General features: G+C 42.3%; 1 protein-coding gene across 5 annotated transcripts; it reads left to right on the forward strand.

The window, feature by feature from the left end:
- Positions 1 to 140,013: 140,013 nt before the first annotated feature.
- On the forward strand, positions 140,014 to 428,587 carry LOC117261207 (protocadherin-1-like). 5 transcript variants are annotated; one of them, XM_078169588.1, is made up of 6 exons: positions 140,014 to 140,485; positions 140,598 to 140,685; positions 161,240 to 162,071; positions 170,081 to 172,264; positions 286,194 to 286,413; positions 427,744 to 428,587. In XM_078169588.1, the coding sequence occupies exons 3-6, from the start codon at positions 161,262 to 161,264 to the stop codon at positions 428,166 to 428,168; spliced, it is 3,639 nt and encodes a 1,212-aa protein (XP_078025714.1). In that variant the 5' UTR covers positions 140,014 to 140,485; positions 140,598 to 140,685; positions 161,240 to 161,261; the 3' UTR covers positions 428,169 to 428,587. The 5 variants fall into 5 exon arrangements, with proteins under 5 accessions (XP_078025714.1, XP_078025717.1, XP_078025716.1 ...); XM_078169591.1 differs by having other exon boundaries at positions 140,345 to 140,485; positions 286,194 to 286,423; positions 427,744 to 427,864; XM_078169590.1 differs by lacking the exon at positions 427,744 to 428,587 and adding an exon at positions 354,670 to 354,820 and having other exon boundaries at positions 140,345 to 140,485.
- Positions 428,588 to 576,716: the final 148,129 nt, after the last annotated feature.

A 576,716-nucleotide genomic window follows, 5' to 3' on the forward strand; every position in this document is an offset into this window, starting at 1 on the left:
CACTCGTTTGACAGTTGAAAAATCTGAACTTCAACGACCAATTAGAAGATAGAATATTTCGTGTTGACTCGCATCATACGCACATGAAATCACGAAATTGATGAGTGAACTCCTGCTGCTACATTCTCGGCACCATACATCCCCGCAGGATCTCAATGCTGATTGGCTAACCTTAGAAATTGAGAGAGATTGATCCGAAGTTTCTGTATTTATTTCAGCCTCTGAATTGAGCTTTGGGTCATTTTTTTATCACAAGAGTACGAGGTTCAATAAAGATACCCAAATAAGGATTTTCCTTCATCGCCAGTCCGGATATTTTACTCAGATGACACTCGTAAAAGGGACGATATTCATGCTAGATACTCATTTCATCTGAGTTCAACCCTACAAGTTAATAAAGTTTATCCGTAAAGAAAACATACTCTTCTTCTTCATACACTTCTCTGATGCTGTCACAGTTATCTCCAGTAGGGGCAAAATCACATAATTTGGTTTCAATCTGATACCAAGTAACAGAGGAACAGAATCACCAATATCAGTACGATACTTTTTATAATGAAGAGTAGCTTATGGTGTCAGTATCGACCCAGAATTTCAAAATGTGCACATCCCTAGTTTAATTAGAAAGTTAATTTTTTTTTACATTTTATTACTATTTTACAGTGTCAGGTATTATTTTATTGTTTTTTCTTCTAAACAAGTTGATTCGTAATTGTTTTTTTATTAATTTATGATACATGAAAACAAAATGGCACATACTTTCATCTTATTTTTTACTGTTAGCTCAGTTGTTTATTTGCATTTTGGTAATAAACACGCAGTACTTTGACTGTTGAGCTGCCACGGATGACATGTATTTTGAGGGCTCGCCTTGGGCACCAAATGTGCCAGAACCACCACTGGCTGTGTGTCATGATTTATGACGTGAAGATTCGCTTTGCTTCAGTACCAGCTAATGACGAACAATTATCTGTTTGAAAATGTGCTGAAGATCTGATTTGACTAAAATATCAATTTCACTGTAACATATCTGGATATTTGTTGTCTGAGGATCTGAACAGACTCTGTCAGTGAACTCACTATCAGAGGTCTGGGTGCTGAGGCATTTCCCTCCACCTCCCTTCTTCACTGTTACAGCTCCAAGTTCTCTTCACCTGTTATTTCCTCTTTTATTAAGCCATCACTGCTATAATGTGTTAGAGTCGTCAGGGTGCACGCTCTAGTGTGCTGCATGTGTGCACGTTTGAGTGCAGACAACACAAAAGCAGTGGAGAAGCAGAGCACATGCATTAGGTGTGTTCACGACAACAGAACATTGTTTGCACGTTTTTGAAATACAGATAGGTTCAACATAGAAGAGAGAAACTAAATCCTTTTTTTTGTATCAATCCTACTGACGCGAGGATCTGTCTTTGTTAATTCAGTATTGATCCGCCCGCCCCCCGACCTCCAGAGCCAGGCAGAGATATAAATATAAACAGGGCAGGCAATACAGTTGCACTGGAGAGTTTTTGTCATATACAGATATGTAATGATGATTGTTGGGTAATATGTATGTTGATGTTGTTCAATATCAAGTCTCTGTTTAATCATGCAGCAGCTAGTTTAAGTGGAAACTCTCTCAAGACTGACAAGCTGGGAACATCAACATAAAAGCAGCAGTTGTTGGTGAAATATATGTACGCCTAAAACCCTGTGTGTGTGCGCGCTTCATAACTAGTAACTTGGGCGCACTAGTGCCCGTCACAATACCGTGCACTTGGGGCCCATCGTAGCTCCCCTACGCCACTGACACAGGGTAAAGGACGGGTGGAGATCTCAGTTCGTTGATGTCCACAGGTGTTTGGAGACGTGCAAAGTGGATTTAGTTTAGAGTATTTCCTCATACCATCAGCGACCAATACGCTGCACAATAGCTAATCAGCACTAAGGGCCGTCCCAATACCCCCCCTTAGCCCAACCCCTAGATTTGCACGTTCCTGCAAGGGGTAGTGGTGTCCCAATTCCTTTTTGAATGTAGGGGTAGGGGTCATAACGAGGGGTAGTGGGTATGAAACTAGCCCTTCAGAGTGAGGGATTTCTGATGCTGACTTGCCAGCGAGGGGCAGACGTCGCCATGGCTACCACCAAGCAAGAGACGGGGGAAAAAGTTCATACATAGCTAACATTACCATCGTCAGGTTGCTTGTTAGCTAGCTAGCTAGCTCGCACTATCTGGCGTCTGTCATCTGCCCTGTTCTGCAAAATTGTCTGATTTTTCACATTACGATAACACGCCAGCTAGTATAACTATGCTGCCTCGTAATGTTAGCTGGTTAGCTAGCTAGCATAAGTCCCCTGTCGTTCATCAAACGAAGCATGATGAACAAAGCAAACGCGATCGGGAGGATGAACTCAACCAGAGACTCCACTGCAGATGATTGTAGATGGAAATGTAGATGGCTCGCAGTTTCCTGTTTAAAATAGTTACGTATGCGTGAACGTAACCGGCGCAGTGACGTAGTGAGTGGTGTCCCAATTCCTAGGGAAAGATTTCAACCCCTACCCCTTGTTGCTTCATTTCGAGGGCCAAGGGTAGTGGACAATGGGGGGTATAGAGTGTGCCAGTAAACCCAGAACTCTGTTAGCGCTTTTAGCACTTCCGGTTCTCTCGTCTAAAAGTCAGCACGTTTTTTGAATGGGATTTTGGTAAAATGCCTCAAATAAGGTCTGTGGTTAACAAAAGCTTAAGCGAGTTTCAGGTTTTGTTCTACGACATAAAACACGTCAGTAAATACCCTACTTGTGAATGTTGAAGCTTTTACGTGTCGTAAAAAAGGCGGTTGCTAACAAGTTGCTCAATACGACTACAAACCCTGTCGGGGACATTAAATGTCATCACCCCCGAACAGGCGAGAGTGCTGGCAGTCCGCCATTACAGCTTCTTATTTAGCTTAAACAGTCCGATTTCCCCATTATACAATGTTTTTAAAATAAAGCGGCCGAAATCAGTTGAAAGCTTAGTGGCGGTGACGTCGAGTCCTGCGACCGTGGAGTAGTCACGTAGTCCGTTAAAGCCTAACGTTAGCTTTTTACTTCTGCCGATCGCATTTAAGCTTCAAATGCGGTATGAAAGGTGTTCATATGTGAAGATTATATCGCTGAACAAAACCTGTAAGTATCATAAACTTGTTTTAGCCACAGAGCTTATTTTCTGACATAACCCAAAACGCAATGCAAAAATCACATTCACTTTCTCTTCTGGGAACCAGCGCGATGCTAAACTTCCAGGTTTTGATGTCAGCCCTGGCACACTCTATTGCGATTGGGCCTAAGATCCTTCAGGGACGTATGACACTGAGGACGGACCGGTGGAAGTTCCTTCATCAATCCAGCTATTTCACGCATTTGACACGAGTTTACACAAAATATTGTAGCGTACAAACTTGCACGAGTTATGTGACGCAAAAATTTACATCACGTTTGGTGTGAACTGTTCACTGTGTGTGTGTGTGTGTGTGTGTTGGCTGTCATTGTGATAATTTAAGAACATTTAAGTCATTTTTTTTTAATGATTTTGCCAGATTTGTGGTGTTTGGATGGATCTGGTTGATTTCCATCTTTTAAAGTCGTTTCAAAATCAGCAAGCGATATTAAAAACCTGTAATAATAAGTGCCCCTCACAGACAAACAGACAGGCCCGAAGCACGTGTGCAGCACTCAGCAATGTGGAACATTTTCTGTCTTAAATGGAGCCGAAGAAGCAGAAAAAAAAGAGTGAGAAACTACCAATTAAATATTTTGGAGGATGTGTTTTGACCTCTCTGGTTCCCTCCTCCTGCAGCGTTTCATCACTCTGGCAGCTTTCTGAGTCTCAAACTGTTTTAATAAGACCACAACTTCCCCCTTATCGCTAATAAAGCCTCTCAGTCTGCAGCTACCAGATCTGCTGAGAGGCTCTTTTCTCACCAGAGACATTAAAACGTGCCGATAAACTGAACAGCAGCATGAAAACCACCGTTCTCTCCTGAAACACCTGGACACAATGCTGTTAACTCACAGAGCACAGTCCCATTCAAACACAACCATAGAGAGATAAACCTCGTTTACACAGTCTGAACCAAGAATTCATGTCAAAACCAGACTTATAACTCCACTACAAACCCAGAAATTATAGTAAAAAGCTCATTTGTACTGCAGCTAAACCCAGAATCACCTTTAGACTGCTTATGAACTGCATCTGAACCACATTTATACTCATCAAAACTATACAGAAACCACACTGATGTCTGATCTAAATCCAGAAACCATAATGACCGCTTTTACACCTGGCATTAAAATGCATTTTGGGTAATCGGACAGAGCCTCACCACATGAAAGTCCAGGTGTAAAGGTACCCAAAACTCTTTGAAGATGGATTGTGATTTGATCGGCTGATCCAACTCTGGAGATGGTCACATTGTGATCACTAGAGGTGTGCAGTATCATCTCATTCGCGACATCAGTATAATTTTAAATATCGTGAAAAATTCATATTATAATAATCAATATTTAGACATGTTGACATACTGATGTCATACTGTTACCCACGGCAACAACATATCATAACAGCCTGTCAGAGGTTACAGCGCGATGATTAGAGGAGGAATGGCAGAGCATAAAGGTCCAGGTGGAAAAAAACAACTCAGTCATTTAGGATTTTACTTAAGGAAGGAAATCACCTTTTGATTTATATATATAGATCCCAGGGGACATTTTGTCTGCACAGAATTCTTTGTTACCTTTGTTAAATGTTGCTGTTGATCCTGGCTTCATGTGAGTTGAGGAAAAGTCCGCCAGCTGCTAGGCTAATTTATACAATGTAAAATGCCATAGGCTTGTGCTAATAATGTTAGCATGTTGTATTTGTGAGGAAAATGTGTCCAGATAAAGACAAGTGTTTGTCTGTGAATGCTGCGAGTTATAGTGAAGCTGATTTGTGTACTTGTGTTTGAGACTGTCTCTATTAAGCCATGTTTAATGTGTGTTTAATGTGTGTTTTGAATCACCAAACTTTACACCGCCAACTAGTGTTTTGGAGGTGTAACTGCAGAGTGACACAGACACAAGTATTAATGCTCACAACAGTGTAGGCCACGTGCGTAGGGTCTGCATGGAGCTGATGCACAAGTATAAATCTGTCTTAAGAGCCATACTGCAACACATTACAGTCTGTTTCCATAAATTGGCGCGGAAAAATTCACCAGAATGCATCACATATGATGAAGAGGGCTTACATATTTTTTTTTGTCTTAATCCCAGTCGTACGTCCCTCCACTGTTCAACACAAAGTGACGCCCTCAACTGAAAACACATTCATACTGTAGCATGTCTTTATTGTTGTTCAGGATTATTGATCATTCATATTGAATAATATTAAAAAAGAGATTGTGTGTGTGTGTGTGTGTGTGTGTGTGGTGTGTGTATGTGCAGCAGAAACCTTCTATCTAATTTATAATTAGTCAGCATCTTTCTCTGTCTTCAATTATTTACAGGATCCCACTCAGTCTTTTTCTCTTTCATGATCCTCTGCTCAACTCCCACCACTGCCAAGGTGGCGATGAAGCTCCGCCGCCACCCACTGCTCCTCACCATCACACAGACACACAGACACACACACACACACACACACCCCGACACACACACATACACAGACATACACACAAAGAGCAGAGAAAGGAAATCACTGTGAGTCCTTGAAGCTTTTCTCTCACTGCACCTGTCTCTCTGCCGTCACTTTATCAGGTTGCTTATTGAAGAAAGGGACTAGTCAGATGTCAACACACACTTTTAACCTTCATCCTCGCATGTCAACGAGCACATTCAGATGGAGATTAAGGGTGTGTGTGTATGTGTGTGTGTGTGTGTGTGTGTGTGTGTGTGTTTTCTGGTGTCAAAGACAAACTCCTTCAGGTTATTTTTCTGGAAGTTTTTTCTCCTCTCTCTCTCTGATGTCGGCTGATGAGTGGTTCGTCGGCGTGGTCACGGAGCAGCGTTCAGCTTTCTGGCTGACTTCAGTCAGCAGTGTTTGATGGGGGTTATTGCACCTGACCCCTGACCCTCCTGTGACATCTGACCCCTTGCTTTGTTGTGTTCCTGTGTGATGTCGATAAAGACTCCCGCCGCCTGTTGTTTCTCCTCCTCCTCTAATTGTGCTGTTGGAGTTTGTGGGCAGCAGCCTGCGGACGCACCACAGGAAGTAGATCTGGAATATTCAGTGTTTTTGGCTGCGGCGAGTTTCTGCAGGACTGCCAATGTGTTGTGGCGGTGGTGGTGGTGAGATCTTCAGATTGTTCTTTAAGCCAAAATGTGTTTGTGAAATGTTTTCCAGGAAGCACAAAGCTGAAAATCTATTTAACCTCCTCATCCCGGCTCAATCCACCAGAGGCTCCGTCATGACCATCTTATGTTGTTTCGCCAAACAGTGTTTCAAACCCACAGAGCTTTATTTTACCAGTCTGGTAGACAGCTCAGTTTCCAAACACACTAAATATGTCCAGCTGAATTTGGGGAACGTGTAAAATGCTGCTGTAATATTTCAATTTGACTGACTGGTGCAGACGTTAAAAAAAATATGGAGTCTGAATATTTAAAATCTTAACTGTTTCTCTTTTTGTTCAGTGATCACAAAGGTTGTTATTATAAATAAACTTATTGTAAAAGTAGCAAAAATATTTTGCACAAAGTTGAAAGAATTTATTCTAGGTTATTGTATATATTATATATTAATTAGATTTTCAGTCTTACTAAAATGTCTAAACCAAATAACAAGGAACATTTTCATTTTATTCAAGAAAACTATTTTCTTTGCTTGGCTGAACTACAAAATTTGGTGAATCAATTAATCCTAATCTACATAAACGGCACGCCACATCGCGCTGTGTCCGTCACAGGCAGCTGGGATGATCCAATCACAAGCGGTGCAGTCAAACTGATTTAGTCGCTGATGTTCGCTCGTGTCGCCTCCAGTTAGGACTTGGTGTGAGGTGTTCAACTCTGAATTTTTGTATAACTCGAACTCATACTCTTTATATTTTATTAAGGCTTAAAGTTATGCATAATTAAGGGCGTGGCTTTGTTGAGTGACAGGCTGTCTGTTGATAGTGTCCTCCGCTTCTCGGTCAGATGCACCCCTCGCTCCTCTATAGATCCACCCTCTTGCCCAAATACAGTCACTTCTGGTTCCAAAAAACCAAGATGGTGAAGGTTGAAATGCAAAACTTGAGGCTTCAAAACTGGAGTCCACAAATCAATCAAGGACACGGCAGCTACTACAGGTGGGAATCACAAGAGTATCCACGATGTGAAATTATCACGATACAACAGACCCTTTTATTGTTGATAAACACCATGACATTGTTTTCCACAGACATTAGCCAGCGCTAGCTAGCAAGTTCTGTTGGCTTATTTTAGACATTGGAGGACGATGATATGAGTGGTCATTCGGAGCGCACTCTGGAACAAACTGGACTGTTCATAATTTCGGAGCGCTGATAAATGTACCATGCGGTTATTCAGAGCACCGCACTCTTGTGTGGCAGAGACACTCTGTCTGTGGAGACGCGGCAGCAAAGTGGTGAGAGTGAATGAGTGAGTTAACTGTTGGAGTGTTAGACTACCGGTTTGCTAACGTTTTGTTAGCAGTGGTCGAACGACACCTTTACACTTAAATTCACCACTTCATGGACAAACGGAGACATCTGCTGCACCTGTAGACAGAAAATCCCTTCAGTTGTTTCCAGGAGCTTTTTGTGTGAGAAATCATGTTGCTGATAATGCAGCGGCTGTACAGCTCCATAAACATGTGCAGTAACGGTTTTCAGTTATGGAAATACAGTAATTACAGCAGCAGGCAGCTCTGCAGCAGCTTTGCAGCAGCAACACTGTCTGTGTGAACACTGCACATGTGAGCAGTGTTGTAGTGTTCTAGTGTTGACGGAGACATGTAGTAAACAAGGTCTTGTGAACAGAATTTTTCATTTTTTTTAAACGAAGGGGGAAAAACATCCATTTACCAAAATATCTGGACACATATTGAGGCCTAAGTTTTGGACTTTAAGGACTTGAAATCTGCTTTAAGAGAAACTACAGTTGACCCGTTAACAAGATTAACAAGATGGAACAAAGATTTCAGCTCATCCTGTCCTCAGTCTGCCTCGACCGTGTTTTATGTTCAGTGTAAACACAAAGATATCGAGCATTATTCTCTGCATGCAGCTCAAAGTCCGGCCGCACAGAGCTGCAGACTGTGAAACATCTTCAGAGACAGTTTCATCCCTCAGACACAAACACATCCAGAAATATTTACTGTCTCACACACACAGTGATGCGCGCTCGCTCGGACCCACCCTGCCTTTGAGTCTTGTCTGTGGAGGAGGCTGAGAACCAGCAATTAGGTGGCAGAAGTTGTGGAAAGGAGGTAAAACACATCCCGCCGCCATGTGGAAAGGTAATTAGGTAGCGGCTGGGAGACTGAGGGTTCGCTCTCCGGCGCTCTGCCCTCACCGCCGGGCTTTGAAACCCTTGAGGACGGCAGAATGTGTTCTCCTCCCACACACACACCGCATTCCTCTGTTTCTGTGTCTTAACATGTGACACGTAGATCTGCTCAGATTCATGTCTCCCAGTGGCTGCATGTTTAATTATTCCTCTGCCCGACTGGCAGCTCTCCATCCACGTTACCTGTTAGACAAAGACGCCGCCGACGCCGCCGGTGAGATCGATCCCTGAACACGGCTGCTGCTCTGAGAGCAAACAGAGAATAAAAGAGTGTGTGTGAGGTTTTCAGCCGGCGGCTTCGTTCGGGCGTTTCATCCAGTTTGCGTCAGAAAAGTGGATTTGAAAATGAGCCGTGTGACAGAGGGTCAGAGGCAGCACAAAGAGGATCCACCTGTGAAACCAGATTAGGATTAGGATTAGAGCTGCTTTGAAGTCATCTAACTCATTAGACAGAAAGTGAAACTGATTCAGTTTGACCTTTTGTTGTTACATCATGAGAAAGACACACGGAATTCACAGGGACGACTCCGCTGCCGCCGCCGCCGCCGCCGCCGCCACTCATGTGACGCAAGATGATTCAATGAATTCTTCAAAACAACTCTTAAAATATTGTTTTGGTCCTAAAGCTTTACTCACTTTACAGATTACATCATTATTATTTTCATTTTTTATTAAATGTAACATATTAACATACACATCCTGAAATATATTTTTTAAACAAGCTTCTATACTCGATAAAACACGGAGAGATGCAGGTATTTCTAAAACACAAGATCTCTTTTCAGATGAGACTTGAACTCAGTCTCCTTCAAACATGTTAATGATATTTACAGGTTAGGAGTTATGTCCGATCCATACCAGTGTATACAGTAAGAGTGGCCTGAACATTAATCAACCTGAACATAAACTACTAAAGGCTTCTTTTTTAACAATGGCAATTCTTAGTTATATTTATGATCAGATTCAATTCAATTCAACAGAACTTTATTTATCCTGAAGGAAATTCTTGTGCCAGAGAATGCTCCAAATTACAGTAACAATAAGTACAGTTACCACAACCAGAACAACCAGTGGGTTCTCCAGGTCAGGGTCACACAATGGACCCAGTTTTAGAACACTGCAGAATTAAATATCAGTCAAAATATTCAAGACAGAAGTGTTTTCAAGGAGCAAAAGCAAAAAGCAGAGTTACTAAAAATGAACTAAAATGGTGGAGACGAGCAGACTGTGCCTGATAAATAACATTATACTGATTATGATAAAACAATGAGAAGTGGTTTTGCGGCAGGTGAAAATGATGTTGAAGAATAATATTGCACATGATGTGAAAATAGAAAGATATTGACAGATATTGACTGTCATCACATGTCAGCTTCATTAAAAGCATAGCTGCAGATTAACGCAACAATAGATGTAAAAACATACAAAAACAACACATGCACTGATACACACTGTGATCACTTCCCTAATTTAATTCTAACATTTTTCCAATTTCTCATTTTATTTTATGGAAGTGATCAGTGTAAGTGCACTTGTCCTTTAAACTTGATAAAAAATAAAAGCCAACAAAATAAAAGATGCCTGGTACATTCATTACAGGCGCATGAGTTTGTAAAATAGTTTTGAACAGTGAGAACAAGAGGCTGCAACATGCAAATCTGATTTGATCTAATAAATGAAAAATAATGTCACAGTGTGGTTTGACATACCTGTGCTATACCCTACTGCTTCTTTTAAACTGTGCTGCATTTTTTAACGAAGCAATGTTTGTTTTTAACATCGTGAATGCTCATGGAAATATTGTTATTGGTCCTTGAAAAGTCCTGGAAAAATGTTGAAATTTAGTCCATAAAAATATGCAGGAACACTGTTTGTATTTTTGCTTATGTATTTTTTCCTTTTACTTGTAACAGAGTATTTTAACACTGTGATGTTGCTGGTTTTACTTCAGTCAATATTCTGCGCAGCCATCACAGTGTGCACATCGACCATCAACACCTGATAGAGACGATGAGTTGGATCCTCACAGACGTAGAGTTCAGAGAATTATTTAAAACGACTGTCTGCTCTGTCTGCAGCCTTGTTCAGTCTGGATTTATATCTGTAGTGAAGGTGTGGTTACTTTAACATAAGCTGCTCCGCTCAGTGATTTTAATCTCGCCTATAATCACACTTTGTTTTTCCTCCTGTAATTTAAACCTCATCCGGAGTCACGTCCTCGTATTTTAAAGAGTTCTCTCTGAGCTGCTTGTTGTTCACTTTAATTTATTCTTTAATCACATCGGTGTGAAAACAGAGGAAATCAAAAAGCTGATTGTCATAAACATAATAACTTCAGCTTATATTTGGGCGTCGATACAGCGACGGAGGAAAAAGAGAGAACCATCAGGAGAGCGCGACCCCGTGAAAGCTCATCAGACGTGCAGTTGTAATGTCAGCTGCAGGTCTGTCCTGTGGAATATTCATGTCTACCACACAACACAGCCTGTAATTTTGGGATGATGAAAATGGAGCAGTGAATATTTTATTGCCCACCTCCTCCTGGGATGTTAGTCCTGTCAGAATGTGGTTTCTACTCACTGTGAGCTTCAACATGTTGAGTCCAAACATCATCATAATGAAGGCAGGAGCAAAATAACACATGGACAGGTGCTTCAGGCGGGGCTCCTGCAGCTGAGGGTGAGTTTGATTGAAGACTTAAACGCCACTTTGATTGAAATTTACCTTTCTAATAACAACAACTGAAGAAGGAAAACATGAGCCAACATCAGTAACTTCGGGCTGGGGAACAGTTTACATGTTTATTGTAACATAAAACATGACAATGTGATTGTAGGTGGCAGCCTCGATTCCCATCGTGCAGAGTTTGACAAACATTTTGCATAAAATACACAGAGCTGTGTGTGCATTGCTCCGTGCCAGTTTCAACCATGATGCAAAATTTTAGTTAAATAGTCACATTTTTGTTTTTGGGATTTGCACTTCGCCACGTCGTCCTGCTCTGAGCAACCTGACTGGGACAAAATGTGAGTGTTGATCTGGTTTGGCTGTCCTGACCTGTATCAATTCAATTCAATGAGTTGATTCAGCTTTTTGTTTTTTACATTAATTCAGTGTTGTACAGAGCAGAATGAGAGAACAATTCTAAAAAGAAAAAAATCATCCTGAGAGGACACAAGCACCAAAAACAAACAAACACACTCGCAATATTTATTTTTATTTCTATTTAACCAGGAAGTCCCATTGAGATTGAAAATCTCTTTTACAGTAGAGACCTGGCCGAGGCAGCAGCCAATCAGAACACACTTAAAACGCAACAAATACAACACATATTATAAAAATCCACACAGTAAAACAACAACGATTCAAACACAGCGTCCTCTCAAGAAAGCAAACACATGTCTCTGTCATCACGTTCTTTATGATGCCCTTAAATTCACTGATGGATAAAAGTGTTTCTAATTTTATATCTTTTTGAAGATTGTTCCATGTCCATGGTGCAGAGCGGGAAAATGCAGTTTTCCTCAAATCTGTTAAAAACCCAGTGTAGCTGGAAAGTACCAGAGCCAACACACAGCAGGGAGCAGAGGTCGGCAGCTCCTACCGATAAAAATACTATAAAAACAAACACTGAAGACACATTTTCCTACGACAAAAGTTATGCACCCAAATTCATACAACAGGGAAGCAATCCTGTGCAGTCTTGTAAGGAGGTAGTTTGGGATGGTGGATGGGTCACAAAAACTCCACCAGGACTTTACCCTGATGCACATTAAGAGCCATTTCAATTAGGAGAGACACATTTTTATTAACATGTGAACGAATGAATAAGAATGTGGAAAGTCTTCTGCGATTAGACCCCGTAGAGATGGTTTAAGGACGGTGATGAATCCATAGTCGAATAGGGAGGAGGAGGAGTGAACACCCGTAGTCAGCTGACTGGAGGGAGCAGTGAGAGTGGGATGGAGAAAATGCGAAAGGGTGAGCACAAGAAAGGTCTTCCTGATTGAACTTAAGCTGAGCTTCATGTGAGTGAACTTTACCACAGTAACACATTATATTAATTACGAACTCTGCATTTTTGTACGATATCCCATGTATGAGGACACATTGTTGATAGCCAACACTTGGGTTAGCCTGTTGGTTCATTTATTTAAAACACACAAAAAAAGAGAACGCTCCGTACATTCACACCAGCACACTCCACTTTCAGAACAGTTCAGACAAAAACCAAAGTGAGTGTATGCTCTCCAAGTGACAGCTGAAAGACCTGGGCAGCCATGTCAGTTGCTCCAACTCAAAAAAACAGCACAGTTTAAGGTGTCAGTGAGACATAGGTATGGAAACGTTGGGATTTATGACCCTACATAATAAATCACTGTCAGCTCTATTCAAACGCTGGTGAACTTCATATCAGACCTGCAATACGTCAACAGCTACAGAAAATAAAAGCCATTATGTTACATTTTGTGAACGTTTATCCACCAAAGATTACTGCTACAGTTTCATTACACACAAAAAATTCCATGACTATTAGCAAGACTATTCCAGGTTCCACGCCCTGACAACTGTGACTGCTTTTGACTTTAAATGATCGTAATCAAAAGCTTCAATTTAGAATCAAAATACAGGGTCCCGGCACATTTTCATGGTCAGAATTTTAAAACTTTTAATGACTTTTCAAGGACCCAAAATAGCAAAAATGTTCTTCTTTTTGCCCACTTGCAAAGCGTTTTTCAAAGATTGTATTCAGATGTAATTTCAGCTAGCGGGCAAACATGAAGGTGGAAATGGAACATGGAGATAAAACAGAAAATAAAACGTCGACAGCTACAGCAAATAAATTTGCTTTTTTGTTACACTACGTGTTAGATTATCCACAACTGATTTCTGTAACAATGTCATTACACGCAACAAAGTTCCACGACTTTTCCAAAACTTCCGATGATTTTTTACTAAATCTTAATTATCCTGTCCTAATTCAGGATCTTTCCCGGTCTGGAGGACATGATGGTAAAAATGATTTTCCAGGGTTCTCCATGACAGAAGAAAGCCTGACATTACCACAGTATATTCTGCATTATTCTAGACAGTGGTGTAAAGTTCGAGCAGCTGCCTGATTGCGGCCAGAGCTGACCAGTGTCTCCAAAACATCCAACGCAGCCTCACAGCTGCACAACAAGAGGATGACGGCACCAACAGTGATTAAAATGAAGGAATAAATTCAGTATCTGATGCAGGAAACTTTATCTCTTACTCCGTGCTTTGATGTTCAAAGTGAAGTTAAACCTTCCAAACTTCGCCCTCGCGTCTCAGCAACTCCTCTGAACATCAGAAGGCATCTGAAGACGTTTTGAGGACGTCTCCGGACATCTTTGGAGACGTCTGGTGACAGTTTGGGCCGGAGCGGATGTGCTGGTATGAAGATAAAGGAGCGCGTCCTGAGGGATCAGGCTGCTCTGTCTGGACTTCAGCTGGGGCTCATGGCAGCAGAACACAGGCTAAGCTTGGCATTAATATGGATGTCCACCAGGCGCCTTGTCCTCTGCCTCCCTGCCTCTCTTTGTGCGCTGCCACGGTTCGCTGTGTGCCAGTGAATAGCATTAACAGCATGGCAGCCACCTCCAGCCATGCCAAGGTCATTAATAAACATCCTCAGATGGCTCATAATGACTCCCTACAGTCAGACGCGGTGGTATGGAGAGTGTCGAGACCAGTTGTTGCTGCTCACAGCTCTGTTTGCCTCACAGTTTACAGTGCACGCGCTCCACAACTTCACCCACAACAACACGACTAACTAACTTCTGATCGTGATAACTTTCAGGAGCCTCTGCAGGAACGTCACCTCTGGTTCTTACACTGTGGCGCTCCGCTACGGATCAATGATGAGATCACTGAAGGAACTCGTACTGCAGGTCGTTCTGTCGCTCAGATCGGTGCGGAGTAAAGAACACACAGATATTAAAAACACAGAGCTCTGTTCTCATAATTAGGGATTGTTCATCATTTATTCAAAGAGATGGAGTGGTGCAAAAAGGAGGAGGCATGTCAAAAAAAAATTAAGCACTCGGGAGGGACTCATGTTTTTATATTTTGGCTCAGGGGAGGGGTATACAAATTAAAATGGCAGGTTTTTGTGTTTAATTTTATCTCCAATATTTAAACAAAATTCGTGTTAGGAGGCATTTTCCTTAAAAAATGTCTAAAGCACCAAAATGACACCATGTGTCACAGCTAGAAACTGTAAAAATAGAAATTATCATTAGATTTTCAAATTTCCATCATGCAATATTTGTGCACGCAAATATTAATTCATACTGCTGAATGAATATTTGTGTGCACAAATTTATCTTTGCACCTCTTGTCTGCACTTTTGCTTTTTTTAATGGTGTTTTTTTTTAATTTCAATTTTAGTTTATATAATTTGTAATAATTTTATATCTGTTTTCTTTTTACTCTTTTATTGTAAATCTGTATCCTTTTTATGTTTTATATGTTATTGCTCTGTAGAGCACTTTGAGCTGCCCTGCTGTATGAAATGTACTTTACAAATAAAGCTGCCTTGCCTTTCATATAAGTGACATCATTTGTAAGTGCACACCATGTTTTTTATTTTCTTATAGAAATGGAATTTATATATGTGTGTATCTCTTATAATATAGGTGTTATTGAAAATGTGTCATTATCTGTACTTGTATTGTCCTTATTTTAAAGCACTAAGGTGCTGTATGAATAAAGTTTATTATCATTATTTATCTGTACAAAGGAAAATCTTTACGTTTATTCTGTTGTGATAAAAATAATATGTATCTCAACTCCAAGGCTGTTCTGCAAATATTTTTCTCAGAGGTAATACATTTTGCAATCTCTAATTAATACACATAAATTTCAGGTTTAAAATAGTAAGTTCAGATTAGACCCACTTTCAATTCAAACTCCACACTTCTGCCATAAACTCCGCCCCTGTGGAGCACAGATACAGATAATACTGCACTTGGTGTGCCGCCTGCGATATGTACATACATGTATACATGTGTGTAACATACATTATAATACAAACAAACACACATTTGTATGGGCTAGACATATATGTTTATGTATCATATTGGTTCTATTTCTATTAGGTTTCATATAAAGTTCATACATATATGTGCCATAATGTTTTTGATTATATATACTTCATATATGGAAATTCAGTACATGTACAAATTATATTTATACACAAAAAATAAATACATGTCAGTATGTGAAGATCTGTGTCAAGGACATTAAACGTCACTGAAAACTTAATTTTGTGTAAATTAACTTTAAACAAATATCATGCTGTAATTATACTTTCTTTCATTTATTTTGCACAAACAGAATTAACCTAAATAATAATCAAAAGCTGTGGTTATTAATTATCATCATCATCATCATCATCATCATCATCATCATCATCATCATCACAGAGCTCTACATTCAGTTTCTGTCCTTCTCTATAAAATACAACATCTTTTTAATAATTGAAATTAGTCCAAAATCATAAGCGAGACGTAGTGGTTCCTTTTAAAATTAATTAAATGATGGTGAGCTCTTAATAATGTGTCCTGTCGTATCTGGAAGGTGAAGATGGCCGACCTCTCCGGTATTATGAGAATTAATTTGTTATAACATATATAATTATCCATAAATCCATCTGGCAGTAAGTAAAGCTCATGGAGAAACAGATGAATTGAAAATCAATTAAAGATTATGTCGGAATTATGTGAACACGTTTTATTATAAGCAATATGTTTTAAAAATATAGTGTGTCAGAAACTTTATTGACAGTTCATTCAGACACAGAGACAGCAGCAGAGCCCTTCAATGATTTGTTATTTGTTTATTTATATGTTTTAAATAAACCTTTCTGAAATGAAATTGGCCGCAGTGATGTCACACACTTTTTGGTTCCTGTCACCAGTTGGATAACAGAACTATCTGGTGAAACTGGTTTCCACATTTTCAAATTAAAGTCAGACGTTGGACTGTAGATTCTTCCCTCCGTGTGCTCTCAATCAATGGCCCTCGTCCCTCCTGTATTCATCCTCCATTCAAAGTGTTATTGAGCGACGGCGGCGATAAGACAACAGACACACAGATTGATCTCCACCTCCGCTCTCGCTCTCACTCCGCTCCGTGTGTTTATCTCAGACAGGAGAATATTAACCAGCTCACCATCAGATGTCATAATATGTGAGTGTGAGGGGAGAAAATCCATCCCATCGACCAGCGGGATGAGGGGCCGCTGCAGCTGTCACTCACGCTGATTGATGGACCTGTCGGCCACTGGCGCTAAAGGTTAAGGTGGGCGGGGCCAGAGGAAGTGAGACTCCCCAACTCTGTGATCGATCGGCTGTCTGCAGACGTCAGCGTCTCTCTCCGTCTGCTGCCTGTCATTAGTTTACAGTTTCTGCACATTTTTAAATATCAGCTGTCGATTAGTGGAAACAAATGGAAACAGGTTTCAGTACAGGAGGGATCAAAGCGGCGAGCGTCACTCAGGGTCAGCGTGGCGCTCTGCACACGCCAGGTTTACATCTGTGTGTAGCTCACATTGTAACTAAAGGAGAAAATCAGCAAAACTAAATGATGATTAATGCACGTTTTCATTTCTATCAGAGGCTGAGTGCATCGGTGTCGATGATGTTGTTCAAAGAGCTGCAATCAAAACTCAAACAAATGATTGGGAACATGATGAATCTGACATTTCTCTTAGTTCCATGTGTTAATGTGAGTTACAGAGACATCTCTTGTTCCTATTCATCAGTTACTCATCAGCTTCTATTGAACTGCATCACGTTTGTTTCTATAGAAACAAACTCTTCCACCTCGGCCAAGAGAAAATTGTTTTTGGATATTTGAAGGGTTTTTATTTGGCACGTCAATGTCACAGTCTGACTCAGGGAACATGGCCACTCCACACAAGGCTACATTTAAAGGTCTAGTGTGGAGGATTTATACTGCATTCATGGGATCAGGCAGATGGTCGACACCAAACTAGATCTCATGTTAGTGGACGAGAGCAGGACGGTAAATTAGGAGAGGCCAGCAGAGAACACTGGCAGCGGTAACTGTAGACGGCTCTGCCATGCAAAGGTTAAGCATTTTACCTTTTTCATTCTTCCCAATCCGCTCCCAAGTCATCAAATACCGCCGCTCTGTCAGTGATTTCAGCGTTGGGTCATGCAGGAACACATTTTAGATGGGGTTGAGTGGGACAGCTGCAAACTGTTTTGTTCTGTTGCAGAATCACATATGAACATAAAGTCAGGGTCTCAAATGTTTTGTACCCACTCTGCTGAAATGCTGCAAGATGATGACTGTCCTGTAAAACAGAACTGGTGTTTGGCATTTTGAATCATTTTGTCTCATTCAGGGTATTTTGGGGTGACCAGTTATTGGTATGAATGAAAATGTCATCCAACAGAGCCTTTGTTACTCTTCTCAGTGTCAGAATATTTAACATATTCTCATAAAACGGTTTGTATGATATCCTATGAATCTGCACCCCACAAATGACGTTAAGTCTTTAATGTACAGTTGTGTAATTAATGTAAAGTTACAGAGGTTAGGTTTGGGAAAAGAAACGTGGTGAGGACGTGCATTCAAATGACTCAAAGTTCAGACAGTTCCGAACACGAGTCCAGGGTAAAGTCCCAGGTGAAAGTCCGTTTTTTTGTGACCCATCCACCCCAACCTGCCTCATTACAAGCGCTCAGGACTTCTTCCTTGTTTACTGCCATCAGCACATTGGTCACGTGATCGCAGCCTTACAAAGTACCTGGGATATGTACGAATTTGGGTGCACTACTTCTCGTAGGAAGACATACATAAAAATTTGTGTGAACAGCCTGAAATAAACACATAGTTAAAGGTACATGTATTTCTCATTGTGGTTGAATGAATGAATAAAATTTTATTTTCATGTCTTTTTCATCCCTAATGGGGTTATGCAGACACATTTTAAACAAAACATTTTCCACTGCCATCACGTCAACACAGAGCAGTAAACATGACATATACGCAAGCTGCAAATAACGATCAGTAAAAATAAGTAAAACAAAATAAAAAGGACAGTTGAATTGAATTTATTAAAGGATAGCCCCTTGAGATGTAGCATCTCATTTTCAAGAGGGTCCCTAGACAAACATATACATAGAACACAAGACAACATTACACTCCATTACATTATAGACATACATAACACATAACAAATACAAACTACAAACTTCTTGCTCACCCACTCCCACACACAACCCCTACCCACATAGGTCTAACATACAAAATAGACAAATTAAATAACAGGGATCCATGATGTGAACATAAAAACATAAGAAGAATAAAGAAAACAAATTAGAAACGAGAGCAATTTGTTTTGAGATGGGAGTGTAGTGACATCCTGAAACAATAAAAAGAGGTACTAGAACGCAAAAAAGGAGGGAGGTTATTCCAATTCGATGGGGCTTTATATTGGAATGACCTTTTGCCAGCTTCTTTCGAGATTCTAGGAACAAAGAAAAATGGGAAGTTCATATGTCATCATAAGTTCATAAGTGAGTATGGAGAATTGTATGGAATCATAAGTTATTTTAAATATGGAGGACAATGGAAATAAACACATTTAAAAAGGAACTGAAGCCAATGAGACTGGCGTCTTGATTTGGGCTGTAGCCAGTTCAACGAGTCAAACATAAAACAGTGATGAGTTCTAAAAGGACATCTCAGAACAAATCTACATAAAGAATTAAATAATACAGTCAGAGATTTAAGATGAGTGTCTGAAGTATTTTGGTAAACAATATCTGCATAGTCAACAAGTGGTAGTATCAGTTGTGAGATTAGCCTTTTTCTGACATGAAATGTGAAACAACTGATTGAACAGTAAAGTGAAGCAAGACAGCCATATGCTTTTTTAACAATGTAATCAATATGAGGTTTAAAGGAGAGTTCCGGGTCAGTCCAAAGTCCAAGATATTTGAATGTGTCAACTTTATCGACAGGAGATCTATCAGAAAAATAAATATGAAAATCAACTGGGTGGGATCGGAGGTGACGTGTACTGAAAATCATACTGCAGGACTTCTTTTTGTTCAATACAAGTTTGTTCTTACAAAACCAGTCTTTAGAGCCACGATCTATCTGTGTGCATAAGTTGTTTGCTTTCTTCACATTACGGATATAATTGGATATTGCAAATATATGATTATCAAATAACCATTGAATTATTTGGTAATCCTGGGACAGACCTACATGTGTTGATACTGTGTCAAAGAGTGTTTCTCTTAGGTCATTGTAGAATGGACAACACAGCAAAAAGTGAGTTTCATTCTCTACTTCACTGAGCTCACAGTGGTGACATAATCTTTGATCTTCCTCAGTTCTACTGTAGCGTCCTGTCTCAATATGTAGCGGGAATATCCCAAAGCGAAACTGAGCACACAGAGATCTTTGGCTCTTAGATAAATCATACATAACATATCTTTCACATTCATACACTTCTTTAAACAAACAATATGTGCGTCATTTTGATGTATGATTAATTCCATCCAGCCAATTACTTTTATATTTTGTCAAAGCAAATTCTTTAAACACCCCCACATCCACTCTCTGTCTGTGGCTATAGAGATGTTGAAGCCCATGCTCCTGAAGCAGATCATACATCTCTAACACCCATTCTCCTTCCACCGAGAGATCCCACATGAAGGTTTTGCAGGCAGCAGAAATACCCTGCAATAAAATCAATTACTTCTCCATTATCATCAAATTTTGACTCAAACAACGACTGATATGAGACTAAAACTAAAATACTCTCTGTGTTCACCGCTGCAAAAACTTCAAGTGCGTCCCCATTAATAGAGATGATGTGCACATTTATGTCCAAGGAACAGCAGCGTAACCTCACTGATTATTTCAGAAGCTAAATGCATAGTTTTCATTTCAAAACATAATATTGTTATATTAACTGTGGATCATTTCTGTCTCCATGATTTATTAGTCATTATCAACTGCTCCCCAGCTGTATTAGAAGTATGTTGGAGCGCATCAGTGTCGTTTCACTGAGTCTGCTGAAGAGAACAGACTGAAATGTTAGCGTGTAGGTAAATGACAGAATTTAAAAGGTAGGAAATCTGTTCTTCCACAGTCTCAAAAACTGAGGTGTGTTAATAAATAAATCAACCAGCAATTTATCAAACTGCAACAAGAAATACTAACTAGCTTAGCAACATTATCTCTGCATCCGTTTTTAATATTTTTCACAATCTGAAGCATGTCGTAACGTCTGAACGCTCGTGTTCGTTTATGGGAAGAAAAAAAATCATGTGCACCGTAGTTTATTCACAGGGCTCCGTGTTACTTGGACGTGACGATAACTTTGTGCAGACACAAAATACACTGACTGCACCTTTAAATTAAGTTTCTCAAAGTTGTTTTTAAGTAAACTGTTGGTTCAGATCAACATCTAACAGCTGCTGTACACCAGTCACTGAACCTGACAGCTGTTTATAGAAAATATAATTAAAACATACAAAGCACAGAAACTATAAATATCTCAGTACCATCCTTTTGTTTTCAATAGTTAATAAGTTGATGCACTGCACACAAGACGACTAAATTGTGTTTTTTTTTTAATTGAATCTTCATCGGAACAATACAAACAACATGTGTCGCCCATGGGTTCATCAGGTTTACTGTGCGACACCATGCACAGGTGTTTTTAATGAGGCTGCAGCTGCACTGAATCCAACCAGCAGCAGGGAGGACGATGTGCTGAGCAGACGCCACACGTGGTCATGTCCACATGCCTGTCACCTGAAAATACCACACATCATACAAACAGTTAGACATATGGCATCGCAGACATACCACAAGAGTTAACTGTAAATAACCCATCGTAACTATATTTCCCTACAACAAGGGGAAGGTGAGAGACGGTATCGAGAGGGGAGGAGGGAGTGTCCCGCCTCTCTTCTTCCTCAAGCTGGTCTAATAATCTATAAACAGCAGAAACATTCATTAAATCAATCACGACATAAATCCTCCTACAGACTGAGTATAAATAAATTTAGTGCAGCGACACTGTGTGACATGGATCTAATAAACTTGCTGCATAGGTTAACACTTCTCCAACTGTGAAGCACAACATTGAGGCTCACATTAATAAATAACCTAAAGTTCTGTGGGCACTATATACTGCGGTGTGTGTGTGTGTGTTTGCTAGCTGCTAGGTGTCTCACCTGGCAGCTGTAACTCCGCCTGTGTTTCCTTCCACGCTTCTTCCTTCTTTACGTGATCATGGTCAGAGCTGGAGGACACGTCACACTGGCAAAGCTTCACAAGGTTTTCCTCACAGTTCTTTTAGCATGTTTTGCCTCCATGGCTGTTGGTTTGGGTTGAGCGCTGATCAGTGCGTCATTTCATGCTGCATTTCTATTGGTTAGTTAGTAGACGTAGGTGCTAACAGCAGTCACACAGTGAGATGGTCACTGCAAGGATTTTATCCCAGGCTGTCTTTGATCACAGACCATCCTTGAACCTCTTCCACTGTGCAACGTTTTAGAGCCACGACCAAAGATATCGCCACGTTTCTTTCACATTGGTCATCTTTTGTTTAGAACAGTTGCACAGCCTACACTGAGCTCAAGAAGAAAGTACAGTCATCTTAAATCACATATTAATGGGTACTATCACATGACTCTCATGAAACAGTCAACTACTACTACTCCTGAAAAGTGGAGGAGCAGTGTTCGGGGGAGTGTCCTGCCTCATCTATGAAAAGCTAAGTACTGACCCAAAGACAGCTACAAAAATATGCACAAATTCTGTAAACATACAAACATAAGCCTGATTTATGGTCCTGCGGCATACCTACGACGTACCTACGTTGTTGCCGTGACGCCATCGTGAACCCTTCGAACTTCTCCATCACTCCGTTTCGTCACGGTGCAATTCACCGCCAGAGCGGTAGGGGGCTGCGTTCCTTTCCTGAATGGTTATTGTCGTCTCTAGTTGATTCTTTGTTTAGCTTCCGGCTTTTCCGGTCACAGTGAACAATGGCGACCAAGAGAGAGAGAATCTTGCTGGAGTTGGAGTTGTTGGATGTCGAAGAAAGTATGTTAATACTGCAACATCTACATCGCAACAGAAGATGTTTAAAGATGGCGGGGATGGCGCAATCTAGAAATACAGAACCAGAAATGCGTTGCTACCAAGCAAACCAATCACAGCCCTCTCGGTCTGCGCTGGGTCTGCATCGCCTCGACATGCAGTTACATTTTTCGGGAGGTGCACGTCAGGCTACGCCAGGGGCTACAGCAGGGCCTCCTACGATGTAGGTACGTCATTGATTTAACACAGGACCATAAATCAGGCTTTAGTCTTAAAAATGGCGAGATAAAGATGTGTTATAAAAAAGTTCACGAGAATAAAGTTCACTTAAACAGAATCCTACAGCAGTGGATGGTGTGCCGTGACGCCAATCCAGGTGTATCGCTGGATTTAAGATAACCACACATTATTACTGCCATATTCAACTGCGCCTGTACAAAAAGATATGAATTCACTTTTTATTGACTGTATCAGTTTGTTGTCTGCACCCATTTCCTAATAAAGAGGCAAACTGTGGCTAAAAAATGTCATTTAAGTTCAGTTAACTGAAAGAAACCTTCATGGGGAACCTATAGGTCACTGTTTGCACATGGGAATTATAAGCGTGTGACACATCAAAAGCCTGATTGGCAGCCAGTGTGAGGGATGATAACAGTTATAAGGAGAAAGCGGTGAGCGGGACGATGACTCACTGTGCTGTACGGAGCAAATTACGACAAAACACCAGCGTAGACGACCTTTGAGTGAAAGAAAAGACAACACAAAAAATAAGAGTCAGTAGAAAGCATCGCGAAATGTTACCTGTCTTATATTTTCTTGTTTTTATTGTCTTACGTTGAGGTAAGAATGACAACACGTGTTATAGATGTTGTGCACAGATATAGAGGTGTGCCATTAGATTTTGTTTCGCCCTTTGGTGTGCCTGGGGAACAAAACGTTTGCAGTTGTCTCATCTAGTAGACTTGGTGTGAACCGGCAGGTTTTTTTTTGAAAATTGCAGAACGGTGCTGCCTGTTTCGACTCATCTCATCGTGAATCTTTGCTCTGAACTCGGCTTTAAATTGATCAAATGAGACGCATGTCGTGTGACTGTATGTAGCTAACTATTACACGCATGCACTGATGGCCGGCGGAAAGCGCTGCCGGTGGCAGAATCACTGGCTCTAAAAAGGTTGAAAAATTGAACTTTCGGCATCGTGTCAAAACACCGGTGAAGCCCACAATGTGATGCGTCGAAAAGTACCCCGAAGCCAGCTTCCATAGGAAAACAATGACACAGCAGGCATCAAGAGTTTTTTAACGTTGGTCATGTGCAAGCGCCTTAAATGTCACGCCATTATTCCTCCTCCCTGCTCTGTGTAAAAGGTCCAGTCGTGAAATTGAGGGACAGACTGGTCTTGCCAGTAGGTTGCAAAAATGACGTCTGTATAAAAAGGACAGCCGGCAGGGTGGGATCATGTGTGGGCACAGGTGTGACGTGTTTGTGACGCTGCAGCATCCTAACACGTTCACACGGATCAGAACATGTGACTCCATGTGACCCATCCACCTCCCCAACCTGCCGGGACTGCCTCCTCGTTTACTGCCGTCAGCACATGTACGACTTTGGGTGCTTTGCTTTTTGTGGGAAAACATCAACAAAAAATTTGGGAGGACAGCCTGAAATATTCCCGTACAGTCAAATAATAAAAGGCACAAATATTGTGAAAACCTCTACATACAGAGGGGGAGGAGCATCCTGCCTTTTCTCTCCCTCCTCACTCAGGTACAATCACCTGAAGTCAGTAAACACATGCAGATCAATTATCTTGTGTCTCATTGAGGTCGTGTGGTGCCACAGAACATTTCCCTTTGTAGGAATCTTTGGAGCCAGTTTCCTCCAGTTTCGTCCTCCAGTGCTTCTTTTATATACCTCATGTTATCGCCTGTTTTATTTAAGTTCTTGAATATTTTACGAGACATTTTGAGTGTGTGGAGAAGGTAACATTTGCCACTTCTGTATCGTATGATGACAACAAAGCTGAGTGTTAAAATCTTCCTTTGATCTGTGAGAGTTTCTTCAGACATACTAAGTTCAACAATAATTAAGCGGCGCGTCGTCGTTCCTTCATTAAAGGTGTGATATGTTTCAGCTGGCGGTGATTAATTTTGGAAATCCTCCCTGTGAATGTTGATATCGTGATGATTTCTCAGTCCTCTTCAGGAGCTGCGGCTCCAGATGGCTCCTCTCTCTCTCTGTAAACGTGAAGGCTGCAATTACAGAACAAACCAAATGTGATTCATCTACTTTCTATTTCCAGCTGCTGCTCTCTTCCTCCTCACACCTTCAGCGCGGTCACATTTCCACTTTCCTGTCTGCTCCTCCGGCAGAACCAGCCTCCCCCTGAAGTTAGAGGAAAAAAACACAACTTACCTCTCATAGAAAACTGACAAATGAGACCAAAATGAGCTGCAGAAAAATACTTATGTTTAATAAAAGCAGCGGGCGCCCTGAGATTTGTCCCTCCTGTGCTGTATGTGGTGTAATAACAGGCCTTTTAGCTAATAATAACTGATGGTTCACGGCTGAAGAGCGATGCTAATGGAGAGGAGGCTGATTGTAGCCGCCCAGTCACGGCTGTGAGGAATGTCTCTAGAAGGAAAATGAACTTTATTCTTAAATTACAGGCCCCTGTGTGGTGGACGCGCCTGTCCTATTATGTGCTAATTAGCAGACGCTTGGGACGCTTTAGCTAACGAGCCCGGGATAATTTTAACCCTCCGCATGGCTGCAGAGAGACATGCAGCACGATGTACGACCACATACAGTCTGAATATGAACATATGGCTCAGCTTACATAAAACAGATGCACAAACACACACACACACACACACACACACACACATTCTCGCACACTCGCAGGCTCCCAGCATGCACCAGCTTAGCTGCTGCTGTGCTAATTGGCTTGATGTGGTTCTGAAAATAGTGTCTGTACAATTCCCTGTCTGCCTTCAGAAAAGATCATGCCCTTTCAATTCAGCGTCCCAGCAGGCTGTCAATAGGAACCGGCTCCGAATAAAAGGGGGCGGCTTAAAGGTGCATTTCCAATCTTTGTTCCAGCGCTCGACATTTCGCTGTCATTTCTCCTCTGGGCTGAGATTTTAATACCAAAACACTCTGAGATCATAATCACCTCCCTCAGATCACACCTGCATTCAGATTCCATATTATCACACTCAGGCTCATTAAATCTCTCTCATATTTCCCCTTAATTTTCTGTTAAGAGATAAAAATTAGAGAAGTCAAATCCAGATGCGCCGAACGTTCCTAACCATCCAGTTCTGTTCTCACCCAGCTGTGTTCAATGATGAATCCCACTTGATCATCAGTAACCTGTTAGCATAGGTAACATCCCATAAACACCAGTGTTGGACAAGCTACTTGGAAAATGTATTCAATCAGTCAAACTTTATTTATTTAGCACCCTTCATACAAACAGATGCAACACATGAAGCAAAGACTGTGATGGAAAAGACTAAAATTATAACAGCACTCATTAAAAAAAAAAGCGAACTGAGGAAACAGAATCATAAGTGGGGAAACACCAGAGGTGGGATAAAAACTCAAAATAGAAAACAATTTTAGATTCATCAATGAGTTCAAAGAAATAAGAAACAAAAAGAGGAATCTGACAGCTAGAAAAAACTGATTAATAAAAATAAACAAATAGATAAATACACAATAATAATGACTACACAATGTAAAAAAAAGACATAAAGTTTAATTAAAAGCCAGGCTGAAAAGTCTTGAGTTTGCTTTTGAAAATGATTTTTGGATTAAAACATGGCTGCTTACATTAAAACACCGACTGGTTTCAACCCTAAGGTGTTCGTCAGGGTGCAGAAGAGTGGACAAGTCAAGCAAAACATTTCATAAGCTTAGTAGTGGGTGTCACCCAGTCTTGATTAATAAGTGAGCACAGGTAGGGGACAGCAGTGGATTACAATGAGAAGCCATTTTGAAAGTGACACGCCTCCACAAGTGTTTAAAAAAAATCCCTGTCCTAAAATTAAAAATTACTACAAACCAAATATCAAAAACATGCATATAAAAAAAGAAAAAAAGAAAAATTACTATAAACATCAGAACAAATGGAAGAAAAGGTTTTTTAATGTGTAAACTAAGGTGTATTGAAAATAGAATAGAATCATAACAAGACAACATCAACAACAATATCAAGAACAGATCACTTGTCATATAATTATATGTCTCAGTTAAAGGGTGTGTAATCAATGTCCTCATATAAACCAGGATGTATCATTGCACTGAGTTTAGAAATCCAACAAGTTTCTCTCTGGAGTCGTCTACGTCAACGATCTTCACCTCTAATGTACGTCTGTGTTGATTCTAAGCCTTCTGCTCTCAGTAACGAGTCAGGAGTGGGTCGTCAACAATAACGTCTTAAGAGGAAATTTGTTCGTATATTGTTTCTTGCATGAGGCGCATTATGTCAGTTTGGTAAACAGCTCTAAATACTACAGTACCCATGAGCCTTAGCTGGAAAATTCATCCCAAACTGAGTCAGAATCTGAACCAGCTGAATGTTTCCTACAAAGTCTGATCTTCATCTTTGTCTCTTCTCCTTAACTTTTTTATGACAACACATTTCTTGTACTTTCGACTTTTTAAAAAGATCCAGATGTTTTGTTCATTTGTGTGCCGATGATTCAGAGTTTGACGCCCATCAGCATCCACGAACCAGATTTTAACATCTGAAATATCGTCTGCAGCTCGCCCCCGTGAGTCGTCACACGTTCATGGACAGCGATTGTCGCTCGGCTCCCTGCAGGACTCCTCCACATGTTCCGTCCTCCATGTTTTTGTATTGTCAGCACACACTGTGCTTTAATGGCGGCGGGAACCTAACAGCAGGTACCGACCCTGTGAGTCATCCAGACGGCGGTGAGGCGGGTCACCTGTGAGTCAGGATGACATCAGTAATTACTCACCACCACGAGGTGCTGCAGTGATAAAGTGTCTGCTTTTTCAATGGAGGGGAATTAGCCTTAATGTCAGCGTGACGCTGCTCACAGAGATCAAAGGGTCACGCTGTTTGATCAGAGCAAAGGCCGACGTGTCGAACCAACAACCTGCTGCTGGAGCTCTGCTGCTGACCTTTGACCCCCCCGCTGCTCCTGCTGCTGAATCAACTGTGCAAACACTGAAGAACTCAAAGAGTCATCACAGGAATGATTTTAGTTTAAAGACCAAACCAGAGTTCAGGTCTCATCACAGTTTTAAATATAAAATTCACACTGAAACCTTTTACTTCTTAGACTGTATATAAAGATATCTATACACTCACCAGCCACTTTATTAGGTACACCTGTTCAACTGCTCATTAACGCAAATAGCTAATCAGCCAATCAGGTGGCAGCAGCTCAATGAATTTGGTCGTGTAGACATGGTGAAGACGAGCTGCTGAAGTTCAAACGGAGCATCAGAATGATGAAGAAAGGTGATTGAAGTGACTTTGAACGTGGCATGGTTGTTGGTGCCAGACGGGCTGCTCTGAGTATTTACTGGGATTTTCAGCACAACCATCTCTAGGGTTTACAGAGGATGGTCCCAAAAAGAGAAAATATCCAGTGAGCCAAAATGCCTTGTTGATGCCAGAGGTCAGAGGAGAATGGCCAGACTGGTTCAAGATGATAGAAAGGCAACAGGAAGTCAAATAAGCACTGGTTCCAACCAAGGTGTGCAGAAGAGCATCTCTGAAGCAACAACACCTTGTCCAACCTTGAAGCAGATGGGCTACAGCAGCAGAAGACCACACCAGGTGCCACTCCTGTCAGCTAACAACAGGAAACTGAGGCTACAATTCACCAAAACTGGACAATAGAAGATTGGAAAAACCACATTCAGATGGAAGCATGGATCCATCCTGCCTTGTATCAACGCTTCAGGCTGCTGCTGGTGGTGTAATGGTGTGGGGGAGATTTTCTTAGTACCAACTGAGCATGGTTTAAACACCACAGCCTACCTGAGTATTGTTGCTGAGCGTGTCCATCCCTTTATGACCACAGTGTACCCATCTTCTGATGGCTACTTCCAGCAGGATAACGCACCATGTCACAAAGCTCACATCATCTCAAACATGACAATGAGTTCACTGTACTCCAATGGCCTCCACAGTCACCAGATCTCAGTCCAATAGAGCACCTTTGGGATGTGCTGGAACGGGAGATTCTCATCATGGATCAACTGTGTGATGTCATCATGTCAATATGGACCAACATCTCTGAGGAATGTTTCCAGCTCCTTGTTGAATCTGTGACACCAAGAATTAAAAAGGGGGTCCAACCTGGTACCTGCAAGGTGTACCTAATAAAGTGGCTGGTGAGTTTATAATATAAATATAAAGACAACGTCACTTGGAGTCTGCGCAGTAATAATCGCTGCAGTATCACCCACACAACCGTCCAACCATCATGAGCAGTACCATTGATCATGAGCACACTGACTGGCACACACAGCTGTCAGTCATGACATCACACCCCTTTCTATGGCATCAAATAACCAATTAAAACCAAACTGATCAGACAAACTAACGCTTGAACAAACAGCAGCGTGACACCTTAAATGACTTCTTCAGTATTTTAACTCGTATCAGGTCCTAATTATTCCGTTAAATCAACATTAGGCGGCGGCGTCGGGGTCGCTGTCGTTGGTTCGTGGGTGAATTCATGGAGCCTCCTATTAATTAAAAGGTTTGCATAACCTTTGCATGCAGCTTACAATGTTATTAATGGGTTATTAATGTTAAATGACCCATTAAATTTACACCAAATCCTTTGAATGACCGTTGACGGATTACCCTAATTTTCTTTCTTCTTTTTTTCAGCTTGACGGAGCGACTCAATTATGTTTTATGTCCTCTTAACAAACCTGCAGTCGGTAGGTAGAAACGTTGCCGTCCACATTGTGTTCAACTGTCTGAAGCTTCATCTCAGAGGTAAAAACAATACAGGACAACTGATGTGGACAAACAACAACAAATAAACAATTTTTTTTAAAAAATTGCAGTGAAAACAGAAACTGAGAAATGAGGAGTTTTTAGATGAAAGGATAAACCTGGTGTTGTTCAATATTCATATTGTTGGTAAAAACATATCAGTGTCACTCGGTGACGTCTTTCTTCATCATTATGAACGCACCATCCTGCCGACACAAATACTCACTAGTGCACCAAATGTGGATTAATCCGCCGCTGAAAGTAATCCCCCACAAAGTCCCTATTTCCCCGTTTGTTTTAAAGACGACAGCAAACAGCTGTTTGAGGAAATGACTGATGAAACTGTATATTTGTAATTTTCTTTCTACAAATACACAAAAAAATCCAGTAAATAAACATTTTCATTTCATCAAATGACTCTACAATAGTTGATAGAAATTTTAGATTAGGGATGAGCGAATACAGCATTATCTGTATCAGTACTCAAATGGGTGGAGTTTATGTCATAAGTGGGTGGAATCAAAATCAAAAGTGGGTGTGGCCTAATCAGAAGTTGTTTTGAGCATGAAATTTATATGGATTGATCAGAAGTTGTGATATTTATTAACTATGAGAAAAGTATTTACAGAACAGCCTCAGAGTTGAGCTTCAATCATTTCTATCACAGGAGTAACAGATGAAACACAGCGACCATAATGAGGATTTCCTTCATCACGAGTTCAGACAATAACTCACTTTACTCATATGATACTTGTACTCGTAAAAAGTACATTATCTGTACCAGATCCTCATTTCAGTCAAGTATTTGGCTCAACCTTATTTCAGATAGATATATACAGTATTATGCAAACAACTATCTCCAAGAGCCGTGACAGGGAAATACCAGCATAATTACGGCAAAACACTAACCTGGAAATCCAGATGCCCCGCCCCCAGCAAATTCGAATTTGCACCGCACAGGGATCTGGCCCGGACGAGCAGAGCCGGCTGAATCGCTAATTGGACCAATCAGATCAGTCTGTCTGACAGAGGCGGGCTCTGGGCGGGCGTAACACGATGAGGACAGCGCTGCGCCGTAGGAGTCGAAAAGTAAACAGCCAAGATGGCAGCTGCTGAAGGACCGCGTCCATTCAGTTTAGCTTTGGAAGAAATGCTAAGCCAACTACACTTATCTTTTTCCTGAGAGAGGAACAGAAGACTGCCCTAGAAGCCTTCACTTCCAGGAAGGATGTTTTTGCCGACGGGATACAGCAAAGGCATAATATATCAGTTAGCCCCACTGGTCAGCAAACAAATGGGGCTTAGTGCAATGAATACGTCACCTTGTTTTTGCTCTGATTGGCCATCATGTTATCCAATTGCGTGCGGCGGTATTTAATATTCCTCAGTTAGTGCCGCCCCTTGGGTAGGAAGGGTGTATCGGTGAGGGCCAGACTCAAAATCTTTCAAGATTTGAGTCTGGATTTCCAGGCTAGCGAAATACCACATTTGCTCAGTAAGCTAACGCAGAGTAATGATGTGATGACACAAAGGACAGAAGCCTTAGCTTTCTGCTGCTGCAAAAAATGTTTTAGATATTATTGTTCTTATTTTATGTTTATTTCGACAGAATGATCTCCTGCAGCCGTCCACAGCATGTCTGTTTTTAAAGTGAATAAACAAGAAAAATAAAATAGTCTGTAACACAAAATCATATTTTTTCTGAACTCTGTGCATGTATACATACATATATACATATATATATATATATATATATATATATATATATATATGTATTAATTCTTTAGGCTTCAAAAGTTTAAAATTGACTATTAACTATCTCCCACAGCTGTTACAGAGAAATACCAACATAATTATGGCAAAATACAAAGTTTGCACAGTGACGTAAAGTAATGACGCGACGACACAAAGACAGAACCCTTAACTTTCTGCTGCTGCTGCAAAAATGAATGCTGTAGCTATTACTGTGATTATTTTATGTCTATTTAAACAGAATAATGAAAAGAGTGATCTCCAGTGGCCGTCCGTTTTTTAATTAAATTCAATTCAGTTCAATAGTTCTTATCCCTAAGGAAATTCTTGTGGCAGAGAGTGCTTCAAATTACAGTAACAACAATTAATGTCCACAACAAAGGGAATAAAACATGAAATATAAATTTAGTCTTGTTACACAAAATGTTTTTTTTTTTCTGAATTCTGTGTAGGATTTATTTTATATATATTTATATTTTCATTCTTGAGGCTGCAAAAAATCTTCAGACGAGAATCTGAGGAGATAAAATTACACGTTACTCATGTCCAGTTGATATCGCCTCATTCACAAGCTCACAAACCAACAAGGTTAGGAACCAGAGAAGTGCACCGTGAAAACTGTATTTATCTCCTTAATGATAATAATAATAATAATAATAATAATAATAATAATAATAATAATAACCCCCTTTACTAATTTTAATAGGGACTGTCATTAATTATGGACAAAGTGAAGTAGAGTTTGGAGTCGTTAATGACGGTCTGTACGCAGCCCGTGTGTCCTTAAAGCGCTCCTGTAATTAATGGAAACATCAAGTGGTTCTGAGCAGAGTGTGTCTGTGTGTGTGTGTGTGTGTGTGTGTGTGTGTGTGCGTGCGTGTGTGTGCGCATGTGTGCATGTGTCTTTGTTCTCCGGTCTCGTCTCTTCCTGTTGGACTTCCAGTCTGCTGAGCTGCTTTTCTGATCTGCAGCGAGCGTCTTGACAACCTTTTGCTCATCCGAGGAAAATTCCATTACAGGCTGTTAGGACATGAGTAATGGCAGCTCTCCGGTTAACCGGCTCGGATGGAAGCAGACTAATGCTCGGCCATCAGTTTGCCTTTCTCTCAGACAGATATTTGGCTTGTGTTTGCAGCTCATCTGCTCTGCTTTCTCTTTGCTTCATGCCTGAAGGGGAAGCGAGGAGCGGCCGCTGCATCACATCCAGCCGTCTTGAAGAGAAACGGTCATCTGTTCAGACTGCCCACTGTGTGTGTGTGTGTGTGTGAACGCTGCTGCAGCCTCTGCAGCTTCAGGTTATAATGTGAGCTTGGCTTTTTGTTTTACACCTTAAAATATTATATTATTATAAATACTGTGGCTCTCTGTATGAGACGTATTTCTTCATGCTTTAAGCACTTTAATCTGTAGGTGACAGTTGTTTCCTCTTTTCACTGACTTATCATGAAATCACTTAAACTGACTTCATGTTCACTGTTTCGACACCAGTTGGCTTGTTCTGTCAAAAATTAATTTCTCCAAGGGGACAATAAAGCATGAAATTATGAGTATTATTATTTTATAGTAAAAACTAACGTAGAATTCATTACAAACTAAAGAAAATGTATTTAAATGAAATTTCCTTGATGTCTGTACGTTACTGAAATGCCTACAACATAAACAGTCAAAATAACTTTTAATTCTGGTTTTATGTGGATGTTGCAACTTTACTTTAAATCATTAAATGTACGATTTAACTGCATTTAAATTGTCGGGTTGTTTTCATGCACTGTTCGTAAATTTTCTTCGGAAAACTAAAGCACCAAAGTTCGTACATATCCCACGTAATCATGAGCCAATAATTCGTATATAACCCACATATTTGGGAAGGCTGCAGTCATATGATTCATTTCCTGACAGGAATAAAGAAGAAATAACGCCTTGTTTCCACTTACGTATGTGACTGGTGTCTGTAGATCTGTAAATACACAAATGATGCCTCTAGTGTCCAATGTAAGGAAGTGCATTTCTTTACAGGTGGATAGAAACCTGATAGAAACTACCTGTAGCCATGGAGGAGACACTAGTTTTGTCTGACCTTCACCATCCAGTAGTTGTGTAGTTGGAACATTACTGGGACAAAAACAGGACCAACACTGCATGGTGACCTGCACTCTAACATCCTGTTAGCTAACCTGTTTTTAGCTAATTATGCCCTCTAACGTTTCACTTTAATGTTTAAATACAGCTGTATCGCTCATAAATTGGTTATTTTGACAGGTCTTTACTGACTGTATTTAATATCAAACTGATAGTGTGTATAATGTATAACTGTATTTTAGCAGAGTAACATTACTCAGATAAACAAGTTATTTTATTCAGACAAACTCAACTGAATTAAGGGAAACAATTTTTTAAAGGACTTGAGGCAAATTCCAGACCAAAACATTACAGAGGAATGAATGGACTTCTGGTTGACTCGTCTGTGTACACATACATAAGTGGAAACGAGGCGTGAGGTGTTAGGTTGGACGGATGGCTGGATCTCAAAACATCAGCTTTTCCTCAGGAGACCGTTGTGTGGAACTGTAACTAACATGAGGTACGCAACTTTAGGTTGAGTACGTAACATCATTTGTGGGGCACTAATTTGTGAGATATCCTATTCTAACTCAAATAATTTCCCCTCGGGAATCAATAAGGTATTTCAGATTCTGATTCTGATATAACTGTTGTATGAGAATGCATTGAAACTGTGTGCATTTACATTCATTTGAATATATTTAACAGAGAATACATCTGTCAGAATTGTTTTGTCTCCAGCTAAACCCCACCCACATAAAAAATGCCATACTGTTTACTGACAGTAAAAAGGTCTATATGTGTTTGGACGAAGCAACAACATCTGGGACTGAACGATTAAGCCAAAGCTGAGGTGCCAAAAACTGCAGTTCCCCTAATGTCCACTAGAGGCTGGCTCCAAGAACGAGTCAGCCCCACAGACCTCCAGGTTAAAATAAACATGTTTACAGCCTGGTACAAAAACAGTTTCAGTCTCTGTAGCTAATTTCAACATTCATGACGACTGTACAGGGGCTGAATATTTATATAACTCACCTCTTTACATTTTATTAAGGCGTAAAGTGAAGCATGATTAAGGGCGGGGCCTCGTTGAGTGACAGGCTGTCTGCTGATAGTGTCCTCAGTTTCTCAGTCACATCCACCCTCTCGTTCAAATATGGTCACTTCTAGCTCCCAAAATCAATTTCTAAATGTGGAGAGGGTGAGACACTGAGTGGTCAAGAGTTAAGTAAGAGAAACAACAGGAGAGCAGAGGCTGAGCTGTCAATCAAACAAAACATTTTGCACAAACATGATTCAATTTGCATTTAGTCTGAAGGCCTTTTTTTACAGCCAGCATGGAGCCTGACCTTCACCAAAATCTCACATTTATCCCAAACACGGAACTTGGACACGTTTCTTCTTTGTTTTTTGTGATTTTTCATTCGAGTTTCATGGAGGAGAACATCAGCTGCCTGCAGGTCTGAGCTGAGTGCTGGAGAGCACTACTTATTATAACAGCAGCATTTCACTTCACAGGGTTTTTCTTTTGGAACAGATCAGTTCGGATCAAATTTTTATTTTCCACTTAGGGATGAGCACCAGTTTGAACTTTAAATAAAAAGATATTTCAGACAACAAAAGAAAGTCCAGTAATAATATACAACAAGCTGTCAGTGCTACTGCTGCACCTCACACTGTGAGGACACAAAGGGAACTATGTATCATAACAGCCAATGTGTTCTCATCCCAACTCGTCAACTATCACCGCTTTCTCAGTGGACTTTCCACGTCCACATATGACGTCCAAGGTACCCTGGGTGTGTTGGTTGTTGACATTCTGGGACGCCGTGTCAACTTCAGCCTGTTACATGCATTGTCTGTTTTCAAAATACACTTCTGTTTTCACAGGAAATGTACAGTTTGCATACAGTCTCTTTCAAAATAAAAGCACATCACAAATTGACGTTTGTTTCCTTCAATCACAAACGCATGTGGTTACATTTTGCCAACACAGGCATGTGGTTGGGTTTAGGAAAAAAAAAAACAGGGTTTGGCTTTACAGTCTTACAGGAAGTGAACGTTATTGGTTGTCGGACCCATCCACCACCCCTTCTGCCTGCCCAACTCAGGCTTTCGCCCCTTCAACTTGCACTGTTGTCCCCGAGCATTCCCCCTGACGCCACTGGGTGCTGTTAAACTATAATTGTGACCAGCCACATATCATGCCCACGTGAAAGGATGGCTTTTCTTGTCAGAGGCCAGAAGTCACTGACCAGTAGCCTGAGTGAGACCAATATTGTCTTTGGATTAACTGAACCATCAGTGTAAACACGTCTGAGCCGTTTTCCTGTAGCTTCTGAACCCAGTTGCCGTAATAAACTTTAAGTTTCAACAATGCTGTGGTTAAAGGGGTTACGTTTAGGCACAAAAACCACTTGGTTATTGGCAGGAAAAAATCCTGTTGTGCCTTGAAACACTTGCTTTAGGTGGCACAGTCAGGGCTCGAAATGCCTCCAATGTCTCACCAAAAAACACCTGTGACACTCACCCCCTCATGCCCATGTGAAAGGACGGGTTTCTTCATCTATGTCTGATGCCAGAGAGCACTGACCAAGCACCGGCTCTCGACAACTTCGGAGTGAGACTGGGTTGGGTTGGCTAAACATTCACATGGGAAGTAAACAGCAGGCTCCAGGGTGAAGGTCCAGGGTCTGTTAGACCCATCCACCACCCCGCCCACCCGCCCTAGAGGGACTCTTTCAGCTCCATATTTTACGTTTTTACCATCAGTTTCAGGTCCCATTTAACGATTTCAACTGAAAACGGTAAACTTTAGTTGCATTTTGGCCGATCGTTTCCATGATGTTTTGGGACTTTTCGCACATGCGCATTACGCTTCCAGTCACTCTGCATGCGCAAGAAAGTCGACCATCACAATAACAATGGCGGTCTCCTGAGCTCTGTTTGTGCTGCTCACCCTGTTGAATTCATCAGCGCTTCCCCATCATAGTGTAGATTTAATGTAGCAACTCCACCTCGTCGTCCGTCCAGACAAACGTTCGTGCGGTTGCCATTTTGTTTGTTTATACATCGCCGCTCTGTAGAGGGAAGCGTAAGCGTCACACCACCAACTACTGGCCTGGCATGTATACTGCAGCGTTTTTGGTCATTTTTGCGTATCCGTATGCACGGTGATTGTTTTCAAAACGTCGTCTAAATGCGGAACTTTTTTCAAAACAAAAACGAGAAACTATTCTGTTTTCAGTGGATCGTTTTCGTGTAAACATGGCCTCAAACTGATGCCCTCTGGCGCCTGGCGGTCTATCATATTGCCACGAAAGGTGCCTTCCCTTATATTATGTTGTTAATGGCAGCATTCTAAACACACGATGCCTGACAGCAAATCACGTGGTGTCAAAATCCGTCGAAATCCGCCAAACTCACTGACAAAGTGTCGGTATTTGGGAATGAGATCGGACTGTAAGAGCTGAATCCAAAGTATCCAGACTTCCTACAGATGATTATCTGTAATTCGTCTCTGACATGATGAAGGTTGGTTCACATGTCCCGTGGATGGACGTGAGGATTTAGCCGACATTACATCATGTCAACATGCCGAGCCAGCGGGAGAAGAGCGTAATTGAGGACAATGCCTGCTTCCTCCCGTCTCATTTACATGACTGTTGTTTGTGTTAAAGTGGAATTGACGGGCCCTGAGGTCAACACAAAGAGTCAAAACATAAAAATCACCGTAAGTGGGAAGAAGTGGTTGTCAGAGCAGAGAGCTGCTGGAGGAAGAGCTGAAAATCAATCTCTCCCCCTCTCTCCGCTTCTGTGTTTGTAGTTTGATTCCTCTGAAACAATTTGATTAAAGTGGCTGGTTGACTTAATTCAGAACGAAAGCTCAGCTACATTTGCTTATCATTCCCTTTGAAGTCCTGTTCCCACCCAACAACGCTCCTTCCTGGAGTCACGGCTGTTTTCATCATCTTTTCATTATTTGAAAGGAGAGAGAGAGTGAGGAAAAAAAACTGCCACTATCTCATTACTTTCACAATTATTTTAGTGGCTGTCAGAAAATAAGGCCTAATCACAATCAAAAAAGAGAAAAATGTTATTGTTTGAACGGATTTTGATCTGGCGGCGCCTCGTCGACGTTCAAACGCAGCCTGAAAGACTTGATTTCTTTTACTGCTGCTTTCAAAGGACTCTTTCATCTGCGGGATTTTTTGACATAATTCACAAGTCAATCTGACTGGTTGCATGGTGCAATGTCAAGGAAGGTAAAGCACATTAGAGGCAGAGAAAAGTCGACATTTACTACAAAAAATATCCATCATGAGGGAGTCGTTTAATCCTGCACTGAGTCATAAAAGCTTCTTTATCCTGAGAAAACCAGTGAAAAGCCGCCGACGGAAAAGAAACTGTACTTGTTCAGACGCTTCAAACGCCGATTGATTAACATGATTCAAGGATTTTATTTAATTGACATAAACATGAAAGTGGAAGAGAGAATGTGCTGCAGAAAATATCTGAACAAACTGACACAGCGACTGAAACAAAGCACAAAGAAAACATTTACTGTGAAGAGATGAAATGATGGCACATTAACAAATGTAGAATCAGTTTCATATGACAATAAATTTATGATCAAAATCTTTTTCCTCCTCTCTTCATCTCTTCACACTCCTCTTTCCTCTTACTTAAAGGGTCCTATACACAGAATCTGACAATCACAAGAGGAAAGAAAGGAGCTGAAATATGTTGGCGCTAATCTAAAATGGTGGTTCGCATCGACGACAGTTTCAGTGGACATAAACCAGCCCTGTGTTAGAGCAGTGTGAGGACTGGTGGAGGCGTGATTCTTCAGGTACAGGTGAGAACAGCTGAGTTAAGGCAGGCAAGACGCTTTGCATTTACCAACTGAAAAATGTTAGAACTGACCTGAATTTCTGGCACTTCAGGTGCATTTAGAGGTCAGACTCCTGATTAAATGAGTGAACAATTAACGATCCCACACAAATTCATTTGTTGGCTTCCCTTTATTACATGATAAAATATTAACAACAATGTCAACAACAACAAATAATTAACAAACAACAAATTTCTGCTCATTATGACCTCACGAATAGAGACGAGATGTGGACATCCTTCGTTAGCAGCCATCTCAAAGCATTGACTTTTTTTTTCAGTCATGTTAGCAAATAGTTTTTCTTTCATACTATAAAGTACTAGTTATATAAGTAGTGCCGTAAGTGCCGTGAACATTAATTAATCGTGATATGAAAGACGTATGGTAAGTCGGTAACACATTCTCAGCCTGGATGAATAAACCCAACTTTTTCTCATACAAAGGTTTGTATGATGTCTTTCAGAAAATGCGTGCACAACTGTTAATATCTTACGAATTTGCCCTCCATGAATGACGTCACGTCCTTAACATATGTTACGTAATTAACGGAAAGTTATGGAGGTTAGAAAAAGAAACATGGTGAGGACGTTCTTTAAAATGCCTCAAAGTTCACTCAAAGTTCTCACAGATCCGAACGTCCAACTCCAGGAGAAAGTCCCAGGCAAAAGTCCAATTTTTTGTGACCCATCCACCCCAACCTGCCTCCTTACAAGTGCTCAGGACTGCTTCCTTGTTTACTGCCGTCAGCGCATTGGTCACATGATCGCAGCCTTTCAAAATACTGGTAGAACAAGCACATGGTGGGACACTTTCCAGACCAGGATTGTGGATGAGGAGAGGAAGCAAAACTTTACCATGTCCAGAGCGTCACTCGTATCTTTAAATTATCTCCTTCATCCTTAAATTGATCAGGAATCAGTGGTGATGAGGTCTCCAGTAGGTGTTTTGAGGTAACGATAGCATGTTCACTTCACAAATAGACAACTAACACCTCAGCTGCAGACATCTAGAGAGAAGGAGTCTCATGGCTTGCCTTGTTTTTTAAACACACATGCACGTTGTCAGCAACAAAAAGGCAGTGAAAATGTTAAGTATTTCATTTTGACTCAACACTTGCTGTTTCTGTTTAAAAGTAAAAGTCCCCTGACAATGTTCAAAAAACTGAACCTTTGCAGTGGATTTCAGAGAGACCATATGACAGTGTGCTAGCTTAGCTAACAGGCTGCTAACATGCTAACAGGCTATTTCTTTTAATTCAGTCGCCTGTTTATCATCAGGGGAGTTTGTCTGATTAAAAACAACTTGTTTATCTCGTTTGAACACACTTTGAATCTGAATAATGTTATCCTGCTAAAATATGGTTAGACATTATATACTGTCTGACTATCATTATCAGTTTGATTTGAAACAGATTTATTATTTTAATATGAAACAGCGTAGTGTTTCAGACTCATCAGTCTGATACGAAAGTGCAGGAAAATGACACGTTCATGTATTTGTCACCATGCAGTATTGGTCCTGTTTTTGTCCCAGTAATATTGCAAGTGCATATTCCAAACTACTGGATGGTGAGAAATGGACAAAATTAGCCCCTCCCCCATGGCTACAGGTAGATTCTATCAGGTTTCTATCCACCTGTAAAGAAATACACTTCCTTGCGTTGGACACTAGAGGCATCATCTGTATATTTACAGATCTACAGACACACATACGATAGTGGAAACAAGGCATAAATCCTACACACTGGACCTTTAAGGCCCTGACACACCAAGCCAACGGTCGGCCGTCGGTCAAAGTCGGGCCGTCGGTGAGCGTCTGTCGCCCTAGTTTTTGCGGTGTGTCCCACACCACCAGCGGCTTTTCGGCCGATTGAGCATGTTGAATCAGCGGCAGAGCTTGTCGGTGAGAGAGATCACTCTGATTGGCTGTTCAGGTTTTATTTCCTCGCCCCTGTAGCGAGTGAATCTGCCTGTAGTGAAACCGGGGCTAACCGGTGCTTCCTCCTCAGGCTCCACTTCACTCAGCTGCCCCACAGACCCACTGCTTCTTCACACTTTAACCTGAATAACAAACCAGAGCTAGCTGGGAGCGGCTAGCGGAGCGTTAGCCGCAGCATGACCGGAGGGAAGCACAGCCAGTTAGCCTCCGCTAGTCTCTGAGCTAGCCCCGGCTCTCCGTTTGGATCCAACCGGAGCACCGAGCCCTGGTTTGTTATTCAGGTTAAAGTGGGAAGAAGCAGCGGGTTTATCGGGCAGCTGAGTGAAGTGGAGCCTGCGGAGGAAACACCGGGACCGTCAGGATGTAATAGTCCGTGGAGGTGCTGCGGTGCTCGGCTGCACAGATAGGAAACCCCTCGGCTGACAGGATGTACCACTCTCTCACTCCACTACTTTGTTTATCTCATGCATTCCTCGGACTTCCGGTTTCCCTTTTTGCGTTATTTCCTCTCACGCAGGCGCAGAACATACGTGCTACTTGGCCGTTGGATGTAGACTTTGTAGTGTGTTCAAATGCAACTGACACAGGGCGACGTGAGGCGACGTAGATGACGTAGACGACGCAACAGTTGGCTTTCGTCGCCGCTAGTTCTTTGATGTCATTTTGGTGTGTCTGCACCTTTAAAGGAAACACTTATACATCAATAAAATACATAAAGAAAAGAAGCACTGCAGGGAGTGTTAGAGCGGGAGTAAGATGTCTGTGGGGGTGGTGGTTGGATGAATTGCTTACGCACGGATTCAGATGACGTCAGAGCCGATATGCTTGTCAGTATCTTCCACATCATCCGAACATCTGTGGCTCTGTATTTCTCTTTTTCTTCCTCATAGTAGAACTGCACAAAGTGATGCTGCCTCTCTGTCTACGTTGTTTGAAGAAACTTTATTGGAATCAGTGGTCAATCAGCGAGATCTCCACGATGTGACTGGTCGATTGATCCGTACAGCGTGAGCACAAATGTTCTTGCTACATAGAAAGGCAGATTAAAGCATGCAGTGTGAGTCAACACAACGTACAACGATCAATAAACACACAGTTTCCTCCCAGCTCTGCAGATTCACAATTTCAAGGCTTATCAGGGACCAAAACACAGAGCACACGAGTTTATAAGATTATGATACAAGTTTCTACAATTCTGGAAAGTTACCACTGAGGAAGTTTATTCTTCGTCACAGCAGAAATATGAAGTTCATGTTTATGTTATAAAGTCATCTTGATTGGCGAACACAGCGCCCTGCAGCATGGCAGCGTAAGTTTAGCCATATTGAAACTTTTCTGTCGGATGACGCCGCATTTTTTGACCCAGGCAGCGGTTTTATTGAAATGAATGAGGGCCTGCGTTGTCCTTACAGCGTCAGCGACTAAACACAACCTGCGTCAAATATCTGAGCAGATTGTCACAATGCTGCTGCAACAACCCACGTCTACAAATCAGTCGATGTCTCTCATTCTTCTTCTCTCCTCCTCTTTCCGTCTCCTCACTCATTAGCAGCCCGGCATCCTCTGCTATTGTTGTAATAATGATGGCTGTTGTTATGAAAGTGAGTGCAGCGGAGTCAAAGCACACACAGCACTAACAGGATGCTAATTGCGGCGGCAGGTGAAAGATTAAGGCCGTTAGCTTGTCAGCCATCAGTAGAGAACGAAGGAAGGGTTTGTGCCGTTGACTTGATAATGATCATGTCTCGCACCCAGCCCCTCCTCGTTTCCTGTCTCCACTGTGTGATGATGAGGATGAGCGGACACTCGGGCAGGTCTCTAACGGCATGCTAGATGAACACCGGGCCACAGTTAGTTTAATCTTCTCCTCTTCCTCCCCGGCAGTAAGAAAACAGGATTTAGATAAGTGAGCATAAACAAATAAATCATCATATTTAATATTTGGTGTCAGAGGCTCTGCACTCTGCAGACACTTTGCTGCTGATGCTCTGCCAGGCCTGGACCGTGGCCATCTTCACTTGCTTCATGTTTTGGGGGAATTTCTGCCTCCAGTGTGGTCGTCAGCTCTGAGACACATGTTTGGATTGATGGACTGAGGTCACGTCCCTGATTTGGCCTTTCAAAAACATTCCACTGTCTATTTTTAACAACAACATGGTGAGAATCAGCGTCCAGACCCAGTGTGACCTCACCCTCAATTATCTCTGAATAAACGTCCAGTAATCAGAGAAAAAAGACGTCTTTATAACTGCTGAACTTTGGGTTTTCCTCCGTGTCAAAGTGATCCAGTGATGATACAGATATATCATGCAGAAGTAGAAGGCAAACAACCGTTACTGACGTTAACAAAGCAATGATGACCCCTGGTTTAAAGTTGAGCCGAATTCTTGAAACGAGTATTAGGTACAGATAATGTGCTTCTTATGAATATCATATGAGTGAAATATGTCATCGTGTTGTTACGCCCCAGTCTAGTGGTGTTGGAGCGTAACAAAAAAGTGAAACAGAGAGCATGTATGAGTTAACAGCAGTGAGAAATATATTGCCAATACAGTGGTTATGTGAGATGATTACAGAAGAAAGCGGTTTCCGTTAAACACACGAGTGACACACAAGAAATTCATGGACAGTATGAAGCGATGACTTCAGGGATGAAACACGGCCAAAACAACAAACAGAACCCACCTATCTTCCCCCAGAGAGAAAAAAGCTGATAGCAAAAATGGCAGTTCACCCCTACGGCTTCTTGCAAAGTAATCCCAAGTGCAAGGCTATTAACAAGCCTGGTAAGCTAGCACAAAGCTAACACACACACTAAAGACTAAATAACAAACAACACCCCCGGAGGCTAACAGCAGCCCACCAAGCATTAAGCAACACAGTTGACACAAATGAAACGGCCCACTGTTCTGAGCACCAACACAAGGAACACAGCGTTTCAACGAGGACGAAGGCAACCAGCTGGCAGCGTCAATCCTCGCCGTCGTCTCAGTCAACCCAGATATTAAGTAGGCCCAGCCCCCAGCTCAGCCAATCCACAGCAGCAAGATCAAGTAGAGTCACCCAATCGGCACTGGGCATCTGCACCTGTAACACAAAGATCCTCACAGACAGGGAACTCACACTCCCTTGAAACATCACTGCTCGTACACAATAACAAATAGCCTACACAATGAAAAATACGTCTGGCCGTCACAACGTACTCATGATCACGTAGATATTTTGATCACTGTGTTTAATCTCTTGTGATAAAAATCATCTGAGCCTCAATTCTGAGTTTGTTTCTTTAACTACTTTTCTTAAATATCGCAACTTCCGATCAACACATACATTTCAGGCTTTCAGAATCAACTTCTGATTAGGACCAACCTACTTTCAATTTAAACCCCACCCGACCCCCCAGCTGTTTTTTTTGTTTGTTTTGTTGCAGAAAATGGAACATGGTAACACATGATTTGCACTGTGTATATTTGTAATCTGAAAAAGATTTTCCATATTTCCACACTGCATTTTTCGCACCGTGCTGGTGAGACGTGACACTGAGGAGAAAATGTGTCCTGATCCTGTTTATTTTAAAATTCTGTTTTCTTGTGGGCTTTGTTTTGGAGTTTTCTGTTTGTGTTCCTTGTTTCATGTTGTTTGTTCATGTGTAATCTGTTTCCTGTTTTATTTTGTAGATTCTCTCCTCATCTGTCATCAGCCTTGTTAGGCCCTATTTAGACGACGGTTTCTCTACAAACGGAAAAGTCTGTCCTTTGCGTTTTAAAAAACTTCTCCGTTTATATGACGACATTATTGAAATGATCCCCGTTCACATGGAGCTGCAAAATCTACTGGAAACGCTGTAGTATGCACGCCAGGCCAATGGGTGGTAGTGTAAATTTGCAAAGCAACACCATGACATGACGGCATGCGCCTGCGCTGAAGCGCCTTCCTCTACAACGCGGTGATTACGAACCAAAACAAAGAAGACACAATGGTGAAAGCATGCACAGATAACTTTGTCTGGATGGACGATGAGGTGGAGTTGCTACAGTAACAGATCTACACTTCACTTCAAATCAACAGGGTGAGCAGCACAAACAGAGCTCGGCATTGTTGTTGTGATGGTCAGTGTGCCTAGTGACTGGAACCGTATGCGCATGTGCGAAAAGTCTCCGTTTTCAGAGGAACTGCATATTGCATGTTTACATGACAACGGAGATGCTGCCGTTTCCAAAAAGTTGCACTCTAGAACCCGTTTTCAAAACGCTACGTTTTCAGGCACCCAAAACGCTGTTGTCGTGTAAACGAACGCAACAAAAGTTTACCACTTTCAGTTGAAATTGTTGTATAAACAGGACCTTAGTCCCTCCCTGTCTTTCCAGAGTCTTCCCTTCACACCTGTTCTGTATTAGTCTTGTCTACTGCACTTTAGTGTTCCCACCACAGCTGTGTCTCATCCTTGTGATTAGTCTTCTGTGTATATATACCTATGTGTTTCCTTTTGTTCCTCGTCAGTTTGTCGTGTTCATCCTGTGTCTTGGTATCATTCCCTGCTCTGTTTCCTGCCTGGAGTCTTGTGTTCTGTTTGGATTTCCAGTTTCAGTTGGTTTTTAGTTTTGGTTCTTCTTTTTGTTTTGGACTTTCAGTTGCCCGTCTATTTTTTAATGTTTTTTTTATCAGCTTTATGAAAGCTTGCTTTTTGTCAGAACTTCAACCTGCCTGCTGCTCTGCATCTGGGTCCTTCCTGAACTAATATATACCAAAATGTCAGTTTGACCAAAAAAAAAAAAACAAAAAAAAAAAACCTTATTTAATTGTCACAATAAAGCCATGCAGTGTGATTTAGTGGTATGTGGTGGCATTTCAGTGGTTTCTCAGGAAGTGTTTTCAGTGGTGATCCAAAATCAAAATCTGCAGTGTTTTCTTTTTGCTCACAATGGGATATACAACATTCATTTATGACAACAATTGTTTTTGATCAAAAATAACCCTCCCACAATACAGCAAACCTAAAATTACGAAATGGGAAGCAGAACTGAATATGACTATGAATCTGTTGGGAGAAGAGTAGCATCCCAACTGTAGCGCGCAGCAAACGTGGCTGGAAGAAGAAGAAGTCTTTTTTTTTTTGTTTTTTTCTCTTCCCGCCGTATACAAAACACAAATCATCAGGTGAACAAAAGCACTGCTGGAGATTCACGTGGGATAGATTATTCTGATCCTTGAGAGAGTTTTAGGTTACAAGATCCCAGGGGACCCACAGGTTGTGTTCTTGGGATTAATACCTGAGGACATTATTCATGAGAAGGACAATTACCTGTTCAAAATCCTGGCTGAACTTGCTGTGGAAAAACTGACCTTTCACCTGCAGACTAAAGCAAGGACACGTGCAACACTGGGATAAATGAACAGACTGTAAGAGAAATGAGGAATGGTATCAGCTGGTCTCAAGACATGTATCAAAAGTTATAAACTGAAGGCAGTGGTTTACAGGCAGCATCTAAATTCCTTGAGGCTTCTTTCATGACAACACAGACACAGGTGGGTTCTCTTAAACCTTTGTCTCTCTGAAGCATCTCCTTCTTGTCTTGCCATGAAAACTATTTTTAAGAATAAATATAACAGTGAATGCCTCACTTTGCTGTACAAAGTGTAACGTGACAGAAAAGAAAACAGCAGTCAGCACAAACATTCCACAAAGTGGAATAAAAAACCTGCTTGTCATGAAAAGAGTTTCACAAAGCTCTGAAAGTCCTTTGAACATCTCTCCAACCGTCCACTTTGGCCTCAGACATTTACAAAACAAAAGTCAGGTCTGGCGAGACATTCTCAACACTGTGAACATTAATTTTCACCACAGAAATACAGATAAGTAAACAAGGAACTAATGCCTCAGTAGCTTCAACACTTTATACCCTTTATAGATAAACTCAGTCACATGAGATTTACATTTTAACTTTAATGAACTAGATTATATATCCCTGTGTTTATTCAATTATGAACTGGTTAGGTATCGTGCATATTTTAAACAGCACTTAGGCTGCATTCCTAAAATCTGCCAAAAATCTGCGGATGCATATTCCTTATGGGTCTGATTGTAAGAGGATTGGAGGATTTATTTTGTTTAATAAAGGCTTGGATGGACATGAAACTTGAAATGAAAGATGAATTGGTTTAAAAAATGTCCAGGTTTCAATGACCAGTCTCTTGTGCCATACGAATTTTTTTTAATCAAACACCCAAAGAGAAAAGTCAACTACAATTCCCAAGGTGCATTACTGTGAGAAATATCACAGAGCTTTAAATTTTGCATCGTGGGCTGCCAGCATATTAAACTTAGTAAAAACCTGATTTAGTATTTTCATTTAGGATTTGCAGTTTTGTTCTCAACTGCATTTTGAATATTCCACAGCTCTGATTTGTGCCTCTGAGTGGCTTCTTCTCCATGGCAACAGCAGCCGATGCTCATGGGTATTGTAGTATTATCAGCTGTTCCCCGCACCAAACTGACATGAACGTGAAACATGATTTCTCACAAAGCAGAGAAAATTAAGCCCAGTGGTCAGAGCGTAAATCTTTTGGGTTGTTACGTTACAAATATCAGTGTTTCTGTGTGTGAATCATTTCACGATTCATTAAAACCAAAAACTACTTTCACACTAACGATGCCGACATTCAGCACTAAAGACACATGCAAGTTGAAAATGACACAGAGGAGGGCTGAATTATTTACATACAGTACATGCATGTATGTATAATTCATGTCCTGTGTGAAGGAAAAGAAGTTCAGCGGTGTAATAAATCCCATTAAGTGTGAGCGCTGGTAAACTCGCAAGGTTTTCTGGCCTCGTCATCTCGTTACCGATCACCGCAAAGTGCTGCTTAATTATTCCTCGCCACAGGGCCAAATGTTCATTATGCCACAACTAATTACGGCTACACTGCTGTAATCCTTTACAGCCAAACGGACACAGCACAGTGAGTGTGAGTGAGTGTGTGTGTGTGTGTGTGTGTGTGTGTGTGTGGAGCTGAAAGCTGTTCAGCGTATGGGATTGGAATGCTCTTAATTTCCATGATAAAAACACGTGAGCTTAGATCACTGCAGGTGGAGATAAAGATTAATTATCTCCATTTTGACTTTTATTCTGTGATGATCGTTACAGTCAGACACACTGGCATGGCAAAAGTTATTGCAGGAAGTTAAAAATCTTTACTGATTTACATTGTGTATTTTGTTGAGAACAAAATGACGTAACAACGGTCAGTGGAAACCAAAGTCATCAACCCACTGAGGGCTGGACTCAAAATCACACCGGAAATCTAAGCAAAACATTGAAATCACGGCTGATTCAACTCATCATGTGACTCAGTAGTGTGTACGGCCCCCGCCTGCCTGTATGACCTCCCGACAACATCTGGGCTCCTGATGGGTCGGCAGATGGTATCCTGGAGGATCTCCCAGACCTGGATCAGGGCATCAGTGAGCTCCTGGACAGTCTGTGGTGGTACTTGGCGGCGTCAGATGCACCGATACATAACGTCCCATAGGTGCTCAGTTGGATTTAGGTCAGGAGAACGAGAGGGCCAGTCAATGACATCAATGCCTTCATCATCCAGGAACCCAGGGCCCTCTGCACCAGGAGGAACCCAGGGCCCTCTGCACCAGGAGGAACCCAGGGCCCGCTGCACCAGGAGGAACCCAGGGCCCGCTGCACCAGGAGGAACCCAGGGCCCTCTGCACCAGGAGGAACCCAGGGCCCGCTGCACCAGGAGGAACCCAGGGCCCGCTGCACCAGGAGGAACCCAGGGCCCGCTGCACCAGGAGGAACCCAGGGCCCGCTGCACCAGGAGGAACCCAGGGCCCGCTGCACCAGGAGGAACCCAGGGCCCTCTGCACCAGGAGGAACCCAGGGCCTGCTGCACCAACGTAAGGTCTGACAATCACTCTGAGGATTTCCTCCTGGTACCTAACAGCAGTCAGGGTACCGTTGGCTCTGACATGGAGGTCTGTGTGACCCTCCAAGGATCTGCCTCCCCAGATCATCACTGACCCACCGCCAAACCGGTCATGTTGGATGATGTCACAAGCACTGTAACGTTCACCACGGCGTCTCCAGACTCTTTCACGCCTGTCACATGTGCTCAGTGTGAACTAGAGGACGTGGGGCCCTCATGCCACCCTCATGGAGTCTGTTTCTGACAGTGTGGTCAGAAACATGCACACCAGTAGCCTGCTGGAGGTCATGTTGTAGGGCTCTGGCAGTGCTCCTCCTGTTCCTCCTCACACAAAGGAGCAGATAGCGGTCCTGCTGCTGGGTTGATGCCTCTTTTTACTTGGTATTATACTGTGACCCTTAATTGTTCCCTTAGTTTTTGTGAGTCATGTACACACACACACACACACACACACACACACACACACACACACACAGACATATACTAGGTCTGTAGTGGTTTGTGTATTCATGCCGAACCGTTTTGGTCCAGATGTCGAGGTGCTGCTGTTCCATGATGAAAATGTTTTATCAACGACGATGATGACGAGCTAAAAATAGATCTTGATAATGAAAACTAAGACGAAATCTGTGTTTCGTTTTTGTTGACGAGACGTGATAAAAATGTTAGAGGTGGACTATTGGACTTTGAAAGCTGAAAATGGCTTCTGGAAAAAGTATTTCCGGGCCACATGGCATCACATGGCTGTTTGGCCACTATGAAAACTGACTTCAAATTTCAACGTACTTCCTGGGGGGCAGCAAGCTAGGCTAGCAGCTTCTGCCTCCACTGCTTCCAGTCTTTGTGCTCAGGTAGGCTAACCATGTCCTGGACATATTTATCAGTAACATCTGACTCCAGAAGATATTTCCCTCCATAGTTACATATTTATGAACACATCAAGCTCCAGCAGTATTCTGTGCATTTCTCCTGTCGAGAGGCATAGTAGTAGCAGTAGTAGAGAGGTGTAGCAAAGCAGAGCCGACGTGTTAGCATGCAGCCATTAGCTGTTAAAGTGAGATGAAGCACATGACGGAGCCTTTTGTGTGTAAGTGGCTTAGCGTTTTCTCATTACTGCGGCTAACAGGCAGTGTGCTCACCTCGTTCCTTCGGGTAATTACACGTTCTTCATTTCTCATCTTGGTGGATAGAAAATAAAAAGAGAGCCGAGAGAGATTGAAACATTTAATAATGATCCCTGTTCATGTGGAGAAATGGAGGGACGAGGGCACTTTGACTAAACACACACAATATTACAGATCAATCAATCAATTTTATTTATAAAGCCCTATATCACAAATCACAATTTGCCTCACAGGGCTTTACAGCATACGACATCCCTCTGTCCTTATGACCCTCGCAGCTGATCAGGAAAAACTCCTCAAAAAAACCCTTTAACGGGGAAAAAAAACGGTAGAAACCTCAGGAAGAGCAACTGAGGAGGGATCCCTCTTCCAGGACGGACAGACGTGCAATAGATGTCGTACAGAACAGATCAGCATAATAAATTAACAGTAATCCGTATGACACAATGAGACAGAGAGAGAGAGAGAGAGAGAGAGAGAGAGATAAATAGCTTCAGTGCTGCAGCCTACATGTCATGGACACACAGTGGGCTGTTAGCAGTGACGGACCACAGCAGCATAAACCGGACAGAAGGAACATCTGCAGCTCTGAAGCAAACAATTCCTGCATAGTATACCTTTAGTTTGTCCTATATTAGAACCTTTATTTTTAATTTAAGGTGCAGCTTCAGGGTTTGCTCCACATTTGCTCATTTGTTAAGGTCAACTTTCAGGTTAATTAATGGACAAATAAATGGATTACAATATATTAAAGGGTTTTAACTGGTTGTTTACTCTTATGTTTTTTTTTTTGTTGTTTGTTTTTCTAAACCTCAAAAACTTTCTGGCTTTTAATTTTAGGCAATCTCACCTTTCAGAATCTGGTTTATTGCCAAGTAGGTTGACACATACAAGAGATTTCTACTTACGAAATTTCAAATGTCCACGGTCAACCTACGAGAAAGGAACAAAGAACAAGACTGATTAGCCCCGGGTCGAGACTGCCCTGTAGATTTTACAGGACAGTCTCGGAGTTAACGTCCATATGGGAGCAGAGCGACAGTAAAGGAACAACGTACTTCAACACAAATGTCCAAATGCAAAAACTAAAGTCCTTACCTGAGTGCCACGGATGTCATCCCTAAGTACGCCCTTCCAAATGTACTGTATATTCCATATTTGTTAATAAAAAGACACTTTTAACCAACGTTGTAAATTTTCCTTTGTGACTCATTCGTTGTTTCCCTCAAAAGCACTACCTGCTTTCAACTGCGCCACAGCGCCACTATAGCGGTCAGGGGTGGTATTGCACATTAAAACAAATAGACAGGTACTGTTATTGTCACCTGACCTGTCGGCTGCCACGTTTTTTTTTTTTCTTTAATTTTCTTCAAAAAGCAATGCGTATACAGAGGTTAAGATGACCTTAAAATGGAGGTTCTTAATAATCATGCTATTATCACTCACTTTGCTTGTCTTCCATTGAAATGTAACTGGTGACTACAGCACACCTGATGCCACGGGAAGTCCAGTGGCTAACCTGGTCCTTCATAAGGGCTTTAAGTGGACTGATGACAAGCACAATATGTTGTGCATCAGGATGCAACTAAAAGTTTTATACATGACATATAACACAGGGATGTTGGTCAATTTAGAGCCATAACATAGACAACATTCAAGCGATAATGGCATACAAAACACAAGTTAAAAGAGTGATTCTTTTTTATTTTAGAAGTGGATAATGTCCAACTTTCAGAAAAATTGTTCATTTTGCGTTGCAGAATAATGTTAATAAAATTACTTACCTTATCCATTAATTGTCCAAAATACCCAAAACAAACACTCTTTCCATACCCAGTGGGAAGTACACCAAAAACATGTTCTCCATTCAGTAGAGACAAAAAGATCTCTTTTTGTTTGTCCCTGACTCAGATGGGAAGAGAAGCTAATGCATCTTCCACAGAAAGAGACATATTGTGTCTAAAACTACTAAATAATAAACTAGACTTACTATATCCATTAAAAATATCCTAAATAATCTTTTAAATAACTCTACTTGAAATGAATATTTTAGATAACACCTATAAAATACACTATTATAAAATAAAAACAATGAATAAAGTAAATGATAAGGCAAAAGCTAAATGAAAGTTATAAAGTTTGTTTTTGAGATCCTCTTTGTTCTCTGTTTCGATTCCAAAAAGTGATGGTTTGCCCTGGAAATGTCCTCAACCGTCATTGGTCAATTGAAGATAATAAAAAAAAAAAAAAAAAAAAAACACGTGGCAACCGACAGGTCAGGTGACAATAACAGTACCTGTCTATTTGTTTTAATGTGCAATACCACCCCCGACCGCTATAGTGGCGCTGTGGCGCAGTTGAAAGCAGGTAGTGCTTTTGAGGGAAACAATGAATGAGTCACAAAGGAAAACTTAAAGCGTTGGTTAAAAGTGTCTTTTAATTAACAAATATGGAAAATACGGTACATTTGGAAGGGCGTACTTAGGGATGACGTCCGTGGCACTCAGGTAAGGACTTTAGTTTTTGCATTTGAACATTTGTGTTGAAGTACGTTGTTCCTTTACTGTTGTTCTGCTCCCATATGGACGTTAACTCCGAGACTGTCCTGTAAAATCTGGGCAGGGTTTTACAGGACAGGGCAGTCTCGACCCGGGGCTAAAGATAGATTAGCAAGACCGTTTTCACTTTACATTATCTGCAAGGTTTCTTTTTCATGGATAACAATGAATTACAACCTTGTTCGTGACTAAAAAAATTGATTTTGAGCTGCAAAAACTCCTTTAAATGAACAAAATAGCAACACAGGAAGCCTAAATTCATACATTAAAGGAAGGGACTGATTTTAGGGGACCGTACCTATGTTCCCCAGGTCCTACGTTCCCCCATAATATAGGGACTGGGAAACATAGGACCCTTTTTCCTTACCCCAGAAACGCGACAGAAAAACGTACCTACCTCATGTGATCACGTGATTCAGTGCCCAAAGGCGCAGACAACGCTTCCCAAGAGTCACATATATTTAGAAAAGGCTCATTTTCTCCACCGTAATTGCCGAATGCTGCGACCCTTTTTCAGAAAAGCTGGGAACATAGGACCCTTTTTCTGTAAAAGGGTCCTATGTTCCCCGGTTGCAGAACATAGGGGGGAATATAGGACCTGGGGAACATAGGGATGACCCCGATTTTTGTGTATCTTCACAATTTTCTCCACAAAGTTTTTTTTCTCACAGTTATATTTTACTTTGAGATATGTAAACACACACATCCAGTATATATGAAAATAATGAAATAACAGTGGGATAAGAAAAAACTGTTTGTCAAAATCATTGTCAGAGGGTACACACAGAAAAAGAAAATGTGTTTATAGATGCCACTGGATTTAATTTATAAAACATAAAACTCATCTGACCAACGTAAATAATACAACTGAATAAATGTAATTAACCTAATACTATAATATAATAATATGAAATAACAATATTAAACTGTATAATTACATTAAAATGTGTTTGATTACTGAAACTAAAAATAGGACAAAAAAAAAATTCCATACAATTATTTTGTTTTTGATTTGTGCAAATAAATTCCTTCAAATGTCTCGACAGCCACATCGTTTATGAAATAAATTACGTTGTATAATTTAAAAATCATTAAAAGCAGAACCCTGGAAGAAATGTATGTCGAACAAGCAAGAGAAAATTAAATATGTGTTTAAGTTGACGTTCTTTGCCACTAACAAAGTGAACTAATTTTAGTTGGATTTATATTAATGAAGAAGAAATTAAAGCTTTACAGGTTTAAATAAATAAAACACCTGAATCTAGTTCATCTGATTTTTTTAAACACATCCGCTCGATTTATGAGCTATTTATCTTCTGCTGTCACACATATTTATATTTCATAAAACAACCTAATGCAAGTACGTGAGCATTTCTTCAACAATGTCACACATCTCGTCTCTGGAGAGTCTCCCTGTCAGTAAAGCTCTTACACAGTCTAGTTACCCATAATGCAGTTTACTTAAATAGCTCTTGTAATTCAGTCACAGTCGGGTCACCTGGGAACGAGTCTGTTCATGTGTCGATAAATAAGCCTGCGTCTCCACATGTTTACATGCTCTAATATAATATCACTGCTGTCGGGGGGGAAACACTTTCTATCTGAAAAATGTCAACTTGGTATTTCTCTCCATGTTTCTGTGCTGCGCTCGACGTCCGTCTGCGACTGACACAGGGAAAAATATTAGATGTATTGATCTGCTGATTTATTGATCTGCTTCTGGAGGCTGCTGACGGACCTGAGAGAGGAATAATGTTCAGATTACGTACCTCCAACATGACACGTTTATGATGCAGCAGCAAGAAACATGTTTACACCTCATGGTTTTATGAAGAGGTGAAGTCACGGTGGTGGCGGAAGGGTTTCCCTGCTGAGATATCACACTGAGGTGTTTTGTCATGTGATCCACAACAGAGGGAGGGTCATCTCTCTGCTTATGACCATTGATTAAAGACAGTAGTTTAATGTCTTGTAGATGTGGGTGTGGTTTAGGCAGGTGATAGGAGGCTATTAGCCACACCTGGGGAAAGAGCTGGAGAGGCTTCTGAGCTGGAGAAAGGACGCTGGAGGCAAATCATGCAGAATAAGAGAGTGAGAAAGCGTTTGACAAGCCACTGTGAATGATCCATGTAAATACACCTTTACTTTGAACAACCACTAAGAGGAGCGAGCTGGCCAACTGGACTGACGGAGCTGCACCAGAGTCCACCAGAGTCGACTGGTCCAAGCGAGCTGGTCGGGAGGAGCAAGACTGGTGGCCTGTTGGTGAGTGAACACACACAGCCCCCAGATAGGAGAGGTCACACTCACCACGGGAAGTCCAGGTACATTTCTCACGTCTAATGCAACACGCAGGGAGAGGCGCTAAGTAACAGGCGTGTTAGCCTGAGCTGATGAGGTTTCATGAGCCAGGTTTACATTGCAGCGTCATTCTGGCCCACACTAAAAGATTCTTCAAATGTCATCAGATGTTGAAAATGTGACATCCCACACAAAATCATTATGATAAATTAAAGAGATCCTAGTTTGTGTGGAGCAATGATTCGGCCAAAACGGAACAAAACACACGACTAGATCACATTCATGGACAGCTGGAGCACTGACGAGTCTTAACACTGGAAATCTTGCAGATTTCTTGTGGTCAGTTGCGATCAATTTAATTAAAAGTCCAGTGTGTAGGATTTCGAGGGTTATATCAACAAAAATTAAACAAAATAAGTGTGTTTTCTTTAGTATATAATCACCTGAAAATAAGAATTGTTGTGTTTTCATTATCTTATGTTTTGTGCGTTGAATTAGATGTAAAGTCAATGTAAAGACGCCATTAGACGCAACGTGAAATACGCAAATTAAGCAGCGCAGATGGATTTGCACGATTTTGCATCATAACCTTATTCGTGACAGTTTAAAAATCCAAACTTCAGCAATCAATTCGTCTGTAATAGCCAATCAGCATTGACATCCTCCGGGGGACGTATCGGTCATCGATTCAGTGACTTCACACACGTATGACACGAGTCAACACAAAATATTCTAGCATTCAAACTGAGCCATTTATAAAGTTACGGAAACTGAATGAATGAAAATAAAAACAATTAAAGAAAATAATGGAAAATAAACAAACAAAATCAAACAGGGATAAATAAGACAAAAAAAGGGACCAACATACCAATAAACATATTGCTTGTACACTGCAAACTGCACATGTATACATGTACCTACACATATCCATATACGGCACATTGAGATACATAAATACATGCATGTACATATCACCCCCCCCCCCACACACACACACACACACACACACACACACACACACACACAGTAAAAAAAAACACACACACACAAATTCAGCAAAGTAAACCAAAGAATAAGGACCAATGTGATTATTTTTTTTTTAAATAAATTAAAGAAAATATAAACCTCTTGAACAATGACCCCTGAAGAAATACAACTACAGTCTTCACCATGAGACACCACCAAATCCCCCAAATCTGACACACTACACCTTTTAGTCGTAACCACAGCTTTAATTTCACTTTGACTTATAATTCATATTAAAGCTGTTTGTGTAAAATAAATGAAAAATAAAACACCTACTTTTGTTGTTTTGCTCAGACGTGGACCTTCCTTCAGGCAGATCCTCCAAAACACAAATGTAATATATGTACATATATTGAATTTTCATTAATAAAATATATTCAGGTCAATTCAGTTTTACTTATAGCCCAATATCATAAAGCCCAGTCTGTCTCAGAGGGCTTTATAACAAACAACATCCTCTGTCCTCGGACCTTCACAGCTCATCAGGAAGAACTCCTTCCTAACAAAACAAACAACGATCAAACATCAGAGAAAACAAACATGGCAGACGACAAGCAGAAAGAAACAGCTCACTTTGCTGACTGCTAAGTTTTTATCGTAATTCTATATTAATTCATAAAATAAGGAGAATTAAAGGAGTCATCACAGAAAGGAAGCAAACAATTGTTAGAAATCTGTGTTTAAATAAAGTTGTACGGTTCTGTTCTGTGAATTGTTCTGAAATTGATTTCCTCATCATCAGTCGTACAAAAGAAAATAAAGTGCAGTGAGAGGAGAGGTACAGAGAGTGAGAGGTGGACCACGCACTGCTCTGCATCGCCCCGGGCCTCCTGGCCTTGGTTATTCTCTGAGCGCCCTCAGCTCCTCCTCCTCCCCTCCGGCTGATTTGTCAGACCGGCTTTGTAGCGGCCAGCCGAAGGCCTCCGAGGTTTACCCACAATCCTCGGGGCCCACCGGTATCCCTCCAGTCCAGCGTCTGAGGTCAGGCACCCGCCAGCCATGGCCACCCCTGAAATTTTTAAGGGGGCACAGATTTAACACAAACATATCCAAGCAGATCTCAGTGGAGAGCGTGAATAATAAACCAGAATCTGAAGCCAGAAGCTTCTGTAAGGAAACAAAGGAAGAAGTTTCAGTTCACTCCCGACAACGTACATCTTGTTAGAGACGAACTGGGTCCTCGAGTTCATCAGGAAACATCAGCAGCTGCCGTCACAACAAAGACATTTTCAATTTATATTAACATATAAATGATTTTCATATCTTTAGTTCTTCTCGCTGCAAAATACTTACAACGATTTATTTGTGGGGTCAGAGCTTTTTTTTGCGTTGAGCAGTTGAGGAACCAGATTTTCCTTCAGTCTTTCTTTTATCTGTCTTGTCCATAGTTGTACTGTTCAGTCTGATGGGAACTGCTCCCCTGGCGCATAAAGAGTTTCTGACTTCGGGGTTTCCTTCTGGGATATGTGGCAAGTTCCCGTTCAGCTTATAGACTTCAAATTGTGATGACATCACTGATTTCAAAAAGCTTTTCTCAGCTCCAGGAAAGTTTTACAAATATTAAACCTCCACGGGTAAAAAATTCACAATACAGTTATAACTGACCTTGTTTGCAGATCAAGCGGTCCTGTCAACAGTTTTGCTCGTCTCTTTGACTAAGGTTAGTCTGTGGGGATTTGTTTCGCTCCACGGTTAACGTTTTTTTCTGTCAGCTGATGCAGAAGTTAGCGTTGCCCTGGTTCCCTCATCAAAAAGCCTGATGGGATTTTTCCTTTGGATTTTAGATAACTGCAGAAAATAAGGTCTATTGCGAACAAATGTTTATGATACGAACATGTTTTGTTCAGCAAGATAATCGACACAAATGAAGACGGCTTTAATGATTTTTTGAGGCGTGAATATGTGAATAATGTTAAAAAGGTAACATTCGGCTATCAGCGAACTGCACACCACGGTCACATGAATTTACATCACATCGTCTTTGCCATGTCAGAATGATAGACAGAACATGAATTCCTGAAACGGACAGTGCGGATGTCGCTTATATATCCTCAAGATTTGCATCTCTAGCAAGTATCAACCAAGTATTGAAATCGGTTGGTCCTAGCATACGTAGGCACACGTCGTATTTTGTTTTATGGGAAGAAAACATGATCAGATTTTAATTTAAGAAAATGAAGAAATTTATTTTTGTAATCTAAAAAGGTTAAGAAGACCTTTTACCTCAATTACGCCTGCTGTATCCACTAACCCACTAGGCGCCCCCTCCCTGTCATTTCATCTTGACTTTAATGTGTACCACCGTTCTGTCCATGATTACAGCCTCAGACACCAATGCAAAAATTTACTTTTTGTTGGTGACACAAAAAGGTTTTTGCAGCAGTACAATACACAGCTGGGCGGCATCAGTTTATAACACAACTTTCTAACGCCACCCGGCAGGTTTGGGTCCAACTAACTCAAACTTGTACTCAAGAGTCCACTGTTTTTTCTTTCTGTGAATGTTGAGCCAAACAATGACGTTTTTTCTAAACCTAACCGCGTCCTCGTGCTGCACAAGGAAATAAACAGAAGTATGAGGCATTTTACTGATGTTGTAAGTTTATTTTTAAAAAGACTGTTCCATCTAACGAGCAGAACCTGTGCATTTCCTTTGAAAACAAAGTGTATTTTGAAAAGAAACAGTGCATGTAACAGGTGTAAATTGACACGGCGTCCCAGAGCATCAACAACAGACGCAGGAGGATAACTAGCTAGTCATATGATATACGACGAGTTGAGATGAGAACGTGTTGATTCCTCAAAGGTTTTACAGACACAGGCTTGAAACTTTGACTTTTCATCGAAGAACCAGCTCCTAATGCAGCTCTTCATCTTTACACTGATGATTTCACCTGAAGAGTTCAATGCTGATCCAAGCTGCACCGACTGTGACTGTAACGTTGTGTATGGGTAAAAATGACTAGGACTTGACTGATTGGGAATTAAGAGAATCCACAGTGGAATTTTGTTGTGAAATAATTAATTTGTTTGGTGTTGGCTGATCAATTTTAGATGCTGATGTGACTCAATAATGTCTCGTCACTGATGCATTAAATGTTTGTCCGCATGATGAGACGTCAGGAGGACGAGCTTTGTTTCTGTTCGCTCGCAGGTCTCTGAGGTGATCAATAAATCAATTTCCTGGCAGGTTGGGTGACTTGCTGCATGTCTCCATAAAGGCCTGATGTAATTACGTATGGATTATGGATGTAAAAATCTATTAAGAGACTGCATGTGGATTCACATGACGCTTTGATGGAGGAGAAACAAAATCTCAGTACTAGAAATAAATAAGCTAAATTCAAAAGTGATCAAGGATTGATCACTTTTGAAGGATTGATTTGTACCAGGATTTAAGCAAACTGTTGGATACGAGCTGTGAAGGATAAAATATGTGCTGTACTTTAAACATCAGATCTAAAGGAAGGTCTTTAAAAGTTCTTCTTATAATACAATCCAGAGCTCGACGTCTTGAGCGGTGATGCTGCTGTCATGTTGATGAGAGCACCTGAGTCTGCTGTCACACCTGTGTGTTAATTAGCTCCTCATCCATCAACAGAAAAACAGCTCGTTAAGCAGAGACAGAGAGACGAAGGCTGCCGGGCTTGAAGGTTTCACCAGATGAAAAACGTACAATGAGAGGCAGAACGACTCTGACAGGATTTATGAGTCTGAAGGAAACTTTGAAGATGAAAACTTTGAGGTTAATGGCAGAAAATTAATGAAGGTGAGTGTCAGTTAAAACAAATACTTTGCTCCTGAAAGCATCAACAGGTGGTTTTGATCAGAGGTGAGGAACACCAATCACTTTGCAAAGTTTTGTTGAATTGATATTGATGCTTTACTGAAGCTACAAAGTCAGCGAACAGTCGTAACTTTATCCACAATGTTTCTACGTCCTGTGGTGTCAAACTCTTGACATGACTGCGCTGATGGTAGGATGATTATTGACATGCTGTTTAAATGTGCACGATGTTTAACCAAGTTCATCATTAAATGTATACAAAGACAAATAATTTAAGGGTAAAATGTAAATCTCGTGATGGAGTTGATGTATAAAAAGTAAAATGTACACAAATGCAAAGGTTGAAGCTACTGAGGCATTCGTTCATTTTTTACTTATCTGTATTTCTGTGGCGGAACCAATGTTCATTGTCAGGTGTTCCATTATGGCGATATTTGCTGTGGGACCGTGTACACCACAATGGGGAGAACATCTTGCTAGACTCGACTTTTTGTCTGAGGCTGAAGTGGATGGTCAGAGAGACGTTTAAAGGACTTTATGAGCTTTGGAAAACTGTTTGCGCTGACCACCATTTTGTTTTCCTTTCCTTCACATTACATTTTGTACAATGTGCTGATGCATTCTCTGTTATGTTTGTTCTAAAAAAAATAGTTTTTACAGTGTGACAGGAAGGAGATGCTTCAGAGAGACAGAAATGCCTGAACCAAACGCCTGTTTAAAAGAACTGACCTGTGTCTGTGTTGTTGTAAAGGAGCTACAATTATTATTCAGCAGAGCTCGACAGGTGCCTCCATCTTGTGTCTCCATTTTGTGTTCCAATAATAATGTGGTTCACCAATCAGGACGTGCATTTTAGAAACACCGCCACCTGGAATAAACATTACAAATGATTCTTCCTAGTAGTTCAGAAGTAGGCGACTCCTGAAAAACAATATAAATTTTCTCACCTCCCTCAGCTCTGTATAAAAACATACGAAAAACCAACACATTCTCATCCCAACTCGTCAAATATCGCTGCTTTGTCAGTGGGCCTTCACATATGACGCGCTAGGTATTTTCCTGCATCTGTCGTTGACGTTCCGGGACGCCGTGTCAATGTACGCTTGTTACATTCATTTTGTCTTTTCAAAATACACTTCCGTATTCACACGAATTGTAGTTTCTAGTCATTAGATACAAACAGTACTTTTCAATCTAAACGTAAGTCTGTAAAACACCTGTATTTACATTTATGGGGAGTTGGTGGGTCAAACCAACGTGTTCTCCCATCTCGTCAAATGTCGCCATTTTGTCAGTGGACTTTCACATCTACATATTACGCCCTAGCATCAGGCGTTAATGTTCTGGGACACCATGTCACTTTATGCTTGTTACATGCATTGTGTCGATACACTCACGTTTTCACAGGAAATGCAGTTTCTGGTTTTTAGATGCAGACAGTCTTTTTCAAAATAAACTTACAACGGTCAACCTCCTCGTATTTACGTTTATTTCCTTGTGCAACAAAAGCACATGGTTAGGTTTGGAAAAAAAACATGATGGTTTGGTTTAACATTTACCCGGGGAGAAAACAGCAGCATCTTGGGTGAAAGTTGGACCCAAACCCACCAAGTGGTTTTAGAAATTGATGCCACCCACTGGCGTATCATCTTGACTTTAATGTGTACCTCCAGCCTGTTCTCATTCCTAAATTGACGATGCCCAGCCGCATACCGTATCGCTGTTAAAATTGCCATTTTGCATCAGTGTTTGAAACCAAAATCACTGAAGTGTCAATATTTGACAAGTTGCCGACTAGATAATGCTGCACAGGAATTTTCATAAAGTTTTTCCAGCACTTTCTAAGTGTCCTGTATCCATCTGTTAGCTCATGGTAATTCAACCGCAGCTAAACTATTGCTAAACAATAATGTTAGGAAAAACATGGACGATGCATGATTGCAGGTCACCCATAGGGTTGCAGCGGTTTAACGTCTTAAGGTATACCATGATATATAAGTTGACGGTTATTAAGCTGTGTACATTTGCTCATCTGCAAACTGGAAAAAAAATGCAACTTGATGGAGATTGTCACTTACGTTAACTTCGAAAGACAGACTTTTAATAGAAACTTCAAATTTTTAAAAAATGGTTTCATGTAGGGTCTCAATCTTATTTTACTTTTTACACATACTACAAAAAAAACTGCAATACAGAATAATTCCTGTCTCTATGTTGTCCCAGGTTAAATATTGTCTATATGTATTTAAATGTACTGATAGAAGAGTTTTGCACAAAGGCAGGCGTATTCATGTATCCCTGACTGTAAACTGCTAACATGAACATTGTACCTTAACATGTTCTTCATTCTTCACAGTTTGTCGGCCTATTGGAGCTACAGTTGTGACGTTTGTTATAAAAACATTTTCTTTTTTTTTAATTTAGTTAAACTCTGACATTTGAGACGAGAGATCTTGCTAATAAAGTCATATGATCCTCTTCAGGAAGTCAACATGTCCATCTCACTGTAAGATTTAATCTCTTCCCTCTGAAGTTAACCCAGAGATGAAGCATTGATACATAAACCTCTCTGACTCGTTGGATAATGTGACGGCTGCGTTAGATTTGACTCCATCCTGATTTCATGTGTTTGTCACAGTGAGATTAGAGAAGATAACCTGCCACTGATCACATATTAACATGTTAACAGCTCTCCGACACTCTACTGAATGCAACACAGCGGAAAATGGCGGGATGAGGAGAGTTGTCTTTTTTTTTTCCTCGGCGTAATGACATTTTCTTCCATCAAATGTAAAAAGTGAAGAGGGAATTCACTGCACTCGCTCTGGATGAGAGTGTCAGCTAATGGAAATGGAAATGTGAAGTTTAAATGTGTTTCTTTGTGCAGTTCAGCAGGCAGAGTGCATTTAGCCTCAAGTACAGAGTCAGTATCTCCGTATCACTCCTCTCCATCCATCCATCCATCCATCTCACATACTGTAGTACTGTAGATAGTAATCAGTTATTTAAATATGTAAATTGTTTTCTGTTTTTACGTTGTAAAATGTTTAAAAATCCGCAGTAACTTACTGTAATGATCTGATTGCATGTTTTCCAGCACTGCAACAAACAATACATTAATTATAATTATCAATTAATTAGTTTGTAATACTTGATGGTTTAATGCTTGAATTAATTATTGATATATACTGTAAAAATATAAGTATATAGCTCACTTTTAACAATGGCCAAGTCACTATGAATTTATACGCTAGTCAACACAGTCGGCAAAAATCGACTGACTGAAATTCGAAGGTATTTTACCAACAGACAAAGTTCTGCATCGTAAGGTGATATTTTGATATTTGATATTTATTTTGAACATTTAAAAATAAATAAATGGATAGGATAGGAAAGTGGATAATTGATCATTTGCCATCTGACTTGATGTTGTGGTTGTTCTGTTCATCAGTGTTGTAGCAGCAGTTATAGTTGATGGCGGAGAATAAATGATTGTCCAGGTCTATATCATGTTCAAAACCCTGTAAATTGTGATCAATGTATTTTCAGTGTCACAGTGTCACGCTTTGTGTCTGTTGTCTCCAGAGGTAGATGAGTGAGTTCTTGCAGTGTGTGTCATGGTTGTGTGTGGTTGTTTGTTACCTTACAGTCCGGTTCATGATGATCATTGGTATTTGTCCAGTTCCTTGTTATTTCTTATGACCAAGACTTTGAGACCTCAGGTGTTCTGTGTAGTTTTATGTTTATTTTGCAGTGTGACATCCAAGTGTTTTTGGAAGAAGTTAATTTTTTCTACTGTATCTTCAGATAACATGCTCTGTTTTTTATTTTGTCTTAATTATTTCCGGGTTTGGTTCTGTGTTAAACAAAGAACGTGTTTGGCTGGATCTGGGGTGATAGATGATAAATATATTAAATGAAATTAAACTAATAATAATTTAATATGGATGTTGACATGCCAGGGTTGGTAGCAGTGTCCTGAGCGTCGACAGCAGACGCAGAAGGATACCCAGCACGTGACGAATTGGTATGAGAACATGTTGCATTGTTATCCAATCCAATCCGCTTTATTTATATAGCATATTTTAAAAAATTAAAAATGAAATAAAAATGGATAGTATAGTGGAAGTAGAATGGAAGTATATAAAAGCACTAAAATGCATAAAACACAGGGCAACCAACCAGTGATTCAGAAACAATGAAAGACAAACAGGGACAGAGACCACACAACTCTCACGCTGAATTAAGCCAAGGAATAAAAGTGAGTTTTAAGACAGGATGATACAGAGCTGGTTGAAAATTGGCAAAGTATCCCTTTAAAGGAAGGGAACAAGGAACAAATACATTCAAACACTGAGACTGTTCAAACGTGACATAGCTGTATGTTAGTTTGTCACATTTCCACCTTGTCTGAGGTCCAAAGCCATTGGTTCCTGTGAAATACAGGAAATACTGCATTTGTTTGGGAACTATTTTCAGCGGCGTTTTAATCCACATTTGGTGCTGTGGTGAGTTTTTGTGGGATTAGGTCAAAATAAACTGCAGTGTGTGTGTTTATGGTAATGAAGGAACATCCAGTGTGGCTCATTGACATGTTTTTAATGGCACAGAGGAAGAAGATACTGTATATCGGGCTGTAAATAAACACTTTTTGTTGACTGTAGAAATGTAGAATAAATCGTCAAATATATTCATCAGAGGACTGTGCAGCCTTGATGGAGGTTTGCACTCACTACCTTTATAAAGTGTTTTTGGATGTCGGGGCGACCCCTTGACTCTAACTAAATTGTTAATCCCCTCACACTTGCGCAGCCAAACCTACGCCCTTGAACAACCCTACTGAGGTGTTTAAGATGGCGGTCACGTCGCAGTTCAGGTCCACTTCCTCCGAGCAGCCTAACATTCCTACTCAGGAGGACCACCGCTCTCCCTTTCCCCCCGGAAACAATCAGGCCTGGCAACCCGCAGTCATCGATTTATTTATTGTCTCTGAACTAATCAACATTTGGAAATGAGCGGGGCAATGAGAGGTAACCAGGCAACAAACTCCTGCAATATAAATCCAATCTGTGAAAGGGGAAATGAGATATTTCCATTTATTTTTAATTGAAGTCTCAGTTTGTTTGTTCCATCCATCATCCATCCTGCGCTCGTGGTGAGTCTGAACTCCTCTCCTTTCTCTCCATCTCTCCCCCATCTCGGTAAATATTACCTTGAGGTGAATAACTTCACCTGGTGTTTGGCTCCTCTGCCCCTGAGCCTTTTCTGTCAGAAATGAAAGTGTGTCTGATTCGCAGGCCCTGTCCATTTGCAAGGTTGATAAGAGAGAGAGGCATTGGTCCCTGCTCTATAATTTCATTCACTCGTCCACAAAGAAATCATTTACACTGATCCTCAAATGGCTTCAAATGCGCCGCACAGTTTTTTTTTTGTCTGGGCGCTGAGGTCTGCGATAATGTAGGTCTTAACTAGAATCCCCTTTCATCGTCGCCCCTTAATCTTTTCACGTCTGAATGAGCGACTCCAAAAGGATTTTAAAGCCCTAATTTAATGTGCTGCCTAATTTCAAAGTGGCTGTCACATCGACGCTCGGCTGAGAGCAGGAGAGGAGACTGGGCCACAGACTGGTTCCTGGTTTCTGTTCAAGGTTCATGCAATTTAAGGATTTACCTGCTCAACAGCGTCTGATGGAGGAGAGCAGCTTTTGTTCGCAGGTTTGACCCCAGTACCTGCAGGATCAGAGGAAATATGACCCCACTCCTACCTCTGCGTGACTTCAGATATTTTGTGATGAGCTGAAGCGTTCAGGTTTTCACTTCATATAAACACAAGAATTCTAAAGGCTGGTTTATACTTCATTTACCCACTGTAAACGTCACTGCCCTCATACTTCGATGCGTCTTTTATGTTGGCATAGACACAGCCAATAGAAGGCACTAGGGGGCAGAGTCAAAAGTTTCACACAACAACAACAGCTATAACATTACATCCTCACACATGGAAGAGGACCCCTTTCTCGCTACATTACCAGTTTGTTTTGTTCCGCCATTATTTAACTTTCTTTGTTGTCCCCTTCAGTTGTATCTTGCATGAACTACTCTACACTGTCTCCACGATTTCTGGTGGTACTGTTTCATTTTGTCCATATTTGTAAGCTTCGAGGAAACGTGCAGAAATATGGATGAAATGATTAAGCAAGAATGAGCTCTAACAATTGACCTATGGCTAAGCCACGCCCCCTCCACTCACTCGGACAAAATATCAACATTCAGTGACCGGCACTATGGCAGGTGTCACAGTACACGACATTTAGCACGAGGCAATTGATGATTTTTGGAGACATAATGATCAAATTTTGGTGCATCAAAGTGCCACTGAAGTTAAGGTTTTTGGCTCAGAATATGAGAAAAGGATAACGGCCTTTTTACCATCTTTACCAAGAGTGTCTCTCCGTTAGTTTGGTGCTACAGTATTTACACTGAATCATTCAGCATAACGTTTGCCAACCTTTGTTATCTCTGCCATTACAGATAAGTTAATGAAGCTAAGCTCCAGAAGTTAACGTTAGCTTAACTAGAGCCCTTTGGACAACAGCTAACAATGATGTACCATCACCAAAGTACAAAACTAGAACAAAATAGGCTAATGAACTCCCAGCAAACAAGGTGACATGATGAACAACGCAGCTAGGAGCTAACGTTAGGCTAACTTTAGCTAACGTTAGCTAGAGATGTTAAAGATAACTTTATATTTCTTTCCAGCAAAGTGACAATATGTTGCCTCAAACACAATGTTGACTTACCTTAGAACAGATGTAGACATCATTGATAATCTTATTCACGTTGAGTTGATGTTGTGGTCTAACGTTACCACACAACTTTATCCAAAGGAGACACTTTTCTCGCTTGAGATGTGGTTTAAAGTGTAAAAAATACACCTGGTCGCCCAGCCTCTCAGGATACCTTGTGTCAGAGTTGCATGTACCCCATGCACACCGTTTGACCATTTTTAAACTTCAAATCTCAGAAAAAGCTCATAAAACTGAACAAACTGACTTTCTGTAATGCATTTCAATGGACGTCCAGGCAGAGAATGTCCCAGTGTATGAGGATGGCTATACGCACTGTGGTTGGCTCATCGTGTTTGAGGGCGGGGCTTAGCCATAGGTCAATCGGATCACTTTAAATGTTAAGATGCGGAAGGAGAACACAAACTGAGTAAAAGTCATAAATCAGTAAATACTCCGTCACAAGTTCTGCATTCAAACAGTTACTTCTATTAGTTTTTTCACTGCAGCTGGATGGAAAGACAAAACTTCCAGTAACATCCCAATAAAAATAAGATATGAAGACTCAAGGGGACTGACAACTGATAACTGACAGCTCACGGTGAGATAAGATACACAGCTAACGTCTATACATAGAATATAACTGAAGAATACTGACAGGATGCGACACAGTTTCATGGAAACATTTCTAAACTTTTGAATGACTTTTTAAAGGGATAGTGCACCCAAAAATGAAAATTCAGCCATTATCTACTCACCCATATGCCGATGGAGGCTCTGGTGAAGTTTTAGAGTCCTCACATCCCTTGCGGAGATCGGCGGGTGGAGCGGCTAGCACACCTAATGGCAGACGCCGCCCCAGACTAACGTCCAAGAACACAAAATTGAATCCACAAAATATCTCCATACCGCTCATCCGTAGTGATCCAAGTGTCCTGAAGCCGCGACATAAAAAGTTGTTTCGAAAAACGTCATATGAACTCTGTTTTTAGCCTCATTGTAGCCTGTAGCTCTGACTGCTTCTCTGTGCTCAAGTGTGCGCGCTCAGGGTGATCGGTGATCTCTGAAGAGCAGCAGTCTCGTCAGTACTGATGTCCAGATTCTCAAGTGCAGGCATCGCCAATTCCCAGTCTGAGCAGCAAAGACTTTCCTCATCCGTTGGCATTGCTTTGCACTTGAAACAACTACACCACCAGGTTTCCAGTGCTCGACTCGGCTGGCTGAGGGTTAGGCTCATGAGCTGCGGTGGCTGCTTCGTCCAGTAGCCTGAGTTCCGTCCGTATACTCAGGCTCAAACAAATACGGCTCAACAAAGAAATGCTGTTCATCTTGAAAAAAACAAAATCCAAGGCAACTCTTCTCTGGTGCAAAAGTTAAAAGGCCTTTATTAAATGGCTAGTTCATGATGAACATTAAAATCACCAACATGTTTCGGCCATGCTCACTGGCCTTCATCAGGGCATAAAGCTGCAGGAAAGAAAGAAATGCTGTTCCTCCACAGTTTCAAAGTCTTCAGACATGTTGGGCTGTCCTTTGCTAAAAGACCGTAGTGCAAATTATCTTTTAGCTCTGTGGTTACGTTGTCTCTCCCTGCGGTGCACGTGTCATGTGATGTAAACACGGGTAAGCAAAGCTCATGCTTTCGCTGGTCTCGCACAGGCGCGCACACGTGAGCGCGGAGCACAGAGAAGCAGTCAGAGCTACAGGCTACAGTGAGGCTAAAAACAGAGTTCATATGACGTTTTTCGAAACAACTTTTTATGTCGCGGCTTCAGGACACTTGGATCACTACGGATGACCGGTATGAAGATACTTTGTGGATTCAATTTTGTGTTCTTGGACGTTAGTCTGGGGCGCTGTCTACCATTAAGTGTGCTAGCCGCTCCACCCGCCGATCTCTGCAAAGGATGTGAGCACTCTAAAACTTCACCAGGGCCTCCATCGGCATATGGGTGAGTAGATAATGGCTGAATTTTCATTTTTGGGTGCACTATCCCTTTAAGGCCTGGAAAAACGGGTTTAGGAATTAAGTGACTTTTCCAGGTTTTCCATGAGCATAGGAACCTCTACTAAACAACACCATGACTCAAAACCCTCCCTGGTTTAATTGTATCGCATTAATAAAGCATTATACACCCGCTGACAACAAACAGCGTGGGATGAATAACTCCATTTATGTGTCTATACATTTATATATTTGTTAGAGTGGAATCATCTGCAGCGAGGCAAAACTAAAAATGAATAATCTTTAACATTAAAAACATTTGTAAACAGCTGCCTTCAGGCTCACTGCACTGCTCACCCCCAGAATATCCACCATTGAAATATTAGACTGTTATTTAGTGAGATGACTTGATGGCAGCTGCACATAGATCGAAACAGTGCAACCATCCAATCATCTTCTTCAGTTCTTTAAAGTCTTTGCACAGAGCTGGACTCAACACATCCTGGACTTCTCTCTGTACTGGACTCCCAGAACTGAAGCCGACAGCCTGCAGTAGTTTTAATAATGTAGCGTTAATATGGAGCTCCGAGCGCAGCGTCACCGAGTTAAAGGTGGATGGAGACGGCAGACCTTTTAATAGAGTCATGAGACAACAATTAATAGACGACATTAAAGTTCGTTATAAACGACTGAGGGCCGTCAGAGACATTAGACGCCTCTGTAATCTAACAGTGAGACTGTGGATGTGTTTTGAGCTGCAGGAGGTTGTTTGAGTTGAAACCATCAGACCTGCAGCTCCATCACCACCGTTAGCTTCAGCAGACAAGAAGCTCATAATGGACGAGTAAATATTTTAACAAAAACTAAAATGAATTAGTCATTTCTTAATCCTCCATCTGCTTTCTGGAGTTGATCCAGCTCCAGGTTGTTTTAATTTTTACCAATTATATCATTTGGTATGAAGCTGACTTTATAGAAAACACTCGTACTACGCTGGTCCTCCTGGGGCCAGGTATCCACAGCGTTGTTCTTCCTCGGACAAATGACGTCACTGCAATTCATGTGTATTGGGCTTTCAGTTTTAGATATCCACAACATAATTTGAGATGTCTTGCATAAATATTCTGACTATCTGCAATAGAGTTCCTACTTAACTCTTGTTTTACAATCCAGTTGTTACAAGTCATTTAATTTCAGATATCCAAAATATAATTTTGAAAATCCAAAATACTGTTGGATATCCACAGTTGGCATTATGACAGGCTAAAATACAATCACAGATATCTACAACCAGAATTATGACTAGTAACTTATTAGATACAGATTAGATGTTAAAAAGGCTCACCACACTGGTGGTGCTCTGGATGCTAATGTTAGCAAATAGCATTGTTTTTTGTTATGCTCGAGAAAAAGACTAAATCACAATGTTTATTTACAATAACTTGTGGTCAGAAAGGCCTCGTATCACATACATGAAATCAAACAGCACTGAGCAAACACTGCCTCAGTTTGTTAGTTTTTAGCTCCTAAAAAGGCCCACCAAAAAGATAAATATCAGATTAAGTGTACGTCTTGTTGGCTCAAATCTTGGTTTTGGTGATCTACACCTACGTCGCAAACTCTGCATTGACGCAGAACCTACGCCATTTATAACGTTACCTTTGTTAAATGTTGTTGTCCTTGGCTTCATATGAGTAGCTGCTAGGCTAATTTATACAATGTAAACTGCCATAGGCTTGTGCTAATAACGTTAGCATGTTGTATTTGTGGGGAAAATGTGTCCAGATAAAGACAAGTGTTTGTCTGTGAATGCTGCGAGTTATAGTGAAGCTGATTTGTGTACTTGTGTTTGAAACTGTCTCTATTAAGCCATGTTTAATGTGTGTTTAATGTGTTTAATGTGTGTTTGTTGTGTGTTTAATGTGTGTTGTGTGTTTGTTGTGTGTTTAATATGTGTTTAACGTGTGTTTGTTTAATGTGTGTTTAATGTGTCTTTAACATGCCTTTAATGTGTCTTTAACGCATGTTTAATGAGTGTTTGTGTGTTTAACTTGTGTTTAATGTATGTTTAATGTGTGTTGTGTGTTTGTTGTGTGTTTAACATGTGTTTAATGTGTGTTTAACATGTGTTTGAGTGTTGTGTGTTTAATGTGTGTTGTGTGTTTGTTGTGTGTTTAACGTGTGTTTAATGTGTGTTTTGAATCTAACTAAACTTTACAGCACTTCACAGAAACTCCACCGCCGACTAGTGTTTAGGAGGTGTAACTGCAGAGTGACACAGACACACCACCACACAAGTATAAATGCTCACCACAGCGTAGTTGATGCAGGCGTATAAATCCCGCTCAACACTTCACCCTACGTCTCAATTCCAACAAAGATCACGACACCTTATTATAACTAGAAAAGAGAGGATTTAACACGCCCTAAATGCACGTTCAACCACACGCTATGGACTGTTTGATTAAATTTAAATGAAATCTAACAGAGAAAAGCTGCAAATGATTGTTTGAAAACTGGAACAAGAGAATTTGTGACATTTTTGTCTGATGATCATCAATATTGAACAATCGACTCATTTCAGCAACATGATGACCTCTGATTTTATTGTACTACAGAATTAAAAACGAATCTTTATTAAGAGTAAAAGTGAAGCAGGATCAGTTGGTTGTCTGAATTTGAAGCTCAGCAGAGGGCTGGCTAAATAAAGTTTTAAAAATAAAATAGTTGAGTAAAGAAAAACAGAAACAACATTTAAATGTCAAACTTCCTGGACTTAATAAGAAAAGTAAATATGTGTGGCCGGCTGTGTTGTGTGTTGGGAGTGACGGCAGTAAATGAAGGATTAACACAGGCAGGTTTATCAGGGATTAAAGTGACGTGACGGCTGCTATCTGTCTTCATACTAATATTGACAGACGTTGTTGTAGTTTTAATTGTGTGAGCCGTATTGTTGTGGCGGGATTACGCCTTGTACCTTACCTCCTCCTCCTCCTCCTCCCCCCTCACCTCACCCCTCACCTCACCCCTCATCTCTGCAGCTGTAAACACTGGCTGTTTTCCTGTTGTGTCACCTTATTAAATCTAAATGTTTTTCCTGCTGCCTCCCCCTTTAAGTCTCTGTTGTTCACGTCGACGGCGGCGGCGTTCTGACAGCGAGAAGTGGCTTAACGCTCTCACTTAATCCCACGATGGCCATTACAGCAGAATGGCCACGTTGCAGCCAAAATAAGCAAAAAAAAAAAAAAAAGCAAGTGTGCTGGTATCTAATGTGGTGGATTAGAAAGGGATTAACGCCTCATCTGCCCGCCGCAGCGCTGATTAATCCAGCTGCTTGTGTTGTTTGGGGTCAGAGGTCGTCGAGGGGGAAGACGGACAGGTCAGACTAATATTGGTTAAATGTTAGCCACAGATCAGCAGGAAGCTGCTTCTGTGTCCGTCTTTTTACACTTCTGTATGTAAAGAAATTAACACAATCCTCTGTTTTATCATCGTATTTATATTTCACAGTTCATAACCTGCATCATTTTGACATATTTCCTTTTATATACCGAATGTGTTTCTCTTAAAACTGTTATTGTGATTATAATGAACCTTCTTCCTGTCTTATTTACCGCAGTGTAGACACCTCAGCTATTAGTCGAGTCACTTTTATTCTATCACAATCATTATGCACACGACAAAACAAAAAGGAGCCATAAGGATGGTAAACAATGTTGGAACATACCACCAATTTGTTTTAAAAGTCAAGTTCATTGAAATTCATGGATCAGTTGGAATCGAAGACGGCGCTAATAATGTACAAAACAAGAATCAATCAACTTCCTGGTAAAATACAAAGACTGTTCCTGGAGAGAGAGACGGGGGTAAAGAGGGAAATTTTTAATTTGAAACAATGCTGTGCTCACACCAACCCTAAAAATATGTGCATATCTATTTGTGGTGTTAATTTGTGGAACGGACTGAGGGAAGAGATCAGAGTATAAATATCAGATGGTTTAAAAAGATGAAAAAAAAAATAAAATAAATATTTGCCAGGTACAGGAATGAGAGGGGAATTAAAAGCATGCTTATGGTGATATTGTTGTTGGCTTTCTATTTTTCTTTTTTGTGTAGTGTTGTGGTTTATTTATATTAAGAGTATGAACAGAGTGGTTTAGTTGTGTGGATGGACGCAGGGGCGAAGAGACGGTGTATGAGATTGATTGTGTATTGATGGCTTAGAGTAGAACAGGGTCGGGACTACACGAGCAGTTTGCTTCTTCCTACTGCTTTTCAAATATGAAATGTTATTTATGTTAGTGGTCACTTCCTGTCGACGTTACAGATCAGAAGCACAGAGAGTCGTTGACTAGAGATGATACGCCGTCTCATGGTGGTCACTTCCTGTCAACGTTACAGATCAGAAGCACAGAGAGTTGTTGACTAGAGATGATACGCCGTCTCATGGCGGTCACTTCCTGTCAACGTTACAGATCAGAAGCACAGAGAGTTGATGACTAGAGATGATACGCCGTCTCATGGCGGTCACTTCCTGTCGACGTTACAGATCAGAAGCACAGAGAGTTGATGACTAGAGATGATACGCCGTCTCATGGCGGTCACTTCCTGTCGACGTTACAGATCAGAAGCACAGAGAGTTGTTGACCAGAGATGATACGCCGTCTCATGGCGGTCACTTCCTGTCGACGTTACAGATCAGAAGCACAGAGAGTTGTTGACTAGAGATGATACGCCGTCTCATGGCGGTCACTTCCTGTTGACGTTACAGATCAGAAGCACAGAGAGTTGTTGACTAGAGATGATACGCCGTCTCATGGTGGTCACTTCCTGTCAACGTTACAGATCAGAAGCACAGAGAGTTGTCGACTAGAGACGATACGCCGTCTCATGGTGGTGACATAGTGTGAACCAGCAGGTTTTTATATAAATGAACTACACAACGGTCACATGACTTTACATCCCAACCACAACGAGGCTGTAGAGCCGTGTGCGTGTCCATTTAGCCACTTGTTGGCAACCATCTTTTTAAAGACAAATATAAAAGCTTCAGCATCCATGAGTGGGGTATTTACTGACGTATTTTATGTTGTAGAACAAAAGATGAAAGTCTCTTTAGCTTGACTTTGACCTTGACTTTGAGACAAGGGAACAAGGAGTGGAAAAATTGGAAACTCATTTCCAGGCTTTAGGACTTGTTCCTGGGCACTCTATTTGGCACCACGGCTGACGGAGCTAAACTGTCCTTCCTCTTTGTCTGTTTGCGGTCCACATCCTCTTCCTCATCACCATCAATATTACTTATTAGTTATAAAAGGATACCGTGCAATTCATTCGTCTGTCTTGTTGCGGATGTGTCCCAACACCACATTTTCTTCACTGCTTATTGTTCACACAGCTCTTTAAACGTGAAAGAGTTTAGTAAAACAAATCTGTTCCGAAAACTTAAAAGACAGCCGAAAATTTCGGAGTAAGTGTGTAAAATATTGACACAACGTAAGGTATTTATTTGTAGATGTGTCACAATTTCGGATGAAAAAAACTCAGTGTGCAAAGACCTTTAACCTTGTCTCTGTCCAGGACAGGGTTAGCCTAGCTTAGCACAAATACTGTAATCGGGGGAAACTGCTAGCTTAGCTCCATCAAATGAAGATGTGTGTGTGTGTGTGTGTGTGTGTGTGTGTGTGTGTGTTGATCCGTTCAGCCAACAGACTGAGAGCTGACCCACATTGCACTTTATCGCTCTGCAAATCAGAGAAACACAATCTGTCTTAACCCCTGCACCACTCCATCCATAACACCCTGTCATCCTCCATTCTTTCATCCCTCCACCCTTTATCCATCCATCCATCCATGATGCATGCATCCATCCATCCATAATACCCTCCCTTTCTCAATGGAGTCATTTTTAGTCTGTCCTTTTTCTCTGTCTCTGTTTTCGCTCTCTGTTCCTGCCATCTATCTCTCTCTGTCCATTGAGTCATCCAAATCAGATTAACGCTGACATATGCTGCCACCATTAAGACCACCTACTGAGGTCCTCACACACACACACACACACACACACACACACACAGTGAGAGTGGTGTGCAGCAGTGACGGGAATCTGTAACAAGATGGAGGTCTCAGTCACAGACTCCAAGTATGTGTGTCTGTGTTTGGAGAGATGTTGAATCTGACAGTCTGTCCTGCAGTGTCTTCACCAGCTGTTTTTTCTGGTTAACTAGTGTACTGTGTTTTTGTTTGTTTGTTTATTCTGTAAAAAGTGACACATGTTCATCACGAATTGTGACAGCTGAAGGTTGCATCTTTTAAATGTTCAGCTCGTTCTCATTCTTGAGTCGTTAAATTCTGCAATTTTTGTCAGTAACTTCAGCGTTAGACACCAACGCAAAATGTCACCTTTTGTGTTGGTATGATTTGCTACCGGGCGGCGTCAGTTTGAAATGCCATCTCATATAGGGAGCTGGAAAGTCCCTATAAGGTGGTCGTATCCAACAAACCCCGGACTTTCACCAAGACGCCAGCTGTTCGCTTACCGTTTGAATGTTGAGCCAAACCATGATGTTTTTTACTAAACCTGACCTTATGCAAAACATAAATACGAGATGTTTTACCAACCCTGTAAGTTTATTTTTGAAAATGACGGTATGTATCTCACGAGCAGAGACTGTACATTTTCTGTGAAAATGTAAGTGTATTTTTAAAAAGGCAATATAGGTCACAAGAGTAAAATAATACGGCTTCCCAGAGGGTCAAAAACTGACGCATGAGGATACCTAGCGCGTCATATGTAGATGTGAAAATCCACAGACAACAAGGAGATACTTGACAAGTTGGGATTGGGAATACGTTTATTTGTCTAATCTTGTTCAACCCACAAGCCGAAATTGGAAACTGGAACCAGTGAATACTTGACATTTTGTTATAAATTTATCAAAACTGTCACCAGTTGATTTTTTGTCAATCAAGTAATTGTTTCAGCTCGGTGAAATAGCTTTCGTAATTTTTGACCCAATCACCAGAGTAAATATTGGCATTGTTTGTTTTTTGCAAACCACAGTTATATTACATTTGTGTGTTATTTTGTTGGCGATACATTAAAACTAACAATTCAACAGCACTGTGGTTAATGTGTGGTTATGTTTAGGCACAAAAAACACTTGGTTATGGTTAGGAAAAGATCAGGTTTTGGCTTAAAATACTTGGTCTTGGTGGCACAATCCTGCTGGAAAGGCAGTGATGTCTTGGTAATAACCACTTTAATTGCCCATATCAGTTTAATTGCTCAAACAGTGGCCTGCAGCTTGACAGATGTACAAATGCAATGTGTTAATGGCTGACAAGATTACATCTCTATTCCTACAAAATGGTAAAGTACATTTATGAAAGTGCCTGCAAAACTGGCTTAATAGAAAAAATGAAATACAGTATAGTTCACACTGTGTACTGTTAGTGTGTACTGTTGTGTGGTAATGGGACGCAGCTTTGGTATTCTGAGTATTTGCCATACAGCGTCCATCAGCTCCACATGTGAACACATCAAATCAGGTGCTGCTTCAGGTTTAGTTTCTGCTGAAGAAGAAGAACTTCAGACTTCACTGAGTTCAGTCTTGACTCATCAGATATGAGTTTCAGGTCTGTGTGTCCATCTGAGACTCCGTCTGGTTCAAGCCAGTTTTCTTGCCGTAAGCGGTTAAACTCTGTTCTCTCCCTGGATGCACCGATGGCTCCATCACTCACACACACATCCAGGCTCCATCCAAACACTCTGAACTGTAGTTTAAGATTCAAGGCAACATCCCAAAGTTTCCAAAGATCCCAAACAGGTCAGGGAAATACACAGTGAGATGCTGCATGTGAAACTTTTCCATTTAAAGTCATGTTGTAGCATCCAGGGTTTGAAACTGAGTGTGACATCTGTCTGTGGTCCAGGTGCTCCATGTCCACTGGTGTCAACACAAGGATGGCACCCACCACAACAGAGACCACACAGTTTACAGTGGTGGCCTGAAAGAGACAGACCGTCACTAAGTGCATTTTATCAACCCAGATCAAGCCAGAGCAGGTCTGATCCCAGACCTTCCTCTCAGCCGCCCAGAGTCCTCAGCTGATGAGCAAACTTTCTGTTGCTGCTGTTACACATGTTAGACCCAGCGCTGCCACTGGCCACTAGCTCACTGTGAACCCTGCATGCTAGCTGTGGGTCCACTCTCCTCCCGCGGATATTTTGTTCTAGCCACAGGAAGTGAATCGGAGGATCCACAGGCTGTGCTAGCTAGCAAATTCTGGTCTCATTTGTGGTCTGATAAACACTAAATCGTTCAAATTTAGTGATCAATACCAACATTTCAGTGCCGATGGTGCTGAAAATGTGACTGACGTGCTATATATTTAGATATTGTGGTTTAACTGCCTACTGTTAACTAATGTTGGCTTGTGTGCTATCACAGACAAATTGCTAGCTAGCTCACATAGCAAAACACTGTCTTGAGTGATTAACATTTGATTTATCCAGACCCCAGGGCTGGTCTGGATGGTAAATTAGCTAACTTGCTGCAAATTACTTTATTGGCAAAGATTACAAAGCAACCATCAGCATATGTAGCCTAGCTTAATTACAGCTAGCTGGCTAACTTAGCTTGCTTGCTCGCTAATGTTATCGCTAGCAAAATACTATCAAAGTGGATATGTCAGTTGGCTATTTTACCAAATATGTAACCAGCTAACATGATCAATTTATGTGTCATGACAAATTTAGCCAGCGATAAATGATGTAACGGTACAAAGTGCTTTCTATTAGCCTGGAGCGATGCAGGGGTGGCCAGTGAGGAAACCATTACCTGAGCTAAGGTTAGCCAGCTAGCTGAAACGTTTAAAAAAGCCACTGACGTGCTATATATTGGGATATTGTTGTTTTAACTGCCAAATGTTTGCTATCGTCAGCCTGCTTGCTATCACAGACAAATTGCTAGCGATAAAGTGAACATTGAATTCATCCAGACTCCTGGGATGATCTGGATGGTAAATTAGCTAGCTTACTGTGAATTACTATATCTGCTAAGATAAAGCAAGCATTGGCATATCCATGTATTTCATAAATAGCCTAATGTTAGCTTTTTACTTCTGGCGATTGCATTTAGGCTTCAAAAATTTAAAAAAAGGGGTGTCTATTTGTGAAGATTATCTTGCTGAACAAAATATTTTATCATAAGTCCCTTTGCTCCACATCTTATTTTCTGAGGTAATCCAAAATCCAATAGAAAAATCCCTTTGGTCTTTTGTCGAGTGAACCAGGGCAACGCTAACGTCTGCGTACAAAAAACTTCATCCCTGGAGGGCTCTTTTTCAGGCATTTAAACAAAGCCATTCAAAAACCCACTGACTTCAAGACAAGGGACAGGAAGTGGTAAAATATTAACTTATTTACATGTTGTTGTTTTTTTCCAATGTTTTTTGGGGGCTTTTTTTGCCTTTAATGGACAGGACAGTGTGAAATGGAGAGAGAGAGAGAGAGAGAGAGAGTAGGGGGATGCCATGCAGCAACGGGTCACAAGCCGAAGTCAAACTCGCGACCGCTGCACCTCTGTACATGGGGCGCCGGCACTATCCGCTAAGCCACCTTCCAGGTTAATGTATCGTCTAAATATGCCAAGTTGCTTTCAACCACTGAGGAGAGACCAATGTTATGTCGATGGATACGATGCTTCATACACTGTGTGTGTGTGTGTGTGTGTGTGTGTGTATGTGTGTGTGTGTGTGTATTCGACGACATGTTTCTGTTATTGACTCAATCAATCACACACACCAACATAATAACAGCAGTACTGTGTGTAAGCTCGTCTGTTCAAACCTGCTCAAGTGGTGATTGACTTTAATTACTAACAGTGATGTGAGGAGCACAATAATATTCCCCCAGTCCCTCCGCCGCCGCTGCTGCTTCTTCTCCCATCATGCATTTATGTAACTCTGAGTGTGTGTGTGTGTGTGTGTGTGTGTGTGTTGGGGGGGACAGTGATGCAATGTTAAACAAAGGTAAGAAGAAGAGGATGTTCTGGCTATTCTTGTACGTGAGTTTGGTCGAGGAAGGGTTAACCACTAACTTCAGTCTCCATCAATTATCTGTATTGATCTTTTGTGTGTGTGCAGGGTGTTTGTGTGTGTGTGAGAGAGGTAATGAAGTAATATCTGTGTTCAGTGGTTTAATATAATTGTTTGATGGAGATTGACTTCACTTAATTGCCATAGATTCTGTGCAATATTATAATTTTCTCTTTTGTCTTTTCTGTGTTTTGGAGCTGCTTCTTTACAGCACACTGCTGACTTCAAGGTTCTGTATGGAAGTTTTCATAGGTATGAATAGTTTTTATTGCCAGTGGGTGAACGGACTGAAATGTAACTGAAAATGGAGACCTTCCCGACTTTTTGGTTGCCTATAACAGCCTGTGGATGGATTTCTATATAAAGGACTAGGGATGAATATTCTGAATGAAGAATCCAGAGGAGGTGACGCTGTGTGTGCTCCTTGAGTGCCTTGTTTCTCTTCAGCTCTTCATATTCACCCAATGTAAGAACGAGCTTCCAGGATCGCCCTCTCAACCACCCCAAGTCCCTGCTGGATCAGTAAACTTTCTGTTGCTGCTGTTACACTGGTTAGACCCAGCCACAAGCTTGCTATGAACCTTGGGACTCGGGTTTGTGCTGGCTACATCCAAGTTGCTAAAACGTTTAAGGTCTGAGCTGCCGTCCGCTCTCCTGGGAAGTAGAGTCCTACAGTGTGTCTCAAATCGCATACTCCTGTAGTAAACACTTAATATTTTTAGTGTATTAAATGCATTCACACAGCATAGTACAAGAAAATGCAGTGTACGACTGGAGCACTCAAAACAGTCCAAAAGTTGGAATGATGGACACTTCTCACTCTCAGGGGTCGCCATCTTTGTGACGTAGCAAACTTCTCAACTTTTGACATGGTGGCTAGGGACAACAAGGAGCCTGTACCAAAGTACCAAAACTGCTTTCAGATAGAAACCGTCAGTAATATTTGTTGGGTCTGTAATGATTTGGAACTATAATGCGGGTGCTAACATTAGCTTGCTAGCCAGCTTTAGCATTCGCTAGCTAGCTAAGTTGCTCCTAACTACAGTGGCGCATTCTAATCAGCGTTGACGCTGTTGCGTAAGTTTGAGTTATATGTGGGCATAGGTAGTGGTCAAATGTTGGTGATAATGATCCACCGTCCATTTGCAAATCGCCATTTAAAAAAGAAGAAGAAGAGAAAACAAACAAGGGTGTGAACCCTTACAGAGTCGTGGAGGTCACATGTGAGGTCTTAGTTTCAGAGTATTCACACCAGTCATTTAGAACTGAAGAAGCTTCTTGGATAAGAAGCAAAACGTCCAGTTGCCTACGATAAAGCACTTATGATTACCATGACTTGGATGACTGAGCATCTTCACCGACACTGACATGAAATACATTGTGATATGGTGGTTTGAGCTGACTAATGTTAGCTAACATTATCTTGCTTGCTAACATGTACAAAGTGCTAGCCGGCTGATATAGCAAAAAAAACTGTCCTGAGGAATTAACATCATCTAATTCATCCAGACTCCAGGACTGATCTGGTTGGTAAACTAGTTAACTTGCTGTGACTTTATCAGTTAACATTACAAAACAACCACCGCCATTCCAGTTAGCGGACCGCTGTATCACTATTCCCTCTCACTTGTAGCTGTTTTTTCATATTTTTTTTTTAATTTGATATGAATTATGGAACCGTTTTTGTTCACGTTTGTTTCCCCCGTTTCGTAAAATAAATTATTTAAAGTTGCTTTTGAAGTGCGTGACAGAAGTGCGTTTTGAGAACGACCGCAGACTGTCACCTGTTCAACGCATCGATATCTTCAGATGCCATTAAAGTAATAATGATTATATTAATAATGTCAAAATATTATTTACAGACTGATTTAACAGACGATCACTGGAAAGTCTGGACGAGAGGCTTCCACAGAGGAGCGCCCAGTTTGCACCAGCTTTCTAAAGACATTATTTACTTCACTCAAACCTCGTGTGGCTGTTAGCGCTGGTGTTAGTGAATTAGATGTTGTTTATCAATGAGGCAATTTTTGCCCCTTTCTATGCAAATGAGCCTCATTTAAATACGTGCAAATAACACTGGAGCACTGAGACGCAATCTGCTTGGCAGCGCAGTTAGTGGAGCATTTCAGCCTCTGCACGTGCTTTGTGAATTAGACGGTATCTGTTTGCTCCATTTTTACCGGTTTAGCAGCCGCAAAAGCCACGCAATCCTTTTGTGAATTCGGCCCTCAGTCTCTAGCGTGCTCCCTCTATGGGCCCAATAATGTTGAAGCAGTGCCAATCATGCAGGTAACTTCATACCATGGAAAAAAGCTTTTTCAGCTTCATGCGCCACTGAGCAGCTGTCATAGGAATGAACGGGGTCCTGCCTTCAACACTGTATCCAGGTCTCTTAATGCAGCCATGGACCAGTCCCCAAAAGTGAATCCATCTATTCATCTGGGTAATTTTATATTCAGCAGCAGTTGAACCATTTTGGCTTCCTGCACCAATCAGCAGCTCTCACAGGAATGAGTGGGCCCTGCGTTCATCGCTGTATCCACTTCTCCTAATACATCAACATCAGTTACGAATCTTATTGGAGGAACATTTTGGACTGAACTGAAGTGAGAGAGTGCTCACAAAGAGGCCGTGAAATATAAAGTAACTGCAAAGACACATCTTTCAGTCCTTCAAAGGCTGAATCCGCTCCTGATTCTTGTTACTGTGATGGAGACGTCTCATCCTGAATGAGCTCTGACTTTAATTATCGTCTCTGTAAATTCAGCGACTGTTGATATTTATATCAGCTGTAATGTATCAGGCAGTCGACATGAAAACAGATGAACTGCTCTCAGGAAGGCAACTGGTCCAGTGGACAGAGTGTGTGTGTGTGTGTGTGTGTGTGTGTGTGCTTAAAGCAGCTGTTGGCGTGCACATCGTCACATGTTGGGAGGCTCAGTAATCAGTTTGTGTTAGCGATGTTGCTCGTTAAATATGCATGCAGCCACGGCGACGCAGCATCTTTAATTAAACAAGAATAATCCGCTGTTATTCCAGCATGAATTCTTCATGATCGTTCTGCTGCCAATTAACACCACGCGTCATACACGCAGACCCCGAACAGCCTCAGGTTAACGTGCGAGGTTCTCCTGCTGTAAATCTGTATTTATCGTCAGTACAGTTATCATCACTTTTCCTATGTCAGAGGAGGTAACAGTGTGTGTGTGTGTGTGTGTGTGTGGGGAGGCAGCAGCTGTAGCTTCACTGTGACAGCATGAAACATCTAAACACCATTATGTTTTTGCACCTTTTAGCTTTTACACCTGTATATGAGTGGCAAGTGGAACATGGAGGGCAGATATCAGACACGTCATCCTCTTTAAAAAGAGACATAAAGAGCTTGAAAGTAACTCCACAGAAGAGAGAAGTATTTTAAAAGGTGACCCTGATGAAAGCCACGAGCTGTGAATAAAGTATTCTTTATACTACAAGTGTTGCAGTTCTGACCTCTGCAGACTTTTCCCCTTCTCCAAGCAACTTTAAAGTAGGTGAAGTTGTGCCAGAAATCTCTTCTCTGCTTATATAATTTAAACACACCTGGACTGCAGGTGGCCAGGTGATGACTCTGGTCCACATACACTCCAGATATATGAATGCAAAAATATGTGTGAGTCTAGCTGCTGCTTCTTTTTTTTTTTTTTTTTAGCTCAGGAGACTTACAGAGCAAGTGAGAAGGAAAAATTATTAAAGGTCCAGTGCAGGATTTAGGAGGATATATTGGCAGAAATTAAATATAATATAGTAAATATGTTTTCTTCATAGTGTGTAATCCCCCAAAAATAAGAACCACTCTGTTTTTGTCACTTTAGAACGCGCTGTTTCAGCCCGTTCTCACCCCCTACTCATCAAACACCACCACTTTGTCAGTGATTTCAGCATCAAATACCAAGATACAGACGTATAGCTATTTATTTCCTTACTGGAGTGAAATTTTCCTTTCCTTTTTCTCTGATCCTGCATCATTACATGGCTTCAAATGTTAAATGACTAGCTACACTATGAGCAAGGCAACAGAGGATTGTTAACAATATACCCTATAATGAACAATGAAGGGATTCTAACCGGGAGAAGTTTCAGCTGGTTGCAATCTGCAGTCCTCACCACTAGATGCCGCTAAATCCCCCTAAATCTTACACACTGTTACTTTAAGACAGTTTATACTTGTTTTTTGTCTGACAGGATATGGGGAAGCTTTCAGAAAACGTGCATGAATACAGACAAAATAAATGTGGAGGACAGAAGGCTCCGTCTGTGTCCGTATAGGTATCTAACGCTGAGCATAAAGGAGCCCTTCCTAGGAAGCTTCCTTTATTCCTTGTTTCTATGTCAAGCTGGAAAGACCATCGTTAAACAGAGGGGGTGGCTTACGACACAATGCAGTCTTGGGATCCCTCCCCTTCACACCCATTCACCCCTGGTCCCACCTGACCCTCACAACTCACATGGTGGCCAGGTGGGTCAGCAACTCACATTGTGACCTTAACGACTCTGAAACTAAGAGCTCACGTGACCCCTACGACTCTGCAAGGGTTCACACCCACACAGAGTTTATAGCCTGCAACTTCATACCAGTCATTTAGAACTGAAGAAGCCTCTTGGATGAGAGGTCCAGTTGCCTACAATAAAGCACTAATGATTCCTTGTTTCCTTATCAGGAAGCTTCCAACTTCTTTCAATAAGGAAGCTATTAAAGCAACCAAAATGAAACCTAGTCAGTTTAAAAAAAACATCTCAGATGCTGAAGCTGGAACATTCAGCCCATTCTCATTCCCAACTCATCAAATACTGTTGCTTTGTCAGTGATCTGGGCGCTAGCTACCGACGCACAAAGGCACGTTTTGAGGTGATATGATACCCACCAGGTGGCAGTAGTTGCTGACGCAGCAGCCAACAACCAAAGTTGTCAAATACCGCTGGATGTCAGTGGACGTCTGTTTAAGATACCATCACACAAAAGGCACCTTTCATGCCATTATGAAACGCACTGGCCAGCAGCTGTTTGTAACACTACCTGCAACTACTGTGGTAAAAAGAGTAAGAAAGTCTCTGTGGAGGAGAGGTGGATGTTCAGACTAACATGTTCTGTGCCCATGTTGTCAAATATCACCATTTTGCCAGCAGACTTTCCAACACATTCTCACTCCGACCTCGTCACATACTGATGTTTGGTTATGTCGATACATGACTTGCAAGGTACCCTGGGTACGTTGGTTGTTGATGTTCTGGGACGCCATGTCAACTTCACGTGTCAAAGATGCAAACTGTACACTTCCTGTGAAAACCGAAGTGTATTTTGAAAACATTGTCTGTTGTGTGTTGTGCCTGGATGTCACTGCCCAAGTGCCAGTTTTCAACGACTTCACAGTGAGGCCGTGACTTTCCCATCAACACATTATGCACTAGGTTTCCTCCTGTTACCTGCATTGTGTCTTTTCAAAATATACCGACACCATCTTGTCGACATAAAACTGCTCAAATTTAAGTTTGTTTCCTTGTGCAACAAAAGCACATGGTTACGGTTAGAAAAAGGGGGTCAAAGGTCGCCTCATTTCCTCCTGTGGTATTCATTAAACAGCAAATAAATGTTCTGTCTGTGCGTGCTGCCTTCAGTTTGAGTTTTATCACACCGAGGCATCGAATCCCAACTTTATAGCTTCAGACTGAAATTGGACTTTATTGGACTTACCTTCAGCTATTAATTAGAACTCCTTTCTTTAATTTCTATAATTATTTCCCACCTGCGGCTCTTGTGTGAGCTCCAGCTGTCTGAGGAGGAGAGCGTCTCTGTGAATAGACTTTTCCTGCTTTTGATGAGTGGAAATATCCGATGTGAGAAAAGAGCAGGTGTCACTAATAACACTAATGATCGCTCCGTTCCATTTAGACAACAAAACAACATCAGAGGCAGTGTACTTTTCCTTTACAACATAAAAGATTAAAGGGAGAAAGAGATAAAATGATATTAATTTCCCCTCTCATATCTTCTTTATGCGCCTGCTGTCCTCACCATTACCTGCTCCGACAGTGCCAAATTATTGACTCCCTCTGCTCTCCTGTTTATCCACTTTAATCTGCCGGGCCTGCTGAATCAATGTTAATGTGTTTTATGAAATGTTAACTCGCTGCCAGCGCTGCTCTTTCTGATTAAATATTGACACAGGAGCATCATGCTTTTTGGAGGGTTTCTGAATCTGTCGACCTCACCTGAGCCACGTACCTGCTCAACGCTCATAATGTCAGGAATACTCAGGCTTTTCTACATCCAGCTTCTACCTCAATGAGCGTTTATATTCTGTCTTTAAAGGGACCTATTATCATGTTTTTCTTTATTTTCTGTCATATACATGATGTTACAGTGATGGAGGTTAATATTAAACGTGGCCAAAGTTAAAAAATACCGAGGTAAACATATGTAAAAGTAAAAAACTCAGACTGTTCTCACTCCCAACTCGTCAAACACCGCCCCTTTGTCAATGATTTTGGCATCAGACACAGACGTACTGAGGCACCTGTCATGGTGGCAACTATTTCTGACGCCATCATCAACGTACAGGGAGGCTGAATTTACCAACGCACCATGTCAGGTCACTCACTCTCCGGGACCGCCAGTGTTACTTGAATAAGTAAACACTGACCAACGGGACCAGACTGGCCGACCCGTATGCTCTCACTCAGTGGATGGATGATGTCACAGGAAGCCAATCTTACAAAGGAGGACCACACTTGTTTGTTTTGCTATGGAAGCTAACGTTAGCTAATGTGCTAAAAAGTTAGCGTTCCAGAGAAATCCAATCTTCCTCTTAATCCCTCCCCAGTTTCTGATGAGGTGGACATGATAACCCTTAATACACATAACCTTATTCATCCCTACAACAGGAAATACTTTTTCCCTAACCTGATATGAAGTGTGCGCTGCACATGTGAGCATTTTTGATGATGGCCTCCGTCCAGTCCTTTGGTCTTATCACATTTAACCATAGTTGTCTTTGTTTTTGTTGACGGGCAGTGGCGGCTGGTTTTGAGCCATGACTCCTTCTATTCTGGCTCCCAATAACACAACAAGACAAACACATTTTAACACTCCTGTGGAGCCTACAGCCCTGTGGGGGAGAGGCAGCTGCACCTCCAGCTGATAACATGATGTCATTGTGACATCGCTCTAAAAGGGTCTAGTAACAAGTTTCTTTCTACCTTGTTTCCCCCAAATGACCATCTGTCAAGAAAATTTTGTTTTCTCACATGGCTCCAAGGTGAACGACGAATCCAAAAACAGAAACTTCTCAAAGAACTGAAGTCATAGACGACCACATTTAACAACAGCAAAACTGTGTCAAAACATCCGTTTACGAAGTCTCAAAAAACCTGTGTAGAATAATCCAGTTTTCATTTATCCATTCGTTTGATCAGTAATAATACATTTATTTTTATTTCTTTAAAGCCCCTACAAGGAACTTTCATTTTGAGTTGATTTTGGTGACCCTGTGGACAAAAGCGGTAGTGTTTTGCTGGAATGAAGCCTACATTTCCCATGAGCTCTAGCGCGTATTGTCATAAAGACGCTTACCTGGCTCGCGCATGTGTTTGTTTTGGGGATGAATGAAACAACAAGACGGGAAAACTTTGCCCCCGCTCCTATCGGGGATCCCAGCTCACCTCTGCCGCGCCCCAGCTCCACCTCTCCGGCGTAAACGCCACCGCCGCAGGGGTAAACGCAGCAGTCAGCTGGTAAGGCTGAAGGCCTGTTTGGCGAGCACTTCCACGCTTCTTGGACTGAGTATGGAGCGGTGCCTCGCCTCTTTATTTCTCGGCACTCGCTGGACCCTGTCGACGCCTGGCTGGTACCTGTCGTCGGCCCGGATGAGGTGTTCCAGTCCCGCGGCCCCTGCTCTCCTCGTCCCCGCTGGCGCGGGGTGAATCTGCGCAACCTGCAGCCTCTGTGTGTGGCTCCCCGGACAGCTAATGCCGTGGACCCGCCGGCTCCTGCCAGGATTGGGCTGGTAAATGCTAGATTGCTAGCGAACAAAACGTTTATCCTGAAGGATTTCCTGACTTCCCGAGGATTGGATTTTCTCTGTGTGACTGAGACGTGGCTGACTGTTGGTGAGTCCAGTGCTTTCACAGAACTTTTACCCGATGATTGCTGCTATTTTAACTCCCCGTGGACGTCGGGTCGAGGAGGAGGAATAGCGACTATTTATAAGAGTCACTATAAATGTAAGCAGCTAGGTAAGATGACGTGTGCCGTCTGAGTGCCGTAAATCGTTTCGTCCTGGAAGCGACCTGGGGCGGACCCGGAGACAGTTTCCTAAAGGTATGGATATACACTATATAGAAATAGCTTATCTTCACACCGATGGTCTCATTTGCTGTTGTAGGTCACGCACAGACATCAGCAGAAACCAGAGACTTTTGCATATCCAGTTAAAAGTTCCTTGTAGCGGCTTTAAATGAATAAATTAAATAAATTAAAACTGAACTATAATCGAAACTTAACTACGATCTCGAGAGCGAGGTAAAATTTATTATTATAATTATTTCCTGTTTTTCACTTTAAGTTCAGTTTTTAAATTTCATGTTTTGGTGAAAGTCGTGTTTGAGAAGTATTGATCATACAGCTGGATTAATGAGACTTGAATTATTCTACACAGGTTTTTTGAGAATTTGTAAACGGATGTTTTGACATAGTTTTGCAGTTGTTAAACATGGCCGCTGTTTATTTTAACTCCTCTTCTGTTTTTGGATTCTCCGTCACTATGGAGATATGCGAGAAAAATAAAGTTTTCATCACAAATTCACAAAACACAAGGTTAGTAACTGATATACAAAAGGTCATTTTGGCGGTGAAATGTTCTTTTAATTAGAGATCTTCCTTTCGTCTTTCTCCGCTTCCTGTCTTCCTAACAAGGACAGGGTCCTTGCACATAAACTAGGCAGCTTTCTCTGCTTTATTCCCTGCTGCCTTGTACACCAGAATGTTTTCTTTTTTCTTAACAAGGATGCATCGTCCTGTTTTTGCCTCCTAACTAGGAGATTTAATTCAGCTTCCTTTTCTCTCCAACAAGGATCGTTCCTTCAGTTTTGTTTTTCTGGCTTGGAGGCGTCTGTTATCTCGCTCAGTTTTTGAGTGTGATTCATTTTGTCTTTCCTTCCCAACCAGGATGCTTCCTTTATCCTTGCTTCCAAACTGTTTCCTCAGTAAATGCTTCCTCCTTCGTTGAGACCTAACGAGGAAGCTCAATAAGACTCGCAGCTGACCGTTTTCAGCAGATTTTCAGCGTTGTTAGTTTTGTGTTATCTCCATGAGCAGAGCAAATGTCGATGGTTGAATTCCCGCTGTGAGCTGCTCCTCTGCCCCCTCGGCCTCCTCCTCTGTCTGTGGTCAGTGTGTGCAGCAGTGGGCGATGGAGGTTACTGAAGTGTGTGGAGCGAGAGCTGGTGGAGGTGAAGATGTTGAGCGGCTGTTTAACATCACATTGACTATTTGTAAAACGAGTCCAGTGACAGTGGGAGAAAACAGGCAGCCAATCAGATCTGTGAAGGAAGCGTTTGGATGTTTTGGTGAAGCAGAATTTTTTCCGCCCACATTCGTCTGAAACGCTCCAAATTCTTCCTCTGCTCGAGTTCAGTTTGCCCTCTCGCCTGTGAAGCTGTTGTGTTTCTGTGTATCTCAGCGTGTCCATTTCCAATGAGGGTCAGCTGTGAGGGAGGGCGATGAGAGGAGGGAGAAGCAGCGCTGTAATTTTGCAGTCTTCCTGAATGCATCTCAGGCTGCAGTCCTGTTTTCTTCTCCTCCTGCTGAGCGAGGTTAGGAGCCACAGCTTTAACTCTGTGTGGGAGGACGAGGAGAGGACGCTCAGCTAATCATTTATCCATTCAGAGGCGAGATGGAGAAACAAGCAGCGATCGGGCCGGGCGTTCCCCAGGCCCCTCCTCCTCAGTCGCGGCCTCGGGGTCGCCGTGGTAATGAGATTTGAACCGAGAGCTCCGTCCTCCCTTTATGAGATGATCCGCGGCCCTGCAGCTCAGCGCGCTCACAGGTCAAACACTGTAAATGTGAAGAGAAACACATCGGCTCACCTCGACACCACTGCACTCATTAGGACAACACACACAACAAGCTCAGAGCGCCCCGAGGCCAGAGGTTAGCTTACACCGCTAACCTGCAGGGTCCTGCCCCCTCACACCCACTCCTGTTCGAGTTCCACCTTTACTTCATTTTCAAACAGAGAACACAAGTTTTTAATTCTCTGTGTATCCGTAAAGTTTGAGGAAAAAAACTTTAAAATCGAACTTTTAGCTTTCTCTGTGAGCAGCAGAGAAACATCACAGTACAGAAAAGTGAGCAGCCTTTAACTCTTTAACCTCACAACAGCAACTCGCCAGGTTCATTGTGTCACACTGGTGAGTTGGGTCTCATAAAATCAAGTTTGAGGAACTAAACCAGGAGTTAACAATCATTTTGGGAATACCTGTTCATGTTTTTAGGATTACACAAATCATCATCCACATCTGGAGACGTGCAGCATCTTCTGAGGACCAAACTACTCCTCGTCCTGTGTCCTTGTAAGCGTTTCAGGCCGACGTGGCTTTGTCTGTCCCAGGTCAACAGCATGTGATCTAGAGGGCTGAATACAACTGCAAAGAGCAAAGTGAACATGGAGCGCTTTGTGTTCACAAGATGCAGGTTAAAGGGATAGTGCACCCAAAAATGGAAATTCAGCCATTATCTACTCACCCATATGCCGAGGGAGGCTCAGGTGAAGTTTTAGAGTCCTCACATCACTTGCAGAGATCCAAGGGGAGAGGAGGTAGCAGCACAACTCCACCTTTGAACCTTGACCTCAGTGCATGTTTGAGGGCTTATAACTCAGCAACGAAAGGGGGTACAGACATGGGACCATCTGTTATAGAGAGCTCTTGACCTCAGTTATCATGTGAGTGTAGTCAACAACTGAGGGTGCTGTCAGATATGGGTAAAATATGGATAAACTTAATTTTCACCCATTTAGAAATTAGATATTTAAAATCTGATTTCACAAATGTGTTTACCATCCCCTTAAAGTCCACAGTGTACTCTCAATTCAGTATTTACAACTTCCAAATCTGGGAAAAACACTTAGATTTTTAAAAAACTACAATTCCCTGGGACCGCGCCATGCAGTTTGATACATATCAGCAACATAGTTGTAGTTCTTCTTCTGCAAAGTAGGGCTCTAAATAGGGTTGTAAAAAGATATATCTACTGAATATATCTAATATCAAGTAAAGCCGAACGAGTTATTACACTCCACCTAGTTGAACTATGGTAAGAAAAAAAGCAAGGATATTGGCTAATCGTAGTTATTTTAGATAGTACTCTAAAAACGGCGTTTTTGGGACGGTAGGTTTTTTTGCGGCTTGTTGTAAAACAGGGTCGTGAAAAGATACATCTACTGAATATATCAAATGTCTAGTAAAGCTGAAGCATAGCAAGTTCTCTAGAAACGGTGTTTTTGTGATTGAATATTTGAATAGGCTATAACAAATATCTAGAACAGCCGAACTATCACGTTATTATCATTATTATTATTATTGGTGGGAAATTATAACAGAGGAATATATTTGCCGTTTTAATATCAAGAACACTTCCGCGTTTTTGTGTGTATACAGGAATGTTAAAGATATCATTGAGGAAAACGAGGTTGACGTGACGTGATTGAATCAGGGAATCCGTGTGTCCACCACGGGAGAGGACCCTAATTGACTTTACACCCATTACGTGCTGCCACCACGGAATGCGGTGTTAAGAGGTCGTGGTCATTTCACGTATTTCTGTGAGATCAGGTTGTCTTTTTTGCGTATTCTTACATGTTTGACTGTTGCTTGAAAGTTGTCGATGGTTCCATGGAATGATGTGACTGTCTACACATCTCGACCTCACCAAGACGATCGCATGACTGCTTTTCCCGAACTCAGGCAGCGCCGCTCTGCAGCCGCCTCTGAATGGTGTATAGCAAGTGTCAGGGAGAAGAAAATACTAAATATGTAAAAAAAACAAACAGGACTATTAAGTCTGTAAGATTGTTCGAAATCTGGTGCTTGATTCACAGCTTATGGCGTAAGACACCAACGAAAAAAGTTCTTTCACTCCCCGTAAGACTGTAAAGCCAAACCCTGTTTTTGTTGTTGAAGGAAAAAAACATCAGTTTGAGGTGTTGTATTGACATAGTGCTTTTATTTTGAAAGAGACTGTATGCAAACTGTACATTCCCTGTGAAAACAAGTGTATTTTGAAAACAGACAATGCATGTAACAGGCTGAAGTTGACACGGCGTCCCAGAACGTCAACAACCAACACACCCAGGGTACCTTGGACGTCATGACTTTATGTGGAATGTCCATGACCAAATGTCGATATGTGTCGATATGTGACGAGGTCGGAGTGAGGATGTGTTGCCACAGTTGGGACTCCTTGGATCGGACCTGGCTTTGACCTGTCGAGGCATGAACACAGAACCTCTGGCGGAGTACTGTGATTTGCGAGGAGGGGTACCAGCATGTCCCACTGATGCTCGATCAGGTGGGAATCTGGGGAATTTTGAGGCCAGGTTGATGAATGAGCTCTTTGTCACGTTGCTCGGACAGTTACTGAGCAGTTTTTGTGGTGTGGGATGGCACAATGTCCTTCTGGGGGGTTTTGCCATAGTAGCGTGCCATTGTCATGAGTGTACTTGGTCTTCAGGGCAAAACATTGTATTGTAACATGATCAGTGTTCGTCACTTCACCTGTCAGTGGTGTTCATGTTTTGGTTGATAGGTTGTTTTCATTAAATCAGCATAATCCAGCATTCACAGAATAAAGAGACACATTGGTGCTGCCTACCTGCACACTTCTCCCATGTATATGTATATCTAAATATATATATTATTTTGGACTTCCCCTGCTCTCCCCTGTGTGGTGTTGAACATAAGAACACGATGGATTTCCGGAGGGTCCCACCGGCACAGTGTGCAGTGCAGCAGGAGTTCAGAAAGTGAAGGCATGAAGGACTGCAGAAGTTTGAGCGAGCCCTGCAGCAGTTTCTGGTTTCACAGTGGGACAGTCCTGAACCCTCTCACACTGATCTGTCAGTGTGTGATGGTGGACACTGGGACCAGACCTGCTGATACAAACACACACTCTTCAGAGAAGTTGATAAAAATATGTGGGAACTGTCAGAGGAATACTGCAGGATATTCTGAAATCTATTTAGTCCTGACTACAGAAGAAAAACAACTGTTTTCTCATATTAATAAAACACATTTCTGATATATTAAAACATGTACAGACAGGTTCACAGCCCTGTGAGGATGCAGCACTCCGAGCAAGTCTGCACACTGATGTTTAACAGGTCTTATTTTTATCTTGTTCGCTGTCTTAGTTTAGCTTATTAGCATTTACAGATTAGGACTCGGGTTGTTAGTTTAGGTTCATTTTGCTTTTGAAAGTCCAACACCCATTAATAAGTTCATTTAAAAAAGAGGCAAAATGAGTTTTTTCCTTTAAAGCAGGATTTATACTTATACTTTTGCATCAAATCGACGTGCAACTTCCCAGAAATGTAACCACACGTCACCACAGTGTCACAGACCTCCTGTCTATGTTTGTAAGCTGAAACCATGTCCCTCAGTTTTCTCACAGATGAGAAACAATAAATTGTGAAGACAGTAAAGCCTCCACTAAAATAGCATTTTAAGTCCTGTGTGTGATTTATCCTGGCTTCATATGAGCAGAGGAAATCGCTACTACTAGCCGCTAGGCTAATTTATACAATGTAAAATGCCATAGGCTTGTGCTAATAACGTTAGCATGTTATATTTGTTTGAAAAACATGTTTAGTATAAGACAGTTGTTTTGTCAGTGAACCTTGTGAGTTGTAATGGAGCCGAATTTTGTAACGTTACCTTTGTTAAATGTTGCTGTTGTCCCTGGCTTCATATGAGTAGAGGAAAAGTCCACAAGTCGCTAGGCTAATTTATACAATGTAAAATGCCATAGGCTTGTGCTAATAACATTAGCATGTTGTATTTGTGGGGAAAATGTGTCCAGATAAAGACAAGTGTTTGTCTGTGAATGCTGCGAGCTATAGTGAAGCTGATTTGTGTACTTGTGTATTGTCTCTATTAAGCCATGTTTAATGTGTGTTTTGGATCGACAAAACTTTACAGCACTTCACAGAAACCCCACCTCCAACTAGTGTTTAGGAGGTGTAACTGCAGAGTGACACAGACACACCACCACACAAGTATAAATGCTCACAATGGTGTAGACTCTGCATAGAGCTGACGCACAAGTAAAAGTCGGCCTTTAGTCCAGCGCTCCATAGACTGATGTAAATGTTTCGACTTGTATTTTGTTATCTGTTGCCTACAGACACGAGGAAACATAGCACCTACTGCCCACCCTCCAGTCTCCACTCATTAGCTAACATTAGCTTTGGCTGAAAGTAACTTTTTGACTTTGCATCCAAGCTGACTGGTAGATGAAATAATCCACTGGCCAAAATAATAAATTGACTCTTTTTGTGCCACATATACATGTGTTTGAGTATACTGTATTGAGATAATAAGGTATTGTGTTGTTTTATAGAAACTAATGCCAGATTCAGACTTGGATATCAGCCCAACATGGCCGTCATACGGTGTCGGCTTGGATTGTGAATGACGGTGAGTGTTGTGTGCGATAATCCATTGTATAATCTCATGGAGTGTGTCATAGATGACAACCGACGCCACGTCTGGGATGCCTCATGACGTCCTGACAGAAAGTCTAGCATGTTTAATTTTCTATTTGTCTTCCAGGATTTCTCCCGTCACAGCCATCACTTTGACCAATAGGAACACAGAGCGATCTGCTGCCGTGGAAACTGTACAACGACAACAGCCCAGCCTTTTAGATATTTCCTGTAGGGATGTTAGCACACAGAGTAAAAAGGAAACAGCAGAGGCACTTTATCAACCCACTGAGTACTGCCATTAGCATCAAGCTAGCAAACAATGTTCTTTCTTCATAATGGAGGATATAAAGGAATCAAACTCACAGATAGCGTCTGGGCCTTTACTCAGCACAGCTGCAGAGGCTACCAGCTGCATCTGAAAGGTTGAGAACAGCAGGAGTGAATCTGATGTGCTGCCGTTAACACTCTGGGAGGCAACAAAGAGTTAACTGTCCTGGTTTCAGACTACAGAGCCTCTCTGTTATTTTATTACTGTCATATGAGTATGAGCTCAGCAGCAGCTCGCAGCAGACCGGTGATAGTTTAGTGGATCAGCTGATGTCCTGCAGTACAGAGCGTGGCAAAACTAGGAGCGCTCACAACATTCTGTTTGAGGACATCTCTTAGATGCACATGTAAACACATATTTATAGTGTGTGTGTGTGTGTGTGGTTACAGCACTGACAGCAGAGGAGCAGCAGAGCAGTGCGCCCCTGAATGACACCAAGATGTGGTGGAGTCAGATTTACCTGCCAGTGTGGCGGATAGCCTTCTCACCAAACAGAATGTCTATCTGCATTTGGCACTTGGCGGGTGTTCATTTTGGATTCTGAGATAGTAGCGTCGCCCATTTGGTGAGTACCGCTAGTAACACTGTCCTGATGTTTGGCAGTACAGCGTTCCCTGTGCCAACCTCCCGTGTCCTCCCGCCACCCCACCAGGTCACTGATGTATAGTGTTCACCTTCAGTGTGTAAAAGTAAGGGACACCTTCGTCGTGGCCCCATGTTCGGGTGCACTAACAGTAGTCCTGAATGTTCTGATTCTGATTTAATATTTCTCCGCTACGTCTTGGGAAACTTTAATAACTTTTTTAACTTTAACTTTAATACTTCTCGTTTCATTCCAAGCATGTGAAAACAGTAGCGCATGGTGTGCACAGAAATACAGGACAAATTGTGTCCCGAAAATCAGTAGGCATGTTTCCATCAGCCTGTTTAGATGCGCATCTAGGAGTATCGCATCGGAAAATTATGATGGAAACGCCAAAATTTGAATTAAAACCTCCTGATTCGCACAAGCTAAAACACGCTCGCTTTAGCCGGGTTTTGGTTGATTCGAAAAAATGTTGATTCGCAAAACGGGGGATGGAAACAGTTATGTTCGAATTAAGTGTGACGTAGCGCACCTCTCTCCATGGTGATATCCACACTCCGGATTGAGAAGGCAGTAATGCATTTACGTAGAAAAACGTAGAAGAAGAAGAAGAATGCGAGACTTGTTTTGTTTCCGGTTCTGCGGAAAACTCGCGCGAGTTTGTAGTTTTCACCAAAGTCCGTACATTTAATGGAAACACACAGGATTCGTATTTCTTTTAATACGCATTTCCCAATGATTCCAATCACTTTTGGATGGAAACATAGCTAGTAAGGGACAGGGGCATTTTATTTTTCAATACGGGACGATCCCATATTATAGGGTGGCAAACCTCGGGTCGCTGCTAATGTTGCTAACAGACCTAACAGTGCTAACACGATTAACAATGCTAAAGGGGGTTTTGCTGCTCAATGTGAAGCCGTTTACTCACTGGGGCGACCTCAGGGGAGGTAGGAGGGTTGGCACCGTGTTTCCACAGCAACACTGTTGGGTCAGGACAATGTTACTGGCAGTGATCGCTAAATGAGCAGCACCGTTAGCTCCCAACTGACCCAGGTGGTGCACAATGCAGAGCAGCCAAAGTTAGCAAACCAGTGTAGCATGAATACCTCATTAGCTTTGTTGTTAATGTGGTAGTGCTAACCTGAGGCGTGACCAGACAAAAATATTCGCCGCAATCATCCGATTAACCGTTAACATGCCTAATTAGCGCTACACGTAACTGATGGGAGTGACTGAATGTATTTTAACTTAAGTTTTGCAGATGTTTCGTGATAAATCAAAGAATGTAACTGATTGTAATGAACCCAGAGGGAGGTGAGGATGTCTGAACCCAAATTTCATATTAATAAGTGAAATAATTGCTGAAACATTTCTTGGTTATCAAGAACAGGATCATCGAAGCAGGAGTCGTCCTCTGGGGAACATGAACATCTGTACATTCAGTCCAATATTAGCTGGGAGGGATTTTATTTTGGACAGACAGACTGAATGTGCAGACTGACGGATCAGAACATGTTTACAGGACGTCTTGTAAGGACATCAGGTTCAGCAGTAGACTGTGAGTAACCACTCGTGAGCGCTGGGTCGAGTTTCCAGTTAAATCCTGAGGAGGAAAGTCAGATGTCACAGAGTTCAGTCAGAATCATGATCACAGATTAAACACATCAACATGTTGGTGGTGTTGGGGGGTGGAGGAGGTGGAGGAGGTGGAGGGGGGGTTGAACATCTGTCTGTGGAGGATTACTGAGCCCCCTCAGCTCTGACACCAAATCCATAAATACTTGTGTTTGGATTATTTATCATATTACCGTACTTACATTAATGCGGTTGTTAACCTACATATTTTACATTAATGCTCCTGTTAGCGTCTGATGTTTCTGTTATTTGTGTTTTTATTTTGAAGTATTTTGGTGGAAGCTGAGTTGTTTTTGTTATGATTTGTTTGTTTACTGGTAAACTCTGTCACATGTAGTTTGGCTATGATCACAGATGACAGAGTGACATCAGTGAGTGGTTTTATTTGAAACTGCTGTAAATATTTTTACAGGAGGACTGTTTGTTTTTAATAACCTTATCAGGGGAAAATACGAACACAGAGTGGAGGAAGTGCTCAGATCTTTTACATGAGTGAAAGTAATATGACCACAGTGTAGAAACACTGTTATGTGTAAAAATCCTGTATTCAAAACTTCACTTTAAAGCTCCAGTGTGAAGGATTTACGGGGATTTATCAGCAGCAATGAAATATAGTAAGTGTGTTTTCTTTAGTGTATAATCACCTGAAAATAAGAATCATTGTGGTTTTGTTACCTCAGAATGAGACCTTTATATCTATACAGGGAGCAGGTCCTTGTCTACAGAGATCACCATGTTGCAGACAAACCAAACACTGGCTCTAGATAGAGACATTTAGTTTGTCACGTGGGCCACCGTAGTTAGAAGACGTTCTGCAACAAGCAGCATCAGAGAAACTCTGATTTGTGACATTAAACTGCTTTATTAAGTGTTTTTTTCTGGTTTAAATCACCCGGGGCAGCGATTGGCAATCTTAACTATCAAAAGAGCCATTTTTGACCCCCCAAAAAAGTAAAAAGAAATCTGTCTGAAGCCGCAAAACGTCAAGTCTAAATTAGCCATCAGCTGGTCTAACTGAGCATTACACAAGATGGATCCTCTGCAGGGGCTATTTATGATTATTGGAACTTTAAAGGGATAGTGCACCCAAAAATGAAAATTCAGCCATTATCTACTCACCCATATGCCGAGGGAGGCTCAGGTGAAGCTTTAGAGTCCTCACATCACTTGCAGAGATCCAAGGGGAGAGGAGGTAGCAACACAACTCCACCTAATGGAGGCTGACGGCGCCCCAGATTCAAACGTCCAAAAACACATAATTGAAACCACAAAATATCTCCATACTGCTCGTCCGTAGTGATCCAAGTGTCCTGAAGCCCCGACATAAAAAGTTGTTCGGAAAAAACTTAACTCATGAACTTTGCAGAGTTGGCAGAAAAAGCAAATGAATCCATTTGAATCCTTTTAAATTCTCTTTTTTTTACTCCGGGACTTTTACTTTTTTGGATTTGGAATCCAAAGCAAGTCTTGCCAGGGAGACTCTAGACTACACTGATACTGAGGTGGGGCGCATAATTCCTTTAGGCCTATAACAATGCTAAATGAAAATGAAAATGTAAAAAAATAAAAAATAAAATAAAATAGCCACAAGGAGCCTCTGAAGGTGGGCTCCAGAGCCGCAGGTTGCCTAACCCAGACTTAGGGCGTTCTTTATAAGCATTGCGTATGTACAAAACAATGCCTGAAAGAGGCATATACCAAAACTTGTGATATATCAAAAACAAACTTGGTGGGTGAATGTGCACACCCGTAGGGAAACTCTGACCATGCATACGAACATTGGAGACAGGAAATTATCGACACAGATGGAAGACCTGCTCCCTGTGCAGATATAAATGTCTCATCCTAAGGTAACCAAAATACAACAATTTTTATTTTCAGCTGATTGTACACCAAAAAAAACATAGTAATTATATTATATTCCATTTCTGCCACCATATCCTTCTAAATCCTTCAGACTGGAGCTTTTAATCAGTGTCTTTTCATAAACATTTATGGTCGGACATCAGCTAATAATGAAGCTTTGAAATCGCCTTGAGGAACGATTGAATGAATCTTGAGGACAGTTTGCAGCTCATTGAAAAGACGCTTTGTAGCTGAAACTACTTCTGCTGAGGTCAGTGCGCTCTGAATATCTGAGGTAAAGTGTGGATGTCAATGAGAGAAGAGACGTCGCCTGAACAGAGGAGCTTTACAGATAAATACGAGATGAATATTTTGTCTGATCAACGAGGACGCGTGACAACATTGATGTTTTGGGTTAGACAGAAAACTGAAGGAGATGTCTGGGGTGAGTTTTGAATGAGGGTTTTTACTGGAGATGAATTTATGTTGCAAAGTTGGAGTTTTACTTTCTATACATAAAGTTTGAGTCTTCAGTCTGTCTCTGAATCATCTACTTCACATGAAAAAATCTTTAATTTTTCACTCTCTCAAGGACTGAAGCAAAAGTCCTCCAACTCTTTGTTTGACATTTCAGACTGAGGAATGTGTTTTGCTATTTATCTTTATGAAACGAAGAGAAAGCAGAGAGCAGGTAGGAGGGATTGCAGCTTTGTGAGCGGACGGCCTTGATGACAACGCAAAACTCGTTGTCCTTCCTGTAATCACATCAGGCAGAAGACGATTCGAGCTTCGTCTTTATGTGAACAGCCTGCGAGATGTGTTTGAACCAAGAATCAGTATGCAGATAGCAGGGGAAGAACTACAGATTAGAAAACTGAGCATTGTGCGTGCAAGGCTGCTGAAAAGGTGAAGAATTACAGAAATATACAGACCAAGTACAAAACAGTATAGACATGCATCCAGAGTCAATATGAGGATACAGCCGGCCCCCTCCTCCTCCACCTGTCTCTTCCTCCTCCTCTTCCTCCTCAGACAGGAGGTGCTGATGGAATCAAAGCAGCATCGATGTCGCCTTTGAAGTCGAGATAGAGAGATGAAAGGAGTTCTGACCTCTCCTCCCTCCAGCACCTCCTCCCTCTCTCCGTCAGATTCACTCTCCTCTCCACTCATCACACCTTCAATTTCCCTCTCAGACAGGAAATCAGCATCATGTTTAAGCCCCAAACAACACTCTGTGGCTCCGCCTCTTTATCACGCCGACAGGGGGAAATGCTTTTATAGGCAGAGTTCAACGTTTAGTTGGCTTTGTTTCTGAGAGAGAGTCAGGACGTGGTTCTCTAACGTAAAGAGGTTCAGATGTAAGAAACGTAAAGAATATAATTCTGCAAACAGCTCGAATTTTAGATCTGAGGGCTGAGTTTACAGGTGGCAGGACTGCAGGGATGGAAATGGACACAAACAGTCACCACTTCGCTCAGTGCAAAAAAAAAAAAAAGGAGGCAAAAACGCTTCTGTGGAAAAAATATATCAGTTTGAGAGAACTTACATTACAAGCTAGGTGTCCTCCTGTGTCTCCTAATGTTAACGCCACTGACAATGCCGTAATGTCAACAAAAGCATGTGGTTAGCTTTAGAAAAAACATCATGGTTTGACTCTACATTCATACAGGAAGTAAACACCTAGTTCCCAGGTGAAAGTCCAGGGTTTGTTGGACCCATCCATCACCCCTCCCATCTGCCCTACTGGGACGTTCCAGCTCCTTACATCTGACTGGCAGTGTTTCAAACTGTGTCATCTTGTGGTGTATCATACCGCCAGGACAGGTGCCGTCTGTCCGCGTTATGATCTGACACTGCCCATGCACGTATCATGTTGCTGTAACAGGTGCCGTCCAGCTGACCGGCAGTACATCATAACAATGCGAAAGGTTCCATCCGGCTGTGTTGAAGCCAACTGAAGCCACCTGGAGGTGAATCTGGACAGGTCCAACAAACCCAGGAACCTGCTGTTCCCTCCCGCGTATGAATGTAGAGCCACACCATGATGTTTATTTCCTAACCATGTGCTTTTGTTGCATGTGCTGTGAAAACAAGAGTGTATTTTGAAAAGACACAACGTTTGTAACAAGTTTGAATCAACAGGGTGTCCTGGAACATCAACAACAGATGCAGGAGGATTCCCAGTGCGTCACATGTAGGAGTGAAAGGAAACTAAGGGGCCGTACGCATGCCTGGAAAACGCTAGGTCAGGCGCTTGGTGCTACAGTTGTGCCTACTCTGTGCTAACTTTCAAGGGTGCTGAAGCAAGTTGCGTCTGAGGTTGCAAAGCGACCTGTTTATTTCAGGGTGCAGCCGTTGCCCCATGAAATATAGGCGCTCAGGAACGTGTGGGCGCCACAATGATGTCGCTCTGGTGTTGAGCATGCCAGCCCCACGTCTACATTGAAAACAATGAATTTGAGGCCGCAAAAAAACGCGGCATGAGTACGACCCCTTACATGAGTGATGAAGGCGTTGGATCGACACAACGTTGGGTTGTATTTATTTTTAAACATGCAACAGTTTCAGATGAAAATTAGCGTTAAACAAACGAATTTCCCAAAGTGTTGAAGCACTCATGTAACTGCCTCTGAGTCCGGAGCGCCACGTTCACACTGTCAACTGTTTGATTTATGCACCTGAATACTGCTTCTGTCCGTACAGCACGTCTGCTGTGTGCTGCTGCAGTAGCTCATGCAGTGTGTGTGGACTTCAGGGTTTTTCTGTTCAAATCAAAGCTGTCAGCACCTCCCACATCAGTCTAGAAATATTTAGTTATAAGTCATAAATACATGTAGATTGTTGTTAAGTGTATTTTCTGACCTCTGATGGATGTCGAGCGTCTCTGCTCTGCTGTAATGATGCAGCCACCTGTAGGACACATTAAGACGTAGCTGTGTGTGTCTGCTGTCTGTTTCCTGGCCTGCATTGAGGAAGACTCTCCTCCATTACTGATGAAGATGTCCTCCCCGTCTGCCTCTAATAGCTTTTATTTTCTTTACCTTGCTGACAAACCAGATTAGCACTCAGAGGCCGAACTCTGAGCAGACCCCGCTCACAGCTCTGACAGAGCGAGCGAGTGTGTGTGTGTGTGTGTGTGTGTGTTAGCACTGTTAGCGAGCGTGTTAGCGTCGGTCCGTGTGTAGGCGGGACCTGTGTGGGTTGCGGGGCAGCGTCTCATTGGCTGCCGGCAGGTGTGTTTTCTGAGTGGCGGCTCTCTAATGAGCGCCCGTGGGAACGGGACTACAGACCTGCGCTCTAACACGGCCGCAGGCAGTAAGGCCTCCATCTCCCATCATGCCCCCTGTGCACCTCATCCAGCTGTGGCTCATGCTGCATTCAAAGCATCGGGGAGAGACGGTGAAAGCCAGTTTCCTCTGAGTAAAATACCTTTCAGCTGATTGTTGAGACTATAAATACTACAGTCGGACTGTTTGGCTCAGCTTTAGGACACAAAATACAACAGAAGGAACATTTCAGCTCACTTTTTGGATGGAAAACACTTTAGCTCAGCTTCCGGACACTAAAATCTCCAAAAACACACAGAGGAACTTGGCTCCCAAAGAGTACATGCTGCAGAAAACTACTCTGGCTCAGCTTTTGGATGGTATGGATGAGTATTTCAGTTTTTGGATAGTAGCTGCTGCAAACTATTGAGATCCAGTCTGCTTCGGAAATTCAGTTTTACAATTGAAAATCCTGTGTGGCTCAGGTTTAGACACTTTCAGCTCATTTATCTGCAGAAGACTTTTCAGATAATTCATTTAAAGAAAACACAGATTATGTTGACTCTGAGGTGGCACTGTACATATTTCAGAAAAGAGCATTTGTTTTGTGGACAGGAAGCCTCATGGTGACCAAACAAAAACAAAAATTCAATCCAGTTCGGCTCTGAAATCACATCGTCTCAGCTTTTTGGACATTAAGGGTAAATGTCACAAAACCTGGCTCGAGTGTCAGATGAAGATGGTGAATACATTTCCAGTCGCAGCGAAGTGTTTCTACAGTTCCAGCTGGACGAGGATATTTAACTGGCCTACTGTTCTTGTCCCAGTATACAAGCACGGGAGGGGAATCCATTTATTGAGCCAAGTATGTGCGACTCCTCTACGATAGGTGGAGATATGCCCCCTTTCAGCTTGTTAGTATTGGACCTTTTTCCTGTTGACCTATTACGTCACAGACCAAACAATGGACAAACAAGTTAGCTACGGTTAGCTAGCAGCTAACTGCTACCATGGTGGACAACTTTACAGCTCTGTACATTTGGTCCGTCCAAAAAGTCACGGCTCTGGATGTAGATTTCTCCATGTTGTTACCGGCTTCTTCTTCTCTTACACAACAATGTAAGATTCCTACGTCACGACTTGTTGGCGTCACCTCGCTCAAAGACCGTAGAGTTGGTCCTGTGAGGGTCAAAATACTTTGTACTGACAACGTAATACATCTGTTGAATTTTGGTTTAATTACTTTGGCTGAAACTTTATACGATATGGTGAGTCAAAAGCACTTTTTACACTGAGATTGCACTATAGGGCCGCTGAAAGCCAAAACACACGGGTGGAGAACGTTGTGCATCAAAAATTACACCGTTTACTTTCAATGTCCAACGCCAAACCAATAGCAGACGTGCCATTGGCGCTCCTGGACATGCAGCCCTGCGGCACTTCATGCCATTGTCCTATTTCCAGGCTCGCCACCCCAAGAATTAAATGCATTTTTCCCTACTCACACTCTGCTTGTACATACCAGCTCCTACAGCAGCTCGACTCCTCTCCTCACCATGGAGTCATGGCTGCATACAGAGTTCTCTGAAGCTGTAGCTGTGTGTCATGTGTGATAAGAATGGATGAAGAGAGAGACTCACTGTTGCGGACGAGAAAAATCCTGACCCGGCTTTGACCCGGAAGTCCAATAGCATTAAATGTGTAAGAGAAGAAGAAGCCGGTAACAACATGGAGAAATCTACATCCAGAGTCGTGACTTTTTGGACGGACCAAATGTACAGAGCTGTAAAGTTGTCCACCATGGTACCAGTTAGCTGCTAGCTAACCGTAGCTAACTTGTTTGTCCATTGTTTGGTCTGTGACGTAATAGGTCAACAGGAAAAAGGTCCAATACTAACAAGCTGAAAGGGGGCATATCTCCACCTATCGTAGAGGAGTCGCACATACTTGGCTCAATAAATGGATTCCCCTCCCGTGCTTGTATACTGGGACAAGGACAGTAGGCCAGTTAGATGTCCTCGTCCAGCTGGAACTGGAGCTCCACTTCACTGTGACTGGAAACAGTCAGTGTTTCTGGTTCACGATGTTCTCAGCTGTAAAGCATCTGTCCTCCAACCAAAGTACAGATTCAGCTGGATGATTATGTCACCACCAAACACACACACACACACACACACCCACACACACTCAGATCACAGCACATCAGTGTGTCATGCTGTCAGTGCATCTTGGCATGTCACCTCCTGACAGAATCACACTAGTTGATCTGTTGAGGATATCACACACACACACACACACACACACACACACTCACATTGCCAGTTTGTCACCTGATGCCTCAATTCACACACAGCAAGCTGTCAGTCACCCTGACAGCCATATTGTTAACAGCAGCCCAGAAACAAAATGGCTTCCAGGAACGTGTGTGTGTGTGTGTGTGTGTGTGTGTGTGTGTGATCAGTTTATCTGTTTTCGGCTGCAGCATCAGTGTTACAGGTGAACTCTGTGATCTAACAGTGGAGCAGGTTCAGATCACATGACGCTCCAACAAACTCAAACTGTCGTTTTCACACATCTGAGTTTGTTTTTAGTTTATAGTGAACGTGAAGAAGAACAGCTCTGACAGAATCTACAGAAATACAAGACGTATATATACAGTATCTTTTTGTGTCTTTCCTTATGTATGTTTGTAATGTTTCTGTAAAAGAAAGCAAACTGTGTTCCTCAGTTTGAGTGAAAAACTCAAAACTCGCACTAAAAGTGTTTTACAGACATTGTAAGTTCATTTTGAGAAAGACTATGCTTGTAGACGCCGTCCATAAACTTCCAAAACTGACACAGGAGGGTACGCCATATTTTGACCTTTAGGTCCACTGACAAAGCGGCTGTATTTGACGAAGAGAAGTGGGGAAGAGAAAGTGTTGGTGGCGCCATTAAATACAAGTCACCATAGTGTAGCTCATTTAAAGCCTAATGTTAGCTTTTTACTCATTTAGGCTTCAATAATCATGACAGTTGTGTTCATTTGTGAAGGTTATCTTGCTGAACAAAATGTGTAAGTTTCATATATGTTTGTTTACCACAGAGCTTATTTTCTGCAATAATCCAAAATACCAGTGAGGAGGGAACCAGGGCAATGCGAATGTCTGCATCAGCCTAAACATCCCTGCAGCACTCTGTTAGACCAGCTACTTCAGAAAACACTATAAAAACACTGGAGATGGCAGCAACCCACCCGCTCTCACTCTGAAGTCACTGAATATGTCTGAGGTCAGTGACTAACGGCGTCAGACACTGATGAAAAATGCCGTCGGCACGAAACACGGTCGGCTGTTATTATTGCTTAACAGCACCTGGCCGCATCGGGAAACACAGCGGGACAACAACCAAAGTTAAGGCGGCGGAAGTCCAAGAGGGGCAGGTGGGAGGGGTGGCGGATGCGTTCAACAACCACCGACCTTTATGCGAGAGGCTGGTGTTTGCATCCTGTAAGATTATAAAGACAAACCCTGTTGGTTTTTTCCTAAACCCATGAACATGTGTGTTGTTGAAGGAAAAAAAATGTCAATTTGTGGTGTTGTACCAACGTAGTGCTTTTATTTTGAAAGAGACTGTATGCAAACTGTACATTTCCTGTGAAAACAGAAGTGTATTTTGAAAACAGACAATGCATGTAACAGGCTGAAGTTGACACGGCGTCCCAGAACGTCAACAACCAACACACCCAGGGTACCTTGGACGTCATATGTGGACGTGGAAAGTCCATGACCAAACGTGGACATGTGACGAGGTCACAGTGAGGATGAGTTGCAGCAACGTGTTGATTGCACAGTAAGCATTATAAAGTCTGCTGAAAGTGCTGCAGTTTCCACACACACACCGAACACACATCTTTATGAACTTAATGAATGAATTCTAATCTTTATTTACACTGAACTTTTCTCATAACAGTCAGATGGACTTGATTTAATATTCTTGTCAGGTTTATTTTATAAGTGATTTGATTGAAAGCTGTGAGGGTTCAACCGTCTGACTTCCTGTGCTGCTCTGTGCTCTACCTGCAGCAGCTCGTCAGAGTAACTGGCTGCACCTGAGAGGTGGGCGGGGCTAAAGGCACAAAAGAGCTGCTCTTCAGGCTGAGCTCTTTGTTACTGCTCAGCCTCATCACCTCATGGCCTTCACTCCTTCTGTAGTGAACACTCCATATCTCCACATGCCTTCTTATTTTTTTTTCATCCAGCACTTTCATATATGTGGTGTATTATAACATGACATAATAAACAGGAGTTGAACCCTTGAAAAGAGGCTGAAATCAGGTTGAATATGTCTCTACGTACGGCCTCAGTCACGTGTCACAGCTCCACACTTTCACAGTAAAATGATTTCATGCACGGAGGAACAACAAAGACAACATGACAGCAGCCCCGAGTGACGAACGACACTTCATGTTTTCTAACGTGATGGTTATTGATCTGCACTGAATACAGTTAGTCAAGTGATAATTTCATTTGGTCTGGTCCGTCAGTGTGAAGGTAAAGCAGAAAATGAGGTTTCTTTATGAGACAGTCACAGTGTGAGTGGGATCAAGGGTGCTCTCCAGGATCTACATCTCACTGTAAATATAAATTGTGTCAATAAGAGCTCTCAGGTATTGACGAGTGTTCAGGACACGGTAGGTTGTTCATTGATAATGGATTCAGATCAGCGGTACATGGAGATCAGTGTAAACATGGAGGCTGCGACCATGTGTGATTTAAGATGACAGTAAAATAATTAACAAACATTTGTCCGATGTCTAAAGTCTCCTCTCTGTCAGCTCTGCTAAATTTAGGCTCCCACATCTGCTTTTTGTGGCTGCCGTTGGACAGGTTCATACATTAAGCAAAACCCAGCAAACGGGTACCACCACCCCCAAAGATTTGTTATCCAAAAGACTAACAATTAACACATCGAACACTAGCATCGGTGTGGATTCCTGGACACGTCCCCCTCAATATTTAGAACATGTGCATTGCGTAATGCAGAAAAGTCACACATCTGTGCATTTAAATTCACCATAACGCAGGAAACCCTGCACCCTAAACCCCCCATTTCATCTGTAACCCCAGTGTTGAAACAAAAACTACGCTCTTGAACACCAGAATACTCATTCAGTGTTGATATTTATTACCATGAATAATTCCAGTTTCCTTTCTCTCGGGGTTAACGTGGGGTGAAATGTACAAAAATAAGACAATGAAGGAGTAGAAGCGCTACTGGGTCTTAGTCGTCACATACAGGTGCACAGGTGATACTTCAGGTGTACTGTGTTTACTCCACCTCATGAAGGCGAAATATACTCTCAGTCAAAAAATATGAAATGCAAGTCTCCTTCAAACAATCCAAGGCACACTGTAGGGTTTGTGCAAAAATTACAATGTCTTTATTTTACATGGAAATATAGATTAAAAAGACGAACATGTTGGGACTCACAGTCACTCACATTGTGTGCTGTAGGTTACACACCTGTGTTAGGTTACACATAAAAAGTTGTTTGGAAAAACCTCATTTGAACTCTGTTTTTAGCCTCATTGTAGCCTGTAGCTCTAACTGCCTCTCTGTGCACCGCACTCACATGTGTGCGCTTGCTTCTGTGAGACATGGGCACCGTCTTCATGTGTGTTCACGTGCTTTCGCTGGTCTTGGGTGCAAGCGCACACACTTGAGCTCGGTGTGCACAGAGAGGCAGTCAGAGCTACAGGCTACAATGAGGCTAAAAACAGAGTTCAAATGAGGTTTTTCCAAACAACTTTTTATGTCGGGGCTTCAGGACACTTGGATCACTACGGACGAGCAGTATGGAGATACTTTGTGGTTTCAATGATGTGTTTTTGGACATTTGAATCTGGGGCGCCATCAGCCTCCATTAGGTGGAGTTGTGTTGCTACCTCCTCTCCCCTTGGATCTCTGCAAGTGATGTGAGGACTCTAAAACAGAGTCCTGCACTGGGTCGGGTACCCGCAAAAACAGCTGATTTGCAGGTGATTTTAAAAAAAAAAAAATTTCCCGGGTTCGGATCTGGGTGGAAAAAAAAACCATGCGGGTCAGATTGCGGGTTTTAGATAAACACATCAAAATTAATATAAAATAATAATAAATAAAATAAAATAAAAACATAAGTTGTAAACTGGTTGTAAGGCTGTGACCGCAGCTTGCACCGCGCCATTTCCGGGTCATTTTCCGCGCAATCATTTCCAGGTCAACAAAACAACAATGACGGAGGACGTGAGAGCAAAGTTACAGAGCGGAGAGTACAAATTAGCCGACAATTCATCCTCAAGAGCTAAATCAAAAGTCTGGGAGCATTTTGGTGTTATCATAGATGAAGAAAATAATCAAGTCGCTGGGTTCGCTGCTTGTGAAAAGTGCAGGAAAGTGTTGTCTTACGATAGCCTCAAACTGGGAACTTCATCATTGAAGAAGCACTCGGAGTTGGAGTCGAGCTGCTCTGGAAATGTCGCTGCCGCAAAAACAATCGTTCACTTCTTCACAAAAAAAGGTGAACTTAAAGCACCAAGAAAGCAAGACAAAGAGACTGTTACCAAACTAGCAGTAAAGTTTGTATGCAGTGACATCAGATCTTTCGAAACGGTGCGTGGGCACGGCTTCACTGGATTAGCCCAGGGATTAATCGACATTGGTGTGCGGGTTGGCCGTGTTGATGCAACGCAGCTGTTACCAGATCCAACAACTGTATCTCGCAGAGTGACAAAACATGCTGAAGACATTCGCCAAAGCATCATTCCTGAGCTGAAAGAACAGTCGAGGGTGTACAACAGAGCAGTCACTTTAGACATGTGGACTGATGATTATAGAAAAATAGGCTACCTCTGTCACACACTACACTACATCAACAACAACTGGGAGCTAGTGGAACGAGTGCTTTCTACATCGGAGTGGGACAGTACGTTACGTAAAACGGCTGAAAACATCAAACCAGCAGTCATCCAAGCCCTGAGAAGATACGGCATCGAGGATTCCTTCTCCAAACTTGTGTACGTAACAGACAGGGGTTCAAACATAGTGGCAGCCCTTCGCACAGTCACAAGACTAAGCTGTGTTGCACATGTGCTAAACACCGTACTGCACACTACAATTGGGAAACCAAGCGAGGAAGATGTGTTTGGAGAGGAGGTTTCTGCACTCATCAACGGAGCAAAGTCACTCGTAACCTACTTCAAACACACAAGTCTCCAGGCTCGCCTGAAAAAAACACCAAAGGCATCAGTGGAAACGCGCTGGAATTCAATCCATACCAGTCGATCAGCTGTCAATATGAAGACGTTCGAGCCTTGCTGCTGGAAAGGGGGGAAGAGGGTCGTCTTAACGACTTGCTTGAAGAAACATTGCATGGGAAGTGGCGACGCAGACGGCGAGGTGGAGATGTGGAGTCAGATTTTTATTGATGTCTCACACAAATTTAATGTCATGCTATATCCACCTTAGATCCACGTTATCACTGAAATTAAATCCAGCAGCCTTATTTTGCGCTTGGAGTGAGTGATTGTTTCATAAAAACGTAAAATCCAACTCAAATCTTGAATTGAGATTCTTTCTAAATACGTATTTAATCTGCACTGCCTCTAACGTCTCATTGTCCACTCTGTGAGCGCAGGAGGGGGAGAGGATGGCACGACTGCATGGAATATATTTATTTATTTAGCTAAATATTTCCAGTGCATTTATCAAGTCTTGAAATACAGCCATTAAGCACAACTGTTACACTCATTTTATCAGCCCTACTTAGACATGTGCTGTTCATGACAAAACCAGCATGAAGAAAGTTCGCCTATTACACTTTCATCTTTGAATTGTATTTCAAATTACACGTTGTATTTTGGGACAGGGATACCACTGGTTCATGCTTTAATTCAGGCCGGGAGTCTGATCAGACTAATTGCCATAAACATATAAATACTGCAGTGACCCTCGTGTGTAATTGCGTAAGATGGCACCGGCACATCCTCCTTTTTGCCTCCACCTTTAATAAATGTGATTCTTTATGTCGCACATCAATGTCAGACATCCTCAAATTTAAAAGCAACACATTAACTACATGTTGGTAAAGGAGGAGAAATATTTGGTCTACCTTTAGATCAGACCACTTTTTTTTTTCTCTGTCACTGTCTGTGCAGTCCCACAGACACAGCTGACAGCATCAGCAGCGTTGATGTGTTGCCACTTTTTTTGCTTTATTAGTGATCCCGCTGCTGTGGCCACCAAATAAAATCTTTCTTCAGTCCTCCACCTCCCGTTAAAGGGTCTCGAGCTCAGTCTCGGAGAAATTCCGTTTTTTGGTTTGTTTCTCACACCTGTCGCTGTGACTCACAACGAGAGAACACTCCCATGCCTGCTTATTTATATGCAGATCGCATTCACGAGGTGATTTGCATGACCATTTATGGTTGAACTACGGCATGTAGAGGGCGGAATATGAGGCGGATCTGGGTACGCATAACTCCAGGAGGTCTGTGATTTATAAAGAGAACATTGCGTGCAAGTGTGCGTGCGCACGGTTTTATAAATCAGATTATTTTTTGGCGCACGCCATTTTCAGCTTTTGGGCGCACGTCAACTTTTAGTATGAATCTTAAGCACTCTTTTATAAATGATGCCCCTGGAGGTATCCAAAACTCCATCCCTTCACCTCACTGCTGTGTGGTTCAACCGCCTGAAACGCCACCTGCAACCATCCTCCACTGACAACCAAACATTTTCCTCTCTGAAGGAAAAATGCCTCAAAATCCTGCTCGACAAGTACGAGGTCCACCTCCTGCACAAGCTGGCTGTGTTTCTGCATCCAGAGCTGAAAAGTCTTAAACTGCTTGCAGATGAACATGAAGTGGCAACAGTGTACCACGAAGTGCGACGTCTTGTTAAAGGTAAAAATGAAATTAACACAAAATTGGAAGTCATTATTCTTAAATTACAGTATATATACTGTTACTGTGTTATAGGCTTATTGTCTCAACCTATTAGTCTACTTGTTTTGTGGTTTGTCCTTGTCATCTTAGATTTTATCATAAGTAAAATATGATTAGGAAATATATTTGTAATATTTATAAAGTGTGCTTATTAGCACCTCCAGACATGGTAACCCTAACATGCAAGAGGGGTCACAGGATGGATGACATGATCAGAGAATTTATATATCAGATGCATAATTTAAGGAGTATTTTTGCTGCACATGTAAAAAAAATTAAAAACTAAACCCTGAAATACATCAATATTATATACAAACTCTATACTAAGCTTAGTATAGAGTTTTTTCCTGTGTATTTATGTACATATGTATATATATATTCACTGGTAGCCTAATCTGTATTATTGATGGATTTTCATGTTTTATTTTTTAATTTTTTTTTTCATTTGCCTTTGTTTTGTGCTTAGGGTTATAAAGTTGCATAGCCATAATCTTGCTCCCTCTATTACACCACTCTAGACTTAAAAGACAAGCGTGGATCGCCCGAACACCGTGCCACTGCCTGTGTCCCACCACCTGAGAAGAAATCCCGAGCAACGAGGGAGGCATTATCCGATGTCGAGGATTCCACTTCCAGCGATGATTCCGGCACCCAGGATGAAGTGGCCAAATACATCGACTTCAAGCCAAAGAAGGTGGATAATTTCAACATTTCTCAACTGGTGGAAGGAGCATGCATCAGTCTTCCCAGATTTGGCACACATTGCTCGTTCGATCTTGTCAATTCCAGCTTCAAGCGCAGCAAGTGAGCGAGGCTTTTCCACGGCTGGATTTGTGATCCAAGAACGCAGAAGCCAGTTAAAACCAGGGACAGTGGATGACATTCTTTTTCTGCATAGCAATCTAAAGAGACACTGAGCCGCAAGTTTGCGTCAAAGTGGCAAGGATGTCGACTGCAACACTTCATTAGTTTCTTGGCTGCATCCTACTCACTCATGCCATGGTTGCCACTAAAAACAATAAGTATTTTTTACATTTGGGTTTATCTTTTTTCTTGCACACACGTGGGTTGATGTTTACAATGCTGGATTAGTTACTTTTCCTGCCAGTATGTCCACCATTGGGTCTATATTTGTTTATTAATCCATGCTATTTTGCCCTCAGGCAATCTATTGGCCAATCACATTAGGTCCTAATATGTTTGTTGCAGGATTACAGTGGCTACAGATGATAGATTTTCTTGGTTCCTTTTTAGAGCTCCTTTGTAATTAATTGCTGTTGTGGTGTAACAATCATTTCACCCAATATAAGAAGTAGTGCATACTGGAGACATTGCCTACTCTGTAAGAACACAGTGACAATTATACCAGCAGTTTGTTTTAATGTTAATTTGTTTAAATGTCTGAAATGTCTGGTCTGAAAATTCTCAAAGTGGGATGTTTATTTTTTTCAGCTGCCTACTAGTCACAGTTGTGTGGCATGAACCAGGTCTACCTCAGTTTATCTATTTAATGTGTTATGTCACTGTGCTGGTTTACTTGTAATGATTTATTTTGGTATTAGCCAGCCTGGCTGTGAGAACACAGAGACATGTTCTTTTTGTTTACCTCTTTTGTTTTAATATTTGAGCTGGTCTTAAAACTTTACTTGTACTTTCCATAATGGCAGTTAAAAAAAACAGTATTCTGCCAGTATATTCTGTCAGTAGCCTATTCTGCATTCAATAAAGTGGTGTTCACCTGACTGATTGTTAAAATAGGTTGCTTTATAATTGAGCTAAAAACTAACCTTTTTAGTTAGTTCGGTAAACTACAGATAACTATCTTGGTCATTATTTACTCTCTGAGGATCGCTTCCGCTATTTCGCAACGGTCATTGGTTCAGCTGTTTACACGCGTTTCATCATCTAATAACACAATTTGTGATTGGACGAGAGAATCAACATGGCTGCCACCGTCTAACGAGCGCCGTTTCCAAAACAGTAAATAATTATTTAGGTATTTGAGAAATAAGTGGATAAAACGTACAACTATCACTTTATAATGTTTCTGAAGTGTTTCCCTGATGGATTACTTCTCTCCTCGATGGATTCTAAAAACACATGACGGCTCGTAACTGCTGAACGTCGCTCTGGACAGAAAGTAAGAAAGCATTAAACTTAACGAACGAGTGCTTTTACACTCGTATGGGAGAAGAACACAGAGGGTTGATGATGAAGCTGAAGTCAGGTTTTTATTGTGAGAGCTGCTTCATTCAGGTCGTTGTTTACTCACTGGCACCTTAACTGTGGCGATATGCTGTTCAATCCGGGTTACGGGTTGGGCTGCGGGTCGTGTTTCAACGGGTCGGACCGGGTTGCGGTACTAATTGGCCTGATGCGCGGGTTTGTGGTTCGGGTGCGGTTTTGTACGTCCCCAGGTCAGGTCGGGGCGGATCTTGAAAATTGGACCTGTGCAGGACTCTGCTCTAAAACTTCACCTGAGCCTCCCTCGGCATATGGGTGAGTAGATAATGGTTGAATTTTCATTTTTGGGTGCACTATCCCTTTAACTCAGATGTAAAGGCATATCTTAAGGTGCTTTGTGCAGCCTGCCCCTGGACTCCCTGACGCCTCGATGGTGAAACAGTTAAAAGCAGTTGTTCTGAGGATCAAAGAATAAATAACAGTTTGGCTGCTTTTCTTTGTGTTCGCTCACACAGACAGATAAGAGTGATCGTATCTCAGAGACGAGGATGACGGCCGTGCTGGGGCTGAATGGATTATTAGTTTCTGCTGATTGACCCCATTTACAGACGATCGTCTTCGCCACAAACATTCATGTCATCATGTGTTCTCTCCTGAATGGTTTCTGTCACTCTGGAGACATGAAACATTAGATTGCTGCAACATTTAACAGTTGTTATTGTTGCTAGTTGATGAACATACACTGATAAACAAAACAGGTAATAAATATGAGACAGGAGCACGATTTATAGATCTTTTTGGAACCAACGTCACAATGACATCATGTTATCACCTGGAGGTGAAGCTGCCTCTCCCCCGCAGGGCTGTAGGCTACATAGGAGTCTTAGGCCCAATCCCAATACCCCCCCTTGTCCACTACCCTTGGCCCTCAAAATGAAGCAACGAGGGGTAGGGGTTGAAATCTTTCCCTAGGAATTGGGACACCACTCACTACGTCACCGCGTCGGTTACGTTCACGCATACGTAACTATTTTAAACAGGAAGCTGTGAGCCATCTACATTTCCAACCGGCATCTACAATGGAGTCTCCAGTTGAGTTCATCCTACTGATCGCCTTTGAAGCATTCATCATGCTTCGTTTGATGAACAGCAGACGACAGGGGACTTCTGCTAGCTAGCTAACCAGCTAACATTATGAGGCAGCATAGCTATACTAGCTGGCGTGTTATTGTAATGTGAAAACTCCAGACAGTTTTGCAGAACAGGACAGATAGTGCTAGCTAGCTAGCTAGCTAACAAGCAACATGACGACAATAACGTTAGCTATGTAACTTTTTTCCCCATCTCTTGCTCGGTGGTAGCCATGGCGACGTCTACCCCTCGCTGGCAAGTCAGCATCTGAAATCCCTCACTCCAAAGGGCTAGTTTCATACCCACTACCCCTCGTTATGACCCCTACCCCTACACGCAAAAAGGAAGTGGGACACCACTACCCCTTGCGGGAACATGCAAATCTAGGGGTTGGGCTAAGGGGGGGTATTGGGACGGCCCTTAAAATGTGGTCTTGTTGTGTTATTGGGAGCCAGAATAGACGGAGTCATGGCTCAAAACCAGCCGCCACTGATTCTTCTTGTGGTGCTAACATGAAGTCATTAGTTTTGTTTCTGAGTGAAATATCTCAAACTGTTGGATGGATTTTTTTTTTAAATTTGGTGCAAACGTTTCTCTCCCCAGACAAAGTGCAATAACTTTTGAGATTTGATTAAAAAATCCACAGGTGGCTGCTCCTGTTGATCTTCAGCTTTCACCATCTTCACTCAAAACAGCTCCATAAAACCTCCAAACACACATTTCACACACAACATGACAAACACATTTACTCTGTCACTGCACCACGAGCTGGACAGAAAGTTTAACCCATCTTTTGATCCACTCTTCACCAGATAGATAGATAGATAGATAGATAGATAGATAGAACGGTGGATGAAGCCTTCTTGAATAATTATAAATAATAATTAATGGTAATCAGCCCTCTGTTGGTGGTTGACCTTGCTGTTACCATGGAGACCACAACACGCAAACACAAACACAATGGATGCTAAATAGCTCTGTGTGTGTTTCGTTTCATTTGAGACGAGCGGAGCGGCTCTGTGGCTGGCAGCACATTAATGTGTCTGTGTGTGTGTGTGTGTGTGTGTGTTGCATTAATGAGAAAGGATGATGACACACATATACAGTAAGTGGCTCGCTAAATGCTCAAGGGTGTGTGTGTGTGTGTGTTGGCTGTAGTTTGTGTGTCTGTGCTTCATGTAGGGGGCGGAGCTGGCAGATTGATTGGCAGTATTTAGCGATGGCTGCCATGGTAACAGATGTTGAGGAAAGAGAGAGACGGAGCACATTTATCACTCAGTGGTTTGATTTTGAAAACCTCTTCCTGTTTGTGTGTTCACACCGCAGCTCCGTCTCTCACACCTGAAAACTGAACACACACTCTGCAGAGATAAACATTTAAATATCAATACAGCCGATCAGCTGATGTCACTGATCAGAGTCTGCGTCCACGTATAGACACATTACAAACATTAGAGAGGCTTCTTCAGTGTTGTTTCAGACCTTACATGTTCTAAATGTGTTGAATGTGGGGGCGAGTCTAACTGCGGTGTGTGTCATGGATGAATTACTGAGCACAGGCCCAGGGGCCCAAAGTGTCAGGGGCCCCTCAGCCTTCATTTGCAAAATGTCACTCGAGTCCAGGAAGACTCAGAGTGACCTCAAAGAGATGCAAAACCACCACAGACACAAAACGACTTGAAAGTGATAGAAAATAACTTCAAAAGGTTTGAACACAACCAAAAAGAGTCACAAAATGATGACAGTGACGACAAGGAGACACAAAATAAGAACAAGGAGACAAATTTACTACAAAACCCCACAAAATGATCTCGTAGAGTCATGAAATGATGACAAAGAGAAACAAAAACAACCAAAGAAGACACAAAGCGACCTCAGAGTGACACAGAATTACTATAAAAAGAGGCAAACACAAACAGAAAGAGACACAAAATATGGCTTTGACCCAATATGATGAAAGGGAGACATAAAATGACCAAAAACACACACAAAATGAACTCAAAGACATACAAAATAATTATAAAAACAGGCAAACACAACCAAAAAGTGACACAAAATAACTATAAGTGACACAAAATAACTATAAAAGGGGCAAATACAACCAAAAAGAGACACAAAATAACCAAAAAGAGACACAAAATAACCAAAAGTGACACACAATAACCAAAAAGAGACACAAAATAACTATAAAAGGGGCAAATACAACCAAAAAGAGACACAAAATAACCAAAAAGAGACACACAATAACCAAAAAGAGACACAAAATAACTATAAAAGGGGCAAATACAACCAAAAAGAGACACAAAATAACCAAAAAGAGACAGAAAATAACCAAAAGTGACACACAATAACCAAAAAGAGACAGAAAATAACCAAAAAGAGACACACAATAACCAAAAAGAGACACAAAATAACTATAAAAGGGGCAAATACAACCAAAAAGAGACACAAAATTACCAAAAAGAGACACAAAATAACCAAAAGTGACACACAATAACCAAAAAGAGACAGAAAATAACCAAAAGTGACACACAATAACCAAAAAGAGACACAAAATAACTATAAAAGGGGCAAATACAACCAAAAAGAGACACAAAATAACCAAAAGTGACACACAATAACCAAAAAGAGACACAAAATAACTATAAAAGGGGCAAATACAACCAAAAAGAGACACAAAATAACCAAAAAGAGACACACAATAACCAAAAAGAGACACAAAATAACTATAAAAGGGGCAAATACAACCAAAAAGAGACAAAATTACCAAAAAGAGACACAAAATAACCAAAAGTGACACACAATAACCAAAAAGAAACAGAAAATAACCAAAAAGAGACACACAAGTACCAAAAAGAGACACAAAATAACTATAAAAGGGGCAAATACAACCAAAAAGAGACACAAAATAACCAAAAAGTGACACAAAATAACTATAAAAGGGGCAAACACAACCAAAAAGAGACACAAAATAACCAAAAAGTGACACAAAATAACTATAAAAGGGGCAAACACAACCAAAACGTGACAGAAAATAACCAAAAAAGACACAAACTGATAACGAGGGAGACTTTTGTTTGAAATTTCAAACATTCATATTCCTCCTCTTACTGTCCTGATAACTTCAGTTTGCATGTAAATATACCACTGAAAACAAAATGGTGGCTGAACTCCTGACCTTTAAATTGACACCTCAGTCGAGCCAATAGGAGCCTCCATGACTTCTCCACAGCCTACGATGGCCAATCAGTGCCAGTGTTGAAAGGAGGGCCCCACGTCAATTCTCAGGTTACAGAGCCAATCTCAAGCAAGTGGCTGGCCCAGTGGCTTATGGGTCTTGTAGTCAGTGACACTCCTGACCTCCAGTGGAGCTTTGAACCCGTTCCTGTCCCGACCTCTGTGGCTCCACTGAAACAGGCCGCTCTGTTTAACGAGGACTTTTACTGTTGATACCAAACGTGTATTTAACTGGTGGTGATTTACTGAAGCAGAATATTGAATGCAGAATATTTTTTCCTTGAGGCAAAGTATGTTTTAAATTGTGGTGTGTTTCCTGTCTGGTGTGTGTGTGTGTGTGTGTGTGTGTGTGTCGGAGAAGGCTCCTCGCTGACAGTCACATCCTGTTAACTGTATTGATCTGCATCATCTCTCAGCTGTCATCCTGCTGCTGCCGCCCATCAATCCGATCACCTGTATTGATAACGGAGTGAAACATATCACACACATCACAGCTGGACTGCTCCGAGGGGACGCAGCGCTCCGACAGTGAGAAACAACATGGAGCCACTTATTTTCTACATGTGAACACGTCAGGGCTCGTGACACGCCGGTACCTTCCCTCAGGAGGAGACGAGACATTCTTTCACCCCACGCCCGCCGTGGTTAAAGTCTGTTTATGGTGAATAAACACGGCGAACAAAGACACATGTGGTATGTGTGTGTGTGTGTGTGTGTGTGTTTCCACTGTTCCCAGTACACTAATGGGATAATGAACAGTGTCTATTCAAGAAGGGTCAAAGGTCACCTGACAACATCAGGAGGTCAACCATTGTGTTTACACCTGTCTGTGTTTCCATGACGCCCCAGCCAACGACCGCGGCCCCGCCCACACTCACCTCGCTGTTGATGTTTCTGTTGCTTGATTGGTCGACCTGCCGGCCCGGGGTTAATGAAGTCACTCCGTCTCCTCGCTGCACAGCGATTACGCTCATTTGCATATCTAAAAGCACCTTTCAAACACACAGACACCCCCCCACCCCCCGCTGCAGGAAATGACCACCGTCACCATGGTTACTGTACTGATAAACAATATTCAGTCATTCATTACCTGTGAATGAACACGGCACTTCACAGCCGTGCCGAGCTGCTGCTGTCGCAGGTATTAAAGGACACTTCTGCTGTTTATCCCATTTATTTATTGTTTATTTATTATTACACTTTACAGGATCAATCTGATGTTTTTTTTTCTGCACAGTTTCATTTATTTGTTTGTTTTTTAGTCAAATTAAAAAACAATTCTGGTGCTTTTTTAAACTGTTCTACCTATTTATTTATTTTTTTATTTATTAGTCAAACTTAAAGGAACATTCTGCTGCTTTTTTGCATTGTGTCATGCATTCATTTATGTATTAGTTAAATTTGAAGGACCATACTTTTTTTGGGGCACTGTTTCACCCATTTGTGTGTTTGTTTATGTATTTATTAGTTAAATTAAAAGGACCATTATGGTGCTTTTTTTGGGGCACTGTTTCACCTATTTATTTATGTATTTATTCCTTGAAAACTTTATGATTTAAGTGCTGTTTGGATTGTTTTATTTATTTATTTATTTATTTATTTATTGGTCAAATAAATGGACCATTCTCCTGGTTTTTTTTTTTCACTATTTAATTCATTCATTTATTCATTTCTTTAATCATTCATTTATGTATTAGTTAAATTAAAAAAAATTAAATTTGGCACTGTTTCGCCTGTTTGTTTTTCTGTTTGTTTGTTTGTTTGTTTATTTATTTATTTATCAAATTTAAAGGTACATTATCCAGCTTTTTTTGACTATTTATTCTATTTATTTTATATTTATTTATTAATTACTTTACAATTTCATTTTCTTTCTTTTTTTTACTTTTTATTTTTATTATATAAAAATAAATTAATAAAGAAAAATAAATATTATTATACAAATTAAATTTTTAAAACAAACAAAAATGAAAAATAAATAAACAGGAAGCTGAGACTGAGACAGGGGGGCTGCATTTACTACAGAGCAGGTTCAGTTACAGAGGAACACAGCAAGGGCATTTTGAGTGATATTCTATTATCATACAATCTATTACAACAACCCATTGTATTGCATTATATCCTCAGATATAACCTATCTAGAGTCCACCTTAGTGTAAAAGTGTCCATTTCCAGTTGCCGACTTGCCGTCATTCGTTCCATTGTTCCAACCATGTTGAGTCTCTGCATCCACTGGGTTATATTTGGTGGTTTTGTGTCTTTCACTGTTATCATCGTCTTGGCAGTTAGTAAGAGTATCTTCAGTTATGAATTAATTAAATTATTTTGTTAATTTCTTTATTAACACTTCCTCAGAACCCTCAAATTATTGGGCCTCACAATGTCCCGACAAAGTCTAGCATGTTTGATTTTTGTCTTCCACGACTTCTCCCGTCACAGCCATCACTTTGACCAATAGGAACACAGAGCGATCTGCTGCCATGGAAACTGTAGGACGACAACAGCCCAGCCTTTTAGATATTTCCTGTAGGGACGTTAGCACACAGAGTAAAAAGGAAACAGCAGAGGCACTTTATCAACCCGCTGAGTACTGCCATTAGCATCAAGCTAGCAAACAATGTTCTTTCTTCATAATGGAGGATATAAAGGAATCAAACTCACAGATAGTGTCTGGGCCTTTACTCAGCACAGCTGCAGAGGCTACCAGCTGCATCTCAAACACACTACGTTAGAGACAGGCCTTTATTTATTATTCTATTTTAAGTTTTAATCCGCTCCCGTGTCCTGTTACATTAAATGCATCGCGCCGTCATTTCAAAATCAACACTTCCTGTATCTGTTTAAAATTAAGTGCATGTATAGGTCCTGTTTGTGCGTGTGTGTGTGTATTTCGGACCTGTGTGTAAGTGACAATGAGAAAAAATTGAATTTCCCCTCAGGGGATTAATATAGTATATAATATATTAACAGTTCAGCTGGAACATGAACAGACACATTGACTGAAATAAAAGTAAGAGGAATAAAAATAGGACAAGAATAATGTGATGACATTATGCACGTTGTGAAAGATGACCAGCGATGATTGGTCGTGGCCAAACGTGTCGTCGTCGGCCAAGTCACGGCAAGATTTTATGACTCCGCAGTCGCCTAATCTGACATAGTGACACAGTCTGAACCCGACATATCTCCACTGATGTTCGTGCTGCAGACTCAAAGGGAAGCTTGATGCAATTATATATTTCCAGAAAAGAAAAACTTAGATGAGATATGATAAGACAAACCTTTATTGATCCCTGGAGGGAAAATTCAGTTGTTGCAGATAAACAGAAAGCAAAAGAAATAAATAATCAGAGGTGCATAAAAACCTAAAATAGTAATGAGAAATAGAAACCTCTACAGGAGCGTATGGAGACAAACACTGCCAGGTAAAGTGACAGTGGTGTGGTTAATAGCTGCCACCTAATAAAAAGCAAATGAAAATAAATAGTTAGCTGCAGATAAATAAATAAAGCAGAGCTGTGACACGAGTTGAATCGGAGCGGCGGTTTACGTGGAGGGGACATTAGTGAGAGGAGCATAAAGAGGAAACACATCTTCCAGCATGACTCCAGTGAAACCTTATTGAGTCGTCTTTTATTATAAAATAAAGTAGTCCTTTCACAGTGTAGAGGCCACAGAAGAAAGATGGCTTTTCTCTCGCTTTGTCTTCTGCCCAGGGCATAATAAAGTCAGAGGCAACCATGAAAGAAAATAATGTTCTATAATTCTCTCTCTGCGAGCAAACCTCAGAACACAAGGATCAGTCAGTGTTTGTGCAGAAGAGACGAGGAAGTGTGCTCGGATTTTACATCACAACTACAGAACAGACGTTTAAGTGATGTGAGCAGCTGATTACTGACGAACAACCACTGATGCATCTTTATGTGTTGATTCCAAGTCTGTGATCAATGATTCAGCATCAGGTGGGGACAGCATTGGGCTCCTTACTCTAAAAATGTAATGTATTACTCATTACTCTTATCAAAAGTACGTCACTTATTACTTCCTATTCGTTACACTACTCGTTACATTACTTTACCGTTACACCCCATCAAACTGGGCCAGTGGCCTATGGGTAACCTGGGAGTGTGTGACGTGTGCTTCGTGGTGTGTATGGGTGGATGCAGCTCTCTCGGGGTGTCACGGTGAGGACGGCAGGCAGCAAAGAGTGACGATAATCAGCAGAATTAAGTGTCTTGATGATCTCAGGGCTGCTGTTATACATCATGAGGCCATGTTTAATGTTTTGTTGTGAAGACTGCGATAAAGTCATTGTTGGCGAACAGCACCCGAATTCCTTCTGCAAAATGGTCCAGACTGCTAGAAACTAGTTACCAGCTAATAACAAGCCAAGCTAATTTAATGCTAATATCCCAGCGTGTTCCCAACTACGGTTCAGAGCACGCTCTCACTCCAAAGTCGTCCACATCAAGTGCTTGGGCAGTGACTTGCGGCATCAGAAACCAACAAAAAAAAGGAGGTCCTTTAATGTCAGCATGATACGCTGCTGGGTGCCGTTATAGTTTAATGGCACCCAGCAGCGTCACGGGAAACGTGGCAGGACAAGGACAAAAGTCAAGGTGGCGAAAGTACGATTGGGGCAGGTGGGAGTGGCGGTTGATGGGTCCAACAAACACTGACTTTCACCTGAGAGAGTGGTGTTCACTTCCTGTAAGATTATAAAGCCAAACCCTGTTATTTTTTCCTAAACCCAAACATTGTGTGTTTGTTGTTGAAGGAAAAAAAAGAGAGAATTTGCGGTCTTGTACCGACGTAGTGCTTTTATTTTGAAAGAGGCTGTATGCAAACTGTACATTTCCTGTGAAAACAGAAGTGTATTTTGAAAACAGACAATGCATGTAACAGGCTGAAGTTGACACGGCGTCCCAGAACGTCAACAACCAACACACCCAGGGTACCTTGGACGTCATATGTGGACGTGGAAAGTCCATGACCAAACGTGGACATGTGACGAGGGGAGAATGAGTTGAGCCGCTAAGCTGTTGCTGAGCAGTAACACAGAGTGAAGGCCTTCACACACTGAGTCCAATTTCTTCGTACGACATTGTCACACGTCTAAAAATAAATACGACCTCACATTGTGTCCATCACAAAACTTTTATCCGTAATTAGCATTTTCGGACCAGGTTTGATTTTCTACGTTTTTTGCACCTGTCTTTGAGACGTTTGACCAAGAATCAGTGAAGACAACGTGGCAGCAGGTAATCAATTCCTTGATTACTTATATTTCTTGAGACCATAAGGATCCATTGATCAAAAAAATCAAAAAGGTTTTTCATGAAAGATGAATCCAAGTTGAGAATATTGTCCTGTGAAGCCCATCGCTAACTGCGTACGCTAACTTTGTTTCTCCGACAGTTCAACATTTTCTCTTCTTCCTGCACCGTGTTGTTGGGTATCTTTGTTTTTGCTACCTCTCTGGCTACAAAATAAAAGTGTTCCCCAGGTTTTCTGTGTGTTTTTCACCTGAGGACAGCTCCCACTGTACAGCATGTGCTCCCAGTTTAGAGGTCCAGTGGGCTCTGTCATGAATCTTTGTGGCCACCGTACTCGTTTTCTCAAACTAATGACTTTGTGACAATCATTAGTTTGAGAAATTTTGCTTATTATTTGGGTACAAAAACAAGACTGATATCAGTAGAAAGCTAAAAAATCTCCTCTAGCAGTGTATAAAACTCGTTTTTTAATATATTAATTTTTTCATTGATTTATTGGGTGGATATTTTGAGCATGTTTGAATATATGTTATAATTACAGCCTGGGTTGATCCAGATGTTTCTACATGTGTGAGTTTGTATATTTTAATATGTCACTTCTATATATTATTATAATATATTAAAGTAAATGAAGGAGTTGGATGAATAAACAGGAAATAAAGCAGCACATTCACCGTCCAGAGTCCAGTCTGTCCTCGTCCTCCCTCCGTCTCTTCCTTTCTTCCTCCTCCTTTTGTGTTACAGGTCATGTGGCTAACGGGTTAATTAGCCGAATGAAGTGCGCTGCGGAGGAAATGTCAGGCTCGATGGCTGCGGTTTGACTTCCTGGACGGGAGGTTAAAGGTCGATGGCGGGTTTACTGAACCTTTTCCCTCTCACCTTTTATCTAAATGTCACCCAGGAGCCATTAGCGTGGGCTTCTGCTGGGGGACGCCTCATGTGGTGGGCTGAAGGGAAGACGTCCTCGCCGTCGGTGATGGACCCAGCGACCCCTGAGACGCTCCTGAACGCTCAACCAGCGTGAAACCGCAAAGGTGCAACGAGACGTCAAGAGGAGTCCTCACTTCCAGTTTCTGAAGGTCCTGCAGGAAAGTGATGCATTCATGGCTTCTGGGGAAAATGGGAAACATCAGCTTCTTACAAGAAAACCCCCAACAACCCAGAGATAATGATTCATGCTCCACAGAGGACGATCCTAACTAACATCAGCTCTCTGATCTGTCCTCTAGTGACACCAGGGCTCAGTGGTGGTCGGGGGGAGGGGCTAGAGGAGGTCTTAAGCTCCACCTGAAAGTAGCCTCGCCCCCCTCCCTTCAAACCCCCAGTAATTTTGTGATGAAAAACATTTATGGAATGAAAACAGAATATAAAATATGAGGACATCTAACTTGTATATTTATCGAAACAAAACAATGAAATCATGTTTTATTTATGTGGTATTGACCCCTTGACCTTTGCTGCATGATAATGTTTAAAAAGCCGTTCAAGCTGTTTCTCATCGACAGTTCCTTCAAGTGTCAAATCAATTTGGTGAAATAAAATAAGTTAGTGAGTTCTAGTGTGTGTTTTTGTTTTTGGCTTTTTGCCTTTTTATTTGAAAGAACAGCTTGAGGATGAAAGGGGGAGAGGGAGGGGATGGCGTGTGAGACTTCACAGCGGTAAACGTTTCCATGGGGATTGTTTGTTTGCTTAGACTCACACTTGTGACACCTGTTATCGTCTCACAAAGTTGTTTTAAAGTTAGATAGTGGGAAAAATGACAAGCAAATCATACAGGTCGGAGGAGGAAGAGATTCAACTTCTTGAGGAATACAATCATAAAAAGAACAAACTACAGTAAATCGGATCCCCAAATACCAGAAAACGATTTTAGGAAGAAATTCCTTTTTTCAGTCAAATCTATTGTTAAGTATTTTGAAAACAGACAATGCATGTAACAGGTTGAAGTTGACATGGCGTCCCAGGGTACCTTGGACGTCATGTGTGGACGTGGAAAGTCCATGACCAAACATGGACATGTGATGAGGTCGGAGCGAGAATGTGTTCGCCCAGACCTCCGTTGTTTTTCCAATTTGTGGACATTTATAACCGCCATTTTTCTTCTTTGAGTCAGCCGCTAACTGCTATCAGCTACTTTTTAAATCTCCCATAGTGGGTAGCACACCTAACACGTCTTTAAAAAGTCGCACCCATGCCACCCATGATCCTGTCCTGTTGCTACCCCCAATCCCATTCCACGATTGTACTTAATATACAGAACGGCGAGGCAGCATAATGGCACGATATTTCCGCTTTGAACAGGAAGTGTAAACGGGGCTTCTGACTGATGCTTTGGGTTTGTGAAGCCAGCTCAGGCAAAGAGAGCCTGGCTCTGTTGAACTGGCTTTGTCGTACAACCCTCTCAGCATTGCCAGGTGGGAAATGTAGGATTATCGTACCAGAGACTCAAAATTATCGTATTTTGAGGGAAATTATCGTATGTCCGTCATAACCACAATAACAATCTTACTGATACACTATAGGCAAATATAGTCACTCTAGTGTTTACTCTTTTTTTTTCCATTTTCCTTGCTTCTGTTTTTCCTCTTCTTCTGTTTTGAATCTCATTCTCACTCGACTTCCTGACAGGTCCTAGCGCCTCGTGGGGCGGGTACAGCTGACCATTCAGCCAATCGTGCTCATTGTTCAGAGACAAACGTCACCCGTATCTCATGCTAAGCAAAGTGCGATTGGCTGGAAACATGTCACATGGGAACAGATGCCTTCAGGGCTCACAAAAACAACTCCGGCATACTGATTACAACCACACATTCATGAAATGGTCAAATTAAAAGTAAGTACATTTGGCCTTTTTTGGGATTATTGATCATACATTGTACAGAGGGCCAACTTATCGTACAAATATGATAATTATCATACACCTGGCAACGCTGAACCCTCTGAACCCCTTTTATTCCCTGATATTATTCATATTTTGGTGAGTTTGCGGCATGAAAACACATCCTGCATCAGATATAGTCACTTCCTGTTGTCATGGACATACAGACGACAGTCAGTTGGATCTGACACTGAAGAGATCTGGTTTTAAAGATAGTTTTTCTTATTCAAAATACATTGCAGCCTATCATTACTGTAAAAAGTGAGTTGTGTGGATTCCAGCGTGTGTTTGATATCTGTGAGTTAAGACTTGAGTCACAAATGAAAAGTGTCGGTGCAGATTTTGGCGCACAACGCCTCAGATGCATTTGATGAAACAGTAAAATTAGAATCCAAACACAGATCCAATAAGAGTTTGTCCCACTTTGTACACGGACGCCCGTCACACATTCAGAGGAAACACAAAGCAAATTACCGTCTCTTTATACATGCAAATCTGACAACTGGAGTGGAGTGTTTTTTCTCTGTGCTTATTCTTTCCGAACAAACACCCCAGTGCATAAACCGCCACTGTTTATAATTAATTAATATGATTTAAAAAGCCATTAATGCACCATTGTAACGGCTTCTTTGAGGCCCATATAATGAAAGAAACACATGTATGCATACAACACACAGTCCACATTATTAGGTTCAATCAGCGCCCGATGACATCACATTCACTTCATGTACACATCAGAGAAGAATGACAGTGATTGCTGCAGCTCACAGTTTACTGCTTCATTATAATGTGACTCATTAGGAGCCTTTTCAACTGTTTTTTTCCTCTGCAAGTGTTGTTTGGTGCTTTTATATCAGAGAAAGCAGATTATTGCTGTACATGTGTGACTGCTCTGAAGCACAGAATTAGAAAAGGCTGATATTCAATACAGGCCACAGCTCTTTATTTACACACTTTATTTATACACACACACTCAGAAATACAAAGATGGAAATAGTAGTGTGCAGCTACTCATGGACGACAGCGTGAGAAGTAAACATTGATGGCATTATCTTTAGTAACTGGGCCATCGCTGTTGAGTTTTTTAATTGTATTTCTTTAGAGTGTCATCTAATTCCATTACATTGGAGAGAACGCAGACATCTCTACGGCCGATATCTCCAACACTCTGCAGCTGATGGAGGAGAAGCTCCTGGACCAATCGGTGGTACTCCCCATGATTCAGCCTCTTTTTTACGGTCTCATGTACCCACACAGGTTTATCTGCTGACAGCCTCTCACCCTCAACCACAGCTAGAGTGAGAGGCAGGGTTCACCCTGGACAGGTCACCAGACTATCACAGGACTGACTCATAGAGACAGACAACCATTCACACTCACATTCACACCTACGGACAATTTAGAGTCACCAATTAACCTGCATGTCTTTGGACTGTGGGAGGAAGCTGGAGCACCTGGAGGAAACCCACGCTGACACGGGGAGAACATGTCAGAGCACCTGGAGGAAACCCACGCTGACACGGGGAGAACGTGTCGGAGCACCTGGAGGAAACCCACGCTGACACGGGGAGAACATGTCAGAGCACCTGGAGGAAACCCGCGCTGACACGGGGAGAACGTGTCGGAGCACCTGGAGGAAACCCACGCTGACACGGGGAGAACATGTCAGAGCACCTGGAGGAAACCCACGCTGACACGGGGAGAACGTGTCAGAGCACCTGGAGGAAACCCACGCTGACACGGGGAGAACATGTCAGAGCACCTGGAGGAAACCCACGCTGACACGGGGAGAACGTGTCGGAGCACCTGGAGGAAACCCACGCTGACACGGGGAGAACGTGTCGGAGCACCTGGAGGAAACCCACGCTGACACGGGGAGAACGTGTCGGAGCACCTGGAGGAAACCCACGCTGACACGGGGAGAACATGTCGGAGCACCTGGAGGAAACCCACGCTGACACGGGGAGAACATGCAAACTCCGCACAGAAAGGCTCCCCCTGAGGCGACAGTGCTAACCACTGCACCACTGTGCCACCCTACTTTGTGTTACTTTCCCCAGAATGAGGAACTCTCTGGTTAGGGTTAGAATAAAAACATGATTGTTTGACTCAATATTCACACAGGAGGCAAACACCGGGCTCCTGGGTGAAAGTCCGGGGTTTGTTGGACCCATCCACCTCCCCTCCCACCTGCAACTACAGCAACTTTCCATTTCCTTAAATTACATTGTTACCAGCGGCATTTCATACTAACACTTTAAACTGACGTTAAAACATTGACGTGGTGATGGTGCTCTGAAAGATCAGAGGATCACTACAGTTATTACAATTCATCCAGAACATGAACATGCACTCACCAAATCTCATGGCAATCTACCCAATAGTAGAGATATTTTACTCAAAGCCATCAGTGTGAACCTCATGGTGGCACTAGAAGAAAAGTCAGAGGATGACCAAAGTCAGGGGGTGCTATCATCTGGGGACCATGAGAGTCTAAACCAAATTTCACACCAATCCATCTGATGGTTGAGATATTTCAGTCTGGACCAAAGAGGTGGACGGACTGACCGAAGGACGAACCTTTAACACGGCTATAAAACCAGATCCACTGATCCTGCTGATCGCAGCACAGATACTCCAGAGCCTTCAATATTATCAACTTCCAGCAGAGCTTCATTATTTATGCTCTACATTTCACACACACACACACACAAACCTCTGGAGGTTAATCTAATTTGTAAACTGCGTGTGTGTTTGAGCAACCAATTTGTCACTCTTTCATACTGCAAATATTTCATTAATTGTCACAGCGTTGGTCTTTTTTTTCATTTCATTGTTCTTCTTCTGTCACACTGAACCAGAAGCTCTAATTCATATTCATTTCATATATTTTTTATTTGTACATTCCCACTGTAGCCGCCGCTCCCTCCTTCTGTGGTTTCCTGTTCCTGTTTGTTGCTACAACGAGCCGATTTCCCCTCAGGGATCAATAAAGTTTCATCTGATCTTATCGATAGATGTTTACTGTCGGTGTCTAATTAATTTGGCTCGTTAGCAGCAGGTAGCCGCCGCAGATTACAGATTACAGTCTATTCATCAAAGCGGGGTGAGATGAGCCGGCTGAATGTAAAACAGCTTCCTGCTGAAGAGAGAGAAGCTGCTGGGCTGAGCTGTCTGTCCTCCTCCTGGATGACCTTTGACCTCCAGGTTCTTCCTGCTGGACTCAGAGGTCAAAGGAGCAGCTCACCTGGGACGACTCGCACATTCTTAGAGAGTCCTCTCGTTTCTTGTACAGATTCAGGTGAGAACATGGAGATCAGGTTCATCTCTGCTGGTCCAGTACACAGAGGGGTCCAGGGTGTGTTTAGCTTAGCTTAGCATAAAGACTGGAAGTGGAGGGAAACTGTTAGCCTAGCTCAAAGAGGAACATAAACTCCAGAACAGCCTCTCTCAAAATCTCACAGAAACCAAATCAGGTCCAAAACAGCCTCTCTGTAGTTTTTATTAAAGTGCACTACATGGCCAGAAGTATATGGACACCATTGTCAAACTGATCAATAACTGTCGCTCTGTCCAACTCATCCTCACTGTGACCTCGTCACATGTCCACGTTTGGTCATGGACTTTCCACGTCCACATATGACGTCCAAGGTACCCTGGGTGTGTTGGTTGTTGACGTTCTGGGACGCCGTGTCAACTTCAGCCTGTTACATGCATTGTCTGTTTTCAAAATAAACTTCTGTTTTCACAGGAAATGTACAGTTTCTGCTCGTTAAATGCGTACAGTGTTTTTCAAAATAAACTTATAGCATAAGTGAACATCTCATTTTTATGTTTATTTTCTTGTGCAACAAAATCACTTGGTTAGGTTTACAAATAAATTTCATGATTTGGCTTAAAATAAGTTACTAACATAACACACTTTTTTTTTGCCACAGAATCTGATATCATGCAAACCATGTGCCCAGTTTGATGTGGAAGAAGTTGACTGATCTGCACAGAGTCCTGACTGCAGCCCAGCATGTGAGACCTGACTGGCTGAGAGGAAACATCCATATTGGACAACTCTGCAAAACTCTAGATTACATTAAACTATTTTTATGTCCAGTGGGAGTGTTTATAAAATTCTGTCTTTTTAAAATATCTGTTCATGCACAGAAACTCCTCCAAACCCTTTCTTTCCACCGAAACACTGATGCTGGACTAAAGTTGTGAGGTGCAGAACAGACGCCTCTCTGTTGCTCTTGTGTCTGTTCTGCACCTCACAACTTCCTCACAAAATCTCTGCAGCAGCTTCTACATCTGGTAAAAAGCCTGAGAGTTCAGGGTGTGTCCACATACTTTTGGCCGTGCAGTGTGTTGGGTCACGCGGGTCCATCAGTCCGCAGGTGTCTGGAGGGAAATTTTTTAATAGCGTTTCCTTCACGTGACTCATCTGTGCGCTGAAATTACAAATCATTCCCCGAATTCCTCATTGGGACTCTTTATTTTTTTGCCGTTCTTTCACATATTGTGCCATTGAATTACTTCATTCATTCCCTCGCATTAATAATTCAATAATTCAGTTCAATAATTAATATTGTTATCAGCGTCTTTCCATTTGTCCCTGCCCCCTCGACACCTTCGCTGTGGACCACTTGGATTAATGCAGTTTAACTTTGTTGAGACTCTGATTGGATGTTTCTGACAGACAGGCTCTGTGGGACTCATCGTGAACTTCTCTCCTGAACCACACTCTGTTTTAAACCAATGAAGCAGAAGCACACTTTCTCTCTGCTTTATGATTAATGATGATTATCAGCGCAGGATTATAAAAACTCTTGTTGTTTTCACAGCAGGATAATTAGCTCCACTTCCTGTCTGTGTGTTTCCCGCTCACATGTTGCTTCAGTCCGTCTGTCTGCAGCTCTGACATGTTGCTTCGGTCCGTCTGTCTGACAGCCAGACGAACCACACAGGAAAAAAACCCTCCTGCACACTTCAGATGATAAATAAGAGGACTCCAGGTCAGATTTTGTTCCCTAATTGCATTTAAAATGCAGAAAGTAGAGATGAAGACAAACGAAATTCACTTTCTTCTTTTCTTTTCTCATGTTTTCCATTAATTTCTGTGACAGGCTGCTGCTTTATTATTCTTTATGAGAGGCTGTAATGAATCAATGCCTCCAGTGAAACAGCCGGGTACTGCTGCTGAAACTAGCCACCAGTATTATAGTCAATGTACAGGGATGTAACATGAGGAACACTTTATTTATTCTGTAAAACTCCCAGATGTCTGCACCTTTTGTTTTCATGTCACATTTTTAGTTTCTTCTCAAACACATTTGTTGTGTTTCTCTCGTTTGCTCATGTGATAAGTGACAGAAATAATTTCATGGAGAGTAAAAAACGAGAACGTCAAACTTCACAGCTGACCAGTCACAAATGGTCACCTGCAGCCTCGACCCCAAACTCCACCCTGTGACAGTCGTGCAGGACGCTTGTTTCAGCCGCCGTTCGACAGTCCACCAACATGCATCAAACAAACATCATTCGCCTGATGCATAAACGCCTCCTTTGTTTTCTGCATTGACCTTTAAAATGAGAAACTGTAGAGACGTTCAGAAGTGACAGAGAGACTTCAGACTCAATCACAGACCTCGACTCGTCTGGGCAGTTTTATGTCAACGTTCTCCATCATGTTCCTCAAACAACAAAACGCAGTGCTGCAGTTTTCAGATTGATCCAGTCTGGAAACAAAAAGCTGCATTAAAGTGGACAAAGGCCAAAACAGAGAGATGAAGGATGCAATTTTTAATCCCTCCAGGATTTCACAGGCTTTTTTGTGGAATTGTTGCAGCTGAAAAAAAACTAAATTTCACAGCAGCGTTTCTAAAAAATTGTAATTCATGTTGCTATGTACTTTGTTTTGTTTTTTGCAATAAATAGCAAAAATAATTCATTAAATCGATTAAGGCACTTTGCTCAAGTGAGAATAAAACCACACTCTTCTGAGTTGGTGAGTTAAACACAAACGTCGCAACTTATCAGCATATTTAACCCTTTCATACATGGATTAAGTTTTTTTTCCGAAGTGTTTATATTCCTCTTCAGGCATGAAAACAAAAATTTGAAGTTCATTTTTTTAGCATGTATTTTTCAAGACGTTTTTTACATGTCCCAATGGGTGGGCAGCATGCGTTAAAGTTTTCACCTGAAGAATTATAAACCAAAAACATTAATGTATTATGTGAAACTATAGAAATATATATTTTAATATTTTGATTTACTCCAATGCTTGTGCAAAAGCATTCAACCTTGCCTCCGACTCCTCGGCCTCTCCCCTCTTGTACCCTCCTCCCTCATTCAGCTCCTCCCTCTTGACTCCTCCATCCTCCATCCACCTCCTCCTGTTAAACCATTATTTTCAACGACCATTTTCTACAAAAATCTTGTCAAAATATTGTTTCTGCCACATAAATTGCAGGTTACATCTTGATAATATAAATTATTTTATGTACAGCCCAAAAAGTCGCTGCAGATGAAGTACAAATTCGCAGCAATGGTATTAATTGTCATTAAAATATAGCCAGTGCAGTGGACAGATGATTAATTGTAAATTCCTCTTCCCAAGATAAATCAATACATGGAAATTTTAACAATTATATTTCTTCTTAGATGTAACTTGATGTTGACAGATTTTATTTACCTGCCAGGGTCTCCTTATTATAGTAGATCTGGTGATAAATTCCTGAGCTGCACAACATTTCCTGCGTCCCGTCGGCCATCTTGGTTTCCAGAAATGTATGTTGCACTTACAGCACCTGGCCAGTGGGTGGCAGTGTACAGCAAGACACACTGGGATCCACTGTAGTGGCTTACATGCAACTATAGCATCAAACCCCCGGCACATACAAGAACATGGCTTTGAAATATCAGTCCCCTGTGGTGACCACTATGACTCTGATTCTTTCAGCAGTAGATGTGGAGCAGCAGCCTCTGTCATGGTGATGTATCTCGTCTGTTGTTGACGTGTTTAAGTTAAGTCTGCTGGGCGTGGGATATGAGTGAGGAAGACTGTGGTGAGTTCTGTCTGATCCTCAGAGCCTCACGTCTCACGTCTGCAAAACGTCATAATGTTAACGTCCGCACAGCATTAAATTCTAACGTCATTAGGCCCCGATCGCACAGAAAGCGCACTGCCTTTTTTTATTTTGACTGAATGCCACTCGTAAATAAAAACACTTGCTGTGCCTTTTTATTGTTGCCAGGCAACCACGCCATCACCTCCTAACCCTAACCTTCCTGTGTAGGCCTAATCAATCTACTGTTTATTCATTTCTTCATTTCTCCCCCAGTAATCAGTGTGTAGTTGCTGCCATGTTGAGGCAGAGGGTGCTGTCTGTAGCTCTGGTTGAGGGTGAGAGGCTGTCAGCAGATAAACAGAGATCTGTGTGGGTACATGAGACCCTAAAAAAGAGGCTGGATCATGGGGAGTACCACCAGTTGGTCCAGGAGCTTCTCCTCCATCATGGACGTTTACAGTACTGCACTTATCTGCTGTTTTCTATTGAGATGGTGCTAACTGTGCTTTGTAAAGTCGTATAGCTCTGGGTATCCAGCAACCACTACCACCAGTTTCTCCTCCATTGTTTACCAGCTGTAAACTTGTTGTCGTGACCACCACAGAAGCCCCGCCTCTCAGATCATCTGATTGACAATGGGAAAAATAGATAACGTGGGGTGCGTTTTTCCAACTGGAGGAGTTCAGAGCACTCCGGCAAAAACACCAGGACCCTAGAGCGCAGAAACAGAAGGCGTGATGTAATTTTTACATGACTATGTAATACAGACGTGTGGTGCAGTGAGCAGCGTCCGATTTGTTGGCTGATGGCAGTCTATGCTCGTACTGTAGGTACTGAGTGTGTGGGATCGTGAATAGCAACAACTCTGTGTAGGAACTGTATGTATAACTGTTTTGCACCTTTTAACAGGCACCTAAGACAAATTTCTTTCAGGACAATAGAGTCTGTGTTATCTTATCTTAGCAACACAAAAAGCTTCAATCTCATTAAAACAATTACAAAATGCCACCTCCAGCTGCTTAAATGCTGTCTGTGTGATCAGGGCTTTAAACATTTAAAATATCCTCAAACTGATTTCCATTCCAACAAAAATTTAATATCTGTCCAACGTATTCCTGATGTTATATTAACGTCCAGTTCGTCCAGCAGGAGCCAATGATCACGAGGAACAACAGGAAAATATGGTGATTGGTCAAATTTGCAGAAAAGTTGCAGTGATTTGACAAAACTGCCAGATCGTGAAGAATTCACAGAGTTTGGCTGGATTTCCATTAATTGTTGAGATGGTGAAATCCAGTGAAAGATTCTGACTGATTGGAGCATCACTACAACAGAAACAACAACGTTCTCACACAGTGTTTAGTATTTTGTGTGGATGTATTTGTGTGTATGGATTTGGGGATGTATTCTGTTTTCTTTTTACTATTTTAATTTATTATAAATCCTCCTGTGGACAGGTGTTGCAAATTAGTGTTTCACTACAAACACTAAAAACATCTGGTTCTTTTGCATAAATGTACAGTTCTGATGCTGCTGTGATTTCCATATCTGATAAACTGAACTGAAATAAAAAAAAATAATTTGAATAATGCTGCAAAAATACAACATGCATTATAACTGTGTAACTTGTGGTTTGACTTTGTATTAGAATCTCTTCAAAATTAAATTTCTGGTAAATAATATAAACATATATACGACTAAAGAAGCATGTTTGTATCAATGGTCAGTTTAATTAAAATAAAGATAAGAAAAGGATAAATGAAAATGTATCAAACACACACAGGAAGGAACAAAGTGTGTCTCAGTATCAGTTTTATGAATGAGAACAAAATAATAAAGGACAGAACAAGTTGTTTGTGACCAAAAGGGAACTTTTAAGTGTGTGAACGAACTTCATAAGTGTGATTATGAATGTGAGTGCAGCCGAGCGGAGCTGCAGAGGACAGACAGAGAATATTGATAAGGATATTACAGCTGATCAGTCAGGGTCCACGTGGGCCGGAGGGTTAATTACTGAGAGCGATGCTGGGAGACAAAGTCGACCGCAGAGGTTTAAACTCCTCTGGAGACGAATCTGCCGCTGCATGTCTTCAGGAAGACGACGAGGAAAAACAAATGGAGGAAACAGACAGAGACTAAATGGTATTGACAGCACTGTTTGGCACCGACAGGGAGTTAAAACAAAGCAGCAGACGGGGTGGGGTTTGGTATCAAAAACACTGACGGGAACGTTGGCTGATTTATCTGAGATAAAATCTGATTTAATGTTGGTGGTGTCTGTTTAAAGAGATATTTATTTTCATCTGCAAACAAACCGTGATGCTCATTTATTTTGTTTGTTTTAGTTTAAAACTGCTTTCTACTGTGTTTCACTTTACCTTTGGTGAGAAGCGGCACTCAGCTGTGAGGAGACGCTATAAAGACACATTTTTATGACGGATGATAAAGTTGTATCCTGACAAATATTTTTTGGTCTTTCTGATGAGCACAGAACACAGTTAGAGTTGGCATTGGAGTACCAACTAACCCAGCTCAACCAAGGGCCGTTCATCAGCAGTTGTTTTAAAGTAATTTGATAACTGCAAATTTCGTCTGGAGTTTGCACCATTATGTGACACCAGCATTTGAAAAGGATGAACATATAAACCTGTTTTACACTGCCTCACCAACCCGGGAATTTTACACCATTATTACGTCAGAGGAAGTAACAACGCCAAAACCATGTCTGTATAAACAGGACAGCCAGCAGGACCAACCCATTCTCACTGTGACCTCGTCACATGTCCACGTTTGGTCATGGACTTTCCACGTCCACATATGACGTCCAAGGTACCCTGGGTGTGTTGGTTGTTGACGTTCTGGGACGCCATGTCAACTTCAGCCTGTTACATGCATTGTCTGTTTTCAAAACACACTTCTGTTTTCACAGGAAATGTACAGTTTGCATATAGTCTCTTTCAAAATAAAAGCACAACATTGGTACAGCCCTGCGAATTGATGTTTTTTCCCTTCAACAACAAACACACATGTGGTTGTGTTTTGGCTTTACAATCTTACGGGAGGCGAAAACTGACCTTCCAGGTGAAAGTCTGTGGTTGTTCAACAACCACTCCCACCCACCCTACTTTCCCCCTTAACTTCCGTTTTTGTCCTGCTGTGTTTTTCGCTGCCGCCGCCAGGCATCATTAAAACAATACTAGCAACTGGCTGCCGGACGTCACTTACCAAGCACCAGGTTTCAGTGACTTTGACTTCATTGCAGGAGATTTAAAAAAGTAGCTGTTAGCAGTTAGCAGCTAAGTCAAAGAAGAAGAAGAACAGCTGATGAAGATGTCCAGAAAGTGTGAAAACAGTGAGATCTGTGAGCACCTCGCCCTCTGAGCAGAGTACAAGATCAGCCACCACAGTAAATGATTGTTATTAACATGTTTGGCATTGTTATTGTTTATTAAGCACTGCTGACACGTGCGTGATGTCACACTAGAGGCTGGCGCTGCTGAGTTACATGTTACGCCCGTCACCCCTTTTTTGCTTCCATGATGATGGCATACTGTCTAAAATCACACACTGGAGCAGAGTGATGCCGCTGTTGTTTAGTTCTGTGTAAAAATACAAGGGGGGCGTATTCGTAGTGGGATATATCGACAGAAATGGAGAATAATAAATAAGTATGTTTTCTATAGTGTATAATCAGCCAAAAAAAAGAATGGTTGTGTTTTTGTTACCGCAGAATGAGCTGTTTATATCTACACAGGGAGCAGGTCCTCGTCTACAGAGATCACCATGTTGCACCGCCATGTTTCTACAGTAGCCCAGAGTGGTCAAACCAAACACTGACTCTAGATAGAGACATTCATGTTTTCGTATTTTCGCGTCAGCCTCCATTTTAGCAACCTCTTTTTGATGTTCAGCGTCGGAAAAACACTGACTTTTTTAACCTGAAACTGTTTTATTCCGTGCTTTTATTGGTTTTAATGACCTGGTCTGTTTGTTTGGAGAGGAAGAGACCTCTGTGGATAATTCAGCACCTCCTGAACAATGAACGCTGAAGGAATTTTAACCAGGAGAAGTTGGAGCTGGTTGCAAACTGCAGTCCTCACTAAATCTCCCTTTATCTCACACACTGGACCTTTAACTCTCTTCTGTGAGTACAAACCACTCCACAAGAGATTCACACACAGTAATTACATTAGCAAGCAAGCTAAGGAGCTCCTATCAGACTGTTAGCAATCTGGTTAGCTTATATGAATATTTTTAGTTCATATTGTCATGACAGGGTGAATAATCCTAAATCAATGTGTGGAATTACCAGAAATAAAAGCTTATGTGCAGTGCTGGATGAAACACATTCAGCACTCTGGACAGAAAAAAATATCTTGTATTTATTACTAACAACAACAGGAGCTAACGACAAATAAACTGAAATAAATAAAATGGTGCTGACTGCTAGCGTCAGATCTTTGGATCATTTCCGCCTCATGTCCGAACAAACATACCTGTACGTTTGAAACATTTCTTCTGGCAGCGTGATCATGAAGCGGTGCAGCCATCCTCCAGGAAAATACAGCATCTGTATGCACGTCCTTCAGAAAACGGCTGAGCTCATTGTGACAGCTTCCACAGCAGCAGCGTCACGTCTGAGTATAATGGAGAGAGGTCAAAAGGAAACTGAGACAGTCTGAAAGGAGTTCATGTGCTGTTATAACAAAAAATACTGATAAAAAAATCCTTTAATTTGACCACCAAACGGCACAAACATTCAGCATGTCTGTTTCATTTCCTGGAGATAAAAGCAAAGAGCAAACGCAAAAAGAAACACAAAGAGAGATAATCTGTTTTATACCAGGCACAACACTAAACCACTGGACCTTGTGGACCAACGAGGAAACTAATTTGATTAAAGAACACAAAAACAACCCCAAAACAGTCAAACAAGCCCTCTGACCTCAAACACTGCAAAATTAATGTGTAACGATCAATGCTGTAAATGAAGAGGGCTCAGGTGTGACACAGAGACAGGACGAGGGTTCACCCAGAGGAATCCATGCTCTGTGTGTGTGTGTGTGTGTGTGTGACACAGTGATCAGGAATGTAGTGGTAAATAAAGGGTGTGTGAACTCTGGGTAACGAGCCACAGCTATGCTCGTCATCCCTCCCAGCTCTGTGATCTTCACGTCTCTGTAATTAACCAAAACTACAAACTGCTATTTACACAGACCTCGATTAATGTGGAGGCAAATAGATTCAGTAAATATTGCTCAGAAATGTCAAGCAAAAAGAAATAAATCTTCTAACAGACTGTTATTAAGCGCTTTAATGTCCACACCAAGACATAAAGCAACGGGAGAGTCTTTGTGTCTTTTTTATTTTCTTGGAGCAATAATAACTTCTTTTTTCCTTTGAACAGACCATAATTTATTTTTTAAATATAAACTGCTACCAAATGGTTCAGAAGTCACTTCATGCTATTTGTGACACAAAAAGAAAAAAAAAATCAAAATTACACATCATATAGGCTACTGTAATAATGCCAAACATAAATATACCAACATATAGGCTATATAGACCCTTTTACTGTTAGTAAACAGTGACGTTTTTGGTGGGCGGGGCTTAGCTGGAGGCAAAACAGTTTTCCACAGACATTAGCTAATGCTAGCTAGCAACTTCTGTTGTCTTGTTTTAGACAGTGGAGTAAGATGATGTGAGTGGTGCGTTCAGAAACACTCACTCTGAGTGTGGGAGCGCACTCTGACACAAACTGGAACGTTGATAAATTGGGAGCGCTGTCTGAATGTAGCGTTGGGTTATCCAGAGCAGCGCACTCTCAGAGTGGCAGAGCGCACTCTGGACACTCTGTCTGTGGAGACGGAGCAGCAGAGCGCCGAGCGGAGTGAATGTGTGATTAACTTAACCGTTGGTTCATTCATGTAGAAATATAACGCTGCGTTTCTTCCACCAACAGGGCTCTCATTTTAGTGTAGAGCGTCAGACTGAATTTACCAACGCACCATGTCAGGTCACTCACTCTCCGGGACCGCCAGTGTTACTTGAATAAGTAAACACTGACCAACGGGACCAGACTGGCCGACCCGTATGCTCTCACCAGAGATATTCGATGAAGGAAGATACCCAACTGTAGGCTTATCCAATGTTAAGAAAATGGTTACTCTTCCTGTCTCCTAAGTGGGCGTGATTAGCGCTCCCTCCAATCAGAGCCTGTTCTCCCTCAACCCCCCCCCTCCCCACCACCGTGTTGAACAGAGGCTCTGTGGATGTCTGTGTATGCGGATCGAGAAGCAGGTGGAATGAAAATAAATTCTTCCTATTATTGCAGCCTATTGTTGCACAAAGCTTGGGCATTTTTTATTTATTACTAGCAGTAAATAACTGTTTGTAAGCTAACTGTGATTTTACCGCCTGTTTATCAAGATCACGAGATCTCGCGAGAACTTGTTTTCTGAGACGGACAGGGCTCAAACAAAGTTAACTTTCTCTTGATCTGTGCGGATGAAAAATGCAGCTTTAGTGTCAGAATATTGGGAAGATGTGTGGCTTGTGGAAAATGAACCCAATATTTACTTTAGTGACTACAGGGCGAAAGAATTGACCATAAATTGTGATCACGTTCATTTTCCTCATTGACGACAATACATTCAGAGCTGCCGCAAGTCTCCTACGGGGGCGTGGCGCTGACGTCACTGAATCAGGAAGTGAGCTGAGTTGGGTATCTCGCTTCATCCAATATCTCTGAGTGCACTCAGTGGATGGATGATGTCACAGGAAGCCAATCTTACAAAGCAGGACCACACTTGTTTGTTTTGCTATGGAAGCTAACGTTAGCTAACGTGCTAAAAAGTTAGCGTTCCAGAGAAATCCAATATTCCTCTTAATCCCTCCCCAGTTTCTGATGAGGTGGACATGATAACCCTTAATACACATAACCTTATTCATCCCTACAACAGGAAATACTTTTCAACTTTTAACTTTTAGAAATCTGTTAAATATTCTTTTAAGTACATGGGGAGAGACTTTTGATTTTTATTTTGGCTTAGGGGAGGGGCATACAAATTTTAAATGGTTGTATTTTATATTTATTTTCAGCTGAATTTCCAATTTCCAAGTTTTGGCAATTTTCGAAATTTTGTCAATAAATTTTGGCATTTTTAAAAAAAAAGAAAATATCCCTTCCAAACCTTCCCACGTGTTTTAAAAACAGAAATTACCATTGGATTTTCAAAATTTCCAATGATTCTTGAACACATTATGGGGAACAAAAACATAAACCGTTTGCATGAACTAACCACCATGCACAAATAAAAAGAGACTTCAAATCCAGGATTTTATCTTGAACTTTGTTCTTTTTAACTTTTTTTTTTTTTTTTTTTTTACTTTTTACTAGGTATTTGTATTTTTACTTTATATATATATATATATATATATATATATATATATATATATATATATACACACATATATATGACAAGTCACACCCCAGCAATCCCCCTCCTCGGATAAATACAGAACAGTCCCTTAAAGGTATGAAGGGTAAATATATCAATTTGTGCTCCTGAATTTATAATTTGCATGCACAAACTGGTACTCAATAAACTGTGTACACAAATTCTGAAAATATATATAATATATATATATATATATATATATATATATATATATATATATATATATATATGTATGTTATAAATTTTAACACAGTTAATAGACGTGAAGGATAACACAGTGTTTAACCAGCAAATCTGAACAACATCCAGGTTTCTCTGAGTGATCACCTGCACAAAATAAAATGTCACCCCCTTCCCCTGGTAAATAAAGAACATTCCCTTAAATAAAGTTTTATTCTTCTTGTTTCCAGCTCAGCCTTTTCACTTTTAATCACTTCAGAAGTTTACTCATTAAATACAGAAAATACTTGACAGGATGTTTTTTTGTTTTTTTAACAGCAACAGTAATGTCTGTCCTTTAAAAAAAGCCAAAGCTGCGATAATTTTTTAAGACAGCTTCTTAATTGTTTTTGAATGATGTATTTGGATTAGCTCTCTAAGCAGATGCAATGAAACTGAGGCGGCCATATGCAAGAAAACATAATCCATATGTGTTGTGTGTAATATCACAGTACAGTAAGCTGCTTTGGATAACAGCTTCCCTCCACCACAAGCTGCGCTGTGTTCATGGAACATACACTGCTGTAATTACGGCCATGATGTCGACACTTCTGCACTATACAGACTCCATCTTTTGCCTATATGTCCCCTGCTGTCTGCGCTCCACGGTGGCGGGAAAAAACACAGTGGAAGAAGGCGAGGAAGAAGCCTGAGTGAGCTCGAGCTCTCTGCCTCGCTGCTGTCACGTGCCGCTTCTCGCCTGTAGGTGGCGCTCAGAGCGCGAGAGACGGCCGCTTTCCCGCCTCTCTGTGCTGTGGCAGGACGGAGCTGCGAGAGGAGGAGGAGAGGAGGAGGAGGAGGCAGGGAGACGGTGGATGAAGACGGAGAGGGAGATGATTTAAAAAAAATAAAAGAGGTAGAAAGATTTATTTACTGTATATACGGGTGGAAGCGGAGGGAGGGTTGGTGTTTAGACCGTTTGAATGAGACAATATGGCGGGTAAGAGTCAAATCAAAGTGTTTCATCCCCTCTTTAACAGCAGTTACACTCATTTTAGATTTAATTTAAGGTGATGGAGACTCGGACCCCGAGCTGCCGCAGTTTAAACGGTTAAAAATAGCAGAAGAGCTCCGCTTGTTCATGAACGGCGGCCGGAAGAAGTCGCCATATCTTTGTAAAAGAAGTTAAAAAAAATGGCAGAGATTGTTGGGAAATCCACTGAAGAGTTAGTTGTTGGGGTGGATGCTCGCTCCGCCCCCCCTCCGGTACACTGTATAGAGAGTGTATAGGCGAGGGAGGGGGGGAGGAGTGGGGGGAACAGCTTGGTAGAGACCGAGAGAGGGAGCGCGAGCGAGCTACAGAGAGGGAGAGGGAGGGAAGCGCGAGCGCAGTCGTTTGGAATCACTCCACTTTCTCATCACACACAGTGCAGCCGCGCGACCTGCTCCGTGCTGGACCGGGAGGCGGACAGAGTTTGTAGCGGCAGAGCGGTGACTGCGCGTCGGGGTGGAAACTAACCGGACGACCGCTGCTGGCAACTCCCGGACCTACCGGACCTAGTGTTCTTTGCTTGGGTGATTTTTAACCGTTTCCCCATCCTTTTTTCCCGTCCCGGTGCTCCGTCCGCTTCCACCACCACCACCACCTCCACCTCCACCTCCACCCCACTGCCTCCCCAAGCGTGCCATCAGCGTAGGATGCTGTTGCTGCTGTCGGTGCGGTGGTAAGCGTTCACGGAGTAGCAGCAGTGAGTGAGTGACCCCGGTCCGGACGGGTGTTCCCCCGGCTGGGCTCTAGCTCCAGCCCCGGAGAAGAGGAAGGACCACCGGGTTGACGCGCAGCGCTGGTCACGACAGTAAAACTGGACAGAAATTGTGAGAGGAAATTGGAGGAATAATTTACCCCCTGCCTGGATTGTTTGATTTGTTTTAAGGTCTTATTTTTCCCTGCATTGTGGATTGTTAATTTTTTTTTCTCCCGGAGCAGCTCCGTCTGTGTACCGAGGAGGAGCGGAGCCTGTAGCCGGGCTGGAGCGCTCAGAGCTGGGGAACCGCGCGGCTCTCACCCGGTCCAGGTAGGAACTTCACTCCACAGACCCCGCTCCAACACTGAATCTTAAATCTAGATCTTTTACATAACATCACGAAATATTTTACACATTTTCATCCAGACCCTGTCAGTGTGCAGGGCTGCAGGAGCCGCTTTACGCACGACAGATAGGAAGAGTGCATCCACTTTATTTTTCATTTTCGCCTGGATGAGCACTTAATTAAAAACATACACACACACATAGATGGATGATAAATCCCCGCATGCACTCAGGCGTTTATAACGATCCGGCTGCTGTTCTAAAAACACTTGTTGGTAAAATAAAGGCGTTTAAAACGATTGCATGTTCATATTCAGCGTGTAATCTTCACTGATGGGTATTTTACCTATATTACACTACAGTGGTATTGATCCGTATCGATCCCCTCCGTCCTCAACATTACCTCCATGTCTGTCAGTAATAAAATACAGCTTCCTGCGGGTCACTCCGGGTTTCCTAACCTCCCCGAAACTGAAAAATCACTACAGTAATCCTGTACAGTGCATTTGAGGAGCAAAGTACAGTATGCTGCTGCTGTGTGCACGGCTCCCTATAGTGCGTATAGGAGCTGCTTCTGTTGGGCATGTCTCCATCCGAGGCTCTAAGAGTTCTGCAGGGACTGTCAGTCTATAGAGAAGGATATAAAATGGCAGTAAAAAAGCTCGTCATTATAATCAGAGGTTTGTCTTCTCTCTGTAATATCACAGCTAATCTGCCTCAGGGACTCCTGGGGCTGCTTAAAGCAACAACAATACAACAGTCCATTCACCTGAGGCTGCACATAAACCGGTCACACAGGCGAGGCAGCATATTTCATTATCTATTTCCAATGTGAGCCCAAGCACAAGCACCTGAGGCCTCCTGGGCACCTGTAGCATCACATTTAACATCCACACATTTAACCCCCCCTCCCTGCAAGGAGTATTTTGTGTGTTCTGTTAACATGAGCTCATTCCCAAATAAAGGCGGTGGAGTTTCAGGGTAAACTGTAGAGGTGGGATGACGAGGGCAGGTGATGATGACTATCCGCCGCCACTGAGCTGTGGAATCCAGTCCGTCCGGTCCCTCCAGTCTGCAGCTCTCCAGTCCTTCCCTCTGCTGTGGTGGAGAGAGAGAGAGAGAGGATGGGCGACCTGCTCTACATGAGAGAGATAGAGAGGAGGAGAAGGAGGGAGGGAGGGAGGGTGGAGGAGTCGGGTATTTACATGCAAACTGCATCTGCCTCTCCCTGACAGAGAGTGAGCTGTCGTAGTAAACGCCACCACCACCGCCGACACCGCTGCTGCTGTGGTCGTCCCCTTCAGGAACGCCGTTCTCGTGGTGTTTCCGTGGGTGCCCATGGGAAACGGGCGGTGTTGCCTGTTCCTGCACTTGACCTTTGACCCTGTTCCCTATTATCCCCCCCACCCTCCTGGTGTGTCGTCTCGCTCTGATCATTTCTTGTGACATAAAGACACTTGAAGCAGCTCTGATGTTTCAGCCTGAAACCCCGTCGCCGTCACACTTAACAGAGATGTTCAGCATAGCGGGGGCCGGTGTGTTTCCTCGAGTAACAGGGGGATCCACCTTCTGCGTTGGCGGTGTCGTGGGTAAGAATTAGAGCTGTGGTGATCAGTCGTCCACTTCTAAATTAAACCCCAACTAATCTGGTAATTGATTAATCACAAAGTCTCAAAATCCAGCTTCTTAAATGTGAATATTTCTGGTTTCTTTCCTCCTCCACGACACTGAAGTGATTATCTTTGGGTTGTGGACAGAACAAGACATTTGAGGACGTCATCTGGGGCTTCGGGAAACACTGATTTACCATTTTATTGACCAAACAACTAATCGATTAATCAAGAAAATCATCGACACATTCAAGTAAGCGTTAGTTGCAGTAAAATGTAAATCTGCAGCAGACGTTCAGCCTTTAAATCTGATTTTAAAAAAAAAGATGTAGCCTTGTTGCTTGTGGCTTTGAATCGCAGTTAAACATCTTTACATTAATGTCATATAATAATGTTCTACAAACACATAAAAAGCTCGTTAAAGCCTTGGAGGTTCTCGTTGTGGTTTCCTGGTCAAGCTGGAGGGTTTCCCCTGTGCATTATATCAGGCGTCGTCTCAGGTTTCTGCTACTGTAAATGTATATTCAGGTTTATTTCTCAGCAGCAAGTGGATGAGGTGGAGATACCCTCGCTGAGGTTTGCGGCTGCTTTGGATGGCGGGCCGTGCCGTCACCCGAGCTCCTGCCGCTGCGGTGTCGAGGGGCGAGGTTGGAGGTTTGATACCAAGCTCTGGGATTTCTCTCTGCCGCCTCTAATTTGGAGGTGCAGCCGTCCAATTCTGACCAGATAAAACAAATGTCTCGGCCATCCACGGCTCTGCGGGAGACTGAGGGGGTGGGAGGTGGAGGATTAGTCAGCGGGGGGAGGAAGAGGATGGAATGACAAAAAAGAAAGACGTGGAGGAGAAGGAGGAAGAGGAGGAGGGAGGTCGAACAGAGTCCGTTCTGCACATTTCTGCGTAAAAATTGGAGATCTGAGCGCGCCGTGTTGTTAATGCCTGTCATTAAAATGGGAGCTGGGAGAGTGGAAATGGGTTTGGTGTGTGAAATGGAAGCACACACACACACACAGTCGCATCCCGGCTCCACAGAAAAAGAGGCGTCCATGCTTCCGATTAAAGACTTTTCACGGCAGGTTTCTTTATTTTGTAGTTCAGGTGTGACGACAGGCGAAATTTACATGAACACACACACACAGAGGCAACAGTTCTGTTCTTCGGAAAGCTGGTTAGACGATTAATCAGTAGTTCGAAAGAAGTCATTACTGGGAAGTGACAGTCACATCTTTGGCATCTGATTAATATTCACAAACACACCTTGGTGTCTAGTTTCATCAGTAGACAAACAACAACTGATTTTATTTCAGCTTGATCCCAATAATTGATGAAACAAAGTGATTTTTGGTTTGATTTTTAGAGTTTCTTCAGAGGACAACAGCTCTTAATGATCCTCTGTTGGTTCATCCACATCAAAAACACACACACCGCAGCCAGTACAGGTGACCGAAACACCTGGTTGCGCATTATCCTGTCACCTTTTTGGCTCCAGGTTTTTTAAAATACAAAGATATGTTGAATTATAAGAAGTAAAACCAAATTATTGTATGGTTTCTTTTGACATCTGGGGAAGAAAACATTGAGAATTTAGGATGAAAAAAGCAAAAATTTGAGACAAATCTGACAAAGTATTCATCACTTTTGGTGAACAGATGTTTTAATAAATGCTACACTCATCTTTTTGATTATTTTTTTCTATTTAGTGCAAAAATGAAAAACAAAAAAAAATAAAATTCATCACAGATGAAGTGTGAAACACGCTAAGCTGTCATGGCAGCAGTTCTACGTAATGTCACTCACCTGAGGCGGCCGTCATCGTCCTGGTAGCTTTCTAATAACAACAAAAAAAGGGTCACAGAGGTCACTAAAATCACCAGAAAGCACCCAAGGGAGTCATAAACACCCGCAGCTAACTCCATGTAGATGTGTCCGTAGGTGGTGAGACACAGTGCTGTCAGACAGACGGACAGATGTTGTTTCCGGCCGTAAAACTGGACTAAAAGCACTTTAATTGATCCGACATTATATTGCTGTATTGATTTTTTTTTTGTGCCAGTCAATAGAAACGAGCGTTACAGCCAGTTTATATGGTTTGACAGTCGCTGCCTGCTCACCCTCTCTGAGCACCAGGTGTCATTTCACACCTTTGTGCAAAACACATTTCTGCATATTTACAGTAGACAGTCACATCACAGCAGCTCCTTCACCAACGCCATGCAGCAGCCATTTTTAACTTCAGCTGTCATCGCGCTGCAGTTATCGACTAATTAATCTGATATGAAACATCTCGTTTTGTCTGACTAGTGGCCCTAAATTCAACCGTATTCAATGTGACAAAATAAGAATTCGATCATGTAAATTATTTGTAGCTTTTGGTGGATTAATTGTCGTATTTTAACATTAATCTGTCGAACTGCAGAGAGTGTCGGAGCTTCACCAACGAGGAACATTATAAAAGACTGACGCAGACACTGCGTAGGTGCAGCACTGTGTGTTCTATGTATTCTGGTTCTATATGTAATAACGGACGTGATTAATGTCAGTATTTTTACAGTTTCAGGTGCAGATACAGCTGCAGAATTTTCATTTTAAGAAATCCTCTTGGCAGTATCAACCTGCATGATAAATAGAAGACTGTAATATTGAACATCAGGGTTTCCCACACATCTGTTTATCTGTGGCAGCCCGCCACGATAACAATTGATGCCATGTATTGATTTTTTATTTTTGAAACTGGACCGTTTATAACTATTGGAATATATACCAGTAGGTAATTAAGTGCTTCACAGTCTAGGAGTGCAGAGCGTCCTCTGGGCACAGACAGAGAAGCAGAATGCCATTCATTGCTCTAGGTCTAAAAGTTTGCCTTCACTTGCCTCTGCAGCAGCTGCTCCTCTCATCCATTGATCTGACCTGATCTGATCAACTCTGACTGCATCGACTGATCAATTACACACTCCGTGACTCAAACTCCGAAACACTGAATATAGTATTAAATATCATTCTGTCTGTAGGCGCTGTTTTGTCTGATATGTGCGTGCTGTTTACTCCAATCAGATGTAGCCCTCGCTGTTAGGCATCATGTGATCTTGTTATCATGATATTCAACACTGTTATCACATATTTTCCACATGTCATGCAGCCTGAGTACTGCAGATACACTTTAGATAACTGTTACCGTATCCTCGTTCATATCAGTACTTTAAAGTTTTCCTGTTGCGTTATCGTACTCTGAGCCGTATCGTAATAATATCAGGATGCTAAACATTCAGCGACTGCAATAATTTTACCATCTGATTTGAGTTTATTACAGCTATACATGGAATAGATTTGTTCAGTCTGGTTGTAAGATCAATGAAAATAAAAATACAAAACAGAATTATTGCTTGAGCTTACACACAAAACATAACTTCATGTCAATCATAGCCCAGTGTAGATAGTTGTTGATACCAGTGTAATTTCCAGTGACGTTTACAGGTTAATAACAAACTAAAATGTTTTTGTCAGTTAATATTTGAACTGCGAAATGTCCCACTCAACACATATCTCTGTCACAAACCTTTTAAGGTCTGGTGTGCAGGATTTAGGGAACATATTGGCAGAAATGGATTGTGTTTTTGTCACCCTATAATGACCTGTTTAGATCTACATACAGAGTGGTTCCTCTTCCACGTTACACCAGTGGCCTTTCTAGGATTTAAGGACATTTAAGGATCAGCCCGGGGGTCTGTGGGGACTCCTGCCCCGGCACTTGATTATTGATAACAAGCACGAATTTGATTTTTTTATGAAGCCTAGAAATTTATGTACATTAAAAGTGCAAAAAAAAGCCATTTTCATTGTGAATGCACTGCAGTATTGTGGACCAGATTTGGCACTCAGGTGGTAAGTTGAGTATCGCTGCACGAGACCTTTATGTACAGTCTTTGCAGGATCTTTATACAGTGTTACATTATTAAAACATTATCTATCTATAGATATAGGTATATTTATTAATGGTGAGACAAAAATCAATACAGCAGCGTACTATGATATTTTGTGTGGCATTATTGTATCGGGACATGGACAGCAAGTATTGATTTTTTTTAATATATATATATTATTAGTATTGCATATACAAATTAAAGTCTTGGTCGCCTACTGTAATAATAAAATAAATTGCCTTTTCAGTCCACTAGGTACATTTTACTACAATAAAAATGATTTAAGTGAGACGCACAGACGTAAACCTTTATTAGTTAAAAATAGATGTTCACTGTTTCCTTTGGGAACATAATTTTTAGTCTATAGAAAAAAGTTTTTGCAATGCTCAAAAAAAACATTTATCATGATACTTTAGTCATGAATCAATATTATTGTGATTTTATTTTATATCATGGGGTCTCTAGTGATTCCCATCCCTAATATATTCTGCATTGGCCACTTGGTTTTGGCCGTAACGTCCTCTGAATTGAAAAGAAGTGAAACACAAATTTAAATCTATGGACTGAACAGGAAACGCACTTGATCACCTCAGTTTGATCGTGTTCGTCTCCCCGTCACAGTGAAAAGAGCATCAGTTTGGTCATATTAGCGGCACATTATCAGGCTCGGTCAGGTGGTACAGCAGTAGTCTGTTCTCATTTTGTCCTCATGCTCCTGCCGTAGTCTGACATGTGGAATAAATATGTTGCTGTGGATTTAAAACAGTGTTGTGATGATGCCTGATCTTTACTTCATACCAGCCTGCTGTTCATCTGCCATCCACTCCCATAATCTCCTTCTGCCGCTGCTGCTGCGAGGGGATCAGCATGCGTGTGTGTGTGTGTGTGTGTGTGTGTGTGTGTGTGTGTGTGTGTGTGTGGGAGGTTAGACAGCACATCCTGTCAGCAGTGAGGTCACACGTTTGATCCCTGAACCAGTCAGTCCTGCCACAGTGCCTCTGAGCACAGCGACACAACAGGAAGCAGACAATGCGCCGAAACCAGTCATGAAACCATTAAAACCAGTGAGTCAGCTCACAGTTATCCAGAGTTTCCTGTCTGACAGTAAAATGGCCGTCACCCGCATCAGTCAGTCAGTGAGGCGGCGTGTTTGTGGCTCAGTGATATTCTTTTCATTTTCAGTCCTGATAACTTTCCCTGCTGCACACAAACTATTGACACAAGGTGTGGACGCATTCACACGCTGTGACACAACAGCTGCTGCCACCTGTGTGCAGAGACGGAGGTGTGTTACAGGTGTTCAAAGTCCTTATTATTACAGCTCAGGTGTGTTTGCTGTCTGCACGTTAAGTGAAATAATATTGGACTGCAGTCAGGTGAAAGTCATGTGCCTGTTTACACTCTTTGTTGTATGATCTTTATCAGAGCGAGGTATAAAAGTGTGAATGCCAAAATCAGTTTGCGGGACTGCCAACGAACAAAAGATGTTGTATATTTGGTCAGATTTATGATCTTTCACGCGACAGTTCATGACTTCAATTAAAATAATGCAGATTTTAGACTTTTTTAAATTTAAGTAAAGTTGTTTCTGTGTTAAAACATTTAACATTTAGAAATAAAGCCTCCATTTTCTCGTGAAAATGGGCAGTTTTGTAGAAAAAAAGTTAAAGTATTTTTCAAAGTAAAGCTCTTGTATTGATGTGAAAACTATCGGTGCTATGATCAAAATATTTCCATCCAGATTTCCATGCGACTTGTTTAGAGGAACTGGTTTGGTGGAATTTACACAGTAACAACTTCTCACTAACATTATCTCGTCAACATGTGTGCAAAATAAAAACAAGTTCTCAGGACTTGTGGTGCTCTTGTAGGTTTCTACGAGATCATCTTGGTTTTTACTGATGTTTGGTGTTTTATACACATATGCCTTTTCCAACCAAAATTAGTGCACGTGTGTGCCAGTTTTTAAAATGCGTGATCAACTGCTTTCCCATCACCAGTAGATCACAGCTGTGTATACGACTCAGCAGACAAATATGCTTGTCTGTTTTCTTTCCTGGTGTGTCACATTAGATGTCACCAGAAATCAGGTTAGTAAACAATAGCAGCGTGGAGGCCAGACAGAACGCTACTGGGGTTACTTCTTTTTTTATTTCTCTTACTGATTCAGTCTTTCTGTCAAACTCAGCGCCAATTAAAATTAAACGATGTTTGAGTGCTGCTTGTATACGGGCGATATTTGTAGCCACTGCCATTGCACTGCGTCGGCAAAGGGGCTAAAATTAGCATGTTCACCTGGTTGTTGTTTTGTCCTCACTGCCAGTTGGAGCCAGTCAGAGCTAATAAATTCCTGTGACTACTGCAGAGTCAGTTGACTTGAGCTTGAATGCCGATCCTTTTAAATACAAAAGTGCGACATTAGTGGGTGTCAGTGGGTTTTTGCCCAGATGGAAAAGGAGCTATAGAGTTTGACTGCAAACGCCGACATCAGCTGATAACGTGAAGTTTCAAGATGTTGATATGTGACAGTAAGATCCACTTGATGCGGCGATGGTCAGGCGTACGCAGGTGTGAAAGCAGTTCTGTCACGTTCCATGTGCCCAATTAAATGCCTCTTTCATTCATTTATTTAAAGATTTTTGTCATTTTAGGACACGGGGTTGCACATTACATGTACATTTTTGCCCCTTTCGCTAAACACACACACATATAGAGCATTTATACAAATATAATAAAACAATACTGAGGAGGTGTGTAGATGAAGAGGGGTTATGCTGATGAGTTGGTTCATTATTTATCTTATTTATCTCTGGGTGTTAATAAAGTTCAGATGGGGTTTGTATATTTGATATCTGAGATTGTTGTTTATTTATCTGTATTAATGGTTGTAAATAAGTTCGGGAAAGTTGTTGAGAATTTCATTTTGAAACGAGAGATGAGTAGTGAGGAGGGGGAAAGGTTATATAAGTGTACCTCACCTTCCGACTCCTTTTCAAGCATGTCTGTTGATGTTTTGTTTGTCATTCATTCATACATGAATACATGAGACTGTGTACAGTTTAATAATGTGAGTATTTTTATGAGGGGAGGCTGAAAATGTGTCTCCCTTTGTACGATTATCTCACCTCACAGTCTCTATGACGACAGGGTTTTCACCCCATCGTCCGGTGTATTCATTCAAACAAATCCATGCAGTGCACGCGCACACACACACACACACACACACACAGGTGGTGGGGCTCTGGCAACAGTTGGCTGCTGCATCTGAATAGGGAGGATGTGTGTGCGTGTATGTGTGTGCTAATCTGGATCAAACAATGGTAGTGAATGGAGTCATTAGAGTAATCCCCTTTGTGCTGCAGGGTGGGGGGACTGGGACCACACACACACACACACACACACACACTCACAGACAGACTGGACAGTCCATAAAGCTCACCTCCACTATGAACATCCTGTCCTTCTGAGATCTGAAACATCAAAGCATCTTTTGATTATCGGTGTGTGTGTGTGTGTGTGTGTGTGTGTGTGTGTGTGTGTGATATTTAATTCAGGCCAGCTCAGGTATGTGTGAACATGACGCACCGGACATTCAGGTTAGCCCACTGTAGTTTATTTAAAGAACAGAGACACGCACGCAGGTATAAAGACACACACCTGTGAGGCGGCACTGAAACTTTCAGAACTGGTTTCCAGTTTGGCTTCAGGCCACCGGCTCATTGAGCTGCCAGATTCAACAGAATAGTTTTGATATTTTAATGGTTTGTAATTGGTCTGATAATGTTACTGTGTAATTATAGAACACATTACTGCAATTAAAACTGATGCCAGGCAGGATTTTGCAACCTTTTTATGTAACACAGATTACTTTTATTTGGTTTCTGTCACACAAACACGCGTTCAACATTAAACACATTCACTAAGAAAAAGTGGTTCGCTAATTAGCTGAAATAAACAGCAGCGGTGGTGTGATTATATGAAGCAGGGCTGGAAATCATTACACATTTCTCTGCACTAATGAAGATGTGACAGCTGAGTTCATTAACTTATTTATAGAACTGTACATTCAGGAATTAAACTTCTAAAAGGTTGAATGTTTGTCTCATGAAAAGAGTCTAATACTCGAGATGGATCCTCAACTTGCTTTGCCCGGGGGTCAGTTTTGCAAAGCATTACGAGTCAGGGGCCAGTTAATTAACAAATAATGATAGTTATAAGTACATACAATAAATAATTTGCCTGTTTTCAACTTTGTAATGTTTGCTTTTCTCACTCTGCTTTGCCAAGAGGCAAATCCAGTTGCACAAGTCAGGCGTACACAGGGGTGTTTCTAGAATGTGAGGACATTTGGGTCTTAGCCTGGACTTCTGTTGCAGGGTCCAGGGGAATCTACAGGCAGTTTTTTAATAAACAAATTCTATTTTCATGCTTTTCTCTGCCCTTTCTCCTCTCTCTGTTGTCACTCACTGCTCCGTCCAGCACTCGCTGTATTTCCTCATCAGCGGTGACACAGATGGAAGTCTGCACCTGGTTTATCGTCCACAGAATGAGGCTGCACGCCCACATTTTCACAACAAAATAGAACAGGCTGCAGTGAGAGTCTCTCTCCATGGGATATTTAAAAATAGCAGCTTTGTGCATTTAGTCCTTCTCAGGCAAGCTCAGGAGTTTAGTGTTGCTGTAGCCCACAGGAAGTGAGGATTAGAATATATGACCTTCACATAATCCGCTCCAAATTCATCTATATTTTTAAAGTCATTACTAAAAATGTGTGTCATATAAAAACTTAAGTGTTGTCACAGTGAAATTTAAGGTATGCATTCCACCTTAAAAGATGCTGGCAGTCGGCCCTGTGTCATTAAACCAGACACAACTCAGCCCTGAGCAGAGTGACCGTCCTCTACTGACCAATCAGACTGCAGTGTTCACAGCTCCACCTTTTAGTACCAGATCTGTGTGCTAGGTACCCCAACAGAGGGGGGACCAAACATGGGGACGCTAAGGAACGGTTCCATTGGTACCATCCACAACTTTTTGCAGTGTAAACAGGAGAAATAAACGTACCCAACTGAACTGAATTGTACCCGACTGCTTGGTGGAAACATGGCATATGTTGAGTGTAACTGCCTCACAGCGTATTTGCAGAACACCTTATCAGTCATGTGACATCTCATCGTTATCGATCCGCAGATTCTTCAAACTAAAACAATCTGAAAACAGATCTTTGTAAGAATCCTGTTTGTTTTCAGCTCAAATCAAAACAGTAGCATTCCTTTGTAGTGGGGGCGGGTCCATGTGTAAAGTAACCAATGGGCTTTTGTAATGGAGATGAAACTGTTGGTTGGACTTTATGGTGAACTCCCACTCATGCAGCTCACAGTCAACACTGCAGACACTCTGCAGTTCACCTCAGAGAACCAAGAAGGGCAGCAGCTCGTCTTTTAGGAACTTTTAAAGCTGATCCAGGTCGTACGTCCAGTCTGCAGGTCAGTCGTCTGGTTTACACGTCACCGCTCCAGGGTCGTGGATCATATTTTTATTTTTGGGTAAGTTTAGAAGTAGCTTTGTGATTTGATGAGAGAGATACGATGCTTTATGGTTTCTGTTGTTAACATCTCTTGTAGCAGCATTTGAAATGTTCTGCAGCATGGAATTATTTTAAAGAGGAATATCTGGGGAGTCTGTGAGGTGACTTAGTTATTGAACATAACTAGCATGATATCTTTATTTAATACTTGGGTTTTGTTGACATTAGCTTTGTCATGGCGATGGTGTGTGTTTAAGTGATAACTAGTGCTCTCCTGAATACCAGTTTTTGGGCATCAGATCTTGAGTGAGAAATATCTGCTATTAATCAAGGCTCCAGATTCTGGGACTATGCCAGACTTTTTGACATCTTGCTAGCAAATTCATATCTGCGTCACGTGTGGTCAAACTGTCCCAGTTTCAGTCGTGCTGGACACCAGAGCCAGTTGGAGTTTAAATGTCGTTATCTGAGAATATTTATCTGAGAGTTTAATTAATGCTGATGCATGATGGGTAATGTTGGATTACTATTTCTCACTGCTCTGGGCTGTTTAGAATTTATATCGGAGCATTCAATACAGATTTGAACGCTGATTGCCATGGTGCCATTTAATTCAATTAATTCAATTCAATTAATTTTTAAAAGGCAGTATTTAGTAGAGCAGGGCAATAATCAGATTTTATTTTAGATTCTAATTTTGTCTTCCATGAAAACAAGATAATAGATATAAAATGATTATCGTGCCGCATTCTGTTTTGTCTGTTATAAATCCAGTGCACCTCTTTACTTTACAGCGCGGTGTCAGTGTTTCCAAATTGCCGACTTTCTTGCCAGATTTTTCGACTTTTAGTACCTTCTCAGTGATTTTATTTCTAAAAAGCAACTAGTGACAAACTTAGCGACTTGTTCAGATCATAGAAGGAAAAGAAACAAGAAATATATTAAAATTTCTTATATCGTAATTCATTCCCACACACGTTCAGCGTAATTGCAGTTTGTGGCTGTTTTGCCAACAGCACGACGTCTCTCCTTCGCTTCTTGTTTTAATATTCATACCGTGTTAGGGCTGGAGGATATGCAAATAAAATCATGGTGATATTGTTTGGACAGATATTGCGATTGTGATAGGAGTGGTGATTTTAGTGGAAACGGTTTTGAATTTCATTATATTATATGATTTTTACTCTGGTCTGCACCACATAAGCATGTTCTCTGACGTCTAAGATAGGATTTGTTGGCTTTATAATGGTACATTGTGCCACATTTTACTACATTTTCTTTGGATATTCCACTCGGCCATATTGTAATATCGATAATATTTGGATTACTTGCGCAGCCCTTGCTTTTATTTATGCAACTCTTTTTGTTTTTACGTTTATTTTTCATGGTGAAAAAATGCTGTTTCCAAAGCCACTGAATAATCGTGTTATGAAATGAGCGTGAACACATTGTTATTACAACAAGTAAGAAAATATTTCATGTGGTAAATGCTATTACTAAACCTTTATTTAACCAGGAAGTCCCATTGAGATTGAAAATCTCTTCGACAAGAGACCTGGTCGAGGTGGCAGGCGATCAAAGCACATTTGAAATGCAACAAATACAACATATATGACACAAATCCACAGTAAAACAACTGTTCAAACATAATGACCTCTCAGGAATAACAAGCACATCTCTGTCACCACATTCTTTATGATGCTGAAGGCGAAGACATATATCTCTCATGTTTGCCGACACGTTAATCACAGATAAATTACGTCCAGTATGTTGCTGATGTTTGGACATCAGAGGGAAAGTCATGAAGCTATTTTCAGATTGGATTTGATTTACTTTAGTTTTTTATGGTTGTTTGATACAAAATCACATTTATATGTCTGCGCAGGAAAAATGTGACTGTTGTTGAAAAATTCATTTTATTTTCAGTTTGTATTAAAAGCCGTTAATGTGGCGTTTACAGCTGCGGCGGTGAGTTAATGTGCTGTGATGTCGGGGCGGCTGTAACTCTGCAGCTTGTCTTTCTAATGTAATGTACAGTAGTTAAAGTGTGTGTGATGCAGGTGGGACATTAACATGGAGACTAGCTCTGAATATCAATGGTGAACACACACACACACGGTGGGTGGCAGCGGGGCCATTGAGCTGCTTTGTGATGTTCAGACGAGCGCCGTTGTCTGGACACACGCCCTCTCTCCGTCCCTCTGTGTCCTCTATTGTGCATCTTTGTCTTTCATTTGGTCCAGAGTCAAACCGTCAAACAGTGACTGCCTGGCTCCTCACACATGGAAATGTTACTGTCCTTAAACAGCTCGTCACTGTGTGTGTGTGTGTGTGTGTTACATTACAAAGAGCGGCTCCAGCAGCTCGTTGGCTCGTCGTCCTTATGCACAATTGAAAAACACACACTCACAGTGTCTGACTGGTTGGTGAGAAAGTTTCAGACTGTGGGAAAAAGGACGAGTTGGACGATCTTTGGTTCACCCGGGACGTCCCCCGAGGACACACACTCACACACATACACACACTACATGTGAACAAACATGACAACAGGAATTCACCGCACTTTGTATTTTTTTTTTTTGTTTTTACTGTTTCCTGACATTTGACCCGGTTTCTAAACTCCTCACGTCCTGAGAGCTTTTCACTGTGATTCACATGTTACAGTTTACATTGCAGACACATAACTTACATGGCACATGTCAGCTGGGAGCGAACACAGTGACTCAGGGAGGGGGTGTTGGGTTACATGTGGAGTTACATGTGAGGCTCGGGTGGTTGTGCAGGTTGTAGATTGCACAATTTTATTTTTACAGATTTTAACACAAAATATAATTCTTTAATTTGATTTTTTAACTCACCTTTGTGTTGAAACTTTTGGAGCGGAGTGTGTCTGCAACCCAAAATAACACACGACTTGAAGTTGGCTTCAAATGTCAGATCCATTATCTTTTTTATCTTTTCTGTCATCAGATAGCTCCAGATTACAATCAAAATTTTGCCAATTTAAGGTAAAGTTTGTGTCGGGCTGCTTCTGTTGAGACATGTGAAATCTTTGGCTTCATCTGCTAAATGTGATACATGTTTATATTTCTCAACACAAGTTCTCAGCCAAAAAGACAAAACTCTGAGTCCTTTTTTTGGAGGTTTTCAAGTGGAAGCATCCTCTTAGTCATAAGCAAAAAGCCGTGACCTGTGTTACAGTGCTGCTAACAATAATAATAACTCAAAGGGTTAGTTTTGATTATTTGAAGTGGGGCTGTGTGAGGCACTTCTCCAGAGTCAGTGTGGTATTTCCCCCTCTTCACCCAGCTGTCAAACAGTCCTCTCTGACAGGGAGCTGATGTTGTTATATCGCTTCTTCAAAGCCACTAGGCTCCTTTGACAAAAGCTGTAACTTTGCCTTGCAGAATATGTGAGTTGCTGATCTCCCGCTGCCTCAGTGGGTTAGTTTGTATTTCATTATGTGATCTGAACCAACGTGACATCCACAGCGGTACGTTGCTCAGCTCCCAGTGGTTAGGAGGTTAGAGGAATATAGCTAATTTGGAAGATTGATGACACAAATATTAAACAAGGCCTTTCTCAGTCATAAAGAGGCACACTAGGCAGAATAGGGGGTTTGAATGTTATAACATCATCATGCAGAGCTGCTGGACGGTGCGATGGATGGATGAAGAAGCAAATTAAGCCAGTAGCGCGATTTTGCGTCACACGCTTATTCACTAGAGTTGAAAAATCTGGACTTCAGCGACCAATTCAGATCGCGTTAGCCAATCAGCACTGACATCCTCTGGTGACAGTGCCACAGTTCATTCATCAATTCAGCGATTTCATGCATGTATCACGCAAGTTATTCGCATGTATGAAGCGAGTCAACACAAAATATTATACCATTCAAACTGGCGTGAGTAACGGTGCAAAAATTCACATCAGTTTTAGCGTAACTATAACATATCAAACAATGAGAAGAAGAATGAGAAGAAACAAAAAAAGTTCACGAACCAGAGTTTCTAAAACATTTTTTGTTATCACCTTTAAGAACGATCAAGTCGTGTTTGTCATCATAAACTCAAGCTGTGCAGCCAAATATATTGTTGTGGAAATCCCACAGTGTCTGAAGATACCAGATATGTCCGGCTGAATATTGAGGGAAGTTAAATGATGCACAACATGTGTAGGATAACAGAAACCTATGTGTGTGTCAGACAGAGAGAGATAAGACAAAAACTGCAGTAAGAACATCTTAAGCAAAATTCAGGATTGAAATATCTTGAGATGAAAATAATCTTTGTTCTCTTGTGTGGTGTAGTTTTGGTTTATTGTGACCTGCTGGCAAAACATGTGGTTACTGTTAAACAAACTCTGCTCTCAGGACAGAGACGCAGTTCATGTTGATATACAGAGAAATACAAACAAAGAAAATGTTGCGTCATTTGTATTCGGCAAATGTAAATTATGACCTGGAAAATCATTAAAATGTCACTTATTTGTAAGAGTTTACAGCCGACGAAGTGCAGACAGCGTTTCTGTTTTATATGAAAACATCTGTTCAATATCTTTATTTAAAAAATATATAACGTGTATGACCCTAAGAAACATATACATGTGGCACTAAACTAGCATGTGAGTCTGTTCACAACCCGTCTGACTGGTCGGTTCAGTGCGGCGCAGACTCACTGTTAATCAGCAGACTGGACGTCAGCCAGTAAACTGTTGTTTCAGCTTCGTTTCCACGGTGACATGTGAAATGCCGCAGGGTCAGAGGTCAGAGGTCGCTGGTTTGTGGGTATTTGGCAGCTATGCAGTAAAATGTGAGAAAAGAAACACACACTTCTACACTGTAACACACACACACACAGAGGTATTCACATGCACATTCACACTTGTAAACAAAGCAACTCCCTCCCCCCCCCCCCCCCCCCCCACACACACACACACACACACACTCTTTCACATTCATTCAGGGGTAATTAAATGTGTGTGTCAGCAGGGAGCGGAGCAGCGAACACTTCAGATGAACAACTGGACAAAAGCAACAACGTCAAACATTTGCTGCTCTCAGCCTCCGGCCTGAAGCTTCGTCCACACTGATACACTTTAAAACTCACAGCTGTTACTACGTCCACGCCCCACGTCCACACTGCTCCGCCGGATACAAACCTTTAAAACAGAGCTCGTTCAAAATGCTGTTTTAGCTTGAAATCTTCGGGGTTGTGCTCTGAAACCTACGTTCACTTCCTGTTTGAGTCCTCTTAGTCCCAGCGCGTCAAATCAAAACTTTACAGCAGTGATTTCATCTTTCTTGTCTGGGTAACGTCACTCTCTCACATCGCAGTGACTTCCTCCTGCGATGGATAGCGCTCTGTTCTGATAGGTCGGTGTATTTGCTTTGTAATGACAGCCCCGACTTTCTTACACTCGTGTTTTACTTTCAGTAACAGTTCCACCTCTTCGACAGTCCGACCAGAGAAACCTCTGCTTTTACTTTAAACCATCTTCTTAATATTTTCTGTATGCGATTTTCTATGCAACCTAGCGCGGACTAGGTATTTTTATTTGTCAGATAGATATTCAATACAGCACCGTCTGATCAACCCGTGTCAATTTCAGGCTTAAAATAACAACTTCCAGTTTAACACCACCCATTTCCATCTTAAACTCTGCCCATTCAAAGTACAAATATAGATAGAGATAGTCGTGTACTTGTTCATCTCTAGTCTATATTCTTCAGGTCTGACCGGTGAAAGGATGCAGCTCCTGTGATTTCAATACAACACTTATCTATATTGTGATTTAAATAATATTTCAATTAACGTGCAGCCCTCGTTGAGACACGCTGCAGGGGAGGTATTTCAGGTTCAAAGTTCAATTTATTCTTCCAGGAAATTGCGGCACTCCCGTTCTTATCAAACATCGCTGATATCAAAAGGCGAGATTAGAAATAGCTGCGAAATAAAGCCAGACATTTAAATACCAGAAAAATGTATTTCACACACGAAAGAAGGCAGAATAATATGTAAAGTTTATGTCGTGCTCATGAACTTTGTGTTCGGTCTACCTTGACATATTTCTTTATTAGGCTGTTTTTTAATTTAAAATTTTCAGTCAGAGGTCATGTTCAGCTGCTTGTGTGGAGACGACATTTAACATTCCTTTAGTTAAACGACAGAAAGGTTTTACAGTCGATGACTCATCTGACTATGATCCACTGTGTGTGGACGACCAGACGAGGTGCTGTGATGTGTGAGGGGTCACAACGTTATTATGATGTTTTGTGTTGGTTTTTGTGGAGCTGAAGGAAGAGCTCAGGCTGTTGATTCATTTCATGTCAGCCACTGAATGTGTACAAGACCTGACTTCTCTGTGGCGCTGTAGGAGACTTAACAGGCTCAGAGAATACAAGCCTTTACTCCCACACACACACACACACACACACGGTTAACTCTGTGTATCGGCGTTGCAGTGGTCAGAGGATGAGGAGGATGAGGAGATGACACTGAGACTTCCTGCTTCCTGCTCAGCATGCTGGTCCATGTTGGAGTGTGTGTTGGTTTGTGTGTGTGTGTGTTTTTGTTCAAATCAAGGACGTGAGGAGAAAAAAAAAAAGCGCTCTCCAGATTAACCTCGTAGACCCGCAGCCGAGAAACTCCTACAGCACCAAATACAGAGTGTGTGTCTGAGATGAATTACTGCCAAGAGAAAGAGACGGAGAGGAGAAAGGAGAGGAAGAAAGAGTTTCTATCAGGCTCAAATATAACACCGTGATCACCAGGCGTCAGGTGAAGAGTCAAGCAGGATTTATTCTTCGGCGTTGAATCAGTATAGGCTCTGCGTAGACACATACCCTACACTGTAGCCTGACTTCACGTCACTTTTATTAACTTTTATTTCACAGATTAGAAAACATGAATTGTGAAGACAGTAAACCCTCCACAAAAAAGCATTTTAAACCCTGTATGTGATTTATATGGGTAGAGGAAAATGTTAGCCATGTTAGGCGAATTTATACAATGTAAAATAGGCTTTAGTATGAGACAGTTGTTTTGGCAGTGAACCTTGTGAGTTGTAATGGAGTTAAATTTGTAACGTTACCTTTGTTAAATGTTGCTGTTGTCCCTGGCTTCATATTAGTAGAGAGAAGTCCGCTAGACGCTAGGCTAATTTATACAATGTAAAATGCCATAGACTTGTGCTAATAACATTAGCATGTTGTATTTGTGGGGAAAATGTGTCCAGATAAAGACAAGTGTTTGTCTGTGAATGCTGCGAGCTATAGTGAAGCTGATTTTGCGTATTTGTGTTTGAAATTGACACTATTTAGCCGTGTTTAATGTGTGTTTAATGTGTGTTTAATCAATCTAATAGCGTTCTGGAGATTTGTTTGTTTAGCTTTGCATTGCAGTAGCTGTTCTTCCCGAGGGGTCTGCACAGTTACATGGTGACAGATTCACACTGCACAACACAATACACTAAATAGTACATCAGAATGTAAAATGCAACTTATGTAACAGAGAAAATAAACCGTCTCCAACTGGATCCATCTTAATCCAACAGATCAACATCGTCATTTAAGAAACAATAAAATGCAAATATCTTAAAATAAAATTAGGCCATTACTTTCAAGTTATCTTAAACTTTGTAAAGAGAGTAAGAGTTTCTCGACCACTGTGATCACCAGCCGTCAGTGTGAGTCTTGCAGTAAAGCATTGAGGCGTCATCGACATGTTCACTCACAGCTATGTGTCGTCTTAAATCCATTCAGATGTTTTATGACGTTAATTCTGTTTGTAACATACTTGATTTTATCTTTTATTCCAACTGACATTTATAAGCTCTGAAAGAGTCTTTATTCAGACAATCAAGGATGCGTACCCACCTTTAGATACAATGACCCCAAATGTGGTAAAATACAAGTAATGATAGTGTTTTTAATTTAGCATCTTAGATTAAACTTAGTAGGCGTGCTGCTGCTCTGGTGGGAAACGTAAGATTCAGATGTTTTTTTTTTAATCAAAAGAAAGTGCTTCAGGGGCGACGTCGAGCTCACCTGGTGGAGTGAGCGCCCTATGTAGGCTGAGTCCTTTGTAACTGCCTGGGTTCGATTGTGATTGGTGGCCCTTTGTTGCGTGTCATCCCCCCGTATCATCCAACATTTCCTGTCAATCTATAGCTGTCAAAGAAAAATCAAAGTTCTTCAGTACAGTTTGACGCCATTTGACGTTAGCTTGATGCAGAACCGTCTGATGCCGCCTCCTGAGAAGCACAGGGAGATTTGAATCAGCTCTCATTCACATATCTGCAGTCAAACCACCTGACCTTTGAGTAGCAGACTGACAACGAAGTCTGGAACAGTCAAGCAGATCAGCCAGTCAGCTGGCTGATTGTTTTTACTGGCCCGACCTCACCTTTTATTCCTGGTGTGTGTTCAGGAGCTGAGCCCCGCCCTCAGTGAAACATGATACAGAAACAATAGAAGCTGCGTGCCCCTAAATGACACCAAAACACTTTATTTCCTGTTCATGTGGCTGTTCATACACTCTGAAAAAAGTGCCTTTTATATATAGGGGAAACCCAGACTTTCATAAATTGTGTCTGCAGATTCAGACACTTTGTTAATCCCACCAGGGGCAGTTTGTTTGAACAGCTTGTCTTACACACATATTATAACACACTGTAACATGTAGACAAATAAATAGATGAGTAATAGATAAAAATCAAAGATCAAAAAAATATGTCGAGGAGTTTAGTGGGATAAAGGAATCTATAAATAATTTAAAATCTAATAGAATGATATAAATAAATTTGATAGAAAAAGATATCAAAAGTTAAAAATGAAAGGGATTAAAAAACAATAAAAAAATAAATAAAACATATTTATATTTAAATAATTTCTCTCAGAGGAGGACACACCGACGACAGGATGTTAAAAATATATTTATTATTTTATTCTAGCATCCGTCAGCCAAATGTCATTGTTTCTTTTAAGTGTTTTCTCGCCTTTTTTATTAGTTTTCAGTTGTTGATGTGAAGTGCTGACGACAGACTCACCTGTATTTAAAATCCTGTGAACATGTTAACATATTTATTTATTTCTGTTTGGCATAAAAACGTCTCTGAGAGTCGAAGGCGTCCAGTTCCTTCTCGCTGCTCCTCCTCAGTATTTTGTGTCGCCTGCAGCGCGGTCAGTTTGTCTTCCTGTCAGTGTTGGACTGGCAGCAGGAGGAAGTCATCACTCTGTGCTGCTCAGCTGCTCCCTGGACCCTGCAGCCGGCCACCACACCAGGCCTGAAACTTCGCCACCCTCAGGTCTCGCAAATAACTGTTTGGGACACATTTAGTGGCCCACGGAGACGAATTCGACAATCTGTTCCTGAGCGGCGTTGACATAAATCTGAGGGAGGAGCAGCTCTTCCTCTTATTTTGTCTGTGTGGACAATGAGTGACGGCGCTCTCCCTAATCTGTTTTGTCTGTCTTCTCTTTCAGAGCAGTGCTGTCGGTCGGAGACATGGCGGCACTGAGGTGGGAGGTTCTGCTGTTCCTGGTGGTCGTCCTGCTGGTCTCCTGCAGTGCCGCGTCCACCGACATCCTGTATCGGGTTCCTGAGGAGCAGCCGCCCAACACACTGATTGGCAGCCTGGCGGCGGACCAGGGCCTGCCCGACACCGGCCACCTCTACAAGCTGGAGGTGGGCTCTCCGTACCTGCGGGTGGACGGCAAGACCGGCGACATCTACACCACTGAGATCCCCATTGACCGCGAGACGCTGAGGGACTGCCGCAACCTGTTCGAGGGCGACAAATGCTTCCTGGAGTTCGAGGTGTCAATCACCGACATGGTGAAAGGGATCGGCTCGGGGCCGCGGCTGATAGAGGGCCGCATCGAGGTGATGGACATCAACGACAACACGCCACAGTTCTCCTCGCCCATCCTCACCCTGTCCATCCCTGAGAACACGCACATCGGCGCCCTCTTCTCCATCCCCATGGCCACCGACAGGGACTCTGGCACCAATGGTGTGGCCGAGTACTCGCTGAGCACTGGGCCTGACGCTGACCAGCTCTTCAGCCTGCAGGTCGCAGTGGACTCTGACGAGAAGCTGCCTCAGCTGGTCGTCATGGGCAACCTGGATCGTGAGAAGAAGGACTCGTATGACCTGAACATCCGGGTGGTGGACGGAGGGAAGCCGGCAAGAGCGAGCAGTGCGCTGCTGCGGGTCACCGTCACCGACCAGAACGACAACTCGCCAAAGTTTGAGCGGAGTCACTACGAGGCCGAACTGCCGGAGAACAGCCCGCAGGGACACTCTGTGCTGCAGGTCAGTTACTGAACACTAACACACACTGCATGTACATATACACAACAAATACACACCATGTTTTCTATCATTTCTGTCAGTCCGTCATAGCAGCGTTTGTTTCTAATTTTTTGATACATTAATTGTCAAGAAACTAATCAATAACAATGAAGACAAAGGATACAGTCAGTTATCAGGCCTAAATGCCAAAAATTGTCTGGTTCCAGCCTCTTAATGTCAGATTTCCTCTGTACTTTTGGTTTGAAATCATTTTGAATTGAATAGTTTGGGGTTTTTTCGGGTTCTGTTCTGGTTCCTGCGGCTTAATGTCAGGGTCCCCAGATTCAGGGAAAACCTAGAAAAGTCATGGGATTTTGTTGTGTATAATGAAATTGTTAAGTTGCTAATCTGTAATGTAATCACGTATTGTAATGGCAAATATATCTTCTGTAGCTGTTGACGTAGTGTTGCTCTAATATGCGTTGATGTTTCGCCATATTCTCCCCGGGCTCGTCGCTCCATTCCTGATCAGCTACCTGAAATTACGTTTGAATAGAGTTTGAATACGATATGTTGATATTCGCTGGGCAAATGGGGCGAGAAAAAAACCTTCATTATGAGTCCTTCAACTTCAATTCAATCCATTTATATTTATAAAGCCCGATATCACAAATCACAATTTGCCTCAGAGGCTTTACAGCATACAGGAAAAACTCCCCAAAAAAACCTTTAACGGGGAAACAAATGGTAGAAATCTCAGGAAGAGCAACTGAGGAGGGATCCTTGAAAAGTCGTGGAAAAGTTTGCTAATTTTGTCCATAAAAATGTGTGGGAACCCTGGAATTTTGAATTGTTCGGAGCATTTTGACCAAAAATGAATTGGTTCAGAGCCCAAAAACTTTCAAGCTGAAAGCACCAAATAGCAGGTTTTCTGTGTACAGTGACATCATCAGTGGGCGTGGTATATTCTACAGAGCTAATTTGGTGGTAGAGGAGTGTCTTATTCCGGCACCTTCTGATGGGACAATTTATCTGATATTTTATAAACTAAATTATTGATCACTTAAACAAAGAAATGATCGATGATGGAAACAGTCACAGCCTTAAATCTGAACCACTGAGTTTGGAATAAACACAGAGGTGATCAGAGTTTTGTTTAAATGCTTGCATGCTGTGTTACAGCTCAGCGCCAGGTTCAGGTTGGGTTTCTCTTCCAGATCAGCGGTTTGGATAATTTAATTAAACTGGACCTGTGATGTCAGACTTTATACAAGAAAGGAATGACCGACATAACAACTGACTACAAACCAGGGTGTAAAAGAAGGGTTTTCATTTATGGGGTGTGGTGTAAATAAATCAGTTTACTCCCTCAAAGAGGATTGATGTGAATGTTTAAGGCCTTAAAACACCTTAAGGAAAGTTTAAGGGGGAAAAAATCTTCCCTTGTCAGACTGTTGTGTTTCAGGTGCAGATTAAAGTTCTTATCAGGATTTAGTAACTGAGTAAATCCTCCACATACATTAGCCTCTGTTCTTGAGTGAAGCTCAGTCCTTCGTCATGTCAGAGCGCTGCTGCTGCTCCTCCAGAGCTTTTCTGGTGCACCGAACCTGACGGAGGAACCTTTTGTCCCTGTTGGTGCTGCAGGACAACACGGAGCAGTGACTGCACATAATACGCTGCTCAATTATCCGTACAGACAGATGGTGCGTTGGAGGTGAAGCAGGGCGTGGGATCGCCGTGTGTAGTCACATATTAACACTGATTCAACTTCACCTTTGAGCCTCTGCAGTGGGGGGGGAGGGGGGGGGTACGTGATGTCAGTGTCAGAACAAACAACAAACCCACCCCACTGTATCCTCCTCCTCCTCCTCCTCCTCCTCGTCCTCGTCCTTGTCCTCTTCACTTCCCTTCACTCGCTGACTGCGGCGCGACCAGCCAGCCTTCCAGTGAGCCGTGCATGACTTAATCTGAGTCAGTCATGAGATTATCCACGGGGCTTATTGGTATTATTGCTCTGGATGTGGCTCATTGCATTTCAGAGAGCCGCAGAATACATTTCACTTAACGTGCGTTTGAGGAGTGATGCTTTAGAGGCAGCGGGACAGCGCTGACTGACGACCCTGACCTGCTTAAATCGTCCAATGGCGGCGCAGACTTGTAGATCTGTGCCTTTTGACTCGCTCTTTAAAGGAGCATGCCGCTGCGTTTTACATATTTTAACCTGCTTTCTGTCCAAAAAAAGCCACCAGAGTTCACATGGAGTCACTTTAGCTCACAATAAACATCATCAGAGCCTGAAAGTTTATTTATGTATTGATTTATTTGAAAGGGACAATACTTTTACATTTAATTAAAATGCAAACAGTAGATATACGCAGGACTTTTCAGCTGAGGCTGATCTGCAGACGTCCCTGGTTTGATGTTTGAGGACATAATGCAACGCTCTCATACGGAAATAGAGACAAACAATAGAACAAACACAGACAAATGAACACCACACACCAATCGAAATCACGATGACTAATAAAAAATTATGAAGGAGAAATCATGCGAGCTACAAACTTGACTTTGGTTATTATAAGAAAATCCTACGGTCTACTAACTTGGTTTTTCTGCAACTCACAGCTTTGATTGTTGCTCATTGCAGTCATGATTATTTAATTTGACCAGCTCTGTCTCCAGAGCTTTCAACCACATCTTACTGTCTTCCTCATCAGTGTAAGGCCCAGTGGTTCCCATCTGGTCCAGCTGCAGGGTCCAGATTTCTTCTTAGTTATTAGTTCAAAATTCAAAGTCCACACAGTTTAATACACCCAGCGTCATACTTGCTTTGGCCATGTCATTGAAATAGTTTACTGTCTCTGTTAAGTACCTGTCCTTTAGTCACTCACTTTACAACAGGAAATGCACTTCAAAATGAAAGCTCTGTGCCAGAAATTCACTGTACTTCAGAATTAAGTGTGTCTTCTACAAACCTGACCAGTTTGCGAGTCACTTGTGGCCCATTCTGAATGGACCTGCGACCAAACAGTTGAGAAGTCCACACAGACATATTTTTTAAAACCAAAATTGGCCTACTGTCCTTGTCCCAGTGTACAAGCACGGGAGGGGAATCCATTTATTGAGCCAAGTATGTGCGACTCCTCTACGATAGGTGGAGATATGCCCCCTTTCAGCTTGTTAGTATTGGACCTTTTTCCTGTTGGCCTATTACGTCACAGACCAAACAATGGACAAACAAGTTAGCTACAGTTAGCTAGCAGCTAACTGGTACCATGGTGGACAACTTTACAGCTCTGTACATTTGGTCCGTCCAAAAAGTCACGGCTCTGGATGTAGATTTCTCCATGTTGTTACCGGCTTCTTCTTCTCTTACACATTTAATGCTATTGGACTTCCGGGTCAAAGCCCGGGGCGAAAACTGTGGAGCATGCTCAGAGCACGAACAGAGTCAACGCTGAAAAATTTCTGAATGAGTTTGAGTGTTTTCTGTGACTTACATCACAGTTTGCGTGTGGACAAAAGGCCAAAATATTACCTGTGGACCTGTGTGTGGACAGGACCTTCAATTTCAGCAAATCATCCGCAAAGTATTGTGGGTACTTGATACCAGCTGCGGATACACACATGCATCCTTGAAAATCCTCTGAAAGAAGGTCTCAATCCTCGGTAGAATTTGAAGAACAAACATTGGAACAGTCCTTAGGTGGGATTTGATGATGTAGCATCCTTGAAATTCAGCCTTGACTTAGAGAAACACCCACAGTTTTGAGGAAACATGTTGTCCAAGCTGGAAACCGTAGCAAAACAGTGCACACCATATTGAGAGTGAACGTACCCCTGATGAAGAGAACAACACCCCAAACTGTTTGTACTCTGTCTGACTTATATTGATTCATCAGAGGAAGAAGCTCAGTGAGAAATAAAGTTTTCAGGGACTTCTATCGACCGATAATCACACAATTTCTTTGACTGATTAATTAGATGATTGTAAAAACCTGTCACACTGCTCCTCCAGTATTATCATTATTCTCTTTACACATGAAGGAGCTCTATAAATCCAGACCTTATTAGAGACCAAAGAATCATTGAGAATATTGACAGAGTCATTTTCTGTAATGACTAACAGCCAAAAGAAGATGGTAAAAAACATTAAATATTACTTCAACACCCAGCTGATTAATCCATTAAACACAGGCAGCCCCAAACTCTGAGCCACCATGTGATTATAATGTGTTTCCACCATCAGTAGAGCAGACAGGAAGTAGAAACTGTGATGGATAAATTGACTCTAACAGCCTCTTTAGAGGACGGTGAGCCGTGTGGAGATTTGTGGCCTGATTTTATGAATATTGATGAGAAATGAGAGGTTTTAGTGTCAGAAAACCTGCAGAGAGTCTGGCCCTCATGTCAGAAACCAGTAGGTCTTGCTGGTTAATGGTTAACTGGGAGATAAACAGGGTTTATTTGCGTGGACAGAGCGGCCTTGGAGGGCAGCCAGCTTGGCTCTGGCCTCATCACAGCAGCTCAACTGTTCAATACACAATTCTCAGAAGCTGTCAATAATTCACCGCTGTTTGGTGATGTCTGCTGCTTAAAGCCACACCGGAGGAAAGGAAATCAATGGGCAGGAGAAATTATAATTTCACTTTCATGCTTTCTTTAACCTTAACCTCTCCGACTTGAGTCAGTGACTTCCACGGTCACCCCCGGGCGCCGGTGACGGTCTGTCACAGTCTGTGATCCTGAGCGAGCAGGAAACCAGATATTTATTATGTGGCAGTGTGAACTCCAGACTGTGTTAAAAAGAAAACCCCTCAGAGACTCTGTCAGCTGCTTTAACCTTTTAAACCCTGATCTCCTCCTTAAATCTTTAATTAAATGTTCATTGGAGATTTTTCCCACATTGATAATGTCATGTATTGTGTCGCAGCGTCCTGCAGCGCTTCATTAAAGCTTCATGCTGTTTACAATGTTACCGACACTCGCGCTGTGCTTTTGTGGCTGCAGCCGCCAATCAAACAGAAATAATACAGATTTATTTCTCCATTTAATTTCCCCAAATTTCAGCTTGACATTGACAAAGCTAACAAAATCAAGACAATGGTTCAGTTTGTGTTAAAAGCACCAAATTTGGTACAAATATAGTTTAATACATGTAGAAGACATCTGGGTATCGGGGCGTCGCTGATTGGCATTCTGATGACCATGGTGGCAAAATCCAATATGGCCACCACCTGAAAAACGAACCAGCTACAAATATAAACTTGGTGTCTATTTTATGTTTGACCATTAGAAACATATTGGACATATTTTTTTGATAGGATGTATCAGGACCCCTAATTCGCATATTTTCAAGATGGCAGCCAACTAAAACAAGATAAAATAAATCAATTTTTAATCTCTTCAGGAAAACTTGGTGTCAGTTTGACATGTTTAAGCATTAGAAACACACTGGAATACTCAGATTTATGATTTATACAACATTTTGGGAATAAAAAAGATACACATAAATAAATAAAAACATTGAGGTTTTGGTCAGTTTCCATTAGATTCCTCGTCAAAACAGCTCCCTATTATCTCAGGGACTATATTACTTTACTTTCACTGTCTCAAAGTTGCACTTTGACCAACAAGATCCCAAATGAAGAGAAACGAAATTAATTAATTAAATTAAATGACAGTGGAAGTACACCTGTACTTGTGACTTGTTATATTGTTCACAAACAGGAAAATATAAAAACATTTCCAGCGTTCACTCCTATGAAAGTTGCTCAGTGGTGCATGAAGCCAGAAATGGCCCACTGCTGTGTATAAATTGCCCTGATCATCGGCACACCTTCAGGCGCGCTAGAGACTTCCACCGGCCAAGTTAGCTACTTCCATTTTAGTGCTCTGCTAACATGAGCAGGGGGAAATATTAATTGTGCAGCTCTTCTTGACTTTCCAATTGGTATCGGACTGAATGGATACAACCCTGATAGTGAAACGAGCCATTTTACCAGGTTGGGGTTGCTAAAAAAAACAAACGGAGCCACTAGTTTAAAGGCGCCTCTTTTCTAGTTTAAATCTATGGGAAAAAGTTTTTTGGGGTCAATGGCATCATGGGACGAACCCGAGAGTTGTAGAGTTTGGCCACTGCGAATATTGGCTTCAAAGCCCAGTGGACTCTTGGGGGGCCTGGTTTACAGTCTGTGTGCTAAGCTAAGCTAACCAGCTTCTGGCTGCAGCTTAACATTTATGCTAGATTTCCATTCACCTTGGAGGTTGGAGGTTAGAGCTGGGAATGATCTTAGTTGGCCACATTCCAGTACAACAAGTGGAAAAACCAAGATGTTGTTAACAATACCAGTGAATAACAACATATGCTGTATTTTGTGCACACAAACACTGTAGCAACACGTCCACAGATAGAAGCTGGACAGTACTGAGTGTACGACTGATTTAATGAGACGAAAGTGCTACTAAACAGTAAATCACCACAGCTGTCACCACTGTTGATGCACGGATCAGCCATCTAGGAATCTGGGGTCAGGGCTGGTGAAGTTTCTCTGACTTTCAGAGTTAGAGATTCGACTTTAGGAAGTGTTCCAGTTAAAATTTCCAATTGGGAGCTCTGAGTGCAAATGTGACGCATCATTATTCTGCAAATATCAGAGTGGTATCAATCTTCTTCTTTAACTTTTGCCAAGAAAGTTATCGAGTGCTTTTCCCAAAATGTCAAACTATACCTTTAAAAAACCGCTGGCACCTCGGGTAGAATTTAAAAAGGATGTTGTGTCCTTGACCAAAACAACTGGAGTTTTATTGTTTGTTTAAAAACCATCCTCACATCAGGAAGATTTCCTTTCCCTTGTATTTTTAAAGAAACCAATATTTTCAGGAGTTACATTTTTAGGAGATTATTTAGTGCTGGCTTGGCTCAGATCCCAGTTGTGCTTTAAAGGAATAATGGCCTTAAAGTTTAAAAAGCCTAATTACATTAGTGTAAGTCCCGTGTGAAGCCTGTAGAAAACGCTGAAGCAGCAGCACCTGGGACATTTAAATCAGCTGTTCAACAACTAGTTCATTTAAAGCTACACAGCGACCTACATTTCTCCACAGCAGCCTTGAATGAATGAATGCAATTAAAAAGTATTAGATGTGTAGATAGAAATGCATCCTAACGAGTCCATCCTAAGTGATACGCTGCTGACTGATCGCACCTCCTAATTGACTAATTACCTTCATTTACTTTGGGTTTGGGCGTTCGAAGGCGGCTCGTGTCCGATGGCGGTCCGTCCTCTCCAGCCTCGTAATGGGCCCCGAGGAGCCGGGGCTTTTCTGATAATGAGAGGAACATTAACATTCACTCATCTGCCCATTAGACGCCAATGACCCGCTGCACGGCCGTTAGATGTTGTTGTGTGGGTGTGTGCGCTCAGCTTTGATCATCTGTTATGTTTCAGCAGAAAAACTCCTCCCCCGTCAGGAAAACACAAAGGCCTCTGTAGTGCTGCATTAGTGACGGCTGTGACTCTGTAAGTCACAGAGGATAAATAATCATTCAGATAAAACTGAGGTGAGAATAAGGACATATAATGGGAATATGATGCGTTCAGGTGACCTCAGACAGATCAATTCACGTACCTAACAATGACCTCCTCACCGAACTCTGATCAATCAGATTATTGCACGACCTTTTTGGGTTCTTATAGACCAATTCTTAGTACGAGACAGTTGTTTTGTCAGTGAACCTTGTGAGTTGTAATGGAGCCAAATTTGGTAACATTTCCTTTGTTAAATGTTGCTGTTGTCCCTGGCTTCATATTGTGGAGGATCTGCTAGCGGCTAGGCTAATTTATACCATGTAAAATGCCCCAGGCTTGTGCTAAAAACATTAGCATGTTGTATTTGTAGGGAAAATGGGTCCAGATAAAGACAAGTGTTTTTTTGGCTCCGCCCACAAAATATGTCATCACTGTTTACAAACACAAAAAGAGTTTAATGGATGCTTTAAGAAGGTAAACGTCTTCTTTTTGTCCTCATAGGTCAGAGCCAACGACGCGGACACCGGCTCCAATGGGGAGATCGACTACAGCCTCCATCAGGTGACGGAGGCCGTCCAGAGGCTTCTGCGCATCGACCGCTCTACTGGCATCATCTACGTTAAGGGCCTGGTGGACCGCGAGGAGGAGAGCTTTCTCAAGTTCTTTGTGGTCGCCAAAGATCGTGGGCCCAACTCCAAGAGCACCAAGGTCCTGGTGAACATCAGCGTCAAGGATGTGAACGACAACGCACCCGCCATCGAGATCCGTGGTATCGGCTTGGTGACACACCAGGATGGCGTGGCCAACATTTCTGAGGACATGCCCATCGGCACGCCGGTGGCATTGGTCCAGGTGTCGGACCGTGACGAGGGGGAAAACGCGGTGGTGACTTGTGTGGTTGCCGGCGACGTCCCGTTTCAGCTCCGACCTGCGAGTGAGTCGGCCAACGACCGGAAGAGGAAGTACTTCCTGCAGACAACGACCCTGCTGGATTATGAGCGTGTGAAGGATTACAGGATTGAAATCGTCGCAGTGGATTCTGGGAACCCGGCCCTGTCCAGCACCAACTCCCTCAGAGTGCAGGTCACGGACATGAACGACAACACGCCAGTCTTTTCACCTGCCATGCTTGAGGTGGACTTTCCAGAGGGCAATCAGCCGGGTGACAGGGTGTTGGACATCACTGCGACAGACGCTGACAGCGGCACCAACGCAGAGCTGGTCTACAGCATCATCGAGCTGTCGGCCACCAGGCTATTTGAAATTGATGCCGACACCGGAGAAATTCGAGTGAAGAACCTGCTGGATCGGGAAGAGACGGAGCGTTACGAGTTCCGCGTGGCGGCGGCAGATAAGGGTGTTCCCAGCAAAACTGGCACCGCTACATTGGTGATTAATGTTCTGGACCGCAATGACAACGATCCCAAGTTTATGCTGAGCAGCTACAGCTTCTCCGTCATCGAGAACATGCCTCCACTCAATCCCGTTGGTGTGGTGACTGTCACTGATGCTGATAAGGGTGAGAACGCCCGCGTGAAGCTGTATGTGGAACAGGACAACAGCAAGTTTGTCATCCAGAACGGCACCGGCACCATCCTGTCCAGCATCTCCTTCGACCGTGAGAAGGAGAGCACCTACACCTTCCGCCTGAAGGCCGTGGACGCTGGTGACCCACCTCGATCGTCCTACGTGGGTGTGACCATCAACGTCCTGGACGAGAACGATAACGCCCCCTACGTCACCAAACCGGCAAACTCCTCCTACACGTACATGTCCCCCGTCACCCCGCCAGACACCAGCGTTGAGGTGGTGGAGGCTGAGGACATTGACTCTGGACCCAACGCTGAGCTGGTCTACACCATCACAGGTGGCAACCCGTACGGCCTGTTCCACATCTCGCCAAACAGCGGGGAGATCACGCTGGTGCAGGAGTTCACCGGCAAGCACAACGGGCTGCACCGCCTGGTGGTGAGGGTCAGCGATAAAGGCAAACCTCCCCGCCACACCACCGCCCTGGTCCACGTCTTTGTCAACGATACCAAGTCTAACGTCTCCCTCATCGAGGCGCTGGTCGGGCACAGCCTCTACACCCCTCTGGACAGGGACATTGCCGGAGATCCCAACTACGCCCTCGCACAGCGCAGCAACATCCTGTACGGCAGCCTGGCGGGGGTCGCAGGCGTGATTCTTGTCATCGTAGCCGTGGTGGTCATCAGACACCGACTGCAGAAGGACACAAAGAGCGGTTACCAGGCCGGCAAGAAGGAGAGCAAGGACCTGTACGCGCCCAAGCAGGGCCCCAAAAACGGCAAAGGCAAAAAGAGCAAGAAAGGAAAAGCTCCCAAACCGGCGAAGCCGCTGGAGGAGGACGAGGAGGCGAGCCTGCAGAAAGGCCTCAAGTTCAACCTCATCAACGACAACGTCAACGACAGTCCCAGAATCCACCTGCCCCTCAACTACCCGCCAGGAAGCCCCGACCTGGGCCGCCACTACCGCTCCAACTCCCCGCTGCCCTCCATCCAGCTGCAGCCGCAGTCGCCCTCCGCCTCCAAGAAGCACCAGGCCGTTCAGGACCTCCCCGCCACCAACACCTTCGTGGGAACGGGCGACAACAACTCCACGGGCTCCGACCAATATTCGGATTACAGCTACAAGGCCAACCCGCCCAAATACAGCAGCAAACAGGTAGGAGACTACGCAAACACGGCCATGTACCACAGGGACATCCATTGGACCAACGGGGTGTGGTAGTCACGCTGGGACTCCGATAACCTTCCACCAAAGCTGCACTGATTCCCCCCTGCACACTTCAGACGCCTGTTTTGTTTTTGGTTTGTTTGTGTTCACCATTTCTGTTCTGTTCAGTTTTTTTGGTTTTTGGATGCCACAATAATCACACCATAACGGGATAGACCAAATATGGGCATATTTATCGATTTGGTGACCCTGAAATGAACTCTGACGAACTGTGTGATGATTTTTGTTGCTGTTCCACATTAAAATGACAAATTATTACAGTATTTAATTATAATTTCTGGATATTACTGCACAAGCAAAGCGAGAAAACAAAAATACAAAGGTATATTTTGGATATATGAAGATCCTGGTGAGTCCCATATGGGTCTATCCTCAGCTTCTGTTTGTTTTCTTTGTGTTTCACCTTTTTCCACTGTGGGTTAAATGAAGGAGTCTCTGCTGTTTTTATTATTCACAAGTGTTTCTTTCATTGAGAGGTTCACGCTGACATCCTCATTAAGTCTGAATTCTTTTTTTTGTGGAGAGCTGACTGGAGGTTTGAAAGCTGCTCTTTATGCTCGGATCAGCTTGTTGAAGTGTGACAAAGAAGAGTGACTGTGACTTTTTTTTTTTTCTGTTTCTCGGGGTACCCATTTTTTATTGTTTCTTGGCTTTTCTCTTGGCCGGGGGACTGGACGGGGCTGAGCGGCACTTTAGAGTGTTTCCATCCAGTTCAGACCAATTTGAGGTAATTTCAGCTCGGTCAGGGAGCCAAGCCGTGAAAGGAAGAAAGAAAGAAAAAGAGAGGGAATACAAAAAGAAAGGAGGGATGGAGGAGGGAGGGCGGGTTGTAAAGAGCCAGCACACTATGAAGGAAAAGGTACACTAAGACTAAATACGACCATTTCTTAACCTCCGCACCTCCTGTCAGGTCAGCTGAAATACGACTTTTAATTTTGCCGTGTTCCCAATCAGCGGGGTTTAAAAGTCAATTGTTTGCACAGATTAATGGCAGGTAATTTTCCAGGCGCCCGCTTTCGCCTTCTTTTACCCAGAGTGCCTTGCTCTACTCTATTTAATGTACAAAAGGGGGGTGGAGGGGAGGGGGGAGGGGGGAGGGGGGGGCATTACCTGCGTGATGATGACGAGTTTTTTTGTTAATGTCACGTGCACTGTGAAACCGTGAGACAATCGTACAGACTGTATGTGAACGACTCATTTTTGTTTTCATCTGCTGTTTATGTTGCAACGTTACCGTGTGTGTCACGACGTGTGTGTTTAACAAGAGCATTTCATTGTTCTCCTCAAAGACTCACCAAAGACTCTCACACACACACACACACACACACGTTCACTGTCATCACCACCATGTATATGAACTTTGTTTCTCTGTGTGGTCGCTGTAGCAAGTGTTGGCGGCTCCTGCTGGTTTCAGATTCAGCCTGTCGGCGCTCGAGCCGGCGGGCGTCACGCTTCATATCCACACGACCACTTGTACAGTGTTTTTGTTTTTTACAGCTAAGAGCAAGATTTGAATTCAATAAACATGTTGCTTCAATGTGACAAAGTGGCGCTCTGTCTGTGCATTCACTGGGTGGTCAAAGTGGGCGGGGCTACAGACAGGAAGTGGGAACAGTTTTCATTTTCATCTTTCACACATGGAGAGAAAATGTATGTTTACAGCAAATGAGACATGATTAAGCCGAGCTCACTGTTGAGTTATGTTGTGATGCGTTCAAGCTCTACTCAGTAAAAATCAGTATTGAGCGAATATAAATATTAACTTTAGTTTTTAGGCAAGAAACTTGAATAAATGCAGAAATTTATATTTTTCACTGCAATATAAAATAAATATAGAGAGGGAATTATGAGATATTAAATATAGTAAAAACAACGTTCAAAGCATTTATTTTTTGAAGATGTTTTTTATGTGAAAGGTTATTTTAAAGGTTGATAAAAAAAATATGTATGATTGAATTTGCACTCATTCAAACGTTGTGTAATGAAGGTCTTACTGACTTTAAAAAATATATTTTTTGATAATTAAGATTTCTTTGTTTCCCTGGCACAAAAGGGGGAATAAATAACAACAGTAACCAAATAAACAACAACAAAAACATCAGTATTTGCATCAGAATTTCACAATCTGTGCAATCAGGGTGCATATCAGTGACATAGGCATGTATATATAAATATATATATTTAAAAATATCTATACAGAGGTTGAATTATGACTATAATATTCAGAGTTGGAGGCAAACGGTGCACAGAAGAAGTGTGAAATAAATATCTGATGAATTAATATAATGTTCCTTTACACAGTGGATGTTTGTGAGCATCTATTTAATCAGGTCTTTATTGATCAGCGGCTCAGAATATTGAGCAGCAGAGAACTGATAAACTTCAGAATATATTACAGCTTTTGGATGGAGTATATATTCACACGTCATTTAATATATTTAGGCTCATATTGGACAGTAAATGGATGTGTGCACGCTGCTGTCCAGCACTCAGAAGTTTCTTACAAGTGTTTATTTTTCTGCAGCAACGCCGTTTTCCACTAAATGTGGAGAAAGTTTTTCAGTCACTGCTGCATGTTTACCTTCCTGATGGTTACAGAGGCGGGCTCAGGGACACGACACATGACTGTCACAGAGTGCTTGGAGGACGTTTACTGAAATAATATTACTTCACTTATAATTAAGTAAAAGTAAAGTAAGTAAAAATTCTTAAACCAAAAATCAAGATTTCAAATCAGTTTGATTTTGTTGGAGATGATTTAAAACTTCAGGGGGATATATCTGCAGAAATTAAATATAATAAGTCTGTTTTCTTTCGTGTATAATTACCTGATAATTAGAATTATTGTGTTTTTGTTGACTCAGAATGAGACGTTTATATGTACACAGGGAGCAGGTCCTCGTCTGTGGAGATCACCATGTTGCACTGCCGTGTTTCTACAGCAGCCCAGGAAAAAACACTTATTTTTTTTTAGTGTTTTTATTAGTTTTAATCAGCTGGTCTGTTTGTTTTGGAGAGGAAGAGACCTCTGTGGATAATTCAGCTCCCAGTAAAAACCTCCTGATCAATGAACACTGAAGGAATTCTAACCAGGAGAAGTTTCAGCTGGTTGCAATCTGAAATTCTAGAGGCCAATAATCTCCTAAATCTGGACTAAATAAATACATTTTCTCTTCATAACATGAACCATTTTGTCTGTCACTTTAACAGCTGCTTACCTAAACACACACACACACACACACACACACACACACACACACACAGAGGAACAAAGCAGCAAGCAGGTGCCAAAGCTGCAGAGGTCAAAGGTCAGAAAATCACTCAGACAGTTATTAACAGCAAGGAGTGAAGAGGTCAGAGGTTACTGAGGTCACCTCCCCCCCCCCCCCCCACCATCATCATCATCATCATCATCATCTTCATCATCATCATCATCATCATCATCCTCATCATCTTCATCATCATCATCATCATCATCCTCATCATCTTCATCATCATCATCATCATCATCATCATCATCCTCATCATCTTCATCATCATCAGGAGGCCACATTAACAATCTGCCAGCGTCCTTCCTGCTTTTATGCTGACCAACTTGGCTGTCTCTATGGTAACACAACGACCTGTGTGTGCGTCTGTGCGTGTGTGTGCATGTCTGTGTGTGTGTGTGTGTGTGTGTGTGTGTGTGTGTGTGGATGTGTGTGTGTGTGCTGACTCATAGTACTGACCCCCCCCTCCACCTCCTCCTCCCTGCCCCCCTCTATCCAATCCAGCACAATCCCTCCTTCTATGGAGAGCTCTGCCCTTTGAATGAAGAGACGTGTGTGTGTGTGTGTGTGTGTGTGTGTGTATTTCAGCTCTGAGCTGTGTGTGTGTGTGTTCCCTCTCTCTGAGTTCACGGCTGCAGCAGCCTCAGTTTCATACTTCCATGTTTACAATCAGAAAGAAGTCGAAAGTGTTTCGTGTGTTTGTGTCTCAGATTCTTTAAAGTTCAGGTTTTTGGACCTGCGCAGACGTCGGTGATGTTTCATGATCTGAGCTCAGTGGATTGAATGAAACATCAACAGCAGGGCGTCAAAAAAAAAATCTCCAGTCTGACCTCTTTCTGTCGAGGATCTACTTTGTTGTATATCATTCCACCTGCCTCTCTGATCAGCGCCGCTCAGCTGTCTGCAGGGGAACAGGAGGCAGCAGCCTGTCTGCACAAACACCACCTCACCACCTCATCACTTCATCCAAATCTGCATCTTCACCCTCTGTTGGTTGACTCATAATCTGTTTCACACCATCAGCACGGCTGCACAGCGTCGGAGTGTTTGTCCAGTCTGGATATAAACCTGTGGAGCAAAAGGTTTATAGGGTGACATTAGTTCACATCAGTGATACTAAACTTATGGGCCCCCAGTATGGTGCCAGGTGGCCCCCCATCTGGGGCTGCACAGATAAAAAATAGATCGAAATATCTCCAAAATGTCACAACGTACCAGTGTGAATGACGGATTGTGATGCTGCTGAGATGCTCCAGCCTACAAGTTATATTCTAGGCTTGAGTAACAAGCTTGTTTGGTAAAAATCCCATAATCATCATTTTTATTTTTATTTTTTTCAGTGAAAATTATGAAAATTTTCCACTAAAATTGCAACTCATATCACAATATCTGTCAAAATAACAGCTATATGACTGTTTTTGCTTATCATGCAGCCCTAATCCCAACCATTCTCTGATTCACTGAGAAAATAAATTAATAAATAAATGATATAAATAAAATAAACAAATATAAAATAACTAGATAAATAAATGTAAATGAATAATAAATAAATAAATAAATGTTCTCATTCACTGCCCGCCTGCATGCAGTTCATTTCTACCTGCAAATTTATTCATAAATACATATATTTTACCTGCTATTATTTGTACCTGCGGGTCCAGGACTCAGCCCCAGACAGCCCGACACAGGTAAGCACTAAATGCCGAATGTCCTCAAACCTAAGCAACACCCGTGCGTATCTGTGCAGGGCTGCTGCGACCGGCCCCTGACCCCCTGTCATTTTGCAAAAAAGTTGAGTATCCCTGGTTTCAAACTTACAGCCAAAAGTTGACCTCTGTTTATCTCAGGACACAGCCGTTACACCCTGAAAATAGGCGCTTGGAGATGCATGCACGCCACGATGGCATCGCTCTGGCGCACCTCTACATTGAAAACAATGAATCTGAGGGCGTAGACAACATGATGTGTACGCCCCCTTAAAAAGTTGTATTAAAACTGATCTCCAGTAGCACAACACTGGTTCACAGCGATGCTGATTTACCCGACAGCCTGAACTGAGCACCGCTGTGATGATGTCACAGCTACAGCAGCACAAAATCAGTGTGTGATGCATCTGTAGGTACATCAGTAGATCTGACTGGTCACCAACCGTGATGTCAGGTCAAAGATCACAAGACAAATGTTTCAGTTTCAGATGATACGTCTACATTTAGCTTTTTTTTGTTGGTAAATACTGGACATGTTTATCAGATGAAACAGCCTGAGCAGAAAAAAATCAATCTTTAGATGGCTGATCTGTAACTTAAAATCATATATGTACTCCTGGAGCTGAAGGATTAAAAACACCTTCATTATAACCACAATGATCATCAGACTTTAAGCCGTCCTAAACTCCTTCACCCTCCAGACTGGACCTGCTCATGTTCACACTCATAATGATGCGTTACAGTCCATTACATGCCAACTGATTTAAGACAGGTGTTTATAAATCAGAAACATGTGTTTCTGCAGTTTGACAGACAGATGGACTTCCTGTGTCTCTGCAATCCGGCTCGCTGTCTGAAAAAAAAAGAGAAATGGAGGAGTAATGGAGGAACCATTAGCCGGGCGGCTAACAGCCTTTTTCCTCCCCAGAAAATTACAGTCATTTTCTGCAGCGGCTAAAAATGTGGCGAGTCAGGGACAGAGTGTCTGTCATCAGGCGGACACAGCTGAGAGGAAGTACAGGTACTGAGTCTGTACTCAGACGTTACTGCAGCTGCAGGACAGGTACTGATGAGTGTGGATTTAAAGACGTCACCTGTTCACCTGTTCACCTGAGCAGATTCCTCCTCTCTGATGAGACGCTGAGTGAAGTCAGGACACAGTGAATGTTTCCACAGTGGTGGTGCTGATGCGCTGAGGACACGTGGAGGCGTCTGTCAGCAGCAGCGGTTCCTTTTGAAGAACCAGAACTTTTTCTTGAATTTTCAAGAACCTTGAACCAAACCCAGGGTCAGCAACTTTAACTATCTAAAGAGCCGTTTATGACCAAAATAATTTTTAAAAAAAATCTTAAAATTATTGTGCAGTGAAGCGACAAGAGAGGAAGAGGAGGGTGTGTTTGTCTCTTCCCACCTTCACGTCTCCTTTCCAACATGCATTCACACCTCACACAGTCGCACACACACACACACACACACACACACACACACACACACACACTTTAACCTCCTGATGCTGTTGTGATGTGTTCAGTGTTTGATTTGTGAGTTTTGTTCTCTGTCACTGAACAAATGAATGAAATGAACGAGTGAATGTCTGAAAGAGGTCGAAGCAGCGCTGTTGTACCATCGCAGTGTTTTGTAACCAGTCAGCTTGTGTGTGTTTTCACAGGTCAGAACAGGTACGATGGAAAGATGAAGATACATCTCTCAGTGGTGTGTGTGTGTGTGTGTGTGTGTGTGTATGAGGGGCTAGCTATTGACAAAGGGGCCTTTGTGATACACACACACACACACTCACACACACAAAGGACCCACATTATTTCCCCTAAAACACACACATTCCTGAACCTGAACATCACTCAGCACAACATAATCCTCTCAGCCCCCTCTGTGTGTGTGTGTGTGTGTGTGTGTGTGTGTTATGTGTGTTTTTGTGTATATAGTATAGTATAGTATAGGTGTGTCAGACAGGTACAGCGTCTTCATACGCTCAGTTGAAGCTAAAGGTCAAAATAAAAACTTGCTGAGAGCTCGTCACGTAGACGCTGCTGTCTTCACTGAGCGCGCTCAGTCACATGACCCTCAGGTGTTTCTCTGTGACAGCAGGAGGCTCAATGTCCAGTTTAACACCAGCAGTGAAAAGTTTATAAACTTCATTTCCATTATGAGCTCCTTTAGATCACTGAGCGTGGAAACAGGAAGTGGGTCGGCTGTAGTGATGACGTGGACACAATGTAAGAAGGAGTGTCTCTCTGTCACTGATGGACCGTTAAACTGTCTTAGAGCGAGACCGAGGAGCCACATCAGCTCTCTGGTCTCTCGACATGGACTCAGGTCTGCGTTCCTACAAACTGCCAAACAAATATTAACCAGGGAAAAGTTAGCCGCTAACATTAGCTCTCAGGTTAGCTTGTTATATTAAACAGCTCAACCCATGCAGAGCCCCTCTCCACTCCAATTGACATAACTTTTCTAGAATGTATCTAGATCTGTAATCACTGTGCTCTGGCTCCACCCAAACACACAGACTTTGATTGGATGTCTGTAAGCCAATCACAGTGTTCCACATCATCTAAAGTGGACTGCAGTAGAGCCACGCCCCCTTTTAAACATGCATGGTCGACCGTGAGGCAAGGAGGAAGAGTAAGACACATTTAAATCTGTTTATCATAAAGTTCATGACTTGTGTGTTTAAATGGTTTATAAAGTCAAGATGAGATGCTTTTTTATTGTTCCATTAATCTGCAAAGTAGATAAAGGTGTTAAGTAAATGTGGTCATGAATGGATTACTGAATGGGCCGACTGGGCACAAGTACAGGGCCCTGGCTATCACCTGCAGAATGTTAAATGTCAGATTAACATGTAGCCAACAGGAAGAGTCTCAAAATAACCACAAAGAGACAAAAAATGACTACAAAGACACACAAAACAACCACATAGAGACTCAAAATCACCACAAGGAGAAACAAAATGACTACAAACAGACACCAGACTGCAAAGAGATGCCATACAAACACAAAGTATCTTCAAAGAGACACAAAACAACCACAAAGAGACATCGGACAACCACAAGGAGATCCAAAACAACCACAAAGAGATCCAAAACAACCACAAAGAGACACAAAACAACCACAAAGAGACACCGGACAACCACAAAGAGACACAAAACAACCACAAAGAGATCCAAAACAACCACAAAGAGATACAAAACAACCGTAAAGAGACACAAAACAACCACAAAGAGACACAAAACAACCACAGAGACTCAAAACAACCACAAAGAGACACAAAACAACCACAAAGAGACATCGGACAACCACAAAGAGGCACAAAACAACCACAAAGAGATCCAAAACAACCACAAAGAGACACAAAACAACCACAAAGAGACACCGGACAACCACAAAGAGACACAAAACAACCACAAAGAGATCCAAAACAACCACAAAGAGACACCGGACAACCACAAAGAGACACAAAACAACCACAAAGAGACACCGGACAACCACAAAGAGATCCAAAACAACCACAAAGAGACACAAAACAACCGCAAAGAGACACCGGACAACCACAAAGAGACACAAAACAACCACAAAGAGACATCGGACAACCACAAAGAGACACAAAACAACCACAAAGAGATCCAAAACAACCACAAAGAGACACCGGACAACCACAAAGAGATCCAAAACAACCACAAAGAGACACAAAACAACCACAAAGAGATCCAAAACAACCACAAAGAGACACAAAACAACCGCAAAGAGACACCGGACAACCACAAAGAGACACAAAACAACCACAAAGAGATCCAAAACAACCACAAAGAGATACAAAACAACCGCAAAGAGACACAAAACAACCACAAAGAGACACAAAACAACCACAAAGAGACATCGGACAACCACAAAGAGGCACAAAACAACCACAAAGAGATCCAAAACAACCACAAAGAGACACAAAACAACCACAAAGAGACACCGGACAACCACAAAGAGACACAAAACAACCACAAAGAGATCCAAAACAACCACAAAGAGACACCGGACAACCACAAAGAGACTCAAAACAACCACAAAGAGACACCGGACAACCACAAAGAGATCCAAAACAACCACAAAGAGACACAAAACAACCACAAAGAGACACTGGACAACCACAAAGAGACACAAAACAACCACAAAGACACAAAACAACCACAAAGAGACTCAAAACAACCACAAAGAGATACAAAACAACCACAAAGAGACACAAAACAACCACAGAGACTCAAAACAACCACAAAGAGACTCAAAACAACCACAAAGAGATCCAAAACAACCACAAAGAGACACAAAACAACCACAAAGAGACACTGGACAACCACAAAGAGACACAAAACAACCACAAAGAGATACAAAACAACCACAAAGAGACTCAAAACAACCACAAAGAGATACAAAACAACCACAAAGAGACACAAAACAACCACAGAGACTCAAACAACCACAGAGACTCAAAACAACCACAAAGAGATACAAAACAACTACATAGAGAAAACAAAATCACCACAAGGAGACACAAAGTGACCACAAAGACTATATGTCTTGCTCCCCTGTAAGAGAGGTGGTGGGGCCCTCTGCATATCTGAGCCCAGGGGCCCATTGTCTCATCTTCCGCCCATGAATGTCGTGCAGTACAGAGTATAGATATAGAGCAGTGTAGAAGTATACTGTGACAGGAAATGGAGATACTCGAGTAAAGTAAAAGTACCTCAGAGCTGTACTTCAGTAAACGTACCGTCCACCGCTGTGTGAAACAGGAACAGAAAGACAAAGTGTGACACATGAGATCCTCTCGCAGCTCCTTTGTTTGGCTGCAGCAGTTTATTTAAACGGGTTCTTTAGAGAACCTCGAGAACCGTGAAGGAACTCCTTCATTCAGCCTCTCTCTCCATCTCTGTCTGTCTGTGTCTATCTCGGTCGCCCCTCAGGGCTGTGATTGTGTTGGAGCCACTGAGACGACTCCATACAAAGATCACTGTGTGTGTGTGTGTGTGTGTGTGTGTGTGTTTTACTTTAATGTGGAGCCAGAAATCACAAAAAATACCAGAAACATAATTTTGTTAGTGTGTGTGTGTGTGTGTGTGTGTGTGTTGTCTTGCCACCTGCTCCAACAACACAAGCGAAGTGGAACGGAATCAGGCCTGAGGCTTCACACACACACACACACACACACACACACACACGAAAACACACACTCACAATAATAAAACAGGCGAGTGACAGTAAATGCAGGCATGGAGAGAGGAAGAGGAGGAGGAGGAGGAGGAGATGAACAGGAGTACACACACTACTACACACATCATGTGTAGTGTGTGTGTGTGTGTGTGTGTGTGTGTGCAGGTTGCAGGTGGTGTGACTCAGGAGAGGAGGAGGTCTCACACACACACACACACACACCTGTGGGCGGGGTCAGAGGTCAGATGCTGTACAGCTGCTCTGTACACTGGGCTGCTGAACTCTGTCTGTCTGCGGGATCACACACACACACACACACACACACACAGACACACACACACACACACAGACAACATGGCTGCCTGTTGTTGGCGGCAGCAGAACAGATGCAGCAGAATAAAACAAAGAAAATATGAACAGAGTTTGGTTCAGATTTAATCTGTTCAGAACAAAATGAACCTGAAAACATGTTCGGAGCCAAACTCTGTTCTGTTTTCAGCAGATTTAAGTCATCACGTTATCTGATATTTATCGGCTCCGATCAATTATCAAATTACGTTTAACTTTTTTATCACTTAACGTTGAATCACACAGTGACACACGACTGTTACTAATTTTTGTGGAGCCATTTTAAGGACAGTGTTAGTCATCCCACATGCAAGTGTTCCACCAAAACAAGTTCACCCTCGACACTAATTTGCAGGGTCATTGTCACTGCATCCTGGTCTTAGCTCCGCCCAGGACGACTGTGATTGGTTTAGAGAAATACAAATAAGCCAGAGTGTTTTTCCCCTCGACAGCGGAACAATAATCAGTGCTTCACGAACTTTCTGCAGCGCCGACACAGACTGTCAGAGAGTCAGTATCAGTTGTAGTATTATCAGCAGTATCCGTAGTATCTGTGGTAGTGTTAGTATTATCAGTAGTATCAGTATCATTAGTCGTAGTAGTGTTAGCATTATCAGTAGTATCAGTATCATTAGTCGTAGTAGTGTTAGCATTATCAGTAGTATCTGTATCATTAGTCGTAGTAGTGTTAGCATTATCAGTAATATCTGTATCATTAGTCGTAGTAGTGTTAGTAGTGTTAGCATTATCAGTAGTATCAGTATCATTAGTCGTAGTAGTGTTAGTAGTGTTAGCATTATCAGTAGTATCTGTATCATTAGTCGTAGTAGTGTTAGCGTTATCAGTAGTATCTGTATCATTAGTCGTAGTAGTGTTAGTAGTGTTAGCATTATCAGTAGTATCAGTATCATTAGTCGTAGTAGTGTTAGTAGTGTTAGCATTATCAGTAGTATCTGTATCATTAGTCGTAGTAGTGTTAGCATTATCAGTAGTATCAGTATCATTAGTCGTAGTAGTGTTAGTAGTGTTAGCATTATCAGTAGTATCTGTATCATTAGTCTTAGGAGTGTTAGTAGTGTTAGCATTATCAGTAGTATCAGTATCATTAGTCGTAGTAGTGTTAGCATTATCAGTAGTATCTGTATCATTAGTCGTAGTAGTGTTAGTATTATCAGTAGTATCAGTATCATTAGTCGTAGTAGTGTTAGTAGTATTAGCATTATCAGTAGTATCTGTATCATTAGTCGTAGTAGTGTTAGTATTATCAGTAGTATCAGTATCATTAGTCGTAGTAGTGTTAGTAGTATTAGCATTATCAGTAGTATCTGTATCATTAGTCTTAGTAGTGTTAGCATTATCAGTAGTATCTATATCATTAATCATAATAGTGTTAGCATTATCAGTAGTATCTGTATCATTAGTCGTAGTAGTGTTAGCATTATCAGTAGTATCTATATCATTAGTCATAATAGTGTTAGCATTATCAGTAGTATCTGTATCATTAGTCGAAGTAGTGTTAGTATTATCAGTAGTATCAGTATCATTAGTCGTAGTAGTGTTAGTAGTATTAGCATTATCAGTAGTATCTGTATCATTAGTCTTAGTAGTGTTAGCATTATCAGTAGTATCTATATCATTAGTCATAATAGTGTTAGCATTATCAGTAGTATCTGTATCATTAGTCGTAGTAGTGTTAGCATTATCAGTAGTATCTGTATCATTAGTCGTAGTAGTGTTAGTAGTGTTAGCATTATCAGTAGTATCAGTATCATTAGTCGTAGTAGTGTTAGTATTATCAGTAGTATCAGTAGTATCTGTATCATTAGTCGTAGTAATGTTAGTATTATCAGTAGTATCTGTATCATTAGTCGTAGTAGTGTTAGTAGTGTTAGCATTATCAGTAGTATCAGTATCATTAGTCGTAGTAGTGTTAGTAGTGTTAGCATTATCAGTAGTATCAGTTTCACTGATGTAGTAGTGTTAGCATTATCAGTAGTATCTGTATCATTAGTCGTAGTAGTGTTAGTAGTGTTAGCATTATAAGTAGTATCAGTATCATTAGTCGTAGTAGTGTTAGCATTATCAGTAGTATCTGTATCATTAGTCGTAGTAGTGTTAGTAGTGTTAGCATTATCAGTAGTATCAGTATCATTAGTCGTAGTAGTGTTAGCATTATCAGTAGTATCAGTATCATTAGTCGTAGTAGTGTTAGCATTATCAGTAGTATCAGTATCATTAGTCGTAGTAGTGTTAGTAGTGTTAGCATTATCAGTAGTATCAGTATCATTAGTCGTAGTAGTGTTAGCATTATCAGTAGTATCAGTATCATTAGTCGTAGTAGTGTTAGCATTATCAGTAGTATCAGTATCATTAGTCGTAGTAGTGTTAGTAGTGTTAGCATTATCAGTAGTATCAGTATCATTAGTCGTAGTAGTGTTAGCATTATCAGTAGTATCAGTATCATTAGTCGTAGTAGTGTTAGCATCATCAGTAGTATGTGTATCATTAGTCGTAGTAATGTTAGCATTATCAGTAGTATCTGTATCATTAGTCGTAGTAGTGTTAGCATTATCAGTAGTATCAGTATCATTAGTCGTAGTAATGTTAGCATTATAAGTAGTATCAGTATCATTAGTCGTAGTAGTGTTAGCATTATCAGTAGTATCTGTATCATTAGTCGTAGTAGTGTTAGTAGTGTTAGCATTATCAGTAGTATCTGTATCATTAGTCGTAGTAATGTTAGCATTATCAGTAGTATCTGTATCATTAGTCGTAGTAGTGTTAGCATTATCAGTAGTATCTGTATCATTAGTCGTAGTAATGTTAGCATTATCAGTAGTATCAGTAGTATCTGTATCATTAGTCGTAGTAGTGTTAGTAGTGTTAGCATTATCAGTAGTATCTGTATCATTAGTCGTAGTAATGTTAGCATTATCAGTAGTATCTGTATCATTAGTCGTAGTAGTGTTAGCATTATCAGTAGTATCTGTATCATTAGTCGTAGTAATGTTAGCATTATCAGTAGTATCAGTATCATTAGTCGTAGTAGTGTTAGCATTATCAGTAGTATCTGTATCATTAGTCGTAGTAGTGTTAGTAGTGTTAGCATTATCAGTAGTATCTGTATCATTAGTCGTAGTAATGTTAGCATTATCAGTAGTATCTGTATCATTAGTCGTAGTAGTGTTAGCATTATCAGTAGTATCTGTATCATTAGTCGTAGTAGTGTTAGCATTATCAGTAGTATCAGTATCATTAGTCGTAGTAATGTTAGCATTATCAGTAGTATCAGTATCATTAGTCGTAGTAATGTTAGCATTATCAGTAGTATCTGTATCATTAGTCGTAGTAATGTTAGTATTTTGGGGAGCAGAGTGCAGTAATTTGCAGCAGATGCTTAGTGACAATCAGGACTGTCAGAGAGTCTCTGGAGACACGGAGACAGAGACTCGAGGTGTTAAAGGACCTTCTGCCAAGTGTACAATCACTGGCAGTCGCCGCGGCAACCGCCTCCGTCTGCATCCTGACTGACAGGTAACGGCGAGGGAAGTGACAGCTACCGGAGAGACAGAGACAGAGAGAGAGAGAGAGGCGCTCTTTCCTTCTTTTCATTAGATTATAACCATGTCTTTGTCCACTGAGTCGTCTGCTGGTGGACGCTGGTGTCTTTACTGAAGGACACATTCAAGGTACTTTACTCTGCCTGAGTATTTACATCTTCTGCTCTTCCTTTATTGCATCTCAAAGGTAACTGTGGTACTTTTACCTGTAGTGGAGTATTGTCTCAGAGTGGTAATAGAGTACTTCCTGCTCAGCTGAGTGTCTGTCAGGGAGCAGATTCAGCCTCTGAGCTGACAGTAGAAGAAGAAGGAGGCTCAGTGAGCAGAGCTGCAGCCTCCATCACTGTCTGTCTGCTCACAGTTCATCTCCTCACTCACTCAAACAAACGCAGCAGCAGCTCGGTCACATGACTTTTGTCATGAGAGCTGCAGGAAGGTGACGAGCGTCCGTGGGTCTGTCCTCACCTGAGGACGACACTGCAGTAAAAACACAAAACTAATATTCAGCAGCATTCATAATGTTCCTCTTCAAATATGCTCACTGCAACATTTTTCTTAAAGGGACAGTTCACCCCAAAATCAAAACTCACCTTTTCTCTCACCTGCAGCTGTTTATCAGTCCAGATAGTTTTGGCGTCAGAGTGTTGTCTGTCTTCTTACCAATATAATAAAACCAGAAGGCACTCAAAAAAATTAAAAAATAGAATAGATTAAAAGAAAAAAATTAAATTACAAAAATAAAAAAAAATATAATAAAATAAAATAAAAATAAAATAAAATAGAATAAAATTAAATTAAATAAAAAAAATAATAAAATGAAATAAATTGAATTGAATTAAATTAAACAAAAACATTACATTTGAAAAACTTAACATCAGTGTCTCGTTCCAGAAATCATCACCCAGTTACTCAAATAATCCACCTACCTCGTTGTTAGCAGTTTAATTTAGGAACTATTTTCCTTCTACCAAACTACACCCGCCGACCGTATCACTGCTCGCCAAAGATCCTCTATAACAGAAGATACCCCATTACAAGCGGCGCTAATGGAACCAAATGGTACACACTTCCTGTCTCCTAAGTGGTCGCCTCATCACATCCCCCACCTGGTTTGGAAGTAACCGTCATGTGGATGGATGAATCCAAACAGGCGGTCGACCTTCGTCATTAACCTCTCATGACTTGAGGGACGAGGCTTCTGTGGTAGTCACGACAACATGTTTACAGTTGGTAAACAATGGAGGAGAAACTGGTGGTAGTGGTTGCTGGATACCAGAGCTGGAGGAGAAGCTCCTGGACCAACTGGTGGTACTCCCCATGATCCAGCCTCTTTTTCAGGGTCTCATGTACCCACACAGATCTCCGAGCTAGTGCACTCTGTCCGGCCATTTTAGGAGCTAGATACTAATTACTGGAGGATAAATGAAGAAATAAATAAACGGTAGACTGATTACAGGTGAAGGTTAGGGTGAGGAGGTGATGGGGTGGTTACCTGGCAACAATAAAAGACGCAGTGGCGTGATTTTGGGTGAACTGTCCCTTTAAGAGCTCCATAAAACAACAGAAATCTTTAGTTCAGATTATTTCGTGAGAACAAAGGTCAGTTTGTGATTTTGGGTCGGGATAAGTAACAGTTCATCATCTTCATCATCATTCATCTTCCTCCTCCCCCTCCTTCTCCTCCTCTTCCTCCTCAGCTCTCAGCTCAGCAGGATTTTCTCTCTCTGCAGACTTCAACCATAAAGACTGTTTTTACCTCTCTGCTACTTTATATGTCTCTGTCTCACACACACACACACACACACACACTGGGACGCCCTCTGCCCTCGTCACGCTCTGCCCTGCAGGGTCCAGAGATTTTATGACTGGCAGAGGTGTGTGTGTGTGTGTGTGTGTGTGTGTGTGTTGGTTAACTGCTTCAGCGCTGAGGCAGAAAATGACGCAGCGGTCGGCTGAGCTCAGAGAGGTTTTGTAGAGCCAAAGGGCGTCCATCCTCCTTTACCCACTACTTCCTCTCTGCTTCCTTTCCTTCCTCATCTGTTTCCTTCCTTTCCTCTGTCTTGTCCACTTTATTCCTTTCCTTCCTCCTCTGTCCGTGCTCACCCTTTCTCTTTCTCTTGTCATCTCCACTGTTCTTCCTTCCAGCCTTTCTTTCTTCCTCCCTTTGCTTTATTTATTCCCTCCTCCTTCCTTTCCCTCTGCCCTTTCCTTTTTTCTTATCCACTGTCCTTCTGTTTTACTTCCTTCTCTCGTTACCCACATTATGCCTTCCCTTTCTCCCTCCTTCCTTTTCTCTGTACTCTCCCTTTTTGTTTCTTCCTCCTTTTCCTCTTGTCATCTTCGCTTTCTCTCCATCCCTTCTTCCTTTCTCCCTTCACTCCTTTATTCTTTCTCTTCCTTCCTGTTCCTTTTCGCTTGTTTCATTTTTTTTCTTCCTCTTGTTTTTTGTTTCCTTTCCTTCCTTTTGCTTTTTTCTCTTCCCTCTTCCCTACTTTATGTCCTTTCCTCACTCCTCTATCCTTCCTTTTTGCTTTCCTTTCCTCTCTCCCTTCTCCATCTTTCCATTTTGTCCTCCTTTTCTCTCTTCTGTCTTCTCCACGTTCCTTTACCTCCCTCCTTCCTTCCTTTTTCTTTCTTGCCTACTTTATTCCTTCCTTCCTTTTCCTGTTTCCTCCCTCCTCCACTTTCACTACCTTTCTTTTCCTTCTCTCCTTCTTAGCCACTTCTTTCCTTCCCTTCTCCCCCCCTTGCTTCTTTTTGTCCTCTTCTTCTGTTCTGTAATTTTTCTTTCCTTCCTTTTCCTCTTTCCTCCCCTCGTCCTTCCTTCCTTCCTTCCTTCCTTCCTCTCTCCTCTTTCCTTTCTTGTTTGCGTCTTTTTGTTTTCCACTTTCTTCCTTCCTGTTCTTTTTCCTCTCCTCCCTCCTCACCTGTTCCCCTCCTTTATTCCCTGCTCTGTGCCTCCTCTTCCTCCCTCCTCCTCTCCTCCGTGTCTCTCCTCTGGTTTTTATTTAATATGGCCGCCTCGTTCTTCACCTTGAGTCACCTCTCCTTCCTCCGCTCAGACTGTGGAGAGGAGATAAGAGAGAGGAGGAGAGAGGAGAGAGATGCTGTCGTTCTTTACGAGGCGTTTTCCCTCCGTATCATCTCAAGTGTCTGTTTGGATGGGAAACACTCGTCTCCTCTCTCCTTCCTCCCCCTCTTCCTCTCTTTATCTCCTCCTCTCATCACCTCTCTGCTTTTATCTCCCCCACATTCCTCATCCTCTGCACTCTCCTCTTCCTCCTCCACCGTCCTCTTCCTCTTCCTTGGTGCTCTTCATGGAGTCTCAGTGGAGACACATAGGGGCGAGTCAAACCTGAAACTCCTCAATACCACCGCTCCTTTATTTATTTGTTTATTTATTTGTTTATTTGGTTCCTGAGTCGTAGATCTTTCAGGACAGTCGAGCTGTTTCTTATTTCAGTAAATGTCTCGATCTGTTAACACACAAACTGAACCTCAGATTTTTAGGGAGTAAAAATAAAATAGTATGATGCTGTTGTTGTTCAGTCACCGAAAAACAAAAACAAATAAACAAACAACTGATGTGATGATTTTTTTTTTTACAGAAAACATCAGATTGAAATCAGTTTGTTTAAAAAAAAGGCAGATCTTTAAACTTTTGTGAGCTTGAATGTTATTTATTATTTATTTTTTGACTTTATTATTATTATTATCAATTATTTATTAATCTATTTTTTATTTATTTTTCTATTTATTTATTTTTTCATATTTATGTATTTATTTATATGATTTTTATTTTCTCAGTGCAGTCCTGAAAATTTTTAATTCTGTTTTAACCACTTTTTATTTTTTATTTATTTTTTTTTTTGGGTAACTTAAATACACATTGTTTTTAAAAAAAATATTTATTATTATAAATATGATTATATCTATGATATATAATATAAAAAACGTAGTGAGCCAGTTAGCTCATTGGATGATCAGTGTTCCCTCATGTTAGCATGCTAACAGCTAGGTAGCAGTGTTGGAATGTAATTAAGTACATTTACTCCAGTACTGTGCTTTAGTACAATATTGAGGTACTTTTACTCAAATATTTTCATTTTATGCTACTTCATCGACTCCTCCGCGTCATCTCAGAGGGAATTATTGTGCCTTTGACTGCACTACATTTATCTGACAGCTTTACAGATTCAAATTGTTAATACAAAATATAATTAACTGACAAATGATGATGTGTTATTACAGATGAAAATACTCAGCAGTATGAAGTCATTAAAATGAGCTTCACATTCAGTTTCAACTTTAAATCAGCATCGATAATTATTAAAGATGCACCGATTCTGATTTTCTTTTAATTAACAGCGTTCACAAACATATTTGAAACTCTGCTTAATGAGTACTTTTACTTTTGGTACTTCAAGTAGGCCTCAACTTTGATGCTAATAGACTGAATCAGTAGCCCTTTATAGACAGGAAGTGTGCAAATTTGCAGGAAAGCCCAATCAGTCTTTTTTCAGCATTGGCAGTATAAAAACAAAATCGGGAAGTGCAGCAAAATGCTGCCTACCTACTTTTGTTTATACAGAATGTGCCTTTTTCGGGGCAATGGGGGGCGTGAGCAAGTAACAAAACGTGTAGCTCAGCGTGTGACATAAACAGTGACGTGGGAGGGAAGCCGCGGCTGGTCAGTCCTTCGGCGATTCTCTCATAAGTCGGCCCGTTGCCAGCGTCGTTAGCTCAGTTCAGACCAAAGATTCATGATGAGACGAAACAGTTTTAGAACGTTGCAGAGAAAAGTAGCAGCGGTGTGAACTGGCCGGTCTGAGCTGGACTCAAGCCGGCTGATGGTGTCACCTGACACTCAGCTGGTCAAATGGCCGGCGGCTGGTTTTAAAGCACGTCACCTGTTTCAACAGCCAGTCAGCTTGTAGTGAAGTCTGCTGGTCAAGTCAAAATGACCACAGATGGCGTGTTGGCTTGCTGCAGCAGGTGCTCCGTCCCCACAGAGCCCTCTGTTTCCGTCCTCACGGTGTGCCGGTGTCAGACGGTGGGTCGCTGCTGCTGCTGGCTGTATGTGCTTTGACTTTACATACGTGACGTCAGGATTGTCTTCTGATGTCAGAGTATTTCTACACTGTGGTGTTACTACTTTAACTTAAGTTGAAGTGTTTAGATGTCTGTGGTTGGCGTCGGCAGCTTCAAGACATTTATGTCTCTGTAGAGTTTCAGTTAACTGATGTAAACAGCTCTGACACATAAATAGAAACAAACGAACAAACACGTCAGCCAAAGTTCATCGTTCCAGGTAATTAAACCTGATTAAATGTACACAGTGACTGTAGAGGATTTTTAACCCTTTACAGCTCTTTACATATAAAATGATGAACTGTGGCGTGTTATAAACATGTTCAACTTTCCCATCTCTGTCATCCATCCTGAATGTGCTGAGCGAGGCGTTCAGGGACTCACATGAGGCTGTGTTTTCCCACCATTTACACATGTTTGGATGTTTTATCTGTTTATTAATATTCATGTGTGTGGGATCAGTGAGTTCAGCTTGCAGTTTAAGCATTTAAGGAGGCTTCAATCAGGTCCTCAAATGCAGCACTTTAGTGTGTGTGTGTGTGTGTGTGTGTGTGTGTGTGTGCTCAGTGAACAGCTGTTTCTCTCTCTCTCTGTCTCTCTAATCCTCAGGCTGACCTCAGATCATCATTTCATTTCCTCTTTTCTTTATTTTAATTTCACTTCAGTCTGTTTTTATTGGTGGAGACGATTCAGTCGACTCCAGCGTTGGAAAACAACAAAATATTTCATGAAACAAAAGACAAAAATACATAAGTAATACATCAGAGAGCAGGACTGTGCCTCGCTCTGTGTGGATTAGCGGCTGGTCCTAATCTCCGGAGGTTAAATTAGAGGATTGAGGTCGGATGTTAACACACAGCTCCACATCTGTGACTTCTTCTTCGCTTTTTCTTTTGCCTCTTTTTTTTTAATTTCTTTTTTTTTAAGGGAGCTGAAAATTTCCCTGAAGGTTTGTGTGAATCCTGTTAAAGCCGCTGCAGAAGCTCCGAAACAGAAAATAACAAATCTGTTCTGCGTCGGTGTTTGTCGGACAGCAGCGCTCATGTTCTCTCTTCAGCTGCTGTCAGGAAGCAGACGAGCACAGAGATGCTTCTTAATGTTCATTTCCACCAGCAGCACACACACACACACACACACACTCTCTCTCTGACAAACTGAACACAGCCGACAAACAACATCATCAATACAGGAAGTAATCAATAGTGATTTGTAGTGTTGCAGGAAATAAACAGGGAGATATTTTTCTGGCAGACTCAGTTCCTCCTGATAACAACATCATTAAATGATGGAAATAAAACCTGCAGACATGGCAGGAAGTAGCCAAAAATATGTGGACGCCCAATCAGATATGTTTAATATCGTGCAGCAGTAACATCCACCATGTAGACAGAAGTGTCTACATACTTTTGGCTGTGTATTAATACCTGAATGGAATCAATGGGCTTACAGATGAAAGACAGGAAGTATCGAGAGACGGACTGACACATCGTTGGTTTTGGTCTTTTTATGGGATTTATCGTCAATACCCGAAACATCAGGTAGAGCTGAAACAATTAATCAATCACTTGTCGGTTCATTCATTCATGTCGTTATGATATGCAGCCAGTCGCCGTTACTGTTTAACTGTGCTCAGGGGCGTCAGGGGAAACACAGTGGGAAAACAACAAAACTTTGCCTGGGGCCACATCGCACTAGAAAGTGAGTGGTTGGCTGGCTCCAACAACCACCACCTTTCACCCAGGAGGCCGGTGTTCACTTACTGTAACACTGTAAAGCCAAACCCTGTTCTTTTCTCCTAAACTCAACCACATGTGTGTGTTGTTGGAGGAAAAAAACATCAGTTTGTGATGTTGCACTGACGTAGTGTTTTTATTTTGAAAGAGACTGTATGCAAACTGTACATTTCCTGTGAAAACAGAAGTGTATTTTGAAAACAGACAATGCATGTAACAGGCTGAAGTTGACACGGCGTCCCAGAACGTCAACAACCAACACACCCAGGGTACCTTGGACGTCATATGTGGACGTGGAAAGTCCATGACCAAACGTGGACATGTGACGAGGTCACAGTGAGGATGTGTTGTGCCGGCGGTCACATGAATCTTTGGGTTGAATTAAAGTAAATAGTAAAACAGTGAAAGCACCATCCGTTTTCTACAAAATAAAAGTTCCCTTTTCTGTTTAAAATGTCCTTTGTATAGTTTAAACAAGGAGAAAACTTGTTGGGCTCGACCTTTATTTCACCTCAAAATACCAAAATCTGCCTCCAAAAAGATCAGAGAGAAGAAAAGAAATCATTCACAGATGTTAAACTTGTTGGATTGGATTTTATTTTGGTAAAAACAAATTGATTATTAGATAATATAAACAATCTTTAGTTGCAGCCTGAACGTCAGAATTACTCTTAAAAATTTAAAGATCATTGTTTTATGTATAAAATTAAAGTGTAAAACTGTCAGTTTTTTGTTCCTCTTCTGGTTTAATAATTCTGTTTAATATGTCCTTTGTAAAATTTTTTAAACTTGTGGGACTGAACCTTTATTTCACCTCAGAAGATCAAAATCTGCCTCCACATTTATCAGTGAGGAGAAAAGACGGCGAGCAGCAGCTGAATCTGGATCCATTTTTAATCTACGAACTGCCGGTTTGAAAGTTTTGTTAATGAGATTTGGGAGTTTCAAGAGTCCACTGTGAGTTAGTGTGTGTTAGTGTGTATTAGTGTGAGTTAGTGTGTGTTAGTGTGTATTAGTGTGAGTTAGTGTGTGTGTGTGTGTGTGTGTGTGTGTGTGTTTGTTGTTGTTCTCGTCACTCCACTCCCTCCTTCTGAAAACAGATAAAGTGATGCAGAGAAACTCTGGACAGGTGGAGACACAATAGGTGTCAACAGAGAGAAGAATGAACTGATGACACACCTGAAGAACTCAAACACCACTTAAACTGCCTGTCAGCGTCGTCATGGTAACGGTGACAGGGAGGTGTGTGTGTGTGTGTGTGTGTGTGTGTGTGTGTGTGTGTGTGCAACCTTTCTTTGGGGAGCAGAGGCATGTTCGGGCAGGCTGGATGTGAATGCATGGACACACACACACTCAAACACACACCTCGTCTTTCATCACTGTTTGCATTACGCTTTGCATACAGCCTGAGGTCATGCAGTGAAGCCGTGTGTTGCCGTGACAACCTGCCTGTGTGACAGGTCACAAAAAAAAATAAAACAACCTCCCCGTCCCAGTACCCTCTCCTTCCCGTGTCCTCCATCATGGGCGTGGGTCCGCCCAGCGGCTCATTATGTGATGTCGCGGGTGGCCGAGCAGCCAATGGAGCGATCCCGGCAAAACTAATAAATAAACACATGGAGAGTCAGCGTGCCGCTGCAGGGGCTGCTGGGTAGTTTGGTCTGACAGATCCGCTGTGTGGACCGACTGCTGATCTCCACAGCGTGCTCATTTGTCTGCCTGAAATCCCCAAAATCCTGTTTGTGCTCAGTTTTGTCTGCTGATCAAACAGCTCTTAAGTCATGTTACTCAGATAAACGTCAAATATGTTCACGGTCCAGATTCTTTAATATGATGACGACCTGCTGCGCTTATATTTTATATTAATGTAAACAGAACGTCTTTGTGTTTTGGCCTGTTGGTCAGAAAAACCAAGCACGGGGCGTCGGTGGCTTAGTGGTAGAGCAGGCACGGGTTCGAATCCAGCCTGTGGCCCTTTGCTGCATGTCATCCCCCCTCTCTCTCTCCCCCTTTCACGCTTACCTGTCCTGTCCAATAAAGGCAAAATATCTTTAAAAAAAGAAAAACCAAGCACTTTGGAGCTGCTGTAGGAACTTGTGACCAATGAATCAGGAAGCCTTCAACAGTTGTAGTCCTGTAAGATACAGAGGTCATTTAGTTTGACCTGTGACAGGTGATTACATTTATTTTGTTGTAAGTACTTATATTTTCTGAGAAAACAAATACTCGTTCCCCTATAATGCTAATATTTCTTGCTCAAAAGTCACAGAAATGGACAGATTAAGTTGGAAATATTGGAGAGACAAAGATATAGATTTAATTTGATATTTTAATATATTTTGTAAAATGAAAGCTGTAGTCTGCTGACATTGTGCATGAATACTCCATTAATGATGTTACAAAAAACAAATATAGGTAAAACTTGCTGAAAACAGTGGATCCTACATTTCCCATAATGCAACACAAGATCATATGTTACCTTCTTAACTAGCATTAATATTAAAAATACTGCTCTCTATTATAAATTTACTAAGCTGAAGTAGTAATAAAAATATGGATTAAAAAACATAAAAAATAGGTACAATATTTCTGATTAAGCCTAAATTATAAATAAACCTAAATTACAGCTGGCCAATCAGTGGGCTAGGATCTGGTCCATATCGAGCAGGAGGCGGGGCCTGTCAGTTTGAGTCAGTCCAACAACAAGCATTCATCAGTTGATTTAACCAGTCTCCATTTTACATTTGCTCCATTAAACTCAGAAAAGTTCTCACACACAGGAAGTGACCTGTTTTATTTTGTTTTATGTAAAGTGATGAAGACTATGGATGAACACTGTAGCCTCTGAGTGATAGCAGGACTTTAACTGTTAGCGCTGTTGAAAAGTAAACGGGAGGATTTCCATTAAAACATCACTGAAGCTGCTCCACAGGTGAGTTCATGAAGCTCTGTGTGTGTCACAGCTAGTTTAGGTTGTTGGTTAAACTGTTAACATGCTTGTTACCATGTTAGCTGGCTTTTAGCATGCTAGTTAGCTAAAACTTTAGCTGGTTAGTTAGCATGAGAGGTGGTGAACTTGCAGGTTAGCAACAGGTAACGTTAGTTAGCGAATGAGTGGGTTAGATAGCAGGTCAGTTGGTGTGGTTGGCTTGCTGGTTAGCAGGTTAGCTGGTTCTTAGCATGCTAGTTAGCTAGTTTAGCTGGTTAATTGACATGTAAGGTGGTCAGGTTGCAGGTTAGCAACAGGTACTTCATTAGCAGTTTAGTTGGCATGATAGTAGACTATCTAGCATGTTAACTTGTGTAGTCAGACATTAGTAAGTTAAGTCTTTGCTGAGTGAGATGTTTAGTCAGTAGGTTACTGTAGGTAGTTGGCTTTTAGCATGCTAGTTAGCTAAAACTTTAGCTGTTAAGCTAGCATGTGAGGTGGTTAGCTTGCAGGTTAGTAAAATGCAGTCGCTTATCAGGTGACTTGGTTAGTTAGAAGTTGAGTTGGTTTGGTTGGCTTGCAGGTTAGCTGGTTATCTAGCATAGTAGCCTGTTGTTTGCCTGCCTTTCACCCATTAAGCGAAGTATCTGCTCATTAATTAGTTACTTGGTAAGTTGGAGAGTTACCAGGTTAGGTGGTTTTCTAGCAGCTTTACTGGTTAGTTAGTAGGTGAGATGTTTAGTTATGAGGTTACTTTAGTTAGTTGTCTTTTAGCATGTTAGGTAGCTAAAACATTAACTGGTTAGTTAGCGTGTGAGGTGGTTAGGTTGCAGGTTAGCAACTCATAGTTTAGCAGGTGACTTGGTTAGTTAGGGGATTAGTTGGTTTGGTTCGCTTGTTGGTTCGCAGGTTAGCTGGTTATCTGGCATGCCAGCTTGTTGTTTAGCCAGCCTTTCCGTTATTAAGCTCAGTAAACATAGTGACTCTGGTTATTGTGCAGTTACCATGTTAGTTTGTTTGCAGGCTAGCTATTAAATGACTCAAGGAGTTACCAGGTTAGACAGTGTTCAAGCAGGTTTGCAGGTTAGTTAGTGAGTGAGTTGTGTAGTAGACTGGTTAGATGTCTGGCAGGCGACTATGCTTGTTAGCAGGCCATGAGCAGTTGTTAGCAAGCAGGTCAATTAGATGGTTAGTTAGCAGATGAGTTGTTAGTATGTTAGCGTGGTAAGGCTAGCTGTAAACATGCTGCTTGAAGCTGGCTGTAATGTACCTCAATAACTGTCCTACTGCTTCATACACACTTGCATGAAGCTGTGTGTGTGTGTGTGTGTGTGTGTGTGTGTGTGTGTGTGTGTGCGCGCGCACGCACATAATTTAGCTTAGCGATTAGCTTTGGTTTAAGTGCTGCCTTAAAGAACTACCGAGTGGGTTTAGCTCAGGAGAAGCACACTGAGGCTGGAATTAACTAGCTTTACTTTACTCTGTGTGTGAATGTGTTTGTGTGAGGTTGTGTGCGTGTGTGTGTGAGTGTGTGTGTGTTGGGCTGCAGGAGGAATGCCACACTAAATTGCCAAAATGAGGTGTAAATGTCTTGAGGCAGATGAGCTGCCTTTAGTGAGCGCAGCACTGAATATTTCACCAGCAGCTTCAGGAAAGCGCTTCTGTGTGTGTCAGTGTGTAACTCTGAGTTTGTGTGTGTGTGTGTGTGTGTGTGTGTGTGTGTGTGTGTGTGTGTGTGTGTATGTGTGTGCGCACGTTTGGCAGCCACAGCCAATCATCGTCCATCACTGAATTTTGGTTCTGACAGCTGGAAGAGGCAGAAAGTCCCTAAACGCCTCAGAGAAACACTTAACTGCCTCCAGTGCTGCTGAGGCAAGTGTTTGTGTGTTCATTTGTGTGTGTGTGTGTGTGTGTGTGTTGACATTAGAGGTGAGTTGTACAGAGTGTAATCGTCTCATTATATTCAGTAATCATCTGCAGCCTGATGTGCTGCTGGATCTGCTAACAGCCTTTATAACACCTGAGCTGCTGCTGTGTGACCTTTGACCTCCCTGACACAGGGACTCAAGAGGAGTACCTCTGGTTTGACCTCTGGACTTTGGTTTGACCTGTCTGTTTTTATTTGACAGGCAAGGTGACAGACTGATATTCCAGTGTAGTTTTCACATTACTCTCGGTGACTGCCACAGTTTCTTAATCTTTCCGACCGATTAGGAATTAATGTTGATTAAATTAAAGCCAAATTGGATTTACGGCATTAAAACCTCCGTGACAGTTTTGTTTGAAATTTCCTAGACTGTAATCAGGGGTCAGGACTCCCACATTTTCTGGATTTCTGTAAAGAAATGGATAGTTTCACCTCTTCAGACCTCTGACAGTCCCTTCAAATGACACAATCTGACAAGTTTCTCTCATCAACACCACGATTTAACATATTTAAAACACAAAAACATCTTTAAAGCCACAGTGTGTAGGAATTTCTCCCATCTAACGTTGAAATCATATATTGTATTCAAACAGATGGCACACTCTAGCGCCTCACTGTTTCAAACACGTATTGCAACAACTGTAGCTGCTGTGTACCAAAAAGCTATGATAACACTGATGAAACCATGTCATCCGATACTACATGGAGTATTCATTCAGGCTCCTACACAGACACACGCGACGCGAGTTGACAAACCCCCTCCTCACCATGCTGGCTGTGTTTACAACGTAGGACTGTTGGGGCGGATGTAAATTGAAACAAACCAATCACGTCTTGTCCTTTGACAACTGACAAGTGGCTCAACCTCACACACCTCATCCCTCTCCTCGCATTACTGCGCCGCTAACAGCTGTTAGTGGCCAGCGGCACTACTGCCGCATAACAAAGTCCCACTCTTTGAGCATAATGCAGGAAAGAAAGTGCCAAGAAAGTGCAAAAGGGACAGCGTGACCGGCAAATTAAAAAAACAAGGGTCAGCATTGGGGTTGCCTTTCCCAGGTGGAGAGAGCTGCTGAAGGAGAAAGGTAATACAATCACAGGCCAGCACTAACAGCGGCTAACAGCGGCTAACAGCTAACAGCGGCGCAGTGATGCGAGGAGAGGGATGAGGCTGTTAGCGACTGGCCGCTAACAGCGGCTACCAGCCAACAGCGGCGGGAACCCCACAGACGACTTACCCGCACAATGTACAAACAAATCCGAAATTCTCCTTTTACGAGAATAAGTCAGATTATTGGTGGAGGTAATAGTACACCAGTGATGACATATTTATGAATGCAGACATCAATTTTTGCCAATAAACAACTGAAAATGTTACACAATGTCCCTTTAATACCTCATTTACAGTATAGCTGTAGTTGTTCTAATGGCACAGGACTTTCACACTTTCAAATCGCTGTTGGTGATCTCCAAAAACTGTCGGTATGTCAGTATATTAAGACTTTGATATTTTATATTTCTTTTAGTACTTTAAAGGGCCAGTGTGTAAAATGGGTTGAAAACAGTGACATGTAGCGTTTAGATTCTAGATTGCAGTGCTCACTCGCTCGCCTGTGCTCACCCCTCCCACCGGCAAAGTTACGGTGGCCTCCGAGGATAACAAAAGTGGATTCACCGCACACAGGGCTGAATTGCTTCGTATTTTATTAATCAGTCTACAAAACAACGCATTTCGCCCATGGCTTCATCAGGTTTGTTACACAGTCCACAGCACAGGTGATTTGAAATAGGCTGCAGCTGTACTGAATCCAATCAGCAGGGTACACAGGAGTAACGTTACTGCTATCCTATTGTCTGTTATGCCTTTGACATAAGACTAAAATTTTCGCAAGTGTTTTACAGTAATTGCTCTACCTGGAGATGATGTAACGTTACGAACTCTCCTTCTCACTCCCTACTTGTCGAGTCCGATACGTAGCACTATTATACTACGTGCTGACAAATAGTAGCATTTATTTTAGTAGTTTACCTGTCCAGCAGAAAACATGCCACTTCAGCGTCGGATTGAAGCCCTTTGTCCTTCATGAACCCCCTCCATCGCTGAAAAACATCACCGATGTTTATTCTCAGCCGCCGCTTGTCCCGTTTTCTTTGCCCCTCTTTGCGTCTTCTTTTCGTCGCAGATGACGGTTCGGGTTCATTCTCTCCTGTTGCGTGGTAAGTGTGGTCCATTCGCAAACTTTATAACTGAAAAAACTTTTCACTACTCTCTATCCACGAACTACTAACACTCTCTGCTGTTTCCTCCTCCTTCTTCCTTCATTCCGCTGTCTTCTTCGTTGGTTCATTTATACACACGAAACACATTCTCTGGCTGGCTGGATTGTCCGCTAGGGCTGCCTTACATACATGGCAGCGCAAGATGGCAACCTCTCTAAAGCATATATGTATATATATATATATATGTATATATGTGTATATTTATATATATATATACAGTACAGGCCAAAAGTTTGGACACACCTTCTCATTCAATGCATTTTCTTTATTTTCATGACTATTTACATTGTAGATTCTCACTGAAGGCATCAAAACTATGAATGAACACATGTGGAGTTATGTACTTAACAAAAAAAGGTGAAATAACTGAAAACATGTTTTATATTCTAATTTCTTCAAAATAGCCACCCTTTGCTCTGATTACTGCTTTGCACACTCTTGGCATTCTCTCCATGAGCTTCAAGAGGTAGTCACCTGAAATGGTTTCCACTTCACAGGTGTGCCTTATCAGGGTTAATTAGTGGAATTTCTTGCTTTATCAATGGGGTTGGGACCATCAGTTGTGTTGTGCAGAAGTCAGGTTAATACACAGCCGACAGCCCTATTGGACAACTGTTAAAATTCATATTATGGCAAGAACCAATCAGCTAACTAAAGAAAAACGAGTGGCCATCATTACTTTAAGAAATGAAGGTCAGTCAGTCCGGAAAATTGCAAAAACTTTAAATGTGTCCCCAAGTGGAGTCGCAAAAACCATCAAGCGCTACAACGAAACTGGCACACATGAGGACCGACCCAGGAAAGGAAGACCAAGAGTCACCTCTGCTTCTGAGGATAAGTTCATCCGAGTCACCAGCCTCAGAAATCGCAAGTTAACAGCAGCTCAGATCAGAGACCAGATGAATGCCACACAGAGTTCTAGCAGCAGACCCATCTCTAGAACAACTGTTAAGAGGAGACTGCGCCAATCAGGCCTTCATGGTCAAATAGCTGCTAGGAAACCACTGCTAAGGAGAGGCAACAAGCAGAAGAGATTTGTTTGGGCCAAGAAACACAAGGAATGGACATTAGACCAGTGGAAATCTGTGCTTTGGTCTGATGAGTCCAAATTTGAGATCTTTGGTTCCAACCGCCGTGTCTTTGTGAGACGCAGAAAAGGTGAACGGATGGATTCCACATGCCTGGTTCCCACTGTGAAGCATGGAGGAGGAGGTGTGATGGTGTGGGGGTGTTTTGCTGGTGACACTGTTGGGGATTTATTCAAAATTGAAGGCACACTGAACCAGCATGGCTACCACAGCATCCTGCAGCAACATGCCATCCCATCCGGTTTGCGTTTAGTTGGACGATCATTTATTTTTCAACAGGACAATGACCCCAAACACACCTCCAGGCTGTGTAAGGGCTATTTGACCAAGAAGGAGAGTGATGGAGTGCTGCGGCAGATGACCTGGCCTCCACAGTCACCGGACCTGAACCCAATCGAGATGGTTTGGGGTGAGCTGGACCGCAGAGTGAAGGCAAAGGGGCCAACAAGTGCTAAACACCTCTGGGAACTCCTTCAAGACTGTTGGAAAACCATTTCAGGTGACTACCTCTTGAAGCTCATGGAGAGAATGCCAAGAGTGTGCAAAGCAGTAATCAGAGCAAAGGGTGGCTATTTTGAAGAAACTAGAATATAAAACATGTTTTCAGTTATTTCACCTTTTTTTGTTAAGTACATAACTCCACATGTGTTCATTCATAGTTTTGATGCCTTCAGTGAGAATCTACAATGTAAATAGTCATGAAAATAAAGAAAACGCATTGAATGAGAAGGTGTGTCCAAACTTTTGGCCTGTACTGTGTATATATATATATATATATATATATAAAAGCATAATTATAAGGCTAGGAAAACCAAACAAATTTTATTTTATAGGTTATACACTTATATAAACATATTAATGGTTAGAATATTCAGATTCAGATTTGACAATAAACCATGCCAAATATTACACACTGGCCCTTTAATGCAACAAAACAAAGTGATGCTCTGACTGACAGCCTGTTCAGCTCAGTTATATTTACAGTAGAGATGAAACATGGCTGTGTTTTGTCCGGTGATGTCCAGTGATGTGTTTAAAACAGTGCACCTGCAGCTTTCGGTTTCAGTGTGTGAGTGATGCTGTGTTTTGGTTGGATGGAGCAGGCTGGTGTCACATCCATCAGTCTGAGCCTGCTGCTCTCACTGAAGACAGGAAGCTGAAAAGAGGAAGAAGAACAGCAGATTTAAATAAGTTAGAAGTTAGCAGCGTGCCTGATTAACTTTGAATGAGCTCTGGTTTCAGGGCGGCGCACATACACACACACACACACACACACACACACACACACACACACACACACACACACAGTTGTCAGCTCTTCTCCGTCATCATCGTCACTCTGAGGAATGTGTGTCCGTCTTGTGTCCTGTCTGCTGCGACCTCTGACCCGCAGCCTCTCACTGAGGTGTGATGTCATTGAGCTGAAGCTGAGTTTTTTTTCTTTTTGTTTTTGGATGAGAGAAAGTGTGGAATGTGAAAAACTCTGCTGGTTTATGTTTTGTTTTGATCTCTCGCTGGAAGTCGTGCATTTTTTATAAAACATGTACTTTAAAATGTATAAAGATGTTATCAAAGTGCTGTAACAACATGCAACCGGACTGCTCGCTGCTCATCCAGATTTTGTATGTGATGAAAGATTGCCGCCTGTTTCACAGGTTGGCAGAAAACAACCAATCAGAGCTTTGTAGGTGAGATTAAAGGGGAACTCTGCTGTTTTTTACATGTGGAAGAAGTTAAGCTTTTTGTTGGTCGGGGGCTGCTGGTTGTCTTCAGCTGGGTGTGAAGAGACGATATCTCTGGTTCTGCTGCATTGATTTTTTATTATTCTCTTTGTTTTAGACTGTCGATTTAAGTCTGACAGTGTTGTAGGAGTGCAATAATAAATCAGCAGAGTACGAGTTTAAGCTGTGAAGAGTTCATATTGTTGCCATAATGTTGCCATGCAAATTTACGCTAAATGTGTGCTTCATTTTTAAGTTACTCTACTTATTTGCTGCCTTAAAACAACTTTCTGATCAACCTTAAGGCCTTCATTATGTTATACTCCCAGCAGTTAAATAAAATTACTACATATAAACTAAGGTACATTGAACCTTTGAGGTCAGGGACAAGGACTCGACTTGATGGATGTTGATCCTTGTCACCTCCATCATGGAGGTCATGTTTTCAGTCTGGCTTGTTTGTTGGTTTGTTTGTCAGCACGACTACAGAAAAACTTAGGTCCCCATTCTCATGAAACTTGGTGGAAGGGTGTAGCATGAGCCAAGGACGAGCTCAGAAAACTTTGGAGCAGATCTGAATCACAAGCAGATATACAAATAATTTCTCACTTTTGTTAATGTTATGAGATCATGCACTTGGCCTTGGAAGTGGTCTGTGATCTCCAAGTCTTGGAGTTGTCACAGTGTTGTCACGGAAGTGTGATTACGATACCTCTAGTTCCCCCTTGGTTAACACCGTTAGCTCCGTCAGCACTGTTCCTGCCGTTTAGCACTGTTTATGGAGTTAGCACCTTCAGCTGCTCTGATGTCACTTCCTTGTGTGATTATTGACAGCATCCCAGCATCGCAGAATCAAAAGAGGCATGACATTTAACACAACAGTGTCAGCCTGTAGTGTGACCTACAACTTACCTGTTCGCGATGTCTTATAAAACAATAACAATGGCATTAACATGTCAGTAAGAATCATTTTTAGCGTCCCTGTTATATGGCAGCTAATATCTCCCTCAGCTCAGAGGGTAAGGAGCTCCTGGACCTCATTGTTTTCCCAATTTATGGACATTTTTGGCTTCTGTTCTTCCTCTTTGAGTTAGCCACTAACTGCTAACAGTTACTTTTTTAATCTCCTGGCACTCAGTCGCACACATTACACACTGTCAAAATGTCACACCTGTGCCACCCACGATCCCGTCCTCCTGAATGTCCCAGTCATCTTTTTGGTGCTGTTGCTACCTCCTTTCCTGGCTCAGAGGTGATACTGTTCCTTCCGTTCTGTGATTGTACCTTTTATACAGAACAGTGAGGCGCAATATTCCCGCGTTGAACCGGCAGTGTTAAAGAGGTTATTGTAACATCTATGAGCTGAGCGAGAACTTGCAGGTAGAGCCAGCGGGAGAAACATCACTGCACATATTTAATCGACACCATAATGGAGAAGTAAACCCAGAAGCTCGAAACTTTTTGAGCATATGGGCCAGGCGAGCAACTCCATTGGAACACATAAGTGCCATCTTGAGATCTGGTGTCTTTATTTTACATCTAAAGCTCATTTATTGCAACTTCCTGTTGATGAACCTAGAAATATTTGACTTGATGAGAACTGTCTGGACGTGTCGGTAAAGCAGGCGACCAACATGAACTCAGCTGTGTTGTCTCCTGATAACTGGTCAGACTGGCGGCTGAATTTAACTTATATTGCAAACCTTTTTTTAAATCACAGATGAATGTGAATACCAGACAGATATTTGTAAAACTGAAGAGACGTTTGGTGAAAAGAAAAATGAGGATGTGAAGAAAAACAGCAAAATGTTAATTTGTCTTGAAGGAATGTTCAGATATTCAGACGACTGTAGTCTTGTTTATTGTTGTTCTTTGACCTCTTCTCATTACTTCTTTCCCTCCTGCTCTCATTATTGTCCTCTCTAATAATAACCACAGCTGTCTGTCCGTCCGTCTGTGTCCGTCTGTCTGTATGAATATTGAATCTCTTCAGTAAACTGCAGCATTGATCACTCAGACTCTGAGTAAACTCTGCAGCGCTTTGAGCAAACGCCAACATCGATTTATCCACATAAAGAACCTGATGGGTGGCTGGGTGGGAGGGGGCATGGGTGGGGTGGCTTCTCCTGTCCACTGCTGTGACATCATCCTGCTGTGCACTTCCTGTTTCCCCGGCGTCACCTTGTTGTTGTGTCTTTCCTGGTTGTATTTACGTCAGCAGCAGCTTGGCGTTCCTCTGAAGAGTTCAGAGCTCTGCTGGGCGGCCTCGTACATTTACAATGCTAATGTTCGCCTACAGGGAGGAGAGAGTGTGTGTGTGTGTGTGTGTGTGTGTGTGTGTGTGTGTGTGTGTGCTGGAGGCCTGTTTCCTGGAGCTATAAAACTGTATTTCTGCAGCACAGTTTTGTTTGTAGGATATGATATGAAAATATGCAGCTTTGTGCACGTTCATATCACTGAGGACACCGAGGTCGTGTCCAGTTATTTTTCTGTAAGTTAGTCAAGGACACATGGTGCATATTTTATACAGTATTTGCAGTATTTTACGTCCAAACAGAAGATCAATATTCAGTATATCCCCAGCAGACTTTTAGCTGTGAAGAAGGGTCTGAAACAGCATCTAGAGCTTCGTGTAGGAAAATAAAAATTACTAAAAAAATTAATTCAGCCTTTAAAATAATAAATTTAGTGTGAAACAATCAATTTGAATTTAAACAAACATAATTTTTGGTTCTTTTAAGGAGGCGTGCACCTCGCTGTCATCTTTAAGACCTGGATGCCCCTCCAGAACGCCATAGTAACCACATAGCAACCACTTACTAATGCGATAGCAACCAGGGTCCTTGCAATCGTGTGTGACTGATACCCACTTAGTCATTGGCTCTGTCCGAAATCACTGTGTTTTTTCATGTTGTAGATGAGCTCACTATATCGTCCTCTACATAGACATGTTGGGCAGTAACGCATTATAACATAATTATATAACTTTTTCCAGTAACGAGTAGTGTAACTAATTACTAATAAAATGTCAGTAATTATATCACAGTTACCCCAAAACCAAACAACTCGTCACAACGTTACCTTTGTTATCACGTCACTAATGACTTGAAATACATCAACATCAGCGCACTCATTTTAGTAATAGTTGCAGTGTGCACGTCACGAGGCAAGCTAGTCTGGAAGATGGGAACACTTTTTACGTTAGCGGCTGGAAATATTCCCATTACTTTGATTTTGTTGGGAGGAAAGATGACAAGAACACTGTACCTGCAGGTTGTCGTACTAAAACTCTTTCCACTGCGAAAAACACGTCCTCAAACCTCTGAAACACCGACTATGCCCGACAGCACAACAACATGAAGCTCCAGGAAATACACCCTCCCAAAGGTGAGCCCTCCTCAGCCGTGGAGGTCAGCTGTAGCTTGATAAACAAGCCAAACTGGATTTTACTGGTGGACAGCTGCAGACACAGAAGTGATGAAGCTTGTGGTTGGATATGTGGTGGATGAAATGTTGTGCCACAAGTGGCTCTCCATCCTTCAGGCAGAACTTTTGGAAAATACTGGTTACAGACAACTGAAGACGCCCAGGTTAAAAAAATAATTATAAAAAACAAACATTTGGTATCTAGCCTAAGCTACACTTAGTGACGGTTCCCCTGACACTCACACAGAGACATGTCTGAATTTTGGGGAGATACACAAGTACCAGTTTTAAGGGGCGTAACAGAAAAGTAATATAACAAGTAATGTAACGAATTATTGTTGGCAGGGATTAATAAGTAATATTACTGTTGAAAAGAGTTATATATTACATTTTTAGAGTAATGAACCCAACACTGATAGTGAGTGATTTCGGACACAGTCATATCCACATCACTGATGATTATTGATCAAATATCTCACTGTGTAAATATTTAGTGAAAGCACCAATAATCAACCCGACAATATTGTGACAGAATCAATATGTTGAAGTATTTGGTCAAAATTGGGAGATTTGATTTTTGATATAAGAACTGCAGGAGCAACAAACTAAAACCAACAAAGCAGAAATGTTATTGACAAAAGAAAGTTTCCTGCAGTGTGTTTACAGGGAGGTGGTCGTCCTTCACCCCGAGCAAAGACCAGCTTCACTAACACCTGAAAAAACCAACACACTGTTTCTGAAAGAAAGTTCAACCCACAGGGTGAAAAACAGAGATGGTGTTTCACACAGGAAGTGTGTTCAGAGGACACTGAGTGTGTACACAAGAAGTTCTACTGAGTGTCTGTCTAACATCAGTACTCTACTGTTGTGACAGAGACAGACAGACAGACAGACAGACAGACAGGTATAAATGACTCATGTCAGTGTTGTCCTGGTTGATGCTTTCAGGATGACAGGAAGTAGGGCAGTGTGTGTGTGTGTGTGTGTGTGTGTGTGTGTGAGTGTGTGTGAGACAGATGGTGTTTAGTTGGCCTCACGTCACTCTCTCTAACGTTCCTTTAAGGTCACAACAAAACAGAAATGATGCTGAATGTTAAACGTTGTATCAGCTTCCTGTTTTCTGCTCAGTTGAACGCGTGTCCCGCTGGGATTCCTACATTTCCCATGATGCCTTTCAGCACAGAGCCTCCTGGAAAACAGTGAGAACTTTGAGCTGGTTTTAATCAGGTATTTGTTTCCGTTTGCTGTAAGTGTCACAATAACTTTAGTGTTATTTCCATCACAGAAGATCAACATCAAACTGGTATAATGCTACTGTAATTTGTTTTTTAATGTTTTAAGGTGTTTATAAGAGCAATACAAGGAAATCAATAGATTGTGAGAAAACCTGTGGTCCCTAACTGGTTGATCATGGTCCAAAAGTGGGTCGTGGGTATTCATAGTTGGGTAACTATATAACTTTTTCCAGTAATGACTAGCGTAACTAATTACGAATAAAGGTTCAATAATAATATCACAGTTACTCCAAAACCAACGTCACAACTGACTTAAAATACGACATCAACATCTGCAGACTCATTTTCGTCATCGTCACGCAGGCACGCCACGAAGCAGCAAGCTAATTAGGAAGATGGAAACGCTTAGCTTAGCAGCTGGAAATATTCATATGACTTCATATGATTTTGATATCAGTACATGTTTATGTTTTTATTGGACGACTTGTTTCTGCACTTTGGTTGTTGTCTGTATTGAACACGTTAATCAGTGAGCTTCAGAGAGAGCCAGGCTAACTGTTAACCCCCCAGTCTTCATGCTAAGCTAAGCTAACTGGCTCCTAGTGGTGGTTTCATATCGTACAGACATGAGAGTGGGATCAATTATTGTATTTCATTTAACTGTATTTCACAAAAATGTGAAACTGTCAGCGTCGACAGTGCGAGTGTTTCACTCGCATTTGCGACTAAAAATAGGTGTGTGCAAACTGTAAAAAATATTTAGGGGCACATGTGCACATAAAAAAATCAGCCAAAGCAGCCTATATTTTTGTCAATAAAAAAATATGATAATCTAACCGCAAATGTTGGAGGAACTTCAGCCGCCTTCCCTCTTCCCTGTGTGACACGGTTATGGGTGGTTTTCCAAGCCACTGACGGCACAATGAATATAAGTCCCACTGTCGGCAGGGTGGAAATAAGTCAAAGTGTGGCGGAGGAGACGGACCGGGTTAAGCAGTGGACCTCCGGAGAAGCCTGCTCCGTTCTCCCCGCAGTTAGGGACCGTTCTGGGCAGGGTGGAAATAAGTCCTGCAGAGTTTCAGAGGACCTGCAGAATGTTTTAGGATAGTAATAACATTATATAAGATAATCATATTGCAAAGCTAATATATATAAGATAATAACATTAAAGACAAAATTAAATTGCAATACTTTTTCTCAACTTGATGATTTTACCTTTCTGTACATTTTGTATACAAATTCATTAAATAATTTTGCTTGTAAATGTCTATTTGCATCACGTTTATTACGAAATACACATTATTTGATCAACTTACATTGTGCCCCTAAAGTTCTTTGTGCGCTCCTTACTTTTTCAACTTAGGAGCACATGTGCTCCTTGGGAAAAAAGTTAGCATCAAGCCCTGACTGTTCTTGTAGTGAACGCCCAGAGAGGAAGAGCAGTAGTGTCATGATGCAGCGATGCAGAAATATATGACTTATATTTTGTAAGTCTGTATGACAAATTTTAAATGCCCTATAAAAATGTTTTTTGGCTTATTAATGAACGACTGAATGACTCTCTGCACAAAGCAAATAAGCGTCTTTCCCAAAATGTCAGACTGTTCCTTTAAAGGTTAAAGCTGGACACAGACGCCAGGAAACACAATAACTCAATAAATAACTGTATTAATACCAAAATAACATCTTAACAACTTTATCAGACACATTTATTTTTTAAACTAAATCTCTGACGTGAAGCTGCGGTCGGTGTTTCTGGTGTCAGCGTAGAATCGAACCTGCAACCTGCTGCTGCTATTGATCTGTGATCAGACTGTGACAACTGGGTTAACATGTAAACCAGGACACACACTGTGGACCCGAGTTTCTGGGTTACTGAGCACACGTCACTCACACACTCACACACACACACACACACACACACGAACAACACACTGGATGAGTGACACGTATTTGGGAGCCTCGAGGGGAATCTGAATATTGATTGGCCTGGAACAGTTATCCATCCGTGATGAGTGTGTGTGTGTGTGTGTGTGTGTGTGTGTTGATGAGGAGATAACACATCATCGACAGACTAATGGAGGGGAGGGAAGTGTGTGTGTTTTAACAGCAGAGTGTGTTGTTGCTGTTGTTGGTCGATTATCTTGTTTCCCTTTCACAAACACACACACACACACACACACACTCAGTGCAGCAGGTCAGAGCTGGTGTGTGTGCGCTTGTGTCTGAACAGAGATCTGATTGAAGCTTTGATGTTGTCAATTGAGCCGCCGGGTTGGAGAGACACTGAGCATGCTCAGAGCGACCGTGTGTGTGTGTGTGTGTGTGTGTGTGTGTGTGTGTGTGTGTGATGCTGTCACAGATAAATGATCAGCCTGCAGCTTCCTGTCTTCTCCTGTATGAACCTGTATTTTCCTCATCAGGATAATTCTGCTTTATTTGTAGTTTCCTCATCATCTCTGTCACTAAGTGAAGTTTTATTATCAGTTAAAGTCCTCATCCTGCTGTAAAACGTCCTGACTGTCACTGATATATTATTCTAGTGACATTATTAGAGAGTTAATAGTGAAGCATGAATGTCAGAGCAGTGTGTCACTGTTACAGCTGCTCCTCGTGGAGCCAGTTTGAAGTTCTTCATCTACAGTTAGCTGGTTTAGTTCAGTGGTTCCCAGCCTGTGGTTGGCTGAGCGATAGGACGGTGTTGATAGAGGGATCGAGATAACATTCATGCCAGAAATGTTGACATACTTTGGACATTTTCCCTCCATAAATGAATGTGTCTTACAACAGAAAGAAACACAGCAACAGCCAGTCTGCTCTAATTTTATACCCTGATAAATATCGATATCTATCAATACGGAAAAAACTATCCTTGTGATATATTTTGCCAGATGGTCTAGCCCAGGTCAGGCCCCTCACCAGATTCATTTTAGGAGTTAGCAGATGATTAATGGGCGAGAAGAAGAGGAAGAAACTTAATTCTAACACACACACTCGAATGCATTTTTCAGTTTTTGTTTTTTCTGTTTTTGCAAAATACTGAATCACCATAGTAACCTGACCCGTCACATGTGGTGGATTAGAAGAAGGAAGTGGCAGGAAATGGATGAACTCAGGTAAAGTACAAATGTTGAAAAAGAACACAGGAGGGGAGCTGGTGAAAGCAGAAAAGTAAGAGAATAAACATATCATTTATTTATCATGTGCACAAAAACACAGTATCTGCCAGTCTAAGAGTTTCTGGGTTCCTCATGCAGTCAGGTGTCCACATGTGTGCACATTACACTCCCTGCATTTAGTCATATACTGCACCGAAGTACAACTACTTCTACATGTTACGTATGTCAGAGGCAAATGTACTTTTTAGATAAGCTATTTCTATATAGTGTATATCCATACCTTTAGGAAACTGTCTCCGGGTCCGCCCCAGGTCGCTTCCAGGACGAAGCGATTTACGGCACTCAGACGGCACTCGTCATCTAACCTAGCTGCGTACATTTATAGTGACTCTTATAAATAGTTGCTATTCCTCCTCCTCGACCCGACGTCTGCAGGGAGTTAAAATAGCAGCAATCATCGGGTAAAAGTTCTGTGAAAGCACTGGACTCAGCAACAGTCAGCCACGTCTCAGTCACACAGAGAAAATCCAATCCTCGGGAAGTCAGGAAATCCTTCAGGATAAACGTTTTGTTCGCTCGCGATCTAGCATTTACCAGCCCAATCCTGGCAGGAGCCGTCGGGTCCACGGCGTTAGCTGTCCGGGGAGCCACACACAGAGGCCGCAGGTTGCGCAGATTCACCCCACGCCTCATCCGGGCCGACGACAGGTACCAGCCAGGCGTCGACAGGGTCCAGCGAGTGCCGAGAAATAAAGAGGCGAGGCACCGCTCCATACTCAGTCCAAGAAGCGTGGAAGTGCTCGCCAAACAGGCCTTCAGCCTTACCAGCCGACCGCTGCGTTTACCCCGGCAGCGGTGGTGCTTACGCCGGAGAGGTAGAGCTGGGGCGCAGCAGAGGTGAGCTGGGATCCCCGATAGGAGCGGGGGCAAAGTTTTCCCGTCTTGTTGTTTCATTCATCCCCAAAACAAACACATGCGCGAGCCAGGTAAGTGTCTTTATGACAATACGCGCTAGAGCTCATGGGAAATGTAGGCTTCATTCCAGCAAAACACTACTGCTTTTGTCCACAGGGTCGCCAAAATCAACTCAAAATGAAAGTTCCTTGTAGGGGCTTTAAATTATATCATGCAGTAGTATTTCGACCTGACTGCACAACCCAGTCTCACTCCGTAGTCGTTGAAATCTGGCTCTTGGGTTGGACTTGTGGCGTCAGACACCAATGAACAAAGCCGTTCTCTCACAATGGCATGAAACGTGGCCGGTTGCCATTGTAGTTTAACGGTGCTTGGCGGCGTCAGGGGGAAATGTGGCGGGACAAGAAGGAAAGTCAAGGCGGTGAAAATCAGAGTGGGTTCGGTGGAAGGGGTGGTGGAGGGGTCCAACAAACACCACCAAAAATAATGTCAATTCATGGTGTTGAACTGACGTAGTACCTTTATTTTGAAAGAGACTGTATGCAAACTGTACATTTCCTGTGAAAACAGAAGTGTATTTTGAAAACAGAACGTCAGAATGTCAACAACCAACACAACCAGGGTACCGTGGACGTGGAAAGTCCATGGCCAAACGTGGACATGTGACGAGGTCACAGTGAGGATGTGATGGTTTTTGCGTCGGTGTTGGTGTTTTAGATTCTTGTATTTCTCCTTTAACTAAAGGCTCTTCTTCTTCCTGATGTGTTATGACGTCGCTGATAAACTCGGGCTGCACCCTCCAGCTTCTTCTTCTTCTTCTGTAGTCACTGATTCAGATGTTTTATTTCCCAGTGTACACTCTGTCTCCCTCCCTGCATGATACCAGTGATGCACTGAAATGCCACTGAAGACCGTCTGAGTCAGCGGCCTGTGAGGACGTTGGCAGAGACATTTATGTGCGTCGCTCACATCATGTCCGACACTTGATCCTCTGAATGAGCTCAGTATCAGCGCTGACACTGATCTGCACTTTGATGAGGCTGAAGGTAAAGTCTTCACCGCTGCGATGGCGACAGTGAAGTCAGTTAAAGTAAAACCTTCCTCTCTGGGGTCGGAGGTTCCCCCCCACCGTGATCCGGGTGTCACCCTGCTGCACGTGGTCCTGGTTATCTTCTAGTTACCGTTGCCTGCGGCGACCAGGTGTCGGGTGATTGATGAGGGCCCTTTTTTTATCCTTTCTCCTGCTAATGGACAGGAAGTGACCACCCACAACCTCTGACCTGGCTGACCCCCGCAGCATGCTGGGTAACAAGCTGAGTACCTGTCAGTAACACACTCAGTAATGAGGCAGTGGAGCCAGCAGCTCTCCTCTCTCTGCTCTCTTTCATCTTCCTCTTTTCTCTCCATCCCGCTGCTTCTCCTCCCGCTCGCCCAGGAGGATTGTGGGAAGGGGCTGGTTTTTGGCAGAGGTTTTTTTAGGCTGACCCTGAGAGGTCAGCGGAGAGGAGAGTTTCCTCCTGTGCTCAGCTTCAGCAGCATGAAGAGTTTGTTTCATGGCAGCAGCAGCAGCTTTAGGTCTGCCTCAGTGCCTCTGAGCAAAAACCTCTGATGTTATGTAGCTCTGAGAAAGCACTCCAGGCTCTGTCATCCTCAGAGAACATGTACAGTGACATGAAAGGTGTAGGATGTGTTGTTTCACGACATGGAGCCACGTTAATAGGAAAGATTATTGTGATTACAAAAACAGAATTTTCCTTTGTCTGACCGGTGAAACTAAACTTGAGTCGCTGTCTTTGTTCTTTTGGTACGAGACTATAAAGACAAACTAGCCCCCTTTTTTTTTAAACACATAGTACCAACAATACCAATGTGACGAAAATTTTCTGTAATGCCACCTTTGCTTTTTACACAGAACAGCAGCATGATGTCGCCACAGTGCGCAATTTTAGACAGCGTTTAAACAGGTGTGTTGTGTAAAGCGGGATTTATACTTGTGCGTCAGCTCTATGCAGAGTGTTGAGCATTTATACATGAACAGCACATGATTGTTGAAAAGGGGTAATTGTCTCCTGAGTTTGAAGGCATTTTTTGCTGCTGTTCTTCTGTTTTGAGTTAGCTGCTAACTGCTGTTAGCTGCTTTAGAAATCTCTTGACGCTGGGTCACACACATGACATGTTGACAAAATGTCACGCCCGTCCTGTCCTGCAGACTCACACTTTTTACACAGCTGTTAATTCTGTGATTTTACTACGTCTGCGGCCAGCTGAAAGAGGAGACAACTCTGTCCCCTGAATCCGTGATTGTATTTTTTATACAGAACGGCGAGGTGGAATAACGGCGCAACATTCCTGCAGGACCTTTTCCAAGAACCCAGGAACTGTCTCAGTAGTCTTTCACATCAAGCACCCGGGACTTGACCCCAAAGCGTGCTCCATTAGATTAGTGTGAACACTTGAAAATGTGCGCTCAGGTACAGTTCATGTGGACTGTAGTACGGCTCGCCTCAGGTGTGAGGAGCAGTCGGCGCAAAGACATTTCTAAACATCACTTATCTCCTTTGAAACTGATTGGCTTTTAATGATGACACTCAACAGCTGGGCGGAACCTGTCGATGTCACAGCCGTCCAATAGCTGATGAGGAGCTGTAGAAGGAGGTGGGCGGGGCTTATTGATTAATCTGTCCCCCAAACAAGCGGCTTTAATTAACCCCGGCAGGTAAACAAGAAGGGGCGGTGTATAAATACTGGGTTTGTTTATATATGTGTGTGTGTGTGTGTGTGTGTGTGCTCCACCAAAATGAATGCGAGGTCCCCCAGAAAGCTACTTGTTAATTATCCAATTTAATCTGATGAAATTGAAACTTGAACCCCACAAATGAATTAATTAGCCTAATTGTTGCTGACTCTGTGTGTGTGTGTGTGTGTGTGTGTGAGTCTCTTCTACTTAATTTAGTGTTAATCAGCCAAACTAAATACACACATGGGCTGAAATACTTGTGCATAAAAACACAGAGATGATGTATAATGTAATTATGAATAAAACATAGAATATAGGGACTGTGGGGCCGAACCAAACTTTGAGTCTGTGCAGTTTAATTTTTTATGACGCGCCGACACTAACGGCTGTCTGGAAGAAATAAAACACCGCCTGTGTTTTTGGGGAACGGTCAACAGTAATGAAAAGAGTTCATTATCTGTAGTTAGCGAGGTGCTAACGAAGCACTGACGGATTCCTGAGACAGACAGAGACGTCAGCAGGCTGCTGTGACCTCTGACCTTTGACCTGCTGGTGTACTCTGTATTGTTTTTTGAGATATAGTGTGATCTGAGGCTACTCACACACTCTTCACATCCCCCTGACACATGCTCTAATGAGCTGGTGGAAGGTGACACGGGTTAAAGGTCGCGGACCGGCTCGGCGCTCGGCTGGCGGTGGTGACGGATTCCTGTCTGTGGTGGAGGTCAGAGGTCAGCAGGCGGCAGACAGACGGGGTCAGAGGTGAAGTGTGAGACAGCGAGCACGCAGAGCTGAGCTGACGGCACAGAAAGTGTTAAAGTCTGATTCACTTTGTGTTCAGTCAGAGGTAGCTTTAGGGTTAAAAAACGTCTTGGTATGGATGTGACGGGTCGTTTTATTTTTATATGTTGTGTGTTAAGTCCACGACATGGCCAAAAGTATGTAGACACCTGTATGTTTGTGATAGTTGAACATCCACCAGACTTTCCGCCACATTTTAGGAACCTGGCTGCAGAGATTTGCTCCCAAACTGCGGCCGCAAAGTTGGAAGAACACTGTTGTCTGTAAAACATCGTACCATCCCCATGTTTGGTCCCCCCTCTGTTGGGGTACCTAGCAGACAGATCTGGTACTAAAAGGTGGAGCTAGAAACCCTGCAGTCTGATTGGTCAGTAGATGGTAGAAGGTGTCCACATACTTTTGGCCACAGAGAATCTTTCTGTTGTCATATCCGATAACACCCTCACATCCCAAATTCTCCCCACGAACTCTGACACATTTAAGGATTAAAAGAAATACAACAATAAATTGGTGAAATAGGTCAACAAATCCTGCACGGGGTCCAGAAATCAGGCTTACTCCCTCTGCTGTCTGTGGCTCTGGATATATGTGGGATTTACAAGGGCAGCACACACACACACACACACACACACACACACACACACACACACACACATAGAGTATCTGAGCTGTCAGTCAGTGGCCGTCTGCTGGTTTCTGTCTCTTCTGACTCAGCACATCACCCCTCCCTCCCTCTGTCCGTCCTGCAGTGTTCGGTGTAGCTGGCTCTCCTCGGCGTCCTCTCCTCACACTGAGTGACTCAGGCACATATCAAAGCTGGTGAATCACAGTCACACACTCATAATAAGCAGAGATGACCAGTTCGTGTTGCAGCCAGTTCGCTCAGCCAAATGTGACTCTTCGGTTTGGTTACAAACTTTTACATTTTACCAACAAACTGACACAACAAAGGAGTTTGGCTGCGACTGGTCCGAGTGTGTGGAGCAGAACGTGTGAGGAGGATAGACCGTGACACGACAACAATCTGAACAGCAACAAGACTTTGTGACAGGAACACAGTTTGTTCAACAAGATCATCCAATCACACACACACGCTCTGTTAGCAGGCAGGAACCTAAGATACACTGAAACCAGCCATGTGCAGCCTCAAGATGGACATGAACAGGTTCGATATGTGTCGTCTCAGACTGATGTCAACTGCAAACACTGTTTACTTTATCAGGTAAAAATATAAAACATGTAAGGATGTAATTATATAAATACATTTTTACAAGAAAAGGGCAACAAAATATAAAATATTACTGAAAGAGAATCAACAAAATAACAGAAAATCATAAAAAGTCAGTGCTTTAGAGGTACAGTGTGAAGGATTTATGGGCATCTATTGACAGAAATGTTCATCAGTGTATAATTCATGGATGTATTCAGAGCGCTGGATACAGGCAGCAGGGCCATGTTCATTCCGAAGTTGTCGAAAACCGGCGCCTGGTCAGTGACTTCCGGCGTCAGACGCAGACGAAAAAGGCTCTCCTTTCACGTCGGCATGATATGCAGCGTGTTGCCACAATTGTGTAATGGTGCCCGAAGGTGTCGAGGGAAATGCCGCAGAACAACAATGAAAGTTTAGGGGGCGGAAAATCTATATAGAGTGGGTGGAGGGGGTGGTGGATGGTTCCAACAACCACAAACTTTCACAACCCATCTCACTCGAAGTCGTTGAAATCCAGTGCTTGGGCAGTGACTTGTGGCATCAAATACTGACGAAAAAAAACATCCTAAATGACAGCATGATACGTGGCCAGTCGCCATCGTACTTAAACGGCGCTTGACGGCATCAGGGGGAAACACAGTGGGACAAGAACGAAAGTGAAGGCGGCGGAAGTCCGAGTAGGGCAAGTGGGAGCACCCCTCCCACTTGCCCTACTCGGACTTCACTTCCCGTAAGATAATAAAGCCAAACCCTGTTCTTTGTTCATAAACCCAACCACGTGTTTGATGTTGAAGGAAAAAAACGTTAATTCGTGGTGGAGAAATCTACGTCCAGGGCCGTAAGAAATGCGGCGCATAGGCAGCAACTTGCGGCATCAGAAACCAACGAAAAAAGGCGTCCTTTCACATTGGCATGATATGCGGCTGGTTGCCATTATAGTTTAACGGCACCCGGCAGCATCAGGGGGAAACGCGGTGGAACAAGGATGAAAGTTAAGGGGGCGAACATCCGAGTGGGGCGCGTGAGAGGGGTGGTGGATGGGTCCAACAAACACCAGCTTTCACCTGAGAGAGCGGTGTTCACGTCCTGTAAGATTGTAAACCCTGTTCTTTTTTCCTAAACCCAACCACATGTGCGTGTTAGCTAATCGTAACCACATGCATTTGTTGTTGAAGGAAAAAAAGCCTCAATTCGTGGTGTTGTACCAACTTAGTGCTTATATTTTGAAAGAGACTGTATCAAACTGTACATTTCCTGTGAAAACAGAAGTGTATTTTGAAAACAGACAATGCATGTAACAGGCTGAAGTTGACACGGCGTCCCAGAACGTCAACAACCAACACACCCAGGGTACCTTGGACGTCATATGTGGACGTGGAAAGTCCATGACCAAACGTGGACATGTGACGAGGTTGCATATCGAAGGCTGACGTTCACTTCCTGTATGAACGTAAAATATATCATTGTATATTACTGAATTGTTTGAGTTTATGATCCATGGATACATGCTGCTTGTTTTTTAACTGCGTCCTGTGAGGTGTCCTTTGAGCGCTTTGAAAGGCGCCTGTAGATAAAATGCATTATTAGTATTATTATTATCAATAAACATTAAGTGTGAACAGTGTCAACATATGCAGCAGGGTTAAGCACAAGTAAAGCTAATATTAAAAAATACAGGGAGAGTAAACAGCTGGAGGCATGTTAGGATATAAATATAATGAATAATGTAATGAATGGTGTATACACTCTATATCTGATATGTACAGTGGTGTAGCCTAAATATTAATAGGTCAGTGCAGGGCTTGTTTATACTTTAAATGACTGACAGAGCTGCTCATTTATTTTCTCAAAACATGACTTAAACATGACAATCCTTATTTTAGGACAGCAGACTGAAATGTTCGAGCTGAGGAAAACGTCTTAAAATTACATTAACACTACAAATAATATTGGTACTGATAATAACACTGGCTGTGAGGACATTATTCACAGTATCTACCCTCATGATCATGCTACACACACACACACACACACACACACACACTTGGATGTGGTTTCATGCAAACATGAAGTCCAGCTCAGACCACATGCTGGTTTTAAGTCTGACCTCCACCGTCTGACACCAACCACCCATTATAACCTCCTCCCCTCACCCACCCGCCCTCCTTTCATCCAAATGGTTTCCTTTTGTGGTTAAAGCCATTTGTTTCTCAACAGGCTGCTCAGGACGAGAGCTGCTGACTCCTCCTCCCCCACCTCCTCTTCCTCTTCTTTATCCTCCTCCTGTGTTTGACTCTCTAACCCAAAGAGATCCTCCAACACTCACTACATTTACATGACAGTAGAGAAAATGGATTTATTGTGTCAGTCCGACTAAAAACTAAACTCCTGCATGTATACAGTCAATCAGACCCAAACTGGCCGAGGCGCTCTGAGCATGCTCCACAGTTTCCGCCCCGGGCTTTGACGTGGAAGTCCAATAGCATTAAATGTGTAAGAGAAGAAGAAGCCGGTAACAACATGGAGAAATCTACATCCAGAGCCGTGACTTTTTGGACGGACCAAATGTACAGAGCTGTAAAGTTGTCCACCATGGTACCAGTTAGCTGCTAGCTAACCGTAGCTAACTTGTTTGTCCATTGTTTGGTCAACAGGTTTATACTTAAAGTTTATTAGATTATAGTTTAACAGCGCCCTGCGGTGCACGCAGAGCAACACGCAGAGAGCGACATGAACAACATAAGATATTAAATACAGTTCAGGATTTATTCAAGGAAAATAAAATATGTCTACAAACAGTAAAGAAGAAGGAGGTGTAGTGTTAAACTCTTGTCTGTTCTCTCCCTGCTGAGTGAATCCATTTCACTGTAAAGAGAAGAAAGGGTGGGACTTCACTTCCTCTCCTCCTCTTCCTCCTCCTCTTCCTCACCAGGACACACAACAGAGACAAACAGGGTCACATGACCAACAAACGTGGCTGCAGGTGTCTATTGTAAAGGAGGAGGAGATAAATACTGAACAATGGGTTTTTATTTTCTGTAATTAGTCAGATAAAATTCAGCAGATTAACCTCCAGACTTCAGAATCACTGTGAATTAATTATCACAAGACCTGCTAAACGCCATTACGTCTGCTCACTCTGCTTGTTAGAAAGCAGCAGGACTGGGAAGTGAACGTTACGAGCACTCTGTCAGATTGTGATGAAGGTCAGAGGTCGCATGTGGTCAGTTTCCTACGTGTGATTCCAAATCGGACGGGAGCTACAACACCTCTCAGATGGTGGAGAAAAAAAAAATCACACAAGTGTCAACAAACTGTTGATAAAATGACAAACCAAAATCATTCACAGGAAATCTGATATTAATACTCAGGCAGTCAAATCAGGTCATTTAAAGGAGACGTACACTGTTTTTATATCAATTATATAAACTGATCAATTTCATTCATGTGGTGCGACTACAAGTTAACAAACAGAGAATCTCACTGTGACCTCATCACATGTCCACGTTTGGTCATGGACTTTCCACGTCCACATATGACATCCAAGGTACCCTGGGTGTGTTGGTTGTTGACGTTCTGGGACGCTGTGTCAATGCATGTAACAGGCTGAAGTTGTCTCCCATCCACCCTACTTGGACTTCTGCTCTTTTAACTTACGTTGTTGTCCCACCACATTTCCCTTCGACACCATCAGGTGCCGTCAAACAATTTCAGCGACCGGCTGCGTTATCATGCTGACAAAAAGGACGCCTTTTTTCATTGGTGTCTGACGCCAAAAGTCACTGACCAAACGCTGCTATTCGATGACTTCAGAGTGAGATTTGGTTGAGTGTAGAAAGTTTCTTTTTTTCAGACAATGAGTTTTTAAGGAGATGTAGTTTACCTTGACATGTTTCGACTGTCACTTCAGTGTTCTTCAGAAGCGTCATCTGACGTGCGTTATGACATGTCTTTATCAGCTGGTAGTATCCCGGATATCCTGTCACGCCCCCCGCCACCTGGTGTTCTTTGGAGGAGAGTCCCAGGTGTGTGACAGCATGAAAGCCCCCTCATCCCGGTTGATGGTGTCCCTGGCCCGCCTCCTGATCTCTATGGCCTCCTTGATCCAACGTATGAATTTGTTGCTTTCCGATCCGATGATTTTTGCGTTGCGACATGATTATTTCTTTTGCAGTGAACTGATATGGCTGATTCTAGGTTCACCTGCTCTGCTTTTTCTTTTTGTGATTTTGTGAGACGTCTTGTCTTTTCCTTTTCGCATTTGGTTGGTTGGCAAACTCAGCCGACATCCCAGCTCGTCACATATTGCCTTTATGTCAGTGGACTTTCACATCTACATATGCTGTGCTAGGTATTTTTCCTGCATCTGTTGATGTTCTGGGACGCCGTGTCAACTTCAGCCTGTAACATGCATTGCCTGTTTTAAAAAATATGTTTCTGTTTTCACAGGAAATGTACAGTTTCTGCTCATTAGATGCATTTAGTCGATTGAAAATAAACTTACAACCTCTATAAAACACCTCCCACCCACCCTACTTGGACTTTTGCTGCCTTAAGATTATCGTTGTCCCACATTTCCCACTGACGCCACTGGGCGCGGATAAACAGAAATGGCGACTGGCCGCGCATCATGTCAACATTAAAGGATGGCTTTTTTCATCTGTGTCTGACGCCATAAGTCACTGCCCAAGTGCCAGCATGGAACAACTTTGGAGTAAGACTGGGTTGCCCTGCACCAAAACCAAAATCAAACCCTGTAAAGTGTAGGCTAGCTAGCAATTAAAAATACATCCTACTAAATGTAAGCACACGCTGTTTTTGCTTTTTAATTATTATAACAATAAATAAAGATCAGCTCTGCTCGACAGGAACCAGTGAAGGGAAACAGGGAAACTTTATATTATACCAGCCATGTGTCATCAAACTAAACTGCTTGCTAAAATGCACTTCAGTGCCTAAACTTTGTCATTACTTTGTAGATGAGAAGAAAGCAAGGTGACTCTTAGCTACTTCCATCGTCAGCTCCAGAAGAAAATTATAGGTTTTAACTTTCACCACTCGCTCGATTGGGCAGGTGAGTCAGTAGATTTACTAGCCCGACGTGGTACTTTACTTGCCCCAGGCAGTCCTTATTGTTGACAGTACAGAGTCTGCTCCATCAAATTAGTTTCAGTTTAACTTATCTGCATGGTTAAATTCTAGAGCGTACATGTACAGATTAAAAATGGGGCCGCTAAAGTGCATTTTTCAGATTCATGCATTTCAGATCTTTAAGAAACAACATATTAAATCTTATTTTAATACAAAAAACTGCACTTCACCTCCTGAGACTGTGGAGTTCAGACAAAAAACGTGAAAGGTTTGGAGTTTAGTGATTGTGTCATGCACGGCCAAGTGGCTGCACATGCATGTAAGCACACCAAGTGCAACAGACAGCAAAGAAGGAAACCTCATGGTTCATTGCAAAATTTTAAATTCCTAAAAATCTCAGAGAATTTAAAGTTGCATTATTATGGAGGTATAAAGAAAATATTTATGATTGTCTGTAGAACAGCAGCCTGCTGATGAACCATTTAAGAACAATCTGTGAAAAGATTTAATTAAAATACAAAGTTTGAAGGTTTAAAGAGAAACAAGATGAATATATTAAACAAACCGAAGAAAATGTAACTCATGTATTCTCAATATGAGTCTTAAAAAACAAAAAGAAATGAATTTAAAGGAGTAAACAAACAAACAAACAAACGTCTGCCCTCTCTGTCTCTGCGTCTCCGTCATCATCCAGTGCTCAGTGTGGTATTTGCTGTGACCTTTGACCTCTCCTCCTCTGGCTGCTGGTTGTTGACTGATCACGATGTGAAGGTGACTCTGCTGATATTAAAGTCCGACACCTGAGCAGACTGAAATCTCTCCATCCAGAGCAGGGAGCGCTCGTTTTTCATCCCTGCAGACAGACGAGAGGAGGAGGAGGAGGAGGAGGAGGAGGAGGAAGGGTTCGGACGGACGCTGCCGCTTCCTGCTGGAGGATGAAGGGGAGTGGGGGGGGGGGGGGGGGCTGAGGTGAGGGGGTTTAGGGGTGGATCAGGTTCAGACACGATGTCCGACGGCGAGCGGCTGATTTTTATCGACTGCTCGACACGCCGTGAGGATCGAACGGTGGCTAAATATAGAAGCAGGAGGACAGAACAGGACGAGCTCAGAGTGTGTGTGTGTGTGTGTGTGTGTGTGTGTGTGTTCAGGAACATGAGGCAGCACCTCCGGCTCTCGGAAACATTTACATTAAAACACTTGCTGTCATCGTTAGCTTAGCGATGCTAATCCTGCAGCTTTCGTTAGCTCCCTGCTGTAATGAGCGATGCTAACGGTGGCGATGCCGAAGGCCGTCTGGAGATGTTACTGCGGTCATTAAGTCATGTGACGCATGAAGGAAGGGTTAAATGGTTTCTGAGGTGCAAGCTGGAGGTTACTGCTGTCACTAACAAGTATAATTTAAACACTGAATGATACAGTCGGATGCTGAGTTTATAAAAATATGGAGATAAATTGAGCAGATTTTTGGATAATAAATCGAACCCTGCTTCTTCTCTGTGGAGCAGTTGGGGCCTTTGAAGCCTCTCCTCGCTCACAGTGAGAGGCAAGAAGTGGGGTACAGCCTGGACAGGTCACCAGTCTGTCACATCTCACACCTGGAGCTATTTAAAGTCATCACTTAATCTCACCTGCACATCTTTGGGCTGTGGGAGGACTGCAGGAGCTCCTGAAGAGCTTCTCATTGACAGTTTTGGCCGCACCAAGTCGAGTCCATTACCTGTTTAAACACATCCAGTTGCACTTGAGATGGACTGTCAAAGCATGCCCAACGGTTGCAGTGACGTCAGACGGGCTTTATCATTACTAAGATTAACTGCTGGATGTCAACTGCTGCTGCCCATCATCACAAACAGATTCTGATTCTGAGGGAAACACTGAATGCTAAAAGCTCAGAATCTGAGACAGCTCCACAAATATTTCTACTGTTTTCACTTGCTTCACAATTTTGCTTCAAAAAACACTAAAAAAAAAACCCCATTGCAACATGCATCAAAATCAGGCATTTTAGGCCACAACAATCCCAAAAACAGCCCACAAAATCCTTGAGAGACTTATTAGAGTGCAGCTACCTTGACACCAACAACAGCGTTAAAAACTACCTTGAAAAGACACAACCTGCTCATTAATTCAATGAGATCAAACTGTGTAACTGAAAAACTATTTTAATGTTGTAATTAATTTTTGTATAAGGAGCATTAAGTTCAAAGATATAAAACTGCGCCATCGTCAGACAAAGTGGGAGAACCAGACCAACTCCTGTTATTCCAACCTGGCCTCACTCTGAAGTCGTCAAAACCGTAGCTTGGTCAGTGACTTCCAGCATCAGAAACCAATGAAAGAGCTGTCCTTTCACGTCAGCATGATATGCAGCCAGTCGCCGTTACTGTTTAATGGTGCCTTGCAGTGTCAGACGGAAACGCGGCGGTGGGAGCGGTGGTGGATGGGTCCAACAGCCACTGACTTTCATCCGGGAGATTGGTGCTCACTTCCTGTAAGATTGTAAAGCCAAACCCTTCCTGACAGGAAGTGTATTTTGAAAACAGACAATGCATGTAACAGGCTGAAGTTGACACGGCGTCCCAGAACGTCAACAACCAACACACCCAGGGTACCTTGGACGTCATATGTGGACGTGGAAAGTCCATGACCAAACGTGGACATGTGACGAGGTCGCAGTGAGGATGAGTTGAACGGGGAAGAAACGCATATCTTCTTCCGACCTAGCGTGCCTCAGGCTCAACATCCATAAAACCAGCCTGGAAATTTAGGAAAATCTGAAACGATTGGACGAGTCTACAGAGCACAGCCATGTTGTCGGATCTTGTCGGAGCTGGTCGATGCTACGCTAAGATTACCCAGTTTGCGTCGAGGGCGAAGAGTTAATTAACTTTGTTGTTATTTGATAACTGCTCAAAGACAAAACATTTTGTATCAGGGCAGGTGAAAACTGACTTTGGACAGGTAGATTTCTGACCCACTTGGTTGAACTGACGTTCCTGATTCTGCTTTGTGTGTTCTTTCTAAAGTCTCTAGTTGTTGCTGAAAACAGTCAGTCAGTGTGGTTTTGGTGATTTGCAGGTGAAAAGACGTTTAGTTTTATAGATTATAATCTTTATTTACTATATGTGACAACAGACTCTTGGATATCTCTGGTGTATGTCTCGGCAGACGTGGTCATAAGTTTTCTTTGAAGATTTAAAACTGAGCTCTTTGTTTCCTCCTGTTTGCAGCGTCGCCCTGAAGAACCACTCACACCTTTATTTTCTGTCGTTTCATCATCACCTCCTGATGATGAAGCACCGGCATCATCATCAGATACTTTATTGGAAGCATTTGACTTTTGACTCGGCCCAAAGCAAACAGGATGTGATGTCTGGTTTAGTGCGATAGACGAGTCAGACGTCTGGTGATCCCTCTAACCTGCCTGTGATGTCTCTCTGTCAGGAGAGATCAGGTTGATCCTCACGCTGGAAACCGGGCAGATTTGTCTGTAATACTATAAGACGTCCGTCTCTTCTTCCTGCTTTTCTTTTCCTCGAGCCTCACAAAGCTGGGCTAAATCTCACCGACTCTTTTTTTTTATCTTCTGAAAAACATCCGCAGAGAGTCGGCTGAGCCGTCAGAGTTTAGACGATGACGTGACGAGTCTAGAAATCTGCGCAGGTCGAGAAGAGAAACACCTCAAATACGCTGCGTTAAAATCAATCCGGCTTCGATCTGCAGATACAGGAAGCTCTGTGTGTTTATAAAGCTGCAGCTGGTTCATTAATAGTTAATGTAGATATTGATAATTGAGTCTGGATGGACGGACAGATGATTGTGTGCTGATGTGATCCAGCCAGTGTTTTTGTTGTGACTGAGTCTTGAAGCTGACAGCAGAGGTGAACTCAGAAGAACCAGTTAAACCAGAAGAGACGCTGGTAGCAAATAAACTTCCTGCAGCTGCTGTTACACAGTGAACTGGTTTCTGACAACAGCTCGGATCAACATGAACAATGTGTCCATGTTGTGTTCAGGATTAAAGATCTGTAGTCACACCCTTTGTTTAAAGACGTTAATCCTTTGACTCTTCAGACAGTTTATTTATTGATAGAGACTTTCATTCATTCGTCTATCTGAGAAGATGAAAACTGCACTGGATTAGGACGTCTTCTTATTCCAACAAAGATAGAATTATTCTTTTTTTGGTTAACGTGCAGCACCCAGAATAAAATGTTGGCATTATACGTCTCTGCAAAGCATGGATATGTCACATTTCTAAGCTTCAAACGTATCATATCAGCGTTCCTAAAGTGATGTGCTATATGAGCTGACTGGAGGGGATGATGTGACGCTGACGCTGTGTTCGCACCCGGCGTGAATAAAACAATTTCACGAGTAAATTAAATGTAAAGATGTAATTAGATGCGAATTCCCGAAGGATGGCACTTTGCATGCGATGTGAAATACACAAGAATGTTTTGTTGTTTTGTGCAACCGATTTTCCTTTAAAGGAAACCTTAATTCGGACTTAAAGGAAAATCTTAACTTAAAGGGCTTTACACAACTGGCCGCTGGTTTTTACTTTGACCCAGAGATTCTGTTTTATTCTATAGTGCTGATGAATGTTTGGATCCTGAGTGTGTGGCCGACATGGAGCCACTTTGTCTTCTTTCTCTCCTGCTGCTTTTTTCCTTTGACAGCTGAGAAGCTGCACACACACACACACACACTCACACACACACACACACACAGAGTTGTACATATCTACCAGTATATACACATCCTTTCAACTGTCAGTGTAAAGCAGAGCAGCTGGGCAGAACCTGCTCTGCCACTTTCACTTGCGCGCGCGTGTGTGTGTGTATGTCTGTGTCTGTGTGTATTTGTGCAGCGTGTGTGTGTAGCAGTAGTGTGTAGTATCACCTCACACACACACTTGAGTAATTAATTTTCAACATGGCTGGGTTTTCGCCATGGCTCCGTGTGTGTGTGAGAGTGTGTGCAGTAGGGAGGTAGCTGCCGTCAATACTAATTTGGTACGAGAGAAAACAAATGTATTTAATCCCTGGTTGTCTTGTCCTGTTTTCCTCTTCCTCCCTCTCTTCCTCTCTCTCCCCTTCCTTCTCGCCTTCCACCTCGCTTGCCTCTCGCTCGTCCCCCCCACCGCCGCCTCCCACCCTCGGGCTGATAGCCATTAGCGCTGCAAAGGGAATTTTAATGCAACGCCGGCTTCAGTGGAAAGGAATGAATATTTAAAACACACTCTGACTGGAGCAATAAAAGCAGAAGGACGGATCCTACACACACACACACGCGCGCGCAAGAGTGTGTTGATGTGACACACTGACTGACTGACTGTCTGGTTTCAAACCAGTTCAACTGGTCCGACTGGAGACCAGTCTGCTGCTGTTGGTTTTGTGTCGGCGCTGCGTTCACGTCCCGTTGGAGTGTGGCGATGAGAGCGGTTCCCATGGTTACCACTTGAAAGCTTTCACACGAGGCATCAAATCAGGACTGCCTCCCTGCTGCTCCTCATCCAGCGCATATTTATCCTCATCTATCCTCCGTCAGTGACGCATCGACTGTAACGTCTCTCTAACATCACAACTCTGTGTTCCACTTCAGTCCAGATGTTAAATGAGTACAGTTTGTTTCTGTCTTTTTTCAATCGTAGTAAAGAGCGCAGAGAGCAACAGGTGAGCTGAGATAAGCGTCTGTTGATACGTAAACAAGGTGCGCTGTCAGCCTTTTTTTTCTCTTTTTCTAAAAACCGCCTCAGGCAACAACTTCCTCTGCAGACAGACTCACCGCAGCTCTGCACGCAAAGCCTTTGAATACTTTTAAATAATTATTTTAATTTAGATGTAAAAGCAGGTTTGAAGCACCTGAGGATGGATGACAGAGAGATGAGAGGAGGGAGGACGAGGGTTTGAACAGGTGGTGCTTTCAGTACAGGACGCACATGTTCACTGTTTTAAGATGCTGCAAAGAAATCTGATTATTTCAGCTTATGATTATTGAAAAATCAGTTTAACAAGACGCCAGATTCATATACAATTCTGAAGTACACTATGAATCACAATCAATCATGACACAACATTTTAACGTAAAGTCGACACAAAAACCCTGGATTGTCAAAATGACATGAAAATGTTAACTTGACACAAAAACTCATTTTTTTTATGATGAATCAACAATTTTTGAGTTAATTTGACTAAAACGTATAAAGCAGATTTCACCTAATAAGTTTAAACAACACTGTCACTGTGCACTAAACATATCATTGCGTGCCGGGGCTCACGTGCAGCGTTACAGAGATATTTAATGTCCGTAACATTATGTTGTATATGACATTGTCAACCCCAAAGTTAACTTCTATCGTGTCTGAAAAACAAGGCTTTGGTGGACACAGCTCTGCCAGACAGAGTCAACTCAGTGCACTGTGGTTATTTAGTGAACCAAGAGATAACGTGCAGATATTTTTCCTCCCATTTGGTTGAAGATAAGGTAGAATTTCATTTCTTTGGCTGATTACAGTCTTAGTACTGACTGAATTATGTTGGCAGTACCGAGTACTGATTCACGTTAAATCCATCTATGCCACATGCACCTGAGAGCACATCTTTGTGAGAATGGCGCATTTAGACAAGAGGTGTAAGTGCTGCAAAGTGCCCTGAAGCCTGAAAGCCAGCTACAGAGCTCTGAGGAGCTCCAAAGAGCCACTGGTACCAGATGCAGACAAGAGGGGAAGGCACCCCGAAGCCGGGAAGCCAGCCATGGAGCTCTACGGCAATTCCATCAGCTCCGTAGTGAACCAGAACCATCGCTGCAGCGCTGATCTGCTGCGATAGTTTCTGCGTCTGGTCTGTTTTGTTTTTTTTTAAACTAGAATTTGTTAGTCCTAGCCTCACTGTGAGACGAGTCGACATATACACAAACAGACAAACAGACAGAAGATCAGCCTGATGTGTGATTAGAAAACGGCAGCTGAGCAGAGAAATAAAATAAAATAAAATAAAATAAAAAAGGTACCAGTACCAGATTGTTCATATGTGAACAGCACCCAACCCTGATCCCACTCTCTTACATCAGGACGACGTCATCGTGGAAGCGTAGCGCTCACCCTGCAGTTCCCCTGGTTAACACCGTTACCTCTGTCAGCACTGTTGCTGTTGTTTAAATACTGCAAAAGGTGTCTGAGAGCAGCACAAGAAAAGTGATGTCACTCCAAGTTTCAAAGGACGAATGCTGTTTAGTTAGTTAGTTAGCATCATTAGCTGCTAGCCGGCGGCTCAGCCACCTCCATCTTGAGACTTGTGTGGAGACAAGTGACACACACTGAGTTTTGCATAGAGCTCCTTTAACTGTAAAATACAGTTTTTAGCACGTATCATGGTCACAACTCTCAGACAAAAATAATTTAAGCATTAGTGTGATGTAAGACAATGAAGAATATGTTGTTATATATTAATATTGGCCTGTAAAATCAGGATCAAACTTGTGTTCAGACTCTGGCGACATGTGACCTCACAGGCTGCATCACTGCACACACACCTGTGCAGTACGGTGTGCGCATGCTGTCGTACATGTTTGAGAATATCAGCGCTCATTTTCTGCGTGCGCCCAGAGCCCCGCCCCTCTCCAGCAGCTCTGTATGTAACATGGCAGTGAGTCATGCCACATGAGGACATGGGGGGGGAGGGGGCGTCACTGACCCTGCAGCGGCTCTGACAGCAGCAGCAGTAGAGGGAGACAGTGAGTCAGGGCCCGACACACACACATCACAATTGACGGAGACGATTGTGTCTCACAAAATTAGCAGATAAATGTGTGAGTGCTGCGGGGCATCTTCATGGGTCACAAGCACGCCGTTTGTTTTGATTCGTGAAACGTGTCAAAATTAGCACAAGAGAGGGAAACACTCTCATGTTGTGTGACAGAGTTTCCTCATCGTAGTGATGTGTGTGTGTGCACGGAGTCGGTGCAGGCGAGGAGAGGGCAGCCTGGATCCAGACCTCTGAGTCACAGCTTGGTTTTTCTTTCTGGCTGATTCAAATATCTGTTAAATATTCAGAATATTGGGGCTGATTATCAGGCTACAGGGAGAGAGCCTGCTGTCACAGCTGAGTGTTTTTAATGCAGTGAAGAGAGCAGATATTACTCCTGCATCTCAGATGAAAAACACCGCAGTGTGTGCAGGAGGTTTATGATCTCTGTGATATCATGAAGTTTAGGATGACATCATGAAGGCAGGGTGACGTGAGACAGCAGCACGGTCGGCAGGAGAACTTGTCTGCAGTGTACGTTTCTGCAAACCACGTATACGTTACATTTGTGTTTCATACGCGTATCTAAAGTGACGTTGTATATGAGCTGACGTTGTCATCAGGACGTGGGGGGGATGGTGGTTGGCGGCTTTATAGCCACCACATGTGGCGGTTTTTTCAGTCACCTGTCACTGTCTTTCGAGCCGGGGTTGTGCCGCCAAAACCGAGTATTTTCAACCTGGTCTCACTCGTTGAAAAGCAGTGCTTGGTCAGTGACCTCTGGCGTCAGACACCGATGAAAAGAGCCATCCTTTCACATCGGCTTGATATGCAGCTGGTTAATGTTATTGTTTAACAGATCCCGGTGGCGTCAGGGGGAAATGTGGCGGGACAACAACGAAAGTTAAGGTGGCAGAAGTCTGAATAGGGTGGGCGGATGGGTCCAACAACCACCGACGAGGACCTGCTCCCTATGTAGATATAAACGACTCATTCTGAGCTAACAAAGACACAATGATTCCTATTGTCAGGTGATTATACACTAAACACCTTTAAAACACATTTTCCTGATTCTACGTTTACACAAGAGACATTCTTGTCTCAGGACTTTTGCTTGTAACTTTTGCTTGGTATTAGTACTTTTATTGAATTAAAGAATCCAAATCCACCATTGTGCATCGGTGTTGTTGTGTAAGTTCCCGCCGTCTTCAGCTCTTCCTCTGAACCTGCAGGAATATTTGTAGCGGAGCAGCTCAGATTCAGTTCAGATGTTTTGTGTCCATATAAACACACTGACACACAGACCTGAAGCTCATGTTGGTTCCCATGAAGACGAAACTAGTGAGGAACGCTGTTGGACTGGATCTGTGTGTGTGTGTGTGTGTGTGTGTGTGTGTGTTGAAGCCTCATAGCTTCACTGTGACTCATCGCAGGTCAAGGAGTTTAACTATGAGTGTGTGTGTGATGGACAGATAACGAAATAAGTGAGGGCTGTTGCTGAATTTGAATGAAGCCTGAGTAACAGCTAACAGCAGGGAAACTGAGGTGTGTGTGTGTGTGTAAGTGTGTGTGTGAGTGTGAGTGTGCATTTGGTACTCGTTAGCGGCCGTAGTCCTGACGAAGCTTCAGTGAAACCAGAGATCATCAGGAAATCGTTGGAGTATGAAAAAGACAATTTACAGTTTAGATTGATCTGAAGACTCTGTGTGTGTGTGTGTGTGTGTGTGTGTGTGTGTGTGTGTGTGTGTGTGTGTGTAAGGCGATCCCCTCCAGGAGTATTGGGTGATAGATCCGTTTTCGTGCGGTGTGTTTCCAGACGCTCAGCTTCCTGTGCAGAAGGGAAGTCGAGCTTGAAAACGACAGCAGCTGTAAAACTGATCTCAGGTCAGATTTCAGTGCTGCAGAAAACCTGTTGGCTGCTTCATCACGGCTCCTTAAGAGCGCCGACGTCCTCTGAACGCACTGCAGTAAACTGAGTCACATCATGGCCCAGGGGGAAGTGATGATGCTAAAGGTTAGCACGTCAAACATGTATTTAAATCTCGCCATGTTTGTGTAACAGGCCGACTGACTGTCATGAATCTACTGTGTATGATGAAGAGCCCGATAAACCCTTTAGCCAGGAACTATAAGGAACGGCCTTTATAAGTAATTTCCATATTCTAGTCCTCACAACAAGAATTAACAGCAGGGTCTGAAATGAACACCCAAGTGAAAACACGGGTTGAGTCCACCTTTCTGCGCTGCACAGACTGTAGAGATCAGTCATGATACACGAGTTTACGTTACATAACCTGCACTGCAGTTTCAGTGTAGACTGAGTGAAGTCTGACTGAAAATGTTAAATGTTTGCGATGTAAAAGTCTTGCCTTTTAAACAGCTGGCAAGCGGCATAAACAGACGTAAACATGGTGCCTAATGCCCATCCTCTGGTCTTAATTTGTTTGTTAGCCATTCTGCACTGCACACCAGCCGGGTTTGTTGGGAGCTAGCTTGCGGCACTGCTCATTTGGTGGTTCCTGTCGCTAATGCTGTCCCAACCCAAGCTGATGAAACATGATAACTACCCTCAGGTCTATCCAAGGTCGCCTTGCTGAGTAAGTGGTTTAATTTTAAGGCACAAACCCCTTTTAGCATTGTTAACTATATAATTTGTGTTAGCTCTGTTAGCTAACAGAGCTAACAGTTATACACCACTTGCTCAAGGTTGGAATGTCAGGCCGTCATACGCCTTGCCATTCTTTGTAAATGGTACATTCATGGATTTGGCGACAGAGTTGTTTCGCCTTTAAGCCGGCAGCAGATGTAGTAACAATGCCGAGTAGACGTCTGTGTAGAAGGGACAGCTGGCAGGACGGGACAATGTCACGATGTTATGTGTGCGACCCACCACCGTGAGATTTAAAAAGCAGGTGATAGCAGTTAGCAGCTAACTCAAAGAAGAACAGCAACCAAAAATGTCCACAAATTGGGAAAACAATGAGGTCTGGGAGCTTCTTACCCTTCAAGCAGAGGATGAGATCATCCGCCATGTAACAGGGACGATAAATGATTGTTGTTGCACTGCCGACACGTACGTTGTATGTCACATTAGAGGTTGACACTGTTGTGTTTCACATCACGCCTCTTTTGCTTCTTTAATGCTGGGGCAACGTGATTCTGGCGTTGTTTGATGGCGTATAGACGGGAGCAGTGGCGCTGTATAGCGCAGTCTTTGTAAAAGAGTTAAAGTTGACAATGCTAAAGGGGGTTTGTGGGTCAAAATTGAGCCACTTACTCACAAGGGCGACCTGAGGGTGGGCCGGAACGTCGTTACAATGTTTCCACAGTGACGCTGTTGGGTCAGGATGGCGTAATCGCTGAAGCTAATGGCACGACTAGTTGTAGGGTCCGGCCCTCAGGGTGGTGCAGAGAAGAAAATTGACCTACAGACTGACACGCACAACTGATCAACAACATTCTCAGCGGTTAACTGATTAATGGTTACCTGTTGACATCCTTAATTCGGACATTTTCCAGATACTAGATTTGGAAGTCCCCTGTTTAAATTTTGTAACGAGATTTCCTCACTGAAGGTTTTCCTCACATCAACATGTCTTTAGTTTCTACTTCCTGCTGGTTTCTGCTGTGACAGGAAGTGTAGATGACAGGTGCCACTGCCTCTCCCTCTCCCTCCGTCTCCTCGCTCCTCGTTTTCTGTCGTTAACGGGGGAAATTGAAGCTGCTTCATTAAAAGCTGCTGGATCGGGCGCCGCTCGTTCAGCTGACTCCCTCTCGGCATGCTGGGAAAATCTGCTGACGGCTGCACAGCGACGGAGAGGAGTGGAGATAGGGAGAGGGAGCGAGCTTCCTACATTCACAAACAGTGGAAAAAAAACAAAGAAACATGTTCCGGTCTGTTCTGGTTCACTCCGGTTCATTACTGGACTCGTTTTACGCCTCCTATCTGTCCTTCTCTTCTTTCATTTGTCCTTCCTTCCTCCCTTCCTTACTGCCTCTTTCCTTTGTCAGTCTCTGTCGATCCTTGTCTCCTACTTCTCTCCTTCCTTCCTGTTTCCTTCCCTCAGTGGTGGAGGAAGTATTCAGATATTCTAACTGAGGAATACTCGAGTAAATTACCTCAGACTTTGAGTACAGAACCTGAGCACACAGAGGTCAGAGGGTGAGACAGGACGATGCTCTTCCAGGACGGACAGCGAGACGAATAGATGGACAAACGGACAAAATCTGACTTTAAGGAAACCAGATCTGTCCCTAAAAAAAACGCCATTTTAGCAGTTTCCCTTCTGACAGCTGAAACGTTAGCCTGACAGCACGACAAACTGCAAGTCAGCGAATCAGCAGGCAGCAAGTCCCCGCTGTGTGCGTGTGTGTGTTTGTGTGTGCGTTATTAAATGCAGTCACATACCCAAAAATGTCTCTCCCAGGCTGTTATGACTCGACAATGCTCTGCGAGTGTGTGTGTGTGTGTGTGTGTGTGTGTGTGTGTGTAGATGGAGCTCGGCTGTAATTGAATTTTACCTCTCAAAAAAGCTGTGACATTACTGTATTAGAGGAAGGATATGCTGCTCGGCCTCAGAGCCGGAGGGGGGGTAGGGAGGGGTGATCAAACTAAACACAGTGACATCATCATCTTATCTGACCAATCAGAGCCCTTCCAGTTGTACCGAGCGCAGACTTCTGTGTCTGTTTGTGCATGACAGATAAAAGTTAAAAGCACCAGAGAGGAACACTGCTGACACAGAGGAGCATTTGGCAACACTACTGGCAGCTCCCAGGGGGGCGGAGCTTAGCAGCGAGGCTCAGGTGACCTGGTGGAAAAACACACCTTCAGTCTGGGGCAGCGGCACAGCCAATAACAGCCAACAGAGCCGATCCAAACAGAGAGGAGATCAGTCAGGAGCTCAGATTAGATCTTGGTTTAATTTCAAAGGAGCTGTTGTTTATCTCCAGCTGATCATCTCAGTCTCGTTTGACATGTTTAGACGTGTCACTGTCGCCATCGACCTCTCTGATGACGTCGTCGTTAGTGACGCTCGATACAACACAGAATAAAAGTTGGCATTGTGCATAAATGCAAACCATGGATACATGACATTTGCAGGTTGTTACGTAGTGGACACACTGAAACTTTATGTTACAACAGAGCTGTGGTTAACGCAGGGCTCCAGACTAACTTTTCGACTGGTGGCACTGGTGCTTATCAACTTTCCCAGTTGGTCGCACCAGCACGTGATTTTATTTTGGTGACTGGGCTGTTACTTTACATGAGTACACTGAGCCTTGTCTTTTCTTTTGAGAGGTGATTCTGAATCAAATTGTGATGCCAAGATTTGAAATCTAAATGACTGCAGCATTATGTTTGCAGGCTGTTTGTTCTCTGTCCGCACATACGTTCTATCCTTGTGAACACGATATCTCAAGAACGCCTCACGTCTATTCCCCATTCCAGGCTCAGTGCTTGATGTCCGAGTTGTCGGTTTCATCGAGGTCTTCTTGAACCGCTCTTAGTCTGGCCCCTCCCCTGGGACCACTTTGATTTGGGAGACCCTACCAGGGTTCACAGGGATACGCAAACCCCTCCACCACATTAAGGTGCCGATGTTCTCGGAGGAGTGATGCCAAAACCTGGGATCCCTGATCCATCAGGAGGAGCTGAAAAGCGAGGGAGGTTTAGGGTGCTTTGCTTGGTCTGCTGGGGCCGCAACACGGTTCAATATTAGCTGATAAATGTCGATTTGGACTGAATGATAACTACGATTATTGACTGGTGGTGAAGGGTCAAAGGTCGCTGTGACCTTGCATCCATCTCTTCCTCGTGAACATGCTATCCAAGAACACCTGAGGGAAATTTCTTTACATTTGGCACAAACGTCCACTTGGATTAAACAATGAACTGACTGGATTTCGGTGGTCAAAAGTCAAAGGTCAGTGTGACCTCACAAGACATGCCTTTGGCCAGAACTCAAGAATTCATTCTGTAATTATGACAAAACTTCACAAAAGATAAAATAATAAAGTGATGACATTTCATTTCCAAAAGGTCAAAGGTCAGCTTGACTGTGACATCATCATGTTTTAACGTCATATCTCAGGAACAGAAGGGGAGACATTTGGTCAGATACTGAATTGGTGACTCTAATCTTGAAACTGTGCTGATTGTATAGATCTTGTGTGTGTGAAGCATCCATGTTTTCACTGACATGGATGGAGACTTGACTGGTGGGCGGAGTCATACGACCACGGGGCAGTGATTCTAGTTGTGACTTTATTTTGGTGAGTTTTTGGGGAGGAATTTGGAACATTTGGACTGAGACAACTTCCCTGTTGATCTGTTTCTATCAGTGTAGCAGCTGCCACAGACTCTGCATCACTCTGTGTGTGCGGTGTTTAAGGTTTGAGGTAAGAGGAGCTGAGGAGGAAGTATCTCCTCCTGTAAGACGAGATGTAACGCTCCCTCCCTCCTCCTCCTCATCCTCTCCGCTCTGTTAGCATCTAACCGGTGGCTGTTCGTTAACCAACCCTGACCCGCCATCGTTTAATCTGAGCGGAGACGTGGAAAGACGAGGAGGGAGAGGAAGGCGATCACTCACTCGTCCTCCGTCGTCCTCTGAATGAGAGAGATAGAGCGGGGGGAGGAGAGGGAGGGGGGAGGTTTCGGCTAACAGGGATTGGTTTCCAGCTAAAGGACTCACACACACACACACACACACGCACACACAGATACGCTCCTCACATACTGCGCCGTTCACACCTTGTGTCAATATTAGTCTGTTTACACACGGCGACCTTTGACCTGGACAGCTTCACCTGCTGGGAAACAAACATATGGTCAGACAGAGGAGGAGGAGGAAGAGGAGGGAGGAGGGGGATGAAGAGGAGGTGATGGTGGAGGAGGTAGAGGAGGAGATGATTTATGAGATAAGAGGAGGTGAAGTGGAGGAGAGTGAAGAGAAAACAGAGCGATATTAAAACAGCTGCACTTCATTTACACATCTGGACACACTGTTCACAGCGTGTGTGTGTGTGTGTACATACAGAGTGTGTGCATGTTTGTGTGTGTGTATACGAGGTGTGTGTGTGTTTGTGTTTGTGTGTGTGTGTATATATATACTGTGTGTGTATGTGTTGAAGATTTAATTCCCTGCGTGTCGACAGAGATGTTTGAATGTTAAAGCGACGAGGATGAAGGTGTCATTCACAGCTCAGTGACAGAGAGAGACGTCAGTCTGTGTGTGTGTGTGTGTGTGTGTGTGTGTGTGTGTGTCCTGTTTGAAATTCTGCTCGTCTGTTATCTGACTCCATCCAAGAAATCCAGAGAAAGAAGGAGAGCGGATAGCGACACAGAAACCGAGACAGAGAGACAGTTTCTGTGTCAGTGCGTCAGGACACGTTTGAGGTACTTGTACTTTACTCGAGTATTTCCACGTCCTGATACTTCCTCCTCCATCTCAGAGGTGAATGTTGTACTGTTACTGCACTGCATTAGTCTGACAGCTTTAGTTACTAGTTACTTCCTGTCCAGTGAAAACCATGTATCTCCAGATGTGTTCTGATACTGCATAAAATGCCAGACTATATCAGCGGAGTATCGGCGGGTATGTGAGTCTGTGGGCAGGCGGCCTGAGCATCAGGGCATTTTTAAAAATGTATTTCTCAGATGTTTTTTTAAACTACAGTAGCCTAGAGAGTAAAGAAAACACCCTGCTGCCTTTACAATGAACGGCGATAAAAATTAAAGTGACATCACACACACAGCTCACAGCCTCCAGCCTCTGACCTCATGAGAGCCACAGCTGCAACGGGAAATTCAACCCAACGCAGCGATGTTAGCTTCATCTGGTTGTTAGTAACGTTACAGATGTGGTGCGGCTCAACAGGCACCAGAGCTCCACAAGGACAATTCAGAAAATCCTTATTTCATGGTTGTTAAATATCTGTTAAAAACAAAGCAGTATTTGACAAACTGAAGGCAAAATCATTTTGAAAAGAGCTGCCTGTAGTGGTGTGTCACCAAGATTAGCCACTGAGACAAACCACAGACAGTCAATGTGACCGACTAGCTCACTGCTGCTGCTGCTGTGTCACCGCAAGTTGCCCTCAGGAACAAGGTGGATAGAATATGATGCATTGCTGAACATTAAACTACCTGAGAGTTTATAAAGGAGTTAACTGAGCTCAACCTGAAACATCCACAGCAATAAAATGACACACACATCAATGCAGCAGTAATATTGATCCAAAAACATCAGATAGAAAAGGAAAACACTGACAGCAAGGAACATTTTAGTGCAACATACATATTTTTACTGCTTATAATACTTCTAGACTTTGAATGTGTGGGGCATTTTTAAAGTATGGTATTGCTATTTTAAAATTGGAGATATTTTTTTATGAAAATACTAAATAGTAAAGATTTTGACATGTCTGAAGTGACCACGGACACTCAGCTCTACGAGGACTCGCGTATTCTGTCGAGACAGGACATTTAACCCAAAGTGGGCCAAGGACTTGTGGGAAATAGAGTTTTTTAAAGGGTACTGAAAAACTGAACATTAGATCATTTTAATCACCATCTATTTCTAAACATACGTTATGAAACATGACATACTGTGAAGAGAGGCATCTTTCCAGAGCTGGACTTTAGTGATTTGTCTTTGGGATTTTGACTGAATTTCTTTGACTGTAACTGAACCCAGATGTTGTGTGTTCACTGTGTTTAGAGACGGTTCTTGTGGCTCATATAACGCTCACACTTCCTCCCTGTAGTCTCCTTTGTTTCCCACACTGAAAGCTCTAAATAGCTGCTGTGTGAAGGTCACGGCTTTTACAATCAATTAACCAGACGATCCTAACTATGACTAGTTTATCACCACTTAAACAGGTTGAGTGAATCCACAGCGCTGAAGGAACAAATGTTAAAATGGCCACCGTGTCAGGGAGGTAAATAAATAACATTCAAGACAAGCACATCACAGAGAACATTACCCTGATCAAAGTCATAAAACCTGCATCAGATGGGACTTTTAATGTCTTTACAGGGAGGGTGGGGCTCGCCGCTCCGCTCAGAGACATCCCTTTATTTATCACTCTGCTCATCACTCCATCCGTCTCTCTTTCTCTCTGTCTGTCCGTCTTCCCTGCAGCTGCCAGCTGGCAGCGGCTCTGTGGGCTCATCAATAAGACTGACTGATTGGAGATTGATGACGGCGACTAACAGAGAGGAACCTGTCTGTCTGACAGATGATCCTCCTATAGAGAGACACAGACAGGGGACGGCTTTAATTGTGCTGCGTGAAGGTAAAAGCACCTTTAAAAGGAGTCGTTGTCGCTAGGCTAGCAGCTCCCCCTGCGTCACGTGTTTGTGCTAAGCTAAGCTAAACACATCCATCTGTGTATGGTTTTTATTCAACTTGGTCTCAAGGACATTCGTGAAATGACTGCAACCTGTTAACACCACATTAGGTGGCGGTGCCAGCACCACCGAAACCTGGTTCAGCGACGTCACACAGTGGGCGATGATTAATGTTACGACCCCACAGGTAGAATAAAGAGCGAGAAAGTCCGCCTAAGGAGGAGGACAGGGTGAATTGGTCAAACAAACACAGGACTTTCACCAGGTAACTGCTGTTTATGTCTCGTGTGAACCCAAAAGTCAACACTCAGTTATTTTAACAGGACATACTAGTTATGTTACATTATGTGACATACTTACATTACTTTATGACAGACTTACGTCCTGTACCTAACAAATGTGGTTATCACAGTCTTTTTCTAAACCTAACCGAGTTGTTTTGGATGCTAAATGAAATGAAGGAAAAAAAATACATGTAATAAATAGATGGCATTGTTCAAAGAGTGATGCCCCTATATCATGTGTAATATCATCATACTGAGGTCACCCAGCAAGCAATAGTCGTGATTTATTGGCTATATTTAGCTCTGATTTAGTCTAGCTACATGTAACCCAAATCTAGCCGATTTAATTTTGAAATTGATTAAATGTAATTTTCGCAATTGCAGATGGCGTGCGGTATGATATTCAATCACGTATGGAGAGTCAACAGTAATTAAAATATGTTTATCTCCATTTTTTGGACATGGTCTCTACATAGCCATATAATTGATGACGTCTACACTTTGGCTATGGTTAGACGTCTACCAAATTTTCACTGACAGCCCAAATTTAGCTGTGATTTAGCCTAGACGTCAGGTCTTCATGTAGACAGCTATTAGATGTTTTTTAAACCAAAAAGTGCTTGCTGGGCAGTTTCAGTTAATTTTGCCTTTAAAAGCCTGACACCCACTGACCACTAACTAACCGGTTAAAACCAGAAAATCACCTGATATCCAAGAGGCCTTTTCTTTTAGTTCAGTTAGCTTTAATGTTGCATTTCAAAGTGCTATCCATTTAGACGTGGAGAAATATTAATGTCCTGTTCACTTTTATTTTATTTTCTGTCGGCTTTGCTAACAGACAGACAGCTAGTTGTGTAAACATGTGCAAATCTGGTGCCCACACTCCGGTCAACACTGAGTTCAAATAGAAATTGCCCCACCCATTTCACAGGTGTGCACAGGTATGTACAGGTGTGAGGGAACTAATCAGCTGTAGGTGTGTCATATCTCACAAACCAAAGTACAAGGGAACGAGAAAAAAAATTGTGATGTTGACCAAGAGCAGCGTGCTGGATTTTCTGTTCAAAGACTCAAGTACATAAACAAGTTAAATGACTGAATGTGTTTAATGTCGGAGTGTTTGAGTTGCTGTCGGGTGGATTTAATGTTTTATGTTTGACATGAGATCAATATGGAGTTTTATTATATATGAGTTAGAATTAGGTCTTAATTAAGATCATATAAAACTTCATCCAGAGAATTGTTGTGCAGTAGAAAGTGTCACATTCTTTTTTGTAGTGTTGTATCACAGGGCATCATATGCTCCTGCCCACCTGCTGAACATCAACCTGTTGTCATTGTTAGCATGTTAGCATGCTGTTAGCATTTCGTTTGAAGCTCAGCCGTGCCTCACAGAGCTGTTAGCATGTCTGCAGACCGTCAGTGAAGCTCCTTCAGAGGTCATCGTGCACTTAAAGAACCGCACGTACGGACGTGACGGTGATATCCATCATGACTTTGGATAAGACCGTAAACAAGATGGCTGAATGTCAGACTTTATATTTGACATTAAAGGAGGGAAAATGTAAAAATAAATATCTAAAGAAAAAGGAAAAGCTGGCACTGGAAGTTTCCTCCGAGCCAAACGTCCCATCACACTGAAGATTCCTCAACGCAGGAAAATCCATCAACCGCTGTTAGAGCGACCTGAGCTGACTGCTGAGTGTGTGTGTGTGTGTGTGTGTGTGTGTGTGTGTAGCAGTATGGCTAACAAAAGGCTCAGCAGAGAGCCATTAGGGAGAGAGAAGTTAACGAGCTCCATAAAGATGGAGGGAGGAAGTTATTGACTGCCATTCGTCTCTGCTGCTGCTGCTGCTGTGTGTGTGTGTGTGTGTGTGTGTGTGTGTGTGTGTCACTCTGCATGTGTGTCTCATTGTGTGTTATGAGTGTGTGGTCTTTTGTTTCAGGGTAAACAAAGCCAGAGGTCACACTCGTCAACACGCTGCACTACAAGGTGACAACAGCTGTTAGGTGTGTGTGTGCGCGTGTGTGTGTGTGTAGCTGGTTTGAATGACAGGTTCAGCAGCTTCATGCTGATTGGTTAAAAAGTTCCAGGTCAGACTCAAACTGTGATGTCACGTGATATTAGAAATATGTAAACAAACAGTTGGTGAACAGAGGTGCGTTCAGGTGCTGTCAGACTGCAGGAAAACTGCTCATTGAACTTTATCTTAAAACATTTCAGTGACAAACAGTTTGAATGAAAACCAACAAAACAATAAAACATCCTCATTTATTTCTTCCTTTGGCACATAAATATAAATTTCCTAATAATTTCCTCATTAGTTTCCTGAAAAGTCAGAATATAATTTGGTTTAATTACAGTGAGAAGTGAGACAAAGTTCTGAGGCGGTTATTAAATTAGTCGTGTTGAGTTTATTTCCAGAAGAATTTAAAACTCGTAAACTTTATTCTCTGTATGTATTGACCTGTAAACAGATGTGACATCAGTGCATGTGTAGCCGAGCTGCTGAGCACTAAACTGACTAAAAGCCTCTCTAAGTTATGTGAGTAGTTAATTGGAAATGTATCAATTGATCGCTGGCTCCACTTTAACTGTAATTTGATCCTAATTACAGAGAGAGTTTGTTCTCAGGAAACTTCCTGTGAATTTACACTTACATCAGTTTCTTTCTGCAGAAAAGTGTCGGAGCCACGAAGTTAAGTTTCACCAAGTTTGTTTGTTTTGTGGTTTTAAAGTGCAAATGTCAGAATTTCTGAAATAAAAACAAAAAGACATTTCTTTACAGGCAGAGCTTTATCTGCGTTTAATTAAATAATGACTGAAAAATGTTGATTGAAAAGTCTGAATGTGGTCTGACTGACATTTTCAAGCTGGTGACAAATTACGTTCTGAGTAATCAATCAACCAATCAGAGATTTGTTGGCTGGATAAAGATCTGAGGACACGTCTTCTTGTGCCAAATAATAGTGAGATAAATGTGACCAGGTGTGGTCAGATTGGTGCAGCTGCAGTAAACAGATTTTTGTTTTTAATCAACTAACAGAAATAATCATGAACGGCACCGGAGAGACGTGTTATGTATGCGACCCATTACACGAGATTTAAAACAGTTGAAGTTAGCAGTTAGCGGCTAACTCAAAGAAGAAGAACAGCAGCTGTAAATGTCCGCAAACTGTGAAAACAATCAGGTCCAGGAGCTCCTTACCCTCCGAGCAGAGGACGAGATCAGCAGCCAGATAACAGAGATGATAAATAATTGTTATTTACATGTTACCAGGGTTTTTCCTGTTTCAAAATGAGGCGGAGGTGGTACCATCCTGATCACGTGTCGTCACTCTTTACAAGCAACTTATTTGAGGAGTTCCAATAATTGAATGATAAATTAACTACAGTTATTAATAACTTGAGGTCTCACTGATAACAGGATCGTAGTGCCTTATTGTGAATTTCTGGATATTAAATCTTCATCAAAAATTTTCTTTTGCAGTCTCAGTGATATTAAAACTGTCCTGATGTAACAGATCACATGACCTGGATAAGATGTGTTTGACACTGAGAACATGACCACAGATACTGAAATCATGTAAAACAATTTGATTCTTCTGGTAAACCATTATATAGACAAACGTGGATCTCCTCCTGTTATTGAAGCATTTAGAAATATTTTTTTTTTATAAAATAACTGTATCACTTAATTCATCCCCTTCAACACTTAAACCAGACACTGTTTTGACAAATAAGTCGAGGGAGACTGAGAGGATGGAGAACAGATTGATGTCATTCAGGCAAAATCCGACGATGAACATTTCTGTCCATGTGGGCAATAATTTGTCTCCTAGTAAAGCTACTATGGTTCGTGTCCTGTTGGCCAACGTTGTTGTTTGTCTTATCAGCTGACAGTTACATATTTGCTGCCGCTGGCTGTCAGATTAGACTCCATTTAAACAGCTCGCCATTACATGCGGTGCAAAGTCGTAACCAGTGGAAACGCCACCGGGCTGAACAGACGACTCTTTTCTTCCTCTTTGCCAGTTTTGGCAGCGTCTTTCTTGGTGCACTGAGTTCATTAGGACAGCGTCACCACATCAGCGTGTTGCCACAAGTTCAGTTGTATTGTTTATAAAGCGCTGCTGAAAATGGTGATAGTGATGCTAAAAGAGCCCTTTGGCGTCAGTATGACATGCTGAGGGCCGTGACAAAGCTTCAGTATTTTATGACCTCAGGTTAAATGTTAAATGGATGTTTGAGAGCTGTTGTTTCTGTTAGTTGATTTAAAGCAACCTGTTTACTGCAGCTGCACCAATCTGACCACACCTGGTCACATTTATCTCACTGTTATCCTTTGGGGCAAGAAGACACGTCAGAACTCATAAAGTAATTTGTCACCAGCTTGAAAATGTCCGTCAGACGACATTCAGACTATTTAATTGACTTTTTTTTTGTAATTATTTGATTGAATGCAGATGAAAATCTACTTGTAAAGAAACTTTTACTGTTTATATTTCAGAAGTTTGGACATTTGCACTTTAAAACCACAGAACAGACAAACTTGGTGAAACTTAACTTCGTGGCTCCGACAGTTTTCTGCAGAAAGAAACTGATGTAAGTGTAAATTCACAGGAAGTTTCCTGAGACCAACTCTAACTGTAATTTGATCCTAATTACAGTTAAAGTGGAGCCAACGATCAATTGGTACATTTCCAATTAACTACTCACATAACTTAGAGAGGCTTTTAGTCAGTTTAGCGCTCAGCAGCTCGGCTACACATGCATTGATGTCACATCTGTTTACAGGTCAATACATACAGAGAATAAAGTTTACGAGTTTTAAATTCATCTGGAAATAAACTCAACACGACTGACTCAATAACGGCCTCAGAACTTTGTCTCACTTCTCACTGTAATTAAACCAAATTATATTCTGACTTTTCAGGAAACTAACAAGGAAATTATTAGAATTTATATTTTTGTGCCAAAGGAAGAAATAAATGAGGATGTTTTATTCTTCTGGTGATTTTCAGTCAAACTGTTTGTCACTGAAATGTTTAAAAATAAAGTTCAATGAGCCTATTTTATATCAGTGATTTTTCATTTAGTTCTTTTCTCATAGTGTATTTAATCCGACTGTTTCGCACCAAATCTCCAGAAAATATGATGCATATGTGAAAGATTCTGTTTAGCAGTAAATCTGATTCTGAATCAGTTTCCGTCACATTGACTGACATCATCTTGGATTAAAAAATGTCAGATGGTTCCTTCAGATGCCAAATCTCAGAGCAGCGTGAGTGTGTGTGCAGAGAAAGACACCGCCAACACACACACCCTCACACACACACACTTGAAGGGGTTCCCCTGCAGCAGGACAGGGACTGTTTGTTTTTTCCTCCTCCAGCTCATCCATTGTTGTCTTGTTCCTTCCTGTGTGTGTGTTTGTACAGTGTGTGTGTGAGTGTGTGTGTGGGGGGGGGTCCTCCCCTGGGGGCGACGCTTTTAACAGTCGGACCGCAGCCCACACACTTCCTGAAACCAGCCACGGCTTGCATCACTGCACAGGAAGTGCTGACATCACTTCTTGTGTGTTTGGTGAAATAATGTAAAGGTGAAAATAAAAAAAAACACACGAGACTCTTTCCAGGAAGTAGACACGTCCGTCCTCTGTTAGAAAGACAGAGCTTTCTACAGATAGCGGACGCTGTTCGTTCATGGTTTGATTTGTTGAATATTTCCTCAGATTTGAGGACGTTACTTTGAACATTTGTCACTATTTTGTAAAGTTTTTCCAACTAAATGATTATTCAGTTAATCAGAATGTCACATAAACTTACACTAGTGCCATTTTCTTTCAGGTGTTAGACTGATTTCTTTCCTTTCAGGCATTTTTTCATTCATATTTAGGAGGAGACCTAACACCTAGAAAAAAGAAGAGAGGGAAAAGGCTATTTTTATTTTAATCAACATAATTGTTCCTGATAAACTATCCTCAAAAAGCACCTTACAAATATAATTTTATGTTTTACAAGAGTTTCAGTGATTTCCTCAAACAGCTGCACGCTGTGGATTTATCAAATAAACAGAGGGAAGTAGAGACTTTATTGGGGACTACTTTCACTTGCAGATTAATACACATTTACTTCCTTTCTTGTATACTGTTTGTAGGTTTTCTTATGACAACTAATTCACCAAAATTTGTACATATTCCACACAGTGATGAAACAATAATCTGTGTATAACCTCCGTATTTTGGAAGGCTGCGATCACGTGAGAAATACACTTAGGTGAATAAAGGCGGGTTTTTACTTCTGCGCCAGCTCTACGTCGTGGGCTACGCTGTTGTGAGCATTTATACTTGTGCAGTGGTGTGTCTGTGTCACTCTGCAGTTACACCTCCAAAACACTAGCTGGTGGTGGAATTTGTGTGAAGTGCTGTAAAGTTTAGTTGATTCAAAACACACATTAAACACACATTAAACATGTCTTAATAGAGACAGTTTCAAACACAAATCAGCTTCACTATAACTCGCAGCATTCACAGACAAACACTTGTCTTTATCTGGACACATTTTCCCCACAAATACAACATGCTAACGTTATTAGCACAAGCCTATGGCATTTTACATTGTATAAATTAGCCTAGCAGCTAGCAGAGATTTCCTCTGCTCATATGAAGCCAGGATAAATCACACGCAGGGCTTAAAATGTTATTTTAGCAGAGGCTTTATTGTCTTCACAATTTATTGTTTCTTATCTGTGAAATTAAAGCAAACAAAGTTTTGTTTCCACTGAGGGAAATGGTTTCAGCTTACAGAGACAGACAGGAGGTCTGCGTCACTGCAACGTGTAGTTACATTTCTGGGGAGGTGCACATCAGGCTACGGTGTAGGCTCTGCGGCGATGTAGGGTGGTTGGTAGTTGGATGTAGATATGTCATTGCTTTGATGCACAAGTATAAATCGTGTTGAAAGACAAGGTTGGAGGTTGGGGTGGCGAATGAGTCACACAACACAAGCCTTTATCCCGAAAACCAGTGTTTGGAACTGTCTGAACTCTGAGTCATTTTAAGGCACATTCCCACCATGTCTCTACCTATTTCTACCTATTTCTACTAACCACAGTAACTCTACGTTAAGGACGTAACGTCATTTGTGGAGTACACATTTGTAGGATATCATGTGTTGTAAACGTTGTATGAGGATAAGTAAATAAAAGCTTCTAAACACAGCTGGACATGTTCCAGCAGGAATATAATCTGAAATTAACATCTCCAACCAAAATTACATGTTTCCCTGATGTTAGCATGTGGCTACATGTAGCAGTGTATGTAATGTAAACACTTGCAGTAGCGTACCTGGAGCAGATGACCATATAAAGACTGACATCAGTGTGTCACAGTAGAATTTGAGTATTCAGAACGGTCTGAGGTCTGATGGTTTTACTTTTACATACGTTTACACCTGTCTTTGAAACTTTGGGCATATATGTTTATATATATATATATATATATATATATGACAGGAAGAAAGTAAAAGCATCGTACGTCCCCTTTAAAGTGCCGTTAAAGCAGCCACATTGAAGAGCTGCTGCGGAGCGTCACAAAGACAAACATTTTCAAATTAAAACAAACCGCTGACCTTTCAGAGTGTGAGACAGAGAGGTGTGGCTTTACTGAATCTGCTTTAAGTCTCTGCAGCTGAACCCCCCTCACACACACACACACACACTTGTATGTCTGACTGTCAGATCAGCTGCTGCAGGTTTTTGGGTTTAATGACTTTTCCCATGTGGACAGACACAGTTTGGCTTTCAGCTGCTTCTCACTTTTTTACTGCTACATCCTGCTGCCTGTACCAGTGTGTGAGTGTGTGTGTGAGAGAGTGTGTGTGTGTTATTTGTGTTCTTGTGTCAGCACTGCTTCAGTAAAGTGTGTGTATTGGGGTGTGTGTGTGTATTTTGTGCATGCAGGTGATTTATCTAAGTCAGTGCTCGCTCGCTCGACCACCGCAGTTGAATCCTAATTCCCCCTCTCGTCCTCTCCCTCCTCCGTCAAAGAGCTGCTGTTCATTCAGAGTAAAGAGGATGGAGCGTTCGAGGGAAGGCTCCTTCTCGCTTCCTTTCCTCCTTCCCTCCTTCCCTCCCCTCTTTTCCTTTAATCCATCCTTCTGTCCTGCCTCGTATCCTTCTCCATGCCTCCTTCCCCCCTCAGGTAGCTCACACAGCTTTGGTGTGTTTGCAGATTTGCGGCGACGGACGCAGATTTAGCAAAACTGTACTGTTGGATTTAATACTTCATGACACACACACACACACACACACACACACACACACACACATTGCATACAATGGAGAGCGGAGTGTATTCTTCCTGCTCGCCATCTCTCATCCTCCCTTTGTCTCCATCTGACAAACGGTACAGTGAAGCACACACACTCTGTCACACACTGAAACACACACTCATCTTCCTCTGCATCTGTCTTTTATTATTCATTCCAGCCGTGTCATCATTCATAAGTGATAAACTCCCTGCAGAGTCAAACAGGAAGTTGCGGGGAACGATGAGACGAGGAATGTGGCGCCGTTTTTTTTTTTTTTTTTTTTTTAAACTTCAATCGTGTCATTTGTTCCATTTAAAGCTCGCCGCAACTTCCCACTGGGTCTCCCTCCACCGCCCGCCTCATCAACCCCACTTCCACCCTCCTCACCATGCATGGGAAAGACCCATCTGAGTCGGGGTGACATTAGAGAGCAGAGCTGCAGGCGAGGCCGTCCGACCGCCGAGGCTGCGACGAACATTTATAGATCAATAATTAACAGTTTCTCTGAGCTCGTTTGCTTCAGACAGACAGACAGACAGACAGACTGACTGAATAAATGATCAAATCAAAGTTCATGTCAACATATTTTTGAGGCTGATCACCAACAAAAGCAAAAAGAGATGAACTGAAAGTCGCCTGCTTTTATTTTGTTGTCAACAACAACAACAAAACAACATCAAAATACTGAAAACCAAACTGTCTTTGGACAAATATTTAAAGATGGACATCCCATGGACGACCGTGGTTGATCGATGTTTGTGTGATCCTGTTCGAATTGATTTAAAATAACAGCCTGTTCTCATTCCCACGTCGTCCAATACCATTGCTTTGTCAGTTATTTCAGTGTCAGACACCAAGACCACCTTTTGTGGTGGTCTGATACGCCACCAGTTGGCATCAGTTTGAAACATCAGGAGCTGTAAAGTCCCTATAGGGCAGGCAGGAGGACTGGTAGATGGGTCCAACAAACCCCAGACTTTCACCCAGGAGCCCGCTATTCACTTCCTGTATGAATGTTGAGCCAAACCATGATGTTTTTCTCTAAACCTAACCACGTGCTTTTGTTGAACAAAGGAAAAATGTGTAAATAAATGGTGGTTCACTGTCATTGTAAGTTTATTTTGAAAAAGACTGTTTGCATGTAACAAGTGTAAATTTACACAGCATCCCAGAACGTCAACAGACGCAGGAGGATATCTAGCATGTATGTTGTTGACATGGAAGTCCACTGACCAAACGGCAATATTTGACGAGATGGGATGAGAACACATTGAAAATAAAAGCCATTATAGCTAGAGCAGTGTCTTTTTGCAGCGGCAACCATCCCTGTTATCACATCATTACATTACCGTGCTGAACGTGGTATTTCATCGTAATTTTGCCGGTTTTTCCCCGTAATGGCCACAGGAAATCATTGTTTGCATAATCCTGTTTGTATCAATGTAAACTGAAAACCATAATCAATAGAGCATTAATTATTTTTGCAGCAGAAAGCTGAGGCTTCTGTCTTCCCTGTCTAGTCTGGGGCTGTTAGTGGCCGTTTTGGTAAGGAACCCGAACCAGGGCGAGTCAGACAGGATCTGGAATTCAATGGATGTGCCTTTCCCTCAAAATAAAAGCACCAAGCTAATAAAAATGCGGTGAAACTTTTTAATTTAAAGAATATAATTTACAAGAAAAGCCCCAAGCCATTAAGTTAATCGATTTTCTTACACCCCTCATCACCCCAAATCGATGGTGTGCCAGAATTTAAAGTTTTACTTTGGTGAATACTTTTACTTTGGTGAATTTGGTGAATTCCGCATCCACTCTCTAGACCGGAACCAGAATCCAGACAAAATTCAGAGTGAATAGAAACCAGGCTCTTTGCCTTACGTGAAGAGCCTGGTGATGCGAGGCTACCCCGTCATCACATTGTACGCTTGTAATGATGTCATCATGCAGGCTGTTGGCATGCTTTGTTTGTATGTTTTCCTATGGAAAGTAATGCACCAATTTGTATAAAACCCACATACATGAGCCTGTAATTCGTGCATAACTAACGTGTTTTAGAAGGTACACTGACTGAATTAAAGATGGAAGCAGTTAGAAGGCAGGTTAGGGCGATGAATGGGTCAAACAAACTCAGGACTTTGCCCAGGACACCAGTGTTCAGAACCATGTTTGAGTGAACTTAAAGTCATTTTAACGTTCCTCTTCACCATGTTTCTTTTCCCTAAATGAACCTTCATAACTTTGTGATAATTATATAACTTAAGATTAAGGATGCAACATCATTTGTTGGTTGTTAATTCGTCGGATATTATATGAACCATTGTGAGGATACGTCGCATAATGCTACGTTACTTCTGGAGCAAAAAAAGAGGAACGACTGATGAATGTATCAAAGCATATTTGCACTCTTATGTAAAAAACTAAATAATGAACACAGTTCAGATCACTTACAGTGATAATAAATATTTTGTTTATGTTTCTACATTTAAAAATCTTTTGGATCAACATTTTTTGTGTTTTTATTTTGTAAAACCTGATGATAAACCATGTCAGATTTTCTTAATTATATTTTTTATGACGCAATTTCAATACTTTTATTGAATATTATGTTTAATGAACTTCTGTAACCTTTGAGCTGAGGTTGGGCAGATTTTATGGATATGACGCATTCGATAATACTCAAAGAAATGACATCACAATAAACAAAAATACCAGTGGTTACCCAACTAATGATAGAAAGGCTTAGTACACTATGATGGTGTAAATGACACATTTTGGTAATTTAATGGCACGGTGATACATCATGGTGTGATGTGGTATAAATGATGGTTTGGTATGGTGCTGTGCAGCTGTTATGTATTGTTATTAGAGATGGTGGTGCAGTAAGGGGCCGGCACTTTCCCCAAAAATCAAGATTGAATGAGTCTGAAATGACGCTCAGACGCCTCGGTCCGATAATGGCGATAAAGCCCAGCCTCGAGTGTGACATCGTTAAACTGAAGTACATTTCAGCGTGTGTGGTATCAAATTTTAAACTCATTAAATATATAAAAATATAAACTCATAAAATGAAATTCAGATGATTCACACCGCAGTAAACAACCAGTTTATGTTTATGTGTTTATGAGGTTCCCAGTGGAGGCTCCATCTTTCTGCCCCGCGCTCTGTCATTACCGCGTCTCTGGAACGCCGCCGCTCGGTTAACCACAGCGTTCCCATGACTCCGCCCATTCCACCCCTTCACCTCCCCACCCCCTCACAAACCACTGCACCCAGTACCACAGACCAGTTCTGCCAAGAATCCAGTCATCACATTCCTCAGAGAGAGTTTGTTTTTCTGTTTGGAAAAAAGGAGGATGGAGGGAGGAGGAGGAGAAAAAGTGATGGAGGAGGAGGAGAAGAGAGGGAGAGGCTAATGCAGTCTGATGTATTAATCACAGTCAGAGGTAATTGAGAGGCCGAGCGAGGAGCGGCGAGCGCGCTATCCTCCATCACTGTCTTATTCTGCCTCTCTCTCTGTAAACACTGCTACTGTACTGACTGAATATTAATGCTGTGTGTGTGTATGTGTGTGTGTGTGTGTGTGTGTATAAAGTGACTTATGGTGCAAGTGTCCTTACAAGAGTCCATGTTGTTGTTCTTGTTTTTGGCATCGGCGTCGGCTCAGTGAAGTGTGTGTTTCTGTGTGTGTGTGTGTGTGTGTGTGTGTGTGTGTGTGTGTGTGTGTGTGTGTAAATCTTTGGCTGACACTGTCACTTAGTTCATCCTTCAGATTGTTAAAGGAACAGTTCAATAATCTTCAGAGGAAATCTTGTTAGTGTTGTTTTGCTCCGAGTCACATGAGAAGATGGATGTCTGTGTTCAGGTTAGCTTAGCACAAACACTGGGAGCGGATGGAAACTGTTAGCCTAGCTCCTTAAAAGTTTGAGTACAAACTTCAGGCCAGTCGGATGTGAACACTTTCTTCTTCAGATTTATAAATGAACTCTGGTGACCTGAAGGAGATGGGGAAAGAGGAATGTTTGGGGGGATGGAGTGGAAGGTTTTCAGTCATATAATCTGGGACCAGAACATTAAGAGCACTCCACTGAGTTCCAGCTGACGGATTCTGGTCTGGCATTGAGACATGTAACAGTGGATTCAAATCAGCACCACGGGTAGGACTAACTCTGTTGTCAAAGGGACCAATGAGGAGTCTTCTCAATATCACCCAACAATAAGTGGAGCTCCAGTTCCAGCTGGACGAGGACATGTAACTGGCCTACTGTCCTTGTCCCAGTATACAAGCACGGGAGGGGAATCCATTTATTGAGCCAAGTATGTGCGACTCCTCTACGATAGGTGGAGATATGCCCCCTTTCAGCTTGTTAGTATTGGACCTTTTTCCTGTCCGTCCAAAAAGTCACGGCTCTGGATGTAGATTTCTCCATGTTGTTACCGGCTTCTTCTTCTCTTACACATTTAATGCTATTGGACTTCCGGGTCAAAGCCCGGGGCGCAAACTGTGGAGCATGCTCAGAGCGCCTCGGCCAGTTTGGGTCTGATTGACTGTATACATGCAGGAGTCACATGATCTGGGTGTGTTAGTCCCACTGTGAGACTGACAGTTTCCCCGTGTCACTATCGTTTGTGCAAAGCTAGGCTAACCACAGTCTTATTTAATGTCTTCAGTGGACACACAGACAGAAATGAAAGTAGTATCCATCTTCTCTACCCTGATGGAGCAGTTTCACCACACACACACACACACACACACACACATGCAGATAGAAGATAATTGGATAATAAGTTAGAGGACGTTGTGTCTTTTTATCGGTTTAATTTATTTTCCTGTTTATCATAAAGTGTTTGTGCTCTGTGTCTGTGACACGCCTCATTATTCACCCACACAGTAATCACTAAATACACTTTATATAAAACAATAATCATCATACATCACGGACCATATCTATAACATCAGGAGCTCCTCTAATACACACAACCTCTCTGTCTGTCTGTCTGTCTGTCTGTCTGTGATTCCTCCCTGATGATGACGAGACTGATTGATGCTTTTGTTTGGGTCTCTATGGCAACGGGCCACTCTGTGTCCATGGTTGATGGACTGAGGCAGTGTCCTCATTCAGGGCTGCAGATATTGATAATTACGGAACAGGATAAGACTTTTGCTTTATTATAGAGAAATAGTTCATGTACAAAACAGGTCTGTGCACCTGTTTTTACAGCATGACACAGTGACACACACGCCCGTTCTCACTCCAAACTCGTCACTTTGCCAGTGACCTCAGCTTTGGACTCGATGCACAGAGGCGCCCTTTGCGGCTGTATAATACACACCAGGTGGCCTGATGCTGCCAGCAGCTACATAAAGAGTGAAAAGTCCGTGCACAGTTTGTCAGAGGGGAGGTGGGTGGGTCAAAGCCTGCTGTTTGTTCCCCATATGAAACCAAACATCCGTGGAGCTATTTTAATAACAGCATAGTGTGCTAATATGTGTAGCATGCTACGCTAGTGATGTATGTATCCGTACGTATTTTAAGTCAAACCCTGATGTTTCTTCTAAATCTAACCACATGCTTTTGTTGCCTAACCTCAAGGAAATAAACCTAAAACAGTGTTTTACCAATGATGTAAGTTTATTTTGTAAAAACACTTCATGCATGTAACAAGTAGAAACTGTACGTTTCCGGTGAAAATGGAAGTTTATTTTAAAAAGACGCAATTCATGCAACTAGTATGAATTGACAGGCTGTCTGTTAACATCCAAAACTGAGGCAGGAGGATACGTAGCGCATCGTAACATAATGTGTAGGTTGACTGACAAAGAAGTTGCACATTCACAGCAATGACTACAGCCAACAGCCAACCAGCAAGAACGTTCTGCGCCTGCGTGAGAGGAAATAACTCTCCACACTAGTAGTCTGTATTCATCATTCAAAAATGTGAAACAGGATGGCGTCAAAGATGCTAGTTAGCAAGTTAGCATATTAACAACACAACCCAGTGTTGACAGATCAAAACATATTTACTCTGCGCCAGCGATAAATAGCACAACAATTACAAACTTTTTCTGTTACTGCTAAAGAGCTCAATGGCTAAAAAATAAATGGACCTAATACAAGTTTGACTTAGTCTTGTTCCCTCTCGACCTTAGCTCTTTGTTTACGTTCCTCACGTCCATTTCTCTTCTTCTGCACTGAGCTGAACCACCAATCAGTTGGCTGACAAGTGTAGACAGTGCAGGGCGTTGACGTTTTGTGTGTCAGGGCCTTAAGAATTGTTTCCCATCCCTTAATGTTAGTGGAAATATTTGCATTAGAACATCGAGCTAATGAAAGTTCTGTAAACCCAGAGGTCATGATTTTGATTGGAGTTTGAGTTACGTTGATTTACATCCTTCACAGTGCGTCTGAGTTACGTTTTTGACTATAATTGTTGCATTTAGTCCGACAGTGGTCTGTTTTCTGGGGCGTTCTCTTGATCAACATGAGTCACACTCAGCTGTCTTCAGCTCAGCTCAGCTCCACCTGAACTCTTTATTTCACCCAGATTAGGACGGCAGAAAGTTCTGGATGACATTCCTCCCTCATTAATTATAACTCCGGTGTGTTTCCTCTTCGGTGCAGTTAGAAAACATTTCTCTACATTTCACAGCAGCATCAAACCTGAAAAAAAAGACACTCTGACTTTCATTTTCTTCTTTGTCTCTGGCCTTAAAAAACATTGTTATTAAATTATCTGCTGGCTGACAAAACCCAGCTTCCTGTTTCTGAGTGGTAAACATGTTCCTGCCTCAGACCGCAGCAAATTAACGAACGAGGTGGAGCTGTTTCTGCTGCAGCTCCGACTTTAATTAAACCCACAGACAAACTGAGGACGGAGATACAGGAGGAGAAGGCTTTCAGCCTGCAGCGCACACACACACACACACACACACACACACACACACACTGAGCTGCTGCTACTGCTCTGCTATTAAAACATCTCTGTACTTTACATTAGTAACACTTTATTTTACCACTTCTTTAATTTACTGCTAATTTCAGAATGATTTTCTGCTGTGTAACTGTTAATTCTTCGGACTCTCTGTGAAGAGGGCCGTGTAATGTGCTTGTAACTCTGAGGGGAAGCAGAGGAAGCCGTCAGTTTGTGAGAAGCTGCTCATTATTTTTGCACTTTTTAGGAAATTATCCAGCAGAAGGAAAAGAAAGAAACTGCAGAAACTCACAGTAACTGTGTTTTTTCTTTAAATAACTCTTCTTTAAATGTTTATTCATAGCTCAAGTTTAAGCGTCAGAACTGTCCGTTTATTAAACCGTGACAGCGGCAGTCTGAAACAATGAGATGTTGATTACAGACAGAATTCGGAATCTGGATTTATGTCAGATTTTTCAGCTGAATTGACAGATGTTATCAGCTGTAGCTCGTTAGTTAAAAATGACTCTGCAAAGATTCTTAAATATGAATGATGATGGACAATATGTGATATATATGCTAACTCTGTGTGTCTGTGAGATGATACAAAGACTACCAGCTGGTTTAAAGGCAAAAAGTCACCGTCCTCAACAGCTGGTTAAACTTTTAACATAAATAAAGTCGTTGTTTTGTATTAGCAGGTAGTTCATCAGTGATGTAGTACAGTGTGACAGGGACACAAAAAATTACATAATGATGTTCACATGTTTACAATAGGAGCATACAACAGGAAACAACACAAAGGAAAGATTTATGCTTCATTGTTTGTATATTTAAAGCTCCAGTGTGCAGGTTTATTGGCACAAATAGAATATTATATAATAGGCTCACATGAAGTCCAGCGGGTGTTGCAGCCATTTTTTTTTAATATGGGCCAAACAGTGGACTCTTGAGGCCGTCAGGTGATGCCACTGGACCCAAATCCTTTTCCCCCACAGACTTACATAGGGGAAGTTTTTAAGTGTCACAACCCTCAAAATGACTCGTTTCACTGATCCATCCAGTCTGATGATATTTGAGAAGTCCAAAACTGTTTTTGTACCAGGCTGCAAACATGTTTATTTCCACTGTAATGTTGGACATGTTAACATGGAGGTCTGTTGGGATTGACTCGCTCTTGGAGCCAGCCTCTAGTGGACATTAGAGGAACTGTGGTTTTTGGCACTTCCTTATTGGCTTCATTTTTCAGCCTCGTAGGTTGCAGCTTGGTTGTTTCAGGTATTTGTTTCCATCCAAAAACAAGTAAAGACCAACTATGATGCTATAAGAAGACGCTGAAGACTGTTGCATGCAACACTATATCGTATCTCTCCATCCTGCAGAATAAAACACGCCCACTGATGTCGCCAAAAAACCTATGTTAACAGAAACAGGTTTTTGGCTCCAGCTGGGAACCAACTTTCCTGGTTCTTTTTTAACCATAAGTTTTTTTTTATTGAATTATAACATAAGAAGATATTATATCATTTATAGTATCTATGTGTGCCCTCTAGGCTGTATTGTTTCATGAAGTAGCTCCATTCAGTTTAGCAGAGGACAGCTCCGTTGCTAGGATACCCAGTACAGTAGCTATCCACTGATTGAATGTGAGAGCATGAGGGTGTTGGCGTCTCAAAGTGAGCGTCAAGCGAACTTTTCTGGTTATGGGGCAATTTATTTCTGCTCCAAATGGCTCAAAATGAGGTGCAGAAATTGGAACTGAACTCGCTCCCTGTTGGTGGCACAGAGGGGGATCTGTAGCTTCGCTCAAAGTCCTGCCTCCAGCACACTGATGGCTGCCTGGTCACAGACGCCAAAGACCAACCTTACCAGATGTACAATAGCTATCATGTTAGTACAATAAGTTTTCTCTCTGTACGAGGATTTCTGAGAATAACGAGAAAAAACTTTAGACAAACTCCGCGGTGTTGGTTCAGCTCTCACTTTAAAGACCCCAACACATCTTAAATCATCCCTGAGCTTTCTCATGACAACAGTGCCTCGGTGCTTTGTTCAGCAGTGCAGCATCAGCGCCCTCACAATGGCCAAATTAGTCTCACCTTCTTCAGCGTCTGATTTAATTACACATCATTTTGTCACACAATCACCAGCCAATTAAATGTAAGATCTCGCCTACGTGCACTTCACAGAGAAACGCTCCTGTTGAGCCGAGCCGCTGCTACAACACGTGTTAGTCATTGTCTTTAACAAGGGACGCCGTCCATCTTCCTCCTGGCTGTGTCTCTGTAAACACGACGGCTGGACAAAGCAGGGCGAAGAAAAACATTTTTAAATCTAGAGTTGTGTTTCCTGACAAATCTAAGAGAATTATTAGGAAGGTTTAGGGCCTGTTTCACATTCAGCACTTCCTTCTCTGAGACACACTTTTTACAACTCAACAACCAGGGAGGTCAGAGGTCAAAGAGGAAATTAGGGAGTGGAAACGCACGTTTGATTTATGATGTGTGATTCATTTTTATTCCAGTAAAGACGAAGATAAACCTGTATGTTGCAACACACACACACACACACACATCACATCACATCATTGAGAAATCTTTTTGGGAAACCTCCCATTCGCTGCTCGCAGTGCTGGAAGTCGACTCTGATAACATAGTGAGAGGAGCAGGAAGGAGCTTCGTGTGTGTGTGTGTGTGTATGTGTGTGTGTGTGTGAGCTCATTTCACACCTGCTCAGCAGGTTAAAGGTGAGCTGAGCGCCACAGAGAGCAGAGAAGCTGTGCAGCAGCAGGTTGGAGGTTGTTGTTGTGTTGACGCTCGTCAGTGTTTCGGGGGTTAAAGTGTCCTCAGGTGAGAGCTCGAGGCTCTGTGGGGGGGGCGGCGAGGACATGAGGGGGTCAGAGTACAGTGTGCAGGTCCTGGTCTCTGCAGGTGTTATCAGTGTGTACATGTGGAGGAGGAGGAGCTGCAGCGGTGTGGCTCGGGAGGAGGGTTTGTCTTTGTATGATAGAAGCTGGACTCAGAGAAGATGAACTTTTTTCTTATAATAAAATGACTAAAAACAAAAAATCGATTATTAAATTAGCTGGCGATTAATTTATTAATTACTGTTGGGGATCCATCAGCCTGTCTGCAGGACCTCTAAGGTGTTTTTTGATGATCATGATATGTAAAACAACAGCTCTATTTGTTGCTGTTTAAGTGGTTTACTCATACGACATATCGTTCGAAAGCTACGCTCCTCGTGGTTCCAATTATGCTGATCATTTCAAGGTACAACCACCACAGCAGGTTCAATAACCACTTCTGTCAGACTAAAAACTAAACAACAAAACAGTTCATATTATAATCCACACTGAGTCACAGTTTACACACTCACGTGTCAGTCCAGATGATCTAAATCAAGCAAAATATTTCATCCAAACACATTATTACACATTATCCACAGATACCCGCTGTTGCATCATTTCAAACGTTCATGTTTCTCCACATCAACTCCATATTATCCATAATTGACCTATAGCTAAGCCACGCCCCCCTCCGCTCATTCAGACAAACTATCAACATTCAGTGAGCGATCAGATGTCATTGAGAAGTAACCAAAAGGACCTAAACTACGCATTGGAGGGATATAGTCATCATTTTATTGTTGAGAAGGTCGATGAAAAGCTTAAATTACAAGCCAAAATTTACAGGTCACAGTGTACGCTTGTGAACCGCATCTGGTTGCCGTCACCATCAAAGACAACAAGTTAAAGTGCCACTGAAGTTAAGGTTTTTGGCTCAGAATATGAGAAAAGGATAACGGCCTTTTTACCATCTTTACCAAGAGTGTCTCTGCGTTAGTTTGGTGCTACAGTATTTACACTGAATCATTCAGCATAACGTTTGCCAACCTTTGTTATCTCTGCCATTACAGATAAGTTAATGAAGCTAAGCTCCAGAAGTTAACGTTAGCTTAACTAGAGCCCTTTGGACAACAGCTAACAATGATGTACGATCACCAAAGTACAAAACTAGAACAAAATAGGCTAATGAACTCCCAGCAAACAAGGTGACATGATGAACAACGCAGCTAGGAGCTAACGTTAGGCTAACTTTAGCTAACGTTAGCTAGAGATGTTAAAGATAACTTTATATTTCTTTCCAGCAAAGTGACAATATGTTGCCTCAAACACAATGTTGACTTACCTTAGAACAGATGTAGACATCACTGTTAATCTTATTCACGTTGAGTTGATGTTGTGGTCTAACGTTACCACACAACTTTATCCAAAGGAGACACTTTTCTCGGTTGAGATGTGGTTTAAAGTGTAAAAAATACACGTGGTCGCCCAGCCTCTCAGGATACCTTGTGTCAGAGTTGCATGTACCCCATGCACACCGTTTGACCATTTTTAAACTTCAAATCTCAGAAAAAGCTCATAAAACAGAACAAACTGACTTTCTGTAATGCATTTCAATGGACGTCCAGGCAGAGAATGTCCCAGTGTATGGGAATGGCTATACGCACTGTGATTGGCTCATCGCGTTTGAGGGCGTGACTTAACCATAGGCCAATTTCTCCTGTCCTGGTCGGGATCTCAAAATGGAGGCCAGCTCCTGGCCTTTACATTGACACCTCATGTCAGCCAATAGGAGCTTCCATGCTGTTGCTATGGCTTTAACAGTCAACCAGCACCTGAGCTGAAGGGACGTACGTCACTGGGATTTGCGGTAGTTTAAAGCTGCTCTAGTTAAACTGCCAGCGATTGGCCAAGCGTTCCTGAAGCTGATGGATCTTGTAGTTGAAGACACAAGTTTTTAACCCCTTATTGTCGCCATAGACTGTTAAAAATGTACAGAATTGAAAAAACTAATGGCTCATATGTTGTCTTACACGGGGAGAAAAACAGTCTTCTCATCAATTTGGGTTTTCTAGACGTGTTTTTACAGACAGTAACCTCCTAAATCCAGATTTCAGTTGTTGTTGATTACACATTAAATGTTTTTCCCTCTTTTTGTAAAAGCGCTTGGGAAAAATCTGATGTTTATTTTCTGATATTGTTCTCTACTTTGAATTTAGACTGTGAGGCTTCATGATATGGTCCCATTGTGGTTTCCAGCCAATACATCTCACTTTTAGTCATCTGCAGCATCTTTGTTTGAGAAAATATTCAGGTGTAGCTTTTATTTTAGTGTGTTGAAACGTCTTTAACTCAGTGACAGAAGCTCTTACAGTGACTCTGACTTTTGGGGATTGTTACCTTTCAAATGCATGCATGTGCTAAAGACTGAACAAGAACAGCGTTCAGGTTACTCTCTGGGTGTGACTTGGGAAGGTGTTTTAGGTGAGTTGTGCAGGACCACTATGAGTTGACTGATTAATTGTTGGAGCTGTGGTTGAGGGTGATTTCTTTGGTGGATTTTAGTCGCTCACAGTTTGGCTGTAGTGTTTTACAAAATGCTCATCTGGTGAAAAATAAAAGATGCAGAGAAATAAAGGAAACACAGATAATATTTTATTATCGTTCTTTATGTCAGTGATTTGTGAACCTGTCCCGTCTGTTTCCCTCTGATGCTCTGTTCTCTTCAGATTTCCTCCATCATGAATCTGTCGGGGTTAAAGTTCGTCTTCATGTGTCAGTCCGCAGCCTGTGTTTTGCTCTACATTATGTTGTGTTGTTTGATTTCTTTAAGGGTTTGTGTGTGTTATTTTCTGTCTCTTTCTGGCTGCCTTTATTGACTTTATGAAGATGAGTTTCCTTCATTGTAATTCAAGAGGATCTGCTGCTGTCCTGCTGCCATCTTCCCTCTCTGTCTCTTCTCCTGCCTGCTGCTGATTAGACTTGGCGTTAGCGTTAGCATTAGCCTGTCCAGTCGTTCCCTATGGGCCTGTTGTCTCTTTTGGCTAACTGCGGCAGTCTTGGCAGGCTAGCAGCTAATCCAGACTGGATGCTAATGAACTCTGGCCGCTGTCCACCTCGTTCCTGTAGAGACGTCTGTTTCTGTGAAGCCCAACGGCTAACCGGCTAACATGCCACGGCTGCACCGGCCAACACAGACGGACAGAAAGACAAACCACCTGCAGCAAGCTAACTGGACTTCTGCTAGCTGTTAGCTGCTAATGGGAGAATAATACTGGAACATGGAAAACAGGCTGTATGTTAACCACAAGCTGTGTACATCTACTGCACAACACCAGCACAAACAGGCTCTGAAAAAAGGTGTTTTAGGTTCCAAACTGAAACTACTAACCCCCCCCCAAAAAACTGAGTAAATACTGAAACTATCTGCTTGTTATTGAGAGAGTTTATCACACCTCACTGTGCATAAATCTGTGAGCATCCTGGCTCGTCAGACTATATTTAATTCATACACATCTCATTAAAACACTGATAAAAAAAGGTGTAATTCTTAGTGGAGTTCTCCCACAGTTTGCTCACACAAACGCTTTTGGGGCTTTTGTGCCACTGAAGTATTTTCCTGTTTGTAGGAATCTTTTATCGTTCTATGCGCCATATGTCGAACTTTCTGTTATACTTATAATGTTATACTTATAATTGAAATTATAAGTATAACTTTCTGTTATACTTATAATTTCAATTTTCCTTCTGCCTATTTCCAATCTCTGTAAAACTCAAAGGCCCCTCATTTTCCTTAAAATACATTTCAGTGTTTGTGAGATATCCACATCCTCTCTGCATGGATCATTGTCTCACTAATGTGTTGCCCTTTGACCTCCAGCAGGAGCTCTTTAGATACCTTGTTGTACTGTTTAAAGATGGGAAGCTTTGTGGGGAAAAATCTAAACGAATAAAGAGACCAGAAGATGTATGAAAGAAATCCTGCCGCTGGGATATAAACACTAACACACAAACTTTCACCATGTCCAAGAGTAACTGAGTAACTCTCTGCGCTGCTACAGAAGGTTAAAGGTGATATAATAGATAAAGTTAATCAAACGTCATGATAGTCACAAGTAATATACCCGAGAATAAAACAATTAGATTAAAACATTTGAAACAAATCCTTTTAAATATGTCATATGTGGATGTTCTAAGCAGTGGCGGTCCTAGCACATTTGGTGCCCTAGGTGAGCCTTCCCTGGTGCCCCCCACCCCCCCACAGGAAACATGTCATTTGCTGCAGCTCAACAGTCAAGGTTCTGCATGTTTATTACTGAAATGTAGATAAACAACCAAGCTTACAATAAAAAACAAGATAAAAATGTGCTAATTAGCTTTCAGTAACATTTTGTACATGTGTTATAATAATCGTATAAATAAATAAATAATCAATTAAAACAAGAATTACAAATTAACTTGTTCAGAAAAATAAACAACAAAATAATATATGACATTTAAAGATCATAACAAACAAATTAAGTTTCTAATTGAAATAAAGATGCACTGATTTTGAAATTCTCACTGATACCAGTGTTTAAAATAACAGTTTAGCCAACAGCTGATACTGACTTTTTTTATATTGGTGTTCCTTTTGTTGTTATTTATTCTTCTTTGTTTCCAGGGAAACACAGAATTCTACATTATGAAAAAAAAAGAATAGTTTTGTCATTCAGTCCTTCATCACACTTCACACCCTTTGAAAAAGCATATGTGAAGCAATCTTTTAACATGAAAATTATCTTTCAAAATATGTGCTTTTATAGTCTTTTTTCTGTATATGATGAGTCATAATTCCCTCTCTAATATCTATTTCATATTGCTGTGAAAACATCGACACATTTCTCCTTCAAACTGCTGATTTATTCAAGTTTCTCACTAAAATTACATTTTACAAGATTACAGTGAACACATCATGAGACCTTTATAATTTACCTTCATCCAATACTAATTTTTACTGAATAAAGCTTAAACGCATCATAATGTAACTCAGTGCACCTCAGCAGTAATTGGTGCTGTAATTTAACTGTGCTATATTCTTCAGTACACTGATTTATTCTCACCAACACCCCTTGAATGTTTCTATTTACTCAACATATAATGCACATATATACTTCTTGTGTTTATTGTTATTCTAATATTTATTCTATTGATGTATATATTGCAGTGAATATTATAGCAGAATACATATGTTATATGTCTGAATGTGATTAGTATATACAGTGCAATGAAGCATAATGCACACTTTGATTTCTATTTTATTACTTTATATTTACAAACTTCTATTTCATACTCTTATTCTTAGGTCTTATAATTCTCTGTTCTTTACATCGGAGCGACTGTAACGAATCACAGTTCCCCCTCTGGGATCAGTAAGGTTTTTCTGATTGTGATAGTTCAGACTGCCAGCAGCTAACAGCTAACCGCTAATGGTAGCTAGCTCTCCTCCTGCTGATTTCAACACAGATTTGTTGTTCACAACGTAGCATTATCAGGGAAACAATAGGGTGTGTCCCCTGATGCGTCCATAGTGAGTTTAGCACGTCCTTTCGTCCCAAAGACATTTCGAGCAAGATCTCTCTTGTCCCAAACATACTTTCTCGTCCGCACAACGCCCAGACTGCGTTAGCCTGTAGCTGTGCTGTTTAGCCTGCACAAAACTGATGTGACAACACAGAAAAACCTCAGCCACTGCCTTCAGTGAACGTCATCTGATCTGCCGATCAGCTGAAGGCAGTCAGCAGGAAGAATATTGTCTAAAATGAGCCTCAGTATCCTGGATGATTGACCTGGGGGCCGTGGCTTATTGGGAGTTGGTCTAAACACTGATGATGTCATTATTCTGTGGACATTACATTGTGCGATCAACATTTACATCATAATGACAAGCTAAAGCAAAAACCTGTTTCCACCTCAAAGGCACAACCAGCTGACTCGGTGTCATTGGACTGATTTCATGTATAAAAACTTTGAGTGTCTGTTCCATCAATTAAAACTCAAATGTGACCCGTTCAGTTGTCGGTGCGTCCACCGTGCTGAGATGTTTTTGTGTAGGTTTTCCTTCCTGTTTCTGTTAAACTGTTTGTCTTCATTCAGACGTGCTTTTCTTCCCACAGCAGACGCTCCTCACTCACAAACACAGAAGCAGTGGACGCGCCGCAGCGGTCCGTCAGCATTTTCCTTCCTCCTCTATTGTTTCCAGACAATCGAGCCTCGACCTGAACGCTCCTCATCGCTCTGCTGCGACTATTTTTACTACCCACACACACACGTACTGTATACACTGAAACACATACATGCATATGGAGCCTGAGCTCCCCAGGCGTTCATGCACACCTGCACACACACACACACAAATGTGGAGTCAGTAACGGATCCCTCCACAATAGCTGAGCTGCAGACAGACGTCCTGAGAGCCGTTGTGATTTATGACCTCCATGTATGGAGACAGAGGGAGAATGAGTCCTATAGAGGAGGAAGACGGAGATGGAGGAGAAACTGGAGCTTATGGGATGGCTGAGTGTGTACTCAGTGTGTACTCACACTGATAAAAACACACACACGGCGTATACTGTTGATGTTACGGTATAAAAAGGTCGCGTTTGTCCTCAGTGCTGCGAGAACACAGGAAACTGTAAACAGATAATCCACAAAGTCCCAGTAATCTGCTCATACATCAGACGTGTAGTTTATTGTGTGTGTGTGTGTGTGTGTTTTATATACAGTATTATAACATGTAAACAGCAATGACGGTTACTCAGTCAAGGTCACTAACCAGCAGCTGCAGCCGTGAGTCAAGTACATTTACTGTTCAAGTACTGTACTTAAGTACAGTTTGAGGTACTTGTACTCGAGTATTTCCATTTCATGCTACTTTCTCTTTTTCCTCTGCGACATCTCAGAGATTATACTTAACTGTGCTACATTTATGTGACAGCTTTACAGATTATTTCTACAAAATATAATCAATAATTACACTAATATCATCTATATTATTCTGCAGAGTGAGTACTTTTACTTTTGGTACTTTAATTTTGATGTGAACACTTTTATACTTTTAGTGAAGTCACAGAACTTCCTCCTCCAGCAGCTCCCATGAGCCTTCACTCACTCTGTTTGTGCTTCTACATTTTAATTTAATTCATAAAGCTTTATTAACACAACAAACTACAGTTTCTCACACACTGAATTTATTCAGGAACATTAAGATTAACTGGGGATTAATTAATCACCAGTGTTCCTGTTTTACTTCAGTAATGAGTAGTGTGAAGGCCCAGATCAGACCCTCCAGGAACGCTGCTCAGTCTTGCAGCCAGTTTCTCCCAGTGGCCACTTGTGGTATTGCATCCATCGCCAACATCGACTCAACATTGTGAATCAGCTAAAAAAAAGACACACTGACTCGAGACACTCAGCGGCAGGCCAACATTTATTGACGGCTGATTGTCGGCTCAGTGTGTCAGTGGTCTGAAGAGATCATGATGTTAACACTCACTTCGCTGACATTTTGTGGGTCTGGTTGCTGCTTTACTGGGAGTCAGATGGTTGATATCATTTTCTGACCGTGTGTTTACTGGGTAGACTGGTCTTAGACCTGTGAGCTTGGTGCAAAGACTGAATGAGACGAGGAGGAACCCACCTTAGAGTAATTGCAAGCCTCCACCCAGGAGTTTGGTGTCGGAGGTTGTTTGAACTCTGCAGCTGCATTGTGACGAGTCCTGGCCTGCTGAGTGCTAATGCTAAGCTATGTGTGCTAATGGCCGCTTGTTTTCTGTTTCTTCATCTGCTAAATGACCGTTATTAGAGAACGCTGTTGTGAGCTCAGGTGTCACGGTTACCAAGGCAGTTTTTTTCTCGTTGCTGAACATTAACCACTCTAGTATTTTTTAAGATTTAATGTCACTGATATTTGTCCGAGATTGAGGATAACACATCTAATACATGTTTGTCTTGTGGAGAAAAGCTGATGTTTATGACTTTCTATCTCTCCTCAGCCTCAAATGTTTCAGTGACATCATCTTTTTTTTTAATATTCTGAACCAGGAAGGTCAGAGTTGCTTATTTAAAAGGGATTGTGGGTAATGTAGTGTCATAAATATGATTGTGGAGACAGCACTCTGAGGAATATTTTCCTACTGAATCACAACTTTAGTTTGTCGGTGGTGAGGGTCAAAGGTGAGACTGCAGTGTGAGTGTTTTAGAAATCACTGTACACACACACACACACACACACAGCGAGTGTGAGTGGAAGCACTTTTCATGAAAAAGGTTCAGCTGATTGAGTCTTCTGTTCACTGAACTCTCTTCACTCTCCGCCTTTCAAATCTCTCCGTCTGTGAACAAAATTCGCAAGAGATGGATGAAAAACCCCTGTCATCCTTTTTTGAAGTGTGTGTGTGTGTGTGTGTGTGCGTGTGTGTGTGTGTGTGATGGGCAGAGGAAAAAGTGAGGACGAAGTGAAGAAGAAAAAATATAGAGACAACCCCCCCAACACACGTCCCCACCCTCCTCCTCCTGACCTCAGCTTGGGAATACCAACCGCCTCAGATACACTCCATCTGTGTGTGTGTGTGTGTGTGTGTGTGTGTTTGAAAGTGTTGACTCCTGGTTGGACAGGAAGATTGGCAGTAAGACTTCAAACCAAATGCTTCTATGAAAACTAAAAGAGTTTCAGTTCCACCTTTAAATCAGAATCTTTATCTGAACCTTCAGCTGCTGTTACATGATTTATTTTCGAGTGTGTTTTCTGTCAGTGGATAGTTTTTAATGTCTGCTCTCGACTGGCACATGACGGAGTGATCTGTTTCCAGTCTGCATTGTTGTTCTTTAACGAGTCCAGGTATGTCGTTAACGCTGTGTTGTAGATAATTATGAAGCCTGTAATCTGTGTGTGTGATGTGTTTCCTGAGGGAGTTGACATGTGAGTCAGTGAGTCTCTGAGGCTTCAGGATGTTTTAAGGTTTAATTCACAGTGATTGGAGTCGCTTGTCTTTGAGTCTGTGAACAAGAGGATGGTTTGTGTCTGTTGTCCGTCCATCACTTTGGTCCAGAGGAGATTAGATCCAACTTTCTTGTCCCAGCACAGAGTACAAGTCCAGGGTGGATACTGAGGTATATACAGGCAGTATGAGCATGTGTGAAGGCTGCAGGTAAAATATATTGTGCAGGTATAAGTACAGGTAACAGCTATAGCGAGACATTATAGTATATCAGACACAAGACTATAAAATAATGGATGTAGCCACTATGATGTCACCCATTGGTTTGTGTACTTCCATTTTGAGGCCTTGAGTTTGTCATTTTGTCATCATATTGGATTTTTTGGTCTCAGTAGTGACCATATTAAGCTCAGAGGGTGGAGCTAACCCTAACGCTAGCTGCTAGCTTGATTAGCACTGTGAATTTACAGCTGTGACAATGCAAATTTTTGCAGGTGACAGGCTTAAAACCTTCAAAACAAAAAACAGGAAAAACTGAACAACCAACTCCTCAGAGGGTCTTTTAGTTCAACCAAACGCTGAATGAGACTCCTTAAGGTGACCAAAACATTACAGTTAACTTTCATGACCTGAAAACACACTGAAATAACGAGGGCTGCCTGTTGAAAGTTAAAGATTCCCTCAGTCGAACAATGTATTTTTTTGGTTTGTTTGTCAGTGTGCTATGCAGTGTGCATCTAGGGACATTTTGGTCCCCAGATTTTGCTGCAGAGTGAGCACTCATGACTTTCACACTCCTCTTTGGTACAGACAGCCGATACAGTGGCACAGAGGAGGAGCAACTCTGCACCGTAAGGCTCTGAGATAACATCTCTATTCTGCTTAAAGAGAGATGTACTGATACCACTTTTTCCTTCTTGAAACTGATTCCGATCCCTGAACCTTAGGTGTCTGCCGATACCGAGTACTGATCCGATACCAGCGCGTAAAATAAAAATGGATGGGATATGAATTGTTGTATGTCTCAACTCCTAAAACTCTGTAAAATATTAAGAAATAAATACATAATAGTAGAATGAATGCCATACATTTTTTTTTAAATTCTTATTATCCAGTGTTGACACAGATCAAGACACAGGTTAAAGTGCAGCCACACAATTTGGTAAAAAGACATTTTAAAGGCAAAAGAAGAATGGTTTTTAAACTCCCCTCCGTTTCCGCTTTGTTTGCACGTAGCGTAAGTATGCGCAATGACGTGAGGCATTACGTGATATCAGATTGGTCATAGGCTGTACTCACCGATACCCAGTACCGCATTTTAGGCAGTATCGGAGGCATTTATGATACTGGTATCTGTATTGGTACAACTCTAGAATTTACAGGTCACAGATACTTTATAGGACTTGGTTTTTGTTTGATATCTAGTGTCTGTTGCACATTTCTGATCAGGTGTTAGTGCAGTTAGCCCGTTTACTATATTGTGTGAATGCTGCTCAGTGTCCTGCTGAGCCCTGTTCAAACATAAAATGTTAAAGGGAAAAAATAAATAAATGAAATATTCATGTTGAACAGGCAAATTTGACTGACATAATTCTGAGTTATGTGAAAGTATCCTTCAGCAAGATACTGAACTCCAAATTACTCCCGATGGCTGTTCCATCAGTGTGTTTCTGAGCAGCAGGTCGCACCTTGTATGGTAGCCTTGGCCACCAGTGCGTGAATGTGTGTGTGAATGGGTGAATGTGACTTGTAGTGTAAAAGTGCTTTGAGTGGTCGGAAGACTAAAAAGGAGCTATTCAAGTGCAGGTACATTTACCATTTACACTATGGTTATGTTATGTAACCAACATTGTCGTCATGGTAGCATCTTGCCAAAGGATGGCGTGCACCTGTCACTCAAAGCAGCAACGCTAATTACGTTAGCTAATTTTGTGTGACTTTAAGCCTTAATAAAATGTAGGTGAGTTATATAAAAATTCACTCCCTGTACAGTTGTCATGAATGTTGAAATTAGCTACAGAGACCAAAACTGTTTTTGTACCAGCCTGTAAACATGTTTATTTCCACATTTAAACATGGGGCTCTGTGGGGACTGACTCACTGTTGGAGCCAGCCTCTAGTGGACATTAGAGGAATTGCAGGTTTCGGCTTCATTTCTCAGCCTCGCAGGTTGCCACTTATGATTGCTCCTTCTGATTAATGGTGGGTTGCAACTGGTGTTTATGAGGCATTACCCTTAACGCCACCCACGGGTGTTTGGTTCAGTTATATTGAACATTTATTGAACAGTTGTTATATTTCAATGGAGGGAAAATAGACCTAGATAATTATCGTTATTGTTTTTTCGCCCAGCCGTACTAGAAGGGACAAAAGCATTGAGGTCTTCTTGGCAAAGTAGTTTTTTGTGTATATCTGTATGTTGTATATTCAGCTCTTGTGTCCACTGGAGCTCAACCCTTTGTAAAACAGTTAGCTTATTTTCTTTACGTTTCACATAATAAATATCTTTATCAAGAGAAATTCAGGATCAGACATTTGCTCCGACTCCTTTGACGACATCACTCATTTTAAAGTGATGTGACTGTTTTGTTTCAGAAACCGTCACTTCTGATGTAAAGTTGAAATTGACCCACTTGATGGTGAAACTCGTCTGATCAAACATCGTCCACCTTAAATCAGGAGAGAAAGGAGATTTACTCAGCAGTCACAGCTTCATAGAGAAAACCGGAAATCAGAGTTTCTTGTGTGTCTGGTTGAAGCTGGACGACAGCCAAGTAAATCAAAACCAAATCTCCCCGCTCACATCTCTCCGTCTTTTTCATCCCTCCACCTTTCTCTCATTCTTTCATCCTCCCTCGCTCCGTCCTGGAGCCAATTATAACCTGCTGCAGCATTCCTGACTGGAGGAGGAGGAGGAGGAGGAGGAGGAGGAGCAGGAGGAGATGGAGGAAGGGAGGTGTTTTTAGGGATTAACATACCAGAGCTGTCAGCTGGAAACCACTTCATCCCTCTTCTGGCTGTTTTTCTCAGCCTCGCTTGAATCTAAAGTTTTTCTCTGCTCGTTATGAAACTTAGAAAAATACATAAATCACAATACATAAACAGACGTAAACATCAGCTGGTGATGTAAACAAACTGTGAGAGACAAATAGAAACATGTACAGGACATATAGACGTATCATACATACTGACCTTTAGAGGACAAACCAGACTCACAGGACAGAAACACACGTGACAAACTCAGATACTTTAAAGTCTGTTCAGCTCAGTTTTATTTTAATTCACAGAAACGCTTTACATATAAATGTTAAATACACCAACAAGTTCTCATTACAACTCATCAGATACTGCCGCTTTCTCTCTCAGTGTGCCTGTCACGTCTAGCATGCTACACATACTAGCACACTACGTTGTTGTTAAAATAACTCCATTGACTTCTGGTTTCACAGAAGACACAAACTCCTGGGTGAAAGTCCAGCGTTTGTTTGACCCATCCCTCGTCCACCCACCCCATTTGTACTATCTTGCTCTGTATACCACGGTAGTTACTTGGAACATTAAAACAGATGCTGCGTCTCATATCGCCACTAAAGGGTTCCGCAGTGCGTAGCTGTCCAAGCACCTGTATTTGGTGAGTTGGAAGTGAGGCCAGGTTGAATGTATAAAACATTAAAATTGCTATGATAGTGTACATAAGCACCAGGGCTGGAAATGACCTTTTTTTTTTACCTTACCTTACAGTACCATACCTAACTGTGCTCAGCCTTACCTTAACTTACCATACCTTACTGTACCTAACATAATCTTTGCTAAGTTTGCCTTACCTTACCTTACTGTACCTAACCATACCTAAATTACTGTACCTTACCTTACTGTACCTTGCCTTGCCTTGCCTTACCTTACCATGCCATGCCATGCCATACCTAACCTTACCTTACCCTACCCTACCTGACCTTACCGTGCCTTGCCTTACTTTACCTTACCTTACCTTACCTCACCTTACCATACCTTACTGCACCTAACATCATCTTTGCTAAGTTTGCCTTACCTTACCGTACCTAACCATACCTAAATTACTGTACCTTACCGTACTTTGCCTTGCCTTGCCTTGCCTAACCTTACCTTACCTTACCCTACCTGACCTTACCGTGCATTGCCTTACCTTACCTTACAGTACTGTACCTTCCCTTTCCTTCCTGTACCTTCATGTACTTTACATTACCTTACCTTGCCTTACCTGACCATACCTTACCATACTGTGCCGTACCAAACTTTTCCTTACCTTACCTTACTGTACCTTGCTGTACCTTACCTTACTGTACCTTGCTGTTCCTTACCTTACCTTACCTTACCTTACTGCACCTTACCATACCATACCTAGCCTTACCTTTTCTTGCCTTACCTTACCGTGCCTTGCCTTACCTTACTTTACTGTACCTAACCATACCTAACTGTACCGTACCTTAATGTACCTTACATAATCTTAGTTTACCTTACCTTACCGTACCTAATTGTACCTTACCTTAACTTACTGTACCATACCTTAACTTACCGTGCCTTGCCTTGCCTTACTGTACCTTACCTTGCCTTACATGCTGTGCAGTAGTGGTATTTCACTGTAATTACGCTGGTAAATACCCATTATGGGTGGGATGGTACAGGTGAATATGGTTCTCTTATTCAGCTGTAGTGTTGTATATTTGGTCTAAAAGTTTCTGAAGTTTTACAGTACATATTTTTCTCACACTCTGAGCCAAAACTATTCACCTCAGTAACACCTACATGCTTCATACTTCACAGTTTTATTCCTGTCTGTATTCTGAAGGGTTTTACAGAGGAGTTTGTTCATATATCATTCAGAGCCTCATATATGGATCATTTTATTCCCCAAAACATGGCAAAAATATGTTTTTTTTCTTATGGCTGTTGACAGTGTTTTCTGATTTGTGGAGCGATAAAATGAGACCTCCAAAATCCCCTCTGTAAAAACAGTTGACTCTGAAGTGTCAACAAACTGACACAAGAATTTTGAACCCGACTTTATCCAATGTTCAGAAATATGTTCTGGTAATATATATTATGCAAATGAGCACATATTTAATAAGATAATATCTCATTTGAACATAAAATAGTTGTCTTAATGTAAATAATCAGCTGTGGAAGTTTCATGGTGATATCTGCTGGTTAAAAGTTTGACCTGATTCACCTGTTAGTGTCTCACCTGAGAGAATAAGTTGTTATGTAACTTAATTTTTTTCCTCCATATTTTGACTTCACCTTCGTCGCTAATCGGACAAACTTCCTCATAAATATCCAGTGAACATAAAGAAACTGTTTGTGCTTTGTTCTACACTTTGTTGGAAGAGTGACAGTTCAAATGCATCAGCAACTCATAAATGCACATACATACAAAAATACAGCAAAGCAGGCACAATGTGACACAGTTCACCCCCTCACTTTGGGTCAGTCCGAGGGGTTTCCTGTCCGCCTGTCAGCCATCAGCGCTGCGTTCACTTTTGTCAGTGAGTTTGAGCGCCACGTGAGCGAGCAGCGAGGCAGCAAATTGAAAAATACAAACTGGAGAAGAAGAAGAAGATTTATTCAAGTTCTTCTCTCTGATCCGTGTGTGTGTGTGTGTGTGTGTGTGTGTGTGTGTCACCCCCGAGTTCATTGGGTTGCTGCGTCAGTGTCTCTGTCACCGTCAGCTTTGAACACAACGCACACACACACACGCCAAAGAGCTGTCAGGATGGTGTGTGTGTGTGTGTGGTTCCCTTCTCGACAGCACCGTAGTTTACCTGAGGACATGACTGGTGTGTATGTGTGTGTGTGATGCTGGAGGTGAGTGTGTGCTCCAGAGTTATGGCTCCATGTGCTCTGCCAGTATAACAGTAGATTTACTGGCTCAGTGATCACACACACACACACGCACACACACACACACACACACACACCTGCAGGGCAGAGGAATGCAGGCGTACGACTAAACTCTGGGAACCAGATGAGAGACTCAGCTGACCTGTTTCATCTGTGTGTGTGTGTGTGTGTGTGTGTGTGTGTGTGTGTGTGTGTGTTGATGTGACGCAGAGTGATGCTGAGTGACAGATGCAGTGATACAGCTTGTTTCTGTTCGACAAAGACACAGAAGGAGTGAGCGTCAGCAGTAATACTACAAGGATTATAACTATACATTCACCGGCCACTTTATTAGGGACACCTTGGTGGTACCAGGTTGGACCCTCTTTGTGCTGGAAACATTCTTCAGAGATTTTGGTCCATATTGACATGATGACATCACACAGTTGATCCATGATCCCTCTGCTCCCTGAAAACACTTCTGTCTTTTGAAGCATTCTCTGGCACAAGAATTTCCTTCAGGATAAATAAAGTTCTGTTTGACTGAATTGCATTGATATCCTGGAAACAAAACAGTACGCAACAGTGTCAGCCTCTAAGGTGACGTATAACATACGCGTCAACAGCCCTTTATAAACAATAACAATGACATCACATGTCAGTCAAATCATTACAGTCCCTGTTATATGGTGGCTTGGAGGGTAAGGGGCTCCTGGACCTCAGTGTTTTCACTGTTTGTGGACATTTTTGGTTGCTGTTCTTCTTCATGAGCTAGCCGCTAACTGCTAGCAGCTGCTTCTGAAATGTCCCGGCATAACACATCATCACAACGTTGCACCCTATGATCTCGTCCTGTTGGCTGTTCCTTTTGCACAGACATTGACTCTGTGCTATTAATACCTCTGCTATCCCCATTCCATGATTGTACTTTTCATCAGGGGTGGGCGGTACGCCAAAATTTGGCTTCGATCTGATACCAAGTAATACAGGGCCAGAACCGCTAATATCGATACCAACATCAGAATCAGAATCAGAATCAGTTTATTTGCCATTTGCAGAAAAACTGCATTGGAAACGAGTTGCAAGAGCTCAACATAAAAATACATGAAAAACAGTAGACAAGGTCAAAAAAAAAAAACAATGAATAAATACATAAATAAGTGTAATAAAAAGACAGGTGCCCCTGTAGATCAACCGACACTCACTTTGGACAAAGTGCATAAATATAAAGCGCATTATTTATACACAAGTACAAGAAATATAAAGCATACACCATACATTAAGTATATGATATGAAGTTGTTAAGGCTACGCGCAGCACTGGGAAAGAAACTACTGGCAGACCGAGAGGAAGAACATTTGATAGAACGATAGTGTCTGCTGGATGGAAGAAGAACAAAAAGACCAGCACCAGGGTGACCAGTAGGGTCGTTTACAATACCTAAGGCGCGGGACAGAAGCCTAGAGCGTAAATGATATCAAGATCTGGCAGGTCAGCACCAGTGGTCCTGCGGGCGGACCGAACGACTCTGTTTAAGGATTTTCGATCCGGTACAGTTAGATTACCAAACCACACTGTAAGCGAGGAGGTAAGGATGCTTTCAATCACGCAACGATAGAAATTTGATCAAATCTGGCAGTTTAAGGTGAATTCCTTTAATTTGCGCAGAAAGAAAAGCCGTTGCAGTGATTTTTTAACAATGATGCTGGTGTTTAAGTACCAGCTGAGATTATCGGTGATAGTGACACCAAGAAATTTAAAACTACTCACCATCTCAACCTCCATGCTGTTTATGGTGAGAGGGAGATGGGATTCATTCTTGCGGCCAAAGTCAATAACAACTTCCTTTTGTTTTGGAAGCATTTAAGATTAGATTGTTGTTCTCACTCCACTTGACTAAATTTTTTACCTCAGATCTGTAGTGTGACTCGTCATTTGAGTTTATCAGGCCAATGACGGTTGTATCGTCAGCATACTTTACGATCAGATTGTTATGGTGAGAGGCAGTACAGTCGTACGTACAGAGAGAGAACAGCAGAGGGCTGAGAATACAGCCTTGTGGTGAGCCGGTGCTTAAAGCAAGTTCATCAGATACACAGTCACCGATTCTGACTCTTTGGGGTCTCGAGGTTAAAAAGCTAAAAATTAATTTGCATACAGCATCACACAAACCAAGACACTGGAGTTTATGAATGAGATTTGAAGGAATAATACAGTTAAGAGGAGAACAATAGTCTATAAAAAGCATTTTGACATAGGTGTTTCCCTTATCCAAGTGTGCATAGACAGAGTTCAAAGCAAAAGAAATGGCATCCTCCACAGACCTATTTTTCCTATAAGCGAACTGCAGAGGATCAACAGAAACAGGAATCTGACATTTAATATAATCCAGTACTAGCCGCTCCAGGCATTTCATTAACACAGAAGTAGTAGAAGTAGTAACATGATACTTTTTATTATAAATGTATTTTTAATGTAGAGGAAAGCAGTGTGTAGCTGCTCCTCATTTTGGAACCACCGCAACATGAGTAATATTTTCACTTTCAGCCATGCTTGTTGTTGCCGTGGGTAACAGTATGACATCAATATGTCAACAAGTCAAAATAATGTGAGTATCACAATATGAATTTTTCATATCATATTAAAAATTATACTAGAATTATCATGAACGAGATGATACGGCACACCCCTACTTTTTGTACAGAACCCCAAGGGGGAATAACGGCGTGAAATGTGTTTCGCTGAGGATGCAAAGCCTTAAAAACACCTAAATATATACAGTAGTTTGCTCACTGTAGTTTTTAATCAAACAAACAGGAATTTGTGACTTTGTTGGGGACTATTTTCAGCAGCGGATGAATCCACATTTAATGCTTTAGTGAGTATTTGTGTCAGCAGGACGGTGTATGTGGGACTGAGTCCAAATAAACTACAGTGTGTGTGTTCATGGCGGTGAAGGAACATTAGTGACACAGTGTGGATCACTGATGTGTTTTTAACCACGATGGAGGTCTGTGGCTCAGAAGAAGATCAGGGTCGTTCTTTACTCATCGCACGTCGTTCTGACTCAGGTGTTGTGTCAGGATAGTCTAAAATAATTACCATGAAAAGGAAGTCTGTAAAATGGAGACACACACAGTGTTAAAGGCTGCTGTGGAAACATCTATTTTCTTTGTGTGTGCACATTTTAATCTTTAGGGTTCATCAAAACACACACATTTACACAGCATCATGTTTTGCATAGCTTCAGTCCGTCTGCGCTCTGACGGAAACTCATTTTCCTGCTGCAGCTTCTTCATTTGGATTCATGTGGAAACTTTCCATAGAAACACAGAGCTGCTGTTTGTTCGACGCTTCACTGCGTCCGCTGCTCTCAGATCAGTGTCCATTATCAGTGATCAAACACAGAGTCAGTCCAGCCTCACAGTATCAGTCCTGTACAGTGATGGAGGAGGAAGTGTACACAGAGTTACTGTAAACCAACACTGTGATGTAGCGACTCATTGCAACGGCACCCACCTGTCTTTAAAAGCAGCGACGCCCCTTAATATGAATAACTTTAAAGCTGCCCTGTGGAGTTTTGCCCATTTGCGCCATCTGCCGTGTTTTTCCGAGTACTGCAACAATAACAGTCAGCGTGCGCCGTTTGATGACGTCGGCAATACGAGTGACGCTCCCGCACCACACACCAGTTGTTCAGCTGTTAGTGGATGTCCACAGACGTATAACCTTGCAGCCTCAGTCTCGTCCATCGCTCTTCAAAATGCTAACATTAGCTTTTTGCTTTATTTATCCAGGGGTCAGAGCTAAAGCTAAATGACACACCTATTTACCACCCAATAATTTTTGTTGTTTTATTTGCTATGAACAAATATACAGACAGCTCGGCGGCAGAGCGGTGCGCTCTTGCGCTGCAGTAGCACATACACAATGAATGGGTTCGTTGGCGGAGGTCTGCGCTTTGTGCGCTCTGTGTGAAACAGGCTTTACTGTGGTTTGATTTCTGCGTTTGTCACTCTCTCGTTTTGCCTTTTTTCCTTCTTCTGAACGTCGCAGAGGTTGGGGAGGACCAGCGGGACCAGCTCCAGAGGCTTCGGAAGCTTTCCTGGGCCTTTTCTTTGGGTTTTCAGACATCTTTCAGTAGCTCCTCTGCTAGCCTCGTCGTCTCCGACATTTCCAACTGCGCATGCGCTCTTTGAACTCTATGTGAAATGCATCATTTCCTGTGCGACAGCGTGGGAATGTCGCTCCTGAGAGGCAGTAGCGCTTCTAAGCAAACCAGAGACTGTTGTGTGGTGGAGATGCGTTCAGTGATCATCCTAATAACTCGTTTGGCAGTGCCTGTAATGTAACGGACATTGGTTTATATGTAAAAACTCCACAGGGCAGCTTTAAGCCTTAATAAATGTAAACAGGTGAGTTCTATATAAATTCAGCTCCTTTACAGTCGCCATGAATGTTGAAATTAGCTACAGAGACCAAAACTGTTTTTGTACCAGGCTGTTAACATGTTAATTTCTACATGTTAACATGGAGATCTGTGGGGATTGACTCGCTGTTGGAGCCAGTCTCTAGTGGACATTAGAGGAACTGCAGTTTCTGGCTTCATTTCTCAGCCCCAGACGTTACCGCTTAATAAAAAGTCATTGCTTCAGCAAAAGTAGCAGGTCTAACGAGTGATGGAGGGGCACAAGTATAGATATGCAAACGTGCACTTAAGGGCGTTTTTACATCCGTTTATGTGAACTGTCAGTGTGTAGATGAGGCTGGTGTTGCTCCACGAAGATCATGATTTATAAAACAGAATCCAACGTACAGTTGTATAAATCTGACAAAAAGAGTGCATCTGCACATTTCTACCTTTGTGCGTTCACACAGTTTCAGTTGTGAGTTTTATTTAACATAAAAGCTGCTGATTGATCAGAAGCTGCAGACGGTCAGTGTTAATCGCTGCCTTGCTCAAAGGACAATCAAACCTGTAACTCTTAAGTTTCAGGACAAACAGCAGCTGCAGCCAGATGTTCTGCTCATGCGTGCGTGTGTGTGTGAGAGCATATGAGATATATATATATATGTAGAAACACACAGACACACACACACCTGCTCAGCTCAGTACTGCAGGCTGTTTCTCCCAGAGAGGAGATCACTGCCTGCAGCATCGAACTCACAACCTGAGAGACAGACAGACAGACAGACAAGTGCTGTTTTGGCTGCAGGGCAGTTTTTTGTCTTTATTTTGTTTCACCACTGCAGGATCCACACACACACTTTTATATATACACACATACTGTATATAAACACACACACACACACACACACACACCTGCTCTGCTCTGTCTCCGTCTCTGTCAGTCCTTCTCTCTCTGTCCTGATGCTTCTCTCTGTCTCTCTCCGGCTTTTTTCCACTTCTCATTCATTCTCCACTCGGATTCAACACAGTTGTGTCGAATTATCGCTGGCAGCCGCTGCTCACGTGGGCCGAGTGTGTGAGAGTGTGTGTGTGTGAGAGGGTGTGTGTTGGGTTTAAGAGTGTGTGTGCATGCATACTTGATAAGGACAGACTTTTATAAGCATGCACAATGCAGCCTCACACACTCTTATCTCCCACAGAGGGAGGTAATGAGGATCTCACACACACACACACACACACACACACACACACACTCTCAGTTATCTCCCTCTCCGTGTCTCGGCTGACAAACAGCCAGCGAGGCGTCGTGCGTTTTCTCCTCTCGCTGGTTTTTAATCATCTCTGAACAATGTGGCCCAGTGAACGCGCCTCCTCCTCCTCTTCCACTTCCTCCTGTACTGCCACCTCCTGCAGGAGGATGAGGAGCAGCAGCAGCAGTAGGAGGAGGCTTGACCCTCTTATCTGTCTGAACCCTAAGCTGGCCTCCTCTCCTCCTCTATCGCCTACTGCAGGAGGACGAGGAGCAGCAGGAGGAGGCCTGTCCTTTTTATCTGTCCAAACCTCAAGCTGGCCTCCCTTTTCCTCCTCTGCCACCTCCTGCAGGAGGACAAGAGCAGCAGCAGCAGGATTCTGTCTGAACTCGCAGCTAGCCTCCTCTTACTCCTCTTCCATCTTGCTCCCTGTCTCACACCTACTGCAGGAGGATGAGGAGCAGCAGCAGGATGAGGAGGCCTGTCCTCTTTATCTCTCTGAACCCTAAGCTGGCCTCCTCTCTTGCTTTTCCACCTCCTGCTGGAGGACAAGGAGCAACAGCAGCAGGATTCTGTCTGAGCTCACAGCTAGCCTCCTCTTGCTCCTTTTCCATCCTGCTCCCTGTCTCACACCTACTGCAGGAGGACGAGGAGCAGCAGCAGGAGAAAGCCTGGCCTTCTTATCTGTCTGAACCATAAGCTGGGCTCCTCTCCTCCTTTTCCATCTCCTGCAGGAGGAGGAGCAGCAGCAATAGGAGAAGGACGCTTGGCCTTCTTATCTCTGTGAACCCTAAGCTGGCCTCCTCTTCTCCTCTGTCACCTCCTGCAGAAGGACGAGGAGCAGCAGCAGCAGGATTCTGTCTGAACTCACAGCTAGCCTCCTCTTGCTCCTTCTTCTCCTGCTGCTCCTCACCCCCCCCCCCCCCCTTTTTCTTTTGCTTTTCTTTCATCATGGTCTTCCTCACCCTCCTACTCCTCTTTATAGTCCTCCCACTCTTCTTCTCCTTCCTGCTGCTCCTTTTCTCTCACTCTTTTTCCTCCTCTTGGTCCTCCTGTGAATTCCTTTCTTTACCCTTTTCCTGTTGTTGTCTCTTAGTTTTGCTCTTCTTCCTCCTACTTTAAGTCTTACTGCTCCTTCCACGTCTCCTCTTCTTGGCTCACTGTCTTCCTCTCCCTTCTGTTTTCTCACTTACCTTCTTATGCTCCTGTTTCTCCTCCTCTGCTCCTCCATCCCTAGCTCCTTTTCATTCATCTTATTCCTCTAATTCCAGTGTTGTCCTCCACCTTTGGTCATTTTTATCCTCCATCCTGTTCCTCCACCTTCTGCTCCTCTTTTTTCAGTCTCTTCCTCTCTGCTCTTCTTACTCTGCTCCTCTTTCTCCTGCTCCTGCTCCTCATACACCTCCTCCTCCACAGCCTGTTAGTGAAACATACCAAAGTAATTATTCTTTTGTTTCTCTGGGTGTAATTCAGTCTCAGACAGACTCACATCGTGCAGCCTTCTCTCTCTCTCTCTTTGCAGCCATCTTGTATAAACTCTGTGTTGTGCTCCATTTAAAGCCTCTTTAATTCAGCCTTTCTGCATGATGGATTCAGCAGCATATTCATGGCCTCGGCGTCTCACTCAGCGATGGTAATGAAGGTCAGCTACTATGGATTCAAGGAAAAATGGTTCATCATGCCTCCTTGTTTTACATAAAAGTGCATGTGTGCATTTTTTGCCTGCGGAGGACTGAATATTCTTCAGTGCAGAAATGAGCAGGAGCTCCAGTCAAAGTGCAGCATTAACAGTTTGATGTTGAGGAAGGAGGCCACGACGAGCCGCTCCTCTCTGAATCCTTAATTACCAACCTTCATCACCGTCACAATGGATTCACAGAGTGCGCTCATGACTGGTATATACAGAGTGTTCGGACGGTTAAAACTGAACATTAACATCTGAGAACAGAGGGCGACATGAGGATAAATAAGACTAATAATAAGACTGCTGCATTGTTGCCGTTACACATGTTTAATTGTAATGATTTAGAGACTTAATCTAGAATACAGAACTGTTTCAGACTCCAACAATCAGTGTAAAACCTATAAAATGCTGCAAGCAGTTGCTGGTTCAGTGTCTTCCTCAAGAGCACCTTGGCAGTGCCCTGGCACCTCTCCAGCTACCAGTCAACGCTCCATACTTGGTCCATACAGGGACTTGCACCGACGACCCTCCAGTTCCCAACCCAGTTGTAAATTTGTGTACCCACCATCTGCATTTCTTCTCCTACCACCACTCACTGTTGACCTCTTTCAATCAACACCACCATCTTTCACTAACCTCAACCAGCTTTAACTAACTCAACAAATAAACATGCACAAAATATTCCACCTTTTGCCCTTTTTCTTCAAAGGAAAATATTCCTGCTTCGCTGTTTACACAACTAATGAAAATGAATATTCCACTAATATTCCTGTTGACATGCGGCTGTGCAGACATTTACATTTACAGTCGCTCCGATGTAAAGAACAGAGAATTTTAAGAAGCAAGAATAAGAGTATGAAACAGAAGTATGTAAATATAAAGTAACAAAATAAAATAGAGATAAAAGTGTGCATTCATCTCTACCTCAGCCTCATAAACTGAGGGTGAGTTGGTTTCTGTACGCAGCACAGAGCTGATCGTAAACAGACAAGAGGTCATGTGTTGGAAGCTGCGATACAACCCCACTTGAGGCGCACATTCTGAACGTGTTGTATACATGCCCAAAGAATGCCATTAAAACTTGAATAATTTTAGCTTATCCCACAGGGTGGCTGTGGCTCAGAGGTGGAGCAGGTTGTTAACTAATCGGAAGATGGACGGTTTGATCCCCAGCTCCTCCAGACCACATGTCGAAGTGTTGTTGGGCAAGATACTGAACCACAAATTGCATTGGATAGCTGTTCCGTCAGTGTGTGAGAGCTTGTGAATGGTTACTGAGTAGCAGGTGGCACCTTGTATGCTAGCCTCGGTCGCCAGTGTGTGAATGTGACGTAGTGTAAAGTGCTTTGAGTGGTCAGCAGACGAGAAAGGCGCTGTACACGTGCAGTCCATTAACGTCTTAACGTCTTAATCGGAGAATACTTCATTTAGAAAGAGGCCCAATTCAGATTGTCCAAATACAATAATATGCTGTTAACATGAACTGCATCGAATTCAGGATATTGTCATGTTCATAATAACGGTGGAATATTACTGTGCATTTAATTAAAGTCACTCTTATAGGGTGAACTGGAAGGCAAACGACTTGATTTGATTCGGTTTCATTTGGAGGTGTTTAGTTTTATCTCCTTACTGCCAGCTTGAGGTCTTCATGGGTCGACTGCTTGGTAACCTAGACCTGATCCAGGACCAGAGTCTGGCTCCGCTCTTTAGTTAGATTCAGTCATGTTAGATTCAACCTCCTCTGGTTTTAGATCCGACCTACTCTGGTTCCTCTAAGACCGGGTTTGGTTGATTTCTGGTGGATGTTGCAGGGTCCTGTTTCAGATCGGCTCCTCAGAAACCACTCAACCAAACTTCAATCTTCATCCTCTTGGCTCTTGGGTCTTTTTGTCACACGGCTTCATCCTCCATCAAAAGTCTTTAATCAGTGATTCTCACTCTGTGAATGCCGGCAGTCTGCAGGTTTCCAGCTGTAGTTGGGGGAGTTTGTCTGGTTGTTGAGGCCTGCTGTCTCTCTGAGGTTCAGGTTTGACCAGAAAATAGGACAGCTAGGAACACTAAGGCGTTCGGTCAGGTAGATGGCGGACATTTTGTCCTCTGCGTGGCGCAGATGTGGAACAACAGGGACGTCTTGCATGGGGCAGAAGATGGCGGCCAGGCGGAGGCTGAGGCTGAGGTGGAGGTTGTTCTGGATGTTGGTTGGTCTTTAAATTCCTCCCCTCTGATCTGCTCCACTTTCCCATGGTGCAACCTGCTGAGGTGGCACTTCTATTTCCAGCAAACAAACACACACACACACACAAAGGGCAGACAAACACAGGGCTCGTGCAGAGCGTGTGTGAGTGTGTGTGTGCGCTGGAGGTGACAGACAGGCAGGAGAGGGATGGAGACGATTTGATCCGCTTCATTTCTCTCTTCATGTGTATATATAGATGTGATTTATTTCCTAATGCTCACACAGCAAACAGAGCAGAGGAAGCTGGAAGCAGGAAGCAGTTATTAATAACACAAACTGCCACACCACGTTTCCTAACACACACATATTTAGCTGGGAGACCGCTGCAGGGTCTCAGGTAGGGACCAATCTGAATATTTGGCAAATGGAAATGTTTGACTGTGTTCGGTATTATTTGTTTTGGGAATCCTGCGAGAGGCGGGAGGAAACAAAAACTGGCGGTACAACAGTGAAAAGCTCGTCTGTCATCTTTAAAATAAACAGCTCGGGAAACATCACATATTCTTTACATCAGCGCCCAACGTTTTCCAAAGCAAACTGGAGCGTGCTGCGTTCCCACTGATATAACAGGTGTTTCAATACATTTTAAATGACTTGTTTTCAGCTTGTGACAAAACATGGAAAAATAGTCGTTTGTCATGTCGTCCATATTTAAAATAAACTTTCATCTTGCTGCCAAATTTCGTCCAGATTGATCTGCATGTTCTGCTCTGAAATCTAAAACACACACCGTGGACACTCTTTCACATCCAGGAGATGCACAGTGAGCAGACACGGATGTAGAGAAACAGAAAATGGTAGCAGTGACAGTGTGGTGGGTTAAAACACCTGCTCACATTACGTAATACTCTGGAATGGATACAGGAAGTGCGAGTACTCAGATCTACTCAGTTATTACTGTGCATCTGAATGTGTTTACCTGGACAGGAGCCTGTCGCCTGAAGCACCAGGGATCTGCGCTTTTGATGCCTTGACAGCACTTTGTGCAGTTTAAAGGACAGCTCCGCTGTGGTTTGAGTTTTGTACATTTTCCACCGCGCTGACATTAAGTCTGGCAGGGTTTTACCTGCGTTCTGCACAATTACAGATATTTTTAAATCCACTCAGCCGAAGCTCTCGGACTGTTTTAAATGCACACAGCAGAGGAATTGACTGGTGATGCTTCATCATGCAGCAGTTTGGAGTGTAACAGGGGGGCAGCCTGTGAGGATTAGAGTGCAGGCTGTTAACCAGGTGGTTGCTGGTTTGAATCCCTGAACCATAAACACTTTTTCTGAAGTGGCAGCGAATCTTTCAGCTGCTGTAAAAAAAAAAAGAAAAGCTGCTTAGAAATATGGCAGATAAAAGCATTAAAAAGAGTGTTCCTGTGTGATGAGCAGCTGATCTGCTGGTTTGACTGGTTCAGGGTCCTGACAGCGCCCAGTTGCCATGGTGATGGAGTATCTGCCGAGCCAGGGATGCTGCTCTTTATCAGCCCGGGCCGGTCAGCTGTGTGTGCGTGTGTGATTGAAATGTTTGACCGTGCATTGTGTGCCTTTGAATTAGGACACTGTTTGTTTGGCAGCATCGTGTGTATTTGCGCATTGTGTGTGTGTGTGTGTGTGTGTGTGTGTGTGTGTGTCCCTGTAGCGCTATAGGGAGGCTAATTGTATTCTAATTACAAAAGCATCAAACACACGAGTCAGACAGCTACCTTACACCCCCAGAAACACAGTAAATGGAGCAGTAAAGTGTGTGTTCAGCCTGCTGCTTTTATTAAAACAATGTGCTTCATGACAGAAACACTCTGCGGGAGAGCAACCAAACACATGTCCAAATTTAATGTAATGAAATCTCATTTAAATTTAGAGTCATGTGAGAGGAGATGTCATGAAAGATAAAGGCTTCAGTTCCAGAAAAAAAATCAAACTCACATTAGATTAAAGCTCCATCAGCTAAAAACAGGCCCTCACATGTTTACACTGCCTGTTCAGGGTGGGGATATGGCGCTGTTGTTCTGCCTCACCGTCCTGTATATAAAGTACGATCATGGCCCACAGAAAGTTGTAACAGCGCTGAAATGATGTCTGTATGGAAAGGACAATCGGCAGGATGGGATCATGGGCGGCACAGCTCTGATGTTTTGATGATGTGTTATGTGTGCGACCCACTGCGAGAGATTTAAAATAGCAGCTGTTAGCAGTTAGCAGCTAACACAAAATAGACGAACAGCAGCTGGAAATGTCCACAAATAGTTAAAACAAACAGTACGTTTTCATGACATCAGAGAAAATAGATTTATTGTGTCAGTCCGACTAAAACTGGACTTTGAAAATCAATGTAAACATGTTTGTGTGTGGATGTGTCTAAATAAAATCGCACTAACGTGAATTTGTCACAGTGGGACTAACACACCCTGATAAAGTGACTCCTACAGTCAGTCAGACCCAAACTGGCTGAGGCGTTCTGAGCATGCTCCACAGTTTCCACCCCAGGCAAAAGACAAGCCCATGAAAGTTTTTGAGCACCTGAAAAATGTGATTCATTTAAGAGAATAATAATAATTCCTTTAGTTTCAATAGTGACCTCACAGTGGTTGTAATACATAATATAAGTGATCTTAAAATATTTGTGTATTTTAAATATTCTTTAATCATATTTTTGGGCATTTTATAACTAGAGAATGAGGGGAAAGAGGTGGGAAATGATTTGTAAGAAAGCTCAATGTGAGACGTAGCAGTTCATGATTAGTGCCTTAAACTCTTAAAATTAGGGATAACAGTGATCAACTGTTATTGTTGGTTAAGTCATTAATCAATTGACCACCGAGAACATTTTTGTTCGGTTACACATCTGTCTGTAGATTAATTTTGCTATTCTTCAGTTTACTGCATAGTAAATACCAGCCACATCTGGTGGGAGCAAACGTTAGCTAGCATAGCCGTTCATTGGTGGATTACCGTTAGTAACGCTGTCCCAACCCAACAACGTTGCTTTTGAAACACTGTGCTCACCCTACAGTATTCCCACAGGTCACCCTGGTGAGGAGGCGGCTCAGTTTTGAGCCACAGAAACCTCTTTAGCATTGTTAGCTATGTCTCCACGGTTAGCTTTGTTAGCTCTGTTAGCAATGTCAACACAGCTAGTGGTGCTAACATAGTCAACAATGCTTAAAGGGTTTTGCGACTCAAAAGAAGCTGCTTGCTTAGGTGACCTCAGGGGAGACCAGAGGGTGTCCACCATGTTTCCGCAACATGTCCAGTCCCTGTCATGGTGTTACCAGTCGAAATTGGCTAGCTAGCTTCCACCTGACCCGGGTGGTGCGCAGAGCAGAGCGGCTAGTGACAGGTTAAGACAAGGGTGGGCAGTGGGGACTATGTTTCCTCATGTTAATGCAGCAAGTTGGCTGTGTGTTAGCACAGCAAACAGAAATAAAATAGGAGGGAAAACATTTACAACACAAAGCATCTAAATGTCACCATCTCTGAATGGATAACGCTAACGTGGTGCTAACATGGTGCTAACTTGGCGCTAAAGCACACTGAGTCAAGGGAGCGCCGAACTCAAAGGAAAGGCCTCTTGTATTTCAGGTCATTTTGTGTTTTATATATTTATTTTTTCGCAAAAATTAACTGGTTAGTAGCCAGTTAATGCCTGTTGCCCTATCAAAATCAAAAGAAACCCAAACTGATATCCATTATATTATATTTTATGTTTAAAATATTTAATGTGCTCTGATGTATTCAATTTAATGGTTCTTTGTATGTTTGTGTTCATTTGTATCTTATGTAAAGCTACATAACTCCACAGAAGGAGTCTAAATGAGTTTTTATTTTATTTGAAAATATGCAGGTTTTCATGCATCCTTATACCTGATGTTTTTACATTTCATCTGGTGTTTTGTCAGTTTTGAAGAAGCTTAATTTGATTTTTTAAGGCTGAAATGACAAACTTGATCCTCACTGGCCGGTGTGAAAATTGGTCAGCTCTTACTTACTGAATCTGATCACGTCTCGTCATTACAACATTAGCCGGCCTCGACTCACTGATGGTGAACAGTAGTGGGAAACATTTTTTATCACGTCAGATGTTCTTTTTAAGTCACCAATTAATTTCCCTGCTCTGATTTGAGTGTGTGACGCAGTGCTGGGTGTTGGTCAGAGATTGATGTCAGTGTCTTCATCTGACTGGTTTTTATATAAAATATGACAGAAGATTAGATGTAAAATGAAATAAGATGACATGAAAGCAGTGACGAGATGAAATGAGATCTGTGGTGATGATCTGAGAGTTGACTGATTCTCGCGGTTTGAGGGGCAAAATTAAAGTGAGAAATCAAATCAGCGAGTTTGGGAACTTTGAGTGTGAAGTGATGAAAGTTTTGAGAAGTGTTTGTTGGAGTCGCTGTGTCTAAATGACTTCTTTAAAGTTATTTTTACAGTCTGGCTCCTGCTTGATGTCTTTAATCATTTAAACTGCTTCATCTGCATCAGACTCACTGATTCTCAATAAAACCAGCTCGTATGTTAAATTTAACTTAAAGTGTCATTATGAGTTTGAGAAACTAATCCTGCCCGCTCCTCTCTCTGTCTGCCAATCACAGCTCCCCCACCGCCGAGTGACCTTCTCCACGGCCAATCAGGCACAGGACCTGCAGGACGCGTCCCAGCACAGCTACTATGACAGCGGCCTGGAGGAGTCGGAGACGCCCAGCTCAAAGTCGTCGTCAGGGCCGCGGATCGGGCCCCTGGCGCTGCCTGAGGACCATTACGAGCGGACCACACCTGACGGCAGCATCGGCGAGATGGAGCACCCGGAGACTGGTAAGACCAGGTGGAGTTTCCCCTCCCTCTACTCCTCTTTTCACCTCCTCATCCATCCATCCATCAGCCTCGAGGGGAGCATACACACTGCACAAAAAACGATGAACACTGCTGGCTTTCACACACTGTTTTCATAACACACACACACACACACACACACACGTCAGAATGCACCGTGTCAGCAGGAATATTAACGTTGTATTTTTAATCAGACTCCCACAATTCCCTGCGCTGTGCATACCTTCGTTAAAGAGGTGTGTGACCTCACAGCAGCACAACACAATCAATATGCAACATAATCAACTCCCACGGCTTAACAAATTAACATCCCAATTATGTAAATCATACTGAGTCCAACCTTCCATCAGCTCCACTTATAGATCCACAGAGGGAGGCTAGCAGGGAGTACGCTAACACAATACACTCCCCTCTGTTTTCACCAGTTAGCATTTTGTCAGCCTGTCATCGTCACGTTAGCATGTTGATTTTTATATGTCTTTTCCTGTTCATCAGTTATAGCACCTTTCACAACACGTGTAATGCTCTCAGGTGAATGGTAGCCAGTTGGCTGCGGCCTTTTTAACAGAGATGCTAATGATGCTACATAAAGATTCACCTGGCTGTCCAAACAAAACACACACCAAAGTGTTTTTTGTTTTTCTTCGTTTTGCTTTGAACACCCTAGCATATTGCTAACATGACTCAACATGTTGGCTCTTACTTTTCCTCCTGCTTTGATATAAAAACACTAAAAGTGAGTTTTGACATATTTGCTAACATTCAGTATGTTCACAAGAGGTTTAGATGATGCTAATGATGCTACATGACACAGATTTACTATTCTTTCAACACAACACATGCTTTTTGCTTTACATTTGAGTTTGTGGCCAGTTTAGCATGAAACAAACTAGCCAAACTAGCATGTAGCCTATTATTTTGCAGTTAGCATTAGTAATACTGAAATCTTGGAAATGCAACTGTGTTCTTTTCATTTAATGCTGACGTCTAACTACCAGTTTTGATGTAATTTAATAGTTGAATAAATGGAAGCCAGGGTAACAGACTTATTGTGCTATTATTACTTTGAGGTTAGCTTGTTGACTTTTACGTTTCTGCCTGTTACAATGTGAAAACATATCAGTAAAGAATTATAAAGTGGAATAAGAAGGTCATTAGTAGCAGTTTTAAAAGTCACCAGGATGTCTAAACACAACACACATAAACATGTTTTGTGATTTACTTTTGATTCATTTGAAGCCGGTTAGCATGGAACAAAATAGCTGCAGTAAAATGTTCAGTAAACTCTCGTTAGCATGAATTATCACGAAACTGCATTGTTTTCATACTACTGATTTTGAAGCACACTTATTAGCTGTAAGTAAGACACTGTGCTATTATTACTTTGACGTTAGCTTGTTGACTTTTATGTTTCTGCCTTTTTTAATGTGAAAACGGATCGGTAAAGAATTGTAAATTGGAACAACGCAGACAGGTCATTAGTGGCAGTTTTAAAAGTCACCATGATGTCTAAACACAACACACATAAACATGTTTTGTGATTTAGTTTTGATTCATTTAAAGCTAGTTTAGCATGGAACAAACTAGCTGCAGTAAAACGTGCAAATCTTGTTAGCATGTATTATTACGTTGTTTTGGTAATACCAACTTTGAAGCTGACTTAACTTCACAGTTGAAAAACTGAAAGGCAGGAAAACAGACTTATTAGCTCAAAGTTATACATTAGCGCTAGCTTATTTTTAGCATGTGGACCTTTATGTTTCTGCCTGTTTTAATGTCGAAACTGAGAAGTTAAAAAAAAAAGTGATGTTGCTAAACAGAGACAGAATTTGGGTCATCATTAGCAGTTAGCTGTCGCCTTAGATGAGAAACTGAACGATGCACAAATTTACATTTGTTGTATTTTAGGAAACATAGCATGGAACAAGCTAACTGGTGTTTGATGTACACATCTTGTTAGTGTATCATCTTGTTGTTAGCACACTGACTATATCTCTGAACTCCAGGAAGTGATTGTTGTAATAGTACACTGAATTTTATTCAGTAGTGTTGTTGTAGTTTACTGCTAGATGCTCTTGAAACGTACAAACTTTTACTTATTGTCTTATCGTAACCCAGACAATCAGGGAACCAAATAGCCTTTATATGTTAGCCTATTGTTAACTTGACGCTAGCATGTTGACTTTAGTTTTTCTTTCTGCTCTGAAGCAGAAAAACTAAACTAAGCAGTGAGCCTAAAATTATGACCAAGTTATGTAACTAACAGTTGTAAACATACAGGGTGGTTCATTGTTGTTAGCTGTTAGCAGATGGATACTAATGAGTCACTTTGCTTTCTGAACCCACTGAATCATTTCTACTTCAATGAAGACACATTTTAGTGTGGTTGGCATTAAATGAAATAATAAGAGCTAAATATATTCTGTCACCGTGTTGTGATCTTGTCTTAATATCTGCATATCGAGTTATCTGTGTTTCATTGTAACACTGTATTTTCTACACCTGAGATGTTTTTAAACAGAAGGTACTGTAAGCTAGTTAGTTAACACATTACATTTAACCACTGCAACACATTTAAAAAGCCTCGTTTGAGTCTTTAAAGTCTTTAAAGAAACACAAACCAGCACTCAAACCGCTATAGCCAAAAGTCCATAAATAGTCCTCATGTCACTAAACAAACAAAAATACAAATTAAGACGCCTTAGAGCTTGGATGACACACACTTTTAGTTGAGAAATTATTTCAGAAAATGCCCTCACATTTTAACTTGTTTTAAAATGTTTGCAGTAACATTTCATATTTTTTCAAAACATACTGTCGGCCACTAGTTCCCATCCTCGGGGTCCCCACCCCCACTATGGGTCATCACGGTTTCAAGGGCAGGGTCGTGAGGCCTTCTTGATTTTAAGGGATGTCAGAAAATGTAAGCGTATTAATTACATGCTCTCTATTAATCGCATACATCAGTTTTTGCTGTGAAAGTTAAAACTTTTAATTTCGAATGAATTTTGTCAGATGTGTCGTAGTAAAGCTGCTGGATTTTGGGCACAGTTGTTCCCCTGTCTTTTACCACCCAAACTGGTCTGCAGTCCATTCTTACAGGGAGTTAGTTAGCCAGCTCCACGTTAGCAGACTTATTCAGTCTGAACACCTGGTCAAGTGTGGCTCGACGAGGCTGACTGCTAGCGTTAGCATCAGAGGCTGTGCTAGCTCGGACCTCCAGGTTTGCTGCTAAATGATTCGTGTTGAGGTGATATTTCAGGCTTTAAGTTCTCCGATGGTACAAAGAGAAGAGTGCTCCTATCAACAGCTCCATCTGGATGTTTTTTAAATGTACATGTTCCATTCACGTGGCAGAGCAGTGTCGACTCATCTGCCTCCATCATGTGACAAAGACACTAGCCATGTTTCCATCAGCCTGTTTAGATGCACATCGGATTGCATTGGAAAATTATGATGGAAACGGCAAAATTCGAATTAAAATCCCCTGATTCGCACAAACTAAAATACGCCCGCTTTAGCCGGGTTTTGGTTGATTCGAAAAAATGTTGATTTGCAAAACGGGGAATGGAAACAGTTATGTTCGAATTAAGTCTGATGTAGCGCACCTCTCTCCATGGTGATATCCACACTCTGGGTCGGGAAGGCGTTAATGCATTTACAAGCTGGTTGCCAACCGCCAGAAAATGTAGAAGAAGAAGAATGCGAGACTTGTTTTGTTTCCGGTTCTGCGGAAAACTCACATGAGTTTGTAGTTTTCACCAAAGTCTGTACATTTAATGGAAACACACAGGATTCGTATTTCTTTTAATGCGTATTTCCCAATGATTCCAATCACTTTTTGATGGAAACATAGCTAGTGACGCACTGGGTCAAAGGGCACCACAGAACATGATTAATCAGCTTTAATTTTTCTTCACACATTATTTTTACTGTGAATAAGAAATTAAGCCGTTATTTTGACAGCCCTAATATCTACCATAGTAGTATCTCAACACTACATTAATTTCTAAGAATAAAACTAAATGAAATTGTCGTTTTTATAGTTTAGGTTATTATTTAAGATATAAATCCAAATAAGGGCTCGGTGAAGAGTCTTTCCTCTCTGCCAAGCAGCCTTGTCCTGCTTCAGAAAAGTCGGGGAGATGAAAATTTGTCAAAACAGAAGCCTATTATGTATGTATGATTGTTAAAAATTAAAAAAAAAAAGAATAATACAGGCAGGTCATAACCATACAAAGCTCCTATAAATATCAGGAAAACTTATTTCTGATGTAATATTCACAGGAAATCTGCTTTATTTGACACAAACTTCTTTCAGTTATCGCGTTCACTATTCGGGCTCGTTGTACAGTTTATCAGTTGTTCTGTGCTGTTACTGTTGTGCATTGAATATAATATGAAATATGTCACGTAATCAGGGTTTGTCATTGTACTCAATAACAGAAAAGGTTGTGAACCACTGCTGTAGTCTGTGTTGTTGTATAGCTGCTTAAACTGAGCATCTGACAGCAGAGGCCGACTCTGTTTCTGTTGCAGCTCACAGACTCGCAGCTCCTCCGCACCCTGCTTTACACATACAATGAAGAAATGAGATCATGATATACAGTACCTGTTGACTTTTAGTGTTTTATTTTTAAAGCTCAGTTTCCCCGCAGCATAAATAAAGTACTTTCATTTACCTGCTTTCAGGAGCCAAATGATTCATTAGACACGCATCTAAAAACACTCCACCGTCTTTTTTTTTTTTTACTTCTGCCACTGTTCATTGTTCTGCTTTAGTTGTTAACGCCTCGTTACCACTTATGCCAATTAAGCTAAACTGAAGTGAAATAGTCGAAACTGGCAAAAGAAAAACCCCCAAAAAAACAGAAAGTGCAGAGAGAGGTGGTGTGTAAATGTCAGCCATGTCTTCTTTTGTAAGGACCGACTCTCTCTCAGCCCACAGGTCGTACGTATGCCATCTGTAAACACAATTATTCACAGCTGCTCGCACGCCCACAGGCTACTACCACCCCGTGTGTGTGTGTGTGTGTGTGTGTGTGTGTGTGTGTGAGAGATAGCGATAGAGAGCAGGAGAGTGTGTAAGTGGCTGTATCTCCTCGCACACAGTGGAATGAGGTCAGGGTTATGTTGTGTGTGTGAGTGTGTGTGGCGATGGTGGTGTTGTACAATCTTCCACTTTGATGGTCAAACATGTTTTAGCTGCAGGTATTTTCCCAAGGAAGCGTAAGTGTGTGTGTGTGTGTGTGTGTGTGTGTGTGTGTGTGTGTGTGTGTGTTGTACCAGCAGAGAGAGGTCAACAGATTACAGCTCGTCTTCTGAGGATTAACGCACCACTACAGATACACTTTACTCTCACACTCTCTCCTTTCTCTGTCTGATTCAAAAGTGTAAACCTTTATTGCTACGTTTACTAGTCCATATCTATAATAGATAAAAAAAAATAAAAATCTTATTTTGTCTTTTTCTTTCCAGCTGGAGGCTGATCATCCCTCCCTGCTGTGTCCAACCAAACCCCATTCAAAATTCAGTTGACTTTAATGCGCATTTTAAAATCTACACAACACTTTATTGTGTCTTCTTTAAAGCTCCAGTGTGTCAGATTTAGGGAGATATAGTGGCAAAAATGTAATATAATATAATCAGTATGTTTTCTTTAGTGAATAATAAGATGAAAATAAGAATTGTTGTGTTTCGTTGCCTTGAAATGAGCCATTTATATACATAGGGAGCAGGGGTCTCATTTATGAATATCTTGTACAACCAAAACGAGGCCTGAAAGAAGCGTACAGCACTTCCCATGCAAAAGTTGTGATCTATTAAAGCAGACTAGAAGGGAGACACTTGCTTATGATTAGAAAATGGCGACATAGATGGTGAGATGGAAGCACATTTTATCAAGTATTGAAAGCAGCATTGAAAAATGACAGATTTTTTTTAACATGAAACTGGTTTAAATCAGCTGGTCTGTTTGTTTTGGAGAGGACCTCTGTGGATAATTCAGCTTCTGGTAAAAACCTCCTGAACGGCTGGATCTTAACTTATCAGAGATGAAATTTGAACGCAAATTAGCAGGTGCAAGGTTAGCCAATCTCTGATATGCCAAACAGCATTGTATAAACACTGATTTGTAAAGTGGATCTTAAATCAATGAAGAAAGCTGAGCACACACCGCCCGTCTCAGGATAATTCAGCTCCCTGTAAAAACATCCTGAACAATAAAAACTGAAGGAATTCTAACCAGGAGAAGTTTGAGCTGGTTTCAATCTGCAATCCTTGCTGCTAGATGCTGCTAAATCCCCCTGAATCGTTCCCACTGTTCCTTTAAGCAGTGAACACACTCCACACTGAAAACACAGATTTAGTTTATGCAGCTGGACATAATTATATTTGAACATTAAATGGTTAATCAGCCAGTGATTGTAGCAATAATTAACCAAACAGCAGAATGTGTTTTTCCTAATTAGGCTTGTTTTTTCTGGGAGCAGTGACTCAGCGGCGGAGTTTAGCTCCAGCTCTGCAGGTTAGTTTGGTTTGTTCCGTCTCTTTAGCAGCCTATTAAGTCTCTTCCTCGTGTCATCCTGTGCTGCAGACGGTATCGATCATTCAGCCGTGTGACTGATTGTTGATCGGTCAGATCTCAAGTGCTTCAGACGGATTGATGAAGAGCTGCAGGAACAAACTGACTGGCCTCAAACACAGTCTCTATCAGCTCCTCTCAGACTGGTTTATTTACCCGTCTCCCGTTCGTCAGATCTGAACTTGATTGCTACTTTCTGCACGTACAAATTCAGTTTATCCATTTGAAAAGCAATATCCTGTGTTCTCACTTTTTTTTTCCTCCTAAAATGACATTAGCTGCCTCCAAACACACTGCCGCTATTATTCCCGTATTTTAAAGTCAGGTAAAAAAAGCAGCCATCAGAATCAGATTACAGCCAAACCAAACTGTGCTGCTGCTTCTCTTCTATGATGGATGCTGGCTGGTGAAGTCATGTGACACTGTGCACTATGTTTGGTTGCTATTTGTGGAGATGGATGCATTTGCACTTAAACAGCACATGGCCACAAAGAGTCTGCAGAAGTGCTCCGTGTTTGTTCTCATCTTGGCTGCTTTTTTTTTTCACCCTGCTTTTATAGGTGGATTATCCACATACTGTAATCTGGACATAATCCAGGTATAATCTGGATGTTCATGACATGTGACACATTGTACACACACACTGATGCTCCATTTACATCATTGTTTACAACGCTGCACTGAACCAGAGCTGGAGGACTATCTACATTTGATTAGGAATGGCTGCTTTGTTGTTACTCGTTGTCTTTGATAAACATTCCTGCAGCAACATAACGTTCTGCCGTCATGTTCGTGTGTCTTGGAGATAAAGAGGAGCAGGAATGTTGGCTGAGTTGCAGCCACGGAGAACAAAGCTTGGCAACATTTTTGTGAACTTCAAAATAGTTTCTAGTGAAGTCGCTCCTCTTGTAATTTTGTGCTTTTTCACATTAGGTATGATTGATTCTCTCCATTAGTAAATTGCATCATTATCTACATCAGGGGTTCCTGTCTGGTCCAGCCACAGGGTCCAGATTTCTCCTCAGTCATTAGTTCAAGGTCCACACAGTTAATACATTCAGTGTCTTGCGTTTGGCCGTGCTGTCTCTGTTAAGTATCTGTCCGTTGGTCCGTCACTGTACAGCAGAAACTGCACTTCAAAATAAAAGCTACCTGCTGGAAATTCCCCATACTTCAAAATCAGATTTTCAGGTTTTTACGAATTTGACATGTTCGTGAGTCACTTGTGGTCCATTCAGAATGGACCCACGGCCCACCATTTGGGAAACATAAGTGCTTTATCGTAGGCAAGTGGACTTGCTTGCGTTTCTTGAGGACGTTTCTTCTAAGATGAGAGGCGAAACATCTTCAAGAAATGCAAGCAAGTCTAGTTGCCTACGATATAGCACCTACTATGACCTGGATGACTGAGAATCTTTACTGACATGACACCATTTGCTTCAAAGCTTTGATTGTTGCCATGCGTCCAAATCAGTGTTCGAATGGTTTGGTTTTATGTTACGGTTTGGTATATTGTTTTTTTATTATCTAAAAAAATCCCAAATTGGCCATAAAGACGCAGTAATCCAACATTACTTGTTATTCCCAGACAAGGACATTTAAACTTGGTGATAATTTTGTCACTCTGATTCGCTCTCATCTAACATCTAAAGTCACCAGCAAAACTGAAACCAGGACAGTTTTACTGGATCCGCGTGATGCACTAGCAAGATGCCAAAAAAGTCAAGTGAGCAAGACGACCCCAAGACAGGAAACTGGCACATCAGAAATCTACAATGTTCTTAGCAAATCCCCAGAAAACTATAAGTAACAGCTGAGTCATTTTGCAGACCCGGATAAGCGGAGGACGACAAGTACGAGTACAAGTACTTTTTTGTCTAGCTACTACTGGTAATGTTGCTGCAACCTGCATGTTAACAACGTGGCTAATTGCCACATTAGGTTCGGTGCGTCGACTGAAACAAACTGATGTTTTAGAAAGGTCAGACTCATGTCCTCTACCTCACATTAAAATGTTTTCAACCTCAAAGTAAAAGTTTAAGTTTGACCTGGTTCTAAGCCTGTATACAGTTTTTTTTAATTTAGTTACACCCCTCAGCAACTAATTTCCCTTCTTTTAACATGCATTTAAGGCTGAAATCTCATAAGAAAGAAGAACCAAGGTAGAATGGCAAATATATTTTCTATTATTTATAAATTAATAATACTGAACTAAAAATTGTATATTATTGTGTTATATTGTCTCTTATTTTCAGCGAATCCTATAAAAACACTGGCCACATCTGCTCGATCTCATATACTCCGTCCTGCTCCAAGAAATACTAACTACAGCACCAAATGTAGATTAATCCGCCATTGAGAATAGTCCCCAGCAAATGCACTACTTCCTCCTTTCGTTGGGGGACATATTGAGGGACGGACTGTTGTTTTCATTTATATTCATACAGTTTGTTGACAATAAATAACTGATAGAAAACAGAAGCTTTAACCTTCAGAAAGGGGGCATGTTTGGGGCTGTGTTTGTCACATTTGGCAGGTGTTTGCTGTTTGCTTGCCCTGCCTCGGCCCCGCTGTGCCCAAACTGCCCTCGCAGACAACACAAACATGTTTTCTGTGGTTTGTTCTGCCGAGCTGAGAGCAGAGACGACAACGCTCGCTGTGTGGTGAGATCTCTATCATTTCACTCCCGCTCCTCCCTCTCCCTCTTTCATCCTGCTCTCCGTCCTGTAAATGGTCGGATAATGGACGTTAATTCCATCAGCTCGTCTTCACTCTGCTAATGCACCCACTTCCTGTCTGGTGATGGACGGATGGAAAGAGGAGTAAAACCAAACCGGGGGAGTGTGTGGAGCAGGATGGAGGGAGGGGAGGGAGGGATGTAGTTTGTGGGATTTGATTGCATGTGTGTGTTTGTGGTGAGAGATGGAGGGATGGAGTGGTGGAAAGAAAAAGAGGAAGAGGAGGGAGTGAAGAGAAAGGTAGAAAATGGGAGACAGACGAAGAGATGATACAGAGAGAATGAGAGGAATGTACTGGCTGACACTGATGGTTGCTGGATAACAAGCTGACTTATGAAGTGTGCGTGTGTGTGTGTGTGTGTGTGTGTGTGTGTGTGTGTGGTGCACTCGTCTCCTGAGATGGAACCACATGCAAACATACTGTATTTGGGTACACACTTAGACACACACCCACACACACCCACACACAAACACACACTCAACCTGTATCTGCTGATTGCATCAGTCTGAGAGCTGTAGTAATCGCTGCACACACACACACACACACACACACACACAAACAGGGGCGGAAGGAAGCGCTTCAGTGGATTTTCTATCTCAGCTCTTAATCAGCCACCAGTTTGATTTGCAGATAAAACTGTAAAAACACAGAAGATGTTCGGGTGACGTCATCAGCTCAAACGCTGCAGTTACTCGTCTGTTAACACTTGTGTTGTGTGTTAGATAAGCCTGATCTGATGGAGGGAGATAATTTAAATGGGACTCAGTGTCATTGTGAGTGTGTGTTACAGAAATCTGTGGAACAGAAACATTAAACTCTGTCAACAGTCCGTTAATCGTCTAACCGCCGAGGATATTTCTGACCAGTTACACATGCCGGTCCACAGGGTGAAGAAGTATTTCACTACTGGAAGATAAATGGAGGCTTTCTATGCAGCAGAAAGACACAAATACTTGTATGATCTCAGAGCTCCAGAGTTTTAGGGCCGAGTCCTGTCACACTGTATACCTCAGATTTAAGGGTGCTGTCACATCTGCACTGTTTGGTTCTATTCAATCGAATCAAATCACCATCTTGTCCAAATATAGTCACTTCTGGCTCCAAAAAAACAAGATGGCGACAGCTGAAATGTCAAGCTTCAAAACGTGAGTCCACAAATCAATGGGTGATGTCACGAAGGCTACGTCCATTATTATATACAGTCTATGATTATAACCAATAGTGCTCTAAAACACTCTTCATGCCTTCACTACTGTAGGAAGCGCAAAGTTATGGTCAGGATGAAGCTACCAGTGGTAGTCGCAGAATAAGTGCCGCTGCTAGCTAGTTCCCAACTGGCAGTTGAGCAGTGCGGAGTGGCCAAAGCTAGCTAACCACTGGAGACCAGCGGGTGGGCAGAGGGCACGATCACGATGAGCCAGCTGCCTGTCAGCAATGCCAACACAAAATGGAGGCAGTCAAGTTGTTGGAGCGTGGGTCTCAAAGGAAAACGTCAGTTTGCATATTTCTCTTAAATATTAACGATGTGGGCGACCTCTAGCTCACCTGGTAGAGAGTGCGCCTCATACAGACTAGTCCTCAGCAGCGGCACGGGTTTGAGTCTGACCTGCGGACCTTTGCTGCATGTCACCCCCCCCTTTTTCTCCCATGTTTCCAATGTGGAAAGGTGGGAGAAATGTATATGTTAAGTGGTCAGTTACCAGTAAATGAGTGTGACAGAATTAAAAGCAAAATTAACAAAAACCGACAATTCCTCTCACGTAGACGTAGTAGTTGTAGTTGTAGTTTAACGGTGCTCAGCGGTGTCAGGAGGAAACTCGGCGGGACAAGAACAAAAGATAAGGTGGCCAAAGTCTAAGTAGGGCGGGCAGGAGGGGTAGTGAATGTTCACTTCCCGCATGATTGTAAGGCCAAACCCTGTTCTTTGGTCCTAAACTTAACCATGTGTTTTTGTTATTGGAGGAAAACAAACGTCAATTCATATTGTTGTATTGACGTAGTGCTTTTATTTTGAAAGAGACTGTATGCAAACTGTACATTTGCTGTGAAAACAGAAGTGTATTTTGAAAACAGACAATGCATTTAACAGGCTGAAGTTGACACGGCGTCCCAGAACGTCCGTATGTTACCCTACGAATTTTTGCCTCATGACTTACTTTAGGTACTTAACATGATGTTACGTACTTAGTGCAAAGTTACAGAGATGCCTTAAAGCTGCCTTAAAATGACTCACCGGTCTCTCGGGGAAGGTCGCATGTTTTGTGACCTATTCACTGCTCCAGCCTGCCACCTACGAGACCACTTCCCTCTTCCTGCTTAACTTCCTTCAGCTCATTGTTCATGTGATCACATCCTCTCCAAATGCGTGGGTTATACACACATTTCTGGCTCATGATTGATTACGTGGTATATGTTTGAAATTTGATGCATTACTTTTAGGAAAATGTACAAACAGTTCATGAGAACAGCCTGAATATTTATACAGCTGTAGATGAGCAAAGTTTTGTTTCTAATCATTCAGTTATTGTGAAATTGTGTGCCTGATTTCCACACTCCACATTAAGACACCATGTAGACACAGGGCGTTTTCAAAACTTTAATTATTGAGCTGTGGTTTGAATCAGTTGGATAAACTTTTCCTTTTAGTTTCAAGTCTGTGAGAAAATGTCCAGTTTTGAAAGACAGCAAACAGCAAAGAGGAAAAACGAGGACGCAGAGTGAAGAGAAGACTTTTCCTCTGACGTGAAACTGATGGGATAGTTTTACTTTAAAGATGGAGAGAGGAAAGAAAGAAAGAAAGGAATAAAGAAAGAAAGAATAAAGAGGAGGAGAGTAGAGGAGGTCATGTGTTCTCCTCAGTGAAGCGCATCGCCTCCATCTGTCTCCTTCTCCCCCCTCCTGCTCTCCAACAGGAGGCCTCTGACTCCACTCTCTCCTCCTCAGGGATCCTCACTCCCTTCTTTTCTCACCCTCCCTCCTCTCCTCCTCCTCCTTCTCTTCCTCCTCTCTCTCCAGTGGGTGATGATGGGGGGCCAGCAGTTCTCCTCCAGCCTGTCAGAAACTCCCAGGACACAACTACTTTCTCTGCAAACTCTGAGCAGCATTATTTTTAGTTATTCTCCGAGTTGTGGAGCCTTTATGTCCGAAAATTCACAGATTTCCAGCTGCTCTCGGTGTTCGGCTCCAAGCTGCAGAAATAAACCCTTCATTTTCCATAGTAATGAAGCTCTGAGCCCACTGAAATTAACTCAACTAGAAGACGAAAATGGGATCAGAAACACTGTAATGACACTAAAGGATGTCACCATATGAAGTGAATTACATCGAGGAAGTTCTGACGTCCTCTCAGCAGGTTCCCTGACAGGCTCCAGATGTTTCTTGAGGAAGTACCTTGGTGTGATGAAGAGGTCCTGTGGGTCAGGGGGAGTTTAAGGAGTTTTAGGAATCAGTAAAATCCATTGAGGAGGTCCAGTGAGGAGATTCAGGTTCACTGAGAAGTGGTTTTGGTTCGATGGTGTGAAATAGAGGCTGTAGCGGTTCCCATGGTGGAGTCCTTCATGATGGCCAAGGTTACGTGAGCAAGATAAACATTAGCTCCCTGTTTCCACCAAGCAGTTCAGTTCAGTCCTGCAGGACTTATGTTAAATTTTTGGTGTCTTATACCATCAAAGGAGTGTGACATGGAAATACGTCAAAGTGTGCGACTGTGACGCACAAATCAGAAGTAACAATGCAACGTTAGCTAGGTAGCTAGTTAGCTACTATACTGGCAATTTCTTTTGTAACGCTCATTATAAATGTTTTAAATCCGTAACAAATACAATACAGTTGAGGGTTTCTTTTCTTGCTTGAGCAGCCAACTTGCTGGTGATTTCTCAACACACTCAGTTTGGAGTGCGTCTCTGAAAAACCTCCATTTGGAGGGCGACGTAGCTGTGCAACACATCGGCCCCATCGTCTGTATTGGAACTATGTTAAATTGCATTGCTCCTATCAAATAAAATAAGATAATAAAATAAAATCAAGTAAAAAAAAAAAAAACATAAAGTAAAAGAAACAAAATGAAGTAAAAAAAAAAAAAAAAGTAAATAAAATAAAATGAAATAATCTAAAAAAATAAAATCAAGTAAAAAAAATAAAGTAAAATAAGATAAATAAAATAAATGGAGACACCCTGGACGTAAACGTGCAAAATCAAGTGGTAAGAGCTCATTTACGCTTAACATAGGGAGACAGAGAAAGATGGAGCTTCCTGTTTGTACTCTGCATTGCTTTGTCCATATTTGTGCACGATTCCTGAAAGCTTATGGATGCAGTCAAAGGGGAGTGGTACCATCAGAGATTGTGGAGGCAGTGTAGTTTAATTAAAGCAACATACAGCCATGATGAATAAATCTAGATAATGGCAGAATGGAACAAATTGGTAATAAAGTGAAAAGAATTCTCCGTCCACATGTTTGAATGTAACAGAGCGCACAGACAATCGCTGTCTACAATGTTGCCTCCATTGAAAGGTACAATATTACGACCTCCTCCACCATCACTTCATTTGTTGTTGTGTAAAACTTTTGACTCCGCCCTCTGGTGCCATCTAATGGCTGTATCTATGTCCTCATAAAGGATGCTTGGATGTATGGACTTATACATTTTTGTATGTAAAGGGAGAATAAATTAGCCTCAAGTGGTAGGAAAAGAGTTTATTGACGAACATTTTTCGCCAATGACCTTTTTCCGTGATGAAAACGAGAGGATGGTGAGCTAAAAATAGATCTTGATCATTCAACACTAAGACGAAATCTATGTTTCATTTTCATTTACGAGACGAGATGTGACGAAAATGTTAGTAGTGGACTATCGGACATTGAAAGCCGAGAACAGTTGTGCTTATAATTATCTTCAAATGCCGCATGAGCAACAGGCTGGTACACTCCAGTAAATAGTCTGCACCAGGATGTTTCATTAGCCAGCAGGAACAGTCAGAGCGGAGCAGCGTCAGCCGTCGGTGCGAGTTGTGAGCTGTAACTCAGTAGTAAATAATCAGCCGTGTGTGTCTCACTGTGGATGGTGGAGCCGCTGAATGGATTTGTGGAGTTTGTTAGCTGTTGATACGGACATGCTACACATTGTTAGCTCGGTTAGATTCTCCACAGTTGAATCACTTGGTTTATTTCATGGAAACCAGGAGCACCAGAGTGTAATTCATTTATTTGTTGGCGTTTTTAGCAAGAGAGACAACAAAAGTTGTGACGCCCGACCTCTAAAGCCGTCAGAAAGTCTGAATATGTGTCCATAATCCAAGTTGTGAATATTGTCATGTTCTACCGTAGTTCTACCGACATAAACAATATTGTCTCATCTTCCTGCACCATGTTGTTGGGTGTGCTTGTTTTCGTTACTTTGCTGGCTACAAAATAAAATTGTCCTCAAGTTTATCTGAGTATTCTTCACTCGTGGACGGACCCTCGAGTACGGCGTGTCCTCCCGGCTCTCAGGGTCAGCTCACAGGTTTGATGTGACTGACCTCTGTGTGTTTACAGCATCAACATCCATCAGTTCATTTCCTGTTTTAACTACTGCTTACTCCGCAAAAACCCCATTTACTGACTAATCACCGAGCGATGCATGTGTACACACACACGCACACACACACACACACACACACACACACACATTCATTAGAGGCTGTAGTGTTACACCGCTTCATGCTGAGGAAAAAAGGCTAAATGTTCAAAGCCTTTCTGGGCTGAACAACACACACACGAACACATACACATACACGGACAAACATAAACACACACACATCCATAGCGTTACATAATGATGTAAGCAGCGGTCCATAGTTTTGGAAGTGGGACACTCGCTGAGAGATGGTCTGACGAAACCACAGTCCTGAGGAAGTGTGTGTATGTAGCTTCTTGAGTGTGTGTGTGTTTGTAGGTCTTTAAGTGTGTGTGTGTGTGTTTGTGTGTGTGTGTGTGTGTGTGTGTATATCTGCTCCTCATTAGCCAGTAGATAAAAGGAGTGTGTGGAGCGATAGAAGAGGTGATTCCTCCCTGTGGAACTATACCTCCTCTCTGTTTCTTATTTGTATCAGTGAGTGTGTGTGTGTGTGTGTGTGTGTGTGTGTGGGGTGTGTGTGTGTGTGTGTGTGTGTGTGTGTGTGATGTCAAGAAGCTTTATAGTAACAGGCGGCGTTCTTTGGATGCCCTCTCTCGTCCCCGGGGAGGGAGGGAGAGGGAGAGAGAGAGGGAGGTAGATTTATTTTTCCAGGTCTGTTGTTTATTTGAGCTTATCTGTGGTGGCCGCTGTACACTACAGAAGGAGGTGTGTGTGTGTTTGTGAGCGTGTGTCTATGCGAGTGTGTGTTTTTTTGTATTTGGCAGTGGCTGTAAATCGGAGCTCGGCCAGCATTCGACTGATGTACAACAGCGAGGATGCTGAGAGCTGCAGCACACACACAGTGGTGTGTCCATGATTGGATTATTTTGCTGGTGTTGTAGTGAGATATAGATAGGTGTGTGTGTGTGTGTGTGTGTGTGTGTGTGTGTGTACTCTTACTCTGTACGCTGAACCAGTATTTTTTTTTTTTTTTGTCAAACTTGAGTTCCTTGTGGAGTCACAGGGTTCTATTAAAGGTTCTAGGTGTTGGTTTATGAGGTTTCAGGGGTCATTAAGAACATTACAGGGTTTCTAGGAGTCACTTAAACATTCCAGGGGTCTCACAGGAAGTACCAGTGGTCCTTGACAACGTTTTGTGTCTAATATATGTAGTTATGGCAGACAGGTAAAGGTGTCAGGGGTCACTGGGAGTGGTACAGATTGGGACTGGGCCCTTAAAAAAGGTTCAAGGCGTTGTTCGGGGGTCACTCTAGATGTTCCAAGGTTTCTAATAGACCCTTTTAGGACCGATGTCACAATAATGTCATTTAATTACCTGCAGCTGCCTCTCCCCCACAGGGCTGTAGGCTACATAGGAGTCTTAAAATATGTTTGTCTTGTTGTGTTATTAGCCCTTTTTAGACAGGAATTGTGCAAATCTGCAGGAAAACCCAATCAGTCTTTTTTCAACATTGGCAGCAAAATGCCGCCTACCTACTTTTGTTTATACAGAATGTGCCTTTTTCGGGGCAATGGGGGGCGTGAGCAAGTAACACAAAGTGTAGCTCAGCGTGTGACGTAAACAGTGATGTGGGAGGGAAGCCGCGGCTGGTCAGTCCTTCGGTGATTCTCTCGTAAGTCGGCCCGTTCTTCACCGTCCCCGTCATCTGACAGTTAATGGCCTCTTCGTTTGCGAGGACAAGGAGGGCGCGCAATTCCTTGTCTCCCCAGTTGCTCATCTTTACAGTGTCTGTCAGGTTTGTGTTTCCCTCTTGCTACTAGCTGCTCGCTAATTCCTGCCAGCAGCTGTTTCCTGTTTATCCACCGCCAGTGGCTCGCACGTGCGGCGTCATCAACAGCTCCTCCCACAAGTCATCAACAGCCCCTCCCGTTGCGGAAGGCCGCCTCGGTCTGTTTTGGGTTCTGCCAATATGTCTACCCTACGAGGTGGAAAATTGGGCACCTCGCATCAACTCGCCAATCCGGCTCTATGTGTCTAAACGCTCACAGCTTGCCGGCAAAACAGCCCAACATTCACTGAAAATCTGGCAGTGTAAAAGGGGCTATTGGGAGCCAGAATAGAAGGAGTCATGGCTCAAAACCAGCCGCCACTGCCCGTCAACAAAAACAAAGACAACTATGGTTAAATGTGATAAGACCAAAGGACTGGACAGAGGCCATCATCAAAAATGCTCACATGTGCAGCGCACACTTCATATCAGGTTAGGGAAAAAGTATTTCCTGTTGTAGGGATGAATAAGGTTATGTGTATTAAGGGTTATCATGTCCACCTCATCAGAAACTGGGGAGGGATTAAGAGGAATATTGGATTTCTCTGCAACGCTAACTTTTTAGCACATTAGCTAACGTTAGCTTCCATAGCAAAACAAACAAGTGTGGTCCTCCTTTGTAAGATTGGCTTCCTGTGACATCATCCATCCACTGAGTGAGAGCATACGGGTCGGCCAGTCTGGTCCTGTTGGTCAGTGTTTACTTATTCAAGTAACACTGGCGGTCCCGGAGAGTGAGTGACCTGACATGGTGCGTTGGTAAATTCAGTCTGACGCTCTACACTAAAATGAGAGCCCTGTTGGTGGAAGAAACGCAGCGTTATATTTCTACATGAATGAACCAACGGTTAAGTTAATCACACATTCACTCCGCTCGGCGCTCTGCTGCTCCGTCTCCACAGACAGAGTGTCCAGAGTGCGCTCTGCCACTCTGAGAGTGCGCTGCTCTGGATAACCCAACGCTACATTCAGACAGCGCTCCCAATTTATCAACGCTCCAGTTTGTGTCAGAGTGCGCTCCCACACTCAGAGTGAGTGTTTCTGAACGCACCACTCACATCATCTTCCTCCATCGTCTAAAACAAGACAACACAACTTGTTAGCTAACACTAGCTAATGTCTGTGGAGAGTTTCTTTGCCTCCAGCTAAGCCCCGCCCACCCAAAAACATCATACTAATTAGTAACAGTAAAGGGTCTATAAGAAGGCTTCATGTGGGAGTTCTGTTCAGAGCCAAACTGAAGAGGTTCTTTATATCCACAGTCATTGTCTCGTCTGTCTCTTCTTTAATATGTCTTTATTTTATTACTTCTATAAAACTCTTTGCTCAACAGACCCTCCCGGAGGTTCAGTTTGTCACTGGATCATTTATATTTTCTTTAAAGCACCATGAGTTACTGAACTCTTCATTTAGCTAAATAAACGAGATTGCATTATGTTTGTCAGTAAACAGTGTGTATTGAAGCTAAAGAAGCATCGCTTTATATTACCTCAGGTTTAGATATTGTTATTTATGAGCAACATCATACGGCTGTCCTTATCTCCCAGATAACATTGAATACTGAGCCTTGAATGAATAATAGGCTGCTGTCTTCTGAAGGTGAACTGCTCACATTTTCTTCAAGTGTCTCTACCTCAGTTATTGGTTTATTTGCTGACATAAAACCTTTAACAAATAGTAGCTTCAGAAGCCACGTGTACAGCTATAATCATGAATATTCAGCGCGGTGAACTGCTCTGTATTCTCTTCAGAGGTTGACTTTCTTGGCTCTTAAACTGCAGCTTGAATAAACTGTCAAACTGTCCTTTCTGTCAGCCCCAGTTTTCTTTATTGGCATGAAATATAAAAGCTCTTGAAATATGAAAGCCCTTCCTGCAGAGCAAAGAAAAAAACACATACAGAGGCATGGATTCAGTTTTCAGCCACAGTGAGATACTGATCCATTAACAGGCCTCTGAAAAGGTTTCTAACTGATTTGGTCTGCATTTGGTAATTAGGTCTACAGTCAGTTCTTCCTCGTACATGCCGTGATGTCTCGTCCAGATGTGTCCAGCAGCTCCATCTTCAGAGTTTAATATAAACCACATGGTTGAAGAAGGAGTTAGTTAGAGTGATGTTTTAGTTCCAAAATTATACCTGACACGTCTGCAGTCAGTGTTTAAATAAGTGGGCAAAAATAAAAGCCAGATCCTCCTGGATGTTGTGATGTCGGGACGGCAGTGAAAGTTCTCGAGACCTCAAACGTGTCAACTTTTCTACAATCACCATATTTTCTCTTGAGCTTCACCAATCATAGGAGTCCCCTGCACACAACGTCACCAACTCACCTCCTTGTTTCTGGTTGTGAACATGCACACATCTGCAACACAGTTGTCTCAAATTTACCAAGACCTTGCAAAGTGCTTCGCTGTTTTGCATTGTGTGCAACACTTTGGTGGAAAACAAATGAAAAACGTCAATTCGTCACACACTTATTTAATACCATAAATCATAGCTTGAGAACGTCTGAACCGAACAGACAACTGACAAAACAAATCACCATGACAGAGGCTAAAAACGTGCATTGCAACATTGCAAAACATTAAAGCACACATTGCGCATTATTTTAGAAAAACTGACGTGAAATCAGACATTTAAGAGCGCAGCAATCCCTCCCAAAAAAGAGCTGTAAAATCTCGGAGGGACTGAAAAACATGTGAACCAGGTGTGCCCAGACATTTTGCCTTTAAGGACCAAAACAGAGACTTATTGGTGGGCCAAAAGCAAACACCTGTTTCATCAGCCTGGTCTCATCATGGTCAAATACTGGCTCTTGGGTAGTGACTTCCTGCGTTGGACAATGATGAAAAAAGCCGTCCGTTCAAGTCGGTATAATACACAGTGGGCTGCCATTATTGTGGAAGCTTCAATGGGAAACATGGTGGGACAATAACATAAGTTAAGGGAGCGAAAGTCCGAGTTCAGGGCAGGTTGGAGGGGTGATGGAGGGGTCCAACAATAACTGATTTTCATCAGAAGTGTATTTTGAAAACAGACAATGCATGTAACAGGCTGAAGTTGACACGGCGTCCCAGAACGTCAACAACCAACACACCCAGGGAACCTTGGACGTCATATGTGGACGTGGAAAGTCCATGACCAAACGTGGACATGTGACGAGGTCACAGTGAGGATGTGATGGTTGTATTGTAGTGTTTAGATGCAAAATGGAATCAGTTTCACAAGTTCCTTATGTTGAAATGCCTTTTGTCCGTGTGCCACTCTGCCCACTGTGCTCAGGTTATAAAAAAATGATTAATAATTAGGGATCCCAAATACTTAAAGAGCATTTTTACCTAACAGGAAAATGGCAGACCAAATTGAAGTTTATGGTTGGCCAACTTTGGCCCACAGGCCCCACTTTGGGCAGCCCTGACGTAAACACTGAACTGAGGGGTTGAGGTGGACGAGCTCAACAAGTTAATAGGACCATACTCTGGAACACTTTCTCCTGAACCAGTAGCTGTGCTGCCTTTTCCAACTGGCATCCGCTTAACTGGATACGTTCAGATCTGCAGCTCTGTGCTTTTGGTTTTCCAAGATCAGGTGATGCATTGTAAGAGAATCAACACCTGAGACAGGACAGGCCCACACGGCCATCTTAGATATGTCTCAGTTAATACTTAAACATGTTTAATGACTTGTCAGAGTGTTTAGCTCAGATAGTCTTAGTGGTTTGACCTCTGACCTCAGGCAGGCAAGTGTCACCTGGAGTCTCCTTGTTGTCTGTGTAGTAATATGAACAGTGTTTCCACTTCATGAGCGTGAATTTAAAGTTCCTTCAGGTGTTGGTTTGTTTCTGAGACACTCACCTTTCACATCGTCAGTAAATCATAAAATTAACTCAGCGGTGACATGACGGCTGTCAAAGGTCGATCTGTGTGAGATTATCTCAGAGATCAAAGCGGCGGCTCAACTGCCTGCTCTGAACAGGATGCGACTGCCTGCTTCAGCGCCGAGCGAGCTAAAAGCGGCTCGTCTAAAGCTGCCTCCCACCGGCTCCTGGCTCCGGTCAGCCGCCTCCGTCAGAGCCGGCAGCTGTTCCCGGTGGGCTCCGCCTGCTCCGAGGCGGTGTCTCCAGGACAGATGGCGGGCCGGCGGGGGGCGGGCAGCGCGGGGCCGTGACCCCCGGGAACCTGTCCAATGAGAGCGTGGAGGCGGCAGGGGAGTTAGCCACAGGTCTGGTTGCTAGGCTTGTGTTGCATCATGGGAGCTAATGAACAGAGGCTGGCTGGAGTGGAGGGTGGTTAGTGATGTCAGAGTGTTAATGGGGGAGACTTGAGTTCAGGTAAACAGGTACACACACACACACACACACACACACACACACACACACACACACAGACTCCCCGGTGTGTCCAGCTTTGTTTTTCTGACGTCCTGCTGAGACCCTCAGTGGGATGGATTGCCATGGAAACAGGGAGACAGTCAGGGGTGTTGGGGGTTCGTCATCAGTGCCAAGGTACCTGACACACACACACACACACACACACACACACACACATTCGTACAGACACAATAATAAACTTTCGACATCACTTTTCAAACCGACAGTTTAAACATTCTTTACGGTGCAAAATAAATAAAAGTCCCGTTGAGTGTAAAAGAGAGAATGAATAAAACAAAGTGAGCAGTAAAACAAACTGAAGGTAAACACACAGACGTTTAAAAGAGAATTAAATATGAAGGTCTTTCTTTAAATAAGTTTACAGACGTGATTTATTGGTTCTCCTTCACAGTGGTGCTGAAACTCAACTCACATCCTTTACTGAACTAACAGCAGCTGATCCTCAGTGAAAACATTTCAGTACAAGTTATATTCCTGCGTTCAACATGTTACTTCACTATAAGCGCTTAAATATTATCAGTAGGATGTAAAATATTTATCTGTTAAAGGTCCAGTGTGCTGAATTCATGGCCTTTTCATACCTGAAAGTCTGAACTTAGGGTCACAGTTTTGTTATGTGGGATTTATACTGAGGCATTGACTTGACAGCGTAGGCTATGGGAAAACGTGTAACCTACACTGTAGCCTGACGTGCACCTCCCCAGAAATGTAACACGTACACATCGCGGCAACGCAGACCTCCTGTCTGTTTCTGTAAGCTGAAACCATTTCCCTCAGTGGAAACAAAATAGCATTTTAAGTCCTGTGTGTGATTTATCCTGGCTTCATATGAGAAGAGGAAAAAATGTCTGAGAGTGTTACACTTACAAGTTAGCATGTTATATTTGTTTGGAAAATGTGTTTAGTATAAGACAGTTGTTTTGTCAGTGAACCTTGTGAGCTGTAATGGAGCCGAATTTTGTAACGTTACCTTTGTTAAATGTTGCTATTGTCCCTGGCTTCATATGGGTAAAGGAAAAGTCTGCTAGCTGCTAGGCTAATTTATACAATGTAAAATGCCATAGGCTTGTGCTAATAACGTTAGCATGTTGTATTTGTGGGGAAAATGTGTCCAGATAAAGACAAGTGTTTGTCTGTGAATGCTGCGAGTTATAGTGAAGCTGATTTGGGTACTTGTGTTTGAAATTGTCTGTATTAATCATACCTGAGCTGCGTCTTCCGAACACGAACACGAACTAGATGAACTCTCGCGTCCTGTATCCTCTCAGAAAATTAGTCTTTTCCCAGCTGACTCTTCATCAAGTCATCTCCTCCTCTCTGTGTGCTGCTGAGCTCATTTTGTTATGTTGCGTTGTTTACAGACAAACTGAAACCTACACTGTACTCTGCTCTGATCGCTGACACCTGTCTGCGCTGAGCCCAGTATTATATTTATTCTAATGATGGCTTCTAAAGATTTATGATCCAGATGTAGTTTGGCAGGCATGCTCAAAACTCGCCAAAATACACAGCCAGAAACTGTAAAAATGGAAATTATTGTTGAATTTTTGTGTCACTGGACACATCATGTCCAACAAATCTTCCATCAGATGAAAAACATAACTCAACCTGAGCTTAGAATATTGACATTAAATCAAAATCCCTTTATTCTATGTCATTTAAAATGAGGCCCAAAATATACTGTTTGCAGGAACTAACCAGCACGACAGGAGTGAAAAACTGTCTTAAACTTTTAACTTTCAAACATCAAATGGTCAGATTTAAAGATAACAATATGTCTAGTGTCAAATAATTTTTTTTAAGTACTTGGGAGTGACTTTTGATTTTTATTTTGGCTTAAAGGAGGGGCATACACATTTAAATGGGTGTATTTTGTTTTTATTTTTCTGCCGAATTTTAAAGAAAACATGCTGTCCAAACCCGTCAAAAATCGTGCAATTACATCATTTATCACAGCCAGGAACAGTAAAAACAGAAATTACTGTTTTATTTCCAAATGTTCAACGGCCCTTGAACACATCATTATGTTTAAACGCTTTATCAAAAAAGAAAAAAAAACATTCAACATTCAAACATAAAAAAAAGGGAGGGCCTTACATTTCCCGCCTGTCACTGAGGGAAGCTTAAGGAAAAATATTTGTAGCTTCAGGGGAGTTAGAATAAAACAGTGATAAAGAAAGTCCTGCCCAGACACCCTCCTCCTCTCATAAATAGAGAACAGTCACTTACAGGTGAGAACAGAACAAAATGGAAGCAAGTGAAACACGTGAATGTGTCAGAAACTACTATCTCTCATATAAATCAAACAGAGTGACACTTCCTGTCATGGACTGATTTCTCCAGTTTCTCCAGTCAGACCTGAGCAAAGTACCAAAGTAAAAGTACTCAGTTACCTCTGCCTGGTTAAGTAACTGATCACCTGTCTGTCAGAGCCAAACCGGGCGGAGGCGGGCTCTCAGCTGGTAGATTAACAGAGGCTTAAGGTGTGTGCCGGTCACATGCTGCTGCTCCACGTTACAGCCTCTTGATCGCCTATTAAGCCCCGCAGATTAATGCTCTCAGTAATTAATGAGCAGCTTAGAGTGGACCCGCTCTCCTAAACCCATATTGTTTCTCATTAACCATGAAACCAGGAACGTAGTCGAGCATTTCCTGACCTGTCGCTCAACATGCTGCTGATTGATGAGCGCCACCAGCCAGTCGCTCTGAATTAGCTGAATTAACGCTAACTGCTGAGATGAGGAGTACTTTTACTGCAGGTGTTACAAGTAGTATTTGTAATTCAGGCTGAAGCTGTGAAGGTTTTGCTTTAGTTTCTGTTTGTGAGACTCATTTCCTCCATTTTTTATTTGACTTTCTACCTGACTGCATTCATCACATCCCTCCTGACTTCATACATGTCACAGTTAAATGGATTTAAACAAGTTTTATGACCCGGAATTTCAACTTTCCAGTACTTTCCCTGATGTGTCAGCACAGGTCTGTTTTCTCTTTTGAATCAGTTGACTACGTTGACGAAGATGAATAATATTTAGACATTTATTAAGATGTTACAGTGAAACCAGTCTGATCCAGGATCATCAAACTACTGGATGTTTTGTGGGTCACTTTACTCCTCCGGCAGCTTGTTAAATGACTTACAGGAATATTAGTGAAAAGATGAACTTACCTAATGATCAGCAGAAACAGTAAAGTGTAAAAAAAGGCACCAGAGCAGATGTAAAGTAACAAAAAAACTAAATTAACTCAAACTAAGAAAGAAATTCTCCTCTATTAAAGTCTTGACAAACATGTAAAATCTGAACCAAACAAAATCAACGTTCTGGCGTCCTGTTGGAAATGATACGAGCTACAGAGTGACGTATCCTGCCTCCAAAATATGAGGCATTTTCGGACTGGAGGAACTTTTTAAAATGGTCTGACAGTGAAGTTCAGGCTGTACTGAGCATATTTGACTTTATCAAAGTGAAAGTGACGTTGCTATATAGCTGCTGGCCGGCTCATGGTACGATCCTATCAACCTGTTCTCATCGCAACTTGTCAATACCTCAGCTCTGTCGGTGGGGACCGAACATCCTAACTTGCTAACAAGTGCTACAAGACAGGGGTTAGCACGTGGAGAGGGGGGTTGGCTGTGGCCATAACACTAATATACGGTCACATCATGACATACATCATGTGACAGTGTTGCATGCTACACATACTAGCATGCTATGTTGTTATTGAAATAACTCTAATGACTTTTGGTTTCACACAGGAAGTGAACAGTGGGCTCCTGGGTGAAAGTCCTGAGTTTGTTTGACCCATCCACCTCCACTCTGTTGTGTCCTATACGGACTTACCTGCTCTTTATACGACAGTAGTTGCTGGTGGCATCAAAAATAGTGGCCCTCAGTGCGTATCATATCGCTGCGAAGAGCGTCTCTGTGCATCGGTGTCTGGCGTTGACATCGATTGACGAAGCTAAAAGTTCAGAAGAGTTCAAGTTGAAGAGTTCAGTTGTGGCCAGCAGTGTCAGAAATAGCTGCTGCCTGGTGCGTATCATACCGGCGTTCGTTGGTATCTGACTCTGAAATCGTTCACATAGTGGTGGAGTTTGGCACATTGAGAGTGAGAACGTGCTGTTCCTATTGGCGGAAACGTAAACACACAAAAAAAAAAAACATTGAAAGTGTGCAGCTTGTGGGGGAGCTCCTCAGTGGGCAGGTCCTCTCCTCCCTCCTCTCTACTTTGAGATGTGTAGTCCAGGATTAAAGCTGGAGTCCAGGTCCAGATTCTGGAGACATCAAAGATCAAGCTGTCTCATAAAAGCTTCCTTCAGTGTCAAGTTACATTCAGGGCTGTATTTTCAGTATTTTTCCACTGAGGTAACTCATTAACTCCTCCATCAGAGTATTTCTGTCTCCTGAAGCCGAAACTGAAACCGTCTCCCAGTCAGAGCGCCGACAGCAGAGGAGGAATCCTCCCTGTTTAGCAGATTTACGTGAGTTATTTTCTCGCAGATAAACACCAACTTCACTTATTCTCACCGCTGTGAAACTGCCACTGCTGCACCGCCATAATTGTGCAGTCCTACTGTAAATTATAGTAATATGCTGCTTTTCTTGACTGGAGATCTTCAAAACAAAAACAGCAGCAGACGGCGTCTTTTTATCGAGTCATGCCGCCTCAGATTCAAGCCTTTAAACCTGAATGTGTCCAGTCTGTCTGACAGTGTCTCGTGTTTATATAGTGACTCATCTAGAATAATATCATTTATAATTTTGCAGCTGCCAGTAAAAAAACAAAAGTAGATGTGCAGAGAAAAATATAAATATATGAAATAAATATAACTAAACATGAAACCAAAAAAACAAATCAAAGATGTGAAAGCAGGAGACAAAAATCTACATGCGGACATCTTTTTTTTAATTTTTCCTTTTTTAAGCAGCTTTTTCTGAAGTTTAGAAACTGAGACTCCTCCTGTTAAGGGTGATTCTGACGTCCCATAATACACCTGGGTCTGTGCAGCCCCTGTTGCTCAGAGATGCAGATGATCTCCCGCTGTTCTGAATCATTATCATAACATTATGCAGCCTCTGCGTGTTCTGTACAAGAGACTCTCTCTGCTCTGGTCATCTCTGACTGCTCTGTGATGTCATGCAGCCTTCATCTATCTGAGACGGGCGTTTGACCACACGCCGTGACCTGAACCTCTCCGCCTGCCTCTCGCTGGGGTTCGCCGTCAATTTCCTGCGCCGGGTATGAAGCCGTGCCACATCCTTCCACCCTGAGCCTGCCAATTATCCCTCCTCACATCGTCCCCGCTCAACCCGTGAACCGGAGCTGAGCGGCGATGAAAGAGTGCGAGATATGAGCACCTTTATTTGTATTCATCCGCCAGGTAACCTCTGTGTGCGGCTGGCAGCGGGGGTGGAGGGGGTGGTGGTGGTAGGGGGTTTGCCTTGTCCTCAGAGTCCAGCCGGCTCGATCCAGCCAATTAGGGAAGCCGGTCTGAATGGAAAGGAGGTCTGGACGGGGTTCAGTCAGGGCTGTTGTCACGGCAACACAAGCTTTTGATGTTGCTGTTGTATTGTGAAGAGAGGGAGGGAGAGGACAGCAGACAAAGAGCGGAGGGATGGCGGCGGAGGAGGAGGAGGGAGGTCAGAGTGAAGAGGAGTGATGAAGGTAAACGGAGGACAATAAAGCAGGAGAGCCCCCCCCCCCCCCCCACCAGCAGGAAGTCCGCCTGGGCCCCACTTGGCCCCGAGCCTTTGCCTTGCAGGATTTAGACGAGATTACTGGGTTTTGGAGGAGGGGAGACGTCAGACAAACAAAAACCGACGGCTAATCCAGAGTGACCCCCTGCTAATCCACTTATTTGCCAGGTATTAACGTAACGATCCTTCCTAAGTTAATAAGGTATTCTCTATAACACAGCAGGAGGAGGAGGAGCAGGTGGAAGAGGAGGAGGAGCAGGAACCTCCCCTTCATTCAACACAACAAACATTTTGTGCCTCTTATGGGTGCTCGGCCCCGAGTGTCTCTGTCTTTATTAACTCAGGTCGTTTGTTCGTATGAAACTTTATTTTAAATTTAACAGGAGATCCCAAAGTTTCCAAAGACACCGAGTCTCAGTCCCAGTTCTCCCACTGCTCCCAGCACTGAGCCCTTAGGGCTCATTTATGCTCCCTTTACGTACGAAAATGTATACGTCCGTTTCAAACAATGTTACCGTCACTGCCCACATACTTCCATGCGCCCTTTACGTTAGCATGGATGCTAACCAATATATCCACCAGGAGGCAGCCCAGCATCAAAAGTGTATGACAGCAACAAACTCAAAAACAAACATGGCGACTGTGGAGGAGATATTGATAATGTACCTCTTGCATAAAAGACAAAAACAGAGGCAGCGTTGTAGGAGGCGGTGGTCCGTGAAGCTGTTAAATACATCGCGACTGGAGGATGGAGAATTCTTTTCTCTAGTACTGCCGATGAAAGAAATCGAATTGTTATTTCTTCTTCGTGTCTCACTAGAGCTACGTATCGGGTAGTGACAGCAGCACTGCCCCCACGGTTCCCAGTGGTACTGCTCCATTTGGCCCGTATCCGTAAGCTTTATGGAAACGTGCAGAAATACGGACGGAATAAACGCAGAGCACGGACAGAAGGCTCCGTCCGTATCTGGATCCGTATATAACGTTGAGCATAAATGGGCCCTTAGACTTCACTCTGCATGTTCATGTCTCAGGGTAGGATGTCCTGATCCATGTTAGGATTAGGGTTGTCAAAATTGCTCAAAAATGACGTTCGAATATTCCTTCTAAAAATAACTCATAGGTTCAAACCATTAGAATATTTTTTTTTCCGCATTATGTCCACAAGAGTGCAAACTAATACAAGGAAACATACTTGTATATGTATCAATACAAGGCAACGTAACTATCTGTACGTATTTTTTTTTCCAACATAAACGTCTTTGAAAACATTTACATAACTACACATTAAAACACATAAAACAATTATCTATAACATTACGTTATAAACGACTGCGGACCTCTCGCTTGCCCCCCCTCTCTGACCCGTGGCCACACCGCCCGCAGAAGCGCTGCGAATAGCCTCGAAGCACCGGACCGCGACCGACTCGCGCCCTGCAGCGATCGTTTCGGTGTCTGGTCTATTTTCTGCGTGAGCCACGAGCGAATGTGTCAAGCCGGGTGACGGAGACAACAGCTGGGAGCAGAACCACTTGTCGAACAGGCTGGAGAAATGCGCGTCCGATGCCAAAGCCCACTCGCAAAGAGGACAGCTGTGTTGGTGTTTTTTTTTTTTCTCTCCACAATCGAATATCAATTTTCACATTCGAAGGTCCATTTTTTTTTTCAAATTCGAATTTAGAATATTCGTTGACAGCCCTAGTTAGGATAGAAGAGTGCTGTGAAGTGTTGGCCCTCAGAACCAACCTGGTCTCACTTCCAACACATCAAATACTGACGCTTGCTCAGAGGCCCTCGGTGCGTCTCATACTGACGAACCGAGGCACCTCTAGCGGCGGTATGAGACGCACCTGATGCCGGCATTTTTGATGCCCCGAACAAATGCCATAGTATAAAGAGCGAGAAAGTAATAGACTGCACTCGTATAGCACCTTTCTAGTCTTCCGACCACTCAAAGTGCTTTTTTACACTACACCATGTTCACCAATTCACACACTGGTGGCTGAGGCTACCGTGCAAGGCTCCACCTGCTGGTCAATAATCATTCATAAGTCTTCTCACACTGATGGAACAGCCATCAGGAGCAATTTGGGGTTCAGTATATTGCCCAAGAATACTTCAACATGTGGACAGTTGCTCAGTCCATAGGAACTTGGCTTGGGAACCGGAGGGTCGCCACCTCAAGTCCCCATATGGACTGATATGGAGTGGGGACTGGTAGCTGGACAGGTGCCAGTTCACCTCCTGGGCACTGCTGAAGTCCCCCTGAGCAAGGAGAACAGAGTTTGGCTTTATAATCCTACTGAGAGCAAACATCAGGTGAAAGTCGTGGTTGTTGGACTCATCCACCCCCCCGCTGTGCCGCCGCAACCCTCATTGTTGTCCTGCTGCTTTTCACCCTGACGATAACAATAATGTTGCCTGGCTGCATATATCATGCTGATGTAAAAGAATGGCTTTTTTTGTTGGTGTTTGATGCCGGAAGTCACCAACCAAGCACCGGTATTTGACGACTTCAGAGTGAGACCAGGTTCCCCAAGAACTACAAACCTTTAAGGGCTGTTTGTGTGTTTGCATTCGCGTTGCCAATAGAACCAGCCTGTTCTCATTCCCATCTTGTCAAACACTGCTGCTTTGTCAACTGGTGTGTTACGCACCAACGTGTCTCTTGCTAGTGTATATTGTGCTATTGTTAGGAAGAAGTCAGTTTTTATTTGTTCTAAATTATCATGAGGCACTTGTTTCACTAGATTGACACTGGGCTTGGTTTTAGGTTTTAAAAACTGACTGCATTTTCATTGTTGTCTCACCACGTTTCCCACTGACACCACTGGGCACCCTTAAACAAATAACAGTGACTGTCTATAGCTAGTGTTTGGTTTGTCCACTCTGGGCTACTGTAGAAACATGGCGGTGCAACATGGTGATCTCCGTAGACGAGGACCTGCTCCCTGTGTAGTTTTAAACATCTTCTTCTAAGGTAACGAAAACAACGGTTCTCATTTTCAGCTGATTATACACTAAAGGAAACATACCGATTATATTGTATTACAATTCTGCTAATATATCCTCCTAAATCCTGCACACTGGAGCTTTAATCATTTGTAAATGCAGAGTAGATTAATTGGAGTCTCTTAGATGTGAGTGTGAATCTTTGACGAGTTCTGAGGGGCACAGCGACGCTCAAAAACGAGGGGTAGGGGTAGAAATGAAATGGTATTGGATCCAGTGTCACAGCTGAATTCTGTTGAAATGTGTCTGAAATGATGCACAAGAGAAAAAAACCTGAAACCTTGAGTTTGAATATTCGGAATAAACATCCTTTAGCTTCAAATATCAAAAGGAAGGCCAGACATTCAGCTGATCTGAAGACAGAGCGGCAGAGATGCCCATGTGGTCTGACATTTTAAAGCAAAGATTCTCAAAGTGTCCAAGGAGAATAGATAATTGTGGATGTGAGGTGGAGGTCAGTGTGACCAGCAGGGACAAACAGAGCCGGAGGACTTCACCATGTTTGGAAAAGAGTTGAACTTTATACATTTAAAAACCAACACCTGCTTCCTGTTTTCTTTCTCGCTGAAATATTCTCTGCATCGCTTTGCCACCAAATCTGTGACAGTTTCAGCCCGACATCTCCACGGCCGTGACACAACTTAGAGCAAACAGTAACGAGAAAACTGCAGAACATGAATAACAATAAACAGATGAGAGTGTGCATCTCATAACAGTTTGATATGTCGTGTGGAAATATATGGATGGAAAAATGAAATGGGGAGAAAAAAAAAAAAACAGCAGCTTTATTAGAATGTGACAAAAACTAGCAGCCGAGCAAATGGAAGGAAAAACTGCGCACGATATGAAAGCACACAAAAGATATGAAATATGTGGAGTGTGAAAAGTGATAAAAAAAAACGTCTGAGTGTATGCAGAATGTAAAACATTACAGCTGCAGGGGAGAAATTTAAAGTTGAAACATGATGAGAAAACGAGGAGGAATGAAACAGAGGAGGTCAGGAGAGGAGGAGGAGGAGGAGGAGTAAAGAGGTTTGAAGGAAGGGAGGAGAAGACGGAGGATGGAGGGATTAGACGGATGCTGGCAGGTAATCCTGGAGGAGGAGGTCGTTAGCCGGGATCGAGCTAATTAAAATGTGATTTGTGCTACAAGCAGCTTACAGCCCGCTGCACGACAAGAAGAGAAAAGAAGCTGAAACAAAAAAGCAAATGTACTTTTTTTTTTTTTTAGACAATATTGTTAATTTACATGTGAATGGATGGACGGAGAGCACCGACGCTTATTTCCTCAGAGAGGAGGAAAAATAAATACACACGACTCTCCTGCTGCTGCTGCTGCTGCTGCTGCTGCTGCTAATGAATGACCTTTGTTGGTGTGATTGTGTCAGAGCAAAATTCTGACTTATTATCTTCTGTCATCAGATTCAGCGTCATGAGTTTATGACGATGCATAAATACATTTTTTTTTTCCACCCCTGATGAAAATGGTCTTCCTCAGAAGAGTTACAGCGGCACAGAGTGACGTCAGTGTGAGAACGAGCAGCGATAAAACACTGCACATGTTCACGCTGCTGTGTCCATAAAAACTGAATTTACAGGGTGGAACTTAAAAGTTTAGTGTGCAGGATTTAGGAAGATTCAGTGGCGTCTAGTGGAGACGACTGCAGACTGCATCCAGCTTCTCCTGGTTAGAAGTCCTCTACTGCGGGCAGGAGCATATTTGTGCCAAGGGGTGCTGCTAAATGTGCACATAGTTATAAGCAAGATGGCTGCCGCCGACTGCAGACAACTGTTTGAGACCAACAAATGGCAGCGTTCTTTGAGCAAGTCATCGGCAGCATTTCCAGCCATGATTGTGCCACCAAATTTGGGTATTTTAAGCCCTAAGTGAGCTCATGTGATATATTTATTGAAATGAAACAGTAGCTTAAACTGGAGAAGTTGCATTAAAACCAAAAGTACGGACAGGCTATGTGTAATTTTAGAGTGAACACCAGAATTCTTAAAGTCACTGGCAGATATAAAGGGCTGGATAGAAACCAAATCGTGTCTCAATGGCCTCCAAGTGGACATTCATCTTATTAAGTCCATCTTCGTGATCACGTAGTTTCTTGGTGCATTCACCAAGGGTGATTTTAATCAGAGAGATGGCTCGTTTGATCTCCTCTCGTAGGCCGTTGTTCTCCTCTTGAATAACTTTTACAATCTCTTGGGATGCCTGCAGCATGTTTTCTTCCACAGTGGTCTTGCTGGCAGAATTAGCCTTTGAGTTACTAGCTTGCACAGTTTTAAGACATTGTGGAGGCTCAAAAATATTTTTCAAAAAACTGGAATATGTTGTGTACTCTTAAAATATGAAAATAAAAGTCACTTAATCTGACAATTTAAACGAACCCCTGGTGGCTGTTGCCCATCTGTCTTTAAATTAGTATTATAATAGTCAGATGAGCCAAAAGTTATTTATAAACTATGTGCTTTTTTGAAGAATATCCTTCCTTTGTTCAAGTGACAATTGTCGTATTTCGTTGTTGTCCCTCCGACACTGCTGGATGCCATTAAACAATAACGGCAACCGGTCGTATCATTCCAAACTGAAAGGATGGGTTTTTTGTCGGTGTCTGACGCTAGAAGTCACTGACCAAGCGCTGATTTCTGACAACTTTGGAGTGAGCCAGTGTTCGGTTTGTCCATCCTGGGCTACTGTAGAAACATGGCAGTGCAACATGGTGATTTTTGTAAATGAGGACCTGCTCCCTATGTAGATATAAAGAGCTCATTCTCAGGTAACGAAAACACAACAATTCTTATTTTCAGGTGATTATACACTAAAGAAAACAGATTTATACACCTGATAAATCCCCCTGATACACACTGGAGCTTTAATCATTTGTGAATGCAGTGTAGATTAATTGGAGTCTAGTATTAATGGTTGTCAGATTGGTTACCTGTCCAGGTAAACCGCATCGCTGTCATTATGACATCACAACAGTCAAATAATAAAAACTTTATTTCTTCAACACTTTTCTTCACAACATGTTTAACAACCAGAACTGAAACCAGATGAGTCAGAATATCACAGGCTGTGTTTACATCAGTGTTTATTCATTTTATCAGTTATTTCTGCTGTTTGATAGACGCTTCCACCTCCTCCCACCTTCTCCTCCCTCCTCTTCCTCCTCCTCTGCTTTGAAGCAGTTGGATATTGGATTCTGAAATGTTTCTGTGTTGTATTGATTTCTGCTTTCACTTCAGAGCAGCTCAGACGGCCTCGACTCCCATCTGTGTGTATGTTGGTGTGTGTTCATGTAGTTTCACCAGCATACGTTCTTCTCTCTGTCTTTTCTGCTGATTCACTCGTCTCGTTCATTCACACTCTGTTGTCCAGTGTTGAACAGTCTGAGAGATCAAACACGCCACATAGTTCCCGTATGAAATCATAGAGATATGAAGCTAACGTTAGCCAGCTAGCCCACGCTAACAGACAGGAAGTTTGGTTTATCTCATCATCTGGAAACAGCTGATTTAAAGTCAGTCTCATTCTGCTGCCACAAACTCACCAAAGCACCAAATGTGGATCAATCCGCCGCTTAAAATAGTCCGGTTGTTTTGCTGTGTTCACACCTGCACAAACGAACCTCACTGAGGGGGCAAATGAACTTGAGTTTGATCGAACCGAACCAAACAGGGCAGGTGTGAACGCATCCTCACATTAAAGTTTTGTGTCATGGATGGCAGTGCAGTAGGAACCAGTTTGCTTGGAGCTTTGAGCCACAGACAGGAAGTGAGAAAATATTGAAAGGAGGACTAACACACTGTTGGTTTTGGGCTTTAATGGGATTTGTTGACGATATGAAAAATATAGACCCTTATTTGTGAGGTCCTGCCGACATGCTGAGCTTCATCTGCAGACAGAAACACCGCAGAAACAAACTGAGCTCCCTTAAGTCTGTCGAACAGTCTGTTTGTGCTGCAGGGGATCACTGTAACAGTCGCAGCAAAACTGTTCTTAAATCTGCATCGTTATCATCCGACGATTTTCAGTCAGTTTGACAACAGTGGACTGATCATCTGTCTGCAGGCCGAGTCTGTTTCACTCAAGGTTTTAATGTCATCTGCAGGTGAATCTGTGAGACCGTGTTCTCATACGCTCATGCTCGGGTCACAAGCGCTGCTTTTATTGGTGATTCATGTCAAAAGAAGCAAGAGGAAATGATGCTGGGCGAAATGAAGCAGCGGCTGCCTGTGAGGGAGGAAATCTGGAAACTGATGGAGTGATTTGCAAAATGAAACTATTTGTAGTTAAAACATCGACATCGCTCGCGCTAGGATTTTTTGGCAGTGTACACAAATGATTACCTGTGAAATGAAACATCTCCGTCGCTCCTTTTTTCCATCAGGTCTGTGATTTATTTTACATTTCAGCACATTATCAGATATCTGATGTCTTCTCTGTGCGAGGAAAGAAAACCCTTTGGCTTCGCTTTAGAACCTGATTTCTTCCGGTCCACAGAGAGAGATTTTCTTTACTAACTGAATTAGAAACATCCGGTTGTTTTCTCTGCAGCTGAATTGGACTGAATGAGCCGGAGAGGTTTGGCTAAACTGATATAAAAATATCTTTAATCATGCTGCGAGCATGTGGGGACTGTCAGAAATAACATTAAAGTGAGGGGAAATGCACTAAATGGAAAGTGGAATGCTGTAATTGTCCTTTAATGGACGTTAGCTAAAGTGTGAAATGCTTTTGAGCCGCTCTGTCATCATCACAGTCGACCATAAATAGGCACAATGAGTCCCGCTGATGAGGCGTCCTGTTGAATTTGCAGCAGCAGGGATCTCTGATAGACGCACAGACACATCCAGGTTCGCTCTGCTCTGCTGTGCTCGGCGAGGCCGGCCGGCCTGCGACTGTACAGCGAATCGGCTTCCTGTGATCCGCTCTCTGTGATTGGATTAAGCCGTCATCCGTGGCAGATGATCTGCCCGTCCACCCACACAACAACAGCCATATCCCTGCCGCTCCCCCTCGATCCCTAAGCAGATTTGACAGACAATAGCATTATGCCTCCACCACATGTCTTTCATTAACGGGGGTGGAGGGGGTGAGGAGGAGGAGGAGGAGGAGGCAGGTAAACCAGGCTGCTGTGGCGCTCCGGCCCGGATGAGTTCAGAGTTTTCTTTTCGTTCCACTCTGACAGATGCTCTGATGAAAGGCTGCTTTAACTATGGAGCTGAAACATGGAGTCAATTAGCAGAAATTAAGTCATTTAACTTTATTTATTTATAAAAATAAAATACAAAGAACATCACTGGTTTGTCCTTTTAGCAGATGAGGTTTGCTGCTTTTATCTGTTGGATCTCTTTCACCCTTTATTCACCAACGTGAGTGCCTTTATGTGGGTTTGTAAATGTGAGAAAACCTGTGAAACACAGGTGATAGACTCATTTCCCATCGCCAGTTGACCAGAGCTGTGAACGCGGCTTTGTAGCAAACGAGTTTGCGCCATCATTCAGGTTAGCACAGAGGCCCGTGGAAATGTTACGGTGGTTACTTCTTTTTTATATCTCTTACTTGCTCTCTTAAACCTGGTGTCGATAAATTTTGAACAATGTTTCAGTTGCTTGGACAGAGATGGATGTAATTGGTGGCAGTCGTCACTACATCACGCCCGCACAAGGGGCTAAAATTAGCATACCCACCCGGGTGTCTTATTTTCTTCACTGTCGGCTCATTCTCACTCGCAACTCGTCAAATACCACTTCCCTTGAAGTATACTCAAAATACCAGAACGCAGACTAAAGCCTAGTTCACATTACACGATTTTCACCCTGATTTTGTGTCGCGGAGACTATCGTAATCTTTTGAGTGTTCATACCTGGCGACGTGTTTCTGTCAGCGGTGTGTGCACACCATAAGATTTCTCGCCGACAGAGCCCCAGATAACGCGGTGACGTCACCAAACTTGGAGACGACACATCGTTAAGGCATGGGTATTCTTTATTATCCTGGGTCCAAACATTATGTGCTCCCCGTGATCCTGTGGACGCCGCCATTGTTGTTGTTGTTTGCTGGCTTATCTTGGGAGAGAAACAAGTAACCAGGGCTATGGAAACAAGCACAAAAGAAGCGACGGATAGAGAAAGGTGACATTTAGAGAGCAAGCCCAAATAAGCAAGTCCACTTTAGAAACAAGCCCAAAGTCGCGGCTAATAAGCAGACCTGGCAACCCTGCGGCTTGTCCTCCTCACATTTCGTCCGTCCTCCTGCGTGCTGACGTGGGACGTATCCCTGCTCTCATTGGCTGACGCTCTTTGTCAGTCGTGTCACACTTCTCCAGTTTTCTAGCATGCCAGATATCCAGTCCCAGTCACAGACGAGGGGGCGACTTGCTCGTAGGCTTGTTCACACATGAGGACTCGTCGTGGCAGACTATCTGCCGACTCTCCTCCGACCCAAGGTGGCTCTCAAGATCCTCTGCGACGTCGAAATCGTGTAATGTGAACTAGGCTTAATGCTCAATGCCTCCCTTTGTACCTCCATTTTGCGTGTTCAGGTATAGGGGTAGGGTGTCCTAATTCTTGTGGGGCTTTATTTTATTTTACATTATTTTATTTTATTTATTCATTTTTATTTCATTTGTTTTAAATACAAAGAGACTAAAAAACATATTTAAAAGTGCATGTGAGGGTGGAAACCTGTACAGGCTTAAATGGAAACACAGAAGTGGTAAAATACAACAGTCAAAATTGTCAATACATTTTGAATACTGGAATTCAGAAAAAAAAATCACCATTTAAGTTCACAGTTACAATGTAAATATAAAGTAACTGTTATATTAACAGCATGAACAACAGGATAGAGAGGTAGGGTGAAGTATTTGGGCCTTCTGTTGGAGGTTTGTCAGAAACACGCTACAAACCAAGAGTCACGAGAAATCAATAAATTTATTTATGTGACATGACACGTGCATCAAAACCAGGTTGATCCAACATTAGTGTTAGTTACATCACTGACGCTATGCTAGCTACCTAACAGGTGATGAAGACATCTTGTTTTTTTCTACATTTCTCTGCTTTGCTGCCGGCGTCCATTAAAGGATGCCAGGAGAGAAATCACCACAGCTGGAGACGGCATGTTCAAATGTCATCGATAAATACCCGTGACATAACAGGCTCTTGAAGGGATTTAGAGGAAGATTTCAGCCCCTAACTGTGTGACTCTGCTCTGACGGGCGAAGAAACACTCAAAATAAGGGGTGGAAATAAAAATACCAAATGTGACTGGGGCTAATGTTACTGGATTCAGACTTTTGAGAGTCTCGACAGCAGCAGAGGAACATGAGTACAGTAGCAGTGAACACTTTGAGGTGTTTCGCAGCAGCTGTTTGTTTCTGAGCGCGCTCACATCCTTCCAGGAACGACAGTTTTGGGGCCGCAGAGGTTTTCAGATTTTAGGATATAAAAAGAAAGAATCAATGAGAGCAGCAGCTGCAGTGCTGAAGCCACTTTAACTCTGCAGCAGAGCCCCGACGCTGCTGCACTGATGGCCAAAAGTATGTGGACACTGGAATATTACACCTGTATGTGATGTTTCCAGCATCATGAGGATGACGTGCTGTAACACGCTCCTCTCTTCTGAGTCTGACTTTAAAGACGCGTAATGTCATCGTCAGTGTGACTGTGAGTTGGCTCAGGACTGACAGACAGAGGAGGAGTCCCAGCAGAGTTCACGTCCTGACTCCTGACTCCTGACCAACATCAGGACTGGAGCAGTCACAGAGCAGCCGCTGCATGTTAACACCTCCACAGCTCAACAACGCGGCACTGTTTGGTGATTCTGAGCGACACGGTGATCCTCCAGCCGAAGGCCGTCGCTTTCACGGCCTCGGCTCCAGAAAATCCCCCGAAACCAGCAGAGAGCTTCAGGTGTTGGACACGAGGTCCCCGAGGAGGAGAGGGGAAGGAAATGATACAGGGGAAGGAGGAGGAGAGGGAGCTGGAGGATAACCAGGAGGGGGAGGGAGAAAGTAGGGGAATGATGAAGAAGGAGAGGAGGAAACAGACAAGGATGCTAAAAGTGAGGAGGAAGAAAACAGAGTCAGGAAGAGATGGAACTGAAAGAGGGAGGAAGTAGCAGGATCTGGATGAGGAGAAGAGGAAGGTCAATAAGAAGATGATGCAGGAGAATAAGGTGCATAATGACGATGAGGAGGAGGAGGAGGAGGAGGAAAACAAGAGGATGAAGAGGAAGATGAGAGAAAGAGGTGTGAATTAGAAACAAGAGGAAGAAGAAGGGAAGTAATCAAAAGATGATGAGGAGAGGGAGGTGTAAAGACAGAGAGGGAAGTGGACGACGACGATGATGATGATGATGATGATGATGGTGAAGCAGGAGGCAGAGGAAGAGGAGTGGAGGAGGAGGAGGAGGAGGAGGAGTGTTGTCCAGGGTTTGAGTCCAGAGTTTTTTGTTTTGCCTCTCGCAGCTCGTCTGCCAGCAGGAGGCGCTGGACTCATCCTGGATCAGACCATCTGTTAGAGATTTGGCTGCTGACCCTGAAAATGAAACCACACACACACACACACACACACACACACACACACACTGGGACTCTGTTGTGGTTGATTTGTGGTGAGGAATCAGCTCAGATCATCATGTGATCTGTTGAACATGTGACACCCGTGCGTCCTGTCCTAAACCGCTGATCCTGCTCAGAGCTGCAGGGCGATGGATTCTCTCCCAGCATGCACTGGGTGACAGAGAGAGCATCTGTGACACCTGTCGTCTATCACAGATCTTTAAACTGAACAAACCGACCTGATTGATCAGCTGATCATTTCCTGCGTCCTGCTGCAGGACAGTAAAGAGTCTCGCTGCCTCGTGTTCATGACACTGTGTTTAATTCAGGTGCAGCAGAAACAACCTGAAGCCTCTGAAAACAAGGCATTATTAAAGACATGAATAATTCAACGTTCATAATTTCAGTTGATATTTTAACGACGTACAAAGCGACTTGTGAAATTAGTTTCACCAGAAAGTTTTGTTTATTCTCCTCAGTATTTATTTTCTCTTGTTGTCAAACAGCTTCAGGAAGGAGACCAAAGTTTGTAACCAAGCTGACTTTCCATCTCCACCTGTCTTTCTACCAACTTCTACCTCTTCTGCGTGTGGTGATGATGAAGATGATGATTTAGCAGTCCTTAGAGCCTTACAGCAAGACTTTTTATCATAAGAAAAGAAACAACACATCTCTGTGAAAAGTTGAAAACTAGAAGCATTAAAAAACATCAGCAGGTTAAGTTAGTTGTATTCATACGTGTTGGCATCCAGCAGGAAGGCAGCTCACTCAGCCAGAGAAGAACTATAACACACGTTTGAGACTAAAACCCTAAAAACTCTTTTGGCACATGCGTCCAGTTTGCAGACGTTATTAGATAAATGTGGTGTCATCCTTTTCTTACTGCATCCCTTCAGTCAGGTCGCCTCATGATGATCCTCAAAGCACTTGACTTACAAGAATACTTTACTCATTTTCAACGTGGGTGGTGTGAACATGAACTCTCTATAGGGATAACAGATGGAAATTAGCCGTGGGCTACAATCTGGCGTATTTACATATACTCATGTATTTGTTCATTAATATGCATTGTCCCTATGTCTAAATAAAACTAAATAAACAAAATAAACTGTGGTAAACTTCCCTCCATCTTGCCAGTGCCCTGGATCTCCTAGTCTCTTCCACAGACAGCGATGACATCAGCACGCTGGCTGACTCTTTCCTCTGTGGACATTCCCAGAGGAAAGTTGTAATAGAACTAGCGCTGAGAACTAGCACAGTACTACGCACCGGTAACCTGCTCTCTGTGTTACTGGTACGTCTCTGTTACGTGTAACACACCTGCTGTACTTATGGCAACGCCGTCACGTGGTCTGGATATTCCCGCCCATTTCTGTTACAAAACAAAAGACGAATGTCCCCAGACTCCCATTCCGAAGTAAGGGAGGCTGGTCAGGCGAGACTATGGATCTCCCTGCTCATCACTCAGCCTGAGAGCCAGCTGATTTTTCACTGGCTTTCAAGCTGTTGCTAAAACCACAAATTGTTCCTCTGCTTTTTGTATGCCTGCGACCACAGACACACAGAGCATAGAAGCGGATCAAGAGAGAGATCCGCCCCCCCCCCCCTTCTTTTTGTTTCTCTTTCTCAAACTTAGACCAAACTCAGATGAAACGGTAAAACTAGGCAGTGCTGATAAAATATAAACCAAGATTCTGTTTCTGAGTTGTCTATTTCTCACCTAAAATGTCATCGGAAACATAATTTAGTGCACTCTTTGACTGTAATATGAGACTTTGTGAACAGGAAGTGGGCACCATACTGTTTCCTGTATAATAAAAACAGAGGCTGATAAAACTGAGATCAAACCGTAAAAGTATGCATTGCTAATCAAATACAAACCAAGGTTCTGTTACTGGGTTGCCTATTGCTCGCTTCAGATGTTCTCAGAGACATATTTTAGTGCATATAAGAATTTGTGAACAGGAAGTGGGCGCCATACTGTTTCCTGTATTGTACAGAAGCTTAAGATTAAACAGTAGCAGCTCTGATTCAGTATGAACCAAGACTGTGTTACTGAGTGTTCCTTTTCTTGCCTCAAATGTTTTCTGAAACATGTTTTAGTGCACTGTTTAACTTCGATATGAGGTCGTTTGTTACCTGCTATCCGCCATATTGTTTTCAGACGGGCAACTCACATTACATCATCCACCAGCAGGAGTGATTATTGGTCCGGTGCGGTGCAGTTTTTAACCTCTCTGCCACAAACCTTTTCTCTCTGTTATGTTGCACCAATTTTTAATTACAAGTGTTTGCATCTTTCAGCTGTATAGACAGTGAAATACCTCTTAAAGAAAGCCTTGGAAAGTCAAAGGGAATATTAATATACAATTATTCTGTAGTTAGCTCTTATAGCGACAGCTTCTTCTTGTCATTGGAGGTTATTTGTTTTATTAGCAGTGGAGCTAACAGTGTGTTTCTGTAGAGTCGAGGTAGAGCAGAGTCAACGGGGTTCATCCTCTGGGAGCAGAAATATGAGCAATGCATTTAATGGATAATTTGGCAATTCTAGATATCTACATGTGACATCAAAATATGTAAATGTAATCCAAATCTCTATGTCTATAAATGACAGTCCTGTGTGTGTTTTATTTCCTTATAATGCAACATCCTCCAGTGGTACATGTACATATAACACAAATACACTTACCTGACTGATCACACACACACACACACAGAGCGCCTGTGTGTGTGTGTGTGTGGTGTCAGTGTTGGTTAGCAGCAGGAACATCCGTCATGCTGCTGGCAGGCTGCAGCATCACTGAGGACCAGAGGTCAGAGGTCAGAGGTCACTGTGGGAGACAAGGACAGAGCCAGGGGCCGCACACACACTCACACAATGACACACACACAGTGACACACACAAAAGAACATCCACTGACACACACACACACTCAGTGTGTCCCTGATGTCATGGTCACCTCGCCTGCAGCAGAACAATGTTTCCTCCCCCAGAGGACGACAAAGTCAGAACTCAACAACCTTCCCTCTTCTCCTTCCCTTGCCTCCTAGGTCCTTCCCTTTCCTCCTCTCCTCCCTGTGCCTTATGTTTCGTGCTCTCTCCTCCTCCGACCTTTCCTTCCTCTCGTGCTTCCTCTCCTGGCTCCCTCCGTCCTCGTGTCTGTTCATGTTGTTAATTGGTTGTTCGTAGATGAAGCTCGTTAAGCTCATTAGCCGTGCAGAGCGCTGGTCGACCACAGCTGTCCTGCCAGATGTGCCTCCTCGCTCCGTCTCTGTCTTTGTCTGGTCAGCTGTGTCTCGTGTGTTGAGGAGCTTTGGTCAGACTGACAGCTGTCACTCAGGTTTACTCCTCTATTTTCTACAGAGGCTTTACAGGCTGGCCTCCATCAATTGAAAATATTGATCAGAGCAGCGTCAGCCGGACCAATAAATGTTTTTATACAGAGGACAGTTCAGGTGAGGGTTAAACCAGATGTGACCAGTGACTCTTTGTTACTGGGAACAGACAGAGAGAAGAGACGGAGTGTGGTCAGTCATCAGTCGTGTCTCTAAATGCAGTTGGAGATTTGTTTAATGATGCAGAAATCTAAACAGTATCACTGTCACTTACCCACAATGCATCTGCACAACGCGAGACAGCAGATCGTTGCAGCTCTATAATGAGTTTACAGGAGGAACAGGATTAAATGGATCAGAACTGAAAGTTAAAACCATTTTTGTTTCAAAGGAAGTGTGTGAACAGTCTGACAGGCAGTCGAGGAGGAAATGTGCACGTGCAGGTTAGATTCATCTGTCTTTATTTCAATATCCCAGATAAGCAAATCTACGCGGCATGATTAATGTCAGTTTCTGTAAAACCAGTATATTGCTCCGTATCAACTTTCATGTTGTGTTCGCACTAAACAAATTTTTGCATTGTGCTAATTTGAATGCTAGAATATTTTGTGTTGACTCGCTTTATACACGTGAAAATAACTGTCCCTGCTGTTCTTCTTCTTCTCTGAGTTAGCTGCTAACTGCTTCTAGCTGCTTTTTAAACGGGTGGGTCACATCCGTCTCGTCACGTCTCGTTCACACAAACGTCAATAAGTTGCTGTTACTAGCTCCACTGTGGATTTAAAGACAGTCCCCCTATTCAGCAACTGTACCTTTTATAAAGAACGGCGAGGTGGAAAAACAGGCGGGGTAAAAGACAACTTGTACATTACAAGAAGGTAAACTCTGACCCCTGACCGTCTTTGCTTGGGTGGCTGTTATGTTGGATGTTATTTAGTTATTTTTATTTTTTTAGTGAGCACTTCAGTCAGGGTTGGAAATTAAATTTATTGTCCACCTGCTAATGTAGCTGGTCAATTCCAAAATCTAGCAGCCACTCAATAGATTACCACTATCGCTTTTTTGGCTTGTAGGTGAAGCAGGTCTCGCAGCCACCTGCATATTTTACCAGCATTTGGCTGCTGCTGTCTGGTGCTAATTTCCAACCCTGACTCCAGTAGCTTATATTGATTTAAAAGCAGTACAGAATACGGAAAATACTTGAAATGCCCATCCCTCTTCTTAATATATACACATATATAGACCGGTAGCATAAATAAAGGAACCTCTTTCATGGTTAGATTTCTCTGCCGAGCCTGAGATAGAAGGCAGAGGATTTAGTTTGAGGACTGAGCAGTAAAATAACATTTACTCTGGACTGATCACTAAAATGTCATTAAAACTTGTAAAGTGATGAAGGTCGGCCATACGTTTGTTTGCATGACACAAAATAAAATTAAATTAAGAAATCATCTGTATCTTTTTTTGTCTGTATTAAACCGGAGGTGAAAATAAAACAAATGGAGGAAGTGCAGCTCTGTGTTCAGGAACAACAGCTTTAATTTAAAGCTGACAGCCTCGTGTGTGTGTTTTGTGTGTGTGTGTGTGTGTGTGTGTGTGTGTGTGTGTGCACGTGCACAGTGACATTCCTCAAGGAAAGGAAGTCATGAGTCACCTGAGAACATCACAAGGAAATACTGCAGTGTGTGTGTGCAGATATACATCTATCCGTGTGTCGGCACGTACATGTTCAGATTCATGTTTGTGTTTACTACGGAGTACATCTGCTTGTGTGTGTGTGTGTGTGTGTGTGTGTGTGTGTACAGACTCTGTATATGTGTGTATGTGTGTGTGTGTGTGTGTGTGTGTGTGTGTGTGTGTGTCCTCAGATATCTCACCGTTCTGACAGGAAGTCAATTTCCTATTTGCAGTTTGTTCTGGCAGCGATTGGTCTGGTCTGAGTTGATTTGTCTTCATCAGAACCAATCAGATCTTCCCGCTGGACAGACACACGGGGATCACAGGTTGCCATAACGACCGATTGATTAGTCAGCCGACCTCTCGTTAGCACTCGATCACTGATTGTTGGTGCACAGTTCTGCGTTTGGACGTTTAAACCTGCAGTTGTGACAAATATGTCGACTGTCTGTGTGTCTGTACTGTGTGTGTGTGTGTGTGTGTGTGTGTGTCTGTACTTTGTGTGTGTGTGTGTGTGTGTGTGTGTGTGTGTGATAACTCGTGCCCTCTCACAGTAAAAATCTATCCAGAGAAGAAAGAAAGAAAAGAGCTTTTTCCTCGTCGTCGGCAGCTGCAACCTTCGCTATTCATCACTGTCATTAGACTATCTGAAGCCGCCGTATTATTCTGTTATGCTGCTTCTCTGTGTGTATGTGTGTGTGTGCGTGTTGTTTGTGTGTGTGTGTGTGTGTGTGTGTGTGTGTGTGTGTGTGTGTGCGCGCGCGTGTGTGTGAAGTGGCTCAACTCTATCTGGAATTGAAACGAATTCAGCAGCGATACAGCAGCAGCTATTTTCTCCTCTGTGGCTGACCTAATTGTGGGCTCACTCGACCAACCGCTGAGTTTGTTTGGCCGCTTCGTTCTGCGCTCAGAGTTTCATGTTAATGTCCATACAGAGCTCATTAGGGCACAAAACATGTCCGCCATACACAAACACAACACACACATTTTTCTCCCAACATTCTCTGGCCTGTTACTCCCAGTTTCTACCTTTTTAAACACAGAATATCTTATTATTTAACCCTTCTCACTCCGTCTGACTCCGTCTCCCTGAGCGTCATGTTTAATGGGATGCAGCCCCAGATTCTGCATTGAGTATTTTACACCATGTTCCGGTTTTAAGGAATGCAACATTGTTATTTCTGTAGTGTTTAAAGGGTTGTCAGGTTGTCATGTGATAGTTTGTCATGCACATACATTTTAAAAATGAGTATATAGAAATCAAGATGAATTTTCAGTGGAACATGTTTGGTGCTTTTTGTTTGCTTGTTAAGATTTCTATAAAATTTGGTGTGACTCTCAGGACAGGAAAACATGATCTGGTTTTGGTGTGGATGCACAATATTTAAAAAATGTTTTCCTAGATTGTGAAGGATTATTAATATTCAGCAGCATTTTTCGACTGCGCTGAATGAAACGAGTGTTGCACATGTGTCTCATGACTATCTCCCAGTCTGTGTGTTTGATTTTTAGATATTTCAGATGTAAGACAACATTGTGAAAATGGATGATGATGTGGATTTAGGTTAAAATGAAATGTAAAAAGTTTCAAAATTATGGAAAAAAAAGAGGACAACAAGCAGAAACGGGGGATTTTACTGTGAGATACATGAGAGCGACTTGCAGCCCATAGAGTGTATAAAATAGTGCACATAGCCACCATTACACCACCTATTGCTTTGTGGACTCCTGTTTTTACAGCCCAGTCTCAGTCCGAAGTTGTGGAAAACTGCAGCTTGGTCATCGACTTCCAGCATCAGATATCACTGAGAAAAAAATGTCCTTGCATGTCGGTATGATAAGCGGCCGGTCACCGTTCATGTGTAACGGCACCTGGCAGCGTCAGGGGGGAAACGCAGCAGGACATCAATGTATGTTAAGGGAGCGAAAATCCAAGTAGGGCGGGTGGATGGGTCCAACAACCAGCCACTTTCACCCAGGAGGCCGGTGTTCACTTCCTGTAAGATTGTAAAGTCAAACCCTGTTCTTTTGTCCTAAACCAAACCACGTGTGTGTTGTTAAAGGAAATAAACGTCAATTCTCAGTGTTGTACTAACGTAGTGCTTTTATTTTGAAAGAGACTGTATGCAAACTGTACATTTCCTGTGAAAACAGAAGTGTATTTTGAAAACAGACAATGCATGTAACAGGCTGAAGTTGACACGGCGTCCCAGAACGTCAACAACCAACACACCCAGGGCACCTTGGACGTCATATGTGGACGTGGAAAGTCCATGACCAAACGTGGACATGTGACGAGGTCACAGTGAGGATGAGTTGGTTTAGAAGCTTCGCATTTGGCATTTTGGCTGTCACCATCTTGGATTTTTGGAGCCAGTGTGACCATATTTGCATGACAGGGTGGAGCTGTGGAGGAGCGAGGGGTGGATCAGACTCAAACTGTCTTTTGTACCAGGCTGTAAACATGTTTATTTCTGCTGTAAAGTTGGACATTTCAACATGGAGGTGTGACTCACTCTTGGAGTCAGCCTCAAGTGGACATTAGAGGAACTGCAGTTTCTGGCACGTCAGCGTTTGCTTCATTTTTCAGCCTTGTAGGTTGGTCATGTAAACAACAAACTCCAGTACTGAATTAGATGCAGCCCAACACAGACAGTAGGTCCACCATTGTTATTTATTTTCAGACTATATTTTTAGTAAACAACTTGAAGCAGCGTGTCAAGAAAACCGACCCAAACATTGTCTGTAAATATTTGTCTGAGACCGTCAGGCTGAGGTCGGGTATCAACACGTTATATATTCGTCTTAGGCCACCAGCACGCCTCTGCAATTGTGTTTTCTTTTCCAGTGGATCATTACACAACCCTCATCTAAATATCATGCTGCCTCGGTGGACTGTTTCCTGTTTGTTGGTACCAAATCTGACAGCTGCAGTTTGGTTCAGATACAGTTCAGGCAGACAGCACTGCAGCAGAATCCTCCGCCGTGAATGTATTTTCATAAGTGACCGTACTGACCATATTTCCAGAACACATCTCGTCTGTGTGTGACTGTTGTTGGAGACAGAATCAATAAAGCTGCTCCACTTTAACCCGCTGTCTGACATCATAACCAAATATGTGTGATGCCGCTTCACCTGCGTGAACTCACCGTTAATCAATAAGGCTGGAGCCATTACGCTTCTGAGTCAATCACCGCTTCTGTGGATTCTCAAGATGTTCGAGCATGAGTCATCGCACACACACACACACACACACACACACACAGCAGGATCTCCTCTGGCCTACACTCTGTAGATAACAGAGGAGCTGAAGAGGAGGCGTTCTCGTTAAAAGGATTGGGCTGGCTGAGGTTGGCATGGCGACCTCTGCCAAGGCAGCCCTCCAAAAGTTTTATCTTTTTTTTTTTTTTTTTTCCTTTAGTCATGAAAAAGGCTTTTTTTATTTCCTCTTTATTTCTCAAACCAGAGCGCCAGACGGTTGAACTCAAAAAGCTCGAGGAGATCAGACAGAGAGAGGGGCGGCACAGACGGCAGCGGTGTGTGAGGGACTCAGAAAAAGGAGAGGCAAACAAAGTGAGGTACGAGCCGTGCCGCCGCCGGGTCAGCTTCAGCACCGCCTCCAGACTCCTGTTGTCTGTCGATGAATGGCGGCGGTGAGGTCATGACGTGCCGTGTGGCTCGTCTCATTGTCTGACTTCACTTTGCTCTGCGGCTCGGCTTCAGTGCGATCAACAGGGCAGCAAATGAAGAGCTGTGAGTGTGTGAGAGTGAGTGTGTGAGTGTTGGCGGGGGAGGGAAGGTGTATTGTTGTCATGGTCACACATGAGGGGAAGCAGTTCAATGAACTTCCTGTTTCCTGTTCCTGCTAATTTGACACAGAGGCTGGAGATGAATGAGAAGAGTTTGTCAGAGGTGTTTCTGACACTGATACTAATGCTGCTGCTGATACTGACGGTATAAACACACAGCATGGGGGGTCCTGCTAGGGACCATTGTCATACAATTCTCGATACCCAGTTTCACGGTAAAAGACAAAAACAGAACGATAAATCTCTTGTTCTTAAACACTGATCCTTTTCTAAAAATATTTAAAGTACATTTCATTCAAATTTTATAGTTATTCTCTGATGATCCGTCTCCAACACCAAGTTCTACTCTGTGTGGTCATCCATCCCACCTGCTCTACTCGTACTTCCACCCCCTTACGTTGTTGTCCCGCTGTGTTTCCCCCTGATGTCATCAGGCGACCAGCAGTGCATCATGCCGACGTGAAAGGAGGGCTTTTTCATCCATGTCTGACACCTGAAGACGCTTACCAAGTGCCAGTATTTGACGACTTCAGAGTGAGACCAGGTTGTTGATGTCGTTAAGCACTTGTTCATGTAAAGGCAAGACACACCAAACCGACTTCAAAGAAATAGTTGCAACAGTAGCAGACTGTCGCGTCATGTCACCTGTGTCTCCTGTGGCCAAAAAGTTGCACATGAACACACCGCAAAGTCTACAGTCGATGGCCAACCAGCACGTACGTTCTGCGCCTGTGTGAGAGGAAATAACTCTCCACACCAGCAGACAGCGGCAGTCTGTGTTGATCCTTCATAATGAGAAACCTGAAGACCGTCTTGACGCTAGTTAGCCAGTTAGCACATTAACAACACAGTGAACAGTAACACAAACCATCACGAACAGTTTCAGCTAAAGACAAATAATCTTGTCTCATACAACAAGTTTGTTTCGATCTCACTCCCTCTTGACTTTAGGTTTTTGTTTACTTTCCTCACTTCCATTTTTTTTCTTGGTTGCTGAGCTGAACTGCCAACCAGAGTGATTTCACTCACTGATGGGCTCCATCGTCTCCGAGGCTGATTCCTTATGTAGATTCAGCTGAAAAAAAGTCAGTTGGAGCCATGGTGCAGAACACACAGGGGCGACTTGGGACCAACATAGCCATAAGTGTTGGCTTGGTGTGTTCCGCCCTTCCTGCACTGTGATTTGACAGCTGGGTAAAAAGTGACAGTGATGAGCGCAGTGTGTTACCCAACATTTTTCAACTCTCTGTGACCAGAATTAAAACTAAAGGTGCAGCGCGTAGTGTCTTGTCATGGTGTGAGTGTAACACAGTGCTTACATTGCAAAGAATTAACAAAATACGCTTGCAAATGTCCAAATCAGTTGGAATGGACATAAAATGGAGTTAATTCTGCCAGTTCCATGTACAAAGTCTGATTGAATACAGCAGGTAATCGTCTGGAGAACTCAGAGCCAGCGAGTGGGCATGTAATTTCTAACATGCAGCTCTCGAAGGTGGACAGGTAAAAACAAAAGCCCCAGACAAGATAAGTTCATGGCAGTTTACCCAAAAGTTTGAGTGTGAATATCAAACTTAATAAAGTAATGTTATATTTAAATGCGCATAATAAAGCTGCAGCCAGAGACACAGGCGGGCGGACACTAGGAACACTTGTACCACGATTTTATTTCTGTACTTGACAAAAAACAAGGGCTGAAGTCTGCCCACTCATTTCTCTGCTGTCGGTATAAAAATTTCCTCTTCTTGCCACAACAACAGGTAACAACAATGAGAGGAAGAATAGTTCTTCTTCTCTAACTTATTCTTTTTATTGTAGTACTCATCCACAGGCACTGCAGCCTGAAAACCATATAAACATCAGAACCTGAAGGATAGAAACTCTCTCTGCATTTACAGGAATAAGATGGAAATTATAAAATGGGGGTCCTCTCAAATTTATCGCTTTCTCAGTGGACCAAGACATAAATATGACTCTAGGTACCCTCCTGTGTCAGTTTAGGTCGTACTAGGATGGCACTTGTATGCATACTGTACAGTCTCTTTCTTAATAAACCTTGTGTTTGGATTTATTTCCTTCAGTGTGTGCAGCAAAAGTCCCTGTTATTAACATCATGTGACATACATCACTAGCGTAGCATGCTGTACATACTTGTTTTATTTTTTATTAGTATTATTGACTTTTGTTTTTTGACATGAAATAAACAGCGAGTTTCTGGGTGAAAGTCCAGAGTTTGTTTGACCCCTCCACCACCCCTCCCGCCCGCTCACCTTATTCAACCTGGTCTCACTCCGAAGTCGTTGAATACTGGCACTTTGGCAGTGACTTCTGGTGTCAGACACCGACGAAAAAAAGTCCTTTCACATCGGCATGATATGCGGCCGATCGCTGTTATTGTGTAATGGTACCCGGTGGCATCGGGGGGAAACGCGGTGTGCAACAATGTGAGTTAAAGGGGCACAAGTCCAAGTAGGGTGGATGGGTCCAACAACCACACTCTCACCTGAGAGGCCAGTGTTCGCTTCCTGTAATATTGTAAAGCCAAACCCTGTTCTTTTTTCCTAAACCCAACCACAAGCGTGTGTTATTGAAGGAAGTGCTTTTATTTTGAAAGAGACTGTAAGCAAACTGTACATTTCCTGTGAAAACAGAAGTGTATTTTGAAAACAGACAATGCATGTAACAGGCTGAAGTTGACACGGCGTCCCAGAACGTCAACAACCAACACACCCAGGGTACCTTGGACGTCATATGTGGACGTGTGACGAGGTCACAGTGAGAATGTGCTGCGTTACACAGACTTTCTCGCTCTTTATACTACGGTGGTTGCCGGCGCCGTTACAACTGCTGCCAGCCGGTGTGTATCATAACACTACGAAAGGTGCTTCTTTGTGTCGGCGCCTGACGCTGACGTCCACTGATAAAGCTGCGATATTTAAGGGGTTGGGCTGTGGCCCGCTGCATCAACAGCTGCTGCTGCCTGGTGTGTATTATCACGCCAGGACAAGTAGGTCTGTGCATCGATATCTGACACTGAGATCACTGACAATGCAGCGGTATTTGAGGAGTTTGGAGTGAGAATGAGCTGCTTATTGATATTTTTTTCCTGTTGTCTTTATTTGCACATTTGGTATTGTTGTAATCCCAAATTAATCAAGTACCAGGCCACCAATACTGCTTCTAGTACCACAATTATTAATGTTATAGTTACCATTACTACTGTTGCAGCTGCTACTAATACTGTTACTGTAGCTACAAATACTCCTGCTGCTGCCACTGCTACTGTTTGTATAACTGCCTCTAATGCTGCTACTGTGCCTACTACAGTAGTATCCCTGCTGTAGTATTGCCCCTTATTACTGCTAGTATTGCTTATACTGTCACTTCCACTGCTGCTGCTGTTATCAGGCCGCCACTACTGCTCCTAGTATTACAATCACTACTGCTAAAGTTACAACAACTACTTCACCGTACTGCTTAGTGTTTTACTCCTCCTGCTCTCAGCGAGCTCGCAGCAGGGATCTGTTCTAACGAACTCCCACTCCCCATGTGATTCAGAATAAAGAGAATGAGATAAATGTATGTTAAAGCGATTCTAATAGGCTCGAGTAATGAGTACAATTCTTGTGCGTTTACACCGTGGGATCTCCAGTCCAGTTTCGTCTCATCTCATCTCGCTCCGACCGGCTGAGTGTCTGCCTGCGTGCTACAGAGTGATTGAGAAAAAAGAGATAAAAGTCAAAGTGGGAGCAGAAGAGCTGAAAGCGATTTGACCAAAATAAAAAAAAAAAGAGGTATAGGGAAGAAAAAGCGGAGAACTGAGAGAGAGAGCAGAGCACTTAAGAGAGAAAATCGACTTTGAAAAAGGAGAAAGAGGGAGCGACGGGTCAGAGCTCCACCAATAAAGCAAAAAGAAAGAAAAGAGATTCAGCCTTGGCAGGAGAAACTGAGGCCTTTTTCCTGAGAGCTCTTCAGCCCGGCGGACACATCCAGCTTCCCTCTCTGCTCTCCCACAGCCATTTAACTGATTTAATTCTCCAAAATGGAGTCTCTCTGTCAGTCTGAGCGCTTTTTTTCTCAGCTGTCACATTTGAGACGCTCTGCTCAGCCTCGTCCACAGTAAATCTGTTTAACAGCAGCACATAAAAAACAGCATAAATTCAAAGGATGAGCTACGTAAAACAGCACAACAAGCACGCCGGAACCCAATAAAGACGCCAATACAGCTGACAGCGTTATCTGATGCAAGGCAATAAGCTAATGCTAACTGATGAAGTGGTGCAGACAGACAGACAGACAGACAGACTGTATGGATGATACCAAGAAAGGCTTAAGGCTGACAGACAGCTGATATCTGACGAGTCAGTCAGAGCTCATCGCTGGAGTTAAATTTAAGAAAAGTCAGATAACTGGCCCAACGCTGAGAGTGACAGGCTGCAGAGGAAGAAATAAGGTCAATATTAGCAGGAACATGTTCCCATGGGTATCAAAAGTAAAGTGAATCTAATCTGAGAAATGGCTCCTGTAAGAGTTGTGAAAGAGAAAATCCCCAAAACTGGATACAACGGAAATAATGAAACCTGGAGATAAACGATTGAAACCAGCAGCTGGTTTTGCCTGGGGGCCACTTTTACAAAATGACAGGAGGTCAGGGGGCCGGGTCATAAGCAAACATTTATAGTATTTGTCAGTATATATAGAATAAATTAATTTGCCTGTTGTCAACGTCTGCTGTCCTCACTCATCTTTGCCAAGAGGCAAACCCAGTTTCAGCAGCTCCGCACAGGTTGAGTGTACGCAGGCGTGTTTGTAGGTTTTAAAGACATTTGGGGCTCAGTCAGGAGGTCTGTGGGATCCTCCTCTGGTACTACTTTTAAAAACAAGCTCTATTTGAATGCTTTTTTAGCTCTCTGACACCTAATTTGCATTAAAATCAAAGTAAAACAAATACCCCTTAAATTTATGTTTATCATGAATTATAAAATAATTGGAGGCCCACCTGGCACCCTGTCGTGGGCCAAATCTGGCCCCAGATTTCCCCTGCTCTTTAACTTCCAGTAGACATTAGGCCTGATTCATGTTACACTTCTGTGGACAGATTTTAAATGTATGTATGAACAAATGAAAAACTTGTACATATGTATAAATGAATAACTTGTATGAATGGATTAATAACGTGTCTGAACAAATTAATAACCTGTGTGAATGAATGAATTAATAATTTGTATGAATGAATGAATGAATGAAAAACTTGCGAAAGGTAACATTCGGCAATCACACCCACGTCCAATGACTTTGCAGTAGTCCCCTGGTATTTATTGGCTCCAGCTCCGATCGGCATTGATGGAAACACACATCTGGGTGAACGCACTAATTTTAGCCCTCTTACCCGTGAGATGCAATAATGCGCCACCACAAACTACCATCCATTTTTGCCTGAGCAGCTCTCAAACGTCTGCACTGAGTCTGAAAGAGAGGCTGAGTAAGTCAGAGATACATGAAAGGAAGTAACCACTGTAAAGTCTTCACTGGCCTTCACGATGCTTTCTGTAGTTTACTAACCTGTTTTCTAGCCTGTGTATGGAGTCGAAGGGGACACATAAAACATACAGAAAGACATACTCGTCGTGTACACAGCTCTGGTGTGCTGGCAATGGGAAAGAAGTTTACTGCCTGTTTTTAGCAGGTTTACCCATGTTTTAGAAAAACCTGCGTATACATGCTAAAATTGGTGGTAAAGGGGTGTAAGAAATCAAACACAACTGTACTGGAAAAATGCTGCATATAATAAAAAGTAGTCCTGTGATTTACGTAATGGTGGCACACGGTGTACAAGTACCCCAATCTCAAAAATCGACTTCAGCCTGCTCAGATTCTAAAGTTTAGTCAAAGTATTTCATCACCACTGACAGCCATGTTAGAGTGGAAACAGACTGTCTTTCTATTGAGGAACAGTGTGAACCTTTTCACTATTTAAAGACAATTTCTCCTTCATCTGAATCAGGTCCTCTTTGTTCCTGTCTTTGTCTCATGAACAGTTAAACAGTGAAAGAGGAAGCAGAAACAGGAAGGTGACATTCAACAAAAGTCAGCACTGTAACATGTTTTCACGAACACCTGGAAGTCACATTTCTTTTTTGTGAGTCAAATGTGACGTGTTGTTTGCATCTGGTCTCCTACCGCCTGTTAATGTTGGTTTCTTTAAATCATGACCAAAACATGTCCCTACATTTGTCCAAGTAGTCAGTGGTGTAGAGGTAGTTGATGAGGCAGTGCACTATTAGGCAGATGGGTGGGTTACTGAGGAGGAAGCGGGTATACTCTGATATTCCAGTGGCTTTGAGGCTGATGGGTGGTTATACTGTAAATGGCCAGAAGAGGAGGTGGATATACCCTGTATATACAGTACAGGCCAAAAGTTTGGACACACCTTCTCATTCAATGCGTTTTCTTTATTTTCATGACTATTTACATTGTAGATTCTCACTGAAGGCATCAAAACTATGAATGAACACATGTGGAGTTATGTACTTAACAAAAAAAGGTGAAATAACTGAAAACATGTTTTATATTCTAGTTTCTTCAAAATAGCCACCCTTTGCTCTGATTACTGCTTTGCACACTCTTGGCATTCTCTCCATGAGCTTCAAGAGGTAGTCACCTGAAATGGTTTCCACTTCACAGGTGTGCCTTATCAGGGTTAATTAGTGGAATTTCTTGCTTTATCAATGGGGTTGGGACCATCAGTTGTGTTGTGCAGAAGTCAGGTTAATACACAGCCGACAGCCCTATTGGACAACTGTTAAAATTCATATTATGGCAAGAACCAATCAGCTAACTAAAGAAAAACCAGTGGCCATCATTACTTTAAGAAATGAAGGTCAGTCAGTCCGGAAAATTGCAAAAACTTTAAATGTGTCCCCAAGTGGAGTCGCAAAAACCATCAAGCGCTACAACGAAACTGGCACACATGAGGACCGACCCAGGAAAGGAAGACCAAGAGTCACCTCTGCTTCTGAGGATAAGTTCAACCGAGTCACCAGCCTCAGAAATGGCAAGTTAACAGCAGCTCAGATCAGAGACCAGATGAATGCCACACAGAGTTCTAGCAGCAGACCCATCTCTAGAACAACTGTTAAGAGGAGACTGCGCCAATCAGGCCTTCATGGTCAAATAGCTGCTAGGAAACCACTGCTAAGGAGAGGCAACAAGCAGAAGAGATTTGTTTGGGCCAAGAAACACAAGGAATGGACATTAGACCAGTGGAAATCTGTGCTTTGGTCTGATGAGTCCAAATTTGAGATCTTTGGTTCCAACCGCCGTGTCTTTGTGAGACGCAGAAAAGGTGAACGGATGGATTCCACATGCCTGGTTCCCACTGTGAAGCATGGAGGAGGAGGTGTGATGGTGTGGGGGTGTTTTGCTGGTGACACTGTTGGGGATTTATTCAAAATTGAAGGCACACTGAACCAGCATGGCTACCACAGCATCCTGCAGCGACATGCCATCCCATCCAGTTTGCGTTTAGTTGGACGATCATTTATTTTTCAACAGGACAATGACCCCAAACACACCTCCAGGCTGTGTAAGGGCTATTTGACCAAGAAGGAGAGTGATGGAGTGCTGCGGCAGATGACCTGGCCTCCACAGTCACCGGACCTGAACCCAATCGAGATGGTTTGGGGTGAGCTGGACCGCAGAGTGAAGGCAAAGGAGCCAACAAGTGCTAAACACCTCTGGGAACTCCTTCAAGACTGTTGGAAAACCATTTCAGGTGACTACCTCTTGAAGCTCATGGAGAGAATGCCAAGAGTGTGCAAAGCAGTAATCAGAGCAAAGGGTGGCTATTTTGAAGAAACTAGAATATAAAACATGTTTTCAGTTATTTCACCTTTTTTTGTTAAGTACATAACTCCACATGTGTTCATTCATAGTTTTGATGCCTTCAGTGAGAATCTACAATGTAAATAGTCATGAAAATAAAGAAAACGCATTGAATGAGAAAGTGTGTCCAAACTTTTGGCCTGTACTGTATATCTGTGTATAGACTCCACCACGCCACTGAAAGCAGTGTAGTCACCAAAACCACATCAAACCTTAACAATAGTGGTGGACGACTGGGAGAGGCTCATGTAAATATTTGGTCCTTTGTCAGAGTTTAGAAAGGCTCTGTTCTTTTTTCCTAAACCCGCAGTGTTGAACCGACATAGTGCTTTTATTTTGAAAGAGACTGTATGCAAACTGTACATTTCCTGTGAAAACAGAAGTGTATCTTGAAAATAGACAATGCATGTAACAGGCTGAAGTTGACACGGCGTCCCAGAACGTCAACAACCAACACACCCAGGGTACCTTGGACGTCATATGTGACGTGGAAAGTCCATGACCAAACATGGACATGTGACGAGGTCACAGTGATGATGAGTTGCCTGATAATATTTGCAGATTAGAAAATGCTCAGATGACATATTTTGCTGTTTAAGTTGACAGACTTGTTGAACCCTGTACATTATATACATTATGTCCATGTACCTTGCCTCCCAACAGGCCATTCAGAGTCCCTAGATTTGAATATGACAGGCTGAACAGTGTGTTCATGCATCAGTTTGTCCTGTTGTTAAACCAAAATTAGCGTGCTGCTAATTAAGATCTGAATCTGATGATGTTATGTGATGTCCATGGTCATGACTCTTGGGTGTGTTTTAATGGCTATGTGCTGGTTGTGTGGTTGTATGTTTAATTTGTGTGTGAACTCCTTGAACAGAGATGTCTGAGGATGAGAATGAGTTTCAGTACACACTGGCAGTAAAGTTGTACCGTATCGTATCGTATTGTATCGTGCCGTATCGTATGTTCCTGTCATGTCGTGTTTGTCTCCTGTGTCTAATTTTCCACATTTTGGAACCAAAAACATGTTTTAAAGTTTGAAGGCTCAAGTCTGTGTAAGTGGATTTTTGTAGCACACTGGCTGCCTGGGGGGGAAAAATCAGTAGTTCTTACAAATTTAACCACTTACTAAACTAGCAGACAACCCCAGCAGTACAGCACACGCAGCGCAGGACAAAGGACAGTTTAAAGAGGACAATCCACTCAAACAGTCAGCAGGCTCCACATGCGGCACTGTGTTTATTCTATTGTGGACAGTGTGAAAGGGAAGCCTTAAGCTGTGAATAGAGCGCACTGCTGGACAGCGACCATTACATTATCACAGGCCTGACAGACAGAGAGAGGTGTCGAGCCACACTGCGACTTTTACTTAGCACTGAAATTTCTCTTTTATGCAGCCAGACAACACTTTCATGCAGGTAAAAATGCCACAGAGGCCTCCCCGCCTTTTTATATGCTCTATTATGTGCAGCTGCTGGAGACTCGGCGACTGGAGAATCTGTAGGCTGACGCAGAGCTCCTCAGCCTGTGTTTAGGTTGTGTTAAAAGGGGTCTTTATGTCAGCTCCCTCTCCATCTGAAGTCCTGAGAAAGCCTCGGGCACACTGGAAGACTGGCTGTGAAGAATTCATCTGACTTTGAGATGCCTGATTTTAAAGATGCGCTCGTCTCTGTTGAGAATTTTGTTGTCAACCAGCTTAAATATCAGGATCATGCTCAGAATTCGTCCAAGTTAAGATGATGATGACTTGTATTTAGAATACAAAATGCATCAAACCTCACCACTTCTCTTCTATTTTATCTTGTGACCAAAACATTAGTCAAATAAAGTGCTCAAGACCTGATGCAACCCAACAACCCAGAGAATATGTATTCTCAACCCAGTCGCCAGCATAAATGTTGGCATTACACGTTTCTATAAACCACAGATATGTTATATTTGTACGTTATTATGTAGCAGATACATTTCTGTGACTGTGTTTCACCAACACTGTGGTTACCAAAAACCATTTGGTTAAGTCAGGCGTAGGCAACCTGCTACTATTTTACCCCCCTCTCCAGTGACTCTCTGTAGCTGTAACGGTTATTTTATTTATTCATTGCCAAACCTCAACAGTGGTGGCTCGTCTTGAGCCTCCCTATCCAGGCTAGCCATGGATTCCAAATCTGTAAAAGTCTCAGAGGATAACACAGAATTTAATAGAGTCGACAGATTATTTTGCTTTCACTGCCAACGCTGAAAAGTTAAAGCACCAAATACTCTTAAATAGCCCACTGCAGAGGAGCCATCTTGTGGTTTTATAACATGCATATGTTCATTTAAACCATTTTAATGTTGATAATCTAATTTAGACTTAATATGCAGTGTTACAATAAGGCTTAAATATGTTTTGTGGCTCCAGGCAGTTTTTTTTTAAATTATTTTTGGTCAAAAATGGCTCTTTTGGTAGTTAAGGTTGCTGACCCCTGGGTTACGGTTAGGAAAAGATCATGTTTTGGTTTAATAAGCTCATTTTTGTGGGGCCCTGTCCCAGCTCAAAACACAGCGATGTCTTGTGTGGCACCATAACAGGCAGCAATGGGATGCTAAAAATCAGCCGGTTTTGTTGCTAGTAGGTCTCTAACATTGGTCTGCAGCTTGGCAGGTGTCTCGCCTTGGTGTCACACCATCCACCATCCCCTCCACCTCCTGTTGACAAAGTCAGCTCATATACTACGTCACTGTAGAAACGTCAATATGATTTGTACAAGTGTAACATAGCCGTGGTTCGCAGAAACGTACAACGGCAACGTTTCTTCTGCAGACAGGACTGTGCATTCATCCAAGTCTTCATCAGTTTACCTGCTTAATCATTTTGTATTGTCTTCTACAATATTAATTTGGCATTAAAACATGAAAACTACAAACTGCAGACTCTGAAGCTAAGCGGGAAATTTAAATTTGACCATAAATCTGACTTGGAGATTGCCTCTAAGCCAATCCTAAAATGATACTCCAGTCAAAATCAACCTTTTCAGTATCCAGCATTCAACCATTCAGGCTTTAAAGATGTTACGGTTAGTTATTGGAAGGTGGAAAACAGATGGGCTATTTATAAAATATCTATGGAAACTTTCAGTCATTGCTTTTTCAACGTGGCTAAATACACCACTTCTGAAAGAGCTTACAGGGGCAACAGCTTGACACCAAAGCTCTAAAATCAGCCTCTATGCCGACGGTATCATACTATATCTTTCATTTATGCCAAACAATTTGAACAGGTAGTTTTTCTTCTTAGTATTGCTGTTTGAATTGAACCAAGTCAGCTAAGGGCCCAGAGGAAAATTTTGGCGTTTTACATTTCTGCAAACCGCCAGTATTTTATACTGCACGTTTCATATCATATCAACGTTTCTGAACTGACGTTGTATATGAGCTGACTGTGTCATCTGGAGGTGTGACTCTCAGGTGAGACGCCTGCCAACCTTCAGACCACTGTTTAAGACCAACAGACAACAAAACCTGTTGTTTTTTAGGGATTCATGGCTATGCATTTCCAGCCATGACCATGCCACCAAAATCCTGTATGTTAAGCCTACACATGCTCTTTTCCAACCAGAACCAAGTGGATTTTGTGCCTAAATCTAACCTCACAGTAACCACAGCGTAGTTGAAACTTTCTCAACATATATGCTGTGTAATAACATACAGATGTAACGTATCCATGGTTTGCATAAGAGTAAATGCCGACATTTATTCTGGCGATTGATAACAAGTCCTTTATTAACCCAAAGAGTTTGCAGACAAACAGATTTGTCTTTGAGACCCTGATCGAGTGGTTTGTTTTCCCCAAGGAGCGTGTTGAGTCTCTCTTTGTAAGAGTCCGGTCTGGCCTCTGAGGCATGTTGTTAAGATATACTAATCATATTTTGCAAGCTATTTAAAAGCGTTTGAACACCCAGAAAGATGCTATACTTCCCATCTATCTCTCTATCCATCTCAGTATTGCTGACATTATTTAGGCCTCTCTCGTCAGTGTTGAGTTTAATTAAGCCCTCCGTTCCCCCCAGATGCCTCCAGACTCATAATTCAGAGTGTGATCGAGCACTAAATCAGTTGATCAAACCTAAACGGCCGGTGGGACGGCGGGCGACGAGTTTTCTCCACTTTACATATCGCCTCAGGGTTGTTGTTTTCTCTTCAGCAGGGCACCATCAAAGCCCATTTCTGCCCCACATCAGCCCCTGAACTCAGAGGAGCCGGATTTTTTTGACTGGCAGTTTGTGGGGTTTTTTTTTCTATTTCTTCCAGAAGACTGTTTTTGACAGCAGATTTTGTGACACGTGTCCTGACATCCTGCAGGTTTATTTCCTGCTTCAGTCCGTACCTGACTTTCTTTACATGTGACTTCTGCTCCTCTGTCAGCTTTTGATGATGTTTAAAGGTCACAAGTGGCATTTTAATCTGTAGTGCATTTATTTTATCATGACCCCGTGTAGTTCTCTGATTGAAGGGCAGCGCCGAAACAAGAACAGCTCCAGGCAGAAAGAACTTTTAAGAGGGCAGACTGAAACAAAGCCTCAAGGTGGATTTATGCTTCTCTGCTGAGATTTTCCTGAAACATGGGTACAGTACATTCAGTCACATTATAGCGACAAAGGTTCAGACATGTTCTCTTTTAAGGCAGAACAAGAAACCCATCTCCAGTTGCTCTTGAGGGGGAAACACAGCACTGCCCAAATATAACAAAATCCACCTATTGTCATCTATAAAGATCATTAATTAACACTACATTTGTTTAATCCATGCAAAAACGTAAGTGTGCCATTTTTGGGGGTTATGCACCAGACTATTTCTTGGCTCTATTTAGTTGCCAGCAGAGACTCACAAAAGTTATAGCCCGTTCTAATTTGGAAGGCGTTGGATACCACCGCCTTGTCAGTGATTTTGGCATCAGACACCTGAAGCCAAAAGCCACCTTTTGTAGTTAAGTTTATAATGCGGCTGGATGTAACCACAAGTAATGTTCTGCTACGCCATTGGTTGGCCAGATGGCACCTGTTGCGGTGGTATGATGCGCTACAGGACGGTGTCAGGTCGAAATGCTGCTGGTGATGACGTAATATAAGGAGCTGGAAAGTAGATAGAGCAGGTAGAATATATATGGTGCAGGTGGTGGATGGGTCCAACAAACCCAGGACTTTCACCTGGTAGCCAGGTGTTTGCTTCCCGTTTGAATGTAGAACCAAACCATGATGTTTTTTCTAAATCAACCACTTGCTTTTGCTGACGTCACAGCGTTGGTTGTGGTGTCCTGAACGTCAACAGCAGATCGGGAGGATACCCAGCACATCTCTCTCTCTCTCTGATGTATATCCTTAGACTTTCAGCCAGTGCAGTGTGTCATCGTCCAGGTCAGTTAGACCATGATCACCATTTGGTGGCCGGTACCTAGCATGTAGACAAGAAAGTCCACTGACAAATTGGTGATAAGTGACGACTTGGGATGAGAACGTGCTGGAAGTTATGTATCCCAGCAAAATCATTATTGCTTTTACACTTCACATTAATTATTGGTTAAAGTAATGAGGTATGTTCATTTGAAATCTTTGAATTTTGTTGCCGTTAGACGAAGCAGGGCTTGCTGTTTCCTCCTGTATCCAGTTTCTGTGAGAAGCTAAGCTAATTAGCTGCTGGCAGTAGCCTTCTATTTAATTACATATTAGTAAATAAGCGTACTTTCCAAAATGTCAAACTATCCCTTTAAAGTTTTAAGCCAAGATGGACGAGTTGTAGGGTAACGTTAGCCGGTGAATGCCAGCTTTTGGATGGTATCAAGCATAGTCGTCCGGCAAACGAAAATATCAGGCACCAAAATGTCTGGTGGGAAATATGCCAAATTAAATCAGTAAATTCAAGTATAGCATATCATATAACCTAATATTGTGAGACCCATAAGATATGTTGCCAAGACAACTTAAATATAAACTTTTATTATGGACACCGAATTTTAGCATTTTAATTCCACAGCTGTACAGAGTGCATCCCTGCCTTTCAGCGTGCTCGTTGTAGTACGGTGACATCATCACGGATCATGTTCTGCAGGAGGACCTATAATTTAGCACTGGTCTCCTCGAAGATCAGACCAGAGATACACTTCACTTCACCACGGTGAGCCAGACAGTGGATAATGGGTTTGGTGATGGTCATATTGTCTGTCAAAAGAAAAAGTCTGGCGTAAACCCTGATGAGTGCTCCCAAAGGTGCTGTGGATGAAGTCATCTAAATGTACTGAGCTTATCTACAGGAGACATCTGATGATGATGATGACGACTGTGTCATACAGTTAAAATCTGTAAAGAGGGTCAGTTCAGGGACCTTTTGTTTTCTCATATTACACATACAGCGTTCCTCTGAGCAGACAAAACTTAAATATCAGATGATTCTGCAAAACCCTGAATTGCAACGACCACGTTTTTAATGTTCAGAGGTAATGTTTTGCAGTGGTTTGATCCTGGGCCGCAGTATGAATCTGTGGGGGTTTACTCTCCCCGTAGTTTTCAAACTCTGACACACACAAGTTGAAAACCTCGAAAGCAAAGCATAAATTCGGCTTCGGCCCCCTGTGGAGCAAATGTCAGCCGCCAGCAGTCCTTGTCTGGGTGAGCAGGAGTGTGGCGCTGAACTGCTGCCTGCTCCAGCTCTGCGCTGACCTCCGACCTCCTCTGCTGAGAGTCAGAAACTTTCTCTTAATCTGCAAAAGAAAACAAAGAAAAAGGCACAACAAACAGAGGCGTACACAGGCTGCATATGAAACAGCTCTGGGTACAAAACATAATTGTGAGGCGTCCTTGAAGGAGAAACACATATTTATCATTTTCACAGTATTTATCAGAGCCCTGTAGGATGGGATTTAGATACTGGTCAATATGTTTGGCAAAATAAAGAGAACAAGAGAAAAGTGATGTTTTTGTCTGTGTTAAGAAACTAATTTCTGATTAACTGTGTGAAGACCAAACTGTTTAATAATATCTAACTGAAACATCTGAGCTTTGGCTTTGCTCTTTTTGTTCGACTTCTCTGAGGCATGCGAGGAATCTTTTTAATTATATTTCGTCCCTCCAGTGGACAACTGTTTGTCCTTGTCCCGTCCTCCTGGTGAATAACCCAAAGTTAAAGAAAGAAAACAAAATCCGAGGGTTGAACAACCTTTAGTGGCGGTTTGAATGCGCTCCGTTTGAAGCTTTGTTCTCAGAGGAAGGCTGATGTTTAAATGCTTGGAAGTGTTTTAAATGTTTTTTAAGCAGCTCTTTGAACATGCTGGTGGACTTAAGGCTCTTTAACCTCTCTCTATGAGCAAAACCTTGGTGTTTGTTTTCCTCTTTGATTCAGTTTATTCAGTCTCTCGACTTTAAAAACCTGACGACAGTGGGTTTTTTTTCACTTCAGGTCCACAAACCTGCCGTTGCAGAGTTAAAATATGAAAAAGTGAAGACATAAATTCAAGTACAGGAATGAATTTATCACTTTGGAAAAGTAATCAGGCTGCTGGAAATCACTAAGTTTTGCCATGACCTTTATTTTCATATTCTGCAGCCAACGATTTATCTCCAGCGTTGAGGTTCAGTGTTAATGCAGGTGCGTGTTTAAGGAGGAAGTTGTGAGTGTTCTTGAAGTTCATCGCCGTACTTTCTTTACATGTGCTTCCTGCTCTTTTGTCAGCTTTTGATTACGTTTAATGGCCGCAAATGACATCTTGTTCTACAGTGGAATTATCTCCCACGACCCCTCGTAGTTCTCTGATTGGAGGGCCACTCCAAACCAAGGACAACTTGAAACTAAAGGAGTCTATGTGGAGGCCAGGATTACGGATGTGTGTGTGTGTGTGTGTGTGTGTGTGTGTGTGTGTGTACAGTGCATCCATTTTTCCCAGTATGATGTGATGGCCCCTGAGCGGCTCCACTGGAGCAGAGTGAGGGTCCGGGCCTTTGCTCAAGGGCACTTCAGTGGTGCTAATGAGGGAGAACAAGTGCTGCTCTTTCACTTTCCTCACTGTGACTCATCCCGCCAGCCTGGGGTTTGAACCGGCGACCCTCTAGTCACAAGCCTCCTTCTCTAACCTTGTTAAGCATCATCAGCACCAACCATAACCACGATCTTTCCCTAACCTCAGCCATCCTCTCAGACATCGTAGGAAGAGATAATTCTAACAAAAATAAACACTGAGCTAGATTTTGCAGAATCATCCAAAATTGACTTTCTGTGTGGAGACACGCTTCATAAAAATATAAATGGTGTAAGACTGAAAGTGAGACTTGAGTTTTCGGTGTTTTTATTACTATCAAGAACCTCCAGCTCCAGGCAACAGCATTTTATTAATATAATTTCATTTCCCCAACTTCAATTTTCACATTAAATGTTCCCATAAGCAACTTTGTTTTAGTGGAAGGATGAGTTTGTAACATTTAGAGGCATCTAATGTGAGGTTTGCTGATTTCAAGTTTAAACTTCTCCTGGTTAGAATTCCTTCAAGGTTCATTGTTCAGGAGGTTTTGACTGGGAGCTGGATCATTCACAGAGGTCTCTTTTAGGGATGCACGGTGTTATCGTTGTTTTTTTTGCCGATATGCCGATTTGTAACATCTCATTTGGCTGATCACCAATATCGATATGTTCGCCTAGTTTTAGTGATCATCAAATCTAACCACAGTAACTTGCCTAAACCAAACCTTCTTGACTTTATGTTAGGTACGTGACGTCATTCGTAGGGTGCTAATTCAAAGGAAGGAATGAAGTGTTGATACATCAATCAGCTTGGTCCAACTCTTCATTGAACCTTTATTATGTTCAGTAAAATATTCAGACGCAAGACTCCATCTTTTTAAGACTTCACTGTTGCATCTGATGGAAATATTGTCATGTCTTGTGCATCATTTTGCCCGAACATTTGCCCGGCATATTTGGTATCTTTGGATCGTTTTGGATCTCCACTAAAGTTTTGAATATATTTCTCTGGCTTTGATCAAAACATAAATTGGTAAGACTGGAAACTAGCTGGTCTCACAGGGATTAGTTTTTGTGAAGTATTTTCATGCGCTATTTCAGTATGTTTGTGTAAATTTGATGTCTTGTGTTGAATGCAGTGCATCTTTTGTCAGATATGTTGTATGTCTCATTTAAAAAGCGATTTCTTAAATGCATCATGAGTTACATGATTTCATTGATCACATATTAGAGTTAAAGTGCTTTCCCCTCGTGCTCCTGCTGCATTATAAATTCATTGTAGCTGCAAAAAGAAAATACTCCAAATGCATTTTCTACTTCTTCCAAATTAGCAGTCCTATTTACAGATCCACGAGGCGTTCAGGCCAAGATCTTCACCCTCTGCACCTTCAGCATCTGTCAGGTCTGCAGCCTGTAGACTCTGTGATCACAACCTGCGAACGCTCCAAAACATCAGCCATCACATTTCTCTTTCTCCCCCCACCCCCCCAACTCAACATTAACCCACGCTAAAATTACATACAGTATCTGCCTCGGAGCCTTGTGTAACCTGGCTTTGATTCAGCGCTGTTGTGACCCACTTCCCAGATCAATGACATCTGGAGGAGGAGGGAGGTGGCAGGGAGGAGGGAGGGAAGGTCGCGGGGAGGTGCTGATGATGTGTAACAAACGCGCCCAGCGGGAGGTAACCTCTGGAGCAGGTAGCGTGGAGGAGGCGCTAAACGACTACGACGTCCAACTGTGTGTTTCATTATGAACAGATGCTGCCGTGATGGGAGGCAGGAGGAGGAGGGGGAGGAGGGAGGAAGGAGGAGGGTGAGGAGGGTAGAATTGAAGAGGTGGAAAAGGGAAAGGAGAGAAGTGAAGCCAGGAGGAGGATGACAGAGGAGAAATTATAAAAGTAAAGAAGAGAGGGCGGAAAGCAAGGAAGGTAAAGCAGGAAATAGGAGAGGAGTAAAGGAGGTTAGGAGGAAACCAGAAGGAGACAAAGGGAGGGACGTAGGACAGAAAGTAGGGACAAAGGAGGGAAAGACGAGAGTAAGGAAAGGAGGAAAGGATTGTAATCCTGGAAAACTGCAGCAGCACCTCTGTGTGTGTGTGTGTGTGTGTGTCTGTGTGTGTGTGTGTGTGCACATTAAACGTTCCACTTTCCCCGAGTTAAAATGCGACCTCACACACACGCATGAACTAAATGCAAGGTCATGACACGCTGCGGCCGACCAGCTGACGGCTGACAGTGAGTGTGTGCGTACCTCCAGGCGGCTCTGCCTCTTGATTCATAACAGAGTATTTAATGAGAGTATTTATACCACTGCTCCATGTGAGTACTGTCAGACTCTGCTGTGAATCTTTGCTGTCTGGCTTTATTCGCCCCAAACAGCCAATAAAACACCTCGACTGTGCAGGTGATCAGCTGCAGGTAGCTGTGTCTCTGTGACGGCTCCGACTTTATATTCACTCGTCTCTAAAATACACTTAACATTCAGCCCGAACACACCTTCAGAAATCCTCATAATGGTGCTGCATTAGTCATTCAGCTGTGGTCCAGTCATTGGAAAACAATTTACTGGACATTTATTGTGGAGTTGACAGGTCAGAATAAAACAATCATGTGGACTTTTATTGTGAAGATGAAGTTTAACTCTAAAAGGTCAGAATCAAAAACAAGCCACTGGACTGTTAGAGCACGTTTAAACCTCACATTCACAGTAAAAGCAGAAATCTACACAACTCTAACAACTGAACAATGATGGTAATCATGTCGGGGATGCATCATGGAAATGAATTATTCTGACCTAACGCAGGGTCAGTACTACAGGCACATTAGAGTTTTAATTTTGAAGTCCAGGCGCCAGAACAAAATGTTGGCTTTGTGCGTTTCTGTATCAAATCAACATTTCTAAAGTGTCGTAGTGCAGGAGCTGACTTTGTCTCCTGGAGGTGGAGAGGATGGTGAACGGCGTCATCTAGGTAAGACCAGGGGTCTCATTTGTAAACACTGGGTACACACAAAATGAGGCCCGAAAGAGAAAAGTGAAAGTTGTGACTTGATGGGAGAAACTTTGAGCCATGCTTATGAACATTTTGGAGAAATTTGCGACGCAGATGGTGAGGTGGAAGCCTGATTGTAGAAATTATTGAATATTTTTCGTTGCATGGCATTTTTGGCTTTTGTCCGTTCGTACATTTTTGAGTATGGATCCTACGCATTGTTTTATAAATTAGACCCCAGGCCCCAGGAAGAGCACCAGGCTATGAACCCAATTTTTCATAGTTGTCAAAAATGGAACTAGTCTGTCCGAGTCCATCACGTTATGCCTTGCAGCCCAAAAAGACCTTTTTCCCATAGATTTTAATAGGAGAAAAGACGTCTGTAAATCAGATTGGATTACATTTGATCCATTCAGTACAATAACATTTCAAAAGTCTAGAACAACTGGAAGGTTAAATCATTTTATCTTCACTTAAGTTAGCGAAACGCTACACTGGAAGTTAGCTGCTCCGCTAAGCTTTTTTGATCCATGCGCCACTGAGCAGTTTTCATAGGAATGAATGGGGGCCCGCCCTCAATGCTGTATCCAGGGGCCAGTTGCACAAAGCACCTTATGTTAAGATTTTCTTAAAGTCAGAGTTAAGGTTTCCTTAAGATAAAATCAGTTGCACAAAACATCCTTAACTCTGACTTTAAGAAAATCTTAAAGTCAGAGTTAAGGATGTTTTGTGCAACTGATTTTATCTTAAGGAAACCTTAAAGTCAGAGTTAAGGTTTCCTTAAGATAAAATCAGTTGCACAAAACATCCTTAAGTCTTCTCCTTAAGCTTTCCTTAAAATGTTTACTTAATGATTTAAGGTTTTCTTCTTATCTGGATCTTCTTCTTAAGAAACTGCTTAAAGTTTGTACAACTGTTGGACCTCAGTAACCAAAGTAAAGACAAAAAGTCTTGATTTTCTCTGACTCCATCTTAACCGCAACATAAGTGAGCAAAAAATAAGGCCTCCCGAGAAGAGGAGAACCTGGAGGACACGCTTAACGATGAGCAGATGATTTTGTGCTATAAATCGTCTGGAGTTGGTTCACTCAACTTTCCAAAGCTGCGCTCTTCCAGTACCTTTACAGTTAATGATCGCTCTGTGGTTTTATGCAGTGGGATCTTTCCAGTCAGTTACTGGGGAGGTATTTCAAGTGTCATACTTAAGGAACGAACTTAAGGTGTTTTGTGCAACCAGCCCAGGTCAAAGCTAAAGCCAAGCTGAAGACCACTGTTCAAGACCAAGAAGCAGCCAAACTGTAACTGAACGAGTCATTGCTGCGTCTTCTAGCAACATTTTAGCCTCCAAATGTGGGTGTTTTATAGCGACCAGTCACTGGGATTTCACTGGGGATAGAGCCAAAAGAAGGAGTTGTGTTTTGTAGAGACATTGCTGCTTTTCAGCCAAAACATGATCTTTTCCAAACCATAACCAAATGTTTTTTGCGCCTAAATCTCACCACACATTAACCACAGCGTTGTTGAAATGAAAAGTTTCAAAGTACCCACAACATAACATGCAAATGAAACGTATCCATCATCTGCAGAAATGAACAATGCCAACATTTATTCTGGAGTTCTGGTTGTAACTTTGACAGTTTAATTTTACCAGTATAAGAAGCACTGGCAGTTCAGACTGAGTAGTGGCGCAGTATGAGGAGTATTAGGATGAGTTTGGTCTGTGTTTCAGAGTTTGTGCTCATTTCAGCAAATTTTTTTGAGTGTTGCATCCAGTTTGATCATTTCATGTTTTTCTATCACTTGAGTAACGGCAAAAAAATCTTCCCAGAGATGTGTATTTATCTGGTCTTTATTCTGTTTGCTAAGTAAAACAGGGTAAATGTGATAAGTGCTGCATTTAACTGTGACTGTGAGTTTATACGCAGTTCAACTGTTTGTACATTTTTTAAATCTGATCTTCATTTTGCGTTATTGTGGCTCTGCAAACCGCTCCTACATTTTTTGATTAGCTTCTTTTTAAAGCATTATTTTTTTCCTCCAGCCAGCTTTCAATTAATCCTATTTTTATTGACATTTTCTTTTTTCCTCATTGATGAGACATTTTGCATGGAATGTATTTTCTGCGTTGCGATACCTGAGGTGTAAGACGTTCGTATCTATCCTCTTGTAGGTGGAGCGTCGTCGAGCACCGAGCCGGAGAGAGGGGCCGGACAAAAAAGACTGCCTTAAGACAAAACTAAAGACACAAAGAGCATCTAAAGCTTTTTTTTCCTCCTCCAATTTACAAAAAGAAAACAGATTAAGTCCTCAAGCTTTTTTCCCTCTGCTGCAGTTCTGAGGATTTTTTCTCTTCCCTTCCCTCCTTGCCTGTGGTCGTGAACTGCTTTTTTTGCTTCATGTTGCACATTCTTGGTACAAGTTTCCGTCGAGGAGAATCGAATCACAAAAAAACAGATGAAAGAAAAACATTTTTTGTTGGAGAAAATGTCCCCAAAAACAAGGAATTAATCGTGTTTGGTTCTTCTGGGGTCTTCTACGTCTCCGGTAGGCCATTTTTTTGGGAGGTGGATTTGTACTTTTTTGTCGACGCTGCGCTGTTCTCTGTGTGGATTTAACTGAAGCCTAAGTGGACCCGTCACGATCGCAGTGGATTATCGGCTCTCCATCTTCCATGGGTTTTTGCTCTTGTTGCTCTTTTTCCAGCTGTTTTTGCAGTGAACTGTAGTTCCTCTTTGTTTTCACAGTGTCACATTTTATGGGCCAGTTAATCCCTTTTCAGACTTTTTTGTTTTGTTTGAACTTTTTGGTAGCCCTGGTGCCTGTAGTTGATGATTGACAGTCAGGGTTCGGAGGACAGGGTGAACGGCAGATAATCAGCTGACCCATCTCCTCTCACCGGCCAATAGAAACTCTGGTAGGAACTGACAGGAACTGTTGTGGAAAACTTTTTGGTCCCCATCGTCTCCTCTCATTTATTCATCCCTACTTCATTAAGACTTTTGGCCAAAGTTAAGGGAGTCCAACTTTTGGGAAATCCTCTCGTCATTATCACCAGAATCAGACGAAACTATGGATCAGTTTAATCTCTGTGTGTTTAGGACTTGTTTAGCCTAGCTTAGCACAAAGACTAGAGGCAGGGGGAAACAGTTAGCTTAGCTTCATCACAACTGAAGGAATATAAGAGCCGATACTCACAGATGTGCCAGTGTTTGTGTTAAAGTACAAGAAAGAAACAGGAAATGTCAGAAAAGCCAAAGACGTGTTTACAGTAGTACAAACAGTATTTTTAGTACATTGTTTGTCCACTAAAGGGCGCTGACAAGTTCAGGGTCAAAACTGTTTAAATACCAAATTGAAGCACATTATTCATATAATAGGTTCAGGGCTGGGCGATATGGTCTATTAATAATATATCAGTATTTTTAGACTATATCATGATACATGATATGTGTCTCAGTATTTTGAAATCCCGCCTAAACTAGTGTAGACTAATACAATACTAAACCACTAAGATATTACTGCTACAATAAAGTTAAATAAAGTACTGTTATAGTCTGCTAAAGTTATTAAAAGGACTGTGACAATAAAGGTGAATACAGTATACTTAATTTAACTTTATTATAATAAACAATACAGATAAATAAAGTGTGGATGAAAAAGAAATTACATAAAGTACTGTCTTAATTAATTCAGATAAAGTACTGTTATAATAGAATTAAATAAAATATACTTTGTTTAACTTTATTATAACAGTATACTCATAATATAGTTAAATAAAATTAATTAGTATTTATAATGTGTATTAACTTTATTATACTGTAACAATAAAATAAAATAAACTTAATGAAGCTTAATTTTAACAGTATACTGTTACAATAAAGTTAAATAGGGTACTCTTATAATTAGGTAAAAGTGCTGTTACAGTAAAGGTAAGTAAAATCTGCTTTATTTAACTTTATTAAAATGGTATGCAATTATAATAAAGTTAAATACTGTTATAATAGAGTTAAATAAAGTACTGTTACTAAAATAAAGGTAAATAGAGTATACTTTATTTTACTTTGTTATGATAGTATGCTATTATAACAAAGTTAAATAAAGTACTGTTATAATAAAGTAAAATTATACTTTGTTTAACTTTATTATAACAGTATACTGTTATAATAAAGTTGAATAAAATTCTATCACAATAGAGTTAAGTAAAGAAGCCTTCTTCATTAAACAAATAAAATAAAGTATTGTTATATTGAGATCATTCAAAGCGTAGCCGCTGGTGCTTTTATTCTGAAGGAATTGCCTCAGGCCAGAAGTGTCAGTGTTTTTGCTGCTTTGCTTTTCTTTTTACATCTGTGAGATGGGGAGTGCAAGAAATTAAAATGCCAAAGCAAGTCAGAAATGTTTAGACAAAGTAATTTTATCCGTCCTGAGTTAAACAAGCTGCAACACAACGAGTATATTCAATAATCCGTCAGCCTCTAAATGTGTTTATGAGCTGTTTCAGTGCCTCTACAAAGGAGTTACGTTCTAAACCCTGATTTTTCATCCAGTCATCATTTACATTTGGTATTTTTAACGGCACAAAAAAAGTGTTTGTTTGAGGTTTAATAGCTTTTCATTGATGGTCAAATTCCTGTAGGCGTGGCTTTATTTACGCAAACATCTCCTGCAACATTGACTCTCAGAAATCCCCAAAATTTGGTAATTCATTTTTGTAACAACACAATTAACGTGTGTGGATTATTGTGATTGTTAGAGGCATCTCAGAAGAGACAAATCCAGCTAACAGACCTGTTGTGTTAGATGTGTTAACCTAGCTTCATTTTAGCCTGTGTTAGCCTGCTAGCTACATCGAATGTAAAAACTAGGCTAGCAGTTTCCCTTTACCTCCAGTCTTTGTGCTAAGCTCCTGAAACTGTTACAGGTATATATAACTATACAAGAGGCACTATATTATTATCATAATTAACTACAGTAAACTGTTTAGATTAATTAAGAAGGAAGGATTGAAGGACACACCTGTCCATCTATTTAGCTATCTAGCTAGCGACGTAGCTAGCTGCTGCTACTTCATATTTAAACCAAATCCTCTCCATCTTCATCCCCCTTTTCCTCCTCTGCTTCTCTCAAAGACAGATGTGCCGAATGTTAAAGACACAGACTCGTTTGTTTTTCATGGAGTTGTTGATGGTTTAACTGACAGTTAAAATCTGACCCGTCAATCAGACCTGTAAAGACTGAAGCTGTCTCGGACCTGTCAGTCAGCCAGGTCTCTGCTCTCTTGTATTTCCCAGTAAATAAACCTGTGTAGGACTCAGCTGGTTGGTTAGTGCGACAGCCTGGACTATTTGTATGTAAGTGTGTTTATTCTGAACTATACCAGTATGTTTATGGGATATAAAGTTGTAAAATGGTGTATGACTTTGAATATTTGTAGTCACCACTGGTTTGCTGTAGGAGTCAAACGGAGCGGCTCAGTGACCCGCTGCTCTACCTGTGAATGTACTTTGTATTCAGAGGTTTTTATTACAATAAACAAGTGCTGATATCAGACGTGACACTGGCTCGGCCTCTGTGTGTCTGTTTACATGTGTGTGTGAAGGGGTCAAAGGTCAAAAGATGACCTGACGACGGAGACGTGTAGAGAAAACACAGGGAGAGAAGACAGCGAGGATATTTTTGTATCTATATAATTATAAATCATGAAGCCACTGAAGCTGCACTGCAGTGGAAATAGCTTAAAGTGTTCCTCTGTGTGTGTGTGTGTGTGTGTGTGTGTGTGTGGGGTGCAAACTTTCTGAAGTGTGTGTGTTGGCTCACTCAGGTACGCTGCTGTCATTTTCTGACTAATTTTCTCCTTCAGTGACAACTCTACACCTGGTTACACACACACACACACACACACACACACACACACACACACACACACACCTCCCAGCCTATATATGTGGGCTGCTGTCATTATATGAGACTAAATTTCTATCAGCAGTGTGTTTCAGGCAAACTGTGCTTGTGCTTGTGTGTGTGGTGTTTCAGGAAGACTATAAGTAGTTCTGTATCACGATATCGATACCGATAAATTGACCTGAGTGACATCACCATGTTCTACTTCACCTCAGTTCGAGGATTTAAAGTCTTTTAAGCCTCTGAATGATAAATAGATGCATCTATAGACTCTTTTAGGGCCGACGTCACAATGGAATGTGACACAGTATGAATATAAATGATATGTATCAGGATATTTACAGTTATATCTCTACAGGCTGATGAAAGTATTTGTAGATATATATATATATATATGACATAGTATAATTATATAATGATGGATTAAAAAATAAGTACACAGGGCAGGTATGTGTAATGTGTATATAACATATAATAGGCATGCATATAATAAGCATGCATTACACACCACATATTTGTATTGATTATGACACAGAGGAGTTTGGACTTAATAATGTCTGATAATGATGTCATATTAAAGTAAATGGCTGTTTTTCAGATTTATTTCTGATGTTTTTACATATTTTATTGTTATTGACGAAACAGTTTGTGTCTATTAGTCATGGGTGTGTTATGAGACAACAGGTCTGCAGGTACATAAATGTAAAAAAAGGCCCCTCCTCCTCCTCCTCCTCCTCCTCCTCTGCTACACAGGAGCAAGACACACAGACTTTATGGTTTAACTCTTTAATTGCATCTTTTTGGAGTTGTTTTGCTCATTTTGTGTCTCTTTGGGGTAATTGTGTCTTTTTCTGGTTGTATTTATATCTCTTTTTAAACATTTTGTGTCTCTGTGAGGTTGTTTTGTATCTATTTGTGTCATTTTGTGTCTCTTTTTTGGTTGTCTTTATGTCTCTTTTTGGTCATTTTATGTCTCCTTGGGGTCATTTTGTGTCATTTTGTGTCTCCTTTTAGACGTTTTGTGTCTCTTTGGAGTCATTTTGTGTCTATTTGTGTCTATCTGTGTCATTTTGTGTCTCTTTTTTGGTTGTCTTTATGTCTCTTTTTGGTCATTTTATGTCTCTTTGGAGTCATTTTGTGTCTATTTGTGTCATTTTGTGTCTCTTTTTCTGGTTGTCTTTATGTCTCTTTTTGGTCAATTTATGTCTCTTTGGAGTCATTTTGTGTCATTTTGTGTCTATCTGTGTCATTTTGTGTCTCTTTTTTGGTTGTCTTTATGTCTCTTTTTGGTCATTTTATGTCTCTTTGGAGTCATTTTGTGTCATTGTGTTTCATTTTGTGTCCCTCTTTGGTTGTATTTATGTCTCTTTTTAAACATTTTGTGTCTCTGTGAGGTTGTTTTGTATCTATTTGTGTCATTTTGTGTCTCTTTGGAGTCATTTTGTGTCATTTTGTGTCCTTTTTAGACATTTTGTGTCTCTCTGAGGTTGTTTTGTGTCTATGTGTGTCTATTTGTGTCTATTTTTGTCTCTTTTTGGTCATTTTAAGTCTCTTTGGAGTCATTTTGTGTCTATTTGTGTCTGTCTGTGTCATTTTGTGTCTCTTTTTGGTCATTTTATGTCTCTTTGTAGTCATTTTGTGTCATTTTGTGTCTATTTGTGTCATTTTGTGTCTCTTTTTCTGGTTGTCTTTATGTCTCTTTTTGGTCATTTTATGTCTCCTTGGGGTCATTTTGTGTCATTTTGTGTCTCCTTTTAGACGTTTTGTGTCTCTTTGGAGTCGTTTTGTGTCATTTTGTGTCTATCTGTGTCATTTTGTGTCTCTTTTTTGGTTGTCTTTATGTCTCTTTTTGGTCATTTTATGTCTCTTTGGAGTCATTTTGTGTCATTTTGTCTCTCTTTGGTTGTATTTATGTCTATTTTTAGACATGTTGTGTCTCTCTGAGGTAGTTTTGCCTGTCTGCAGATACTTTGTGCATCTCCTCATGGTCATTTTGAGTCTCTTCTGGTCAGCATGTGTTAATTTGAGTCATATTTTGCCACTGAAGGGCCCGGGGCCCTGACTCTTTCGGCCCCTGTGCTTCTGCCGGGTAGACATTCATTCATGACAGTAGTTGCTCTGGAGCTTTTGATCAAATCACATGGTCTTCCTCAGCAGATAGACTTCACCCAGTTAGATTTTCAAATATACATTTTTCTGAAAGCACAGATTGTAATGTTGTCAATAATGCAAATAACAGCACATATACATGATGTAGATTTACTGTTTGGTTAATTGTGTATTAAACCAAAAGATAGACATTAAAGTCAGACCTTACAGTATGTTTGAACAACCTGCCTCTGGCTGCAGATTTTTAATGTTGTATATTCACATTTTTCCTCTTTTCACTGTCCACACAAACTATAATGTTTGTTTGTTTCATTTGTTGATCTATTGTTGTTGTTGTACTCGTCTGTCTCCTCAGACTGGCTGCACCTTTCCATTTACAGTCTACTTCTACACCTCCATGAAGTGAAACAGCAGGTGCAGCTCCTGCAGAGCTCCGTGGTCGTTATTATACAGCCTCATGTGTTCATAAAGTCATATTAGAGTGTCTTTTGTATTACCTGGGATCAATCAGTGCTGCTGATAACACACACAGATGACACACCGCTGTAATGATGAAGCGAACCGGCCAATTACAGGTCGAAATGAACCAATAATGAACCAATCAGAGGGAGAGGAGACAAACACTCTGTGTGGATGTGTTCAGGTTCAGGTCTGAGGAGCAGGGAGACGAGTCACGAGTCTGCTGTTGGATTCAGTACAAATATTTCAAGGACCTCGTGTGTGTGTGTGTGTGTGTGTGTGTGTGTGTGTGTGTGTGTGTGCTGAGGGCAGCTCCACTCTCTGGTTGTTCTGGAACAGTTTCAAGTTTGGGTCTTTTTTACCTTATCTTCAGTGGTAAATAGAGAGCTAAAGATTTCCTGTGTGCTTTTCAGTTTGTGTGTGTGTGTGTGTGTGTGCGTGTGTAGAGAGAGAGAGAGAGAGAGAGAGAGAGAACCAGTCCATACTTAGTGCTGCTGTTATATTTTAATTAAAGCCGAACGGCGGGCTTAATTACTGCCATGATAAACAACACCTCTCTCTCCCTCTCTCTCTCCACTCTTGTCATCAAAGCACCGACAAAGCTTGCCCAGATGTACACACACACACACACACACACACACACACACACACACACACACACACGCACGCACAGAGCCTGCGGTCGGTCTCAGTGGTGCAGCAGAACTGTGTTTATGGCTGTTAATGAAAACTGAGGCCAGAGTCCCAGAATCCCAACGCTAATCACCATCCAACTCTCTGGACAGGAAGAGGAGGGGGGGGGGGGGCGAGGGGGGGCGGGGGGACGGAGCGAGAGAACGAGACGAGGACACATGAGCATGTTCATGTCTGCACATGCAGAAACACATATAAAGTGAGTATGTGGAGGAGCAGTCATCCATCTTTCTGTGTCAGTGTATTACTGCTTGTCATTGTATGTGTGTGTGTGTGTGTGTGTGTGTGTGTGTGTGTGTGGGTATGTGTGTGCGACCAGCAGCGGGCGTATCAGTGCAGAACTGTAAACACAAAGAAGTGGTGAGTTATGAACCGTGTGGAACAAACTGTGACTTCATGCACTCAGCAGCATGTGTGTATGTCTATGCACCATATTTAGACGTTTAATATGTCAAACAATTCACAAAATTATTATTAAAGGGATAGTTCGTATTTTTAAGAGGGGTTTTATGGGGTACAGGACAGTAGACGTTTGTTGGCACGCCCCCAGTTTGGAGAAGCAGGCAGGAGTACTGACAGAGGCTCAGCAGTGTACAATGTACTTTAGACACCTTAAAAAAAATCACTTATCATTTTAAATATCTGATATTTTCACTGCTTCTCTTTGCTGTCAGACTGCCCGCTCCGACATCCAGTTCAAAGTCCCTCTCCTCACTCATAAAGCCCTCCATAACCACGCCCCTCCTCCCTCACCGACCTGCTCCACCACCACACTTCCTCCCCCAGCCTCCGCTCCCCTGATGCCGACCTCCTGACTCCACCACTCAGGACCAAACACCAGACCTGGGCCTTCTCCATCGCTGCCCCCTCCCTCTTGAACCGGCCTCTACTGGTTCAAACGACTCATCAGAGTTCATCTTTTCAGAACGGCTTTAAACAAAAAGCACAAATATATGTGGAAGTATGATTACCTGGATTATAATTGCAGGAAGTATAACATTTTGCTTGATGATATGTGTTGTGATGGGTGAAAAACGACCCCCTGCCCATATTTCCTGACGGCTGGCACATTACCTGTATGTATTATGCTGTCTGTAGAGTTCCCCATACAACCCCACCTCAAAAGCCTTGAACTATCCCTTTAATGCTTCACTCAGTGCATATTTACATTTAACAAATAGTTAAATAATGGTTTCTTTGCAACAACTTGAGTCTTTGTTTCAGTTTTGTCTGTTACGTCTCTCAGTTAGTTCAAATGTCAGGTCTGAGCAGGGTGACATCAGCAGATCACAAACAATGTTAGACAAACTTATTTGCCATAAAATCAAAGATGAAGTAAACTCTATTAGCGGCTATCAATCAACACCTCTGTATCATCATCACCATCATCTTCACCAACAGGTGTGGTGTTGCACAACTGTCATTTTCAGATCTACAGAAATGTGACGGCGTGAGATCGTTAGCAGAAAGTGTGTGTGTGACATCGACACGACTCGTTTGGTTTAATGCTGGGAATGTTCTCGGGGCACCATATGGTGGAAACATTTACACACTCTTATAAACGGAGGACGGTAAATATATAGCTCTCTATAGTATGCAGACCTTTTTAGTGCTGTTCTGTTGCCACGGCAACAAACATCGGAACAGGAAATACAAAGTGGCCGTTTACTATGTTTATGTTGTCATGTTAGAAAGACGGTCCATAGGGAGTGAATTCAGACAGAGTGGCGGTTAACAGCTTCCTGTTATGATTAGTGACATTTGGTTGACTCACTCTGAGTTTGATCTTTAAATAAAAAGCTTCAGATCAGTCACTGGGGGGGTCGGTGCCGCCTGAGACCTCCCGAGATAATTAAATGTATATTTGTCTTCTTAGCTTTGCTGAATGAACCGGATGCATCTGCCCCTTTAGGCATCAAAAAATCCTTCAAATGAAACAACCTGAGGACGAAAAAAGCTAAATCTCAAAATACATCAAGGTCATAACCCATGACAAGGAGATTTAGATTTTAAAGAGTTTAAAAAGCCTAACAAATGGTGGCAGCCAATGATTAAATCATCTAAATAAACTGTTTACATCCTGATCATTTTACAGCTCATGTTTCCTCACCATGTTGCCAGATCTCAGATATAAACTAAATGAGTAGAGTGTTCTTAAGTCAAAGAAGCTGCAAAATAAAAGGAAGAACTAAATGAAATGATTCTTAATGCTTCAAATATGCAAACAAACACTTAACAAACTACAACTGACGTCCATTTTAGCAGCTGCAATACATTTTCTGCAGCTTTATATGTAAATATATTAATAGAAATTTCCAAATAAAATCCATCTATACATATTTTCTGACCTTTAACATACTGTCCATCAATGTGAAGTCCTGTTAGTGTCCCCACAGTGTTGGAAGAACAAACAACACAGGGATGATTCATATATTCTCAGAGCCTCACCAGGGGTGTAGCTTAAAAAGTTTATCCTGAGGTGGCGCCGAAGAAGAACATGCAGTCAACAAAATCTGATGGGTTATTAGGAACTGACAGAGGAGGGACCGAGAAATTGTTCTGCAAGTCACAAGTCTTTGCATTCAAGTCCCAAATCAAGACCAAATGGCAACCGTCAAGGTTGAAAAATAAAGCCAACTCTGAAAAGCAGTTCCTCTAATGTCCACTAGAGGCTGGCTCCAACAGTGAGTCAATCCCCACAAACCTCCACGTTAATGTGTCCAACTCTACAGCAGAAATAAACATGTTTACAGCCTGGTACAAAAAGTGTTAAACATTCATGACAAATGTAAGGGGCTGAATTTTTATATAATTCACCTATTTCCATTTCATTAAGGTTTAAGGTTCTACATAATGAAGGACGGGCCGCTTTGAGTGACCGGTGGGTGCCCTCTGTTGACAAGTCCCTAACCTACCTAACCATAGCTGTAAATCCAGCAGGTAGCGTTAGAGTTAACTCCACCCTTTCAGACAAATACAGTCACTTCTGGCTCCAAAAATCTCAAACTTGAGGCTACAAAACGAGAGTCTACAAACCAACTGGTGACGGCTACGTCCATTACCTTCTACCGTCTAAACTCAAAAAACTGAAAAAAGTCCCAAGTTCACTCACTGTGTTAATATTAGCCTTGACTTACTGTTCTCTGTGCAACTTTAAATGTACGAAATTGGAAGCTGTTGCGTCTCTGTCTCAGTTGGCGCTGAGTAAAGCTAGTTCTTCATGGTTCAAACAAAGTGGATCATGTGGAGAATTAAGTGTCGACTTGATGGAGATAAATAACGTTAATGTTGATGATTCAGGAAATGAATTAATTTGTGGCACACTTTTTAGATAACGTGCTTTTTAATCTTTGGACTTGGGTAAAAGAATCAAGTATTTTCAAGTCAAAAGGCTCAAGTCCAAGTGGAGTCCAATGCTGTGTCTCAAATCTCGTGCTTCTGTACTTACACTTAATATTTTGAGTGCATCAGTGCGTTGACACTGAGAAGTATGGAAAAATGCAGTGCACTATGAGTACCAGGATGGTGCACTCAAAACGGTCAGAAAGTTCAGTGTGGAACTATGGACACTTCTCGTCCTCAATGGTCGCCATCTTGGCTATGTAGCAGGGTTAATTTAGCAGTCTGTAATGATTTGATAACGCGAATGCTAATGCTAGTTTGCTAACTTGCTAACAGCTGCGCATTAGGCATTAAAAGAAGAAGAGGTTGAAATTTGAGGTCGTCATTTCTGGTGAGTGCACACCGGCTGTGTTTGGTTTGAGAAAACACTACCCTGTAAGTACGTAGCGCACATAGTATACTACATGGAAGCGTACTAACAGAAGTATGTGATTTGAGATACACAGCAAGTCATTGGTCTTAAAGTCAAATCGCAAGTCTTTGATTTCGTCAAGTTGAAAATTGGGACTCGTGAATGAAGTCCAAGTCATTTGACTCTGGTCCACACCTCTGGGAACTGATTCATTAACATTTTATATTGTTTTTTTAAAACCAAAGGTTGATCTGTGTGGAAAATTAAAACGATTAAAACACTTCCAGTATAAGATAGTGATAATTTTAGGGTTGGTAGTTGTGAGTCAGAGATGAACAGTGTGGAGAATCACACGCCGACTCTGCTCGGCTGTTTCCTCGCTGTGAATCTGAAAACTGAGAGTTTATTAAGCACACACAGGCTCACTGAGCTCAAACTGGCTGTAGAAAATGGACCATATAAAGAGACATGGCCGCCCAGAGAGCACTGTGTGTCTGAGTGGAGAGGGTGGCTGGGAGACACACAAATGTACTTCCTCCTCCACTGAGACAAATATTCCTCCTGGCAGGAAGTAGTTTTTTCTTTCAACATTTCCACATTTCAGTGATGAAGAAGTTTATCGCCCAAAACTAAACTACAAATCTGATTTCCATTTAGGTCAGTATCTGACAGCCGGTATATCTTATTCACTCTCTGCACAGTTTACACCACTGCCATCCCATAACTCTATGCTGCTGCTACACACCACTGTCCCTCCACAGCAGAGGTTCACAGCATTTATTTGGCTCCTTTAATAAAAAGCCACGTCTCCCTCTAACCTCTCCTCATAGATTGTATGTCCATGAGTTGTTTCCCTTCCCACGTTTAATTATTTGAATCATCTTTAGAGGCCTGAAACTGCAATTTAAATATGTTAAAGTATATTTCATATACAAATGCAAAGATGAGAAAAAAGTCTTGGAAAATAATCTGTCTTTTTTCGGGGTTCAAAGTTAATTCTTTTCCCCTGAAACCAACTCATCCTCACTGTGACCTCGTCACATGTCCACGTTTGGTCATGGACTTTCCACGTCCACATATGACGTCCAAGGTACCCTGGGTGTGTTGGTTGTTGACGTTCTGGGACGCCGTGTCAACTTCAGCCTGTTACATGCATTGTCTGTTTTCAAAATACACTTCTGTTTTCACAGGAAATGTACAGTTTGCAAACAGTCTCTTTCAAAATAAAAGCACTACGTCATTTTTTTTCCTTCAACAACAAATGCATGTGGTTAAGTTTAGCCCACACACACGTTTAGGACAAAAGAACCGGGTTTGGCTTTACATCCATATGGGAAAGAATTCATACCCCTCCCACCCGCCCTACTTGGACTTCCGTCGCCTTAACCTTCGTTGTTGCCCTGCGGCGTTTCCCCCTGACACCGCTGGTTGCTGTTTAACAATAACTGCGACTGGCTCTGCATCATGCCAACGTGATATGTGCTTTTTTTCATTGGTGTCTGAGGCTAGAAGTCACTGACCAAGTGCCATTTTTTGACGACTTTCAAAGTGGAGATGACCTTCATCAGCTGGTGGAGTTTCCCCAATTGTTAATTTGTTGGTTTTCGACTTCATTTTTTCTGAACACTTTGAGGATGTCCTTGAAAAAGATTTTTCCATGACAACTGGGCAAACTCCCTCTCCTCCTGCTGCTGCTGCTGCTGATGTGATATGATCAAAAGATCCAGAGCAGCAGGTACTAAATGGACTCTGTGGTGAGATTGTTTTCTCATCAGTGATATTTTTCCGCAGCAGAATGTTTTGTTTATTTTCTGCCCTTATGAACATGTGGTGACCTGCAACACCCCATAATATTTTACATATACAGGACAGAATGCTGTGTCAGCCATCGCAGGTTTGAGTGTCAGTACTTAAACCTTTTCCACTGCCCTGGGGTGTACTGTCTTTCAGAGCCTATAGCAAGTTAAGTCTTAAAGTCAGAGTGATGACACTGGTATCATATGAAACTGAAAGGCCTTTGCACCAACCATGTCCTGCTAGTTTGGCAGAAAGGGGGTTATTAACACTCCAAAACCAGGCAAATTTTTGGGGAAGGAAAAATTGGCAAGGCCATTTTCACAGGGGGGTAAGTGGGGTAACAGAGTGCTGCAACAGGTATGTCTGGCTGTGTTAAGAACTGACGCCACTTGTCAGTGAATCATACTGCCACGACAGATGCTGTCTGGCCGACTGGAGGTGTATCATACCACCGTAAAAGGTTTGAAAGGTGGCTTCTGGCGTCAGAATCACTGACAAAGAGGTGGTATTTGCCGACTTCAGAGTAATACTGGGCTAAGATGTTTTTTGAGGGATTTTTAACCATTTTTTAAATCAATTCTTAAGCGGTAAAACAAGCCCAAATCAGTGTAACAAATGGTATCAACCAAAAAGTAGCTGCAACAACTTGTGAGACATAACTGAGCATAGATGGCCTTTATATCCTTTCATCATAATGTTCTGAGCCCATATCTTACTATATAATGACGAAAACTGTGTGTCTGTTCCACGTTTTTTCTCCTCACTGACTTGGTCAATCCATGTGAAATTTGGCACAGTGGTAGAGGGTCATGGGAGGATGCCAATGAAGCAATATTACATCAATTGGCCAAAGGGGGGCGCTATAGCAACCGACTGAAATGTCAAACTTTGAATGGGCATATCTCATGCCCCGTATGTCGTAGAGACATGAAACTTTGCACAGAGATGCCTCTCCTCATGAGGAACACATTTGCCTCAAGAACCCATAACTTCCGCTTATATAGATTTTCCGCCATTTTGAATTTTTTGAAAAACACTTCAAATGGATCTCTTCCTAGGAAGTTTGAGTGATCTGCATGAAACTGGGTGAACATAATCTAGGGACCAATATCTAAAGTTCCCTCTTGGCAAAAGTTGGAAAACTTACTAAAACTGAGCTTCTATAAGGCAATGAATATTGCAGAGGGCGTGGCTCATCACATAAAGGTGTATAACATCTCAAGGGTTTCACCCATCACCACGCAACTTTGTAGGCATATGACCACACATAATCTGAGGGGACCCCTCCATTATTGACCCCATCAAACAAAATGGGGGCGCTAGAGAGCTCATTTCTTATCTAGGCCTAACCGCCATATGGATTTTTACTAAACTTGGTAGATATGTAGAACAGGACGCCTCAAGGTGACTGGAGAAATTTAACTCTAATTGGCAACTGGGTGGCGCTATAACAACAGAAAAATGCTTCAAAATGGCTAAAATGCGACCGATCGCTGTGGCTCCCCCTGTGGGCCAATGTTGGTGTTGGTTTCTAATGTTTGGTATGACTAAGTCATGGTATGGTATGCTGTACATAATCATGGAAACTGTCAGTGTGTCATTCTGTCAGTCAGTCATTCTGTCTGTCCCACGTTTTTCTACTCACTGACGTGGTCAATCTATGTGAAACTGCACATAGGCATTGAGGACTGGCATAGGTAGAAGGGGACAAAGCTACCAGTGGCTATGGACTAGTACAATCTTAACTTTCAAAGTTTGAAAAGGCAACTAACCACAACACAGTTGCATAACATATTTGTGCCTAGAAAATAACACACAGCTGTGAGCTGCATCTCAAATTAATCTTCATGTTCTCAGCTTTCAGATGATGTAAATCACTTTGGTGTGGCTTCTACTGTTGACCTGCTGTCTCCTTATAAAGACCCCCGTCCTTCCTAAAAAAGGACAAAAGTGAGTCTTTGTTGGGGTGGAGGTGGACGAGGTTAAGATCCCATACTTGAGAATGATTTCAAACTTTTAAAACAGTTGTTGATCAGCAGTAACTCATCCTGTCAGGTCCTGCTCGGTGTCTCCAGTTGGACCGCAGCTCTGCTGAGTCTTGCCTCATGTACCTCTGTGATCCTGCGTGTCCTTGTTAATTGTATTACAACAATAAATCATGTCGCCTTTGGCAACAGTGTTCGTGCACGTTCGTGCCAACAAAGTGGCCGAGTGAACGAATGTGAATCAAATTTAAGTGAAAGTAACAAGATGATATCAGATCAGATTTGAGACAATCAGAGGAAAATTCCACCGGATAGTTTTGGATCAACGGCCGAAAGTGTTCTTCTGCTGCCCTCGTCCAAACCTCAACCAGACTGTTACTGTTAGCAGGGCGCCAGCAAACACACACACACACACACATTGAATGTACACTCACAAAAACAGACACACAAACAAAAAAAAGACAAAGACACAGAGCTTCCAAATAATTAGTGAGCCCAGAAGTCTGCAGCACTGTAGAGCCAGCAGTGTGTGTGTGTGTGTTCAGGTCTGGACAGTCCTCCTTAATGAAGAGACAGAGGACAGACTGGTTTATAGAGAAAACCTTCCAAATCCCATTACTGCACTGGTTAGTGTGTGTGTGTGTGTGTGTGTCTTTACGAGTAGGAGTGTGTGTCGTACTGTGTGCGTGTACATGTATTATTGTGTGTTTTTTGTCTCTGTGAGTCTATATAAGTCTCTACATTTTGTGTGCGTGTGCATGTGCGTGTGTGTGTGTGTGTGTGTGTCCCACTCTGTCCTCAGTAAACAGCGACTTCTCATTAAAGCTTTCCGCTCGGCTGCCGTTGAGCGCCGAGTCCTGGAACCTGGATAATCCACTCCCCAACACACACACACACACACACACACACACACACACACTACACACCCAAACACCCACACTAAAGCTCTTTCCAGCCTGCTGACTTACAGCCCTTGTATCAACTCAACGGTCACCTGGAGAGAGAAAAAGATGGAGGAAGGAGCAGGAGAAGCAGAGATAAGAGGAGGACGGATGAAAGAGAGGATGAAGGGGAGGAAGAGGAGGAGGAGGAGGAGTGCGGAGGAAGGTCAGGAGAAACATGGGAAAGGGTGGTGTAAACAGAAGACTTGCAGTGTTTCGGGTTGCAGAGGGGTAAAGGAGCCGAGTAACAAGAGGAGGGGGGAGGAGTGAGGATGGAGGAGATGAAGAAGCTGATGTGAAGGAGCAAAACTTCAGATAAGACGTAAAGGAGAAGGTCATTAAGAGAAAGAGGAGGAGGAAGAGGAAGAGGAGAATCTTCTGTTTGCACCAAGAGGGGGAAGTCGAGGAGGAACAGCTACAGGAGGATGAGGTGGAGCTGAAGACGAGGAGTAGATGGTGGAGGAGAGGAAGATGGAGCAATTAAAAGAGAGATTGGTTTAAACAGGAGGAGATTCAGTCAGGTTGAGGAGCAGAGGAGGAGGAGGTCACATGAAACAGAGACTGAAAGAGTGGTGTAAACAGGAGATTTGCAGTGGGAGGAGAGGAGGCGTAAAAGAGGAAGGAGGTCAGAAGGAACGAGAGAAAGAGTAGTGTAAACAGAAAGAGATATCTGCAAGACCTAGGAGGAGGAGCAGAGGAGGAGGACAAGGAAGGAGGAGGAGAGGAATGGAGAGGTTTATTGAAGGAGGAAGAGGAGGAGCAAAATGGGACTAGTGCAGTGGAAGCAGAAAAGAAGGAGGAGGAAGCTAAGCTGAGGAAGAATAGAGGAGGAAGTCTTTGTAAAGAAAAAGGAGTGGAGGAAGAGGAGGAGGTGAAAAGGAGGAATTGAGATGCAGAGGTTGTGAGAGAGCAGCAGGGACACAGTTGAGGAAGAGGAGGAACAAAGAGACGTGACAAATTCGAGGAGCTGTGGAGTTAAACAGAAGATCAGAGGAGGTGTAAAGGAGGAGTAAAGGAAAAAGAGGAGGAGCAGGAAAAGGAGGAGAACAATAGAAGGAGCATAGAAGAGGAAGAGGCATAGATGGAAAGAAGGAACTAAGAGGCAGGAGAAGAGGAAACAAGAGCAGTGAAAAGGAAAGGGAGGAGCAGGAGTAGAGAACCTGAAGAGATGGAGGAGGAGCAACCACCCTGGAGTCAGATAGAGGAGTAGTGAGGAAGACAAGCAGAGTCGAGCAGGGGGCATAGCTGAAAAGGAGGAACTAAGAGGCTGAAGGAGAGGAAACAAAGGAGCAGCTATAAGGAAAAAGAGGAGTGGGAGAGCAGGAGTTGAGGACCAGAGGAGATGGAGGAGGAGGAGCAACCTTGGAGGCAGATAATGAAGAAGCAAAAGAGGAGCAGTAAGGAAGACAAGCTGAGTCAAGGACAAAGACAAGAGACAGTAGTGGTAGCAAAAAAAGAAATGGAGGAGAAAAGGAGGAGCAGTCCAGTGGTAGCAGAGGAGGAGTGGAGGAAGAGGAGGAGAAAGAAATGTTTGGAGATAAAGTAGGAGGACCGTAAAAGGAAAGAAAGAGGGGTTAATGAAAAGGAGAGACAGAAGGAGATGAAACAAAGGAGTAGTGATAAGAAAAAGGAAGAGCAGAGCAGGAGTAGAGGACCAGAGGAGATGAAGGAGGAGGTGGGGGAGAAGCAGTCATGCGGGCACATGATAAAGAAGCAAAGGAGGAGTACTGACGAAGATGAGCATCGACGTAGATATAAAAGAAATGGTGGAAAAAAGGAGGAGCAGTCAAGTGGCAGAAGAGTTGAAGAAGAATAGGAGCAGAAAAGGAGGTGTAGAGATGATGGAAATGAAGCAGACCAGAGGAGGAGGCGGTGAAAGGGTAAAGGAGGAGGACAATAAAAGACAGAGAGGCATAGATGGAAAGAAGGAACTAAGAGGCAGGAGAAGAGGAAACAAGAGCAGTGAAAAGGAAAGGGAGGAGCAGGAGTAGAGAACCTGAAGAGATGGAGGAGGAGCAACCACCCTGGAGTCAGATAGAGGAGTAGTGAGGAAGACAAGCAGAGTCGAGCAGGAGGCATAGCTGAAAAGGAGGAACTAAGAGGCAGAGGGAGAGGAAACAAGAGCAGCTAAGGGGGAGAAGGAGCGGTAAAGCAGGAGTGGAGGACCAGAGGAGATGAAGGAGGAGGAGGAGAAGCAAACTTGGAGGCAGAAAATGAGGAAGAGGAGTAGTAACAACACTGAGCAGAGTCAAAGATGAAGATGAGAGATGGGAGGGAAAAAAGACATGGAGGAGAAAAGGAGGAGCAGTCAAGTGCCGGCAGAGGAGGAGGCAGAAGCAGAAAAAGAGGTGTAAAAGTGATGGAGATGAAGAGGACCAGAGGAGGAGGAGACAATGGGGAGGAGGAGCAGGAGGAGCAGCAGAGGGAGTGGGTGTATTTGTCGGGTTAATCCTCTCCTATTAGCAGCTCCTCTGTGTGCTGTAAGGATTAGCCTGTTGTCTGAGCTCCAGCAGGTCGGGGAGCAGGGGGCCGCGCCCACCCCGACGGCCCAGCCAGGAGCCTCCGACGGCGGGCACGGCGACCCACCACGGGGCCCCCCTCCTCTGTCCTGGAGCTCAGCGTTAGTTTGTTTGTTCAGCGAGTGGTACGGAATAACCAATGAGGTAATGGATGGGAGAGCGTTACCCTGGGCAACGGTTTAGAGGCCCTCCCCTCAATTAACCTCTTGGCGTGGCTCACACATGCACACACACAAATACACACACACACACACACACACACACACACACACACAGGCCTATTCTAGAGATAACTTGCACATTGATATGCAAGATACAAAGTCATACAGCCCGTACACAGATCGGGTCAGGTTGAGGCTGCTGCTCATAATTCATAGCACACAGGCCAACACACACTATCACACACACACACAAACACACAGTATCACACACACACACACACACACACACACACACACACAGTAAAACACACAGCTTAGCGGAGGATGCTGTATTTACAATTCGGGTCACACAGGCAGAGATAAAAACACACCGAGGCGAACACGGGTCAGTGATGCTTCTAATGCAGAGCACACACACATACACACACATACACACACTCACACACACTCATATACACACTTACACACACTCATATACACACTTAAACACACACACAGTTTGAGGGCAAAGCATCCCTTATGATGTTTGTAATGCCGAACACAGGCTTGGTTTAACGCTGAACACACACACACACACACACAGAATCATAGTGACGATGCAATGCACACATTTTACACACATGCACATGCACACACACACACACGCATGCTGGACATTCAGCTGACTGTAGATAAGCTGCACAAACAAAAAAAGTGACAGAAGAAGAAGTCTGAACTTCCTGTTGTGACCAGAGAATAAGAGTTTGTTGTCCGTCAGTGTGTGTGTGTGTGTGTGTGTGTGTGTTGTCATATAGAGGACAACCAGACTTGTGTGTTGCTTCTGGGTGAATTTTACTCTCAGTCACCTGAAGCGTTTGATTGGTGGAGCTTGTTTTCGGGGGGTTGCGTGTGTGTGTGTGTGTGTGTGTGTGTGTGCCAAAGCCTGGGAGGCAAAGCTGAGGGAGAGAAAGTTGGTGACGGACTGCAAACGGCACACAGACAGGCCCGCCTTCACATCACATCACATCACTCCAGTGTGTGTGCGTGTGTGTGTGGGATGGTTTGGGGTCGTGTGCACGAGCTTGTGCGTGCATGTGGCAACAATTGTACTTGCATTCAAATCCGTGTTTGTGTGAGTTTTTTTTTTTGTGTTGTGCAACTAAGAGAAGAAAAGGTTTGGGGACATGACTGTGGCTGCTGTATGAGTGTCTTTCGTGTGTGTGTGTGTGTGTGTGTGTGTGTGTGTGTGTGTGTGTGTGTGTGTGTTGCGTGGAAGGGAAGTGCTGTCCAGGGGGGAGATCTTCTTCTGCTCCAGTTATAGCGGTCAGACACCAGCACAGTCCTCCACGGTCCACTTCCTGTCCATTTCCTGTTGACCTCTGACCCCTGCTGGCTGAGTTGAGTTGAGCTCCTGAGGGTTTCAATGGCGTGTGTGTGTGTGTGTGTGTGTGTGAGTGCGTGTGTGTGTGTGAGGGATGTTCCCCCTGTAAACCTCGGAGGCAAAAAGCAGAAATAAATGAAGCGTAAATGGAGGAGGCTGAATTATCGCCCCTCGCTGTGACTTTACTTACAGAAAATAACAAATAATATAAATAGAAACCATCGAATCTGTTTCGACTGTTAATAATAGAATATGTATTAATGAAAATGCAGCTTTAATAATAAACTGAGAGAACATTCAGCATGCTGTGAAATGTTCCTCTGTTAGTGTTAATGAGTACAGTGTTTAAAACACATCAGTGTGTGACTGAGTGACATGTTCCTTCATTAAACACACACTGTAGTTTATTTGACTCAGTCCAACACACCGTCCTGCTAATGTTGCTTAATCCACCTCTGAAAATAGTCTCCAACAAAGTCACTATTTCCTCCTGTTAGTTTCATTAAAAAATAAAAAAAAAACTATAGTGAGCACATTTTTTTTTAAAAACACTGTCGACATGTGCTTATGACATTTACCTGACGGTGAGCTCACCGAATCTCACCCCAGGAACTCTCCTCACGTCCTCCCGTGTAAATAGAGCACAGCAGGGATGACGTTAGCGTTGTCCTGGTTCCCTCATCAAAAAGTCAATGCCAGATCTTCGATTGGATTTTGAATTATTGCAGAAAATAAGCTCTGTGGCAAAAAAAGTTTGTCATTTCTTGTGATCTATTTCTTCAGTGTATGCAGGAATTACTTGCTGTTATTGTCTGCATACTGTTAACATGGTTGTATTTGGCACAGTGCACATGGAACTTTGTACCTCCATTCAGTGCCTCCGCCTGGTGTGATCGTCTTTATCTTTGTCTACATACCGTGTGTATCTCTTTGTTTTCGGTGGCAAACTAGTTTCCCCTTTGAGGATTGAAAAAAGTAAATCCTCTCTGATCCGATCAAAGCTAACGTTAGGTTATAAACAAACTACACAATGGTCACATGATGTTCTGTAGTCTCATTTAGCCACGTTAGCATCCGCCTTTTTTATGACTTGTAAAGGCTTCAGAATTCACAGGGGTAGAGCAGGTCGTCCACCAATCGGAAGATCTGCGGTTCGATCTCCAGCTCGCCCAGTCTGCATGTCAAAGTATCCTTGAGCAAGATACTGAACCCCAAATGGCTCCTGATGGCTGTTCCATCGGTGTGTGAGTGTGTTAAAAACTGAGTAGCAGGTGGCACCTTGTGTGGTAGCCTCGGCCACCAGTGTGTGAATGTGCTTTGATAGGTCAGATGACTTGACAGGCGCTATTCAAATGCAGGTCCATTTACCACAGGCCTTATTTCAGGCATCTAACCCCATCCAAACAACCTACTGACCTCAAGACGAGGGAACAGGAAGTGCTAACGTGCTAACTCAATTCCAGGCTTTGGGGCTCATTCCTGGAGCACTCTACAAGGGCAGCGAGAAAGCAAAGTTTGAGGAGCAATCGGCCCGTTCTGAACAGATGCATTTTGAGGACACTGTATCTTACAAATACTAACCAGTCCAAGAGCAGGACACAACTCCACTACCTGCCTTCAGTCCCTTTTTTTCTTTGTGGTGATTCATGTTTGTCCTCTCTGTCTATCGCTTTCTTTTTTGACTTAAATCCTTTCTCTAAATGTTGAGTTTCTTTTTTAGTAGAAACATCAGAAACTGTTCTTGGATGCCTCTTAGGATTGTCCACTCTACTCTTAGCTGCAGCTCCATTGCTACAGTCTCTCCCACCTTCCTGCCTCCTCTAACTCTGGAAGGTTGATGTAAAATGATTATCTTCCAGGAGCTGTCCCGGGCTGCGATCGGCTTGAACTCATTTGGCGAGGACGCTCATTTATGTGTCAAAGTCCAGCTCTAAAAACAAGATTGTATATTTGTATTTACATCTTCAGTAGGAACCACCGTGTTTGTAGCTGAGAGCCGCAGACAGGAAGTGAGACTGTATTGTTTGTCGGGGTGTGAAGGTGGGATTTGTTCTCAATAAGGAAAACATGAAATAACAGCAGCTTCATCAAAGAGCTTTTTGATCTGATCTGAGAGTCACACAGAGTTCATTCAATTTAAAAGTGCGGACAGACAGAGAGTCAGGAAAGTGTGACTCAGCACAAAAAGCTCTCGTCTTAGCAGCTGGAGTGAACTCACGTTCTCTATCTGCTCTCAGAGCTTTACCAACTTCAGGAGTTTCTCCTCAAAGGTCACGACTCACCTGCAGCTCTGCAGAGTCTGCACACGTCTCTTCACCGACCATCATCATCATCATCATCATCTTCTTTCTCACTTCTCTCTCTTAGTAGAGACTCCACTCTGCAGTGTAGTTTACACAGAGAATCACACAGTAACACTGGGCTTCATCATCATCATCCTCTGTCTCACCGTTCGTCTCAATAAAATTTGTTTGCTTCTTCGTCTAAATCGGATTCAGAATGTTGATCAAAACAGGAAGTGTCAGCGTCTGAGTCCATCGATATCGCCACAGCTTCTGCAGCCGTAAACTTTTCCATCAGCACCGGCGTTTTTGTGCAGTTTCCAAGCTGCTACATCTTCCTCCAGTTTCCAGCAGATCTTCTTCTTCATTTGTATTTGGACACAGCAGTGTTGTTCTGTTCAACAATGTGTAACAGCGCCCCCTATCTTAAAACAGTGAAAACACGGGTTGCCGGAATATCAATGGCGGGTGATAGCGTCGAGGGTAGATCTGATGTTGGCAGCTATGAAGAGTCACAACTGTTGTTTGTGTTTGTTGTGTAAACAACAGTGATGTCAGCTTAATTTGGTTCAGTAAGAGCTGTGGAAATTTAAATCAGCCATATTTTCTCACTACATCTCATCTTTCTCACACACACACACTACAGGTAACACGCTTCTTTTTAAAATACAAAAATGTGAACTGATCTGTTATCAGCCACAAGAAGCAGGTAATTATCGGTTATTGATATTGGTTGAAAAAAATCCCTTAAAAATAGTGTCTAAGTTTTTGGAGACAATGATAATGTGTTGGCTGTACCTGAGCTTTTATTAGTTGGTTAGTCTATCAGCAGAGCATTAGCAACTATTCTGACGATCTGTTAAAAGTTTGAGTCTTTTTCTGAACATAAATGTCAAATTTGCAGGTTTCTGCTTCTTAAACGAGATGATTTTCTGCTTTTCACTGTGTGATGTCATCATGAACTGAATCTTTCGGCTTTTGGAAATAGACAAAACAAGCAACTTGAAAACATCACTTTGGACTTTTCTGACATTTCAGAGACAGTGCAAAGAAAAATAATCAGCAGATTCATCTGTACTGAGAATTATGTCTTTTTCACCTTGTGAATAAATAAAAGAAGCAAAGGTTTAAAAGTCAGACGGACTCGAAGGTCTCAGCTGTGTGTTTGTGTTTTAAATAAAAATGTGCTTTACATTTCATCTTTATGAATTTGCAGTGTTCCTCCAATAAACATATTTCTCTGTGTAAAGTACAGTGTCAGTGCACGGCGTAGTGTCCCAGCAGTCGGTAAAATTCCCAGTTGTTCCGTTCTTAATTTTCTTCTTCTTTTGTGTATCCAGTTCCTCTCAGCACTGTGACCTCCTAATTTCCCCGCAGGGATCACAAAGTTTCATCTTCTCTTATTAAACTTAATTTGCAAAATGTGTGTGTGTGTGTGTGTGTGTGTGTGTGTGTGACGGTGTGTGTGTGTTTCCAGTCTGCTCAAAGACAAGGAGATGCAGCCATGCGGTAAATTGTCCTTGTCATCTGTGTGTCACCAGCAGAGTCAGTAACCTTAACGAGGACTGCGTGTCCGCTCGTTCCTGCGCTCGGCGGCGGGGGCCTCTGAGGGCCGCCGCGTGGCGTCCTCATCTCACAGACGGAACGCAGCCGACCCACCGGGATGCTGCTTCCCTCGGCTCAGTGGGGAGGACGCCACCGACGCTCTGAGCTGGTGTCGCTGCTAATTAGGGAAGCAGTGTCGACCCGTTGGCTACCTGTGAGAGGCCGTCCTTCTGCTGCTCAACACCAATCACGCTGTTCGCTCTGCGCTGGACGTCAGCTGCTGAACATCCATGTGACATTACAAACTGGTCACTGACCTGCAGCTGAGGGTTCAGTGCCTTGCTCAAAGGGCAGATATCATGCTGCTCTGCAGAATCAGACACACCTGCTTCTTTAAGCTTCTGGGACAGATTCCACAAAACACCTTCAGTTAAGATTGTCCCGAAAGTCCAGGTTAAGATTTCCTTAAAATGAAGCTGGTTGTACAAAACACATCTTCTCCTTTAAGTTTCCTTAAATGTTCACCAAAGTATTTAAGGGTTTTCTCCTTATCTTGGTCCTGTATTAAGGAAGTTCTTCAGGTTAGTTAAACCCTTGCACAAAAGCCTTCAGGTGTCACAAGCTCCAGCGCAGGCAAACAAAAAGTCATCATGGAAACTGTAAAATCTCCACCTCCTGAGTTCGGTTCACTTCAGAGGGGTCTCCGTTCTCTTGGAGTGTTCACATATGCACAAAAACTGCTGAGTCACCACTCTGAATTCGGCCTGAAGAGGACCAAGTATAAAAACACCCTTTAAGACATGCAGCATGGAGAGAAGACCCAAGTATTTCTCTGCCAACCCTCAGAATGTACAGACGTTTATACCGTGCTGAAGCTCTGACCCCAGTGCACTCGTAAAAGAGATTGCCCCCCATAAAACAGATTCACTAATACAAGAAACTTCCCCCCTGCAGATAAAAGGAAATGCCCCAATGGTATAGGAAATTACCCTCCGATATAGAGTCCTGAATAATTCCCACAGTAATTATGCAGCAGTTACGCTGAAACTTTATGTTTCATTAATGTGTGGTTACGTTGGGCACAAAAACAGTTGCTTATGATCAGGAAAAGATCATGCTTTACTTAAAATACCTGTTTTTGTGGGCAAAAACAGAACCAGTGTTGTTTGTTGGTTTTGAACAGCAGTCTGCAGCAGGTCTGCAGCTTGGCAGGTGTCTCACCTGGTTGTCACTCCATCCATCCATGTTGATCTGTTCTGTGCTCATCATCTAATACACATCTGTCCATCTTGTGAGAGGGATCCCTCCTCAATTGCTCGTCCTAAAGTTTCTAAAAAATTTTCTGCCTTTAAAGGATTTGTTTTTGGTTTCCTTGTTTGCCGTGAGGGTTCAAAGGACAGAGGGATGTCGTATGCTGTAAACCGTCTTGTGATTTGTGATATTGGTCTTTATTGAATAAAACCAAATTGAGTTGAACAGGTGGTTAGATTTAGGCACAAAACCCACTTAATTATGGTTCGGAAAAGATCATGATTTGGCATAAAGCACCCACTTTTGGTGGCACGATCCCGGTGGAAACACGGCGATGTCTTGCTAAAACTCAACCTGGTTTGTTGTACAGTGATCTGCGGCTTCGCAGGCGTCTCTCCTGGTTGTCACTCCATCCATCCATGTTGATCTGTTCTGTGCACATCATCTACTGCACATCTGTCCATGTTGTGAGAGAGATCCCTCTTCAGCTTCTCTTTAACATTTTTTCCTCTTTAAAGGATTTGTGTTTTGGTTTCCTTATTTGCAGCGAGGGTCCAAAGGACAGAGGGATGTCATGTGCTGTTAACCCTCTGAGGCAAATTGTGATATTGGCCTTTACAAATAGAAGTGAACATGTGGTCAGGTTTACGCACAAAACCCACTTGGTTATGTTTTGGATAAGATCATGTCTTGGCATAAAACACACTTGTGCTGGAAACACAAAAAGATGTCTCGCTAAAAATCAACCTGGTTTTGTTGTTCACTGGTCTCGAACAGCGGTCTGCGGCTTGGCAGGCGTCTCTCCTCAGTGTCACTCCATCCACTGTCCCCTCCTGCAGTGTGCTCTGCATGTGTTTAGATGCAAGTGTTTCCTCCTGCAGATATTCAGATGCAGATCAGCATGTAAATATCAGGTGGAATCGGGGTCAGCGTGTTCTGTACATGTACATCTGTGTGTTTAATACAGTCAGACTGCGTGTTTACTTACATACAGTCCACCCGTCACTGCTGCTCTGCCGCTCTCGCCCTCAACTGCCACTCAAACATCTCGTCTCTCACACACACACACCTCGCTCTTCACAGTGATTCGATTCTGATTTCTTTCCTTCAATCACTCTCTTGGACGCTTTCTCTCCCTCTCTCCTTGGCGTGGATCCCCCCTTATTTCTCTCCCTCTCATAGTATCTCCTTTGTAAATGGATCTTCTGCCCTGGCCTGCATTTGCATGGGTGTGAGCCAATAAGGCGTTTGGCTGGGGGGACGGCTGAGAGAGGGAGAGGAGGAGAATCTCATTTCCATATATAACGAGGCCCTTTCTGCAGGCAGCCAGGGAAACAGAAACACAGGAAAATGGATTTATTTATGTATGGTTTTGTCAAAGATTTCCCCCAGCGGTTGAAGTCAATCCAGGAAGCCAATTATGCGTTGGATTGCGAGCGTGAGAGAGAGATTTCTTTTAATTTTATTTTGTCTTTTCAGCTTGCTGTGCCTCTGTAGCTCCTCAGAAAGTGGGGAAAAAAGAGCGGCTGATGAGTCGTCGAAGCCACGATGAGAATGAGGAGGAGGAGAAGGAGGAGAGGAGGAGGTTAGGGCGATTCCATCATCATCACTTCTTCTTCATGTCTTATTTTTGTTGCTATCAAAGCTCCAGCCTTTCATCTGCTCCCTCCCTTTCTCGCGCTGGGCTTGCAGCCTGTTTCCTCTGAGAGGAGCTTTGGGGTGAAAACTAACCATCTTCTCCGCTTTCACTGTAAATGTCGAGAAAATGAAAATGAAAAAAAAAGTTGCCGACAACCACAGAGAGAGCAGAACGACTTCACATCAGGACAATGCCGTGCGAGATGTGCAAGACCCCGGCTGTTTTTCGGCGTCGCCAAGAGTCGTTTCTTTTTATCACACAGGACTAAGAAGCAAAAGAGGAGAGTGAGAGAATAAGAAATAAAGGCGTCTTATATTCTCCAGGATTGTTTTTTTCCCCCCTTTTCTAATCTGCGATGCAAAAGAATTAAAGCATGGAGCCGAGCTGTTATCTCTTGCACGCAGCACGAGAGAGAAAGAGAGAGAATAGGCGAGAGCTGAATAATGAATCAAACACACTCCAAAGCCTTATACATTTCCTATACTTCGCCTTAAATATTGAGAGGCCTACTTCTCAGCCCACTGCTGCTTTCAGGCAAACAGAAAAGTGGAAACTTTCAAGAATCGGGGGCATGAAGGACGGAGGATCTCTCCATCCTCTGTTTGTTTCTTTCTCCGGGACTCTGACTGATGCTGTTTTACACTTTTACACCACGCTCGCCTGCTGACATTTTGCATAATGTGGACCGAGCGACTGCCGACTGAGGATGATCTAAGCAGCTGGACGGCTCCTGATGAATGCTGGGAAGTCGCAGCGGGAGGTGGTGGTGGGGGGCGGCTGATGGATGGGCGGGGAGAGGCTGCTCCAGCTCCGGGTGGAGACGTCACGAGGAGTTTGTTAAAACTGGGAACTTAATCAGGTTTCCTGTTTTTAGATCAGTGGGCTCCAACTGGGCCCGCTGAGTACTTGAGAAACATATTTAAGTCATGAGCCCCCAAACACCCTCCAACTCCACCCCCCCACCACCACCACCACCATCACCATCTTTAAGAAAATGCATAATAATAATACATCACATTATCTACAAATGCAGTCACTGCACTGAAACTGAAGGTGTTTTGCTTAGTATTTTAAGCATCATACAAATGCAAGATTAATGTAATGTGCAGCATTCGCAGGATGTATTTAGGGCTCAGATTTAATATGTTTTTTTTTTCATATAAAGTTTTAAAGTTTAAACTGGGCTCGGTGGGACGTTAAGAAACATGTTGCACAGTGGTCTCACCAGGATATATTAACCAACAGGAGAGCTCAGCTTCTGGTTCAGACCAAAATAATAAACTTATACAAGTTTGAATGTGACTTTAGCCGGCGATGAGTCGGCCAGAGCTAATATAACCAAGTGCAAATAGGCCACGGTTCTCTAGCTGAAATAGGTGGACTGCCCCCTTTGGGCCATTGGGAGTGAGCTGATGACCCAAGTGAAGGAGTTCAAGTATCTTGTTGATGAGTGACGTTAAAATGGAGTGCAAGATGGACAAGTGGTTTGGTGGGGCATCGGCAGTGATGTGCGTGCTGCATCGGACTGTCATGGTCAAGAGGGAGCTGAGCCAGAAGACAAAACTCTTGATACCCCAGTCCATCTACATCCCAACACTCAATGAGATTACACATACAAGCGGCCAAAATGAGTTCCCTCTGTTGGGTGGGGCCTTAGAGATAGGGTGAAGAGCTTGTAGTCGAGTGGCTGCTCCTTCGCGTTGAAAGGGGCTAGTCAACGTGGTTTTGGGCATCTGATCAGGCGCCTCCCATTAGAGGTTTTCTGTCACATCCCACTGGTAGGAGGCCCTGTGGCAGATCCAGAGCACACATGAGGGATTATATTTCTCTTTCTGGCCTGGGAATGCCTCAGGATACTCAAGTGTTGCTGGATAGAGGGATGTCTGGAGTACTTTGCTCGGCCTGCTGCCCCCGTGACCCGGCCTCAGATGGTGAATAAAAACAGATGAAAGTGCACATTCACAGTAGCTGCGACCTCCAAGCCAAGGGCAAAAACTGTGGCCACCAAAGGGGGGGGGACAGTTTAGTGGCCCGACTGACCAACTGACCAGCCCACAGAGTGAGCTGTGGTGAGCTGCTGGTTGCAGCTGATGAATGTGGCAGGTTGAGTATGAGCCTAAATGCCTCGCTCAGACAGATGTGTCTCTGCAGCGCTCAGCGGCTCCTCGGGCGATTCTCGGTGAAAAACTGTGAACTTAATGCTGCTGCCTGGTTGAATAATGGCTGATAACGGTTGGAGGAGGTAAGAGCTGATGCACCCAAAGCTGCTGCTTTTTAACATATGGCTAGGTGCTAATGGAGCCCTCCAGACGCTCCTGTCTGTATTGTTAAGTGCCAGCAGTGAACTTCAGCCACGGCGGCAGCAGCAGCAGCGTCAACGTGAGACTTCACAGCTTCCCGGAGAAGATAATCTGATGTTAATTACCACGGGGTGCCAATAAATCACTCACAATCATGTCATAAACATGAAGGGGCCCTTCATGCATCATTATAACTTCACGGAGACGAGCGAGCCGGCGAGCGCGAGCCTTTCGCCGTGCCACCCGCCGCTTTGCATAAAAGTCCTTCATTATCCCGCCCCCATCATTTCACTCGCATGACAGCGAGGGCTTTTTTCTTTAACAGCCATCATGTCTATCTTCACATTTACTCACGTCACTGATGTCAAATTACAAAGAGCTTCCCGACTGGTCGGCGCACGGCTCCATAAAGCAGCGGGATTGTGGGCAGGAGGTCAGAGGCTGCAGGCAATTATAGACTCTCCGGCTCTTCATTACAATCGATTGCTTAGTTGATGAATTTAGAAACATTTTATAAAGTGATTAATTTCATTTGCATTTAAATTATCCACCCATCCATCTACTTTCTATAGTATAGAATACTATATCCTCTTCATGCTTTTCACAGTCGCAGGATGGTTCATTTCCCAGCATGCACTGGGTGAGAGGCTGCCAGTCTGTCACAGAGCTCTGAAACAGGCCGAGGTTACAGACGGGAGTTAGTTCAATGATTTTAAACATGAAATTACTGCAGAGGCGTCCAAGACTTTGTTGTCAGTCTGTGTTTAAACGACATGTCACAGTGACGCAGACATGAAACCGTATTTGTTGTGTCTTCACCCTCCTTTCAGCATATTTTGATGCTCTTAGCTCCACAGCTTAATGTTCGAGAAGTTGGCTAATCAGTCTGCTCCGTGTCACCTGCTGGTCAATGTAATCGCCACTTTCGCTGACGGCGCTGACAGACACTCTCCACACATTTGTAGTTTCTCTGCCAGTGTAGGAATCAGATCTTTAACATCACAGATCACGTTGGATGGCAGTAATAACGCTTAATTGTGAGAGCTGACAGGCTTTTATGATTCAGAGTGGAGCAGCTGCTCTGCAGGTGCACTGGACTGTGGTTTAAATGGCTGAAGGCCATGAATATTTTGACTTTTATATAATTCAATGTAGCTGACAGAATCTCACTAGAGGGCTCATTTTGTAGAAGTGCTCTGCAGATGTAAAATCAGGGTGGTATGGTGGTGGTGCAGTGTTTAGCAACTCAACCCAGCTTTACTTATATAGCACCCTTCATACACACATGCAGCCCAGAGTGCTTCACGTGGCAAAGACACAATTTGAAGGAGAACACAAACAACTGAACATAATGTTTTGCAGGATGATAAAATTACAACAATAAGACAATAAAATATAAAAACCGAACAAAACAAACTACCAAAAAAAAACATGAAAAGTCGATAGAATGAAGAGAAAGTAAATTAATAAAATAGAATGAAAACAAACAGGAGCGATAACGTGACCTGCTGGTTTGTGGACTCCTGTTTTGAAGCTTCTGCATTTTGGACGTCACCATCTTGAATTTCTGAAGCCAAAGTGACCATATTTGGACAGGACAGAAGGGATGACAGTAATGCTAACTGGTTAGCACGGTGCATTTACAGCCATGGATAACTGTAATAATGCTAATTTTTGCTAGCAAAAAACAGGCTTAAACCATTAAAAAGAAATATAATTACTGAAAAAACTGAACATCCGACTCTTCATCTGAGGGTCTTTTAATTCAACCAAACACTGTACAAGACTTTTTTAGGCAACCAAAAGTTGCAACTCATCAACATACAACATCCACCCTTCACTCAAAGCGACCACGCCTTAATTATGCTAATTTTTAAGCCTCAGTAACATTTAAACACGTGAGTTATATTAAAATTCAGCCCCTGTACAGTCGTCATGAATGTTAAAATTAGCTACAAAGACCCAAACTGTTTTTGTACCAGGCTGTAAACATGTTTATTTCTGCATGTTAACATGGAGGTCTGTGGAGATTGACTCGCTCCTGGAGCCAGCCTCTAGTGGACATTAGAGGAACTGCAGTTTTTTGAAACATTCAGCGTTAGCTTCAATTTCCAGTCCTAAAGTTGCTGCTTGGCCAAACTCATGTGACAAGTCAGAAAAAGGACTGTTCGTGTGTGTAGCAGCTGTTTCCAAAATCAAGAATGAACTTTTAAGCTCTATTCTATGCAATGTTTAACAAAACAGTCCCAACTCCACGTCAACTCACCAGCTTTCTCTGGAGCTTTCAGCCATACCACATGGTCTTCATGCTCGGGAGCTGTTCTGATTTAATTTATAGCACTTTAAACTTCTCATCTGTGTTGAGTTTAAGTAAATCTAATGTTTGATGCAGACAGAGATTGACAGAATCCACTTTTCCAGAGCTTTCCATGTGATAAAGTTCAAGCTGTGTGGCACAGTTGAAAGGCGTATCGATGATAATGTATCATCAATAATGCTGATTGTTTCTGGATCAGAACTAAAAGCAGGAAGCACCACGACTCAGCTGCACAAAATTTGGACACTGTTGTCAAATCTGATACAACTGTGAAATGTCAGATTTGGTTCAGGTGCTCAGAGACCAGCACAGAAACTCAAAGCTAAAATATGCGATGAATCGTCTTTTCAGGGTTTTAATGTCACGATTTGAATCTTTCTTCATCTTCTTCCTCGTCTTTGTGTCGGCCTCGTGGTCAGCAGTCTGTCCACAGAGCGCTGTACATCTCCAGAGACCATCCCGCAAACATAAAGGTCAAAGTAAAAACACCAAACAGAATAAAAATCATGTCCCTCCTCCTTCCTGTAAATCTCCATATCTAACGAGCGTGGAGGTGACTCAAACAACCTGGCTCCAGTGAGCGCCAGCCAATTAGAGCGGCCGAGGGAAGGCAAGGGTTCTCTGTGGCCTCCCAGCAGCATCTGAGGCTCACACTGTCTCTCTGCGTCTCAACATCTGGTTTGAATCTGTGTCCGCCTGCTGTAATGCTGACCGTGCTGACGGGTCTATTAGGAGCACCGTGTGTGTGTGTGTGTGTGTGTTTGAGTGAATACAGGAAATGACACGGCAGCAGCAGGTACACAGGCACTCCCAGAGCACCCGTCCAAACCGATCAAACAGAACCTGAACTAACTGTGTTCAGGGACTCCATCAGCTGCTGATGAGAGCTGCTGACTTCCAACATGGCTGCCAGAGGGCGAGCTGTTAAACACTGCCGGAGAAAGAACGAGTCTTTGATACGAGTCATTTATTTCCTCGTTAGTTTAGCAGCTTTTTTTTTTTTTTTAATGCAGACTGTTGAGTTCTGTTTCGTACTTAACAACAGGATCTTTTGTGATCTTGTTTGAAAGTTAATTTGTTGACAATAAATATTAACTTTCAGTCAGTTTATTAAAGAGTCAAGTAGGAATGGAACGATGTATGATTTTATCTCGGATCACCATAAATAACCCTCACAATAAATTGAGCGTGGTGAATTTCCACTATCAGGATAATCATGAATATCATGTTCAGCTGCACCCAAACACACTGTTGCTGGGCAACCGGCAATAAAAGAGACGCACAAACCTCAAAAATGCAAAACATTTAATCAAATTATTGACATATTTCATATTGAAAGATATGATCCCTTTTCTAATAGTTACAAAGCCAGTTTGTAAAGCTTATTTAAGTTTGATTGATTGAAAAGATGTGCATCCTCTCTGTGATAAAAATATTTCTTTCTTAACAATATTCAAGTGATGCCAGTATGTTTAAGTGTCGTTTGAAGAGTCTAAAAGGCTCAGTGTGTCAGATTTAGGGGGGCATAGTGGCGTCTAGCCGTGAATTGCACATTTCAACTGCCTGAAACGTCTCCTGGTTAGAATTCCTTCTGTTTTCAGGAGCTGAATTATCCACTGAGGTCTTCTTCCTCTCCAAAACAATCAGGCCAGCCCATTTAAACCAATAAAGACTGTACTTACTGTAGAAACATGGTGGTGCAACATGGCGATCTCCATAAATGAAGACCTGTTCCATATGTAGATATAACCAGCTCATTCTGATGTAACAAAAACACAACAATTATTATTTTCAGGTGATTATACACCAAAGAAAGCAGACTAATTATATTATATTCTATTTATGCCAATATATCCCCCTAAATACGACACATCTGTGGAACTTCAGCATAATTTGATGATTATCGGGATAATATCGCAGATGATAAATACTGTGGCCAGAATACCTGTGACATGAAACTTTCATGCTATGTCTGCAATCAAGATACAAAGTAGTTGCAAAGCATCATACGGCTAATGTTACCCAGCAGTCATTTACCTGTTTGAATGTTGGAATTTAGCCGCTGCTGCTGTGTTAGCTTGTGCTAACTGGGCAGAGAGCAGAGAAGAAGCGGCTCACAGAGATGATCCTTCAGGGCTGCAACAACTGATAGCAGGTAATCAGCTGTTGTGCACACAACCTCCCACCATTACAAATAGATTCTAATTATGTGAGAAACACTGAATAATAACAAGCTTCAAATATGTGACAGCATCACAACGGTTTTTGCAATTTGTACTTGTCCCCACACTCCCACTGCAAAAAAAGCCTCAAAATATCACAACATGCATCACAAGGTTTTAGACAAGCTGCTGCAAAATCAGGAATTTCAGTCCACATCAATCTTAAAAACAGCCTGAAGGGACTCAGTAGCTCTCTCTGTTGGTCAGCTGGTCCACAAAAATGTCCCGAGCCTTTGGCGGCTGCAGTTATTGCAAAAGGGGCTGAAATTTGGCTTTGAGGTCAAATGTGTGTGTGTTTGTGTTCATGCTAATTGTATAGAAGGGGGCGTGACAACAGGGGGGTCCATGTGCATATGTGGTCACAGCTACTGCACATTCAAGCTCGTTTCAATAAAGAAGTTCTCTTTAAAACCATCTTTTTTTCTCACTGTAATCATCATCATTTAATGTGTTTGACCCTCAAACTGCAGCGATGCCTTCTTGTAACTGTTGACTGGTTACAGACGGTTCAAACCAGCAACCAAAGAGTTGTTTCATTAGATATTTCGAGGCACAAAGAGGTGAAAATATTCAGTGTTTCAACAGCAAGAGCTGCAGAAAAGTCAGAAAAAGACAAACAATTTTACATTTGACAAATAGTTTTTGTTTCTTATTCTTTTAACCCCTCAGATGGAGGAAAAGTTCGAGGATCCCCAAAGTGCTAACAACTGTCTCACACTGCTGCTCTCAGAGCCAAGTTTTCATCCAGCCAACAATTTAGTCTCATTTTTATGCATAAAGATCATCTGAGTCGGCTGTAAACTTTGAGTCTGTTGTTTCTGCTCTGTTAGCAGTGAGGTCTGCTGCTGAAGGAGACGTTTGCCGTTATTGCTAACGATGCTTCTATTTTTGTTTTACGTCTGCTTTTATTCGAGGTGCTGCGGAGAATCAGCTCCCAGACTGACTGAACTCTAGCAGTTGCATATTTAGGATATTTTGTCGATTATTATTGTGACATTTCGAACCGGGATGCAGTTGATCTTGTGTAAAATAAATAGGATTGGAAGAGAAAGAAAACATGCGGCACACCTGCAGACTTTTCTCATGCAAATCTGTGAATCTCCTCCTGATAAACACAGCTGTAATGAGGCCACTGCTGCGTCGACGGGTCGTCACTGTGATTCACTGTTTCATCAGGAACACCCATCCGCACACACACACACATACACACACACACACACACATACACACAAAGACAATATAAAACAAAGTGTTACACTGACTCTCTCCCCTGTTGGTCCAAACTTTCTGCTTCATTTGAGCCCACAGTGCATCGTATCTCCTCCGCCGAAAGAATCGTCTGCCACATTGCATTCTGGGTGTAATGTGCCCCGGGGCAGTATTAGATTTAGCCGGTATCAGCCTTATTTGTTCACTTTACCCAGTCGAGTACACAGCGCGTACACGGTGTACAGTGCGGCTCCTCATCCACTTAGCGCTCGGCAGATAAGAGCTTTCTTTATCCTGCTTATCTTGCAGAAGATAAAATACACTCAGAGGCCGAGTGGAAATGAGATGTGGCAACAAAGCGCATCTTTAAACGAGGAGGTGTTTCTTCATTTCCAATAATGATGGCCTATATAGAGCGTGAAATTCTCCCAACTCAGTGTGAGAGGAAACTCTATGTGTGTGTGTGTGTGTGTTTGTGTGTGTGTGTGTGTGATAGAGAGGTACAGCGGCATCATTTGAGTGTAAAAAGCGTTCAGTCCGAATAAGTTAACGCATCTAAATGAGCGATGGGAAGGTTGCGGAGGGACAAACCTGAATCCCATTTTCTGCATCGCTTCACCCGTTCAGAGGTGTGTGTGTGTGTGTGTGTGTGTGTGTGCGTGTAGTAGAAGAGGTGGTGTGCTGATGTGTGTTGACGTTCGCCAGGTTTGACCAGGAGAGCGTGGACGGACGGCCATGCTGCACCCGCCGTCGCCCAAACCTCCGCCTGACCTCTGACAGTCCACTTTTTTCGTCCCTCCTCCTCCTCCTCCTCTTCCTCCTCCAGATCTGTTTGCAGATGATGTTTCAGGACGACACAGTCACCGTCAGACTGCTGCTGAAAACTTTTACACCTGAATATGAGTTCAGAATCTAAAACGAGCCTCCTTCCGGCGAGTCCTGACAGAATGTGAAATCAGAATGTGACGGCAGTTAAAATACAGGATCAGTTCACCTGTAAAATCCAGAGTGCAGCTGACACTGAATTAGGCTGAGATGATGATGAGGTGGCAAATTATGGTCCAACACATCCAGTCAGAAGCCAGAGTACGACAGGTGGAGCTGATGGAAATGGATATAAGATAGCGGGGACGTGTTTTGGCGACGATCTTGTGCACACTAATGAGCACTGCAGCACTTCCGTTTCGTTATTATGCATGCAACTGTGCACGTCTACGCATACAATGCAGACACGCTGCAACATTACCTGAAGCTGAAGGAAACAAAGGAAGAAGTCTCCTTTTTTCACCTAAATCACTGCGTATATGTGGGTATTTTAAACGTGGAAACACCTTTTATAAAATGGGCGATGGACTCCTTTCCCATTGCCACAAGACCTTTTTCTGGTGTGTCATGTTCAACCTGACAGACTGCTGGAAAACAGGTTAGTAAATGGCAGAAAGTAGCATGGAGACCAGTGAAAATGTGGTTATCGCTCTCTGTTTCAAACTCAGTACAGACTAATTTGGAAGAATTGTTTAACGGTGATAGAGGGGATTTGCAGGGGCGTCACTGCAACGCACAAAAAGTAGTGAGTCCAACGTGGGTGTCATGTATCCATCACTGCCGATCACAGCTGGAGCCGATAAATACCTGCGACTACTGCAGAGTTTGTGCCAGTTATTAATCGCGATTGTAACCTCTCGTACTGAAGACAAAAACCAGATGTTAGTGGGTTTTTTGTCTCGAGGTAAAGAGTCTAAAGAGTACAGACTCAGCCTGCTGTGCTGACTGTAGAAAGATCCAAAACAGGGTATAAAAGTTTAACTAATAGTCCTGAAATGTGTCAGCTAAGACCGGTCTGACCAAAGGAATCATAGTCCTGCAAAGTCACATGTAGGCATGGGTATTGTACTTGATACTTTTAAGGTATCAACCGATATAATTCTGCACCAGGTATCGAAATATCTCCAGTCAATCCATACCTGCATTCAGTCCGTTTTTGCACCAGGGGTCTGATCCCAGTCCGTCCTGTATCAGCACTGGATCAGCAGCCTTTCTGTTACAGCCATCTCTAGTGCCGCTGCCCTCCCGAATGGTCACTTCAATGTCTGCCCGGTTAGCACGAGCTACACAGCTGCAACAGCAAGTAATATCCAACATCATGCCGTTAAACTGTCTCAACAAACTCACACTGACACCAAAACTCCAAAATCAAATATCGGCAGATACCAATGACACGCGGATATTAATGTGTATCCCTAGTAATTGTTTTAAACGGTACCCATCCCACGTCACATATTAAGGTCTCTGTGAATTCACGTATGTTCGCTCTCAAACAAAAGAAACAGCAATGCGTGGAATGACATGTTTCCGCCTGAGTCGGACGGTGATCTCTAAAGCTTTCAATGTCCAGATCCTGTGGTTGTAGAAAACTTTGTTTTCACTAGCGTTGATGAATGAAGATCTGACTGGTCGACTACATGTGTAGAACGTGATCAAATCAGTATGACAGCTCACCTTCTTCATCACTTAGAATATTACTCCGCCGTCTCCATGGCAACAGTGTAGCTTCCAGAGCTGAATCAAAAACCAGTGGGATTCACTTTTGCAGCGTCACATTGCTGTGATGTTAATCGTGATGGTTAAGCTCACACTCACGAAATACTGCTCAGATCCTAACGTTCTCCTCTGACTCTTTTATCGGACAGCTGACTGTATCAGTGAGAAACATGAGATGTCGACTGATCCAAAACAAAACATTAATTTATACAGATGTGAGAGATGAAGAATTCCTCAGTGATGCTGATTGTTTTTCACTTCCTCCGTCTGTTACCAGTCAGTTTGTGACCGAAGCTTCAGGATGTTTGTTCACCTGAACTGGAAACACCTTCACTTTAATTCAGATGTCGTCTTTAATCTGCCGTCACTCCTCATGTCTCTGTCAGTGTCTCTGTGAGAGGACGAGGACAGACAACCAGTGTTTGACTTCTAGTTTTCTGTCTCCGTCACAGTTGTAATATTTCCCATCCTCCCTGCTGCACTCGAACGCCTCGTGTTCCTCTTCCTCTCTTTTTGGAGCGTGTTTGTGACAGAGCAACTGGCGGGTTTGTTTTTATTGACAGTCAGTGAAGATTCCTGCAGCCTCCACTTCCTTTATTCTGTCCTCACTGTCGTGGACGTGACAGAGCGCCGTGAAGCTTCATGACAGCGTTTAACTTCCTTCTATCTCTTTTTTTTGTCTTGTCTTGTTTGTGTCTGCTGGTAAATACACACCTCTTCGTCTTCTTCACTGGTTCCTGAAAAGAGCCATAAAGGACCGTTCCTCTTTGTTATTTTTGACCAGTCTCACACACACGCTTTACATCACAGCCGAGCGGTTTAGGGGGCAGACTTTGGATGAGAGTGTTTCAGTCGAATACACACTGATGAAGATCTTCCAGGCACTTCACAGTCCATTTATTAAAGTGTTAAATCGTTAAATACATTAATACATGTAAATTGCAGGAATTGAAGTGTGAAGAAGATCATTTTCACCGCAGCGCCTCAGATGCACACGCTGGCCCGCATCAGAAGTGATGCTTAAGTCAGGAATTAAGTTTAAAATTCATCAGGCGGAGAGAAAAGTGTTGATAAACAGCAGTGAAGTCTCAGTGTGGAGGTTTTAATCTACCGTGCAGAGGTTTCAGAGATTAGACACGTTCCTTCAGGAAGTTAATTTATACTTATATATATATATGAACATATTTAGACATGTATGTTTGTTCAGCTGTGCACTTGACTTAATTTGCACTGATACATGATGTGTGTCTCTGCTGAGCGATGGACCAATGTTTCCATCATTTAAAGCCGCTACAAGGAACTTTTAACTGGATATGCAAAAGTCTCTGGTTTCTGCTGATGTCTGTGCGTGACCTACAACAGCAAATGAGACCATCGGTGTGAAGATAAGCTATTTCTATATAGTGTATATCCATACCTTTAGGAAACTGTCTCCGGGTCCGCCCCAGGTCGCTTCCAGGACGAAATGATTTACGGCACTCAGACGGCACACGTCATCTTACCTAGCTGCTTACATATATAGTGACTCTTATAAATAGTCGCTATTCCTCCTCCTCGACCCGACGTCCACGGGGAGTTAAAATAGCAGCAATCATTGGGTAAAAGTTCTGTGAAAGCACTGGACTCAGCAACAGTCAGCCACGTCTCAGTCACACAGAGAAAATCCAATCCTCGGGAAGTCAGGAAATCCTTCAGGATAAACGTTTTGTTCGCTAGCGATCTAGCATTTACCAGCCCAATCCTGGCAGGAGCCGGTGGGTCCACGGCATTAGCTGTCCGGGGAGCCACACACAGAGGCCGCAGTTTGCGCAGATTCACCCCACGCCAGCGGGGACAAGGAGAGCAGGGACCATGGGGCTGGAACACCTCATCCGGGCCGACGACAGGTACCAGCCAGGCGTCGACAGGGTCCAGCGAGTGCCGAGAAATAAAGAGGCGAGGCACCGCTCCATACTCAGTCCAAGAAGCCGTGGAAGTGCTCGCCAAACAGGCCTTCAGCCTTACCAGCCGACCGCTGCGTTTACCCCGGAGAGATGGAGCTGAGGCGCGGCAGAGGTGAGCTGGGATCCCCGATAGGAGCGGGGGCAAAGTTTTCCCGTCTTGTTGTTTCATTCATCCCCAGAACAAACACATGCGCGAGCCAGGTAAGCGTCTTTACGACAATACGCACTAGAGCTCATGGGAAATGTAGGCTTCATTCCAGCAAAACACTACCGCTTTTGTCCACAGGGTCACCAAAGGCAACTCAAAATGAAAGTTCCTTGTAGGGGCTTTAAATGAACTTTTACTTCTTTTTAAGTCAGTTTTTTGGGACATTTTCACCAGTTTTTAGTGACAGTTCAGAGCTGACAAGAAACATGGAGACATGAAACAGAGATCTGCAGCCAGACTTAAACTGAGGACGTGGAGATTGTCTCAAACAGCTGATTCCTTATCAGGGGTACTGCAGATGGTACTTCTTCTAACGCTGTGATATCCACTGACAGAGGCCTTTCACAATTTAAACTTTTTAAAATTGGTTTGATTTCTTTCAAATATGTTAAAAAAGGGGCAGTGAGCATCTTGGCAAGAAATGTCCAACAAATTATAAGAAAACATCAGGCTCAGAGGGAATCTGCAGATTGTTTAATTGTTTTCAGCTGTGATCCAAAATGAATCTGCAGAATTCTGCATATTTTGCTAACTGAATACAACACACGACTGTCACACACATGCACGAGGAGGTGGAGGAGACAGTGACAATATTCTGAGTTTGACAAGCTCCATCTATATTCCTAAAATCTGTTGATAATCTGTGGGTACAGATTCTGTATGGGCCTAAATGTTAGTAAAAGGTGACAAGAAAATAACCTAAAAATTAGCTTAAAGGAGAGACAGAGAGAGAGAGAGAGAGAGAGAGAGAGAAATATTCTAAACTTGTGAAAAGAGAAAAAACTGTGTTTCAGCACCTTCTCCAGCAGACTGCGCCCAAAACTGGGTATTTTAAGCCAAAAAGTGACCTTTTCCAAACCATAACCAGGTGGTTTTTGTGCCTGAATATAACCACATGAACCACATCATTGTTGAAATGTAAGGTTTTAACGTATCTGCTACATAATAACGTATAAATGTAGTAAATCTGTGGTTTACAGAAACATACAGTGCCAACATGGTGTCTGGGTTGTGCCCACGCTCGCTCCAATTTCAAAGGGTCACTTAAATAAAAGTATTAATAGTGTAGTAAAATGTTTCCTGTCCAGTCAGAGAACCTAAAGTTAATGTTTTTTAGTAAAACTGAGTTTCAGTATATTTTAAAAAGCAAAAAGAGATCTTCTTATCAATCTTAGAGGAACGCTGCAGGAACGTTTGAGCAACATTAAACCAACGTACGGAGAGATTCAGAAGATTTAAAGTTTAAGAAGATCAGAAACTCATTGAGGCGTGTGTGTGTGTGTGTGTGTTTTAATATGCGTGTGTGTGTGTGTGTGTGTGTGTGTCAGACATATGGTGTCTCTCTAAACAAGATGCTGCACTCTGCATCTAAATGAGCTACAACACACACACACACACACACAGGTAACATACAGCTTCATGTGTGCCCTCTGACCCCTCTGCAGTAGTTCGTGTAAACAGACTATAAATAGAAAAATATACGTGTGTGTGTGTGTGTGTGTGTGTGTGTGTGTGTGTGTGTGTGTGTTATCAGGGCAACCAGCAGCTCTGCAGCACTGATCTATCCCGTAAGTCACTGGGGCTCCTGCTGCCTATTGATCTGGCAACCTTCCCTGACACACACACCAACACACAAACACACAGACAGACACGCACACACACACGATCTCATCGTCTGCCAACTCGTTCACTGAACACCGTCCATACAGATGGTCTGAACTGATGAAGAGACAGAGAGAGAGAGATAGAAATAAAGTAGACTCATCAGCACCAACAATACCACCATCCAATCTCCTCTTCCTCCTTTTGTCTCCTCTCCTTCTCCTCCTTCCTCTTGTTTCTCTCCTCTTGTTCTCTTCAATAGATGATCGAACCCGTCAGTCCTCAGTTTGTCTCTCTGAGCTGCAGAGACAGTAACAGTTTGTTTATTATTCAACAGTGTTTTTATTGATCGAGACTCAAATCAATTACGAACATAAACGACACATTGAACTAACATCAGAGCTGCGGCCAGGTGTCGGTGCTCCATATCTTCATGGTGCCCACCAAAATAACCCAGAACCAAGTATAGAAAATCCTCCAGTCAAATTTGTAGCCAGGTCTAAATTACCAAAAAAATAATAATATAAATATAAATATATATATATATATATATATAATAATTATTTAAATGATATTTATCTATTCATGAAGATAATAATTAAAAATCTGTATTAAAAAATGTTTATTATATTTATTAAAAATAATATTTACATATTCATTAAAATAATATTTATTGCTTGTTAAAAATCATTATTTTAACAATATTTATTATATTTATAAACTATAAATAAATTAATAATCCATTATTAAATAATAAAACATTAATTTTTAATATCTTTTTATTTATTAATCATCACAATTAGTATGAATGTGTGTTTTTTTAATTCAGGAAAATCTGCTATCTTCTTCTATCTCTTCTCTAGTTGTCTATCTTTAAAGGGCCTGACACAACAAACCAACTTCAGAGAACTAGCGTCATTGAAAGCCGACTGTTGGATCACCTTACGTCACCTGAATCTCAGCCAAAAAGTACATGTAAACAATGTAATATTTCCACAGCAACACTGTTGGGTCAGGACAGCGTTACTCGTGGTAATCACTGAATGAGTGGTGCTGCCATTGTTAGCTAGCTCTCGCCTGACCCGGGTGGTGAGCAGTGCACTTAATAAAAGAATAGTAAAATTAACCTGAACCAACATGCATAAGTGGTTAAAAACGGTTAACTGTTGACATATATCTATCTATCTATATATATATATATATATATATATATATATATACATATATATATACACATATACAGGTATGCAGCTGTGAGTTGTAGTCTTTGTGGTAACTAACTGGTTGATTTTTAAGGAAAAAAAATACACAACAGCTCAACAGCTCGCCCTGGTGACTAAGCAGCTTCTGCAAAACCCTTTTAGCATCGTTTACAATGTTAGCACCACTAGCCGTGTTGACACTGCTAATGGTGTTAAATAGTCAGCGATGCTAAAGGGGTTTTACGGCTCATAATTGGGCTGCTTACTCACTAGGGAGAGCTCGAGGGAGAACGGAGGATGGGTGCAATGTTGCTGTGGACACGCCCATCCTCCGTGGGCGCAATGTGTCCACAGCATCGCTGTTAGGTTGGGACGGCGTAACTAGCAGCAATCACTGAATGAGCAGCGCTGCTAACGCTAGCTAACTCCCACCTGACCTGGAGGTGCACTAAATACAAGAATAGCAAATTAATCTAAACATTCATAACCTGTCAGCAATATTCAGAATAGTTAACTGTTGACATCTCTAATATATACATGTAAATATGTATATGTAGGGCAGATAGAGACGGACGGAGGACGACAGCTGAAGTCAGTAGATGATCAATAATATATAATAAACATCAGATTTTATAGACAATAAACACCCACACATACACACATCGGTTCAGGTGTGAGACAGGGCTCTCCTGTGAGATTTACCTATTGATTTTACAGGTACACACACACACACACACACACACACACACACACACACACTCACAGACAGAGCTGTAGGTTTTGTTGAGGTTTGGCTCCAGGCGCTGTGCTGACCTTTGACCCCAGCGTGGTAGCTCAGAGACTCATAGTGGGAGAAAGGTGTGTGTGTGTGTGTGTGTGTGTGTGTGTGTGTGTGAGGAGGTGAGCTGTAGCCTGAAGCAGAGAATCACAGTCACCTCTCTGGAGTCTCTCTTTGTCTCTTTCTTTGCCACATTTTTGTTTCTCCTGTTGTCAGTCGTCCTCCCTTCCTTTCTTCCTGCCATCCTTATTCCCTTTTATCTTCCACCACTTTCTTTCTTTCTTTCTTCGTGTCACTCCATCCCTCTATGTGTCATTATCTCTCCGTCCTTCATTCTCATCCTATCTCTCTTTCAGTATCTTGGTTTTGAAGTCGATCACACCTGGAAACAGAGTTTGTGTCTGAATAACAAAGAGCTCATGTAGAAGTTTCATCACATTAAATCTGGAGTTTCGCTGGAATAAAACCTGAAGATGTCGACTAACTCAATCAGCGTATTTCTGTGACAGTGAGCATTACATTTCAGACATTGTGCTGCAGATAGCTGGTTGTTTAATCAAAGCACAGTTACTAGAGGACAGAGTTGATGACTGCTTTGTCTCTTTGTATTTCTGGACTGGTAAAAGATGCCTCTCAGGGACCAGCCTGTTCTCAACTCATCAAATACCGCTGATTTTTCTGTGATTTAAGTGTCAGACACCTGACGGCAAAAGCCACCTGTCGCGGTGTTATGATATGCCGTGGGTCACATGTCGATGCAGTTTGATATGCAGCTAGGCCAACACATCCTCACTCCAACCTCCTCATGTGTCCACGTTTGGTCATGGACTTTCCACGTCCACATATGACGTCCAAGGTACCCTGGGTGTGTTGGTTGTTGACGTTCTGGGACGCTGTGTCAACTTCAGCCTGTTACATGCATTGTCTGTTTTCAAAATACACTTTAACAACACAAACATGTGGTTGGGTTGAGGAGAAAAGAACAGGGTTGGACCCTGGACTTTTCACCTGGGAGCTTCCTGTATGAATGTAGAGCCAAACCATGATGTTTTTCTTTAACCATGTGCTTTTGTTGACGTTCTGGCGTTGGTTGCAGCATCCACGACATCAACAGCAGACGCAGGAGGACACCTAGCATGTAATATGTAGACGTGACAGTCCACTGACAAAGTGGAGATATGTGACGACTTGGGATAAGAACGTGTTGTTGATTGATGGGGGGGTGACGGTGTCTTTTAGAGGAACTGAGGTATCCTTTGTGGGTCGAAATGGGCAGGACTATACTGATCACAGGACAGGAACAGGGTCTTCCATTGACATATGTTACAGTATATGTTTCAATAGTTGTGATTGTTTTACATACTGTTTACATCACAGATTTAAGGTGAAGGTTCATCTCTCCATACCTTTTATTCCATTGATAACAGCAGTCTGTCGTTGTGTAGCTGGAGGGTTTTTTTCCAGCATTCATCTTCCTGTGATGAATTTCTTTCTCACAGCCAAACACATTTTGAATTGATATTCATTCTGTGCCAAGTATATCCAGGATTTTGTAGAGGTATAATGTGACAACAGAGCAATCACCTTCTATTCCAAATACATTAATTATCTCCCTGGCAATATGAAAACATTAAAAAAACAAGCCCAGAAAATATGACACCCAGTGTTGGTTTTGTCCTTGAGAAGTACTTTATATGAATCTAAATTTTGGAGGCACGAACTATCAGATCATGTGTATCCAACAGAAGTCTCAGAGGCCTCGAGTTGGTGGTCCTGTTTTCTTTAGACGTGGACAGTAGAGACGTTTTTAAATCTTGTTTTTTCCATTATTCGTGTCAATAATAATAACTTTGAATTTATCGAGAGAGATTTGGTAACGTCGCATAAATCCTTCGGTCTTATCTAACTTTAGATTTGCCGTGTCATGGTTATCTGAGTCCATAATTTTTGGGAACATGCTGCAGCTCGATTTCATTACCATGCTGTTTTTCAGCTTCTGTTCTGCAACACAGGTGGACTGAGTACATTTTTTCCAAACTTTACCTGCCTGCCTCTCTGTGCCTCTTTCTTTTTCTCTTTTTTAACACACACTCACATAAAGTAGTCGAATAAACTTTGATCTCAGCAGGTCTGGTCCCTCTTCCTCCCCGCTGGCTGTAGATGCTGCAGAGAGGAAGAACAAAGACTGATGGGACATCAGGGCCGAGAGAGACACAGAGACGGAGAGATGCAGGTGGAAAACAAAGTTTTAGAAAGATGGAGAAAAGAAATAAGAAAGCAACAAAAGGAAGGATGGACAAAATATAAAAGACAGACGGACAAAAGAGGGAAGGGAAACTGAGTGGAAAACCAAGATGAGCAGATGAAAGATCGAATAAAGGAGGAAGAAGGGCAGAGTCTCAGAACATGTACCTACAGTTCTGCAGTTGTTTGGAGGTTAAATTGAAATGTTTTTTAGTATTTTATCATTTTTTGTCATTTCATGAATTACCTCATCAAAGAGAGAAGTCAGAGCGGAGCCAACTGTCAGACTGCTGGTTTTAATTCAGGGAAACATGATGGGTTTTTATTATTCAGCTTCTTTAGTTGCCAAGTTTGCAGCAGTCAGATGTTCGAAGACCCTGAACACTTGTGGAAAAAAAGAAACTCAAGTGTTTGGGGTTTCTTTAATCTCATTTCTACCATTTTTTTTTAAATTATGGCAGTGGAGGACTTTTTTAGTTAAATAACAGGCCTTGTGGCTGCTACGTAGGAGAGTGTTTTGTGTCATTGTCCTGACTGAGAGGCGGAGGCAGTGGGAGGTTATCTATTAACTATGAATCCTCATCTGTGATTCTGTCTCGTGATGTTCCACAGAGCTCCGTCCGGGGTCCTTTTTGATTGCCTTTGCATCACCTTTGGTGGATGATACGCAGTTTAAAACATATAGTTTAATGTTGTTATGGAGACGATGCCATCTTTAACCCATAATGCACCATAAAATTTGAGTTTTAAAGTTCATCCTTGACCTGTAGGAAACAGGAAGCGAAAAGACAATCTCACCACAAAGTCAGCTAACTGTTCTAGAGCAGTATAACCACTTTGTAACTGTTGCACAGTAATTTCCATCAGATAAATAAAGTTAAGATCTTATCTTTTCTTATTTTATTTTATCAGCTTAGAAAGATCGCCCTGTTCTCATAAAAAAATCAACTCAACTCTTTCTCATTCATTTCTTGCCTCTGAAAAATGTCAGCATTTGAAAACTAATTTCCTTTTATATCGTATTATATGAATAGTCATTAAGCAGTCATTGAAAGAAGCTTCCACTGTCGATATAAAAAAAAATGTTTGATTCCACTCTATGCAATTAATGACACTTCTTAGAAAGGTAATTATTTCCACAAATATAGTTCCAGCACTAGATTTTTTGTGTTCCAGTTCCAGAACAAAATGACATATTGATGTTTATGTCCTGCCCCTGGATGTATAAGAGACCTGACTGCAGCAGTGGCAGTGGTGCCCTGTTCATTCCTACGAAAGTTGCTCAGAGTCACACGAAGCCAAAACCGCTTTAGTTTTGTGGTATGATATAACCCAGATGATTGGCACTGCTCTTGCATCACTGAGCCCATAGAGCGGGTGCATTAGAGACGTACAAAATGGCTGAGCAGGGCCGAGCGACTGCCTTCGGTCGGTACAACACCGCAAACTGACGTTTTTTTTTCCCTTCAACACCAAAAGCATGTGGTTACGTTTAGGAAAAAAGAACAGGGTTTGGCTTTCCGTTCAAACAGCAAGTGAACACTACCCTGGAAATCCAGAGTTCTCGCGAGAGCACAGTTTGAATTTGCTCAGCGAGTCACTCTGGCAATCAGTAACGATGCTCATTACCTATGCCCATGAAACCGAGCTGCACCAATCACATCAGTGTATCTGATATAGGCGGGCCAGAGGCGAGCTAAACAGATGAAGACAGCGCTGCGACGACGAAGTCCGGAATCAGTCAGTAAACATTGCAAGATGGCTACGGACGAACACCAGTTGCTTGAAACGGCTTTGGCCGCTACAATGAACGAGTTAGACTTGGCTTCTTCTCTAAAAGAGGAACAGAAGACGGCGCTCAAATCTTTCCTTTGCAAGAAGGACGTTTTTGCTGTTTTGCCGACCAGATACATCAAGAGTCTAATCTACCAGTTAGCTCCGCTGGTAGCGCTCTGGATACGTCACCCCGTGTATTGTTCTGATTGGTCGCGGTGTTATCCAATTGCGTGCAGTGATATTTTCAAATGCATGCTTGGTGCCGCCCCTCGAGTTGGGCCATTTGCATTACTCATAGCCAGACCCTAAATCTTTCTAGATTTGGGGTCTGGATTTCCAGGCTAAGTGAACACTGGCGTCCCAGGTGAAAGTTGGTTGTTGTTGGACCCGCCAACCACCCCTCCCACCCGCCCCACTTGGACCTTCGCCCCCTTAACTCATGTTATGGCACCGGAGGTAATTGACCAAACATCAGTATTCAATGACTTCGAAGTGAGACTGGGTTGGCTGAGGTACAGCAACACTACTTGGACACTAGGACAGGTGTTTAACTAGGACACCCTGTCAAATTCGCAGTACCATTCAAGATTCAGTTTCAGAGCTCTGCACGGACAGACATCACCTTCAGGTCTCTGAGGTCTTCTGATCAGAGCTGTTTGGTGATTCAGACTTACAGTTAAAGGAGACCACACCTTTAAGGTTTCGGCCTCTTTATTTATGAGCTCTATGGACTTTAAAAAGCAGGGTATAAATAATTCTGTTCTAGAAAGGTTTTGTACTCGGTAAATAAACTTTCCTGTCCTTACTTACTTCAGCATTATGCAGCTGCACCGGAGCTCCGTCTCCCACCAGCTGAACCAGTTTTTCCACATGAAGTTTAGTTGGTGAAGCAGTTTTCCTCCAGAGAGCAGCATCGCCGAGCTCCAGCCTCGATGCACAGTGACGGACTCCACTTCTGTTTGAGGGCTTTTACTTTGAGATTTCCAGCAGGGGAGAAAAAAGAAGAGAAAACGTCTGTCACGCTTTATTTCCTCCATTAAAAAAAAGAAAGGAGAAAAAAAAAATCCTCGGCAAACTTCATCTCAGTGTAGGAAATGACACAAAGTCTGACAGGGAAGTTTATCTGCAGCCGTCCTGATGTTCTCAGTCAAATTATCTCTCTGCACAGTTTCGCTCCCTTTTCAAGACGATTTGAGAGTCCTTAGAGCGGCTTCCTTTCAGTGTGAGGAAGAGGAAAATATCACTGTTGAAATAAGGATGTGCTCTGATGTAAATCTCTGGTGTCGTCTGAATTTATGAGTAAACATAAAAAAGGAGGGTAGTTATAATTTATTATGTTCCGCGTTTTGCTTGAGTGTTTCCATGAGGAAACGGAGAATGGATCGTCTCTTCCTGTGTTCCAGTTTTGTTCTCTTTTCTTTTCATGTGTTGTTTAATATTTGTCAAAGGCTAAAATACAGACACAAAGAGTTAATCTCATTTTCAGATGCTTGAAGCAGAGAAAATAGATTAAAAAATCATTTTCCTCGTTCATTTTTTTAGTAAGTTAACTTAGTTTTTGTCCCGCATTTCTTTTATTGAAATAAAGACTGTCCAACTCGTCTTTAACTTTGTGCTCGTCTAACAACAAACTGATGCCGCCCTTCCTTGTACCATAAACATGTTTAAGTTCCCCCCTGAGACCAGGCTAACTGGATTCCTCTTCAACACAATGTAACGTTACCTGTACAGCTTGTCACCGTGCTCCTGCTCCCCAACGCGCCTGTCACATGTCGTTTTCTGCGTCTGGTCATACGTGTCAGTATCAATCTGCGTGCGGCATCACTCAGCCATGTGAGCGGGAATATGAGGGCGCATCAATCAGCTGCAGGTAGACTGTTAGTGTCGGATCAAACGGGAAGTGTCTCGCAGCGGAGACGCTGACAGTCGTCACGCCGAACACACAATCAGTTTGGAGTCATGAAAAAGACAGAAAATGATCAGTGAGGAAACATTAAAGCTGCAGCTGACAAACACAGAGAGTCAGTGTGATGACTGACGGAGGGACTGATGGAGGAGAGGAGAGGCTGAGAGTCGCAGCAGCACATTAGCATCATGCTAAGTGGGTGATAAATAAACGCTAACTTTGCTCTTCACACTTAACTCAGTATATTTATGTTGGTACTACATGTACTTTGACTACACGTTCTAATGAGCTATGTTTAGTACATGTGGTGCATCAGATACTACATTCAGTGTGTACTGTATGTTGTCATGCCCTTGTTTACTGTATATCTACATGTACATCTGATATAACACGCAGTACATTTACTACATACGCTTCATGTGGTGCAACTACAGGAACACCTAGTACACATATTATCAGGCTGCACATTACCTTTAAAATACCTCTAATACATTTAGAATTTTTGGCATATACTGTACAACAGGAGGATAAATATTTGAATGTAATGCAGAATGTATGAGAGCCTTAAACTGGGTTATATTCCATCATTCATTTTTATTTTAAATTTTACCTGCTGTCTGAATTTTGTGCTTTCCTTTATTTATATATATATATATATATATAAAACATTTTCACAAGATATTGGAGAGTAAAAATTGACTAGAATTGCAGGAAATGAAGTCTTTGATGCTCAAAATTCTCCAACTTCATATGTATAGGATACACCATATATCCTTCTGCGTTTGCATACATCCACTGCTCTTCTTCTCCATTGAAACAATTCATAAAAATGCTTCTTATTTGGCATCGGCGCCCAATTATTGCTTTCTGATTGGCTGCTGCCTGTGATAAATGATTTCAAAATCAGTTTTTGCGCGTATGTGAAACAGAATCTCAGAGAACTGGTAGTGTACATTTGATAAGGAATTATTTAAAAAAAAAAGACAGGAATAAAACAGAATATTTTATAACTAAATATTGTTTATAGAGCAGCAACAAAGGCACAATAGAAACTCAACATCTCACTGGAAACAAATCTGAAATGTCAGTTGTGTGTCTGTGTGTGTGCGTAAATGATGCACAGACAGCAGGAAGTGAGGCTGCTGCAGCACGATTATAAATGACACCATAACGTTAAACGGTGACAGATGAAAGAACCAGTAATGTTGGAGCCTCTCAGTTTTATGGCTGTTATAATTTAGCACCAGTCCCGTTACTACTGACAAAATTGACGGGGTTAAAGCTTGTGTGTATTTAAAGATCAATCTCGGATTTTATGAATCAATATCGGGTCATTCCGTGGAAAATTTGAATCAGATGAATCAAATAATTTATCCCAGCCTTACTTTTTATTGATAAAAAGGACAATCTGCTCACATTCATATTTACCTTTAAGTGATGGACGGACCAGGATGATGGATCAGGGGGGCGGTTCCCAAAAAAGGTTGAGAACCACTGATCTAGTACATGTTATTTATGTCTATATGGGTTTATATTTTTCTGATTTGATGAGATTTATTTGTTTGAATTTGAGTTTAATTTGTGATTAACTGAGTTTAATTTATTCTTGGAGTGTTTTTGGTGTCGAGTGTCCTATTTTCTTTTTTTATGGAACAGAAACAGTCCGATGTTTTAACTGGAACACACACACACACACACGCACACACACACACACACGCACACACACACACACTCAGCTGAATGTAAAGGAGCAGCTCTGAGTGTGTTTTCACTGTGACGGAGTTAAGAGATTGCAATGTCCCATTAATAAGCCCCCCTCCTCCTCCACATGATCCCTGAATGCATCCTGGGAAATGTCAGGAGCAGCCACAGCCACGGGCTGCGATGCTGCAAATTTATTCACTTTTGTAGGATAATTGAATTTTTCCTTCATAGTAGGCCGATTCCACAGGGGTGTGAGTACGACTGTGTGTGTGTGTGTGTGTGTGTGTGTGTGTGTGAGCTCTTTCTTCCTCTGGACTATTAATAATTGACTGGTTGGCGTTTCTTTCACTGTGCAGATTTATTTCACCTCGCCGCTAATTCAGTCCCTTTTCAGATCTGATGAGCAGGTTCCTCACAGTTTTTTTTTATTTTCCGGTCGGTTGATGTTATTTACAGTCGGAGAAGACGAGCTCGGATGCTTCAGTTACGGGGGGGGGGGGGGGGGGGGGGTCACTGAGTTTGGTTTACTGTCTCAGCTTCCTGTCTAATGTGTGAGAGTGTGAGTTAACTTCAAGAGACAGGCGTAAACAGGAACACTTTAAACCTACAACATTAGTGATTGTTTGATGCATGGAAAACAACATTGACAGGTCTGGAAGTCCGGTCTGACAGCCCATTCACACACGAGTCACGTCTCTCCGTCTCAGCGGAAACATTAAAGGGGAAAAAATCTGTTTTCTCTCTAATGATGTGCAGCTTATTACAGATATGATCACATTTTACAGTTTCATAACACAGTCATCACAACATCAGGCATCACTGCGGTGAGCTGTCAGGTCTTAAGATCTTTCCCACAAACACTGACGTCCTGAAAGAAGCAGAGTGAAGTCCAGGGACAGAGGAGACAGACATGGACACTCAGACAGAGATGGACTCTGATTTGTCCAATAAGCCTTGTTCAGCCTGCAGGGGAATCACATTTGTTTCTTAAATTAGATGTTTTAAGACTGTACTTCCAAAGAGACTGTATGCAAACTGTACATTTCCTGTGAAAACAGAAGTGTATTTTGAAAAATGTTTTTGGTTTAGTTTCTTCAATATTAAAGCAAATGAAGTTTTAATTTATGGTAAAATATTAGTTGTGAAAAAGCAAAATATGTTCTTAAACTGACCAACATGAAGAAACATTTTGGCTTGTGACAAAAATAATATATTGATTAAGTTCTTATTAAAAATTTAATTAAAGTTAATAAAAATGACATGTAACAAAATTGGAGGGTTTTAATTACTTTATTCTATAAAGAAAAAGGTGCATGGTAGTCATAATATTTTTTTTCTTTTTACTTTGTGTTAATGTGCATTTTTGTCTTTGATCAAAGAAATAATTGCTTGATATTAAATCACAATTTAAGGTTTCAACAAAATCATAAATTTAATTTGAGGAAAAACTAATGAATTTGGCTGCAACAAATTAGAGTCATTTTTTAAATTAGTCCAAAGAATAATTTTTTGAAGTGATGAGACGCATCTGCAGAAATGTGCTTGGAATCATATTTCAAACCACCTGTAAATAAAGTTTAGATCTACTTTGTAACTATCATATTTGACGTGGTTTATTACAGCCCGTTCTCACTCTGAATTGTCAAACATGGCCACTTTGTTAGTGATTTCAACGTCACACACCAACGCCAAAAGCCACCTTTGGCAGAACTATGATATGCCGCTGGGTGGTGTCAGTTTGGAACCTGAAGCTGAGACCTTTTGAGATGTCATGATACGCTGCTGGTAATGATGTAATGGAAGGAGCTGGAGAGTCCCTATAGGGAGGTGGGAGGGAGGATGGGTCCAACAAACCCTGGACTTTCAGCTGGGAGCCCGATGTCTGCTTCCTGCATAGATGAAGAGCCAAACCATGACGTTTTTTCTCAAAACCTAACCATGTGCTTTTGTTGACGTCCTGATGTTGGTTGCAGCGTCCTGGAATGTCATTAGCAGATGCAGGTGAATACCTAGCACTTAATATGTCGATGTGAAAGTCCACTGACAAAGCTGCGATATGTGACGCCTCGAGAGGAGAACGTGTTGTTTATTACTGTGTAGACTTTCTCAAAGATAGATTTGGGTTTGCAATCTGAAGGAGACCTCAGAAACAACACTGGCCTCGTGTCTCCACATGGACATCTGAGTCCATTATTTTCTCTACACAGAGAGTTGAGAACAGATTCCAGGCATCCACGCAGAGACGATGATGGACTCAGGTGCTCACACAGAAACAAAAATGTGTCCACATGTAAGAAGATAATCGACTCAGAGGAGAGAACGCCGCCACAAGACGCCCATTATTCCCTTCATTATTTTCTCCTGTCGGGACACCTTTTCATTTCACATCCTTCATAACATGAAAGGAAACTGTGACAGGAAGTTAAACTGTGCGACCATTTCTGACATGTTCCTCCTAAACAGCAGATTTTAAAGCAGCCTCGTATTTGACCATTTTTATTAGTTGAAGGCAATCTAACAGCTCCAGATTGTGTTTTTGGATTCAGAGAGACTTCTCTGCTGCGAGTCGATGCAGCGTGCAGTTAAATCTGGCAACAAGGGTCCATATGCATGAACATAAATGTGTCTGGAAATGAGAATCTAATACAATCGTTGGCCGACTGTAGTTGGTCATTTATCTCAGTAAACAAGACAAATAAATTACCTTAACCAATCAGATACGAGCGCCCTGCAGCTGCCGCTTTACAGGAGAAACACCTCCTGCATGAAATGACCGGAGTGAGATCCAGTCTGGAGAAAAATGAGAGCGTGAATTCCCTTTAAACAGATGCACATGTGCTGCTGCTGCTGCTGCCAGCTCTGAGCTGCGAGCCCAGCCACAGTTTCTGTATTCAGGTCAGTCTGTGCATTCAAAACAAACACAAACTATGTTCCTCAGCATCTTTAATGACCTCTCTCTCTCTCACTCACACACACACACACACACACACACACACACACAAACACACACACACACCCGGCTGGAGTGGTCAAATATTTACGGCCAGGAGAAGCTGCTGTGTTATTGTATTTGATATCGCTTCGGGCGGTTTCAATTTCACTTGCTTTGGTTCGTTTTCAGCCGACGCTCTCAAATACAAAACGCTACAAATAAAAACTTTGGTTGGTTCCTTCGGCTCTCAAGCTGTGATCTGATGTCAGGGAGCTTCAACCACAAATGTTTTTTTATGAATCTGCAGCACAGTTAATTAATGAGAGACCTGGCGGACAGAGGCAGCGCAGGAAGCACAGACGCTGGCTGCAGGAAGTCTCTGTAAACATACAGTTCAGGTCAGAGCCGGCGGCGTGGTGGCGTTGCATCACGCTGAGCCTCTGATGAAACAACAATGACACACTTACAGAACGTGTCTCTGTTTTCGGCTCAGTGATGGAGCTTGATTTGAAATTCGAGTGGAGATTTTAAAGTTTCCAAAAAATATGAAATATGGAGGGCTGAAATTTTGGGGGAAAGTGTGTAAAATCATTTCTAACACATGGAGAATATTTCTGTTGGATGGCGTCATGCAGCTGTAAATACACGTCACAAATCAACATTATAAAGCTTCACTGAAAACATAAAACAACTCGTACAAAATTTATGAAGGTATCAGCATGGAGGGAAATAATTTATCTTACTTTAGGACAACTTATTCAGGGGACATTTAAAGAAAGACTGTCAGATTTAAGAGGATTTAGTGACATCTAGTGGTGAGGATTGCAGATTGCAACCAGCTGAAACTTCTGGTTGTTGTTTGTTTCCCCCCGGGGATCAATAAAGTATCTCTGATTCTGATTCTGATTCTGATTGTGGATTCTCCACAGAGGTCTCTTCCTCTCAGAAACAAACAGAACAGGTGATTTAAACCAGTAAAAACACTGAATTAAGGCTTTTCATGTTACAAATCTGTGTTTCTCGGACATGTTTAGTGTTCTGGTGTTGAGCCATGGCCTGGAACCTGCTAATGTGCACTCATCTTTCTTCTCTGATAACTTAAGATCCAGATGCTCAGGAGATTTTTACCAGAAGCTGAATCATCCAACACATTCTCATCCCAACTCATCAAATACCGCCAGTTTGTCTGTGGATTTACATGTCAAAATATGACGCACTTAGTCTCGCTCACCAGACCTTTCTCAAGAAAAGAAAGGTCTGGCTGGGCCGACTCTCACTTTAAGATTGGAGGAAAAAACGCCCCGGCTGCTTGTATTTCTTTCAACCAATCACAGTCGTTCTGGGCGGTGCCACAGCAACGGTGCGCTTGCAAAAATATTGCCGGGGGGAAACAGGCTCTGGTGTAACACGCCCACAAAAATATCACCTACAGGACGCGAACCATGGCAGAAAAATGGCTACATCCCCGCAAGATCAAACACCGCAAAAGTTAGTAAAGGACATGTTGAAAACGGTTGAAAACTGCTACACAACCAGAGGTGGTAGGGCGGGACTTCAGCGGGTGGCTCGTTCCGTCCAATGAGAGGCTGATCTATGCAGCGAACTTCCACCCACTCAGACTATGACGCACTAGGTACCCTAGTGTACAAAAATGTACAGTTTTTGCTCGTTACATACAGTCTGTTTCCAGATAAACCTTCTATGTAGGTAAAACACTTTACATTTATTTGTCTGCATATTTTTTTTATTTCTAAATAATTATGCAATAAGTAAATTAAAATTGGCTGAATACATCCGTTGAAACACTGAGCACTAGAAACTCTCTGAGGGCCCTCTCACCCCGTAAAGGTGCAAAATGGTTTAGTCCGCCCTGCATTTGGTTTCCTGTCTTAACTCAACTGAGTGAGTGACTGCTTATGCTGCTGTATCTTTACGTGAGAAAGACAAATCAGTGTTCCACAAAGGAAAAGAAAGAAAGCAAAGTGACTGAAGGCTCGTGCACAGATACCTCCGTCTGTTTATGACAAATAGAAACAATTTATTCTGCGCTGCCCTTCGTTTCGTTTAACAAAAGAAGCTGAAGTTGTCAAATGTCTGTCTGAAGTGTAGTTTAAATGACATAAAGTTTAATGATGACTTGATCCGTGTGGATTCAAACATGTTGAGTGATGCTGGAGACAATAAAGGAGAGAAGAGAGTGAGGAGGGCAGAAATGAAGAAAGAAGCTTTCACAGCAGCAGTTGACACGACTGAGCACACACACCTGTCACAGCAGGAGAACGTCCTCCAACATGGCCGACCAGCAGGCCACCAGGAGCTGATATAGGGCAAATGTTTCCCTCCCCTCCTCCTGTTGTCTTTTCATGCTTTCATTCCTCTGTCGCTCCGTGACGAGGTCAGACAAACCTGCCGTTACATCACCGTTATTTCCCATCGACTGCGGCCTCCTCGCCTCGGCTGCTGTGTCGTCTGGTTGGTTGGTTCCTTCGACGCCAAGGGCTTAAAGCAGGAAATGGATTTATACCTCGCAGGAGGCAGAGGGGCGGCTGGTGGGGGGACTAATTTTAAACATGTCAGTCAATACGTCGATGTCACTAGCAGGAGCAGAGCCACCGAGGAGGAGGAGGAGACGCCGCCGCTCCCGCCCCTGTTAAATCAGAGAGAGAAAGGCCATCAGAGCGAGAAGAGAAGTACATGCTCTTTTATTTCTCCTCTTTCAGCCTGTTGGGTTTTTTGTTCTCCCTTCAGCAGGAGTCCGAGGGCGAATTATTTTGGATTTGGAAAATGAGGAGTGGTTGTCTGTCTAATAATTTCTCTGCATGAGGCAGGAGGAGGAGGAAGAGGAGGAAGAGGAGGAGGGGGGTAGTTTTAACTTCTGAAAGCATCAAATGTTGGTGTTTGGAAGGGAAAAAAAAGCCAAACGATTTTCATCTCCATCTCTCTCCTGCTAATTAGTGAAAGAACAGATGACATTAAAATATCTATAATTCTTTTTCTTCTTTCCTTCCGTCTTTGAGATAAATCTATGTCTCCATTTCCTTCATTTTCTGCCAAACTCGACTTCTCTTCTTCTTCTCCTCCACTTTCATCTCCCCCTCACCTCCTCCTCCCTCCCTCCCTCCATCCCTACGTCCCTCCTCCCCTTCGTCCTCTTTCCCCAGCTCTGTGTCGATTAATTAATTGCCGGCTAATTTAATTTCTCAAAAAGTAATAACTTGTTTAAGCATGAATAAAGACTGACAAGGCAAAGTTCTAATCTGCCCAAAGTTTAATTAGAGCCGCCAAGGTTTCCACACAGAGCCAGGCTGGGGGGTCAGAGCGAGGGAGAGATACAAAAACAGAAAGAAGGAGAGGTGACGGACTGATGGAGGGAGGAGGCAACAGAGGAAAGCAATGAAGACAGGTGCTTATGAAAGTTGCATTTCCTGCTGTAAGAAGATGTGGATCGGTGCAGGTTACAGTCAACACGGACGTCTTGTTAAGAACAGAGTCGCATGATGAAGCTGCACTGGAGATCGCTGTTTGTATCGCTGTGTATATCGATCTAAAATAAGAACTATAATAGCAAGAACATTCATTCTTTACGCTGAGAAGCTAAGGCCCTGTCCTCCCCGTCATCATGTCATTACCTTATGTGCGGTGTAAATGTAGAATTTTGCCAAAAGTAAACTAGAGCAAAGGAAACACTTCGCACATCTGTTAAAAGAGACAGGTGCGTTGAGAGAGAAGACCAAAAAGTTGCAAAAGGACTCCTGCACACTGTCTAACTTGCAATAAATAAATAAATACATTTTATATGTCATAGATTTATTTATGACTGATGAAGGTCTAGTACCGAAACTTCGTAAATAAATTATTTATTGCAAGTTAGACAGTGTGCGGGAGTCCTTTTGCAACTTTTTGCCCAAAGCAAACTGAAATTTCCCCATAACGGATGTTGGAGATCTTTGTTTGTATAATCCTGTATATACTGATTTAAAATGAAAACATAGCAGCTAAAGCATTATTTTAGCAACTGAAGCTAAGGCTTCTGTCTTCCCGTCATCATGTCAGTACCTTATGTACTTTCCTTACGTGCGGTGCAAATGTAGTTTTTCACAGTAATTACGCCAGAATTTTTCTCCTAATGGCCGTAGGAGATCGCTGTTTGCATAAACTGTGTATATATTGATCTAAAATGAAAACATAAAAGCTGGAATATTCATTCTTCATGCAGCAGAAAGCGAAGGCTTCATTTGTTCCATGTCATCACATTGCACGCTCGTTATGACCTCATTGTGTTACGTTACATGTGGTGCAAAACTGCAACACATCTTTGCTCAAACAAATATCTCAAAAACTAAATAAAGTACATAGTTCAAATAAATTATGGAGTGTTGGATAAAAAAAATCTCTTGCAAAAAATGTCTGATATTTGCATTTTTTATATAACACTTTTTCAGTACTTTTATCAGTTATTATAGTTTATTGACTGACAGAACCTTTTAGCTCAGGCTGTACAGACTTTAGGGATATGAAGTGTCTAAAGATACTCCAAGAAATGACATCACAATAAACAAAACTACCAATGTAGGAACTGGCCAGGGTCAAAGTCGGTATTTTTGCACAGTTGCAGAGAAAGATTAGGCTGCACTAATATTATTAGTATTATACTGTTTATATTAAACTGTGTATGATTGTTTCCAGCTTGTGTGATCTCAGCCCAGTCGCCAGAATAAATGTTGGCATTGTACACTTGTGTAAACCACAGATGTGTTGCATTTGCATGTTATTATTTGCGCAATTTTTGAAACTTAAGTTATCAGCAACACTGTAGTTGATGTGTGGATATATTTAGCTACATCTTTGTTGTGGTTGGAAAAAGATCATGTTTTGAGGGCACATTCCCTGCTGGAGAAGCCGCTGATGTCTCAGTAGAAAACAGCATGTCACGGCACTAACCTGCTGGAAAAACAGCGACAGGTCGATAAAAACCACAACAGCTTTTGTTGTTTTCAGTCTCACAGTGATCTGCAGCTTGCCAGGCCTCTCGTTACATCATGTATCTCATTCTGTCAGTTAAAGAAAGGTAAAAACCAGAGTTTGTGGTGTCAGAGGGGGGAGTAATGGGTCATTGCATTTTCTACAGTTCAAATCTGACCTAACATGACCCCTGGAGAACACTTGATTCTGATTGGCTTGAATATTCAGATCACCGTGAGGCTCTCACACTCGTCAGTGGTCTAAATTAATCAAACAGTGAATACTTAGTTCAGACTTCAGGGCATGAATCAGAATAATTTACAGATAAATCTTAAACTGACGGCTGCCACCAAATTATTGGTCAAATTTTAACCTGTCAGAGCTGATACATGAAACAGTCACCAAAGGTCTTCACAGTGATGCTCTGCTGAGCGTCGATATCTGCTCCAAATTCTGTAATCAAATAAATATTTGTTGAGATTTTTCACTTTTCAGTTTTCATTTGTACGAAATCAAACCATCAGTGTGTTCTGAAACACAGAGGATATTTGTCCTTTGTTGTAGTGGATTATTTTCAGTCTCTATTGTCTCTTTAATTATTATCGTTTCCAGTTTCATCATGTTTTAGAGTCAGGTTGTAGTTCTGAGAAAGCTTCTGTAAAAAACCTCTTTATAGGAACAGAGAGTGCAGCAAACACTGACAGAGCAGCATCACACCGAACCTCTGATGGCAAGTTCACGTTTGACTGGAGTGTGTGTGTGTGTGTGTGTGTAGGCATTACTGAAGTGAGGATTTGTACCGAGGTGGTGTGTGAGCATGAATACAGATGCAGGTTTACAGCGGTGTTTGTTCACTGCTCAGTAAAAACAACCGCACTGTTGTTATTTCACAGAAAACTACACAGACACACACACACACACACACACACACACACAGATGATGTCATGGTGGGAATATTCTAAATGTGAGGTCATGATGTCGTATTTAAAAAGGTGTTTCAGTCAGGTAGAACATAAAGTGTCATTTGAAGTCTGCAACACATGAACGCATCATACAAACAGGTGCTGCAGTCGAGGTACGGAGGCTGAGATGTGCCAATTAGGGGAGGGAGTTTCATGTAATGCTGGTCTTCTGGAGTCTTGACAGGCAACATGCTTAAAGGGACAGTTCCTCCCAAATAAATAACACATATTTTTCCTCTTGCCTGCAGTGCTAGTTATCAGCCTAAATAGTTTTGGTGTGAGTTGCCGAGTGTTGGAGATATCGGCCACAAAGATGTCTTCCTTCTCTCCATTATATTGGAACTAGATGGCACTTTTTTTTGGCATTTTGTGGTGCTTAAAGTACCAAAAAAAATCCCATTTGCAAAACTCAGCATCAATGTCTCTGCAGAAATCATGACCCTGTCACTCAAGATAATCCACAGACCTTATTGTGAGCAGTTTCATGTAGGAACTATTTCTTTCTACCACACTACACCCACCAACCGTATCACCGCGCAGGAGGAAGCGTGAATCTACTGTTACGTCACTGACGTGTTTGTCACGAGCACGAGCCTTTCATCCATGACTAGATGCACGCTTTCTTCTCCGTCCTTCTTTTTTGGCGCTTTGAGCATCACAGGCCGAGTCCCATCTAGTTCCATTACACTGGAGAGAAGGTGGACATCTCTACGGCCGATATCTCCAACACACACCAAAACTGTCTACACTGATGAATATCAGGGGTGTGAATCAACATTTTCATCATGATATTATACTGATTCTTTGGACAACGATATGATATTTGTCGATATTACAAAGTCTGCCATGATACGATTTTGATTTGATGCGATTCAGGGGCCTGCGATCGATCATTTATCACAATCTGTTACAGCAACTTTTCTGTAAATATGCCAGCTGCCTTATTTTCAACTGCAGACCTTTGGCAAGATGTTTTAAAACAAAAAAAGGATCACATTTACAGGACGAAGACATAGAGACATTAAATACAGCAAACACAGATTCTCAGGATAGAACAAAAGCCATGCAAAGCAACAAGCAGCTACAGAGCGTTGTAAATAATTGTAACGGCTTAATTCCAGCTAAGCTGACTTTGAACTGACTCCACTAACACACATTAAACAGCACATGGATTTCAAGTTAACCTTCAGGGCTTTTTCCTTCATCGTTCAGTGTGTGTGGCTCGATGCCCTGAAGACAAACTTCCCCAAACAACTATAAACAACGACATCATTTAACTAAAGTATCAAATTCAGCTCAGTAACAACTGTCAAGACAAAACTGTTGTTTTCTGCCAGTTACACATTATTAGCTTAAGCATGTTTACATTGCATAAATTAGCCGAGCAGCTAGCAGAGTTTTCTTCCTCTACTTGTATCTTAACCATTTACATGTATTACTAATACTTCTTTTTTAACTCACCATTGTTTGAAGTCACTGCGTCTCCTGACAGAACAGCTCAGTTGAATATCAGCCTGCGTGCACGTTTTATCAGCCGAACATTGTTGAAACAGAGCTGCTGATGTTGCTGCAAGAAGTTATCTGAGTGACATGTTAGGCTGCAGGAAACGTTGCTGCATTGTTGGCGTACAGCATGTGTTCTGTCTGTTGACCCATATTTTCTCTAAAATCCAAAATGTATTCCAAACTGCTGATTAATTCCCAAATAAATAAAGTTATCCTCATCGTCTGTCTCTCGGCTGTTTGCTGTCTGCCTGCTGCTGTTTGACGGTGACACAGAATTTCAAAATAAAAGCGTAACCAGATGATGATATAGATTGATTTTTTCACTTTGCATCAATGATACTGGATTGTTGAATCAATACATCGCGTCAGATCAATGGAACATTACACCCCTAATAAACAGCACGGCAGGTGAGAGGAAACACATGGAGCTTTTGATTTTGTGGTGAACTGTCCCTTTTAATCTGCAGCACATCAAGCAAGTCCACCTGCATATTTCATGTCACCTGTGTGAGTGATGACCTGGAAAACAACAGGAGCAAATGCTTTTATCAGGATATAATGAAAACAGTTAAAACCAAAATGATTGTTGTCTTAAAAGTGAAGATAGAAGTCACAAATCTTGGTAAAGAAAGACCAGAGCTGTGCCCAAAATCTACTTTAAAGAGGTCTCAAAACTCCAAACTAGACTTCACAGTATGCACGCCACTTCCTGCTCCAATCAGTTTTATAGACGGCAAAAACGAGTGTCGTGTGACTCCACAGCTGAGTGATGACGTGAAATGATGATTCATTCTTAAAGCTCACTTCAGAGTAAAATGTTCCATGACTGTGATAAACTGTGGGGAGCAATGAAGGAGTGAACGAGGGAGTGATTTTATCATCTTTTCTTAAACTTAACGAGGTTATTTTAATCTATTTTTAATCCTCTGACATCCAGATAAGAAAAAAATTAACAGGTAAAACTAAATATCTGAGCAGTAGTGAATGTGTGATGGGAGAGGTCAGGAGGTCGACAGCATAATAAATACACACTAACAAAGAGACAGAGAGAGAGAGAGAGAGAGAGAGAGAGAGAGAGAGAGAGCAGCTGACAGTGACGAGCCTGATAACGTCTCAGTTTAAGAGACGTGGGAGCGAAAACAAAAATGAGTGGCACGAGAATTTACTCCATCCTGGGAGTGAAACACTCAGCGTCAGCACAGCTGCTTTTTACTCTTGATGCTGCGAGTGTTTGGTCATGCATCTCAACATGTTGAGAATCCTGATCCTGGAAGTCAAGTTTAAAGATGCTATAACCACCTGAACCTCTCGAGGAATGTGAACGTTTGTCTGGTTTGATCCCGGCGTCGCAGTTCTGGCCTCCAGAGAACGAGTCTGAGTCAGGGACATGTTTCTAAAACTAAGGTATCCTCTCGTGTGTGTGGGCTGCTGGCGTCACCACTGATTGCAGCGGGGGAAGCAGCAGCACGTCGTTCGCTTTGAGCGTTCGTAGCGGCTGCACCTCCTCTCACTCCTCTATTGTTCCTATAAGATAAATTGGAGCCATTGTCATCGACAGAGAAAAGGCATTAATTGAAGGTTTTCCTGCTGCAGCTTTAACTGCAACACACACACGCACACAGCTTTAAAGTAATTAAACACATTAACACTTCAAGCAGAAGCAGAAAAAAGAGAAGCTTTCTTTTGTGTACATTTGCTTCCATTTATCACCCCGGACTGAGCAGAGAGGGGAGGCACGAGGGTTTAGCATGTCTCTGCGACTAAAGTGATGGAGCGGAAAAGAAGAGGAGGAGGAGGAGGAGGAGGCAAAAAGGGAAAGAGAGAGCCAATCCAACCAGCTCTTTACTCTAGTCGACAGCGTAAAATGTCAGACACTCATCTGGAAATTATTTCCATTTCATACCACTGACATCTTCCCAAGCGGGGACTCTGAAATCTAATTAGTTTGACCGGAAAATGGTGACCAAGGTAGCGGAGTGTATTATGCAGAGGGAGAGGCCGTCAGGGCGAGCGTGGGTCCCCGGGGTTAACTGGAACTCAGGAGTGCAGATAAGGGCTACAGGGGGAAAAACTCAGGAGGGCTACTCCATTTTAAATAGCCTTGACTAATAGAGGCAACCTTGAATTCAGCGCTACGGCCCTCTGACAGCACTGCCGCCGCGCCGCGCCCTGGGTACTGCAGAGAGAGCAGCAGAGATAGCATGTCATCCTCCAGGGGTTACCCCAGAACTTTTCAAACTTCTCTTCAATACTGATGAGGGACCCGAAATCACCGGCTGATGCTGCAGTCATGTGACTCTCTGTGGTTAAAGGATCAACAGTTTAAAGCCCTCACAGCGTCCCCATGAGGCGGACATGCTCATCACACCCATCAAACTCAACATACTGATGATGTAGAGCTCTTTAACACTGCAGCATCTCAACATGTGTAGCCATCCACCCTATCACCAGACGATGGGTGATTTTGTAACTCACATGACATAATGTTTCCTACAATATCTGCACATAGTAACTTACATGACTTTTTCTTTGCTTTTATCTAAAGCAAGTTTCAACAAGTGCGTTCAACCACTGGGCATAACCACCACACAACAATGGCCATAGCCACAGTGACATCACTCATAGGTTTGTGACTTCCAGTTTGGCATTTCCATCACCATCTTGGTTTTCTGCTGCCAGAAGTGACCTGATATGAACGAGAAGGTGAAGCTAACCCTAACCCTAGCTGCTAGCTTGGTTAGCAGGATGCATTTACAGCTATGGGTAACTGTAATAATGCTAATGCTAATTTTTGCTAACAAAAAACAGGCTTAAACCCATTAAAACAAAATGAACTTACCATGAAAACAACCTCTTAGAGTTTTAATTTTTTAGTTCAACCAAAAGCTGAACAAGACTTTTTTGGACGCACCTATACTCTATAAATCTGGTGTTATGCTGTTACTTTACCTGATGAAGGTTGTTGCAGCAGTAGCAACTTGTCAACAGATGGCACCCACCTGTCTTTCAAAGTGACACACCCTTAATTATAAGCAGCTTTAAACCTTATCCTGGTGAGTTATACACAAATGTTCCTCCTGTACATCTGTCATGAATGTTGAAATTAGCTGCAGAGACTAAAACTGTTTTGCACCAGGCTGTAAACATGTTTATTTCTGCTGTTAAGTTGGACATTTTAACATGGAGGTCTAATTAAGTTAGACATTCCAGTGTTGTGACGACACTATTCCAAAGGCAATAACCAAACTTAACAAGCTGCAGTAGGGCGAAGTTCAGTATCAGGTCAGGAGGGGGTTATGTAGACTCACAGACAGGGGGACGCACATTCCATCAAGATGGGAAAAATACACCTAATTGTTTACTGACAGATTGTGATCATGGACTTTTGTTGTTTTCTTTTTGTCCTGTGCTTTAGTTTGTGTCTGCGTTATGTTTATTGTTCACCTCAAAAACACCACAAAAAAGATGCCAAAAGAAAACAAATATTACAATTATCACATTAACAATAAATTACTTTAAATCAAAGTCTGTATCTGATTCTTGAGGTGAATCAGCAGTAGTAAAATCTGCTTCATCAGCATCTGATCCGTCTTCATATCTCCTTTGATGATGATCTGGGCTGGAGGCGAGTAGCAGCAGCGGCGGCGGTGGCAGTGGCATCCTGCTCATGTCCACCACCAGAGGAAGACCTTATTAACCAAAACCGTTACTGATCTTACATCTTAGCCACAACCCACCCTAACCGCCCAAACTCTTCCTCCTGTCATGCTCGCCAATTAGCTCCATCTCAAACCAGAGCCAATTAGTTCTTATGCCTAATTAGCACGAACACAACCCCCATCAGCACGCCGCTAAATTCTGTGATTAGAGCTACAGATTGCTGCGCCGAGGGCCTGAGCAGGGTCACACTGTGATTCGGCCCCGTTCTCTGCTTTTTTTTTTTTTTTTTGACCTGTTATATTTTTTGTCAGGTGAATATTGAGGTACAGAATCTACATGATCACACAGCCAGTTTATGGTCAGATATGTATTTAAAATATACAATGACGACAATCAGTCTGATCAGGTCCTGTTTTAAATTACTGTTGATTACGTTTGCCATCCAATAACGTGTATGTCCACTGCTCTAACTCAATCAGTACAACAGTCTTTGCCGTTGTTTCGATTTCTATTAAAGTACAATATCCCTTTTTGACAAGATGGTTTCCATTCATAAGTTAAACTGGGTCCATTCTTCTGTGCTGATTTTGTCATCAGTGATCAGTGTTATGTTCATAGACAATATAAAATAATGGACGTAGCCACTGTGACATCACTCACTGGTTTGTGGACTCCTGTTTTAAGTTTGGCAATTTGGTTGCCACCATCTTGGATTTTTAGAACCAGAAGTGCCCGTATTTGGACAAGAAGATTGAGCTAACCCTAATGCTAGCTGCTAGCTTGGTTAGCATGGTGCATTTATAGCTACGGTTAAGTGTGATGATGCTAATGCTAATTTTCCCTAGCAAAAAAAAAGGCTTAAAACAAAATGTTCTCACTGGAAAAAGAAACAAACATCTGATTCCTTAGAGGAGCTTTTAGTTCAACCAAACGCTGAACAAGAAGTGAACAAAATATTTCAATTAACTTTCATGAACTGAAAACACACTGAAATTGTGTTAGCTATGCCTACACTTATACTCTGTGAATCTGCATTTACACTCTACATTACCTAACCAACGTCGTTGTTGTGGCAGCTTTCAGTCTGATGACAACAAAGCCTCTGGGTGTGAGGGCCAGTATTTCGGACTGTTCCAATGTAGCTAGCAGATATCATAGCCAAGACGTTCTCTTCCATGTGCCTGTCATTTCTAATAATGTCTATAAACAAATATCTACATATTAATGCAGACATATTTTATATAAGCTAATATAAAGCTAACTTGTCGTCATGCAGCTGCTCTGCCTCTCCACATGGACTGTTTCCTGTCATTCAAACGATTGGTCAATACTACTCAGACTGCAAACTGAAAACACCTCTGATACCAAAATCCTGTCCGTCACATATACGCAGAATCCAACAAGTTCTCATCCCAACTCATCAAATAGCGCTGCTTTGCCAGTGGACTTAAACTTAAAATGTTGGCAATGTTTATTTCCTTGTGCAAAAAAGAACGTGGTCAGGTTTAGAAAAAACATCATGGTTTGGCTCTGCATTCCTACAGGAAGGGAACACCAGCCTCCTGGGTGGAACTTCAATGTTTTTGTACCCATCCACCTCCCCGCCTGCCCCATAGGACCTTAAGTTATGTTTCTGACTGGTTGTGTTATGAACTGGCGCCACCCGACAGCGTAACATCAGTGTCTGACGTGGAAATCAATGACTGAGCAGCAGTATTTGACAACTTCAGAATGAGAATGGGTTGCAGAATCTGCTTATAGAGATATTGCAGTGTCAACAGACGGCGCCCACCTGTCACTCAAAGCAGCTCCGCCATTAATTATCTGTAACTTTAAGCATAAATTATTGTCATGAATGTTGAAATTAGCTACAGAGACCAAAACTGTTTTTGTAAAAGGCTGTAAACATGTTTATTTCTGCTGTAAAGTTTTAACATAAAAGGTCTGTGGGGATTGACTCGCTCTTGAAGCCAGCCTCTAGTGGACAGCTGTGGGTACTTTAACATTGGCCTCCTTTTCAGTCCCAGATGTTGCTGCTTGGTTTTATGTTGATGTTGACAGGAATTTTCCCTTCCTACAGATGTCGCACATTAAAATGTGCCAGGAATGAGAGTGATTTTGCACTTTGAGTCACCAGAATGGCTTCAAAGTGAAACATCTGTGCACATTTGAGAAGTAGGAAATAAATTTTGTTGATTTAATATAGATCCATAAAAGGCAGAGGGAGAAACAATTGGAGAAAATTAGTGAGTGACAATACTGAAGTTATTTTTCTGTTAAAAAAAAAAACTCTTTAATGTGTGAGACGTGACTTTTGTTGTACTGAGTGGTGTCATAATGTTCACACATGCTCATAATCAGACGCTGTTGCCATCATGCAAATAAAACTCAATATGTTAAAAGAGTAAAAACACCACGGTATCATATTTGTATATCCTCAGTGTGCGTGTGTGACATATTTGTGACATGACTTGCATTCTTTCATTCGAGATGAGGCGTGAAGCAGACAGGTTGCACTGAAGCAACAGTTTGATCACATCGTGCTACTACAGGAGTGATTGAACAGAAGGTGGGCTTCCTGTTTATCTCCTCTTATACTCGTAAACATCACCTGTTCAAAGATGGCTCCCCTGAGAAAGACGCTCCACTCTGACAAGTGTCAGAGAGCTCGTACAAGTGACAAACACAAACAGACAGAGTGGAGAGTCTTCCAGGAGGAACATCTGTAACTGCATACATACAAAGCGAGAGGGGTTGATGTGACACATTTTCATGCTTTGGATGGATTTTAAAGCCCCTTCAAAATAAAAGTCTTTAAGAATCAGCCTGGTTTCACTGATTGAGGTGTTTACTGGAGGTGTTTTTATTCAGACAGAGCTCTGCTGAGTTTTAGAAAGGCCTGATGGTGGCGCGAGAGGACAGACTTTAGGTTCACTCGAGACATGGTCCGATAAACGAACCCTACAGGGCAGGAATTAGGCCCCTCTTAACACACCTGAATCATCCAACTCTCTGTGCAATGTGACGGTGTATTATGCTGGAATACAAACTGTCCCCAAGTGTGATGTGTGGTCATTTCACAAACACAAATTCAGACTTAAAACTCAGTATGACATGAGGAGCATCTTTAAAACTCGGCCCTGAGATCAGAGAGGAAAGCCGGTCTGAGTGTCCTCATCCTGTTGGTTGATGATGTGCTTTAGTGCCAGATATTCCCAAACAACTGTTTTAAATGAAACCAGCACAAACCAGTTGTCGCAGGTTGAGCCTGGAGCTCATCAGGCCCCGGGGACTGCGGGGCCTCGGGGCAGTTTGGGGTACACTGCTCTGGCCCGATTGTTAATCCAGACTTGTCTGTAGAACATGAACACAGACAGCAAAGTTCATGGAAATCCAACCAGACGCTGTCGAGCTGACCTGCTCTGGACAGACAGACTGACATCCATCCTGTTTAGTGTTCACATGAGCCGAAGGATGCGTCTCGTACAGTTGTTGATTCTCTGCTCTCAGTATGCATGTGGGTGTACAGATGTGTAACCAGCTAAACCACTCGCTATAAAAACAATATAACACAAATACATTACATTTATATGTGTCATACAGATCCAACACGTTCTCATCCAACTCGTCAAACGTCACTGCTTGGTTACATCTACCTATGGCATGCTCAGTATCCTCCTGCATCCAGTGCTGTAGTGGTAATTGATGAGGTGGTTGTACTACTGGGTAGATGGGTAGGATACCAAGGAGGAAGTTGGTGTATTCTCCGATATATTCCAATGTCTTTTTTGCTGACGTGTGTGCTGTTGATGTTCCAAGATGCTGCAACAGACGCGAAGACATCAACAAAAGCACATGGTTGGTTTTAGGAAAAATCATCATGGTTTGGCTCTACATTAATTCGGGAAGCAAACAGCGGGCCTCCGTGTTAAAGTCCGGGGTTTGTTTGACCCATCCACCTCTGCTCCTGACCACCCTATAGGAGGGACTTTACAGCTCCTTACAGCAAGTTGTTATCGGTTGAACCTGACACTGCGAAAGGTTACGTCAGACTATGTTATACCAGGATATCATAGTATTGCGAAATGGGGCTTTTGGTGAAATCCCTGACTAAGTGACGATATTTGATGACTTTGGAATGAGAACAAGCTGTCGTCTCAGTTTACGCCTGTTACAAGCATTATGTCTTCCCAAACTACACTTCCATTCACACAGGAAATGTACAGTTTGTACTCTTTTTCAAAATAAACTTAAACATCGTTATTTATGTTTATTTCCTTGTGCAACAAAAGCTTGTGGTTAGGTTTAGAAAAAATCATCATGGTGTGGCTCTAGGTTTATACGGGAAGCGAACAACAGGCTCCCGCGTTAAAGTCCAGGGTTTGTTGGACCCATCCACGGCCCCAGCCATCCACCCTACAGGGACTTTCTAGCTCCTGATATTATATTGTTATGGGCAGTGTTTCAAACTGACGTCATCCAGCAGCCTTATAAACTGACGCACCTTTTGCAGCAGTATGATACACTTACATTATAATGCCGTTGCCAAATGTGCCTTTCTGTGACCGTGTCTGATGCTGTAATCACTGACAAAGCAGTGGTATTTGACGACTTGGGAATGAGAGCAGGCTTACATATCATATCAGCATTTCTAAAGTGACGTATTTGAGCTGACTTTGTCATCAGGAGGTGGAGGAGATGGTGGATGATGTGACATCAAGCTGCAGACCACTGTTCAACACCAACAAACAGAGAGTCATTGCTGAGTTACCAGCAACTTTTTAGCCACCAAACGTGGGTGTTTTTGGCCAAAACATGATCTTTTCCTAAAAAATGTTTTTTTGAGCCTAAACCTAACCCTACTTAAAAAAGCAATGATAAAGTACAAATGTAATGTATGAGTGGTTCGCAGGAATGCCAGAATGTATTCTGGCGACTGGGTTTGGCCAAAAAAAGCTCCAGTAAAGGCTCAACTTTTAAAGTTTTTACTGGAAGCAAACCTGAGACAGTAAAAACAACAAATTCAATGAGAGTAATGTTGAAACAGAAGAAGAGTTAGATCTCAGAGCTCTTGTCAGTGTTTTGCACTTTCCTTCTGTTCATTTGAAACACTTTACAGCTCCTTTCACTGAAAAGTATGAATATATTTCACATATTTTTATGCACATTTCTACCTGATACAGTACTGTTTTCTCTTACTGTATATTTGGACTGTCGTGCACCTTGACACGGAGCCAAATGTAAAAATCAACTTGGCAATAAAGCTGTTTCTGACTCTGGCAGTAAAAATGAATCAGTGCAGTAACAAGGAAACTCACAGAGGCACAGACTGTCAAATGAGTTTCCAGAGATAAAAATAAAAGGCCAGAAAAAAAGTATCACCAGTTAAAGAACAGCATGGAGTCTCGCTACACACTCGTTAGTGATACTAGTAACCATCTACAGGGGTAGAGGTAAATGAAGTGTATTAGCAGCACGTTGACCTCAGGCAGTTTGTACAGTGGTCAGTTTGTTCAGCACTTAAGTGTCTGACTCCAGCGGGGCGTTCAGAGAGCACAAAGACAGCGTCTGTCAATATTCCCTCGGTCACAGATCTGATGTCAGTTAACTGCTCCTGCAACACAATGTTTAACTGAAACAACTGCTGGTGGCCGATCCAGCAGCATTTACACGCACAAAGCGAGGGGTCAGAGGTCGTAGCTGCTGTTGAACAAAGTTTGCCTGCAGGCTGCTGTCCAGCTGAACTTGTGTGCTGAGTCTCTGCTCTGCTGCTGTTGTTGAAGTGAGTGGAGTTTAGAGTTTGTTCAGCCGTTCAGCTCTGAGGGCGTCCGTGCTTTATAAGCCTCCTGCTGACACGACGTTCAGAGGCAAAGCACTTATTAAACAGCCGCTCTGAACTCAGCAGCCACTCGCACATGACTTAACATTTTTGCAAGCACCTTGCTTTTGCATGGGAAGTGCTTAAAAACTAAAATCCACAGCAGCGGCGGGCGTGAGAATGTGGGGAGGGGAGCGCGGCTGCTACTCAGCACTCCCCGGGATTAGACTGTACACATCAACCCGCAAACAGACAGAAAAGCCGACTGTAGCTCCTTTTGCAAAAAAAAAAAAAAAAAAAAGGGAGGCAATGAATTTAAATTATGCATGAAGCACAGGGCATTTTGGGAAATAAGCGCCATTCCCCGGGAGGACTGGCACCCCCTCCGCCCCCCACAAGCCTCCAGCCTCCAGTATCAAAGAATGATCTAATGTCACGCACAGAAGAAAGGTTACTTTCTGCATACGCATTGATATTTCTGCTTCCATCTCTGACCTTTTTCCATTCTAAGCTGTGATTCTTTAAATGCGAACTCAGCCCTGCGTCTGCCTGTCTGTCAGTTCCTGTCTGTCCATCCATCCGTCTGTCTGTCTGTCTGTCTCAGAGGATTAAAGCTAGATTAATACAAAACCAACATGAGAGAGAAATCACAACCTTAATGTTCACAACATGAATCTGCGAAGCATCTCCTGTCTGTCGTCTTTCATCGTGTCGTTTCTCGCAGGTAAAGACAGAAAAAAGCATCAACAGTGTTGTTATTTTTGCCTTAATTGGCTGTTTGTGCAACATAATTAACGTTTTAACGAATTCGAGCGTGTATTTTTTTCCTCCTTTAAATCAGCTGATCCGGTTTCACGCTCAGCGCCCGCCGTTTGAAATGTGGCTTCCGTCTTTCAGCAACGAATTAAGCAACGTTCCTGGCACTTTGTGAACTATTAGTGACTTTAAAAATACACACTGAGCTTTAATTAATTTCCTTCAAATGGAGAGCTGTGTGTGTGTGGATAAAGGGATAAAGACAGTTTTAATCAGCAGCTCGTGCTCCTGCCAGCCAGCCTGTACCTACGCAGCTGAACTGTGACACCGCACAGGTTTCAGGTTTGTTGGTTTTTAGGGCACAGAAGCAACATTTACACAGAGAAATACAAATGTTTGTGACTGGAAAGCTTCATCTGTCTTCTGTCAAATACAGTTGCATTTACTGTCAACTTTAACTTTATTATCTCAGAGGAAATTGTTGTGCAGCCAGGCACTAAACAAAATCACAAGCATCCATTCACACGACAACACAAACACAACAAATATCAATAAAAGAGACACAACAGGGGGAAAAAGTGGAGTCACTGAAATGCAAACACACAAGAAACTAAGGTTCATCAAAAATATAAAAATAAGGTAACATACAGAAAACTGTGAGGTAGTTCAGCTCATTCTGTGTATGATAATAATAATAATAATAATAAATAGTTGTAATGGTAATTTTATTCATATAGCACTTTGTAAAAGGTTTCACATTTAGGTGAGATATGCACATAAATATTCAAATGCATGTGTTAACACATATGCACACATATATACATACACATGAGCACAATACATAGACAAGAGTTACATGACCAAAATAAACTAATGGCAGACAGAGTGAATTAATAAAAAAGGCCAACCTACAGAAATCAGTTTTCAGCAGCTGCCTAATGAAAAACACAGATTTTGCACATTTGAGAGAAACAAAGAGAAAGCTTGGTCACCTCTGGATTTAAAGTAGGAACAGTGAACAGATAGACCTGGTCAGATGATCGAAGTAGACAATAGTTACGGATCACTGTACATTTATTATGTTGATCTGTTCTGTACGACATCTATTGCACATCTGTCTGTCTTCCTGAGGTTTCTGCCATTATTTCCCCGTTAAAGGTTTTTTTTGGGGGGAGTTTTTCCTGACCTGATATTGGACTTGGATACTGGATAAATAGAATTAAATAGTGTCATCACGATACAATATTATAGGCTATCGATTCTTTAGACAATTATTTAGACAATTTTCTCCAAAATCGAAAATATTTCCAACTTCGCCAATTAGTAAATAAAAAAAGTAAATATCATTATCCTGCCTGGTGCTGTTTTGCGGTGACAGAATTTCAAACTAGAAGCGTATCATAAAGATGACGAGATGCATCGATGTTTTCACTTTGCATCGATGATATTGGATTGTTGAATCAATCCATCAGTCTAAATTTATTGAAATAGGAGCTCAAAATATCTGCTTCATATGCAGGGACCAGGTCGTGCATGGCCTTGTGAGTAATTATTAAAATTTGAAAGATAAATTCTGCTTTTAAAAGAAGCCAATGAATGGAGGTGGTGATGTGGGACTGATGAGTAGTCTTTGTCAGGAACCCAGCCACTGCATTTTGTACCATCTGAAGTCAAGCTATAGAGGACTGTGTAATGCAAGTGAAATGGGAGTTGCAATACTCAAAATGCTGGTCAAACAAGATACCAAGATTCTCTTGAAATTGCCAGCTAGGGAGCCAGTGGCTGACCTCCTTAGTAAAGCAATCAGGGCTGATCGTAAGAACTTCAGTTTTGTAAGAAATAAGAGAAAGGAAATACTGAGATGTCCAAGTTGTAACGGAAGCACTGTGTTGATGAAGGATGATAAGGTTATTTAGATTATTAGGTTTAACCAAGATATAAAGCTGTGTATCATCAGTATAGCAACCGCAGGAGGTCCCACTAGAGGACTTAAGCAGATTGCCCAGCATATATAATGAAAACAAAAAGGTCCCAGGATAGACCCCTGTGGGACTCCACATAAGAGAGGAGCGGAAGACAACGCACAATTGTTCACGTAAACCTTGAAATGTCTGTCAGACAAGTATATGGAAAACCATTTAAGTGCAGTTACCAGAGACACCAACCAGATTCTGAGAGCAGAGGATGTTGTCACTCCCCGAGAGCACTCTGCACCTCAGCTTCATCTCCATGCTTCACTATTTTATACTCTGCTCCCGTTTCAGCGTTACTCATCCTTTCTTTGTCTTTCTCGTTTCAGACCTCAGGCCTCTTCCCGACGTGGCAATGACCGGTAACTGCACTCGTGAGTGCACTGAGTTTGGCCACTCCGACTCCTGCTGGATGCCTGGCGAGCCTTCCCCTACCCGCAAGGTGTCCAAGAACGCCCCCAAGCTCTCCACCTTCGTGCCTTACCAGGAGATGGACGGGCAGGAGCAGCTGATGGCCAACGGCAGCCCCAAGCCCCTGACAGAGGAGCGCGGGACGGGTGGTGGCGGCGGTGGCAGTGGCTCCAAAGTGGCCAACATGCGGTTCATGACTCCCTACAGCAGTGCCTACCCCGGGGGCGGAGACTCGTCCGGTAAAGACTGTGGGTTGGAGGAGATCCCGCTGAGCCAGGCAGTGGAGTATCACTCGGCCACTACTCCGACTGGCCAGACCTCCAAGAGGGAGATCTACCTGTGAGGGCGCAGCTCTCCACCTTAAACCTCCTCATCGCCCCTCATCATCCCCCTGTCGCTGCTCGCCGCCACCCGCCCCACCCCCTCACTGCCGACCCCTGTGCCTATTACTCGCTGTGCCGCAGCACCGACTTCCCTTCTTCCTTTTTATAACTGCATCCACCTTACAAGGCTTTAGACCCCGCCCACCTCGCCCACTGCCACCGCCACCACCCTCCTCTAGAAACCAATCAAATGTAAAATAGAATTAATTAAAATCAACTGAAGAAAACACGCGGCGGCCGCTGCTGCGGAAGGAATGTAAACTACACCACATCGTTGTGATAATTTAATGGGAAACTATTTAGCTACTCACGTATTTGAGTTGGATTTTTGTGCGTTGCTTTAGGCTATGTTGCTGTGTTGGAACAGAAAAAGAAAAAACACCTTCGGGGGGAGAAGGAAAAGAACTCTTTGTAAATCCTACTTAAGTATACTGTGTAATGCTATCTATCCTGAATATTTTTTGGAATTGTTTGATTTCGTTTTTCATTTTTCTCTGTCAACTCCGGGAAATACATTTTTGAGCCGAGTTGCATCAAATCAACCGGGCTCGTTTTTATCAGGAACAGCTCGCCGTCAACGTAAGACGTTCACAGAAACGCAGCTGTTTTCCAACCTCCGGAGTTGTTGTGGAGAACTTTTCCAGGTCTGTTTATTTTTTGCCGTGAAGAGGTCTTTTTTCAGTGTACAGAGCTGTAAATATGACAAACAGTGACAGAGGAAACTGCAGTGGCTGTGAGTGTGGACCCGTGGCTGTCGTGCTGTCTGCAGATCTTCTTGTAACATCAGATCGATGGACTGAAATATTTCGCATGTACAGAGAAACGACGCTGCGGCGTCCGACGTCACGCTGCAGGAACCTGGACTCTTGAGCATCACCGACGGTGCCGAGTTACAAACACAAGACTTTTTTTTTTTTTTTTCTCTCCTGTACAACACACTTCTTCAATTTGGGTTCACGAGGGAGACAAAATCATTCGAGGTGCAACGAAACCAGTTTATTAAGAACTGAGAGAAATCTGAGTTCTTCAGTGGATCAGCCAAAGGATTTAATTTATAATATCAATGCTCTTGTCAGTAGTATACCATAAAATCAAAAGTTAGATTTATTCTCACAAAAAAAGTCACATGAAAACAAATAGTTTAATGTCCTGCTAACTACATCTTCAGGCAGCAGTGTTCATTGTAGAGCCGAAACTTTAAAGTCTATCAATAAAAGAGCACCAACAGTTTTGATATTTTATCTATCAGAAGATAATTTTTTAATTGTCAAACGTTCTTTGGCTCCAGCTTCACCAATGTGAGAATTTGCCGTCCTTATTTGTTTTATATAATTGTAAATGGAATACATGTATTTGAGCCTTACAGGAAGTTAAAAGTTTATCCTGAATTTGTTGCTAGAGGAAAGTCAGATTGAAATCAAAGGGGTTCAACCTCTGAGGAGCAGGAATGCTGTTAGTAAATGCACGCTGATGCTTAGATTTTGATATTCAAGTTTAAGTAGAAGTATCAAAATATACCTGATAGTGGCGCTAAAAGAAGATCAAGATCTTTTTTATTTTTTATCTTCTGGGGAACATGAATATTTGTCATTAATTTCATCCATATGCCCCCCTTCATTCTGTTCATTGTTAGGGATCAAATCATAAGTCAAGTTTGGAAAATTTGTCCTAATGACGATGCAAGAGGAAAAGGTCGAGAGGTCACTGAAATCAAAGGGGTTCATGCTCAAAGTAGAAGAATCAAAATTTGCCTGATCATGTTGCATGCACAGAAATCAGATGTCAATTTTTTTTAGTAGCTTCATCCTCTGAGGAACGTGAATAATTACGATTAATTTCGTCCATATTCGCCACTTTGCTCTGCTCCTTGCTATGGATCAAATCATAAGTCAGATTTGAAAAATTCGTCCTGATGGTGGTGCTAGAGGAAAGACCAGGGAGGTTTCATCCTCTGGGGAGCATGAAGGTCACAGTCAGTGTGATATCAGCCCGGGTGGTAGTTGATCTGATATTCTACTTAGGTGCTGGACAGAGGGCTCAGTTTTTATTGTTGCTAAGGCAATGACAGTGCAGGGACACTAAGGTACACAAGACCTGCAAACACTGACCAATGAGAGCAAAGTGAGCTTTTCCAAGAGGGCGGGGCTTAAATAGACAGATGCTACAACTCAGACAAAGGGTGAATCCAGGTGTTCCAGCAGACAGGATAAGGAAAATGGTGTTTTTACACTTAAACACATTACAATATGTTTTAGTAGAAACCCAGAACACACATCTGAACCTGAAAACGAGCCTCATACGTCCCTTTTTGTGCCTGATATGTGTTGTTGATGCAGCTGCTGACAGTCCTGCAGATATCCGCTCACCTCTGCACGTCACAGCTGAGTTGGCTGAGTGTGTTGTTTGTGGTTTCCCCGCTGTGTGTTGGAGCTCTCTGGTCAGTGTCGCCCCTCGTTACTTCCCACCTCTTTACCTCCTCAGTGTGAGGCTGAGCCGTTTGGCGTTTAGCAGAAGTATTTATTAAACCTGTTAGCTCTGTGCGGCGGGGGAGGTGGGCGCCGCTTCCCGCGGTGCTGCAGTCTCACACAAACCCAGGATTAATGACACCTGTACATGCTTCAGTCCACTAACACCCCCAACCCTCCCTCCGTTCACACGGCACAGCAGAGAAACCCTAATTACAACCCGAGGCTCTGCACATTACCGGCGATAATTTGCGCCAGTAAAAAGCGAGCTGGTTTGGAAGTTCATTCATTCTGAGTGTCGTGTTAATGGCTGCTGAGGGTAATGTGAGATTTCACCTGTAGTGATGCACACCAGCTGAGACTGGATGGATGAAAGTAGAGGCACAGTGAGAGAGAACGCTACAAAAAGTCTCCCTAACAGGTCATTTAGTCTCCAACTGAGGCCTGAAGTCTTAAACAAAGGAGAAATCAGCCGGCGGAGGGAGATTAGTTCACCTGTTTCCAAGTCAGGAGTCACCTGAGTAAAGGACTGAGCGACAAAGAATCTGGCATCTGTCTCAACCTCAGGCTCTGGACCCCAAGTTGATTCAAAAACTTGGCAGAAATCTTAACTCAGTTGCAAAAGTGGATCACTAAAACATAGCCCCATCTGCAGAAAGACTTTCACATCTATGAAGGTGAAGTTTGTGTGCAGACAGCCTCTTGTTTTCCATCGTGTGCAGCCGTCCTGCATTTTTGAAAACCTACACCCACCCATACACGTACCAATTACCCGTCATTATGTCTAAGTCAAACCCGCACCCGCCTGCACTCATTAATAAAAGTCCCGCAGTCGGACCTGCACCCGTGATCAAACCCCCCAGACTCCAGTCCCTCACATTGAGCTGGTTCTCCGTTCTTGAACTGGACGTCTCTTTGACTGGATGGTGAACACATCCAATCACTGCCAGGTTAGGAAACATGTTAGCATGCTCCTTCCACCACCATCAAACCTCCAAAGGATCCGAACTCCATGTAGGCTGCCACCTCATCCTCGGGCTGCAAAGTTTCATGGCTGGAGTCCTCCACGTCGGTGACCAATGTGACCATGGGGTCAAAGGTTACACTTGTGTCACTGACTTTCAAAATAAAAGGAACTGCAGCTTGATAATAGTGATTTAGATGTTAGAATGTTACACATACACTGCACATCTTTTTACTTGGTAAAAATAGAAAGTATATTTTCTCACCTGCTGTTCGCCCACGTGAAGTTCATTTTTACCCGTACCTGCTATTGGTTGTTGGCAGTCGTCATGTCATTGAACTTCTGTATTTGCATGAGCCAACACTAAAAACTTATGATAATGTTAAACATGATTGATTTTATCAGAACATCAAGATGAGACAAAGACTGAAGCTCAGACTGGGCTTTAATGACCCTTTAACACCAAACCATCGAGATCACAGGAGCAAAACTCTCCTGATTTCATTCTCACATTGGAAATTTGTCTGTGACGGTGAAATCGTTTGAAAAGTCGTTTGATGTCAGGTGTTTAGATTCTTTGAATATTAATGAACAGAGATAAGATGGGAGTTTCCAGGATCGCCTTGATGTTAAATGTTTTAAATCAAACTACAAATCATGCTGACCTCTTCCTGGAGAAGTGCTGTGTCAGTGTGTCTCATTTCTAGAAACTTCCTGAAACACGGAGCGCTGCTGTGGGAACACGTGGGATTATCTCACCCTGGTTGGCAGAGAAGTCTCGACGGCTGAATATGAGACTAAATGACTTGTCATTTGTTTTTCTGCAGCGTGTGTGATGTGAACATCCACCCTCCAGAATCACAGAGGGAACATCAAAGTGACGCCGCCGGGCTGCGGCGTCTTCAAAGTCTAAACAGGCAGCAAAATGGGGCCACCGCGGGGTCGCCGAGGGGTCGCACTATCTGGTTTTATTAGGCAAACAATCGCCTTCGCCGAGCGAATCGGATCGCTCCACTCTACTGCTCTCTTTGTTTTCCTGATGTGGTGCTCACCCTTTTCAGCTCTGCTGCTTAATTGGTTTTTATTGTACATACATTTGTTTTTGATGTGTGGGAGCTCGGTGCGTGGGGGGTGTGCGGATGTTAACGCCATTCAAAACACGATTCTCGCGGTCTCTGAAGGTGATATGATTTATTGTCGACATATCTGCCTGTTCAGGAGCAACACACACACTCACACAGTCCCAGTATTCCCCAGCACATAAATCAACCATCATTCAACCAACGTTCAACCCTCCCAGTGACAGAGATTTAGAGTTCGCAGGCGCCGCCGCGGTCCCTCGCGCTCCCCGTCTTCCTCTGGTGATTTAACGCCGGCGCTCAGAGCTCTGATTGATTATTTACAGGCCCAACATGTAGGTCCACATCCACTCTCCTCCTTCCTTTTCCCATCGCCACACTTCTCAGTTTCACCGTAAACAAGTCATTTTTTTCTTCTCCGTGATGCCTGCCGCCGCCGCCACCCGGCCGGCCGCTGGACTCCCAGGTGGCCGCTGTGTTATGCTGTCTCAGCTAAAGATAGAGGAGAGAAGCTGAGTGATGTAGCGTCAGTTTAACCTCGACGCTTTGGCACCAATTAACCTCAGGAAAAGAAAAGAAACCTCCGGTGACCTCTAATGACCTTTGGTGACCTCAGGCGATCCTGTTGGCTTTAAAAACTGAGACCAAGAGGGCAACACAAGTCTGTGTGTGTGTGTGTGTGTGTGTGTGTGTGTGTGTGTGTCTGCGGTCACTTTGAGATTATTTTGCTTATCACAGGTACATTATGAAATGCTGTTTTCCATTTAAAGACTTTTTGGTCTTTAAGCCAAAAATAATACAAAAATAGTGAATAAAATAAACAATGTGGCCAGAAGTATGTGGACACTCAGCCACTGCAGCCATATGTGACAGCTGAACATTAACGTCTGCTCTGACAGCGTTCACTCTCCTGGTCTCAGACTGATGTTTAAGCTGCTGCAGAGATTTGCTCCCATTCAGACACCAGAGTGTCAGAGAGGTCAAACACTGCTGCTGGTGATCAGACCAGACCAGTCGAGTACTTTCACACCAAACTGGGAGAAAACCTTTCTGTTGAGCTGACTTTGTGCATGAGGATGCTGTCATGTTGAGAAAGTAAGGACACAAACTGTTGACAAGAAGCTGGAAGAACAATGTGGTCTTAAATATTATTGTTTGCTGCAGACTTCCCTTCGTTCACTAGCAGGGTTGTCCACATACTTTTGGCCATGTTGTGTGTTTACACAGCACCTCTCGGATGTTTCAGTGCAACACATTTTGCTTTACACATAAAAGTAGAGAGAATTACAGGACAATAAAACATTAAAGTCAGGGACCATTTGACACTTAAGGCTTAATTTCTTCTTAGCTGAGGGACTTACACGGTTGCACAGAATCCCTTTAAAGGTTTCCTTAGTTAAAGGGATAGCGCACCCAAAAATTGAAATTCAGCCATTATCTACTCACTCATATGCCAAGGGAGGCTCAGGTGAAGTTTTAGAGTCCTCACAACACTTACGGAGATCCGAAGGGGGAGTGGGTAGCAGCACAACTCCACCTAATGGAGGCTGACGGCGCCCCAGATTCAAACGTCCAAAAACACATAATTGAAACCACAAAATATCTCCATACTGCTCGTCCGTAGTGATCCAAGTGTCCTGAAGCCCCGACATAAAAAGTTGTTTGGAAAAACCTCATTTGAACTCTGTTTTTAGCCTCATTGTAGCCTGTAGCTCTGACTGCCTCTCTGGGCACTGCAATCATGTGTGTGTGCACCAGTGAATGTGAATGTACACTAGTAGAGTGCATAATACACACAGTATACAGTATGTGTATATGTGTGTACATATATGTGATGGTCCAAAGCGTTTTGGTATTGAGGCTTCCTGTCAGACTACAAACACTCGCTGCTCCCTGGAGGAACACCTGAACCCCCAGCACACCTCCACCTCCTCCAATCCCACAATCCTCCCCACCACCACCACGTACCCATCAACCCCCAGGAGAGCTGCTGTCACACACACTGACAGCCTCTGTGTGTGTGTGTGTGTGTGTGTGTGTTCAGCAGGTGTCTGTGCATGCCTCACATTCACTTTCAAATCCACTTCAGTGACAGAAAAAAACATACTGTATATCTGTGTTTCAGAAATCGTCAAGTATTGAAACGGTTACGTAGAAATATTCCAGAGAGGAAACAGATCGCTTCCGACAGCTGCTCCTCCTCCTCTCAGTCAGTTGTTGGTAGATTTCTGAGGCTGCGTAAAGCTCTTCATGTTTCTGATTTACTATCTTTCAGATATATTGAAGGGAACAGACACTGATCAGATATTCAGTATTTATCAGGACTCAGAGGAAAAAGCAGCTCTGATCTGTCTGCACATGAATCTCTAACAAACTGCAGCTAGTTTACCTCCAAAAAACCAGTGTGGATTTCTGAACACACACTGGTTCACAATTAAAACACAGCCTTTAATTTAAAATGTATTTCCTAATTTTAAAAATAGTTTTGGCTCTAAAACAAGTTGGTTTACCTTTGATTTATTTCTGACATGAAGTGCATCAGTTCACTCTAAAACATCTTTTTTAAAATGGTTTGTTTTTATACAGACGTCTTGGTTTACTACTGACGGGCATTATCTCTGTATGAAATCCACTGCTGTACCTTCAGAGAAATGTTTCCTTTAACTCACAGACTGTGTCTCAAAGTGTTCAAACATGTAAAGATTCTTAAAGCTGCGCTGATCAATATTTTTCAAAACTATGATGAAAGGACTCGCTCACAGTGAGAAACCCACTGGCGGTTTTCTCCGTCTCTGCAGCTCTGTGGAGCGTTTGAGCCTCTTTTAGCTCCTAGTTTTGGGCACATTTCCTGCCCGGTTTGAGCTCAGCTGTTGTCGTCAAACGAGCTCAGATAAACCCTCTGTGCTCGACCCGCTGTCGATGTTCTCAGGAGTGGCGGAGGCCAAACAGAGCTAAAACAGAGAGATTACAGAACTTATATACATCAGGTGACACAAACACTGATGGTGATGACAATGTGTGCTCTGTTGCTAACCTGTTTGACATCATAACTTTATTAGGTAATACGTCGGATGGTGCATTTACAAGTTGCTCTGCTGCCCCCAAGTGGCCAAAAATACTAATTAGTGCAGCTTTAAGAGAAAATGATCAGCCGAGTTTTTCTTTTTTACCCTGGTTCGTACATTTATTCAGAAAAACAATATTTTCCAAGTGATATCCAACCCAGTCTCACTCCAGAGTCATCGAAATCTGGTGCTTGGTCTGTAACTCCGGGCGTCAGACACTGACAAAACCGTCCTTTCATGTCAGCAACAACCATCCACTTTCACCCGGGAGGCCGGTGCTCACTTCCTGTGAGACTGTAAAGCCAAACCCTGTTCTTTTTTTTTCCTAAACCCAACCACGTGTGTGTGTTTCAACATCACTTCGCTGTGTTCTACTGACGTAGTGCTTTTATTTTGAAAGAGACTGTATGCAAACTGTACATTTCCTGTGAAAACAGAAGTGTATTTTGAAAACAGACAACGTATGTAACAGGCTGAAGTTGACACGGCGTCCCAGAACGTCAACAACCAACACACCCAGGGTACCTTGGACGTCATATGTGGACGTGGAAAGTCCATGACCAAACGTGGACATGTGACGAGGTCACAGTGAGGATGAGTTGTGATATCTCATGGAACAAACATACTTTTCATGACAACACCAAACTGATAAGTCACAGTTTTTATCAGTGAAGGTTTGGATGAGTTAGTAAAGTTCGGACCACTGACGTGAATGTAAGAAAATAATTCCCTACTCATTGAGTCACACAGGAAGTCCTCCTCACAGTCACAACATATTAGTATAGATGTTTTATAATAATTAGTCACTATATTGTGATGAGTAACTCATAATCCAACAGTGGTAACGAAGGGTCCAAAGCAGCCTTGCCCAGTTTGAGACGCAGCCTGTATCTGGTTCTTTGTTGCTCTCCTTGGCTCCAGTCGTGAACCTCTCTTTCTGAATCATATCGTTGTAGCTGTGAGTTCAGCCGTGCGGTGGATTCTGCTCCTAAAGACAGTAAAACATGAATGTTTTTGGTTTCTCAGTCTGTGCAGTTTAATGAAAGCTTCACTTTGTTCAGACACACAACAGGAATTATTTTCTCTTCAGTGTTTTCCCCTCGACTTTTCTCCTCAGTCGGACTCTGTCAGTGACATTATGACTCAGTGAAATCATCGTTTCTCTCTTCCTTCTGTCCACTAATATTTAGTCTGGAACAAGTTTGTGCCTCTCGCGGAAATCACTGGTTTTATGTCTGGGACTTTTGTATCGATGGTTTTGTTCAAGTCGCAGAAAAAGTTCACAGCTTTTGTCAAAATAATGTGAAACAGCTCGACAGTGGTCACCACATCAAACTCTCTTTAAGACATTTTACATGCCGCTGCAAAGATTGAGCCTCGTCTTCTTCCTTCTGGAGACAACTCAAAAATCCAACTTTATTTTAAAATGATTTAACAGCTTCAAACAGATGCAGGCGCTTCAGTTGGTTTTCTGCATCAGACTGCTGCAGGAGTGACGCTAAAAAAACTGCATTTAATTTAGTGCAAATGGTTCAGGAGGCAACTTGTAACGCTTTGTCATAAACTTTCAAGTCCAACAGATTTGCCGCTGACAATGCCTCATATTTGTAACAAAAATTCTACGTTGCAACTGTTTTCAAAAAGGTGAAAATTCCAACCCAAGTTGCCAGAATTAATTTTGGTATGTATGTTTCTGCAAACCACAAATGTGTTAGATTTGTACATTATTATTGAGCGAATACGTTAAAACTACGTGACAGTAACACTGTGGTTAAGGTGTGGTTAAGTTAACCCACAGAATCCACCTGGTTACGGTCAAAACATTCTCACTTCCAGCTCTGCCTCCCCTCTCACCTGCCCCATGAAGACTTTCTCACTCTTTACACTACTCTTGTTGCTCGGAGCATCCAAAAATGCCTTGTGATGTGTGTCTCATACTGCAGCTACAGGGTGCCTGTGTGCCTCGGTGTCTGGGGGTCACTAACCAAGGGTTGGTATTTGATGAGTTGGGAGTAAGAGCAGGTTATTATGGTTCAGAGAGATCATGTCTTGGCTTAAAGCCGCTACAAGGAACTTTTAACTGGATATGCAAAAGTCTCTGGTTTCTGCTGATGTCTGTGCGTGACCTACAACAGCAAATGAGACCATCGGTGTGAAGATAAGCTATTTCTATATAGTGTATATCCATACCTTTAGGAAACTGTGTCCAGGTCCGCCCCAGGTCGCTTCCAGGACGAAACGATTTACGGCACTCAGACGGCACACGTCATCTTACCTAGCTGCTTACATTTATAGTGACTCTTATAAATAGTCGCTATTCCTCCTCCTCGACCCGACGTCCGCGGGGAGTTAAAATAGCAGCAATCATCGGGTAAAAGTTCTGTGAAAGCACTGGACTCACCAACAGTCAGCCACGTCTCAGTCACACAGAGAAAACCCAATCCTCGGGAAGTCAGGAAATAAATGTTTTGTTCGCTAGCGATCTAGCATTTACCAGCCCAATCCTGGCAGGAGCCGGCGGGTCCACGGCGTTAGCTTCTCTGGGGAGCCACACACAGAGGCCGCAGGTTGCGCAGATTCATCCCACACCAGTGGGGACGAGGAGAGCAGGGACCACGGGGCTGGAACACCTCATCCGGGCCGACGACAGGTACCAGCCAGGCGTCGACAGGGTCCAGTGAGTGCCGAGAAATAAAGAGGCGAGGCACCGCTCCATACTCAGTCCAAGAAGCCATGGAAGTGCTCGCCAAACAGGCCTTCAGCCTTACCAGCCGACCGCTGCGTTTACCCCGGCCACAGGGTTGCCAAAATCAACTCAAAATGAAAGTTCCTTGTAGGGGCTTTAAAATACCCATGTTTGGGGGCATAATCCTGGCAGAAAACACAAGGATGTGTCACAAAAATACAACCGCTTTTTGTTACACAGTCCCAGCTTTCCATTGTATAATTCTTGCTGGAAAAAACAGCGACGACTCACTAAAAAAGAACCCGTTTTTGTGGAACAATCCCTGCTGGAAAGACAGCTATGACTCACTAAAAATAAAATGGTTGTCATTGCATAATCCATCTGGACAAACAGCCACAGCTAAATAAAAAACAATCACTTTTGTCGTTTGTTGCACTCTAACAGTGGCTTTGCAGCTTGGCAGCTGTACTACGTGTACTATGTTCTATGTCACTTTAGAAACATTGATATGATATGTACGAAACGTACAGATGTATTCGTGGTTTGCAGAAACATACAATGCCAACATTTTCTTCTGGTGACTAGGCTGATAAAATCTCTTTATCCGTTCTGCAGCAACTAAAATCGCTGCGATGGCTGTGACGTTTTAAAGAGGAATGAATATTGGTCTTCCACAAAGTTTGGGGACTGAAAGGAGGAAAAATAAAGAAAAGGAAGGGTGAAGCTTAAATGTGTTGTCTCTGAGCCCAAGCTGAGATAACCCTGATGACATCACCATGACATCATCAGGGTTATTTTCTCAGACTTGACACAGCTCTTCCTGAACCACAACAGACATTATACAGTTATTGTGACAGGCGGAGGCGCTCCCTGTGACTACTTAATGGACTCTGACAGTAAAATCGAGTGAAGTGCCCCTTTTAATAAAACATGAGGCTCCACACACCTCCACTGCTCTGACAGCGTGTCACCTCCATCTGACTGATTTATATTTTTGAGGTGGGAAACACACAGAGAGTCATTCTGGGGCTAAAATTTCCACTTTTCGATCATGTGTCCCAAACACCTGCTGCATGTGTTTGTGGTTTGGTCTTTAATCAGTACAAAAGTCTAAAGTTTAAACCCAGTGAAAAGACGAGAGCAGCAGAAACTTGTTCTACATGAAATCATGTGATAAAGTTCGGAGTGGTTTGCTGTTTTTTGGTTGTGTATTATACTGAGGCCGGAGCCTCTGAGAACGAGGCTTCAGCTGAGCATGAAACAAGCCAACTTTATAAATATTAATACATTTTTGTTGTTGTCGCAGTTGTTTTATCAATGTTATGGAATCAACACTGCTATAGACATATTGTATGAATATAAATGGTCGTTGCTGTTTTTACCAGACGCGGCGGTGTAAATGATGTTTTCTGAGCGGGCAGACTGGACTCTGTGTTTTCTGTTTCTTTACTCCATCGTGAAAAGCTGAACACAAACCCAACAGTCAAACAGTGACCTTTGTTTTGTTTTACACCAAACCCCAAACAGGAAGTCAGGCCTCTCAGACTGGAAACTATAGAAGCTGAGAGCGGCCGTGGATGCTAACGGTCATAACTTATTTCAGAGAAAAGATGATGGTTTGATTTCTCAGGATATGAGACAGTTAGCCTTAAAAACAATGAGAGCAGCACATGAAGTTAAACCTCATGAAAAGAAGATAAACGAAGACTTATGATGTGTTAACTCATTTTTACAGGCATTGATTTCCTTTTTTGTTTTTGAGATAACCAAGAAAAAAAATAAAGACATAAAATAACTACGTCATAATCATGTGAAAAAGAAAAAGAGCGAGACCTTTACATAAAGAAATCATTAATAATCTTTTTAATTGAAAACAAATGTTATGTGAAGTGAGTAAATATATTATTACAAAACTTTTGAGATAATGGTTTGAAATATGAGCTCCACAAAAACAGTTTTATTTATTCATTTTTTGTTCTCTTTTTTTGTTTGTTTTGTTTTGGAGCTCCAAAGGTACCAAACACTGATATTTTAAAAACTTTAATTATCTTTTGTGCACCAAAAAGGACTCCATGAAATCTATCTAAAAAAGGTAACCAATTTGAAATCTTTTAAAGTGAAGTGTGTCAGATTTTGGGGGATTTGGTGGCTGCTAGCAGTAAATTGCTGATTGCAACCAGCTGAAACTTCTCCTGGTTAGAATTCCCTCAGCGATGGTTGTTCAGGAGGTTTTTACCGGGAGATGAATTATCCACAGAGGTCTCTTCCTCTTGAGCTCGTACAGACCTGGTGAGTAAAACCACTAGAAACACCAAATAAAGCAGTTTTACGTTACGAATCCATCTAATTTCAATGTAGTTTGGTGTTTGGCCGTGTGCTCACATTTTTACTCTGATAACATAAGATCCAGATGTTCAGGAGGTTTTAACCAGACGTCGAATTATCTAAAGAGGACCCTGCTCTCCAAAACAAACAGATCTGGTGACTTAAATCCCAAGAAACACCAAATAAAGAGGTTTCACGTGGCATGTCGGAGGTGGCCTGCTAGCTTAGCACCTGCTTATCTGTGCTCACCTTTTTCCTCTGTTAACTTAAGATTCAGGACATTATAATTGGAAGCCAAATTATCCACAGAGGTTTCTCTCTCTGAAAAATATACTAACATGGAGATCTCCACAGACGAGGACCTGCTCCCTATGTAGATATAAATGTCTCATTCTAATGTAACAAAAACACAACGATTCTTATTTTCAGGTGACAAAAAACATTATTATATTTCTGCCAGTTTATCCCCCTAAGTCTTACACACTGGAGCTTTAAATCATTTTGAGCAATGAGAGAAAATGATCTCAGAACAACAGTTATGAAACAAAAATATCAGTACAACAAATTAAACGTCAGCCTGTAAAAGTAAAATAGAAGACAGTCATCATCACAAAAGAAAAGCTTAGCGGAGATGATTAATTAATTCAGTCATTATCTTGGATTACGGACGGTGTTCAAAGGTTTGGACACACGAACACTTTGATTTCAGTTTGATAATTCGTTTGTGATTGTAAGAAAAAAGTTTATTATCTGGAGATAATTTTGCCGTGTCCTTGGAGATAACAGACCTAAAAAAAAAAAACCTAAAAAAACAAAACAAAACATGACCACGGCAGCACCTAGCTTCCGTACGTTCAGGATGGAGTGGGAAATTTTGTGTTTTTTTTTTTTTTTTAAGTAGAAGAAGAAACCAGAAGGACAGAGCTGCCGAATCACTTTTGTCTTTACAGAAAGTCCATGTTTGTAGCCTAATTGTTGGTTGGTTATATTTATATAGGAACAATGCTAGTGATGCCTTGTTTTTTGTACAGTTTTATGTACATGCAAGTGTAGGTTTTTAAAAAATGAAGAAGAAAAAATATATATATTCAAACAACGTGAAGGAAAATCTGACCCTTAACCTGTAGGATTATATTGTCTAAAGTACCGTAGGCTTTATTAAATGTAGGAGTGACGAGTCAGGCTCAGAGCGGAGGACGACAGCGTCTCTCCTCCAATCATCCACCGGCTTTACCGTTTTCCGTTCCGTTCTCTCATGTTCGTCCAGGCTGAGTCCGAAGACAAACTGTACATTTCTTTGGTTTCTTTGTTTCTTTGGTCCTTTTTGTTTTTCTTGGAGGAAGTTGGTGACGTGTTTGTTTGAGCCTCATCTGTTCTCTTTTGATCAGCATCCGCATGTTTGAATTTAAAAAAAAAAAAATGTGGTCTTTTATTTTTGCTGAGCAAATCAAAGAAATGATATCTTGTAATTACTCCTTCCTTATAGCTTTACAATAAAATACATTCAGTCAAAGGAAGATGATGGCTGTCTCGCTGTTTGTGTTGCAGGTGTGAGACGCTAACGAGACCACGTGGACAGTTGTCACAGTTTTCACAGTTTACAGTTCATGTAGCTCACCTGTTTGTGTCTTTAGCTGACGTCACCTTTTCCTGGAGATTTACAGGTGTTTGAGTGGGTCAAACATAAACTAAAATCAGCTCACTTGCTACTGATGGCCGACCAAGAGACAACCTCCGAGGCTGAAAAATGAAAGTGCCAAAAACTGCAGTTCCTCTAACATCCGCTAGAGGCTGTCAGTCCCCACAGACCTCCATGTTAAAATGTAGAAATAAACATGTTTACAGCCTGGTACAAAAAACACTTTTGGACTCTGTAGCTAAGGCCCAACATTACGCATTTTTGATGGTGTGGCTCCTTGATTGACAGGCTGTCTGTGAGTCAGATCCACCCCTCGCTTCTCCATAGCTCCACCCTCGATGGTCACTTCTGGCTCCAAAATCCAAGATGGCGACGGCCAAAATGCCGAACTCAAGGCTTTAAAACAGGAGTCCACTAACCACTGGGTGGCGTCACATTAGCTACATCCATTACTTTTACAGTCTATGCACTGGGTGGTGGCAGTTTGTAACGCTGCAAGCAACTATCGTAACATTAAGAGTGAGACAGTCCGTAAAAATTAGGACTTTTACCTGTGAGCCTGCTGCTTGTTTCCGTTGTGTATTTAGGGTGAACCAAGATTTTTTTTTTTCAAACCTAACTTTGTGCTTTTGTTGCCTAAACAAATTGTTTTACCTACTGTACGTTGTAAGACAATGTATTTTACGAGCACAAACTGTACATTTCCTGTAAAACCAGAAGTGTATTTTGAAAATACACAATTAACGTAACAAGTGTAAGTTGACACGCCGTCCCTGAACGTCCAAAACGGACACAGGAAGGTTAATTTTGCGACCCTTCAGTTTACTGCACTGTGCACCACCTGTTGGGACCTAGCTAGCATTAGTGGCGCCACACATCCAGTCTTTACCACTTGTTACACCATGCTGACCCAACAGCGTTGCTGTGGAAACATTGTGCTCACCCTCTGGTCTCCTCCCAGCTCACACCTGCACCTCAGCTTTGAGCTGTAAAACCCTTTTAGCATTTCTAGCTACTGTTAGCTCTGTTAGCACCATTAGCATTGTCAGCACAGCTAATGGTGCTAACACTGTCAACAATGCTTAAAGGGTTTTGTGGTTCAAAATGAAGCTGCTAACTCACTGGATGGAGACCAGAGGGAGGGCACAATGTTTGGCACAAATGCATTCTGTTACTGGAACGATATTAACAGCTGTAATCAGCAAATGAGCAGCGCACCTTGTTTACTTATTCAAGTAACACTGGCGGTCCCGGAGAGTGAGTGACCTGACATGGTGCGTTGGTAAATTCAGTCTGACGCTCTACACTAAAATGAGAGCCCTGTTGGTGGAAGAAACGCAGCGTTATATTTCTACATGAATGAACCAACGGTTAAGTTAATCACACATTCACTGCGCTCGGCGCTCTGCTGCTCCGTCTCCACAGACAGAGTGTCCAGAGTGCGCTCTGCCACTCTGAGAGTGCGCTGCTCTGGATAACCCAACGCTACATTCAGACAGCGCTCCCAATTTATCAACGCTCCAGTTTGTGTCAGAGTGCGCTCTGGCACTCCGAACGGACCACTCGTTTCCTCTTCCTCCATTGTCTAAAATAAGACAACAGAACTTGTTAGCTAGCGCTAGCTAATGTCTGTGGAGAACTGTTTTGCCTCCAGCTAAGCCCCGCCCACCAAAAACGTCACTGTTTACTAACAGTAAAAGAGTCTAAGGAGCGCAGGACTGAAAGGAAACACCTCTTTTTTTTCTTTACAATTTAGGGTGTCAGCCTCTAAAGGTAAAATGAACAGAAACTGATCTCTCTAGCTGTCAGTTAAACTTTAAATAAATAAAATCCACATACAGGTACATGTAGTGTAGTCTCGCTCACCAGACCTTTCTCAAGAAAAGAAAGGTCTGGCTGGGCCGACTCTCACTTTAAGATTGGAGGAAAAAAACGCCCCGGCTGCTTGTATTTCTTTCAACCAATCACAATCGTTCTGGGCGGTGCCACAGCAACGGTGCGCTTGCAAAAATATTGCCGGGGGGAAACAGGTTTTGGTGTAACACGCCCACAAAAATATCACCTACAGGACGCGAACCATGGCAGAAAAATGGCTACATCCCCGCAAGATCAAACACCGCAAAAGTTGTAAAGGACGTGTTGAAAACGGTTGAAAACTGCTACACAACCAGAGGTGGTAGGGCGGGACTTCAGCGGGTGGCTCGTTCCGCCCAATGAGAGGCTGATCTATGCAGCGAACTTCCGCCCACTCAGACTACATGTAGCTTGACCAATAACATTTATTTATGCAAAAAACAAAAGGAGAAAATGATGCAAGGTTTCCACCCAACAGTGATGACATACGAGCGCCTGAGGTCATTAAAACCCTCCCGAGGACTCGACCGCTGCGTCCTCACATGAGGAAGCAGCAGGTTTTTCACTTGATGTTTCCTGTGAACAGTTTTCATCGTCACAACTCCCCCCTTCCTCCTCCTCCTCCTCCTCCCAACTTCCACCCAAAATGTTTCCGGCTGCAGGCCCGGAGTGACTTACGGTCTTTTCAGCGCCGCTCTCCTGATGTTCCTAAGGAGCCGTAAACGCCTCGCCTCAGCTTCTCCGCCGTTATTGGATTCCACTTCAGGAAATTGACTCGTGAATCCTCAAGTTGCAGTGTGTCGTGCCCTAAAGCGAGACACCACCCAATCACATTTCAATAAAAACAAACCCTGCATGTGGCGGCTGCTGTGTATGAGGAATATCAAACGCACTCAGAGGAAGGCGCTTATGACACTGTGCTTATAGCGCTGTTGCATCGCATTACAGCAGTAAATTGAAATTCGGGGCAGAATGATTAAATTCATTGCCACACAATATTTCTGGGAACAACAAAAAGAAAATATTATCACAGCTTGTTTTGAAGAGGATGACACAGTTGCAGCAGGTTGCTTTTCTCTGCCTCCTTCTCCCCAAAGGTTTCATCACTTTACCCCATTTCTCCTCTTCGGCTTTTTTATTTAGGCTGTTTGTCTTCACGTTCTTCCTCTTCCTCTTCCTCTTCCCTTTCTTCACACTGTCTTTCATCTACAATCCTCCCTCCTTATGTCCTTCCTTCCTACCCTGATTTCTCCTTTCCTCGATTTGTTCTCTTCCTTGGCTCCTCGTCCTCTTCTTCTCTTACTGTCCAGCCCTTTACCTCTCTCTCCTTGTTTCCTCTCCTCTTCCCTTCCTTCACACTTTCTTTCATCTCAAATCCTTGTCCTTCCTTTCCACCCTGATTTCTCCTTTCCTCTCCTCGGTTTACTCTCTTCCTTGCCTCCTTGTCCTCTTCTTCTCTCTTCTTTCTCTATTTGTTATCCTCCTTGTCTCCTTCATTTCCTTGTCTCCTTCTGCCCTGCATCTTTTGTTCTTTTCTTCCTTTATTTAGACTCTATCTTCCTCATCTTCCAATCTTTGCTCCCTACCTTGTTTCCTCCTCTCCTTCCTCCTTACCTCTATTTGTTCTCCTCCTTTCTTCCTCCATCTCCTCTTCTCTCTCTGTCCTCTTTACTCCTTCCTTCCTGTCTCCTTTCCTCCTTCCTCATCCTCCAGTCTTTGCTTCCTCCCTTGTTTCCTACTTCTTTCCTTCATTGTATCAGCACTTCTTCCTTTGCTCACTGCATCCTTTTTGTATCCTGTCTCCTTTCCTTGATTTTCATCCTCCTTGCCTCCTCCTCTCTTCTTCTCCTTTGTCCTCTCTCTTTGCCCCTTTCTCCTTTTCTGTCTTTCCCTCCTCCTCTCCATCTCTTTTGTCATCTGACTTCCTCCATCATCAGTCCCATCTTCCTCCCTTGTTTCCTACTTTCCTTCCTTCCTCTCACAGCCCTTGTTTTCTTGCTTGCCTCCTCCCTTAATTCATCTCTCCTTATTATCTCCTCTTCTTCTCCCATCTTTCTTTCAACTGAACTCCTCTTTCCCCTTTTCATCTCTCTTCTCCTTTCCCTTTTTCTCCTCTTTTCTCTTTAATTCTTATTTCACCTTTCCTTACCTCCTCCTCTCTCTTTTCCACCCAGCTCTCCCTCCTCTTTTACACATTCTCTTTCCTTATCTCCTCTTTCCTTTGGTCTCCCCTTCCTCCTTCCATTTCTCCACACTCTTCTTCTCCTTACCTTCCCTTGTCCCCTTCTTCTCTTCCTTTCTATCCTTATTCATCCTTCCTTCCTTGTCATTTCTTCTTTTCATCTGTTTTTGATGCATTTGCTTCCTCCCTTGTTTGCTCCTTTCCCTCCTCCTCCTCGCAGCCCTTGTTCCCTTGCTTGCCTCCTCCCTTACAACATTTTCTTTATTCTTTCATCTGAACTCCTCCTTCCTTCAGTCCTTTCTTCCCCTCTTGCTCCCTTGCTTCCTTACCCCACTTCACGTTCACTCCAACCCATCTTCATCTCTGCATCTTTCCTCCCTTGCCTTGTCTTCTTCTCCTTTCTTTCTTGCTCTTATACTTCCTTTAGTACGGTCTCTCGTTTCCCCCCTTCCTTGTTCTCTCTCCTTCATGTTATCCCTCCTTTTAATCTCAGTGCATCCTGCCCTCCTCTCTCCTTTACTCTTTCATTCCTTTCTCCTTGTTTTATCCCTCCCTTCCTTCTCTTTACCTGCACTTTACTACTTTATTTCCTCCTCTCCTCTCCTCTCCTCTCCTCTCTTCCTGTGGAAGCGGGGGGGATGTAAAGCAAACCTGAAGCAGGAAGCAGATGATAATATAATAATGGAAGATGAAACCGTATCAGTTGTTGGTGGTGAAATCGGGTCGGAGCAGCAGCAGAGAGGAGAGGAGAAATTAGAGTCGGAGCAAACGGAGGAAATCAAATATGCAGAAGCAGCAATTTGAAGGTGATAAGGGCACATTAAGATGAATGTGTGAGTACCAAATATGAAAAAAATATGAGTGGGTATGAGGAGAGTGTGCAGTGGAACATATCTGTGGTATCTTTGGGAACTCCAGGAGAATTTAAAATAAAGTTCCCCGACTTCTATTTTAAACTGGAGAGTGGCCCAAAAAATAAAATTCCTCTTCCATGGGAGACAGACTTTCTTCAGAAACACTCGAGAGCTGAGACTTCTGCAGGAAGTAGCACCGAAAGCCTCTTTCAGTCTGCTTCACACCCCAGCCTGAGTTGTGGCTGAAGAGGAAGATGAAGAGGAGGAGGTAGGAGCAGTGTGATGTGGACAGGAAATAAATTTTTGGCAGAGAGATAAAGAGATAGAGAGCCGGGGGGGGGGGGGGGGGGGGTGGGGGGGGCAGAGAGAGTTTTGTGTAATTGGTATTAGGCAGACTGTCAGGCAGGCGGCGGGTGGGAGGTGATGTATGGATGGAGGAGATGTTAAAGAAGTGAACACACAGTGAGGACGACGAAGGGGCTCCGCGCCTGCTGCTGTTTCCAACACACGAGTCTGTAATGATGCTAATGAGGATGCGATGATGTAATCTGAGGCTTCACCAAAGAGCGAAATGGAACAGCCGAAATTAAAGAAATACATCATAAAATCAGCTCTAAAATATGTGTCACACACAGACGTTAAAGGGTGCGTCGCATAGAGGTGCCAAAGGGCGAAAAAAAAGCGTTGGTATTTTATAACCTGAGAATAAACATATGTTGAGACAGGGCAGCCAAAACTCTCTGCAAAGGTTTTAGTTATTCAGTAACTCAGAGACCAGAACACTGCGCTCTGAGAACGCAGGGTTACTCGTGGTCCCTAAAGTCTCCAAAAGTAGATCAGGAGCCAGAGCCTTCAGCTATCAGGCTCCTCTCCTGTGGCATCATCTTCCTGTTACGGTCCGGGAGGCAGACACCATCTCCACATTTAAGACTAGACTTAAGACTTTCCTCTTTGATAAAGCTTATAGTTAGGGCTGGCTCAGGCTTGCCCTGTACCAGCCCCTAGTTAGGCTGACTTAGGCCTAGTCTGCTGGAGGACCCCCCTATAATACACCGGGCACCTTCTCTCCTTCTCTCTCTCTCTCTCTCTCTCTCTCTCTCTCGTATCCTATTACTGTATCTTGCTAACTCGGCCATTCTGGATGTCACTAACTCGGCTTCTTCTCCGGAGCCTTTGTGCTCCACTGTCTCTCAGATTAACTCATATCACAGCGGTGCCTGGACAGCGTGACGTGTGTGGTTGTGCTGCTGCCGTGGTCCTGCCAGATGCCTCCTGCTGCTGCTGCCATCATTAGTCATTAGTCATACTTCTACTGTTATTATACACATATGACTATTGTCACACATGTATACTGTCAGATATTAATACATACTTTCAACATATTGTACCACAGTAGCCAGAACTATAACTATAATATTATTACTTTCAATAATGTTGTTGTAAGCTACTGTCATTACCTGCATCTCTCTCTCTCTCTCTCTCTCTCTCTCTCTCTCGCTCTCTCTCTCTCTCTCTGTCTCATTGTGTCATGCGGATTACTGTTAATTTATTATGCTGATCTGAACTGATTCTGTACGACATCTATTGCACGTCTGTCCGTCCTGGAAGAGGGATCCCTCCTCAGTTGCTCTTCCTGAGGTTTCTACCGTTTTTTTTTTCCCCGTTAAAGGGTTTTTTTGGGGAGTTTTTCCTTATCCGCTGCAAGGGTCATAAGGACAGAGGGATGTCGTATGCTGTAAAGCCCTGTGAGGCAAATTGTGATTTGTGATATTGGGCTTTATAAATAAAATTGATTGATTGATTGATTGATCGTCGGTGTTGAGTTCAGCTTTAGTGAACCTGACACATACATTCACACCAATAACAAACCACCCTGAGAGTCCTGACATTTGAGGAACAACCAGTTCTCCAAATTAAATGACAAAATACAGCGTTCTGATCTGACGCCCCGCTCAGCAGGACTTCATGTCTGTGCCTTCCTTTAAAGACATGTTGTGTTGGGACTCTTGCTGAGACAACTGAAGCTGTTGTTCTTGTTGGGCCTCGAGGGAAGGCAGAGCTGGAGGGTCTGTCTGAAATGTTTATGGTGGATTATCCAGCGCTGGTGCTGCCTTCAGTCGCTGTGCAGCCTTTCTGACTGTTAAGTGCTCATTCTTCAGGCTAAGCGTACTAACAGTGATTCAAAGGGTCAGGCTGTGACGCCAGGGTTCAGCATACAAGGGTCCTCACCCTCGCCTGCCACCTGGAAAAAAGCACCCAACCTTCATGCCTTCATGCCAATCCCTGCAGGTGACGGGCCCACAAGGTGGTGGCTTCATGTTGTTTGTTCAAGCTTAGCATGACTGAGCCCCATGATCCAAGGTCAGGCTCCAGAGGAAGGCCCCAGTGTTCCCAACCAGACGATGTACTCAAAGTCTGATTTCACCGTATCATCAGGGTCTTCTTGAATCACTCCGAGTCTGGCCTCACCCCTGGGACCACCTCACCACGGGAGATCAAACCAGGAGCTATTTACCCCGGACAACACAGTTGTCAATTCTTGGAAGAACACCTCCCATTAGAGGTTTACAGGACACATCCAACTGGTAGGAGGCCCCAAGGCAGACACAGGGCCTGGGAACACCTCGGGGTCCCCAAGCATTGCTGGGGAGAGTGCCGTTTAGTGTACTTTGCTTATCCTGCTGCAGACCCACAACCCATCCCCGGATAAGTGGATGAATATGGCTAGCTGGATGGAGGATTTGAAGGGTGTGAGGGGATCTGACAGGCTGAGTAGCCATCTTAAGTGGGATTTATACTTCTACATTGAATGAACACTGTACCTAAGGCGTAGCCCGACGTGCACCTCCCCAGAAATGTAACTGCACGTCGTGGTGACGCAGACCTCCTGTCTGTCTCTGTAAGCTGAAACCATTTCCCTCAGTGGAAACAAAGCTTTGATTTACTTTAATTTCACAGATAAGAAACAATAAATTGTGAAGACAATAAAGCCTCCACAAAAATAGCATTTTAAGTCCTGTGTGTGATTTATCCTGGCTTCATATGAGTTATAATGAAGCCTGGCTATTAACCCATGTTTAAGGTGTGTTTAATGTGTGTTTTGAATCAACTCAACTTTACAGCACTTCACAGAAACTCCACCACCAGCTAGTGTTTCGGAGGTGTAACTGCAGAGTGACACAGACACACCACCGCACAAGTATAAGTGCTCACAACAGTGTAGGCCAGGTGTGAAGGCTACGACAGCGGCCTTGCACAGAGCTGACACACAAGTATAAATCTGCCTTTAGACGCCAAGAATGAACGAGCAAAGAAGATGGACCTGCGGCTGACTGTAGAGGACTTCACAGAGGACTGTTTGTGGTGAGTAAAGGTAACAAACTGAGTGTGTGTGTGTGTGTGTGTGTGTGTGTGTGTGTGCTGTTCATGTTGCTAATACATCTATGTGTTGATTGTCGTAGCAATGCTCTTTACATTTGTACGACTTTTGTGTCCTTTATTATCTCTAGTGAGGCTTTACTGATGAAGTCAGATGTCTAATTTGCTTGATTTGGTTTGGACAAAGTCTCTGTGTGATGTTCCAGAGACAGATGCAGCAGTTTATCAGCTAAAATATTATTCGTAAATATATTGTGTCGGTGTTTCCTGCACTAAGACTGTAACAGAGAGCATTTAAATGCTTGTAAACCAAGCCTACATAGAATGATCTCTTGTGACTGTTTTTATTTTTACAAGAATTCACCCAAAACTAGCATCTCTTCTAAAGTGCTGGAAGGCTTTGAGTTGGTTTTTGACACTGAGCTGTGTGGACGATCATCTGAACCGTCCGCTGCACTCTCCCTCTCTAAAAGCATGTCCTTTCTTCCCTCTGAATGTTGCATGTGTATGCGTGAATTAAACCAGGACCTTATCACAGCGCTCCCAGCCACAAGTGTTCCTATTGAAATGCAAGGCGTGATGTTTAATCATTATAAGCGAGATCTGCGGCGGCCGGGCTAATCTCCATTTTAACATTTCACACAGCGCCTGCAGTTATGTGCCTTTTTCCCTTCCTTCCTTCCGCTGAAATGGTGAACAATAGCTCCTTTTTTCACTGCGGTGAAGTGGCGGCGGAGAGGAGGCAGAGCGCCGGTCTGCAGCGTTAACAGCAGCTAACAAACTTGACCTCGGCGGGTTCATGCAAATGCACAGTTCGAGGGAATAATGGCTGCTGCTGCTAAAACACGACCCTCACTTGAACCTGCTCCATCCTGCAGAGGAAGAGGAGTCACAATCAGAGCTGTTCAAAGGGATGAAGATCACCCTCAGCGTCATTATGCATCACAAACTGCCATTTACATTAATGCGTTAATTATGGTTTTTACAGGACATGAAAAACACGAGAGAGCAGAGCGGGAGGCGTTCTTCTTCTGTTGCTACTGGGAGATCAGATGTTACCAGAAACAGGCTGCGTTCACAGCGTGCATGTTCTCATGTTGTTGTTGTTTGTCTGTGGTTCACTTAGTTTAGCTATACTGTACATGGATGTTAAATCACATGTAGGCGACACAGAGACAGAGTGCTGGCAGCAGACACACAGACACTCAGCCTTATTAATCTAATGATTTAAAATCATTTTAAGTTATATTAATTTTTTCAGATCGTCACCTCCACTGTGCTCACAACATATGGATCCAAACGTGTCCTAAATGTTAGGTTTTTATGGAGTTACATGTTCGTAGCAGTTTGTCAGTGAGGTAAACCTCTGTTATCGGCTGAATTGATTGTTTCAGTGTTAATATTGGATTATTTTTTAATTCAGTCATGACTTTGCAGCCAAATTGCTCATTTTCTTCCTTGAGAGCGCTGATACAAATGTCTTTTTCTTAGTCAGCCTGTTCAAAAGGGGCTTAGAAGACACACCACGTAAGGCACGTGCACAGACAGATCTCAGGTGGTGCTCAAGCAACTGCCCTTTTGCCCTCTGACTTGATACTGTAAGGGCCCTTTTTGCAAGATGTCTTTTCTTTAAATTTCTTTTAATAATTTTATACTTTAGTTTTTAAATTTGGCCCATGACATCAGTTCTTAATTTAAAGTGTGTTGTTCACCCGACAGCTGCATTTGACTCGAACCTCTGCTCCTCCCTCTTGAGCTCCCCTGGTGGCAGCCACGTGCAGATCGGGTGCCCTGCAGAGCAGCATGACGTCTCCCTGACCTGTCCTCATGGACAGCCAGGTAACCATATTGTTTACCCTGAGCCTCGGCATTGTTTGTCACTGTTGTGAAATCAAACCACTGTTAAAACATGTACAGTACAACCAGCCTTATTAACAACAAGTAAGACAGTCTGGTGAAAAATCACGTTGTCTTCCTCTAACTCTCTGACAGATTCGGGTTCACCAGCTGCCCAGTGTGAGATAATGTTTACGTCGCCCACACTGCGTCTTTGATGACTCAATAAAACAAAAACGACATGCCGTTTGGGGCTGCGGTGCTTAAAGAGCACAGAGCAGGAGAGGAGCAAAAAAAAAAAAAAGAAATGAAAGAGATGCCCTTCTTTCAGCTTGAGCACCTGTGCAGAGTTCTGCCCCATGTTACCAGAGGTTTTCTCCTCTTTGTGTTCACCTCCACCTTCAGCTTCTGAACGAAGCTACATCCTGAACAAGACTGTCCATAGAGTGCTGCAGGAATAATATCTTTTGCAATGCAACGTGGAAGTTAGCACGACCCTGGTTCCCTCATCAAACAGCCAATGGGACTTTTCTGTTGGATTTCAGATTATTGCAGAAAATCAGCTCTGTGACAAACACAACTTTATGGTACTTAAACATTTCGTTCAGCAAAATAATCTTCACCAATGAACACCATGTTTATGATCTCTAAAGTCTAAATGCAATCATCAGAAATAAACCGCTAACATTAGGCTCTAAATGAACTAAAGTACATCTTCAAACTTGATAATTAAAACTAAGACAAAATCTGTTTCTTTTTCGTCGATAAGGCGAGACAAGATGAAAACAGCTGTGCCTGTAATGATCTTCAGACACCTGAAGAGCGTCAGGCTGGTAAACTCCAGTAAATAGTCTGCACCAGGATGTTTGGGTTGGTGCGAGTTGTGAGCTGTAATTCAGCAGTAAATAATCAGCCGTGTGTGTCTGACTGTGGATGGTGGAGCTGCTGAATGGATTTGTGGAGTTTGTTAGTTGCAGCGGTGGCTGTTAGCAGCTAGCTCCGCTCGCAGCCTTCACAGCTTCACCCCGCAGGACTCCACTCAGTCCGGACTGGAGAAGGTTTGTGGGTTGATGGTGTTTGACAGGCAGGTAGGAGGCTCAGTTATCTGTGAGTGTAGCTGTGCTGTAAGTAAACAGTCTGAACTCAGATCAGTTTTCTCTGACAGAGATGAAAGTTTAGTTTGAATCACCAACTCTGTGAGAGGACACCAGTTTAAACCTCCAGACTAACATGTTACACATGAAGAAACAAGTTATGTTTCTGCTTCTTAACAGTAAAAACATAACAACTAAAATTTGACTAAAATACTTTGAATTTTTGTCGACTAAAACTCATGACATTCAGGTCTCGTCAGCTCTTACTTTTTATTATCAAGATTTATTTTCAGCTCGTCATCATCTTGTTTTCATCGTGGAGAAAAGGTCGCTGGCGAAAATTTTTTGTCATAGTTTTTGTCAACAAAATTAACACTGGTAAGCAGCTTATTCGGAAATACCTGTGTAATATAAATGTGTGTTTAACAGTGTGTCGCTGTATAGGCCCGCCCCTTTTTAACTACTTAAACAGAATCGTGAAAATGGATTAAAATGTTATGGAAAAGTTTCGTAAATTCATCGGTCAAAATGTGTGGAACACCTGATATTTGCCTTCAACCAGGTGGGTGCAACGATAGAAACTGCATAATCATGCAACATATTATCATGTGTTATTGAAGTTCCAGCATTTGACAGTTTATCTGATCAAAACAAACAAAATTTAATTTAAAAAACATTAATTTAATTTGATTTGATTTAATCTGATTTGATTTATTTTATTTTATTACAGTGGCTGATAAACTACAGAAAATAAATACCTTGAAATAACAGAAACTTTATTTAAATGACAGTGTGAACAGTGGACGGTGAGTTGATACCTGGATGCTCAGCTTTGTAGGCTCGGACAGTGCCAGACCTCCCCCCCCCCCCCTTCCTCCTCCTCCCTGGTGTCTGTGATGTTCGCGGCCCTCTCTCCATCACTGTCGGCCCCAGGGCAGGCCGCTGAGGAGCCCACTAGGGAGAGAAAACACAGGAGGGGGCGGATGGAGGGATAAGAAGCTGGAAGGAGGGATGGATGGATGGATGGAAGGAGGGAGGGGGAGGAGGAGAAGGGGGGATGTTTCCCCTCAGGGCCTCCAGAGGCAGCGCTTGTATCAATCACCCGACGGGAGGAGAGGGTGATTCTGACGGATGATATCCCCCAGCGCAACGCCTCCTCCTTCACCCCCTCCTCCTCCTCCTCTCCTTCCCTCTCTCCTTCTAACTCTGCATGGATGAACTTCCCTCCTTCTTTCCTTGATCCCTGCGTGCCTCCTCTTCACCTTTCTCTCCTCTGTTCCTGCATGGATGGACTTCACATCATCCACAGTTACTCCTCCTTCACACTCATTTTTCTCCTCTGACTCTGCAAGGAGACTCCTTTTTTCTCTCCTTCACTTCCTTCTTTACTCCTTATTTGTCTTTTCCTCTTTTCATCCCTCTTTCCCAGCTTTGTCTCTCCTTCCTACTCCTCCACCCACCTCCTCTCCTGCCTGACTTCAGTGATTCCTCCTCCTTATTCCTTTCCTCCAACATGCCTTTTTTACTCCTCCAACCACCTCCTCCATCCCTCCCATGTTCTGCTCTTATTTGTTGTCTCCTTCTTTTTCCACCCTATATCCCTCTTTCCACACTTTGGCACCTCCTCCTTCCTAACTTCCCTGCCTTTCACCTCCACAGGACATCCCTCCTCTCCTCCTTGGCTTGTCCATCAGTTCTTGCCTCCTCCTAGAGGTTTGTCTCTCACCACACTATCACCTCCTCCTCCTTCTCCTCCTCGTTGGGCCTCAGCAGCTGTCAGGTGGCCAAAGCGCCCGCTCAGTGTCACGGTTCAACTCTGCGGAGGAAACTGCAGGAGGAGTAGACCTGTCAAGACCAGCTCTGGGGAGGCGCAGGGTGGGGTGAGGAGGTGCTAGGTGATGTGAGGAGGCCCTCGCTGAGTGAGGAGGGATACAGCAGCGGAGCAAAAGTCGGAGGAAAGAGGCCAAGTTATATTTTGGCTGACAGGGAGGAGAGGAGAGGAGAGGAGAGAGTATAGGAGGTGTAACAGATAAAATGGGAGAGAAACGTGAAGGAGAGGAGATGAAATGAAGGAGGAGGAGAGGAAGAAAAGCAAAGAAATGACAAAAGTGAAGAGGAGATTAACGAGAGGAAAGAAAGGAGAGGAGAGGAGAGGAGGTGATAGAGGAGATCAGCAGGGAGGTGAAGCAGCAGTAAAGCTCCAGTCTCTCATCTCCCAACGGCATTTCAATGGTAATGATGACACCAGCAGGAAGTTTCCACTCAGCAGGCCTCCTCCCTCCTCTCCTCCCTCCTCCCCTCCCTCCTCCTTGCCTCTTTGCTCTTCCTCTCCTACTCTATCTCTTCTTCCTTCTCTTGTTTTTTCTTCCCTTTCTCATCTCCTCCTTCCCTTCCATCTCTAGTATTCTCTCCATCCTCTGCTCCTGGCATTTCTTCACTCCTCCTCTCCTGTTTTCCTCTCTCCTCTTTTATTTTTCCTTTCCTCTCCTCTTATCCTCTTCCAACTCCATCCCCCGTTTTCTCTTCTCTCCTCGCCTCTCCTGCTTCTTTCCTGCCATATTTCCTTTCCTCCCCCTTTGTTTCCTCTCCGCCCTCCTCCTCCCTGGTTTCCTTGTCCTCCTCATCCTTTCCTTCTTTGACTCTTTTTATTCTTCTCTGTCCATGTTTCCTACTTTTCCTCTCCTTATTTCCTTGCATCCTCCTCTTCTCCTCCTCTTGTTTTTTTATTCTCCTCTTTCTCATCTGTAGCCTCCTCTTCTTTCCTATTCCACATCCTCTCCTCCTGTTTTTCCTTCCCTTTTGTCCTTGTCTCCTTCTCTCCTTTGCTTCCTTTCCTTTCCTTTCCTTCCCTTCCCTTTCCTTTCCTTTCCTTCCCTCTCCTTTCCTTTCCTTTCCTTTCCTTCCCTTTCCTTTCCTTTCCTTCCCTCTCCTTTCCTTTCCTTTCCTTTCCTTTCCTTCCCTTTCCTTTCCTTTCCTTTCCTTTCCTTTCCTTTCCTTTGCCTGTCCCACCCTCTCCTATCCTTTTCTCTCTCTTTTCCTTTCCTCTCCTTTCCTTTCCTTTCCTTTCCTTTCCTTCCCTTTTCTCTCCTTTCCTTTCCTTTCCTCTCCTTTCCTTTCCTTTCCTTTCCTTTCCTTCCCTTTTCTCTCCTTTCCTTTCCTTTCCTTTCCTTTCCTTTCCTTCCCTTCCCTTTCCTTTCCTTTTCTTTCCTTTCCTTTCCTTTCCTTTCCTTTCCTTCCCTTCCCTCTCCTTTCCTTTCCTTTCCTTTCCTTTCCTTTCCTTCCCTTTCCTTTCCTTTCCTTTCCTTTTCTTTCCTCTCCTTCCCTTTCCTTTGCCTGTCCCACCCTCTCCTATCCTTTTCTCTCTTTTCCTTTCCTCTCCTCTCCTCTCCTCTCCTCTCTTCTCCTTGCCTTTCCTTTCCTTTCCTTTCCTTTCCTTTCCTTTGCCTGTCCCACCCTCTCCTATCCTTTTCTCTCTTTTCCTTTCCTCTCCTTTCCTTTCCTTTCCTTTCCTTTCCTTTCCTTTCCTTTCCTTTCCTTTCCTTCCCTTTTCTCTCCTTTCCTTTCCTTCCCTTTCCTTTCCTTTCCTTTCCTTTCCTTTCCTTTCCTTCCCTTCCCTCTCCTTTCTTTCCTTTCCTTTCCTTTCCTTCCCTTTCCTTTCCTTTCCTTTTCTTTCCTCTCCTTCCCTTTCCTTTGCCTGTCCCACCCTCTCCTATCCTTTTCTCTCTTTTCCTTTCCTCTCCTCTCCTCTCCTCTCCTCTCTTCTCCTTGCCTTTCCTTTCCTTTCCTTTCCTTTCCTCTCCTTCCCTTTCCTTTGCCTGTCCCACCCGCTCCTATCCTTTTCTCTCTTTTCCTTTCCTCTCCTCTCCTCTCCTCTCCTCTCCTCTCCTTGCCTTTCCTTTCCTTTCCTTTCCTTTCCTTTCCTCTCCTCTCCTCTCCTCTCCTCTCCTCTCAGGCAGCGTCACCTGATGAACAAAAGCAGGAGGAGTGTTGCGCCTCCCTCTCCCCAGCCCAAAGTTTCCCCTCTAACTCCATCTCCAAGGTAACCGGCATCATAATCATCAGCCTTTGTCATTATCATCATCATCACCATCATCATCATCGCAGCACTAATGATGCTAATTCATAACCTGCAGTGATCGGAGCCATAAATCATCTGCAGCTTGACCTCGGCAGGTGAGGAGGCGTGAGGCGCGACCCCGGCCGCTCCAGCCCACTCTGCTGACCTTCCAGACGGACCGCTGCGGCGCTGAATGTCCGGCGTGATGGTGGGAGGTGGGCGGATGCTGGTTAGCTGGCGGCGTTGGACATAGGCTGACCTTGGAGGAGAGGGAGGAAAGAGAGGAGTGTGTTGTTCCTGAGCTCCGTCACTCACTCTGACAAATGACCGTGGAGTTTCAGCCCGGAGAAAAACAAATCGTTCACCTGACATCATTAATTTTATTGATCAGGTTGATCGGTGACGATCACAGCAAACAGGCGCTGCCCGTGAGGAGAGACACACCACATGACCTGATATGAGCTTTAATTTTAATGTACAAGTTCATGTGTTATTTTCAGAGGTAATACATCCCATCAGCTCGGTCATCTGTCTCTCAACATGACGTTTGTCAGTCAGTCTCTCAGTCATTTTCACTTCCTGTTTGAGGCTCTCAGCTTCAAGCTCATCGGTTCCTGCTGGTGACATAAATCTCTAAAAAACACAAATCTACAGTTTCATCAGTGAGTCCCCAGGTTTGTTGGGACCTATTTTCAGTGGCGGATTAATCCACATTTGGTGCTTGAGTCAGTACTGAGCTACAATAAGCATCTTTTACACTGCGTCTTCAAGGTGGGAATATCACATTGTTATACTGTCTTGCTGTTCTGTATAAACGGAATGATCGCAGTATGAGGGGACAGAGTAGTTTTGCCTCTGAGACGGGACAGCGCCAAAACGATGTCTGTGGACAGTCGACAGGACGGGATCATGGTTGGCACAGGTGTTACGTTTTCACAATGTGTTATGTGGCAACCTATTGCAGGAGATTTAAAATGTAGATGATAGCAGTTAGCAGCTAACTCAAAGAAGAAGATCAGCAGCCGAAAATGTCTGCTAATTAGGAAAACAATAAGGTTCAGGAGCTCTTTATCCTCGAAGCAAAGGATGAGATGAGCCACCATATAACAGGGACAGTAAATGGTTCTTATTGACAAGTTATGTATGTCATTGTTGTTGTTTATAAAGCGCTGCTGACGTGTACTTTATACATCACACCTATGAGACAGTAGAGGCTCCGGAGAAGAGGCTGAGTTAGTGACATGCAGTACAGCCGAGTTAGTGACATGCAGTACAGCCGAGTTAGTGACATGCAGTAACAGGACATGAATGTTAACAAATGAAGAATAACCAACTTGTCAGAAACTAAGGAGAGAGAGGAGAGAAGGTGCTCAGTGTATTATAGGAGGTCCCCCGGCAGACTAGACCTATGTCAGCCTTACTAGGGGCTGGTCCAAAACAAGTCTGAGCCAGCCCTAACTATAAGAGCCAGCCCTAACTATAACTCTTTATATGCTATGTAGCGTGTGAAATAAAGTATGGTGAATGTGCTAGGAAAGGTAGTATCAGCACTGTTTCTACCTGGAGCTCGCATGAACGGAGCCTGGGTTTGGTTGAAGGTGGCGGTGCTGTTTGGGCTGAGAAAGCCATGTGTAAGTAAGGTAAAGGAGGTTATTGGGTTGGTGCGGGAAGCACTTAGTACTTAGCACTTAGCACTTGGTAGCAGAACTACTAAGCAGGGTACATAACTTCTTGAGATCAGGTGGAGAGATCCACTTCCTCTCAGGAGGAAATCCAGGAAGAGGAAGGTTATTTAAGTGTGGGAGTGGCCTATTGGAATCCCTTTTGTTTGAGACCATGCTGCAAGGTGAGTGTGTTTGCTGATCCTGTGAGTTTATTTATCTCCTTTAACTTTAGCTTATATTGTAGTTATGCTATGTAGTGTGTGAAATAGAGTATGGTGAATGTGCTAGGAAAGGTAGTATCAGCACTACCTGGAGCTCGCATGTACGGAGCCTGGGTTTGGTTGAAGGTGGCAGTGCTGTTTGGGCTGAGAAAGCCATGTGTAAGTAAGGTAAAGGAGATTATTGGGTTAGTGCAGGGAGGGGAGCAGTGAGACCTGGCATTAGGGGAGTGTCTTTGGGATGCCAGAGATCACTGTCTAGCCTCCTGGAGGTGCCGTGAGACCAACTAGACGAAACACTGGTGAAAGGAGGTTCCCACCCGATGACCCCAAAGACGTTAGTTATCACTGCTCACTGGTCTGTATAGTTAAAGGGAAATTTCGGTTTATTTCAACCTGTCTCCTATCGTCCTAAATTTGTTTCAAGTGACTAGTGACATAAAAATAATAGTTAGCATGTTAGCCGTTAGCCTAGATACAGCCGGGGCGCATAGTAGCGTCAGACCTGTTAAAACGTAAGTGAACGGGCAACCTTCAAGTGCAAAGTTAGTCCACTAAACAAGCTTTTTTTTCCACAAAGACCGCCTCATATCGTTAGGATAAATGTCAGAGAACATATAGAAAATGACATGTAAACGTGTTGTCTTACCTTACCGGTGTGCTGCCATGTTTGTTTACCATCTAGCTCTGCTTTCCAAAGTGCTGCCGAGAACAAGCAGCAACAGCTGGAAGGCAGAACCGGACAGTAGCCTGAAAAGTTCATTCATTTATTTTATGAAAGATTTATAGAATAATGGCTGACTTTTTGCCAGACTTCGACTTTGTGGAGGAGTGATTGATTTTGCAGAGTTTGATGGCCGCCCTTATTTATTTGAGCCAGAATACACTGACGAAGAGCTTCGTGAAATTGAAGAACAGAGGAGGAGAGAGAGAGGCGCAACAGGTAGAGGACGAGAGAGGAGGAATGGCTGCTGCAAGGCTGCGTAGCTCTGGAGATTGGTGGTGTACCTGTGAATGCTGTGCCCCAGTGCCCACAGAAGAGGAATGCCTCTGTTGCAAGGAATGGGACCGGTTGCAGCCTTATTTTCAAGGTCTGGACACAACAGGAAGATGGTTCCACATAAGCGGAGCCTGATAGCTGAAGGCTCTGGCTCCTGATCTACTGGCATGAGGAGGGGACTCCATAGCGGCCCTGTAGTGCGATCTCTGTGTAAACAGAGCTATAAACTACAGTGTGTGTGTTCATGGTGATGAAGGTGATGTCACCCAGGGACTCAGTGTGGCTCACTGATGTGTTTTTAATAGCAGTGGAGCTCTGTGGGACGCCCTCTAGATTGTACAGGGTGAGGCTTTTGTATTACTTTGTCTTACTAAATTCAATTGAATGGTAATTATTAGAACAATGGAGGTCTATGGCACAGAAAGAGAAGATATATCAGTCACTGGATACACAGGATAAATAAAAATGTCCAGTCAGTGCTCAGCAAGTCAGGATTTCTCCTCATGCTGAGGCCAGGCCAGGCTGCAGGATGAGTTTAGACTGCGGAGGATTTTTGTAATATCTTCATATATCGTGTTGTCAGCATCACACTTTGAAGCCTAAAGCTAAACACAGGATATAAACTTAATCGAGTTATGGGATGTACAATGAAATTAAAGGTCGTCACACGTCGGCCCTGTTTCTTCTTTTGGAGTTTATTGTTGGATTTTTCTTCGAAATCTATTTCTGTGGAGTTTTTAAGCTTCATCATTATAATGATGAAACCCAGCAGATTAAATGTAGACTCTAAACTATAGTCCACCAAACACAAACCAAATCCATTTCATCATTCCACATTCATCCTCTGTTGCCTTCATTTTAATTCCATCTGATTTCAGAAGCCGCCTCAGACTGTTTTTGCTTGAATGATGCAGAGAGACAGTGTTTGTCTGCAGCAAGGCCAGACTTTGTTTTCTTCCAGAGGAGACGATGGTGTTTCATTTTTCGCGTCTCTTCACGCTCTCTGTGTTTCTCTTCAGTCCTTGACACTGAAGACAAAGTCGCACTTTCCTCTTCTGATCTCGGATTCACCGCGCGGAAACATTAAAATATTTAATACCAGTATTCTTCTCAGCTCAATCGTGAATCTTTGCTTCCAAGGTTTTTTCATCCCATCAATAAATGTGAATGATGTACACTTGACATCCCTGATGAATGTTTTTTTCAAATTGTAACATCAGTTATTAGTCTGATTTCAAGCCGTAGAGACGGCCACAGGTTACACTTAATTTCAATTCACTGTGAAAATCCACCTGTAAAGACTTAATCCAACACAGCCAACACTCATAGTTACTGACCAAGTCTCCATGTTGTAAATGATGTGACGTCATGTGGATCTGACGCAGGTATTCAGTCTCGATCAAACATGTTGGACACATGAGCAGAAGCAGAGAGGATGAGGTTATGTGGCATCAAATTTACAAGCAGCACGTTTGTTAATCTGCGTTTGACATTTCAAATGCAGATTAAAGTTGCTTTCACACCTGACCTGTTTGGTTCGGTTCAATTGAACCCAAGTTTGTTTGCCCCCTCAGTGCGGTTAGTTTGGACAGGTGTGAACACAGCAATCACACTCAGGTGCGCACCAAAACAATCGGACCGAGACCTTCTTGAAGAGGTGGTCTCAGTCCACCTCTCTGGTGCGCTTTGTTTGTGTTCCAACCTGGATGTGAAGCAACTGCAGTCACATGACACATTGTTTGGGTTAAACATGAGCATGTTACAGTCCTGGGGGATTATTAACGTGCACCTCCTCGTGTACTTGATCTGGTCCTCTTGTAAATGCTGCCGTGAGAACACAAACCAACTCTAGGCAACTATACAACTTTGGAACAACATGAGTCCCTGATTCAGACCAGAGGAGACCACTCTAGGTCTGACAGCAGCCTAGGGTTCAGACACACCAAATCGACTTCAGGGCACTAGCGTTGACGAAAACTGACTGTTGCGTCACCTCGCATCACCTGTGTCCCGGCCAAATAGTTGCACATAGAAACATCACAAAGACTACAGCTGACAGTAACCAGCACGTTCAAGAAAATAACTCTTTACACTCGCAGAATCGTCATTCCAAAAAGGGAAACGGGAAGATCATCTTGATGCTAATTAGCCAGTTAGCATATTAACAACACAATCCAGTGTCAAAAGAACAGAGCACTGTGCGCCAGTGAACAATAACACAAACCATCAGGAGATGTTTCTGCTAAAGAAAAATAATCTGACCTCATGAAATAAGTTTGTTTCAGTGTCACTTCCTCTGGACTTCAGCTCTTTGTTTACTTCCCTCACTTTAGTTTCTGTTTTCGTGTGCTGAGCTGAACTGACAATCAGTCTTGCCGTCGCCTATTCAACGTGGGTATATGAAGTGATGAGAATTCATATCCAAAGGTCAAAGGTCAGCTTGACTGTGACGTCATCACGTTTTAACGTCATATCTCAGGAACAGAAGGGGAGACATTTGGTCAGATACTGAATTGGTGACTCTAATGTTGAAACTGTGTTGATTGTATAGATCTTCTGTGTGTGAAGCATCCATGTTTTCACTGACATGGATGGAGACTGTCAGAGACACTGGACTGGTGGGCGGAGTCATACAACCACGAGGAGATATTTCTAGTTTTCATTGCTCTTTTTTCCAAAGGAATAATTTAAACAGATTTCCTGTGCAATATTCCACCAAAAGAAAAATTGTTGTTCTCTAAGTTTTAAAGTAGCTTATCAAGAAACTTGTCAATCACACAAAAAAGACAGCACACAGAGATGAAACAAACATTTGAAAAGGAAATTCAGTCACTGATAACATTTCGTAAATCTGATTTTCCCTTTTCTTTGTTAGAGAATCATGATTTTTCCCACAGCTTTCATTGGTAAAAATATGCACAACTCTCCAGAGCTCCTGAGTAAACAGAGCAGACCGCCAGCGCTGCAGCCATGTGCCGAAACAGGAACACTGAAAAGCTCGGCTGATTTAGGAGGGAAAAGATTTACAATTCAAACCCGAGCAACTGCATTTCTGCCCGTTTCATCTCTGCGCCTTCTTTCTTGTTTCTTTGGGAGGTGAAGCCAGCCAGCCGCCGCGGTTTGGAGCAGGAAGTTGTTGTGGTGGAGTTTAGGTAAAGAGAACATGCAGGAACCAAAGAAAACACAACATCCAGAGAAAAAAAGAGACGAAGAAAAACAAAACAAAACCACAAACAGAAAATACATGTGCAGCGCATTGATTTGTGTTTGAGCGCCTGCATTTCCTCAGCAGTGCAGTGTGAGGAGAACACACACACACACACGCACCTACATGCACACACACACACACACACACATACACACACACACACACACACACACACACAACGAGCTTGTATACTCAGGAGAATCTGCAATCTGTGCCATTTTCTCCTGTAGTGAAATATTCGTATTCCCTGTGACAGCCGAGGGCGGCAGCAGAATTTATCTTCACATCCACATCTGAGCGTCTCGGCTGCCAAACTGCCGCCCGTCGCCACCGCCCGCCGCCGCCCGCCATGCCTGGAAATCTGCTCTAATAAGCAGAGCTGGCTGCTGAGGCACTGCTCAGTAAATATTACTCAGTAAATATTACGCTTACCAATCAAAAACGTCACCGGTTTCAATATGACTCCCTCTAAATATCAGACTGGAGGCTGAGTTATACCGCTGCATGCCCTTATTCATTCTCCTCATAATTAGTCATTATTCTCTCACATCCACCCAACGAGCTGACTCTCTGTGGCTCGAAGTTTCCTCTCCACTGTGAAGAAAAATGTTTGAAAAGTTTCTTCTCCTGTGGCTGGAAGTTTGTTTCCCACTCTGCAGAGATTTGTGGCCTGAACCCAACTGGGTCTGATTTCATTTAATTCTCTCAGAATTTATCGTGTCGGGTTACTTCTTTTATTTGTCGGCTTGTTAGTCATTTGTCATATTTTTCTTATTGTCTAGAAATCTCATGTGCAGACTCAAACTAACAGTGAATGTATCTGCTAACAAGTATGGTGTGTCTCTACAGCCGGATGTATCATCTTCCTCCACTGTTGTCCTAAAACACATCAGTGAGCCACGTGTTGCTTCATGGACACATTCACGTCTGTCTGTTCTGTATGAGGGATCTTTCCTCAGTCGCTCTTCCTGTGGTTTGCGCCATATTTGCCCCCATTAAACGGCTTTTATGCCTCAGCGCTGGCGATAGACATGGCCAGAGGCGTTTTGTTTTAGGTTTGTCCATCTCATCCTTCTGAACGTGATATCTCAAGAACGCCTTGAGGGAATTTCTTCATATTTGGCACAAACGTCCACTTGGACTCGAGGATGAACTGATTAGATCTTGGTGGTCAATGGTCAAGGTTGCTGTGACCTTGCATCCACCTCAGTCTTGTAAACGTGATAATTCAAGAACATCCATCCATTTTCATCTGCTTATCTGGGGCCGGGTCAGGGAGGCAGCAGGCCAAGCAAAACACCCCAGACATCCCTCTCTCCAGCAATCCTTTCCAGCGCCTCCTGGAGGATCCTGAGGCGTTCCCAGGCCAGATGAGATATATAATCCCTCCAGTGTGCTCGGGGTCTGCCCCGGGGCTTCCTACCAGTGGGACATGCCCAAAACACCTCCAGTGGGAGGCGCCCAGGAGGATCCTGATCAGATGTCTAAACCACGTTAACTGACCCCTTTTGACATGAAGGAGCAGCGACTCTACTCCGAGCTCCCTCTGGAGTCTGAGCTCCTCCCCCTCTCTCTAATGCTGGAATTCCACTGGATGCGTGTCCGTTGTGGAACAGCTGCGCTGGTTATCCGGGAGTCACGAGGACCCACGAGATCTCATGAATTCACGCATAATCGCGCGATATAACAAGATGTAGTTTCTATAAACAGAACCACAAAACCAGAGGAGTAGCAGGAAGACATCTGGGTGCACCTCCATGATTAACATCTCCTCGTCCATGGTGTCAACGGGGTGAAATGACGTCTGAAAACCTCTGACCTGTTGACTTCAGGCCTGCCTCCGCCCATTATGACGTTTTCAAGGTGTAGTGCAGGGAAATATGATCTGCCGTGAACACTGTGTATTTTATTTTGAAAATTAACCAGATGTTTTATTTTGTTTCTGTGCACGACTTCCTGCCCCGCACGATCTGCTCTGTGCTGAATTGCTGTGTTGTGCTCTGGCGTCCGGCAAAAATAGAAGTCCGTACCATATCTGTTGCGGAGGGCTCTGGAGCGCCGCAGTTCAGCCGCAGCCGGTGGAAGCACACACACTGACTACAGTTGAAACAGATCTGCTCCGCTTTCGTTCCGGAGCGCAGACGCAACCCACACGCATCTGGTGGAATTTGGGGGTACGGCTGAGCTAGGCCACCCAACAGAGAAATCTCATTTCAGCTGATTGTATCTGCAACCTCAGTCTTTTGGTCACCACCCAGAACTCATGACCATAGGTGAGGTTTGGTGATGGACTAGTAAACTGAAAGCTTCGTCTTCCGCCTCAGCTCCTTCTTCACCATGACAGTCCGGTGCAATGCCCCCAACACTGCAGAAGCTACACCAAACTGCTGATCCATCTCACACTCCATTCTACCCTCACTTGTGAACAAGACTCTGAGATACTTGAACTCCTTCACTTGAGGCAGCAACTTTCTCCGAACCCGGGGGGGGGGGGGGGGGGGCAATCCACCAGTTTCCGGCAGAGAACCATGAACTCAGACTTGGAGGTGCTGACTTTCATTCAGACTGTTTCACACTCAGCTGCAAACCGAGGTCACAGTGTGAAGGAGCCAACAGAGCCACATCATCTGCAAAAAGCAGAGATGCAATTCTGAGGTGCCCCTCGAGGTCCTATTTCAAAAACAGCTCGAGGGAATTTCTTCAAATGGCACAAACGTTCATGGACTCAGAGATGTACTGATTGGATTTCGATGGTCAAAGGTCCGTGTGACCCTGCATCTGTCTCATTCTCATGAATGAGATATCTCAAGAACACCTCAAGGGAACTGTTTGTAGTCAAAGATCAAAGGTCAGTTTGAGCTCACAAAATATGTTTTTGGCCATAACTTGAGAATTCATTGGATAATTAGAACAAAACTGCTCACAAATGTCTAAAACTAATGAAGTGATAACATTTTATATCCAAAAGGTCAAAGGTCAGCTTCACTGTGACATCATAATGTTCTGCATTAAACACATTTCTGGCCATTATCAATGTAATATCTCAGGAATTCAACCACAGGATGGTAATTCTAGTCTATTTTCTTAGTATTAAGAAAGATGGATGCCACACAGCACGTGGCACCTGGTGTATCCAGGGACACCGAGGCACCCCACTGGAGGCAGACCTGGGGGGGCTGGCCGGTGAGCGTCTGAGGGCTGGGACATTTTCTTTTTTTTATCTTGGGAAAACTGGAGCTCCTCAGAGAAAACCCAACATAACAGAAATGTTTGAATGTGACAGGTGAAAAACTCCATAGAAACAAGTTTCCTGATGACTCTTGATGATCATCTCTGTGTCTGCGTCCACCTTCAGATGGTCGTGAAACACCGACGCCTGCAGAGGAACTACTTCCTGCTTTGGAGGAAGACAAGAAGACAGCAGAGTAACGGGGTCTGTGATGTGAGTAACAAGAATCGACATCAACTGCTCCTGAGCTCTGTTGTGTGGGTTTGTGTGAGAGAGAGAGTGTGTGTGTGTCCACCAACTCCATAATGGATCACGACTGGTTGATTGAAGTTTACTGAGAGCTGCTAATTGGATGGAGAAGTGGTTTTGCGTGAAGTGTGTTTTGTGCGATTGTTTTGTGAGTGTGACTGTGTGTGTGTGTGTGTGTGTGTGTGTGAAGCTAATGGCTTTGTGAGCTTGACTTATGCTCAGTTTCTTTCAAACAGATGCTGATGATCAGAGGGAGGAGGTGCTACTGAACACATCAGTCAGCGTACGGCGCTCGCTGAACGATGACACAAACGTGTTTTAACACTGGAGGCCGACTCCTCTGCAGGTGAGTCATTACCTGTCAGACATCCTGGAGGAGGAACTGATCAGGGAACAGTTTTCTCATCAGCCTCACCTGGCTGTAACGCTGTTTTCCTCCCCTCCCCTCCCCGCTCACCCACACTGTTTGTTCTCCGACTGTGTGAAGCCTCTGTAACGAGCGTGGTGGCTATTAGCCAAATGGCTGTAATATTACTCCCCTCAGACTCCACAGTCACTTTGCTCCTCATGTTGGCAATCTGTCTGAATGTGTTCTCTGTTATTGCCTCTGCTCTCCGCCGCCAGCAGACATTATTAAAGGCTCTTTTTTTTCCTTTCTGTTTTTGCATAGCAGGCGAAAGCCGACACGCTAATATGCTGCAGCAGTTGTTCAGAGCGGCAGTGAGGCGATGAAAGCCGGCAGGTAAAACTTCCTGTTCCTGCCGCTCAGGACAACCAGCTCGCGTGTCAAATGTTCAGACATCCTGACAAATATGGAGGCTGCACTGTGGTGAAATACATGAGGGCTGCTTCAGCACAGCTCTGCTGCTGGAGAGTACACTTACTCAGGCAGTGTACTTAAGAATAATATGAAGTTACTTGTGCTTGAGTATTTTTGATGCTGCTTTATACTTCTACCCCACTACGCCTCAGATGCAGATGTACTTTTTACGCCACTCTTTACGTCTGCCCCGAGGCCTCCTGCTAAAAATAGAAACAAATAAAAGAGACGATGAGTAACATTTGAGGATAAGCATATTTAATGAAAGCACAAAACAAACAAACAAACAAACAAACAAAGACACTTTCCCCTAAATCTGATGACAGTCAGCTCATACTCTGTGCCACTTTAGAAACGCTGATATGATCCATATGTGATGTACAAATGAAACATGGTTTGCAGAAATGTTCAATGCCAACATTTGCCTCTGGCACCTGGGCTGAGATTAAAGTACCAAACATTAGTGAGCTTCATTTTCACCAGCTACGTCATAAAATGCAGCTGACGCTGTCATCTTACTGTATAATGACGAAAACTGTGTGTGTGTGTGTGTGTGTGTGTGTTTTCCACGTTTTTCTCCTCACTGACTTGGTCAATCCATGTGAAATTTGGCACAGTGGTAGAGGGTCATGGGAGGATGCCAATGAAGCAATATTACATCAACTGGCCAAAGGGGGGCGCTATAGCAACCCATTGAAATGTCAAACTTTGAATGGGCATATCTCATGCCCCGTATGTCGTAGAGACATGAAACTTTGCACAGAGATGCCTCTCCTCATGAGGAACACATTTGCCTCAAGAACCCAGAACTTCCGCTTATATAGATTTTCCGCCATTTTGAATTTTTTGAAAAACACTTCAAATGGATCTCTTCCTAGGAAGTTTGAGCGATCTGCATGAAACTGGGTGAACATAATCTAGGGACCAATATCTAAAGTTCCCTCTTGGCAAAAGTTGGAAAACTTACTAAAACTGAGCTTCTATAAGGCAATGAATATTGCGGAGGGCGTGGCTCATCACATAAAGGTGTATAACATCTCAAGGGTTTCACCCATCACCACGCAACTTTGTAGGCATATGACCACACATAATCTGAGGGGACCCCTCCATTATTGACCCCATCAAACAAAATGGGGGCGCTAGAGAGCTCATTTCTTATCTAGGCCTAACCGCCATATGGATTTTTACTAAACTTGGTAGATATGTAGAACAGGACGCCTCAAGGTGACTGGAGAAATTTAACTCTAATTGGCAACTGGGTGGCGCTATAACAACAGAAAAATGCTTCAAAATGGCTAAAATGCGACCGATCGCTGTGGCTCCCCCTGTGGACCAATGTTGGTGTTTTCTAATGTTTGGTATGACTAAGTCATGGTATGGTATGCTGTACATAATCACGGAAACTGTCAGTGTGTCATTCTGTCAGTCTGTCATTCTGTCTGTCCCACGTTTTTCTACTCACTGACGTGGTCAATATGTGAAACTGCACATAGGCATTGAGGACTGGCATAGGTAGAAGGTGACAAAGCTACCAATGGCTATGGACTAGTGTATATATAATAATAATGTAATACTGCAACGTCACACTGATAGAGATGATTCTGCCTCATGATGACTTTTACATTTGCCTTAAAAACATTATAATCATCACCAGAGTTTAACGTCTCCCCTCCCTCTGACCTCACTGCTTTGTTCTCACATTTCTTCTCATCCACAGAAGCTTTTGTTCAACCAAGATTCAGACCAAAACCCAAAGTGTGAACGCACCCTGAAGCTCAGACTTTGTCCTAAACTCTAGTTCAACAACAAATGATTTATCCAGCAGATGACACATAACATCAGATGAGATCCGATGAGGTGAGCTTATAGCAGAAATAATTATTTTAAAAAGTCGTAATTGCTGAGGTTTGTTGAGCAGCTGCAGCCGACAGCAGGAGGCTCACAGCTCCAGTCACATGTGAAGGAAGTGTTAAAACAAAGTGTAAAATAATAATAATAACAGCTGCAGAGTTTGAGAGCTCTGCCGCTGTCAGCCCTCAGGTAACACACACACACACACGCGCACACACACACACACACACACACACACACACAGCAGGACATGTGGACTGTAAAGTGCACAACATGTTATGCAGAGTGAAATTCACTGTGAAATTATTTAAAAGAAACAATGATGGAGATGAAAAACAAGAGCACACAGACTCACAGTTCAGTCACCAGAGGAAAACGTTGACATCGTTCATTTATGAAAACCATAAATAACGTTATATTTGTACATTTTCATACGTATCAAATCAACGTTTCTACTACATAGTGTATGAGCTGCCTTTGTCATCGGGAGGTGGAGGGGATGGTGGATGCTGTGACACCTGGGAGAGACGCCTGCCGACCTGCAGACCTGCAGACCACCGTGTGACACCAACAAACAACAAAAATGGCTGTTTTTTAGTGAGTCATCGCTGCGTTTCCAGCGAGGATTGTGCCACAGAGAGCAGTCGTTTCTTACTGAGACATCACCACTTTTTCAGCAGCTGTTTAACCACCACACTGGGTATTTTGAGCCTAAACATAACCATATTGTTGAAAAGTTTAGTCCGTGGATTACAGAAATGTAGAATGCAAACATTTATTCTGGCGATTAAACTGCAGATTTTACAATGTTGGTACATTTGACCACATGTGACAGGGCAAAGGTCGATGTCACAGCAAACAGGAGAAGAAACTTTGTTTTATTTCTCTCTCTCTCTTCAGAGATAAGCTCAGATGATATTTTAACACTGAGCTGAGCCTCTGAGGCTGAACAGCTGCCTGAGGGGATCAGCTCAGGGCCAAAAGTCCACTCAGTAAATGTTATGAGAGATCGTAACGCCCCCTGACTTGTAGTTTACAACACCACAGGACTTAATATGAACCCTTAATTACTCATGTCCCTCCTTGAATTGCTGATTTGTTCCTTTCACCATGTCTCCTGGATTGAATGATGCCTTCAGGTGCACTCTTGCTGATCAGAAAGAGTCCACTTGACCCATTTCTGACAGTTCAAGAGTTGTAATGTGCCATATCAAAATTATTTTCAGTTACGTTTTTAAATGTCAGTCATATTTAATTCAGCATTATTTATGTCCTAACTGGCATTCTAATGTTTATTCATTGTTGAATCAATGTCACACACCGTGGCTGAATCACAATTGAAGTATGTTGTGATTTTGAAAGATGAAACAACATTGATTTTGCAGTGTTGATTCATGATTTCTAAACATAGTTTCAAAATTGTTTCAATTTTGATTGAAGAAAATTTTGGTAAGCTTTTTACAACCATCAGAATAAAATGTTTCAATGTTGTTTTAATGTTGAAACAATAACTGACATAATTTCAACCACATTTCTTTGTGCAACTTTTTTTTTTACATCTGACACTGAAATCTAGAAAAGTTGAATAATTCAACAGATGTTTGTGAGATTTGTCATCTTGTAACTGACTGCAGATTGTAGAATGTAACCCAGTCTGTTGTTACGTTGGTTGGTTATTAAGCTCAGATGAACAATATCCTGTTCAATATTTTGGAAGTTTGTACACATGAGAATCTTTTATTATAATACAATAATATAATTATATATATTATAACACATTTCTACTGACACAATGACATATGAATAAACTTCACCAAACCTAATTTAAAAACTCACAGATTTTAGTCTTCATGCAGGTATGTTTTTTAAGTGTAGTGTAATTTTCCAGATTAAATGTTTTTATCGAACCTTTATTTAACTGAGACGTCCCATCAAGATTAAAAATCTCTTTTACAAGAGAGACCTGATCGAGGCAGCAGCCAATCAGAGCACATTCAAAATGCAACAAATACAACATGTAATAAAAAACAATTATGCAAATGTCGTGGCCTCTCAAGAAAAACAAGCATGTCTCTGTCACCACATTCTTTATGATGTCCTGACATTCATCGATGGTTATTACAGGCTGACCTGTGTCAGTTTGTCCTCAGCAGGTGGGACCGAGGCTGAAGTGTGTTTACTGGCTACTGAAGTTCAGCATCACACTGAAACTTTAGATTTCTGGAGCTTTGATATCTTTTCTGAGGAGCTCGAGAGATGAGAGAGGAGGAGGCCAGAGTCAGGGTGACACACACACACACACACACACACACACCGCAAACAGTGCAGCTCATATTGTTTCATATCAGCCGAGAGCAGAAAACTAATTTCTCGTCTTTCCCCCTCCAACAGTCACTGGATGAATTCTCTGTGAGGAATTCTGCTGAAGCCTCGGACTCATCTCACTGATCAAAAAAAATTCCTGCCGGGTACGACACACCCAGTGTGTGTGTGTGTGTGTGTGTGTGTGTGTGTGTGTGTGTGTGTGTGTGTGGGTGTGTGTGTGTGTTGTCTACTTCTATCTTAGTGAGGACCAGTATGAAATGAAACCTAAGGAGTGGGTCCATTTTTAGAAACTGGGGACATTTTTTTTTTCCTGTAGGAAAAGGGGACTGTGTTTTTAATATGAGGATGTTTTCATGAACATTTTGGAAACTGCAATCATTTTAGAGAAGTGGAGGCATTTTGGAAAATGAGGACAATTTGAGGAAGTGAAGACATTTTTGGGAAAAGGGGAGATTGTTGGAGACTGCATAACATTTTCAAAAGTGAGGACATTTTTGGAAAACAAGGACCACAGTTTGGAAGAAGAAGATATTTATGGAAAACTATAATCTTGTACATTTTAGAGGGAAATGCATTTTTTATCTGCTAGTGAATTTAAAACAATGCAGTAATGCAGAGTACAAACATGCTGGAATGAATATTAAATCATTAATGTCACAGGTTGTGTTATGTACTGCTAGCAGAAGTTCTTTCTTGTTTGCCAGGCAGTGGACATTCTCCATCCATCCATCCATCCATCCATCCATCTTCAACCGCTTATCCAAAGGTAGGTTGTGGAGGCAGCAGGCTGAGCAGAGTATTCCAGATGTCCCTCTCCCCAGCAACGCTTTCCTGCTCCTCCTGGGGGATCCTGAGGCATTCCCAGGCCGGAGGAGATATGTAATCCCTCAAGCATGGTCTTGGTCTGCCCCAGGACGTCCTACCAGTGGAACGTGCCTGGAAGACCTCTAATAAGAGCCACACAGGAGGATCCAGATCAGATGCCAGAACCACCTCAACTAACCATAATGTCAAAAAACATGTTTTAATATGGTTGTTATGAAAAAGTCATGAAAATGTCATAGTATGGTATGCAAAGAGACTGTTTTAAAAAAAAAAAATCAGTCTATTGTGTTACCAAAATGTGATAAAAAATGTTTTAATGAAGTATCTTAAAAATGTCATAAAAATGTCACACTGCAGTATGTAGCTCAGAAGTGACAGAAAATGTCATGCTATAGCATTTTGCCACCATGAAGTGATAATAAAATGTAATAGTAAAGTATGTTGTAAGAAACCATGAAAAACGTCATAGTATAGCAGGTCATTCGAAATAATGAAAAAAAAGTCATAGTATAGTATGTCATCAAAATTCACGAAAAAATGTCTTAGTGTAGCATGTCGTGAAAAATTATTAAAAAATGTCATAGTATAGCATGTCATCCCAAATCATGAAAAAAACGTCATAGTATAACATGTCTTCAAAAATGATGAAAAAATCTCATAGTAGAGCATGTCGTCAAAAATCATAAAAAAACTTTGTAGTATAGCATGTCTTCCAAAGTCATGAAAAAACATCATAGTATAGCATGTCGTCCGACACAATGAAAAAACGTCACAGTATAGCATGTCGTTCAAAATCATGAAAAAAAGTCATAGTATAGCATGTTGTCTGAAACCATGAAAAAAACCTCATAGTAAAGCATGTCTTCCAAAGTCATGAAAAAACATCATAGTATAGCATGTCGTCTAAACTCATGAAAAAACATCATAGTACAGCATATCGTCCGAAATCATGAAAAAACATGATAATATAGCATGTCGTCTAAAATCATGAAAAAACATCATAGTATAGCATGTCATCCGAAATCATGAAAAAACATGATAGTATAGCATGTCGTCCAAAACAATGAAAAAACATGATAGTATAGCATGTCGTCCAAAACAATGAAAAAACATGATAGTATAGCATGTCGTCCAAAACAATGAAAAAACATGATAGTATAGCATGTCGTCCAAAACAATGAAAAAACATGATAGTATAGCATGTCGTCCGAAACCATGAAAAAACATGATAGTATAGCATGTCATCTGAAATCATGAAAAAAATACGGTAGTATAGCATGTCGTCCAAAATCATGAAAAAAGGTCATAGTATAGCATGTTGTCTGAAACCATGAAAAAAACCTCATAGTATAGCATGTCGTCCGAAACCATGAAAAAACGTAATAGTATAGCATGTCGTCCCAAATCATGAAAAAAAGTCATAGTATGGCATGTCGTCCAAAATCATGAAAACGTCATAGTATAGCATGTCGTCCCAAATCATGAAAAAAACTTTATAGTATAACATGTCTTCCAAAGTCATAAAAAAACCATCAGTATAGCACATCATCCCTAATCATGAAAAAACTTGATAGTATAGCATGTCTTCCGAAATCATGAAAAAAACGTCATAAAATAGCATGTCGTCCGAAATCATGAAAACATCATAGTATATTGTGTCTTCCGAAACAATGAAAAAACGTCATAGTAGCATGTCGTCCAAATTCATGAAAAAACGTCATATTATAGGATGTCGTCCGAAATCATGAAAAAAAGTCATAGTATGGCATGTCGTCCCAAATCATGAAAAAAAACTTGATAGTACAGCATGTCTTCCAAAGTCATTAAAAAAAACATCAGTATAGCACATCATCCCTAATCATGAAAAAACGTGATAGTATAGCATGTCGTCCGAAATCATGAACAAACGTCATAGTATTGCACGTCGTCAGAAATCGTGAAAAAACATCATAGAATAGCAAGTCATCCCAAATCATAAAAAAACGTCAGTATAGCATGTCGTCCGAAATCATGAAAAAACATCATAGTATAGTATGTCATCCCAAATCATAAAAAACATTGGTATAGCATGTCGTCCAAAATCATGAAAAAATGTCAGTATAGCATGTCGTCAGAAATCACGAAAAAAACGTCATAGTATAGCATGTTGTCCGAAATCATGAAAAACATCATAGTATAGCATGTCGTCTGAAATCATGAAAAAACATCATAGTACAGCATGTTGTTCGAAATGATGAAAAAAACGTCATAGTATAGCATGTCTTCCAAAGTCATGAAAAAACATCATAGTATAGCATGTCATCCGAAATCATGAAAAAGCGTCATAGTATAGCATGTCGTCCAAAATCATGAAAAAAACATCATAGTATTGCATGTCGTCCGACATCATGAAAAAACATCATAGTATAGCATGTCGTCCGAAATCATGAAAAAACATCATAGTATAGCATGTCTTCCAAAGTCAGGAAAAAACATCAAAGTATAGCATGTCATCAGAAATCATGAAAAAGCGTCATAGTATAGCATGTTGTCCGAAATCATGAAAAAACGTCATAGTATAGCATGTCTTCCAAAGTCAGGAAAAAACATCATAGAATAGCATGTCATCCCAAATCATAAAAAAACGTCAGTATAGCATGTCGTCCGAAATCATGAAAAAAAAATGATAGTATAGCATGTTTTCCGAAATCATGAAAAAACATCACAGTACAGCATGTCATCCCAAATCATAAAAAAAAGCATTGGTATAGCATGTCGTCCGAAATCATGAAAAAAACGTCATAGTATAGCATGTTGTCCGAAATCATGAAAAAACATCATAGTACAGGATGTTATTCGAAATCATGAAAAAAATGTCATAGTATAGCATGTCTTCCAAAGTCATGAAAAAACATCATAGTATAGCATGTCTTCCAAAGTCATGAAAAACATCATAGTACAGCATGTCGTCCAAAATCATGAAAAAACATCATAGTACAGCATGTTGTTCGAAATCATGAAAAAAACATCATAGTATAGCATGTCTTCCAAAGTCAGGAAAAAACATCAAAGTATAGCATGTCATCCGAAATCATGAAAAAGCGTCATAGTATAGCATGTCGTCCAAAATCATGAAAAAACATCATAGTATAGCATTTCGTCCGAAATCATGAAAAAACATCATAGTATAGCATGTCTTCCAAAGTCAGGAAAAAACATCAAAGTATAGCATGTCATCCGAAATCATGAAAAAGCGTCATAGTATAGCACGTCGTCCGACATCATGAAAAAACATCATAGTATAGCATGTCGTCCGAAATCATGAAAAAACATCATAGTATAGTATGTCGTCAGAAATTATGAAAAAACATCATGGTATAGCTTGACGTCCAAATTCATGAAAAAATGTGATAGTATAGCATGTCGTCTGAAATCATGAAAAAACATGATAGTATAGCATGTCGTCCGACATCATGAAAAAACATCATAGTATAGTATGTTGTCAGAAATCATGAAAAAACATCATGGTATAGCTTGTCGTCCGAAATCATGAAAAAAAGTCATAGTATAGCATGTCGTCCAAATTCATGAAAAAATGAGATAGGATAGCATGTCGTCCAAAATCATGAAAAAAAAGTCATAGTATAGCATGTCGTCCGAAATCGTGAAAAAACGTAATAGTATAGCATGTCGTCCAAATTCATGAAAAAATATGATAGTATAGCATGTCGTCCGAAATCATGAAAAAATGTCATAGAATAGCATGTCGTCCGAAATCATGAAAAAACGTCATAGAATAGCATGTCTTTCAAAATCATGAAAAAACGTCATAGAATAGCATGTCGTCCGAAATCACAGAAAAACGTCATAATATAGCATGTCGTCCGAAATCATGAAAAAATGTCATAGTATTGCATGTCGTCCAAAATCATGAAAAAATGTCATAGAATAGCATGTCTTTCGAAATCATGAAAAAACGTCATAGAATAGCATGTCGTCCGAAATCACAGAAAAACGTCATAATATAGCATGTCGTCCGAAATCATGAAAAAATGTCATAGTATTGCATGTCGTCCAAAATCATGAAAAAATGTCACAGTATAGCATGTCGTCCGAAATCATGAAAAAACATCATAGTATAGCATGTCTTCCAAAGTCAGGAAAAAACATCAAAGTATAGCATGTCATCCGAAATCATGAAAAAGCGTCATAGTATAGCATGTCGTCCGAAATCATGAAAAAAAGTCATAGTATTGCATGTCGTCCAAAATCATGAAAAAATGTCACAGTATAGCATGTCGTCCGAAATCATGAAAAAACGTCATAGTATAGCATGTCTTCCAAAGTCAGGAAAAAACATCAAAGTATAGCATGTCATCCGAAATCATGAAAAAGCGTCATAGTATAGCATGTTGTCCGAAATCATGAAAAAACATCATAGTATAGCATGTCTTCCAAAGTCAGGAAAAAACATCAAAGTATAGCATGTCATCCGAAATCATGAAAAAGCGTCATAGTATAGCATGTCGTCCAAAATCATGAAAAAACATCATAGTATAGCATGTCATCCCAAATCATAAAAAAAAACATTGGTACAGCATGTCGTCAGAAATCATGAAAAAAACGTCATAGTATAGCATGTTGTCCGAAATCATGAAAAAACATCATAGTACAGCATGTTATTCGAAATCATGAAAAAAATGTCATAGTATAGCATGTCTTCCAAAGTCATGAAAAAACATCATAGTATAGCATGTCTTCCAAAGTCATGAAAATCATCATAGTACAGCATGTCGTCCAAAATCATGAAAAAACATCATAGTACAGCATGTTGTTCAAAATCATGAAAAAAACGTCATAGTATAGCATGTCTTCCAAAGTCAGGAAAAAACATCAAAGTATAGCATGTCATCCGAAATCATGAAAAAGCGTCATAGTATAGCATGTCGTCCAAAATCATGAAAAAACATCATAGTATAGCATTTCGTCCGAAATCATGAAAAAACATCATAGTATAGCATGTCTTCCAAAGTCAGGAAAAAACATCAAAGTATAGCATGTCATCCGAAATCATGAAAAAGCGTCATAGTATAGCACGTCGTCCGACATCATGAAAAAACATCATAGTATAGCATGTCGTCCGAAATCATGAAAAAACATCATAGTATAGTATGTCGTCAGAAATTATGAAAAAACATCATGGTATAGCTTGACGTCCAAATTCATGAAAAAATGTGATAGTATAGCATGTCGTCTGAAATCATGAAAAAACATGATAGTATAGCATGTCGTCCGACATCATGAAAAAACATCATAGTATAGTATGTTGTCAGAAATCATGAAAAAACATCATGGTATAGCTTGTCGTCCGAAATCATGAAAAAAAGTCATAGTATAGCATGTCGTCCAAATTCATGAAAAAATGAGATAGGATAGCATGTCGTCCAAAATCATGAAAAAAAAGTCATAGTATAGCATGTCGTCCGAAATCGTGAAAAAACGTAATAGTATAGCATGTCGTCCAAATTCATGAAAAAATGTGATAGTGTAGCATGTCGTCCGAAATCATGAAAAAATGTCATAGAATAGTATGTCGTCCGAAATCATGAAAAAACGTCATAGAATAGCATGTCTTTCGAAATCATGAAAAAACGTCATAGAATAGCATGTCGTCCGAAATCACAGAAAAACGTCATAATATAGCATGTCGTCCGAAATCATGAAAAAATGTCATAGTATTGCATGTCGTCCAAAATCATGAAAAAATGTCACAGTATAGCATGTCGTCCGAAATCATGAAAAAACATCATAGTATAGCATGTCTTCCAAAGTCAGGAAAAAACATCAAAGTATAGCATGTCATCCGAAATCATGAAAAAGCGTCATAGTATAGCATGTCGTCCGAAATCATGAAAAAAAGTCATAGTATAGCATGTCGTCCAAATTCATGAAAAAATGTGATAGGATAGCATGTCGTCCAAAATCATGAAAAAACATCATAGTATAGTATGTTGTCAGAAATCATGAAAAAACATCATAGTATAGCATGTCGTCCGAAATCATGAAAAAAAGTCATAGTATAGCATGTCGTCCAAATTCATGAAAAAATGTGATAGGATAGCATGTCGTCCAAAATCATGAAAAAAAAAGTCATAGTATAGCATGTCGTCCGAAATCGTGAAAAAACGTAATAGTATAGCATGTCGTCCAAATTCATGAAAAAATGTGATAGTATAGCATGTCGTCCGAAATCATGAAAAAACGTCATAGAATAGCATGTCTTTCGAAATCATGAAAAAACGTCATAGAATAGCATGTCGTCCGAAATCACAGAAAAATGTCATAATATAGCATGTCGTCCGAAATCATGAAAAAATGTCATAGTATTGCATGTCGTCAGAAATCATGAAAAAACATCATAGTATAGCATGTCGTCCCAAATCATGAAAAAACGTGATAGTATAGCATGTCTTCCGAAATCATGAAAAAAAGGTCATAGTATAGCATGTCTTCCAAAGTCATGAAAAAACATGATAGTATAGCATGTCGTCCGAAATCATGAAAAAACATGATAGTATAGCATGTCGTCCGAAATCATGAAAAAACATGATAGTATAGCATGTCGTCCGAAATCATGAAAAAACGTGATAGTATAGCATGTCGTCCGAAATCATGAAAAAACATCATAGTATAGTATGTCATCCGAAATCATGAAAAAACATTATAGTATAGCATGTCGTCCGAAATCATGAAAAAACATGATAGTATAGCATGTCGTCGTCCAAAATCATGAAAAAACATGATAGTATAGCTTGTCGTCCGAAATCATGAAAAAACGTCATTATATAGTATCTCGTCAAAATTCACCAAAAAAATGTCTGTGTTCTATGTTGTCAAAAACCATGATAAACCATTATAGTGTAGAATGTAGAATTCAGAAAAAGTCATAGTATAGCATTTTGCTAAAAGTAAAACAACATGTCATGGTATATTATGTCATAAAACCTGTCATTAAACATTTCTTAAGGCATAATATGTCATAAATAAAAAAATGTCTCTTAACAGTTAGTAACACATGGGTAGGTGAGGCTGAGGCAGGTTCAAAGTAGGACCGCAGGGAACTGTGGGTACGTGGAGAGAAGATGCCTGGCTGAAGCAGTGGCCAGAGGGGCGATGGTGGGTGGCAGCCCAGGCTGGACGGGCTCAAGGGTTTCCTGGCAGGCTGGCTGGTTAACAGACAGAATGAATATGGTCATGAGGCACGGGGGAAATGACAGCTGAACTCAGGCTCCAAAAATAAAACACAAGAAACATTCTCAAAATACAAAAAACTAGAGAGGCAGGACACGGGTAACCCCTCCAGTAGTTCAGAGTGAGACAGGACTGATATGCTGCAGAGGTGCTGAGCTGATTTTAACCAGGTGGAGGGGTGATGAGCTCGTTGATGGCAGATGAACTGGGATCCAGGAGCCAGGGGAGTGACAGGGCAGGAACTGTACACACAAAACAAAGAGAAACCAACAGAGAGGGAAACACAGATAAGCACAAAGGCCTCACTGAAGCACAGCCTTGGCTCTGACAGTGTATGACATAAATGTCATTTAAAAGTCACTGCATAGTAAACCATGAAAAAGACATTTAAAAAGATCACTGTAACCTATGCTAAAATATCAATAAAAATAAATAAATACAGTTTATGTTTATATCATTGCCCATGTGAGCACTGAACTACCCCACAACTATGGAGTCCCCATTCGGCACTCTTTCCAGGACTCCACCCACAGACTCTAAGAAGGCTGGGCAGTCCATGTACACACAAGTAACAGTCAGAGACCTCCTCTTAGTGACTTGCAGTCACATCAAGGTGACCCCTCGTCCCCAGGGGGCAACTCTAACACAACAGTGCTCAGCCGGGGACTCGTGAGTATCCCACACTCGCCCAGCTCCTCTCATCTTGGGCATCTCCAGAAAAGGTTAGAGTCCAGCCCCTCTCCAGGAGTTTGGCTCCAGAATCAGCCGCACCAGCTCCAGTTGCTTCTCCACCGGAGAAGTGGCATTCCACATCCCCAGACCTAGCCTGTGACACCAGGTGTCACCATGCCGGGGCCCTGTCCCTGCCTGCTGCCTGGCACACAATACACCCGATCTCAAGACGCAGCCGGGGGGAGGAAGGTCTGGTTTGGTGACCTCAGAATTGCATCTCTGCTTTTTGCAGATGATGTAGTTCTGTTGGTTTCATCACACTGTGACCTCCAGCATGCACTGGGGTGGTTTGCAGCTGAGTCTGAAGTGGTAAGGATGAGAGTCAGCTCCTCCAAGTCTGAAGCCAATGGTTCTCTGCTGGAAAATTGTGAGGCAAATTGTGATTTGTGATATTGGGCTTTATAAATAAAATTGATTGATTGATTGATTGATTGAAAATGGTGGAGTGTTCCCTCTGGCTTGGGAATGAGTTACTGCCTCAAGCGGAGGAGTTCTTTCAAGTATCTCAAGAGTCTTATTCACGAGTGAGGGTAGAATGGCGTGTGAGATGGATCGGCAGAGTGGTGTGGCTTCTGCAGTGATGCAGGCACTGCACCAGACCGTGAAGAGGGAGCTGAAGCAGAAGGTGCAACTTTTCATTTACTGGTCCATCTACGCCCCAGCCCTCACCTATGGTCATGAGCTCTGGGTGGTGACTGAAAGAATGAGATCGTGGATCTGGGCTCAGCCTTAGAGACAGGGTGAGGAGCTCAGAGTAGAGCCGCTGCTCCTTCGTGTTGAAAGGGGTCAGTTGAGGTGGTTCTGGCATCTGATCAGGATCCTCCTAGGCGCCTCCTGTTAGAGGTGTTCTGGGCATGTCCAGCTGGTAGGAGGCCCCGGGGCAGACCCAGAACACACTGGAGGGATCAGATATCTCATCTGGCCTGGGAACACCTCGGGGGCCTCCAGGAGGAGCTGGGAAGTGTTTGTGAGAAGAGGGACGTCTGGAGTACTTTGCTCAGCCTGCTGCCCCCGTGACCTGGTTTCGGATAAATTTCAGTGAAGTATGTCAAATACCAAAAAAAAAAAGCTATAGTGTCGTAGTTTTATGCCAAAAAAACATAACTTAATATGTTGTAAAATTTGTCATAGAAATGTCAGTGAAATATATGGTCAATAAATAGTACGTCATTTAAAAATGAATGTGGTTAACATAGTCTCATAAAACCTAACTTTCATACACAGCACAATAAGGAGCTGAGAGGCATAAAGGAGAGAGTGTAACTATTTAAAACAGTTATAATTATTATAAAACATATATTGAATGTGTTATTTGGGAGCAAAAATCAAACTTCATTTAGAAACACCAGGCCCTCAAACATTAAAGCCAAAGTTAAACAAGTTAAACATACTTCGTGTTTTACTTTGCATTTCCTCATCATTCCGCAGTTGTCATCGGCAACATGATGGTGGAGGTGGGGAGGGGGGGCGGGGGAGCGTCAGGTTGTGGAGTGTTAAACCCCCTGTGGTCCGTCTGGAGGACGAAGCAGAAATTAAAGTCTTACTAATTAGCGAGCGATAAAAATAGTTATGGAAACGGTCGGATCTGGATCACAGTTTGCACTTCAGCCTCCATTCTGACACCGCTGAGCCGCTGTCTGCGTGTGCTTCAGTTAGAGAGAAGTCAAAACAAATTAATCCAACGTGTTAGAAGAAAAACACACACACACACACACACACACACGACTGTTTAATAGGGCTGTTTATCTAAAGCCATCCTGTGTGATATCTCAGATACAAACACAGCCTTCAGTTTAGGTTTTGTAATTTGTTGACAAGAACACAAAGTTTTTAGGCTGTTTTGACTCGCTTGATGTTGGTTTGCCACTGAAAGTGAGAAATAAGGTTAACAAGTCACACCAGTGTGGTTCATTTGTGTCTGTGGGTGCACCAGAAAAACAAATCCATCCTAACAAGCTCCTCATTTTAAGCCTCTGAGACATTTAAAGTATCGTTCAATAAGGTGGGCTGATCAGCTTTTATTCTTTTACAAGTTTCAGAGGGAAAAACTCACTTCAGGTGTGGAAAATTTATAACTGATAATTTAAGCTGCCGTCAGAGACAAACTTCATCTTAAATGTCATCAGAGTGAAAATAGGATTCACCCGAGAATAAAAAAACACAAAAACAGGCTAAACTGGGGAACAAAGTGGAAACCAAACAAGTTCTGCACACGGCAGAAATTATACCTGATTCAAGACTCATCTTGTGACTTGTTTTCACAGAACAAGATTTTAGGATTTACATGCAGCCGTTGGCTCCAACAGACTGAATGACCTGACAAGACAGACTTTTTTTGGCAGTGATTTCACAAAAACTGCTTGAAATTTGTTGTGCTGCAAGTTTAAATTAAACCTGTAAACTGAAAACATCCTGCCAATCAAAAATGTTTTGTTATGCGTCCTTGCTTGAGGTGCACGCAGCAATTTGATATTGTTAAAAACAAAAACCAAGAAATCATGATGTGCTTATGTCTCATTAATTTTAAGTATTTGCTATGTGTATTCTGATGTCTCCAAGACAAAATGCTCTTTTTAGGTTGAACAGGAGCTCCGATTAGTCCGTTTATTATCAACCTGAAACATGTTTAACCGCCACAAATGCAATCAAGTCATTTTACAGGAGATAAACTGGAAACCACATCACCAGTTGACTTAACACCCATTCACACCTGGACCCATCTAATCCTAACAACGCACATGCTGGCCAGGTGGGTCAACGACTCTGTGAGGGTTACCAGTATAATTTTTAATCTGATATGAACAATTCATACTGGCTACGGTTACATGATGGCTTCTCATTCAGAATGAAATAAATCTGAATGAAATCGTTCGGAATTAAAGTCTTTCCAGGTAGTTTACATGGGAAATATTCATTCAGAATGAGGGTTTACACAGAGATCAGTTCAATCGCCTTTATTCAGGTCTGTGCAAGGTTTGGGGCAGGGAAGGTTTCTGATTGGATAGGGGGCGGGGCGGATGTTACGTGTTTACGTTTACCGGAAGAAAACACTGTAGTCCTCGCTCCGAATAACAAGATGCTTGACGACGCCGTTCTTAGTGCCTTTTTCGGGCGTGTTTTGCTTATATTCTTGAAGCAGCAGTACGACAACAACCTTGTTCTGCTAATGCTTCGTCTGTTGAGGAGGAGAAGGGAGGTAGAAGGTCGAAGAAGGGAGACAGAAGACCATGCTGTGGCGAATGGAAACCGGTGAGTGCAACAAGTCCGACTGCTCTATCTCAGCCCGTTGCTATGCAGCCCGTTGCTATGCGCATATTTGAACTTGTTGACATACTGACACTGTGTGGTAGTTCCAAAAAGAGGAGCAGCTGAATGAAATTTCAGCCATTATCTACTCACCCATATGCCGAGGGAGGCTCAGGTGAAGTTTTAGAGTCCTCACATCACTTGCAGAGATCCAAGGGGAGAGGAGGTAGCAACACAACTCCACCTAATGGAGGCTGACGGCGCCCCAGATTCAAACGTTCCAAAAACACATAATTGAAACCACAGACTATCTCCATACTGCTCGTCCGTAGTGATCCAAGTGGTGCCCAGAGAGGCAGTCAGAGCTACAGGCTACAATGAGGCTAAAAACAGAGTTCAAATGAGGTTTTTCCAAACAACTTTTTATGTCGGGGCTTCAGGACACTTGGATCACTACGGACGAGCAGTATGGAGATATTTTGTGGTTTCAATTATGTGTTTTTGGACGTTTGAATCTGGGGCGCCGTCAGCCTCCATTAGGTGGAGTTGTGTTGCTACCTCCTCTCCCCTTGGATCTCTGCAAGTGATGTGAGGACTCTAAAACTCCACCTGAGCCTCCCTCGGCATATGGGTGAGTAGATAATGGCTGAATTTTCATTTTTGGGTGCACTATCCTTTAAGTTTGATACCTGTTAAAATGTAATAAAAATATTCTTGAAAAGATTTGTCATATTGTCAAGGATATTTTAATCGCAGAAAATACCCTGAAATATCGTGATATTATTTTCGGGCCATATCACCCATCCTTAGTGACTTCACACCAGTCTGTTAGAACTGAAGAAGCCTCTTGGATCAGAGATGAAATCTGAAAAAGTCCAGTTGCCTATGATGTAGCACTGAGGATGATCAGTGAGTGTGTGCTCATAAATCAATTTCAACCTGTCAGACACTGCTGGAGACATGACAGTTTGGAAGTGTGCAGAAATTACTTGTCTAAATGAAATTTTTATTCAACCTGTCACCTTGACTCTAATTTCTGATCCATAAATTAACCTCACTGGATTAGTTTAAAGATAAATAACAGATAGAAAACATCAGGACTTAAATGTTTTTAAATTTTCATAGACTAAAACTATGAAGGATAAAAATGACTAAAATGTGACTAAAACTAATGAAACATTTTTATCTTAAGATTCAGACGAAATTTAACGTAGCTGTCAAAGTTAACGCTGGACCCCAATGACTTCAATCCATCAAAACATTTTCTCATTTTGGGATTCTCTATTCACCATGGAGACGTGAGACAGAAACAAATTTTTCTTTACAAATTCAGTGAAACAGAAGATGAGTAAATAAGATAATAAGATGTATAAATGGTCATTTGGGGGTTGACCGTTCCTTTAATCTTAATGCACGTTATTCACACTAATCAAAATGTCTTCCTTTGTATTCTCCACTGAGTTTTATTTTTGATCAGTCCATTATTAATACGTAATGTGAGATTTCAGATGAGTCTCAGAACGAGTTGAGTAGTCTCATAAACAGCTCTGATGTTTCATCCTGTTCAAAGAAAATGATTTTCAGGAGTCGATAATTTGACTAAATGACTTGTAGATTTTTTGCAGTGTTCATCCATCTCTCCTCTCGGGGGGATTTACAGATAAAACATCATCATCATCTGCATCAGACCGACTGAAGGGCCTGCAGAGACTTCTTGTCAACAGATTAGGAATCACTCGAAGTGAATTGTCCTCATCATTAATATGTGCATAACATGAGCGAGCCGGCACGCCACCGCTGCTGATGAACAATGAGGCCGTTTCATCTTCAGCTGAGTGCCACTCTGATGAATATTCAGACGAGGGAAACTGGGCTTTAAACGGTACACACTGAGCCTCTTAGCTAAATCAGCACTCGCTCCTTTATTAACATACTGGAATCTGTAATTATGCCCCGTCGCATGTTAGCTTTACACAACACGACTACAAAAGATACGACCGAAGGAAAAAGACTGATGTTATGTGTGACTCCAAATGCACCAGCTAATTTCTCTTTCTAAAAGAAGCATCTGAGGCTTACTGTAAATACACTGCAAAATAAAAACCCTCCATCTTTACCAGTTTACTGTTGATCCCTAAAACCTGCAGTGTGAGGATGTGTTTACTCCGCCTACTCAGTGTCATGAAGTTCGGCTCCACTGTGCCACAGTTCAGACAGGATGGAATTTAACTTACAGTCTGATAGTTTGAGCAAAAACTGCTGGAAATAGAACTAAAACTAAATTGTTCCCTGTTTCAGGTGTTTTCAACCTTTTTGTCTGGCTTTTATAAAAGCCTTGTGTTCTGTACAAACATCACAGATTGCTGTATTTTTGGGGCTGTGAGCAACTAAAGACTGAAAAGAAGAAAGAGAAGCTGTGTCTCATGTTTGTCAGTGTGCTTTAGGGGTGGGTGATAAAATAATATCATGATGACGATATTCTTGAGGATATGACAAATTAGAATTTTTTTTTTTTTTTTTGATGTTATGCCACTGTTTTTGTTTATTAAGTGCTGCCAACGTGTATGTTTATGTCAGACTTGACGCCAATGCTGTTGTGTTATATGTCACGCCCGTCACGCCTCTTTTGATTCCACAATGTTGGCATGCTGTCTAAAATCACACACTGGAGTGACATGATGCTGCCGTCATTTTGTTCTGTGTAAAAATGCAAAGCAATGAAGAAGGGGCTTCCTAGTGTCCACATAGTGTCATCTTAATATATAATGACAAAACTCTGTGTGTGTGTGTGTGTGTGTGTGTTCCACATTTTTCTCCTCACTGACTTGGTCAATCCATGTGAAATTTGGCACAGTGGTAGAGGGTCATGGGAGGATGCCAATGAAGCAATATTACATCAATTGGCCAAAGGGGGGCGCTATAGCAACCCATTGAAATTGCAAACTTTGAATGGGCATATCTCATGCTCCGTATGTCGTAGAGACATGAAACTTTGCACAGAGATGCCTCTCCTCATGAGGAGCACATTTGCCTCAAGAACCCATAACTTCTGCTTATATAGATTTTCCACCATTTTGAATTGTTTGAAAAACACTTCAAATGGATCTCTTCCTAGGAAGTTTGAGCGATCTGCATGAAACTGGGTGAACATAATCTAGGGACCAATATCTAAAGTTCCCTCTTGGCAAAAGTTGGAAAACTTACTAAAACTGAGCTTCTATAAGGCAATGAATATTGCGGAGGGCGTGGCTCATCACATAAAGGTGTATAACATCTCAAGGGTTTCACCCATCACCACGCAACTTTGTAGGCATATGACCACACATAATCTGAGGGGACCCCTCCATTATTGACCCCATCAAACAAAATGGGGGCGCTAGAGAGCTCATTTCTTATCTAGGCCTAACCGCCATATGGATTTTTACTAAACTTGGTAGATATGTAGAACAGGACGCCTCAAGGTGACTGGAGAAATTTAACTCTAATTGGCAACTGGGTGGCGCTATAACAACAGAAAAATGCTTCAAAATGGCTAAAATGCGACTGATCGCTGTGGCTCCCCCTGTGGACCAATGTTGGTGTTTTCTAATGTTTGGTATGACTAAGTCATGGTATGGTATGCTGTACATAATCACGGAAACTGTCAGTGTGTCATTCTGTCAGTCAGTCATTCTACCAGTGCGCCCCACTTTTAAGTCAATACAACATATAAACACTTTAACTATCTGCCTTTCAACGTGCTACCTCAACTACTAATGTACAGTTTTAGCCCACTAACTATCCCACTATTGGCAATGGTACTACTGTACTTTCAATAAAGCAATCATATTATCAACTTCACAAACACTCTGTCTGAATACATTGCTCTTCTTAATGGGTTCAGTTGACTAATCTGCAATTTCCTATGACCTGTATCCCAAACACACACCATGTGAAACTGTACGTGGGCAACTGTGCACTCAATGGGTATGGACTAGTCTCTGTATAAAAAGGACTACAGACTCCAGTCTAAAGGCCTTTGCACAGAGTTTTTTTTCAGATGCGTTGTTTTTTTATTTTTTATTCTGTCATTTGAAAAAATGCCACATTTTCTTCACTGACTCTTGGTCAGATGTCTCTAAAGGCTCTGATGGATGCAAAAAATGCATAAAATTGAACCTGTTCCAAAAATTTTAATGAGGGACTGTTTTGGAGCCCATGTGCAAAGACGACTGACACAGTTTGAGGTCATATTTATTTTTAGACGTGCAAAAATTTTGAATGAGAAAAGTGTGTGAAGACCTTAATTCCTGGGCTTCATCAGCAATTATTGAGTCACTGTGAAGCAAAATCTGTTCCTTATATGAGAGCGCAAAATAATTATTAGACATGTCTGAAAAGCCTATCCCAGCTGACACTGGGTGAGAGGCAGGGTTCACCCTGGACAGGTCACCAGACTATCACAGGGCTGACACATAGAGACTAGGTTTGGGAACGATTAACCGATACAACCGGATATATCCGGTTTGACAAGCGAGAGATACGGCTACGTCGGTAGCAGCCTCCTCAATCGATACGAATCTGCCATGAATCCTTAGATGAATTGATTGTAGAGTCATGGATCGGGTATCGCAAGACTAGCAATCGGTTGACTGACTTTAACAGTTTGCATCTCTAAAACAACGTGAGAGCCGGCGGCATGCTCCGTAGCAGGCATTACTGACAACGATAATGGATGTAAACATCAGCGCCAGCTTGACCGGTGGAGCTGAGGAACAGAAGCTAATGCTGGTTGGATAAACCAGGGAGCAGCCAAGCCGTAGCAGAAACTAAAGGCGAATCCTGCCGGTTGTGGGTTGAACGGGGGGTCACAGACACAGACAGAAATACGTATTCCTGTCAAATACGGCAGCCATAGTGCTCCGCGGCGCAAGATAACGGCTTACCGGCGACAGGTTCCAGGTCCAAGAAGTCTTCGTCGGTGTCACGACTGCCCAAAAATATCTGAACAGCCGAGCTGTGGCAGCACACAGGTATGTGACGTGTCAGAGGAGAAACGAGTCGTTCACATTTCCACAAACCTCAGTGCACTTTAGGGACTGTTCTTTACTTATGAAGGGACTGTTCTTTACTTGTCAGGGGAGGAGGGTGGCTGGTTGATTTTTATTTTATTTACTTATTTTATTTTGATCCCCCCCTTATGTTAATCATTTATTGATGCTGTTTTTGAAGTATGAATAAGTCAATAAGTAATTTATTCCATTGAAACATCATTGATGTATTATAGAAAAGTGATTTATCTTTTTATAAATGACAAACAGAGTGTAGCAAACACAGAGAAATAGTCTGACATGCTGTCAGTGATAAGCTGCTAGTCATCACAGTCCATGACATCAACTAATAACAGGAGATGTCAGATTCTGCCCCTACATTGCATGTTATTATTTTATTCTGCTTTATGTTTATATTGTACAGCGTTATGATAAACTTTATTCCAGACTCAAGTCCATATAAGATACATACAAAAACACAGACAATGTGTGATTTTGTTGTTGTTTGTCTTTTTATTTTATTTCTGCCAGTGCCATACAGCAACAATGCTTGGGGATGTGGTCTTTTACAAATTTGAAAATACTGTAAGAATGTCACTTTTATAGAATTGGCTTCTTTTTTTTATAATATATGATTAATGTCTACATCAACAAATGTTAACCATAGAATCATATCAAATCATATCGAATCGTAACGTTCCTACACTGTATCGAATCGTATCGAATCGTTCTGTATTAAAAATATATCGTTTTTGAATCGTATCGTAACCCGTGTATCTAGGTACGTATCGAATCGTCTATCACAGAGAGATTCCCAACCCTAATAGAGACAGACAACCATTCACACTCACATTCACACCTACGGACAATTTAGTGTCACCAATTAACCTGCATGTCTTTGGACTGTGGGAGGAAGCTGGAGCACCTGGAGGAAACCCACGCTGACACAGGGAGAACATGTGGGAGCACCTGGAGGAAACCCACGCTGACACAGGGAGAACATGTGGGAGCACCTGGAGGAAACCCACGCTGACACAGGGAGAACATGTGGGAGCACCTGGAGGAAACCCACGCTGACACAGGGAGAACATGCAAACTCCGTGTCACGGCATTAAAATATTTTGTCCCTAAAAATCAATGAATAATCCTGATCTCAATACAATCATAATTATCATTTTGGCCATAATCCTGCAGCTGTATGCATACAAGATATAAAGGGTAAACAAATGTTTATCTACAGGGATTGAAAAGGATAAATGATATTGGACAGATAAAAAGAATATATGTTTAAGTCTGAAAGAACAACAGATGAATTAGTAATGTTATTAATGAATGAATTATAATCTGTCCCAGTTAAAAATGAAATAAAACCCTCAGGCTTTTTATTCATATGATTTTTACATATTGCTGTTGCACTTCACTGATTTAAATCCCACAGGGGATTACGCTCAACATTTAAAATTCCACATATAATCACATTATTTAAAAATGTTTATAAAGAAGGTCATTCAGTGGTCACATGTTTTTATTTTGTCTTTTTATGATTTTATTTGCGAAGCTAATTTTCTATTTTCCTAATTCCTCATTAGAAAAATAAGAAACCGCTGTGATGGTTAAATATTAGAGTGATATCTTTTACAGTGTGCAGCAGACTGCTGCTGAAGATCTGTGGACTGAAGAGATTATCTGGATTTATCAGCTTTGGCCATTTTGCCAGAGTTTTTCATTTTTTTCCTGTCAGTTAGATGGAAAACAAACCTGCATGAATAAAACCAAACAGCCCCCCTTTTACAAACGGAAGATGACTGGATCAGATTTACCTTCCTGATAGCAGCAGTAAAGAGGATTTTGTTGGAGTGGAGTCCGGCAGCGCTCACATGTGTTCGCCGTCATCAGAAACACAGAAACCTGGAGGTCTCCAAACAAACATCATGAAGCAGGAAGATAAGATGGGAACGCTACGAGGACAGAGAGCAGAGCAGAGGATTAAACAGATTAAACACTGAAGTCAAACTGTCAGAGCTGCATGACGTCTGCACACACACACAAACACACACACACACACACACACACACACACACACACACAGTCCAACTCTGCACACACCACAACAACACAGTCAAAGCAAACAATACTGCAACACCAAAATAACCTGCAGTAAAGCCAAATGAATATTGGTTTACTGCTGTGTTAGAGGGTCAGACATGAACTTTTAGCCTTTGGCATGGACAGGAAGTCAGATCCTCCGAAATAAATTGAATCTGACCAGTTTTCATAGAATTATAGATCCATCTGCTGATGAAGATCATGCGATATGTTTAAAAGCTCCAGAACAGCTACTGCACCAACCCAAATCATCACACTACATGTTGGAAATGTGCGTTTCTGCAAACCACGGATACATCACATTTACGTTTTTATGTATCGGATACATTGAGACGCTACGTTTCAACAGTGCTGTGGTAAACATGGTTATGTTTAGGCACAAAACCATTTGGTTATGGTTAGAAGAAGATCGTGTGTTGGCTCAAGATAAACATTTGGGGACACAATCCTGCAGGACACACAGCCATGTGTCAGTAAAAGAAACAGCCTATCATGGCAACATCCCTGATGGAAAAACAGTGACAGGTTGCTTCAAAACACCCACATTTGGTGGCTAAAAAGCTGCTGGCAACGCAGCCATGACTCACTACAAATAACCAGTTTGTTGTTTGTTGGTGTTGAACAGCATCTCTCCGAGGTGTCACAACATCAACCATCCCATCCACCTCCAGACCACAAAGTCAGCTCTACATAACATCACTTTAGAAATGGTGATTTGACACATATGAGACATACAAATATACACTGAACAAAAATATAAACGCAACACTTTTGTTTTTGCTCCCATTTTTCATGAGCTGAACTCAGAGATCTAAAACATTTTCTATACACACAAAAGACCATTTCTCATAAATATAGTTCACAAATCTGTCTAAATCTGTGTTAGTGAGCACTTCTCCTTTGCCGAGATAATCCATCCCACCTCACAGGTGTGGCATATCAAGATGCTGATTAGACAGCATGATTATTGCACAGGTGTGCTTTAGGCTGGCCACAATAAAAGGCCACTCTAAAATGTGCAGTTTTGCTTTATTGGGGGGTCTGGGGGGGTCAGAAAACCAGTCAGTATCTGGTGTGACCACCATTTGCCTCACGCAGTGCAACACATCTCCTTCGCATAGAGTTGATCAGGTTGTTGATTGTGGCCTGTGGAATGTTGGTCCACTCCTCTTCAATGCCTGTGCGAAGTTGCTGGATATTGGCAGGAACTGGAACACGCTGTCGTATACGCCGATCCAGAGCATCCCAAACATGCTCAATGGGTGACATGTCCGGTGAGTATGCTGGCCATGCAAGAACTGGGATGTTTTCAGCTTCCAGGAATTGTGTACAGATCCTTGCAACATGGGGCCGTGCATTATCATGCTGCAACATGAGGTGATGGTCGTGGATGAAAGGCACAACAATGGGCCTCAGGATCTCGTCACGGTATCTCTGTGCATTCAAAATGCCATCAATAAAATGCACCTGTCTTCGTTGTCAATAACATACGCCTGCCCATACCATAACCCCACCGCCACCATGGGCCACTCGATCCACAACGTTGACATCAGCAAACCGCTCACCCACACGACGCCACACACGCTGTCTGCCATCTGCCCTGAACAGTGAAAACCGGGATTCATCCGTGAAGACACCTCTCCAATGTGCCAGACGCCATCGAATGTGAGCATTTGCCCACTCAAGTCGGTTACAACGACGAACTGCAGTCAGGTCGAGACCCCGATGAGGACGACGAGCATGCAGATGAGCTTCCCTGAGACGGTTTCTGACAGTTTGTGCAGAAATTCTTTGGTTATGCAAACTGATTGTTGCAGCAGCTGTCCGGGTGGCTGGTCTCAGACGATCTTGGAGGTGAACATGCTGGATGTGGAGGTCCTGGGCTGGTGTGGTTACACGTGGTCTGTGGTTGTGAGGCCGGTTGGATGTACTGCCAAACTGTCTGAAACGCCTTTGGAAACGGCTTATGGTAGAGAAATGAACATTCAATTCACGGGCAACAGGTCTGGTGGACATTCCTGCAGTCAGCATGCCAATTGCACGCTCCCTCAAAACTTGCGACATCTATGGCATTGTGCTGTGTGATAAAACTGAACATTTCAGAGTGACCTTTTATTGTGGCCAGCCTAAAGGCCAAAACACACCGGCGCCGTACGACGTGCGTCAAAACAGCCACCCCCATTATTTTCTATTTACAAACCACCGGCGGTGGCTCGATGCGCATTGACGTGCCGCGCCGCCGCACTTTATGCTATTGTCCTATTTTTCCAGTGTCGCCGCCCTTGAAAAAGTGCTATTTAGTACTTCCCAGCCTAGGGGACTGGAGTGTGCAATAGAAATCCGGTTGACGCCCTGCAGCACGGCGCTTTTTGTGTGTGTTGGGGGCAGCACTTGACTTGCGTCTATGACGCCGCCGTCATATGACGCCGCCGGTGTGTTTTGGCCTTAAGGCACACCTGTGCAATAATCATGCTGTCTAATCAGCATCTTGATATGCCACACCTGTGAGGTGTGATGGATTATCTCGGCAAAGGAGAAGTGCTCACTAACACAGATTTAGACAGATTTGTAAACAATATTTGAGGGAAATGGTCTTTTGTGTGTATAGAAAATGTTTTAGATCTTTGAGTTCAGCTCATGAAAAATGGGAGCAAAAACAAAAGTGTTGCGTTTATATTTTTGTTCAGTGTATTTATGGTTCGTAGAAACATACAATACCAACATTTTCTTCTGGAGACTGGGCGGAAAGCTTAAATTCTGTTGTCAAAGTCAAGAATGAACTTTGAACTTAAAAAAAGAAAAATAAAAGTCCCGGTATACAAGCACAGGAGGGGAATCTATTTATTGACCGAAGTATGTGCGACTCCTCTACGATAGGTGGAGATATGCCCCCTTTCAGCTTGTTAGTATTGGAAGACTTTACCTTCAGGAGCTAGGCAGCAATAGCCTGGTAAAACCATCCTGATGACGTGAGCTCAACATTCTGTTTCACTCTCTGTATCAGTCTGGACTCACTGCCGCCACAAATACTTTCTAGAAATTAAAATCAAACCAGGGCCAATCAGGGATTTGCACCATAGCTGACAACATATGCAGCCAATCAGGAACTGTGTTGTAGTTGATGATGTAAAATGCAGGCCGCAGGTTGCAGAACAGTAATGGCGGCTCCTGTAGCAACAAGCGCTAACTCTGACGTTAGTAAACACAGCAATAAGTGAAGTTATTACAGAAGTAGAGTCAATAACAACAAAACAAGAACAAGAGTTTGCACATGCAGAGGTCCTCAAATGAAAAGACATTTTTCTCCATACCTCCTGAACTGGATTGGCAAAGCTTGATTTATCAACTGGCTCCATTGGTGATGACGAGGATGTTCCCGGTGTTTTGTTACGCTGATTGGCTGAAAGAGTGTGTCTGTCAATGCGGGTACTCCCACCCACTTTAAGAGTTTGGGGCAGCATGGAGTCCAGACTGAAACAGAGAGGGAAACAGAATGTTGAGCTCATGCTGTCAGGTAACGATCCAGGTAACCTATCCAGGTAACGAGTATCATTAATACACGGCGTTCCTCAGGACCAACGTTCAGTTGGAAGTCCTTAAAACCTGCATGAAAATGAAGAAACTCTGAATCGACTGCATGAGAGTCTACAGAGCTGTGTAGCTGTCGGACCCTTGTCAAAGCTGTGATTGGCCAGTCTGTGTTCAAGGGGCGGGACATCGCGAAGGGTCAATTAGGTAAAATATTCAATTACAGTAAATTAGAAGATTAAAGTGAGATACATCCTTTACAAATAGGCAATGCATATGTTACATGATGAATGTTTTCATGTTATGTTACATATGAAATCAATTTTAAAATTTGATTTCTTTATTTAAAGAACCGGAAAAATGTGCCAATATGTGAATTTATTTCTCTTAAACTACTTATGGATATATGTATATTTTATATGTTAAAAAATGTTTCACGTGTTATAAGTGCGTTGATGTGGATTCTCCACAATATTGTCATATGTCATTATTTTTAATATCTATCCAAAAACCATGTTCTAATCATATGAAAAATATGATGAAACATAAACTATATTTACCTGATTAATTGAAGTGTTTTTTGAAAGACAAACAAAAACTAAACACAGGAATAAAAAATAGAAAACAAAAAATATATGAAGTAAAAATAAGCATTTAAATAAAATACATATGAATGTAGAAATAAAGACCGATGACAAAAAAAGCCAACATGAAAACAAGCAGCAGTTTGTAGGTCTGATTTTAAACTTGAGCGTAGCTGATGTTTTACTGGTTGAAGGATGAAAGCTGCTCAGAGCTGAACTGAAACCACCTGGCGTCGAGGTTTTGGCCATCTGATTAGGACGTCCTCCCTGAGGAGGTTTTTCTGGACTCGTCCAATGGGAGGAGACTCAGAGGAGACCCAGAACACACTGGAGGGACGAGACATCCCATCTGGACTGGGGACACCTGGAGATCCCCAGGAGGAACTGGGAGACACCGGGGATCCTTTACTGAGCTGCTGCTAACACCACCCGCAGTAATTCCTTTTGTCACAAAGATTCATATGTTCACACACATTCTTCACCAGATGGAGGCGCCGCAGCAGCTTCTTTTCTCTCTGGTTGAATATCTGATAGCTGAAGCCTGATTGTTCTCAGCTGTCATCAACCACTTTGGTCCAAACAGAAAGATCTCAACATATTCATGATCTCCACAGGACGGTAAACAACACTGCCCTCTCCCTCGTCTTCCTTTTGTACGTATAAATGTAATCCCAACTGGGGGCTGATGCTTGGGGCTGTGTTGCTGCAACGCTTCAACCTAGAAGCATAAAAAAAGGTCTGCAAGGTCAATACAGTGGCAACTTTTCCACCGTGGTTTGGTTGCAGCTCTCCTGCAGGTTTTCCTCCAGCCTAAAAATTCCAACATGCTGATCTCATTTCCACCAACAGAGCACAACATGGCGCCTTCATCACTTCACATCAAAGGGCCTGTTTACACCTGGTGTTAACATGTTTCAGACAGCCGAGACACATCACTGTTCACACCTGTGTCTGACGTGTCTCTACAGCTGGTCACTTGTGTTAAGATTTCATTACTGCGTACATCACCTATGCGAGAGCAGTGACACCCAACTTGTGATAACGCCACAAATCCTGCCCATGATAGGGTGCCAGATGGTAAACCACTTTCTCATTTATTTTTTTGTGATCAACTGTTTTTATTCAATTTCAAATCATTTCCTCATTATTAATAAAATTTGGGATTTTTTTTGTGCTTTGAATATAAGTAAGGTGCTGTGACCTCGTCACATGTCCACGTTTGGTCATGGACTTTCCACGTCCACATATGACGTCCAAGGTACCCTGGGTGTGTTGGTTGTTGACGTTCTGGGACGCCGTGTCAACTTCAGCCTGTTACATGCATTGTCTGTTTTCAAAATACACTTCTGTTTTCACAGGAAATGTACAGTTTGCATACAGTTTCTTTCAAAATAAAAGCACTACATCAGCACAACACTGCAAATTGACATTTTTTTCTTTCTTTCAACAAACACACGTGGTTGGGTTTAGGAAAAAGAACAGGGTTTGGCTTTACGATCGGACAGGAAGTGAACACCAGCATCCTGGGTCAAAGTCAGTGGTTGTGGGACCCATCCACCACCCCTCCTGCCCACCCCTACTCGGACTTCCGGACCTCAAGTTTTGTTGTTGTCCCGCTGTGTTTCCCCCTGATGCCGCCAGGCATGTTGGCAGTCACGCTCCAGCGTCTGTGTGCAATTTGCCATTTGAAAAGAAGAAGAGGCGAGGGTTAAAAAAAAAAAACAAAGCTGTCGTCACTTCCGGTAAGTGCAGAGACACCCTGTTGAAATTAGTGCACCAAGGAAGACGTACACTGTGTACATAGAGTACTAACTGAAGTATGTGATTTTTAGACACACTTTGTGTTTTCTGTCATGTTTGCCGCCATTTTGACGGTAAGGAAGCCAGGAGGGACAATTCTACGCAGTGCTCTGACTGCCATAGCTGCGACCTGGTTTTGTTCGTCCGCCTCACGTCTGGGACGATTCTGCAATGTTCTGCGTCGCTTGAATTGTGAACAGTGGCCAAACTGAGCCCAGGCAGCCGCCTGGTGGAGATCTGTGGAGTTTACAGGTTGTTTTCTTTTTAAGTTTTCCATGTACAGCGACAACACGTGCATATTATCTGCATTAGTTTGGACACGAGCAACATGGAGCAGCGAAGCGAAGCTGGAGACCGGAAGGTGTGTGTGGTGTGTACATTGTGTTTGTGTCTGATCAGTAGAGACTGTTTCTGTCTTCCTTCCACTTCAGCCCTGCAGGCGCTGCCCTGGGCGGTCCACCCCCTGAACACACACACACACACACACACACACACACTGACTGCTGTGTGGATCAGAGCTGATGTTCAGCACAGTGTCCTCCAGGTTTGTTGCTTCCTTAGAATTTTTTTTTCTCCAGCATATGATTTCTGTTTTTTTTTTTTTACTTCTGATGGAGCCGTGCTAACAGTTCCCCCCCGCTTCCTGTGTTTATGCTAAGCTAGGCTAAACTCTTTCCTGCTGCTGCTAATAATATGTTGTTCTATTTGTGTGTATGTCACTGCTGCCTCTAGTGTATGTTTTCAGTTTTTTAATTGCATGTGCTGTTCTTGTTGATGTGTTCAAATAAGTCTTTTAAACTTTATGCTCTGTTTTTTTGTTTGTTTTTTGTTGTATTTCAGGTTCAGCTCTCCTGTCTCTCATCCCCTTTATTTAACCAGGTAGATGTCTCACTGAAGGCAGCATGAGAATACTGCGACAAAAATGAGTACAAACGACAAACTGAAAACTGGTGCACGCCACAAAACATCATGAAGAAGTTGAACCTGTCTCCAGGCTGAGCAGAGGTCCAGTCAGAGCTACTGGAAACACCTGTTGGGAGGAGCACAGGACCTGACCATGATTGTAATTAAAACTTAAACTGTGTATATAATAAGAACATCTCCACAGTTTCCTCCTGTTTATACGTGAACAGATGATGTGTACTGCTGCAGTCAGTTTTTACGATGTCTGAAGGTCGTCTATTGTTTTTCTCTTCATGAAAACTGTAATTATTCCAAAAGTCCTTCAGGGATGATTAAAAAAATAAATAAATGCATGCTGAGGTGAAAATGTCCATTTTCAAAATATCCTGTGTTTTACAAACTTTAGGTTTATGCAGACAGACGCGTAATTGTTTGCCAGCTGTTGTTTTTCGCTGGTGTATTATTCCACGGCGAGCATGTCTTCCAGATTAATCCTTTGTATGTGCACGTTTCTTGGCAGAAAACGAATTCTGACTGTGAGTTTCTTGGCTGACAGACAAATAACGGCTCACAGCTTCCTCACACTGTACTATCAGTCAGATTATTGACAGCCGCTCCTTCCTCTTTAGTTTCTGCTGAGCATCAAGTCAAATAAAAAAAAGCCGCGGTGATGCTGTTGTCAGTTTATGCAGAAAAACAACAACTGCTCGCTCCCTCTGCTCTGAAATTAAAATCCTGAATTCAGCCCCTCTGACACAGTAAGAACAGAGTGCCGCAGAAAGAACGGCTGCAAATTATCTTTTTCAATAACTGCAGAAAGTTTGAAGAAAACACTCTCATTTTATTTCATTTCAGTAAACTGTAAAAATCAACCTGCACTGATACAAAACATAAGAACTCAAGTCTCAAACTGTTTCCAGAGCTTTCAGGAGAGTCTCAGTCGCACTCGGCAGAAAACTGAGCTCCAAAAAGCTCCTGTGTGTAAACCCTGAGTTAAGGTGTTCAGATCAAACTGCTGTTCCTTGTACAGTCCCACAAAAATATTAAAGTGTTTTATATTTTACCAAAGTTACACTGTAAAATCTGAGTTAAGTTAATTTTACTTAAAGAAATCTAGGAAAGCAACTGCTTTGAATTTTTTTTAGTTCTATTTACTTAATTTTGTGAAGTTGTTGCAACTTAAAAATGATGAGTGAAATTAACTTGTTCTTTCTAAATGTTAGCAGCTTAAATAAATCTAGTTAGTCTGACTTAACCAACAACCTGTTGTCACTTCCAGCTCGTCAAATGCCACCACTTTGTCAGTGATGTCGGCGTCACACACTGATGCCAAAAGCCAGCTTTCATGTTGGTATGATACTCTGTTGGGCGGCGTCAGTTTGTAACCAGCTGGGAGGAACCGTTGGCGGTGTTATGAAACACCGCTGGTCGGCCAGATGGCACTTATCGCAACAGTATGATATGCTGCCGGTTGTTGTGTAATTTAATCAGTTTGTCATTCGACCTGTGATGATGTCACAAGTTGGGCTCAGTTTGGTTCTGGGTTGCAAGTTGGGGAGTTAGCCAGGAGATGTCTTTTATTGTATGTGTATTACCTGCCAGTTGTTGACGTAAACGCACAGAAAGCTAAACTCAAAGTAGGCATTTCTGTCTGAGAAAGGACCCAACACAACACCGGTAATGATGTAATATAAGGAGCTGGAAGGCAAGGTAGATGGGTCCAGCAAACCCTGGACTTTCACCTGGGAGCCTGGTGTTCGCATCCTGTATGAATATAGAGCCTAACCACATGATTTTGTTGCCTAAACCTAACTCTGTGCTTTTGCTGACCTGGCGGCATTGGTATCGGCGACCTGGAGCATGATACGCATCAGGTGGTGGCATTTTTGAGGCTCTGGGCAACTATTGTAATGTAAAGAGCAAGACGGTCTACACAGGTTGGGTGTGAAGGGAGGTGGATCGGTCAAACTAACTCCGGACTTTCACTCAGCAGCCTGCTGCTCATTTCCAATGTGAAAACAAAAATACCTACGTTCTAGGTAGCTCGGCATTTGATGAGCAGAAACTGCACATTTTACTGTGAAAACGTCAGTGTAATGTAAAAAGGCACAATACATGTAATGAGCGCAAATTGACACACTGTCTCTGCGTGTCCAAACAGACTCATCTACTACAGCTCCTGAACACATCTATCTGACATCACGATGGGGTCTAATTGCCAAGACTTATCACATTTCTAATACTTATGTGCACATGTTAATGAATATTCTTTTCTCTCAGAACGAGTCTCTTCTGACTGAAATAAAGTGAACACAACAAAGAGTGATGAGCTTGAAGGATTCATTTTTATTTCAACAGAATGCCATTCTGAACATCTGAAGACAGACAAGGCCAGAGTTTATAAAAACAAATTATGCAATCAAAACAAATCCACTTTTAAGACTTTACAACTAATCTTAAAAAAATATATATATATATAGAAATATTCAGACTAAATCGCTCTGATTTACTTAAGATTTTAACGGGGCTTTAGTTTCATCACAAATACCAAAATTAAGCTGAATAAAACATTAAAACTATGTTTGTTATGCACATGCTTTAAATGTAATAATAAACACTGTAGGTGTTAACACTGCTGTGTCTGCATATCTGAACTCCACCACATGGGACATCCTCTTTATGATGATGAAGATAAATCAAACTAACTGGGTTTATTAAAGTTACTAACACTAAGAAAGACCCAGGTAAACTTGTTATTTTTTTCCAAAGTTAAGTAAATACAACTACATTTTTAAGTCAAATTAACACGTGCGCAACCTGCGTCTGCAAATTTTACGAATATAGATGCCGCTTGTGAAGCCAAGTTCAGACCAAAGATTCGTGACAAGATTAAACTGTTTTAGAGCTTCACTGTCTCCTCCACCTCCTCGTGCATGTGTGTGACGATCGTGAGTTGTACTCAGTTATCATTAAAATCAAAGTTAGTGGAGCATTGAGAAGAAATGTCAAAAACAAAATTTACTGTCAGTAGATCTGTAAATGATGTTCAGTCGCTGACGTGTTAAATTTGCACCTGTATTTGTGTTGCCTTTATTTTGTTATTTCCCCTGAACCAGGAAGTGCTTTTATTTTGAAAAGACAGTAGACACGGAGATTACAGATGGGTATTGACAATAATAAACGGTGCTGTGAGGTTAATGAGACGGAGAGAAACAACATGGCAAATAAATAAGTAATAAGGACGAACAGAGTTTAATGGAGTTCAGCACCAGTCGAGAGGACGACATGGTGTTAACTGCTTTTATTTGTGTCGAGCAGAAATTAAACAAACAGAAGACAAAACAAAGCATTAAACTTAGCTCAGGATGTTAGCGATTATACCAAACAACTCAGGATTATTAGACAGTTAAACACAAATAAATGCAGTCTCCAACTCCAACTCTTACGTTGGAACTGAGAACAGAATAAACTGCGTCACACCATCAGTCCAGACTTGTATTATTTTGACTGGGATGCTACAAGATTGTTAATGTTTGTTCTCTCTGCTCCATATTGAAGCTTCCATTTTGCAGATTTTTCCAACAAATGTTTAAATCTTTTCTTGAAAGTATTCACGATTACATAAAACTTCTGATTCAAAGTTTCTACTAAAATCTACTAAGTAGTTATTTTGGCCTGCTTGAGGTCATTTTAGGTTTTAATGTGTTGTGTGAGGTTATTTTTTTTCAAACACAATTGTTATTTTTTTATTTATCTACTTTTTCTTTTAAAGATTTTTTGGGGGGAATATTGAGAAGGTTGCAATGAAAGAAGATCTGTACTTGACTAAAATATTACTCGCAGCAAGTAAGAAAGCAGTCACAAGAAACTGGCTCTGTGTAAATATCCCAAGACAGGAACAATGGTTGGAAATTGTCCAGGAAATCTTTGTTATGGGAAAACTGACATACCTTTTGAGAGTCAAAGAGGATGTATTTGAAAAGAACTGGGAAAAATGGAACATTTATATGAGACGTGACACCAACTGAACAAACGCCAAATGGAACAGTGGACTGAATAGTGGCTCATCTCCAGACAGTTTGTTAGTGTTATTACTATTGTTATTTTAATCTGTACCTTATTTGCTGTATTGTTTTGTCTATATGCATGTGAAAACTCAATAAAAATTTAAGTTATAAAAAAAAAGATTTTTTGGAGGCTTTTTTATGCCTTTAATGGACGGGACAGTGTAGCGTGAAGGAGAGACAGAGGGGATGACATGCAGTGAGGATGACGTCTTCACAGTTGTTATGATAAATGAATATTGTCTATCACGTTACAAGCAAATAAAAAAAATGGCCGCAGATTTTTATCTCAGATCGCTGAAAACAATTAAAAAGTCTGCAGATTCCATTTGAGCCTCAATATAAGTACATTTAACACATACAATAAAACACAAGAGTAATAGTTATACGTACTTACCTTTTTCAAGGCGTCAAGTTTCCTAGATTTTTTTGAGTAAGATCAACTTGTCAGATTTTAGTGTGTTGCGAACTTTTTTTTACTATTATGGTAAAGTGATAGAGCTGCTGATTTTACAGGTTAAGGTTTGAGTTTGATTCCATATTTTTACCACAGAAAGAGACACTTCTTTGCCATTTAATTAACATGGAAATACCATGAACAATTTTACCTCGATGAAAGACAATCAAATACAAATCCGTCCTTCTACTTTTTGAATAAATCTGATTCAAAGTATTTTTTCCAAAACGCTGTTTACCTGCAGCCTGACAGACGACCTCTCTGCGAGCTGCTCAGAAACAAAAGAGAAAAAAGTTAATTAAAATCGGTGCAGCGAGCTTAAAGGTGAACGTTAAAGAAAGGGGGAGGGAGAGGGGGAGGATGGGGGGTGTGGGGGGAGGAAGGAAGGAAGGAAGGAAGGAAGGGGGGGGGGGGGGAGAGATCAGATAATGAAAATAGTCCCTGAACTTGATTTCCTTAATCACTGCATGTCCCTCTTTCTGTTAATTGAAGATAATTATAGGATTTTAATTTTCTTATGTAGGTTAAAGAGGAGAGTGAGAAGTCAGACGGAATAACTGAGGCAGATGAAGACGAAGAGGCCGACAGAGTCTATTAGTGATGAACAACACGGCCTCGCTGCTCATCACAGCGTTTTAAAAATGTCAACATTTAGTTTAAAATAACATCTTATAGTATCAAGGCTGCAGTCGCATTATGAATTCAGGAGGGAAAATTAAAAATGAGACTGCGGTCCATTCTGATCACATGTTTGTTTTCATACATCATTATTTTGGTTCATTTGTAATAACTTTCATTAAATAAATGGAAGATTTATCAATATATATACAACCTGAAAAAGACTTATACACATGGATGCAGTATGAAAACACAACACAGAGGAGGAATGTAAGAAAGGGCAAAAGTAAAGAAATTATTTATACATCAGTATCGTATGTGAGAACACTGCAAATTCATTATTCAGCTCGCTCCATACCATACGGATATTTGCCATAAAATAATAACAGCCGTTCTTATTCATACTGTATAACCTGGGGAATTTATATGTGTGGAGACAGAAATAAATAAAATCATTAATAAATAAGACGAGGCTTGTAATGCATGAGGTTTACAGTGAAACACAGTGAAGACCTTGAGCTATTTAAAACATCTACAGAAAACTTAAAAAATGAATGAATTCATGATGTTTCTTTCTTAAGTCTTACGAAAGAAGAATGTTTGTGTTCATGTTAAAAATTAATAATTTTCTTTATTGGAAAACCAAACAAGCTAAACAACATGTGAACTATGACGACACAGTAAATTCCAGTGAGAGAAAAAGAGTAAAAAAAAACAAAAAAAAAAAACATCTTACAATCTGTTGTTATTGTTGTTGGTTCCTTTTGATCCTGCTCAGGTCTGAATGGTCACTTTTTGGATGTTATCATCATAAAGTCAAAGTTATGGAGGCCTGTTTTTTGCTTATATTTGTATCTTATCGTTCTCTCTCCTGTGACAGATGGAATCACTGTGACGTTGTGCTTTAAAGGATGTGTACTCAAAGTTGAATTTAAATGTGAGCTTTTATATTAATTGTTGAAACTTTGTGTTGCTGCTATTCTTGGCCTGGTCTCCTTTGTAAAAGAGATCTTTGATCTCAACAGGATGAACCTGGTTGAATAAAAGCTAAATTAAAATAAAAATCAGAGCCTCTGTTTGCAGGAAAACACCATGAACAAGAACTGCTTTGAATGACCCTGTCTGATTTTGATGATTTCTTGTTCTCAAAGCAGAGTAACGTCCTCATCTTGACTCTCACATTGCCATTCAATGTACTCTTGTTCCCGTCACACTCACACTGTGGATCGTTTCTGTTTTGATCCGTGACAGAGGTCCATGAATTATTTCAGGTTTTGGCTGTTAAATCACTGAGCAGCTTGGTCACCACAAGAAAGTGTCAGCATCTTACGTTTCTGCAAACCATGAATATGTTAAATTTGTACTTTTCATTCGTATCATATATCAGTGTCAGTCTAAAGTGATGTAGTCTGTTAGCTGACTGTCACTGGGCAACGTTTTCTAAGAGAACCGTTCGAATTAGAAAGCTGTCATTGTATTACAACAAAATTTGGAGTGCTGCTTCTGGTCGGTGCTTAAAGGGATAGTGCACCCAAAAATGAAAATTCAGCCATTATCTACTCACCCATATGCCGAGGGAGGCTCAGGTGAAGTTTTAGAGTCCTCACATCACTTGCAGAGATCCAAGGGGAGAGGAGGTAGCAACACAACTCCACCTAATGGAGGCTGACGGCGCCCCAGATTCAAACGTCCAAAAACACATCATTGAAACCACAAAATATCTCCATACTGCTCGTCTGTAGTGATCCAAGTGTCCTGAAGCCCCGACATAAAAAGTTGTTTGGAAAAACCTCATTTGAACTCTGTTTTTAGCCTCATTGTAGCCTGTAGCTCTGACTGCCTCTCTGGGCACCACGCTCACATGTGTGTGCTTGTGCGAGACCCTGAGACATGGGCACCAAGTTCATGTGTGGTTCTGGGTTCTGAGAGCTGCAGGCTACAGTGAGGCTTAGTATCGGCGAGGTTCATTAGACCTCATGATTCGGTCACAGTCTTCCAAACTTTTTTTTTTTTGTTGGTCATGCTTTCAAAGACGTTCAGGATCTGACAGACGCCTGCAGTGTGCTCAGAACAATTTTTGTTTGCGAGCAGCCAACCTAAAGCGTAGATCCAGTATTTCTGAAGGTGCTCTGCTTCTTTGCTGAAACAGACTGTGAAAATTTTGGATTTAAATGATTAAAAAGTCACACACTGTGCATGTGAAGCCCAGAGTCGTACTGCAGACCTGGTACGTTCTGAACTGCAGAGAATCGTTACAAGAGGTTTCGGGGATTCTTCTTCAGCTGGCGCAGGTGAAGTGACTCCACTTCCCTGCGAGGAAGAACTCATCTCTGAATGCGTGTGTAATAAATTCATATCAGCAGTGTGTTTCTGTATGTCGTCATTAATCGTCGACTCTCTCCTGACCTGTCCTGCTGTGATTCTACCGTCAGAAGCAGGTCGAGCTCTCTGACAGGTGAGGGTCCGCCGGTGTCGTGTAATCCTGCTCACAGATGAGACCGCGAAATGCCGCTGGCCTATTTTCTGCTCGTTGCTCATCATGATTGCCTCTGAAAGATCAATCAGCGCTTCGCTGGCGCCGCTCTGCTTTCTCTTCGCCGACACGCATCACATAAATAAACTCAAATTACTGGACGCGCGGCCCGTTCTCTGGCATGTCTCCTGCCCCGCGGGAACGCCGGAAAAAGATGGTCAGTTTTCATAATCGCTCCATTTGACCGAGCTCACGCCATTTTCTCCGACACAAAGGGCTGTGATTGTCCTCCGCCGAACAGCGCCGTCCATTTCCAAGACAAATACTTGTGTTTTCTTCATATTTCTGAGGTAATGGAGAGGCAACACAAAACATTAGCTGCAGCTCACAGTCTGTATACAAACAGATTAAAGCTCCAGCCTTTTCTTTTTACCTCTTTCACATATCCACTTTGTCCCAAACCACTCAGATATTACACATATCAGAAAGCCATTTCAAACATTTAGCTGCTGTAGACTGCTGTGCTTTGTGCCATTAGTTCAGTCAGCAGCCCTGAAAGTGGAAAATAAAGCTTTCAAAGTGGGGAAGTCAACACCTGTACACATACAGTACAAACACTCCAACATTTTACACTTTAACCCCTTAAACTTCTGCTCCGCTAACAACTTTCTGTTTGGATGGATCCTCTCACATCAGTCAGTTAGGAGTAACTTAGAATTTTTAAATGGACGGCGTTTACATAGCTCTTTTCTACTTTGAACAACCACTCAAAGCTCTTTATACTCCAGGCACCATTCACCCCTTTACACACACATTCATGCACTGTCTGTCAGGTAATTATTCACACACACTCACAGCTGGGGTTCAGTGTCTTTCATGAGGACACTTGGACCTGTAGACTGCAGGGGTCAAAGATCGAACCACCGTCCCTCTGATTGGTAGTCTTTACACTACGTGTCACATTCACACATTCACACGCTGGTGGCCGAGGCTACCACACAAGGTGCCACCTGCTAATCAGTTTTTAACACACTCACACACTGATGGAAGCATCATCAGGAGCAATTTGGGGTTCAGTATCTTGCTCAAGGATGCTTCGACATGCAGACTGGAGGGGCCAGGACTGAACCACAGATCTTCCAATTGGTGGACGACCTGCTCCTGAGATATGACGTTAAAACATGATGATGTCACAGTCAAGCTGACCTTTGACTTTTTGGATATAGAATGTCATCACTTCATTATTTTATACTGTTAGACATTTGTGGGAAGTTTTGTCATAATTAGCGTATTAATTCTTGAGTTTCGGCCAAAAGCATGTTTTGTGTGGTCACAGTGACCTTTGACCTTAGACCACACAAGTGGTCGTTTGTGCCAGATTTAATAGACAAGGTCACACTGACCTTGACCTTTGACCACCAAAATCTAATCAGTTCCTTATCGAGCCTGAGGGACGTTTGTGCCAAATTTAAAGAAATTCCCTAATGCTGTTCTTGAGATACTGTGTTCACGAGAGTGAGACAGACAAGGTCACAGTGACCGCAACCGTTGACCTAGGACCACCAAAATCTAACCAGTTCATCCTTGAGTCCAAGTCAACCTTTGTGCTAAATTGGAAGAAAACCCCTCTTGGCGTTCGTGAGATATCTCAAAAACACCACAAACTGTGACACAGTAAAGTTTAGTTGAAACAGTCCACCACTCCCTGCAGAGTGTTCAGTACCAACAGTGTTTGTCCAGCTGTGTTCTTCCTCTCTGCTGTAACACTCGAGTGTTTCCATCATCATCATCATCATGTGGTCACCGTGTGTGAAGTCACAAACAGGCCGATACAACACAAAATGAGTCATGACTCACATGGACGGACGGCGTGTGACGACCAGCAGTGAATTAAAATCCAGCTGCAGTGTTTGTAGCAGCTGATGAGCAGTGCTGCTCACACACATTTCACTCCTCAGTCTGAATGCAGAAAAAAAAAAGAAGAATGTCGTGACCATCCCAGCAGGCTGAAAAAAATCTGTCCTAATCTCCAAACTGTGGCGCCGCGGCCGGCTGCTTCCAGAAGACTCTCAACTTCAACCCCAGCATGCATTTCTTCTTTTCCTCCTCTCTGTCTCTTTCTTATCATCACCAGATCCAAGATGTCAGCCTGGAGTGGAGTGGTGCGGAGCCTCAGAAGCCACCGCCGGGCCCCGAGCGAGCTGCCGCAGCCTCTCATTTTTTTCTTCATTTTCCTTACATTTTATCTGGCGCTCTTTAATTGACTCACAGTGTGACGAAGGAACAGCGAGGGAGTGCGAGGGATGGAGCTGAGAGGAAAGTGATGTTCCTAGATGTGGAAGACAGTTGTGGGAGGGCTGTGATGAAAAAATAATGATGCTAGTTACATTCTATTACAAAAAATATGGAAGATGGCAATGAAGTCCCCCCGTAACGGTTTCTCCTTAATATCACCATCATCGAGCGCTGCTGCCGCTAGGAATTCTGGGAGATCACACAGTGAGGGGCTGCTGTGGATGTGCTCACACACACAGATACGTTTCCCTGTGTGTGTTAATTTATGCTGCTTTTAATGTATTTTTTATATCTTATTTCACCTCATTATGGATTTGATTTCTTGGAGCTCAGGCCGTGGAGCTCGTTAACACTGCGTTAATGCACCTTTTTATGGTCGCAGTACTATTATTGCTGTTATTATGTATGAACACATACACATGCATATTAACGTGGAAATACACACTCACATACACTCTGAAGGGTTGATCTGAAAATCAGATTAATGAACTGTTTGGTTCAAAAACAGATTTTACTCTAATAAACTGATTCATTGATATTTACTGATCTTGTTCCTGCTCCTCAGAGGATCAACCCTTTAATGTTAACCCTATGAACTCTGCAACACAGCGCCTAGAAACATATTTCTGAACACTCCATAAATTATTTGAACTATGCACATTATTTAATTTTTTAATTATGCTTATTTTTATGAGCAGAGCGCAAAAGCATTTTTATATATTCATCATTTATTCCTTTGGTGCCACCGCATGTTTGCAGTAGGGGTCAGAATCAACAGAGGATCTGCGATATGACATTATCACGATACAGAATTATTGTGATTTTAAATGTGTTGCGATATGCTGAGTAAAGCAGCAACATATATTGATATATATTGTGATTTATTACACAATCAGAAATACCCATACATTACAGTTGCTCTGATGTAAAAAACAGAGAGTTATAAGAAGTAAGAATTAGAGTATGAAATAAAAGTATGTAAATATAAAGCAATAAAATAAAATAAAAATAAAATGTGCATTATGCTAACATGTTTAACACCAGTGCTTAAGATAGAAAAAATGTATAATATTAGAATAAAATATATATCCCTACTGCTACCTTTTTTCATCTGTAAATTATGTCTCCAAATAAAAACTGTCAACATCTGTTTTATCTGATAAGTTTTCAGTCTGTTTGTCTCACCAGAGGACGAAAAAAGATATTGATTATATTATTCTAGTAGGCTACCAAGACATAATTTGTATTTGTAATATCATAATTTACGTAATAAAAAAGTTGATACTTGGAGTCCGTGTATCGATACGATATTACCACACAAATGTCGTGATACAATACCGTATTGATTTTTTTCCCCACCATGTGGTTTTGCATCACATGTAACTCTGCTGCAAAGAGAATGAATGCTCTAGCTATTATGGTTTTTATTTTAGATCGATATATACATGATAATGCAAACAGTAATCTCCTGAGGCCATAAGGGGGAAAATTCTGACGTAATTTCCATGAAAGCAACATTTGCACGGTACGTTAGGTAACATAAGGTCATGGCGTGATGACGGGGAAATCAGAGGTCTCAGCTTTCAGCTGCGAAAAGAGTGAATGTTCCAGCTATTACAGTTTTTATGATCTCCTGGACGTTCACTGCATGTCTGTTTTTAAAGGGTTAATGACACTATAGCGCCCCCTCAGGACAAACTTCGAGCCTGTCCTCGGTAGCCCGCATGTTGCTATTAAAAGAAGAAAATAAATAAATAAATAAATAAAAAAAAATTCAACATGGATTTTTAGTTCTTAATTCGACAAATTTAATTTGAGCAACCTATATCCATTTTTTAAAATTCTTGTACTTGATTTTTTTAAAAAAAAAATTTAAATTCTCAAACAATCCCAAATATTCAAGCTAAATTGCTGATTCTGCCCTTGTTAGCTCCGATGTTGGTATTTGAATTTTTTTTAAACTTAAAATTTTTAGGTTTGAATTCGACCAATTAAATTTGAGCATACTGAATCCTTTTTTCAAATTCCAAAATTTAAATTTTAGGATCTAAATATGTTATCACTGGGAAAAAATCTAATTTAGTTTCTGAAATTGCAAAGTTAAGAAATTATTTTTTTTTAATTTCAAAAATGTGAACTAAAAACAAATACATTTAGATTCATGGTTTTCAAAGTAAAATATTTCAACGCTATAAATTCAGTGGTGTTTAAATTGTAATATTAAATATTCAGTGGCTGTTGAAATCCTCTTATTTGCATCCACACTGTCCTTGACTGGAGGTCAGACGTGTCAAATGTTTCCAGGGTTAAAAATGAGCGTTGTTGCTCAACACTTGTTTGAACAGGAACAGCCACTGAACAGCAACATTTTGCTGCCGTCCCCGAATGTTGTACCTCAGTCTTGGGTCTGTGTGCACCTTCATGGAGCACCAGCACATTAAATGTGTAAGAGGCGAGTACTGTCACACAGAAATCCTTTTTATTTAAAATACAGTTTCTTATGATGATGTTATTGTGTCGGGCTCAAACAAGCTGTGAGAGGAGGAGGTGAAGATGTGCAGCAGTGAAAATATACAGCGGGAATGGAAGGGGACATTTTTAGATAATTAATGCACATAAATGTGCACGTTCGTCTTTTACTTTGTACCCACACATTAAAAATTCTGGTGCAGCCAAATGTTAATGCACCTCTGCAGGCTTCTGCTTCAGAGCACTGGAACCTCATTTATTTATATCCATTATTTAACCCGGTCAGTTCAGCTGAAACAGAGCGACGTGTCTGTCTGCAAGGATTAACTGCTCAACACAGACTCAGCATGTAACATGTAAAGTAAGAATATGATGACAGTAAGTGCTGTAAAGGTGCAGCAGGAACAAATATCTCCCTTCAAAAACACGGTGAGAGTCACATCTGAGACGAGGAGAGTAAAAGTCCATCAGTCTTAATATCAAAGCAGCAGGAACGCAGCACCAAACTCAATTTAAAATGTGCACTAAATAAAGCAACGAGAGCTCCTCGCTGAGCCTGACACAGTTTCATCAGGTTCAGATTAGATGAAACTTTATTGATCCCCGCAGGGAGACGGTGTCACTGCAGCAGGAAAATAATAAAAGGAAAATTGAATATAATTAGAAATATGGTAAATGAAAATTCAATGTGTTCAGGACAAAGGGAGAAGAAATGAATAACAGAAAAGGACAAAAACACAAACTACACAGAGGAGAAGCAATAAGACGGTCTCAGCGCTCAGCGGCAGGACAAGCTAACTTTGTTTGTGCAACATGTCTCGTACGTGGCTTCATTCAAACAGCTTCACAAAAGATATTAAGACTAAGACAATGAAATGTCACAACAAAAAGAAACACTCAGAAATAGTAAGAATAAATAAAAATAATAAGGTACAAAGGTGAAAGAAGAAAATTACAGTGGAGAAAATGATTTTCAAGATTCCTGCAAAAAAAATTTCTTTAATCAGTAGATTTTTATTTTTTCTTCCTCACATAATTTCAGCGACACAGTGGAAACCTCTGACAGTGATCATGTCTGTTGTGTCAAACTCATCATTGTAAGCTGATGATTATCATAATCAAGTTTCTTTTTTTCTCCTTTATTTGTCATGCAGGTTAACATCTCAGTCACATTTGTATATTTATTACATGAATATAAAGTCACAAAACTCTCAGCTTTGATATTCACAAATTTACTGACCCTTTTATTCACTGTTTCAAAATAGAGTACAGCTGTTTTATTGCGAGGACATAACATGATTGGACATCAGGGTCAGGTTTCCTGTCCACTAACGTGTACGGAGACGAGGCCAACTTCATTCATTCATTCATATTGGAATCTCTATGATATCTGATATGCCTTACAACTCCTCCCCTCTGTAATATTTCGGTCCAGAATTTGCCTCATGTACGTTAAAAAAAAAAGAACCTTTGCGGTGGATTTCAGAGACTGTATGACAGAGTGCTAGCTTAGCTAACAGGCTGCTAACTAGCTAACAGGCTATTTCCTTCAATTCAGTTGCCTGTTAATCGTCAGGTGAGTTTTTCTGATTAAAAATAACTTTGAATCTGAGTAATGTTATTCTGCTAAAATATGGTTATATATTAGGCTATATACAGTCTGACTGTCATTATGACTCGTTCAGACGTTTCACAAAACATGCTGCACACCTGGCAGGTCCTGTTTCTAAAACAAACTACTGGATGGCGAAAGCCAGACAAAATTAGCCCCTCCCCCATGGCTACAGGTAGATTCTATCAGGTGTCTATCCATCCGTGAACAAATTCATTTCCTTGTGTTGGACACTAGGGGCATCATCTGTATATTTACAGATCCATGGACACTAGTCCTAGGCTCCTCTCCTGTGGAATCATCTTCCTGTTACGGTCCGGGAGGCAGACACCGTCTCCACATTTAAGACTAGACTTAAGACTTTCCTCTTTGATAAAGCTTATAGTTAGGGCTGGCTCAGGCTTGCCCTGTACCAGCCCCTAGTTAGGCTGACTTAGGCCTAGTCTGCCGGAGGACCCCCCTATAATACACCGGGCACCTTCTCTCCTTCTCTCTCGTATTCTATTACTGCATCTTGCTAACTCGGCCATTCTGGATGTCACTAACTCGGCTTCTTCTCCGGAGCCTTTGTGCTCCACTGTCTCTCAGATTAACTCATATCACAGCGGTGCCTGGACAGCGTGACGTGTGTGGTTGTGCTGCTGCCGTGGTCCTGCCAGATGCCTCCTGCTGCTGCTGCCATCATTAGTCATTAGTCATACTTCTACTGTTATTATACACATATGACTATTGTCACACATGTATACTGCCAGATATTAATACATACTTTCAACATATTGTACCACAGTAGCCAGAACTATAACTATAATATTATTACTTTCAATAATGTTGTTGTAAGCTACTGTCATTACCTGCATCTCTCTCTCTCTCTCTCTCTCTCTCTCTCTCTCTGTGTCTCATTGTGTCATGTGGATTACTGTTAATTTATTATGCTGATCTGTTCTGTACGACATCTATTGCACGTCTGTCCGTCCTGGAAGAGGGATCCCTCCTCAGTTGCTCTTCCTGAGATTTCTACCGTTTTTTTTTCCCCGTTAAAGGGTTTTTTTGAGGAGTTTTTCCTTATCTGCTGCGAGGGTCATAAGGACAGAGGGATGTCGTATGCTGTAAAGCCCTGTGAGGCAAATTGTGATTTGTGATATTGGGCTTTATAAATAAAATTGATTGATTGATTGATAGTCACATATGTAAGGGAAAGCAAGGCGTTAGTCCCTGCAGGATTTTGTGAACTTTTTGAGGAGATCGCTGTGGTGTAAAATGTCTGATTTCATGGCCAAGTATTAGTTGGATTTGTGTTAATTTTTGCGATCTCAACATCCTGGAGGGGCTTGGCAGGGGCGGCTTCATCACTAGCAGTAATACACTTCCAGGAGACTTGTTATTTGTTTTTCATTGAGAGAAAATGACTTTATACCCCTGTTACGATGTCATTGTGCACGCAGCAGCAGCTACAGATATCCAGGCGGGTTACCGTGAGGCATCGTATCATGAGAGTGAGGTAAGAAAAAGAAAAAAAAGAAATAGAATAGTCTTCACAAATATTGTCAGAAGTAGTGAAGCTTTAACACGGGCTGCTATGTGGTGGCCCCAGACTGTAAAAATAATGGACGTGGCCACCGTGATGTCACCTATTGGTTTGTTGGCTCCCATTTTGAAGTCTTGAGTTTGGTATTTCTAGTTTGGTCTTCTGCTGGTGTCCTTGTCACTACTGGTAGCATGAGGTGGTACCTGCAGCCCAATCAGGTTGCACAGGTAGTCCAGCTCCTCCAGGATAACACATCCCAGTCTCAAGAGCATGGAGGAGACACCAGGAGACCGGCCGTTACACCAGGAGAGCTGGACAGGGCCGTAGAAGGGCATCAACCCAGCAGCAGGACCGCTATCTGCTCCTCTGTGTGAGGAGGAACAGGAGGAGCACTGCCAGAGCCCTTCAAAATGACCTCCAGCAGGCTACTGGTGTGCATGTTTCTGACCACACTGTCAGAAACAGACTCCATGAGGGTGGCATGAGGGCCCCACGTCCTCTAGTTCACACTGAGCACATGTGACAGGCGTGACAGAGCCTGGAGACGCTGTGGTGAACGTTATGCTGCCTGTGACATCATCCAGCCGCACCAGTATCCATGGAGGGTCGCACAGACCTCCATGTGTGACCTCTCCTGCTGCTGGGAAACTATCTGTAATCAGAATGTTATAAAGTGTTTTAGAATTCATTTGTTTCATGTTCATTTTTCCTGCACGGTCTTTAATCATGCGCTGTCTCTCTAAATCATCACTCAAAACTTTGAGCACCTCTGCTATAAGCGGTTTCCACTGTGTAATGATTTTGCCATACTGTTTATACGGAGATATCTACTGAACACTTAACTATCTGTGAGTGTACGAGATCACTGAGTGCAGCGTTGCAAATCAATGAGCAGGACTGCTTTATGACAATATTGGATTTTTATATGTTTTTGCATTAATGTGAAAGGGGACAGATTGCTGTGGAAGAAAAAGAGTACTGCAGCAATTTGGTAATTCTATAAAGACTTATGAGGAGTCAGGATAAACTCAGTGTGTGTTCTGAGGGAACATGTGACCCCGAGCAGCAGCGAGGTCACTCATGTGTTTTAGGATACATCAGAAACATGTCAGGACCAAACCTGACAGAGACAAAAAAACATCTTTAGATTCTGTTTCACTGGATGGAAACATATAACCCTCACTCCTCCTCACACCTCCTCACTCCTCCATCCTCTCCTGCAGCACATCTTTGAAATGTGGAGTATGGCAGCTGTTCAGACTGAACACGTTGCCAATGGCTCTCTCCATCTCCAAATCTATTCTCTCTTTGTGTTTTTTTCCTCTCTCCTTTACTCAATTTTCTCTCCCTCCATCCCTCCCTCTTCACTCTCTCTGAAGGCCCACCCTGGAGTTTTGCTGAATAGGCAGATCATGAATCGAGCGGTGTTGTAGAGGCGGCTGTTTCCACAGCGCGCTTTATCAAAGTCAACCCGGTGTATTAAACACAGCGCTGAGGCCACGAGGAGGAGAGAAGAAGAGAAAGAAAGAAAAAAAGCATTCAGGGATCTCTCCTCCGCCTCCTCCACACTGAAATGAGGCCATGGCATCACTGGTCGCCGGGGGTTACCGGGGGAACCGGGAGCTTCCTGTGCTGTGAGGAAGAACAGGAAGAAGACCCGGCAGGTTCTGCAGGTCTCACGCTGCGGGTATGTCAGAGATTTGTGGAGTCTAGAGGGTGTAACAAGAGTCAGAGTGTCCTCCCATCTCGCCTGGTCCTGTGTTAACTCCTCTTTATTTCTCTGGATGGTGACTGACAGGAGGAAATCCCACGTACAAGCAAGAACACGGAGTTTCAGAGCTCAGATATAGTGGAGTCCCAAACACAAACACACCTATTTCTTTCTTTGTCCCCAGGTTCATTGTAAACTCTGACTTATCCATGTGACTGTTAAGAAGCAGAAACATAACTTGTTTCTTCATGTGCAACATGTTAGTCTGGAGGTTTAAACTGGTGTCCTCTCACAGAGTTGGTGATTCAAACTAAACTTTCATCTCTGTCAGAGAAAACTGATCTGAGTTCAGACTGTTTACTTACAGCACAGCTACACTCACAGATAACTGAGCCTCCTACCTGCCTGTCAAACACCATCAACCCACAAACCTTCTCCAGTCCGGACTGAGTGGAGTCCTGCGGGGTGAAGCTGTGAAGGCTGCGAGCGGAGCTAGCTGCTAACAGCCACCGCTGCAACTAACAAACTCCACAAATCCATTCAGCAGCTCCACCATCCACAGTCAGACACACACGGCTGATTATTTACTGCTGAATTACAGCTCACAACTCGCACCAACCCAAACATCCTGGTGCAGACTATTTACTGGAGTTTACCAGCCTGTCGCTCATCAGGCATCTGAAGATAGTTAAATGCACGGCTGTTCTCGGCTTTCAATGTCTGACAGTCCGCCACCAGTTTCATCATGTCTCATCGATGAAACACCACAAAAGGATGCTTTTTTCATTGGTGTCACCAAGCGGCAGTATTTGACAACTTGGGAATAAGAACGGGTTGAAACTGCCCACACTCTCATACATGCGCACTGAATAGATACTGGCTGCTGTGCTTGTGACTCGCGCTGGCTCCAAGGTCTCACTGCCGTAGGCCTCCACATTGTGTCTCACTGTTCGCCTTTCACCGTCCTTATCACTCGTGTCACACGCCTGTTGCTTGTGTGCTGATTGCAGCCTGAGGATTGTCACTGTGGGCTTCAGGGGCAGTAGGAAAATCAGAGGTAAAGCAATCTTGGACATGCATGTGATTAAAATGATTACAAAAGCAACCCAAGCATAAATACTCAAATGATAAAAGTCAGAATAAAAACACTTAAGTTTTCTATAACTGCGATGATGTCATATTATTTTCTGTTTGTTCATTTTTGTGTCCTTTTTAATTTTGTGAATTTGTAACTTTTATCAGGTGGAGGCTTCAATTAAGCCACTCAGTGTTCTGCCTCTTCCTGTGCCGTATATTGTTTGTTAATTTTGTCACTTTGTGGACTTTAATTTGTGCAAAAACAAAAATTAAACAAATTAAAATAACCATCATCGCGGTAAAATCTCAGTCATCATTAAAATTAAATGTCAGAAGGATGATCAATGATTTATTCATAGTGCTCATGTTGAAACTGACTTTACAAAGAGCTTCACAGGAAAACATCAAACTGTCACTAACAGGGAGATGAAATAAAAATGAATCCCTCATAAATTATCAAAAAATTCACTTTATAAATGCACCTTTGATTGACATTTTTCAAAACGCTGCGCAGCACAAATAATAACACAATCAGTGAACTTGGTAAACAACCTCAAAACTTTATCTGTCTCTCATCTTATATTTAATCTGCTCATCGTCATCACACCTGCAGCTCAGTCTGTAAGGACTTGGGTTGGCAGTTCAAGTCCTTGTATGGACCAAGTGTGTAGTGGTAGCTGGAGAGGTGCCACTTTGCCTCCTGGGCAATACTGAAGTGCTCCTGAGCAAGGCACCAAAACCCCAACTGACATCATTTCTTTGTGTGTGTGTGTGTGTGTGTGTATTTCAGGCCTGTGTGTATGACAACAGAGTGAAAACGAATTTTCACTCGGGTATTAATAAAGTATTTCTTCTTCTATTCCAGGTAAAACTGTAGGTACATCTGGTCTTTCTTTATACAGACCAGTTTATGTGTGGGGGAAAAAGCATACACGTTTTTTTGTGCGTATCCATTGTTTTTGCATTTGGCCCCCTGAACCTGGATAAATGAAGTAAACTGATGAGCGAACAGACAGATTCTCTGACTCTATCAGATTATCACCAGGGAGGTGAAGTGGGCTGCAGAGGCTTTGTAGGTAAGTCAACTAAAAGGCTGCTTAAAGAAATGGGAACTTGATGCCAAGCCTAACTTCAGGCTATCCAAGCCCCCTCTGGCGCAGCCGAACCAGTGGCTATGGATCAAGAGGAGGGAGACCACGTGGGCCCTGAAATATCACTAACAACAGCAGGGTTCCAGGGAGCAAAGCAGGATCTATACTTCTGTGTTGAATAGAGGTAGGTACAGCATCGATAGAACACCTTAATCTAAACCGTTGCCTGAAGTGCCTGTCCCCAGAAATGTAGCCTAACTACAAGTTGTGGCAACTGTCTCTGTAAGCTAAAACCATTTCCCTCAATGGAAATGAAACTTTTGTTTACTTTAATTTCACAGATAAGAAACAATAAATTGTGAAGACAATAAAGCCTCCACTAAAATAGCATTTTAAGTCTTGTGTGTGATTTATCCTGGCTTCATATGAGCAGAGGAAATCCCTGCTAGCCACTAGGCTAATTTATACAATGTAAAATGCCAAAGGCTTGTGCTAATAACGTTAGCATGTTATATTTGTTTGAACGTGTTTAGTATAAGACAGTTGTTTTGTCCTTGTGAGTTGTAATGGAGCTGAATTTTGTAACGTTACCTTTGTTAAATGTTGCTGTTGTCCCTGGTTTCATATGAGAAGAGGAAAAGCAGCTAGCCACTAGGCTAATTTATACAATGTAAAATGCCATAAGCTTGTGCTAATAATGTTAGCATGTTGTATTTGTGGGGAAAATGTGTCCAGATGAAGACAAGTGTTTGTCTGTGAATGCTGTGAGTTATAGTGAAGCTGATTTGTGTACTTGTGTTTGAAGCTGTCTCTATTAAGCCATGTTTAATGTGTGTTTAATGTGCGTTTAATGTGTGTTTAATGTGTGTCTTGAATCAACTAAACTTTACAGCACTTCACACAAACTCCATCACCACCTAGTGTTTTGGAGGTGTAACTGCAGAGTGACACAGACACACCATGGCACAAGTATAAATGCTCACAATGGCGTAGGCCGCATGTGTAGACTACAGCGTAGGCTCTGCATAGAGCTGACACACAAGTAGAGAGGAGCGTGCACCTGGGACGCCGGGTGTTGCAGATGAGCCCTCTGGAGATGTTGTGGACTTATCATTGAAACACCAGTGAAGGAGTGTGCCCACCTGATGCCCCCAATGAAGCTTTTACCCTCCCTAAACCCTGACCTCGTCCCTCAGCATGGCTCAACTGTCACTTTAAGTGCATTTTTCTCCTGTTAGTTTCTTCTCTCTTCCCTCACCATAATGAGGGAGTGGGGGGAGGTAGAGTGTCTGGTCTGGTCCAGTTGGGGAAAGTTCTGTTGGCACAGACATCTCTCTGCCCTCCCTATTCTCTTTCCTACTTTTCTATCCATCTAACCCTGTGACTCTCACTCAGAAACCCTCGGGTGGCACTATCACTCCCGTCCATAGTTTCAAGTATGTGCATCATGGCATTGTAACATCTAGTCCTAAACTGAACACTACCAGAAGCAAGCTACCAAACTGTGACCTTTGATGGCAACACACACACACACACACCCCACATCATGTACTCACTCATGTTGCATGACTATGGCCATGTTGAAATGAGACACACAGCTGCCAGCAAACCCACTGATGCTGAACATTTTAACTTTCAAATTAATTTAGAATAATCTCAGTTAAAAATGCTGGTCCAACCTGGAACCTTCCTCCAGGTCCAGTCTCAGTCCACAGTCATTATTCTCTGTTGTGAGTATCAACCTTGTAGTAAATCAATAATATTCAGAGCTGTTTAAATCACTGTCAGTCATGGAAATGCTTCTCCTCTGCAGCTCTGACAGTTTGTGGTGAAGCCTTTTAGTCTTCAGTTTCTGGCCTTGGAAGCCACACTGATGTTTGTGGGATTGTTTGCAGTGGCAGCGGTGTTGTTGTTGAACCCCCCACACCCCCGCCCCCGTACCTACTTGTCAGCACCTTGAAAAACAACCTCAGTGCAGTGTTCAGCCTGCAGGACGAAGCCTGAGGAGTTCCTCGGCTTTTCTGGGGATTCACTGAGTGAAATAAACAATAATTAAATGGACTTCCACTGACAAAAAAACCTGAGGATTTGTGTTTTCTTCTTGTGCACAGTTGTGTGCGTAGGTTCAAAAAGTCGGGACTTAATTCTAATTTCAGCACGCAGGCTGTTTATTAAAAAAGAAAGACTCACAAAAAGAGGGCACAAATATAAAAGGCCATCCTCGGCTCTAATGACACAGAAACAACAGCAGGAAATATATAATTAGAGGGAAATAATTAGAGGGAATCATGGGCCAACAAACACTAATGCCACAGGAGGAAGGAGGCCACGAACACTGGTGCAACCTCAGTAACCTGAGCTGTCACTTCAAATTCTGTCACCACAACTTTCCTCTGTTTACTGGCTGATTTTTTTTTTCACAGCACATTTTTCAAGATGTAAAAGGATGAGACAAGAGATGCAGACATGATGTTTGGAGTGGAACAGAGCTGCATTATGACATAAAAAATCTGATGGTGTTTTACAGCTGCAGGAGGCGGTGCAGGGTGCTGTGAAGGTGAGTGCGTACAGACTGTGGTTGAAGAGCTCGGGTGGAGCACTGATCTGGGATCTGTTGATAGAAAGACTTTACAGAAACAATTCACCACTGCTGCGTCACATGAAGTCACTTATTTTGTCATCTGAGGCCACAAACCTGTATGTCTCATGGTTGTGCTTAAATGGATGTAATACCTCTGGTGTAAGGTCCTGACACGCCAAGCCGACAGTCAGCCGTTGTTCAAAGCTGGGCCGTCAGTGAGTGTCTGTCAGTGAGCGTCTGTCACCCTCGTCAGTGCGGTGTGTCGCGCACCATTGCCTCTCATCTGCTTTTTTCCAACCGATTCAGCACGTTGAATCAGAGTTGGCGGGGCCTGTCGGTGAGAGAAATCACTCTGTAAAGTCAAGATGGAGTCAGACCCAAACAAACACCATAAGGTCAGATTCTTTTCTTTGAGCTCTTTAACAGAAACTTTTCTTGATGCTTTGACTTATTGTTCACTGGCGGACAGTAAATATATTTAAAACACAATCCAATGTTAAAACAGAACAGAACATACAGTATGCTAACTCAATGTGCTAACTAGCATCAAGACAGTCTTGCGGTTTCTCTTTATGAATAACAAACACAGACTACCACCGCCTGCTGGTGTGGAGAGTTATTTCCTCTCACACAGGGCAGAACATATGTGCTGGTTGGCCGTCAGCTGTAGCTGTCAAAATTTTGGGCCGAGACAGAGGCGACATTAGGCAACATGACAGTCAGCTTTTGTTGCAGTTAGATCAGTTTGGTGTGTCTGACCTTTCAGTGTCATTAATTGTGCTCAATGCCTTACACAGTATAAACTATGAGAAGGGATGTCAGTTTTGTTTACTTTGCTTTTGATAGCCCGACAGCCATTACAGGCAGATTTATATTTGTCAGCTCTATGCAGAGTCTACACCATTGTGAGCATTTATACTTGTGTGATGGTGTGTCTGTGTCACTCTGCAGTTACAACTCCAAAACATTAGTTGGTGGTGGAGTTCGTGTGAAGTCCTGTAAAGTCTAGTTGATTCAAAACACACATTAAACATGCATTAAACACACATTAAACACACATTAAACATGGCTTAATTTCAAACACAAATCAGCTTCACTATAACTGGCAGCATTCACAGACAAACACTTGTCTTTATCTGGACACATTTTCCCCACAAATACAACATGCTAACGTTATTAGCACAAGTCTTTGGCATTTTACACTGTACAAATTAGCCTAGCAGCTAGCGACCTTTTCCTCTGCTCATATGAAGCCAGGATAAATCACACACAGGACTTAAGATGCTACTTTTGTGGAGGCTTTATTGTCTTCACAATTTATTGTTTCTTATCTGTGAAATTAAAGTAAATCAAAGCTTTGTTTCCACTGAGGGAAATGGTTTCAGCTTACAGAGACAGACAGAAGGTCTGTGTCACTATGACATGTAGTTACATTTCTGGGGAGGTGCACGTCAGGCTAGGTTATGACTTTGTGCCGATGCAGAGCCTATGCAATAAGTAATGGTGGGGGGGGGGGATCGATACGGAATAGTATTGTGATATTAATATGTGGCAATATCGTATCGTCACACAGTAAAAAGTATAAATTTTTTAAAAATTATATAAATTATTAACATTGCAAATACAAATTAAACTTTATGATAGCCTACTAGAATAATATAATAAATTGCTTTTTCAGTACACTACATACATTTTGCTGCTGCAAAATAATGCCTGAAGGTATAAACAGACTGAAAACAGATGTTGGCAAAGTTTGGGAACATAATTTACAGTTGAAAAAAGGTAATAAATCACAATTTATCGCAATATCTTTTATTGCAATATTCAGCATATTGCAATTTATTTTATCTCAGTAATATTGTATCATGACCTAAGTATCATGATAATATCGTATCATGGATCTTCTGGTGATTCCCACCCCTACCCGTATGGCATTGTTTCGACAAAATTTTTAAGGGGAAAAAAAAAAACAAACACAAAATGACATGAAATACAAGAGACAATTCTTTTTAATCAAGTGCTCCATTGACTCAGGGAGCTTTAGCGCCGCATTTCAAAACACTGTCCATTTAGAGGTGGTGAAATTTTGATGTTCTGTGGTGGAAATGTTTTGACTTTTATTTTATTTTCCATTGGCTTTGTTGACAGTGAGGAGGTGGCTTCATTTTGACCCACAAAGCCCCTTAAGCTGTTAACTATGTTAGCAACACTAGCCGTGTTGACGCTGCTAAACATGGGGGCTAACGGAGCTAACAGTGACAGTTCAGCAATAGTGTCAGTAGTCGTAGCAGTCGTGTTAGTACAAGCACCAGTAGCATAGTCTTAATAAAGCATTACCAAGCAGGGTTAGTTGCCCTTTAATAGCAGCAGTAAAACTACAAAAGCACATTTAGCAGTAGCACCAATACGGCAGTCAACCTGGGGTCGGCTTTTACTTTCACTTCTGTTGGCTAGTGTGTGTTTACAACCAGTAACCAACAATCCTGCACAGCACACCTTTAACCTTCAGTCTGTGCTGTAGTTAAATCAGAGTCTGTTGTCTTCTTTGTTTTACTGTTTGGTTGTGTTTGGTTTGAGCATCCTCAGGTGGAGAGGTCGTCCACTCCAGCTCTGTTGTTGCCACGACAACCCCTCCATTTCCTGCCGAGCCCCCTGATCCCTTACTAGCTTAGTGTGTATCCATACGTCAGCCTCTCTTCTCTCTTTTAATATTATCATTATTAATAATAATAAAATAATGAACTTCATTTCTGGCACACTTCAAACACACAGTTGACAAAGTGCTTCAACAATCAAATACATTCAAACATCAAAGAGGAAATAAATTAAAAAGTAAAGGAAGGAGGCAGCCGAAGATAAAAGGATAGACACAGAGGGTAAAAATAATATATTTGTAAGAATAATAGGATAAAAGCCATCACATAAAAGCCAGTCTATAAAAATAGGTTTTAAGAAGAGATATAACAGAGGATACTTTCACCTCGCTTCCTTCCTCTGTCTCTGTTCTCCCTGTCGCCCTCCCTCTCATCTGCCTCCCGCTGCAGTGGAGATGAAGTGTTGCTCTTGTTTTAATTATGCAGAGGAGGCTGCAGAGCAGGACAGGACATGTTTCAGTGTCGTCGCCAATTAAGCGGCGTCACCCAGTCGTGGAGCTGGAAGCGAGGAAGAGGAGGAGGAGGAATGAAAGAGAGAGTTAAGGGAGATGACAGAGAGAAGAGAGGAGAGAGAGAAGCCGAGAAATGAAATGAATTCAATGCATGAGAGTCTTTTTCTTATTTTCCACGCAAATGGAGACGCTTCTCACGTAGAGACATGCAGTCTAAACTCTCACTTCAGAGTACTGACAGCAGCAGGAGTAACAGCAGTACACGCAGAAGCAACTGTAGGAACAACAGCAGCTGCAGCAGTAGGAAGGAGCAGTAGTACAAGTACTAACTAGTGATGATGGCAGAGTTAACGGAGGCAGTAGGAGAGGTTGCAGTAGTAGTAATAGATGTAGTCACAGTAGCAGCAGGTGATGTAGTTGTAACAGTTACACAGGAGCAGTAGTATGAGCAGTTAGAGTTGTAACTGGGGATGTCAACGGTTAACTGCCACTGCCACATTACACATGTCGGTCCGTAGGTTAATTTTGTTACTCTTCAGTTTACTGCACTGCACACCAATAGAGTCCAGTGGGAGCTAGCTAGTGGCGCTGCTCGTTAGGCAATTACCACTAGTAAGACCGTCCAGACCACCAGTGTTGCTGCGGAAACATGGCGACCACCCTCCAGGCTCTCCCCAGGTCACCCATTGAGCAATCTGCTCAACTCGGAGCTGGAAAACCCCTTTTGTTAACTAAATAATCACTGTTAGCTCTGTTAGCATGGCTAAAGGGGTTTCGCGCCTCAAAATGAAGTCACTTACTCTTTAGCTAACACCTGATCCAGGTGCTGCGCAGAGCAGAGCAGCTGAGGCAGGCTTACTAGCAGAAACCAGAGGTTGGGCGTTGAACGCTATGTTTCCACAGCTAGCTGTCTGTCTGACAGCAAAGCCAACAGATAATACAATAAAAGGCAAAATATTTACAAGACAACACATTAAATTTCTTTACCTCTAAATAGATAGCACTTCAAAATTCTGTGCTAAGGATCACTGAGTCAGTGGAGTGCCAGAATAAAAGGAAACGCCTCATTTGGTGTGAACAGCAAGAAGTAGTATGGGCCATGAGTCCCGCTCCAGGTCGGGTACTTTGTGACGGGTAAAAATATGTATAAATTCAGGGGTATGGGCACGGGTAAAAATGAACTACCTGCAGGGGTGCAGTGTGTTGGGTCACAGGACTTTTATTTTATTTAAGGGTGTGGCTTTGACTTGGACATAATGACGAGTTGGTTCTGGTTAGGACCCTACAATACCAGAGTGACGACACTTCCATTGACTCCTGTGGTATGCTGAAGTTAAGCCTCACGTGCCCTCTAGTGGGGCACAAGGGCATTACCTTTCCGACCAGAAAACCCAATCACTTACAGTATGTCTGACGGGCACTTGCTTGTAAGTTGATGAAAACGGCCTTGTTTTTACTTTTAGGTGTCTTGGTCACATTAAGTCATGCTTATAATTTGTTTATTTCAAAATGTAGAGAGTAACATTATGGTAGACAACTGTTTTTTTGTTTTTTTGTTTTGTTTTTTACCTGTAAACGGGTCACCGATGCTCCTATTACAGTAGATTATGGTAGATTATTTGCACAAGAATTCCTGGTCGGCTGCAATACAGCAATACTGAAGTTCAGTCAGTTCTTGGTCAGATATGCAACGCGCTATGGTAGTAGCAGTGGCGACAGCTATGGTGGCTGTAGTAGTAACAGAAGCAGAAGTAGAAGCAAGTGTTTCAGGGACTGAACTAGCAGCAGTAGTAGCATTATTAGTAATAGCAACAGTAGCAGTAGCAACAGTTTCAGTGGCTATAGTAGCAGTAGCATTAATATTAACACTTGTAGCAGCAGTACTGTGAGTAGCAGAGAGGAAATGAGCAGAACAGTGTGTATAAAAGAGTCTTTCTCATGTCTTCAGGTACGTAGAGAGACTCCTCACACAGACAGAAGCTGCAGACTAACTACATGCAGTCCAAACCTTCTACTCTCTTCGCTGTATTGATCAAAAGCACATGGACTCTGTGGGCATTGATTTGCATTGCATATTCACCAGCTTCCCCCCTGATATTCAGCTCTATTGTGGCTTTAAAGTGTCAGGCTGAGACACGGCTGGATAAAGAGCGAGCGAGCATGGCGCAGCGGCAGGTAATTACCACTCCTCCATCGATAACCATTCTAATAGACTTCCAACCGGCTATTTACATTAGGGAGGTGGTCCTCTTACCGTATTGACTTTCATAAAATATATGTGTGGTAGGCTACATTAAAATCAATAAAGCCATTTAAAGAGCATTATCATTAAGAGGCGACTGTGTGTTAAGTGTGTGTGTGTGTGTGTGTGTGTGTGTGTGTGAAGGCTGGAGGAGGTGGCAATCTTCCGTGGTATGATGCCTTAAACCAACATCATTTACTGCATGACTGCACCATCAGTCTGTCTGCCACACACACTCTCTTTCTCTCTATACATCTCTCTATAGTTCGCTTTCAACTTGTTTTACAGGCCGCACATGTAAAACCATCTGTCTGAGAGTGGATGGAGGAAGTACAGCGGGGAAAAGTGAATATAAGATTAAAGAATATACAGTCAGAATATTGTGAACACCTATGAAGACTGTAGAGCTAGTGTCAGGGTAGATGCTGCTTCCACAATTTTTATTTCTTCCCCATTTTAAAGTTTTCTTTTGAGAATATCCTCAGTGTCCCCAAAATAAATTTAAACTCAACAGAACTTTAGACTTCAGTAGGAGTCAATGACACTTTTTGAGATACACATTTAAATTTACAAATGATTAAGACCTGCACTTTAAATGTAAATAAGGTGCCAGAGTGCATTAAAAAAAAAGCATCAAAATAGGGATTGTGAAAACAGTGTGTGATAGCTTACAATCCTGAAGAACACTCATATTAACTTGTATTAACAGTAGTCCTTGGTAACCAACCCGCATCTGTTACTGTTACCATACAAAGCAGTCTAGAACCTGCTGAAGGACTACCTCTGTTAAGGGGCCGTGCACATGCCGTGTCTTTAACTGCCTGAAAACAAGAGGTTGGGCGCTGGGCACGACTCTTATGCTTACTCTGTGCCCAATTTCAAGGGCGTGGAGGCAGGTTGTGTCTAAAGGTATTGTCCATTGGACAGATGTTGTTGTAGCATAAACTTAAAATAAGAGAGGCTCAGACATTGAGTTGCACATTTGAGGGTCTTTTAATCTCAAGAGAAAGCCAAAGAATTCATGCCAATTTAGTGTCTGACAAACAAGCTAGGTACTGTCCTGTTATTTAGATGACCAGTTCTGTGAACAATTGCCCCTCCTCACTCCAAATTTGATCACAGTCATGTCAGGTCATCTGGCTGAAGTCATGTCAGGTCACCTACACCATATATTTGGCATAGTCAGCAGGATGATGTGCACATTCTTTGGCTGTCCCTCGAGAAGAAAAAAAACTCTGTGCGTAACCTCTTAATTCTTATTTTAAGTCTTGAACAATGTTTATCTCAGGGTGCAGCCGTCACGCCCTGAAAAACAGGCGCTCAGGATCATGTGCGCCCTGCGATTGTGTCACTTCGACGTTGGACCGTGTGTGCCATGTGTCTACATTGAAAATTAATCTTAGGGCATAAAAAAAGCGACGTGTACAACCCCTATATGTGACACCAACATGATTTGGCACCAAATCCAGACTGCTAAGAGAGAGAGGGACCATCTCATTTTCCTTGATCTTGCCAATGCTTTCAGACAGTCCCTCATGGTTCCCTCTGGGCATCCTTTGACTTATTAGGGGTACCAGAGTTCATCACAAATCTTGTCAGGAACCAAGTTATTCAGCTTTGTTTCACAAGATTCACAAGATTCGCTGATCAGATTTTACCACCACATGGCAGGTCATCATCTCCCCACTGGTCTTCACCATGGCCGTGGAAGTGATCATCACATCCTTCAAATGGGTAGTGGGTGACGGGTGTAGAATAACCAACCCAGGCCAGACAAAAGCTTTCATTTGGGAAGGCAAACAAAGACTGAGGAAGATCCCTTTGAGGTTTAGGGTTGGACAACTGGAGGCAGGTCGCAACTGTCAAAAGCTTGTGGACACAGGCCAATGGTTCCTATCGGAAATAGACATCATAAACATACGGCCAGATCCGGTACTGTGGTCTTACCCTCTGCACACAGTCTACTTTGTGGAGCTCACAGCCTCTTGGGAGGATACTGTGAGCAAAATCTCAGAAAGGAAGAAGCTGTGATACACCAAGCTTGCCAAATGGAGGTTGGATGTAAGGGCTTTGTGTCAACATCCACTGTAAGGCTGCTGAGAGCTGGATATCAGCGGACAAGCCCTATGCCAGGCCAGTGGAAAGCAGAACTCAGATGACGTCAATAAGTGAGCAGTTTGGGCAGAAGCGGGGGGGGGGCGGGGGGGGGGGGGGTGTTGATGCCAGAACACACTGCTGAACCCAGAGGAGACACTGTGGGCCCAGTTTGTGAAACACTCGTATTTGATTCTGATGATGTGTCTGCCCAGCCCACATCACCTTCTCAACATAGCAAGTGCAAGTCAGAGCTTAAAACCCTCCTTCACCACGAAGAGCACAGAAATGTCCAGCTGCAATCTGCACTCTGAAAACTGAAACCAACATGGAAGTGCCAAAACTGCAGTTCCTCTCATGTCCACTTGAGGCTGGCTCCAAGAGTGAGTCAATCCCCACTGACCTTCAAATTAAAATGTTCAACTTCACAGCAGAAATAAACATGTTTACAGCCTGGTTCAAACATGGTTTTGGTCTCTGTAGCTAATTTCAACATTCATGACAACTGTACAGGGGGTTAATATGTTTTATAACCTGTTTACCTGTAAACATTTTATTAAATAAAGTATTTCTGATTAAGGGTTAAAGTTACGCATATTTAAGGGTGGGCCACTTGACAGGCTACCTGAGTCAGATCCATCCCTCGCTCCTCCACACTTCCACCCTCTTGTCTAAATATGGTCACTTCTGGCTTGAAAAACATTCGACAGGGCTGAAATGCAGGTTTTGAGGCCTCAGAATATGAGTCCACAAACCAATGGGTGACATCACGACAGCTACGTCCATTATTTTAGACAGTCTTAGGGAAGTATAAGACTTTGCACTTAGGATTGTAACATCATGTCTTTTGTATCTGAAGACATCATTATATTGAGCATCTTTTTTTTATTCTATGTACCTATGAACATTAGGTACATTTTGATAAGCTTGATTTCTGACCTGAAGAGCCGATCTCCAGAGCTGTGACCCGCCAGGAAGTGTCTATTTGGCCATTGTCTTTATAATGTCAGGACTGTGGGCCGTTTAGCTCGGGATATTTCTTGACCTCAACATTGAGTCATCCAATCTTCATCATGCATGAGACACAGCAAGACCTACAGAGTTCTCTTTATACATCCATGGTGAGGGGAGGAGTCGAGCTGCCGCAGGAGCAGAGAAAAAGAGCTGCTATAGGAGCTGGTCTGTACAAGTTGAGAGCGAATGGGGGGAAAATGCATTTAATTCCAAAGACGGCAAGGCTGGAAATAGGACATCTTGCTGCCAATGGTGTGGGATTGTAAATAGAAAATACAGCTGACTGGTGTGTTTCTGCCTTATCTGCAACTTTGGTATTTTTAGTACTGCTACAGCTACTGCAACAAATACTATGATAGTATTACCAGGGTTTCCACAGTCATATGTAAATAATCATTCGTAGAATACAAACATGACATATCTTCTGAAACATGGAAGTAGCTACATGCCCATTAGCCCACAGCGTCATTAACAGGCGGCTCGCTCAGTGTGTGACGTGCACTTGTAGATAAAATATAGGCCTATATTAATGAAGGTTCATTAGTACGGTTTTGTATGTCTCTGTAATGTAGCACAGTGTTAACAGTGTTACTGATACTATTCTTTCCTTCGACCTTAAAGTCAAACCATTGTGTTGCGTGACCCAAAATATATTATTTAATAATTTAATTAATGTTTAATTAATGACGACTACTGGTCAACGAAGAAAACTCTTAGTCGGGGGCAGCCCTAGAAGTCAGAAAAGACTGTCTTCCAAGCCTGGAAATGGTTTGGAAGGCAGTTTGGATTAACAGTATGTTTCAGAAAAGTTTTGGATATACAGTGTTTTGACTGTTGTTTAAAAAATGTCATTAAAACCCCCAAACATGTCCGACAGTACATGAAATATGTTCCTTGTAGGGCCACCAGTGTGGGGTTGTACATTGAAAATAATGGGGCCGTATTGTTTGACATGCTCACCGCCGCTGTGTTTTGCTCTTCACACATTCTGTGGCCTTTATTTGAACCGTGACCAAATTTAGACCTTAACTCAAATAACAAGTGTGGAAGACGTGAGGATTCATTAATAAAAATGTCCTCACTCTGAAAGACCAAAATCAATCCTCAGAAAGATGGAAGTACAAGTACACACACACACACACATAAAGATAGTGGTGGATTAGGGATTATGTGACATGTTACTGCTGCTTTGTGTGAGCACTTGTGTTTATCTGCTGGTTTTATAAAGTGCAGCAGCAGTTTAAGTCTGACCTGACGTAACCTCCCTCCTTCTGTGGTGGCCATGTTGGAGGTCCTCGACTCCGTGAACAGCTGTTTGTGCTTCTGTCAGACTGGTGATGTAACTATGTAACTGTAACCTCTGGCTGAATATAACACTACATTAAATGAATGGCTGTCATCATTTTGTGTGTAATTTCTGTCAGTATTGTGTGCAGCATTATGCAGTATCAGTTGCTCCTGCGGTGTTTCTGTGTTGTGCCCATTATTGCCGCAGTACACAGACTCAGTCTGACCTGTCAGTGTGATCTATGTGCCGAGGTATCAAAGGGGCTCAGCTGCAGTACTGATACAGGACTCTATATAACCCCCCCCCCCCCCATCTCTCCATCTCATTTGACACTGAATTAACTCCCACCTGAGCTTCTGCCACTCCCATCATGCATCAGCCCGCCACCTGAGTCCCCGTCTCGCGCTCACACTCACCTTACAGCATCATCATTCGTCTTCCTCGCCATTTCCCTCTACGGTGAAACACACACATCCTCCACGACCCCGATTCAAAGCCCCGACAGTAACTGGGACGATGATAACCGATTGAATTTATTCGCTGCCCTCTGCTGAGACTGACTGACTGGATTGGTTTTCAAAGGAACCTGCTGGAAGTAACAGAGATGCAGCTTGAATACAATTTTATACAGACAGTGTTGGTGCTGTATGAATAACAGGGATGGGCATTAAAATAACTCCCATTTTCGAGTACTCGCATTCAAATATTACGGAGTAGTTGCACTCACAGTTTCTATCCATGTCAGAGAAAACATGGATGCTTCACAAACACAAGATCTATACAATCAGCACAGTTTCAAGATTAGAGTCACCAATTCAGTATCTGACCAAATGTCTCCCCTTCTGTTCCTGAAGTTGACCTTTGACCCTTTAGATATAACCCAAGCACGATAGCAATCAGAGCAAAAATCAAGGTGACGTATTCATTGCACTAAGCCCCATTGGTTTGCCGACCAGTGGGACTAACTGATATATTATGCTTTTGCCGTATCCCGTTGGCAAACTGGCAAAAACGTCCTTCCTGGAAGTGAAGGCTTCTAGGGCAGTCTTCTGTTCCTCTCTCAAGGAAAAAGATAAGTGTAGTTGGCTTAGCGTTTCTTCCAAAGCTAAACTGAATGGACGCGGTCCTTCAACAGCTGCCATCTTGGCTGTTTACTATTCGACTCCGACGGCGCAGCGCTGTCTTCATCATGTTACTGGATTTCCAGGTTAGTTGGATTCTTAAGTTATGGCCAAAAATATGTTGTGTGAGGTCACACTGAGCTTTACCTTCAACTACCAAAATCTAATCAGTTCAATGTTGATTCTAAGCGGATGTTTGTGCCAAAGTGAAGAAATTCCCTCTAGGCGATCTTGAGATATCATGTTCACAAGAATAGGATGAACTGAAGGACAGACAACCCGAAAACATGATGCCTCCAGCCACGGCTACCACCAGCATGGACGCATGAAAATATAATGTAAGAATAAGAATGTAAAATGGCCGACAATGAGTGCAATTTGAAATTCAATTATGGAACAACCAGGCCTCAATTAGCGTTTTAAACCATGAATTTAAAGTTAACATAAAATCAGCAAACTCTTCATATGCTCTTAATCTATACAAACACAACTTGATAAATCAGTATTCCATAAATCTCATAATGGTTCCATACTAAAAAGCAGTTAAATACACCTTGAGACTGCGTCGTGGTAAGTTAAAGCACCTTTATCCTGAAACCAAGGTTCAGACGTTTTAGGCTTCGTATATAAATATTTTTTTCTTCCTCCAGCATGCCAGTAAAGGTGGTAAATCCTGGTTTAACCTCCTCGGCCCTGCTGGATCCACCTGTGTAACAATCTTTATGACCTCATGTTGGAAGGTCAAGCTCGTTCAAACTCACACAACTTTATTTTAAATTGTATCGGAGATTCAAAAGTTTACAAAGATATCAGAGATGTCAGGCTGAAGTTTGGGGAAAGTGTACAAAATGATGCAAACAACATGAACAGCACTGTAAATACAGGATGTATGAAACATGTGTGTGTGTATTTGATGCATCGTGACACTTGAATTAAGTTTTTTTCCTTCACATAAGCCGACAGAACAGATTTGTGATGTTTCTATAATCTTTAAATGTTTATTATGATGGGGACATTCCAGGGGAAAAAGAAAACGCAGGGTTCAGGAGGTTAAACCACAGATCCAATTGTCACAATCACGGAGCGACCTCGTTATCGCCAGGCCCTCCACATTACCCGTCAACCCGTCAGCCAGCTGTCGGAACATGCTCTGGGTCTCGTTAAGCCCGGAGCCCGGAGCTTCATTCATTATCTAATTGGTTGCTGGGAACCTGGATCCCTGCAGGGACCTGATCTCTGCTGCCTCGTCCTTCTGCGTGGGCTGTCGGTTCATCCGCAGCTCTGTGTGTCAAAGTGTCACAAACAATGCCTCCACTCTGTCCTTCTTATTGTGTAACAGGCAATTATCAGTGTAAACCAGGGCTGATTATTCCAGCCTGTTGCGGCGGTTGTAGTCTAAATGCTTTCACTGTGTGGCCTTCACTGAAAAAACCTGCCTGTTAACTGTTAATAGGCTAATTACAACTCTGCAACCAGTCAGGTCTGAGCCATATTAGAGGCAGAGCTGCTAGTTTCACTCACAGACAGTAAAATCTGTCGGAAAACATTCTGCCACAGTTTATTATGATGGTAAATACAGCTGACTGTGGTTTAATGGCTCCTTTCAAAGCAGCCGCTCGGCCCAATCAGAAGACGGCCTCATAACAGCGAGGGCATGACAACAAACATGATGGCCAGACAGAGGCTACAAACGCCTGATGAGTCATGAATAAAAGTTCTGCTGCAGATGGAGAAAATGTTACGTCCACAGTATCAGTTTGGTTCAGCTGAAAATAAAACTGGATCTGAGACTTTCATTCAAACTTCTTACTTACGATACGTCCTAAACATAGAAGACACATAGTGCATTTAAAACAGCAGCCACGCCACAGATTACAGACACGAGGTGATGGGTTGATCGGTTTAATGCACCTCTCAAGTAAATGTTCACACCGGTGAGTACCAGGGCTGAGTACTTGTAAAGGTACCAACCAATTTACACCGGTGCTACTAGCACATGTGGGTGAGAATGCTGGGTTTAGACAAGAGGCAGAAGTGCTGCGGAGCGCCCTGAAGCCTGGAAGCCAACCACAAAGCTCCGAGGCAGGTAACAGAGCCGGCAGGTTCAACTTTAGACAGGAGACAGAAGAGCTCAGAGTCCAGGAAGCCATGGAGCTCAGTGGCTGTTCTGCCGGCTACCCAGCTAACCAAAACACAGATCTGCCTCCATATTTTTGTCTGTTTTAGTACTAGCCTAGTATCACTGTCAGACAAGCACACACATGCACATAAGCAGACAAATTAGCAAAAGCAGAGTTAGTTTAGTCTACTACCTCACCCTTATAACTGGTTAAGAAATTAAAAAACACTGTTATTATAGAGAAAATAAAGTGCCAAAAATAGGTAGTGCTGGGTACCAGTACCAAATTCCAGTACTTGAGTACTCATATACATTTCCCTTATAAATAATAGGCTATATAAACTGTTATGGTTCTCATAACTTTGTAAGTAGATTCTGACTAAGCCAAGTTATGATCTTACTTAAAGGGCCAGTGTGCAGGGTTTAAGGGGGCATATTGGCAGAAATTAAATATAACATAATAAGTGTGTTTTCTCAAGTGTATAATCACCTGAAAATAAGAGTCATTGTGTTTTCGGTAACTTTGAATGAGCTGTTTATGCATATGGAAAAAGGCTGTGCAATTAATCGTTTGGTGATCGCGATTACGATTTTGAGGTCCAACAATTTCAAAACTAATGAAATTGAGTGTAAACGATTTTTGGTTACGGACGCCTGGACATTTTGACTTCTACGGAAGCCGCGCATGCGCAATACCGCCCCATCCCCTCCGCCACTTTATTCACTCCACGAGCAAGTCAAGTAGGTGAACTACGAATAATGCGAGGGGCAGGTGATCACGGAAGATTTCAAAAACAGCGTGCGGAAAATGCCTGAGGGAGAGCGAGAGAGGTTGGTCTGTATGTATGTGTGTGTGTGTGCGCAACAGGGCTGAACTCCGCCGTCCGCGATATAGAGAGCAGAGGAGAATTGTAAACGTGCAACCATGTAGAGACAGAAATCACATGCTGTTGTGTAAACAATATAAGTCATCACGTGCGCCGCATAATCGTTTGCATAATCATGATTTCAATTTTGACCAAAATAATCGTGATTATGATTTTTACCGTAATTAAGCAGCCCTAATAGGGAGCAGGTCTTTGTCTACAGGGGTCACCATGTTGCACCGCCATGTTTCTTTTTTTAACATTAAGGTGCTTTATTCAGTGTTTCTACCAATTTAAATCACAGAATACACGTTTTGGAGATGAAGAGACCTCTGCGTGGATAATTTGCCCCCCCCCCCCACCCCCCCAATAAAACATCTGGATCTTAAGTTATCGGAGAAAAAGGTGAGCACAGATTAGCAGGTGCTAAGCGAATCTCCAACATGCCAAACAGTGTTGGGGAAACACTGATTTCTAACATGAAGCTGCTTTATTCAGTGTTTTTACTGGTTTAGATCACCTGGTGTGTTTGTTTTAGAGAGGAAGAGGCCTCTGTGGATAATTCAGCTCCTTGTAAAAACCTCCTGAACAATGAACAGTGAAAGAATTTTAACCAGGAGACGTTTCAGCTGGTTACAATCTGCAGTCCTCACCACTAGATGCCACTAAATCACCCCAAAATCTTACACACTGTCTCTTTACGGGTTGAAATGTTAGAAGTCACCTGCTCTTTTCTTAAATTTGACACTAAAATGCACTAAATGCAAAATTATTCACAATTTTGTACGCCCTGTTAAAAAAACAAATTCCAGGTAGCCAACCCTCGTGAGTATGTGTTCTTCTGGAAAATTTGGGATTTCTTCTTTGCCAGATCACAGTATTTTTGCTACAGATGTCCAGATTACTATTTTGGGCCTTTGAAGTTTCAGTTATGATTATCAGCAAATATCTGAAGCTTGATGGACCACCAAACCCGACCCTACTTCAGCAGGACTTAAAGCTGCCGCATGTGTGAGAAAGAAGGTGATAAACAGAGGGAAAAGAGGTCAGAAGGTGGGCTATGTCATGCACTTTTCTGTAAGTTATTTATAACTCAGAATGCTGCAGGTCGGGCTCCTCGTAAAGGGTCCACATTTCACCTTACCTTGTCGTATTTTCTTATCGACAGCCAATCTAATGCTCAAAGGAGGGTCAGTGACTGCGCCGAGGACACTGGCCTCACCTGAGTCTGACACTTGCCACCTCCTTTCAATATCCTCCATCAGTTTACGAGTGAAAAAACAAAGCAAAAAAATGAAGCATTCAAATATTGATTTAGACGCCTGTTACCGTGACAGTGATTAAAGCCTCAAAGCTTTCAGGTCAGGTCGAATCTTTGCACACAGCATCCATTAACCCACCATTCAGCAGCGTGACACAAAAGCAAAAAATAAACTTGTGTAAATGTGGATCGACAAGGACACAGCCTCAGCACAAAGTATCAACGCTGTATTTTACATTTATATAATCAGAGCATCAGGTTCAGTGTAGCAAAGAGTGAGGAGTGCTGACAACTCGCCTGGTGAAATTTGGTCCGAACGAGCCCACGTTCCCCGACAGGAGGAGAATACATGTGAGACGGATCAGACAACAACACAAAGAGTGAACGGCCATGACAGCGGCTCTGTGAGGCTGTAATTATACACATAATGGTGCTGTGAGCTAAATGCTAACATGCTGATGTGGAGCAGGTAAAATCTTAGTTTAGCACTGATCAGAAAGAAGAGCCGAGGCTGATGGGAGTGGGTGATGTGAGTTTGTGAGACAGGTGTCCAGTGGCGGTTTGATTGAGGAGGTTAAAAATGTCACATAATTCCAGGATGAATGTGATTCTGATGAGCTGTGAATTTTCATGCTTTCCTGAGTTGCTGATAGTTTCTTTGTTGAATTATTAAGCGCTCAGTATCTCGTCTGTGATCTGTGAGGACGGCGAGCGACCGGCATCACGGAGCGAGCGGCTCAGACACCTTCAGGGATGGATGACTTTATTCTGAGCAGCGAGCTGACCGCTCCGCCTCCGCTCAATCTCTCTCACACACACACACACACACACACACACACACACACACTGGTCGGAGCTGTGAACCGGGGCGTCCATCTTGGCCGGTCGTCTCACCGCAGGTCTGTGGAGAGAGAGACGTCCTTCCGACAGCAAAGGTTAATAATTCTGCACCTGACTCTGCGGGACCCGTCTCGCCGCTACAGCTATGATTTAATCAAACGGAAAGAGAGGTGAGGCCCGACGCTGCGCTGCCAACCGGCCGGCCTGACCAAATCACACAGACGCAGAGTCCGAAATAACTGAGAGAGACAGTCAGGAGGGACGGACGGAGAGGATGAGAAGATATGAAGAAATAAATTGGATGCAGAGGAAGAAAGTAACTAAGTTTGAGTGTTGCACATCAGGCCGGTGCAGACCGTTATTACCACCTCTTCTACATTGTTCTTTTTTACTGTGCTGCATTTATTAACAGCTGGAGTTGTTGGCTGCTTCACAGTTTCAACCTTTAACATTTGACATGATATAAATTTGGCTGCTGATTAACTTTTAAAAATTAACTTTTCTGGAACAGTCTTACTTTGAGTTTTAGGAGAAATAAATGTACTGGATGGATGTCGATCAAATAGTTCGACTATGGATTAAACCGTATCATAACAATGTGAAAGGACGGCTTTTTTCGTCAGTGTCCAATGCCGGAAGTCACTGACCAAGTGCCAGTTTTCGACATCTTGGTCTTGGGTTTGATAGGGACATTAACGGTTAAATGTCTGCCATCATAGTTAGCAGTCCCTCCGTTACTTTATTAAGTGTTTTTATCGGTTTTAATCACCAGGTCTGTTTGTTGTGACCCAGTGTGTTAAAGTACCTCAGTTCATCCTCCATAGTCATTTCAAAAAATGGTTCAAACTCAAAAAGTCTTCAACATAAAGGTCATTTTTCACTTTATCTTTGCTTTAGTGTTATTTTCTTTGCATATGATATGTGAACACAATGTTAGTTTGTTCTACCAATGACAAGTAAACTTCACAAACTTCAGGAATATAGTGTCCATTAATGGCGCCCTCAAAATTCAGAGTTCAGTCTGCATACTGAAATGACTCAGTAAACTTAATATGTGGAGTTTTTAATCTTGAGCCCTCCACGTTTTAATTAAAATCTGCCTTAAATGAGTAAAAACACTGATAAACAGTTGAGGAACAGAGAGGTGGAGATGTTATGAAAATGTAATCACAGCCATCACTAACACCGTCCTTATCTCTCATCAGAACAGATTACAGAGCGGCTGACAACACGCTGGAACTAAAAGGTGAACACAAATATTTTCCTCTAGATGTTTTCACAGCTTTTCTCCAGGAGCGTGCGGCCTGCCCGCCGCTCAGAGCCCGTCACGTGTCTCTAATGATACAAACAAACGAGCCAGCAGCTGCGGTTCACCTCATCTGCGGCCAGAGCACAGACCAGCGCTTAAACTGAAGCGTGCTGATATGTGAGGGGGTGGTATGGAAAGCAGTCCGGTCTTGGCGCCAGTGTGAGCAGATTTTGGGCGGCGAGCCGAGCTCCAGGCCACGGACAACGGCCGCTGACATCACTCCCTCCCGTCCCCGGACAAAGTCTTGGCAGAGGGAGTGCGTTGTCCATGCCAAGCTGAGAGAGGAAAGCCTTTGAAGTTCACAACCTGTCTGATGTGCATTGACCTATGATAATAACACTGATATGTTTGATCTTTAGTTCTGAAAATTAAAGAAAGAAAAAACTCCTCTGACCTTAAGAAGTTTTATTACTCAGGGCCTTGGTGTGGAGCTGCTGAATAATAAAATATTATCAAGTAGTCTGAGTTTATCCACTCCTGCACCTTCGTCTCTCTGTACATGACACTGATTCTGTTATATTTCAAAGGTCTGTAACCGAGTGTCTGACACAGATTTTAGAGACAAGGTCTAATGATGAATGACACAAAACTTAAAATGACAAAGCTCACAAGCACTCCATTCACAAAAAATGTCTCCCTAACTATGACTGACTTGTGTTTTCATCGTCTGATTCCAGCTTTTCAGATGTTAAGATCTGCTGCCTTCTCAGTTTCTGGTTTCAGATTGTCGGTCAGTGAAAACCAAGTTTAAGACGTCAGCAGAGTTTTCCTGGCTCAGAATTGGACGCACAACAGCACCATGGGTCTGCGTACAGTAACAAGTGTGTGTTATCTTTTACAACAGATATCTTTGATCATTTGATAAACAAAAGTGTTTGTTTGTTTGACGAAGCTCGAGTAAACGAAACCATTTAATAAACCACTTTAACTTTCGTGCCACACAAACACACTGACAGTCCTCTGCAAACTCTCAGTGCGGAGGTGACACTGACATTAGCAGCTTGTGTCTTAATCTGAACTTGACACATGTTATGTGTGTTAGCGGTCTACAGCTACCATGGTTATTTTCTCCTCTGCAGCCATATGAGATGTTACACTGCTTTCAGAGGCTGAGCAGTGCTAACCATGACCAGTAAACTGATCCTCATGTTTAAAGTCAGTGGCCTTTCAGATACGTGTTTCACCGTGTAGAGAACACAAAGGAAAAAAATCTGAAAGCTGCTTGTTTTTTAAAATCACGGTATGGTCCTTTAATGTGATTTTACACACCTTCTCTGGCTCTGAACAGTTATCTCACCTCCTGCTTGTGGCTGATAAATGGGCTGCGATTTCACACAAAAGTCCCCCTTTGTGCACCTTTAAATGAAAATTAATAACTGCCACGCTAATGGAAAGATTAATGAATCCAAACGGTAACACTGCGAGTTTCCATAATGCATATTTACATTAAAAACACACATTATTCCAGAGAGCGGCGCGTGCTACAGCAGAGGGGATGAGCTGCGTTTAGCTGCCGTATCTCTGCTAACTCTTATCATCCGACTGCGAGGCTTTATCAGCTGTGAGGCTGCGGCAGAATGAGAGCATATCTGCTCACCACAGAGAGCAATGTGAAAATTACCCTGCTTTTATAATCATAATTCATGCATTTTTAAATAAATGTAGTTTGTAGGAGGCTGACTCAATACTTTCTCTGTATTTTCCTAGAAGTACCACTCTTCCAGTTCATAACAAAACTGCTGGGATCAACAAGCTTGTTAAAGTTGCTCCTGATAATGGAGGGCTTTTATTATTTTATTTTTGTATTAAATAGAAAGTCTTTAGTACAGGATTAAAAAGTCATGTGCTTCTTTATCAGCCATGAGGCTGTAATATCTATAATCAACAAGAGATTAAATACAGGATCTGTGTGATTATAAAACTACAGAAAAAAGAGAATATATTTTACATTACACTGTTTTTACATTTATCTCTAATGTGCCTGGAGGCCACGACGCTGGAGCCTGAAAATATCTGCTCTTCTTCTGCCCGAGTGTCTAAAAATACACAACAAGGTGGGTAGTTTTCATGGAACACTTCAACTCAATTTCATCTATAAAGCCCAATATCACAAATCACATTGTGCCTCAGAGGGCTGAACAACATACGTCACCCCTCTGTCCTTCGACCCTCACAGCAGATGGACGGACAAATGTGCGATAGATGTACATCGCTGTGGCTCCCCCTGTGGACCAATGTTTTTGGTCCACAGGGGGAGCCACAGCGATCGGTCGCATTTTAGCCATTTTGAAGCATTTTTCTGTTGTTATAGCGCCACCCAGTTGCCAATTAGAGTTAAATTTCTCCAGTCACCTTGAGGCGTCCTGTTCTACATATCTACCAAGTTTAGTAAAAATCCATATGGCGGTTAGGCCTAGATAAGAAATTCTATATAACTGGAAGTTATGGGTTCTTGAGGCAAATGTGTTCCTCGTGAGGAGAGGCATCTCTGTGCAAAGTTTCATGTCTCTACGACATACGATGATACTCGCAATATTATAACAAGCATGGCTGAAAGCAAAATGATTACCGACTCCTTGGTGGTTCCAGAAAGAGGAGCAGCTTCAGTAGTGTGGAATAAACTGTGGCGTCCTGAATGTTTTACTTCTCTTTGCGCTCAGAGGGAACTCATTCAGCGGCTCCTCTGGCAGCAGCACAGCGTCTCTCCCTCTCCTCTCTCAACACGCTGAATATTTGAAGGCAAACTGTAAAATTATATCACTTATTTTGTTGCAATTCTATCTTCTTAAGATTTTTTTTTTTACTAAATTGTCGTATCATCAAGATTATTATTATCTCAAAAATACCCTGAAATATCCTGATATTATTTTAGACATATTCCTATGATCAATCAGTACCTCAGATTAGAATCCGAACCTTTTTTTGATATAACAAAAGGAAACAACCTTTAGTTTATCTGGGGCTGCACAATTATTTGGATTATTATCAAAATCGCATTATGGCCAATGCATTATGATACAGCATAGTATTACGATATTTTTGTGTGGCAATATGGTATCGTCACGTGGTGCCAAGTATCAATTTCTGTATTTTATAAATAAGTAATATGACAAATACAAATTAAACTGTAAGTAGCCTACTAGAATAATATAATCAATTACTAGTGAAACTTTATCGCAATACTCTGCATATCGCAATACATTGAAAATCGCAACAATATTGTATCGTGACATATCATGAAATAATTATCATTCCCATTAAAATCACGACTCATACAGCCATTAAAGTATCTGTAAAAGTAACTGCAGTATGGTGATTTGTGGATATCGTGCAGCCAAACTTCATCATTCAAAAGACTTTTTTAGCATGGCAGTGTATGTCGTCTTAACGTCGACCACTGGACTACACAAAAACGTTTACAGACAAATGGAGCGAGTCATCACAGAGAGTTGAGTGAGGTTATATTACAGACTTTTTGATGGATTATTTTGGTTTTAAAAGATGTTTCCTCACTGGTTTCTCTTCCTGTATCTGTGCTGTAGGTGTTCAGCTCTAGAATCCAGACAGCTTTCAGCAGCTGTAGGTTAAAAAAAAATGTCACCACTGGGCTCCGCAGACATACAGCAGTCATACCATCTGTAGTCACAAAAATATGAAAACACCCCCCTGAAAACATGCCTGTGGATTCAGCCTCACCCAGGGACAACCACCTGCACCTGATAAGAGGACCTTACAGGTCTCACATTACGATAAGGGGACAGTAATTCAGGAATATATTCAAGGCCTTCACCACGTAACACCTGGGGGTGAGCAGCAGGATTTGAAAATGAATTCAGAAGCTCAGCAGCAGCATGAAGAGAGGCAAAGATGAGCTGCTGCAGAGCGAACAAAGTGTTTATCACACAGTCTGGTTTCCTGGAGGCTGTACAAGTTTCTCTGAAGAGATTTTCAGACGCAAGAAGTCGGGGATCTCCTCTGGAACATGTGAGCAGACAGAACCTGAATAGTTAAAGTGAGGATTAAAGGAAGAACATGCTGCTGCTCCTGCAGGACTGAGCACTGCCAGTTCAGCTTCCTCTGCTGTGGAAAGCAGACGAGGTTGAACGCGGCTCCGTTTGGAATCCGGCCAGGCCGAGCGGCCTCCTCGCTCCTTTGCAGCCGGGTCGTCTCGGTTCACGTGTTTGGGTTTCCACGGTTTCAGATTCGACCTGTGGGAGCGTTCAATTAGAGCGACAGACTGCCTCGATCAATCTGAGACGGATGTTTGAAAGTTGGCCAAGTCCTGCAGAGTTTGATCCAGCAGAGGCTCCGCTCGGCATTTTGGCGTCCAAGACATTTTTCTGTTCATCAGAAGGAAACCTGAGGATGTTCGACTCGCTCTGCCAGAGAATCCTCCATTCATTCAGACAGCCACAAAGATATTTTATCAGTCTGTCACGATGGAAAGACTGCTGTAAATAAATGATGGAGGGTGGACAGGAGGAGGATGGAGAGGAGAAGAAAGGGAAAACAGAGAGGGAGGAGAGAATTGATGAAAAGAGGAAAAGGAGGAGAGGGAGAGGATCAGATGAATGAAGGAGAGGAGGAGATGAAAACCACAGCAGGTGGAGACAGGAAGATAAAAGTGGACTTGACAGGCGATGAAGAGGAGAAATTATTTTAAAAACATGCTGGAAATCAAACCTGGAAATCATTTAAAAAAATAAAGATGTATGTGGAGAAATGTAGGGCCTCTAATAGGGTTACTAATTTACATCTAAATATTAGAGGTGTAACAACACAGGTATTCACCCTGAATTGTTCATTCGTTCGAAGATTTCGGTTCAGTACGCATTACAAACCGAACAATACGTTGTACTATCCAGTTACATTTACAAAATACAGCTGTTTAATATACGGACGAAACATATCATATCAAACCAAACCGTTAATTTTGTGAGCTGTTACGCCCTTATTAAATATGGTGCACTTTGTCCCCTCTAGTGATTAATTTGTACTCCAGCATTTGTTGACACATTATTGGGCTGCAACTAATAATTACTTTCATGATTGAGTAAAATGTTTATTGTCCTCTCAAATAAATGTAATAAAAATAGTGAGAAAAGCTCATCATATTTCCTAAAACACAAGGTGAAGTCTACAACAGACTTGATTAGCCATGACAACCTGCCAAAATTTGTCTCCAATTAAGCGTCTCTTTGTGTTGGAACTAGTGATGTCATGAGGACCAAAACTTTGGTACCAAGCTGTTACTCATATGATTTGCACTGTCAAAGACAAGCTTCAATGGGGCCTGATTTTTCCGAAACAATATGTCTTCAGTGACACACAACCTCCAGTTTTCATGATCTGAAGTATCAAAGATTTTGTGGTGAGACTGTGTTAAACAGTCAGGGACATCACAGACAACACAGTGTTGTATTCGACTGTAAAATGCCCACAAAGTAGATCCTCTGAGCTCCAGACTCAAACTGTAAAATGTAAAGGGAGTTAAGAGGAGAGCACATGGAGGGAAAGTGAGAGCTGTTTAAGTTGAGGGAGTGAATTAAGCAATCTTACAGGACAATTTAGTAATTAGTCAGCCATTTCATTTTATTACAGCCATTTCATTTTATTTGTCTTAGGCTGCAGAAATCCTCAGTCCCTGCTTACCGGCGCAGATACACAAGGCTCATTACCTTTTTTGGGATGCGTTCTGGTTGGATCCTCACTCAGAATTCACAGGTTATATTTTAGCTGTTCAACTAAAAGAGTGAAGGTGTGACAGAGGTCATGCTTTATAGTCAGGTACCAGTCGACCCTACAAAGGATCTAAAGAAAGTTTTGGTCTCACACTGTGTAGACCTACACTTCTGTCCATACACAGTATGTTTAAACATTATTAAGTTAATACTATTAATTAATTAATCAATTAATGAATATTCTGCCAAACATTTTAGAGTAAGCACTACCGGTCAGGGTAAACACTATTGCCTAGATTTAACTGGGGCTGGCACAATGTCAGATTTTTACGACAATTAACGTGGCAAAAATTATTCACAATAACATTATTATAACAATATCTAGATACAAATTGGAAAATAATAACGTTAATAATGCTCTCAGATGAATTCATCTTTACTTTTGATTATTGTGTTTTCTTTCCTTTTTGGTAAATAAATTACACTATAAATTCAAGTGTAGGGAGATATGTGAGAATGGAAAGACACGGAATTAATTTAAGAGGTGCTGGATTATTACACAATATTATCTTATGGGTCGGCTGCTATTAACACAACATCAATATTTCATCCTTTAAATATCACAGTCATCATTAACACCAGTATATCACAACACCCCTACTTTTACCACTGAGAATTCACTTCGTTAACCTTTTGAAACCTGAGTGGATAGGCTTCTTTTTTTTTTTTAAAATCATGGTAAGGAGGCAATGAGAGACTGAAGAAATGACCCGAAAATTGGCAAAATATTAAAATGTTATAAGAGGTAACTTGTGACTAAGAAATTGTCCAAAAATAAGCCAAAAAAAGAAAAGTTCAAAATAAACCAATAAACCTACCTGAAAATAAGCGAAAAATAAAACATAAAAACACAAAGAAACAAGAAAATGACCTGAAAACAGGCAAACAAAGAAATGTAAGCAAACAACAAACTTACCTAAAAAATAAGCAACAAAGGAAAGTAAAAAAAAAACAAAAAAAAAAAGAAAATGACCTGAAAAACATAGCTAAAAATTAAACTAAATCATATCTATATTTATTTTCTGTCACATAATATTAAATATATATGTTGACATTTTCCTCGTTTTTTAATAATTTTCTAGTAAAACTTTTCTAATAATGTTAACTACATTTTTCTAATGTTATATAGAAATCAAATGAATCTCTTCAGGTTTGGATGGTTTAAATGCTTGTGAAAAGCACCTGAACGCAGCACGAGAAAACGTTGATCCTGGTTTAAAAGGTGATGGTTTTTATAATACCTTCTTATAGATACAGTCGGCAATGATGGGAACGCCCACAAACGTCACATCCGGTTAGAGCCGAGGGGGAAAACAAACCGGTCTCTGCCATTAGCCACAGTGCCGAAGAGTTGCTGTGTGCCCTTTTGCACCGCAAATAAACAAAAGATCACCAATTAAAGTTTTACATTTTACCAAATAATAAAACAGAACCACAAAGGAGGACAAAATGGCTTCAAGCTATCAGAAGAGAGGACGAGTTTAGCAGATTATGGGACCCAACAACAAAAAGTGTATGTCTGCAGTCAGCACTTCATTTCAGGTAAGTTTAATGTAATGTTAACCATTTCCAAACAATCGTAGACTATGTCAGGGGTATCAGGAATATTAGATTAATTGTTTAAATGCTAGTTGTAATTTGTGTAGATTTCCTCGCAACACGTACAAAAGTACACATTCAGTACCTAAGTAGAAGTAGGCCTACAGATACTTGTGTACAAAAGTCTGGTAAAAGCAGAAGTACTGGTTAAAGTTCTTTAATGAGTACGGTATGTGTAAAAAAGCTCTCTTCTGATAGCTTGAAGCCATTTGTCCTCCTTTGTGATTCCGTTTTATTATTTGGTAAAATGTAAAACTTTAATTGGTGATTTTTTTCTTTATTTGCGGTGCAAAAGGGCACACAGCAACTCTTCGGCATTGTGGCTAATGGCAGAGACCGGTTTGTTTTCCCCCTCGGCTCTAACCGGATGTGACGTTTTTGGGCGTTCCCATCATTGCCGACTGTATAGAGTGCCGAAGTCACGCCCCTTCCGGTGAAGCTCATGGGACCTTAGATTGGAAAAAATATGAATGGCAGTGAATGAGGAGAGAAATATTATCTTTTGTTTCCGTTTGAGTTGTGACATGAAATCTAAATATGTCGTTAATGAATTTAAAACATACATTTTAAGGTCAAGAAAGTCATACTTTGTGGTAAAACTGTTGAGATATAAGCTTTTGAAAAAAACGTAATTAGAAAAACTACACAGGAGGCGGTCGCGTATGTGACGTCATTGCTTTCGCTCGCTTCCTGCAGCTTGGAGTGACTGCAACCTGGCACAAAACACACAGACATCTTCAATCACAAATCGATTAATCATAAAACAGTGGAATTTCAGCGGGGAGGCCAAGCTGCAGGAAGCGAGCGAAGGCTATGACGTCACATACGCGACCTCCTCCTGTGTACTCTTGAGTCTTTCTAATTAAAATGCTTAACAGTTTAACCACAAAATATGACTTTCTTGACCTTAAAATTTATGTTTTAAATTCATGAACAACATATTTAGATTTTATGTCGCAACTCAAACGGGAGCAAAAAATAATATTGCTCTCCCCATTCACTGCCATTCATATTTTTTCTGATCTAAGGTCCCATGAGCTTCACCGGAAGGGGCGTGACTTCCGCACTCTATAGCCTATCTATTGGAGGTGTTGCAGCACCTCAGCACCCTGCCTCCCTTTGTCCAGTAAAATCTAAAATCCCAAACGTGACTGAATAATGGATTATTTGCAGCCTTGTAGCCGTTCCTTCAGGCCTAACTTTTTTAATTTGTTTTTATGTCTTTGTCCACCAAGCTTGCTGAGCATGTTGGCTGAATCTAGATAGCTAGCTATGCTAAAGATTGTTAGCAAACTATCTAATAACAGAAGCAAGCTGTTGAAACTATTATAGACCGGACAATGTTTACGACAACGTCAGGGAAGAAAATCCCCGGGTCACATACTGAAACGGCACTGAGCACACGCTGCCTCAACTGGCTGGTTTTCAGCCACATAAAAAATAAATAAATAAATAAAACCAAATCAACATCAGTGTAAGTTTATGCTAACGTTATATGTAGAATATTTTCACCACTTTACTTTGGCTTTAGGCTCTGTCTATACCTTTCATGATATCTTTGTAAACAAATATACAAATATATAATATAGGCTATAATATATAAACTACACTAGAATGCTTAAAGGACTGTTATAGCCTACAGTCAGTGCTTTATATAAAACCCACAGTTCAACCACAGATAGCTGAATGAATGAATGAATGAATGAATGAATCATTCTCTCAATGCAAATGAAACTTTTTAACTTTCAGGATCCATCAAGCACAACATAAAAATACAAAAGCAGTCCAACAGAAAACAGACCGAGTGACGCCTGCTGTTTAATAAACAAGCTGAGCTGCTCTCCGTGAACACCGCAGTTACCTGACACAGTCCTGCCGGTGAGCTGCACTCTGCTCCGGGGGACAGACGGGCTGAGAGCCGGTGTGACAGGTGGAGGATGAAGGTGGAGGATGATCCGACACAACACGGAAACTATCAGTGACGGACTTTTTGGCTTGTTGCCAAACCGGCTCTCACACAGGTAAGCAGATGCGCGCCATTTTGGTCCGAAAATACGTCATAGGCATTCCTTCAGCTAATTGGTCAGTGTGACAGCGGGAACGGGCGCTCTTAAAGGGACAGTGCAGGTTTTTTTGAAGTGCTGTATGAGATGTTTATCTACAGTCAGTGTGTTACCTACAGTTTCCCTAACTGAATAACTGAATGATCACTGATGTAAAAGTGTTTCTCGCTGACAGACAGACTCTCTCTACATTTAATTGTATCAGTAAAACACTAGGCAGCACTAGTGTATCCTTGCTTTGCCTCCTTGACTCCTCTGAGTGCATTAACTGAATTGAGACGTCCTATAAGATGGCGAGTCACAAGGGATTTCTGTGTCAAGTGATCTAGTATAGAGGAGTCGAGGAGACGAGGAGGGATATTGGGATGAACCCTAGATGTAAGTCAGCAGCCCCCCAGTTTGGAGAAGCAGGTTGTAGTCTGACACAGAAGCTCAGCATCATCTGGTCAGCAAAATCACTGCTTCACCTTAATGTCCTCCAGTGATTTCCTATTGAAAAATAAAGCCCTTATATGGCTCTCTTCAAAGCCAGACTCCACTGAGAAAAACAGTGATTTAACATCACTGAACACAGGAGCTGCTGGTCTAACACTGCTTCGATCAGTTAGTTTGTTTGTGTCATTGTGTGACTTTGGTGTTTTAAAGAGTGAGTCCGGATTCACCAAAGTCATACAATGACACAAACTAAATAACCTATCAACACAGCAGTTGACCAGCAGCTCCCATTTACAGCATGCTAAAATTACTGTTTTTTTCAATGGAGTCTGGTGGCTTTGACAAGAGTAATAACAGGGGCGTAAATATAGACAGTGCAGGCAGTGTGGTTGCACTGGGGCCCAAACCCCGGAGATCTTGCCTCCGGAAGAAGAGCGGAAGAGCCCTGGTTTCCGGTTGTAGGCTGTTTGTAGTCTGCGTGATATTGACCAATCATGTTTGAGCCGGCTGCAGTTGTCGCCAGGTTAAACGGTGTGTGTGGTGAACTCACGAGGCGGAACATAATTGGCGTCACTGCAAACTCTGAGTCCCTCGCAATGGTTCAGCATATTTTCATAAACGGAAGTCGGAAACGGAAATTCGCCTCCTCCACCCAAATCAAACCGGAATGCAAAAAAATCAGGGGTCTGTCCCCAGAGGCTGTATTCCGATGGGTTCCGAGAATGAACTTAAACTGACACTAACTTTTTTAGGTGGCCTTAATTTGTTTTGTTGCTGACCCCTCCTCAGCAGTACATCCATGTCAGACTCCAGCCTGCTTCTCCAAACTGGGGGCATGTTGACTGACATCTACTGTACATAACACACTGACCATGGATAAGTACCTCATACAAACCGACTTCAAAAAATCCAAACTGTCCCTTTAAAGGCTCCGAATGCCACAGTACAAGATGTTGTCAAAAAACTGTGCAGTGTAATCCATCTTAACATCTACTATCACTGTTCAGTGATGGAAGAAATATTCAGATTATTTACTTCAGTAAAAGTATTAACACTATACTGTTAAAATACTCCAATACAAATGAAAGTCTTGCATTCAAAACCCCACTGAAGTAAAAGTAGGCTATGGAATTATTATCAGCCAAGTGTGGGCCCACTTAATGAAAATACTCAAGTAAAATACAAGTGCCCTGACTTTGTGTTTAAGTAGCTTACTGTACCTAAATGTAAGTAAATGTACTTGATTACATTTAACCACTGTCACAGCTGATTTTCTAACGTAAAACTGAACAGTCACATAAAATAAAATGAAAGAAAAATGAATGAAAAATAAAATGAAATAAATTTTTTTTTTTTTTGTGAAGAAAGGTAAAGGTGCATGCGGATGTCCCCGGAACAACAGGAAGTGATTGTAGTTCTTCCTGCTGATTTGACCTTCTTCCCGACACATTTGAAAGTTGGAGCTGCAGCAGTGGTTGTGACACACAGCTCATGGAGGGAATTAAGTTGATTTGCATCAAGAATCACACTCCTCCTCCTCTGAGTCATAAATCAGTCAAATCTGAATATGATACAGCATCAGATGTACACATTTGGGGAATCAGTGTAGATTCCTCTGTCCATCACAGATAAACGTCCATAAATCTGCTCAGGAATTATAAGGAAAAAAGATGCTGCAGAATGTGTCTGAGAATCGTCACAGTTTTAGGTTTTCTTCTATATCAAAGTATGCAGTGACAGTTGTTTGTGCGTCCATGAGTACACTGGGTACAGGAGATGCTTATAGCATATTCGGCAGACTTTTAATGATTAAAAACAGAGGCTCATACATAGATTCAAGGACTTCAAGATGGCGCCTATTCAGTCCGATGGAAAAAAACATTCTAGCTCTCAGGTTTACTTTAAAGTTATCCGGCCCACTCAGGTCTCCAGGAAGTGCACTGGGCTTTAAAGCCAATTTTCTTAGTGGTCAAACAGTTTAATCACACGTTGACATGATGTCATTGGGCCCAAAAAGACTTTAGCAACCCGTGGCTGTTTTTCCAGCGGGGATAGTGCCATAGAAAATGTACATGGCCAGAATTTATTCTGGTGGCTGGGTTGCAGGACTGTAAATCAAAATGCATTCACGAGCAGAAACCAGTTCACAGAAAGCTGCTGTTTATTTATCAGAAGAGGAAGAGTTGAATGAAAAAGCGCCCCTGACTGATCTCTGATGACTCCTTCAGCTATTTCATCACTAATCGAGCCCCTGGCCTGTTTCCAGAGAACCATTCAAACATCACACGGAGTGTGTGTTGATGTGTTTTGTTGCTCGCAGCTCAACCCTCTCCTCGCATGTTGCACGCATGTTTAGCTGCAGCTCAAACATCATAACGCTCTTATTTCACTGGAGTGTGAATGTGCGTTTCTCATGGCATGGAGTCCCGCTGTGTGTTCATCCTGTGTGACAGCTGTATGTGCAGAGTGTGGAAACATGCATGTGAGTCACGAGTGAGTCAAATTACTGGATGTTGTTAGATGATGGAGGTGGAGAGTGTCGTTAGCACGTTAACTGGAGTTGACGTGCTGCTCAGTTGCTGTTACGTCTCTCTCAGTTTTCAAAACATTTTATTGTCAATTTGCAGGTTTCTATATTAAGAATACACGGCTGATTAAATTTTACATCAGAACATACTCAGTTTTTATCTATTTTTAAATAATATTCCTAAAAGCTGGAGATATTCCCAGTTTTTCCTCATCGTACACTGCAAAGTGATCAATGTGAAAATAAAATAAAAATAACATAAGTTTTGATAAATGCAGTGGGAAGTAAACAGTGATATATTTTCTTCTGAAGTGCAGTGAAGGAAAAAAAAGAAATTTGACAAAATGGCCGAATGCTAGTTCTGCAAAAAAGCAATCAAATAAAAGCACTCATTTTAAAATTATGAGCTACATATAAGTTTACAGTACAAGGCAGTAATTCTAACACGTTTGGGGACATATCACCCCATATATTTTTAGATATGTCCAGAATGTCCCCCCCTCCGAAAAAATTATTTTGCTACGATGGGCAACCATACATAAACAACCCGTTCTCATTCCGAGTTGTGAAATTCCGCCACTTTGTTAGTGATTTTGGCACATATGCCAAAAGCTACTGTTCACAGTAGTCTGATATGGCGCCAGGCAGTGTCACTTTGCAACACAGCTGGATGTAGCCATTCACAAAGTTATGATGTGCACACGGGCAGTGTCAATTCACGACGTGGCTGGACAGTACTTATTACTGTGGTATGATATGCCATTGTACCAGCGTCAGTTCAACACTGCTGGTGACAAGGTGATATAAGGGGCTGGAATGTCCCTATAAGGTGGGCAGGAGGGGTGGATGGGTCCAACAAACCCTGGACTTTCACCGAGGAGCCCGGTGTTCACTTCCCATATGAATATAGAGCCAAACCATGATGTTTTTTTTCCAAATGTAACCAGAGTCCCTCCAGGATCTTGCGGCAAAAAAAACCTTGAAGTTGCGGCCAATTATATGATTTTTTTGCGGGAAATCGCAGCAAATGACAAAAATTGCAGCAAATGATAAAAGGAGAAAAAAAATGTGATTTTTTTTAAATTACTACCTAAAAAAACAAGTCATGTAATCACTTGCTATAATAATCATACTGAATATTACAAAAGTAGCTGCAAATGTTTTTTATAGTTCTCTTCTTTAATTTTATTTCATTAGTCTCAAAACATGGACTCCAATATTGTTGTAATACAAAAAATCCTGAGTGGATATTGTAGCTCTCAAACCAGACAATGTGACTGTACAACAACATGTAAGCTACATCTTCTGTAAACATAACATTTTAATAAATGCAATGCATATTGTCTGCATTCAAACAGTGCAAATTCTTATGTCAATACAGAGCATTTCTCCATACTGCAATGCTATTAGCGCAAATTGATGACGCGTCTGATAATGTTTCAAATGACTTGGCATGCGCGACAACTTCCGGTCGGCCTGAAAATGCAGAAAAATCGCGCAACTTTTGAAAGATTGCAAACCCCCCAAGTATTGTGGACTTTAGTTGAATTTGCATTAATTATTGCGATCACAAGATCATGATTTTCTGGAGGGACTGCTAACCATATGCATTTGCTAACATCCCAGCGTTGGTTGCAATATCCCGGAACGTCAACAGCAGACGCAGGAGGATACCTAACCTGTAATATGCTGCCTCATCACATATCGCTGTTGACACAGCGATATGTGATGAGCTGGAATGAGAACATGTTGAAATAAACTAACCTGGTCTCACTTGCACTTCTTCAAATATAGACGTTTGGGCAGTGGCCCTTGGCTCCAGATACCACACACTGAGGCACCTTGAGCATCAGTATGACCTCATTGTGTAGCATCATGGTTTGAGGCTCCAGGCAACTGCTGTTGTATAGAGTGCTTCAGGGATGATGTTTTCCTGTAGGCTGAAGTTTGCATCACCATGGTTCACTTGTCAAAAAGCCAATGGGATATTTCCCCTGGATTTTGGATTATTACAGAAAACTCTAGTGCAAACAAACGTTCATGATACTTTCACAGATTGTTCAGCAAATTAATCTTCACCGATGACACCACTTTTATGATTTTTGAAGCCTAAACGTAATCACCAGAGGTAAAAAGCTAACACCAAGCAATAAATGAACTACACCACAGTTGCATGATTTCAACATCGCCACCACAACGAGACTGTAAAGCTGTGTTTGGTGTGATGATGTTCTGTAGTCTCAGCCACTTGTTTGCACCCACCTTTAGAAGACACATAAAAGCAAATTAACAGTTGGGTATTTACTGATGTATTTTATGTCGTAGAACAAAATATTCAGCTTATTATACAGACCTTATTTCAGGCATCTAACCAAAACCTCACTGACTTTAAGACGGGGGAACCAGGAGTGGGTATCATGCAAACTTATTTTCGGGTTTTAGGATTAATAGCTGGGGCACTCTATACTCTCCACTTAATGACACTCAGTCATTAATCAAAATGTGAAATTCCCTGATCTAAAATGCACTCAGACGGTCTGTTTATTTGTTACATCTCTACGATGGTCTGCCCCACACCCACATGGAGGGTGGTGTCACAGAAGGTGAAGATTGAAAATGGTCCTCCACAATGTTCAATAGGTGATTACGGCCCTGACTCAGTGTGTATCTGTACCTCCACAGAATATAAAACTGAGTGAGTGAAAAAAAGACGAAGCAATGATCACTGACACCATTATGACATTTTTCTACGAATAAAAAAAACTGCTTTTCAGTTTGGCAGCAGGAAGAATTTTGCAATGATTAAAATTGGGAGAAATATTTTTCTTTCACTCTGTCAAAAGGAGAAAGTGGAAGGAACGTGAGCTCTCTATTTCCCCCTCCTCCTCCTCCTCCTCATCCTTCATCTCTGTCTTTTAGGTCGCTGCCTGGGGGCCCGAGGTCACATTGCCGCTTAATTAGCGAGATGTTTGAAAGGGCTCCTGGCAACGTCGATACAAGACGACGACAAGATCCCACACGACGTGTTGCCCGGGGTTCAGATGATTCATCCCCGCGGAGAGATGTGATGTCACCGCGTTCATGTAGGATTATTTCTCCAACTTTATCCTACTGTGTATGAAGTGTGTCATGGCTTAAAGGCTGATTGCGAGAACTTAATGGAGGGTTATGAAACTTGGGGTGAGGGTGGGGGTTGGATGGGGGTGGGGGTGGATGTAGGGAGCAGCTGTGGCTGTTGTTTTTGTTTCTGATATGGGTCAATGTTGATGGATGAATTCTTTTCTATTTTTTTAATTTCCATTTTCCTCTGGGAAATAATGTCTGTGGACAGAAAAGAAGCTCTCAATATTGTTGCGGGTCTGTTTGCTTGGCAAAGACTCATTATACTGGATATTACTGTGGCAGGAGCCCATGGGGGGGGGCGGACCCCTCTGATGAAAATATTGATGACCCTGAAGCCAAAAATATAGAGAGCCAAAAATATAAGTGAAAGTTTCTGAAGTGGATTCTCAGTGAGTTTGAAAACTTCCAGATGAGTAAAGGTGCTGTGAGGTGCTGTCGCTGCGACGGACAGACGGACAGACTGCACAGCTACAGACGAGTCAACGTGAGTTATAACGTCTGTTCCGGCTGAACAAGAAGCTCATTTTCGTCCATGTTGTGTCAGCGGTATACCAAATGACTTTGCAAGCAATTTCATTCTTGCTAACAAATTTCCAATAACAGAATAAAATTCAGAGAGTTTTGCTCCCGTGATCTCGATCGTTCATTGTGATTTATACTCCTGTGTTAAATCGACACTGTACCCACAGCGTAGGCTCTGCGTAGATGCGTAGCCTACGCCGTAACCTGATGTGTGTCCCAGAAATGTAAGTATGCATCGTGGCTATGCAGACCTCCTAAGCTAATTTATACAATGTAAAATGCCATAGGCTTGTGCTAGTAACATTAGCATGTTGTATAGTGGGGCGAATGTGTTTAGAATAAGATAGTTATTTGTCGGTGCACATTGCCTGTTGGTATTGAGCTTTATTTTGTAATGTTACCTTTGTTAAATGTTGCTGTTGTTCCTGACTTCATATGAGTAGAGGAAAACTCTGCTAGCCGCTAGGCTAATTTATACAATGTAAAAAGCCATAAGCTTATGCTAATAACATTAGCATGTTGTATTTGTGGGGAAAATAAGAACTAATAATAACTTTGGTTTACTAACTTAATTTGTATAGCACAGTTGATTACAGAAAGTGCAAGTCAATGTGCTTTATATAATAAAATGAGACAATACACATAAAGATAGTATAAGATAGAGGAAATACGATTCAAATACATAATCACACACTCACACAGACACATACACACATAAAAAATACAAATTAGCTTTGATTACAGTTAATTAAACAAAATCTACAAAAGTACAAGTCTAAAAAGACAGATTTTAAGATTTCGTTTGAAGCTGTCTACTGAATAAATGTTTAGTATAAGACAGTTGTTTTGTCAGTGAACCTTGTGAGCTGTAATGGAGCCAAATTTTGTAACGTTACCTTTGTTAGATGTTGCTGTTGTCCCTGGTTTCATATGAGTAGAGGAAAAGTCTGCTAGCTGTTAAGCTAATTTATACAATGTAAAATGGGGAGCGTATCTATGTTTCCAGGGTTCTATGTTCCCCACTTAACCCTGCAAAAAAGGTTCTATGTTTCCTGGGTTCTATGTTGCCTGCTCAACCAAGCGGGTAACATAGAACCCTTTTCGTGTAAGCGGGGAACATAGAACCTTTTTTGCAGGGTTAAGTGGGGAACATAGAACCCTGGAAACATAGGGATGACCCCGGCTTGTGCTAATAACGTTAGCATGTTGTATTTGTGGGGAAATGTGTCCAGATAAAGACAAGTGTTTGTCTGTGAATGCTGCGAGTTATAGTGAAGCTGATTTGTGTAGTTGTGTTTGATGTGTTAAATGAATGTTTTGAATCAACTAAACTTTACAGCACTTCACAGAAACCCCACCGCCAACTAGTGTTTTGGAGGTGTAACTGCAGAGTGACACAGACTCACCACCGCAGAAGTATAATGTTCACAACGATGTAGGCCACATGCGAAGGCTCTGTATAGAGCTGATGCACAATTACAAATCCACCCTACGGTGGTCATAAAACTCCAAACCAACATATTCTACAGAGACCAGAACATTTCTGATTCAAACCCTGAAATAGATAAATAATAATTTGTTTTTCAAGTTGTGAACATCTGGTGTTTCTCTCCACTGGATGGCAAGAGTTAAACTGGAGTGCCAGACTCGCTGTGTGTTGTGTGGGTGTCTTAGGTGATGTTTCCTTGTGCAAAACTGCAGTAAGTGAAACTGCGTCAGCTGTCAGCACCAAGGTGGAGATGTTCCTGACTCTGCTGCCGCTGCAGGTTAACACAGAGGCAGCTGTAAAGATCCTGATTATAATGTATCTGCTGAGAACAGATGGATGCACCACTGAATTAAGAATTAAAGTCATCAGTGGCAGAAAGCAGAACAGCAGAGCACACTGTGTCTTTGACAGCTATAGAACAAGAGCTCGATGCCTGCATCACTATTTGACTGAGATCCACAATCATCTTCTGTAATGGTTACAACATGAGAGTGTTTTTTTTTTCTCCTTTGATTGAGCGAGTCACCCTGAACCAGGCAACCCCAAATAAAGAAGAACAAGAAGAAGAAGTTCTTTATTAATAAACACTCTTTTCAGTCTCTTATTATTTTACTCCACACACAAGAACTAGAATTAACACCCCGCTGTTGTACGCCTCTGCCACCAAGTTTCTCTTAAAGTCAGTCAGTGAAAACATGGATGCTTCACACACAGAAGATCTACAATCAGCACAGTTTCATGCATTATATACAATGCAAAACTTCACTGTAATAATAATAATAATAATAATAATAATAATAATAATAATAATAATATATTTTATTTATAGGTGCTTTTCACGACACCCAAGGTCACCTTACAGGCAAAGATAGAGATAATACAAAGAGATTAATAAAGTCAACGGAAGAGGAAGACCTGAGAGTGCAAGGAGCAAGGTTGTGGATGGTCTTAAAGATGCGGAGTAAGATCTTAAAGTTAACGCAGTGTTTAACTTGGAGCCTGTGAAGCTGCTGACGGACAGGAGCGATATGATTGGTGGAGGAGGTTCTGGTGATGATGTTAGACGTAGAGTTTGAGGCTAGTTGAAGTTTTTGGATGGACTTGAGAGGGAGACCAAAAAGAAGCGAGTTACAGTAATCAAAACAGGAAGTAACCAGGGTGTGAACAAGAATGGTGGTACTATGCGGTGTGTGGTGGTACTGTGTTATAATGAAGGGTGTTGGTCTTCATCCAAATTAAAAAAAACTCTCTGGAAATAAAACATTGAATGGTTGTGAGCTGGAGCAGTGATTTTCTCTCTGGTCATTTTAGGTTTGTGAACTGTTTAATAGTTTTGGTTCATCTGTTATTGTTCTGTCTGAAAGAGCTGATTTGTTTAAGCTGACCGAGATAAATATCACAGACACAGATGGCTGTTCATTGAGCTTTTATTTTGATGAATGAATGAATGAATATACTTTATTTATATAGCACCTGTCATGCAGCACAAAGTACAATTAAACATCAAACACAAACAACAGAGAAATAAAACCATACAAATATACAACAGTCATTTAAGGAGAAATGAGGAGACTAATCAATCCATTAATCAAATAATTACAAAAGATATATAAAAGATATATTTGAGTTTAAAACTGTCCACTGAGCCATATAAAATATGAAACAGGGGGGCGGGACCAGAAAGACTCCTTCTAACCCCTTTTGAACATGAACAATATTATTTAAGGTGCTCAATAGTTGCAGAGGATCCTATTTGTTTCTCTGTTTTACTGCTTATAAGTTTAATTTTGTGTTTGTATTATTTCAATATGTTCAATAAATTGACAAAAAAGGACATGTTTTGTGAGGTCACAGTGACCTTTGACCTCGGGCCACCAATTTCAGTTTTTCTTCAGTCCAAGTGGATGTTTGTGCCAAATTTAAAGAAATTCCCTCAAGGAGTTCTTGAGATATCTCGTTCACAAGAATGAAACAGTCGAGGTCACAGTGACCTTGACCTTTAACCACCAAAATATAATCATTTCATCATTTAATCAAAGTAAATGTTTTTCTTGCAAAATTTGAAGGAATTCCCTCAAGGGGTTTGTGAGATAAAGTGCTCTAGTTTCCCAGCGCAGCGCAGGGTGGCGAACCCCATGCAGAGCTAGTTTCGAGCAGCGCAACCCGAGGCGCGCACAGTTTGGTAGTTTGGCAGACCGAGGTGCGCTGAGATGGGTGTGGCGGCGCAGCAGGGGGAGGTGTCAACAGATCCAGCTTGGCGCAGTGACAGTTTCGTGCCAAAAGGCTTCGCCAAAGGTGCGCTAAAAGCTCGCCATCTGAAACCAGGTCTACTGTCAGCGCAGGGGGAGCGCAGCCGGTGTAAGCCGAAGTTTGGCTGACCGGTGGACAGTGCGCACACGTCACCAAAACCTCACAGGCAGGTTTCCAGAATGTCAGGCACATTAACGATGCAATAAATAGCCACAAAACCACTATTCAATGCAACTATCTGCAATCAGCACATAAATGTATCTCTATATCGACTGTCCCGTCACATCTGATGTCAGATCAAAGGGGATTGGCACTGTTTGGCACGTTTGGCACGCGTAATGGAAACCCAACCTGATTTGATTAACACAGCTGCAAACTAATGAGTTCACATCCCTCTCAGCCAACCACAAACAGCCACAGCATCAGATAGGGAGTATATATTCAGCATCTGTCATCTTAGAAAAGTCAAAAGAAAAGAAACAGAGTGAGACTGCGAGAGAGAAAGAGAGTGCGCGTGCGCATGACAGAAACGCAACATTGATTTACAATTGTGGTGACCTCCTCCCAGGCTACCTTTGCATCAGTTTCCTCCTGGGATGAGTTTGGCCGTCTGACGCTGCTGCTCTCTTCTGCCATGGCGAATTGAGTCAACTCTCATTACGCCTTCGCGCGGCACATTTAAGGGTGAGGAGAGGGGCTCATTTGATTGGTGTGATGTGTGTAAAACCCACTCCACACCTTCTCTCCTCCCTCTTTCCGACTTGCGCCAGTAGGAGGGATGGAGGTGGGAAAGAGGAGTAGCTGCGCCAAACTTGCAAAATCCGCCTGGCCACACCCAGTTGGCGAAGCGCAGGTGCGCTGCGCCCGGTCTGCGAAACTAGAGCCCATATTGTTCATAAGATCAAATTTTAAGAAATTCCCTCACAGTGTTCTTGAAATATCACGTTTACAAGAATGACACAGACAGATGAACAGACAACTGGAAACATAAAGCCTCTGGCCACATTTCTCTTCTTTTTCTGGCGACATAAAAACACATTAATGCACATACAGAGTGACGTAGTCTAATTATTGGTTTTTAACAATTTCAGATGCATTATGTTATAAATTAATAAATGATGCAGGCCTGTTCTCAGTCACTCAGAATAAAAGCCACCAGCTGCTCTGCACATTAACAAATATTTAACTAAAATAAACAATGAATACAATTAACACACTTACAGCTGTAATGTATTTCTTTCATTAAATGTAAAATTACTATGACAACCAGCAAGCGTGAGCTGTCATATCATTAACTGCACATTATACAGTTTTTTTATATATGTATTTATGGCTTTTTCCATCTGTTTTGAAATGTTTAATGTAAATGTTGGTGACTTTAATAATGTGGTGGCACATTATTTAAAACCTGCAATAAATGACCAATGTAATGATAAATCTTGCACCCACTGTTTTACACAGAATGTTCTTCCAGATTTGTGTCAACATTTCCTGTTTTATCATTTCCCAGTTTAGTGTGGAGGAACTTGACTGGTCTGCACAGTCCTGATCTCAACCCCACCTAACACCTCTGGGGATGAACAGGAACGCCAACTTCAATCCAGAGCTGATCATCCAACATCACTGATAAAAGTCTTCAAGGGTATAAATTTGGCACCTGATCTGAAACAGATCTGCAGAAAACCTACTTAAACCCCACACACATAAATTAACTTTCAAAAAGCTGGTCCAGAGAGTCTGAGGATAATAAGCCCAGATCCAAACTGCAGTCAGTCAAACCATAATCAGGGTTCCAGTTGGGTCTCAGACACTGGGAAAAAGCAGCCCAGTAAAGACCTTTACTCACTGACTCTCATGTGTCTGAACGGGAGCAAATCCCTGCAGTCAGGTTACAAACTGGTCCACCATCCCCTCCACCACCCGATGACAAAGTCAGCTCAAATAATACGTCACTTAAGAAACATTAATACTAGTCCGTACCCACTGGTAGCTTTGTCCCCTTCTACCTATGCCAGTCCTCAATGCCTATGTGCAGTTTCACATAGATTGACCACGTCAGTGAGTAGAAAAACGTGGGACAGACAGAATGACTGACTGACAGAATGACACACTGACAGTTTCCGTGATTATGTACAGCATACCATACCATGACTTAGTCATACCAAAAATTAGAAAACAACACCAACATTGGTCCACAGGGGGAGCCACAGCGATCGGTCACATTTTAGCCATTTTGAAGCATTTTTCTGTTGTTATAGCGCCACCCAGTTGCCAATTAGAGTTAAATTTCTCCAGTCACCTTGAGGCGTCCTGTTCTACATATCTACCAAGTTTAGTAAAAATCCATATGGCGGTTAGGCCTAGATAAGAAATGAGCTCTCTAGCGCCCCCATTTTGTTTGATGGGGTCAATAATGGAGGGGTCCCCTCAGATTATGTGTGGTCATATGCCTACAAAGTTGTGTGGTGATGGGTGAAACCCTTGAGATGTTATACACCTTTATGTGATGAGCCACGCCCTCCGCAATATTCATTGCTTTATAGAAGCTCAGTTTTAGTAAGTTTTCCAACTTTTGCCAAGAGGGAACTTTAGATATTGGTCCCTAGATTATGTTCACCCAGTTTCATGCAGATCACTCAAACTTCCTAGGAAGAGATCCATTTGAAGTGTTTTTCAAAAAATTCAAAATGGCGGAAAATCTATATAAGCGGAAGTTCTGGGTTCTTGAGGCAAATGTGTTCCTCATGAGGAGAGGCATCTCTGTGCAAAGTTTCATGTCTCTACCACATTAAGTTAAGACATTAAGTTTGCAATTTCAATGGGTTGCTATAGCGCCCCCTTTGGCCAATTGATGTAATATTGCTTCATTGGCATCCTCCCATGACCCTCTACCACTGTGCCAAATTTCACATGAATTGACCAAGTCAGTGAGGAGAAAAAACGTGGAACAGACACACACACACACACAATTTTCACCATTATATAATAAGATACAAATGTTAACGTACTTGTCGTTTGCAGAAATGAACAATGCCAACACTTTCTTCTGAGTGGGCCGTTTTTTCAACAATTGTAAATCACCTCAACCATGAGAAGTCCTTCAACATACAGCCATAAATGTGCACACAACATATTAAGCTGATAGATCCAGTAATACAAGATTAGCTTGGACAGATACAGACACTTGCACAGGCATGACCAAACGCATGAGGTTGATGGAGATAAATATTACATATGGTTGGAATATTATCCACATACTTTTGGCCATATGGTCTAATATGATAGGTATTACCAGATAAAAACAGCTGAAGCATTAATCTATCCATCTTCTTATCTGTCTGTGGGTACAACAGTAATGAATGCTGGGGACTGTCCCTTTAAAAGGTGAAACAAGTCTGTATGCAGACAAACAGACAGACAGACAAACAGACAGACAGACAGACAGACAGACAGCTTCTCTGCTGCCAACTGCAGGTTTACTTTTGGGAATAGATGCCTATGATATGGGATGGAAATAATAAAAGACTATGTGATGAAGAAAATAACACAGGCTCCGATATATGTGGATAAATCCTGATGTGTGTGTGTGGAGGAGGCAGCCTGAGCCTGAGCCTGAGCTGCGTGCTCGCTGAGAAACTCGTCTTTTAATCTCTCAAGTGCAGAAAAGAGTCTCCCTGGAAGGAGGACGGACGTTTGTAATAAAGTGATTCTGTATCGAAGAGAAATCCGCCCAGTCGACTGCTTATTGGTTTCAGACTCTCGGGCTGAGTATTAGAGGGACTGTGGGTGATTGATGATGTCTTCCTTTAATCAGAGAGGTGATTCATCAGGGTTTTATTTTTCAGGATTTCAGGTGTTTGTGACACATAGTCCCCATTCATTTCTAATCAGAGGGAGATTAGTGTTGTTTCTCTGTGTTTCTGGGATCCTGATCACATCTTTGATTAGTTTCTGAGAGTAAAAAACACATGCTAATCTCTGCCAGAGACTGTCAACATCACTGGAAGTCAAGAGCTCTCTGCTTTCTGTCTTTAAAGTAGCTTTAAGTCTTCATCAGTCTCTTTAATTCATGTCACAGTCCTTCTCATTTGGATCAGTCTCTTTTAATAGAGGTGGTTACACGACAGTTTTGTTCCTCCACACCACGTTAGCCACTGCTAGAGGCATTGTTTATGGGTTGTCCGTCCATCTCTACATCCGTCCCATTCTCATGAACACATCAAGAGGGCCTTGGGGCAAATTCTTCAAATTTGGCACAAACACTTGAATCCACTTGAATTCAATAATGAACTGATTAAATTTTGGTTGCTGAAGGTCAAGGTCATTGTGACCTTAAAGTTGTCTTATTCTCATTAATGTGATATAAAGACCACCTCGAGAATTTCTTAACATTTGACACAGACATCCACCTGAACCCCACACACATTTTGGAGTTCCGCAAGGTTCTGTGCTCGGACCAATCCTATTTATTCTATATATGCTTCCTTTAGGTAACATCATTAGAAATCACTCTATAAATTTCCATTGTTATGTGGATGATACACAGTTGTATTTATCGATGAAGCCAGAAGAAAGTAATCAATTAACTAAACTCCATAACTGCCTTAAAGACATAAAAACCTGGATGAGCACCAATTTCCTGATGTTAAATTCAGACAAAACTGAAGTTATTGTTCTTGGCCCCAAACAACTCAGAGACTCTTTATCTGATGACACAGTTTCTCTAGATGGCATTGCTCTGGCCTCTAGCACTACCGTAAGAAACCTCGGAGTAACATTTGATCAAGATTTGTCTTTTAATTCTCATTTAAAACAAACCTCACGGACTGCATTTTTTCATCTGCGTAATATTGCGAAAATTAGGCCTATCCTGACCCGAAAAGATGCAGAAAAATTGGTCCACGCTTTTGTTACCTCTAGGCTGGATTATTGTAACTCTCTATTATCAGGTAGCTCTAGTAAGTCCTTAAAAACTCTCCAGCTAATTCAGAATGCAGCAGCACGTGTACTAACAGGAACTAAGAAACGAGATCATATTTCTCCTGTTTTAGCTTCTCTGCACTGGCTCCCTGTAAAATCCAGAATTGAATTTAAAATCCTACTGTTAACTTATAAAGCTCTAAATGGTCAAGCTCCGTCATATCTTAGAGAGCTCATAGTGCCATATTATCCCACCAGAACACTGCGCTCTGAGAACGCAGGGTTACTCGTGGTCCCTAAAGTCTCCAAAAGTAGATCAGGAGCCAGAGCCTTCAGCTATCAGGCTCCTCTCCTGTGGAATCATCTTCCTGTTACGGTCCGGGAGGCAGACACCGTCTCCACATTTAAGACTAGACTTAAGACTTTCCTCTTTGATAAAGCTTATAGTTAGGGCTGGCTCAGGCTTGCCCTGTACCAGCCCCTAGTTAGGCTGACTTAGGCCTAGTCTGCCGGAGGACCCCCCTATAATACACCGGGCACCTTCTCTCCTTCTCTCTCTCTCTCTCGTATCCTATTACTGCATCTTGCTAACTTGGCCATTCTGGATGTCACTAACTCGGCTTCTTCTCCGGAGCCTTTGTGCTCCACTGTCTCTCAGATTAACTCATATCACAGCGGTGCCTGGACAGCGTGACGTGACGTGTGTGGTTGTGCTGCTGCCGTGGTCCTGCCAGATGCCTCCTGCTGCTGCTGCCATCATTAGTCATTAGTCATACTTCTACTGTTATTATACACATATGATTATTGTCACACATGTATACTGCCAGATATTAATACATACTTTCAACATATTGTACCACAGTAGCCAGAACTATAACTATAATATTATTACTTTCAATAATGTTGTTGTAAGCTACTGTCATTACCTGCATCTCTCTCTCTCTCTGTCTCTCTCTCTCTCTCTGTCTCTCTCTCTGTCTCTCTCTCTCTGTCTCTCTCTGTCTCATTGTGTCATACGGATTACTGTTAATTTATTATGCTGATCTGTTCTGTATGACATCTATTGCACGTCTGTCCGTCCTGGAAGAGGGATCCCTCCTCAGTTGCTCTTCCTGAGGTTTCTACCGTTTTTTTTCCCCTGTTAAAGGTTTTTTTTGGGGAGTTTTTCCTGATCAGCTGTGAGGGTCATAAGGACAGAGGGATGTCGTATGCTGTAAAGCCCTGTGAGGCAAATTGTGATTTGTGATATTGGGCTTTATAAATAAAATTCATTGATTGATTGATTGAACCCACGATGAACTGATTAGATGTTGGTGGTCAAAGGTCAAGGTCACCATGACATAGCATTGTCTCATTCATATGAACATGATGTCTCAAATACAACTTGGGGGAATTTCTTCAGATTTTGCGTAGACATCCACTTGAGTCAAAAATGACTAATAAGAATTTGGTGGTCAAAGGTCAGGGTCACTGTGACCTTGTGTCTCTGTCTCATTTCATGAATGTGATATCTTAAGAAGGTTTTGAGGGAGTTCCCTCAGATTTGGGACAAACATCCTCTTGGACTGAAGAATAATTAGAATGATTAGAATTTAGTGGTCAAAGTCACTGTGGCCTCACAACACGTTTTTAGCCATAACTCAAGAATTTGTTCTCTAAATATGACAAAACTTCACTCAAATGTCTAACAGGATAAAATAATGAAGTGATGACATTTTATATCCAAAAGGTCAAAGGTCAGCTTGACTGTGACATCATCATGTTTTAACGTAGTATCTCAGGAACAGAAGGGGAGACATTTGGTCAGATACTGAACTGGTGACTCTAATCTTGAAACTGTGCTGATTGTATAGATCTATAGAATTTGCAACTTCTTTGCAGACACATCCACATTTAAGGCATTGTCAACTGTCACGGCTTCATTTGAGTCTGGACAAACATGGATGTAAACTGTAACTTGACGGGCACACGGGGGCATACAACCATGAGGTGGTAATTCTAGTTTATTCTGGTTATTAGAGGAATGTTAATGTAAACACACATCATGTCTCAGACAACTCTACAGATAAAGGTGCTACAAACATGTATGTAAAGTAACACTGTGTCAGATTTCGAGGGATTTAGGGATGTGTAGCAGGATTGCAATCACCTGAAACTTCTCCTGGTTAGAATTCCTCCAGTGTTCATTGTTCAGGAGGTTTATTAGGTGTACTAGGAGCTGAATTATCCACAGAGGTCTCTTCCTCTCCAAAGGAAACAGACCTGCTGATTTAAACCTGTACAAATACAGAATAAAGCAGTTTCATGTCACAAATCTGTGTTTTTCTGACACTGTTTATTGCAGAGAGGCTTCTAACTACACTGGCTGACACGAAAATGTGAATGGCCCCGTCTGAGTTTGAGTTTTCTTTCTATACCAGTGCTAAAATATTAAACAGTACCGCTGCCTGAGCTGATCACACAACAAATTCACATGATAAGTTATGGTTTGGTTAGGTTTTATTTAACACTGAATAACGGTTATAGTATAGTGTAGTAAAATACATTTTGATTTGTGGTCAATAATTTTCTCCTTAATTCAAGACATTTCTGTAGGCTATTACCTGTTTGTCACTACTATGAGAGGAGCTGGTCCACCGTAAGTCACGCGGGTCAGGTTCCAATTGGAGGCTTACTTTGCTCGCTAGCTTCGGGGCTAATCATCTTCACTTTAACCAGAGGGTTGCAAGCAAGACACTGGAACTTGGCTCGGGTCTTAAAGAGCTATAGGCTACTATTTATTTAATGACAAATACCCTGAACCATTTACACGTTGCACTGCTACACTTAACTCAGACTATACAAATAATGGATGTAGTTCGTGGTCTCCTGTTTTTAAGCCTCTAGTTCGACATACCGCCCGTCGCCATCTTGGTTTTTTGGAGAGAGAAGTGACCATATTTGGGCAAGAGGGTGGAGCTGTGGAGGAGTGAGCAGTTGATCTGACTGAGAAGCCAAGGAAACTATCAGCAGACTGTCACTCAAAGCAGTCCTTAAGTATGTGTAACTTTAAGCCTAGTAACATGTAAACAGTTGAGTTATGTAAAAATTCAGCCCCTGTATAGTCGTCATGAATGATGAAATTAGCTACAGAGACAAAACTGTTTTTGTACCAGGCTGTAAACATGTTTATTTCTGCTGTAAAGTTGGACATTTTAACGTGGAGGTCTGTGGGGACTGACTCACTCGTGGAGCCAGCCTCTAGTGGACATTAGAGGAACTGCAGTGTTTTGGTACTTCAGTGTTGGCTTCATTTTTCAGCCCTGGAGGTTACTGCTTGTTTTGACTTCATACTCTGTTCCATTCACAGCAGCCTCACTGTCAAGCTTCACTGTCACAGACTCTCTTCCATCCTCCTTAGAGACAGTGTGCCTGCCAGTTTTGGTACCCAGCCCTGGTGTGTTGTTTGTCTGTTTTGGGCTACTGTAACATGGCGATCTCCTTGGATGAGGACCTGCTCCCTCTGTAGATATAAACGGCTCATTCTAAGGTAACGAGAAAAAAAAAAAGATTCTTATTTTCAGGTGATTAAACACTAAAAAAAAGAGTTATTATTTCATGTTCCATTTCTGCCCATACATCCTTATAAACCCTTCACACTGGATGTTTAATTTCCACAGAAAAATATTCAGAGTAGACTTTAAGACCTGAAACTGATCAGTCACAGACACTGCAGGTGAGACAGATTTCACGGTCAGTGTGTTGTATTGTTCGGCCTCTATGATCCAAAATAACACACAAGTCTGGTCCGTCTCCATCTGTATTTACCACTGCAGCTGTGGCCCTGACACTTCTTCTTTCACATTTATTTTCATACTGGATAATGCTTCAAGGTTCGCCTGCACAGAAAATTACAGCACTACAGTCACCTGTTATATCACACATTGACCTGACAGCATGCATTCCAGAGGAGGAATGTGCTGCACTGCAAAGCTCTAAAACATCGACTAAAAAGTTACTTTATTGACTGAACACTCGGCCGCTCTTGTATTCATGTTCCCTTCAAATGAGCCGCGTGTCTTGGATTCATTTGCTTTTGTAAACGAGCTGCGTGCGGCATGTGGAATGTGTCGAATATGTTTCCACATTTTCTTTTATATTTCACTGTGAGCCATTACCACACACACACACACACACACACACACACACACACACACACACACGCACACACACACGCACACTCTCTCTCTCTCTCTCTCTAGGTAAACAGGGACTCGTACAGAAAAGCAAACACAGCAGTATCGACCGGCGCTCGTGCATTTGCATTAGTGTCCACTCCTCATTCATGTGGACGCGGCCTCGCTGACTTTTCACCGCAGTCTAATTCAAATTGAGGGCTGCAGTAAATTTACAGAGCAAGCCGGCGATATTAACCAAATTAAACACTAAATTTGAGTGTGCCTTTTGCCTCTCTCCTCCCTGCTTTGGGTCTGAAAACAAGGTTAGTCTTCAGTCAGGAGGATTTAATGCTAAGTGAAGTTAGCCGCTGTAAAACTGTCGTCGGAATGGATACCTCAATTCTCTCAGCTCGCAGGAGTTTTTGCAGTACAGGACGGTGAGCGCTGTAAATTTTAGAGCAGGAATGACAGACATTAGCTCAGCAGGATGCGGAGCGGGAAGCATTAGATCCTCCTCAGCTGGAGGAGGTGTGCTTACCACAAAGTTACTGCTGACCAATGAACCAACCAGAGGAACCCCGGCGTTCATACAGGGACATGTTTCTGATGAACGTCACAGTGTCTGGCACAGGAATGTACAGACGACTGGAAGAATTGATGAGAGGAAAAATACAGCACCAACAGAAGGATAAAAAACATTCCTCATTATCTTTTACACTGTTGCCATCTCACAACTTTCAGATTGAATCAGCCTGAGACCTTCAGACCGTAGATGATTGACAGCTCCCTCCCTCAGTGAGGTGACACCACTGCACACCATATGCTCTTTTCCAGAATCACAATGCTTGTCAAAAAAAAGGAGATTAGAAATGTAAAAGTAAAAAGGAGAAACTTCACATAATCATATTCAACAATTTACATGCAAAATACTTGTGAATAAACCAAGCGTAACTTGTGTTGTCATGATGTCAGGGAAGATGAAGTTTGTGTATCAGCACATGAAAATGTTGGATTTTTTTCGCTGAAAAATGATGAGAAGAAAATAATTCTGTTTTTATTAAAATAGGAAGAGCATGAAGACCATAGACTCTACAAAAATAATGGACGTAGCCATCATGATGTCACCCAGTGGTTTGTGGACTCGAATTTGGCATTTTGGCCGTCGCCATCTTGGATTTTTGGAGCCAGAAGTGACCATATTTGGACGAGGGGATGGGTCTGACTCACAGACCGAAGTGATGGCTCATAGACTGTCTGTATGAACTGTAAACAAGAAGAGAGCAAATAAGAGGAAATAAGCTGTATATGTGAAAATGAGCTTGAAAAAAATGAGTTGAATAAAAATAAATAAATAGATAAATACATTATAAATAAAATAAATGAAATCAATAAATTTACATGTCGGTCGTTCACCTGAAAAAAAAAAAACTTGTTTGTTTGTGTTCTGTGTGTGTGTGTATTTTATGAACACCATCCACAGTAGTCGTTCAGTGTTGCTGCTGTGAGTCTCTCCTTCTCCTTCGTGCTCTGTGGGACAGCAGTGTCCATCAGCGGCACAATCGAGTCAAACATTTCACAGAATGTGTAACGAGAAGACGTCTTTATGTCACTTTTGTTTGTGGATGTGTTACACTCTAAACCTCGATGAGTTAGTGTGGGTTATTTACCCTGAACTGGGTAGTGAAGTTTCAGGATGGGCCTTGGTCTGCCAGTGACCACAAGAGAGGAAAAATTTCATAAGTCTGTGTGAGCACAGGAAATAAAAATGAGGTCAGTGACTCTGGATTTTTAGGAGCTCACAGTTGAGTCTCCTCTGGATGACGATGGCTTCACAGCGACGGGTCACTGCTGAGAGATTTTCACCCAAACTTCCACTCTAAAACTTGCTGGGACAAAAACTGGAACTTTAAAAGTGAAAATGGCGCCCTTGTGCTGACACACATGTCGCAGGACACTGGGCTCTAACAGGGGACAGTGGAGGACGCGCGGCAGAGTGGACGGTGTGTTCTCTTATGATGACCTGTTGTCTTTGAAGGCCTCAGGAACAAACACGTCACATCCTCTTGGGGCGTCCGCCGCCCGCACACATCCCCAAAAATATCCCAGAACCACCCTGCTGTGCTGCGTTCACAGACCGCTGTGCAGAAACGAGAGCAGAGCCGACGCCACACTGTGAAATCCCAAAAACTAACAGAGAAAGTTGGTGCTTTAAAGACAAACTTAAACTGAAAAAGACACAAAGCACACCGACCTGGAAGGACGTCAGCCATATTTCGCTGACACAAAGGACAATTTCAAAAAATGAGACAGACAGGTGCACTATAAAGGCTTCACCATGACAACCTCCCGGGATGACTCTGTTAAATTTGTCCTAAATGAGAGCCGAGTCTCTCAAACATCTCCTCAGTATCCGTCTTCTGTTGCAGCATCGTCGCCCCCTTTTTATTCTTTCCCCAAACATCAGCTCATTTCTTGCTTTCTTTCTTTGTCTCCTTCTTTCTCAGATTCCTCATGTGTGTCATTTCATTTCGCTTGGCGCTCGCTGAATCCTTTTAATTTCACATGTCGGCATACACACACACACACACACACACACGCAGCAGGCCTGATCAGCACCAGAAGAGACAAACACAGAAGCACTGTTATGAAAGTATGAAAGATGGTACTGAGTCTGAACTCTCAGTGCATCTGTTTGAAAGATCGCTCAGTGAGTGTGAGTGTGTATCTGCAGCGCTGCAGCATCACGCCGCTCCATATGGACATTTTATCTCCATTTAAAGTCACATTTCAACAACAAATGCCAGGAAAAGATAAAACAAGCACATTTTTATTGTAGTCTTTATTTGTACCAGCCTGGTTGGGTTTGATTAAAGAGGCTCAGATGGACTTAAACTTCACGGCCAAAAGTAAGTGGACACTAAAACAAAGTTTGTAGTAAACTCAGTAGGGGTATAATGATACAAAGATCTGGATCTATAGACCATGGCATGGTGTTAACAACAGCGATCACTTTTAAATGGAAAGCTGGCAGCTGATTACAAATGCAGAGATGTGTAACATTAGAAAAATGTTGTCATTTTTAGCCGTAACTGTAACATTTAAATGTAGACAGTAAAGTCTGACCTGTCTGATGTGTCTGCTGTGAATATTCAACATATCCTCATCAGACGGTTTATATGATATATTTAGTGGCCCACAAATGACGTCACATCCTTAGACACTGGATCCGTTAAATAAGGAACTTGTCACATCATGTATACGTACTTCCTGAATACTCAGACTCACAGCAGCTGTGGCTCAGAGGCAGAGCGGGTCGTCCACCAATCGGAAGATCAGCGGTTTGATCCTGGCTCCTCCAGCCTACATGTTGAAGTATCTTTGAGCAAGATACTGAGTTCCCAAGATAATGGGTTCCATCAGTGTGTGACTGTGTTAAAAACTGACTAGCAGCAAAAAAGCGCTTTGAGTGGTCGTGACTAGAAAGGCGCTATCCAAATGCGTGTCCATTTACCATTACCAACACTATCACTGGTAACATAGATATCATTGTTGTAGCTTTCAAACTGCATCATACCACCATCTCCACTTTCTAAAACAAGCTAGCTTACTAGCATCCTGCACAATTCTTACCAGAAACATTCAGCTCCCTGTTGAGCTCCCTTCTGACAGATGGAAACTTATTTAGGTCTTTATAGTGAGATATGGAGGTATCCTGTAGGTAACTCCTCATTTGAGCCTTGTGAATCATCCGTTCCTCTTTCATTGCGGTGCTTCAAATGTGAACAACAGAATGAACAAGTCCGTGAATAGAAACAGGGCATCCGACAAAAGTTCGGCTCAAACTGGCGCGTTGCATCAGTCAGGACAGTCCAATAGAAATCACTGCAACCAAACTGAATTAGTCGCTGACACATCCAATTAGGACACAGCGTTAGGGGTACACCAAAATACATAGACAGAGAGACATACTTTTAACCCCACAGTATATCTCCAAAATATGAAATTAATAAATAAAATGGTCCTTGTAAACCCAGAACCTGCCTGAGAAACTTTATCTCTACATACATGGGGAGATTCCTCACAGACACTCCTGATAGCTAATTCAACATACTTTAAATTCTTTAAGAATAAAGAGTCAAAATGATTCCAGCTTCTTACATGTTTTCTTTCCTGCTCTTTGACAGTAAACTGAATATATTTGGGTTTTGGACAAAACAAGACATTTGAGGATGTTATGGTGTTTCTGGGTAACAATGAACAACTTTGTTTTTACCATTTTCTGACATTTCATAGACCAAACAACTAATCAGTTAATTGAGAAAACAAATGACAGATAAATTGACAATGAAAATAATCATTAGTCGCAGCCGTAATTTAATTGGTGCCAAAATATAACGCAGCGTCAGACTTTGAGAATTTCCTTTTTAGAGCAGTAATTTAACATGTGCACTGAACATATCCCCTCCAGCCAATCACAAAAGAGTGTTAACATAATAAATTATCTAAATGACAAAATGACACTCTCAGATGTGTCACTGTGACCACAAAACAGCGTTCAAGTGATCTGAATGATGTGTGTTTATACTGATTTCTCTGCTTGGCGCACAACATTCCAGTTCTTTATCATGTAGAGTTAGTGATTAATATATCAGTGACATGATGTTTAAAATATCTGCCTGAGATCTCAACAACCTGAAACACTGGTTGAAGTGAGAGCCCACAGACAGGATGTGACACTCAGTAATGTTCCTCTGTGATCAGCTCATTTAACTTCGCTGTCGTAATGAGTGAGTATTTTAGTCAAACCCAAAGAAACATCATGCAGGTGCCTTCAGACACACTGATGGGGAAGAAGAAGAAGAAGAAGAAGAAGAAGAAGAAGAAGAAGAAGAAATCCCACTGATCCATTTGAAATTGGTTCAGTTGATTTGTACAGTGATAACAAAAAAGACCCACAGTGATAAAACGTGATGACAAACTGAGAGGAGAAAATTACAAATTTGTGCAGGAGAGATATGAATACAACATCACGCCTCACACCAAAATGAAAGCGAGGAAACTTCAAAACTCTGATGACAAGCGACGGCCGCGCTGAGCCTGATAAGGAAGCCAAATGACAAGAGGAACGCAGCATGGTGGAAAAGAGGAGAAGACTACAGCATGCAGAAAATGACAAAGCAAAGGAATAAATGAGAATAGCCTTGATGCAGAAAAACGAAATCAGCGTGGTGAAAGACGCCACTGATCAGCAGAACAATAGACGAACAGAGAGAAGAGAGGACGACGAAGGAAATGAGTCTCTGAGTCCGGTCAGAGCATTGTTCCTCCGTATATACACCATCGACTTGTTTTCTATACGTCCGCCTGAGCTCCTGTGGGAACACACGTATAGTAAAGTGTATGTGCTCAGTTATTGTGTCTCTGTGAGGTGATATTGATGTTACAGTTGGACGTTAGTTTGTTGACAGGTGAGACTTTTCAGCCTGGTGCTGAAAACTTTATTTTCAATTTTTAAAATTAACATTTGAATACTCAGTTAAGATGTTGCAGACAATATTTATTACAGTACTGTTAAGCAGGAAGTCTGGACCAATCACAACAGGCCGTTTTACTTTGACCTGAAAGCTATGTGCACCACTGAACATACCCGTTAATCCTGCTTTACGTCCTGATGGCCAATAACAACTCATTCTACCCAAGAAGGAAATTCCATGGCTGTAAAATACGCCACAAACTGCAGTTCCTCTAATGTCCACTAGAGGCTGGCTCCAAGAGTGAGTCAGTCCCCACAGACCTCCATGTTAAAATGTAGAAATAAACATGTTTACAGCCTGGTACAAAAACAGTTTTGGTCTCTGTAGCTAATTTCTACATTTATGACGACTGTACAGGGAGTGGCAGGGAAGTCTTATATAACTCATCTGTTTACATTTTATCAAGGCTTAAAGGGGAACTAATGTTTTTTTCAACCTGGGCCCTATTTTCCAATCTACTTTTGTCTAAATGAGTGATAGGATGTTCAATATGCCATACCATGCCAAATTCAGCCATGACTACTCCAAACAGTCGCATTTGTAAGCTCGCTCCAGCGGTAACTTCCTGCAACAACTCAAGTCTCACAAGACCAACTGCCGTGAAACACCATAGACTGTAAAGTAAAACACCAAAAAAGAAGAAGATTCTCGCGAGACGTGAGATTTCAGAGCCAGACTTTCACTCTCTGAGTGAGTGTTTTGACTTGCCACAACAAACATGTCCAAATTTTTACCCAATTTTGACCAACTGGATCTGGATGAGCCATTTGAATTTGATGAGCGCCCGTATTTATTTGAACACGGAGTACACGGACGTACACGGACGCAGAGCTCATTGAAACTGAAGAGCGGACGAGGAGAGAGAGGGAGCAGCAACAGGCAGAGGAACATGTCTGAATCCAGCTAAAGGTAAACACAGACGTTCATTTCTCCTTTCCGTTATGTTGTCAGATAATTATACTAACAATCCGAGCCTATCTGTGTGAAAAAAATGCACTTTTAGTGGACGTAGTTTGACGTTGTTTGACGCTGTCTGAGTGCCCTATTATTTAATATAGCGCACGCTCACAGGCTGCAGGCAGGTCAGCCCTAGCTTCATACTGGAGACATGTCACATATTGAACATCCTATCACTCATTTAGACAAAAGGAGATCGGAAAATAGGGCCCAGGTTGAAAAAAACATTAGTTCTCCTTTAACGTTATGTACAGCTGAGGGCGTGGCTGCTTTGAGCCACAGGTGGGTGCCGACCATTGACAGTTCAATTCAATTTATTATTATTGCCATTCTCTATAAACAGACGCATACTGTGAATGAAATGTTGTTACTCACAAATCCCGGTGCAGTGAAGAACATGTAGCAAACAAGTCATCCAACACGGACAGGACAACATTAAAGTGTAATGAAGTGCGTTGCAGATACATATGAATAAAATTAGTGCAGATAAATCAACAAAATGATCATCTAACAGTTAAAATTAGTGAATTGTTAATTAAAATGATTAAAAACACATGTATGTTAAAAATATATGTACAGCAGACAGCTTCCTCAAGTCGCTTCCACAGCACAGCGTTGGTTAGAGAACGGCCATTAATTACCAGCGTAAACATACATTCTTAATTGTCCACTGGTTTACAACATCCTAGCCACACTCACAGCCTCACCTCAATAACATCGTCAAACAATAAAAAACACGGTTCATTTATAGTCAGACCTCGTGGCGCAGCAGTGAACAAATGAACAGAACGTGTGGTTTGAGTGCTGATTTTGTAATTTAATGCAGGACGCTGTTACAATGCTCAAACTTTGAAAAACAAGGCATCCTAAACACAGCAAATCTCAAGACTACGGTGTCCTGCCTAGGGCAGAGTGCAAATGTTTCAGAAAAATATTTTCTAAAGTGAAATAACCAACCAGACGTGTTAGTCACCTTCCACAGTGTGGTATCAGTCACTTCTGTTTTAGTGAGAGTCCCCATCAAAGGAAGTAAACAGTATTAATTTCTGTCGACTAATTAAAAGGCCCAGTCAAAATGAACTCAGCTCATCCCAAACTCAAATGTTGGCGCCGTGCCTGATTTCAGCTCTACAACTTCTAAGATTCACTTTCTCATTTTGTTGTAGCACCAATTATCACCTCCGCAAACCCCCACATTTCCTCCAGCTCCGTGTTGATGTCTGAACACAAACCGCACACAGCTGTGAGGACATGAACGCACCACAGTGACCCTCAAATCTGCCGCCTGCAAAAGAATCTACTTATTTTTTAAGTTTCTGAGTTTTCTAAGATTATTAGAAGATTATTATTGCTCAGGACATGATTACACAACAAGACACAGTTATAGGCCGCTCCATATTACACACAGACATCTGATCTATCAGACTAATCTGTCTTTATACATTCCTGAGGGGTCAAAGGTCACAGGCATTCAGTGTTGCTTTTCAGCTTGGCCCCTTAAGCCCAGTATACTCTGTAGAATTTTGGGCTTTCCCAGATAAAAGATGACCAAAGACTAAAGAAACATGGCTTATTTTTATACATTTTAATATTTTCCAGACATTAACTTTTTTCCCCCACACATTTTAATATATTTTTTGGACATTTCAGTAACATTTTTTGTCATTTTTAAAATATTATGTAGAAATCCTTAAATTCTTTGCAGTTGTACGATGAGAAACATTCTTAAAATGTTGGACTGTTTGAACACTCAGTTATTCACAAAGTGAATGTACTTGCTTGTGAATACCCCAGCCTTTGGAGGATGCCCCTTTATACCCACTCTGTTACCAGTGAACCTGCTGACTGTTCCAAACTGGTGCTTTCTGGGCACTCAAACAACCCTCACAGTCTTTTGTTGCTCCTGAACTAAACCTTGTAAAAACATTTTGCAAACACATATTCAGAATGAGTTTACAAAGAATAAAAACGTTAATCAGTTTAAACATTAAATATCTTGTCTCTGGCCTGTATTTAATTGAATATAGCCCAAAAAAGATTTACTTTATATAGCACTCCAGCTTTTTTGGAATCAGGGTTATGTAAAGCCCCGTTCAGACCAAAGAGTCATGATGAGATAAGTTGAAACAAACACTGTCAATGCTCCATTCTGTAACGTTATAAAAACCTGTCGGTTGACAGGAAGTGACCGCCATGAGACGGCGTATCGTCTCTAGTCGACAACTCTCTGTGCTTCTGATCTGTAACGTTGACAGGAAGTGACCGCCATGAGACGGCGTATCGTCTCTAGTCGACAACTCTCTGTGCTTCTGATCTGTAACGTTGACAGGAAGTGACCGCCATGAGACGGCGTATCGTCTCTAGTCGACAACTCTCTGTGCTTCTGACCTGTAACGTCGACAGGAAGTGACCGCCATGAGACGGCGTATCGTCTCTAGTCGACAACTCTCTGTGCTTCTGACCTGTAACGTCGACAGGAAGTGACCGCCATGAGACGGCGTATCGTCTCTAGTCGACAACTCTCTGTGCTTCTGACCTGTAACGTCGACAGGAAGTGACCGCCATGAGACGGCGTATCGTCTCTAGTCAACAACTCTCTGTGCTTCTGACCTGTAACGTCGACAGGAAGTGACCGCCATGAGACGGCGCATCATCTCTAGTCAACAACTCTCTGTGCTTCTGATCTGTAACGTCGACAGGAAGTGACCACCATGAGACGGCGCATCATCTCTACTCAACAACTCTCTGTGCTTCTGATCTGTAACGTCGACAGGAAGTGACCACCATGAGACGGCGCATCATCTCTAGTCAACAACTCTCTGTGCTTCTGATCTGTAACGTCGACAGGAAGTGACCACCATGAGACGGCGCATCATCTCTAGTCAACAACTCTCTGTGCTTCTGATCTGTAACGTCGACAGGAAGTGACCGCCATGAGACGGCGCATCATCTCTAGTCAACAACTCTCTGTGCTTCTGACCTGTAACGTCGACAGGAAGTGACCGCCATGAGACGGCGTATCATCTCTAGTCAACAACACTCTGTGCTTCTGATCTGTAACGTCGACAGGAAGTGACCGCCATGAGACGGCGTATCATCTCTAGTCAACAACTCTCTGTGCTTCTGATCTGTAACGTTGACAGGAAGTGACCACCATGAGACGGCGTATCATCTCTAGTCAACAACTCTCACCGCACCGCCGGTCTGAACTTAAGAGCGACTGTAACGTCTCCCCAATTTCCGCCCGAAGATCAAGTATTTCTGATTTTGGAAGGACATCTTGTATATTAAGTCAGTTAAAGTCAAAAGTTGGGGTTGAAAATGTCTGAATTTGACAAAAAAAAAATCTATTTGATTTATTTAATGAACAGCAACAACCCAAAAAATTGATTTGGAAAAACCTAAATAAAAAGTAGATATTTTCAAAAATACAGTGAGGACGCTTTTTCATGTTTGATATTGACCCTTTGGTTGAGTCCATGTGATCTGCCTCCTCTAACATGACAATGACATGTAATTCTGGGATGAGTTTCCACCTGTAAAGAGAGTTTCTTCCTCCCAGCTGCCGTTGTCTCTCTAAACACGTCCTGTTTCTTCTGTTTGTGGTGTTTGATCTTAATTGACCAGCGGCTGTAAAACAAATTGCCCTTCAGAGATAATAAAGATTTAGTGGACAGCGGGGTTTGGACTGGGCTTCACCTGCTGAATTGGAGCCCTCCGTGACTTTCCATGAGCTTCTGTAATCACTCTCAGCCAAATATCCTTTTGTGCTCAGCTGTGGAGCGAGACAGGGGTGTCCTCTGACTCCCCTCCTCTTTGTAATCTTTATTGAACCATTATCCAGTCCTGTCTGTCCGACCAGCAGACTCTATTACCGGTATCACCGCAGACACTATGAGCTCTCCTTCATGCTGTCATGGCTCCACCAGTGC

This window comes from Epinephelus lanceolatus, chromosome 7 (genome assembly GCF_041903045.1).
Source record: "Epinephelus lanceolatus isolate andai-2023 chromosome 7, ASM4190304v1, whole genome shotgun sequence".
NCBI lineage: Eukaryota > Metazoa > Chordata > Actinopteri > Perciformes > Serranidae > Epinephelus > Epinephelus lanceolatus.

Excerpts from the sequence above, each read along its gene's own strand:
- LOC117261207 (XM_078169588.1), top strand. The coding sequence starts at position 161,262 with ATGGCGGCACTGAGGTGGGAGGTTCTGCTGTTCCTGGTGGTCGTCCTG. Across the intron at positions 162,072-170,080 it reads AGGGACACTCTGTGCTGCAG|GTCAGAGCCAACGACGCGGA; the intron begins GTCAGTTACTGA and ends TTGTCCTCATAG. Across the intron at positions 286,414-427,743 it reads GATGGAGCACCCGGAGACTG|ACCTCAGGCCTCTTCCCGAC; the intron begins GTAAGACCAGGT and ends TTCTCGTTTCAG.